The sequence below is a fragment of the Toxoplasma gondii genome, chromosome XII (genome assembly GCF_000006565.2).
Source record: "Toxoplasma gondii ME49 chromosome XII, whole genome shotgun sequence".
NCBI lineage: Eukaryota > Apicomplexa > Conoidasida > Eucoccidiorida > Sarcocystidae > Toxoplasma > Toxoplasma gondii.
In genome coordinates this window covers 3,603,995-4,143,333 of record NC_031480.1, presented here as the reverse complement: position 1 = coordinate 4,143,333, position 539,339 = coordinate 3,603,995, and the positions used below count along the sequence as shown (strand labels likewise).

Genomic DNA, 539,339 nt, shown 5'->3' with positions numbered 1-539,339 from the left:
ATGGGCAGGCTATGCTGCCTCGGTACCCTGCACTGCCGGGTCCGTTTTTCATTAATGACCTCAAGAATGGAGATACGAAACTCGAGGTTTTGTGCAAAAGCGCACGTTGACAGCACGCGAAGAGGCTTCATGGCTTCGACGGACGAAAATGCTGTTTAGCGCTATGCGACGGATGCTGACTAAGAAAAAAAAGAACACTGACATGCGTTGCGGTGCAAAATATTCCTGGTGACCTGCAAACAGACGAGTGTAGACGGAGATGAGTATTGCGGCAGTTTCTTTGCTGATGACCTGTCCCAGTCCATATTTCTTTCCCTTGCACCGCTCTCACCGGGTCGGATGCGTAGTAGCTTGACTTGTGTGCACCATTTGCACCCCTTGATATCGGCAATTTTCAAAAATCTAAAGCGCCCTTATCGTCAACAGTACGTTGTAGTAGAGCAACGAATCTGTGGTACTGCGAGAGCTACTGAAAACGGTTTAATGAATCGAACTTTTGTGGGTTCGGGTTTCTGCGTGTACTGAAAGGTGCCACATCTGTGCAGACCCGTCTTCTGTACACAGATGCTGTCAGCACGGAGAAGCTTTAAGCTGTGGTAAGTGGCGCTTGCCTGGTGATGACTTTTCCACCGCCAAAAAAGTGCCAACGGACAATGATGCGGCGTACTGTCACCCTGAGCTGCGTCAGACAGTTTGAAGACACGAAATATCGAGTAGGGAAGGCAGGCGTCCGTGGGGGAACGCCTGTTTTTTTTGGAAGTGGAACTGGTATCAGCAGCAAATGAAAGAACGGTCTTCCTCCGTAAGGGTGCCTCTGCCCACGTTCTGTGTGACGGTCGCTATCCTGCTTCTGTGTTGTTTCAGTATTTCAGTAAGGCATGGTACCCGTTAAAAGACTCCGCTCTAAACCGGTGGAATTCAGCATCTCCCATGTTTGTGTGCTTCTAAGGGGCTCCGAATGCACCAGCTTCCGCATCCAAGAAGCTTCTGTATTTCTTTCGTGTGTACACAGACAAGTCTTCTGGGGTAGGAGCGCCGTGTGTGTTGAGTGACGTGACACAATGTCGTGACTATTTGAAGCTTTTCAAGAAAGGGTCTTTGACGCCCAGAGAGATCTAGAGAGACCGACTAGCGGGATCACGCCCAAACATACGCAGCCCTCCGGAATTCTTTTTGATAACTTCCGTTCTATAAGATCACCTTTTTGTGTAATGGCAGCTCCCTGCAGATCCCGAAAAGCAGTTTAACTATTGACCTTGTCCCCACCGTGTGCGAAGTTGGACCAGCGCAGCGAAGACTGTGACAAAAAACTCGACCGGTCTGTGGGCTCAACGATGCAAGTGTGCCATTGGGATCCGGAACCGCGTTTCTCAGCTGTTTGCGCTTGCCAACTTTGGACGCGTTTTCCAGTTCTTTTGCTTTCACCTGGAGATTCTACTGTCGCTAAAGAGCACCGTCCTCGTTCTCCCGTCTCTCTCCAAGGGAAGTGACGCTTGACGGAGACGAGGAACAGCGGCTGTCCGCGCCGCGGGTCAGAGAGGTCCTTTCTGCTAGACGGCCCACGGGTGCCACGCGCGCGAGCCAGCCGGTAACATTTCGGTCAATTCGAGGAGGTTCGCATTTTTCTGACGGCATACCCTTGTGACTTCCCCTCCTTCTCATCTAAAGTCAAACGATCTGTGCTTTTGCCTCTGTTTTCCTCGGTTTTTCTGCTGGGCAGTGCGCGTGTAGCCCTTCGAGGTGTGCATTTCGGCCGGAGAGCGTCCCTAGGTAACTGCAGCTTTTCGGAGCCGTTCGTGTGTGGAAGCCTCTGCTACTTACGTGATCTGCGTATTTATCGTTTCGCAGATGGTTTTATTTTCGTGTTTACAAAGTCGACTGGGAAAGCGCTAGAGAATCAGGGGTTTAGCTCACTCTCATCAAGTCGCTGTACTTCCTGACCCGCGCATCGTCTAGCGGTGGACCGAGACGGTTTCGTCTAGACCGTCGAGAGGGTGAAACTCGAGACTGCTTGGTTCACTCAAAATCCCTCCGTTCTTCAGAACACACTAACCGTTTGAAACAACATGGAAAATACAGAGAAAGAGGATGCTCCGCGGGAGGGAACGCCGGTAAGTCTTTGCCATTGTGGTCCGACGCAAAACTGCAATCCGAGCCAGATTCAATGGTGTGCCGGGTATGCGAGTTCAATGCACAGAACCGCGTTTCGTGGCAGTGCGTGTCACACCCCTCTTTCGTTATACCTTCGTACTTGTGCAGAAACAACAAACGGATAGGCGAATTTGTCGAGTTCCTTTTTTGAGGCAGGTAGTTTGATTCATCGAGGCGTTGTCCTGACTGGGACACGAGTCGCCACCTTGAGCCTTGAGAACTGGGCTGGCGAGGTATCTTGTTGCTGTAGCGGAAGCAGGTCTGTTTGCGGCGAATCAAGAAAAGGTTGCCTGTGGCCAGTTGTTTTCCTAACTTACTGACGCGGGGACACACCGCTCTACACGTTTCGTTTTGCCTCGAATTCCGCGGTCGTTCTCGTTTCAACCTGATTACGCAGACGCAACGGGGCGGTACACTATACTGGGAGGCCTCGCGTTACCCGTCGATTTTTTCTGCACGTCCCTCGTTTTCATTACATCTCGAGTCCATTTGACGAATTCGTTTCGGCTGCCCCTCCCTCGCGTTCCGTGACTCCCTGCCTGCGGCACTCTACGCGTGGGTCCCTCACGTCACACTCGGTGACGAGACATCCTTTTCGCTGTCCAGAGATCGTCCGTAGAAACTCACGGGGAACTCGTCGTTTGATAAGCGGAGAAACGCGAAATTCCTTTTACTATTCCTGTGTAGCGTTTCTTTCTCTTTACCGAGTGGTCATGCTGCAAGGCACCTGCAGTCGCTTTGATGTTGGTTTTTTCGACTGCGCCTAAGCTGGCGATTCGCTACGGCGAGTTTCGAATGCGTCTTCTGTCCGGTGGTCTGGCGGTATACAGCATCCGTAAAGAGCGTGCCTGTCTGTATCTCGGAAACTGAGTGGCGTTTAGTGTCCCAAGTTGGAGGACGCGTGTCTTTAATTGATTCGAGTTGTGCAATACTGGATCGCGGGCCATTTGTACAGAGACAGCATCTGCGTATAATATGGAAGCTGCAGTACAAGGTATAGCTACGATATCGATGTCCTCAATGCCTGCTTTGTCGGGAGGATCTCGTCGCATGGCCGGTGTAAAGAGCAACAAGGATCCTGCGATGATCGCTTCTCCTGGTCCCGGAATCGTTTTTGCATCGTTTTTCAGGCAACTCCTGCGGTCCCAGAGACAGCGCAGAATGCCATTGCAAGTGCATCTGCTACCGCCGGCGAGCCGTCAGCCCGAAGTGAATCGAAACCTCTGGTCCTCGAAGTTCGTGGCTTTCTCGAAGTTGTCGATGTCAAGGGCCCTCCAAACTTGAATATCCGGTCCGTTTCTGTAGCAGGTGAGCGGAGAAAGTTCCCATCCAATTCTCGTCGGGGTCTTCTGAATAATACTACTCTCTTGATCCGGGTCCGTTCTCACGTTTTTGTGTCGCACGACAGCAAAGTCGACCTTGGACGCGCGTAACGTGGATGCCTTCCTCTGACTGATGATCTGCAGGTAGTCAAGCCCCTTAGATAATCGATAGCAGTCAACACCCCACCGCACAGGGACGTACATGAGCGTTTGTAGACATGTCAGCTACGCGGGGAGGGGACATAGAGGGCAAGAAAAAACCGGGTACCCGGCAGCGAATTGCAGAATCTGTTCTCCGCATCACGTAATGTGTTTCTCTGCTGTGTAGCGTTGCCAGCTATGCCCGTACGCGTGCGTTCTTTGTGGCCTATCTGTTGTTGCGTCTTTGTGTTTTGGTTTACGAATTTCACAAATAGGAGTTCCCCGGAGACAGCTTTCAAATTCCGCGGCTCGCGAAGCCACAGCGGTCAAGTCTGCAACGCCTCAGCGCGTTGGGAGCAAGGCAGAAGTGAAGAAGGAGGACGGGAAGGAAACGCGACAGCTGATATCCAAAGCCAGACCTGCGCCGAAACAGATCGAGGCAGCCGCGCCAGATGCCCAGGCTTCAGCACCTGCGGCGAAGCCGAAGCTATTAGTGAAGAAGGCGGCGCCGACTCCCAAGGCTGCTGACGAGAAACAAGAGAAGAAACAGGATACGCAGATCGAAGAGAAGAAGGAAGGAGAGAAGGACGCGAAGAAGGTTGAAGCAGTGAGGAAGGTGCCTCTAGTCAACAAGGCCCCTGCGAAGGCGACGGCAGCGAAGCAGGAAGAAAAGAAGGCGGAAGAGGACGTGAAGGAAGCGGCGAAGCCTGACCCAGTGAAAAAGGTTCTCGTGGTGAAGAAGGCGCCTCCCAAGGCGATGGCAGCGAAGAAGGAAGAGAAGACGGAGGAAAAGGAAGCGAAGAAGGAAGAAGAGAAGAAGGAAGAAGAGAAGAAGGAAGAAGAGAAGAAGGAAGACGAGAAGAAGGACGAAGCGAAGAAGGGAGAAGTGAAACAGGAAGAAGCGAAGAAGGAAGAAGTGAAACAGGAAGAAGCGAAGAAGGAAGAAGCGAAGAAGGAAGAAGCGAAGAAGGAAGAAGAGAAGAAGGAAGAAGCGAAGAAGGAAGAAGTGAAACAGGGAGAAGAGAAAAAGGAAGAAGAGAAGAAGAAAGACGACAAGGAGTTGAAGAAGGCTGAATCACTGAAGAAGGTGGTTCTAGTCAAGAAAGCTGCTCCCAAGGTGATGGTAGCGAAGAAGGAAGAGAAGACGGAGGAAAAGGAAGAGAAGAAGGAAGAGACGAAAAAAGAGACGAAAGAAGAGAAGAAACCCCAGGTGAAGATGATTGCGAAGAAGGCAGTCGTTCCCAAGGTGAGGGAAGAAGCGAAGGTCGAAGAGGCGAAGGTGAATGCAGCAAAGGCAGTGCCTCAGGCGAAAGACAAGCCAGGAAAGAAAGACGACGTGACGGTGGAGAAGACAGAGGAAGCGGTGAAGGCTGCGACAGGCCTGGAGGCAGCAGTTGCGGCAGGGACGAGCAAGGAGGGCGAGGTCGTTACCTCTCCCTCCGACGAGGCTACGAAGCCCGTCGAGCAACAAACGAAGGAGGCAAAAACTCAGGAAAAAGACGCCAAAAAGGCTGCGTCTCTGATGAAGATCGTCGCGAAGAAACCGGCAGGCAAACCTGCTCCGAAGCTGCCGGCTGATGCGGTGCCGGCGAGCAAGAAAGAGGCTCAGAAGGACAGCGCCAAGGCCGACCGCGAAGAAGTGAAGGCCGCAGAGACAAAGAAGGTGGTGAAGAAGGTCGCTGCGAAACCGTCTGGCAAGACAGCCGAGAAGCCTGAGGAACCGAAGGCCGACGGAAAGGCAGAGAAGGAACCCGCTAAGAAGGCGCTAGTCAAGGCGGTGAACGCTGCTGCCGGGAAGAAAAAAGATGGCGAGGAGGCGGAGAAGAAGCCGGCGGCTGCCGCTGAGAAGGAGGGCCATGCCTCTTCGTCGGCAGACGAAGGCTCTCAGAGCAGTTTGAAGAAGGTCGCGAAGAAGGCAGCCAAACGGAAGCCGTCTGCGAGTAGAGAAAAGAAGGTTGCAAGTGTCGCGAAACGCGCCGCGAAAGACGAGAAATCGAAGGGCACTGTTGCCAAGGTGAGCAACCAGAGATCCCTTCAATTAAAGACGATACGGATTCGCATTTCCAGATATCTGTATATAATGATCAAGCTTACTCGTCGTCTGGAACGTTCAGTTGGTCATTTTCAGTTTTCATGAGGGGTGCTTCTACACGTAGAACTCGGCCGCAGTGTGGTGCCCAGCTGAGGCGCTTTCTTGAAAGAGAGAAGGTTTTTTTGCTGTGGAGAGACAGTGTTGCTCTTCTGTAGAAAGGCTCCAGGAGAGTTGCTTGGAAAAGCAGTAGGTGGATACACGATAAAGCTGGCCATGGCTGCGTACTGGGACTTGTGTAAATACGCGGAGAGTGGCATTTGAAAGGTGGAAGCTTCCTCGAGGCTGGCAGAGGCCCATCGAGTGTTTGTTGCTTTGTGGAGTTTTTAGTGAAGAGCGATACGCCTTGTTGCGTGGTGGTGACCGGGGCTGTGGAAGAAGTTTGTGTAGAGTGTTTCGTTTATCTCCACCCAGTCTTTTAAGTGCGAATGTTTTTTCAGTATAAACGAAAGTCGCGCATGTCTTTCCCTTCCGGCGTTGTCGCCGTTTGTCCGTCAGGCCGAGACTGACGAAACGAAAACTGCGAAAAAGGAAAGCACCGAGTCAGCCGCCAAGACGCACAAGGTAGCAAAGAAGACAGAGGCGACAACGAAGAAGGAGGTGGCTAAGAAGACCGAAGCTGCGAAGAAGAAAGGAGATACAAAAAAGGCAGACGCACCGAAGACGACGGAGGAGGCGAAGAAGACAGCGGATGCGAATAAGACAGACGGGGCAAAGAAGGACGAGGACATGAAAAAGATGGAGGAGGTGAAGAAGGTCGAAGAGGCAAAACAGAAGAAGGAAGCAAACAAGATGGAGGAGGTAAAGAAGATGGAGGAGCTGAGAAAGGTGGAGGAGATGAAGAAGGCGTCTACAGATGAAGAGACGAAAACGAAAGAGAAAGCAGGAGAACTCGTCAGCGCGGCTGCTTCTGCTACATTTGAGGCTTTGCAGCCCAGCCAGAAGGCAACAATGTCCAAGAAGGAAGCTCCCATGGCGTCAGAGAAGACTCAACCTTCGTCTGGAATACCGACCACGGTACGCCCACGCCAATTATAAAAATCAAGACTCGCCTGTCCTATCGTACTTTGTCCGTTTAATTCATGTCGAGTGACCTACCTCGAACTCTTCTCTTACTCTTCTCTTTGTGCACTCTCTCCCTGGGGAGGACGAACTGTTACCCTACGACAGGTCGAACTGTCGTTCGCGATGCCGCCGAAAAGCGATGTTCGGGCCGAGGTCGAATCGACGCACACTCTTTCTCAACTTTGACCAGTTGTGTCGCTTCAGCTGGATTTCACACAGTATGTGTCTTCAGTTAAATTCCCCATGCCATGGCTCCTACGTGTGCCTCCACAGCGTCTGTTTCGCATGTTTGCATTCGCGCACTGTCTGACGTTTTACCCTGCAGATGATGTCCATCCACTTTTATCTCACAAACTCTGTGTCTTTAATGGGGTTTTTGCCGCACAGATTCTGTGTCGTATCTGACACCCCATATGCTGTTTCCTAGGTTTGCGTCCGCAGGTTCCCTCTTGCGTTTGTCTGTGGTATGTGTAGGCTTCTGGCGGCGGGCCTGCTAAACAGGCGAATAAGACCGAGGATGCGCAGACCGACGTTAGCGAGGAGGTGTGTGGTGTGGAGGAAATGCCTCCTCGACACGAGCTGTCCGACGAGGAATTCGTGCGGAGCATCGAGGCGACGGCTAAACCGGCATTGTCGTCCAGTTGCGTAAAAGGGGAGCTCGCAACCGGCGACCAGCTGAACATCACCAGAGGCGAGCCTATCACAATCATGCACGATTTCACGAGCGGATCAGCTCCAGAGTTCATGGTGTTGCCGGAGCAAATCGACTCGAAAGTCCCGCTGATGGACCCAGCCATCGAGCACACGATCAGCGACGGTAAGAGAAAATGAGGTTTCCAGGTGTGGTGTTCTGGGCAGGTGGTTGTAGAAGGCAAGAGGGTTTAGTGGCGGGGACATGCGTTTCTTTCAAGTTTCAAAGCCGTGAATAGAACGGCAATAATTCGCTGCTGTGATGCGAGCTGCATGCGAATCGGGTTTGCTTCTCATAAAGAACTATCAAACATCCTACACACTTTCGACAACGTGGGTTACTCGATTCGTTCGTGTGGTCCCGACCTATGTTGCTGGTCCCCCGTTAGAGGGGGTTCAACTTCTTTTGCGGTCCCCCTTAGAGCATGTGGTTTGTCTGATATGTAAAGTGCGTTTTTTCTGTTTGTTCTTCGTAGAAATCGTAAAAAAGAATGGTCGTAGCTTGAATTGGTGCCAGTGCTGCGTCTTCGAGCGACCATCGGACTACACGTACCGGACGAAGCCTCTTCCCTCGAGCAAAATTCTCGCCCAGCGGCTAGCGACGCCGGAAATCCAGAAGCGCTTGGAACAACACTCTGCTATTCTGCATCACCCGGGGAGCGTGTGGATTCCGTCGGTTCCGAAAAGCCACAAATCGTCTCACGCGCGCCCTCGAGAGAGCTCGAAGGCGGCTACGTTTTTGCGTGGGCTCGGTGTTTGTAGCTGTTTCTCGTGTGAACCTGCCCGGTCTAGCGTCGAGACAGAGGCCATCATCAGAACGGAATGGTGAGGACCAGAAGGCGATGAATTCGACAGGAAAGCACAACACCCTTTCGATGCTTCGAACATAGCAGCAGTAAAACTGTGAACGCGAGTAGTTTTGAATTAGAAGAACAGCTGTTTTTCTGTTCGTTGTGGTATGGACCGATCGACTGATAAAGACGTACCAGGTGTATGCAACACTGGAGTGAAACGGAAGGAGCCGGGGACTGTGTGTTCAAGCTTGCTTGCTGAGAGAGATGCCGCAGCCGCAGCTTGATGCTTTTAATTACGAAATACCTTTTATCAAGGCGTTTTCCTGTCTACACAGGGGAGTCGCGTGTGCCGTTTTCATTCAAGTTAGATTTCGTTTGCGTGATGTCACGAACGTTCAGTGTATCTATGGGTATATGCCAGGCAGTCTTTATATTTTATCGGTGTGTGGCCAATGTCTGTCGCGTAATCGAGGGATCCGACCCCATGACCTTTGCGGGCTTTCGTGGTGCTTTCTTCTGGTGTCGCTACCTCAGGGCAGCGAAGCAGCTGTCGGAAAAGTCTCCCGCAGAAACGGAGAAGAAATCCGGGGCTGCTGAAGCAGACGCTGGTCAGACGCAAGCCGGCGACTCTTCAGCTGAGCAACAATGGCAAGGCTACTACGATGAAAATGGACAGTGGGTTTCCTACAACCAGGCCGGCTACTACGATGAGAACGGACAGTGGGTTGCCTACACCCAAGGCGGGTACTACGACGAAAACGGAAACTGGGTAGAAGCTCAGAATCCCGGCGGCTACTACGACGAAAACGGAAACTGGGTACAATATCAGAATGCTGGCGGTTACTACGATGAAAATGGAAATTGGATAGAATCGCAGAAAGTTGGAGGTTATTACGACGAAGCTGGAAACGGAGTAGACTCTCAGAATGCTGGCGGTTACTATGATGAAAATGGAAACTGGGTATACTATCATAATGCTGGCGGTTACTATGATGAAAATGGAAATTGGGTGTGGGCAAATGCCACGGAAGCGGGTGCGGACCTGAGTGTCCAGAATACGGCGGTCAAAGCAAACGAAGGCGCATAGTAGCAAACGAAGGCGGATGGTAGCAAACGGGAGTATACCGAGCAAGGGTGGAACGGTTCGGGATCCGCGGGTGCCGCCGGAACACACCAGGATGCCCACACAACTGCCCTGAGCAGAGAGGGAGACAGAACCAGAAACGTTTGCTGGGAACAGAGGAAAACTGTTTCTGTGTATGCCGGATGAAGCGGCGGAGTGCATACTGTCGAGTAGCAGTTAGTCTCAGGGTACGCTAATGGCCTTCAGTCGTCTGCAGTTTTTTGTAGATGCCGCTTGAGCTTGGAATCGAACATCTCTTGCTGCTGTCTACTTTATGTTAGTCGCCGTGGTTTTTAGAGGGTCCGAAACGCATCTCAATGCGGTTGATGTCTTTCCTTTAGCCGGGGGGATAAGTACAGCGTACAGTGGGGAGGGACGTTATGCAGCGTTGAGATGAGTAGGCAACGGTCTGAGTGGAACTATATGACAAACCGTGTCTTACCACCCGATGTCCAGTGTCATGCAACGTCACCTGTATATATCAGTGCTGTGGTATTTTCCGACGCACGACATCAGTTGTTCATTTGCCGTCGGTGGGTTGTGGAAACGTTTTCATTTTATAAAGCATAAAGTGGCTAGTTTTGTGCGCACGGGCATTTTGCATGATGATTTATTGCAGCAGCCCGTTGTCCGTTTCCAAAAATTATTTCGAATTAATGCTCAGTGCGTCAACGTCCTGAAACGCACCAGAGAGATGTTGAGTAAAACTTTAGAAAAGACGAGGGTGATCTTCGTCCGTGGCACAATAGTAGGAAAAAGCACCGCTACAGTTGTACACAACACCAGACGGTTCTACAGGGCATCAAATAATCGATATAGCAGGCCTCGCCGCATACGATGAGACTGGTAAACGTTTCCAGCAGAAGTGAGATGTACCGCGGTGTTGAAGTGAGCAACCGTGGGGTGAGCGAGTGATCAATTGGAGCAAGAACAACGCATGGTATATTTAGCAGTGTGATCAATTCCGTGACACACGAGCTTTCTGGGAAACATGCGACGCCGATAGTGATACCTTCAGTATTTAACATCTGTACATTCCAGTAACAGGTGACTGCATGTATCCATGCATTGCTTGTGAATGCACATGTGTAGGTCAGTGTAGGCGCGTGGCAACTCAGCGGAAAAATACCCCTATAGGCAAGAAGGGCAGCGCACGTTGCACGGGAAAGGATGGCTGCATCCGGGGCTCTATCTAGCACTGATCCTGTTTTCACTTGAACGTCCTCTTTCACGTCACAGGCCGATGTGAAGCGGGTGAGGTGAAGCAACATTTCTTGTCCAGTCATGCTGAGGGAGTACCGGAAAACAACCGTCGCGAGGTGTTATATGAACCCGAAGCGGGGATTTTCAGAAGCTTGAACGCAAACGCCACTGCTTCGAGGCATCATATTTGGTAGCCTGCTCTCTGGTGGATCCCATCACGGCGTAAAAGCCTGCTTCCCGTAGTCACCGCGAATGGTACGGGTAATCCGCAGATGAAGAACTACATGGGAAACTTAGTGACCTGAGGCAGAATGAAGCGAACAAAAGTATCGTGCAAAGGGGAGTGATGTGGTATTGAACATAGAACCAATCACGAAACACAAACCCCTTTGGGTGCCTCATTCGTTCCATATCCTAAAGCATTTCGTGTGTACAAGCGGAATGTCTACCGTGAACAACACGGCCACGGCTCAGAATCTGGCAAAACTAAAAAACTGTGATTTTCGGGAATAGGGGAACCCAGCACCGACCTACGACAGGGTCCCTTTGCTGACATTGTTCTACAGAAGGAAACCATACATGCAGAAGAACGCAAAAGTAGAGAGGTTGGTAAAACAGTTTTGCCGAAGAAGTTGGCGACGGAGCTCGTGAGGCGGCACAGGCAGACGAGCATTGATACCCATAGGCATTAACCGATCCCAGCGGAGGTCAGAACGTCCGCAGCTCATTATATTTTTTTCCATTCTACCTAAATTTTCTTCGAAACGATTGGCATCATTATCTCTATCAATAGATCGTGACGTATTAATCACTTTTCATTTGTGGACGTTCTGTACCGGTGGAATTCGTTCTTTATTTCACACAATGGCCTCGTCCAATCGCGCTTTTCTTTTCGGTGTTCTTGCTCTGGCGTCAGCCCACAGAGCGAGTGGCCAAATCTCCTTTCACCAGCTTTATAAGCAAGGTGCTTTCGGCATTCCAGACCAGCCAGTCGCAGCTCCACTGCAGGTTGCCAAAGCACCCGCTAAGGGAGTAGCAGAAGGTAGGCACCCCAGATGGTTTCAATGGTGAGACAAGAACCTCATTACTATTCAACTCTTGTGCACGGTTGTTTGCTCTTCGCAGTTCCAAATCCCATACTTACTTGTTCTCCGGGATTCGTTCTGAACGGTGACATGTGTCAAGGCCCCGAATATGCCGAAGCAATGTCTTCATGTCGACGAGTAAGTCGGTATTTCTGAATTTCAATGAAGATGTCGTTCAGCATTAACGCCTAGCGACCTCTGCCTCGACGCGACGAAATCGTAACGTGCTATTCATACTCAATTTGGCCAGTTGAATTCGCCTTTAGGACGATCGACTGGTTTCCTCACGTCTGGCTCGCGAGACCTGCCTGACACACCTCCCCTTGAGTAAAGAACAATTAACTGCAGACACATCGTAGAAACTCCTATCCAGTAGTGTGTGGAATAAAAATAAATTTTTCTAGCACGAACTACGTATCCTTCAAATGACTTTCAGAGTTCACGGATTTTGCGTTTGGCGTGTCGTTCCAGAAAGGCGAGGTATTCCAGGACGGAGCATGCATATTTCTGGAAGAGTTGAAGCCCTTCGCGAGATGCCCCGAAGGATCTCAAGGCGACGGGAAAAGGTGCTACGTTCCGAGAATCGGACCGCCCGAGCCGTTCTGCCCAGACAACTTTATCATCTCACCGGACGGGAAGGCCTGCATCAAGGACAATGTGACCAAGCCTCAGCAGGTTTGCCCCGACGGGTTCATGCTAAAGAAGGGCGCCTGCTTCAAAGAAACGCGCTACCCTGCTGTTCCAAGTGCGTGCCGTTGATCGGCTTCAGAACACGAGAGTGGTGCTGTGTGCTGTTGGCAACTGAGAACCGCTGTACAGACGTGGGCACGCAGAAAAATAAGCAGGAAACAGCCATGACCAAAATCGCATATCGATCGCGATACCAAGACGCTTCGGCCGCGAGGCAAAATGGACCGGGTGGGCAAGCGCTTTTTTTTCGGTCTTTGTCAATTGTTTTTCAGGCTGCCCAGCCGGCTACCAGCTCGTGACGGAAGGGAAACAATCGTGTGTAGCACTTGACCACGTCCCCTTCGAAGCGCAGTGCAAGGACAGAGGGTTTGTCTTGCAGGGCGGCAACTGCGTGAGAGAGACCACGCGACCTCCTATTGTTTCGTGCCCTTCGAAAGAATACAAAGAGGAAAATGGCATGTGTATCCGTCGGGAAATGATGCCCGCGATAATGGACTGCCAGCAGGGTGTGCCGGGCAAGAAGGGTTGCGTTATTGTTACTGAGGCGCCAGCCGTTCCGACATGCAAAAAAGACTTTGTTCTAGAGAACAGCATCTGCAAGCGAATTGAAAGCAGGCCAGCTGTTATGAACTGCCCAGTAGGGCACAAAATGAAAGACGGCATGTGTGCGCTTGCAGAGCTCCTGGAGCCTCAGTTCAAATGCCCCGAAGGGACAGTGATGAAAGATAAGCATTGCATCCAAGCAGTCTTTGCTCCAGCAGAAGCCTCGTGCGAGAAGGGAGCGGATCTCATTAATGGACAATGTGTTCTCACTGAAACCCGCCCTCCTCGAATGGATTGCCCCAAGGGACAATGTACAAATGTAAGCGCGCAAAATCGTTTTCCACGACGTCTGCTGTGAGTCATCTTAGTCGTTCACAGATGGCACAGATTCTTGCGCCGAATCAAAACACTTACGCTGTACCGGTAGACAGCAGGAGTGCTGTGACTGTTGAAATCGATGACAAACACACTGGCATGTCCCGTGACAATCATCCTCGGCCAACAGCAAAGTGCCAAAGCATTTCGGAACCCGCACGTTTATTAGGGCGCCTGCCTCGTGTAAATCGTCGAAAGATACTCTTTTCTGTTGTGTTTTGATTAAACGTTTCTCTGACTGAGTTTTGGTCCTCTCTTTTCTCATCAGGAGCTGCGGGAGGTCCCGGATATGGTGTGTCCGCCGGGAGCTCAGTTGGAGGGGAGACACTGTTTAGTGTTCCACACTCAACCAGCTGAGACAATTTGCAGAAGGGGAGGCGGTCCGCCTGGACCCGACGGCTGCAGACGCGTCGATACTTCCGAGCCAGTTCTTGTCTGCCCTCAAGGATGGAGGCTGTTTAGCGGCTCCTGTGTGAAGGAAGAAGACGGAGAGTATCAAACGATTTGCCCTCCTGGAATGGTCCTCTCAGGAAAGGCGCAGAGTCAACAACAGTGTGAGGGTGAAAGGCGTTTTAAGCCAGAGCTTTTGTGCCCGAAAAGTTTCACCGTTGCCGGAGATGGTTCGTGTGTTCAGGTGGAAATCCAAGAGCCCGTCCCCACCTGCCCGCCTGGTCATTTCATTTCTAACGGCTTCTGCTTGCCCGCGCCTGCTCAGAAGCAGCATTTTGCATAAGCACGTGTGTGAGACAGACATACACTCAGGAATGAATTTCAATCCATGTGCGTGCGTCATGTTACACGATTACCATTAATAGTTGAATAGTCTGTTGCCATCGCAGATATGTGAAATTGAGCAATCTTTGTGGTCTCTCGAGAGTGACGATGACTACATTCCAACTTCCTTTATCCTAAAACATTGTTAGAGCTCTTGAGGCGCGTCCCACACGGAGCCTCGGATTTTTCCCCGCCACTTGAAGGACCTCCACCGCTTTGTCTAATCAGGAACACAGGCGTATACGCCCGGACATGATAGCTCTAACATTCGGTGGCACAATACTGGTGTGTGCTGTAGCGACTTGTGCGGAAGATACGGTCTTTCTGCTTGCGTGAGGCGTTTTCTTCTTCGTCGGCGGAACCGCTATCGCGGTTTGCACTGTCACACGGGACAGACGATGGCTGCTTACATGCGTGTATATAAGAACAAAAGATTTTTTCCTGAAATGTACGCAGCTACCTTGCAATGCTGCATGCGCGACGGTTGCTTTTGTTTAACCAGAATGCATAGAACGTTTGAACGCGGCGTGCAGCAATCGTTCAAATGGAAAGAACCTTCAAACACGTATCAGGTGTAGACTAGATATCTTATGGCAATCAGCACAGTTGGCAGGTGCCTCCCTTGACGGTGAAGGACTTAGTTCCGCGTGAATGCACATATGCAACACTGCAGGCAGTCTGGACTCGTCGGCTCTCTGCCGAGTTTCTTGTCGCGCCTCTCAGGACGCTTCACCGCGTTTCCATCCGTCTTTTGCCTGACAGCTACCTCAACTCTGCAGTGCTACCTCGCATGTGGGATGAGTTACGTTGGTTGCGGTCGGTTCCGGCCTCACTCCTTTTCCTCGTCCCGCGAGTGTCTACTCCCTCTTGTCCCTTAGGGAATGGTGACACGGTTATCCCCTGTGACGCATTTCGCTTTGGCAGTTCAGCTGCCTTTCTAGAAGGGGATTGTCCAAATGACTCCTGGAGTGAACTCAGCGGTATCGGCGTCTGTAATTCGCCGGTTTGGTGGGCGGAATCTGTCCGCCTGCGCGATGACAGCATTCTCCTCTCTTCACCATCGTCCCCCCCGACTGGGGTTTCACCCAGCCGCTTATCCTCTAGACCAGTCGTTGCATGTCCCGTTTTCGGGGACTTCTCCGTACCGCGGGAATTCGCTCTTTGCAACGTCGGATGCTCCGCTGGAAACGTGGCATCTGCGTCGCGCTCGCGCAGGTCGCTATTCGGTCTTCCGGCGCTTCCACTCGCCTCAATCCCGGCAACGTCTTTCGACCACGCCTGCCCACTTCCCAGCGAGGAATCTGCCGCCAGTTGGTGCCGAGCAATCTTCGTGTGTGAAGCCTCGACTTGAAGCGCGGCACCCGCATCACAGGTCTCCGTCTCTACCAGTGGTCGCTTACAGCGCACTTGCTCCGTCAGATCAGAGGGCCGAGAGCCCGTTGGAGAATCTACACAGTCAGTGGCGGTAAATCCATGAGTCGGACCCGCCGGTTGCCCTCTCGCAGAGTCTTCGTCAAAAGCAATTTCGCACATGTCAGCCGCCTTGCTGTTGTGTCGAGAAGGTCCCGAGACAGTCTCAAGACTTGCGTTATCGGTTGACGGCCGCCTACTCGGTGGCTCGTCCGTTTCCGTGTCCCAGAAGATCGGATGTGGCGGCTCGGGGTCTCGAACCATCCGCACGAGTCCTCCCTGCGGTTGCGGGAACTGTCCGTACACTGCATTGAAGCTCCCCGCGCGCTCGCGTTCGAGAAACGAGCTCCCGGCGCTGGCACGTGGTAGGCGCGGTCTTCGCGAGAACGCAAGCCCACCTTCACCAGTCCAGGCGGGAGCGGATCCCGGGGAAGTTCTGCGCGTCGCACCAGCTCTTGCCGTCTCAGGGCCGACCCGCGAGGCATTCGCGGACCCCTCAAGTTTCGTCGGCGTCCTCCCCAGGCGCACGGGTCTTCGCTCCGAACAGCTGAGTCCAGTCTGGGTCCCGAGGCGACTCTGCAGAGTTTGCTTTCCAGGCTTCTCGGCCTTGGGAGACGTGTCAGGCGAGGCGGGAACACCCAGCTGTATGTCCAGCTGAATGGGGCGGTCCACCCCCGAAGACACCAGTCGGTCGCCCACGACCTCTGGGACCGTTTCACATTCCTCGAAATCAGACGGGAGGGAAAAAACGCCCCACAAAGAACGCGTCGGTTCCACGATGTCTTCGGCGACACTCCGGTACGGCGCGGTGAAACGCATGCATGCGTCGTTGCCGAAGGCGGCCACTCGCTGGCGCTGTGCCCAGCTCGCAAAAAGAAGTTTCTCGTAGAGATAGAGCGCAGACGAGGTCCACCGGCCAGAAGCATCGACTTGCGCGCCTTCCAGTGTCTCGACAGTTGCCCATGGGAGAACGCCGGAGGCGAAGACGTCCTCGAGCTCGATGTGCGCCGTCTCTTCACTCTCTGGCTGCCCCACATCTCCCGCAGCCGGAAGCGACAGCGACCTCACCGGAAAGGGTGGAAGAGACGCCGCCGAGCTCGACGCCTGACTGAGTGTGTGCCCTGTGTGAGTCTTTCCAGGTTCTAGTTCCTCGCCACGAATGTTTGAGCGAGCACTGGTTTCACAGTCTAGTTGTTTGACTCCAGGCATAGTTTCCGTTTTTCTGCTTCTCAGACGATGTGCTTCCTCTGGGGGTGGAGCGGAAGACGCCACGTCGTTACGCTGCTCGTCCTTTATGGTTGCTCGCTCCATGTCGGCTTCCTGTGTGCCGGTGCACGCATCTGTGCCCGCCGCCTGAGAGGGCTGGGCCGGTTCTTCAGCCACTTTCTGCGTCACTGCATGCGACGGAGCGACTGGCGCACTCGACGCCGCGCTCAAGTCCATGGGGTACGGCGCCCATCCGCGTAGACGCCGCCAAGCGGGAAGAGACACCGTTAGAGCCCCTGCAGCGGGAGGCCCCTCCGACGGGTGATGAAGTAGGCGAGGAAAAGGAGCCTCTGAAGGCAGGGCGAAACTGAGGGGTCTCTCCAGCCTCAAAGGCGCCGCCGGCGGCTTCCACTGCGGAAACCTAAGGCGCCATGTGCCGCCCAGAAGCGCATCGAAATCCAATTCTGGCTGCAGCAATTGCACCAGTTGCAGATGCTGGGGCAGACGGAATGGACTGTCTTCTAACGCTGCGTACACCATACAGAACGGGGGCGATTCACTCCATTCTCGCGTCGGCGCATCCGTCGCCTCATCCCACACCTCTTTGTCTCGGACGTCAACGCATGCATCTGCGCCAAAACCAGAGTCGGAGACCTCAGGAGTCTCCCGGGCGCTTGCGACCCCCTGCGACAACGCCCTACTGTCTCCTCGAGGGGGCAGGCCGGGTCCCCTGGCGCCGCGGCGCGCGCGGGTCGCGCGCTTCGCTCTCGTGAGGGTGGGGACGAGGGGCAGGGCTCTTGGAATTGCCCAGAGGAAGTCGTGGGCCTGTCGAAGGACCGTCTGCGTGCTTTCGGGGGGGAAATGCGCGTGCAGATCATACGGCAGTCGATAGCAAGCACATTTTCGTAGTTGCTCGACGCTCACGATTCGCTGTTGGTTCCCGTACGGAAAGTAGAGATGGACAAACGTTACGCGTTCGGAGGGGCGAACTCCGTCGTAGCAAGCAACTGAGGAACTTGCCGGATGAGTCGTCGCACGACTCTCGTCGGCCTTCTTCGTTTCGCTTCCCTCGTCCAGCCTCTTGTCTCGCCTGCGCCCAATGAGATTTCCTTCAGCCCCAGCCCCAGCCCCGCCAACGCCTCGTCGCGACTGCGGAGGAGTCTCCTTCTCTCTCCGGCTCTCGCCCTGAGACGCCGGGGACAGCTGCGACCTCGCCACGCCCAGCGACCGCGTGGTCTTGCGCGTTGTCGGCTGGTCACTCGAGGGAGCTCCAGGGCCGTCTGAAACAGCCTCAGACGCGTGTGCTTCCTTATTCTTTCCTTCCTCGTCTGTAGCGAGATGCGCGCCATCGCCAAACGCAGGCGAACGACCCGGGGGACTCAGCCTTAAACCCGACACCGAGGCTCTTCGCGGAGCCCCAGCTCCTGGTTCGGCCTGGACGTGCATGGCGAGTTGGCTTCCACTGACGCTATTTGACTTCGAGACACTCTCCTTTGTTTCTGGATCTTCTACCCCAGCAGAAACACCGCCTACTGCAATGTCTCCCTTCGTCCTGTCTCCGCTTATCTCCCCGCAGAAAACGACGGCTCCACCCTCGCGTGAAGCCGCCATTTCGTCTCGCTGTCCCTGGTCTTGGCGTGGAGTGTGTCCTTCCATCTCCGTCGGCTTCTTTACCTGCGAAAGCATCCCCTGTTCGTCCTCTGCCTCTCCGCGCACGCATGCGGTTTGAGTCTCCACGATGCCTGTCGGGAAACAGCCCCGACGTCTCCCCCCACCAGCCGCTTTGCATTCCTCCGACCCCTCCTGGCCACCCACCGCCTCCGCCGGCTTGCTGTCTGCGCCCTCTTCCCCGGAGGCCCGCGCACTGGGGCCCCGCGCCGCCGAGGGGCGATCTGAGCCAAAGAACACGCGATGGACCACGGCGTCTCTCATGAAGAACGGCGGCGACGGCTGCGGCGAATGCTGAGAAGGCAGGCCCAGATGGAGCGAAGCCGCCGATGCAGAGACACAGAGGACGGCGCCAGGGTGCAGATCCTTCTCAGGATCCAACGGGCGCGGTCGGAGACGCCAGCTGCGCGACAGGGGCGCCGCTGCGGGCACCTGAGGGGCGAGAAACTGTCGTAGCTGACACACGTGCGGGGCCTGAGGAGCGACACGCGGAGACACCCCAAACGAGGCCAGATGCGAAGGCGGAAAAAGGCACAAAGAAGAAGACGGGCTAGAGCGAGACGCAAAAGAAGCAGGAGGTTGCGGAGACAGTCAACAGGACCCGAGAGGCGGACTTGAGGTCAAGTCTCACCGATGAGCCCAAAACTCCAGGAAGGGGGAAAGAAATTGTAACGAAGCAGGGGTATGGAGAGAAGTACTTTTGGGCTCGGTTGATGCACACGATGCTAGCGAATACCTTTCAGGTATGACAAACCAAGCTAGCTGTGATGGTAAGGCGAACACGACGGAAAAACAGTGGGCACAGAAGCAGAGCGGAAGGCCATGGGTAGCCAGGAGAAACAAGCCGCGGGAACGGCAGAGGCGAGAGGCTGAGAGGGTCCAGATGATGCCGCAGCGAGGGGAAAAATCAAGAGAAGGAGGACCAACAGAAGAAGTACCAGAAGAAGAAGGAATGAGAGATGAACGACCAAGAGAAGCACGAACAAGGAAAGAGGAGATACTCCTGATAAAGGTAGTGACAAAGGACACACGCTAGAAAACCAGGAAGAGAAAGACAACGCAAAACGGGTTCCATACACGCTGACCACACGTGGGCCTCTCACAGTCGCAGAATCGACAGAGACAAAAGCCAGCTTGTTGGTTATTGGTGTCTACCTTGCGTAAACACTGGAAGTTTCTAGACTCAACAGAATACGTCTTTCCAGGACAGAGTCGAACGCACATGCGCTTCTTTCGTCGACCAGCCCTAGACGACGTGTTCCCTTGAAAGCCTTGTAGGCTTCTATCTCACCTTGAGTCGCTCGAGAAACGCGCCTTTTCCGCCTGCGCTTCTCCCCGGTCTGCCTCGAGAAATCGGAGTCTTCGAAGCTCTTTGTTTCACACGACCAGCATCGGCTTTCCCGTATTCGTCTCCCGAGTTCCCCTCTTCTTCTTTTCGTTCTTGCTTGGTTGGCGTTGCTCTCTCACCTACCAACCTCGGATTCGTGGACAGTCGTGAGTCTTCCCTCTGACTCCTAGGAGACGTTTCCCTCTTTACTCGCTTCGCATGCGGCTCACACGCCTCACGTCTCTCCTCTTCATCCTCCTCTCGTTCCCCCCTCTCTTGCTCTTTTCTCTCCTGGTCTCCCTTCTCTTGTTCCTTCTCCTCTTCTTCTTCCTTCGAGTCGTTCTCTGCTTTGGTCTGCGAGTTCTTCACAGCGAGCGAATTGTGAGCTGAGAAATCTGAAAGAGACGAAGCCATCGGGCGTCGGGCGCTTCCCATCTGTTCCGCATGTGCGTCTTGTAGGCCGACACAGATTTCCTCTGGAGAGCCTTCTATGTCCTTTCGATGCGCAAGCAGCTCTGTTTCGTCTGTCATCTTCGTCTCTACACCATCTCCAGACAGCACTCTTCCCTCCAGATTCTCAACCGTTGCTTCCTCCGCGCCTCCTTCTGAGGCCTGTCCGCACAGGCCTCCCTGGTCGCTCCTTGGTCCAAAATAATCAACCCCCCCACTGTCTTCTCTCCGCTCGACACTGGCTGCTTCCACCCTCTCCACATCTGACTCCGCGCTTCGAGGCCCTTCGCTGTCGTGTTCGCTCCGCTCCCTCTTCACGAGGGAAACAGGCAACTTGCTTGCGGCGGACCGCTCTTCCTTGTCACCGCCTGGTCGCGTTCGCTTCTTCGTGTGGCCGAGAGGAAAGCCGCCGGAAGCCTCAGGCTTTGGGTCCACGTCTGCGAAGGGCGAGCTGGTGTCTCTGTTCTCGCGGATCGAGGTAGAGGCACCTTCTGCGTCCTGGAGGCCAGGCGTCGGTCTTCGGCTGCAGATTGGAGGCGAGGCGCTGACGCTTCCCCTCTCCGACTCCAGTGAGGGAAGACACCCATCCTCGGTCGTGAGGAGACAGCGAACTCCGTCCGAGGAGACACTCTCGACCACCGCATCAACCCACCATTGGGCGAAGCGGCCTCGAACTTCAATTGCAACTTGAACTTCCAAACCTGTGAAAAAGGGACAATAAAGGAGGGGATGGAAAACACTAAAGAAAGAAGAGGGGAAAGCGACCCAGAGCGGGAGAATCAAGATCCCGTAGGCAGGCGGCGGAGACAGACCGGCAACTTCGTAAAAAGACTTCTCTCACACCCCACACCAGACTTCTCTCTCTCTTTCTACGCCACCCTCGCTTCCCCTTTGGTTCTCCCTATCTGTCTCACGTATTACTCCCCTTTCGTCTCCCCTCTCAGTCTCTCGCTCCCGTCTCTGTTCCGCTCTTTTGGAGCTTCTCTCGCTTGAATTACCCCCCTCGATTCTCTGAGTTTCACACTTCTTGGTTTCTCGTCCACTCTCTTTTTTCTGAGCTTTTACCAGGCGTCAGTGTCTCCGGAAGGTCCAACGGTTTCGGCCACATCCACTCCGCCGCAGAGAAAGGGAATTCTTCGAATTGGACTGCAACTTCGTAGCCAGCCGTTGAACCCCCTGGAGTTCGCCCTGCTGTCTCCTTCCCCGGCGTCGAGCCGCGGCCCTTCTTTTTCTCGCCCTTTGGCTTGTCTACGGTGTCTCCCCGGGCGCCCTTCGCCGGCACCGCAGATGATCGGAGAGGCGACGACGGGCCCGAAGTGTCTCCGAGGGGAGAAGCCGGAGGGCGAGACCCAGGCGAGACTCCCTCTGAAGGCGCAGCCGCCGATGGAGCCGGCGGCGACGCAGTCAAGGCCCGCGTGGAGACACCCGCCGGCTCAGGCTTCCCCTCCACTGGACTGGCAAGTGCACTGAGGCTAGGATTCTGTGACGAAGCTGGGGACTTGGGTCCTCGCTTCTCGGCCTTGTCGCTCTTCTCTCGGGCGCCGCGCTCCGCCTTCTGCTTCCCCGTCGAGAGCGAAGGAAACGGAGACGAAACAGAACGGGAATCCTTGTCCCCGACAGCGCGAACAGTCGAGGGACTGCTGCGGGACCCGCCTCGCGGGGCCCCAGGACCCCGCGAGGCGCCCGACGCCGGCGACGCGGGCCGCGGTGAAGGCTCCACGTTCAGGCTGACGCTCAAGTTGCACTGCTGTAGTGCCCACCTGAAAGGATGTGGGGAGGGAAACAAACAGGAGCATGCAGAAGCAGCGTCACAGTCACACCGGAAGCCTAGAGACTGTTCGGCAGCCATGAGTGGGTCCAGGGGCTTCGTCATTTTACTTCGATGAGTCACATCTCAAGGCCCCAGTTTCGCTTAGCTGCTGTTCAGTCCAGTGACAAAAAGTGAGCTGCCACTGGTATCACAAAGGCCTTCGATGCGGTGCTCTGACCCTAGTCGACGCCCAGAGAGAAACTAGCTGTTGAACGCCATGCATAGTTGGACTGTCATTTAACGCTAGATAAATGTAGAGACAGAGACAAACATAGGTAGACAGTATATAGATAGATATAGATAGACAGATAGATATAGACAGATATACACAGACAGATATAGATAGATCGATATAGATACATATACATAGATATAGAGATACATATACAGAGGTATATATAAGATTGATATAGATAGAAAGATAAAGATATATTGACTGACAGACAGATAGGTAAATATAGATGAAGATAGATGCACACATATTGGAATGCAATACTCTGTACAGGGGGGTTTCTTGCGCGGAGTAATCGTATCTTCATGAAGGGAATGCCTAGAGTTTGACCCTCTGTTGTTTTGGACATACCGGCGGTCGATCGTTCCACAGACGAATCGAGGCCATTCACTGTCGACGAATCCGAAGTTGGTTTGCCAGAGAGGACCTTCCAGGCCTCTTGTTTCGTCGTCCGCTTCCATGTCTGGTTGGGTGGCCCCGCGTCGCTTTCCACCGTGTTCCTTCGCTGCGTCTTCCAGTGGCAGTTCATTCCTCATCTGCGCAAACCCCCAGACGCTCTCCTCCCTCTTGGTCCTTCTCTCCGCCCGACCTGACTTGTCCTCGATTTTCATGCTGACAGCACGAGAGCTGCCGAGATTCGCAGAGGCGAACGCGAGACCCCCGCTGTTGACCCCCGAGAGGCGAGGGCCCTCGACTGCCGCTGTGCCTCTCTCGGCCCTTTCTAATGTCTCCCGCTTCGCCAAGCTAACGGGACCCACCTCCCCTCGCGTCCCAGTCGACGGAACACCAGCGTGATCCCGTTCGCGGTGTCCACCGCCTTGCACAGACCTCAGAGGACGGGGAGTGGGCGCGCCCCTCTGCTTCAGCTGAACCCCCTTGGCCTGCGCCCTCGCCCCGTCCAGATCCCGGGGCCCCCCACCACCCTTGGGTCCCTCGCCCTTTGCACCACCTGCCGGACTCGGGCGCCTGCCCCGCTCCGTCCAAGGCGGTTGGTGGAGCCCAGTGGGGTCGCTCTTCCCGGCCTTGCCGGCGGGTCCTTGGGTCCCGAAGGTGGCCCTGGGGCCCTTGGCGTGTCCGAGGCCCCAGGGCAGGCGGCTGGTGGCCGAGAGACGCCTAAGGAAGTGGTAGGCCATCCAGGCGAGATGGAAGCCTGGAGCCGTGAGGTCACCGAGGCGCGTGTCGCCACCCAGCAGGCTCCCCAAGAACCGCTCGACGAGGGCTAGAGACACGTCCCGGGTCCCCAACGACCCCAAGGCCGCCGGTGTGTAGCTCCCGGGCGGGAGGCCGTCCGCAATGAGGAGCTCGTCGGCTGCGGCGGCAAAGGCTGCGGCAGTCTCACGCCTCGCTGTCGACGAAGAGACAGCTGGATGGAGCCCCCGCTTCGTTCGCTGACACATTGGACAGACGCCCGTGGGGCCACAACAGCAAGTCCCAACACGCGGAGCGATCAAGTCGCGGACCGTCAGGGGGGGGCCTGGAACCGGCTGGACGGAGGCGTCGCGCCGCGATCGCGGCAATGGCCCGCGAGAAGGCCCGCCTCGCCCTCTTGTCTCCGAAAACCCCAGACCGGCCCCGGGACCCCAGGCTACGGCTGAACCTCGGTCACTGCCGCCGGCCCCCGCCCCCGAGTCTCTCCGGAGCCTGCCGGCGTCGTCCCGCCGGCTGCAGGGTGGGGACATCGACCTTTCTGGGCCCGAGCGACTCTCGCCGCGGCTTAGGAGCGGGAGACGGGAGGCGTCTGGGTAAGGAGCGAAAGGAGAACGCGAAGGAAAGCCGGACTCGAAGGGAGGCCCCGCGGTTTCGCCCCTCTCGGGGAAGGCCGGCGATAGGTCGGTGTTTGGGACGCGCCGAGCCTTGACCGTTGCACGGCCTCGTCGCCGCTTTAGCGGTGCCTGAACTGTCTCGTGCCCTGCGCCTCCAAAGCAGGTCCTGGAGCAACAGTCCCTTTCCGACTCAGGCGGAGGGCCTCCACAGAAGACGCCTGTCTCTCCGCTGCGGGACGGCCGGGCCCACAAGGCGTCAGACACCAGACGGGGCCGGCGCGAGTAAGGATCTCGCAACCACTCAGGAGGCGGAATTTCCATGCTCAGTTGTTCCTCGAGATGCTGACGCCAGCGAGAGGGGGGCGACAGCGACCGCCTCGCTGGCGAATCCTCTCGCGAGTCGTTTTTCGCTTCTCTGCGGGAGGGACAAAACGAGAAGGGAACCGGTCTCAGAGTTTCTTCGGAGTCGTCAAAGGCCGCAAACTCAGAAGAGAAAAGGTCGCTTTCTCCCGCTTCGCCGTTCGCTTCTTCTGTCGCGTGCGCACCTCCACACCGCCGGCGCTCTGGGCTCCAGTTCCCATTCGTCTGTGCCTCACATGCGGGAGGCGACAAGCTTCTCCCCTCCCCTCGGGGGTCGCGTCCTTCCCCTCCAGCCCCAGACGTTCTCCTGCCAGGAGCGTCGGCCGCAAGAGGCACGAAGGCGCAGCTCTCGGCGTTGCCGGAGGGCAGATCGTGGAAGAGACTCGAGTCCCGCCTTTGAGGGTCTTTTGAGGAAGCCGGCTTCTGCAGTGATGCGACATCCGAAAACGGGTCGCTCGACTCTTCTGACGGAGGCCAACACACCATCCACCACGCCAGAGACTGGGGAGGCGTTGTGTCGTCTACTGCCGAGACCGCGACGCGAGACGACCGCCGCTGCTGAGGCGCTAGGCCGCCTCTGCGTCGCTGACCACCTACTAACATACTCCCTTCATCCTTCCCGCTCTCACTGCTTTCCGCTGGCAGCACCGGGCCGACCGCCGCGAGCTTCGCTGTCTTCGTCGTGCCGGCCTCGGTCGGCGCTGCGGCGGGCATGTTGGGATCCAGAGTCGTCCTCGGCCGGTAGTCGGAGACTGCGGCGTCGGCTGGGGCCTTGGCAAGAACTCGAGAGCTCTCCACTGTCTCCTGTTCCCTGCTGTGCGTCTCCAGGGAAGAAGAGCATGCTTGGGAATCAGGTCTGAAAGAGACGGAAGCACCCGGTAGTGTCTCTGCTTCTGTGGGGAGAAACAGAAGGACCGGATCACCGTTACTGTCTCTACCAGTCACGTGATCTGGAGTAAGTGACATGCCAAGGTACAGAGACTCCCCTCGCACTTCGTCCGCTCCGTTTTCACAGACCCATGGAGACAGTTGTGGGGAGACATGGGGAAGACTCTGTTCTTCCCTGTCTCGACAGGACGTTCTCTCTTGTTCGTCGTCCCCGTCCTTCACGACACCAGAAAACTCCCTCGCCTTCAGTTCTTCCTCGTTGGCGAGAGACACTCGCTGGATGTCGGCGACACTACCTGTGCCGGGGGAGGGCAGAGGCGGAGGGTAAGAGGACATCCCTTTGTCCCACGTCAGGGGCGATACGTCCGGCTCCACATTCACAGTCTCGTTGGGCTCCAAGGACGGTGAGACCCGCTGGGGGTCGCTCTTTGGAGCCTCATCTTCGCCTGTGGGTTCCCGGGAGTCTCCGTCCCGTCCACAGGCCGTGGAGACCGCGGAGTCGACAAACGAAGAAGTTCCTAAGGAAAGATCTTCGTCCGCGCCGTCGCTTCTTCCCGCTGCAGAAGAGACAGAAAGAGTCGGTGGAAGTCCACCACTGGCGTCCACTGGAGGCCCTAGAAAGGCTGGGCAATAAGGCGAGGAGCTGCTGTTCGCCGGGGAAGCTTCTCGGCACTTCATTGTGGCCCGCCAAGAATTCTCCACGGGCCACGCCTACCCCGGGCCTCCCAGTTTCCTGTTCTTCGCAGGCGGACACAAGAACGTTTTTGAAGACGAAGCCGGGAAGAGTGTCTTTGCATGCGCGCTGCTGGGAGAAAAACGTGGCTGTTTACAATTGCACCCCTTCAAGGAAAATCTCCAGCATGCTCTCGCGGGAAATGAGCTGGGAGGCCGGTTGCGAACGCACCTGCAATCTCCATGACTTCGACACCGCCTCTTCGTTCTGATAAAAGATGGAATTTCCGGTCCTCTGCCGAGGGGAAAAAACGGGAAACGCGGTTCTCAGCTCTCTCCTAAACAGTCCGTCTCTGTGTCCTGTACTGGTCTCGAAATTGTTTTAAAAGGAACCGTACGGACAGCACGCAACTGTTGGACTTCGTGAAGGGTGCCAGAGCGTGTGGAAACGAAAGCTCTCTCGCGTTGATGCCGAGTGTCCCTCCCTGCTCACAGAAACGCCACAAACCAGAAGGGTGACAAAGGGAAAAATGAGGTATTAAAATTTGAAGGTGGTCTACGGAGAAGAAATGAGGAAGACTGCGTCGGGTTCTGTGAGCGAACCTTGAAAACTGGAAAACGCGGGGTGTCATGCCCTACAAGAGAAAGACGTTCCAAGGGAAGCCTTTTTGGTCGCTTCCCTGTCGACACTTGGCTCTCTCGAAGTGACAAAAACAGGGTCACTTCAGTCTGCGTTTTCTGTCGTGGTGTGCGACCACTTTCTTCAACTCCAAGGATTAATGGAAAGGACTACCGCGGAAATAAAGGACAGGATGCCTTCAGAGTAGGCTGGCCGGTCACGTTTGCAGAAAAGGTGAAGAAGGGAAGAAGATGATCCTAGAATTTTCAGACAGAAGGAAGTTCGTTTTGCTCAAGGAAGAAAGTAGACTGCACACGGGAAAGGGGCGCCCTTGCGCCATTCATCGGGGACGGAAAAAACAAAAGACGGAAAAAATGATGAAGAATGGGAAATATTCCCATACACATCACAGATATACATGTTCTGCAGGATCGGTCTCACTGCGAGAATAGCGGAATTTATTGGTGGACGAAGAAAAAAGGGACAGCATTTGGCACACGCGAAAGAAGGAAGACGCACAGACGGTCACGCCAAACACCACGCAACTGCTACCCAAGAGTCAAATCTGTGTAGGACGAAACATGTAGCTTTGCTGTTTGTTTCTCCACCAGACAGCTTATCTGTCAATAGAGGGGCATTGGCGCGGGTGTGCAGAATAAAAGGTCGAAACTGAGGAAGGGAGGGAAAAAAAGAAATGGGGGAAACAAGGAGCATGGGTGTCCACCAGGGAGAGGGGACGGTAGAAAAAAGAGAAAAACGAAGAAAAAGCGAAAGAGGAGACAGAGGAGGGTCGCTCAGCCGCAAAGTCGCGCAGACGTGGTTTTCCGACTGCTAGAGAAAAAGAATCCCACGAGAGATGGGTGAAAGAACGCCCCCACACGAAGAAGGACGAAAAAAGGACCCAGATGCTCGTTTAGCGACGAACCTTACAGATGAAAAACGGCAAGAAAAGATGTCGACGCGGCAACGCAGCGTCAGATCAAACTCAGCCTTGGTACAGGAGCCGGAAAAGAGGACGAGAAAACTGCAGGAAGAAGGAAAAAACACAATCAGAAAAGTAGGAAGAAGAGAAGAGAGAAAGAGAAAGAGAAGAAGGTACGCTCGAGACAAATTCGTATGAAAAGTCGGGGCAGAAACTTCCGGCTTTCATCAAAAACCGAGAAATTCAGATCCTCGAAAACTCTGGGCGCGGTCACTTGGAAGGGAAAGGGACCGAAGACTGCACGTAGCACGGCAGTGAACAGGAAGCTGAAGCACAAAGGGGAATTTGCAACGCAGTCCGTAGGACAGGCCGCTTCTCTCTAGATAGGCCTTCTCGCACAATACAAAGAAGGGCGGTAGTCTTGGCCGCTTAACTCACAATCGAGGGGTGTGTTCGTGGTCATGAATGATTCTCAACGGTTCAAGGTTGTGGAACTGGTGGGCCACGTCGCACAAGACTTGCAGTGTGGTTCCCATCGCATTTCCGTGTTTCTCTCTTGATGTATCATTATCGCTCAGCATAGGCCCATACGGAGTGCAAGTGCGCGGGTTCTAGCTCAAACCGTACGTGTATAACGCCGGCTTCAAAGATTGGTGTGAGTGCGTCAGTTTTAAGTTCCGTCCATGCTCTGTCGAAGTGTGCACGTGTGTGGATAGCCGCTGTGAAGAAGGGACAGGAAATACGTTGTCTTTGCAGTGCACCATTTGATATTTCTGCACCGAGGCTCGCCTGTTTGCACAGTCTACTGCACGGTACACACCTCCCTCGTGACACAGCGAAGACTTGTCTCCCATACATTCCCCTCAAGAGTTCTGCCATGACACGGGTATCCAAGAATTAATGGAGTTTTCGTGGAAACTGGTGCTGATGAGAGAATTCTTCCCGTCTGATGGTGACACCTAACAAACGGACTTACGGAGGGAATGGCGGATCCAATATGAACAGCAAGTGCGTTTTCGAGACACAGCAAAGTTTTTCATTCACGAATACTGTACAGTCACGACGTCTTCACCCTCCCCTCACGCGCAATCATGCACGTATCAATTTCATACGAATAATCCACGATACTTCGATTCTCCCGCTGCGCTGCCCCCATACTCCCTCTACCCCTCACCGCAGTCCCCCACTTTCCACCCGTCCTTCTCTCGCAAGTCGCCGGTTCTTTTTTCATTTGTCTTATCGTTCCCTGTTTCACTGTTTCCGTGGTATAGACCGTAGAAGTCTGGTCAGCCATGAGTAGCTAAAGAAAGGAAACTAAGTGTCCCTCGACCATGAGGCAGATGTTCCGTTTTGCTCGGAAGGACGCAAAACGAGTGTGATGCCAGCACGGAGAAGTCAAGGTTACTCAACTGTGGAGGAGAGATAGTCGTTGAACCACATCCTCCTTATCCAAACAAGCAGCAGGGAGTCGAAGCAAATCGGACGATTCCGTCGACACGAACTGACGCTCCTTCCAGATACACTTTCTGCGAACCTGCACGCACAGGTACACCTGCTCTTCAGCACGGACGGTCAAAACTAAAGTTACCACAGCAGCAAGGGTGCTGCGTCCAATGAGTTTTTCAAAGTAGGCAAAGCAATGGGAAAATCATTGTCACGTCATATACGAGTTACACAAGAAAAAACGCTACCCCCGTTTGTACGACAGCGAAACGTACTGCTCACTAATGTCTGTGTATCTCCATTATGGAGCACACCGCCGAATTTCAAGAGCTCTTGTTTAATTTGACTGTGGCATGGAACGGTGTGTGTGTGTGAGAAGTCGCGTCCCCGCTCTCAATCTCTGTCGCCTGCGACGACGTGGATCTCCTCTCCTTCCGGCAGAAAATCGATGTCTGTTATCACTGGCGTATTTGCACTACAGAGCGATCTACACGATGTGATCAGAGGATGGAGACTGTGTTCCTGTTATCCTTTGAATACCAATGGTGTAGATAGCATTTAGAGAGCACCACACATGTGTCGTATCGAGACAACGCAACACAGCGCTTCGCGTTCTGGAACTCCCATAAACAATATAATGCTAACCCTCGTTCTTAGCAAAGCAATTCTTGGGTGTGGATGCTCGCTTTCGTAGACGCAGTAAAGTTTATGGAAATACAGGTATCTGTACTTTTTGGATGAAGTGGAGTCAGAGAAAACTGGGGAACATAACTCCGACCTTGACACATAGAAACATCCACCCAGTGTTCCGAAGTTCCTTCGCAAACGCGCTTCGCAAAAATGTGCTACACCATCAGCCTCCAGCTCTGACTAGGGACGAAACCCGGCTTAGTCTGAACTCGCTACTTTGAAGACGCGGTGTCGGGAGTCCATTTGCATAAACTCAGCCTCCCTCAAGAGCAAACATGCCATGAAAGTATGCAGGTACTTATTTCTTTCTAGATATGCATTCAAGAATCTTGGCTGTCTATGCGTCCAGCGCGCGCGCGGTGTTCTGACATTACCTGTTTTCACTCCACCTAAACATTCGCCATAAAGGAGCAGTGAGACGGCACACGATGGATATGAAAACATTTACATGTATTCTCAAAAAAAAGTCGACGCAATCAAAGAAACGCTTGATACTCTGTCCACTCGCCTGGCACTTCGGCCCTACGGGTAGAACGTCGCCCTCCTGTACAGTTGTGTCTAAAAACTTTTAGGTCGCGCAACCCAGGGCAAAATAACGATATAGTGCTATCGTAGTGTTTTGGAGATGCTTGTGTCGGCTCTCTCGGTTCGAACTGTGACGATCTCCTATTCGTCCTTTTCCAAAAGGAAGGAACTTTCACATCCTGCGTATGCGTGCACACCCCAGCACTGGTTTTCCCCGTCTCTTTTCCCGTGTGTAGTTCCTTCCCCCGGCCCGTCTTCGACTGCTGACGCTACAAATGCATTGTACAGTTATTTGCAGCGTCTTATTTTAAGACAGATATGATTCTTTGGCGCTGCCACGCCAGTGCATATAAGCATGAGAGACTTCCTTCTACGCCGTTTCAGACCGGACCTTCCTCCCATGTTAAAAGTGAAGGTGGCACCAAAAGAGGTGCTCGAAGAAGTTACGCTCCCGGACTTCCCAAGTTTCCCACGCAAAAACAGATTGACCCAGAATGCAGAGTTGGTAAATGTGGAGGCGAGAGTAAACAAGAGATGGCCTGGCAACAAGCGCTACAGAGGAAACATCTGTATGTGGGCACGGCCTCAAACGTCTTTTGTATTTTTGATTCACAGCGCGCTCCTCCGCTCTCTTGAGGGCATAAATTTGGGGCAATAGAAAGAGATGCTCAATTGTTTTACACATGCACCGTACAGGCTTGTTCCTCTGCACGGGCCTGAAAGTGCCGGTGTGAGGAGCGGCACGACTCTCCAAGGATTCCCATCAGTGTGGCATTGGTCGGCGACAATGTTGACCATTTTTTCAGGAACTGTGAATTGTAGGAAGGCCGGTGCGCACATTTCCTTCAGAAACAACGTTGTGCCAGTTTCCCGAAAATCCCCCCTAAAACTACATTATAGCCCCTTATGTCTCTGGGTGATGCTTGAAGACGCCTCAGTTCCCTCGGTCTGCACTCTGTTTCCGTTGACTTCACTTTTTCTAACTCAGAATCGACGAGCAACGCGGAAATGAAAGCACGCGCTCCAGTGAGAAGGAAGCTTCCTTGAAGCTCTGCTTCTATTTCTGCGCTGGCCACACCCCCCAACGAAACTCCAGAGTCAGAGCGAACTGTTACTCGTTTGCGTGTTTCTCTTCATTCACGCGCTTACGCAGACTTACCAAAAACGTCCGTAAACGCTAACGAAGGGACCGTTCCATACCCCTGAATTGACGCACATCAGGAGGTCCAGTCAGTTTTTCCCGGAAACAGACGGAGTCGAACAAGCGGAAGCACAAATACGTGTATGCTTCGTTCAGAAATGCGAATGGACGGTCTGCGTCCTCAACGTCTGTCAAAACACACCGCAAGAAGACGCCATCATCCAGAAGAACAACACTAGAACCGTCCGGTATTCGCACCCCTAAGTTTATGAGTCGAACGCGACTGTGACACGCAACTGAATGTACAGAAAAACTCTTTGAATCTGTAGGAAGCGCGGGAATGCATTTTCGAGAACAAATATATTTGGTGTGTGCGACAGACAACAGAAGCGTTGTTTCACCCCTCTCCCCCCCAGGGAATCCCGTTCTAAAATGTGCGACACGGCCTGTAACTTCAAGTTCTATCTTATGGGAGCTGCATACCCTTTGAATACGGCGGATTGTTGAGTCCTTTCTGTTTTGAGAATCAAGCGCTTAACGAGGATGTGTGCGAGGGAGCACCGACGGCAGATGCGTCCCCTGGAGCCACACGCGCACGAAGGTCCTTATTCGCGTTTCCTCTCTGCGAAGTCGCTTGAAACATGGCCTGCATGTATTAACAGAACGACTTCCGCTGAGGGCATCCAAAGTCGGCACCCAATGTCTCATTTGTCGGCGTTGATCGCGGAGGTGCGTTGCGGGGACCCCCAAATGAAGACCGAAGTCTCTTTCCGGCCAGTCTTTACCACAGGGAATGTGATAAGACACCCTAGAGGAGCAGGCCACTGGCAGCTCCAAGACTGCTCTACCGCCATGATTCAAAAGACCTTTCTTCCCAAGACAACTTGCTTCCCGTGAGTCTTCAGTTCCAAGTGGTTCATTGTGTCTCTGTGCACTTCATTCCCTCGTGACCAGCCCGCTGTTGGGAGAAACCGTCAAGCAATGCGACATGGCGCTGTTCCGATCGCGGAGTCGCCGACACTGCGGGCCTCAGAGGCAACAGCGACGGCAGCCTTCTTCGCCTCGCTAACGGAGGACTCCTCAAGAAGCAGATTTTGGCAGGAGAGCATCTGCACAGATTTGCGTCGAGACAAACGCGGGCAGAAGGAATTCACACCTCAACTGCCTGAGACACGTCGAAACAGAAAAAGGAAGACGACAGCATGGCAAAACATGTGAGAAACCTCAAGAGTCATGCACTGGCAGAACGGACCATAAGGAATCTTTAATAAGAGAGGAGAACCAGGGATCCACAAAACAGAGTTGTTCTGCCGACGGAATAGTCGCGCACGAACAGACGAAGAAACCAGATCTGGACGCCCCTTTAAAATGTACCCACATCTTCGTATCTATCTCTGTACCTGTTGACATGTATACACACTCGCGTATATGCATATCGATATACGTGTACATGGCTGAATAGCTCACTCTGTTGCAGTGTTTGCTTGTGAGGTACGACTGGCTTCGGCACTGTGCATCTATCTACATTTCTAGATATATATATATATATATATATATATAAGCCTGTAGGAAACCGTAACGTAGAGCTATACAGATCGATTGAGGACTTCAGAGGTCGAGGCGGATGTCGAAAAACTCATCGTCGTAGAATCGTACATCCTCAAGGATCCCTTTCGCTTACACTCGCAGGATCTCTTATGGACGCACAGCCACCATATGTTTTCTTCATTTCCCTTACTTCTGCACAGAAGAGCTGGAGAGCCTCTTTTCCATACTCGTCATGTTTCTCCCTCCATAGTTCTCCGTCCCCGATCCTATGTGTTCGACCACACAAGAACGACGCGGACTCTTCAGAAGAGTCTTCCGACGTCTCCATGCTGGAATCGCCGCTCGTTTGGCACGCGAGGAACTCCTCGCGTACCCCGTGACGAGGCGCAGCCGACAGCGAGTTGGCGACGGGTGACAGCGCAGATGAAGAACAGGAGAGCCTGATGCGGCGGTTGGCCCGCCGGAGAGATATGCGTTCAAAAAACAGAAGACATGGAAGGAGCTTGCCCGCAACACACATGGACACGACGTCCTTCCACATCAAGCCGCGCTTAACGCGCGAATCGTCGAAAAGCACCCACTTCGCCGACGCCCAGTGGTGAAAAAAGCAAACGTAGTGCTGACCGTAGAAACAGACCATGCCTCTGAACAGCAAAACATGCAGAATCCAACCATCCAGATCCACATAAAATGCTACACAGCTACACATCGTCGCTGGCAATGCACTGATGCAAGTACCGTACAACCACTCAGCTTGCAACAGATCTCGAGACTCACCGCACAAACCCACACCGTCCCGATCTGTCGTGTGTGTCTATACAGGGTTGTACATATCAATCCAACGGATAAGACACACGTGAGTATATCTCTTTTGCACACCTGAACACATGCTTTCCCTCCATGTCCGCAGTGAAGATTTCAACTTCCTGTCGAACAGCTGATCCAGAGTCATCCCCTTTTCTCGCATGTTCTCTGCGGGAAACCGGAGACGTCGAGGCGACTTCGAGAGGCCGTCTACATCGACGGTCTCTTTCGGGTCGCTCCGCGCTCTCTGGAGACAGTGTCTCCCTTCGATGTCCCGCCGCAAACGAAATCTGTGTCCCTTGCGAGTTGGACGAGAAAATCTGAGGAATGCAACAACAAAGCAAAACATGAGATAGACGCATGCTCCCTACAGGATTCGAAAGTGTTCAGAACCGCGAGAAAACGACAACTTAAACTTTGAATAAGCTTCCGTTTTACGTTCACACGTGAGGCGTTCTACGAGAAGTCCGGAGAATACCAAGCGTCCGACTCTCAGACTACCCGCACAAACTTCCACGCTTTCAGTCTAGTGTGATCGGGCCTTCGCCTCTCAAGGAAAGGCAACATGACCGGTCATTTCCACGCATGCACGCGCGTCGGACACGAACCAGCTGAACGTATAGAAATGGAGATATATATGTCCAGAATTATATTCCTGGATAGAGAGGCACCTAGACACACATAGGCATTGATAGATAGGTAAAACGACTGCGCCACTGACTACTGGTGAGCTGTACAGACGTTTTTCTGGAGCCGCACAAGGGAGCCAGTCTTGAGAGTGTCTGTGCTACGAAGATCGACGTCACGTAACATGGCGCATCCATTCTAGAGTTTCGGCATTTCCATTGCTCACTTCTCGTACGTCGAGGACCGGCTCTAAACTTTGAAGGAGAAGAAAGATCGATCTGCGAACCTCATCGGACTCCGATTTCATCTGCTTCGCTCCATTCGAACTTCCAGGCTCCAGCCGTTCAAAAGCGGCTTCTGAGGAAGACGAAAGGCAAGGCACAGGGGAAGCAGAGGAAGCAAAGGAAGGAACGGCCGGGACGCCTGGGAACAAGGGAGCCAGCTGCGCCAGATCTGGAAGCCAAGTCAGGCTGCAGACGAAAATAGCTGGAGCGTGCATGCAATGCCGGTCAAGAACGACGGTTTGTGCGCCGCCACACTGCCTGAGAAACAACACCAAGAGAAGCGATAGGACGAAACATGTTAACGACGGAGCAGAAGGGAGTACCAAGCAAGTAAGCGACGTGCTCAGAGCAAGGAAGACGACCATGGGTGCTGACAACGAAGGCCACAAGAAGGAGAAGTTTCGCGGGAGGCGGAAGAGACAAAAGACCAAGAAAACGAAGGTATCGAGACTAGACAAGATTAAAATAGAAAAAGGGTAGGCGGCCGGTCACGGTTACGATCGAGTCATGCTCGCCACATCGTACAAAGTCGAATAGCCGCATTGGTCTTCATGCAGAGAGCCTCTGTGCCAAGCACCTGCGTGCGTCTGTTCAGATCGGAAAGTGTCAAGAGATTTCGGAGGTCGTCTTGCCAAGAACGAAAACATAGCCGTCCCACCTAGCAGATCGTGAAGTCTCTCTCCTTTCTAGATGGATAACACAATCCGCATGACCTCCCCTGTTTGCCTCTGCCACATTTTGTCTCTTCGCTTTATCCTCTTCTTTACCGATACATCATCTAATCGTTTTCTGCTTCTTCCTTTCCATACATTCGACCCGCAGAAGTTCACCCCCCCAGACGGTGCTTCTCTCTGTACAGAGGCGGCTCTGCGCGTGCTACTCGGTTTCCGAGACAAGCGGTTGCCACGGCTCACTCGCAGTCTCCTCTCTGTTCCTTCGTGCTCTCCACGTTCGCACGGCGCATCACTTCACTTGAATCACTGCCTTCCTGTTGCCTCTGTCCGCGTGCCCGCCCCGCTCGCTGGCTGCGGTCGCCTCCCCGAGCCGCGACTTCCTTCTTCTTTGCTTTGCTTTTCGGAGAGAAACGGACGACGCTTGCGTGTTGAAAGAACTGGTGCAACCTCTTGAATTCGTCTTCCACGCTGTCTGAGTCAGCAAACGTGGTGTCAAAACATTCGCTGCTTCGCCGCCTGAGCATCCGCGCCTTGTGGTCGAGAGGCGCAGCTTCCGATGCATCTCGGTATCCAAAAGCGTCCACAAATCTGAAGCGGTCTTCCGCATCCTCTGCATCTTCAACTGAGCAGTGACGCCTCCCGTCACGAATGGTTCCTTCCGCGCTGACTGCCTCTCTCTCACTCGGGAGAGACGTCGAATCCGAACGTTCTGCTTGCGCGTTCTTCACGTCAGAGAAAATATTACGGATGCATATTGACTCTCGGTTCGCAAATGTCGAATCCGAGAGGAAAAGAGAACGCATACTGGATGCTAAAACTCCCCGACCCGAGGACGGGCGAAACGGCTTGTCGACGCGATCTGTACATTCACCAGAAGCCTGAGCTTCCGGAGCGTTCCCTGGGCGGGAGCCATGTTTCACGTCAAAAACAGCCTTTCTCGCAGACTGTACTGCGTTTCCTGGATTTCTAGTAGGAAAACCAGAAGCGTCGGCATACGAAGAGGGGCGCGGAAGAGACCTAGACTCAGGCGGGCGAGTGGAGGCGCGCGCACACGATACATTTCCACTACCAGAGGACGACGACTTCCAGGCGAGAAGTGGAAGGAGTTCTGCCATATACGCGCGGTGTACATACAGCTGCTGAACGAGGGGCTCTCCGGTAGCCCCGCAGGCTGTACAGCGCGGCAAGAAGAGAACATGGAGGGCAAAAAGTCTGTGGGCCAGGCACGGCGGATTGCAGGGAATGTCCCGATAAAACGCGAGGAAATTCAGTGGATTTGACAAATCTTCACATCCTGAAAACAGGCCGCCGGCGTCACGTGAGGAAGGAGCGCAGCTGACGTACGCAGACGGCGGCGGGGCAATCAGCTGAGAATCGGACATCAGAGCTGAACATGCAAACATTCAAAATTTCGAATTTCCGCGTTTCTGATGCAGATGCATACACAAAGGGCTCCGTGTACAGACAGGCACATGGACGTGTAAAGATGGTTCGCTGTGTTGAAATATTATTCTAGTCGTAGGTGCCACGAGTCGCTCTGGAACATTTGAAGTACCGACTCGTACGTAAATCTCTGTAGGACGAAATCGCACAACTGCCACGCATGCAGTCAACTCTGCTTAAGCGAGTGACCTGCTGACGAGGGAGAACCCGCGAGTCCCGCCTACCGTACGCGCACGACTCCCGCGAGGCTCTGACTACACAAAATGCTACTCTAGCGTATCGTCTGTTCGTTGACTCCACCAGGATAGAAGCAGAATTTCGGTGGGAAGACGTACGCCTTGATGCCACGCATGTAAGGCGTCGAGAACTCCCACGAGTGTCTCATCTGCGTCCTCCATATCGCCTGGCTTGAATCGAGTGCTCGCCCAACAGGTCGCTAGAGCTGTTCGCACAGCAGCCGCTGGCAGGACTTCGCAGTTTCCAAATTCGTAATTGGCAAATAGATTTTTGATTGCGCAGTACACGCAGCTGGATGCAGCTGGCACATGAAGGGGCGATGTAGCCAGATGCCCTTCCACTCTGGCTTCAACAGGAGCGGAGACGGAGAACGGAGAGGGCCGTGGGGCAGGCTTCTCACCTGTGGCTCTCGGTACAGATTTCCTTGCTTCGTTCTCCCGATCTATCCAGGTACGCAGCGTAGAAGAAAACACTGCGTCGAAGTTGGGCACTTCCCTTTGCACAGACTTCCCGTTCGCTGGCTTTTTTGAAGAACCTGAACCAAGTGACGTCTGCACCCTCATAGAAAAGAGAGGAAGTGGAGCCTCCGGAGAGAGAGGTTCATCTCGCCGTGTGCGAGATACAGCGGAGCGCGAAGCCGACAAGGACGGCGCAGGATGTTGATGTTCGGTTCCTTGTTGGCATAAAATACGAAAAGAGCGGAGATTCCAAAATGCTTGTAGGGTGACGTTGAGGAAACAATTGTTCTCTCCTCTTGGGTTTTCCAACCCACGCAGCCTCAAAGAAGGCGCGCGGGAGAGCGGACTCACAGATGTGCATGATGTGCCCTGCCTCATTGCGACGAAAAATCGGGAGAAGCTACCTCAGCACAGACACACCTTTTTGGAAGAATGACGTCCCCTGGAGGCGCGAGATTAACACCATGAATGGATTAGGTGTACTCGGGATTACGGAAGAGTTTTCTTTGCTGAGATCGGTGATGGTGGCAACCTGCGTTCATTAGATGTTCGGCTGGTGCCCAAGACCAGAGAAGCCAAAAGGCCACAAGAGGTCATCCTAGGGGATTTCGAGTCGGAAACTACCGGCTCCGCAGAAGGAGGATCCTCATGCTGAGCGACGATGAATGAGGATTCGTTCTTAGATTGCTATGGAGAAAAACTTATATTGGGGGACACCGTTTCGGCAGTTTGGCCGAGAAAAAAGAGAAGTGACGGACACTGTCGTTCAGAATCTCTACGTGGCTGGGTCCGCCGGGCCGAAGCGAGTTCGAGAAATCGGAGACTCGTGGCGTGAAGTTCCACGCCCATCTGGTAGTCTATGAAAAATCTTTACTCATTCGCTTTACGCCCAGTTCTAGGAAACTCCAACGACTATCTTTATCACCCCTCTCATTCCCTCACCCCACCCTTCCCTGTGTCTCGCTGCTTTTTAACTCTGTGCGGCCAGATGAAGAAGAGTGACAGAGAACAGAAAACAGATCCCAATTAATGGAAGAATTCAGGTGTATCTCCCGCTCCTTTGGTGCCGAAAAAGGTATCCGGCAAACGGAAGACGGCGCTGATGCTGAAGAGTTCTGTGAACGGAGAACCCTCCCTCTCATCAGACCTACACAAACACGGCAGAATGCACGAGCTTTTGATGTTACTATTCGCCTCATCGATAGCCGCGTGTTTTGAAGGTGCCTCTCTCTCGTTCCTTTGTCTGCTGTCTGGCACGAAAACTGGTCAACAGCGCGAATACTTCAGGTTTTGTTGTCTCGTTCACGCAAAAAAATAAAGCGCCGAAGATGTCCCCTCTTTCCTTCTGTGTCTCTTGAAACGAATGCCGCATTTGGGAGAGGCACAGAAAATCAGGGACGGCGACAAGGTCACATCATGAGACGAGAGGGGCTTTTTGAGGCTATCCGCGCCTCACTATAGAACGGGAGAAAGTTGTCAGATATTTTCCCCAGTATAGTCCTGATAAAAGGGACGCGAAAGAGCTGGAGAAAACGTCGAAGCGACTCGGTTTTCCCATTTCTCCCGTGACAAGCTATGCCTTATTTCCCTGTTTGTGAACGAGCTGATTTAGTCTTCCTTGGGGGCGAAGTCAGCTCGCAAGCTGCAACTTACGTGCAGCATGACTCGACGTGGTTTAGTGAACTCAAAAAGTGCCAGACAAGTAGATACGAAGGGGCGGAACATAAGAGCTTTGGAGATATCTTGAGAGATGAAGCTGACGGTCGAGTTCAAGCGGAAAAAATCCAGTCAAAAGGAATGAAGAAAACTTGCTATAAGCAACTGTGGCCGGCACTGGCAGCTCGCAGCCCAGTGCATGGCTGCAGCAGTGGTCACCGGCATCTAATGGAGACACGATGGAACACTGGAAAATTTCGTCTTCATTTTGAATCCGTACAGAGACACCGTTGCCATTCGGCCAAAAAAGGAAAAAGCGTTTCCAGGAACAATCGTAAAACTACGGCGAAGTGCACTTCTGTGTCCCCTTGCCGTCTACAAAAACCGTCACACCTTGATTCAAGCAGACGGGGCGGAATACTTAGGCGTTTACGTTGTCTCGCGCAATCCAACTCTTGAATCGAAGCAAATTCACACTTCTTTTGTCTTGTACATCTGAACAAAAACTGAGGAGTCAAGCATCCCTGCGTAGGGCAACCGGACCTATGGGTCACTTTTGAGTGCGACAGTTCAGCACGCCGAGCTATACGCTACTCAGAGGGTCTGCTACACTGGAAAGAGGCGGCAAGCACTCGACTGCTCTCGGGACATTCTTTCTACCTACATGCGCCCACCTGGGGAAACAGGTTTTGCGTCTATACAGTGTGGACTAGAGACCAAGGCTCCGCTGTCTGATTCGGTTGGACTTCTTATTCAGGAACGGTGAGGTCTCTAGTGTTTCTACTGGTTTCTGCTTCTGTGTCATCCACAAACAAGCCCATGAACTGAGGGTTCTGTTCTGCAGGGAGTGCGTGTGATGAAGCCGGTAGGATTGAAAACAGACGCTTCTGTGTGTCCGTGTGCGATCAACTACAATGCGTAGCAGGGGGTCTCGCTTCAGCTGTTAGCTGACTACTATTCCATGCCCGGTGACTACATAGCTCAAGATTACCCCATCCTGTTCTGTATACAAAAACTCGGTTACTATTCGTCTTCTGGGGGAGCAGAAATATTCGCAGTTGTCGCAGTCCCTTCTTGTACATTGTCGCGCCAATGAGGCGTTTTCTCCTCATGCGGCCACCGTGGGCTAAAGCACCTTCCGAATCAGTCTATCTAGTTCCGCACACCTTTCCGCGGTAACGCTTCCGAACAGGAGTTTTGGGGGTCGCTCACCGAGAGGCAACCCCTCTTTCCCGTGGATTACAGAGGAAGTAGTCCCCGAAAACAGGCACAGCCCCGTCTCGACGATGTCAGTTCGACTTTTTACTAGGGCGGTGCAAAGTTCAGCTTTAGACGTCCATTTCACTGCACAAGTTCCGCAACTAAGGGGCGCGTCTCAGCGAAAGATGGTTCATCTGCAGTCTCACTCGGCTGCAGCCGAGCTCCGCAGTGATCACAACAGCTCGACACCTCGCAGTCACTTGTGCCTCCTTCTGTGCATCCCTCTCAGATAAAAGAAAAGACCGTGTCATGCCGTCTTCGAAGGGATTCTTCCCTATTTCACGGAACAGAGAAACCCTTTGTCAGTCACAAGGCCCCCAATCACATTACACTCCGACGTCTCCCGGACGTTTTATACCTACCCCAGACTCTCACACAGGGAGCGCAGCTGCATGCGGTTTCAAGCAACACCGCTGCACACATCGAGCTAAAACATCCGCAGCGTGGGATGGCGGACTCCGACTCACACCACACAGCAGTATTTCTCACGTACTACAGCGTGTTCACGGCCTACTCGTTCCGGCTGAACTGACAGGCTGTGTGTCTCTGCGGCTCCGCTTCCTGGTCCACACTTCCCCTCTACGGAAAAGCGGTTCCAGACAGCTTACTGGGGCATGGAGTCGACGGACTCGGCACGCTCCGACGCGTTGTCGTTTTCGGCCTCGCTCACGCGAGAGAAAACCCGCGGTGAAGAGGCGAGAGAGCCCACTGCCGCCTCTTTCTCGGCGTGGCGAGCAACTTCGGCGGTCTCGTAGGACACACCACTCGGCTGGACGATGACTTCAGCAGTCAAAGTCTCGTTCTGCATGGTCCGGGTGTAGCCCAACGCAGAGCAGCCCGAACCCTGGCGGTGCAGGGGCAACTCCTCCACGATGCCGGGGGCCACCGGACCCGCAGCCTCGTCGCTCGCGTCCGCTGCAGGCGCCAAACTGTACGCCTGTTCGGGCTTCAGAACGGGAGCGCTGTTCAGACCCTGAAGCGGCGGACCGACCGGCACAACGGCCGGGATCTCCTCCTTCTGCAGAGTCACAAAGTGCGAAGGGACGGGAACCTCGACGTATCGGGGCACATAAATCGGCACCTCGACGTCGTAGTACTTGGGCTGAATCCGGGGCATCGAGTACTTCTGTAGGAACAGGAAGGGACACACAGATCTCCAGAGTAACTGCCCAGTCGACCTGGCAAGAAAAAAAGCTGCCACCTCCGCAAATTGCACGTGCGAAGGGCCTCCGTACACCACCGAGTAACAAGCACGGCAGCGCTATGGCACACTGAAGGGAACAACACTGTCTAGGGGCACTCTCTCGCTCGGGTACTAGACGTAAATATATATATAGATAGATAGATATAAGCGTTCTACCCAGAACAGAAGAGGGAAATTTCAATGAAAATGCGACGTGTACAAATTGAAGTGGGAACACATCCCGGCGGAAAGACCATCGGGTAATATCAGCATACACTCGTCCGTGTAAACAGATTTCGTGGAGAGGTGCGCCCAGTTCACCTTGCTGCGACATATTAGGAAAACAGCTAGCGGGCAAGACCCCTCATCGTGTGTTCGTTCGCCTCGATAGAAACGGATTCAACCGATTACAACTCACCTGGATAGTGTACACATCGACCGGTGCTGGCACGTTGCGGCGGACAGCCTGGATGACGTTGACTTCACGCGGCTTGATGATGGGAACTTCATGGACGCCCTCGACTTCGACCTTCTTCACAGCAACCTTGGTGACTTCGACTGGCACCTTAACTTCTTTCACGCACATGGTCTGCCAAAACGCACAACCGGTGAACAGAATACACACGAGTAAGCAGGATGCCCCGGATCGCTGGCTCATTTGTGCGCAAGTATGCGTCTGAAGGCGTCTTTAGATCCGATTGACTCATCAAAACAAGACTGCCTGTCAAGTAGAAGTATCCAGGAAGCAGGAAGCGGCCTCGACAGGCGTTGGGTACGCGTTGCCAGTCAAGCCCGCGCTGCAGACGTCCTTTGAGACAGGGAGCTTGCCCCCTTCACAAGAAAACTGTGATCGACTGTTCTTCGGCTGCAAAGGAATCCTTCCTCGCGGTCGCTTGAACGACGCCACCGAAGGAAAAAGAACAGCAGGTGGTCACTGGCACGCAAAACACCGGTGCGCGAAGGCATGTCCGCGCAGATATATACGTATTTGTGTACCTACATTTTTGTGGGGAAATATAAGACGAATTTCGCTTAGGGTATCTCCGACTGAGAGTTAGTGTACCGCGATCTAGACTTTCTTACTCCATCCCGCAGCATACCTGCCTGTAGTGGACGAACGGGACATCCACAACTCTCGTGCCTGCGCTGGGAGGCACGATGTTGCCGACGGTGCCGGTCTGCACATTTCCTGCGTTGGGTACCGCCAGCATGCTGGGGGGAACGACGAACTCGGTTGCCATCTGCAAATTCACAGAGCGAAGTAGCAAAGACAAGGTGGTTTCCCAAATAAAGGAGTGAAATTGCAAAGACGGACGGTACACTGTGTTTCGTACCACCGCTGTGAAGTTTTGCTACGACGCACGAGACAGACGACCCGGACAAACGGCGGCAACAGTTTCGGGTCGGGAAATTTAGTACAGGTGAATTGGTGTAGATAGGCAGGAACAGGAGCCGCCCTGTCTGTTGACTGTGAATTAATATTGTGGTCTTCCTCGGAAGCGGGAACGATCACCAAAACTTTGAACCCCGATACTTTGTTCAGCATCCCAAACACGGTTTCTTCGCCGAAAGTCTACCCGCCTGTAGGCACGCAGATGTTTCTTAATCACTGAAGAATCGGAATGCGGCTTTTTCGAGAAGCCTTCTCCGCCTCGAACCGAACACGATTACCCTTTCTATAATGCTCTAGATAAACACGAGGCAGTGCCACAGTAGTTAGTTGCGGGGCAGGTTCCCCTCAAAGCCCGTGCGGTTGGCCCTGCAGAATGTGATGCAGATTTCCCTGTGGAAGACGGAGGAAAACACCCCGTTTCTGTCGACCCTCCCTGATCTTTAGGAAACGCTATTCATGGAAAGAGATACGGTGATTGTCGCAGAGGCACGTCCAACATTCCGGAACACACCAGAAGGGAGTCTAGTAGACAATGGTGAAGGTCAACGAGTCGAGAAAAGGAGAAGTTTCAGTGCCGGAGCGCGGCAACCGTCTTAAACAAAACGACATGGATATAGCTTGCGCCACTGTCACAGGAAACGAAAAACAGACAACAGGAGGCATGGTCTCCATGCAAGGTGCTTTGGGCACCTGAACTGCGCACACCGAGAAAGAGAGACTTCATTCGCAGAGTAATATGTTGGGGAAAACTGGGCGGATGAGTGAGGTGACGCGATTGAGAAAGTGAATCGCTCACCAAGGTTCAAAAAGGGACGAGAAACAAAGCACAACGCTGAACTGTTTCCGTTGGTCGGTGGAAGGAACCTACCTTGAAAAAACACGCGAAGGAAAGAGTGGACGCAGAGGAGGGGTCCCTAGATTACGGGGTATGGAAAGCAAAAGTAGAAACAAACGGCGACTCGGCAGCACCTGAACGTGAGTGAAAAAAAATGCTTGTAGTTTTCCAGCCAAGAGCTTGGGATATGTCTGGGGTTTTACTCTGTTTTTCTCAGAGTTGCGCCCGCGACCTAGTGGGGTGGATCGAGTGGGACGCTGCCTCTAGAAACCGTACCGTTTGCAATCCGAGACAGCGCTACGGCGCACATGCGCGGAACACCGGGAAGAAGAAAACACGTAACACACCGTCGTCCCTCCTCCCCCCGTCAAGCAAGGGAAAAGGCTGCTTCCACAGGAACCTCGTGAGTGACAGGCTCCGTTTCAGGTGGTACGCGAGCTCTGGAAATGTGAAAGAAAGCTTGTTTGAAGGAGTTTTCACCACGGAAGTTGTTGGATTTGTTGGTGATGAGTATGCGTGTAAGCTGTTGGAGTCAACCCCGTGGGCAGGTTTCACACCACCCCACCGCCAATGCGAGAGACGGGATGCTTGGGTGACTTCCTGTCTCGGCAGGGGGTTCAAGTTAATATTATGTTAGGTTGAACAGGGGGCAGGGTCGTATAGAGGGCACTGTAGTAAGAGTAGAATGGGGAAAAGTGATGGGAGCAGACTACTTTGTTTGATGTCTTTGATGAATGTAGTACACGCGGAAACACGCCAGCAATGCATTTGGAAAAATCAAAGCCTTCCGGAATGTTGCCCAAAATACGAGGTAGGCAAAGCCGCTGACGCAGAGATTCCCTGCAGTTGAAAAGGGGCAATACGGTGCCTCTTTGTACCTCAGCAGCCACCGAACGAACACGAAAGAAGGGTATATGCCATATGCATTCTCGAATTTATTTTTCAGCGGTCAAATACCCACGGAAATGTATTCTTCTGCAGGGTGTCTGTCTCTCGAGCCCCCACCCTCGGTGTCAACGGTGTTCGTCATAGGGACACTGCATTCATTGCTCGACTACTCAGGAACTGACTTCGTTTGCTATTCTCACCTATGTCAGCAAAGGCAAGGTTAGCGCCATCACGTCTGCAGTGAGAAACGTCGTGTCATAAATGCTACTGCGGCACGTGATGACACGAAAGTGTTTCCGAGTGTTGCAATCTCGAGTCGCCTCACCTCGAGATAAGTCCATTTCTTTATTGTCTTATTTCATGTAGTTGACATAGGTTAGGCGCCTTTTGCGGTGAATCTCTACTTTTACCCAGCTATGTTGAGGAACTTACCGCTTACCTAGTCATTCCACGACGCCTTTTTCGCCGTAGCGTCATGTCCAAACGACACCAGTGTTCCGAAGAAATATCGAATGGTAATAGAGATGCGAAGCCAAGGACTACTTGTGGCATTTGCGGTTTCTTCTTATCTGAAGGGCGTGGAAAAGAGGGTTTGCATTTCCCCTGTTGGATTTGTTGAATAGCATTGTATATCAGACTGCTGGACCACTGGAGTAAGAACACATGCCACCATATTTTTTCAGCTGCGGATGAGAATTGATTCGTCTACTGGCTTTTATGCGTAGTGTTCCAGATGGATCCACACGCTGTCAACAGCTGACCAATCGACTGCTACTGCTGCCTCTCGTTAATCACTCAAAGGGTTTACATTCAAGCGAAACCTGTCCATGTTTTCTCAGAGGCACGCTGTAATTGACCATACCGGATTAGCAAGACTAGCCTCGCACTCTGAAATATTCGGCTTTACAAAAATCCATTGAATATCGTACTGAGTACGAGAACATGAAATAATAACCGCGGAGTAGCTGCAGAGGGCTCAAAAGACACAGCAGTGGATCGTCCATTATTGGCGTATAATGCGAATGATCTATATGAACGCTCGAGAAAGCGGCACAGGAAAAGAGATACCCCGCTTTGGTACCATGTTTTGACGTTCTCTTGAACCGTTTCAGACACCGTTGAAGTGTTCACCCTGTCAAGAAGAGGAAGTTGCTCAATTTACCCTCATTGGACGACTCAGCCACACAACCTCTCAATGATATCCCCTCATATCTGTGACATCCCTGCCGTCGGTATCTTCATACAACTCTCACCCCGGTTCCACAAGGACAGTGATTGGTTCACGACCGGGAACCACGCCGGCAGACGCAAGCAAAACATACGGATACCTGAACACGACAAATGATGTTATTTCTTGGGTGGAGGCAGCTTGCTCTTCCCCTGAGGTGGTCCTTTTCCTGGCTTTCCTGGTGGCGGTCCCTTCCCTAGCTTCCCCAGAGGTGCTCCTTTCGCTTTGGTAGCCGATGCATTTGTGTCTGCCTGTCCCGTCTCACCAGGCGGGCTCGCTGCTGGCGGTTGCGTCGCGCTTGGAGCCACGGCTGGTGGCTGAGAGGCTTCTGAAACCTTCTGAGCCTGAGTAGCCTTCAACGCTGCGACAGCTCCTTTGCCGGGAAGAGCACTTGCAGGGAGTTTTCCCGGTGGCGCAGCGGCACTGCCAGTTGCCCCGGGGGCGGCCGCGGGAGATGCAGCCGCCGTCTTCCGACGCGCAGGCATCATGTCTACTTGATGTTTTCGCAACTGAAAGAACGCCTGTTGAAGCAAAAGAGAAAAACAGTTCCTAGCATTTGAGTACAGTGCTTCAATCGATAGACCACGCCGAATCTCACAGCACATATTACTTGTGTGATCCCAGAATTGTCTGAAAAGCTTAATCGGGATATCATGTTCGCTTAAACTGAGGACACAAGTAGGTACACATCGTACAAGGATGAAGTATGTTCTTCCTGGGCATCTCAGTTGACACTCGGGTCACCGTCAAAAATAGAATATAGCGTCGGTTACGTTTCTCCTATCAATGACAAGGGGCCCGCAAATGTCAATCAATCCTGCACCCTCAGCCGCGGGGCGCTGTTACTTCTATATCCGATAAGCGAATCCGCTGTTTCAGATTCTCATCGATATGTTATCCTGGATCGTTCACGGTGCATCTGCAGTACTGTCGAGAGTGGTAGACATTTGTAAAACAAACCCTTTTCTCAGGGTCCAATGGAATGTTACCTCAGGGTTGCCCGAACGTTTCAAACATACGCGATGGTAGAGATTCCTTCTCGAAACACATTTATGTACACGATTTGGATGAAGACGACCAGTGGCCCTGATGTGTCGCTAAACGCGTTGCTTTCTCATTGACACGGTGCTTTCGATGCTGCGGATCTAACCTCCTGAAGGTCGGGAACCACTGCAAGCTCCCTAGAAATGTTAAGGTCTTTTGGAGGCGATGGAGGAATATTCTCGACAATGGTGGAGTGGTCCGCGAGCCACAAATCGGGTATGGTACTCGTCTCAGGAGGACAGACGTAAAATTTGAGCCTGCCCTCCACCTGTGCTTTTCGCCGACCCTCATAGTAAAGATGTCTGTAACGATTCATGTCGTTCTCCAACAGAGAGAGCGCGTAGGCAGCTCGCAGATCCGCCAATTTCAGTCTTGTGAAATCGTCCCTGTTGGGACCCCCAGATCGAACCACCACGCCCTGGTGACACCAAAATAGAAGACACACCGCTTTAACACCTAGCTGATGCGAATTCAGGCGTTGCGGAAGGAAGAAGGTATAGTTCACAACTCAAGAGGAAGGGTAGACCACTTTTTCCATAAGAGGCCGGCAGTCTATCTCCAATGCGAACGCCTCCTCTAACCACAGCTTGAGAAACAAACTGTCACTTACCAAGAGAGTATGGGATTCAGAACGCGAAATGCATACATCACCACGAAGCGGAGGCAAGGGCAGATGCAGCAAACTTCCCGGCCATATAATCCATCCCTAATCTCCGCTCGTGGCTGCACACTTCCCAGCGCTATCCCAAAAGACTTAGTGCTCGCGCTCTCGGTTGATAATCCTGTATTAATGAGAGCTGACGGACATAACCGCTAGCTACCCGTTTGAATTTATCGCCTTAACCCCGACTGAATAATATCCTAGAGTACACATTTCACACGGGCAGAACCTCCGCGTTAAATCGAATTCCCACAGATGCCACAACGTGCACGTTCTTCGAATTGAAACAATCATTGGCAGCCCATACGTTCTCGCTGATTACCAACGGAGTTAACACTTCTTGTAGCCCAAGAAATAATGGTCGTTGCGGAGAAGAAAGCGCGAAGACTTACCCGAGAGTTCCGTGTAAATTGGGGCGGCTCTGCAAGAATGCCTCGACTAACGTAGCACTTAGCGCCGTGTTTTTTTGCTAGCGCCTCCTCCTCTGCCGTCGCGCCGGAACGACCAAGATTCGTCTAAGCAAGGAGAGAACGTGAAATGGACGGTGACAAGGGGAACACATGTAGAACAGAATGGTTGAGCGATGGATGTCGACTTTTGACCCCTGACTGTTCGGAGAGAAACAGAATTAATACCGAACTAAAAATCATTTACGTACGTTCCACGTCTGCAATTGAAATTGGAAGAATGCCCTCCTGCGGTCTGTGGTCATCCTCGGCTTGCTATCTGTGCCCTCAGAAACGCGGACTGAACACAGCGTGTAACTGCTACATCCGCCAAACAGATCTCGCGATTAACTTCTACTAGCACACTTCACGGAACGACTAGCGCTTACGCTGGATGCTGGGGCGCTAGGCTGCCTTTCAAGGCTGTCCATCGTCGTCAAATCCATGTCGTAGCCATAGTAGGTATCCAATCTACACCAACATTGACGAGGAGGCACCACATCAGATCACCACCGAGGCGTGGGTAAAAGGCGAGGTGATGTACGGCTGAGCGGAGGCACACGACGACCCCAAATCAGGACTTCTGGAGACTTCGAAGGAGTGTCGAACATGCTCCAGCGCACGGCTCGACGAGGCAAAACCAAGACCCAGTAACTGTGACCTCACAACATCGTACCCATCTTCCGCTGATCTGGCAGAGAGTCAGACCTGCGTTACCGTGCGTGACCTGCATTGCGAGAAGTGAAAGGACACAACAAAACGCTGTCGTGCTCAGCGTTTCCACTGTGCTGATAAACACCTTACAAGTCATAGTCCTCAACAACTTTGCGAAATGCCGAAAGAGTTAAGAGCCGGGTGCGCGCATGCTTGAGCGCGGCCCGCACGTGGCTCTGCCTTGTTGTCTCCATGGTTGCCGGAAACGTGGCCCGAGCAAGAGGCAGCTATGTGCCGAATCCCTACAACGAAGTACAGGCAAGAAAAACGGGTCAAACCACAGAGTTGAGATGCTCTCGTGAACCACAGAAGAATGCTTATGCCAAGGAATTCCACGAGTGCAGCGGGTCCGTTCGGAAGTCTATCGCGACCCCGGCTCGCAGAAACGGTCGTCGGCCATAGACGGATTTTCGATAAACACTAGTTCACCTCCAATTTGATCATACCTTGATACGGGCACCAGCGGTAAGACTTGGTACTGACATCAAAGACGTTAATTTCTTGCAGTCAAAAGAGTTCCACAACGAAAACAGCGTGAGCCCATCACTTGCGCCAGGTCCTGCATACGCCGCTTCCAGGGTTGACCTGGTCTGACAGTCAACTAAAGCCTATGCTTACCCTACTCCAGGGAGAAGTTAAGATCTCTTCCCGGCGAAGGGAAACGCGTGGATGCTTGAACTCTTTGGCACAACGCGCTTCCACCAATGAGACACGGCAGCCGGTTTCGCCTGTAGTTGACAGCAGCAGCAGGGGGGTTTTCCCCTATTTCCCCCACCCGAGACTCGCCGGCTACTGCCTATCAAGAACCGATCAAAACCAATCACATCAGAATTGATGCTGCTTAACCGGAACCTGGAAGAAACAGATACAGACATTCGTGGAAGCGCCACGAGTAACTCCTCCAGCGAAGACTACCGCTCAAAATGACTCCGTTCCTAAGCGTAATGAAATACAGCATCCCCTTGAAATTCGCAGTCAAAGAAACCTTGCCCTACTAGACTCGTTAGTTGACAAAGCGGGACCGGTTTTGACAGGGACGAAGAATGGGGACCGTCGTCTAGACTACGTCGGACTAGGCCCGGAGGAAAACACAGACGCTGTCAGATATGACGAATCAGTGTAGAAAGAAAGACCTCAAACACCTGTGAGATTTAAAAGGGTTTGCCGAAGAGGCAAGGTTTAAACTTATCCCAAAATTCGAGAAGACGACGTTGCGTTCACCGCAGCTTGAGGCTGATACGAACCTCCACGCGGCGGACGGGACGCAGTCCTGTTGAGGAAGAGACCTTGAGGTACTCAAAATCAGGCTCGACTTTTCAGTGAAAAGTTACACGACTAACACGGGAGCATTGAACTTCTCGCATCTGATTTTGGCATCAGTCTAAGAAAAATCAGACATCATGTGGAAGGATTTTTCTGTTTGTCTCGCAGACGGCGTTTGGTCCTTCCCCCCTTCTGCTCGCTAGCTGTCCGGACGAATCGAGTCTTCTGGATGGTCCTTTCGTTACGGTGAAATCGGCTTTTCCTCTCAATTTTTTCTCATTTCCTGGAATTTGACTCTGTCCGTGCGGTCCCTCTTATGCGTTGTGTTTGCTTGCACGAGTGAAGGGACGAATCAAATCTAAATCTGGATTATTCCACATTTATTGCTGCAAGGCTTTGGATTTGGGCGCATATGCGCACCCCCCTTTGATGCGTTCCGCCCGGCGTACGTTTTTTCGATGCGATGAGGAGAGAGGCAGCCCGTGGCAAAGTTGCAGAGGCCGCAAATTGCCCCTCCCCCCTTTTCATTGCTCGTCCAAGTGAGTTTCTTGCGAGAAAAAACTGAAAGCGCTTACAAGAAGGAGTCATGTGAGCTTAGACACTTTTTTCCACTTGTGTCCCTCGAGGGAGCACCGGTCCTCGGCCTTCCATGAACCCTTCACTCAGCAAATTCAGGAAGTGTGACACGGTCACTTGCACCAAGCGGTCCCGGAATTCCTTGTATGGAATCACTGTCGTCATTTTTGTCGTCTTTTTTTGTTGACGCGCCTTCTCTCGATTTCGTTGTCCGTTTTGTCCACGTATACTCTCGCAGTCTCCCTCCCCCCACTTGCTCGGATTGGTGTTGTCTCGGAGCACAAGCGATGCAACGCTGGTCTGTTAGCTGCGGCTACCTGTGTCGTTTTTTCGTGGCGCATTTTCTCCATCACTTCCCCTTGCTTTTCGTACTGGTTCTCTTCCTCGTTTTCCCGTAGAAAAGAAGCAAGACAACGCAGGTCTTGAGCTTGCGAGGGGCTCCGTGCCCGACAGATCCGTGGAACTGGATACAGCGAAAACCGGAGAGACACATGACTGAACCGGCTGTGTTGCGTATCGAACTGTTGAGTGGATTCATTTCAGGTGTATGTACTGATAATCGGCCATGATGTCCCGTCGATTAGTGAGCGCCGTGGGATTCCATCAGTCAGTCTGATTCCGCCTATGTGTGCATGGAAGCGTTTGCTTTTCTTGCGGGCAGCTTCTGTTTTGCACATTGTGGAGAGGAATGAACCCTCAACTCTATGTTCATAGCAGAGAATTCGACATGGAACGCAGTGACTCAGCCGTCAGTGACAAAAGTCCTTGTCGGCCCATGGGGAATGCCTGTGGCCTTCGTAAGGGATATTAATGAAAGATCTGGCGGCGGTAACCTTCGTTGTATTCTCCACGGGGAAGACCTTCCCCTCTTGGTTGTTAGCTTTCGGTGCCGATTGATGCAGAAGTGGCTGTCTCATTCAAAATAAGGTCTTTGTCCGCGGCCTGCCTCCGAGTTTTTGCTCTAGCGGTTGTGTGTTTCGACGACTCCTTGCCCCGATGTCTGACCCTGCCGTTGGTCGTCGCGTAGACGCAGAAGGGGCGGCTTCGCAAGAGCCGTCACTATCCAGGTCGATAGAGCCATGGAATCTGTCTCCTGCGCAGAATCCAGTTCCCTCGCAGTCTATTCCACTAGGCAGCCAACAGCTTTTCAGCCTCCGTCCGAGTACAGCTGGAGCCCCGGTAGCTGGGATTTCATCTCCGGCCGTTGGCGCTGGTGCATCGGCGCAGCAGCTTCAGCACCTGCGGAGACTACAAGAGCTCCAGCACCAGCAGCTTCGGCTGCAGCAACAAGGTTGTCACTCCCGTGGAGCGTCGATGGCTGCTCGGTTTTCTGAGAAAGAAGCTCAAAGAGCCGCCAGTGAATCTCAGTTTCCTGTATCCATGCCTCGCATAGCCATAGGGGGGCCACTTTCGCAAAATCCTTCTCAGATGGCTTCCAATACCTCCGTTCATAGTGGGGCCGCAATTACCACAGTGTCTGCAGCGACCCACACTCACGAGGGATCGAGTGTTCAGTCGCCGTTTCTTCCCCATCAGCCTTGCTCGCCGGTATCCATGTCTTCGGTTTCTTCTGCAGAGGAAGAAACGACTTCCTGGGGCCATGGCCGCAGGCAGGGATCCGCCTCTGTTCCTACGGCAATTCCTGGTGCCCTCAATGCTGCACAGGAAAGCCGCGGGTCCTCACAGAGTTTCACTGCGAACTGTGCGGGGGCTTTCACTATCTCACCATCGCAGCCATCTAACTGCCTCACCCACGCCACACCCGGAGGCGTACAGATGCATGTTGCCGGAGGTAATGGAGCCTCTAGAGTTTCTCCCGTCCTTTCGGGTATCAGTGCCTTCACGCAGGCAGCCGGAGCAAGTCAAAACGTGGCAACGCCCCCACCATCGCTTCTGCCACAACTTACAGCAGAGGGAACCCAGCAGTTGGGATCTTCTCAGCACTGGGCTGTCCAGCAGCTGCTGAAAGGTATGAAGCTCCAGGGGGAATCTGCGCCTGCACTGGAGAAGATTTTGATGGGAACCGATCTTGGAATTCTCCCGACAAGAGAGCCTGTCGGGCGACCGGGTCTCTTCTCTTCAAGGAGTGTCGCTGAAACCTCTGGGTTCTCTTCATGCGGGCAAATGATTGGGAACATCGCCGCCCCACTGGCTGCCGGTCGGGACGTCTTCGGCCGACAGATAGGTGGAGCTGCGGCCCTGCCAGGCGCCTCTCCAGGAGCTGAGCTTCACCCCAACCTTTTCATTCAGTTGCAGGAACGGCAGTACAAAATAGCTGCTGCGCCGAACGCCGTGAAAACTGGAATGGGTGAGTCCACAGATGGAACGCACCTTTTTGCGCCCAGTGCACAGTTACCGAATTGGGCATCCCGCAGCGCATCTACGCCGCGTCCCGGTTCAGCTGCCGGACCCGGGGCAAACGCTGAGAGGCTCCAAGCTCATCAGATCCTCCAGCGTGGCGTTGAGTCAATGCAGGGCGTGACGGAAACCCCGACCGCTCCTGGAAAGTCGCCGAGAGCGCGCTTAGCAGCAGTCGCCGGCACCCAGAGAGGAGGAGCAGCGCAGTTTCTGAAGCCTCCGGTCGTTGTGTCATCACGGATGACAGAGAAAGGACAATCAAAGTTCCTTCAGAAGAGCCGAAGCATAGGATCGAGACTCGCGAAGGACGGAAGCAGCAGTAGAAGAGGCGGGTCCGCCCACATGCGTGCAGGCGAAGATACAAGTGTTGCTGCTACTGGGGTAGGGAAACCCGTACAAACACCCGAGCGTCTTCCACTCCGATCCTCGGGAGTGACTCTTCGTGAGACAGACGGTCGCTTGCCCTCATCCCTCGAAGGTCTGAAGCAGCTCCAGCACAGTGTGAATCAGGAAATTCTTTTGCGACAGCAGGAACGGTTGCGCCAAGACGAGGCGTCTTCAAGCAAGGCTTTCGCGCATGTGGAAAAGGGAGCAGTCTCAGCGACCGGGAGACTCCGAGACTTCATGGTATGGCCTCCGGGCGTGGCTGGATCGCTGACCTCAAGGCGGCGTGTGACCCTCTTTGGGAAGACGCTTTCTCCTTCCTTCCTACCAAAGGGCGTGGAGCCTGCTTCTGTCCGAAGACTCCTGAGTGACGCAGTAGTTCCCAGCCAAGCTCATGGAGACAGCCACCGCTTTAGGTCAGAGACATCCGAATTGGCAACTCCTGGAGAGGGATCCAAGAATGAATCCAGTGCAAAGAAATTATCGTCTTGTAAAAGTACTGCCAGTGGGACAGCAGGTGGCCTGTTGTGCGAGGCAAAGACAGGCGAAACCGCCGTCGGACTGAAGGAAGGTGAACAGGAACCTGGATCCGCACCGTGGCATGCCGTCTTAGAGAATTTGACTGTCAGTGGATTTCTGGCTTACTGGTATTCCAGACAGCATGTCGCGGCTGGGCTGTACCGACAGCTGCATCAAATGGAAGAGGTCGAGAAACGGCTCGAGGAGCATGTTTCTGGAGGGTGTGAATTACACAGCAACTTGTTTTTCTTTTCCCTCTTTCCGGAGGCCTTCTCGAATAGCCACTTCCAACGTAACCTTCGCTATTTTCCGCAGTACACTATATCTCATGATCTGGCGGCTGCGGCCGATCTCAGACCTCTTAGTCAGTACGGAGACACGAGTATCTCAGTCGTTGCTGCTGCGACAAAGGACCGCACGGCTTTTAAGGTTCATCAGGAGCAGTCAGAACAAACCTGCATTCAGGAAAACCGAGACACGCTTGCGGATGGACAGATGCAGGGACTGGAAAAGGCTGTTGGGCATTCCCGCCTTAATGGGTCATCGGTCACCCCACCCACGAGGCAAACTGAAGCTTCAGACATCCGTGGAAGCCAAGACAGGGACGGCAGTGCAGAACAGCACGAAACGAGTGTGACGCCTTCGTTTTCGGCGAGATGTGCTGACTACCCGTCCACTCTTACCAAGGGCAGAGACGCGTGTGGGCGTGACACGGGCGTACCGGTAGCAGAAGCGCACTATCTGCCAACAACACCCTCATGGGGTGGCAGCCAGCTCCGCGAGGATCTTGAACAAGTTGAACAGCTAATCCAGGCAGCCCAATTGCTCTTGCAAGAAGCTGGAGAGGTGCAGGAACAGCAGGTAGAGAGTGGGAAGCGCACTGGTCGTCTCGAACGCGAAGAAGATGTACCTCTGCTTGTTGCCGCTCTGCCGCGTTCATTCGAGGCGATGCAGCAAGAACGTCAGCCCGAACAACTGGCCTTCCTTGCAGCCAGAAAGATGCTTCCTCTCTCTGCATGGAAGGGACAAGACCGTCGAAGGTGAGCTCGCGCCTCCGTACAGATGATCCGCGATCCAGAACTATCATTCAAATCGAATAAACAGAGACCGTGTAGTACCTAGGATACTGACGATGGCACCAGGTATGAGATTCAGACAACCAGCCAATCAGTATTAGGTTTGATATTCCTTGCCAACCGACCTAAAATGGTGTTTTCACTTTGTCAAAGTTCTTCGCTTTGAGGGGTCAAGGTGTCAGCCTTTAAATGCGAGTCACCGTCGTTGACGTAGCAGTTAGTTTTACAAGTGAGTCTGCGTAGGTATGGGAGAGAAGAGAGGCAGAGCCAGAGACGATAATTAGTAAGCGTGTAAGTGCATGGGAAGATATAATTAGGAGAATGTGCCAGTAGACGTCGACATAGTTCAAACTTGAATCGGTCGGCAGCCGTGTATTATTGGAGGTGAGCCTAGTGCCGCCAGTATGCCGTGCAGAGTCCTGCTCCCTGCATCACGTCCCAATCAAGACAAACGAGTGGTAGGCAACGCACTCGAATCGACATGCGATGAATGAAGGGAAGAGCGGAACACGATACATGTGCGTTTCCCTGCTTTTGATACGTTTAGAACGGCCGCCCAATGGTATTCTGCTCTGTTAAGTTTCGGTGGAGGTAAATCGTGCTGAATTGTTGAGACTCTTTAGCACATACTCCACCCAGCGAGTCTGCGGTGCATGTGATGGCCAGGAGCCGCAAATCCGCAAACCTACTGAAGCGGTTTACGTGTGAAACCACCAGTCTGTATCTGCAGTTCTCGTTTGGTCACAGTTTTGTTTGTGATGAGAAATGTCGGCTGCTGCGGTGTCTTTTGCAGCTTCAAGTCAGTTATTCCATTCGCAGCTCGCGCGCTCTTCGCAATCTGCATCAGCCGGTTGGAGCACCTTATAGCTTCTCTGCAGCAAGGGGTGGCTTCCTCGATCGCTTCCCTGGAGCTACTGCGGAACTCATTGGTTCTGCTTCAACAAGTGGAGGAGTCCTACGCCCCGTTCATATACGCAATCCCACAGCACGTGCTTTGCTGCATATTCAACCGTGGTGGACAAGGGCGAGACCTGCTCAAGCGGCGCCATCAGGTGGCCGGCGACAAAGGCGAAGTTGATAGTGGGAGTGACGCGTGCGAAGCAGATCAGTTAGGGACACTTTCCCTGGCTCCGAACGGCGCTGGGAAAGACTTGAATCAGCAAACTACCCGGTCCAGTAAACGAGAGGCAGACAGACAAGGTTTCGGGTTTCAGGGCTCTGTGACGAGCCGCGATGGCGCAGAGACGTTGCGGCTATCTGCAGACGTCGGTTCAAGCTTTGAGAACGCAGCTGACGGTAAAGCGGACCTAAATAAGGAGGGACGAGATAAAAGCGATAACAAAGGGGAGGGGACGAGCAGTGAGGTGTCAGTGGTTGTTCCTACGTGGGAGCTTGGACTCCGGATGGGTCCGCCGATATCTCCTGGAGATTTTGAAGCGTATGTGGATGCGTTCGAGGACTACCTGCCATTACTTGCCGTGCAGGCCACGGGTTGTGGATCTGATTTAACAATTCACGAAGAAGATCTAAAGGCAAAAAGGTGCCTGAAAGGTCGGGGTGATGTGTCAGCGAAGAGGCAGAGAACGGAAAGTAGAACCTCGGAAGTCGACGGGGTCACAGAGAAAATCGACGCAAATTGCAGCAGCTCCAACTATCACGAAACTGCGGTGGGACAGGTGTACAGTCCTCGACCGAAAAAGACTCCGCGTGTGCCAAATCGCGGAAATGAATTTGAAGACATGCGGAAACCTCCGCAGGATGAGAGTGGAAATCGGCAAGCGAAATCCAGCGAAGGAACCGAAGCCTCATTTGCAAACGGCTACCAGCGTAAGTCGCCTACAGGTGGGGGGCGCGTCACGCCAATAACCGGGGAGCATTCACGTGCGGCAGCGGGTTCAGGTTCTCGTCAATCTTCTTGCTCTCTTCCAACCGCGTCATCGACGTTCTCCCCTTCTGTTGAAGTGTCGGAACGGGACGCCGGGGATGGAGCTGATAAAGCAATGTGCAGAGAAACTTCCAATGTGGTTCAGCATTTCTAAGCGGGTGTCGAGCCTGTGAGGTGCGAGAGGGGTAAGAATCAATCGGCTGCCGGAAGGGTCACTTTTTTTCAGTGTCCATGGTCGAAGCAGGTGCAAAACACCGATGATTCAGAAAAAGCATGTTGCCAGTTCTGCGGGCATCCTTTCTGGTTCGCGTGTTCTCGTTTCGCTGTTCCCATTACGCGGCAGCACTCGTGCATCCTGCACCCCTCGAGGAGCTGAAAGGACAAGAAAAGAAGAATGAACCGTGACGCGGGGCCCACGCATAGGCCTAAAGCTGAAGAGAAGAGGAAAACGAAACTGAGAGGAGGGGAAGCTCTCCTTTTGTGACTGAGTATGCGTTTGTCGAAAACGCCTATCTAGAGCTGGAATTGGTTTCACAGACTCTCTGGAGGGGTTTTGTGGCCAGAGACCGTAGACCAGTATGTCGTGGGGGCAGGATGTCGTTGGGAAGTCTCCACGAGTATGTGTGCGGTTGTCTCACCAATACCGAAATGGGCTTGTTACGGTGATGTGCCGAACTCTTGTCAAAAATCCGTATCAGTCAGCTGGTTTGCTGAATCCATAGTTTGGTTGTAGAGGAAATGTGGACCCTGTTGCCGCACAAGGAAAGCCTGATTCTAGCTAGGCGGCACTCCGGATGACTCCACACAGCCCATTTCAGGATGAATATCTGTGTCGACTCCGGCTACGAGCAACAGAAGAACTCCAAACGACACTTCAGGCGGTTGTACTTTCTGCAAATTCTTCGTGTGAACGAGCGTTCTGCGTTACAAAGCGCCACGAAGAGTGTTTGCCTGTGACACCATGAGCACTGGTGACGTGAGTGTGACCGCTACTTGCATCATTGCTTGAAGCACGTTCGGACGTCGGTTAATTGCCGAAGCCTTCAACAGTATTGCGCAAAGGTTCGCCAAAGCCCATATCTTTCCTGCTAATTCACGGGTTACTTTTGAGGACCTCTTGAGGGAGCGGCAGCGTCGGTTTGTCACTTCCTTAACTGGAGGCTATCGCAGAAGCCGTCTCATTGAGCAAGCATTTGACAATGTCAGGTCCGCCTCACGACCAAAATACCAAAGCCTGCTGATAAACACAGACAAGTCATCCTAACGCTAGTTCAGGTCCACCGGTCTCGCAAGAGGGACAAGAAGGAAAATCCAGAAAGCTTTCCGGTGGCAAGGCCGCCAAACAGAAAGCTGACAACCCTTCAACCGAGGCAGTTTCGTTGGAAAAAAGCGCAAGGGAAACCCTTCGCTCCGTTCACGTAGCCAGTTCTCCCTGAGAACAAATCAAGTGGGTTCCCGTAGGCATCTTCCGCATGTTTGCTGAACCGTGATTTTGAGACTTCAGGACAAGGTCAAGCAAAACTGGAAAGCCACCGGCTGCGGAATGAGAAGTGTTGGACCGAAAAGGAAAACAATGGTCACTGAGATAGCCTTATGGTCGAAAGATAATGTTACATGACTGCACCTGTAGACGAATGGATTCCCACTTCCCCCGTCGCTTAGGTTGTTGGGGGCAAATGAGTTCTACGTGGAGTCTTCAATGAAGAGCATTTTCAGTCTGCTGCACGTTACCAGTTGGCAGCACAAAAGCAGTGAAACGTGCTGATCGCCTCCTGGTCTCTCCAGATTTATGATCTTGTGAATATTACGCTTGACCCTCGGAAATTTTCACTTTTTCTTGTCTTTGTGGTGGTGCTTGCGCTTCTTCAGGTCTTTTCTCTTGACGTGACGATCGTCCCTTCGTCGCTTCTTCTGTCCTGACAAGACACAAAAGAAGGATAGGTGGTTCATCGCGAGTCTACTGACTTATTGAGTTCCTCGAGGAGATTGTGAGACTTATGAACGTGCTTTCGAGTCGCACTTCCTGTCAAAGGGCGACTCATGGCTGAAGAACCAAACAGGACACCTTTCTCAAGCCGGTCCGCAACACGTGCGCACACTACTTTGACATCACGTCATGCAACCTCAATAAGTTGTGTTGCTGAGGGATTTAATAACAGAAGCAATCGCACGTTCCGAGCGTATTTCGCTCTCTGCCTGGGATTCAAGTCTCTGAGATGCGTTGCTTACCTCTGACAACCAACAAAAAATCTAGTTTGACTAGAACACACAAACCGATCACTAGGAATTCAGGATCGGGCGGCACACTCACACGCCTCAGTCACATTTCTATCGTTTTCGAGTGGTTACCTTTTTTTGAGTCTGGAGAGTGGTGTGAATCACAGTACGCAAGAGGATTGTACCAAAATAATGAGGAAGAAGAGGGACCAGAATGCCCTTCTCTGGACGGTGTCTCGCTTAGTGAACCAGTGGCGTGTGCACCGTCATCGCTTGCCGCCTCGTAAGCAATGCCGAGTGATTCACAAAGCTTCTGAAAGGTGAACAAGCACAGTTGACCCACACTGTCGCGGTCATTTTATCACTGTTTCCACCTTACTACGATGTCTGTCGCAAACTCGCATGTCAAGCATCCTTTACTGTAGACATTGAACTGCTGTTGTTGCTTTAGTTCCTTAAAATACGCCCCGCTTCGGCCGTGCGCTACTCCGCATGTCAGGCAAAGTTCTCTTGACTGTTCTGTTCATACCTTCTCGTCGTTTTCGACCAACACCTTGACGGCAGCTTCTTGTGTTGCTACGGCCTCCTCGCTGCGGTCCGAGATAGTTATCATGTTGCGGCATTGGTGAGGCAGGTGACCAACTGATAGTGAACGGAACAGGAGCCGCACAGTGCGAGAACATCTGCTGTGGTAGAGCAGTACCTTTGTGGTCAGCTTCGTAGAACAGCAAACGGAACTCTTCTGTCTCAACTGATACCAGTGTCTTATCTGGATGACACCGATGGCCTTAGGCCCTCTGAACAGGGTAGACGGTGAGCCCTGCCAGAATCTCGAAGGAATCAAAAGTTTTTCCTATTGTGTTGTCGCTGACGTAGCATCCTATTCAATGGGATCTGTTTCCGTACTCGAGCACGCCGCTTGTGTAGTCGCACGCACCTTCATGACAAATGCGACAAGCACCAGGGACCCGCGGAGCAATGCTGCCAGACAATCGGGCTAGCATGAAGAGCTCACGCGCTTTTAACTGCAACTCGTCGAGGTGGATGAGTTTCGATTTGCTCTCTCCTCTTTCCGAAGCGGGAGCATAAGGGTCGTACTTTACTGAATCTCTCTGCTCCATGCACCACAGAATCCTGGAACAACACTTCTGGCAAACTGTTTATTTTCCGTGTATTCAAAGACAACGTGATTGTTGGCAAATACGGAGCAAACCTTATATGTAGCACTCCATTAGACAACTATCCTAGTATTCTGGACACAAATGCAAGACTCGCGTCCTCTCCAAGCAGCACCATTCGGACCCAAGAACAGTTGTCGTGGAGCCAGTTTTTGCCGTAAAGTGAAACCGCTTCGCAATATGCATTAAGTCCTTCATTACCTGCAACTTGGGTCCGAATACAGACACCAATGAACGTTCCCGAGGCTTTAGTTGACAGCGTCTTGTTCCCATGGTCTTACTCTTTCTGCATGCTCATATCCCCGGTCAGACGTAGAAAGTTGTACAGCACGGGAACGTTTAGCTCCTTTCTCACTATCCACTTACCCATATCGCATGTGTGCGTAGACTTGACGACACTGATACGCGATTGCCCTCAGGCATAGGAACCCTTCCTGCTGAGGCAGGCATGGCAAAAAACTGTTCCAAGAAACAGAAGCTGACAGATTTCCTGAAGCCCGCACAGAAGTCGGGGGGATGAACCGTGACAAAAGCTGGAATCGAAACTTGAAAAGTGCCGAGGGCAGCCACACGAGAATGTTCGGCACGGTCAAATAGTTATACAGTGACACAACATGCTCTTCAAATCCACTTTGGAAAACGAGCAGAGCAACAATTTTGAATAACTGGTGCCTGGTGGTAGCTAACCATTTGACTGTGGCCAGCTGGTCCGCATGCAGTCATTTGCCTCGGGCAAGGAAACGTCGTTGTTGTGATACAGTAGGGGAAAAAGCATGTCCCGTGTCAATGAGAACACGCTAAGTTAGAACGCTGGATCGAGTGGCACACAGAGTCGGTGAAGTAGCATTCTTTACCGGTGGAAGAGTTGCTGTCAGGCATGATGCGGTATCACCTGAACATAACTTAAATGTGTCTGATAAAAACCTTATACACAAGTCACCGGAAGTCCCTGTTATGCTGCTTGACATAGAGAGTACAGTTCGTATTCAGAGCCGCGCTGCTGCCCGTGTGTCACAAGAAAAGCAGGGATATCACTCTATCCTATTCATATAGGGGCATCGTCATCATTACAAAAGTATCAGGGAACTCTCAAGAACAGTTAACAACTCCGTCCTACGAGTTTTCCGTCTCCTTGAATCGCCGCAGATGTAACCGTTGCGGCATACAAGAATTACCAACGAAACTGCATCTCCGAAAGTGTACAATCAGTATAAACGATCGTTGAAGCTAGATTCATGAGAGTCTGCAAGCAGGGAGGTTTTCAAAGGTTTTCACCAGGACTTGCATGAATGTGGCAAACGTTAGACACTGCGTGAGCCTTGATCCGCAGTCAAAACGACAGTCATGGATGACGCTGCGAAACAAGCCCAGCTGCTACGTCAGCCTTGTGTCCTGCGCCCCTTCCTGTAGATACACTGGAACGTGTTCTCGTGCCTCGCTGCAGGGGGATTAAAGCGCAATTGCCGACCAGTCAGAGCATCTGATAACTCATCACATTTTCGTCTCTGCCTTCTTTCAGCGGATCTGCATTCCCCATCGGAGATAAACTGCCGTTCGCACCTACGCCAGGTGCAGACTCCACTAGCATTAGCACGATGTCGGCGAGCGACGTCTTCCAACGAACCCTGCACTTCCGCGTGCCCGAGCCACCAAGCCCAAAGGACAAGGCGGCGTACATCCTCCTGGGCATCCTGAACTGTTTTTTCTTCGGACTTGGAATGATCGTCATCGGTTTCATGCAAAGCGACGTCGTCAACATGATGATTGGCGTTCTCCAGTTGCTGTTACCCATTGTTGGCTGGATCTGGGCAGTCGTTTGGGGCGTCATGATCGTCGTCCGGTCCCTAGTGCCCAGTTCAAATATATAATGGAGCAAGCTGCTTCAGACCGAAAAGCGTCACAGACTGGTGATTCACTGGAAATGAGAAGCGAAAGTGACGAAGTGCGCGAAGACGTTTGCCAGAAGACGAGCAGCGTCAAACGACGACCGCCGCTACTCCTATGTGTGCTAGGCCATCGACCAGTTTGCGATACGGCTGCGAAGGACAGTATGGCTTCGCTTCTGCTCTGCTGAGTGTCAAATGATTGTCCGGTAACCGCAGCAGTTTTTGTTGGTACACAGACAGTCACTTTTCTACGATGGAGCTATCGATCTTCCGAAAACACGCCCCTGAGGGCCGTTAAAAGGCACATACTTGAGCGTCTGACTTTAAAGCCTTGCCGCTGAAACGGTCTTGCGCTTCGCAAACAGCTACTCCTTGAGAGGCACTCACAAGGCCACAAACACATGGTCGTAATCACAGCGGTTTGCGATCGTCTGTCGTGGCGTTTGATCGCGAACCACTTTCCACAGCAGGATACAGCTCAGATAGCGCCAGCACTTCTTGCAGATTCAGTACTCAAGGCGTACGCGCACAAGATCATTGTTGTTGATTTCTTGTAAGGTGGAGCGAAGACCCTTCAGCTGCCATTGGTATAGCGGTTCTCTTTGCAGGAGTGTTGCCTCGTTCGTTTCTACGTTCTGGCAATTCACTCGGAGATTTACATTGACTGCGCACGTACTGAACATGATGAAAGCCTTGATTGAGATACATGGAGGAGCCGCGCGTCTGGTGCATCCCTAACCGAGCGATCAATCGATCCCACAAGCTACCCCCTGGTATAGGCGGCAGTTGGCGGTAGATTAGCATCGACCGACAAGTGTCCCTGCGACAGGGTAGCCAAAAGTGGAAGAGACGCGCCTCGTGCTCGTGAGGAAAACATACATGTGCGTCAAACGACTAGCCACAGTAATGAGTTTGCCGGTTGAGGCTCAGTTGCCAACCTTCCTTGCAAATCATTTCCTACGGACACTGTTTTTCTTTGAAACACACCGTCTGCACTCCGTTCTCAGAGAGACATACTCAAAATGTCAGTAAACGATTTATTCAGACGTATAACACGGTTGGATGTGCCAGTTCCGCCAGGGGGACCATACGACAAAATCATCTATTTCGTTCTAGGCATACTGAACTGCTTCATATTCGGACTGGGAATGGTCATTATCGGTTTCCTGCAGAATGATGCAGTGAATGTGTTCATTGGTGTGCTGCAGCTTTTGCTGCCGTTTGTTGGTTGGATTTGGGGTTTGCTTTGGGGTATTCTTATCTCCATTAGGGCCATCATCACCTGAGGCGGACTGAAATTTCTTGAAAAGGGTTCCGGTACTGGCGCACTACAGTAGACAATGGGGTCGGATTAATAGTATGCTTAATGCATTTAATGACCAGAGCATGCTTTTGGCAGTCGACGCCCTAATGGACAACGAGTTGGCCTCATTACGCGTTGGGTGCCGCGCGCGGTGAGAGTTTTTTCGTGCGGTACCTTGATGCCTGTGCCATGGTGTAGAAAACAGCGCGACTTCGGGGGCATCAGCCACCGTTTTGTGTAAAAGTGCAAGTCGACGAATGGGTATCTTACTGAATGCAAAGACGTGTTTTGCTGATATTGTTGTGCACTGTTTAGTTTCTTGAACCCCCTCAGCTTTGTCTCTCGTGCTGTTGACGTTCTGCCGATAAAGACTAATCGAGTTTTCTCCTGGTATACCTCATGCAGCCAACCAGCTGACCAGAAAACTATTGAGGCGAGACTATAAAGTGGCTGGATGTAATTGCTCCGAGTTGCTTGCGGAGTCGTTCTAAACCGTTGACATCAATGAGCAAAACTGATGTGGGTGCCACGGCCACGCACCGTTTTTGCGTCGCTAACGTTTCTGTTCGTTGCTAGGACCGGTGAATGGCAGGACTACCTAGAAAAGGTTAAAGGACACGTTTATGCTAGGGAGCACAATAGGCATTCAAAAGATGAACTACAGCCATTCTCAGGTCCGCGTCCCTTAGGAGATACGGCAGACTCAGGTGAGCTCCGCCCAACCTCAAAGTGTCAGCGTGCCGATCGCCGCCTGGTCACCAGACGCTGTATCAAATTCTATACAGATGCGCTCAGGGAGTCGTGTATTCATTGGCAAATCAGAACGTCAGAAAAAAGCGCAACCAATACAATCGACCATGCCTTCTAGCCCCCGAAAGACGGTCTAGTGGGCCAGCAGTGTTAGGACATACTTTTATCCGCTCCTCAGTCGGAAAACTGTTGCAGATGGTGCACGTAACGCTTGGGGGTGTATTACACATGATATTGAATGAACCAATAAGCTCAGGACCTACCGCCGTTCAGTCACAGCAGTCCCGATGTAGTGAATCATTCGCGATACATATGCTTTTAGCGACTCCTTTTGTGTAATTGTGACGCGACTTTATGAAGAGAAACTTCCCGCTATTGCTGACACGCTTCCGACGAAAATTGCGGTAAAACAATGTAGTTCAATCCCCTTCTCTCGGTCGTGCTTGTTCTCTTCAGTGTACCGGAGAACTATTTTTGAGAGACTCTGTTCAGTCATCGTTCGCTCAAAACGCATTAAAACTGCGCTTTGTCGAGCCCACACATCCACGAGAGATGAAACGTGAAGAAAAGAGGTAACGGTGGCACTACCTGAGTACAGTGACCTAGAGCTCAGCTGAATGTGACACCAAAAACAGGAGGGGAAGCGGCGCCTCACGGATCCTTTTTCTCCACTCCTCTTGTAGTCTTGCGAGCAACGGTAACACTCCTGTAAGCTACCGGCGTCTAGAAGAAAGCGGGTCGACACGACGTCGGATAGCATACTTTACACAGACGCAGAGACGTCGTCGCTACGACGTGGAAAAAAGGAAACCACCACCACCTCCCAATGAGCTCGTTTTCAAACGCAACCAGGAGCATATTCGAGAGCATTCCACAGACGACGTAGAACCCTGAGTTCGCGTGAAACACGCCAGTGAGTTTCCATTCCGGAAACACTGCACATTGAACGTCCCTGCGAGCCAGGGCGCGTCGTTTTGCACCAGGACAATTGCTGCACAGGGAGTCTACAGCACATTCAGGCATTTGCGATAGACTACGGGCACACTCGTCTACGGAAGAACGTAACACTTCCTGTCTGGTTTGCTTCCGTTGTGGTCTAGCTAGAAGAGAGAATCGTCGTGACCTCAAGAGTTCATCTAGGCAAAAGATTACGTGACGACTGCATGATGTACGGACCCTCAAGAGTACAGAAAAAACATGAACGTACACAAACAGATACCAAAAAAAATTGTACGCGTTCACCCTGTCTACAGCACGCGGACCCAAGCAGGTCCCCCTTGAGCATTCGAAAAGTGCTCCGCGATGAAAGCGCCAAATACGAGGGAGATGATCGCAGAAAGCTTAATCAATATGTTCAGCGACGGCCCAGAAGTGTCTTTCAGAGGGTCACCTACGGTGTCTCCAGTAACCGCGTTCTTGTGTGCCTGAGAGCCCTTCCCATGATCAGCACCCAGAGCTCCAGACTGCATCAAGACATCGCACAAATTGGACAGTACCACTCAAGAGATGCTGGTGTATTAACGGTGGCGTCGAACTCACGCAATTCAGGTATGACATATGTACATTATTGTAATCAGTGCGACCCTTGAACCAGGCGGACAACACAGCGGACGGAAATGGAGGAGCAATCTTGTAGAACCGCGCAACTGTGCAGTGCGTTGCTTTCACGACAGCTTCTCAGAGAATACCACGAATCTTCATGTCACGTTTCCTCTCTCCCACAATCGATTACCCCTGAAACACTGTACTGCTAAGTCATTACTGGACGTAAACGTTGATGCACAATCCGGATCCTGCCAAAACGTTTAAGCATTGAGTTACACATCATGGGATAGCCACACCTCGAAGCCCCGCCGACTAGTGAAAGAGGAACCATGTAGGATTCGAGCAAACAGAAGTCTCTGGTTTGCTACGTGACTCCGACGTTCCTCACGATCCGGTATCGAATGCGAGGCAGAAAAGAAGAGAGACGCTCAACACATGACCAGGACAAGATAAATCGCAAAATAGCCAGCACAAGATAGCATTCTGAGCATGAGTTTCTTTCAGTCACCACCCACAGCTTACTTCAATGTACTTCTTGGCGTTGTCCCAAGCACTGCCTGAGGTGGACGCAGAGATGGCAAGTTGAATGCCGGACACAAGCGCTCCAGCAAGCAAACCGGCAGTGCAGTTTTTCCCGAACATCATCCCAGCCGCGACGGGCGCGCAAATGACCAAGGCGCCGGGTGCAATCATTTCATGAAGGGATGCGCGTGTCGAGATTTCAATGCAGCGCTTGTACTGCGGCTCGATGTTTCCCTGGATAATCAGTGGAAACTGCTGAAGGCATTCCTGGACCATATCGCTGGCGGCGATTCCGACACTCTTCATGGTCATCGCGCTAAACGCGTACGGCATCATCGCACCAAAGAGAAGCCCCGTAAACGTCCACGGGTCAAGGACATCGACTGCGGTGATGTGTGCGCGCACAGTAAAGGCGCCAAAAAGCGCCAAAGACACCAGCGCTGCAGAGCCTATGGCATACCCCTGAAAAAAAGCAAACCAAAACGCGACTCTGAAGAGTCCAATACACAGAATGCAAGACTACACTCGAAACAGCCCTACTAGGAGCTCTTTCCCGCACTTTCCCCGTATCCATGATACAACGGGACTGGTCAAGCACGCCATTCGCTGATCTCGAGACAACGGGGCCTCTAGTGAAGCTATGCAAATCACTGAAGGGGGTGAATTTCAGACGATCGCAACACTCCTGGTACGGAACTCGCAGCTGAGACACACTCCACCGCAAGGAAATCAGCAGCCTCTCGACTGGTGATCTAGAACTCGATTTCCCATCCCCTTTCACTTCGCGTCACACTTTGCTCCTCGTACTACTGTCCATCCGGGAGCTTCACTGTTGCACGCCCGTCTCCTTCTCCTTCCCCTGACCTCTCCCCTTCGTTGGAACCATTTCCCCCGCCACTTTTCCGGCTTCAGATTTTCCACACGTACCTTACCCACCGCAGCAGTTGTGTTTCCGGCGGCATCCAGGGCATCTGTCCGGCTTCGAACTTCGGGGCCGAGTCCAGCCATCTCTGCAATGCCTCCAGCATTGTCACTGATAGGACCGTAGCCATCGATCATGAGGCCCATGGTAAGGGTGGAAAGCATGCCCAAGGCAGCGAGTGCGATGCCGTACATTCCACAGAGCGTGTGGGAGACCAGGATGGTGACTCCGAGACAAATGATGGGAACTACCGTGGACGAGTAGCCGAGTGCGAGGCCATAGATGATACCCGTGGCTGCAGAGACGATTTGCGTCTGAGAAATTTCCCTCACGGGAAAATACGAGTGGGAGGTGTAGTACTCGGTGACGTACCCAATCGCCAGACCTGCCCAAAGCCCCAAGACAACGCAGACCGCGGCGTGCCACCAGGCCGTGGTCCCCTGACAGCCATCGAGGAGAAACTCCGACGGCAGAAAAAAGTAGGACAGCAGAATCAAGACGGGCATTTCGAGCCCCGTGCTGATGAACATCACCCACTTCAGAGCTTTCTCGATGTCGTCGTAGCAGCGCACAGAGAAGCATGCACGAACAAGAACAACCGTGAAAATCCCCGTGAAAATCCCCGTGCTCGAGATCAACACGGGAAACATCAAACCCGACCAGCTGTGCGCGAGGCCTTGGGGACCTCCCGAGGCTGAAGTTGCGATGGAGGCGCCTGCAATGACAAGACCCGCACAACTCGCTTCCGCAAGCGAACCAAACAGATCTGCCCCCATGCCTGCCACGTCGCCTACGTTGTCTCCCACGTTGTCTGCGATGCATGCAGGGTTTCGCGGGTCGTCCTCAGACATGCCATATTCGTTTTTTCCGGACAAGTCCGCTCCGACGTCTGCAGCCTTTGTGTAAATGCCGCCCCCCACGCGCGCGAAAAGAGCGATCGAGGAACCCCCGAGGCCGTACCCTGAAACGGAGAGACCGTCAAACGGCAGGGAGTACATGCGACTAGGACACAAGCAAATGCCAATTGAGTGAATGGTTGGAACTGATATGCGCAGTCCGTGCTGAGGGTGATGAATGCGAAAGAGGTGTCCAACACCGTGCATGGGAACGATGAACACATGCACGCAGGCAAACAGAGAACATGCTACAGTAAACTGATATACACACAACCAAAGGGCGCCGTTCATCAGTTCGTAGCCAGTGCGTGATCGTTACGCAAGTTACGGTTTTATGTACGCGGGTAACCAAGGTTTCACGAACAGATGCAGGTCTTACACAACGTCATTCGGGTTTATGCGCGCAAGATGTTCCGAGACTGATAAAGACAGGTAAGTAAAGAATACGGTAATGAGAACATTCAACACATCTGTCCACGAGTGGACGTGTCACCGAGTTTCAAAACACGCCAGCGACAGTGGCATCTACGAATTTGCGTGAGCAGGCAAAATTGTTCGTGTATGACATACGGCGTTCCGCTAGACCCGAATGAACATCGTCTGACTGTTTCGTGTCCGTAGTAACCTCAGGAAAGTAAAAACAAAAAGTGATAGGACCACCTCAGTCCAGTCGAAAATTCATGCTCACCTGCCACTGCTTCGAAGAGGGCCCTTTGGTCTTCTGGATTTGTGCCAAAGAGAGAGGGAAGACGATAAAGGAGAATGATCGCAACGAGGGTCAAGCAACCCAGAGACACAAGAGCAAACCCCATGACGCTTCCAGCTGTCAAGGCTACCTGAAACCCTCGCCCAAGTTCCATCCACGCTTCATGGCAAGTCCGGACGTTGGAGTAGACCGCAATCTTCATGCCCACGAACCCACACAGAATCGAAGTAAGAGCTCCCAGGACGAATGCAGCCATCGTCGCTGCAAAAACCAAAGGAAAACACGCGAAACCATACACACCTACCCAGGAGGTTCAATACACAACCAAGAAGAAGGAATCATTTCTGTGCATTCACGGACTCGTATACGCGTCTCAGAACGCGTACCTGTGTGCTCAGCGTTTGATGTTGAAGGGACCGCACAATCACATTACGAAAGTGATTAGGGGAGGTTGTGGCGTCTTGCCAAGCGCACAAACATGGCTAAGCAGAGGTGTGTCCGTACACCTGCTCTAAAAAAATGCAGTTGTCAAACGTAAAGAGACAGAACAACCCATGTGTGCCGTTTGTGGGACATGGATTCGCGTGTATTAAAGACGTACGGATGCCGACGAAGATTCCCAAGATAGAGGAGAACACGACGATGTACACTGCCATGTACTTGAACTCTTGCGTGAGGAATGTGATTGCTCCATCAGCGATGCAGCGCGAGATGCTCTTCATCATGTTCAGCTGCTGCTGTATGTTCCCAGACATCTGCACAGCAAGCGACACGAAAGGGTTCCATCGGTGAAGAAGGGGCTAAGAATGAATCTTCAGGAGCAAAGACGAGCGGAAACGTCAATTAAAAACGTATGCGCACGCATGAGATACAACAGCATCGACGCAAACATGTCTACACGGCATGAACAACGCGGATGAACGTCACATATGAAGTTGCAGCTAAATGTGCATGGTATGTGTAAGTTTGATTAGGCGCTCCATGGCAGTAGCAGCGACCTGAACTATTCTGTACAGAAATCGATGAAGACGCACACCGTCCAAAAAAAGCATCACTTCATATGAACATCCTAATTCTGCGCCTGCGCTTTTGGCGAATCCGTAATCCAATCCTTTGATTTGTGGCTATGGCTGGAAATGCATTTACACATGCGTACTCATGCACACCAACGCACAGTGCGGTAAACGACTTTCGTAGCTGCTTTTGACAAATATGTACACGGAAACCTACTTCGAGGTATAGCGGGTCGGTCAGCCGTTTGTTATCATCTCCAAGAGGACCATCCATTTGGATTTTCGAGACCTTCCAAGCCTCATAGACTGCCCAGAATAGACCGATGATGCTGGGTAGAAGTAGCAGGCAAGTTGTTGCTTTATCGATACGGAGTGTTGCATCTTCCTCGCTCAATTCCCTGGACGCTGCAACGGATGCCTCTTCTGGAACATCTCGAGTGGCAGCTGTCACCTGGAACCTGTCCCCTTCACTCTCCGGAGAAGATGAAGACAGCAGCGGAAATGAGGAAGAAAGAACGATCAGAGACACAGTTGTTGTAGCTACTGCCGGCGCGAGTGCGCCGGCAGTGGAGAGAAAAAAAGATCTCCTTCTCCCCCCCATGATGGAAGTCGAAAGCGTTCTGTTGTGTCCACGAGATGAAGACGACGAGTCCTCTTCCGCTGGAGTGGTCCAACTAGCACTAGCTGCCAGTCGGGGAATTTCGTGTTTTTCTTGTGGTGGCGAGACAAAAAGAATCGTAACTCTGGTAGGATATGTAAGTCACATCACCAGGTCCTTTCACACACAAAAAGACGATTTTGAAAACAGCCACGCTGTTCCGCAATGAACGGTTAACCCGCGGGCATCAGCAGGACGCTTCAACTTGATCGACGCTGCAATGCTATTTCGATCCAGAAACGAAGTGAAAAACGAAAATGTAAAACGCATCAGCAAAACGTTTTCTACCACACCACTGTCATCAGTGTTCGTGGCGTTTTCGGGCGAAGACACATGCCCAAACGGTCCTCTATGTTCGAAAACGGAAGACACATATTCGGTCCGTTAAAACGGAAGCAAGGAAGCCGCTGACGACGGAGAAGTGACAAATAATAAGGGGCAGGAAAAAACCGGCAACTGGCAACCTATCGAAAGAGGAGAACTCCTCCTCAGGAACCAGTCAACAGACCCCAATGCAAAGAGATCGGCTAAGAAGATGCACAAGAAAGGAACAAAGAACAGCCAGTTAGCGCCTGCTGAAGATGTGGGATCGATGTGCCAGGAGAAAGTCAAGGAAACGGCAAAAGTAGAGAGCTTCCGTCTCTAATATTCTGGTTGGCACGCGAAACCCATGGTGTGTACAGAGATCGACAGCAGCAGATGCTGACGGAGAACCGTGAACAGAGTCGATCGGAAGCGACGTCTTCGGTAGACTGAAAAAAATGGAGAGGTCTCCGATGATCGTTTCATCAATTTCGCTGTTCCTCCTTGTCAACTCTCGGAAGAACACCGAAACAACTATCTGCTAAATTTCCGAATGATTTGTAGCTTGCTGCTGTTCAGGCTTTTCATTTCCTGAAATGGCAAACGCGACGAGACGTAATGCGTTGAAATCGGAGACGAATATACTTGGTGGAATGCCGTTCATTTTTGCATCTTCCAAAGAATTGTGTCGCCGGTCAGACGTGTCTCCGTTTGAAGTGCTGTACTCGAAAAACTTTTGCGAAAGCAGCGAGGTGCTTTTGGCCGTCCCGATATCTTTTGGCTATGAATACGATGAGCCGAGGTAGAACAGCAAACGACAAATCCCGAGAAATGCTCAACGCACGTGAAACATTATAGCTCGCTGTTAACTCTCAAATCTTTGTTACGTCGCTGTTCGCAGCTGTTACGGCTGCTTGTGTGCGTCAAGAAAGTGACCGGTACGATGGCCAGCAGATTGGGAGAAACACCCTTTCTTCACAGACCACACCGGTTACACCGTTGAATTCAATCCGCGGTGCAAATGCCCTTACGTTATAACGCTATACCATTCTCGCGAGAAGCGAAAGAGCGCTGCGTTCAGCAGACTGGCACTCACACAATTCCACTCATTCTTCCTGGTTCCTGAAGGTCACGTGCGCCCGCGAATTCGCTCCTGTCACTGCACTGGTGTCGCCAAGATACAGAACGTTCCGCGTCTAGAAATCTCCTTTTCTCGTAAGGCTTTACAGGCTAATGCTCTCCACAGCGGGCAGAACTGAAAGTTTCTTCGGAGCGAAAACACAGGGAACTTCAACGCGTTGGTAGACAGACAAGTCACGTTTCCGCGCGGCAACCTCCGTCCGCCAGTCAGCCGCCAGACAGCCCTTGTGCATACGTGGGTGGTTAGGATCAGCGAGGGTAGAGAAGACAAATCAGAAACAAGATCGGAATGAAAATGCCAATGCAAGTTTTTCTCGCAGTGTAGTATGTGGTTCCCTCCTACACGGAAGGTACGAGCGACGTTCACAGCAGGCCTGAGGCGACACCGAAGCCGACATGAGAGGGCAGCCATTACGTAGACAAACACAGCGGTAGTGAAAGCACTAGCTAGCAAACTTGACGAATCTGCCAACGGCAAAGTGCCACGTCGCTCCGCGGATGTGATGGTATGGCAAGCCCTTTCTTGTTTCGTGGCAAAGGGAGAGAACGAGACGACGTAAACAAGATGGGGAACACGCAATATGTAGGAAATGGGAGAGAGCGAAGAGGCAGAAGACTTTTGCAGGGTGTCTGCCGACGTTAGTGCAGAATATCCACCGTTGCTAGCGGCGATGCTCACGTTCTGTTTTTGTTGATGCACACGCGGGACAAGGATTCATTGGGCGTTTGAATTCCTAGCGGTACCGTTACGTTTTCATCCTGTGCCATCCTCATTCCTACGTTCATAAGCACGGTGCCCAATGTTCATCAATTACGGGGGAACGAGAAGGTACTGGCGTAAGGAGTTGTGTGCTACCCTCTAAAACTAGATACAAGGAATGCGTTGGGAATCACTTGTCCCCTCACTTCGGACCAGGGGAAAGGTTTATGAGCATGAGAATCATTTAAGGTAGATGACCTGAGAGAGCACGAAGATGAAATCCAGAAATGCTCACGGAGTTACGAAGAGTCGGCGACCCCCAACTATATCTCACAGTGAATACACCGAGACCCACTACATATGGTATGAACATTCCTCCGACTGCGAAATGGAAACAACAAGGCTTTTTATGGTTGCTATGGCAGACAGGCTTCCCTTTCGTGGTAAAAACGTCTACCAAACTACGTGAACATGCCAACTCTACTTGCACGAACTGCAAGTGAGCTGTTCGCGAGAGCTTGAAGAAACTGCTCTTTGACTGTGAAAACTGTAAGAGTGCCTCTTCTAAAAGTGACCGTGATGCCACGGATTATTTTCTTTGTCGTTTCAAGAGACCAACACTTCGGGCAGTGTCAGACTTCTCGACTTCCACACTGCAAGCAAGCTCGTTTTTCGAGCCTCTACGAAAAATAATGCAGCGTGCCAGTAATTCTTGCCGCAACTCATCTGTTTCTCGTTTTGCCCTTGTGTGCGTGGACACACACGAAATCCAGTTTTCGACAACAGGCTTTTTCCAGAACTCTTTTTAGACGCTGATAACTGTTTTATCGTTGGGCCATGATGCCGGCCCCCGGGTTGAATGAATGGACACATAGGTCCGTCGTTCGTTTGTACACTATATGAGTGCTAAAGCGTTGTCACATACTTGAGAAGAAACAGCGTAGTTGAGAACTCGAAAGATGGTTTGCTGTGTGAAGGCTTACTTTGTTAACAGAGGCAGGAAACACAATCTCATCAGTACATTTGCCTCCAAATGTTCGTGTGCTCTCTCTACTTACTGGACTTCGTGTTGAAAATTTCATGCCCCTAGAAATCAGCTTTGGCATAATGAGGCTAACATATCATCTGGTCTACCGGAATGCTCTACCAATTGGATGACACCTGAAGCTCGACCTCTTGCTGCATATTATGACATGGGGTTCCTTGGCTTCTCAATGACCTTGGCTTGACAGTGTCTCTTCTTCAGGATCGGCTGTGCTTCTGAAACGAGTCTTCTCCAGTGGATAGCCTCATAGGGGAACTGCCACTTTAAAATGCCCTGCTCCCGTTCTGGGACACACGACCATTCTTGCCCTCGGCAAAGTTCACCGGTCTTCAGTTACAGACGAATTTGTCCTCTTGGAATGCCGGCACCAGCGATTCAAAGCCTCTAGCTCACCGTCAGTTCCATTTTTTCGACTCCATCAGGAATGCGCCATCATGACACGAGTACTACTCCTACATAAGTGCGTTGTTCCCCAACGAAAACCCGACCGGGATAATTCGGAATATCGGGATGTTCTGGGACGGCCTCCCGCCAGCAGAACCCGTCTTCGCCTTCTTTTTTTGCCCGTACCCGTAGTTAAGAGACACTATTCCTAGGCGTAATATATGAATTACTCTTATCACTCACTGTAAGAGCGAGAAAAAACTGGCTGACTACAAGAACGAAAAAATTCTAGCTCAACAATGGAGCTGTGGCTGTGTGGTTGTTACGTAGAAATCTTGTGTGCGGGACGCAGGTGCCACTCGCATGACCGAGAGACACTCGACAGGCTCGACAGGCACTACGACAAAGCTCTAGACAACCGGTAACAACTATGAACAAGAATTCCTCGAATTACGACAACTACCTTTGGGGCCTCAAAGGTTCATTCTGTCACTCTCTACTATTATCTCTTGATCAGGTCTCACTCAGTTGTTGCAACCCAATTCGATATAGCTGACCAGTGCCCGCGCATAATGGAGGACGACTCAGGAATCCGCGCACAGTCATTAAAAGGTAGCGCACATGGTAAGTTAGAAAAATTCACGAGGAAAGCCAGTGATCGCGATAGTGAAAAATTTTGTGTTGCCAACCCGGGCGTCGGTTCGCATGCGCATGCCTCGACTGCTTGCTGTACGCTATGAGGCCGATAACGGGAATTCGTGTCTCGTGGCCCGACTTTGACTTGTTCTTTATCGTGAAAAGTATCTTGTCGACCCGCTTTTCCCCCTTTATGGCTCTGGATGTCTGTCTTTATCCTTTACTGTCTTCCTAGTGAAGGCATGCACAGAACACCTCACCCAGTTCAGCGGCGGAGTCTGTAGACCTGCAGTTCTTTCGCGTTTCCCGATCTTTCACCGCGGTTCAAGCATTCTCTTGTGCAATTTAACATTTTAGACGAAAAATATGTGTCTACTTGTTTGATCTGGCTCAGGACGGGAACTTTTTTCTCACTACCGACTGTGCACCGCCAGCGGCCCTGCACTGAGCTTTGCGTCGGTTCCTGGCGTTGAAAGTCGAGCATCTTCCTTTTCTGACGACCAGCCGCATACCTCTGCCTCGCATTTCGCGTCTCTTTTCTTTGTCGAGTTCCGGTTGCTCAACATCTGCCAACTTTTTCAACATCTGTCAACACGGAAAAAACTCTGGATGGGACAAGAGTCGGTGCAGAGCACGCTTTTTTCCTCATACGAAAAATTCCAGCAAGTTATCTTTTCAACAAGCATGGCACCTCACAAGTACCAGCCGTTCAAGTTCATCTGGGATAAATACAACTGGCATGCGTTCTTTCTCCGGAAAGAACGCTGCTACGACAAATTCTACACCGTTGGAGTCGTCGCTCTCGTCGGTACCACGATTTATCAAGGTGAGCCAGGCAGACTTTCCGACTTCGTGCACTCCTTCACACAGCAGGCGGCAGTTCGTGACAAGAGAAGATGCAGACCATGAAGATCAAATCTTTTTGAATGAGATATGCAAATCTTCATTTTTCAAGGCCGATTCGCCTCACGCACGCTGGACGACGCTGTGCAGGTTTTCCGTTGAAGGCGCAAGACAGACAACTTGCCCAAACGCATGTGCTTGTCTCCAAAAATGTACCCATAAAATTGCACTTGTATGCACATATATATATATATATATATATATATATATATAAACACGTATATGTATATATGTGTATAAGCATATATATATATATATATATATATATATATGTATACATGCATGTGTATACAGACGTTCTGTGGGAGTGGAAACGACTTGACGGGAGAGGTGAGCGTGGTTTTCTGTCCGCACGTTTTTGTCACGTACTGTGCGCTCTTGGAAGATTTCTGACTAGTCTTTGTTGATCTGTTGACTCTTGGACTGGCGCCGGGTTTCGCTTTTCTTTTTAGGAGTTTCTACATTCCAGAACTGGAACACAACGCTGCAGCGACTGTATGAACACTACGTCAAAAAAGAAGTAAGACTGAACCTTCGCGTGGGATGCCCTTCTTGCAAGCAATCAAAATGCCCTGACTGGTGTGAAAACGTGTGTTTCCTCTCATGGCGAAAATATGTGTTTCAGCCTGTCTGCTTCGTCGGCACAGGAGTGATAACAGGAACTGCGTCGCCTCTTTCATTTCATAGAAAAACAAATGCATTCTTCTCTCATTTTCAGCAGGTTCAGACTGCGTGACGCAAGCGTGTAACAGTCATTACTGAAGGCCGGTGACAACTCTGTTGACCCACATACAGTTGTAAAAACGTCTCAACAAATACATATATATATATATATATATATATATATATGCATATGTGCGTGTGCTCTAAAGCGCATATGCATTTGTACTCTGTTATGTCCACATGTATGTGTACATGCATGCATGCTTAAAAACCCGTATATATATGTATGCATAAATTGGATAAGGGCGTGGTTGTAGTGTACACGGAGAGTTGTATGTGGGGCAGGCACTACGTGCTCGGACCTCTTTTCCGTCCATCGTTTTCCTTGTCAGCCGTTCTTCTGTTCGTGCATGTTTTCCAGAAAGCTCGCAAAGACCTCGCGGAGCTGATCCGCATGGCTCGCGAAAATGGTGTTTTGCCGCCGGGGGATGAAAGTTTTGAGTGAACTTCGTGAACGAGAGAGCGTTGCTTTTTCTTCTGGTCACCTCTGCAGCGACCGCTGAGTCGCGCTGCTGCCTCAAAACGCAGACTGAGGAAAGATCAAAAGTCCAGTGAAGAAGAGAGGCCTGCAAGCGACAGTGCAGTCGCCTCCATGCGTATTCGCGCGATCCTGAGACGGCGGCCAGCAGGGAATCCAAGTGCACATACAACCCAACGCGCTCCCTGAAACACGTTGTTTCATTTTCCACATGGGTGGCGACGAGGATGCGTGGTAGACAAGGAGAGAGGAATTCGGAGAAATGGTAGAGGTGGTGGTGAAGAGAAGGCCGTTTCGTTTTCGGCGCGCTTTGCCTCAGAAGTCCTGTGCTTAGCAGAGTGCACGTTGAAACGTGCTGTGTTCAGCTTTGATGTAGACAGCAAACAGCCTTGCGTCTGTGCATGCAGAGAAGCGGCTTGAGGGTAGTAGCTACTTTGCCATCGCATTGGGCAGATACACGGACATTTCCACGTGAATATTCTTAGCAAGAATAGCGCTCCCTGTATACCCCTAGCTGTAAGTGTGTGCACACGGTAGATGCAAACATCCTCATATATATATATATATATATATCGCTGCGGAGGTGTGTGTAACATGAGCTGTCACACGGAGTCCGTCGAAAACGGATCGGACAAAGAGAAAAAAATCTTTGAATTTTTCTCGTGAGAAGTCGCTTTCTGCTGTCTGAGACGGCTTCTACCGACTTGTTCGCCGTTGTCTGTTCTCGGTTTTCTGTCGGAGGCAGAGGAAGATGTTCAGAGGGTTGGGAAGTCCCTCTCTGCGGATGTAACGATTGTCCTTTTCAAATGCATTTTTCGGCCAAATGCAGAACTTCTTTCTGCACGTTGTCTGTTTTTCTACTTGGTTGTCTGCTCCGTGAGACACCCCAATTTCGATTTCAGCAGCACTTGGTCGGCTTCTTTATCCACTTTTTCTCGACACGTGAAGAGGTCCGACGCAGCTGCTGCATTTAAGCTGCGTGCACTGGTGCGGACGTTTGCCTGTCCTTCGACTGTTCTTGTTGAGGGGAATCCCGGAAGCAACAGGTTGTGCAGCAACACAGATGTATCCGCAAATGCACGAAAAGTTACCAAGCCTCCAAAATGGCAAGTGCACTATCAAAACATGCACACACACGAAAGTAGATGAGAATACCCTTGGTGGCACACGGGCGGTGCCTCGCCGTCTGCAGCCTTATTCCACCCCACCCTTTCTGTTAGGCTTCCCTAGCACTTCAGAGTCCGCGGCGAATTACCACTCACTTTCACTTCTCCTTTGCGTTCGCCTGGAAATGACGCCGTTTTCTCTGCTCTACAGCGCCGTCGGAAGCTGCCGATGATACAGTCGCGCAGCGGTAAACTGCGAACTCTATACCTGCAGGCGACTGCGTCTCGGCGCACACGATGCCTACGAGCGCGGCTGCATGTGCGTCTGGCCAAGAAACTACGCTGAGCAGCTGAAGTACGAGTTCCCGACGAAAGGACACGGCGCGAACTCATCCGAGTGAAAAAAAACTCCAGAAACAGAAAGAAAACGGAGTTGCGAGTTGGCGTGGCTGCGCCGGCTTTCTGTTTTATGCGCTCTACTGTGGAGGCCTAGGCCTCCTGCCCCCCCACTTGGTCGAGCGCTTGGAGAAAGGGCAGAACGTTAACTTCTACAAAGCCGTTCGGATCTGACGCAGATTTCAGAAAGCCGTAGGTGGCCTGCGGCGGCAGTCTGCGAACGTGGAGAAGCTCTTCCTTCGGAATGACAAAGTCGGCTACGAGTTGCTCGACCTTCTGAACGCGGTGCGTAAAAACAACTTGCCAAGAGTTGTCTTTCCGAAGAGTGAACGTGACGAACAGATTCACCATCACGTCTGGAGTCACGCTCGGCGACAACTTCGTGATGATCTACAGGAGGAAAAACAAAGTCTGCAAACAGCGCCACCTACCGATCCCCAGAGAAAAGCATCCCCTTGACGCCGGGGAAAGAGGAAGTGGAACTACTTGCCTCGCGTCCCTGCCAAAAAGAGGTTCTCCACACTCTGTCTCCAGCAAGGAACTTGTCTGATTTTCGTTTCACTGCACAACTACCAGTCTCGAGTTTGGGGTCACACATTCCTGATGTCCGACGTGCAACGCACAAGTTCTCTACTAGACTCTGTTCTGACGACGACCCCATGCCGACAGGAACACTTTCGTTTCCATTCCTCCCACACTTTGACTTGAAAAGTGCAGACACACACAGAGAAACACTTTCTCCACTAACCGCATAAACCGTTTGACGCATACAGACAAATATATATATATATATATATATGTTTATTTATTTATATTATGTATATGTATAAATATATGGGTGCACATGCACATTCAAGATGACCAGTCCGTGGAGCGTGAATGGCGAGTAAGTGCGCGTCAGCCACAGTAGGGAGGGAAGTATACTGATTTAAATAATACAGGGTTGAACTGTTTAAATATCACTGTGTTATGGTTCTATCGCAAACCATTGAGATTACGAAGTTATGGTTTCGGCCACAGAGGTACTTAGCACAGACGCTTTACGCGAGAAGAGAGAGGAACACCCAAAGTTTTTCGACCTTACCTCACGATCGACGAGAACGGCGTATTTGAAAGTGGCAGACGGGCAGTAGGCCGATCCGGCTTTGCTTTTTTTGGAGGTGTTCTTCATTTTGTCTCGGATGGTGTTGAACCAAAGCTGGACGTTCATTCTCTGTATTTAAATTACACACCGTTTTTCCACGGACCCTGGATAAAGTCAGACGCATTTTCAGTTCCCAATGTACACGCGAGACTCTCTTCGAGGGGGAGTTCGCCGAAAGCTGCCTCAAAGGGGTCTGGGTCTTCTTCTCTGCAGTTAGCGAAAAAGCCTCAACACGGCTCAGACGGGGAAGGACTAAGTTGCCGCAGGACTTCCGATCCCGCCAAGGGTGCGGAGGCTGAGTCGTACACAGACTAAGTGCGTCGCTGTGTGCATGCAGCCTTGAAAACCTCGTTAGCTCTGTCTCTTGGCAGTTAAAAATTCCATTTCTCCAACGGACATCGAAACTCCGAAGTCTCCACCAGTGCAGACATCCCACAAGCTTTGCCCGCACTCCCAAAGTTCCTCCCTACCTTCATGTACTCACATTTTCACTCGAATGCGTGTACAGCACACACCCACAAATACGTACATATATGCTGACCCATACATATATATATATATATATATACATATTCATTAATATATACATATATATCTGAATGAATGTCTTGAATATATGGAATTCTATTTATATCTGTCAATCTTGATAAACCAAGTTTTGATGTACAGCCGTTGCCACGGCGTGAAAGCACTGGACATTGACACAGCCTGCGGCAGGCGATACACGTCTCTGACCTTTGCTTGGACCTGAATCGGTCCAGGGTACTCGAGAGATTCGAGGGCAGCAATGGCTTCTCTCAGATCGTCCAGTCGCTTTTTCATGGAGGCTTCGTACTTGCGTTTCATGGCGCACAGCTCCTCTTGTCGCCGCTGCAGATGAAAGAACAGAAACTCATGAGACGGTTGTTCCGCTGCAGAAACTTCCAGACTTGCTCACGTTGGAAGACAGCCCAGCTACGTTTCAGAGTCACCTTTCAGTTCTCCACGCATGCCTGGGAACTTGTCAGAAGTTACGCTTCCACTGATTTCCAGCTGGACTTGACTGAGTGTTCCCCTCGCGTCACCCTGTGCTGCTGTACAATCTGTTCTTCCCTCCCCACGCTCCTCCTCTGTTCTCCCGTGTACACACTGTTTGCGTAGTTTCACGACGGGAGGACCATCTAGGCATCTAGCCATTGGATAACCTGAGCCAGCAGAGCCAACACTCAGTGCCCGCCTGCCAGTCTCCGACTGCTCAGAGTGGGAGATACCTCGATCGCAGAAAAGCTCGAGACCGAGGGAAAGGCCAGAGAGTCACTTCAGCATCCCGCCCTGCCCCCCTTCCCGTGAACTCCAGTCCACTGAGAGATCGACCGTTCTACGCAGATTCTCTTGCCAACAGTTCTTGACAGCGTTTCTCGAACTTCCGCGCACCAAAACGTGACGCATGTAGCTTCGGTGTTGCTTCCGATCAAGAATGCCTTCTGCGATCCACTGCATGACGGCGAGCTGGTCGATGTTGCTCTGCACCATGTCATCTACCACTCGCGCTGCGTGTTCAGTGATTTTGCAGCGGTCGTAGTCCGGCGGGTCGCACGCAGCAAAATGCGCGGAAAGCGCCTCCAATTCGCTGTGCAGCTTCCGCCAATCTCGCGCCGTTAAGACCGGCGGTAACTTCCGGATCGCTTCCTGCAGGACGAACCGCGGATCGTACGTCTCCGGAGGGGTGTAACGAATGATGATCGACAGGAGGCGGTGGTTTTCCTGAAACACCGAGGCAAAACAGTCACGGCGAACAAACGCTGGCTTCGGACGACTTCCCAACTCAGTGCAGGATTCGGCACCTGCTTTCCTCCCGTAGGGGAAGTCCAGGAACACACGCCACAGGGGTGAACGAATGACATCGACAGGCTCGCGCGAATTCGCCTCTGCAAAAGCAACTGCAGCGCAGGCCAACTCGCAGTCGCTCGGCGACTTTGCTGCTGAGTCATCGCGCCGCGGAACGATAAACGACACGGTCCAGTCTTTCTCCCTGCGTGTGTAAAGCGGACAGAAACTGCAGCGAACCTAGAAAAACACAGACGAGGAGAGAAGGATGTGTCACAGCGAGATTTGTGGGCGTTATGCAACGTCAGTCACAGGAAAAGACTTAGAAGACTCACTTTTTTCTGTACTTCCTCATTGTCGGTATTGACTTGCAAAGAGGCGAAGGAACCATTATCCAGAGAGAATCGATGTTCGCAAAAATGTCGCACAAGCACTCTCAAGGGCGTCAACCAGCAAAAGGTCGAGCAAGCGCATGCATTGACGAGAGCCATAGAGAACGCAGAAGAGAGCAAAGAAGAGAAGAAAGAAGAAGAGAAGAGAAGAAGAGACGAAAGAAGAGAAGAAAGAAGCGAACGCTTCGATTCAACACTTAACTCCTCTGGGAAAAAAGCTAATGCGCACAACGAGGAATCACCGTGCCTTCCGCGAACCTTGATTTGAGCGTGCTGTCTGAAAGAAAACAGCTGAGGAACTGGCGCATGCGTGATAGGATCGAAGACAATGTTCTTCTCTCTGGAAAGCAAAAGACAAGCAACAAAGACATACTCAAAAGTCGGACGAGAACGGACACTCTCGTCTATTTCTGTGTCTCAGTACTCATGTACAGATACGCATTTCGTGAGTTGTCTACGAGTATCTGTCTCTCTATCTATCTGCATTTATCCGTCCAATCTGTCTATCCGTATCTGTCGCTTTCTATATCTAAAGATATAGTTTTGTGAGTGCATTGTCGTATACGTTGTCTGCCCACTTGCCTGTCTTTCTCTTGCTGGTTATGAAAGTGGAGTCAACCCAATTCAGGAACTACGCTGAGATCGCTAAGTGCGTATTGGTGTCTGCGTTGTCTCTCGCTTTCTCTTGATGTAGCTTTTCGAAAAAAAAGCGGAGTACAGACTCGATGACCGTCCCCCTTCAGCTGTACGTGATCAAGAATCGATGATTCATCCGGAAGGTGTGCCAAGTTTCCTCTTCGCGGCAATGCTCCAGCTGCTCCGCGTCGAAGGGAGGATTTCTGCCCTCAGAGATTCGTCTGACCTGAATCGAAAACGCAAAAGGCTAACGCTTCGTGTTCAGCTGGTCTTTCCACATGCATGACATTGGCATCTCTCTGTTGGCACGCAGGTCCTCACATGTGCTGCTACCTGCGCCTGCATACATGCACAGGCGCGTTGGAAAAAAATGCGCTTGGTGTCCAGTAGAGGGAAGCAGCTGTCTTTACCTCTTCAGTGACGGTCACGGTGCTTATCTACAGGACATTGAATTACATACATACAAGCATTATATATATATATATATGTATATATATGTATATATACGGATGCATATAAACAATGAAACGGTTGATGTGAGTCTACGTGTATGGTAGTGTTTTAGGTGGTAGCTGTTCATGAGAACCTACGAGAGCAGCGAGAGGGTCGTGGGCTGACATGTTCAGCTGAGGCTCGAATTTTCTGCACAAATTCGTCGCGGCTGTACAGAAGAAGAGAAAGACCTTGTCCGAAAGTCAACCGAGCGAACAAGAACGTCCCTATGAGCCGCTCCTTTGGAACTTGGATCGAGGAAAGAAAGCATCCACAAATCAAAGGGCAAGTAGGCCAGCTTGTAGTGTACACGAAGGAGGCGCCACAAGAGAGACAACACGAAAGAAATTCCGTTTCGGCTGCGTCGCTCGCTGTCTCTCTGACATAAATTGTGTAATTCGTTTTTTGTGGGATGAAACCTGAGACGAAACATTTTTTCTTTTCTCGGATTCGAACTTGTTTTTTGCTTGCATGCAACCTCGACGAGGTGTACACTGTACACACACTTCGTTGTCGACCTGGATCGCCAGTCAAAAAGCCGCCTTTGAAACGCCGACAGAAACGACTGTCTTCAGCACTCGTTTCTGCCTCCAGTCAACGCGCAGAATGCCAAGCTTCGCTCTCACGGAGTCAGGGTCGAGGACGACCAACTCGCGATTGAAAGAGCTTCTGCCTTTCAACTCTCAAAGAAACAACGTATTGAACGGAGTGCGAGACTACGCGGCTGGCACACATCGCTTGTCACGCACCAAGAAGACGCCACGAGTTTGGATCGTCGCCGAATAAGAGATGCCTTAATGCTCCCTCTAAGAGGGCGTCTCTTTGTAAACACTTTGTGTGTTTTCCATTTCCGAAACGGCTAACGACCGATCTCCCTGTCTTCGCAGTTCGCAGAAATCACCTGCCCCAAGTCGCTATCGGATTCCATCCTGCGACAGCCTTGACCACAGGATCGAGAGCGAAGAAGCGAGTACCCCAGTTCCACTACAACTCGATTTCACACAGGGACCTAAACACCGAGAAACATTCGCTGTCGGATGTTCGCTGAGTGGGGGCGGAGAATTACGAAGAATGCGCTCTCGCGAAAGTGAAAAAAAACTGAAAAACTCACTGCAGAGCATTTCAGAGCGCAGCGTCACGTAGTGGTCATCCAAGTCGTAAGGCGCCCGAAAGAGGTCCAGCGTCAGCTGCGAAAATAAAGAAAGTATAGGAGGTGACAGCGAGTTTCTCGTTGGACGTTGTCTGTCCACAAAGATATATGTCTCGCATTTCTGTCTCGCACTCGCCGTTTCCATGAAGCCAAACTCCCGCATTTCAGGTTGACGAATTAAGCGACAAGCACCAGTGCGGGGTCGAATCGTCCACGGCGTCTCGACGCTGAGTGCCTCTACTCTGCAGCCGAAACAGGGGATTTATCCAGTTTTGAACGAAAAGAGACAAGTATTTAAAGACAGAGAGGCAGATGTTCTCCTCCTTGCTCAGGCAGTGAGCTGCTCGCCCGACCTCGGAAGATCCACTTTCCAGATGGAAGATTCCTGGACGTCCAGGGCACAGACAAAGCCAAGAGCGAGAAAGTGCGTTTCGGTAGGCTTTTTTCCATTTCCTTCCTTGACGGCCGCATGCACTCCCCCGTCAAACATCTGAGACCTCCCCGTTGACGTCAATCCGTTTCAAAGTCTCAGAGGTTCAGAGAAGTAGATCCCTGATGCTATTCACCCGTGAATTCCGGCAGAGGTCACATCGGAAACCAAGTGCTCTTGAGAAGAAACTCGACCCCAACAACTGCGTGACAACCCAGCCGCGTTCACACGCGTCTAAACAAAGAATTCTCCTTTCACATGTCGTCCTCAAACGCGGTCTGCACCATTTAGAGCAACTGAGGTATTCGTCACTTCCTTTCGAAATCTCACCTACAGCTCTTGTCGCCTCCTTATAGATTTACGTATTATATCTTCTGTGTCTCTATCTTCTGTATCTCTATCTCTCCACTCGAATCTCTCTCCATTTACATGTGTCTCCACATCAGTCGACTCACTGTCTCCGTCACTCTGTGTCTCTGTCAGTCTCGCTGTCTCTGCGGATCGAACTCTCTATCTTTGTTTACATTCACCTTCCATCTTGGTGCCGCGTATCTCAAGTACAGGTGTGTGCTCCATCCAAAAGGCCTTCGGAATGGCTGCACGCGCCAACGTCCCCTTGGCTCCGACCCCCCCACAACAAGCACGGCTCCTAGACGCAGAAGCGTAAATCTTCTTGCATCGGATGGTTGCTCCTCTCTCGCAAAGCAACGTCCAGACGGCTATACACTTTCCTTTGCCACACGGAGTATACAGTTGAGATACAAGAACACATGTCCATCACATATATATATATATATATATATATTTATATATATATTTATATGTGTATATACATATACGTAGATGCATATACAGATGTATATGTAGATGCATAGAGATAGGTGTACATTAATTTATTTGTACTGTCGCCTGCGTTGCTTACATCAACGTCGAGAGTGTCTCGGAAGTCAGCTTGAAAGCGAACAGCTTGTGCGATGGACGCCCAGACTTCCATGCCAATGGCGCGAATCATCAGGGCGCTCGACATCGTTTCTTCGCCTTCGTTCGTCCCCGCCGGCTTCGCACAGAACTCCAGGAAACGGCCGCATGCACGAAATTTCTCCACTACATGAGGCGCCATCGAGGGACATCCACAGCGATCTGAACAGAAAAACAAGAATTCTTCAAAGGCCCCTTCGGCGAGTGCGGAGCAACTCAAAACTTCCTTGGTCACAACGAAAAAAACTCGGAAAGGCATTCTTCACGCGCCGCACAGCTTGACTCAGATAGAAAAACAGAGCAATCCCCCCTAAATCAACTTGCAAGACACCTATGCACATACTCATAAGATATTCAGACACAGACATTCTCATCCATATACTCACATACGTCCTTCGATTTCCTCATAAGCATATTCACATATGCTCATATATATATGTATGTTTTCACAGGCCTATTTATATATACTCTTATGTGTCTTTACACATACTCCCATACGCAAATTGTCAGGCGTATATATATATATATATATATATATATATATATATATATATATATACGTACAGATGTATATATGCTCATGAATATATGTTTTACTCACACACGTATGCAAATAGAATAACAAATATATCTATACAGAGTCCCATGTGAATTTACAGCAAATCACGCATATTTAAATAAAATCACAAGGAGTACACGCCTAGAGAATCACACCGATAGTAGTATACATGTATATGTGCATATATATATATGTATATATATATATATATATATATATATATATGGAAGACACACATCTGACGTATGTAGAGAGTTGACTGTGGACGTATGTTCAAGCACGTAGGCTGATGTGTGGAGGGCGTCTCGACTAGGCGCTGGTACATCGAGTCGACATGCGCGTTCCGGCGCAGAACGCAGCATCCTTGCTCACTGGCGTAGGCGTTTGGAGCCTGAAAAACAGGAATGACGAGAGCGTGGAGAAGCAACTTGACAGTTGGGAGCGTGTAGCAGAAGTCCATTCCGTACTTTAGCCACTCGTAGTCGACGAGAAAGCCGCGATCGTAGACGGCCTGCGTGGCGTATTGGAGAACCGCCCGCACCACAGGAGGCAGGGGAATGCTCGCAAAGCCTCGACCCAGGCCAGAAATCAGAAACGTCTTCATCGTGTCGAGCCCTCGGTGGAACTCCCGGCGCACTTCGTCCTTCAACGCTCTGCTCATCGAGGAAGTCGCAGAAATACCTAAAAACGCGACACACGAGAGACGAAACGGCAGAGTGATCTGACTGGTCACGGCCACCTGGACACTAAAGTGTACAGCTGGGACGACTCGAAACCTTTAGCATGAAGCTTCTCAGATTGCTCGATTACACCCTGAAGCGCTCCAGGTGAAACAAGCCCGTTTGGGCTGGATGGAAAAAAGTCTGCGTTGTCTCCTTGTCTAGGATTCGATCGATACTCCTACACATCCATGTACCAGGACTTCACGTGGGTATTCCACGAAGGATCCTACATCCCCCTGATTCCCTCTGATATCTTTGGTAAGACCCACCATAGATACTCTATATACTACAGACATTATATATATATATATATACATATATATGGATATATGGATATATCGATATTCTAGGTTGTAGACGGATACATTTCCAGCTGCGTTCATATGGTGTGGAGAGGACTGAGCGCGGTGCTCAGCCGTAAAGCGGCGGGTGTGGCCAACGGCGCCGGAGAGGTAAAATCGTTTGAGAGAGAAGGCATCGAAGAGGGTGTCTGTCCACTCGAAGTGGACTTCCATAGAGCCGCAGCTCTTTGTTCTTAAGAAGGCATTTTTGTTATTTTCCGCGAGTGCGGACTGCTAAAGACAGGCAGGGAAGGATTTCGCCATCCAACTGGCTAGCTGTGGTTTCTCGCGTTTGTTTCTAGCACTGTAGACGTTGGCAGCTGCACCGCGGGTGTCGGTTGAGCGTGACACCCGTCCCGCAGAGAGGGACAGAGAATGGCGGGAATCCCTTCCCTTTCTGTGGAGAAAACGCGCGCTCCTCGCGTTCAAACAAAGCCTCAGGCTCGGAGCCTCTACACTGTGTACGATGCACAGACACTGCTAGAGTTTTGAGGATGCTACGCGGAACTTCCAGAGCGGTCCGTCGAGACTGCTTTGGGCCGCTGTTCGCAGGAACGCAAGGGCGGAGCAGCACCTGAATCTGTGCAGGGTAACTGCAACGAAAAGTCGCAGGCACAGGAACCCCCCGTTTTCCCTCTGAAAAGAACGCAGCCGAACGGTTTGTTTCGAGCCGCGTTGCTTTCGCAGACACTCTGACACACCTGGACCAAATCTTGCAAAAAGGTGGATACGCCAATGTATTTACCTTTTCTTTGCATGACTTCCTCCGGCGACAGTGAGAAGACCACGCTCTCCTGAGTTCCGAGCATCGACGGCAGAGAGCTGAAGCGAAAGGGAACATATGAGCGCGAAGACAGCGACGTTTCGGTCAAGCGCTTTCTGCGTTCCACCTTCGAGCAACGCGGCCGCAACGCGTCTGAAATGCGAGTCGGGGCGGGGAGCCAAGAGAGCGCCGAAGCGCCCAGAACTCGAGCAGCTCGCTTCTGAAGTGCGAGGAAACCTGTTGTCGCTGCTCGATGCAACGCCACAGCAACTGAGCTCAACGCTTGGACACAAAAACATTGCGATCCAGAACTGCTATTTAACTCACATCGAAGAAACACAGGCACTGGGAGTACCTCGGACACTGAAGAGGACTACAGTTATGATAGACAGACAGCGATGTGCTAAGATTGAGACGTCCTGAATGCCCCTCTCTACTGAGTTCGTCTTGAATTCCGGGCTCGTGGCCTCTGAAAGAAAGGATCGCCGTAGAGACAAAAACTTTCACTCCCTCCGCACCGGCTCAGTCACCGCCACCCTTTGCTACAGCCAGACTGAGAATCCTTTGACCGGTTACGTGCATCTCTTCAAGTGAATTCAGTCGAATGTGAAAGGAGGATACCACTGCAAACAGTGCCACCGTCGCGGGGAACGCAAGACTCGCCGGCGACTGCTGAAACCATTTCCCCCACACCAACTGCGTTCCCCAGACGCCGCTCTCGACATCGACAGCCAGAAATGGTTGAACCAGCAGTGCTGCAAAGGGAGAATCCGAGCGCAAACGCCCTGCGGTTTTCACGTGCTCGACATGGGTGAAAACATCCGGAGAGCTACCGGCAAACCTTGCAACGGAAGGACGCTTCCCAGAGAGCCACGAGTGAAGCGACGCCTCCAAGAGACTGCGACATAGTCGAAAACGAATCGGCTTCCATTCGGACGCAAATCGGGAAATTCAGAGACCCTTGCGTTCCGCCCTCAAGCGCGCAGAGAGAACAGAAAGCTACACCGCTGCGCCTCTACCAAGTGAATGAATGCCGCGATGCACGCAGGTGAGAATGCAGACAAAAACATGCATATTCTCGTGTGCTTAAATATATTTACATATACATACGTATATATATATATATATATATATATGTATGTATGTCTGTATGTAACAACATACATATGTATATGTCGTGCATGCACGAGATCTCAGACAGCTCGTTTTACGGTGGTTGCAGCTACCTTTTATGTAAGGTTACACGGTTCGACTGGCGTTGCATTTAAACAAGGACGAGACCTCAAATTGCTTGTTGATGGCGGCTGACAGATGTCTCTCAGGCGTATTTCCATGAACATCTTTGCCAGAGGCGTTTTCGACGCAGTTCTACGAATTTATTTGCAGAGTGTTTCAAAAAAGCACATACCCATTGTAAAAAAGGAATTCATGATTAAATGAATGCTCTTAGGGATGTTTTTTAAACGTAACGGATATTTTCACAAAGTGCGTCTAAAACACAACCAGACGAGTTTTTTTCGAAGTTCGTGCAAAACAGAGTGAGCCATGGATCGCAGAAAACAAGAGCGTGTCCTACCTCGGATTCGTGGTTTGGAAGAGAAAGTGGGCGACAAAGAGAAGACTCAAGTCTCGCAGGCAGAAACTCCGGAGGAGACGGACCAGAGCTGACGTCTCTGAACATTCGGATCGGTCAGTGAATTGCATACAGCAGGGATCAGACGCAAGGGCAACGAGGAGTGCAGAAGAACCGGCGCGAAAGGAGGACATGGCCCGACAACAGAAACGTCAAAGCCAGCAGACAGAGCGCGTGAAAAGGAGACGAAGCGCGCGATAGAGGAGTGCCAGAGAGAGGAAGACGTTACAGGGCGCAGAGAGCCTACGGGCGCCGTGAGCAGATAAACAGAGAAACAAAGGAAGCCGAAGCCCCCAGAGATCCTCCTTTCCGGAAAGACTAAAGAGGACGGAAAAACAGACAGCGGGAGACTCTGGAGAGTCATGCGCACCAGTTTCCAATTTCTACAGACGCCGAAGAAGACGACAAAGGAGATCCCATTTTCAAGATGGTGGAAAGAGAAACGAAGAAGCTCGAGTGTTAACAGCCCGCGATCGGCCAGGGGAAACATGCCGAGACCAGACTTCATTTCCGGATCCCCGCCGTGCAGGCGTTGTGCTGGAACTCGCTGTCTCCCCTGTGTACTGAGAACTGCAAGCGTTACCTGCATGGAAACAGGTGAAGAGAGAGTCCGCCTTCTCCGCCTCCTGCTTGGCTAGTCCTCTCAGCAAAGCGGCGAACAAATGTTTGACGCGGTCGTCTTCGATCTCGTAGTAAATCTGAAGAAGACGGATGCAGTCTCTACGGAAGCTTGGAACTCTCACATGAAATATCTTCCAAAGGCAAAGTGTTTCACTTTGTCGCCATTTATACCTTCCAGATTGCTCGACCAACAACACCGGCTCTGCAAGAGAGACGTTTAAATCTAAACACGATCAGGGAAAAGAATTAGAAAACCGGGCAAACAAAGCAGCAGTGACTCTACTCGAAATTCGTGTGCAGATACCTGAGACGCGTATTCCCTGTGCAGAGACTGGAACTCGACAGACGCCTTCTTACGCGGCTGACGCGGCGCTGAAACGCGAAGGAGAATCAAGACTGTGTAGGGAACTCTTGTAGGTCAAGGACAAGATGAAGTACCTTTTCTGCTAGCTCCGTGACAGCTTCCAGTTGCCACGGTCGATTTATCGCGCCGAAGAGTTTTAGCAAGTACGCAGGCTGCTGCTGCAGAATCCAAAACATTTTCTGAAATTCATCCAGCTTGGTTAAAATTGCAGACAAGGCCCTTTTCCTTGAAAAGACAACAGAGAAAACACACAACGGGAAACGCGACTCGTGATCGCAACCAGAGGTTGGGGATGGCCCTCGAGTCCAGACACACCCTGGGGATCCTGAGAAACGCGCTTTTCAATGCATGCAACAGAGAAATCCTTTTCTGAGGAGACGCTTAATCCGGTGGAACTCCCCACAAGCATCGGGTGCCCTGAGTTAATGCGTCGAACCAACGGCTTGCTGCTTCAGAGCGTGTCTGCACCTCGACGCCAGGTACAGGCAGGATTTCAAGCAGGACATGTCGAGCCCTTTTAGAAGATCGTCGACTTGTGAAATTCAACACCGTCACAGGACCTCTCACCCCTGCACTAAAGTTGACGTCTTCACCATCGAGGACGTTGCTTCTGTCTCACGAAGAACGTGTACTTCGAAAGAAGGCGACTACGCAAACGATTGACTGTTCTCTCGTCGAACGATGGTGTGGCATCCCGGGATGCTTGCTCAAGCAAACCCTCTGTCACCTTCGAGGTCTCGGTCAGAAGATGCCAACTCGTTCCTCGCCTCAGAGTGCGGCGCGGCTTCGTCTGGCGTTGGCCAGAGAGGAATCGAGAAGGAAAAAGACTTCCCTGCTCGTTCTCAGCGAAACGACGATAACGCACGAGACTTACAACATGATTCTCGGATAGTCGAACTCGAGTTTCCCCACGACGGAGAGGGTCTGCATGCGAACACGAAGCACAACGAACTTCGGTGGATCCGAAAAAGTCTGCCTCCTCCCAAACAGAACCGATGACGGATTTCGAGAAGGAAGTGAATGCATCTACACCTTGCACTTTCTGGAGAGAAAACGTGAGAGAGAGACGCATCTCCAGTTCGCGAGCACAATGAAAGAACTGTTCTTGAAATGAAGGACAGCTGACTGGACGGGTGGCATTCCCCTCTAAAAACCGGATGTTCACATGCAGACGGCCCTCGCTTGACCACAGCTTAGAAGCTGTTTTCTTGCCTATTCATAAATCAACTCAAAGAAAACGCACGAGTCGTAAGATGTACAAACGTAAAACAACAATCAGCCGAGAATAACCCATTCGCCACTTTGGTCACTCATTTCGACACATACACCCATGCACATACTGGATATGCATTTATGTATATACCTCGTGTCTACATAGCTTTGAATACATGCGTATGCACCTTAGAATACATAGGCTGAGGTGTAAGCTCTCATGCATGTCTCTATACAAGAACATAAATATATATATATATATATGTATATATATATATACATACAGATATAATATATATATATATATATATATAGGGACACATATGAGAAAATGGAGAAGTGTATACTCTTTTGCCTGACAATATATCCAGATGCAATATGTATTTACATGCGTGTATGTGAATACATGTATATGAAGCTATAGAAGTGAGCCGAGCAGCCAAAATCTGTTTACCTGGTTTTGGAAAGTTCCTTCGAGTTGTTCGAGTTCCTTCTCTCGGTCGGCCAGCGAGAGCACGAAGTCCAGTTCTCTGCCGAGGACGAGAATAACGTCGTCTTCCAACTGCGCGATCTGCTCGACGCGATTCTGGAACTCCTCTTGCTGAATCAAGTCCTGGATGTCTCTCCAGGTGACGCCCCCCCCAGGGCCGTAGTATCCGGCTGCCTCTCCGCCGGCCTCGAACCTCGCAAACGTGAGCCGCGACAGAAAGGTCTGAATCGTTTTCTCGGACAACTCCTGAAGGCAAAGTGGAGACAGGGTGAGGTCGACCCGCATGGAAACTCATGCACGAGCTGTAGGAAGCGATGCAGCGAACCGCACGCATTTTCTTACATACGGTTCCATATACAAAGAAAGAAAGAAACACATATGAATACATCACGACATATCGATATATATATATATATATATATATATATATGCACATACATACCCAGCATCACGTCCCTTTCCTTTCGGCTGGACGCTCATCTCGAGTTCTCGAAAAGCGAGTTTCCGGTCACGCTGTTTACGATTTCCATCCCTGCTTTTCCGCTTCTTTCTCGGCTGCCCACTTGATTTGACTTGGCAAGTTCCTCGCCAGCGGCGCCTGCGGCTGGGAGGAACTCGCCGTTCTCGCAGAGCGCAAGTTGCGAACTCTCGCCGGGGTACCTCAAGTCGCCGAAATCCGCCCAGTGCGTGATGACCGCGACAGGGGAGAACTGGTACGTTCGCTTCGACCATCCTGTCCCCAGGCGACCGCTTTTGATCACTCCCGCCGCGAAGACCTCTCCACTTCTGAAGGAGATAAAAACGGAAGGCGCGACAGGGAAGCGGGAGAACAGGAAGCTGATGTGCACTCTGTTGTTCTGCGAAGAAAAACATGGAAATGAGAAGTAAACAAAGGAACACGCACAAGGAGAGGCGAGGTGACGGAAGAAGTGGACAGTGGGGAACAATTAGAGACTGAAGCGAAGAACGGCCTGCAAGAGGTAAACGTACGGAGGACAGAAGCAAGAGAAAGCAATGAAACAAAGCGACAGAACAGAGAAGCAGGAGGTGCAATTCGGCTTTGAACCCGTAAAGCAACAGATGGAACCTGTAGAGAAAAGTCCTTGGCAGGAGGCACAGCCTGTCGTGAGACACCGAGGTTCGTTTTCGGTACATCACCTGGAATGCTAACCTACACCTATCAACGCCTTGCTCAACATCAATCTGTTCTGCTTCGTGAGCAGAAAGTCTCTAGGTCTAGTGGTGCTTCTTCTGAAAGTAACTCTTCGACACAGGTCCCTTCCAAACAGGTATCCGGATTCAACCTTCTTGTCTAGACTGCCAGACTGCAGCTCTTCTCCCTTAAAAAGAGCACACAAGAAGCATTCGCCATCTAGAGAGAGACCAATCCTCCACCGTCCTATACTCGGAGAAGCGCTTGTCGTCTCAAGTTCAAACTCTCTCCGGCGGCGAGGGTCAACCCGTTCCTCAAGCCCAGATGCTAGGGAGAGTCTCTCGGAGACGCGGAGCTGCGCCGGCCGACGAGGAAGAACGGACTCTCCGATAAAGGTTTCGTCTCTTCTCGCGACTTCTACGAGTGTGCGTAGACGCAAGGAACGCGTAGGTCAACAACAAACTTCTCTCAGTGTGCCGTGCCACCAGTCGCTGGCCGAGAACGGCATGGGCAAACCCAGTCTCCTCCTAGCCGCTTCCTACACTTGTGTCTCGGAACAAGGAGAACCTGTGTCTCGAGATTTCCCGGCCGCAACGTCCTTCTGAGATGGACGCACTCACGAGGTCGCCGTCTCAAGACTCTATCTACCTTTCTCTCTATCTCTCTCTATATCTATATGCAAATAGATACATACACACACATATATATATATATGCAGAGAGAAGAGAACCTTACGCGAGGATGAAGAAAGATCCCTGGGGTCCTGTGGCCACCCATTGGCAAGCACTGGGGAGACCAGCAACCCTCTCCGGACGGTCCAGTCGCTCTGCTTGTCGCTTGCCACAGCCCGTTTGATAGAGTTTGTTGTCTCCCCAGGCAAAGACCTGCAGCATCGAAGAAAGGAAGCAAAGTTTCGTGACCAAAAACATCTGCGCTCTGCTTTGGTGCCCGCTCGCAGGTCGGAGAGACGTCGAGCCTCTCCTCACGCCAGGACCGTTCTCGTCTCTCTCTCTCTCTCTGTGCATCCAGGTGCCTACAGACTGAGGTCGCCCTCTCCGCAGTGGCACCACTGAATTCCCCGTCTCTCCACACTTGCATCCTTTGAACGACGAAGACTTGACTCGTGTGAGAGAGCAACCACGACGAACCCTGTAGACTTGAGAAGCGCCTTCCCTCTCCCCATACGTTGCGAACGTCACTCGAGGGACACAGGAGACAGGGTACAGGCACGACGGCGGTTTTGACGCTAGCCGCCAGCCACACTTCCACGGAAACGCTTGTGAAGAGTCCTCTCGCAGAGAAGCCTGCTCGAGTATTTGTGCGCTGGTAGGGATTGCACTTGTCATGTTTAAGAGCGGTTCCGAAGCTCGTTTCTGCGGAGATATGGGAGTGTCGGGAACTTCCCCGACATCTGTCTCTACTCTCTGCCGACTTCCAGTGTCTGTCCGCCTCGCCTCTCTCCAGTCCGTTATCGGTCCTCAGGCAGAGGGGGAGAGAGAAAGGGAGAAAACATCTTTAAACAGAAAAATAATGGACGCTGAGAAAAACAGACTTCCTGAGCACAGGGCTCGGACGCGACGTGCGTCTCAGATGTTTTTGCTTGTTTCGCAAACGAGGATGCCTTCCGAGTCTTCCTGCTTATTTGCTACATGGCTACACGTACGCCAGCTTCTCGGCGTCTTCTTCTTTACAGAAAAGACTTCTTTTCGGGGTTCTCTACGAACCGGAGTTTTTTAAAGTTCCCTGGAGCTTCCCGCGGAGGAAAACGCAGTCCCGGTGCAGAAATGCATGGTCCACCTCTCGACGACGCGCCTCCTCACCTCTCCGGCTTCTGTCACAGCGAGGCTGTGGCGTTCAGATGCAGAGATGCTCTTCACCTTCGGGACGCCTCCTTGTCCCTCGAGTTGCATGAAGATCCTCGGAGACATGTAATTTGTCGTGCTGCATGTATCTTCTCTTCTTCCCCAAAACCAGAGATCTCCGTCCATCGACAAGGCTAGCGAGTGACAAGCGCCCGCCGCCACGCTCCGAAGCTGAGTGGAACGAGACACCCGACGCGGGAGACGCATGCATCTACGCTTCCACACCCTGAGTTGAACTCAAGCGGTCAAACGCGGCTGCGAAAGCGCGACCCCCGCGCATCTGTGACTCGTACGAGGTCTGCCTCTAGTCACAGCTCACTCTGTGTGCATCTCGGACCGTGTGCATCAAGCAAAGCATTCGCTCTTGTCCACACACAAATTCAGAAATACATACATGCATGCATCTGGATATGAGGCAATGCAAATCCACGCTTGCCACAGATGGTCCAGCGGCTGATGGCAAGAGGCTTCACGGGAACGTTATGCGAGGAGCGTCTGCGTCTCGCGTGTGAACAAAGACCTCGAGGAATCGTGGCGGGCGATGTGGAGATCTGCCGCGTTCGAACAGAGCCGATTCCAGAGTTCTTCTGTCTCTGCTGCGACAGTCACAGTGCAGACTTACGCGAACTCCCTTCGGAAAGTCGCACCTTGTCGGCGTGTACGCATTCGCTGTAGTGCCTATTCCGAGACGCCCGTAGTACCCTGCACCCCACGCGTAACACTCGCCCTGAGCTGTGATCGCCAAAGAGTGACTCGTGCCTGAGCAAAGCGGAGAGAACGAAACGCAGAAAACGCGCTTGTACGCCTGCATCTCCAGCGAATCTGAAAGTGCAAAGTGTAGACGAAAAGTCCTGGACCGGCTTGCACGCGCCAACTGCAGGCACAGCCGGAAAACTCACACCGTGGACGTTCACTCCAGCGACGGCCCAACACACAGGCGCGCGCACCACGCACTGTCGAAATTGAATCAGGAAGAAATGAAAACCGGCGCATGTTCAAAAGAGTCAGTAGGCACGAACGCGACCAAACAAAGTCCTCAACAAAATATGCATTCACTGAATCTGCCTCTCTATCTGTCTCTATCCATCACGTTTAAATCTACCTTCTGGTCTCCTGTGTACGTGTGTGTGCGCCAGTAAACAGGCAAACATACATACCCACATCTACAGTTAAAAATACATTTTTACGCATATGTAAATGTACACAGGTGTGTATATCAGAGGCAGATTGCCGAAGCGTTGTCGACACAGAAGAACAGCAGAGCGTCGCCGCAGCCACGGTGTTTACCTAAGGAGCAGGCACAGACGGGGACGGAGAAAACGACTTTCTGGGGCGTCAGAATCGATCCGGAGGCGACGTCTTCGCCCAGGCCGAGTTTTCCACTTTCTGCGGCTCCCCACGCCCAGAGATCTCCGAACTCGGTCCCTGTCTCGCCAGAGACACTTTGCGCGCCCCCCAAGCTCGTGATGCATGCGCTGTAGTCGTCCCCGCAAAACACATCAACCGCCTGGCGAAGAGCTGTCACAGCCGCTGGCTCGAACGATGGCCTTACCACTCCTGCAGGAAAAACGAGACAGGTGGAAGACTGATGGTCAAGAAAGCGCCGCTAGAGAGAATGAAGTGGAGCCCGCATGCACCCTGAAGTCTGCGTGCGTCTCGCTACTCCGACTGAAGAAGGGAAGCGAGCGACTCAGGGAACATGCTGTCGAAAGACGACTCAAACAACACAGACTCTGGGTGAGCGGACACGATCGTTCGACTCACATAACGATAAGGAACGAAGACAGATCAACCACATGCACAGATCCTGAAAAACTTGACAATACCTGTGACCAGACCGTCGATATGTCCACGCGGCTTTCAACACCAACAGCGAAACGTCCTTTATATAACCAGCGAATAGGCATTCGATTGGACGCGTCGAAAGGACATGCACACAGAGACCAGTTGTGTGTCTGCTAGCCATCCTTTGGAACGAGAAACGATTGCATTTCTCAGGAGAACAAAGGCGTACCGAGACCGAGCTGGCCGTTGTCGTTGGCGCCCCAGGCGAAAACGTCTCCATACTGAGCAACGGCGAGACAGTGTTTGCTGCCGCATGCAATTCGACGAATGGGAGTGCTGAAACACTCAAGCTTCACGGGCTCGTACTGGTCCTGAAGAGACAGAAAAAAGAGGCTGAGAAGAACGAGAGAAGTAGCACGCAACCAGAGTTGGAGATACTGCCCGACAGAGACGCTGTGGAGTGGACACAAAGCCGTAGGGAAGTCGAACGCAGAAGAGGTCAAAGGAACAGACTTCAAAAGGGACCTCTGTGCAAAGTCAGAAAGCAACGCCAATCCTTTCCGCGAAGGCAATGTACATCAAGTACCAACAAGCGAATGCATATGTGCTTACATAAAGTCACAGAGGCTGAATGATACGATGATATACAAATACACGCATACATGCATATACACGCATATGTATGCACATACATACATATACATATACTTACTTATACATACATACACACATATACATTCATACCTATACGTATACATATATATATATATATATATATGCATTTGCGATATATGGATTGGAACGATATGCGGACATGGTTTGTTGAAGACGGATATACGTGGTGGCCTTGGAAAGCACGCCCTTTTCACATCGAGATTGAGTCTCCCTATCCACCAAGAGAGCCGGCTTAGAAGCTCTCGGGTGTCTCTTAAATCGCCGGGCAAACGCTTCTCACTTCTTCGACGTCTTCGCCGAGTCCGAGTTGGCCGTCGTCGTTGGATCCCCACACCCACACGGCTCCGGCGCCCGTGAGCGCGATCGTGTGGCTTTCGCCGCACTCCAAACTTTGAAGAGTCCAGGAGGACTGATTGGTGCCTGAGGTCCCCGGCACGTCCAAAACGTCCAAGTCCGAGTATTCGCGTTTCAGTCGACTCACGCCGAGCATCGACTGGAGATCCGACACGTACATCCGATTCCTCAAATCAGCCACGTACTTGGGAAATGGCTGAAAAAGGAAGAAAACTCAACAGAAATGCCGGTGAAATGGAGAGGAATAGCAGACCGAACAGCGAACACAGTCGCGCAGACCGGAGAGTAACGCGGAGTGGCGAAGGCTGCCGTCTTACAGCGGAAGAGCACGCCGGGGCGCGAAAAAGAGACAGTCGAGCTCGGAAAAGAAAGAATGCGACAAGACACGGTGTGGATCAAGCAGCGGTGACGGCGAAACGAAAATGGATGCGAAAAAGATGGTGGCGCGAACGACAGAACTCCAGAAAAACGCACTGTCCCAGGGTTGCCAAGCATAGAATGCGAAGAATGATTTTCGGGCTCCTGCCGCACCAATGTGGTAGAATCTCGTAAGTCACAGAATTCACTTTTGCACAAAACAACTTCTGCATATTTCACCAAAAAGTACTCGAGAACTACAAGCGAGTTTCCACTGGCGAGCGACGCGAACGACACGAGAAGCATTACATATATATATATATATCCGTACATACATCTATGGGTGTTTATGCAGATGTGGCCAGTATGCATCTACACAAGTACGTATGTGTATGCACACAAATATACATGTACATATAAGAGCTTATATCTATTTGTTGATGCGTCTGCAAGTTTCCTCCGCGTATATATATATATATATGGTGCGACATTTGAAAAATAGCATTTCCTGGTCTCTCAAATCTGTTGCGCACAACTTGAGGCACCACATCCCACGGCTATACACGTCACTGCGTCTCATCGCTAGACTTTTCGCGACTTTCGACGTTGCCACTAATCGCCGGTCCTCCGTGCGAACCTGGTTCTGTTGGTCTCCGTGTCCGAGCCTGGAAGAGCCGCCGACTCCCCAGACGAGGAGGTCGCCGCCGACAGTTACGGCTGCGGAGTGGTAAGGCCCTGCCGCGATGTTTAGCACGGCTGCCTCGATGTCGCTTAAGTGCTTCGGCACCGCCACCATCCCTCCGCTTCCGTCCTCGCCCTCGCCGAACCCAAGGGCCAGTCCCGCCCCCCACGCAAACACTGTCCCTTTGTGAGTCAACGCCAGGGTGTGGAACGTGCCGCATGCAACCTGAGAAAAAAAGATGGGGGAAGGGGGGAGGGGTAGTACAGGAGACATGTCGCGAACAACGTGAGAGAAGGCTGGCTCCGGAACATCGGACGCGGAGTGTTAAATGACGGAAATAATGGATAGAGGAAAAGGAAGGACATGTTGGACCTGAACGCTGAAACAAAAGACAACATGCCATGGGACAGCGAGGCTTGCTGTGCATCAGAAAGACAACCACCAAAGAAGTGGCTATCGTAGTGCCTATGCGGCTTGTACACGCGTGGTGGCATTTCATCTAGAGGGACTCCAAAACTGTAGTAGATTCAGGTGGAAACGAGAACGCTCGAGTACACGTCCTGGAGTTCTTAGTACTTCGAAGCCAGGAGCGACCTTTCACACGAACCAAGTGCTATTGCGTAGTTCGTGGTCATCACGACAATGTGCACTTCTAGAGATTCACCTGAAGCACAGGCACTCCTCCGAACCCTTCAACCTTCCGAGGGACGGGGATTTCGCCTTGGTCCCCGTGGCCGAGGCGCCCAAAGCCGCCGCTGCCCCACGTGTACAGCACGCCTTGCCGGTCGATGCATGCACTGTGAGAATCTCCAGCGTTCACAAAGACAATGTCCCGATCCAGAATGTAGTCCACAACTGCTGGAGAGAGGCTGCCTCGATTGTGACCGAGCCCAAGCCGCCCATTCCCTGTACAAACACCCCGTCGGACAAGCAGAGACCACTCCATACGAAAAGCTTCGAGAAGTAATTCAAGGCACAGTTCGCTCGACAGCAGTGGCTTGGCCCACAGGTCGAGAAACCCTCGAGAGAAACGAGGTCTCGATACCGTCATCTAACGCGCCTCTGTACAGTCGTTGCATAGGCGTTGACGAGCTCTGGTCCTCAGGGGCCACACGGGAAGACTGTGTCTACGATGTCTACTCACGAGGCGTCCTGCAAGGGTACCGAACACAGTGCACTGACTGGAAGAGAAAAGGAAACTGCATTTTTTTTTCCAAGAAAGCCTTCCATGATCCAGCGGCTCTGATGTGGACGTCACGCGTTTTCCATGAGGAAGACGAAAAAGACATGCATGGGGCAAAACGTTTCACACCAGCTTCGATCGGACGTCACAACAGCCAGTTTGACATCGACCCTCTCGTTCTGAAAGAAACTTGATCAACTGTCCTCCTCACTCATTTTTCGCCTCAGTGTCGATCCGTTCGTTCTGTTTACTTCCAGAGAGCTTACCGCCATGCCCCCACGTCCACAATGTCCCGTCACTTGTGCAGGCCATGCTGTGTTTCGCGCCTGCTGAGCAGCAAGTGACGATAACAGGGTCTGCCCGGACTTTTCCAACCCCCACATTTTCCTTCTTTTTCCCGGACCCCGCCTCAGAGCCCAAATAGACCCTGACCGGCGTGTACGAGTCGGAGGTGTCGCCTTGTCCAAGGTTTCCGTACGACCCAACCCCCCAGGCGTACAAGGCGCCTTCATCAGACAGCGCCAGTGTGTGGTCGGCGCCACAGGAGATTCGCGCAATCTTGCATTTGTCACGAAATCGGACTCTCGATGGCTTAGGTGTGAACCAGGACGGGCCATCTTCTTGGCCGTCTCCCGAAAAATCGCCTTGGTAGCCGGCAACGCCGTCAGCCTTGTTTTTAGGATACCCCAGCCGGCCTCGGTTCCCCAGGCCGAAGGTATAGACCTTCCCGCCAGGCTGCTGCGCGCGCTTGACCAGAACTGCCGAGTTATTTGTCCCGCAGCTGACCTCAAAGGTTCCCATTTTGCTGAAGAAGGGCACAAGGCCGGGAAACACCCGCTCGCGAATCTCCACCCCCATGCCTAGGACGTTGCTGTAGTTCTTCCCCCACCCAAACAGTTGAGGCTGGTCGCCTTTGAGGCCGACCACGAGGGTGTGGTACAGGCCAAGTGCAACGCGTTTCACACTCGCGGGACCGAAGCGAGCAATCCGGTTCGCTGCCACTTCTTGGTCTTCCGCAGCAAGATTCGGCACGTACAAATCAGGAACCCCGGCGGAGTTCTGCACGGCCATTGCGCCGATGGGTGCGTACGGCTGAAGAGCCATTGTCGATGAGGGAGGGCAGCTGGGGCGACTCGCAGGGACTGTGGCGGAGAGTGCTTAGTGGCGACCAGCGGCCGACCGCCGCGAAAAAGTCTCGGCGGAAGAACAGACGATGAAGGCGTATTAACCAGGCGCCACCGAAGTCCTGGCAGCCATGTCAGAACGCGCCGAACAGGGTGTTCTCGCGTGCAGGAGGCTGCAGCATCGAGGACGAAAAAAGACGTGATACAGACAGCCACAAAAGCCACTGCTCTGCTCGCGGGTGCAGTGAAGTCTCGTCATTGTCACTCGGGCATGACGGCGTCTTGGGTACAGACCCCGTTCAACATACCCAAGAGGGGGGGTTGGGGGGTGAAGCAGGGGGAAACAAAAGACAATGGGGGGAAGGAGAGATGTCGTAAGTGCGTTCTGGCGAAGAAAGGTCGAGGATAAACCCGAATCTTGGGGATAAGAGCTCCGTTGTGAAGATGGCGTTGATGACAGTTCTGTGAAGGACAAATCCACCGTCAACTTTTTGCATCAGAGGTGCACGAAACAGCCGTACCCCTGGGAGTTAATGGGCTATTTCGGAATACACCTGGGGCAAAGGTGCCAGCATGGAAGAGTCAAAGACGAGCATGGTGCCGAGGGTCGATTAATAGGACGCATGAGAGTGCCCGCTTCTGCCCCTAACCTGGGAATCTAGGAACAAGACACGCATATCAGCGCGCCTGCCCTCTGTGAAGCACAGGCGATCCGAAGGATCTGCGGCTACCGCACTCGCGGTTCGCACTGGTACGTATAGAAAACATTTGGGCATGGCAAGGCACCGACTGCGGACGGCGCGTGGAGCAGGAGCATGCATAAAAAATCAGGTGACCCCCGCAACGGCGTGTAAGGAAGGCCTGGAAGCCAGCAGAGCGGTCACCGAACCAGAAAACGAGCCGATCCAGAGTTGAAATGCGTGCGGACAAACCGTAAACGAAGTAGCGTCGGACCGTTAGTCGACGGAATGAAGTTATCCCGGTAAGATCGACCAATGAGAGACGGCCTCGGGCAAGATTGAGGTGACCAAGAACCGCAACGCTAACTTGCTGGTCAACACACAAGGAGACAAGGCTGATGAGGGGAAAGGGACTCGGATGTCCAGTAGTGCAGCCGACAAGGTACAACGATGTCGCGACGAGCAAGACTCTCATGTGTCCATACACCGCAGCTCGACAAGCTGGTTGACTGGCCAATTGAAGTCCGAGGGCCAATTGTCCGCGTGGACATCCCCTGAAACCGGCAGATGTGGAAAACGGATTGCGCTCAAGAAGAGGAAGATGGTGGAGAGGTTCGCGAAGGGCCAGGAGGGTGATACATCACCTGAATGCCCCGTTCAGCGCTCAGTATGAGAAACAGGTCATGTCTGCATTAAGCTCCGTCTTGACTTTGGCCAACACCGGACCCGCGCAACAGAGGCACCCTGTGTGAGTAAAACACGGAGGACCGAACCGTTTCACGGCCAAATCGTCAATTGAACATGCACAATAGACGCAAGGCGTCAATATGCGCCAGAGTTCTCATTTCCCATCGGTTGCATGCTGCTTCTCAACGAAGCGAGCTGAGACTGTCAAAGTCGTTTGCGGGAGCAAGGGTCCACGCTGTGGCTGGTCCTCCTCGGCGGTAGCGCTGCCTGGGAATGTTTCGACACACAGCAACCGCCTGAAACCGTTCGTGCCTCAAACAGGGAACATCTTTGTACGACTAGATTGCCTGCAGGACACTGAAAGAAGAAATCGTCCAATACTCCGCCCTGGTTTAACGTGATTCCCTCTCTTTCGCCTCCAGCGTTCCAGCCCTTCTTCCGCTTTTTCTGCTCGCGGCTCAGCCCGCCACATATCCACCAACGCCGCATTCTCCACGTGCTCGAATCAATTTCCTTTATGTATTTCCTTTCGTTTCCGTTTTTCTCGTTGCGGTGTAAACAGTTCCACTATAGGGGCGACCGGGTTGCCTCGGATTCTACCGCATCTTGGCAGGCTGCTGCCGCCGCCTGCTCCTTTCTCAGCTCTCGCTAGTAGTGTCGGTGTCTCGCGCAAAAGAATCTTTGGCATCTTTTGATTATGAGCCCACGCCTTTTCCGTCGGTCTCGCCGCGTGTTTTTCCTGATTCCAGGCAATGGTTTTGCCACGTTTATGCCGCGTTCCTTGCCGTCTTCTCTAAGTCTTCACCCCTGGATGCCTCCGGCACCCTCGGGACCGCTGTCTACTACCTGCTACGTACCCTTAAGTCCTCTCAGTCGCACATCTCAAAGGTAACTCTCACGGCTGCGAGTCACAGAAACGCCAAGAAGACGCGTGCGCTTTTTAGGTCGCCAGTCTGAGCTCACCTTGCCCCGTTTTCGCGCTCTGCCGCATCTCTCGCTAAAAAAGCAACCGGCACTGTCGTCCTATTTCCAGAGGAGCTGGGCATGCTCTTTTCGAGGCCTCCTCTCACCCATTGTCAAAACATTCTGCTGAAGGCAAGGAAGAACCAAGGTCTCCTGCCTCGCTGTGTGACTGCCTTGTTCCTCTGCCTTGCTGACGTCTGCGCCCGACACAGAGCCACGGTCCGCGGCAGCACAAGTTGCGCCGAAGCCCCGCTGTCGTCCGGTTTTCCTTGTTAGTTTTCTCGGCCACCTGAACCTATAATCTCCACGATGCTGAAGAGCGGTGGCGGATTTGAGGAAGTCATCGCCAACCAGCCGTTGGTGATCGACAATGGAACGGGTGTCGTCAAAGCTGGCTTTGCTGGCGAAGACACCCCTAAATGTGTATTTCCTGCCTTGTAAGCGACAGCCACAAGCGCTGGAGTTCCATCTCTTGGCACTGTTCTTGTTTGCATGGCAGCTGTAGTTGTCAATCTAGACACCTGAGGAGACTTCGTACGTGTGTCTTTCTGGGGCGTCGTTTCGATGCACGCGGATCTACGCTTGGTGCATTCGTCGGCAAGGGATCTTGTTTAGGACGTAAAAACTCATACGCTGCGTCTCACTACAGCCCGGTATGCCAAAGAGAACCCCAAACTCTTCCACTGCTTTTGTGAGTATAGAGGCTTCAGTTCGGTCTGTTTCTACAATGCGTATCTTTTCAAGTATGCTCGCGCAAGGCAAAGGAACTTGGATCTGAAACAAAGGAAAACCTCTGCTTCTCTGATTGCTCGTTTGCTTCGTTTTTCGTGTGTCTCGTCAGCGTGGGGCGACCAAAGTTCCAGCGCGTCATGGCAGGCGCCATTGAGGGCGACGTTTTTGTAGGAACGAAGGCAGTACGTTTTCCTTTCTCGACTGTTCTCTCAGGCAATCTGGAAGCTGAATACGCAAGTCTGTCTCTGTCTATTATTCTGTACTGATCCATATCCATATTTTCCATTTCTATGGCTCTGATTCGGTCTACATCTGTATCGCTGTGTATCTGTGTCTCTCTCTACCATGTATCTCTCGTCTCTATTTATGTGTCTGTCTGTGTCTCTGTTCGCTCCACTGAACGACATGCACAGGAAATCACCGAGAGAGTTGTGTACTGCTTGTGTGTCCACTGTTTCGGAGACGAATGGAGTCGATTCCCTGAAAACACGCTGGTTGCGGCTGCATTATTTTCGACAGCGGATTTGATCACGTCTATCTCTACTTCCCCGTCTACGCACCACCCATGGTCCTGTGTATCAGCGTTCTTGAGTTCCAGTACGATGGCTGGCTGACGACCTCCTCACGACTCAAGTGTACCGTTTTTCGCTCCTGCGGGAGCCCTGTCCAGCGTCTGCGACTTGACGGAAATCCTGAACTCGAGTCTTTCGTTAACGTGGAACCCCCAGTCTTCACTCCCCAAGAAACACTCCTACATCGGCATCTTTGCTTCGAACTGCCAGCCCACTGTGGAGAAGTCGTGTGTGTTCTTCCTGGCGGCTGTCCAGAATGGACGGATCGCATTTTTGTGGTGCTGTCACCTGTTGAAGCGTCGCCTCCACGAGCGTTTGAGACGAGAGAGAGCCTCTGGACGGAGCGCAGGGGTCGGACGTGATTCCCTGTGGAGAGGAAGATTTTCGTTTGTTTTCTCTCTCTATCACAGGAACAGCTTCGAGGTCTCCTGAAGCTGAGCTACCCCATGTGCCACGGCATGGTTGACGACTGGCTTGACATGGAGCTCGTCTGGACGCAAGTTTTCTCTGAGATGAAAATCAACTCTGAAGAGGTACTGAATTCGAATCTGCTGTGGACAGGCTTCTCAACGCAGATCGCGACAAGTCAGGCTTGCAGTGTCTGTGCACTTTCTGCCTTTCTGCCTGAATAATCCCCCATTATGCGCGTAAACTGTGACAGAGACTCGCAGTCGCCTCCGTCTTCGGTTGAGGCACTGTCGCGCTCTGTCCTCGGCTTCCACGTCGTCGGCGCTTCATGTGTCCTCTGCTCTATCCTTGGCGGCTTTTTCACATGTGTTTCCTTTCTACAGCATCCCGTCTTGCTGACGGAAAGTGCGTTGAATCCTCGGAAACAGCGTGAGAAAGCAGCAGAGATCTTCTTCGAAACTTTCAACTCGCCTGCCATGTTTGTTTCTGCTCAACCCATTCTGGCTTTGTAAGTCCCCCGAATGCAAACAGTGCAGTTGCGCTTCGACGTGAACCAAGTTTAAAAAAGACTGAAATCAAATCCCAAGAAAATGCCGGTTTTTTCTCTTGCATCTGGACTCTTCTTTGCCATATAATCTGCCCTCGGATGGGCATTTGCTCTCTTTTATCTAGGCGTGTACGTGTTCAAATATACACACATACACAAATATACGTATATATATATATATATATATATATATATTTGTGTATGTATATACACATAGATATGTAAATATTCATATTTCACTCAACAGTTTGCATTATCCGTCTATGTTCTCTGTACCTCATAACTTCACTTCAGGTACTCTAGTGGCCGGACTACAGGAGTTGTTCTGGACAGCGGGGATGGTGTCACTCACGCCGTGCCTGTCTACGAGGGCTTTTCTCTTTCGCATGCAATCATGCGTTCGGACGTCGCCGGCCGAGATATCACGGACTACCTCGCGCTTCTTCTCAGACGCGCAGGTCACATTTTCCATACGTCTGTAAGTGCGCTTGGTCTGCGGGTCGGTTGCTCGCCTTGTTCCAAAACGAACTTTCCGCAGGGCCGTGATCGTGTTTCTGCGCATTTCCTGAGGCTGCAAATACCCTCTTTCGGAACCGACACTCTTCGCCATCTCCACCGCCCCGTTCTGGAACACCCCATCCGTGCTCCAGGTGTACCTACACCCTACGCCAGTGCGCCGCTGGAGGCTAGGAGAGATGCGATCCGCCACGCGTCCTGCGTTAGAAGGTGTCTGCCTTTCATTTTTTTCTCGTGAACGGTTTTCAACGAAGGAGCTGGTCACGAGTTTTTTCTGTCTGGTGTTCTATACCAAGATCGTGTGTATTTTCTCGCTTGGTCCCCCTGTGTAGCCGGTAGAAGCCATCGTGATGTTTTGACGGGCACTTTCTAGGCAGGTGGACGGATTCCGCGTGAAGCGTCTTTGGTGAACAACGCCGCAGAGAAGAGTAAGCCGCGCTCCATTTCAGACGTCACATTGAGTGCATGTCGGTGTCCACTGACTCCAGACCTAGGGTGTTTTCTTCGCCTGCGCAGGCAGAGATGGATGTAGTTCGCACCATCAAGGAGAGCGCTTGCTACATCGCCTTCAACCCCCAGAAAGAAGACGCGCAGGGATTCGACAAAGCCGGAGGCGGGTATCCTTTTCAACTGCCTGACGGCGTCCAGATTCAGGTGGGTGGAGGGGCTGTGAACAGCAAGTGAAAAGAAGAGAGTCGAGCCATTGAAGAAAGGCGAGGTGCTCCCAGAAGAGACTTGTATGGATTTCCTGAGTGTCCTGGAAACGATGTGGACACCGTACTCACACTCGGGCTGGTAAACAAAGACTGCAAGATCTACACCAGCAAACGTCTCTGTGACACTTCCACAGAAGAGGCTTTGGTTTTGATTCTTTGGGCATCCAGAAGGAGAGACGTGAATGTTAACGGGGCTCGGTGCGGTTTGTTTTCTGTGCGGTCTTTGCTAATCGGTGATCCGGCCCTGGGATGGGTCTTCCTCCTAGGCACAGAGGGTGCTCAAATTTCAGGGAACTTCTGCTGCGGCTTTCTGAGGCCGAGCGGATATAATCTCGTGTGTTTTTGCCAGTGTCGCGCGGCGCTACGTCCTGCCTGTCTGCTTCTTCGCAGTGTCACTTCGAGAGACTTGTGATGATCTCTCGTGCCGGAAAATGTGCGACTCGCCTCTACAACCCGGTGCCATCTTCCTGCTGTTTCTGCGGAAGACAGTTGCGTCTTCAATGCTTTTTCTGGGGAGTGTCGTCTCCGAATTTCATCTTTATTCTATTTGGAATGTGCTGCCTGGCTCTCAGATTGCCTCCGAACGCTATCGAGCTCCCGAGATTCTCTTCCACCCTTCTCTCATAGGGCTGGAGTACGCTGGTGAGGTCACACTCGTCGAAGAAACACAGGTTTTTTCTTCGTTGGAAGAGAACTGGAATCACATTTATTCTCCGGGACGTTGCACTGTGAACCCTTGCCCAAAACCAACTGAAGGCACTGTATATACGCTTAATCATACACATATATATATATATGTATATATATGCATATATGAATATGTTAAAGATACTTAGAGTAGTCAGTACTCCTTGACATTAACAATTGTGTTTTTGCGATCTTTCGCTCTCTCAGGCATGCACGAGCTCCTCGTTACGTCCGTCAGCCGCTGTGATCTGGACCTGAGGAGAATGTTGTATTCTCAAATCGTTCTCGCTGGAGGGTCGACGATGTTTCACGGCTTCGGAGATCGGCTGTTGAACGAAGTTCGAAAACTCGCTCCGAAGGACATCAAGGTAAGGCGAAAGCAAAGGCGCTTGAAGTCAAGCGTTTAATCTCTACGCTCCTTCCTAGTCACACAGGAAAATCATACTTGCATGCAGACACATGCACATAATATATATATATATATATATATATATGTCTCTGTACATAGATACACCGGTGTAGATAAATAAATCTAGATAGGTAGATCGACGGGTAGATAGAGTTCACCAGGAAGAAGACATTGCAGTAGCATGGATCTTTGTTTCAACATTTGTGTAGTTGGGAAGAGGCCTTCGCCTTTTTAGAGGAGCAGGTTTTTTTTTCGTCCGCTGCAATTGTCAGATTCGCATTTCTGCCCCTCCGGAGCGCAAGTATTCAACGTGGATTGGAGGTTCGATTCTGGCGTCTCTCGCCACTTTCAAGAAGATGTGGGTTTCAAAGCAGGTAAGGAAGGCGTCTCGGCTGTCTTTTGCGGATAAGCTGGAAAGTTCGATATTTCCTTCTCGAGATCTTCTGCGCGTACGAGCGCTCCTGAAACGTCCGAGGTCGAGGGTCTTCTGCTTCGTGTACGCAGCCGGTCAGCTGCATATGCTGGCGCAGTCTAGGCTTCATCTCATGACAATTAATGGTGTGCAGACACGCTCGTCGTCAAAGAGTGGACATGTCTCTCGGCGTCGCTGGTTCTGCTAGAAGAGGTTCTTTCCTCGGATCACGCACAGACCCTCCTAGAGAACGTACCACAACTCTGGCTTGAAGGCAGCCGACAGCACAACGCGACAGCGGTCCAGTCTCCTCTGTTCGTGCAAAGCGATCCAGGTCACAAACAGCATAAAAACATAAAAATACGGATGTATATATATATATATATATATATGAAGCGAGAGAAAGAGCTAAAAGGCAAATATACATATGTATATATATATATATATAGATTTGTGTGTGCATACATGCATTCGTGTATATATATATATATATATATATTTATATGTGTGATGTGTGTTTGGGTTTCAGGAGTACGAGGAATATGGCGCAGGAATTTTGCATCGGAAGACTCTCTAAGTTTCTGTGAATTCCAGAGACAGTTTCACAGCCCGTTATTTCCGTCAACGTTCAGACGGTTCTACCAGGTCTGCGTCGGAACGCTTGAAGAGAGCTCGAACTCTCATTAGGTCTTTGTTAGGAGAGGACGCGCTTCTTCTTCTCTTGCCTAGGATGTGCCTTCAATCCTTTTCTCTCGTTCCGAGCAAGTGCATGCGTATTCACATGTTGGTTCAAGTGTACGCTGGGTGGAGTGCAGAGAGGGGAATCTGTTTTTCGTCTCGGGGTTTCAGAGTGTCACCTGATTGTTGTTTTCTCTTTTTGCTCGCTCGTGTTCTCTGTCGCGCTTCGCTCTTGAAGTCGAGAGCTCAAAAACAAGACCGACTTTTCCGCGCGCGAAACGAACTCTCTGGAGTCTTCACAGAAATGGAGCAAACAACATTACGCGAGTCGGACACAAGTAAATGCGTATAAATACGTAAATGGATCTCATGTTACATGTACGTACACTTCTGAGCTCCAGAGATACACGCCGGAGACCTGGGGTGGGTCTTGCGTTCAACAAAAGGAAACGTACTGTTTCGGCGAGTCTCACTCTGCTTTCTAGAACACTGTCTCTCACATTTGGTTCGCTTGAGCTCCCTCAACGCCACATCGGTAGACAAAGCTTTTTTTCGCAAGTCTCTCTGCACCGAAGCTGGACGGCCGTTTTATAGACGGGATGCAGACCCCGGCCGCTGCACGATCAAGAGACGCGGAAAACAGGTTCGTCCTGTAGAGAAGCGTCATCGAAAACAGAGACATGGACACTGCGCGTCCCTTTTCGGCGAGAAGGATGCGTTTCTCTCCAGAGATGCGCATACGCGCAGGTCGGCAGAGGAGACGCGCCGATCGCAACAACAGGAACGCAAAACGTTCCTCGCGTTCGGCGTATTCTCCCATCTCTCACGCGGCCTCAAGCAGAGACACTCGCGGGCCTTGCAGTGTTCAAAACTGCGAAGGCAGTCGATTGTGCCGACGTGTACGCACCGCCAGCAAGTCTCGGCGCCTGGAGCGTCAAAGCAAGCGCGAGTGCAGGAAGAATCACTGTCCTCGGGCGCGTGGAACGCGTCTTCGGAAACGCGTACGAAAAGGGAAGAGCCACAGAAGACCGCCCCCTTCTAGCTGTGGGCGCTGCTCTCTGAACTGCATGCATGTACATTCGTGTTCGGAGCGAGGGAAGGTCGCTTTCTCTGTTTCCGCGAGCTGCGACACCTCGCAGATGTCCACTCTCTCTTCGAATCCACGAAAAACGAGTTGGACTTTGATATGCTGGTCAAATATTCTCAGACTCTCCGGTTTTTTTCGTCGCTGCATGCGGCTGTACAGGTCGCCGTGGCGACAGGGTTGCAGGCAGCGCGTTTTCTGCTCTCGACCGAGCATGCAAATAGTACACGAGAGCTACGAAAAAGTTCCGACTGCTCAAGCGCCCGCCCAACATCCCTCATGTTAAACAACACTGAGTCGAGCATGCGCTCTGTCCTCACCACATTTTTCGGTTCGTCTCCGAGACCGAGGAGAACGTTTTTCTCAGACGGAATCGGACGCCAGGCCGTAGGTTGCAGAGAGGCTCTTGATCGGCTGGGAGTCTCTCGAGAGCGGCGCCTGCGTCCCCGCCATCGGCGACTCTGTGGGAGACTCCGTCCGCGGCCCTGCCGCTGTGCCGGGTCTGTGGTCGGTCTCTTCGCTGTCACCCTGGGGGTGTCCGGCGAGGGAAGTCTTTCTTCTGCGCGTCCTCGCACCCGTCGCCTGCAGCATCCAGATGAGGAGGTAGGTGACCACCGACAGGGCGCACAGCAGACTGAGCATGATCGTGAAGCCGCCCTCGTGCTTGACGGAGAACTCGAACATCGCAGTCACGCAGAGCGAGATCACGCCGCCGACTGTGCATGCGAAGCCGCAAAGCTTGCCCAGATGGCACTGAGGAAATGTGTCAGCGACGTAGAAGTACACCTGATTCGTCATCAGCGCCATGTTCAACATGAACATGAAGGAGGCGAGGTACTCGAAGAAAAGGACTTCGGCTTGGTACGCGACGAACGCCGCGACGATCACCAGCGTCCCACAGGTGTTGATCAACAACATGCAAACGATGATGCCGCAGGAGTCCGCAACGAGTCCGGCAAACGGCGGCGCGACAAACACAAAGCCCAGGACGATGTGCAGGAAACGCAGCGTGTGGGGCACCAGGTCCTCGGACGCGTCGTTGAAGTACACGGCCCTGATCAGCGAAATTGTAAAGTACGGGACAACTGGGAGGTACATTGGCGAGCAAATGAAGTCTCGCACGAACGCCCCGCTGTCCACCACGTACGGATGAGTCTTCAGCGTGTCTCGGAGAAAGCCGAGCCGCCCTCGACAGGTGCGTGGATAATGCCGCAGACTCGGAGCCCTTTCAACCGAAGTCGCGGACGCCATCGAGTAAGAAGAGAGCGCAGAAGACGGACGACGGCTGTACACAAGTGCTCCGCTTCCGAGCCGCTCTTCTCGGCTGTCTGTACACCTCAGACCCGCGGGTGCCTGGCGAGTGGAAAACGCGCTGCTGTTCGCGCTCATCCTTCTCGGAGCACTTGCAAGACTCAGAGAGACCCCCGATTTGCCTGCGTCTTTCTCTTTCTCTGCACCTGCCTCGCCACCAGAAACCTTCTCCCCGGCATACCCGACATTCAGTCTCGAATCCTTCCTGCCGACCCCGCCACATCCTTCACCTCTCGATCCAGCGTGCTCGGCAGCCTCGAGGAATCGCGTCGTCGAGTCTTTCGTTCCGTTCTCGTCTCCACTCTCGCGCACCGCCGCTGCCTTATCCTCGAGGCCCCCACCGCCGTCGCCTCTGCCTGCCAGCTCCCGAATGGAGATTTTCCTCGGCACTTCTGCACTTGTTCGCCGTTCTTCGTCTTCCACCCGTTCTCTCAAAGATCTCCCGCGCTCCTCGCGGTCTTCGCGGCTTTCTCCGAGCACCGCTGGCGGCCCCACGAGCGAGGACTCTCCGCTTATAAGCCGGACGGCGACGGCGGCGGCGGCGAGCGCGCCCTCTGCTGCCGCGCCGCGACCTGCGAACTGACCCAGATGCTGCTCGAGGAGTCTCTGTTCGTCGCTCAAGTCTGCAGAGAGCTCTCCGACCAAGCCGCCCTCCGGGAATCCCTCACTGCCCCTGCATGCCCGACACCGCAGGGCCAACTGGCCTGCAGAGTGTCCGCTGAGTCCCCGACGCGCCCCGATGTAGGGAGACCCCACCGAGCCAGTCTCCGTGGCGCAGACGCGGTTCGCGGCTGAGAAACTCTCTTCCTCGTGAAGTCTCTCTGGTGGCAGAGACTCGGTCTCCGGCGCCAGCGGCCGCCCGCAGGACGCGCAGCAGACCCCCGCGGAGCTGCGGCGAATGGAGAAACTCGCGAGGTCGGAGGAGGACCTGCCCAAGGCGGACAGAGACGCGTCTCTGTGTGGGGAGTCTCCGAAGGGCGTGTCTCCGTGTGGAGCGGCGGGGACTTTGGAAGCCTTTGGAAAAGGTTTCCAGGGCGCGTAGACGAGTGCGATGAGGACAGCGGGGAGGAGACCCAGCAAGCCGAAGCCGAGCATGACCGCGAGGTGGGGAAACGAGTCGACGAGGCTGTCGAGGACCACCGGGGTCATGTAGGACAGGGCTCGCATCGCCACAACCACAGCCATGACTGCGTTCTCGTGGCCAGGAAAGAGCGCGGCGACAGACAGTGTGCCGTAGAAGGCCATGTCGATCCCGAGACCGAAGAGGACGAAGCCGGGGACGAGCACTTGAACTGCCTCCGTGGAGACAGCAATCAACAGCCAACCTGAGAGCATGAGGGAGGAGCCGAGGAGCGAGGCGACCTTCGGGCCAAGCACATCCATCACCAGGCCTCCGAAGAAGGAGAAGCCGTAGTCCGCCGCCGCACACACCGTGAACAAGTGACCGACGCGCAGCCGCTGCTGGACGCAGGTGTCGTGCTGCGGGTGGACGTACACCAGAGACGTCGGGTCGGTCTCGGCCGCGTCGCACTCCCAGCTGTATGCGCCGCTGCGGAAGAGCACTTGGCGTAGGGGCGCCCAGTTCAGGTACAGCGGGCCGATCAGCACCGAGTAGAGCGAGATGAAGAAGAGGTAATGCCACCGAGTACGCGAGAAGACCTTCCGGAGACAGCCCCAGAAACACCCTAGGACGACGGCGCGAGCCGCGGAAGCAGGAGGCGCCTCCTCGACGAAGCTCGAGCTCTTGCCGCCTTTGCCGCGCGCGGCGAGAAAACGGGGGGACAGCGAAGCAGGCGACGTGTCTCCGCGGTCGCCCTGCGAGAGAGTGGAACCGACGGGGTCCTCGCTGCGCGCGGCGGCCTCCATCGTCGGCGGCGCGCTCGGTGCACAGCCTGAAAAAGCGACCGGCCCAGGCGATCTCTCTGCATTGGCGAGAGGAGACGAAACGACAGTTGGCGAGACGGGGGGCACAGAAGCGAGTCCAGAGACTGCAGGGCAGTCAGGCTCGCACCCCATGCTGGCAGAGGTCACAGACTGAAAGGCTCCAGTCGCGAAGAAGGGAGAGATGGACAGGAGACAGGAGAAGAGAGACAAAAGAAAGAAAATGAAGCGGTACGGGCGACACGCGGCGTTAGAACGAGAAGGAAGGCCTCCTAAAAAAAGTTAGACTCACGAACACAAGGGCCCAAACACAGCGAGGGACGAGTTGGCGAAGGTTCTGCGCAAAAAAGGGAAAGCAAAAAGAGCGCGAGTCTCACCGGACACAAAAGACACCACAAATCGAGGAGTGCATGGGACTCCTGCGCTAAAAGAGACAGTGCCCCGGGCAGCTGAGCAGCCTCCATGTCTCTCTTTTTACAGAGAAAACCTTTAAAGGAAACCTAGCCCTCATCTCTGAAAAGCGTTCCAGAAGAAGAAAGCCGAAGTCATTCCCAGTGAGCGTGTCAGAGGGAAGAAACGCGGAAAACAACACAGTGCGAACCTGTTGTGGTGCCGACACACGCCACACAGACGACAGGGGGGTGTCTCGTCTAGAGAATGGTGCTCCGGAGAGACCGGAAAGTTGAATAATCGAAGGGGACAAGCAAGGGAAACGCGAACGAAACCTCACAAAACGTCCAGAGAGAGAAGGACGGCGTCGGAAAAAAAACGACGCGGACGGCTTTTCAAGGGTAGCGGAAAAAAGGAGAAAAGAAGACCGGAGACAGGAGGATGTCGGAAGCGTACACTGTACACGAAAGGAAGGCGAAAGCCCGTTCAAAAGAGGGGATCGGGTCTGCAAAAGCGGAGGTTTCTTTCGATAAAAAGGAATTCCAAAAAACATAGAGTGCCGCCGCATTTACAACCGTCCCGCTACTCGCTGGAGAAAGACTAAAAACGCTCGTGTTATCGACCTTCCCGAGTGCACGTGTCGGCTCGAAAAACGATCCTGTCTTTGAAGGCGATTTTTCTTCGCCTGCGTTGAGTGGTTCAGCTGTTTCAACCCCTCTTTCCTCGACAGAAAAAAGAAGAACCGACCGAGACCTTCTCGCCGAAAGTGGTGGGACCGGTTCGTTGAAGAAAAATCCGAGTCCAGAATTGCACGTACAGTGGAAACGCGCGTGCAACTGGACACCGGGCGCCGAAAACGCTTTCGTCGACAAGCGTTGGAAAAAGAATTCCTGGCAGCCCTACAGTTCCAGTTGCAGGAAACCACAGAGGAGATGTTTGAATGATGTGCAAAAAGGAGACAATCTTCGTTTCAGCGGTCGCGAATCGGTTCCCCAAAGTCCTGCGCGCCACAAAGGGCGACACACACGGTGTCGGAATATAAACGCGAGGGCGGGCGTTTGCCTGAGGTTTTCTTCAGCTGGCACTGCAGCCACACACAGGAAAAAAACTGTGGCTGGAAAGCGCTTCCTTTCATAAAGCCTGGCCTGCTAGACAGCCAAAGACACGGGGAGTCTCCGGATGTGTTAGTGTGTCTCTGACGTCTCACATCGATACAAACAGTTCGTACTCAACATTTCCAACGCTTCTCGGCGAAGGGATAATGAAGAGAAAAGCCGAACTCACCGCAGCCCACAGATCTGCTGTTCATGTAGTAAAAAGGACCACCCTTGTCGGTACGTAATGTCTCAAATATCTCAGGTGCTTGCAAGGATAGTAATCATTTGATGCCGTAATGCGTAGACCTTCGACTATCTTCAGCAGTTGGAGGATGGCAATCACAAATGTCACAGCCGACAAGTCAAAAAGCACGCCTTTAGGTGTCGCGGTTGTTCTGTCTACATCCTTCGGCGAAACGCCGCGGCCAACGCCGTTCCCAGAAAGGGAGTCAAGGATTTTTGAGCAGACGATTTCAAGAGTCTCCGCAGCAACGGAACAACAAAGAAAACAAGCAAGAGAAAGTGGCGAGATACCGAAATCAGTGCACTGTTTCAGTCTAAACCCGTGTCAGACAGTTGCCTACCTGTAGAAACCCCTGGTGAGCTATTTCGAACAAGGCGGTTTGACAGACTTCTTCAAATCGTTTCGCTAGCTGTGCCGACCGCTTGCTTCGCTGCATAGAAAAGCAAACATCTGATACAAAAGAGAAAGACAGGCCGAAGACGGAAACCGTAGTTGCGTCAACGGTGAGTCAATACGGCGCAGCCGTTTCTAGGAGTTTGTCTTTATGGACTTTTTTCGCCGTTCCTCTGAATAACGGTTCGGCGTTTTGCGACTGTCTGTGTAGCACTTTGACTCATGAACTTTGAATCAATGACCTATCTAGGAATTCAGCTCTTTTTTACGAGGAGTGGCAACATAATTGCGAGCTTTTTCGTGGGTGTTTGTCGCCTTTCCTCACACACTCGAACTTGGATATCCGGTGAACAAAGAAGGTAACTATTCAACTACCCCGTAGAAACCTCGTTCATTGAGTAGTCTCTTACATTACCGACTGACCTGCGGGATGAGTTTGCTAGCGTTTTGCGGTCCGTTAGAGAAGCAGCTGCCTGTCTTTCACTGTGCGGAATAAAATCGTCGTCGTGTGGCAGCTGTTGAGTCGTTATGCCTCTCGACTCTTAAGACAGCCGACGACGTCGACGAAACGATGACGCCCTCTCACTGCGAAAACGAAAACTGTGGTAAACAATCAAGACGAAAAAACCTTCACAGATGGACATTCCCCTTTCGGCATTTATCACGGTCAACACGAAATGGTGACGCTAGCATTTCCATCTAGAGCAGCTCGCATTCGCCTCTCACTGTCAACAGATCACTTTGGAGTGTGACCTGGAGGTTCAGGTCAGCAGCGTGTATCTCACTTACTGTACGCCATAGGAAATTAGTAGGTACCAGCGTACCACGCTTGAACGACAAATTGCCGGCTTTGGGTGCAGTCACTTTCAAAACATTACCGTTCCCAAACGATCGTACATCGGCTACCTTTACATTTTCCCAAAAACAGTTTACCGTTTACGAAGACTTCCTACTTTACAATGTTTTATTTTATCGGGGTGCTTCTGTGTGTATCAAACTTCCACGTCCTGACTTGAAGTGATTGTTTCCTCTTACTGCAGCAATGGACAACGCGTGGACTAACTTATGTCTGTCGGAAAACGCAATGTGACGGATATCCCGGGACCAGATTGCTTATTCAGATGCAATATAAACGATTTGCCTGTCATGAACATTCATACAACTCTGCGGGATCTGACTACACTGGATACTCTGGGGTCCTACGGATTCGATTTGCGCTACACAGCTCTGGATAGCGGACCATTTGTACACAGACATATCCACTTCCAGTGTGACAATTACAACACACGGCCTAGCTTTGGTGTCTTTGTTCGTATTGACGCCTTTATCTGTAGGCTGCGGTACATGCAACACTCTTAGCTGCCTTAAGTAGCACACAGTGGTGGTGGTGGTTGGTGGTGTTCAGCAGTAATACAGAGATTTGTTATCTGCATCTCATAACTGGAAGCAAAATCGGTTTCCCAAGTAACTAAGTGTCGCTTGAGACTCGCTTGTTTTGTTTCACAGATCTGCAAAAAGCTGCTTCCAGCCGCACCACAAAGTCGTTTTCTTATAGCAAGTTTGCAGGGGAAAGTAGAGGCCTGCTTGGAGGTTCTGTCAACGTATTTCGTGTGAACACAGATTCTTCGCCTTATTTAGGCATCTGATCTTATGTGTTCTTGGCTAGGCCTAAAGTGATTGTCTCACTTATTCCACGTATTCATGCAGTACTTTCAAGCATTATGCCAAAAATGTCCCCAAATTCCCTTGATTATCTGTTACACTGCTGAGCAGAAAGACCGAGAAGATGTAGAAGAAGTAAGAAGACGACGAGGTAGAAGAAGACGAATTGGAGAAACCACAGAGTCCTTTCCCCCATTTTCTTACTGAATTCGACATTACGTACGGGCGTAGGCGACAGCGACACATGACCTGAAACTGAATATTCATTTTCTCCAGAGGGGCTCCTGAAGCTACTAATACTGGTATGTTTGGAGAATACTCGACTCCTGTATGATTCGTGGCTTTGGTTTGTCAAACGGTTTCGTGTTGAATTGCTATCAGTGCCCTACGAGCGAAACGTCGGACCGAACCGAGTGTTACAGAGTCCGATATCGCCCTAAAAACGTAAGGGTATACACAGAGAAAAGTTGGCCGATTGACAGCCACGTTCATAGCCGCTTATCATTTCGTTACATCCTTTCTTTCCTTTTCCATCAAACTGCTCTTGTGGACTTGCGAATCCGCAACCAGCCTGGCGTAGCACATGAACATGTCTCGTCACAAACTTGCCCCCCCTCGTCCGCCCTGAAGTTCTTCACGGTTCTGCCTCTGCCACTTTTTCGGTGTCTGGTATCTCGAGTGTGTATGGTCTCAATCGTCGTCGAAGTTCAGCACACATTCGCCGTTACACTTTTCTTTAAGTCTATTAAAGGCGTTGGCTCTCGTCTTTTCGAAAGACAACTGCTTATTCGACTTGAACTATCCCCCTGTGGACGCCTAAGACCGTTCTTCATTGTGTACCCTCGTACGACGTGTGCTTAGCCCTATCAGAAGTAAAACCTGGAGCGACCAATCCGGTTAAAACTATGTTTCCAACTCTTAGTGAGAACCTAGGGGAAAGTGTCGAAAGCCCGCTCGTTTCCCTCCACATTGTCGTTCCTCGTTCGTCGGCCGGCAACACAGTCTTAGCGTTGAGCCGCGTGCATGCACAGTTCTTCTTTTCTCCCCGTCTGTTTTTTTGGTATTTGTGCAATTCTCCGAGGAAAAACGTGTCAAAGTCGAACGCTCTCGCGATGACTCTCGCACTCTTCTGCGGCTCGGCTGCCGGGCTGCTTCCCAGGAACGTTTCGCGGCTGCGTGTGGACAGCAAAGCCTTACCCTCGAGTTTTCTCTCGTGGCTGCCGACGTCGGCGACGCCGCGAACTCCTGAGATCAAACACACAAAAAGGCCCTCGTTGAAACATCCCCACGCACGAGCAGAAGGACGCGAGCAAGAAAACGTCTCCAGCCTTCTCTTGCGGTCGCTTGCAAGCGGGAGTGTCGTCTCCCTCTGTCTTTCTCTGTGTACTCGAAGCCCAGCGACTTCCTTGTCGAGTTTCTCCGGAGTTTCTGCACTCAACAGAGGGTATTTCTCGAGGACAATGGCGACACAAAGTTCCCTGTTCGACGGTGTCCAAGAGGCACCCCCGGACCCCATTCTCGGACTGGAAGTCGCGTTCAGGGCAGACCAAGACCCAAGAAAAGTGAACCTCGGCATCGGAGCCTACCGAACAGATGACGGAAAACCCTACGTTTTCAGGTACTTTTGTCTTTTTCAACTTTCAAAGGAAAGCGTGAGATCAGTGCCAAGCTAAGCAAGCCAGCTCGGGTGCAGTCGACCTCCATCTGAAAAGCGCAACGTCCGTCCGAGGCGCAAGCTTTGTCTCCTTGGAAATTCAACTTGCAACGCGTGACGGACGACGTACAAGAATGCATGCCGTAAAACGCCACTACTACTACAACACCAATTTCAATCGGACTGCTGTACAAATGAATACTTATCAAAATATGCAGAAAGGCAGATATGTGTACAAGCGCATGTACACGTGCATAACACACAAAGGTGATATATATATATATATATATATATGTATATATATGTATATATATGTATATATATGTATATATATATATATGTACAATTATTCCATCTGTGTTTATTTCGGAATCGTTATGCATGTGTCGGATACGCGAGACCGCGCAGCGTCCTACGCGACAGTGCACTGTCTTGTCTTTGTGAGAGAAATTGGAGGCAACGCCGTGAAAAAGTCACTCCACATCGGATATGTTCTCGGCGTAGACTGTGGATAGGCGACTGACGAGTACCTCGTTCGAACTGTTTCGAATTCAGGGACTGCATGAGTTTGGAGGAGGCTTCTTGCCGCAAAGTTCATCCTTCTGTGTTAGCTGGAGACATGTCTGTTTCGCTCTTTTCAATAAGGCCGAGGCATCGCTGTCCGACTGCACCATCACGTAGAGGTCCTTTCTTTTCTTCTGTGTAGGCATTGTCCTGTGGCTGCCTGTCTAAGCATGAGAAATCGCTTTTTCTCTCTGACGTCTCCTTTCTGGCGCGGCTGTTTTTGTGTGCTTTTGTTCCTTCTCTCTCCAAGATGTGTCAGACAAGTAGAGCAGGAGATGGCTGCGGATCCGAACCTGTACAAGGAGTACCTTCCGATCGACGGCCTCCCGGAGCTGAAGAAGGTAACGCGCTGTCATACACACGAGCGGTGCGCTTTCCAGCGACGTCGTTGCCCTTCTCTCCGAGCGAAGTGGCAGGACTCTCGACGACATTCTGGAAATAGAGAAAGTCTCGCAAAAGAAAAACTACTGCCTCACCGCAGAAGAGAAAGGCATCTCTATCCGGTCAAGCTGGCGACCTGCGATGGATCTTGAGGCGTCTTGTGTCCGCTCTGAACAAGTACCAAGTCAGCGTTTTTGCCGTCCATGCGCGGCCTCGACCACCCACAGCTTTTCACGGATGGCAGTTCCACCTGAATGCTCCAGTTTCTCAAACGGCATGCCGCAGAGGCCTTGCCATGTGTAACCTGTGGAACTCAGCGCAGCGTCTCGCTGTAGGTGCCGCGCGCGGTCGCCATTCCAACGCTTGACGAAGATGTTCACTTCAGGACCTTGCGACAGCCAGGTTCTTCCCCATCGATTGTCGCAGAGCATTTTCTTGTAGAAGGTGTAGTCACGCGTCCCCCAGAGGAGGGGGGACAGCTTTTGCGTCTCTCTGCGGCTACTGCTTGTGCAGGTCCATACTTGCTAGGCAACTGTATCGCTTCGAGTGCATGCATTTCTCTCGGTTCTGCCGGAACTGTTTACACTCGTTCACCTCTACTTCACCGCCGCACTGTGCAAACAAAGAATCAGGTGTCACTCTGTCTCTCCTTGCCTCCAGCAAACACAGGAACTCCTCTTTGGTGAAGACAGTTCTGCAATAGCAGAAGAACGCATTTGCTCGGCTCAAGTTCTGTCAGGGACAGGAGGCTTGCGCGTTGCCGGAGAATTCCTTCGATACTTCTTGCCGCATTGCAAGGTGAGGAGTAACTGCTTTGTTGAAGCGCTGAAACGCGTCTCTGGAGCACTTTGGCGTCTCGCATCCACAGGATTTTCATGAGCGTTTCTCCCGCTCTCTATCACCGTCCAACTAGCTCTGACAACTCTGCATTTCTGGCGACGCCGTCAAGCCAAGAAGCGTCGCACGGGGTATGGTAACAGAGAAAAACAAAGTGGAGACATCGCTTTCGAAGAATCCGTATGTCAGTGGTAGACGAAGCTCACTCTTTGTTCTGCACTCCCCGGACAGCTCGGTGCACATGCAGGCATTCTTTGCAGCGACTCTCGAAAGCTTGCAGTCGCAGGAGAAGCAGGGACAGTCGAGCAGCGAAGCACCCGTACCCGGAATAGGGGCGCCTCGCGCGTTCGGAGGTAGTTGAGTAGGATATTCGCCTCTTGTATGGAACTGTACACATCCAGGGGAGCAATATGTCGCATGAGAACCTGAGGCCGTCAAGCGAATCCTTCTCGGGAGGTTCGTCCCGCTCAGTCCAGACCTGTCTCGAATTCCGAACTGACTGTCTGCGTTGTTTCTGGATACGAAAACCTTCGTCTGAACGAGTGTCTGTCTGCGTCGCTGAACACATAGATAGGTACATGCATGCATGTAGTTTTATCTGTGCACAGAGTTTTGCAAGCAGAGCTCGTGAAGGTTGTATTCGTCTTTGGCTGGATTCGTCGATTCGAGCATGCTCAAGTGTATGGTACGCTGAGAATTCACGCAACCGAATTCTTCGTCAAAGTACACGCGTTGGAAGAGGTTGTAGTTTTCACTTCGTTACTTCACTTGTCGCATTCTTCTTCGTCCGCAGTGCCACAAAGCGGACTCGAGGCTGACGCTCCAATGGGGCTTCTCTCCATGCTCAGGTTCCTTGAATCGCTTTTTCAGCGAGCGAGAAGTCTTTGCTGCTCTGGTCGTTTCGGCCGGATCTCGCTGGAGAAAAACAAGGTGAATTTCAACTTGAGCAGAACAACAGAACTCCCACAAGTAGAGAGGCTCTCAGGTGTCTGTTCCGGGGTGTATGTACAGACCGTATACATGAGCGAACCGACTTGGCCAAACCACCCGAACATCTTCAAGAAGGCGGGACTCGAGGTGGCAACTTACCCTTACTGGAATCCAGTGAGCAAAAAAATGTTCTCTGTGTCACGCAGCACGTCCAAGCGTTCGCTTAGAAACGAAATCCGAAACAACTCGAGAAAACGCCCGTTCTGTGACTGTAGTCGACACTGGACACCGGCCTGTTTGTGCGATTCCAGCTAGGTGGATGTCAGTTTTAGCCCCGTTTCGGGACTGAGGTCTCTAGACAGTTCGGTGACTTTGCTATCTTAATTTGCGTTTGCATGCGCCACATTGTGGTCAGTGTCTGCACATCCTGGCGGTATGTACCTCCGTAGATCTTTGTAAAGGTACGATGCGTCTTGTGTATTTGCGTGCGAAGGTATCTTCCGATGTTCACATCAACACCACGTTGTTTACTCTTCACTTCGCACTAAACATCGATCTTACAGCAGAGCCGTTTGCAAGAGTCGAAAAAAACGCCAGACTTTCTGTTTGAGCACTGCGTGAGCACGCGGCGTACTTCGGTGCATGTTCCAGTGACTGGTGAATACTCGTAGCGAATGGCCGGTGCGTATCGAACGCATTGGACTAGTCTTCTTGAAGGGGAGGATTTTGACACAGAGAACGCAGCATCATTCCGCGCGCAGTGTGCACGCGTCGTGCATCTCGAACTCCAGCAGATTTCTCAGTGAAGAAGAATCCGATTTAATTGAAACAAGTTGCGGCTGAACTTTCGACGGGGAGGTGGACTGCGTTTCGCGTTTTGCGTCTCAGGCCACGAAAGGTGTCGATTTCGAAAACATGAAGAAGACACTGGAGAGTGCTGCTCCGTACTCAGTTCTCCTCCTCCACGCTTGCGCCCACAATCCCACGGGTAAGAGGGGCAAGGAGGAAGAAACGCCGACAAAGAGACGTTTCGTCAATTAAATGAGATCAACGCCGTTGAACAAGCCGTTCAAAAGTCTTCCATACACGCATTACATTCTAACATGTCTTTGAGGAAAGAGAAGAGAACTTTACCACGTTTCCGCTTGCGTAACTGCTCCTTCCTGGACGCTACATGCGCGCTATCATCATGACTTGATCTACACATGCATATATTATACACATACACATGCATATATTATACACATACACATGCGTATATTTGTATATGTATATATAGATAGATATGCTTACGCGCCAGGGGCAGGTGTTTTTATCAATGATGAACTGGTTGAGTCTATCCATAAATGAGTGAACAAGTTAAAAAAGGATATTTCGAGGACAGATAGCTCACGAGTTGTCACACGAGGACTACAACCTTAGCGCTCTGCACCGTGTACCGCCGCCTTCGTATGCGCGTTTGTGCCCGTGACCGTTGCGACCGTTTCTTCTACGTTAATATCAAGAGGTGAGTGAGACCGTGTCGGTTTCGTTCCGCCAGTTTCTTCGAAATTACATGGAGTTTCTAAAGCAAACTAGACTCCGCCGAGTTGCTTCGTCTAGGAACTCTTGCTCGGTCCTGCGTCGCTACCTGTCCTCAAGAAATGGATGAACGTCTCGCCGTTGTTGAAAGAGTTTTCCTTGCATGGATACATGTGGGCATAAACACAGTCTGCTTCTCTGCTTGCGAGACGCAAAGAGAGGAGCTGGCGTCACCATAGACTCTGTTCTCCATTACATTGTAAATAGTCGGGAACAACCCATTTCAGTTGGTTTTCTTGGAAGTCTGTTTCTATTTCTGAAGCGGCTCCGCTGCGCCAGAAAATTAAAATATTCCAGCCTCAGAGAAGCGAAGACCTTCAACTGGTGAAGCATCGTACATGGGAAAATCATGAGTCCTTCGGCGCATTCGCAGGGAGTGTCCGACTTCTTTCGAGTTCCCTTTTGGCTATCGGTTTCTGTTTCAGGAGTAGATCTAAATGAGGCCCAGTGGCGAGAAATCATGGATCTCTGCAAGCGCAAAAGGCTCGTGCCGATGATCGACAATGCCTACCAAGGCTACGCGAGCGGGGATTTGCAGCGCGACAGTTTCAGCTCGCGTCTGTTCTGCAACGAGGGCAACATGGAACTGTTCGTCTGCCAGTCGTTCGCCAAGAACATGGGGCTCTATGGCGAACGCATAGGCATGCTCCACATTGTCAGTCAGAATGCCTCGAAACAAAGAAATCAGGAACAGTAGAACGAAGGGGAAGAAGGCCTGCACAAGCCAGCATGCTGTGTCGGTCCTCGCGGGCCTCTGGGATGCGTCTGCCGTTGCATCTACCGACTCGGGTGTACATTTGAGTACTTAGCATACTCTTGCGCAGCCTGTGAAAGGGAGATTCGTTCGCCATGATGGAGGCAGGAGGGAACAGAAAGGCGCCGGACTTGCGTTGCTTCTGACGAACGGAAAGAACGTCACGACAGACGAAAGCCACCGCAAAGACGTTGCCAACATTGCTGAACTGAGCTTTCCAAATGTGTCTCGATAAACAGATATCTATATATTAGATAGATAGGTAGATACGTAGATAGATCGATACGTATATAGGAAGACAAATTGATTCACGTATGTGTAAATGTACACATACGTGCAGATATGTTTATGGAGAGAGAGATATAGAGAGATAAACACACGTATAGACAGAGAAAGACAAATGTGGTTAGAGAGAGACAGGCTGATATAGATAGCTACGTAGGCATATATCGATCTAGATAGACTGGTGTAGATATAGATACAGATGGATAGACAGATATAGTTGCCGATATCTGTGTATTGTTTTTGTTGGTTTGGCCGATTTATATATGCTTTGGCCGGCGAAGGCGGCGTTCGTTGAATAAAAGGTGCATCCGGCGATGTTACAGTAAATCACGATGCATGTATGTGGCGCACACGAGCGTGCATGCGCCGTGGGTCCTTTTCTGAATTGTATGTGTGTCTCTCTACAGGTATGCGCGAACGCAGAACGAGCAAAAGTTGTTTTGAGTCAAGTGAAAAAAATTATTCGGCCCATGTACAGCAGCCCACCGTTGCACGGGGCGCGCATCGTCAGTCGAGTTCTGGGAGATCCGAACATGAAAGCGGCCTGGATGTCGGAACTGAAGGAACTTGCAGGTCGAATCCAGAGTGTACGGAGTGCGTTGCGGAGTGGTCTAGAGGCGAAGCAGACGCCAGGAACGTGGAGACACATCACAGAGCAAATTGGAATGTTCTCCTACACTGGCCTCTCCCGTAGGTTTCCAAGGTCCAGAGACGCGAGTCTGGATACTCGTAGGACTTCAGCGGCGAGGCAGAAACGCGTTCGCCTGGACTGGCGGGGCTATCTTTCAGAGTCCATGCGTGCGGTGTAGAGATGAGGCTTTTGGAGCAATTGTAGTTTAGCGAAGCAGTGCCTTTGGAATGCGTATTCGTGTGTTTAAAAAGGGAAGAGAGTCTTAAAAGGAACAATGCAGAAGTAACCGAGCAAAGAAAGGGACGCGTTAGGACAGCGGTTCACGTTGAAGTCGATCACTGTGTTTCAAGTGTCAAGAGTCAATCAAGCACTGTAATGTGTGTGCTCGATGTGCGTTAAACATGTGGCTTCCGCTGCCAGCAAAATAACAACTGAAGCTAGTCTCCCTGTTATCCATGATACACTGGATTACTGGATTTTTAAATTCCGATAAACCACCCTTTTCTGGGGCTGCATCGCGGATCCCAGTCTTCGGCGTGTGCGAGCCACCTCCGCGCGCAGGTGGTTTTTCGTCCCCAAATCGGTAGACATGAAAACAACGTTCGCTTTTCTCTGTCGCGGTGTCGCTTCCAGGAGAACAAGCTGAACGGATGACAAAGCACTGGCACGTGTACATGATGAACAACGGCCGCATTAGTCTGGTGAGCTGAAATGGGTCAAGACATTTTTCTTAACAGTGTTCATGTTCGTTGGCGAGGGGTCTCAGTATCGGTACCCTGCCGATGTCTCCAGACAAATGTGCGTAACCGGTTAGACTTGCGCAGACGGACTTCGGAGTTGTAGCCCCGTTGCCCGGGCTTCTCACTGGTGCAAGCCACTGGTAACGCCGGGGAAAACTCTCGTCTACGAGATGTGCATGCGAAAAGTATGTTTCTTGCATGCTACGCGTCATATAGGGCTTACTGATATCACTCGGATTAACACCGAGAGAAAGCCACTACTGAACTGCTTTCGAGACTCAACATCGTGCACACTCCGTGCGGCTGTTCTTTTCTGCAGGCGGGTCTCACCCAGGCTAATTTGCCGTATGTGGTCGAGGCGATAGACGAGGTGGTGCGGGCAGTTCCTGCAAGCTAATCGAGCATGGAGATGCCGTGAAAAAAAAACATGTGTGTGGAGAGGACAGATTGATCGTGATACCCAGAGTAATGTGTGGCTTTGCTTGCTATCCTCCGGACATAGTGGGCGGATCTGGCTCTCCTGCTTGCGTCTGAATATATATATATATATATACATGTTAAATATGTATATATATATATATATATACATGCATAGAGCGCCCGTGGTTCTATGTCTGCATGTGCATTCCGAGTTAAGACCAGTGAACAGCGTATCGTGGTGATTCGCTGAGAGGAAGATGTAGACAGATGCATGCGGGGGTATGTATCAGCGTGCATCTGTCGTTTAGGTTTTACGTCTTGCAGAGACTCCCAGATGTTTCTGTGGTGTCATTTGCCTTTTTTACGCGTACGCGGGGGCAAGCGGCTAGAGCCGCATGTGTCCGTACTTCTCGTAGGGGGTTTGCGCTCCACTCTGCCAGAGTGCCTCATCTCTGCAGTCCGGCGACAACAATGTTGTGTTCGATGGTTGGCAGTCAGTCTTACCTCACACATTCCCTTCGCGACCCCAGTTGGGTTTCACGAGGCTTTGGCATTCCGTCCTACACATGCGTGCAACTCAGTTGGTGTGTGGCTCCCGCGTCTTGCGGCTGGGTATGGCGGTTTGGAGTTTAACGCGTGGAAGCTCGGGGCTTCTCACGGAAACCTTCTACCGTCAGTGAAATGGGAAACGATCTATAATACAAATCGCTGGATGTCGTCACATAGCCCCCACATCAGGAAACAAACATGTTCTTCGTCAGAAAAGGAAAACCCCAGGCTTCCCCACCGAGAAGCGATTAGTGACTCTGCAACTGTAGCATTTTTTGTTTGTGCACAGTTGCTTCTATTGCCCTCTGAGCATCGCGAGTTCCACATGCGTTGCACGCGAATGTGGAACAAATAATCGCACACAAGGCGGCTGACAGCAGTGTGTGACTTTGCAAAAGTGCTCCAGAATCTGCAGTGACACACCATCAATTGCCCGACGAAAAACAGGATATCCATTCTTCACCAGAAGAGCAGGCATATATAAATATATATACATATATATATATATTCATATATATATGAGTTGGACGGAAACAGACGGGTGTAGCTCGCATGCGTACAGATGCAAGCAATGCACGGGAGGTCATTGGTCAAGCGTCGTCTCGTCAAACTCTCAATAAGCTTGAACAATCGAAAGATTGAGATGCCTTTCTTGCTCGCCAGCGTTGCCTGTGCCCGCTGCACCATTCTCTTGTCTTTGCGGTAAATCAGACCTACAGCGTGTACACTCTTGACCTGATTTTTTTTTCAGTGGGTTTAGAGACTTTTAGGAATCCGGGAGCGTTTGAGCACACCCTTGAAGAGAGCGACGCAGCCATTCGTCAAGCTTTTTTAGGTCCCGCCAGCTACGCATGTGCTTTTAGATAAAAGGAATACGAGCGACTCTGCGGTCCAGGTGAACCCGCATCCAACGCTACTTTTTGCTGAAGAGATTTTTAATGCCCTCGTCCCCCACGATACTTCTGCTGCTTCCCTTGTTTGCGCGGCTGTTTTTGCGGAGCAAGGATGCGCGAACTGCGACAAAGAAAAGACGAGAACACCGAGGAAATTCTGCCGTGAGGACAGCACGGTCGGCAGAACTCCACAGAATGGCTTCATAAGCATGCGATTCTCGTTACGAAGGAAACCACTTCAATTTACACTGCTTCCCCTTCATGATCTTTCGAATGCACAAGGACATACAGTTGGAGACTGTCGGGAACACCGGAGATACGTAGCCACCTGTAGCTACAGAATTCTGCTGTTTCGACATGCGACGTGACCCATTTGGAAGTGCGATTTTTATCTCCACCTTTGCCAACATAACGTGGAAATCGAAGAGGCATATGGATTCGTGTTGGTGTTGATAGATCGGCAGAAACCTGCCTAGACGAACATGCAGTCATGAATCCCGCTTTATATATATATATATATATATATATGTGAACCGAGGGATTCGGACACCAGACGCGGCCGAAGCGTGGAGACTGCTCACTGTCAAGGTTGCGCAATATGCGACAAAGCGCTGCTAGCTTTTTCTGCATGCTTAGCGTCAACGCAACTTACTTCTTGTCGACGAGGAAGACTGGCGAATTTTGAGTTCCGACCTCGCTCGTGACTGCCTTCGCGTTGGCTCCGGCGCGAACATGGCAGCAAGTTCCATGATATCGGCCCGCAACTTTGAAGATGTTTTGCGTACTCTGTCGTAGGCACTGAGGAATGTGGCGTACTCGACCCGTTCTACAGCTGTGTTCATACAAAAGATACAGTTCAGATGTCGGCTTTTACTCTTCAGTGCTCCAGAACGAAGATACCCTCAGCACTAATACCACTTGTACAGTGAATACGGTGGTGGTCGAACCGCTGTCTGCCTGAGAACTGCGTTCTAGGTCTGGAGATCGAGTTGCTTTGGCAGATATTCAAGTTAGACGCGAAATTAGTGGGTTTTTTATTTTTTCCAAAGTAACGATTGTGCAGCAGCCACAAAATGGCGCGTGAATGGGTGGGTTTGAGCGTGGCCACTGATTTCTGTTTTTTCTCATCCACCGTAGTTGACACCCCAGGACGGTGGAGAAGTAGTCGAAGGCAGAGCGATCGTGCAGCCCAAGAAGGACACAGCGTTTCATGCGTGATTGACTATAACTTGGAAATGCGTAGCAGAAAGAATAAATGGATCATCCCCAATTCCGTTGTCATTACTGTAGAACGATTGCCTACACACAGACACGGAGCCGGTGCCTTTTGAAGGCATTTTCTCCGGCGGTTTCCCGCTCGAGCTGTGCAGTTCCCCTGCTTACTGGGGCCGATAAACAGATTCATGTATTTGTCTACGACATTTTGCAAAGCTTGTTCCACTGCGGTTGACGCGTCGTCGATCTCTGTGGCTCTTCGAATCATCTCCGTGAGGAGGAGCTGCATGTCTGTCGTGAGGATGAATCCAGATTTGTCTACGTCGAATCGCCGGAACCGATTGTTCAGGCTCGTTTCGTGCTGTCTGCGGTCTTGAACGGCGGCGCAGACGGCAATGATGACCCCGAATCTGAGGAGCCTGATTTGTTGTTTTTCCGGTGACAACTCGGCTCTCAGTTGCGCGAAAGGATCCGGGACATCTGAGGGAATGCTGAAGAGTGCCCGGGTGTCCGCGGCGAGGACTTTTTCGAGGCGACTGTAGAAGCCACCATGCACAGGATCGAGTTGTTTTAGGAAATTGAACAGCAAGTCTAGGTTTCGCGACGAAATGACCCCCTCCCCGTGGCAGTCGATCGCGGAGAAAGCCAGCAGCGGCGTGACAAACATTTGCAGATCGTCTGACCAAACACAGGGACCGCTGCTCGGCACAAACTTCCACGTGGGTTTCGCGAAAGTCGCACTCTCCCCTCCAGCGCCCTCATTCGTGTCGCCACCGTCCGATTGCCTCGAAGCTGAACTCGATGAACTCCCCGCAGTCTCGCGCCCTCCCGGAGTGTCCGCAAGTCCGTCTCTTCCAGACGCAGAGGCAGCAGCGTTCACCGGTAAACCTGTTTCAGCCTCACCGGCGGACAGAGCGGAAGCAGGTTTGCCGACATTCGCCGTTGTTGTGGAGTTTCCCGTTTGACCGGTAGATGTGAGATTTTTGTCGGCATTTGTCTGTTTATGTGTCGGCGCTGACGCTTCCGTGGTTCCCAGGATTTCGACACTTAATTCCTCGTCGTCGAGCGACTCCCGCAGCGGTTCGTCTACCCACTTTTTCCACCGGATGCCTACCTCCTGACAAGCTACAGTGGCCTCAAACTGCATTTCGTCGAGGAGTAGCGCGCTGACGGCTTTCGCGTCGCAGCATCTCAGCAGCAGCTGCACTTGCCGCCAACTCAGCGGTGTGAGGTCATGCAAAGATCCCCCCCCCGAACCTGCACTCAATTTCGAGAGTCGAGATGCCCTGCTTCCACGCTGCTGCTGTGAGGCTGCGGCATTCGCCCGCTGTTCAGCGCGGTAGGCTTCCGGATTGCATACCCGCTGCAGCACTCGCTTGAAGTTGCTGGACAGAGTGGCTAAGCGCTCCTCAATTTGTTCCAAAAAGAACACTTGAGTCACCCGATCGTGGTACGCTTGTACGGCGGCGTCCTCGGCGAGCGCCTCCCACACACTCTCGCTTGTCCATACTTGCCCGTCGAACTTGTGCAGTGTGTCGGAGACACAGGACGGCAGCCCAGAGAAAAACGAGGAATGCGGCCCGGCAGCCGACACGCCACCTAACTGTCTGAGCAACAGCTGATTCGCGGGCTGCGTGTCAGTGCTTGGCTGCTCTTGTCCGTTGGCCTCAATCCTGAATTTGGCTGAAGTCGTGATGACGATTGCCTTTCTTCCCAGACGAGTCAGAACCTCGCCGAGCAGCAACACGGACGGAGGCGGTTCCTCTATCAGCAACGCAACCCCGCGGACAACGGCAGCCAAGAGGAGAAACACGGCGGCAGGCTCGACTTCGAGCTCCTGTGTCCAACAAAGCAGTCGACCACAGTGCTCCACCTTCTCAGCAAGTGTGCCATCAGATAGGAACAAGAGTGAAGAAATGACCGCGAGGCTGTCCACCTGAACTGGCGGGGTGTAATCGGCCTCGTCCCCCGGAAGACTTGCGTCTTTGGCACTTTGAGATGACACAGACACGGCCGGTCCTGCAGCGGGCGAAACCGTTGATCCGCGAGAAACTGTGCTCGAGTCATGCGCGTACGAGTTCCGCGATTTTTTGCCGGTGAAAAGTGCAATGAGCTGACGGCGAAAGACCGGGTCGGCAAACTGCTTGCATTCAGAGGCAAGATCGTCGCACAAATCTTCTAGAGAACCGGAGTCAAAAATGTGCAACGTCTGCGACTGTGACCGGTACCTCCCGATACAATTCACAGCACTCGTTGTCGTCAGGCGCCTCAACACTCCAAGCGGACTTGAGGAGGCTGTGATGCTCGTGGGCGCCACCCAGACGGGGGCCTGACTGCTTCCGCTGTTGCCCATGAAGACGCATAAAGTGACTTACAGAAAACAGAGGCAAACATACTCTGGAAGGACCAGTCAGCAACCTCCTTATGTTGCCACAGTGCTCGTTCCGGAACATAGATAAGAAACTGAAGCGACAGTTCGGCGAGATGCGGGTGCCCGGTTCGACAAAAAGTCTACAACGATATGAAAAAGAGGAATCCCCAGTGTTTTTCCCATAAACAAGGGACGGGGGTAGAGGGGGAAACAGCTGACAGAACTGCTGGAGAGAAAAGCTTTCAAATGTAGATCCTGTAAAGACGATTGTGTAAAAACGCCCACGCCTAGAGAGCCGTTAAGAGACGGTCACTGCATGACGGAAACGACCGTGGTTTCCAGTCAGCCGGATAGAGCAGCGACTTCTTTTGTGGGTCGCTCAGCCTCTTGTAAGCTGCACGGAAACTCTGCATGGAGAAACGAGACTCGCAACGAAAGGTGCGTTCCCAGGAAAGACTTATAGGCCGTTCACCCTAACGGAGAAGCAGCTTTTTCTTGGCAACTCCGGTGCGTTTGTTTCCGCCAGACACTCGTACAGGTTTGTTTCTGGTACCTTATGAACAATGCTGCGCAGTCGTTTTGGGTTTTCAATAGAAAGGAGGGTGAGACTGCTCAGTCCAGTTCAGTGTGACGTGAACCCCGTAACTCTCTGGCTGTGTGCTTGCTCGCGATTTTTTAGTCGCATACGCGAGAAATGGAGAAAGATGCAAAAGCTCGCTTTCGTTTGAACTATCAACGACTAAAAGAGCGTGTACTTTTTGCTGAGAAGTAGCTTCTGACATCGCCTTGTCTTCTGCGATTCCCACCGAGGCTGGATTTGCTCTATACTTGAACTTGGATGCGAGACTTCTCGCGGAGATCGACTGCCTGCCCTGCAGAAAATTTGAGTCACCTGTTGCAGCAATACTCCATTTGTTTGGCTCTAACTGTTCCGGCAACGACGACGAATCGCGTGAAGATCCCTCGTTCTTGGAGCAAATCGAAATCCACGAAAGCCAGTGGAAAGAAACAACGCCATACAACGATGGTGCGGGACTCTCCGCGACGGGGTTTGACAAATACCTCGCCGCAGAAACTTTCCGCTTTCGCAAAAAAAAACCACTGGGATCTGCCCAAAAATGCTGCCATCTGCTCTCGGTTTCTTTCACATCCCGGCGCTTTAGGATACCCAGTCTTCTTCACACTGTCTTAGAGCCAGAGACTGCGGACGGCCAGGCTCTGGGTATTTACCTGCTCCTTTATTGCTGTCCTTCTTGAACATTTTTGTACAGCTTCTCTTGTCCAGTTGAAAACTTCAAGTCCCCAGTTTTGCTTATTTGACAGCACGGAACGACACAGTGCCTCCCGGCGGTCAGATGCAATCCTCAACCCCCCCGCGACTTTGCGCAGAAGAGGAAACCCGTGGACGAGGGCGTCCACCACACCTGAGAGTATGAATCCGGAGGGGACACAGTCGTCCCAGGTGTACGCAGGAAACGACAATTTTCTGACATGAAACACATACAGAGACGCATGGTTTGTACACAAGACACTGGAGAACAGTCTAAAGCACGTAGAGAAAATGAAAGATGCGAAAACGGAAGGTTCTGAAAAGAGAGACAGATTTGAGCCCAGAGCGACTCGAACGCCCAGCCTTCTGATCTGGAGTCAGACGCGCTACCATTGCGCCATAGGCCCTAAAGAGCGGGAATTTCTGCAATGAGTGATGGTCTGTGAAGGTGGCTAAAACCATGCGAAAATTTGCTTCTTTCCAGCGTGTTGCTTGCGCGATTGTAGTGAATTAGATGCCGTTTTATCACGCATAACACGGCGCACTTAGGCACGCGAAAGAGGAGGTAGAAAGGAGGTGGCAGGCGCTTGCGTGAGGAGGCTATAGCGAACATGGCAGCAAAGTTGAGGCTTGTACGAGAGCCACTGCCAGCTCCCTTGAACGGCTTCGTCTCCAGATGAACACGAATGTTAAACATGAACAGTTAAGTCGACATTCGTGACCACGTTTTGCCGTTGTCCCGAAACTTGTAGCCAGAACACAAGTGAGAATGGCTTTCTTTTCTGGTGAGTCCAGATCGTACGAGGAATAAATGACTCGCCACTGGAACCCGATATCACTTCTGCATTCCTTTCTTCGTTCGGATACAGTCTGGAGGTTCTTTCTTCCATCTTGACTTGCCTTAACAAAGAGTAGAGGCGCCACATACACCATGAAGAACATGCCAAGCACATCTCGTGTTCGGGCGTATCCACAAGAATACGGAGTACTCGATTCTTCTGAACGCGAACACAAACTTCGAAGAAAGGGACACGAATCATGCTCCACGCCTTCACCTGTTCAAAAACAAAACCTAGAAACCTCGTGGCAAGACTTCGAGATTCTGTTCGACTTCCCCGTGCTAAAGGCCGACGGAGAGGCACGCTGCTGACACAGACCGTGAAAATTTGAAAATAGACACTGAAGATCAAAACCAAGAGTCCAAGCGTGCGAAACAAAACACTCAAGTGCAGCTCTGTTGTCCCTTGGCTGGAGACTCACGCAGAGTGTCCTAAACATCTTGATCCATTCACGTCTGTACTTTTACACGCTGGATTCACATCGACTTATTCACAGATATGAAAGGTAAACTCCCCGCATTGCGTTACGGAGCCCCAAGTGTGGCACATGCACTTTTGCTGACTCATGTCGACACAACGGAACTGCTGTCCACTGCCTAGTTGCGTTTCTCCCTCGAAAGCAGCAGAACGCCTAGCCTTGTAGATGCCAGAAAACCAGCGAAGTTCGAAAGAAGAGCGGCACAATAGCCTTCAGCGTCTAGAGGCGCCGCGCAGCAGTGTTAACCGCTGCTTCTGCGTCGGATCCTCTGCGGTGATACGCACAGTTCCTCAGAAGCCTGAAACTGAAATGTCACATCGTCTTTCCGTATGTACCGGTCTCACCGAACCAGCAGACACAAAGCGCCGTCTCAGCAGAAAGTTGTCAACACGAGACAACAGAGTCCCTGTTTTACACAAAACATCAGCGTGACTCTCGGCCGTAGAGCATCGAGATCTGTTCTACTGCTAGAAACCCACAGATCACATAGCTCATCCCTTTAGAGGTTAAAAAGTGAAACACAGACGCCGGCACAAAAAATGGCGGCGGCGGCATGAACAGGAGAGCCCGAGGAAAGGAGGCCTGAGGGACTTCAACAGACACAGCTGCTGCTTCGACTGTCTTCACCAGTCGACGACTTGTGAACAGAACAGGTTTTCCGTTCCAGAGTTACTCGCTGGAAACTTTCCCCCTCCTTTTTTGCTGCTGCATGCGCTGACGCTTCTCACGAAGATCATTCGCTTCCTCCATGGCCTTTGTAACTACAACAAGCCGTTTCATGACTTGTCTCAACTGCTGTCGGTATTTAGCGCCTTCGGCTGCTAGACGCCGCGACGAGGCACACTCCTCGGAGTACAGGCGTCGGAGTCTTTCGATGAGGACATCTCGGGACCGCTCGTCTTTAGGCTCCGCCTCGACTCTCTGCCTCTCTTCTGTCCGTTCGTTCACCGCATTTCCTTCCCTATCTGGATCTCCAACAGTCGAAAACAAACCGGCGGACTGAGGCGTATCCGGCGCCGCCTCGGAACCTCGTGGAGGCGCCGGCGGTGTCCCCGACTGGCCTTCTCCGGGTCTTCTTGTGTCTTCTGAATTCTCTTTTTCGTCGCGGATTGTCGCCCGTCGAGGTCCCGCTCTTTCCTGAGGTTTTGCCATCCCGTCTCTGTCCACGTTCTCGCTGTCAGACGAGACATGCCGATCGCTTTTATCGCGTGAAGCTTCCTCTGAGTGCCTGCTGTCGCTCTGGACACCGGCTGCGAAAAACGCATGTCCGAAGTGCATTCCCTCGGTCTGCGAAGAACATTTCTGCAGCAGGCGCTGCCTTTCTTCATCGAGGCGCTTCAGCTCCTTGTATTGGGTCTCAGCGCGCTGACGCGCCTCCTCGCCAATTCTTCTCCACTTCAGGAGCTCGCTTTGCAAGTGCTCGAGTCTTTCTTTCAAGCCTCGGCTTTCTGCTACGTGCTGAGTCAACTCGCTGTTCTGTTGCGCTAGACGCTCGTAGTCTTTTTCTATTTGTTGTCGTTCCCTTCTTTCGCGCTCGAGTTCCCCCATTTGCTCCTTTTCTCTCCTCTTTGCTTCCTCGAGAGCCTCCAGTGCGTCCGCCAGAGGCTGAGCAGTTCGCTCCTCCATGAGGCTCAGCTGCTCTTGAAGACTCGCGTACCTTCTCTCGACTTCTTCCTTCGCTTCCTGAAGCCTCGTGAACTCCTCCATTATCGTCCTCTCTCGCGTCTGCCACCGGGCCATTTGCTCCGCCATGATTTGCTCTGTCTCCTTCAGCTGTCCTCGGACCTTCTCTTGCTCTGCCTTCCACGTCTTCGATTTCTCGAGGAAAAACGCTCGCTGAGAATTCAACTCGCTTATCAGCTCTCCAACCTCTTTCTCGCGCATGTCTCTCTCCTCGAGCTGACTCCGCTCCTCTCTCTCTACAAGAGAAACCTCTTTCTCCTCAACCTTTCGTCGCTCTTCAGCGTTCACCTTGTTGGCCTTCTCCTGGCATCTCTCCTCAAAACGTCCTCTCTTCGCCTCAGCCAAGTCTCGCCTCTCCTCGTCTATACTCTTCTTTTCCTTCTCTAATGCTCTTTTCTCACCCTGCAAGTCCTGTTTCTCCTTTTCCAGCTCGTTCATTGTCTCCTCGAACTCTCTCGTTTTCTGCTCGAGTTCCTTCTTCGCACCCTCCATCTCCTGCTTCGCCTTCGCCAGATCGTTCGCGATCTCGTCGAACTCCCTCTTTTCCTTCTCTAATGCTCTTTTCTCACCCTGCAAGTCCTGCTTCGCCTTCGCCAACTCGTTCGTTTTCTCCTCGAACTCTCTCTTTTCCTTCTCGAATGCTCTTTTCTCACCCTGCAAGTCCTGCTTCGCCTTCGCCAACTCGTTCGTTTTCTCTTCGAACTCTCTCTTTTTCCTCTCGAGTTCCTTCTTCTCTCCTTGCAAGTCCTGCTTCGCCTTCTCTAGATCGTTCGCGATCTCCTCGAACTCTCTCTTTTCCTTCGCTAGTGCTCTCTTCTCACCCTCCATGTCCTGCTTGGCCTTCGCCAACTCGTTCGTTTTCTCCTCGAACTCTCTGTTTTCCTTCTCTAATGATCTCTTCGCACCCTCCATGTCCTGCTTGGCCTTCTCCAACTCGTTCATTCTCTCCTGGAACTCTCTCTTTTCCTTCTCTAATGCTTTTTTCTCACCCTCCATGCCCTGCTTGGCCTTCTCCAGCTCGTTCGTTCTCTCCTCGAACTCTCTCTTTTCCTTCTCTAATGCTCTTGTCTCACCCTCCATGCCCTGCTTGGCCTTCTCCAGCTCGTTCGTTCTCTCCTCGAACTCTCTCTTTTTCCTCTCGAGTTCCTTCTTCTCTCCTTGCAAGTCCTGCTTCGCCTTCTCCAGATCGTTCGCGATCTCCTCGAACTCTCTCTTTTCCTTCTCTAATGCTCTCTTATCACCGAGCAAGTCCTGCTTGGCCTTCTCCAGATCGTTCGCGATTTCCTCGAACTCTCTCTGTTTCCTCTCGAGTTCCTTCTTCTCTCCTTGCAAGTCCTGCTTCACCTTCTCCAGCTCGTTCGTTCTCTCCTCGAACTCTCTTTTTTTCTTCTCGAGTTCCTTCTTCTCCCCCGCCAAGCCCTGTTTCTCCTTGACGCAGGAGTCTCTCTCTGCTTCGAGTTGGCGCTGCTTCGCGAGAAGCATCTCTTCGAGTCCATCCATCTTCCGTCGCTTCTCATCGTAAATTTTGATTGCCATGCCTAGTTCTCTCTCGTTTGCACTGTACATCTGCTGTTCCAGCCGCTGTTTCTCCTTGACACAAACGTCTCTCTCCTCGTCGAGTGGCTGCTTCTGTGCAGTCAACCTTTGCTTCGCATCCTCGAACTCCTTCTCGTTGACAAAAGCTTCTCGTTGCTCCTGAAGCTGTTGCCGGTACACACCATGGCTCTGTTCGCGCGCGCTCATCCAGAGGGCTTCCTCCGCTGCATGCGGTTGTCGCGTTTCTTCGCTCTCGCGCTTCTGGGCGACAGCGACTGCACGCGCTTCCTCGAGTTCCTGTCTCTCTGTCGGAAGCGCTTCTCTCTCTTGGTCGAAATCTGCCTGCGGAGTCGTCACCTCTGCACAAAAAAGCGACACCACGATTTGGAGTCGGTCAAGAAGTGTATCTGAAGAAAACCTAAACGCCAGCTGCGTAAACGAGCTAGCGGCGCTGGACTTCAACATCCACTGCATGGCAGTCACGATAAACCTTGCTACCTGAACACACAACATCATCGAATACACGGGGAGGCCCAGCTGTCCTGATTCCTGTAAACGGCCTCCTACTGGCTCACTGTGGGGGCTGTGGCCGCAGCCAACTGACCTTGTCTCTCCTCAGGTGCGTTTGACGGAGATTCGCAGCCTGCTTCGTTCTGCCCAGAACGCTGAGGGTCCGAAACTGCATGCTTTGAAGGATCCGGATCCGCATTCAGACTCAGCGACGCTTTTCCTCCCGCATCTTCACCCGACAAGATGCAGGGACAGCCGGTTCGGTCTTCGACCGTTTCTCCACCCCACACCTTCTCGTTTTTATCTCCTCTTTCTTTACATCGCCGGTTGAGCGCTGCAGACGCTCCTCTTTCCGTATCTCTGGTCTTCAGACTCTCTGCCTTCTTCGTCCTCAACTCGTTAAGAGACTGCGCCTGCTTCTCTTCCTCTCTCTCCTTCTCTCCTTTCCCCACCTTCTCCTCTTCTCTCTCAATTGTCTCTCCTTCTTCTCCTGTTCTCTTCTCGAACTGTTCGTCTTCCACGCCGCTTCGCATTAATCGGTCTTTGCATTCTTTTCGGTCCCATCCAGGAAACTCTGAAGGACACTGCACCGCTGAGGAGACAGTTGCAACTCCCGTCTCTCTGTCTCCTCTCTCTCCAGAGCAGTCCCGCTGGAGACCGTCAGGCGGACAGGCTGTGGGGAACCGCGGCGTCTCAACAGAGCACGCTGTCTCCGAGTCTCTTCGTAGAACGAACGAAGGCAGGGGCGTCAGAGGGCAAGAAGTCCGCTCTCTATATGTCTCTTCTTTTGCCTCTCGAGGGGCTCCTCTCGGAGCCGCCGCAGCAGCCTCAGAAGCGTTCTGAGCATGCGTTACGCCATCGCCCAACCGAGCATCAAAGCGAGAATTAAATGGAGAGTCAGAGGAAGAAAGAGGTCTTCTCTCGGTCTTCAACTGCAACCCAGCCGCCGCTCTTCGTCTACGCTGGGTCTCGAACAGCTGCAACTCCAACGCGTCGTTGCGCTCCTTGAGAGCCTCCAGTTCTTTCTGAATTCGGCGCATGCGTTCTTCCTGAGTTTCCGGAGACACCTGAGATCTCGCCATCTTCTCATGTTCGCGTTCAACAACAGCTTCGTTTGAAGTTCCTCTCTCTTCAACGCGTTTCTCTCGTTCAGCAGAGAAGGGCATGGATCCCGCAGTCGCCATCGACACCCCGCCGCCCCGCGGTGTATGTACACATTGTCCGGCTCCGACGCTGGCTCCTTTCTTGTCTTCGCATGCTTCTTCAGCTGAGTCCACGCGGTGCCCAGAAGACGAAACAGACGTCGAACGCAGAGAAGAAGGAACAGATGAAGAAGAGGAAGAAGGATTTGCCGATAAAGGAGCGGAAGGAGATGCTGGCACTTCCGAAGCTGAAGCATCTGGGTGCGGCTTCTTCTCTCCGGAAAAGGAAAAGATTGAGGAGGCGAGAGGAGGCGACACGGCTTGCTGTGTTTCTCCGTAGACGGCAGAGACGTCTAGAGCAGACAGGTTGAATAAACTTTCATGCAGACCGGACGCATGCAGAAGATTGGAAGAAAAAAGCGAAACGTCCTCGGCCTGTCTCGGATCCATACGCCCCTTGCCCTCCTGAGGAGCGCCACAAGCAGACAAGCCTCCCACAGACGGCCCTGAGACACTGAAGGTGAATCGAGAAGACGAAGAAGAAGTATGCTGTAGAGAGGAAGCTGAAGGATAAGGGAAGGAGGAAGATGAAGAAGTAGGTTGCGAAGATTCAGGTGACTTGATTGCTTGCCCTGTGGCACTGCATGCATCGAAGGCTGCATCTGCCCCGTCAAAAAAGGGATTCGAGGAGTCAGAACGCGACCGCGGAGATGAAGGGTGACGAGTTGGGAGCTCCGCAAAAGAAGGTGTGGTACGCAGAGACGTTGTGTCTCGGTGGACTCCGAGAGACTCCGATTTCTCGTCTCCTTTGTGAGACGAGCAAAACGCATCTGTCCAGTGCGGACTCAAGAAGGATGGAAAGGGAATGTCCTGTCTGCGCCCCGAAGACTGGGAAGACACTCGCCGAGAACCCCTACCGCGCGACTCTGCAAATGCAAGGAAAACGGAAGAAGAGGAAGCTGAAGCTGAAGAGGAAGCTGAAGAGGAAGAACAGGACGGAGAAGAGGAAGAACAGGAAGAAGAAGAGGAAGAACAGGAAGGAGAGAACGAAGAAGACGAGACAGAACGAAGCGATTTGGAGTCGTGTAAGGGGAGACTCCGACGTCGCTCTCTGGCGATGACAAGAAGTTCAGGTGGAGATCCACCGCCATGGACTGCTGCTGGAGAGGTCGCCGCAGCCACAGCGGTAGCCGAAGGCGCAGAGTTGAGGCGAGATAAAAGAGAAGAACAGAAAGGATCTGAAGAAGACGGTGGAGTCGCCTGAGAAGACTGCGAAGCAGGTGGAGACCGGGGAGAAGAAGCCGCTGAAACGTACGAGGCAGAGCTGCGGCGAAGGGCCAGGGCAGCCAGCGTCGACGCTTGACTTTCTTTACAGTCCTTCATGTTTCTCGTTTCTCGCAGGAGGGCTGTCTCCCCATTTTCTCCACTCTGAAGCCCCCGCATCGCAGGCCGATGAACAGACGGAAGGAGAGAACTGCCAAAGGGAGAGCGAGAAGAAGGCGCGCTCCCCGTTCGCGGCGGTCCGCTCGAGTGGCTAGACGCCTCAGCCGGAGGTCGAAAGACAGGCGTCCGGCGGCTGTCGGCTTCGTTTGCGACGCGGCGGAGTCGCGCATCTGAAAACGCGAACTTCTGCGGTAAATGAGACTGCGAATCAGGTGCAGCAGACATCATCTGACGAGCCATACATGGCGGAGCAGCATCGCGACGCTCGGACTTGGTGGACTGACGGATTCGGGTGGTGCATTCTGCGCCCAGCGCAGCTCCACACACGTCGCTCTCCTGCGGCAGCTTGCAAGGTCGAAAGAGAAGTTGCGCCAAGACACCTGAAGAGCGGGGAAGATAACTTTGTCTCTATAAGTTGCTGCAGAACCGGAAAGGGAAGCTTCTCTCAGAGTCGATGCCCGGGCAGAAGACGCTTCCAAGTCGGAGGAGAGACAAGGGACCTTCGGGAGGCCAAGGCGCGACAGAGCGGAGAGAAAGGCCTATTCAGCTTTTCACGAAGGAGCGTCAACAGAAGAAGAGAGAAAAAGACAACGAAACGCGACAACACGGCGAAGAAGAAGCCGGACAAGGAAAGAAGGAACAAAAGAGAGAAGGAGAGAAGCAGAAACCAGGGAGGAGAAAGGAGAGGCGAAGAAAAGGAACAAGATGAGAAGACAGAAGAAGGCCTTGGAAAGCCTAAAGGGAAGGAGAGGTTTGAATCAGCGACAGAGAGAGAAAAACGCCTTCCTCCGCGCTTTCTCTATGAAGAAGGACGGGGGCATGAGAAAATTCCGACAAACACAATGCAGACGACGGGGGGACGGAGCCGAAGAAAAACGAAGAAAAAAGAGTTCGGGATGAGGAGAAACCGCGAAGAAAGAGGAATGGCATTTCATTCCTGCGAGCACTGGTGACGTTCTTTGTAGGAAGCCGAGACAGGCCCTACGAAAGGCAGAAATCCACTTTTTTCTGCTTCCTCAGGCAGACAAAAAGGCGACATTGGAGCGCTGCGAGTCTCCTCGTTCGCCTGTGCCACAGGAAATACTCTTCTGCGAGAGTTTACTTCTCTGGAAAATCAAGAATTTCTTGAGGTTCGCTTGTGCAGAGACGCTGGCGTGAGGAACGCTGTCTTGTCACCCTCCTCTCTGTGTGTGGTGAGACATGGCAGAAACTTTTTGTGAACACAACGGAGAAAGGAGGTCGCCCATCTTGGTTTTTTTTAGGAGAGGTACACGAGAAAAAAGGTGGAGATAGGACGTCCTTTGCTCGTTTTCTCGCAGTAAAAATCCCTTTTCTCCGTGTCTTGCTGGCGCTCTTCTTCGCTTGTTCCTCGTCAAGGAAAAACTCGTTGAGCATGCATGCAACCCCCAAGCGAAATGGGGGAATTTTCGTCTCTGCAGAAAGTCAAAATACTTTCCCTCTCCTATCCTGCGGAGTGTCTGCAGAAAGAACGAATTCGTCAAAAGGCGAAATTCGGGGAATCAGTCTCTCTCTTTCCCACAATAAGCATCTATACAAGGAAAATATGAAGATATATATATACATATATTTATGTGCTTGTATACGGTCCATCCATATAAATATAAATATATATATATATATATATATGCGTATAATCACCTGTAGATTGCTCAAATGTATGCCTACATCTAAAAGTTGCTTTATCCTTATGTACGGGTGTAACAGACGCTTACACACATATGTCTATATTCTTCAAGAAGTTCATCTGTAGCGACTTCTACGTAAGACCACAATAAAGAAACTCACACATCTATTAGGCTTTTGCTTAGAGTTTAAGATTTAGAAGAAGGCAAAAGGAGGGGAACCAGCTACTATGCTCTGTCTTTGCCGTTTTCTCGCGCTTCATCTTTCGCGTGTACAGGTCCCTGGGAATCATGGCGAGGCGTTTTCTTTCTGTTTCAACAGAGCGCGTTTTTCATGAGAAGGCTTTTTTCTGTTGAAGGACTTGGCCGGCAAATCAGCTGGCGCCTTATCAGAATGAGTCTTTCCCCGGGGGCAGAAAAGAACCAATTTACAGCGAGGCTTCCTCAGAGAAGGCGTTCCTGTGCGACGAAGGTGCCGGGCAAATTAGCCTCGGACGCTGCCACAAACAGTGGAAGCGTCACTGTCTCTTCTTCCGGCCTCGAGAGGTGCAAACTGCTTGGTCGTACTCGTGAAAAGCATATTCGAATCAGGATTTGGCTTCGAAATCTTGATAAAGTTACGCTTCACGTACAGAGGGGATTGCTGAGCTGGGCTAAGATTAAAATCCCCGCGATGTTCGTGGAACGGCTAGCCCTCCCTTCTTCGTGCTTTTCTTCAGCTGGCTTCTGACTTTCAACATCTCGCTGGAATTTTTACAGACCACTGGAGCTCAGTCGAGAGGTTTAAAACGTTTCACTGACGTGTGTGTGTCTCGCTCTGATCTACAGCTTCCGCGTCGGGCGTCTCTGCTTGCATCGCAAATACCTTGTCCATTCCCAGAGTGGCTCGTTCTAGCCGCGAAGGGTCGCAGGCAACGAGGCGACTCTGGAAGAGCGAAGAGAACGAGAAATATCTCTCGGAAAAAGGTCACTGCCATTTCACAGTCGAAGCCTCTGCTAGAAGTGAACCGAGAAGCGCTCAGCTGAAAATGCACTCCTTCGAAATCAGAAAAGGCGGCGCATCTGGCACAAGATTCCTAACTTTCTCTGCCTGGGCACAAGAGACAGCGGCGCCGCATCCGTCTGTCCGGACGCTGGAACTCCTCGGCTGTCCGCAAGCGAGAAAGCAAACTGTGAGCGAGAATCCAGCAAGTCACCGGCACCAAGGCGGTTCGCTTTAGATTCAAGTGTTATTGCTTGACGAGAAAACCTCATAAACAGATTTTCAGCCTTGTACACTTCTGTCCACAGACGCGAAAACGCCTCTAAAACTTGTCGCCGATGAAGGCAAATTGACAACCGCGTTCCTAACTCACTCTCTCCAAGACTCCACGCAGATTCAGTTGAGTCCCTGTACTCCCTACGGTCGTACTCATTAACAAAGGATATCGTGACACACACAATCGCAGGGAAACCCAAGATGTCTCCCCCTTTCTTGGTGTCCCACTGTCCACATACATCTTACCAGAGATATTATGCACCGATTTATACATATATATATATATATATATATATATATATGGCATTTGTCGAGAGAAGCATAGATACAGATACATATAGATGTGTGTATATATATGTATACGTATACACGAATGAAGTTTATGCAAATGTTTGCTTCGATTATGATCGACGTAAACATGCATTTCTTTGAAGACTGCTGCGCAGAGCGGTCACTGGTTCGGTGTCTGCCATCAGCCCTGCGTCTCGGTTCGTGTCACTCTCGTTCGGCGCCTCTTCACCACCGACTTTTCGACTAGATGTCTCCTTTTCTGGAGAGGCGCGGGCCATCGCGGAAGCTGAACGCGCGTTCGCTGCATCCGTCGCTTCTCTTCCCGCAGCCTGTCGCTCTGTGCGCGGCGTCGCTGATGCGTCACGTTACGCAAGAAACACAGCCGCAGGCTTCCGCCTCCGTTCTTCTGTCTTGCCGCGCTTCTTCGATCCTTCGCGACCCGCAATCAGGAACATCGAAGGGTCTTGGTACAAAGGTGGTACCTGAAAGAAAAACGACGGCACCCACAAGTCAAGATGAGTTGACGCGAACGAAAAGTCCTGTGCGGGACCAAGACAAGAAGGAAACAGATTTGCGTCAGGAGCCGACCGCGTAGTCCCTGGCGACCTGCCTTTGCCTTCCCTCTGTCCAGTCAGGTACGAAAACAACTTGTGTTGTGCGTTCAGATCTCCTCTACGCACAAATGTCTCTCCTGTTTAACGAAGCGGTTTTTATTCCTTTGAGAAAGAAACTCGCCGTTTTTATAAGCAAAGAATCGCTTTTCTTTAAGAGAAGAAACCCGTTTTCTAGCAGAAAAAGAGCATGTTTCCGATGAAAAATCTGTGTTTTTTTGTCGAAAGAATACCTTTCTCAAAGGAATAAAAACCGCTTCGTTACACGAAAAGCGCTTTCGTCTTTTTCTTCAGAAAACCAAGCTCTCTAGAGCGTTCAACTCAGTGTCGTTCCTAGACCCTTGGCTTCCATCCCCGTGTAATGAAGTCGGCGAGGCGACGCGGCACATGCCCAGCGAGACCGTCGACAGGTTTGTCGAAAATAATGAAAGTATACATGCACACCCGCCTTCGAGGACCTGCGGCAAAATGTCCTGGTCATGCGCTTGTCAGGGACAGTCCTTTCTGAGAAAAACGTCCTCTGAAGGTGAGAGGAGGTGAGGCGAGTGTACACCTCCGGATTCGGTCCTTCACGCAAGATACGGCGCTCCTGCAGCAGAACTCGATGAAGTTCCACGAAAAACGCGGCTTTTGCGTGACTCGGCTTTATTTAGATGAAAGGTCGTCGAACACCACTGTGAGTTAGGGCAACGACTGCACAGTGAATGTGCTTTTTAGGCTCGGAGGAAAGACAAGTTGAGAGGCCTACCCAGAGCACCGCTCGGTACTTCGAAGAGTTGCTCAGATGCTCGTGCTCCAGACGCACTACAATCCACTGCGGCAAACGGGCAAGGAAGGAAAGGACGGTCGAGCGATGAAAACAAGGAAAGACAAGAGGACATCGCAGTGGAGAACGGGTGAGGGAGTTCAGCGAAGAAGCGTCAAATGCGGTGGACCCAGGAAGCCGCCAGAGTGAATAACGCAGACGTGAGGATGCCGGTGTAACGTAGAAAGACCGTAGAAAGAATCTGAAAGTTGAACGAGCAAATGCGGCGTGTACATCGAGACATGATGGATGGACTGGCTGAAGCACACCTAAGCGCATGTGAGAAAGAAAATGCGAAAACGAAAGTCAGAGGCAATTCGACAGGCACCACGGATCTCGTGGAAGCTGCATGAACTGAGGGTGAAACAGCCGAGGCTGAGGAGAAAGAAAAAACAGGAAACACCTGGGGAAGAGAACAAGAGAAGAAACGAGGAGAAAGACGGCGAAGACACGGAAGGAGAGACGGTCGAAGAAAAGTAACAGTCTATGGCGTCTTCCACTCAATTTGAATTCCATGCGTCCAGGAGCAGATGAGAGCTCAGATAAACTCTCTGTGTGTAGGTAATTCAGACCAAACGAATCGGTGAGAATGAGCATCTGTCTTTGACATGAATCACAATAATCCTCGTGAAATACTAAGACTCTTTGTTATTCGGTCAAGCCTGCAGGGTCTACCTCGCAAACACAGCGACGTCCTTACCGCTGCTCGTCGACAAATTTCCATCAGGGAAATAACCAGGATGAGCAAGTTCCCCCGTAGCGACTGCACGCAACAACGTAGGAAAGAACGGCGGAATACACTGGGAGGAAACAAGGACAGGGACCAGGCAGACGGACATAACACAAAGAAAGAAACGCGTTCATGGACCTGCGTGACCTCAGCATTCAAACACAAACGCACGCAGTACAAGACACAGCACAAACCTAGGCACCGGGAACTGCAGGCTACCATCTATATCGATCTTTATTTCACCTAAATATTCTGTGTACAATTAATGTAAAGCACGACCGATCCAACAATCTACCTACAGTGCATCAATCTCTATCAAACGCATCGCTCTACATATAAGTATGCATGTGTGGATATATTCTTATCTGCCAGTATCTCAGTACGTGACCGTATTCTATATATAGCTGGACGTACATATATGTATATATATTTTGTATTTATATATATATATATATATATGAGTCCGCAATCAGTTCCCCGTGTCATCAAGTAGCAACATCGACGTATAGTTTCTACTTGAGTATCAATTTACACACATCTTTGTAGAGTCTCTACATCAATCTTGCTAGCAAGTAGTCTATATGGCAATGGACCTGCTCGACTATGTACTGGGCTAGAGACGAACAGAGACACAGAACGTAGAGAGCTGTTCAGAGATACTGACAGATAGGAGGAAACGTGCGAAGACAAAATAATCCTCTATATATTCACGACATTTATATATTTGAAATACATATATTTCTTTATTCATTATATATGACTATGCTTATATTATTTATATACATGTATTAATATGTACGTTTACCTGTATTATATATATATATATGTAACTATATTGGTACTGCATTTATATTCTTATTAATATATATATATATATATATAATGCGCCATGCGCGCCTGGGAGATTGAGAGGCCGCACAGCTGTGCGGAGTCAGTTCAGAGAGAGAGAAAGCTGAGAACATAGGAGAAAAGAGGACTTTGGAATTTCCGTACGTCGAAGGTGGAGGGCATCAGCGTCATTGCCCACGTGAGGCGTCCAATGAGATTTCCAACAGCGATGCTGCGATACATCCAGCGAGGATACATCAGACAGCTCTGAGTTCTGGAGAAACGAAGGAAAGGACATACGAACGAGAGGCAGAACGGAGATTCAGAGGCAGAACGGAGATTCAGAGGCAGAACGGAGAGAGAGACACGGAAACGCAAAGGCGTCACAGGGCGACAACTGCGAAACACACCTGAAATGAGTAGCAGCGCGAGGTGACGAGTCGAACAAGCACAGAACATAGGAGACATGCGGAGAGGCGGCATGGGGAGAGAAAGCGAGAAACCGAGCAGGAGGCGGATCCGAGACAAATGAACGAGGAAAAAAGAAGTAATGTTGGCGTGGAACGTCCACAGCTCATGGTCGGATGTGAGAGAAAGAGATCCCCAGATCAGACAACCTGGAAGGGGAGGCCCAGGTCGAAGCCTCCATACTCACATACAGACGCCGAAAACACTGTCGAGAAGCACATACATACATACATACATACAAATCCATATACATATATAAATATATATATATATATATATATAAATATGCATGTACACCTGTAAATCGCGGTGTAGAACACCGCTTTTACATTCACGTGAAACGTTCGATTTCCAGTGTGCACGCATGCATCCACACAAAAAAAAAACATATATATTTGTGTAGCATTATGCATCTCGACGCGGAGACAGTGGTTTCTTCTGTTGAGTACCAAAGAGGAACGGCGTTTTCTCGGAAGAGCCCAAAGGCATGCAGATGGCGCCTACCTGATGAAGTGGTCGGGGTCCGGCATGAGTCCCCAGTCAACTTTGATGTCCCAGGCGAACATGTAAATCGTCCCCAAGAGATAGGAGCACACCCAGATGAGGCAGACACCGTACGGCGACACACCCAACGCTTGCCTGTTTTTTCCAAGAATAAACAAACAAAAAGAGCACTTATACATGCGCGTAGCGATCGCTCTATAACCATACCTATTCTCACATAAAAGAATTATACATTTATTCTTTTCACCAAAATACATAGAGATACGCGTATGTATCTATCTATCTATTTATCTATCTATCTATCTATATATATATATACACGTATATATATATATATATAGACATATACACATAAATATAACTCTATCTCTCTCTCTATATGCGCATATATGAGATGGGAGAGCCCCCAGCGGGAGTGGCAGAAGCGTCACAGACTCCAGCATACGAGAACGAGGAGCAAAGCTGCGAGAATGCCCAGAAGGACGTTCTCTGAGAGCGCAGGGCAAACAAAACAAATTGGTGGAGCTCCCGGTAGGTGTTGCGGAGACGGGCAAGGCTGGGAGGAGACGCCGAGGAAGGAGAGAACGAGAGAGGAGCCACACAAGTCAACGGTGCAGGTGACTTGCTATCGGGTACGCATGGCGCTGAAGCGGGACATGGGGGACCATGGAGTACGAGAAGTGCCAAGGAAGTTGAGCACGATTCGCTCCGACACCGTTCATGCGCTTGTGAGAAATGCAACTTCCTTTTTCACGGAGAAGTTTTGCTCGAGCCCACCATGGAACGGAATTGCAGAAGATGACGAGGAGACCCGAGACGTATTTCCCAGCATTCATCAAGTGCATGCGTTGTGCCTTTTCGTCGTTTCGGCTTCCTCGGTATCTGCTCGAAAGGAACAAGTGACCAGTCGCCATCCGCATGTGAACCGGACATCAAATCCACACCTGCGTCGTCTGCCTTAATGACACATTCCTTCTCACGAGAATGCACAAAGACACACGAACATGATTTTACATACCCAACGGGATACATGTGAAGAGAACAGCACCTATCTTCCACACATGTCTCTCTCTCTATATATACATATATATACATACATATATATATATATATATATATACACCTGCGTATGCAAGAAGATACACATGAATATGTGTCTGTGTAGACACAGGGGAGAAGAGATACCTCTCTCGCTCTCTCCATAAATTCATTTCTCTCTCTTAATATATATATATATATATATGTATACATTTATATACGTCTATATATATATATATATATTTATATATGTATATTTATATATATATTTATAAATGTGTCACAACGCATGTGTTTGCTGTGTACGTGCCGCAGCGAGAAGTGGTCTCTGGACGCAGAGAGAAAGGCGCCGCTCTCTTGGCATCGACGCCCATGCTCGAGCAGTGAAACGCATAAGCAGGAGAAGACCATTAAAGGAGGACGAGTTCGCACGGGGCGTCCACACGGAGAAGCCAAAACGAACACAGAGGAGAGGAAGCGAGGCAGAAGAAGAACGAAGAAGAAAGCTACCTGATGATGCACTGGCAAAAACGAAGATAGAAGGGCAGACCACCCAAGAGCGGGCGCATGAACGCGTCGCCTGCATAAAGAGAAAAACGAAAAAAAACCTGAGAAGATAAAGTCTCATGTTATGCATGCAACAAACAACGCTTCCACGCACCGCGGCGGCTATCGGAATGTGCAGACACAAGCATATATATATATATATATATATGTCTACGTGGAGCACAGGCGTGGACAGGTTGGAGTACTTGTGGCCGAAGCAACGGGAGCCTTTCAGATTGACATGCGTCGCCTCGGTAATTATACAGCTCCGTGTGTCTCCTTAAACATGAATCTATACATATAACGATATGTGTATAGTTGAAACATGCACGTACAAATCCACATAAACACTGATACACTTACATATATATATATACACTGATCTGATTAACTGTTCATGACAAGGAAGAGGCTGCAGTGGTAGACGCGAGCGCCTGACAGAAAACTCCGCATTTACCTAAGACTCGAAGTCGATGGAAGGCACGAGCGGTGAAGAAATGAAAAGCTCTGGAGCGTACCTGGGCACTGTGCCTTCGTGTCGTGACTCATCCCCGTCCTGACAGGAACAGAGGAAGAAGGGGATTGTTTGACGAAAATGCGTCTCTTAATCGGTGATTAAACATCAATAAGGAGCCGCCGGCCGTCCCTCGCATGCTCCGACGGACCTGCCGGGTGACCGGCGCATGCAAGAAATTATGATTTCATTTCTGTCAGACTGGTGTTGAGAGAAGCGAGTCTCGGAACGCACGCGTCGGCACCTCTGCTTTATGGACGTTGTACTGCACATGCGATAATGTACTTCGGGAACAACCGTCAGTTACTGCGTATCATTTGCTTCTTAAAATAAACAGAAGATTCAACAGCTGCGCAGATTTTCCTACACCAACCCACCCGCCGTTACATTATATATATATATATATATATATACATACAAGTAAGTATGCTTGTGTAAGTGTACATATACTGTCGAAGGCTGTATGCAAAAACAAGCCATGCCCATGTGATATCCTCCCCGCCACCCCCCATCGCCCTTCCACAAACATGCATACATATATCCAGACACAAAGATATATATATATATATATATATATATATAAGTATATATATATATATATATATATGTGCATGCAGGAGTACAGGAGTATGGAGCACTGCAGGGGCAGATGAGTACAGGCGTCTGGTTCTTTTCCATTTACCAGTAGAAACAGAGAATGTAGTGCAGATCGTTGAGAGGCTTTGAGAAAGACGTTAAAACATCTCCAACGATGTTCTGGACGAGCTTGACGTCGGAGACGGCAAAGACGCTGCATGCAGGCAGAGTCCGAGAAGCGAACGAGGTAGAGAGAGCGCGCGAGGGGCGAAGGCAAAGCAGACACGGGAGAAAGAGACGGACGCGGCAGAAGTCAAAGACTGGAACTCCAGAAGGAGAGAAAAAGCAGAAAGAACAGCTGCAGACAGCTGAGAAGAGAGACGAGACGCAGACCCAAAACACGACAGAGGGAAGAAAGAGGCAGGAAAACGGAGCGGGGACGCGTGGACGAGGGTAGCGCGCGCTGCTCAGAGGAAATCCATGAAAAAAACAGACTGGATGCGGAGGTGCAAAATGTAAACTGTGGTCCATGCGTCGGTGCCAAGAGAGGAAGCGTTGTCGCTTCTCGGCGGGACGTACCCTGCGAGAAAAACTTCTTTGAAAATGGAGAGAATGTGTCTCCGGTAGGTAAAGCGAAATGTCGGGTGAGGCACGACAAGCAGCGCCAGTTGAAGGAGGATGAGAGCAGGCATGTACGCCCAGTATCTGCAAAGCGGCAGCAGCGAGAGGCGGAAATCTTCAAACACAGTTCAAGAGACGAAGAGAGAAGCCGAGCAAACAGAGATGCAAGACGCCGCAGAGCGAGAGAACGACGAAGGCGCATGTCTGACAGGAAAGGAAGGCAGACATGAGGAGACGCCGAACGCCAGGACAGCGGGGAAGGCGCGCGAAACGACGCAGCCTAGAGAGCAAGTGGAAAAGGTCGGATGCAGAGCCAAGCGACGCGGAGCTTCAAGGTGACAAAGCACGGAGCAGATGCAGAGGACAAAGATAAACATACGACTCGCGAGACGTCCCCGGCGGAAGACAACTCCAAGTCAGATGGCGTTTCTTACAAGTTGTGGTCCCCGAGAATCGCGAATTTATAGTCGAGAAGAAACATGGCAAAGGTGAGGAGGAAAAGAAGTTGCTGGAACGCAGCAACACCAAAGAGCGTCGTCGAATCAACTTGACACTTAGGGTCGATGTCCAACAGAAATCTGAGAAAAACATGCACGCAACCACAAAAGGCTTTTCTCGTTCCTATCCGTTGCTGTCTTTTCTAAGACGTCAGCAGGGCAAAAACACAAACTGTGTATTTCGTCTGCCGTCATAAATCAGACCATCTGACCAGGACTCGAAGCAGGGACTTCTCGCGCCCACTTTTCGAAGGCCGAGGCGTTCAGGTTCCCTGCATGCAAATAAACGACTCGTCATCTCGGGCGAGAGAGGCGAACGCAGAAGTTTGTAGCGTCGCCTCTTTCTCCATGTGGACTCCCCATTCAACCTCGTAGAGGCCTGCGAGGATCTCGTGTCTGCACAAACGCGCTCTCTCTGTCCCCACAGAAAAAACTCAAAGACGACAGACGATTCAACTGACTTGTAGTTCACACCGAAGTACTCCATCGCGGCGACTGCAGCTGCACCCGCCATCGTTGCAAATGCGCAGTCAAATACAAATCTGCAAATACACCAGAGAGAAAACAAACGGATATACAGAAACCGCGCAACGAAGAGGGCGACCTGAATCAAGAAAACGAGTCCCATAAGTAGTCACCAAAAAGAACAAAGATTGATATACACACATGTATATATATATATATATAATTATACATATGAATCCGTACTTCCATTTAGAGATATGCCTACATGTAGAGCTACACACATGTACATATATATATATATATATATATATACGAGGACGAATAAAATATACACGCCTACAATTTAAAAATAGTCAAACAGCTTCTAAAAAACCAAAAAGGCAATCTGCATACGTGTAGTGCCTACCGGTGTAACTTTATTTGAAGTTAAATGTTCAAAAGTACTTCTACCTCCGCCTTTGTCGCACATATATATATATATATATATATGCATATATGTGCATGGATGTATACATATATATTTATGTGTACATATATTTATGTGTATATACTTGAGTATATATGTATATATATGTATATACACGGAGTTGGGCACAGAGGCTTAGAGAGTCTGGAGTGGTTTTTTTGGGAGCTTCGCGTTTTGAGGCGACGTGAGAAAACCTCACCGGTAGATGGGGAGATACGCAAGAAGAGTGTGTTTTTGGTAGCGGGGATTTGAGGCCGGTGCCAGAGAGAGAACAAGAATGTTGAGGAGGAGAATGGCCATGCAACCCATGGCGAAATACCGGAGCTTGTCTCGGATTCCAAAGCAGCCGCCCTGCAAAGTGCATGCGCGGACAGAGACGCGGTTCCACGAAGGAGACGCTTGCAGGAAAACGACCTCGTGCTGTTCGTGAACGCGAAAACCCCACCCGCTCTCCCGGTTGATCCCTAAAATGTAAAGAGGCAACACCCGCCCTCCCTCCACAGTGACACTGAACAGTGCACACAGAGAAAGACCTTGAGTGATGCAGGTGATCGTCTCGAGGACCGGAGCCGAAGACCACAGAACTAAAAAGGCGCCCACAGATGCCGATCTACAGAAAACGAAAACCGACGAGGCACTTGCCATTGAGCCTCTGACACGCATGCGTATATATATATATATATATATATATATATATGCATCTGCGCGTACAGATCCCAGTAGACCGGTAGACAAATAGAAGCATCTTGGGCTGGTGTTGCTAGAGTTGAACATGCACTCCGAAAAGGAGCCGAGGGGGGATTTAGGATGGTGCATGCAGCAGCCACTCGGTATGGTCCTCGCGAGGAACGGCATCTTGTCGAAGAGCGTTTCCGCGACGAAGGTAAAGTTCGCGTACTCGTCTTGCCAGCATGTCTTTGTGAACAGACATCTGAAGCTGATGAAAGGTGCAGGCACCTCGGCCAGCATCCTTCTCGCCGGACGCCCTGCTCAGTCTGCGGTAGATTTCCAGAACTTTGCTCTGAACACAGACGCATGCAAGGCGAGAAAAAAACCATCACGGAAGACAGGGAATGGGGCACCAGAAGACCCCCCACACGGCGAGACTGAGGGGAGGCGGCACTGCGAACGGCGGATCGACAAGGAAAGGGAGAGAGACGAGGCAGAGCAGGAAGGAAAGCGGCGCTGATTTGGCAGACACGAAGAGGCGCTGTAAAACAGAAGCCTGCGCGTTTTCTCGCGATCGGGACACAGTGATGGTGAGAGAGACAAAACGCGTTTCAGACGACAAAGGGGAACAACGCAACGCGCGCGAACGCACCTTGATTTTGGCCGGAACCACGAGGTCGCGGAGACGAGCCTGATAGCGCTCGAAGGCGTCTTGCAGGAGATGCGTCTTCAACTTCTTGTCTCGCTTCTTCAATATTTTGTACACGCAGATCATGTTCAACTTTGCGAAACCCTCGAGCTTCTCCAGAGTGTCAAGAATCGAGAGCACGACCCGTTCGTGGCGACGCAGATACGCTGTCGTCTGTACCAAGGAAACAGAACAAGGATGTTTCAAACGAGCCTCCTTCCGTTGACAAGACACAACAACAGTCTCTCTCCCTTGTTCAGAAATATACATGTTGAGGTAAACAGACAGATACTCGTATATACATATACATACAGACGTATCCGTGTACGCGATGAGTCTGTTCATAAGCATAACGATATATATATATATACATATATATGTATATATACATATTTTATGTAGAGAGGTAGGGTGGAATGTGCAGGACTGGAGAGTGTGGAGGAGAAGCGGTAAGCGTAGAGGAACGGCAACGTTGGATAAGAGGGGAAGCGACGTCGCATTTCCAGATGCAAGCAACCTACCGCTTCCCTTTGTGCGTTTTCACCTTCCCGGACGTGCGTGTCGAAGAAGACACGGCGCTCAGATTTCGCGACTTCTTTGTCTGTTATCTCTTCTCCCCCTTCCTGGACTGTCTCGTCTCGGAGTGGCTTCCCCGCGTCTTCGCCTCCTTCCTCGCCAGCGCTTCCTTCCTCGGCCTCTGCTGCCGCGCTCCGCCCCTCTCGGACCTCTATCGCCTTCAGCTCCGCCTCGACTGCCTGGAGGCGGTCGACGAGGAAGACCAGTTCTTCGTTGAAGTGAGCAGCAACCTTCTCCACTTCGCTCTCCAGGCGAGAGTCGAACGCGTCAACTGCAGCTTCTCTCACGCGCCTTACACTTTCAGCTTCTCGAGCTTCTTCTGCGCGGCTGTCCTCGACACCGCGACCTCCTATCTCCTCGCCTCCACCCCACCATGCAGAAAAGTAAAACAGTGACGAAGCAGAATGCGCGACAGCAGACGAAGAGGAGGAAGAGGAAGATGAAGAAGAAGAGGAAGATGAAGAAGAAGAGGAAGATGAAGAAGAGGAAGACGAGGACGAAGAAACAACACCAGGAGATGGAGAAGAGTTGGAGGACTCGTGGCAAGCAGTGGATCTGCAAAGGACGAAAGCGAAGACACCACATGAGAAACGCGAAGAAGGTTGAGCGACAAAAAAGAAACACAGAAAAACTCTATGGAAAGAATATATATATATATATATATATATATATATATATATATATGTATCTGTCCAAAAGCCCAGATGAGGTCCGAACGAATAAATTGCAAATTTGAAATTTTACTCGAATGTTTCAATTTTTCTTTAATCTTCTTACAGGCGCGTGCTGCCACTGTCGGCGGCCGCAGGGGAAGCTGGCGCGTTGGCGACAACGTGAGGCGCAGATTCAGGTTCGTCTGTGGCGGCATCGCAGATTCCTGGGTGACCCTCAGCTTCTTTGCTTCTCGTTTTCTCCAGTTTCTCATTCCATCTCCTCCACTTCTCGCGAATGCGGTCTTCCTGAGCTTCTGCCGAGTCTATCTCTCTCTGCAGCTGCTTGAGTAACGACTTCAGAGCTCCGTAGTCGATGTATGCTGCCCGCCACTCGGGAAGCGCGTAGGCGCGGAGCTTGGCTCCGAACTTCATTTTTGAAAATGCAGTCCACGGGGACGAGAAACGTCGACGGCAACTGCGGAGCAGAGAGGATCGGATGGGCAAACAGAGTGAGCGAGGACGACGTAAGGAGACAAGAGCGGAGCATAAACAAGAGCGAAGAAGCAGGGAAAGGAGAAGTCCAGCTAGGCAGAAGGTGAAGGAGTGGCGTCTGCAAATGAAGACGTGAGAAAGGGAGAAAGCCAAGGGAAAGAGAAGAGGAGACACGCGGATGCACAGGACGCAGAAGAAAGGGGAAAGGACCTCATCTCCCAGGTATGTTCGCGGGAGAACGGGGAAAGTCTAAAAGCAAAAAACAATCTCAAAAACGAGAGGAAGGTTGCTGCGCGACACCCTCGATTCGAGCGGCGCAGCGGCTCGGCCGAGGTCGCTGAAGACGAGCATTTCTTTGAGCGGGAGATACGAACAAGAAAGGAAAAGAGGAAGGAGACAGAGACGCCCGGAAGCGAAAAGAAGACATGGAGAACAAAAAGTGGAGACAGAGCAGACGGAAAGCAGATGAGGGGAGGCAGGAAGGACAAGAGAGGAAGATTGTGACCGAAGCAGAAGAGGTAGAGAGACAGTTTTCCGACAAAAGTGAAGAGCAGCAAAATTGTCCAGCAGCTGCTGCGGAACGAAGAGACGAAACGGAAGAAGAAGAGAAGAAGGAGTAAAATCTCGATTGTTCTTGAATGGTTAAACACGATCGACGGGGGCGCGTCTCGCTGGAGCACGAAGGGAACTTTTGAAGAAAGCAAAATCGGACTTGCCAGCGGATTTCTCGAGACCTGGCACCGAGTCCTGCGAGCAGACCGAGAAGACAGAACTACGCGTCCAGAAAGGCTGACAACACGAGTACGGGAGATTCCTTCCCTCGTCTGGAGTTCCTTGTGTGTCTGAGCTCCTCACCGCAGACGCTGAAGGGATGGACGGAGCTCGAGCGCAAAGAGCGCAGCGAGAGTTGAGAGAAGGAAAACAAAGCAAGAAGAAAAGACAAAATCCGGAAGAAGGAACGAGACAGGGGCACGCGCCTGCGGAGGCCGGGCTCTCAAAAGAGACACCCGAGGGTCCGAGAAACGCGCGAAAACGAGCGGCACACAGAAGACGAGGGGACAGATACTTAACAGTGTGGAAGGAAAGGTGAGAAAAACGGAACGAGGAGCAAGGCCGAAAAGGAGGCGACATGGAGAATATACTTGAATTCTCTTTTAAAACGCAAACTCTCCGCGGCAAGGAACTCTCGAGTAGGGCAGGCGAGTAAAAAAACCGTACCGCCGGTCCGCGCAGCCGTTTGCGGAGAACTCAGACAATGTGCGAGAAAAGCGAAAGTGAAGAAGATGCAGGAAGAGAACGGAAAAATACAAGGAAGACCAGCGTGTGTCTGTATTGGAAACGGAAGCCATGCAAACAACACATGCAAGTGAGACATGCGCGTGCAGGATCGCTTGTTTTGTCAGCCAGGACATTTTCCAGAGGGTTTCTGTTGAGACATGCTGAAGAAAAACTGTGTTTTTTTGAATGCGAAAACAGCAGGCGAAATGTCCTGAGGAGAGGGGAAGACAAAGATCGTCTTACCTGTCATTCCTCACTTTCTTGACGTGAAGTTTTCGTTTCTAGCCAAGTCACCTACACCGCGAGAAAGGTCGAGCTAGACATTCCTTTCCGAGAAAGGCAAATGAACAGCCAGAAAAAAACATGATTCTCATATGCATTTATAAAAGTCTCAGAACAAACTTCGTCATTTTCCAGCACCTGTTCTTTATTTGCTGCACGCTTGAGAAAGAGCTCGGATTTCGACACCCCTGTCCTTCCTCGCTGCGGTGTGCATTTCTCCACGAGTCTGTCATTGTCGGACGTAGAACAGGACAGTGAAACGAAAGGACTCTTTATAGGAAATGAGGGAGACCACCGTTATTCTGATCCAGTGGAACGTGTGCGTCTTCCGTATCGCTCTGCTTCGCATTTCAGCTAGCACCAGTTCCCAGTTGTCCCTTAGGAATCGTTGTCTCCTGCAAGGAAGGACAGTCCAGAAAAGGGAAGTTTTGTAGCGCTTTCCTCGCAGAAGCGACAATTCTCATCGTCCATGGTTTAGGGAGGCAACTATGGCGGGGGTGGCGCACGGTGGGGGGGACAAAACAAAGAACAGTCGAACTGGAGATAACGCCTTCGATGTGGATGTCGCAGCGAAAAGTAGACCGTCAACATAACTTTCGGCAAACATCGTGCTTTCTCGAAGGTCAGACACACGCCGTCTAGATTTGCCTCCCGAAGCGAACAATGGGGAACATGTAACAATCGGCAGGATGCTCCATTTCGTTTTCCGGATGTGCCGTGACGCCACCACTCAGGAAATGGAACGTTGACTCTGGGAAACCGGTGTTTCACAGATTTCAGTAGAGGCTCACAAGTAAACAGTTCACGGATTCCCTTAGAGTGTGACAACACACTTTTCCACAGATTTTTTCAGGAGGTCACAATTTCTTCTTCCTCAGATTGCTCAAGCATACCACAAGCGGGTGTTTCACAGATTTTTTCAGAGCGTAGCAAAGAAAGCAGAAAAAAAGTCGACAGAAAAACAATGAGGCTGCTTCTGGCTCTTGCGCGACCCAGATATCTGTTTCAGAGCGACTTCATGCAAGTAGTTGGGAAGCGCCTGGCCTCGATGGCTGTGGCTTTCCGGCGTGAAAATTTTGCTTTCTCACAGGAGGGTTTCTCAGACTCCTACGGAACAGTCGCATCTTTGTGTACCTCGTCGATTAACTCTTCAGAAAAAATGGTCGCCGTTTTAGACACAGCGCACATTGATGCTTGCAAGCGGATAAATAGTAGTTTACTTCACAGTATTTGAGGACTGCAGAAATACGGATAGAGTCATTTGAAATGTCACTTGGCCGTGGAGAATGACATGTGGCAGTGAAGAACTCTCTGACGTTGTTTGCGGTCGCTCTCCTGTTCTCTGTATCTTGCTGCATTCCGCCAAGAGCCGTCTCAACGTTCCGCCACTCGTTCGTCTTATGTACACACCTAGGCTATGATTTGATAAACGCTCACGGTCATTTACTGACAAACTTTCAAAAATATATATACCGATGCAGCGCAAAGAGGATACGTTGCACATCATTCTCGACATGCAGTCAGTGAGAAGTCGGAAAAGCAGCACACTGGAACACTGTGAAAAAAAGCAGTTTTCTCTTCATTTTTGCATATAAAGCAACAGCTGATTTCAACGAGGCTTCGCATCTTCTGGCGAGCCTGGCGCGTCGAGTACGGGGAGAACTGCACACGCGCTTGGATGATAAAGATGTCGGCAGCCGCTCGATGTTTGTGTGTGAGTTTTCGATCCTGACTCGCGGGTGTGAAATTCCCTGTCAGTTACCTTTTCACTTTGAAGCTTCGGTGTTCTCTTGACCTTCTAGGGTGGAGTTTCAGTACATCAGACTACGGTAAACCTAAACGCCCAAGAAGAGGGACGGAACCGGGAGTCCACAGCATATTCCTCCAAGCATCTATCTCCAAGAAATAGCACTCTATCTCTACGAGGAATACGACAGCGCTTCGACACAGAAGCCTCACTCTGTAAAATATGCTCCTTTCTATGCCTCTAATTCTCTACTCTAAGCGCGTAACCGTCCGTATAGATATACCTGTGACCATGCGCCCATTGCCTGGTATACCGACACAACGACACAGAGAGAAATGGGTCTGTTTGTGGAGAAAAACTGAAGAAGGTTTCAATCGCGCACTCTGCCGTATGCTAACAACAGCCTCTCCAGTGAAACTGATCACTCCTCTCGTTGACGAAATTCCTTCATGCATCCCTACCTGCTGTCTCCTGTCTCCGTATCCACTTTCCGACTTACACAATAGGTACAAATATACATATATATACATATATATATAGAGTCACGAGCATTTTCTCGTCAAAACATTCGTCGTTTTTGTGAGTTGAATTGCACACACTCAACAAGAAGACGCTTTCGTTCTTCATTCTTCGGATTTGCCGCAGGCGGTGCGCTGTTTGTGTCTCCTGTCTCTGTTTGAGCTAGCGGGCTGTCGCGCGAAAAATCGCGGCAGCGCCGAGTTTCCGGGTATTGAAAGTTGCGCTCGTCGACTGAAAACCACACGTTTTTCGCTTCAGAGAAATCCCCTTCTCTCTAGTTATTCCCTGGTTGTTTTTCACGATTTCTGCGCAGCGTATTAGGGGCTATGCGACTCTGCGCTGACTCTCTCGCTTTCTTCCGAGGCTGGTGTCGTGCATATTTGTGCTTGTTCCTCTTGTCTCGTTTGCTCTCCTTTCCTTGCGGTGTCTTGCATGCCCTCCAGTATGCGCGACGTCTCTCTTGTTTTAAACAAAAACCTTTCCTTTGTTTTCGGTCAGCTTTGGAGGAAATCCTCCGTCTCATATCCTCGTGGTTGCCGGAGACGCCACGAAATGCTCACTTTCGTTCGTCGAGAAAGAAGCATGAAAACTACGAGTTGTTCGAATCACATTTCTTCAGAAACATCGTTATTTGTGGTCGATTTCTGATGAGGGAAAGTGCAGCGTCTGCCGCCTTTTTACTCTCTGGGGAACGTTTTCGCCACAGTTCAACGATGCTGTCTCCTGTCTCCTGTCTCCTCTCATCTCATCTCTTCTTCCTGTTCTCCCGCCAGCCTTTCCCCGGGCTGGCACTTTCTTTTCCTTTCAATTCATCGCTCTCCCCTCTTGTCTCTGCCTCGCGTCGGCGCACCCTGTTTTTCACCACTGTGCGAGAAAGCTGCTGGCGCTGGTTTCTTCCCTAGTTTCACCTCGTCTCTTGTCTCTCTTGTCTCTCTTCTCTCTCTTCTCTCTCTTCTCTCTCTCCTCTCTCTTATCTCTCTTCTCTCTCTTCTCTCTCTTTTCTCGTTTATCTCTCTGCATCTCTGTCTGCGTCCTCGCCCCTGGGCTGTTTGCTTCTTCCCTCGCCTCTACGTTGCTGCTAATGGAGCGCCGGCTGTCGCTGACGCTCTCGGCGCTGACGTCTGCGTCGAGCGCCACAGAGCAGCGCCGGCATTTGCAGGACATTGCAGACATTCTCGGCGACGACACCCTCTTCTCCTCTGTGGACCTCCGAGCTCCCGAGCTCTGGGGTGACCTCGCTGGCTGTCTCCTCGCAGTTGCCCGCCAGCAGTTCTCCCGGGCGTTCCCTTCCCCTACCGTCTCTCGGATCGGCAAGCCGCGAAGGAAGCCGACCGCCCTCTGTCCGAACGACGCGATCGCCATTCAAAAGATCTTCAACGCCATCGAAACACGATCGACGGTGTCGTCGTCCTGCTCGGACTACGCTGCCCTTTCGTCTTCGCGTTCGTCATGGCGAGACGGCGCTTCGGAGCCTTGCTCGGACAACGGCTGGGGGTCTGAATCGGAGTCTGCCTCCAGCTCTGTGACCGCTCACGTAGAGCTGCGTCCTCACGACGGCAGCCGCGGGTGTCGAGCTGAGGCAGGACGTGACCATCGCGGAGATTCAGATGACTTCTTTGCTTCTTTCTCGTCTTCCTCGTCTTTCTCGTCTTCTTCGTCTTCCTCGTCTTTCTCGTCTTCCTCGTCTTTCTCGTCTTCCTCGGCGGAGGCTCTGAGGCCGAGCCGCCAAGAGACTGGAAGGAGGTCGGGACGCGCGCGGGAGAGAGACGCGCGCTCGGTCTGTTCCTGCGGCTCCCGACTGAGGCCAGTCGCCGCAGCCGTGGTCAAAGAGCTTCTGCTGCTCCTCCTCGCCTGTGGACGTAAGCGGCGAGCGACTGCGGCGGACGGCGGCGACTGGCTTCGACCCAACTCCGGCCGCCTTCGGCTGCTGCAGCGAGCTTCGCAGGCGGCTTCGCAGTACGGCGAAACCAAGAAGAGAGGCGGAAGCAGAGAAGGCGAATCTGCGGGGGACCGGGGCTGGCGACTCGAGGAAGGCGACTTCCAGAGAGGCGGAAAAGGCGCCTCTCTCAATTTCAGAGACGGGGACAAAAGAAGCGAAGAAGGAAACGAAGAGGACTGGAACGCAGCTGCTGACAGGTGGGAAGGATGCTTCTTGTCTATTCTCCAGCAACTCGTGAGGAACGAAAATTACCTTCGAGTTCTCCCCTCGGACCTCGTCAAAGGTACGTGATCAGATGGCCCTGGGGGGCCTCCACTCACGGACGGTTCCGTCTTCAACAACTCCCCTTACATGATGCGAACACTCACGACGCGCTTCGCAGTGTTCACATACGACATCCGCCATCGTGCAGCTGTGCTGGTGTACCCAACAATATATACATATATGCATTCGTACAAGCATGCAAATCACGACATACACTCACATATATATATATATATATATATGTATATGCAAATGTATATGTATAGAATATGTACATATGTATGGGAAAAGCGAAGAAGTGGAAGGCGGGTTTATGTTTGACGGCTGTTCGCCTCGACTGGAGGGTGTGTCGGTGCAGTTGCGCAGAAATCGAAGACTCGAGCTGTGAGTGCGCGTCAGGGGAAGAGGGGCCTTGCAAGATTGGCTGGATGAAGAAATTAACCACTCTGAGGGTCGTCTCCAAAGGACGCAAAACATCGGCGGCGTACACGGTGCGCCCGTGGCTATCATGCCCTTTGTGAAGTCTACATTTATGTATAGTTACCTATTCATGCAAACATACGTATGCGGATACACCTGTAGGGAGCTGTGGACACCGGCTGTGTGTCGATCGGTCTCGATGTTCTGTCCGGCGTCTAGGCTGAGTCGTGGAGTCTGGAAAAGGGGGCGCTAGTCTCCCTTTCGTTTTGCCTGTATCGCGGCAAGCCTGTTTAGGCCTTGAACTGGCTTCCCTGTCCATACGTTTGCATGGGCCTGTTTTACCAAGCAGAGGTGCAACTACTCTCTCACTGATTTTGTTACCAGTTGAGTCGCAGTACCTTGGGTTTCTTTCTCTTTTCATTTCCCCCTCCTCTCTTGTGTGTATGTGTGTGGCTTTGGTTGCAGCGCTCCTCTCTCGCCTTCTCTCGCTTTCGTTTTCCTCGACACACAAGTGCCTTTGCATTGCCTTGTCTCTCTTCGCATCTCCATCAGTGTCTCGCAGTCTCTCGCCGCTAGCCAATAGCGCCTTTTGCTCCCTTCTCCGGACGCTGGAAGGCCTCCTTCACCCGCGTCGCCTTCTGCCGGTCTCGGGAGTTCTTGCTTCTTCCGCAGTCCTTGCGTTGTCTCCATTCTCAGCCGAAGACGCTCGTGTGGCAGCCGGGGCACTGGCTTGTCTCCTTCAGCTCGTCTCGCGGTTCCCCTTTCTCTTCCGAGAGCGTCTGTTCTTTCTCACCACGCGTACAGAAGCTGCGTCTCGATCCCCTCCTTCTTCTGCATCTGCTTCGTCTGGTGCCTCTTCGTTTTCTTCATCGTCCTCTTCGTCTGCGACTGCAGCCTCATCGTCTGCGAGCGACTCTCTCTCGCGCGACATGCGCGGCCTCGAGGCGCGGCGGGGATCGGCGCATGGGTCGCGCAGTGTGTCGGACGACGGTGTGCAGCTGATCGACGGCCAGCGCTACGAAGGCTCGAGAACTTGGCGCTCGTCTTCTCGTCTGGGGGCGCGAAACGTATCTTTCATTCAGCTGGGTCGCGTGGAGGCTCCCGAGTCGGCGACAGAGAGCCGTCCACTGCAGGGAGTCTGGGAGGACGCTGACGCTTGTAGGCCATGGAAGGCGAAACGAGAAGACTGGCGAGAGAAGGAGATCAGCGAGGCCGACTCCAGTGGCCATCCAGAAGACGAGACAAGACACGAGAGTGCGGAGGCGCGAGAGCCTCTAGTTGTGGATATTCTCCTGGGCCTCCTCCAGGACGATGTGTGGGTCCACCTCGACGAAGCCGCGAAATGGAATGCCGTATGTCTCGTCAGATGGACTCTCATGCTCACGAGAGGCACCACAGGACGGGCGGTTCTTCCGGCCTTCATTGGCGACGCAGGTAAAGAAACAGGAAACGGAGCGCATGCATCGAATGTTCACGGGGTGGGTATTCCGAGTTTGCAGCCGCGCGTCTTTGTGGCGCAAAACGCCCGGTCAAAAACTCAACGCCAAGTATGAATGTACCACGGACGCTAACGGAAGCGTGGCGAGAGGCTTCTTGGGCCGGCGAGCTATGATTTGGGGATGTTTAACGTTCCTTTGCCCGCTTCTGGAATAGCTGTTTCGCATGCAGATGCGTTTCCGAGCCCAACGCCTGTCCCTGCACGCGTTCGACTATCGATCAGAACGCGGCCCAACTGGAAGGCGCACCCTGTGACCGGCTGAGTAACCTTTTCTCTGTTGACAAGTTTCTCCTGCGTTCTTGAAGAATGTTTCTGGAGACAGCTGATGCCTTCCCTCTTGCGGGAGTTTGTCCGAGTGCCTGGTGACCACGACGCGCGTTCTTATAGGGAGCTCTTCCCTAAGTCACATCGCGCTCTCGATCCGTTCTCGACCAGATGTCTGCATTTCCGTTTGGCGCGTTGCGTCGATGTGTGAATCGCAATGAACCAACCGGTAGACTCTGGCTTCAGATGCATACACAGCAGACAGTGGAGGTTCCTTCCCTCCTCTCCTTTGTCCTTCGTATCCTCAGCTGTCGCAGTCTGTGTTTCTCTCTGCCCCTCCCTGTCAATGCCATCCGTTTGCACTGCCGCCAGAACTGCGACAATGTGACCCACACTTCGTGTCGCGTTTCTTCGTTCCTTCTGTATCCATTTCAGAGTGTATGGGCCGTCTCTTTGGCGCACTGCTTCGCCGACTTCCGCAGTACTTTTCGTCGCTTCGAGCGCCCAACGTAGACGACGCGCATGCGCTCGCCGCCTCCTCCCGTCGAGTGTCCATCGAAGAAATTTGCCACACGACCTGCAGCGTCAGATTTCTCCAAATCCTTGAGACGTTTCCTGGCTCAGATGAAGACTTCCTTTCTACGTACGACCGTCAGAACCTGAAGCCCCGAGTCGACTATATTTCTGTATATCCGTAGCGATCTGGATCTCCGTAGCGACGCTGACCTCACTATGCGCTGTTCTCTGTTGATGGAGTTCTGTCTGTGTGTTTTGCTGTGTCTTGATTTTTCGCTCCGTCGTTCTCTGCTCCTTGCTGCATCTCCGTATCCATCTGGCTCTCCTCATTTCTGCATGCGTTTGACTCTCGCTATCTGTCCATGCGTCCACGGGTATTGCGTAGCAGCGTTGACGTATCACCATCGTGACCCCCCTTGGAGGCTGGCTCTTCGGATCTGTCCACTGGGATATGCCAGTGCTTCAGCTCTGGAAAACATTCCATTGTTCCTTGTCACACGTCGACTGCCCCTGCCCATCTCGAGTTCGAATCTTGTTTCCTACACACTTGTGAATCTTTTGCGCTTCCAGTTCCTGGTTGCGATCCAGATCCAAGCTCTACAGTGTCAGCTGGTTTCGGCAGCGACGCGCGTATCTACGTGTATCGCTTCCTGGCGAACCTTGTACGTTTCAGTGTGCTGTCAACCTGAATTCCTCATGTGTGTTTGCCATCCTAGCTGCGCGATCGCGACTCGATTCTGTGCTCTGTTCTCTCGAGCGGTCGTCCCCATCGTTGGGCACCGAAACTGATGCAATGAATGCCGCGCCTTTCTCTGGCGTTTGTTGCTCTCGCGCGTTTTTGTGCGTTTGCAGACATCAAGGTTCAGGAGGCATCTGGTACATGCGCGTCGTGCTCCTCGATCTTCTTCTGCAGACCATCTGGGAGGCTGCTCACCATCATCCAGGCCTCTTGGGGTTCACCAGGTCTTCCTCCTTCTTCTCGTCGTTGCACGCTGCTTCAGGTTCTTCGTCTCTCTCTTCCTCAGTCTCGTCCTTTCTGCCTGCCTCCGGTGGCTCGCCCTGCCCACCGTCGCGGCTCCGGAGAGGCCGCGGAACCGGGGTGAGGGAGACACTTGACGCGGAGGTGGAAGAAAGCGAGAGAAACGCATGCAGAGGCGTGAAGCGGCAGAAGGGGGAAGGGACCGCTGAGGGGGTTCGTCCCTCAGAAGCGAAGAGGCGAGGCAGAGAACCGTCCTATATTCGAGACGCTTTTTCAGATGCTGCGATGAGGCCACCAGCCTTCCGGCCCACCTACAGGCATGGAGACGAAGATAGCGACGAAGACGAGGGCGTGCAAAGATTACTGAAAGAGGAACGGAGCATGCCAGGAAGCAGCTCTGACACACAGACGAAAGGAGATGTGAACAATGTCGAGAGTCGAGCGAGAGAAGAAAGGAACTCGCTGCGTGCCCGTCGCAAAAGGAGAACCGCAAAACAGGTGACGATCGCCTACATCTTGAGCAAAGTTGAAGGAGCAAATTCTGATGTGCAGCGGCAAATGTGGTAAGGAAAGGAAACCGCCAATAGCCCAGGAGGACTGGATCTTGCATGACCATGTTTCGTGATTCTCCTTTGCCTTCCCCTCTCTCTAACGTCTGCTGGGGTCGTACACTGGGGGGTGAACTACGAATTTAAATCTCGAAGAGCATTGCTGACAGGATCAACTTTCTCTTGTGTCACAACCTTTGCGGTGTCGCAAAGATCAGGCGTCTTTGCAGACACCAGCCTGGCACTTACCTGCGTGCAATTCACATGCTCCCCTTCTCGCTTTTTCTCTGCATTGGTTTCCCTTGCTAGGTCGCTCCTCGTTGTGCGGCTCTGCGAGTCAGCCGGCGCGGCCTTTGCGTCGTCCTCCTCGCTCGGCCTACTTCTGCCGCTCCTTCGCGTACTAGGAGAGAGATATGTTTGCGTGCTAAAGTCTTTGTCGTCTCTCGCCGTCTCGTCTGGGAGGCACCGGGCGTCAGCGAGCTCACTTGTGGGGCATTTCGTTGCTCTGGCGCAAGCCCTCAGCAGTCTCTTGCTTCTCCCTCTGTACCCTCGGCTCGGTTTGAACGGCGCGATGACATCCGAAGGTCCCGCGGACGCGCTGGATGAGACACCAATCGGAGAGACGACGATGAAACCTTCAGTGCCACTAGACGCGCACAAGTGGCGACTGGGAGACAGGAAGGGCCAGACAGCACGGGGAGAAAAAGGAGGTCGCGAGAGACACGAGGCGCTCTCAAGAGTCAGGGACGCATGCGATACAGCGGAAGAGCGACTCGACTGCCGCATGCTCGATTTGCCGTCCTCACCAGCGTCGCGAGCCGCGTCGGCCACTACATCCCCTTCGGCTCGTTCGCGTTGCACCAGCGAGAGGAGAGAAGAGCCAGCGATGAGCGTGGAGGTATTCAAATCAGGCGATGAACTCGAAGGAGTCGCTTCGGTCGCCGGAGATGGAACGGAGAGCGACGACTACGGCAGCGAAGAGGAGACGTCGTCTGCGTGGAAAATTCCTGTTTTGAGCAGTCAGCTTCTCAATCACGCTGCCATCATTTCAACGCTGAAGTAGGTCGACAGTATGCGGTGTTCAAAGTGATTGTCTCCAAGACAACGGTGGTTTGCGAGTAGGAATTTGATCGACATGACAATGAGAAATATCACACACGGTGAAACCGACTCGATTAACAAAACCGTGTGAAAAGTCTTTGTTTACCGGATGCAGTTGTGGTGGTGTGTTCTTCGTGAGCATCACATTTGAAGCCTGAAAACTCGAGCCCGACCTTCGTGTCTGTGTGTCGAACCGTTCACAGCCCGTTCGACATGAGGAGGCTGTAAAAAAGATTCTTTTGGTTTTTCTAGTCGCCTGGGTTGGGCGGTATGTCGTGCAGGCACGCCGCTAGAGGCCCCATGGGCTTGTCTGCGCTTCCCTGGTTCTCCTCACTCTTCTGTGCCGTCCCTGCTTCACATGTAAACGACGGTCCGATGGATACGTATGCATACACACGTTCCGCCTTTGGAGTCCGATGTGAGGTGCGTTTATCCTCGCGTCTGTCTCGCTACTTCGCTACCGTTCTACAGTTATCCAATCGTTCAAGTGAAAGGCGGCAGGAAGAAACAGGAACCTCTAATCCACTTCGTCTGGGGAGCGAAGCATCGGTTGTTGCGCTCGAGGTGATTGCACGTGACTGGCGGGCGTCGCTTCACTTTCTTTGTGGTCGCTGCGCTCCGCTTCGCTGGCTTGTACTACTTCTGTTTCGCCTCCACGAAGGGGTGTGTTCAACATCCTACGGTGCAACATTAAGCGATTTCTCCGGTGGTCCTGTGCTTCCATGCATTTGTCAGATGCGGCGATCTGGGAGGAACGCGTTTGGAGACGGTGCCGTCACTTGTTGCCCTCGCAGCTCCTTCTTCGTCGTGCGTGACCTCTTCGCTCCCTGTGTCTCTTCTTCTCGCCTCGTTGTCGCATGCGAGTGCCGTCCTCGACGCGCTCGTTCAGCAGCAGATGCAAATGACAACGACAGTCGCTCTGGACTCCGGCGATTCCTCGTCACTCACGTTCTCTCCCCAATTCGTCTTCGCGTCCTTTTCTCGGGTCCTCCAGCTCTTGCTTCTTCTTCTTCCTCGGGCACTCACGCGAGGCGCTGTGCCGTTGCTCCTCGCGCCGCCCTTCCTGCCAAGCATCTCGACGCTCGCTTCGCATTCGGCTGCGTTGCCGGGACGCCAGACCTCTTCCGGGGTAGACCCGGGTCCTGGGATTCCTCCTTTGCGCGTCTTTTCGTCTGCGTTGTTTCCACCTTCTCCCTGGCTCCTCGAGCTGTTCTCTGTGCTGGTTCTTCGCCATCCTTCCCTGATGTCGCCATCATCCACCGACGCGCTTCTGCGGTATCTGCTTCCTCACGTCCTCTCGCCTGATCCGAAGGGCGCTGGACCCTGGCGCTTCGACGCAGAGAAAACGCGACGGCCGAGCAAAAGCGGGAGTCGAAAGAACACCCAGGAAGAAGCCTCTCTGGCTGAAGAGACAGGACTGACAGAGCATCCGATGGCGCGGCTGTGGATGCCCTATGCGTTTGCTAGGCCTCTGCCTTCCTCATCGGCCTCTCGTGCATCCACAGCCTGGGCGTCCCTCGCATCGCTCTCGCTCTGGTCTCTCTTTCCCCTCCTGCTGCGAAACATGGCAAGAAGGGGAACTATGGAAGATGCAGACTCGGCGCCTCTCCAAAGCGTACGCCCCCCGTCAGCCACAAACAGCCGTTTGCTTCCCCCAGATGGGCCAGTCTCGACTTTGTCTGTTCCGCTTCCTCGGACCTCTGTAGGACTTCCGTCATTCGGATCGTCTCCACCGAGCTTGCAAGATTCACATTCGGTCTCCCAGACGAACAACCCAAGGCCGTCACTCACGCGTTTCTGTGATCTGGTCTACTGTAGGTCGGCATGTCCGTCTGCGTCGCCCTTGCTGCTTTCATTTGGAACAGCAGACCAGTGCGCGAGACGTACTCCTCAGTCGCTCTGCTCAACGGTGTCTCGATCCCCTTCGCCTTCGGTATCAGCTGCCCTGGCGAGTGACGACAGTACAGAGATCCCTGAACCAATGTGCATTTGCAAAGGCCCCCGAGAAGCTCCGGCCGCCGCCGGCACCCTAGTCCTATCTCCGGAGTGTCCTATGTGGTCAGACTCGGCTTTGCCATATCCCCTTGCTTGTTCTGTTGGCTTGCTCGCCCCTGCAGCGATCTACAGAGATCGTTATCAAACTTGCCAGTCGCTGTTTATTCGTCTTCTCCGTCTCTCGGAAATGTCTTCTTTGTCTTCGCCTCTTCTCCACTCATCTGCTCCGTTCGCTGCTGCGGCGGAGGGCGTTCCCTCTGGGTTGTCTGTTGGCGCATTGGCCCCTTCGGCCTCGTCGTGCTGGCAAATCGAGTCTAGATTTAACGACATTTCTTCTCTGTTCCGGTTTCTCCCGCTACCTCTTGTTCCGTCATTGTCTTGCCCGTCTCCCCTCGTCCTTCTCAGAACCAGCAGGCCCTCATCGGCGGCTACCCCACAGTGCCGACCCAGCGATCCAGGGTGCGCATCGCGCTCTCCCAGGTTACACCGTGTCGGATGGCATGCAGTTCCTCAGCAAAAGACAGAGGAACCGGAAGACAGCTTGGGGGATGATCTGTACTCTGCAGCCGTGATAGGTCTGCCTTTAGCAACAGAGACTGCATCACTTAGTTCGCGCTTTCCAGAAAGGGTGATTGGCATTTTCTACAGCAGTCATGTAGAGACCACTCTCGAGTTCCTCTCGCTCTTCCACGTCCAGGCAAGCGGCAGGTGCCGCAGTCAACGAGGGAGGCACACTCAGGACTTCTACGCGCGTTCATGTTCTGCGGCGCTCCCATCTCGTTCGACTTGCGCGAACGCTGCTCCTTTTGCCTCTGCTTCTTCCACTGCCTCGGCGTCTCTGGACGCAAGAAAGTTCCCATGGGAGACGGCACGCCTTCTCCCTTCAGTCTCGCTCTCGGTCGCTGTGGCGGCTGCCTCTCGTTTTCTTCGATCGCTTCGCATTGCTTCACTTGTCCTTCCGGCCGAGCTGTGGGTGGCGCCTCTTGCTAGGCGCAGGCCGGGGACTTCGCTTGCCTCGGGTACCTCGCGAAACGAGCCCTCGGACGACATGGCAATGTTCACAACGTTCAAAAGCACAAGGAAAACGCGCAGATCCACAGAGGGCGCTCTGTCGGATTCCGCTTCGCCGACCTCCTCCCGCGTTTCTTCCTCGTCTGGGTCGGACGGCTCCGGGGATCGAGAGTGCGACAGAAGGATCAGGAAGGTCGGGCCTGTCGGCGAGAAAGACGCGCAGAGACTCACCGCAAGCCTGAGCGGAAGCACGCGTACGGACGCAGAAAGAGGACCGAGAAAGAGACTCCTGTGGAGACCTCTGGAGGCTTGTGCCGCGGGCTGTGCCACCTGGTTAGCTGTGGAGTGTCTGCTTGGCCTCTTCCTTCGCTCCCTCCATCCCCAATACACATCCCGAGTTTCTGGGGGCTTTTGCCCGGCGGTGCGCCGTCCCTGTACAACGGCTGAGTCGCCTTTGCCGTCGGTTGCTTCTGCAGGCGACGCTTCGTGCGTTCTTGAACCAAAACGGAAGGGTGAGCAGCCCAGGCGAATTGAGGCACGCAGACCTCATGGAAGGAATGAAACCAGAAGCAACGGGAGGCTGGGGAGGGAAAGGGACGTCTGCAGTTCGGAGACGCTTTCAAGGTCTGACAGTTTGGACGAAGACAAGAACGAGACATCGGCACGACGGTCGGCAGACAGCGACGGCGATTCGGCTTCACACCAACCGAGGGGAAAGCGAAAAGCGTTTGACGTTTCACGGAATCTGCTCGTAGAAAGTCAGCAACAGAGAGAAGCGCCTGGCGACAGAAGCCGAGTCCGAAAGAGTCAAGACGAACTCAATGACTCGAGCCCCGATCCAAGTCACGTGGAGGCTCTTTGGAAGTTGTGGACCGAGAGCTTTGTGATTCTTCAGTCGCAGGGCCTCCCGTCCCAGCCTGTTTGCTTTGCATGCGACCTCGCGCATGGAGCAGACGCTGTGCCTGTTGGGCGCAGAACCCACGGCGAAGGCCTGTGCTTTGTAGCCGAAAAAGGACAGAAGGCCAATGACGCAGAAGCAGGAAGGGAGAAGGAAATCTGGGAGAGAGACGCGTTCAGAGTGCACAGCGGCGAGCAGGCCGGCGGCTACGCGGGAGATAGGCAAGAGAAAGGCCCAAGACGCAATTCTGGTGCCTCTGTGATTCCGAGTGAGAAACCGGGAGTCAATGCCGGCGAGTCCACTGGTGAGGCGATGCATGCAGGAGATCGGAGGGACGTCCGGAGAAGCGAATGGATGTCTTGTGACGGAGCGAAAGCCACAGGGAGTAGAGCGTTTGGAGTTGAATGGGAAAGCCAAAGGGAGACTCGGCTAGTGGCGCTGGAGAGCAGCGGATCGTGGGGGCCTGTGGCAAGTCCGGAGGTCACCGCAACTGGGTCGGTCGCTTACTGGAGGCTGTACAGCTTTTCCTCGAGCCCGAGACTCACCTGCATGCACCTTCAGCTTCTGGCCAGTTTGGTGGTGGCATCTGTGAGCAGCTCGGTCCCAGCTCGAACGCCTCTAGACAGTTCGTGTCGAAGAGGAGAAGCTCTGAGTTTACGCCTCTCCTCTTTCTTTCTGAACAGCGGGCGGCTACACGAAACAATCCAGGGCCGATGGACAGAAGACAACGAGGATGAAGAGCATGCACGCGTCGCGAATGCAGTCGCAGGCCGATGGAGCCGCAGCAGCGATGAAGACCGTGAAGTCTGTCGTGAGGTTTCTGTCCTTTCGTCGTTTTCGAATCGAAACACCGATACTGAGGGACGCCTGGGAACGGCAGCAGCTTTCGCGGAAACAGACACCGAGATGGACGCCGGGAAAAGTGGAGACGTTTTCGAATCTTCACAGGATGCCCTAGTACCTTCGACCTTCACCCTGATGCGTCTTTTGCTCACATCACTCTCAGTCTTCTCGGTCTTCTCCTCGGCGCCCGACAGCTGCTTCTGTCCCTGCTCCGTTCAACTGCCTGAAGCTATTAGGGGATTCACAGATCGAAGAGGAAAAGAGGAAGTTTCTCCACTGGGCAGCTTCCTCTGTACTCACAACATGCGTGGATGCACCACAAACAGGAAGGCCTTTGATCCCAGTACTCCAGTAAAGGAGAGAGATCTCTGCATGCAAGATCCAGGTGAAGATAGGCAAGACAACCTGCAGGCAAGAGTAGAATTCTTCTGCCAAGATTTATGCGAAACCAAGAGCCATCCGACGACATGCGGGGCAAGCGACAAGGGGGCGGGTGTCTCCGTTTCCTCGTTCGCTCCTCTCTCGGGTACCGATTCGAGTCATCCTGCACCTTTTCACCACCGTCCTCTGTGGGCGGTGTGCGTCGAGTTATTGCATGCACTAGTTGCAGGCGCTTCTGCCTCTTCATTCCTCCACCTCGAAGCGGCGACCCGTGGCTCGGAACCTGCGAGTTCATGTCGGACGTCTTGGGAGTCCATTGCCGCGACGGATGGCGATGAACGCATGAGCAGGGACGGCTGCCGTTCGTCTTTTCTGGCGAGCGAAACAGACGCTGGAGAACGCCAGCGCCAGGGCATGAGTCACGATCACCCAGAGGGGGAACGCCAAGAACTGCGTTATGGCTGTGAACGCCTCGTTCGTCCCCTCTCCTCGTTCTCGTCGTCGCTATCGCGGTCGCCCGCGAGCCTCGAGGCCCTTTGGGCTCGCGGCGGCGGCCCAGCGATTTTCGGCCAGTTTTTTGAGTGCATGCGCATCGAAGACCCGCAGGCTCAGCGTCTCGCAAAGGGAGAAGGCGAGACCTTCGTTGGTCGAGATGAGGCAGGCAAACGAACGCTCAGTCTCTTGGACGCAGTGGCGAGCGTGATTGCAATGGAGGCGTCCCTTGCTCTGCTTCAGCCAGTAAGCGCTGGAGGCGGGAGGAGGCGATGGAGAAGCGACGTTGAGAGTTGTCTGTTCCACCTAGAGTCGTGGTGCTACATAAGGATTTTTTCAGTCACTTGGCCGTTGGCAGCTTGTCTGAGTCAGCGTCGCGTCTAGCGGCAGATCGTTGCCAAAAAATGTCGCTGACGACCTGACCAAGTCAAAAGCGAACTGCGCTGAACTGAAGAGTCGCAGGGTCACCTGTGCGCGGATAAATCGCAACTGGCATGCAAATGGCATTAGAAGCCGTCGGAGAGATCCGTCGAGGAGGCGCCCGAAGCCGTGGAGGCATGAAATAGCAAGGGTGGGGACATGGCTGTCTTCTGGGTACCTCAGATCGCTTCCACGGCTATGAGAGGTCGCAGGTTTGGAGTTAGTGACACTCCGCTCTCGAACAAGCAAACTGCCAAGTGTGCTGCTCTCTTCGGTTTCAACTTGGCGCCCATGTTTGGCCTCCGCTTCGGTTTGTAACGTGCGAAAAGCATCTTGTTCCCTCTTCTACCAGTCACAGAGACCCTCACACACCCCTGTGTCGCATGCGCATCACCGCGGTGACTTTGCGGATTTTTCTCTGTTTCGTTTCAGCCTTTTCTCGCGTGGTTTGTGACCACTGCTGCAAACCTGGTGGTGGCCGCGCCTGCCGCTTCTGCGTCTCAAGTTGGGGTAACTCTTCTCTCGGTCACGCAAGGCCTTCGCCGCCTGTTGGATTCTTTCCAACATGTTGAAACGCATGACGCGCATGTCCGAATACATGACCCATCGCCGCTTGCCTCACCTTCGATAGCCGCTGTCTTGTGTCGGGCCTTCTTCATTCCTCTCGACGACGCCGGTGAGCCTCGCCCGAGTCCGGTTTCAGTCTGTTCGCACGTGACCACAGCTAACGATAGACCAGGATGCAGACAGGAGTTGCTCTCCACTGGTCGTCTCTACTGTGGTTAGTGGTGGACTGAGAAAGACGTTTCACAGGTATCCTGCATGCACACAAAACGCTTGACTGGGAGAGAGGTGGAGGCGCGACTCCGCAGCCGCAAACGTCGCGCCCCCCGCGTATTTCTCCCTTCTCTCTGGTGAAGGCAGCATGCGTTTCGATGAACAGAGGCTGAGCCGACGATCAAGCATTTGCTTCTACTACTCCTTTCTACTCAGTAAAATGCTGAGGTCCTGTCTCAGTCTGACGTTTAGACGATGGTGCAAAACCGTGAAAACATGCGTAGAGGACTCCTTTGAGAGCAAGCAGAGCTGAGCGCGCACACACAGTGCGCGGGGCTGTGCTGTTTTCCGTTGCCGACGAACCGGTTGGGGGCATACGCCTCAGTCCAGCTCAGGGACAACTTTCCTTCGCGGCTGGAGAGCATACCCGTTGGTCACGGACGGTTCTTAGGCGTCATGGGCATCCTCTCACTGTCTTGTGTACTTGATGTCTGCTCCTTCCTACTCCCCGATCATTCGTTCCATGCAGGCCGCACAGAGCTCATTGTGGGCTCGTACACTGAACCACCGTCTCCGTCGTCTCCCGCTGGTCACTTTCTGAAGAAGGCGATGAACGCGAAGAGCGTTCTCACAGCCGTTGTGGAGATATTCTCGGAACACAGCCCGATGTTTGGGGAAGAAATGGAGGAGCGCGATCCTCACAGTAAGTCTTGGGAGCTTCGTCGTGGTCTCGTCCATGCGACTGCGGCAGTCAGGCTTTCAAAGATCTATGGCTGTCGTGGTTGTTTTTCGCTCTGTATGCTTTGTGTACATACTTGCATCCCTATTCAGGTGCCTAGAAGCCTCCGTCTACCTCTCCATGTTTCTCTGTCTCGACTATTCTCTATTTGTCTGGCCTTCTGCAACCGTCACGAGTTGTGTACGATTCACCTTCTGCGATGAATCTGTATGTGATTGCATCCATCTGTCCGTATCTCGGGTTCTTAATTTCTCTGTCGACCTGTCGGTCTGAGTGTCAAGCGGCTTGCCTGACAAGTTCAGAGCATATCAAGACTCGGATCCGTGTATTCCGTACAGACTAGCGTATGAATCCACGAATTCATGGTGAAGCATCTCCATCTGGGGACCTGACCAGTCCTTTCGTCTTGGGTGCCTTCTCAGTCCACGCTCGCGCTCTCCGCACCAGATGTGTATGTCTTTTAAAACGTTAGTGGCCAGAAAAAGAGCTTTCTGTCTAACGGCTTCTACGCTTCGCATCAGCTCTCGGACCAGAACCTCTAACTGCCAGTTGCCCTGGAGGTTTCTCTGTCCTTCCCGCAGCTCTGAGTGTGGTGGGGCAGTTGATAGCGGAGCTTCTGGCGCTGGCAAGGCGAGAACAAGCGGCTGTGGGCAAGGCCGTCGTGGATGTTCTCGCCTCTTTGATTGTCGAGCGGAATGCGCCCCTGCTTCTGGGGAGAGAACAAGAGAAGGAAGAGAGTGACGTTGAAGACTTCTCGGGAAGAGTCGTCGATGAAGCCAGCGAAGCCACACGCTCCCAAGCGAGCGACGCGAGTAAAGGGAGAGGCTCCGGCATGGGAGAGACAGAGACACCGCTGACGGATAACGATTTGAACGGTCATGATGGAAGGGGAGATAAGAATAAAGAGATCTGGGTCCTCTCGGCTGCAGCGCGAGAGGAGAGACACCAGCGGCAAAGCAGGAAGGGAGATGGACCCGACTTACGTCTCCAAGACAACAAGGACTACCAACTGGAACCCACCATGGCTGAGGTAAGGTCTTCAGTCGAGACTCGAGGAGTGTGGGGGACTCAGAGAAGGTTCAATGATCTACGGCTGCTTCTGCGATTCTACTCGGGTTTACGACGTCTCTCATGTATACCTCCGGACAGACAGAAAATAGAGTACGACAGTGTCGCGAAATCCAACTCACAGCGAAGTTGCTGAAGATTGTTAACTCATCCCATGAACCGGCATCCCGTGTAGCAACTGACCGGGAAGTATTGTCGACATGCTTTCTCTTTTCTCGGGCGGCCTCAGTCGCTGCCTTTCTTCTGGGTGGTCTTTTCACAGTTCTGCCTGGCCCCCTGAAGCGCGTCTGAGCTTCACCTCCGTATCGTCCGTTTGTCCCCCCGATAACAAAGCAGGATCAGTGCTGGTTCGGCTTTCTTCCTTTCGGGTGTCTTCGTTTTGCAGTTACCAACGTTGTGGCAGTCCACAGAGATCCATCTTTGCTTCCCTCTGTAATCCCAGTTTCCATCCTACTGCACGTTCTCTATTTTACTCAGACCCACCCCCGTGGACCCACCATTGATACCACGTCGTTTCTTTCTCTGCATCCGTGTACATGCTTCAACTTCTCTCTTCAGGTCTCCCTCAGGCTCGCACCCTCGACGGTTTGTGTTTTGTTGGAGGCGTTCGAAGCCGCGGACGTCTTCCGAGACCTCCTGAAGCCCGTACAACGCTTACTCGCTTTCCGTCTCAACCTCTTCAGGTCCTACGCGAGTTTTCTCCTGCGGTCGCTTCCTCCTTCCGAATCCCCCCTTCTCCCTTCTTCGCGACTTCCTGCTCATTTCGCGCTCGCGCCTTCGGCCATTCAGTCGCCTTGTCACGCTGCCGTCTCTGCGGGAGGCGACGAGCACCTGACGCATGCAGCCGGGAGCCGAAATCAATTCCAGAGTAGCGCCACTGCGACTGACTGGAGTCACGGCTACATTCCCTGTGGTGACCTCGTCTCTCTCCTTGCTCTGTCCGCTGCTTGCGTCGGCGTCCCAGACTTGACAGGAGACGCCCTCTGGGCGCTTCTTCAGGGTCATGATTTGGCGGCAGCAGCTCTCAATTCTTTACACGTATCACACAGGTATTTGCCGATGTCGGACCGGGCTCCCAGCATGCTGTCTGCGTCTTCTGAGCTTCCGGCGGCGCCAGAGATCGTCCCCAGTTTGTCTCGCCATCGGAGTGGGCTGCATCAGCTCTCCAGATGCAACTTGGCGGACGCTGATGGCCTCGCCTGCAACGCACCTGCACTACGGACGGGCCGTGACAAAGACGGAGAGTGGATCTCCGAGGAACCTCGGAAGGAGTCGGGGAAGGACTGGCAAGCCGGGAGAGAAACCGTCGCAGTTGTTCGTGACGTTTTGTCGACGGCCCTATCTCGGCTCGCGTCGCCGCTGAGAGAGGCACTTTCTCACGTCCTCTCGATGATCGCAGACCACCAAAGCCTTCCTTCGGTCCAGGAGCTTTGTCTGTCTCACCTCCCGTTCTTCTTTGTCCAGTGGCTGTCTCTGCGGAAACGAGTCCGGCATGCTCACGACTCCACAGTGGGTGTGAGGACCCGTTTCGAGATGCTCGAAGCGCATGCACTTGTCGAGGAAGCGAAAGCGTCGGAGCGGGGAGGCGAGATCGAACACTCTCGGGTACGAACCACACCACCATGCGTGACGCAGACCCTCTCCGAGACACTGAGCGACGAAGAGGAGGAAGACAGCCTTTACGTTGGCCGTGAGTGGAGGCTGAGGTGCGTCTGGCCTTGGAGTGTCTTGGCGTCCCTCTGTTCATCCGCTTCTCCTTCCTCGCGATGGGTGCCGTCTCGACGACAGCGCCTTGCCTTGCCTTGGACCTCGGGAGAAGCAGACGGTGGGAACGGCGATGGTCTAAGAAAGCAAGCAGAACAACCACCCTACCACCGAGGTTCACGGATGCTGCCAAGGACAGAGAATACGCGCGTTGATGGCGGCGGGCAAATGCGAGTGTCTGGAGAAGAAGACGAGGATGCTGCGGGAAGGTGGATCAGGATGCGCTCCGACATGCATGCTACAGTCCATGAGGAAGCCAGCGATAGGATGGTGGATAACGGAGTCTTTCGTGTAGGGCACAGAAGGGGACTGTCGGAAGCCGCGCGCGAGTTTATGTGCATGCATGCAACAACGCTTCTAGGAGGTAAATGAGAGGAATCTGGAGACGCAGTCGAGAGTTCCTGGATGTCGAAGCGAGCCCACGAAGAGAGGAAGCACTCCGCTGAAATGGTTGCAGGAAGCGACCGCGAGGAAGACTCAGGGGTGGTGAAAATAGTAACAGTGACCCGCCGGCAGACCGCGACAGGGACAGAACCCTCAGAGTGGACATCGACCGAGCAATGGCAGAAAAGATGACAAGCTAAATGAATTTCACAACCACAAGCTGCATACGCGATCCAGCCCCCAACGCACAGCATCATGCAAACGAAAAAGAGGGACGGCACGGTTCAAGAAGCGGTGGTCGCTTTTGCACCCGTTTTTCTTTAACCACAAATTCACGCGTGGATTCGCATCATGCGAATTCATCAACACTTATCCGTGTTTATGTATACGTATAAATATATACATATATATATATATATATATACATATATATATGTATATATATATATATACATACATATAGTTGGATTGATAGATAGATAGATAGATTTGTGAATCCGGATGGTGTATCCTAGCTCGTCTGGACGTGAGCTTCTGTAGTCCTGGTGTCTGTAACATCGATGCTTGTTGGCGTTTCTCTCTGATTGTCTCAGCATGTCTTGTGTCAGGGATGGACACCACGGAAGCAGCGGCCTTTGTTGCAGCGGTCACGGGCATGACAGCAACTGACCAGTCGGCCTTCAGGGAGTCGCGTGCGTCGCTCGTCTTGGCAGGCTGCCTGTTGACAGCTCACCGACGTCTGGTCTCTTCACATCCGTCGTTACCTCTCCCGGCTTCGTCTGCGTCGGCTTCACTTGGTGCAGATTCCAGAACTACCTCCAAAGAGGAGCAGCTGCGTTCAACTCCCTCTCGAAGGATACCCGCAAGTGACGGCTATATCTTGCCAGCAGTGGCTAGGTGGGTGTTTGCTCAAGTTGCAAAGTGAACCAACGGGGACGGAAAAGAAGCGAGTAACAGATGAAGAGTCAACGTGAGTCAGAATGGGGCGTTGAAGCGCCTTTTCAAAACACCCTCTGACGATTCGAAAGAGCTGCGCAAAGCCTTCATGAACGCCTGTAGCGCGCGAGATACGCGCATCACCATGTGGGCATGTCTGTGGACTTCTGTGGATCTGTTTGCCTGTACAAATGCTTGTCTCTGGCTTTACACTTTATCGTTCAATCAGGTATGTCTGAAGTGGTCTGAGTGACCCGAGTAACTTTAGCGCAGATGTTTTTGATTCACGGATAGCGGTCCATCACACGGTTCTCCAGCTTACGACAGAATCCCCGAAGTCCTCTACGTGCGATGTGCCTTTCTGTCGTCTTCCTGTGGCTGCGCTTCCAGGCTGATTCTTACCTTCGCAGACTGCCACGGATTCTTCTCAGGACTCTCTTTCCTCACTGCGTGCGAGGCTCTCGCTCGATGTCTGAGTCCACCTCCGCAAGGAGTCCCGGCTGACAATCCTGAGGTTGGAACTCTCGGCCTTACGCCAGGGCAACAATTCACCTGTCTCCGGTATTCATCCGTTTTCGATGATTCTTCTTTCGCGGCTTCCACCTCCTTCTCCAGGTCGCTTGGTGGCGGTGCGTATGCTGCACATAGGGCGAGCAAGCGCAGACTGTTTGGACAGTTTTTCCCCTCGTTCTCCCGTGACTTTCTGGAGCCGCATTTCTTCGTGTTTCTGCTGTCTCTCGAGTACACGCTTTCTGTTCGCACCTCGCCTTGGGCGAGTTTCTTTGCCAATACGAAAGACGAAATGCCCGTCGCTTGGTCGCGGCTCCTTGCCTGTCGACCTCTGCCTCTCCCGAAATCGGCGTCAGCGTCGGTGCTCGCCGACGCGTGTGAGCTCCTCGGTTTCTCGTCATTCTGTTCGGTCTCTGCGTCTGGGGAGACAAAAACGGTCAACAGGACAGCAGGCTTGGTAAAGCCGGTACGGGGATATTTGGGTCCTCCGGGGTCTCTCAGGAGACAGCAACAACGGTTCAAGCTGCTGTCGGAGGTTGCCGAGGTCCTGCTACCTTCGGCAGTGGCGTCGAGCGCTCGACTGCATGCGTTTCTCCTGTTTCTGCTCCGCCTGCTCCCTCCACTCGCCGCCTCGCCACATCGTCTCGCTCTTCGAAAGAACGTGAAGGCGGATGCCAGCGCGTCGGCGGCAGCATCGTCTTCTTCGTCTGTTCCTTCAGCTTCCTCGCTTTCTTCTTCTGAGGCCTCTGTCGCTGCTGATTGTTCTCCTTCTGCTTGTTTTTCCTCTGCGGTGTCGACATGCCTGCTGCTGGACGCCGTGCCTGGGGCGAGTCTTTCAAACACCCAACGAAGAGAAGGGAGTGACGTATCGTGGCAACAAGGAAACTGGGTTCTCGAGGCAGAGGAGGCAGAGCAGGAAAGGTTTACGCAGCTCCTTCTCACCATCTTTCTCGCAACCGTCGCAGGAGCCTCATCATCGACTCTTCGAAGTGTAGGACGCAAAGAAAACTACGCGGAAGACGCGAGTCGGGGGAAAGTTCCAACGACGACATACCAACAAATCTGGCAACAGGATAGAGGGGCATTTGCAGTTGTTGTTCTCGTTTGTGTGAGGCCGAAGCAGTCGAATCCGAGCTGTCGCCTAGATAATGCTAACTGTTGATGGCTTCCGGTCTGTACCCAGTATCACAGGCGCAGTCGGTTCCCCTGTCTTTGACTTCTCCCTCTGTTTGCTTTCACTGGTGCGCACAGTGTCATAGCCACCTGGGCTCTTTCAGACTTCGCTTAGTACTCACAGCCTTCTGCGTTTGCTGGTGAATCTTTGCCTTTGTTCCCCTTGTTCTGCGTGTGTTGGCAGGCAATGTCCGTATCTTCGCCTGTCGCGGTGAACGAGCAAGGCGACGTCCTGTCCAGTGGTTCCGAGAAATCGCCTTCCTCTAGAAATGTTTTGTCATCTTTTCGACGACCTTCTGCCGCTTCCCTTTCTTCCTCATCTCTCGCTCCTAAGTCCTGCTCCTCGATGCCTGCTTCTGACCAGGCTCTGCAAGAGTGCCGAGAACCCAGGCAGGAAGGAAAATGCGACAGACTCGCAGGGAGACACCGCAGAAGTTGCAGAAATCGCGTTCTCTCCGAATCGTTTCCTTCGCCTCTCTTCGATGCTCTGGTACATGCACTGATAGAGAAATACGCTGATCCAGAGGGGCTTGTTGGACTCCTGACGTCTCGTTGCACACCAACTCGGATTCAGCAAAGAGAGGACGAATGCAGCCACTTGCCGGATTCCGTCTCTTCATCTGCTTCTTTACCCTCGCCGGCACTGCGTCTTGGCAAGCCTCATGACGAAGAACCGGATGCTCACGCATGCAGACAGGCACAAACGGGGGGGTCGAACGCAGAGCGAGTGCAACCTGCTGCCAGTGCGCAACCTCCTCGTCGCGACCGTCGCACAACTCCTCGCGAGTCAAACGAAACAAGATCGGCGACTCTGCTTTTGTCTTCATGCCCCGTCTTCGTCCTTCTTCGGGCGCTCGTCAATCGCCTGTGTGAACAGGCAGCCTCCTCAGAAGCGTGTGACGAAGAAGGCATGGACTCGAGCCACTCAGACGCGGTGACAAGGCGAGAAGGGCATCGTGGTGTTGTTGTCAGTGCGACGCTGAGCGCTCGCGATGCAGCGAACCTGGGCGGAGGCAACAGGGGAAGTAAGGAAGGAGGTCAAGGGGATCCATCCTGTCAAGGCGCGAGAGGAACCTGCGCTACCTCTCAATCCCTGTCGTCGCACGGGTCAGCAACCACTCGTCCTCGTCAAGGTGCCTTGATTGGGAATGTTGCGTCACCGGCTTCTCCACGTTCTCATTGCTCTTTCCTTGCCTCATCTCGTAGACCTAGACCTGCCGAGTCGGTAGTGGACTGTCTGGGTTTGCCGCTCGCGTCGCTCTTTTGTATTCGCCCGCTTCTCCGCAAAGAGGCACAGAAGTCGCTTGATCTCCTCGCTGGCGAAGCAGCCTGTCGGTTGGCTCAGATACCTTCCGAAGCAAGCAGAACTCGACGCTTCACATCCGTCGAACGTTTCCCCGTTTCGTGTGGCGGCGGCGAAGGTCCTCGAAGCGACAAGGAGAGCAGCAGCGGGTCCGGAGGAGACGCCGCATTCACTGAAATTCCAGGACCGAGTACAGCGCCCACCCAGGTGGAGAGATGCCTGTTTAGTTTGCAGAAGCTTGCAAGCAAGTTGCCATTTTCGTCAACTGTCGAGTGGCAATCTGCATGCGTAGCCGAAGGCCTCCTTCCTGTCTTGCCTCCGTCTTCGTCTTGTGACGGATCTGGTCTCTGTTCGAATGCGTCCCTAGGAACTTGTTGGGGGCTTGGAGACAGCAGTTACGGAGCGACCGGACGCGGAGACAGTGCGAGAGCCAAGGTGGGCGAACGCGGCGATCGGAACGCCCTCTTGGATGATTTAGGGAAGCGACGAATGGTGCACACTGAGGAAGAGGACGTCGGAGAAGGTCTGTGTGTAGAGCAGGCCGAAGACTTCTTAAAGATGTGTCTGTCCTTGCATGCACCGCGACGGACATTTACCCTCAATGCTTTTCCAGGTCCCCAAGAAACCGAAGACGATGACGGAGAAGTCCAGGAAGTCGGTGGATCCTCGGCGTCAGCTCGGCGCTCGGCGGGGCTCAAATCCGACGGTCGGCCCTGTGAAGACGCCGCACACCCTACATCGGGGACATCGGCTTTCACTTCTTTTCCATTTCTTCAATACTTTTGGGATGCCGAAAATATGCCTTCGTCGCAGGCGTGGGCGCTGCGCCAGGCGCGCCCTGTCTTCGTCAATGCAAGGCAAGAGGCCTCGTTCTACCTTACGGTCTCTTCAGCTGCAAACGAGCTGCTGTCGGTCTTTGTCACTTCCCAAGAAAGAAAGGCAAAGGCGCTGCTTGTTGGGCTTGCCAGTCGCCAACTCGCGACTCGCTCTCGGCAGCCAGGTTGTGGTGCAGGTCGAGTCTCCGTAGCGCATTCCCTTTCTCCTCGTAAGGCAACGAAGGACCTGCAAGTCAGCAGAGCAGAAGGGTGTGAAGAAGGCGAAGACTTAGGAGACGACGACGGGGGCAGGCGAACTACGCCTTTGTCGCCACACGATTTAAAAGCCCACCTACTCCTCTACATATGCGGAAACAACGAACTCAACACGACCTGGCGGCATCTGGGCGCCCGCCTTCTTTTCACCCTGCCAGCAACAAACCTCGCCACTCTCCGTGATGTACTCCCGTACGCAAAATCCAATTCGTCTTTCACCTACGTATATGCACGCAGCCGCCTATACTGTCATTCGTCAACGACTCTCGTCTGCCTCGTTTCTCTCTCTCTGCATTCGTATAGATTCATGTCCATTTGTATTTACGGGATCACATGCGGCTGTACGGATGAGCCTGTATCTATACACAAACACACGCATATACATATATATATAAACTTGCTGATAGATGTTCGGTGCGTTAGCGCGAAGGGTGATGTACACAAGTGGAGGGGACGAGCCGCAATCATCAGTCGATGGATCTTCGTTTCTCCTTGCTATTTGTGCAAGGCATAGACTCGTAGGTTTACTGAGTGTTCTCGAAACCATGCAAGCACAAAAGATCTTGGATCCGGTAAAGAAAGAGCTTCACGACCTAAACCAGTATTCCAACTCGTTGTGTCACCGTCGTTCATTTCTGTGTCTGTCTGTGGCCTCTCTGTGTTGTTCGGCTGGCAGATGTCGTTGCCGTTGTCTGACTTTATTGTCCCTGCGTTTCCGTCTCGTGGGCTGTTCGCCTGCGAAGTTCACCTGGCGTCTCCAAGTGCGTTCGTTCGTCTCGCGACTTCGTCCTGTCTCTTCCAGTTGGTGCTCGCCTTGTTCTCTTTAAACTCTTTCATCCTTGGCTTTCCTTTACGCGCGGTTCTCCGTCTCCAGACTGGCATGGGCTTGTTGGCTGCGCTTGTGATTTGGACGTGCAGAGTGCAAAATCCCCGGCACGAGAGATGCCTGAGTGGCGCCTTGTCCTGCCACGAACTGGTTTCTCTTTTGTTTCGGTTTTTCGCTCCCTTCGCCGACGAGACAGCGGAGCGAAAGGAGACTCGAAGTCAGACCCGGCGGCTCTTCAATCACGAAGAGCTCGAAGAAAAGAGAGAGAATCCCAAGACCAAACAGCAAGTCCAGCCCATTCAGCTCCTCACGGGTGCGTGGTCTCGCGTTGTCCCTCCAGAAATAGTACCCTATGCGTCCTTTCACTCTGCGAACATGTTGATGGACGGACAGGGAGACACACACACACACACGCACAGGCGAATCGATAGATATCTAGATATGTCTGTATTCACCGCAAAAACGAAGTTTCTGTGGAGACCGTGAGAAGGTAGAACTCCGTTGGTTGAAAATAGGCACGCTTGCGTGTGCCATATTTGAGGTGGTGGGTTGTTTTTTTTGGCCCTCTGCGCGGGTGCTTCGTTCCTGTTCGGGCACCGTTTGTGTACGCATCGACACACGAAGGCAGCCTTAGTCCGCGAATGTATTTTCACCAGCCTGTCTGCCACCGTAGCTGCGGTTGATTCTTTCTGGGACTGTGTCACTCGCTCAATGCTGGAAACCGGTTCCTGCTGGCGATGTCGATGCCCAGAGCCGGGCGAATTCCTCGACGTCAAATGGAGCGTTTGAGACTCCTTCGTACTCTGTTTCTTCTTCGTAGTGCTCGGCTTGGTGGCCACCAGCGCAACGCTTTGCGATCCTGGAGCGCCTCACGCGCTGCGAGTCGTCGCCCTCCTGTCCCTTCAGAATGTGCGGCCTCCGGGAGGGAAGCGTCTTTCGCCTTCTTTGCTTTCTTCCCTGTCTGTCACCTCTTCGCTTTCTTCTTCTTTTCCGGCATCATACCACGTCGGACGCGGAAACCTGAGAGGCCTCTCGACTGCCGCGCTGAGTCGACATGCCGAGCCGGGGAGAGCCGAAGACGAGTCCGAACCGGCCAACGAACTCGAGATTGAGGATGTCGAAAGACTGGCACGAATGATTGGCTGTGCATCGCCTTCCATGGCTCTCATAACTTCGACAGTGGCTCAGATCAGCAGAGAGGACGACGCGCCGGCCCTTCTGAACTTGTGAGTTTTGATCAAACTATTCAGCGTTCTGAATGCCCTTGGCAGTCGTGCGAGTGCAGAGCCTGTAGGTATCCCCGACGTGCTCTGCGATAGCCGGAGTGCATTCTGCTCTCAGTTGCCTGCTTTCCCTTTGCTGCTCGCCGCTACTGCGTGGAGAAGGAAACGTCTGCCCTGAAATCAAGGACACCGGAGTGATGCGTTGAGGTCCTTGTCCTGGACGGATCTGCGTCTTCAGTGCGGTGTGCCCAGATTTACCATCTCGAGTCTGACCTACCTCCCGGTAGTTCGTTTTCACCCTCCGTCGGTCTCTGCCTCGATTTCCTGTCGTCGTTTTGTACGGTCGAATCTTCTGCCGCATTTGTCGTCTCGACTCCAATGAGGGTGGTACTGTACTCTCGACTCTCTGTTCCTGTGTTGCCTGCGCCGTGTCGACCTTCTCGCCATTTGTGGTCCACTCGTTGTTTTTCTCCTCCCGCCTTCCTCTCCCGCCTTCCAGTTTGTGTGCTCAGATTTATCATCACCTGGGTCTCCCTCTCTCGGGACCTGACTCTTCGTTGATCACCGCCACTGTTTTCTTCCGGAGAACAGCGCGCGTTTGGACACAGTCTACTTCTCCCTTTACGGCGCCGTGGGCATGTAGACACAGCCTGCAATCGCCCTGGCCCGTAAACGGAATCGCCAACATGCGCCTTGGTAATGACACTGGGACAATGCCAGTGCCTTGGGTGGCTCGCGTAGCTGCCTGCCTGCTCTCGTATCTCGACTTAGTGGCCAGGGGCAGAATCCGAGATCAGGGTGAGACAGAGGAGGGTGAAGGCGAGAGAACGCGAGATGCGCACAGTTTACTCGACAGTCTGTCGGAGCCTCCGGAGGCAGAAGGGAAGGAAAACGAGGTGAGTCAAACGCGGAGATGGACCGTTTTCCTTCCTCATGGTGTGCACCCTCCACGCTCTTGACATTCGGTGAATGGTTTCAGTTCACAGCTCCGCTCGCCTGTCGCCGTGGACCACTCCGCATTTCGAGCGCCAAACAAGCATCGAGCTATCTACGTACCTATCGGTCGCTATCGATAAGCAGCGGCCTTAGCCGTGGTCGCTGAGAAGCATGCCCGTGTTGTATCTCCCACTATGCCGACAGGCATCATGTGGAGTCGTTAAACGAGGTCGCGTGTATACTGATGTTTATCCAGTTTGGATGGAATGTTTTAAGCAGGGCATCTTTCTGGTTTCTTGCGTCCGTCCAGATTATTTGTTTTCTTTGTCGTCTCGGCTCTCTCCTCTTTCCTTCCAGGTTTCGTCGACATCCTGTAGCGGCCTCTTCGACGCGTCGGCCGCCTCTTCGGGTCTCTCGCTCTTTGCATGTTGGGCTCCTTTTGCACTTTGTTCCGCCCACTTTTCCGAGCAGGCGTTTCCTCTGCTTTTGCTTTGCATGCTTCAGACGACCCCTCAGGCATGTCGGCTCTTAGCCTTGGCGTTGAATCAGCATGTGTTTTCGCCTTTGCTGCGGCGTCTGAACTCTCTCACTCAGCGCCTGTCTCCGTCAGAAGTCGGCGTCTCAGAACCTCTCGCCGGCGTCGTCGCCTGCTCTCCTGCCCCGTCGGTTTCACGCGACCCTGCACCAACGCATGTGCGGCATGTGGATGATTCCGAGAACACCGGGAACCGGAATGAGCGGAGAAACAAAGACGACGAAAGAATGATCTTCGGGTCGTCCTCATTCGTATCACCTGCCTCCAGATCTCTCTCACATGCTGATCACCTCGCCGCAGCAGGCATGTGCATGAAAGCCTTGCAGTTTGTTCGCGTCTACGTTTCTCAAGTGGCCGGCGGAGCAGCTCCGGGGATTCTTCGCTCTCGCCCAAAGAAGGAGGCGAAGGGTCCCAAAGCGAGGAAGAAACGGGAGACCGAAGATGCAAAGCTCGCTGACACGAAAGCGAACGTCCAGTGTGGGGCAGGCGACACAGACGCCTGTGTCAAAGGTGACAAAACAGACGCTGATGAGGCCTGCGGCGAAGAGGCGAAGAACGAGCGTGTAGAGGGCAGACAAACACACAGTACAGAGATTTCAGTGGAGGCCTACGCCACCAGTCGAGGCGAGGCTGTCATGCCTGCGAAAGAGAGATTTGCCTGTCTGGAACGCCGGAGATCTTCTGGGGGTAAAGGCCGCGCGTGTGGCAGAAGTGAGATGGAGACGAAGGCTGGCGCACCAACAACCTCAACGGCGCTGGGTGTCAAACGCGAAGGCCCAGCTGACCCACAGAAGCCCCGTCAGACCCACCCATTTTTTCAGCGACGCGGACAATGCAAGGCTCCCGTAACCTCTGAGGCTTCAGTTGGGCGGATCCCGAATCATGAGGACTGCAGCGATATTTCTGCAGATTTCTGTATCCCTCAGAAAAGGCCGAATGAGGTTGCCGGTATCCGTGAGCCCTCGCGATCATGTTCACGCTCCTTCCCCCCAACTGACGGTGCCTCGTCTGCGTGGACTGCCGATGTGTCATTCTCGCCTTTGGCGTCTCTCGGACTTCTGCGACAAGGTCTAGGAGGGGACATGCTCGACAACTTCCTGCATTTTTGGTCTGCTCTCGATCTGCAAGCGATCGCGTTTGTCGCGCTCCAGCTCGGCTGTCCGGTCGACGCACTGATCTTCGCCGAGCAAGAGCTCGAGCGCAGATGCCCAGATAGCGGCCTCGAGGAAGGCCTGGCTGTGGTCTCGCAGCAGTGGCAACGCGCCCAGTGGGACCGCATGCCTCAGATTCGATCTGTGCAGGTCCTGCGGCAGATGCTTCTCGAGGCACAGCGAGGGCAAGGTCGAGGCCCAGACGAAGTGCCGAGGCCCCCGCGAACAGTCGCAAACGCAGCGCCCGACCAGGAGGAGGCGAGTGGAGGAAAAGGCGGAGCTGCAGAAGGAGGAACTGACGAGCAGGGGACTTGGGAAAAGATGGAGGGTGTGGCTGAGGGTGCGGGGAGAGCTCTGGATTGCGGCCATGTTGTCCCTGGAGACAAGGGGAAAGGAGAGGAAGGCACGGTAGGAAGCGATGGGAACCGACCCTCGAAAGAACAGAGAATGTCGCCGGAGAGCATGCGCCACTTCCAGCTGTCGCTGCAGCGGCTGCGTGAGATGGCCATTCGGCCAGCGAATGCCTCAGCTCTCCTGACACCTGTAGGGCCGGCGCCGCTTTTCCTTTTAGTTTCGCAAGCTCTCATTAATGCAAACGAAGAAGATCTCTCCGCGGTCACGGACTGCCTCTCTCCGTGGCACACATCGAATTTCCTGATTCAGCGCATGCACGCGGAGAACGACTGGCTCGCCACCTTGACTCTCCAGCAAGAGCAGCTGGAGACGCTGGAGGCGAAGCGCTTGCAGGTCCTGGCGCAACTGAGGCAGTTGCATAGCACCGGGCTTCACGGTCATCCTGATCAAGCTGCCTGGTCGGCCTCGTCGATTGGGCTCGAAGCGAGGTCGGTGTTTGAGAACGAAGCGGTAGGGAGATCTCGAATCACTCAAACAGGAGACAGAGACCTCCACACTCGTCTGCGTGAAGTTGAGGAAGAGCTCTATGCCACGAAACTTCAAATGGCAGACGCACTCGGTGCCATCGGCTTGCATTCTCTCCGAGAGAGCCTTCTTGTCTCTCTCAGTCTCTCTTCTTCAGTGCCGTCGCAACTGTCGCATTCGCTGTCTTATCCTTCCCTGGCGTGTACCCTTTCTAGCCAGAGGTCGCCCATGGACTTTGGAGGGAGCTGGAGCGGGCCTGGGGGTGGGGCGTTGGGCGGTTTGGGAACTCGGCCATTCTCGGCTTCGATCGGCGTCGGTTTTCCGCCTCTGTTGGAAGACGAAGGCAAAGAAACCGACTGCGGCGCAACGGCATGGCTAGAGAAGAAGTTCGAGTGTCTATGGCGGCTGCACCGGTGGGACTGTGACGAGACGCCGTGGGGGGCGTCGCAAACGGAAATATGTCCGATGTTCGATTCAAATGCCGACCTGACCGAGTCGTTTTCTCCTTGTCCACGTCGTTCACGTGATCAGACCCAGCCAAGTCTGAGTCTCTTCAATGGCTGTATCTATGCGACACTCTCGCTCATCCATGGAGCGGCTTCGTGTCACCCGTCGTCATTGGTTTGTCCATTGCAGTCCTCCCAAGCCTGCAGTAAGGGGGCGCGCGCTTCACATTCTGCGACATGTCATCAGCAGAAGAGTCTTTTCTCCACTCCTGAAGATGTGATTGTCGACGCTGGAGCGGACGCTGGAAATGGCGACCAAGTCGATGGAGAGGCCGAGGAAGCACTCAGCTTCCAGAGAGGCTTAAGCTCAACTATGGCGCGGCTCCGGGCCGTCCAGACCTCACGCCACGCTCTCGCCCTTGCCCTCGAACGTCTCGCACGCAGTCCGCAGCTGGCCGATTCGTCACTGCCGTCAATCGGTCATTCTGCGGTGGATGCTCAAGACCAAAGTCTCTCGAGGCGGCTGCTCGGTGCGTATGTCGAGCTCTCCATGGCGCATGCGTTGCAGCGAGCTACAACGCTCAATTTGCTTCTGAACCAATGCGAGCAAGACTGGAACGATGATCCGTGCGGTGGTAAGGCAGGCGACTCGAGGACGCGAGATGCACTTGAGCTGGCACGTACAAACGCATGCGAAGCAGAACGCTTTGTTGGGCGTTTGTGATGCGGAAACACAGCAGGCTCATAGACTTCAAGCTGCGCTGCTTTTCCTCCACCACAGTTCAGTTTTTCTCGGTATCAAAGTGGATGTCTGGGTCGATGCCCTTGCGCCTCCTCACGCAGAGATAGACCGATACGAAGCGGTGGTGACGCATATGCCGATACTTACGGCAAAAGGAAGAGACGAACAAGAACAACGCGAATATCCTGTTACTTGTACAGCTTGTGTACAGATGTTGGCTTTCCAAAAATAACCTGAGCAACTTGGTGCACTTAACCTGACAGTCGTGGAAAGCAGTATGTCGATGAATATTGTTTCTAGTTTGACGTTCGTCTGCTTGTCCCCACCCTGATCTAATGCCTGCGCTCTCTGCATGTTCCATCTTTGTTTTCTTCCAGCAGCGTCCTTTGAGCATCTGCAGTCATCCTGGGCGAATGATCTCGCTGTTGCTGCGGGGGCCGCCTCTGCATGCTCTTCGTCTGCTTCTTCCTCGTCGCTTTCCTCTCTCCCTTTCTTTCTTGAACCACTTGTGTCTCTCGAGACATGCATCCTCCAGGCCGCGATCCCTTCGTTTCACTGTATTCCGTCATCCGCCCCTTTCCTTCCCCGCTCTTTCGAAACCTGGACATTACGTGAAGCGAGCGGGGCGGCTGCATGCATGCGCGAGAGGCAGGAAGACACTTTACGGTTCCAGAGATGTTGCGGTGACAGAGGAGAAGCCTTGACGGACGCCCATGCTTGTGGATGTCATGTGCGGCGCCCCGCGGCTCGGCATCTCCTTCTCCTCTCGCAAATGAAACGCGAGAGAGGCGACTGGCGGGGAAGTTTGGAAAACCTCTTGCAAGCCAAAGAGCATCTTCTACAGCTTCAAAGAGACAGAGAACGCCCTTTCTGGGAAGCGGTCCCGGTACGGTCCACAGAGCGCTTAGGCGTGTGTACTGGCGCGTCGCCTGAAAGCAATAAACAGCAATACACGCAGGAAGCGAAACCATTCATGACATCGTTTCATCAAATGCAGTCCCTTATACACATCGATACGTACATGTATATATACAAATATATATACAAATATATATATATATATATATATATACGTGCAGATATATGTGCGTGTCCTAGCTGGCACGGGTATCGTTTCCATTATTGTGAATCGCGTTTTCCTCAGTTTCTTGTTTCGTCTATTTTTGGTTTTTTGATCTTCAGGCACAGCTGGCAGTATGGCGCGATGCATATCCGTCTGGAGTTTCGTGTCACGCATCTGACAAGGATTCGTTGCTTCTTGTCTCTTCACTGGCTGCGGTCCCACCCGTCCTTTCCGGCCTGCATGGAGGAAGGCATCTTCCGCCTGCTTTCTCGCCGTCGTTCCTGTGTGTCGACCTCTTCCTTGTCCAGTGGCAATTAGCAAAGACGCTTTATCTCGCTGGCGACCGCTCGGGAAGTCTGAATATTGCCTCGCGGCTGTGTCAACCGAAGAACTGGCCTGTCCTTCCCTTCCAGAAGGCGCGTATGTCCGGCCGTTCGGATCAGTCAGCTTCTTCTGGGATCCAGGGATCAGCCGCGGTCTCAGGCGACGCCGCACGAAGCCTAGGGGCCTTGAAACAACCGATTCAGAGACTCCTACCTACTGGCTGTGATCGGGAAAACATCGCCTTCGAGACACCAAAGGCTCTGCTGAATGGAGACATGGAGACATTAGCGGTCGAAAAGTTCCGCCAGGCGATGATCGATGCCCTCTGTTCCTGTGGCGAGTGGCAGTTCCGGGGGAGATGGGCGGTAAGGGCGTTCGCGGCATCCAACAAGGTCGAGACGAAGTTCAGCGTTCTTCACATTCTCGTTTCCATTGTGTTTTTTGTTCTTTTCTTGAGAAGAGCAAGAGCTTCACCGCGATCTCAGATTACCCTGATAATCATCATCACATGCATACGTGGTGTTGACCGCGTTCTATTGCCACAAGAGCTATCGTCTGGTCTATGTTCTGCTGGAACAATGGACCTCGAATCTGGGGAGGAACGACTTTCACCATTTACACCAGTGGACCAGTTCGTAGTATTTATCCTTCTCAGACTAGAAACGTATACAAAAACCAACGCCTTCCGTGTCACAGTGTGTTGTTACAGGGGGTCCAGCGTCACTTGTTATCTGATGGATCTTGCATGACTGGTGGCTTTTGTTATGAGTATATTTAATGGACATGTCTCTGCTGTCTTCCTACCTGCGTTTCTCTCTCATTTCCTTCCCTACTGACGATGAGCCTGCTGTGTGGTTCCGTAACAGTGAGGGTCATCCTTTTCCTAGCGGACTCAGTAACCATGGAAGAAGCCCACATGCAAACGAAACACTCGGAAAATGCTTCGTTTCGTTCCACTCTTTGTCACATTGTTTCCGCTCCGCTGTGGTTCATTCTCCGCACAGACTGAAGCAACCGTGCGCCGGCGATACTTCAGCCTCGCTCTTCGCCTCGGGTCTGTCTCCAGTAGCTTGGAGCCCAGCCAGCGCCTTGCTACCCTCATCGACGATCAACTTCAGGTCTGGCCACCAGTCACGCTGTCTTTTGCTTTCCCCTCAATGAATGCACGTTTTGGTCTGTTTCGTCAGTTTGCAGAGCTTCGTAAGGATACGTTTATGTAGATTCAAATGTCACTATATATAAAAGTATAGATGTATATTTGTATTCTTCGTAGAAGGCTGCCAGCCTAGGGCAGGCGGCCTTCTCACGTTTGGAAATATGACATCCCGTGGTTTGATGCCTTTGTCGGTTTTCCTTGAATTTTTTAACATCCTGGAGACTTCGTCCGAGGTCGCGAGGACTTTCCAGGTCTCTTAGGAAACCTGTAAAGATGCGTTCTTGTTGTGGCTTCGCCATTTGAAGTCATTTGCGTACTGGAGCTGGTGAGGCTGCAGAGTCTGGAATACCGGTATTTCTGTCCGTGGTCTCCGCAGTCATACAGCGACTACAAGCACTCACTTCCTTCACTAGTGATGGCAGATCTCCGCCGCAAAGAGAAGGCCGAAATTGAAAGCCTTCTTCAGCAGCTGTCCGCCGCTTGTGAAGAAAGAGGCGAAGAAGAACAAAGCCGGCGTGCGTATGCATACAAGAAATTCCTTCAGCATCACATTGATATTCTGATGCAGAAGCAGCATGGTTTGGAGAGAGAAAGAGAGCGCGAATATCAGGAGAGGACACAATGGGCTCTCGAGGCGGTGACGCTCTACGCGACATGTCTCAGAGACCCGTTTCTTCCCCATGCAACCAAGTCAGGAAAAACGTTGAACACCGAATCCGCAGACGAACAGGATAGTTTAACGCTGGAGGTGTCAATGGTGGAATGAAAAGAAGAATCGCACGAGGCACCTGTCCGTCGTCTTCAAAAATCCACACAACGGGCGCCATTATCAACCGTGTGCGCGAATGTTTGTATGTATGTATTTGTGTATGTATGTACTTGTGTATGTGTGTATTTGTGTATGTATATATTTGTGTATGTATGTATTGGTGTATGTGTGTATTTGTGTATGTATATATTTGTGTATGTATTTATGGGTAGACAGAGATCTTTTGGTGGTATTCTGAACGTGGACGAGCACATGGTGTGGCGGCATTGCTCAATGCATTTGTTTGCTTTTTACAGTTCCTCGTGTGGTACGCTAAGACCGAGTCGTCATCGGGGATATGTTGCTCGTCGTTTGTTGACCCACTGTCGGTGGCTGATCTCACGCGTATATCTAGATGGACAGTTAGATGGAACTTTTGAAGATATAATTCGGGGGGTCAAAGTTCACTGGACCTTGAATAGGAGCGAAAACCCTCGGAACGGCGTTGACTGTTTTTGGGTGTCTACGACTGTGTATGTGTGTGTGTTCGCGCTTCTGTGGCTGGCATTTCGCCTCCCCGTTTGTGTTGGTTTTTCATGGCATTCCGACGCGATTGTCTGGTTCCGAGCATCGATTTCGTTTACCGTTTTCCTCCGTTTTGGCGTGTGCTTCAGAACGACGAGTCGAGTCTTGCGTCTGTGGTTCGAGTGGGGTGACAGCGTCCCCGAAATGAACGCCGCTCTCCACAGACTCCTGATCGCGCCTTTCGCTTCTTCCCAGCCACAGGCGACGCAACAAGTGGACAGTGCTGTTTCTTCTAAGTCTTCGTCTGCTCCAACGCGGAAGATGCACGATGATGACGGCAGCACCGTGGAAGGCCCGCCAGATCTACGCCACCTGCTGCCATTTGTTTACCAGATTGCATCGCGTCTCGGCAGTCCAGCAGAGAGTCCATTTCAGCGAACGCTGAGGGAATTGCTAGTGACCACGGTGAGAAGACATGCACCAGTTTAGACCGTCCTTCCTTTGTTCCCAGAGGGGAACTGATCGTAGCTTCGTCTTTTCGTAGCGATATACTGCCCTGCTTTGATACACCTGTCTCGCTCTTCCTGAAGTGAAGCCCCAAGCCATCCAAGACCTTCTTTCAGTCTTCCATATGTAGCCGGAGGCCGTCGTGAGCATCGGTACGTATCTCTGTTTCACCGCTGCCCCGCGTCGGGCGCCGCCTCGAGTCACGGCGATGTTCTGTTCCTCGTCTTGTCTGGATCGGCACGTACGACGACGCGTGCATGCATGAGAACCTCCATTCTCTCCGAGGATGTTTCCCTCCTGCTTTTTTGCTGTGATCGTCTCACTCTCTTGACTTTCGTCTTCAGGCAAGGCAGTACCCGTTCCAGTGTCTCTACCAGCTGGTTGCCATCCGGAATGGGAGACGCATTCCGCCGGGTCATAGAGGGTACGCTTCAAGCCGATGTGTAGACCGCCCCGGTGGCATGCGCCATACTCCGGAACCACACACCTTTAAGCGACACTTACTATAGACACACCGCTAGACTGAATAAGGGATGGCGACACAGTACGCATGCTGACAGCGCACAGGATTTTGCTGTCTTGTGAGTCTTGTGGCACGAAGTCGGCAGGAAACCGCGTCACTCCATATGTGCGTATGTATTCGGGTGCATACGGGACTCGAGACGCAGAGAGGCCTGCATGCATTTCGGATAAATTTAGGAGTCTCCCGACGAAGCGTATTCGAGAGAGGGTCAGCTCGATGTGCATGCAAACCTTGACGGATCCCGATGTTAAGCGCGCTGCGCCGACGGCCTTGGCAGGTGGTTCGTAGTCGTTGTAACGCTTGTGAGTTCTAATGAGAAGCGGCTTTGTTTTTCCACATTGTTCAGGTCTGACAGCTTTACTGTACAACAAGACAAAATCGACGCCGCCCAGGAGGTCCTGGCACGCATTGCAGACTCCTCCCCTTCACTCAAGGTTAGGAATGCCTTCACTCTGTATACCGGCGACCCCATTCATAGACTCCTCTTATATACACGTTCAGGTGTGTGAGTGTAGATCGAATGAATGGTCTCTGAAAACGGAGATGTACCAACTCTGGCGTGTGCTCTCAGATGAGAGATGGCCACTCGACCGGGCGATTGGCTTGATTTGCTGTTGTCCTTTTCTAGTTTGTCGTCGCTGCTGTCGAGTCCCTCGTCGACTTCTACAACGATCTCTGTCTGTTGGATTTCGACGAAGAGATTCGTGATGTCCAAAAAAGACAGCGGAACCTCCCGCTGCTCCAGCGCGGTTCGTCGCAGTCCGTCCGGTCCATCTTAACGCCTCAAGAGCAAATGCTTCGCCTGCCTTCTTTTCAAAAACTGGAGGAGTACTCCTCCCTTCTCCCTGTTCCAACAGTCGAGCTGCCCCGTGACCGGCTTGTTCCCTTTCAACCACCCAAAAGTGAGGACGATGAAAAACGCATTTTCCAGATAAACGGGGCTTTCACAGGCACACAGATCGAGCCTTGACTGTCTCTGGAATACGCGCATAAATTGTCTGGTACTAATAAGGATCCGCCGGTGTTTTAAGCTCGTCTTTTCTCCGGTCGTGTAGCCCGTTCCAGTCGCAAGTGTTCTGTGTCCAAAAGTGTACAGAACGCCAACTCTCACGCACCTATTTCTAAATGCATGCTCAAACCTATACGTAGATATCCCGATTTGTATAGCTATATATATATATATATATGTATTTGTATTCGGGCCTACAGGCTCAGCAGTCACAGTACCGTAGGTGTTGAGGTCTGCTTCTACTGATGGGGTGCAGGCATGACTTAAGTCCCTCTTCTGTTCATCATTAACATTCACCTGGTTTGATTGTGTGTGCGTTTTGCATTGCCTGCTCAGCCTTGTCACGCATCAAGAATGTGCCAGACTTCCTTCTTCATTTGTCGTCCTACATTCATTCTCTTCACCCTTGCTGTCTCTCTGGTTTCCCTGGAGATCGGCTGCGGATGCGGGTGACGGTCATCGGAAGTGGCATCACAAAGCCTAAGTTGTTGTGCATTTGGGACCGCAAAGGTCGAAAACACAAACAGTGTTGCAAAGGCCGAGAGGATGTGAGGCAGGACCGCGTTGCCCAGCAACTGTTCTCGATGCTCAACCAGGTACGCCGGAAGCCCAGCGGTCCCCGCAGATCGGAGGAGGGAACCAGCAAGTCGGAAAACCTCCAGTTGACAGGCGATGGAGTTGAATAATTGCTTTGGAAGTGGTAGGACAGCTGCTGGCCAATGCAGCGATGATCATTCGATGAGACGCACGACGCTATTATACTTCGACGTGCATGCACTCGAGGGCTCCCCGACCATTGTGTGACTCGAGGCAGCACGCGCCACCTGGCGGCGAATGTCCTGGGGAGACTCCCAGTTTTCATCGACAGGGCGAGTTCGCTGTTTTGGCCTCTCAAAGCGTAGAGACTAAGCGCGCGTTGCTCTTTGTTTCCTTCGTTCATGTCCTTTCGCGCAGGTCTTCTTGGAAGCGCCTTCCACGCTGGAAAAAAACTTCTATCTCAGGACCTATGTCGTGGTACCTTTCTCGCCAGCCGTCGGCATTCTCGAATGGGTCAATGACGCTGTAACTCTAGGTACGCCTGCTCATCCACGTGACGTCGAATGGAGCCGCCATACATTATTCTCATGCCGCTTTCTTCCACGTATCTACATGGATATGTATTAATACGGAGAGCTGCATGTGGTTATATTTGAGTATCGATGTACAGGATTGAACACATGCAGTTTCAGTGTAAATTTCGCGCATATCTATATATATATATATAGATATATAGATATAGATATAGATATAAATACACATAAATTCATAGTCCGGTGGCAGTGTCGGTCTTAGGCTTGTCGACTGCCAACTGAATGTCGCTCGCGGATGACAGCATCCCTATCGTGACGCCGAACGTTCGTTCCCAACAGAAAAGTGAACAGGTGTCTTTTGAGCGATTTATTTTTGTTTCATGTAGCCCAGTACCTCATTGGAAACCCCGACAACGGTTACCACGGTGCTCACGCGCGGTACCGACCCCAGGATTGGACGTTCACTGCATGCCGCCAAAAGCTCCGGCTTGCAAGGGAGAAGGCCTTGGCTCAGAGGAGACAGATGCTGTCGCTTGGAACCGCGGACGACGGCGGGCTGCAGAAAGGACAACAGAAGAAAGAGGCTTCTGGAGCAGACGCAGGATCACACTCTCTGGTAGAATCCTTGGTGCAGACCTATGACGAGATATGTGACCACTTTAAACCGGTTCTCCACCATTTCTTCTTGGAACATTTTCCATCGGCTGATGTCTGGTACGAAACCATACCAACCGTCAACTCCTGTGCCCACAGTCCGAGTCGCGCAGAAGGTCTGGCACTCTTCCAGGCTACCGACACTCATATATATATATATATATATATACATATACATATATATATACATATATATATATATACATATATATATATACATAAAAATATATTTATATATATTATACGTGAGATAATAAATGGTACAGTCATTGTCACAGGTTCGGTGTTCGGGGTGTGGGTCATAGGCGTACATTTTAGTACGTGTGTGTGCAGGGGCTTCCTCCCGTGTTTCAGCTCAGCATACTTCGTCGCTTTCTGTTGCATCGACCTCTGCGAAGGGTCTCTTTTTTCAACAGGAGTGAAGTCTCTGTGTTTTTCAGGTACGAGAAGCGACAACGCTATCGCCGTACACTCGCAGTCTCGAGCATGGTCTCGTACATCATTGGACTCGGCGATCGCCACACAAACAACATTCTCCTGGATGTCGCGTCTGGTGACCTGATTCACATTGACTTTGGAGTAGTGTTCGAACAGGGGAAGTTGCTCGCCATTCCTGAACTCGTTCCTTTTCGGTTGACAAGGGACCTGGTCGACGGCCTTGGATGTTTGGGAGTCGCCGGATGCTTCAAGCGCGACTGCGAGACAACCATGGAGGTGCGTCACAGAGCTGTGTCCAGGTGTGCGTGCTTTGGAAGCTATAAAAAGTCTCATCTACACGGTAGATTGAAACTAGTTTACAACTCGGATTAGCTGGTGACAGGTGTGGCAACGGGTGCGATGTATGTCGAAGATGTACTCGCTGCACTATGTACATCTTCCAGTGTTTCCGAGAGGCTCCCTGTTCCGGCCTACTTGGTCAAACTCAACTCGTTTGCTTCTTCTTTCTTTGCCTTACACGGTGCTGCCCACTACGTATCCCTGTGGGTGTTTCCTTGTGCATCCGCGCTCTGTGTGTCCATGTTTCTCCATTTGTTCTCCACTCTGTCTGCCTATGGCTTCAGGTCCTGCGTCGAGTGTCGCCGTTGGTTGTCTCGATCGTTGAGGTGCTTCTGTTCGATCCTCTTTACCGCTGGTGTCTGGACCCCCGCCGTATCCTTCAAGACAGCGATAAGTCGCTGGCGCTCTCTCCGTCGTCTCGTCCGGGAAGTGGACCCAAAAAAGGCGAACAAAAGCGCGGGAGAGACGGCTGTGGACGCGGGCGAGGCAAACGAACTTCCGTCTCAACTCTTCTTTTTGCGGAACAAAAGGGCCGCAAACGCGGGCGACATGAGGCCATCCCTGAGGCGATTCCGTCAAGCTCTGCACATCACGAGAACGGTGCGGCGGGCGCGGCCGAAGAGACAAGGGATCACGAGAACTCGGTGGACGATGTGAAAAGAAAACATGTCGACAGCGAGATGCCCATCGTTGAGGACATACTCACCAAGGCGGAAGGGAACATGAATGCGAAACTGGCTGTGTTGACGGTACGCTCTGAGATAAGGAAAGCAGACGAATCTGGAGACTGGCTGATACGCGCATTCACACATTTTCGAAGGAGACTTCGGAAAGAAGAAGCAGCACCTATTGACAGGTGTATTTGGCAGTTGTATACCTGGGAAGGATCTGTTACAAGCAACGTGTGACACAGAGTGCGCTTCTTCACAGTGGAACGACCTTTAACTTGGCACCTTGCAGACCCTCCCTCTTCGGGAGTATAGTGGCTAGCATCATATGTGCGATTGTCATTCGTTTTCATGCACGCGGAGGTCGACTGTGAGTCACATGTCGACGGTTGCGTACAAACTGGTCATATGCGTGGACAATCATAGATGCTCGAACTGTAGACAGCCAGGGAGGTACTCACAGGTAGATATTATCAGGTAAGGGTATTCTGCTGTCCGTATGTGTGACTCGGTATATTAACGAGGCCAACTCTTTCTTGCGCCTAGTGTATTTCTGTATTCAGTACGCCCTTCCTTCGCTCTCTTTCCTTTGGGTGTTTCCTCAGGTTAGGCGAAAGCTCGAAGGATACGAAGAGGGGGAAATTGCACAGTTGAGTGTCAATGCCCATGTCGCGCGCCTGGTGAATGCAGCTCAGGACCGGACCGCGCTAGCCCAAATGTTTGTCGGCTGGGCACCATGGGTGTAATTTCGACCGTGAACTCGTTGTGCCCCAGACTACTTTCCTATTCTGCTCCTTCCCGATAAACAGCGCAAGCGCAGCAAAATTTCAAGTGCCCTCAGAGGGACGCTGGCTACCCACTTGCCAGTCAACTGTATAACGTTGAGTAAACTGAGAGACGCATTATGTGAGATATTCTCCGAACCAGCACTCGATAGTCTTCTCGCAACCGTAGAGAACGGGGACGGCGTAAAGTACACTCGCAACTCCGTTTTTTCTGCACTCCACCAGAAAAGGAGAATATCCTCTACCGTGTTGCCGGGAACAGTTCCTCCGACACACACTGGAGACTGGCGTTTATTGCATGGATTGGTATATACAGAGATGGAAAGAGAAGCTCCACACACACGTAGTGTATATATAGGTATATATGTGCAAGGATGTGAAGTTGAATAGCTTTGTGAGTTTCCCGTGCATAAACAGAGACACTTCCCTGTGCCACAGCACTTCCGAGATTTTTGCCAACTCTGTTTACCACTCGCGTTTCGCTGTCAACGGCCCCGAAATGGCAACCGGGCGAAACCGCTCCACACTCTTTAGGAAACGGACAGGAGGCGCTGGTGCACCGGCGATCAACGAGTCTCTGTCGCAGGCAGCTGAAAGTCAGCGACCAGGCAGAACGCGGCGAGCAAATAGAATTCCTTTCGCATCAACTGAAAAAGGAAAACCGTGTGTGTTACGCGTTTTGCGCCGCCAGCACAGCACGCGCAGCAGCCGAAACGCAACATCTGATTGGAATTGCTAGACCTGGACGACAGACGAAGGAGCCCGGTCGTTATGGCGTTAACTGAAGATAATACCGGGACCAGCAACCGGACGGTATCAAGACCAGGACGCACACAGATGTCTACCAACACGTTACCGCCATTACAAAAGTGCTTTGCCGGCACCTGGTGTAGTAAGGTGAGTCTGAGAGAACTAGGACATTTGATATTAGGACAGCCTGTATGGGAAGTTTTTCGCTGTTGCTGGCAACGGATGTTGGACACACAGGCTCTTCTTTGCTTTTAGAGGACACCCCGCGATTTTTACTGCAATCTGTTTTGCCTGTACATCCAGATGAATCTATGTCTATTTCCCAAGTCGTTGTCCAGTTTATTCCAACAGGTCTGTCTGTCGCCTGCAAACAGCAACGCTGACTTCAAAAACGTAATGCTGTCATGGTATTGTCGCCACAACACTGCCGTCGAACAGATCCGACAATGAACTTTTAAATGCATCATCGAAAAACACTGAGACACACAAAAACCAGAAATTACTTCTCTGCTGCAGAAAGACAACACATCGAAGCCTTGCCAATCTCCAGAATTTTTGCGCGGGTGACGCCGAAAGACACACTTTGTCGTTCTTTAGTCTTGGCGTGCTTCTGTAGTCTACCTCCTCATTTCATCAGTGCCGTGATAAACAGAAACATGTCGCCGGAGCAAGTGACCAGCTCGCCCATCTAGGTAACAGAATTTGTAGAAGCACTAGCGCTCCCGTGATGTTCCCCACCAGGTAGGGACGTTCGAACACTGTCTATGGATTCGCACCTTGCACTTGTAGATTGCACATCTACATGCCCCATTCAGGAATATGTTTACTGTATATGGATGCGTACGAGGCGAACGGGATGGAGGGGGCTTGTTACGCAAGAGAGTCCGGAAAATGCACTGTGGCCACTCAAGGTTTCTTCTTTGTCGTCTCTCGGAGGGCACTTTCCAAATGTTAGGAGAGGCAGGTTTGCATTTTTCGCAGTGAAGACGTGGAGGTTAGAAAGCGGATGAATTTTGTTGGCAAAGGGGAGTCCAGAACTTCTGTCCGTAAATAGAAAAAACAGTGAGACTGAGTCTCGGCTGGGTAAACCAACATGCGTTGTAGTCCGAATCAAAAGACAAGTGAGGCACTGCTCCTGCTGTCGAGACCTAGACGGTCGTCTTCTGATACAAATAATCAGAAAGACGTCTACCACTGAGTAAGTACATGCATACGGAACTTTTACGAAAACTGGCTGCACATGCGTGTTAAATATTAATGTGCAAATGTATGCGAATGTACTGCCGTGCAGCTGTGTGTTTTTCGTAGAGGAACCGAGGTCGTCGTACACCTTCTTTCGTCCGGTTCTCTCCCGTTTACTTCCTGTGGAAAGCAAATGAACAGACAGAACAGACGCTAACAAGAAGTAGCGAGGCTGTTTTTTGTTGTCTGGGAACGCACACGTGCATGCAGCGGCATCGGCTGACTGTGAGAAAGCGCGAGGGCAATTTCGACAGGCGGATGGTAAAATGGTTGCGGGTTTCGTCAACCTGCAGATGTAATGTCTGTTCATCCGTTTTTCTGCAATACATCTTGTTGTCTTGTTCGTCTTTCAATTCGTTCGTTGCAGTTTTTGTTCCTTTCTGCTTCTCGGGGTCCCTCAATTTCGGCCGGGAGTACAGCGTGGCTTGCGCCGACACCCAAGAAAGGCAGCGAGCTGAATGTAGCGAGAAAAGAACGAGTGGAGAGAAGGAAAAAACACTGAAGAAAATGGCTAGTTGTCTTTTAAACGCATGAGCACCCACGTAGGAATATGCCTCGTAGGTTCAGCGTGGTCTTCCGTTTCATTTCCCCTCCCGCTGCTTTTCCTCGCGTGTCTTTTCGCCTAGCCTCTGTGCGCTGGACGGTGAGGAGCACCCGAAATTTTCATCTTTTTTAGCGTTTCCTCTCCTTTTCCTTCTCGTTTGCTTGACCTTGTTCGGGGGAGCAGACTGAAGGATCTTTTTTTCAGTCTTACCGGCGGTTCCTCGTTACCGCCTGACCAAGAGTAAGACTGAAAGGATGGCGCTTCGGTTTCTGAAGCGGTTGCGGCGGAAGGGGAAGAAGCTGTAGCGAGGAAAGCAAGTAAATACTTCTCTCTTGTAATCTCGTTCGGTCTATTCGCTGCTTTCTCTTGTTTTCTCCGGCTCGCCTTGTTCTTTTCTGGCAGCCTCACGATTGCTGCGGTTTCGCTTTTCTCCTCTCATCAACGCACATCTCCCTGGATTTCTCTCTCCCAGTATACTTTCTTGTGTGTCTTCTTCTTTTCTTTGTCCCTCTGGGACTCCGTCTCCCTCTCCCCGTTTCGTCTTCTCAGAGGTCGCACTCTCTTCCCCGTCGCCCATCTTCTCTGCCTCCCCTCGTCTCTGTGTTGCGTTTCCCTCGGACTGGGCTGCCTCGCTCTCCCTTTCTTCGCGTTCCGATTCTGTTTCTGCCGTCTTCGACTTTGTCTGGCGCAATGGCTTCCCTGCTGCATGCTCTGGTTCTCTACACCGAGGGGACCTACCTCGGCGACGCCGGCTTCTCAGTTCTTGCGAGGCTGGGAGGGGCGAAGGTTGGACTCGAGAGAAGTCTGACGACGACTCTCTTTTATCTCCGCCATCCAGATGTAAGGCGAGAAGATACGAGAGACCTATTCCGCGTCACGCATAGTGAGACGCCAAGTCATCTGCGTCGACCGATTGAGGCAACATACCCTACCATATCCGTTCTTTGTCGCCTTCTATTCTTCATCTTCCTTGCCATACTAATAGCATACATATCTCTGTGCATACACATGCATATGTGTGCGTATATATATATATATATATATATATGCACTTTACAGGTATGCAGATTGCCGTGGTGATTTGTCGCTTCTGATTCCTGGGGTCTGTTTTGCTGTAACTTCTTGAACTTCGCGTGGATCTGGATGCGACTCTTTCTCTCGGCTTTTTGCGCGGTCGCTTCCTCCGAGTTCTTCCTCGTGTATCTCTGCTCTCACTCTTCCCCGCATGTGCTCTTCGCCTCAACGTCAATCTCTAGCAAATTCTTCTTGTTGCTTATGCAGCTTCTTCAGCAGTTTTTGACCGAGTGGGCGGCGACGCAGCTCCTAGGCAGTCCGTCCCCGGATGTGGAGAGGCATCTGCATGCAATGCACTGTCGTCGAACTGGTCGTTTACGGAGTCAAAGAACGGCGACGGATGCCTCGGCAATGGGTTGTCTGTTAGGTAACCAGCTCGTCTCCACTGAAAGAAACTGACCTTTTTGAGGTTCGTACGACCTCGACGTACCAGAGGCCGAGTTGTCTATATAGTAAAGAAACGGATCGTTTCACTGAATCTGCAGTGAACCAAAAGACTTGGATGACTGTGCTCCAGCGGCTGAATGCCAGTCACATACGAAAAAAAGGCCTCGTGTAGGTTTCCAGTGAGCTCTCTTCGACAGAGGGGGCTTTGTCGTGCCTGCGGTGTTAAGTCTTCTCCGTCGTTTCTGTCGATGGTTTCCGCGAAACGAAGAAACATGTCGTTTTGCATGCGTTCGTTTTTTTCCTGCGTTGTTGTGTTAACGCGTGGTTTTACCTCCTGCTCTCCTCAGACGCCCCCTCACATCGCTACAAAAAAGTTACTTTTGTATGAACAGTGTCTATTTCCCTCTGCACTCTGGCTGTGTATGTCCTGCGCGTGCATTCCATTCCTTAATATCGTCTGCGTCTTTACTTTTTAGAGAAATCTGTGTTCTCCTTGAAGCTCAGTGAATGTGTGAAGTGACTGTGTCGAACGTATTGTCCAGATGTATCAAATCGAATGTAATTTCGTGGATCTTGGAACTTGGGTCTCACGTCTTTCCCGCAGAGCCGACAGTTTCAGCCTCAGGCTTTTCTCAGCGCAGACAGAGTCCAAGACGTCGGTGTTTCACCACGGGGGCGAGTGGAGTCCAGACTGAGGACGGGTGGATGGAGTCCGACGGATGTGCGTTTGAAAGCTCGCGGGAAGACCGGCAGTTGCTCGAGGGCTTCTCTTCTACGGAGGCCGAAAAGTTCATGCAGAATCTTCCCCCTGAATTTGCCGAGGTGAGCTGTCAATTTGTTGCTTCTCCTGCAGTTCGCGGTTTTCCAGTGTGCACCAGGGATCCGGATTCTGCTTCCTCACAATGGTGATGCATGCGCTGACTCGGTTTGGCCTTCCCCTTCTTCGCGGCTCCCGGCGTCTCACGCGCTTTTTCCGTCTCAACGTGCGTCCCGACGTCTCCGCTTTGCTGTCTCTGCCTGTTGTCTTTTCCCCTTCTGTTGAATCCATTTCCGTTGTTCAGCATGGTCGTTTCCCTCTGTGTTTCGCCTTTTTTCAAGAGCTTTCTGGTTGTCTTGCGTCGCAACATACGTCGGCGAGGACCAGCGAGAACGGCCAGAGTCGACAAGCGCGTCACATCTTCATGCCTTCTGAGCATGTTGAATTCGGCGGTCTAGAGCCGTCACTCTTGCACACAGTTCGTTTGTCCAGATCTTCGATGTTCTTTCCTCTTTAGGTCCTCAGTGCCGCTGCCGGCAACTCCCCAACGCGGTGCAGCACCCCGGCCTGGGAGGCTGCCGAGGGTCAGGGACCTGTCTCGTCTCTCGGACTTTCCGACCGCGAGGACGACGAGAGTTTCAGAGAAGACGACTTGTCTCCTTGCCGCTTCAGCGACCCTCTTCCGCCTTCCGGGGACGAGGTCGCAGACGCCGGCATGCCTCGCAGCAAAGTGGAGTTTTTTGAGCACCAGCTGAAAATTCTCTCGGATTTGCTGATCGACGTCGAACAGTCAGCGACACAAGAGGGTGCTGAAGGCATCGGAGCCGACGTAGTCGGATGAGTCATACGCCCTAAGATGCGCGAGGGGACGCCAGAGGCTGGTGTACGGTGCAACGCGCCCCGATTCTTCATTCTGCTGTTACTTCTGCAACCGCGGGTTGAACGCGACGAAGGCACCGAGAAAGAACCACCGAGAAAGAAGCAAGGGGATTCGCGAGCGGCAAGGCAGGAAACGGAAAGGGTGGAAGAAAGCTGAATCGTGAGCTTCGGGGAGCGGTTTGAGGGGAGGCGGAGAGTAGCGGGGACGGTATGCAGAAGAGAAGTTGTGAAGGAAAACTCGAGGCAATCACCGTAGAGAAAAGAGTTAAGAAGAGGTGTGTCATGGACAGAATGAGACGCAGGGACGGTTGGAGAACGGAAAAGCCGGGGACAAGACACGAGAGACGTGAAGAGACGGCGAAAAAGAGGAGTTCGGAAGACGAGGGAACGAAGGAAAGATGGTGTAAAGAAGGCCGACTCGCACTTGTTTTTCAGCAACCGACAGAGTCAGAAGCGCATTTCCATAGCAGTGCTCTGACCACCGTTTAAAGAATTGTAAAGGTAGACACGGTCGTCAGTGTTTCAGTGTTTGCTTTCCCTACGCCTTCTCACGAGAGAACCGTGCATAGCATGGCTCTGTGTACTGGGGAAAAGCAAACGAGAGGACATCTGAAAGCGCCTCCTCTTTGCAGGGTAACGCCGTTTGGGATTTCCACGACACAGATTCCTGACTGGTTAACTGGTGAAAGCAGCATCGGACTGGGGGTTGAAAAAGGCATAACTGTAACTGTCGAGCTTGGGAAGTTGCTGACCTCACGACCTTTCAATTGAACTAGAACAGACAAAAAAAAGTGAATCGATTGAGAAAGACACGCATGCGGGAAGACGAAACGACAGATGCACGGTGGCATGCAGAACTCGGAAAACATACGAAGGAAAATCGGTAGAGAGGATAGCCACAAGCTAGAGGGAACGCACAACAGGATCGACTATCAGCATATACACATTTCTAGCCGGGAAAACAGATATAAGACAGGTTTTTCCGTCACGTAAGCAATGCTGTCAGTGTCGAAAAATACGAAAATCTTTGTCGGGTAATTATGACCGTGCGTGAAGTTCGATCCAACACTTGCCAAGGCATGCGTTAAAAGCATTTTGATACAGATCATCTTTGAATATGAGGATCGACATCGCCCGGCAGTTGAACCCTGAGCACTGTCGCATTTTTTATAATAAACAAGATCAAGTCTTGAGCGATTCGACAGACGCCGTAAATATCGTGAACACTCCTTCCATGTTCTTGAGCGAAGTTACACATTAGATAATCTTTGCTCGCATGGTCCGTAACGTGAAGATGCGCATGCACAGGAAAGCGGAGACATCCATCCGTGATGGCCGTGCCCAAGAGTTATGACCTGAGGTCGCATTTGGCTGAGCGCGATAAAAACATCGGAGGGACCTCGCTGATGGGTTCGCGGCGGATTCACTTTCCTAAGTTCTGCGGGGCTGTTTGGCATGGAGTTCTCTTGCTTGTGCTACAAACAAGAGTCCTTTGTTCTGGAGTTTATTCGATTTCATGGGGGCGTCTTGCCTTTATCCGACTAGACAGAGGCTTCCTTGCTGAAAGCACCTGCCCACCACGTTCAATGAGACACCCTGTTTGTCTGGTTGTCTGCAGAGACATGATAAACAGGTAGTATCTTTACCCGCGAGAAACATGGGTGTTCTGTGCACAAACCCCCAATGATAAACATGTAATAGCTTTGCCTACCGGACATATGTTTGTTCTGTGCGCACTCAAGCATACGCGAAATACTTGCATGCCCCTATGTACACATATATACCCTACCCTGTATACGATTCTCCTCTCCGTTGAAGGAAATGATGCCTGCGTTCACCAGAAAGTTGCTCTTTGGTTTGGGACTCTAGCTCTTCATTTCAGTTGTCAACATCATGCGAAGCGTCAACGCCATGAAGCTCGCATCGTTTGCCTGGCTGCAGAACAGCAGACTAGTCGAAAGATCGTTTTCTTCTCGCGATTCCAAAACTCTAGGATCCAGCACGGCAGCAAGCCTTCTGGCACCGTGAAAAGCCTCCAAACCCTCTCAATATAGTGTTGGAGGGAGGCGGAGGCGAGAATTTCGAGAACGGAAATCAGTTGTTCCAGGTTCGACATGTTCGCTATGAGTGTGGTGAGATACTGCAGAGGTTCTGACCTTTACGTCGAGAGACCACCACTCCATTCGCTGGTACACATACGAAGCAACGGTGAAATTGGTCGACTTCTTCCTCTTCTAACTGCGCATTTTTCTTTGTATTCCTCTCTAGATAAAGATTCACTCCGTTCCTGGTCTAAATGCTGGAACTTGGGACAATCGAAGCCGTGATTTTCGTGTGCTGCTCTTGCAGCCAGCTCACGGGTGTCACGAGTTCAGTCTGCATGCATAGCTGACCACTGGATACCTCCGTTCCTCCTTTGTTCTAGATCTTCATCTCAGTGGTCTCTTTCCTCCTTCTTCCCATTTCTTGCTCTGTCTCCTGTCCTCTTGTTTCCCGAATCTTCGACGTTTTTCTCCACCAAAAAGGATTCCGCTTCCTCACGCAACAGACAGCTGGGCGGTATCGATCTGGGCTACCTGGCTCCGTTGCTTTGTCGCAGTCCACTTGATGCGTCTCTCTGAGGCCAACCGTTTTTTATAGCAGGGACTGAAGGCTTCATTTGCTTATTTCGTTGACATTTACACTCTTTGCTAACATTGCAGCGCGGGGTTCTCCTCCTGGCCTGCAGAGAATCCTTTCACGCTGCACATGTGCATGCACGGCGGAGCCAAGGGTTCCTTTCCGACGGGATATTTCCGCGTTCCTTTTACTCTTCTGGGCTTTTCGTCCGGTTCGTTTTTTGTCCTTTCCTATAAGGACGTGCAAAATAGGACTCCACCCACTACACGCAACCGTCCTTTCCCCCTGTTTTTGTTTGTTCCAGCGTCCGTCACTCTTCGTCGGGACCTGCCGGCTATATACCGAACTGGAGATCCTCCCGCGACCCCCTTTGCCTTTCAAGAATCGTCTTTTTCCTTTTCAGAACTTGCGTGAGTCCCGCCCAGACTTTCCTTAAAAGGTCGCCGACAGAGTCCACCTGTTTTGCCCGCTCTCTTCCAGTTTCTGTCCGCGTTTTCCCTCCCTTTCTCTTGCTGCCCTCTGCGTCTCGTTGTTCCCCTCCTGCCGTCTCTCCTTGCTAAGAACTTCCTCTCCCTCTGTATCTATGTCCGTATCGCCACCGGTTTCTGGCGTGCTCTGGCGCCGACTCTGGCTCAGCCTCCACTGTTTTTTCTCTCCTTGGTTCCTCTCTTTGGCCTCATGTGTCTTCTGCGGCCTTACTTCTCCTTCCTCCTGCTCTCCCTCTCCCGCCCCTCTGCTCTCCGACCCTCACGATGCTTCATCGTCTGCTCACTTTCCTTCTCACCCGTCTGCTGCTGGCTCTGAACATCGACTGCAAGCAGCTAGTCGTTCGATGGAGGTACACCGGCGTACTTCTCCTGCGTTCTCTCGCGCTTCGCGACCGCCCCATCTCCCCGCATTTCACGCTGAAGTCTCTGCAGGTAGGCTCTGTGCGTCTCCACGTTCCCTGGACCTTTCTGTGGAGCAGGGGGAAAACCATTGCTCTGCACATCGACACCGTCACTGCCCTCGTTGCCGCGGAGCCAGTGGTGCCTGGGAGTCCAAGCCTCAGAGGCGCCAAGGCGGCTCTTTCTGTAAGGTCCGAGTCTGAGGGAGTTCCCCTCCTTGCTGGCACATGCAGAGACTTTGGGCGAAGTCGAAGACGAGGAGACAGAGAGAAGAGCAAGAACGTCGCATCCTCCTCACCCGCTCTGTCCGTCGCGGAGACGTCGTCTCGTCGTTCCACTGAAGAGACGCAGAGAGACACCAACTTGCCCCGCGATGGCTCGCCTTCTTCCTTGCGCTGGCAGCACTCACATGGCGCGGCAGAAGGTTGTGTCGCTCGTGGAACGGCGCCTCAATCGAGGAGAACATTCTGGAGAACCGACGGCAGTGGCGACAACAAACATCTCGCTGTCCCTGTCTCGTCTCCATCCTCGGCCTCTGCGTCTTCATTGTCGCCGGCGCCGTCCTCGGCGTTCGCTGTCGTCTCTTCTTCTTTGCGACCCCTCGGAGCGCTCGCGCACCGCGTGATGCACTCTGTCTTGCCGGAGTCTCTGGATCCATTCTCGCCGCTTTTCTTCTCCTCGCTGCTTGTGCACATCCTCAAGCGCGTCTCCGTCCACCTCACGAACGTCCAGGTGTCTCTTGAGGACAGCTGGACGACGCCTGAGTCCCCCTTCCAGTGTGGTCTCTCCCTAGCAGCGCTTCTCTTCTCCTCCACGCATCTGTCTCCTCGCGCAGTCGAGGCGGCGACGAAAGGAGATGCCCAGACCGCAGGGTGTCGCAAGGCCCCGAAAGAGACTCAGGAGACAGGTGCCAGGGCAGTCCACGCTTCGCGCCGGCCTGCAGGGGGGCTGAGAGCGAACGTCGAAGTCGAAAACGTTGTGGGTGGAGGAGACCAAGATCCTCGGAGATATTTGGTCCCCACATCTCCGTCCGCTGCACGCGATACGGAACGCGATGAAGGACGCCTCTCTGACAGCGGGCTGCCTTGCCCTTCTTTTCTGCTTCCGCGATCTGCCACACTGACGTCGTCGTCGCTCGGATGCGAGATCGAAGACACTCTCGACGTCTTCTCTTCGGATGAGTCTGTGAAGCCTTCCCCTTTTCCTTCCCCAATTGCCCCTCTGTCGGGTGTCTCGTTTTCGGCCGTCGTCCAGACCGTGCATCCCTTGTCTCCGGCGTCTCGCGCGTCTTTGTCTGAGGTCCCTGCCTCTGGTGCCTGTCGGTGGCGTTGCTTTGAGGGCGCAGAAGAGACGCAGAGTGGCCAGGAAACCCAGAGAATAAAAGAACTGAACGGGTGCAAGAGGGATGGAGAGGCGCCGAATGAAGAAACCAAAAGAGAGCAACAAGGCCAAGATTGGCGGCGGGATATATCGAAAAAGCACGATACACACCGAGAAGGTGTGACAGTAGGAAAGCAAGACGGGGAAGGCGGTGACCAGACCTCACGTCGATGGCTTCTTGTCCGGCCTTCCACAGGCGGGAGTGCCCACGACGAAGATGCTTTGCGAGACGGGGGCGAGGCCGAAGCAGTGACTGCTTCGTCATCCTCAGCCTTCGGCGCCCCACAGAGTCGCCCCATTGAGAGACAGGTGTCTCCAATGAGTGACGGCGTATTGGAGGGAGCCGACACGGATGACATTTCGCTGGCGATCTTTCCTCTCGGGCAACCAGGCAGCGGGCCTCTCCAGAACGAGCCGCTTCAGAGGGCGATCTCGGATCCGGAGTTGGGAGGGATGGAGCGATCTGCCGGAGAGGCGAGCGGCGACGTGGAAGCTGAACACAAGGCGGGAGACGAAGCAGGGCCGAACCAACAAGAGATCAGGTGCATAGACGCGCGAGACCAAGACCAAAGTAGAGGGCAAAGAGAGCGCACAGACGGGAGGAATCATGAGGGAGATAGTCGTGATCGGGCCTCAGACGTCTGTTGGAAAGGCCGCGAAACGGAGGACGAGAAATCGGACGAGACACACCCGAAGCAACAGTCTTCGCCACAGTTCCTTGCTGTCTCTCGTCAGCGACCGACATCCGCGAGGGAGGGCATGCAGGCGCCGCCTCTGTCTCCCTCGACATCTGCTCCGCTGTCGTCTTGGCTGGGCTTCCCAAGTGCAGCGACGGCTTCTTCGAGAGAGCATGTATCTCCTCGAAGTTCGGCTCACCCTTTGTCGCCTTCGGCTCCAGACGTGGACAGGCAGTCCCGGAGTCAGCGCGGCCTGTTTGAGGGGCTTGGAAAAGGTGATCGATCTTCACTTTTCCCGCATTTCTCAGCAAAAGAAAAGTCAACAGATTTCGTCTGCCTCCGACAGGTTCTCGATGTCGACGGCTTGCGGGTCTTCTGGCGACGCGGCGCCCTCCCGGCGTTGGGCGGCGCCCTCCCGGCGTTGGGCGGCGCCCCCCCGGTGTCGCGAGCAGGTTCTTCGTGTGGCTGTGCTTCCCGCCGTGGATTGTTTTCTCCGCACTCGGCCTCCGCCTCTTCTTTGTCTTTTCCAGGAGACAAAGAGGCGGATACACTCGACAGCGACACTGGCGAGGCGCGAGAGAGACGAGAGTCCGTAGGCAAGCAAGAAGAAGCTGGCAGCGAGGACGAAGTAGATATCTTAAAGCCCGCAGCGTTCTCCGTCGTCACCCTCACGACCATCACGAGAAATACGTCTTTGCAGCAAGGTTCAGGTGGCGTTACCAGATGCCGGTGGCATCCGCCAATGCAACATGTTTCCGCGACGTCTTATGCTGATTTGTCACCATCCCAGCGTCTGTCGGCTCCTCACGCCCCTTCGTCTTTTCATCCCTGTTCCCGCAGCGACTCGGCTGCCCACAGAGACCTGCAGGGAACTTTTGCTTCGTCAATAAGGACATTTTTCGAGAGGGGACGGCCCCGCACCAGAGACTCTTCTCCGTCAGTTGTCTCCCCGACGCTCGTGCCGTCAGCCACTGGAGAGCCTCTCTGTTCGTCTTCTCCCGGTTCCTCTCCCACCGCTTCTTCCGGTTCTGCCTCCCCGGTCGCTCCTGCGAAACTTCTGTCAAGTGCGAGGTGTGTCTCCTTCACGCACGAGACAGGAGGCGCCAGTGGCTCCTTCTCGCCGCCGTCACCGTCGGCCGCCTCGTTGGGTTCGTCTGCTTCTTCGAGTTCAGGGATTGCCCATACGGCAAGTTTCTCATTTTCTCAGTCCCGCTGGGAGGCTGTCGGCGAGCGAGATGAGGGAGAAGGAAGCAGCCGTCAGGGAAACGACGAAGGCGGACGAGCATCTGCCTTTGGTTTCTCGGCTTCGCCTCTTACCACGCAGCGGGTGAGTCGTAGCCGCGAGGTTCCAGCAGGTTATCCTGGTGACGCGTCGTTTTTCTCTGTTCCTTCAAGTTCGTCCGCCTGTGCTTCACAGAGCATCTTCGCCGTGACAGCAAGCACTTCCGTTGATATCCCAGGAATCGACATCGAAGTTTCTCGGGAGGAACTCGTTGGTTTTCTTCGTCTCCACGCGCGACTCGCTGCTGACCACCGCATGCAACAACGCATGCAGCGACGCTCACCGTCTGTCTCGCCTTCGCCCTCTTCGTCGCCGACAGCTGGGTGTTCACGGCCGGCCTTCCTTGGTTCTACGTCGTGGACAGCTTCTTGCGAGCGTGCGGCGACCGGCGCGTCTGATTTGTCTGTCTCATCCTCGTTGTCTTCGCTCGATTCCTCGTTGCCGCCTCTCCCTCCGCGCCCGAGGTACCTTCCGGCGCCTCTGTGTCCTGAGAGATCGCCTCGGCGTTCTTCTCTTGCCTCGTCTCGCGTCGACGTCTCGGCCGCATCCTCCGCGCCACTGCTTCCGCCGCCTGTTTCCTTGTTCGCCTTCCTGCGACAAACGTTTGGCCGTTTTCGTCCGCGAGCAGGCGAGGTTTCGGGAGCCTCGACGGAGGCAGCAGGAGACGGGAGAGGAAACTTAGAGGCAAGCAACCACGTTGGCAGGGGGGTCCAGGATGCCAAAGGCGAGAAGACCCAATTCGCGCTTTCCTCTCTCCATTTCCGTGTGAAGAATGAACGGACGAGGATCCACCTTAATTGGGGTGAAACGGACAACGCCCCGCAGGGACTACAGAGAAAGGGGAAGGAAACTCTCGAAAGAGGACGAAGGGGATTTTCAATGCCAGAGACAGAAGAATCTCACCGCTCTCAGCACGGCACGAAGAACTACGCTCTTCGTTTCCCGGCGGTCCTCCCTTCTCATTCTTTCTCTTTCCAAAGCCCTCCCCTAAATCCCTCTTTTCGGCAGGAGCGATGCAACGCCTTGCATTCTGTCGTAACTCTCGCTCGTCTCGACGCCGAAGTGCATCTCGTTCTCGCGCCCGTACCTCTGTCCTCGTCGTCGTTCACCGGCTCTGCTTCGGCCTCTCCGAGGAGTCCCGGTACGCTCGACAAGGGTGGAAGCCGAGAGAGAGAAGACAGCGACGGGGAGAGACTGACGGGGGGCAAGTCAACGAAGTTCGCCGAGTCTGTCGACCTCGCAGGAAGGATTCGCCGGGTGAGCGTAACTTCGTCACGCTCTGAAAACGGTATCAGTGAGTCGCATGCATCATTCTTAGCTCGCTCTGGAGAGAGGCATCTTGCCTCCACTCCACCCGCCGGTTCGGTGCCCCCTCGCTGGCGGTCGTCGTGTCGGACGTCTAACCTGAATAGTTTCGGTGAATCCGACGCGGGAGAAATGCGCGGGAGACCGGAGGCCCAGGCGCCCGGATTGAGACTGCATGCGCTCTGTTTCTCTCTCGCTGGCTTCGAAGCCTACGACAAGTCATGCGGCCTCCAATTCTCCTGCGTGTCTCTCGGGTCACCGAACGAAGCAGTTCAGTCGCTCGTTTTTCCGGGAGAGTCTCTGGCGCTGGAAGATGAAGAAACACTCGAGGTAAACAGAGAAGACAGGAAGGACGAAAGAGCGGAACGCGAACAGTCAGAAACCGTTTCTTCCTCCTCGTCGTTCGGCGCCTCCAACAAGCATGCAACTGCCAGGGCGTCTGCCAGTAGAAAGGACAGCTGTCCAACTCCTTTTCCTGACCAAGGAACGTTCAGGGAAATGCCGGAATCGCACGACGGAAAGGAGGAGAACCTGAGGGAGGATGGGTCAGTTCAGGGATCGTCTTATCCATCGGCTGCGCCGCGTTTCATTCAGTCCCAGCAAGCATTGGACAGTTCGTCCTTTCCAGCCCAAGACGCCACGAGATCGCGCCTCCTCTCGACAGTGTCTCCGCACTGCGGGATACTGTTTTCCTACCATTCGCCAGTCTGCGATGGTACTGTACCTACGCGACGTGACTTTTCTCTTTCAGGACTCGAAGAAGCGACAACGAGTGCTGCCGAGGAGACGCCGCCGCCTCTCTCTCTCGCTCCTCATTCTTCCTCATGCTCCTGTTCAGGGAAACGTCCAGAGTCTACTCGCGATCAGCATCCTTCTGGGCAGCGCTGCTTCACCAGGTCCCGGGACCCTCCTGCTTCGGTCACCTCTGCTTCGGCCTTTGCTTCTGTGTCTTCGTCTCCTTCTTGTCCTTCGTCTCCTTTGTCTTGCGCTTCCAGGGAGCAGCGCGGCCATGTAAACAGTGGCACCAATGAAGGACCAAGGGCCGCTCTGAGGAGCATTGCAGCGATATGTCTAGGGAAACGTAGTGACATGGGAGACCCGAGTGAAGATGGTCCAGAAGAAAGAACAGTTTACAGGAGTTTTAACGCGAGTCAGGAGCAATCCTTTTTGCGTCAAGGTTATTCTCGTTACGGTGCCGATCATGCTTTGTCTCACGCTGTGCTCCCGTCGTTGCCGTCGTCACTGCCTGCCTTCCCGTGTGTCACACAAGCTTCACAGGCTTCACCAGCCTCCTCTGAGGCGAGCGCAGACGCGCTGTTCGCCCGTTGTCGGCTTCTCTCGGGAGTGGTCGATTGCCGGAGCCTGCTGAGACAGAAGGCAAATTTGTCGGCGTTTTTCGCTGAACTGCATTCCGCCTCCAGACCGTGTGAATGTGTGGAGTGTTCCGGCGAAGACCTGAGATTCGGAAACGGCGAAACGTCCGGCGCGGCTGAGCCAGAAAACCACGAAGCAACGCGCGATGAAGCCGAGAGAGGCTCCTGCTCTCAGGGTCATGTGGCGTCTCATCGGGCGTCTGCAGCGAACGTAGATGTCGCTGTCGGACCTGTGTCACTTCTGCTTCTGTCTCACCATGCAAATCCCTCTGTCGCGTCTTCCAAAGACGCTGGTGAGCCTACGAGGGACAGAGCGCGAGACAGCGAGATGGCAAGCGAGGACGACCAGGAAGAAGAAACAATGGAGAACCTTCTTCTTTGCCGCCAGCAAAACGAGGATGATGCGCGAGTTGCCGGAGTTCGCCTCTTCCTTGAGCGTCTGAGTCTCCGTGGGAGAGTCCCTCTGTGTCTCTGTTTTTCCTGCGAGACGGGAGAGCGAAACAAGACGAAATTTGGTCTCTCGGATGCAGGGTCAACGGCGGTTGTGTCGCCTCAGTCGCTTGCTTCGTCGGAGATCACCTCTCGGTGGTGGGATCACACGCAGCGGGGCAACGCTGGGACGAAGGCTGTCGGAGTGGATTCTCTCCCGCCTTTTCGGATCTTTAGCTGTTCGCCGCCTGGCGAGGCGCCGTTTGCAACTTCGGAGCGGCCGCGTCGATCAAGTGGTTCCTCGGATTCACAGCCTCGACCCGGCGACTGCTCCCGGACAGCGATCGACGAGCGATTTGGAACGCAGAGGGCGGGGCGATGGCGGTCGAGGAGAGCAAGCGTCGACGAAGCGCGAGACCCAGAGACCCCCAACGTGGAGACGAGACGCGGGAGTCTCCCGCCGCGAGTGGCGCGTCAGCTGGGTGGTGCCCGTGAGGCAGAAAGAACAGAGAGGGGAGACCGCCAGAGCACGAAGGCCACAACAAGGCCGTCGTCTCGAGAGAGACGCGGAAGCAATGCGGCACAACTGGAGAGCTGCCCAGAGATCGGCGAGAACGCGGGAGGAGCCAGACGGTCAGGCGGGGACCATGCGTGTACACAGGCGCATGCGGGATGTCTGGGGGGCACAGAGGTTCGTCCTTGTCGGGCTTCGCCGCCTTTCGGCGCTTCCGCAGTGAAGCCAGGGGTCCACCTTTCGCTGCAGAGACTCTCGATTTGCGTTGCTTCGGACTTCTTCGTTTCTCGCTCTGCTTCGCCCTCGCGCCTTGACGGCGAGAGCTCGGTCGAGGGCCGGTTTCTGGGAGGACGCTCTGAAGGAGAACGACAAGAGAAAGAAGGACGCGAACAGTCGCTTCCTCGCGCATGTTTGGCGTCTGGGAATCCCCGGTGCAAATACGAGGAAGTGGAGCCAGAGAGACTCAGCTTGTCGCCTCTCCGATCTGTCCGTTGTCCATCCGAAAGGCAGGCCGACCGCGAGGCAGGGACTGCGGCAGAGAGGTCGCGGAAAAGAACTCGGAGAGGCAAAAGCGACGCGACTGGAGAAGCCGACGGGTGGGACCGTGTTCGTAGCAACGGCTTGCCGTATCGGACATGTCGACCTCTTCGTTCCGCGCCGCGTTGTGTCAACTCGGCGGCTTCGCGCCCGCGCTCCTGGACGCCAGTGGTGCAGCCAGTGTCTGTTTGCGTCGCCTCCGCTTGGTTTCCGATCTCTCCTGTTTCCTCGCCGGGGGCTACCGCGAGGCAGACGGCGAACAACGAGAAGTCCCCTTGGCGTCTGCCGTCCTCTCAGGTTTGTTGCACATCTGCATGCGCATCGATGATCCAGACTGCTTCAAAGGCTTGCCAGGACGACCAGGGGCTCGCAGGAGGCTCAGGGAAGACGCCGAAGGACCTCTCGCGTCGATCTTCGTCTTCGAACGCGTCCGGGAGTGGATGCGAAGCAGCAGGGAGTGCCGGGGACCGCGAAGAAGAAAAAAGAGATAGATGGCTTCTCAGCGAAGGGGACGAAGGTCACATGATGCCGCCCCTCCTTCAAATCGAGACTTGGATTAGCCCCGTGGCTCTTCTCTTCACCAGAGAGACGTACCTCGTTTTGTTGGCCTTTTCCTCCTTCTCGTCACCCTATTCACCAGCTTTGCATCAGGCGGTTGCGTCCCCGAAGACAGACACCGCGGGGGGTCTTTCCGACTCAGAATCTCACAGCCCCGCAGGGCACTCCCCACGCTCTGCTCGCCAGTGCAGCGTTTGTGGTTCAGGGCGATGTGAGAGCGACTCACAGGACGATGAGAGAAGCAGAGAGAGACTCACTGGCAAACAGCTGCGTACCATCTCCTTGTCGGAAAGAAATCCGGACGCGATGGCCTGGAACGCAGGGAGACGCTTCCCGCAGGCAGGGAGAGACATGAAAGAAGAACGCGAGACAAGGAGGAGGGGAGACAGAGACGAAGAGGTGAACCAACGAAGAGAAGAGCAAAGGAATTGTGAAGGGAGAGTGGTGAGATGCACGGCAACGAGGAGAGGAGAGGTGAAATCGGTCAGACAAAAGGTGCAAGAACGAACGTCGCATCGGCAGCAGAAGGATTTAAACTATGTCGATTCCCTGGCTGACTGCGAGAAGAGACACAACGGGATACGCCTTCACAAGGCAGATCAGGAGAGAACAGCCGAGACAGAGAACAGAGGCAGATGGAAGCGACTGTATTCAGCTGATTTGCTTGACGCATTGGGTAGCAACAGCGAGAGCGAACTTTGTTTTTTCGAGCCCCAAGAGTGCCCGCCCACGTTTGTTTCCAGATCGCGTGACACCGCTGTCCCTTTCGCGTCGACTGGCTCCGAAGACACAGTCAAGAAAGATTCTCCGTCGACGACTGCGGCGGACTCGCTTTTGAGGAGACTGAACCTCCTTCTCGCTTTCCGCCTGGAACAGTTGTATCTTCGCTACGAGCACGAGACGGCTGAACAACCTGGCGTACTCGCCTGTGATTCGTCTTCATTGATCGTGTCGCCGGCGTCTCCTTCGTCGCCTGTCGACAGTTCTGGGGAGACAAGTCGCGAAGCTGAGCAGGTCCATCTTTCTCGTTCTCTGGTGGTGCGTCGAGAACGATTGGAGCCATTTTGTAGGCCGCGACGGAGCCTACCTGAATGGTGGAGAAGAGAACAAGAAGATCGATTTCTCCAAGGCGAAGCCGCCACACTTCATCCCTTCCAGCTCCTCCATTACGCTCTGGATCTGCGAGGCCTCGTTGCCGTCGCCCTCTTCTCTCCGTCTTCGTCCCCCTCTGCGTTCTCGGGCAGTGGGGACGGCACACTGACAGGCGAGCGAGAAGGAAACGAACGTCGCACTCCGTCGCATTTCGCCTCCTGCTCCTCGGTCGACATCTCTCGGATGCTTGATTCGGCTGAGCGTCGCCCCACCAAGGGGGTCGGAGAGGCGCATCTCGCCCAGCAAGAACCGGCAGACGAGGAGCGGAAAAAACAGGCAAGCGAAACTTACGCATGCAGCCTTGAAGACGAACAATCGAGACGGAGAGGCCAGCGCGAAGCCAAACGGTTTCTTTTGCTGGAAGCGTGCGAGGCGCATCTCGAAGGTCTCCATATCTTCGAACACGGCTGGGTCCAGCCTGAGGAAGATGGTCGACAGAGAGGGGATGGAGACAGGGACGGCGTAGAGAGAGGGGAGATAAGGTACGAGAGAAGCGCCGAATGTCGTCGGTGGAGAAGGCCCACAGCACAGGTTCCTGGAGGGCTTGAAGAGAGCGAAGCTGAAGGCTTGTGGCCAACTTGGCCGCGGGTACAGCAGACAGAGAGCGAGGAGCTGGGTGTGTCACTCGAAAGCGCCAGAGAAAGCGGAATGGGGAGAGCCAGAAGCGCATCCGAGTGGGATGACACCCGGCTGTGTGGATTCTTCTCCTCGAACGAGGGAATGGAAACACAGGAGGCAGCCAAGATGGCATTGGCGGGGGTTTCGCCTGCAATCAAAAACGCGCTTTCTCCTCTCTTCTGGAGGGTCGCTCCCGCCCCACTGCTAGTCTTCGCACGCACACCGAAGGAGGCAGAGTTCGAGCCAGAACGCGAGACCGACGAAGGATCGACAATGGAACAGGAAGGTGAACAAACGACGAAACGGAGAAGGACCAAGACAGGATGCCGGGATCGTGACATCGACCGAGCAAAGAGTTTCTTCAGTTGTCCATCTTCGTCGGCTTTCCACTGGACTCCTGTCTCTGCACCTTCCTCGCCTTCTTCTTCTGCGTCCTCCCTCGATGCCGTGCGGCCGTCAGCTGGCTCTCAGAGAAAGACGTCTTGTACGCAGAACGCGCATGTACCTCGCGCCTCGTCTCCGCAGACTCTTCCCAGTTCTTCACGCTCCCTACGGGGTGAGCGTCTGGCGTCTGCGTTCTCGGAGTTCCCCTATTCCCGCGCTCACGAGCGCCAAGCGAGGGCGAGGTCACTCTGGTCGACGTCGAGTCGTGTGCTGTCTGTTCTGCTCTCGACGTCGCCTCTTTCAGGTTCAGTTGGCGATGCTTCGACGGACAACTCCCAAACGTTCTGTGGAACATCGATGGACGGAAAGGGTCGGGGCGTCTGGCAAGATACCACGTCCGTCTGGTCTCTTCCAGGTTTTCGAGCTCTGCCTCGTCTGCTCCCGGATTCGGCTCTGCCTCTCGCTGAAGCAGCTCCTGGGGCTCCCTGCATGGCAAACAGGCCGTACAGCTCTTTCGCCATGAACGAGCACAGCCGCCGCCCGTCGTTATCATCTGAACCTCCCTCTGTGGCAGTTCATTCATTTCCGATACCGCGGGTGTTTTCCTCCTCGCCGGATGCGTCTTTTCGTTCTTCGGCCGCTTGCTCCGCCCCCGGCCAAAGTTTTCTATCCTACGTTTCGCCTTATGATGCGGAGCCAGGATTGCGTCTTGAGCAGGAACCCCCACGGGAAGAGGAGAAGAAAGCGAACTCGCACCGCTCAGTTTCTTCTGGAAGCCGCCCCCAGATCTGTCGCGTTTCCTTGCCTTCTTCTCCATTCCCGGGGGTCCTGCATTTCCGGTACTCCAGGTCTGCAAGTCTCCCAAGCGTCGAGGCCTCTCCCGCGTCTCCTCGTCTCGCTTCTTCTTCGCGGAGTCACCCAGAGCCATTCGCAGAGCCGCCGGGGCCGACTCGAGAAGACGACGGGGCAAGAACTGGAGAAACCCAGAATGCAGACGCTGTTCTTTCGTCTGGACACAGACACATAAGCGCGTGCACCCGGTTACCTCGCTTTGCATGGAGTTGCCGACTTCAGGTTAACGCGGCGAACGCCGACATCTGCTTGTCAGAATCCAGTCTGAAGCGTCTGTTCTTCGTTGTTTCGTGCTTCCGGCACCGTCTCGCGATGCAGGCGAGATGTTCGTCTGTCGATCGCCTGCTTGAGAGCCGCTCACGTTTCGAGTCCACGCCAAATCGCCTGGCGCCGTCCCGCGGGTCCTCTGAGTGTTCTCCCGGCACCCCGACGTATCCTTTTTTTCTTCGCCTTTTTCCTCCGGCTTCCCCTCCTTGGTGCATCTGCAGCGGAGAGAAGAAAGGTGAAGCGGGAGGTCTCCCTGGAAGCGAAGAAGTTGACAGTGTCGCAGACACCGAGACAAGACCCGCTTTGTGGAGAGAAGGCAAGGACGGATGTGTGACTGTCGAGCTTTCTGTTCTGTCTCTCCGTTGTCGATGTGGGCAAGAAGTCGCGTCTGGCAAACGGAGCGACCCGCGCAGCTTCCCAGCTTCAGACGATGTTCTTCTCTCTCGCTTTCCGGCTGCGGGCGCCCCGCCTGTCGAGCACCACCTCCTCCTTCTCTCCCGCGCCCTAGCTTCGGCTTCTGCCTCTTCTGCGAGCTCGCAGGTTCGGCCAGGCCAGCGGGAGGTGGACGGGGCGTCTGGCGGGGCAGGCGCCCCAGAGGCGGCGAGAGAAGAAGAGAGAGAGCAAGGCCCAGACAGAGAGAAGAAGGTCGCCGTGACGACAGAGAGGGAACCAGCTCAGAGAGAAACGAGACAGGAGCTGAGCGTGGCGCCGGCTGAGGAGAGCCAGACGGAAGCTACTGGAGAGGTTGCCGCGCATACGTCGGAGAGAGGCCGTCATTCGGTGTCGCCCCCCCGAGGTGGCGAGCGCATAGGCGACAGTGCCAAGGCCTCCGCCCACTTGCGGGTGTTGCCCTGCTTCGCTGTCACCTTCTCAAACACAGCCGTTCTCTCTGCTCTCCACCTCGCCCCCGTCCCTGTCCAGCGCAAAGTGACGGGAGGCCGAGAGAGGGGAGGCAACCCGCACAAACGGATGGGAGAGGACGACTGTGAAGACGAAGAGGAAATCCGTGGAGAAGAAGAGGAAATCAGTGGAGAAGAAGAAAGAGAAGAGGAGACAGGAATGTGCCTCGCCGTTTGGACTGTGAAGCAGTGGCTGTTCCTTGGCGGCGGCGCGAAGGCTATTCAAGTCTCTGAGATGTGTGGGCTCCCCCGCAACGTCTCGTCCTGTTCACCATCACGCCGCGCATTGCCCTCCGGGCCTTCGACTCTTCCTTGCTCACACAGTTCTCCGTTTTCCGTTCACCGGACAGACTTCAACGAAGCGAAGCGCCAGGACTCGAGAACCCGAACGCCCGGCTCTCGCCGCGAAAGATCAGAAATTCTCGTCTATGGATATGAAGGGGAGGGTGGATCGGACGCCAATGAAGAGACCGCTGGAGACTGTCCCGAGTCGTTTGGCCTCTGGCTCGCTCTCGTCACCGTCGACGCTCACAACGCAACAGACCGCACAATCCAGGGAGGCGATGATGAGGGAGAAATGTCTCAGGAAAGGGAAACCAAAGGCAAAGAAGCGAACGGTTTACGAGACGGGGACGATGAGGAGCGCCCAACGCACGCGCGATGCCGAGACCGACATTTCAAATCCGCGTCGTCGCGTACCAAGTCGCCACGTTCGTCTGGGAGAGCCAAGAGGACGGAATCAGCTGTCTCGCCTTCTTTTGTGAGGCAGAGATCTCCGCAGGCAGAAAGCCCGGAGAGATCTGGAACAGCCAGGTGTGCCGTCCACATCGCGAAGGTGTACGCCGGGCTTGGCGTTTCGTTTCTCCTTCGGACCAGTAAGTCGAGAGGGTGAGGAAGCAGCGAAGAAAACGAAGGAGAGCAAATCAAGGTCGGAAGAGGGCGCTGTAGACGACAGAGGGACAGAGGGTACAGCAAGGGAGGAGATGCAAAAACGAAGAAACGGATCAGCTCGAATTGCGCTTTCACACCCAAGACGGGAGATCGGCTGCACGTGGATGCGAAACAAGGAAAGCCTCGATGCCAGACGTGATTTCTTGTTGACGTTGCATGGAGAATTTTGCATTTAAACAGGTTCTTTCAGGGATGCAGAAAAGACATGATCAGTGTTCCTTGGCGTGTCTCTCTTCAGCGTTGCTTCTGCGATCGCTGGCCAGTTTTCGGTCTCCTCTCTGGCGTTTGCCTTCATTCGCAGTCGAAATGAAGCCCGGCGTGTACTGGTGTGGCGGTTCGGTTCTTGTCTGCCTTTTCGTTGCAGTGTGGTGGATGTACAAACTTCACCTGGGGACGCAAAAGATCGCCGCTTACTTTCCTTCTGTGGAGTCCAAGGACGCTGAAAGTGGGCTGCGAGTCGGGTGCGGAAGCGGCCGCCCGGGGAGTGACCAAGGAGAGACAGAGACCGGAGCCTGGGCGAGAAGAAGAGGCAGGCGCAGAGCGGACGGCACGGACACAGAGGACGGGAGACAGTGCAGGCGAGCCGCAGTGAAGTCCAGGAGCGAAAGAGCCTTCAAGCGGCACACGCAGGCCAGCGAGAGGGCGCGCAGTGCAGAAACCGAGGAGAAAGAACGAAGGGGAAGATGTGGAGAAGTCAGTGGAAAGGAGCATCACCGCCGACGAGGCAGCTTCATCGGAGGAAGAGTCGATGGAATCCGAAGGAATGCAGAGCCGAAAGAGAGGCCAGACAGGATAGGGACGAAGCACTCTGAAGGGCGGTGCCAACATGGCATGAAAGATGAGAAGCTCGTGGCGCATCGGTATGTCTCCCAGATGCCAACCAGCCGGCACTCACCTAGCGCGTCAGACCGTGTGTACACTCCTCACTATCTGGAGTCCTCTCCGACGTCCTCCTTTTTCTCTTCTCGGTCTGCGTCGCCCTCCTGTTTGCGGCAAACGGGTCGGTCGCAGATGTCGAGGTCCGATTCCTCGACCCCCTCGTCCACACACGACGAAGTTCGCGACGGTTGCATTTCGCGCTCCGCCTCGTTCTCGTCTTCTTCGTTTTCTCCGTCACTCTCTGCTTCCTTATCTCCTTCACTCTCTCAGTCCTCAGGGGTGTGTGCGGCGTCTTCCGCTAGGTCGCCTCTTCGGGGTGCTTCATGTCAGGGTCATTCGCTTGGCGAGGACAGCGACGAGTCCGTCTCCCTTTCTAGCGAGCCCAGGAAGCACAGCCTTGCTCTCTGCATGCGCCGGTCCGTGGTCTCACCTCCGACTCCATCTTCCCGAAATTCGAGATCTTCGAATCCGTCTCTGCTTTTCAGCGAGGATCAGACAGGACGCTCTTTCTGTTTTGCACTTCCTCGAGTTGAAGGCGTATGCGTGTCCACGGGCTCGCTTTTTTTTTCTCTCGATCCAGATCGCGTTTCTTCGCCTTCGCTCGAACTTCGTTGCTCTCGCGGCGTTCTCGTCCTCCCGCTGGATCCGCCTCGAGGCTGGAGAGACTCGGAAAACCTTGACGCGGTCGAAGGGCCTCGGTGCCGACGGCCTGAGTCGCCCAGTCACGCAGACGAGTTTCTTCGGATGACCTTCTCGCCACCTGCTGCTTTATTCCCTTCGTTCTGCTGCGTGTCCAGGATCCGACGGAGAAGACGCACTGGCCGCGAGGAGAACGGACCCCGAGAGACGCACACACTGTTTGATTTCTCTTCCGTTCCACTCTCCCTGGTAGACGCCGCGAAAGCGGTACATGCCGGGGCTCTCTTCGACAAGAATCCCCTGAAGCCTCGCGCCACTCCCGTGCGTCCTTCGGCTGCGTCTGTCTCGGGCGTCGTGTCGGCGCCGCTTCGTCGAGACGCTGGTGACGGTTTCACTGGGGCTTCTTGCAGGCGAAGTCACTCTCGGACGCAGACGGAGAAAGGCAAGACGCCTGGGCCAGGGCGGCGGCTGCCGGCTGGTGAAGCAGAGGACAACGAAGAGCGGAAGGGGAGAAGCCCAAAATCGACCGCAACCTTGTGGCCGTCAGGACGGCTGAAGAGTGGCGCGTGCATTCCGGTCATTTTGACACCGGGTCGCAGTTTCTCTAGGGAGTATGGCAGGCAGGCCCAAAAGGCCTCAACGTTTGAACGGAGAGACAGTAATCGGCAACGTCCAGCATCCCCGTTTCCGACTCTGCTTTCTCTGCAGCCGCTCTCGATCTCCGTACGTTCGTCGCCGTCGTCGCGTCCCTTTTTCTCGGCGTTCCCATTTCGTGAGGATCCGGAATGCGGGGACCTGGGCGAGCCCTTGGTCTTCTCTGATAATCTCCTAATTCTGATTCCTCCTCTTCCTCCGAATCGGGTGGGTGCGCATTTGGGGGAGATCGGCGCTTCTTCACCTCGCCCCTCTGCGTCCGAGTCGCGTCGCAGTGACGTCGCTTGGACCGGGGACACACGACGGGGAAAAGGGTCACCTTGGCGCCCAAAGGGCATGTCGCCAGTCGAAACGGAGACAGCTGTCTCTTCCTCTGTGGAGTGCGCTGGCACGCCGCCTCCCGCAGAGCCTCTGAGACTCGAGTCTGACCATACCCCGCGCCGGCCCTGTCTGCACTTTCGCTTTCTAGCCTCTCTCCCTCCGACTTGTCAGATGTCCGCTGAAGCCTCTTCGAGTCGTGCTCCCTTGGTTTCCTCTGCGCGTCTCCCGACCAAAGGGGAAGAGTCTTCTTGTGAGACGGACAGCGACAGGACTGTCCTGTCGAACTCGAACGAAGCGGGAAGGGAACAGCGTTTCGTTGAACGGAAACCACCTAGGGAAAGGCCGCTGCTTTCAACTGTGTCTCCTGGCGTGAATGCTGCTGGATGCCGCTCCTCAGCCATGTCGGGTGCGCCGCCTCGCACATCCCAGCGACGTCACCAGGATGTCTTCAAAGTGTCAACATCTCAGGATCTCGCTCCGCATTCAGTTTCCTGGGTGGCGAGTTTGCCTCCCCTGTCGCCTCGAGGCAGTGGCCTAGCCGCCTCTGTCTCCGGCAAGGGACTCGACTGGCTCACCTCATGGGCTGCCGGCTGTGTAGAGACAGCATTGGAAACTGCGAAACTGATAGCCGGTAGGACGTCGTGTCTCGCGATCCATGCACTCGTAATCCTAAAGCCTAGTCATGTTGGATGCGCGACGTCAAGTCGTCTTTTTCTGTGTGAGCTGAGACCCATTGTATCTGCGATTGCCTCTTTGGAATAACTCATACAAAAATTCAACGTTGAGACTCTTTCAGAGGGCTGTGCATGCATCCAAGGTCATCTCACACCACAACCGACGCAAATGCGCAGAGAGACAGAGAAATGCTGAACAAACGTGAACTGTGGGACACCGCGGTTTTATCTGTGCCTCGTCTGCGTCCTGCACCATGAGACGCATTCACTCCTCGCATGCCTGCACTCCCTAAATGGTCTGCTCTCTCTTGCCTTTCTCACGACAGACCTAGAAATCGGTTTTCCTCGATACACCTGCCAGTTGTGCCCATGTCGTATGTCTGCGTCGACCTGAGTCCTTATTTTTGTTGAAGTGTCTGCTGGTGTGAAGGCCCTTCTCGATTCGCGCGTGACTGTCTGGGGTCTTGTTTGGATCCATGTCTTTATCCTGGTGAGCCTGGAGCTGTTGCGTTCCCGTCCAGCTTGCATCGTTTCGAGTGTGCCCTGTCCTCCGTTCCAGGCCTGCCGTCCACATCTGCTTCGGAGCTCCTGCCCGCAACACCCTCCTCGAGTTTCTCCTCCGCGCCGGTCTCGCCGCTGTCCGAGGCGTCGTCGCCTCTGCTGTCTCCCTCCTCTGCGCCTCTCTCGTCTCTGCCGTCTCTCTCTGACACGGCACTCCGGAAGTCTCCGGGGAAAGAACTCAGAGAAAAAATTCAGAAATGGTGGCAGGAGCCCGCTCCTTTCGATCTGCGTTTCTCTGTACAGCGCCCCGCGCTCTACGTCTTGGGACGCGAAGAGATGTTTGATCGCACGGCGTTGAAGCTGATGAGAAGGGTGGCTGACGAAGTGGACGCCTCGCGGAGATGCTCAACAGAGGAGAACCAAGCCGACGAGAGGAGAGGCGCGCGAAGGGAGGAGCCGAGACTCAACAGGGAAAGCGGAACGGAGAGGGAAAGACACTCGCAAGGAAGGTCGCGTCTAGATGAAGGTGAAAGAAGCCGAAGAAGACAGAGAGCGAGCAGGCAAAATGACACAGAAGACGAGGCCCAGTCGCTTACACACGAGAGCGAAGGAATGCCTGCGACATTTCAACTGAAGAGCAGAGGGACGCACGAAACAAAGGACCAGTCCATGCGTGGAAAAAGGCTCGTCCACCGTTCGCGTTCCTCCCTCATCAAGCATGAAAATGTCACTTGCGCCTGTCCGTTCGTCTCTGCCACTGCCGACCATGTGGACGTCTTCGTGGGCTACACGAAAGTGTTTGTGTCCTCGGTTCAGAGCAAGTGCAGAGACGCGCGAGTCTTTGTCGGCGCCCGGCCTTCTGTCCAGAGTCAGCTGCGGTCGCTGCTCGCTTCCGTCAGACGGGGAGGAGACGAGGAAGCGAGGAAGGATGGCGAGGGAACAGCTGCGAAGCAGAGAACCGCGAAGGGGAGACATGGGGAGACCGCGACACTGGACGAAAAAGCCGAAACGGCTGATGTAGAGATGGACGAGAGATCGCGACGCAGTCAAGAGGAAGGATGGGGGCGCGAGGCGAGAACATGTAGAAGCGAATCAACAACTCGTAGAACTGAACGGAGGTTCGCGTTCGAACCGACTCTGGAAGCCTGTCCCATTTCTCCCCCGTTCCTCTTCATTTACCAGATCTTCTGCGGAACACCCAAGAGTACAATCAGCCCTGCAACTGCTGCTCTTCTTCTCCCTTTCAGATTTCCTCGGCTCCCCTCACAGCTTCACTCAGGGCCACCCCACAGTCGCCGCACCTCCTCGTCCGTGAGTCTCGAGGCAGAGGACGCGTTCATGTTCTCTCTGTCCGTTGTCGAGGTCTGTTCAGCGAGTGCTTCTTCTCTCTCGCCTTGTCTCTCTCCGTCTTCCTCTGCTGAGTTTAGTTCCTCGGCTTCTGGACGAGATGTGCCTCCGCCCTGTGTCTCTGGCGGGAGCGACGCGTCTTCTGGCCTCCCTCGAGTCTTCCCTTGTCGATACAGAGGCATTGGGAGTGATGGTGAGCAAGTAACGTTGAAGCCGGAGAATAAAGGCCGGAGAACATTTCGCTCTCGCGCGTCCTCTTCACCCTTCGTCGCTGAAGCGGGTCACCCCCGGGAGCACCACGACTCGAGCTCAGAAAACCAACGGAGCGAAGCGGACGAAGACGCGGATTCTCGTCCCTCGTTCTCCCCGACTTCTTCGACCGTTTCGCATTTTGAAGCCACAGTCCTTGCGGTTCTTCCTGAGGCCTTCGTCGTCGTGCCTCTTTGGCTGCTGTCCGATTTACAGTCTCTCGGTCACTCGTTCTCGTTGTCCCTTGCGAGATGCGCAGCCATCTGGGAACGCGTGCAGAGGCGAATCCGTGAGGCAGACAGCCTCGGGGGTGCCGATCCGTCTGCTTCTCATTCGCCTTTCGATTCCGACTGCCAGCCTTTTTGCGTCTCGCTCTCGCCCTCAGAACAGTGCCCGAAGGACTGCGAAGACTTCGGGGTGTGCGACCTACATGGCAGACAAGCTCAAAGTTCTGATTGTCGGCCTGGTAGATGTACGGTGAACCACCCAGAGAGCGAAAGCGCTTCGCAACGGTCCCACAATGGCTTCTCCGCTCCTCTTCCTTCTCCGATTCCTTCCTCCGCTGAGCCTCCTCCTTCACTACCGTTCTCCTCTTCGGACGCTCCCCCGCCGCTGTACCCTTCTCCATTCTCGTCCTCCCCATCCGTGCCGGTCCCTGCGTTTCCTCTTTTCTTCTCGTCTCCTCTCCCGCAACAGGTAGCCCTGTGGGGCGCGCGCCACCCCCCTCGGAAAAGCTTCGAGTTCTCTCGCGGCAGCCCCGATCCGAGGCCTTCTTTTTCCGTCCCTGTCTCCTCTTCGCCGTGGGCGTCTCCTCGAGCTGGGACGAGACACTTTCCCTTGGGTCCGGAAGCCGCGGGCGAGGCTCAGACGACTCGAGTCGGTCCCAGAACCTCGACGGGGAAGCCACGAAGCTCGTGTCGGTTCGCCTGCTCCTTCAAGGTCAATTCTCTTTCCTTCTGGGTCACAAATTCTCCGGTTTCTGCTGTGGTAGGGGAGGCAGCAGGTGAGGGCGCCGAGGCGGGGAGGGAGCTCGAACGGTGCCGCGATCCAGAGGAGCGCTTGTGGAGGTTGCTCAGGGAAACCTTGCAGACTCACTCGCGTCCAAAGGCGGAGATGGGCCGCCGGCTTGGATCCCCGAGACCGCCTCTGCTTTCGCGCTACGCTTCTGTGTCCTCCACGTCGCCTTCATCGTTATCTTTGGCGTCGTCGTTCTGCGCCGAGTTCGCGAATACGTCTGAGAGGTTGAGACGACGGCGGAGGCCCTCGACGTCGAACGACGGCCAAGTGATGAGCTCGAGGCTTCGCGGCGAACGACTACGAGGTCACGCAAGTGGGCTGGTCTCCTCTGCCTCTTCTTCGTCGGCAGTGTCGGACCATTCTTCCTCCTCCGAGATGGAAATGCGATCTAGGCGGACGCGATGTCGCATTGTTCCTTCCTCAGAAGAGTCTTCCTTCGAGTGTGCAACGGAGCCACGGAGTGGCCGGCAGACTCTTCTCTCCCAAGCCTCTCCTTCGTGCTCGTCTCCGTCGCATGCGTCTTCTCGACGAGAAGGAGAAGGGGACGAAGGAGACAGTCGACACCCGGCTGCCGTAGCGCCGGTGTCCGTATGTCAAGCGTCGACTCGCCGAAATCGCTGTCTGCTGTTCAACACGGATTTGAACGTTCAAATCACGAGTAAGAATTTGTTTTTTTTCCAGAATCCGACCTCCGAAGACACGCCCCAGCCGAGTGGGAAGCTCCGCTCCGGTTCTGCCTCCTCGCATTCTTCTCTCCCGCGGGACTCTGCGACTTTGTCAGCCTCCTGTCGTCATGCCGCTTCGCTGTCGGCTTCGTCCAGGGCTGTGTCCCGGGTGCCGTCGCCTTCACCTCGAGACTCCCAGCTGCAGGGCTCCGCCTCCAGAGCTCTTTCATGTCAGCCTGGAGAGATCCATGACCGCAAACCGGCCACCGAAGGAACGCATCGAGACACGGCATTCAGCGAGGACGACAGGGAAGGAGACACCGGGCTGCGCAGAGAAAGGGAGAAACCTCCCGGCTGGTTCCGCACTCTCCGAGGGTCTCTGATGGTGGGGAAGGGATTCGAGCAGGGCCAGGAAGGAGACTTACCTGGAGACGAAGACCCAGTGGATCGCTCTTTGTCCCTGTCGACGCGTAGCAGGAAGCCAGGTCCACCCCCGAGAGGAGTGGCGGATTTCAGAGACTCTCATAGGCACCCTTCTTCGTCTTCGCGCGTCGCCAGACACCAATGGGGAGAAAAGAAAGAACAGCGGGAGAGCCGAGACACACCGGAAAAAACCGAGGGCATTGAGGCGGCGATCCTTCGCGCGCGGCCTCCGCCTTTCTCCGTCAACCTCGACCTCTCCACATCTACGGTGATGGTGGGTGAACTTGATGTGGCTACACCGTCTCTTTTTCCCTGTTTCCAGCGAGAAGCCTCGACAGCCTCAGGGTCGCGGAAGAACTTGCCCGAGTGTAAGGCGACTGCGAGGACGCTCGTCGACGCTGCCAACACGGCCTCAGGGGTCATTCTCCTTGTCTCCTGGCCCGCGTTTAGGGACTGTCGCATCCTCCGGCTCCCGCGTCTAAACTCGGCGGCAATGTGTCTCACTCCTTCCTGTTCTGCGTTGCCGGCTGCTTCTTCTGCGTTCGAAGTCGTGCGTTTCCTGAATCCCAGCTGGTCTCTTGTCGGTCTCTCTCCCGCACTCTACCCCGAACGCAGGCATGCCAAAGAGCAGAGCGGGTCTCTTCCTTCGTCGCCTCACACGCACAGACAGGCGACGAAGTCCTTCGTGGGGAGCCCCTCGAGCTTGGCGCTGCCTTCGGAGGTTTCGGATTTCGAGGCGCGAGAGACGGACCGACTCAGGGCGAGACGCAGACGGAAGGACTCGGATAGAAAGAGCAACGACCATCCAGCTGGAGGACGCGTGAGAGTCCCAGGAAAGAAAACCACAGGCTGGGCGAGCACGCGTCCCCGCGTCGACGAAGAAGCCGAACGGAGAGGCGACAGAGAACGACGGGGGACGAAGAGTGAAGGGACTGGCCAGGGTCGCAGGACCAGACGCGGTAGCCGAGCCTTCGCGGGAAGCGCTGGCGTTGTTTCGGACGGAGAAGGGAGTTTGCCGGCGTGTGGCGGAGAAGCCCAAGCCAGACATGCGGCTTGTCGATTGCGCCTAACGAGTTGTCCGGCGCCTGTCGTTGCCGCTATCCACCAAACCGACCGGTCGCTTCGTCCGCTCCTCGAAGAACCACTAAGTTTCTCTCTCCGTTTCTCCCTGAATCCCACCCTGGTTGCTTCTCCTCCCCGGCTTTCTGCGGCGAGGGCGCTAGACCTGCAAGCCGACGGAAGGGAGAGACACAGTTTCGCTTGCAGAGCGCACCTCGTTTCGTCGCCTTGCCGTGTCCTGTTTTGTGGCCTGGATATCTCCCTGCTCCAGAGTCTGTCGAGGGACCTAAGTGCCATCATCGAGAGAGACAGCGACCAGCAGAACGAACGCGATATGATGGCTGCACTCTTCAAGCGTCTCACACTTTCGTCGTCGAACCGGCCTCCAAAGACAACTGAGGCTGGACAGGAGGCAGACGCCTTCGGCGTCTCAACGGCGCGCAGAGACTCCGGAGAGCAACGTGAAGAGGAGACAAGCACGGAGGCAGAGAGAGAACCGGAGGAAAGAACTGGCGAGTCGGAGGAGGCTACAGACTACGTGGGTTCCTGGGAAGCGTCTAGAGAAGCTGAGGAGCCCATCTGTGGAGTCGCCAGCCAGGACCGACTCTGCGCTGAAGATGCGAAGCAAGGACAGGAGAGCGTTGACTGGGACATCAGCATCGAAAGCGGAGTTGAGGTCACTCTTGCTCGCTGGCCGTTCCTCACACCCTTGGCAATTGGTGGATGTGATCGCGTGAATGTCTCCTTCCTCAGGAACACTGCGAGTCCGAAACAAACAACTGTGGCGAACATAAGCCTTCGCCAGGTACGTTTGGTATCGCATGAGACTTCCAACTGTTGGTCGTCCTCTTCATGCCACTGATTGTGTGTGTCTCTCTCTGCCTGCGGAAGAGTGGATGCCTTATGGGTCGTGGTTCGTGACGAAACGGGTCTCGCCGTTAATGCAGAGTAGGTCGCTCTCGAACAATCTGTCGTCTCCCCATTTCCTCTTCGTATTTGCTGCGACTCCGTCTGCTTGTTTTACGACGAGTCTGTGAGTGCCTCTGTCACACCGTACACAACTCACTGCTTGCTTGACGCTACAATGTGGACCTGGTTCTCTTCTCCCACCGGTCGAGCAGCATGTTGTCTGTGTCCTTGCCTGCAGGTCTGTGTGTCGCTCATCCAAGATCCTAGTCCCAGCAAGGCCGCAGCTGGTGGCGTCACTCCGCACCTCGTCCAGCCCTTCATCTCTCCGGTTCTTATCCAGCTGTCCCTGTTGCACTTTGCGTCGTCTTCTCCCGTTGTTGAAGTGTCTGTTTCGTCGCCTCTACGCTTTGATGTTTCTCCCTCTCTTCTCCCGCTTCTCCTCCGTCTACCCCAAGAGTTGTTTCCTTCCCTTGCATCGCCCCCGGGAATCCTCTCTCCGGAACGCCCCGGCGAAGACTCTCTTTTTCCCTTGTTCGTCTACGCGCCATATCGCGCGAAGAAAGAGCACTTCTCTCCTCATGTGATTCCTGCGCCGGGGCCTTCTGCGTCCTCGCCTCTCCTCGCGCAGTCGGCTGCTTCGTGTATAAGCCGATTCGGCAGCTGGCGGCCAGGAGGGGCCTCCGAGGTGCCTGCCGTTCCCTCTCTCCGCAGAACGTCGACTCTGAGTCAAAGTCAAGAGAAGAGCCGAAGAGAGGGAGAACAAGAGAGAGAAGCGCAGCAGGGAATCGGGCGCAGGAGGGACCTATGCCAGCATTCCTTCTTCTCCTTCTTCCCTTCTTCGTTTTTGGCGTCTTCCTTTTCGCGGTCGCACGCCCCGGTCGGCGACACAAAGCGGTGCGAGAGAACCGAAGGGACATGGAGGCCGGGCGGGTGCGCAAAGGACTTGTCTGGCGGCTATACCCAGGCATCAAGATACACAGGATCCCTGCAAGGTAGAGAAGAAGGACGCGCGTTCTCTTCAGCTGCATCTTGGCGTCCGCGCTCTCTCAGTCCTTCCCAGAACTTGCCTCCCTCTGGGTCCCGCAAAGGCGCGACGCAGGGATGTTTGGAGCAGGACAGAAGGCGAGAACACAGACGGGAGGACAGACCCGACAACAGAGACCTCGGAGAGGAAAAGACTGTGAATGTGCTGGAGCATCTGCGGAAGCGAGAGTTTCCAATCCCTTCTCCGACATCATCATCACCAGTGCCGACAGCGATGCAGAGAGAAGAAATAGCATGCGCAGTCTTCGACGAAGAAGCCGCAGACCCGAGCGGGAGTGACAGCTGCTGTTTGCCAGTCTTCACGTGCTACGACCTGCGGCAACTCCCGCGGTACATCCTCCCAGCGTACAGAGAGGTACGAAAGAGACGACTGGGAAGTTCCCACACAGAGAGATACCTTTACATGTTGGTTTTTCGCCAGAGCGGCTTTGAAAATAGCTCGCGAAACTTCTCCTCCTCTGGAAGGCCCGCTGCGTATGGGGTCCCCAGCTCCTTTTGTGTCGACTGCTGGTCGAGAGCCCGGTCTCCAGGCCTCTTGACAGGCTGACCTCGTTCGGTGTTCCTGTCTCCTTCTGTGCGTTGAGTTTTTTCTTGAACATATCCGAAACGGTCCTTGTCCCGCCGCGTTTGCGTTCGCCTTCTGGGCCGTCTCAGGCGTATGAGGCCTTGTCTTCCAGGCGTACGTGTCTTGTACGTTTCAGTGACATGTTGGAGGCCGTCAACCAACATGTGGTTTCGTCGGCGTCGCTTTGCGGTGTGACGAATGCTGAGATGTGAGTGCTCGGCTCTGCCGATTCTTCGCCCTTGAGCGAGCATCTTGGATTCTCTCGTGGTGGCCGAACCTTCGCCAAACACCGTTTTCACCTCTGTACGCTTTCTCAAGGGGATTTGCTGCGCTTGCTCTGACCTCTCTTTTCAGGATACCTGTTGGCTGCGAAACACAAGCTGTCACGTTCTGCTGTATCGTGCTGCCTCGTCGGCCTCGGACGTATGGCAAGAGGGCGTTCTTCCGCCCCAGTCTGAAGCCTTGCTTCACCACTATCTGTCGATCTCCACTCTGAAGCTGTCTCTAGTTGACGACCCGACTTATATTCGGGAACTCGACCTGCAGCTTCTCTGCCAACGCGGGCCAGCAGCTGCAACCGCGAAGCTGTGGCGGGCCGGTGGGGATACGCGCAGGAGACGGGGGGAAGGCCGAAGCAGAAGGCGAGAGGCCGACGGCAACCGAAGGAGAGAGAAGAGGGCACATGTGCGACATAAGGAAGGAGGAGCGTTCGGTTTCGACGGGGAAGATTCAGAAAGAAGAAAATCCTCGAGACTATCGTCGTGGGAAAAAGGTGCAGCGATTGCTCACTGGGCGAGAAGCGACGAAAACGAAGGGAGGTCCAGGCGGGGAAGGGAAGACAAGGAAAAAAGCAGGAGACATGGACGAAGTGCAGAGGATTTAACTGCAGTCGAAACGTCTGAGCGCGGAACGCGGGTGCTTGTCTTGGGCTGTCCCCTGCGAATTCGAAGTCAACTCAATTTACCCATTGAGGTCATCTTCCTAGCTGAAACCGACGCTACTTCGGTACGATACATCATGCAGTTGTATCCTCGTACATGTCGGTCGTGTGTAGAACTGTCCTGGATAAATACATACATATATATATATATATATATGCATGTATATGCTGGTATACATTTGTATGTATATATATACATATATATATGCATATATACATATATCCACATATATAGAATAACATGAATGTTATTTATAGAGGCATATTTCCACGTACATGTCGTGTTTGGTTGTTTGACTTTTGTAAAATGGAGGATCTTTCTCTCGTTCTGTCGTAAAACGACGACTGAGGATGTTTCTGTGTTTCACTGGCTTTAAAGACACTCGTGGATATCTCTGTTTTCTTCGATTGCTCGTTTCAGGCACAAGGGATAGCCGCGCGGCCGTGTGCTCTGTTGTTCGCAGTTGAGCATCGGGGGAACGCGAATATGTAGAGCCATATGTACATGAGTGTAGGCGGTTCTCCTGTATCCCTTGGCTTTTCTCTGCGTTGTGTCTTTTTTTCCAGGACTGGTTGTGTAAATTGATGCCGCACGAGTGCCAGGCAGTGCCTCTGAACGCGGCAGCTTCGAGCGTGAGCCTCATTGTTCGCATGCAGAGCGAAGCGGGGCCAGTGTGGACGGCGTCATGGAATTTTCGCCAGGCACTCTTCTCCAAGTCGCATCCGTTTACGGAGGGCAGACAAGGCAGGTGTGAGATTCTCACGGCTTGCGTCTCGTCGAAAAGGACCTTTGTGTGTGGGGTGAAATGCGACAGAGTGGATCGGGGCACAGCCGTCCTCGTGACTCTGTTCGAACCGGTCACGCTGGTCAACTACCTTCCTGAGCCCATTTCCTTCTGCGTCGTCCAAGACTATCCCCGCCGGGTGTCTGAGGAGACCCTGCCAGGGGCGTCAAAAAAAGGCTCGACGTTGTTTGATTGGAACAAACCTCTGGCGGTGCGACTGCGGTGCCCAGGCGGCCTCTGGAGCACGGCCCTGAGTGTCGCCTTACCCTCCACGACGGCTGCGGCCTTCACAGCCGGCGGATTGACAGAGGCCGAGGACCACACCGGAAGAAGGGCAAAGCACCGCAGAAGGCGAGAGCGAAACCGAGACGTTCACGGTCTGGGGAAAGACGACAAAGGCAACGCCAACGAGGTACGCGGACGGACGGCGAAGAAGGCGAATAGCGCAGAGAGCGAAAGAGGAGACAGAGGGGATCCGAGTGGTGAAAGCAGTGGGGAAACAACCAGTAGCGAGCGAGCATCGATGGGACAGCGGAGGGGAGACAAAGGCAAGCGACGTAGGATTTGACAACACTCTGACTTTTAGGCAATGGGGAAGCGGCGGCTTCGTTTCGCAAATCACAAGAAACAACAGCACGAGAGAGAGGGTCACAGCAACTCTCAATGACGTAGGGGATCGATACGTTTTGTCTCTTTTCCGTTTCTCGACAGTTTTCTGTTATTTCGTTGTGCTACTATCTCTGCGCATGCTTGCAGAGTTTCTTGTTTCGAGGGTCTTCGAACTCTTCGTCTCGGTCTTCCTCCCGTCGCTCGCCATCGACGTCTTCTCCGTTTGTCTCTCCCGACGTTTCACCGCTGCGCCTACGCCGTCTGTCGGCTGCGCGCTCCTTGTCGTTCGTGAGCCCCGCCTTCCTGCCTTCTGCGGCAGCGCCGCCGCAGCCGCGCTCGTCTCTTCTGCCGCCCACTGGCGCCTCCGCGTCGTTTCCGTCCTCTTTCGCGCTGCTTCCTTCTCGCGCAGGTCCGCCTCTGGGGGCCGGCGCCCCCGAGGAGACAGCGGATAAGAAACGGACGGCGTCTTTCTCTTCGGCCTCGTCCTCATCTTCCGTTTGGGGTGGCCGGGGCGGCGAGGAGAACACAGGGTCACTCCCCCCAACAGGAGAGTGGGTGTCGGGTCCTCTGGAGACCAGCAGCGATGGCGACGACGTCACGTTCAGCCACGAAGAAGACAATGGCGTAGGACTCTTGGCGCCGCCCTCGCGTTCCATCGAGCGCCGCAAGTGGAAGCAAGAGCAGGTCGTCACGTTGGCCTGGTGCAACAAGGAGAAGCCGTCTCTGGAGATTCTCGTCACTGTCGAGTATGATGGATATGCGCTCAGCATCAGCTGTCGGGCGCGTTTTTGGTTCATTAACTTCACTTCTCTCGCGCTGGAATACTGCCCCGTGCTGCGCACACCGTCGGGAGCAGACATTATGTACGGCGACTCGGTTGCGCTCGCGCCTTCGCCGTCTTTCGCCTCTGCAATCTTCACGGATTCGAGACTGGAGCAAAAGTACAGAAAAGTCGAAAACCTTTTTCTCCCGCAGCCCGCTCCTCTGCGGCTCCACCCGGGCCCGTCGACCTCTCTGCCATTTTCGGTGGCTCTTCCTCTGTCGAGGGTGAAAGGAGACAGCCGCGAAGAAGACGGTGGACCTCGAGAAGTCCGACGAAGCCGGGGTCGGTCCTTCGAATCCGACCGAGGGAAAAGGAAGTTTCAAACGCGACACAGCACCTCGCGAGGACCCCAGGACGCTGCTGGCTTGTCCTCGCCTTCTCTCCGCGACTCTTCTTCCCGTCGTTGCTCTTCTGCGTCGCAGGCCTCCCACCCCGCCACAAACAGAGACACGGGTCGAGGGCGAAAACGGCCGGGGACGCGGAGACACGCGCCCCGAGCAAAGTCTCCTGTTCCTCCAGCTGTTGTCGCCTTCCCTCGCTTCCACTCCTTCTCCCACACAGGCTTCCTCCTGAAGACGGGGACCACCGCCGGGTACACGCGGGAGTTTGCGATCTTGGATCCGAAGCGCCCCGCGCGCAGGGGCCTCTGGGGGCCGTCCTGGGCCAGCGGCGGGCCTGGACCCGAGGAGACGCGATCTCAGGCCTCGACTTCGCGCCCGAGAGACAGGAACGGCTCTGCCTCCGACAGCGAGTGGCGGAGGGGCGATAACGGCAGAAGCGGCAGAGACCGGCGGAGAGACAGCGAGCGTGGACGGCGGCTGTCGTGCTCTTCATCGCGACGCGCAGGGCCCAATTGCCGCGAGCAGGAACGAAGCGGCAGCAGAGACGATGCAGGCGAAGACGCCTCGGGAGGCGAAGAAGAGACAGCGTCGGTAGGAGCCACTGTCGACGTCGGACTGGCTCCAGGCGTCGACTTGGTCTACACCTGCAAGCGCCTTGGCCCCGAGTATGGCTCGCCTACCGTCCTTACCTTCGCGCCCAAGCAGGTAAAAAGACTTGCGCCTATTGGTGAAGGTCCGAGATGTTCTGGATCGCCAACCGCGTAGATCGTCGGTCTTGGGAAAGCTTCAGATGTTTGCATTTGGCTTGCAAGAAGCACTGGGGGCTACAGTGTCTTCTCATGAGCACCGCTATTCGAAAGGTCCTAAATGCGAATTTTCATTTGAAACGCCTTCGTCGCGTTGTCTCTGTGGATTCTCCGGTCTGTGCGTGTTTTTGCTCCTGTCTCGTCTGTCTGTTTCCAATGGATCGCACGCAGATGTGACCATCCACGTAAACCCGTGATCTGCCATGCGTTTGGAGCGTTATCGAATTTTGCACCGGTGTTTGGTTGTTTGTCGCTCTCGCCTGGTAATCATCACTTTCTTGGATTGTGTCCTTGGTTTATCCGTGCGTCGCCTTTCTCCCGTAGGTCATCATCAACAGAAGCCCGTTTTCAATTGAGTACAAGCAGCTCCGGGCCTCTCCGGCGAACGTCGAAGTTCTTCATCCGGGACAGGCGAAGCACCTCGTCTGGCCCATGGCGCTGCACCCTCGGCTTCTCTGCGTGCGGCGCAGCCTCTCTCTGCCGCATCCTGCGTTCTTTCTGGCTTCGGATCTCTCCTCTCCCGTCCTAGGGTCCTTCTTCCGGTCGCCGATTTTCTGTTCACGTCCGCTTTGCTCATCGATCGCCGCTGCGACCGCTAGGGAGGGTAGAGGATTTGCGTCTGAGACCCGCCACGAAGCCGGAGAGCTGCCAACGACCGCGAGAAGGGCACAGACAACTGGGAAGGACTCGCCGCAGCTCAGCCAGTTTTGTCGAGATGAAGACGAGGTTCCTTGGCCGTTTGGGAGGCCCTCTTCGAGTTTTTCGGCCAGACTCCCGGAGTCGTCGCCCCCGGAAGGAAGCGCGTTCTCAGCGTTGGAGAGGCGCATGTTCATCGAGCGATGTATCACGACCCTCTGCACGCTGCAGGGCTACCGGAACCTGTGGTCGGTGCCTCTCGATGTGTCAAGGCGTCTCGATGAGCAGCTCACTGTGTACAGCAAGCCGCCCGACAAGACGCTCGAACAGTCGGTTCTATCCTGGAGATCGCCGCGGTTCTTCTCGCTCTCGCGTTCATCGAATCCTCCCTCTTCGCTCGCCTCTCCGACGACAAACGCGAACCACGGCGAGGGGCAGTCCCATCTGAGTCATGCTTTGGCTTCAGTTCTACGCTTTGAGACAAAAGGCGAAGGTGGGGACGGACGCAAGGAGCCGAGCACATGCAGCAGTTGGGAGAGGGACAGCAAAGAGACGACAGGGGAGACGCCTCTTGGTTTTCTCGACTTGTCTCCTTCTGCCTCTCTGAAGCCACGCCAACATGTCGACATCCTGCGCGTTCGCGTGATCGAGCGAGACGGCGTTCGATTCGTCATCGTTTCCTCCCCCTTTTCGTTTCCTTCGCGAAGGCGCCTGGGTCACGACCTTTTTCCCCTCCTCTACCCAGCGTGGAATGCCCCACTTTCGCTCCAGAGTTTCTCCCGCCTTCTTCGCCATCTGCTGCTTCCAGAGGTACACGCGGCTTCGCCTTGTCGGCTGCTCGTTCGTCTTCGTTCAATGCGAAGAGGTCGCCGGAACCACAGGCTGGTGCCGGAAGCGAGGCTCACAGGGGAAGCCTCCAGTTCAAACGAGGCCGCCCTCGCGTCTGCTCGGAGAACCTCTGTTGACGAGAGAGAGGAAAGCGCGGTGGAGCTTAAAGGCGAAGACGAAGCAGAGCAGGAACTGCCCTGGGAAACTGAACCGGAGAACGAACTGCTGCCACCCGAAACAGAGGAAGAGGAGACGTGTACGCCACGGCTGGTGGTGACAAACAAATTGATTCTTCCTTTGTTTCTCAATCAGAAAGGCAGATGCCATGGCCGCGTTGAGCTGCCAGCATGGTCGTCCTCCGCCTTCGCTCTGGACGTTCCGTCTGGAAGCCAAACGCTGCAAGTGGCTGTGAAGAGGACGTACTGCGCATATGTCACACGCCCTGCGAGCTGCATCCGTTTTTCTGCGCACCCGACAAATTCGGCCTGTCAAGAAAGTCACCCTGTACAGCAGAAGGGCACAGGCGGCGCAACAGAGACAGGCGCCTCGCAGGGTGGGGGGACCCGTGCAGACAGAGGCGGGAGCGTTGGAGACGGAGGGCGCGAGGCCGGTGAAAGCAGCAAACTCGCGAGCCACCGGGCAGAAGAGAAAAGTCCAAGAGCTGACCGAAAGAAGGCAGAAACAGCGGCAAGAGGAGAAAATACGCACCTCGAAGCGGCGACTCACAACCATCGAGAGGAACAGAAGAAACGAGGGAGCTTCGTCTCGTCTCTGCAGGCAGATCTCAATCTTGCCACATGCAGACGAGCCTTCTCAGGTCGCGCTGGCGCTTCTTCTCCCGCCACAAGCGACGCAGAGTGTGAGAAATGGAACGCAGGCAGGACCACCGGAACGGAGAAGCTTCGAAAGAATCCTTACGCCGAACAAAAAGGGCAAGAAGCCCACATGGGTGACGGATGCGACGGCGAGCGACAAGGAGCAAGAAGAGAGAAGGCTGAGACTAAAAATGCGAGCGACGACAACGCCTTGTCTCCCTCGCTAGTCCCGACACACGAGGCCCACCCTTCCCTTGTAGTAAACGCCGGAAGTGGCGACGAGCAGTACAACGCGAATGTGCGAGAGTCGTGCCGCGAGCCTCAAGCAAACGCAGAGGATCAGGAAGACTTAAATCGATGGCAAGCGTTGTTTGAGGCAGTTGAAGAGGAAGAGGCCAGCCAGTTGCTGGACGTCGACCTCAACGCCGAGGCGACTCTTCCATTTACATTTACCTTCGCCTTCCTCGCTGTGAATCCGGTGGGAGACGCGGCCTTGGGCAGCGGGAGAATTGCGCCAGGAGCTGACGAGGACGCAACGCAACTCGATAGGAAAGTCGAATTGACAGAACGCTTTTACGAACCTTCAGCGCCAGACACGAGACCTCCTCCGCAGTTAGAGTCCCGTTCTCGGTGTGTGCGAGCTTCATGTGTAGCTTCCGGAACCTCGTCCGCTTCCTCCGTTTCCTTTGTTGAGTCTTCGTCCCTGATGCCCAGTGCCGACGAAGGCGGACGGTGCTCTGACGGCAGTCTGTTGAATCCTTCTTTCTCGCGCGATCCGTTCATGCGCGAAACTCAACTCTCGGGGGGGCCGGCCTCTGTCGACTTTTTCTCGCGCCCCCTGCAAATCGAGCAGTCAAAAGCAGAGAATAAAACTATAGCGGATGAGGAGGAAGAGCATCTAGAAGATGCGCATCCAGAACGCCTGCGAAACAAAGAATTCCTAGAGAGGAGAAAGAGGGGAGAGGGATGTTGCGAAGGCGAAGATGACGAACGAAGACTCGAGAAAGCAGGCTCCTTGTCTGACACCCTGAGAGCTAAAAGTGGACCGCGACAGAGCGAAGACGGGGCTTTTTCACTTCTCCCTCAGGAAGCTCAATGCCTGCAAGCTGAGGGTGAGCAAGGGGAGGCGATCGAACGGGGATGTCCTGAGGTAGAACAGGAAGCGAGAAGCGTTTTGTCTGAAGGTCGGCCCTGCCAAGGAGAAGAAGGGCAAGAGCCAGGAGCTACGTGCAATTCGCTTTCAACCACGTCTGTGCTTCTCCATCTGCCTTCTCGCTCTCGCAAGGAGACGTCGGAGCATCAGTCGGTTCTTCGCCGACCCGAAGAGAGCGCTGAATGGCCACACAAGAGCGGTCGAAGAGAAGCCGGAAGCGAGAAAGACAAGCTACGGTCGTCTGGGTCTCTTGCGCCTTCAACAGGAGACCGCAACGAGACACCATCGGCGACCAGAAGTCTTCTGTCCTCTCGCCCCGAGCCGCCTTTAGCTTCTGCTTCTTCGTCTTCTTTTGCTGCGCCTTCTTCTGCCTCGTCTCCTCTTTCTCAGGCTGGTGTGTTCGTGGCGCATGCTTGGGTCGCTCGTCATCTGTTGCCGTCAGCGCGGCATCTGCTTCTGTCGCGTTCTTCTTCCTGGCAACTCTTCTCCTATGTTGGAAGTGTCAGGATTCGTCGCCAAGGCGCCACGGTTTCTCTGTCGCTTTCGGGCCGCATCTTCCCGCGAGCGCCTTTCCACCCGCCCCCCGTCCAACTCTCTCTTTCTTTACTCTCGTCGTGTCTCCCGTGGCGCTCGTCGCCTCCTGTGGGGGGTCAGAGAGAGCCAGGGCCGTCGCCGGGGGATCGCGAAGGCGAGAGCGACAAGGCGAAGACAGCAAAGACTCGAGGTGGAGAAGCGACGGTTCCGGGAGGGGCGAGACGCGTGGAAGAAGATGGACAGGAGGCGGAATCTCTTCCATCTCGGAAGAATCGGGAACGCCAGGGAGAAGAGCGAGAAGTGAGAGGACACAAGACGGGGCGCTGGAAGGCGCGCACAAAAATCGGGAAGTCAAGAGAGAGAAAGGTCGACGGCTTGCCTCTTCCTCCAGAAGCCGCTCTCTTTCCGCTTACCCCGCCCGGTTGTCCGCTCGCGTTAGGCCCGGAGTACCGACGCTTTCTCTGGATCTCGATTCTCCAGAGAGAAGAAGAAAGAGACGCTCAATGCCCTTCCTCTCAGCGCCTTGCTGGACCGCCGTTTGCCCTTACAGAGCGCTGTGTGAGCCGCTGCGACAGGTTTGACGCGTCCTCTCTGCTGCGCAAGCGGCAAAAGGCGGCGCAGAAGGACGCACCGTTTCGCGCGTTTCTGCAGACTGTCGCGGTGTCTATCCAATTCAAAGCGGTCTTTGTCAACCTGTCTCTCCGGCCTACTCTCTCCCGGCGCGTGCGGTCGAATCAGCCATCAGCGTCTCCCGCGTTCGCGTCTTCTTCACCCTTGGATGGGGTGCTTTGTGGGCCGCGCGGTCTCAGTCGGTTTCTCTCCGCTTCCACCCAGGTGCCAGGAGGCTGCTGTCCGTGCGCGTCGTTTCCCTCCTTCTCCAGTCCTCGTGATTCGGACCTCCAGACAGACAGGCCAGGCCATGCGGGAAGCAGATGCGAACTCAACGGTTTCTCTCCTTCTCTCGGCGGAGACAGAGAAGGAGACACTCGCAGCCTTGTGTGTCGATCACAGCACGTGGTCGTCGTGACAGAGCCGCAAGTGTGTCCACCCGTGCAGTTGGTCTTCACAGGTCTTGGGATTCATTCCTATCCGGTTCGCGAGGTCTCCGCCGAGCCATCTGGATCCACAGGTGAGGCGCGAAAATGCGGCGGCAAAGAGCAGACGCGCTCGGCTGCCGACCACACAAACAACGGCGTCCGAACTTAGATGCACAGATAGATGCGCAGTGTCAGTCCTTCTGCAGCTTGGACCTACTTGCATCTTCAGCGTGAGCGGAACTGCTGTTTATCGGGACTGCGTCGAAAACGCATACATCAGATCGAAGAAGACTGATGAAGGGATCCCGAGAACGCCTCGGGGTCGACACGCAGAGGGTGGAAGCTAATAACGCATTTGAGTCTCGGAGAGAATGGATCAACAAAGCGGACGTCGATTTCTCTGCGTGCGTCGTCGTAGAGAGGGAAACAAACGAAGAGGACGGTGTACCTCTCCATTGTTTGTTGACATTTCAGAGTCCATGCTGCAGTATGCATGGTGTCCCTTCGTCGGGAGCTCGCTGTGCAATACTAGTAAGGTCTCTTTCTCTGTCGGAATTCTTCCTCTGTTTCATGTTTTCTCATTTGCTTCCGTGCTTCTTTCCTTCACAATTCCGCTTCCGCTGCCTTGCATTTCCCCTCTGCTCGGTGCCAGCTCTCGTCCGACCGCGTTCGGAAATCGACGCCACGCTCCTCCCCTGCCTAGATGCATTCTCGACTCCTTTCTCTCCCGTCATTCCGTGTGTTTTCTCTCATCGTTTCTGCTAAGTGGGTGTCTTCCTTCTTCACTTGCACGCTCTGTCTCTCCTGGTGTCTCCGCATGCGAACGCGCTCAGGAAAACCGTGTGTGTCCTCGTCTCTGGCGCTCACGAGGGCATGGGAGGAAGAGCCGAGACGAAGCATCCGAAGCGACCCGCGGAATCGCCTATCTCGTCGCTTCGCGGCCTGGAGTACGATTCCTTCTGCCGAACGAAGACGAACGCTTTCTCTGCTTCTGCCATCTTCGTCTGTCTCGCCTGGAAGGGGGGACACCCGGAAAGGGCCGATTCGACGCTTTCACTTGACCCTGGCGTCGCTCGATGTTTTTTGCCACTCGTCGCCGTCTCCAACGTTTCGCGCCTCGCCCACGAGTCTCCACCATGTGCTCCGGCCGTCCGCGGCTGTCTCTCCGGGCTTCCCTGCCCCCGCAAGCGGAGAGACAAGAGGCGCCAGTCGAGGCAAGGCACCAGAAGGCTCCTTCCCCTTCGTGTGGAGGCGAGGCGAAGAGGCGGCGCCGGACGCGCAGAGCAGAGCGAAGGAGACGACGGAAGAATCCAGCGGACTTCTGCCAGGGGCAAGAGGGAACGAAGGAAGGAGGGATGACCACGGGAACTGGAGAGCCCACAACGAGGCGGAGCTGGGGAGAAGGCGGGAGAGCGGAGACGAGAGACAGCGAGAGAAACAGGCGCATTCATCGAAAGGGAGTGGCAGCTCCGTTCTGTTCTTCTGGCGCGGCCGAGAGCCGGGACAAAGCGCGGAGCGGTCTTGCCTGAGAGCTGCGGAAAGGCGACAGGAAGCGCGCGAGGAAGCGGGGAAGCCGCTCCATTCACCCTCGGCTTTTTCCTCGACCACGACGAAGGAAGAGAGAGACAGCCGAGAAGGGGACGCGCCTGCATTCAACAGAGGCAAGAACCGGCAGTGGGAGAAAGGCTCGAAAGCGGGAGGCACTACCCCTGACCCGCAGCCGGCGGTCCTTCATGTTCTCGTAGACCTCCAGTTTCCGGCACAAAACGGGGACGAGGGCGACGCGGGAGAAGAAGAGGAGCTTCTGCGATGTGAAGGCCAAGCGATGGCAGCACGCTTTTTCTTCTCCCCTTTCTCTTCGGAACGTGGAGCTTTCTCTGAGGGGGGCGGGCTGACAGTCTCCTTGCTGCCGGCGGTGCTCGATGGTCGACGCAGGACCTCTGCCCGCTCGACTTACCGACCCCACAACTGTCCTCTCGACGCTGTCTCTGTCATTGTCCCTCATCAGCCGCCAGTCTTTCTGCCTTCGTCTGAAGCTTACCTCTTGTCTCTGCTTCGCGTCTGTGTTTCTTCGAGAGACAACAGCGGCCGCGAGGGGAATGACCCCAACAAACGAAGAGGCGCCTCTTCTTCTCGACCCTGCCCGTTGTCCCGAGCTCTGCTTTCTCGTCTTCTTCCTCTTCTGCTGGACGGAAACGTGAGACGCGTCACTAGCTGGCGTGGGTCGCAGGCAACGCCCTGGCCGCCGCCTGCATCTTCTGGAGCTGGTCCCCACTGGGACTTTTCTGCGGCGGCGATGCAACGGCCGACAGGAATCCCCAGAGAAAGCCTTTTCCATGCGGTAACAGGAACGACGGGCGCCAGGTGGCGAGAGGAGTTGTGGCTAAATGTGCGGCACTGCGTCTTGTCGCTCTCACCCCTGACCATGCGTCTTGACTTCAACCTGCTCTTCTCCGTCTTGGAGCCTCTCGCGTCTGCGTTTGTAGGGCAATACTCGAGGTTCACAGCGAGGGCGAAGCGCGCGGAGACTTTTCCGACGTCTCATCCCGAGTCCTGGAGTACGCGGTCGTCGCCTCAGGACCCCGCCCGTGCTCACGAAGACTCGGGAAGAGCGGCAGACGGATGGGGAGTCTGTGAGGATGGCAGAAGCAGAAACGACCCAGCAAGTGTTTCTGGGTCAGGGAGGAGACACACGCAAACGCTGCAAAACGGTACAGGAGGGCTGCTGACGGCTCTCAGCCTGGCGGAGACCCCGGCCTGGTGCAAGCTGACCCTGCCGACCGAGCGGGACCTCTCGCGCGCTATCCACTTCTCCATCGATCTTCTTTGGGTCAAGGAAATCTCCTTGAACCTCTCCGTTTTGCGTCTCTTCCGGGTCGTCACTTTCAACGAAGCAGAGTTCCGCTGGACGCCCCTCCAAGTCCGCACCACGTGGATCGACGTCTCCGGTTTGCTAGCTCTTTTTGCAGATCACTACCAGAGACAGCTGCAGCAGCAATGGTACCAGATGCTTCTTTCCTTTGACCTCGTTGGGCAGCCGCTGTCGCGTATCCGACAGTTCTGGAACTCGGTAAGAGATCAGGATATATTACTGATATACAGCAGACGCTCTCGTGGTGCCTCCCCCTATCATCGCAGTCGACTGTTCCAGATATGAAGGACAGCACGGAACATCTATCTACTCAACGTCATGCGGAGGATTCGGACGAGGACAAGGGCCGGACTCAAGGCATGGCACGCATCTCGGTTGTCGCTGATGCATACCCGTTTTCTTTGCCTTTTGTTGCGTGGTTTCGCAACTCGACTTCCATCTCAGCCGAAGTGCTTCTATCTCTGTTCCTTTGTTTCGGGTGCTTTATGGACTGATGTCTCGGGCTCATCTTGTGACATATTGTCTTGGGTTCGTCTTGTGTGTTTTTCAGCTCTTCCGAGGTGTCTTAGATCTCGCGCCGGTGGATTTGAGCTATCCTTTTGCGGGCGTCGACGAAGGGGTGTACCCATACACGTCGTTCAACATACAGAAGCTTCTCGCCCTGGTCTACTATACGTTTTCCTTCCAGATTGCTCGATTCCGCAATCAGCCTCCGCCTCTGCCTCCCCCCATTCTGAAAGTGCTTTCCCCTCCCGTACCTCTTCCCTCGTCCTCGTTCATGTCGCCCTTGTCCCCGCTGTCACCGACCGCGTCTGTTCTGCCGGAGTCTAACGCCTCGCCCCCGCTCCGTCTCCCTTCTCCCGCGGTGTGTTCTGCCACACGGCAGTCCTCTCCCTTCGCTCTGCTTCCTTCCTTCTCTGCGTCTCCCTTCCTCACCAGCGGCAGCGACGACCGAGAGAGTCTCGCGTTCATGGAAGCCGGTGAGGAAGACGCACAAGCTGCGAGCGAGAAGGAAGGAGACGGCGTGACGTGGATGGCGAGCGGTCCAGAAGGCAGTGAAGGTGCCTTGGCTGAGAACCGGGAACGGAAAGAAGGGCGTCGAGGTCTCTGGACGGAGGCGCGTCGGCTGTTTGTTCCAGAAGGACTCCCGCTTTCCTCTTCCGAAGGCGAAGAAGCGACAATTTCTCACTCCCAGTGTACGGTTCCTGGTGCTCTCTTTCCTCCGCCGTTGTTTTCGTTTGGTGCTCCACGTTCGAACGTCTTCTTCCCGTCCTTCTCACAGCCGCAAAACCGCGCAGTCGGCCATTCAGAGAGACCCTTTGTTCTCCCCAGCATGTCACCGGTGTCTGCTTCTTCCTCTTTTCCTTCTGCCGCTCCTTGTTCCCTCCTGTCGCCGTCGTTTTCTTCGCGCTTCTCGTCGCTCTCTCCCTCCGCTCCCTACCCTCACCCCACCCCCGTGCTTCTGCCTTCCCAGCTGCGCCCTGTCGACCGGGACAGCTCCGAGCCCACATGCTCCGAGGCGGTTGCCTTCGCCGCGAATCGCTTGCCATTTTTCGCCTCCTCCGGCCCTCTCTTCTCCTCCTTGTCTTCACATCTCCCTTCTCAGGGCGGTTCTCGACCCGCACAACTCGGAAGAGAAACGCCGCTGCATCACCCAGTTGCTTTCGCTCTTTCTCTCCAACGGCGGAACAGGGAAACCCAAGGAAGGAGAGACAAAGAAGACAGGAGAGATACGGATTCCCAAAGAAGGAGAGACAGAGACTCGCAAGGAAGGAGAGACCAAGCAACTGGTGAAAGACTGTCCAGTCGGGAGATGGGGATCTCTCGCGACTCTCACAGAGTGGCGACGGAAGCAGAGCGCCGATGTTCGGCCACGGGTCACCCTTCCTTTCCTCGGAACTCTTCACCGCCTCATCCGCGAACAGCTGTGTCTTCCAGTGGAGTGTCTGAGAGGTCAGAGAGCGACAGCAGGCCGACAGAGAGATGGAGGCGCCAGGAAAAGGTGCAGGCTCGCGAGAAGCAGTCTCGCGTTAGTCAACGAGAAGATGGGATAGAGATTGGCGACCGCAAGGCTCGCTCTGCCCGGTCTTCCGCCTGGTTGGCGTCTCCCCCGCTGGCAGACAAGACGAACGTGGATGGGAATCGCGTCTCGGTGGAGAGACAGGATAGGCCGCGTGCAGAAAGACCTAAACCGAAGAGGAGACGGAACCTTGGAAGTGGTGCCGGAGAAGAAGGAGGAACCGGCCTTGGAGGAGGGCAAGGGCGGCAAATTGTGAGTGGAAGAAGCAAGAAAGAGAGCTCGCAGAGGCCCGAGCGGGAAGCCTGCATGGCTGAACGAGGGAACCCACATCACGAATCTAAAAGTTGGGGGAGTACGCAACGCAGAGGCCTGCCGACGAAGGCGCGCAAGACAAGCAGAGTATCGTCTTCTGACAGGGATTCGCGTTTTCTCTCGCCAGACGATACCTGTGTTTCTCTGTCGCCCGACGTCGAGCGCGATACAGAGCTGTCCGCGGCTTCTCAGCGTGGACGCTCTTCCTCGCTAGGAGAAACTCACGAGTATCGTTCCGCTTCGTCGAAGGATGACATCGAAGATGGTCGAGAACGGAAGTGCCAAGCAAAGCGTTCAACCCCCTCTTCTTCTGCATCGCTTTCTCCTGAGAAGCGAATGACGTCTGTCGGGATGAACAGAAAGGAGACGGGAGAAAACAGGGACTCCGAGCCCCAGCGTGACGCTCGCGTCTCTTCTTCTTTCCCTGCGTCCTCTTCTTCTCAGGCGTCAGCCGCATCACTCCGGTCGTCTTCACCCCTCCTGTCTTCTGGAGCCAGTCCGGGAGAGGTGCAAAAGTCTCCGAAATCCTCAGTCAGAGAAACGGCGGAAGAGCAGAAAAAGTCCGAAAAGCAGGTGGACAAGGAGGCCGGGGGAAGCATTGTTGGCGCGCATGTCCCACAGCGGCTTTCTGAACTCCACCGAGATATCTCGAAGGAGAACCGGAAACACCACAAACGCCGGAGAGGCGAGCGCGAAGAGACGAGACATAGCAGCGGAGAGAAGAACTCTCTCAGAGATTCGCGGCCAACACGGGAGACAGGCGCGATCTCTGCCGCTTCCGGACGAAAGATGTCTTCTTGTCAATCGACGTCTTCGGTCTCAGGTCTTGCTGCGTCGTGTAGTCCTGCATCTCCAGCATCTTCTCTTTCTTGTCCTCTTTTCCCCACCCCACCGCCGAGGCGGATCTCCCCTTCAGCCGCTTCCGGGTGCTTCTCGCCGCTTCACAGGAGTCGAAACTTCGATGCTCAGCCACGAGCTTCCTCGAGAGGAGAACCTGGGGAGGCGGAGCGTGAAACCGAGCAAGTCGATATGAAGGAAAAGAGGCAACAGGGAGACAAGGAGGAGGGACGCAGCAAGGACGCGCGCGGAAGTCGAGAAGGAGGAAAGGAAGGCAGGCCGGATGCGAGGCCGTGGGAAGAGAGAGAACGAAGAGGTTGCAGAGAGGCCGCAGCGAGAAGCGAAGATAAGAGGAGTGGAAGACAAGCTGACACTGAGCAAGAAAGTTTGTGGTCTTCATTCTACCCCGCAGCTGCAAAAGTTCCCGATGATCTTCTCGGCTGGGTGCCGACCACGCAACAGCCTCGAAGGTCTTCAGGGGGCCGGCGCGGCTCCAGCGACGTGTGACGCTAAAAACGAATCACAGTTTCTTTCTGGGTGTTCGAATGTTCGAAACAGAAGCGAAGTCGGCTAGGAAAGCCCACGTTCACCGTTCGGCTTGAAAACAGAAAGCGACATGTCTCATACACCCGTGCATGCGCTTGAAAAGTTTCGAAGCTTCCCTGCCGTCGTGACACCCTTGGTTTTTGTCGCAATCCCAGTGAACCGCTTGTGTGTGAATCGTTTTATTTCTTTCTCTGGCCTGACCAAAGAGACTTCGTAGCTCAACGCACGCGTTCCGAGAAGAAAACCTCAGAGAGTCCTCTTTCGCCACACCCATCCCGCTCTGCGAAGAGAAACCAGATCGTTTCCAGTGCAGCCTATGACGCATGTACACGGCGTTTTCAGCGGGGTGTTGCCTAAAGGCTCTAATTTCTGAAACCGATCTATTATGATTAGGTAGTGGAACAAGGAGAGCGTCTGTTGTAGATCCCCAACACTCGATACTGCTATGCCAGTGTATGCGAATATGATCCTGCCCGGTCAGCTTCCACGTTTGCCCGCGCAGCGCATTATGGTAGATCTCGCCCCAGCCTGAGAGGAACATCCTCGATTCTGTCGAGTTTCGCCACAAAATCCGTCTTTGTCTCTAGAACCTCCTCAGCGTTTCTCCCTGCCTAAACGAAACCGTACACGCCGTTCGCGTCCCAGCTGTTCTGTTGGACCCGCGCGGGTGGAGAGAGGCATGTGACATCGCGCGCCAGACTGGCAGTCGCCGCAGAGACGGGGAAAACGTTTTTCCGACTAAGTTGACTGGCGGGTGCGAACTCCAGTTGGTACAGCGGCGATCCCAGACGCACATGTTTGATATGAACATCCGCCGGCAGACTCGTGACAGACAGGGACGGGGGGGGTTGGCGAAACGAGCCTCTCCGGTGTGTCTGTGGTGCAAAGCAACTTGCAGATATGCGCCAATGCGTGGAGTGCAACTGTCTACATCTCTGCAGGTGAGTACGTAGAGGAGGGACGTGTACAGTCCAGTCGAGCCCCTTGTGGTCGAAGCGTGAGGCCTTCCAGCACACTCTGCTTCGGGGACAGGCGATACCAGCGAGGAAAGCAAATGCATCCAAACTCGGTGTGTGGAATTGCGTAGAAGAGCTTTAACGGTCTTCGAATGCCAAGGGAAACAAACTGGCGAGAAGAGCCCACATGGGAGAATACTGGACTCCGATGCAGAAATGCAAGCAGTCAATCACACACCGCGCCACATCTCGGTCTCCGATTCGAGAACGAAGTCGAGAGTGGATGTATCTTAAAGATTCTTGATTTCTGTGCGCGACTCCCGCAGTGTCGCGCCTCGAACAGGTTCTGTCTTTTGCTTTTTCGTTTTTTCTCTCCTTCCCCACGGCTTTCACGTCGTGTCTCCGTGGCCTGGCGTGCGTCCTACAGGCTCGCGCTAGTCCCCGCTTCTTCTCCCGCGGCCATCGTTCTCGATAACTCTGTCTCGCTTCGCCAGACGTCGTCCCTTTTTGCTTGCTCAGCGCAGTTCTTTTGAGAGATCCCCGACAAACGACTCTCTCCCCTCGGTTTACCGCACTCCTTTTCTGCGGCGGCTCACTGCGCTCTCCAGGCGCTCGACATCTTGTTCGGTGTTCGCCAGACTCTGCGTTGTGGCCTCCACGGCCTCCGTTTGGGCAGAAAGGACATCGACAAGACTTTCTTCTTGCTCTTTGTCTAAAACCGGCTTTGACCTCTCGTCGGCCGACGGGGCTGGAAAGCCTGTAGCGGTCGCACTCGTGCGTTGCAGCGTCGGAAGCCACACGCGCAGCAGATCGATTCGTCGCTGCCACTCTTCCCAGGGAAACTCCTCCTGAGAAAAGAGAAAGCGAATAGAAAGCCGAAAAGCAACGCGGGGCCGGAGTGGAATTGTCGCAGCCATCGACGAGGATGATCCACGCCGCTCGCACATGCAAAGGCCGAGGTGCAAAGGTCTGTTCCCGGTGTCTCCCGTTCAACCTCAAAAAAAGTGGACAGAGGACACAGTTAGGATGCTAAAGCTGCATGCGTGTCTCTGTCCAGTCCACACAAAATCTTCAATGGGTGCTGAGAGTGACGTCGAGCGAAAGGGCACCCGGCAGCAAGGTGGCCTTGCAAAAAGGTGAAGCGCGACAGAAAGGAGACACACACCTCAAAAGCGGCGTTGGGCTCAAAGCATCGGAAACGGAGACACTATCGATGAGCTCCTCAAGGACACAATACAAGCTTCTCGGAGCTAGAAAAATGTGTGGAAGATTGACTGCCAGAGAGATCCAGTACGGGGTCTTCCAAATCTGTCAGGATGTGGAAGAAAACAGACAGAAGCTCAGACTCGGAAAGGCAGACACAAAGTCAGAGACGAACTCACCTCGAGGGACGCAAGGATCTGTGCATTGGCCGCCTCGCTGCGAGGGTTCTTCTCCGCCACGCCTCGGCTCACAGCCACATCTGCAGAGTAACAATGTTTACGCCATTCTGTTCCTTTGTTGAATCCATCGACAACCAAAACTACAGTTTACCATCGGTGATGTATTAAATAAAAAAAATACATCTTCCTCATCTTACGGTGTTCTACTTTACAAGGTGAAGCACCACACCGAGCACTTCTTCATACACACTTATACACATAGACATAAATCCGTAGATAAAAACGCACACATGACATCCGCAGATACGTATATATATATATATATATATATATATATATATATGAATGTATATATATACAGATATAAATACCTATGTCACGCATGCATGTGTAAGAATGCGCTCGCGCTAGAAGTTACATACAGGAAGAGAGTCAGAGGCACTGTGTTTCTGGATATGACATAAAGGCCGGAGAAGTGGCTACGGGGATATGCTATTGTAAGTCTGTCTCTCTGTTTCTTGCGAAGTAGAGAAAGATGTTCGTTTTCCATGTTTCAGCATCTGCTACCCTGTATCATTCAAGAGTCAGTTGATGAGTATCAGGTCTGATTCTCTGCGCTGACCGGCCTAAATTCGTCCGACGTGGACTGTGCTGTTTTAGATCTTGAAACTCTGTGTTTACTGGGTCCAAAATATGTTGCGGTTCTACTGTGACACAGCGCTAGCAGGCTAAGTTTGTCCTCTGGACGAACAGACCGTGTCGCGTACTCCGCTGACACCGACGCATGCATGTGCACCCGTACAAGCGCAGACGTGGACGAATTCAAAAACGCCTGAATGTCCACAGATCACGGCGAAGACGTTTGGCTACTCAGTTCGCAACCGCAGAGGACGAGGGAGACGAGAATTCTGAAGCGCGCGATAATCGCTACGCAGCATCCTCCCAAGGAGACAGGGGAAAGGGGAGCAAATCGGCAGCCGGGCGAGGCCGCAGACAGCCCCAGAAGGAGACTCGGTACGCAAGTCTGTTTCCTCACTTTCGATCAAATTCACCACTTTGATGAATTCGTGGCCGAGGGAGGTGTGTCGCTGCCGAATGAGGTCCAACTGAGGCAAGCCGCAGGAGCAAAGAAAGAAAAAACAAGAAATATGACGAGTTTCCAGTGAGGCGTTCGCGACATCGAGACGCATGAAAGCGCATGATGCTAGCTCCCGAACACTCGTCACTTCTCGATGTGTATCTGGGCGATTCCAGATTGCTCCGTTGTCGCGTATGCGTGACTCCGTCTGGAATGCAGAACAAATCGTCTGAATCGAATTCTTGGGATCAGCAGCGAACGCAAACGCGAGATTCGTACAGCTCGTCAACGCGAAGAGCCTCGCGTTTGTCCAAGCCTGTTGTTTCGTTTCTCTCCTTCCTTCCTGGGTTCTTCTGCCTCGTCATCTTCCTCCCCGCCTCTGTGTCCTCGCCCTCTCGCTTGTCCGCCTTTCGTCCGCATGCCTCTCCGCTGCTCCTCTGGTCTCCGGCAGTCTTCTCTGACGCCGCGCGCCTACCTTTTCTCGCATTTGCTGGTTTCTCGCCATCAGTCTCTCCGTGTCTTTCGCGACAGTTCCGAGAGTCTCCGCAAGGAGCTCTGTGGCCTGTGCAACCATCGTGACTCGGGCCGAAAGCTCCTGGACGCCTTGAACGGGGACGATGAGGCAGTTCTGCGGATCGGCGCTCCTCGACGAAGCCTTTCGCCACTTGGCAAGGAGGGCGGCGCCCTCGACTGGATTCTGCACCGCAAAGGACTGCAGCTGGTTCTCCAACAGCGCGTTCTTGTGCGTCGCTGCATGCGCCGGGTCGAACTGGTACAAGAAGTTCACCATCGACCGGTTCTGGTCAGACAAGAGCGTCTCTGTCTGCTGAGTGCGGCGACTAATGGCCTCTACGTACTGCTGCTGGTGAAGCGGGAGAGAGGAGAGCGAAGAGGAGGGCGAAGAGGACAGCGCGGAGGCAGCGGCTAGCGAGGAAGAAGACGAGAAGAGGCCGACAGATGCAGAAGACGCAGGTGCCTGGGCAGACGACGCGGAAGAAAACAGACTCCCGGCCGTCCCCGAGGAAGAGCTGAGGAATCCCGTCGACGACGGCTGAGTCTGTGGCTTCACCCCAAACAGCGACATGGTTCAGTCGTCACACAGAGGGGAAGAAGAAGAAGAAAGAGCACCTGCTTCTCACGGAGAGAGCAAGGCGACAGACGCGGAAGGAAAACGAAGTGGAAGGGAAGGAACAAGGGGACAAGCCCTCATCTCCCCGTCTGTCACCTCCCTGAGATAGTACACACGAGAAACAGATGCACCCGAGTCCTGGTCTGTAGTTTTTCTTGCGGCAGCGAAGAAAATTTCCCCTCTAAAACGGTTCGTGCACTTGGCGAGTTTCTCATCGAAACGTCCACAGTGACGACGTAAATACGTTTGACTTTCGAGTTTAACAGCAGTTTTTTGTTTACTCTGCGTACTCCACCTGCAGAAGGCTTAGCCTCGAGTCGACAGCTGTTCAGACGCAAACTGCACTCTGGGTGTTTCTGCACATGGGTGGACGGACAGCTGTGCTGGCACAGGTGGATTTGTCGAGTTCGAAAGGAGGCCTGGGAGGCGTCCCAGAAGGGAGGAGCCACAAGACGCCGGAAAACTGGGGGAGAAGCCACACAAATGCGAGCAAGGTAGAAAGGAAAGACTCAGAAGAGCGGAACAAGTGGCAAATGAACGACGGCGTTCCGGGGCTGAGAACGAAACCCGCTGGAGACAAGGTGGCTCCCCTCTGAGGACGCAGAGCTGTGGACGAGCAGAGCCGAGAAAGGGAGAAAAAGCAGAAAGAAGAAAGCATCAAGTTTTTTCGGACGGCGACCTGTGTTTCACCTTGACAAAGACTGAAGAGAAGGGCACAGGCTTCCACGAGACGTTATCATCTCGAGTGTGCATGCAGAGACGGCTGCTTGGGCATGTGAACGAAATGAATGCTGTCAAGAGTGCAGTGTGGAACTTCGAGCCAGAGTTCATGATGTCTTTGAAAGGAATCAGTGAGGCGTTTTCCCCGTCGGAAGAGTTTTTTCCTGGTCGCGAGGGAGAGACGCCGCCATTCCCTGTTTCTCGTTCTCTCTACAAACAGGTGTAACGGTTTTGTTCATCTCCTGCCTGTTCTCTGAAACCGGCGCACAGAGTAGCGCATCTGGGTGCCCCTTTCTGCTCTTCTAGTGAAAACGATATCGCTTTGTTGCGTCTTCCTTCACAGATGCTTTCGTATCGCCTTCGGTTTTCTGAGGCCCGACTTTTCTCTCCTCTCTCCTGCTCGCCTCCCCATGTCTTGAGTACGCCGTTTTTCGTCGGTGTGCTTTCGAGAGTTTGGTTTCGTGGTGAGCCTTTCAGCCGGTTTCGCTTGAGTTTGTCGCGCATTCTCTTGCCTTTTTCAGGTCTTCTGAATCGTCTCTCTCCCCGTCCTGTTGCCGGGTGTTGGCCGAGCATCCATCACGCGTAGGCTTCATTCTCCCTTGAGACATTCTCCGTTTCGTTTTCTCTCCCTTCGGCACACGTGTCATCTGCTCACCACTTTGAAACCAGCCTATTTTTCCAGCAGAACAGAAAAAGAAGACGACCTTGACGTCTTTTCTGGCTGCAAACGTCCCGCGTTTTGCGGGGTCAGTTCCCGGCGCGTCTGTGGGTCTCGCCCGCTGGGGCTTTGCCTTGCCGAGGCGCGTCTGCTTCTTGCTGAACTTCTTTGCGTCAAGTTCTTGGTGGACAGTGTCTCCTAACCTTTTTCCTCTCCAAAGTCTCACAAGCACATGCAGGGAAAAAAACATGGGGGTTCTGCGGTCCCTCTATAGTCGCGTGTCTCAGCGAGTGTGGAGCACCCTGCACTTTCGTGTGGGCAGCCGTGGACAAGTCCGGACAAACAAAGGCTTCAAGCCAACGGCTTTTCCTCACCTTGGAGCAGCGCTGTTCTTTGCACGGTTAGCAGAAAAAACACGCAAAGAAGTGTATTGAGCAATGGGTAATTGGTAGTCCTCCGTCGGAAACCCCTGGGAAGTCCTCCGAAACAGGCCCTTTCGCGACATGTTGCTTGCTCGGAGTCGGTGTCGAGGAGGGAAGCTGCCTTTTCTGCATTGCTCCACGTTGTTACTACGTTCAGTCCTGACCGGACATGCATCTGCAAGTGCGGGTGCTTCGGAAGTCGTTTTCCAGGCACTTACGCGATCTATTTCTCAGTGTCGTTAGTGAACTCTTTTGGCCTAATCCTGAAGCTGGGCAGTGAGCTACGTAGATACAAGGAACTCAACAAACACGGCACGATGTATATAAATGACAAGACACCACGGTTTCCGGTCGGTTGGTGTCGATGGGTACAGAACCCCGACGCATTCTCTTGCCATGTTGGTGTCCCTCCTGACACGACACTATCCGTAGGCAAATATTCTATCTGAAGACTTGTAAATCTGTCCATGTCTTCTCTGGAAGGGAGGCGATGAAGCCAGATTCGTTGGACGCAGCGGTGCGGCTTTTTGCCTTTTTGGTGGCCTTGCAGGATGTCAAAAGGATTGACTCGTGACAGCGTGGAGAAGTTTGTGAGGCTGAATGTTTCCGAGGCTCAGAGACAGGAAATAAAGAACTGGCCCGGTAAGGAGGTCATTTGTCTCTCCGTACCAGTTCACGGATTCGTTGACGTTTTGTGCTGTTTCGCCTTCGACATGAGAGCAGAGCTTTCCTTGCGATGCTGCACAAGCTAGGCAGCGGAGGAACAATACCAGGGACAGAGAAGGAAGGGAGCTCTTACAGTGTCCGTGGCCATCAGGAGAAACGGGAGGAAAGGCGGCGTCTGTCTCCACGAACGTATATTTTGTCAAGTGTCTGTTGGTAGGTGGCTGTGTGTAGGGGGGCGCGCGTAGCGACTTCTACGGGTGAGCACATTCGTGTCGCGTTCTTCTTGCATAAATCAATGTTGCCTTTTCGTTCTTCCCCGTCCGTGTAAGTAGGGTTGCACCAGGCCACTCTGCAGCTGCACACAGCTCGCCGCATTCTCTCGACTCCGTCATATGCATATATATATATATATATATATATATATATAGGGGCGGGAGGGACTTTTGAAACCAAATGACAGATGGTGTATTTTTGGTGAATTCTTTTGTGTTCTTCGCAGGTAGCGTGGTGCGCTGTATAGAGAACGGTGCATGCATCCCATCACGAGAACTCCAGAGCCGGCTCGAACAAGTCGTTGGTGTTCCACTCACGCGAAGAAAGAAACGAGCAGGGAACCGAAGGTTGTGAGGCGACTCTAGAGCGAACTTGGACAAATTCTCGACTGCTTCTGGCGAAGAGTGCGGATAGCACGCGTTTCTTGGCAATTGTGTTACGCCCCTGCTTGTCTGTAAATGACAATGAAACAGGATGTCGATCGTTTTTTTGATCACGGGTCCGGTGGCCGGTGTTGCGAATGTGTTGTAGACTCACTACCTTCAAGCTTTGGGTTTCTTCTGAAGATGCTGAATGGATTTGTTTCTCGCTGAGACGAAAACGTCGAAAACTATTTTTGTCTCATGAAGTGGACGATGGAGCACGAGGCTGACAACGAATCTTCTGAGGAAATGACAGCGAGTAGTGTTAGGACTACGTACATGCGCTCTGTTGGTCATCCGCGTCATTGCTCGAGTAAAGACATGGGAAATCGCGGGCCGAATGTTCGGTAATACGAACTGGAAGACATGCCTCCCCTGACCCCATGTTGCTCAGAATCAGGCACAACACATGCGAGAGATACTTGGCCGTTTAAACCCGTTAGAGACTTTCTCACGGCTGCCTCGTTTACCAACTGACACGGTCACTGTCTTTCTCAGCGTGATGGCTCTTAGCGTTCCTTGGGCATTGAAATAAACTATCCGAGGTACTATAATGTCTCTGTTTATTTGTTTTGAGTTTTACCGATGTGAACACATAAAACCATCGAATGGTAGCTAATCTACCATATAAGATGTGCGTCGCTTGTGGAAGATAGCCTTAGTTCTTGGGAAAACGACTCTTGAACCACCAGCGCACAGCTGTACAAATATCATGATATTCACTTTGGTAGTCTATTTCCTAATGTTAGTCCGTACGGAATATGCGGGTTGGATTCTGGTTGGTCTGCTGATTTATATAATCTACTTGTTTCTGGGGATTATTGTTACGTTCCGTACAGCTGTACGTAAAAGGTCTATAACTCGAGCTATAGTTATTTAACAGCCGCTTCATTCGTCAACAGTCGTAAGTCGAAATGCAGTCCGTGGATGGGTGATTAGCAGTCCACTGAGGTGATGCTGTGCAGCAGGCATAAAGAACTTGTTGTCTGTATCTAACAACTGCGGCGCAGAGCCTGTCATACACAAAAGTCAGCTAATTATAAGCTTTACTGACCATCTGAGACCTTAAGTGAGATGAGGGTTTCATAACGCACCTGGAGTCGGCTGTGTAGTGGAACAAAGAGTGAGTGATTGCGGGCGACTTGCTCGTGGCATGAAGCATGTATAATGTATTTTTCGCGGCAAGACAGGCGACCCATTCGTACACCATTCGAGTGCTTCTGGTGTAAACGTACCACTTCGTGTAACAGGCCTATGTTGCTGTGGAGGTTGGATCGTACGAGATTCTCTGTGTACTATAACAGTTCTGTGGATTATTCCCTCTTAGTAATGTCACCACTCAGCAAGTCTATTTTTTCACCTTCCCGTATGGAGCCACTTGGTCTGCGACAGTCTCCTGCACCGATATTCACTGATCTGTACAAAATACATCTACTGCTCCCTCAGGTCAGTATGCGTATGTATGTGCCTCACAGTGTCTGCAGTCCCTACCCACTGTCTGCACCAGCAGGTAGGTTTTCGCGTTCGCGTCTCCCCTTGAGCTACGCGAACTGTGAAAGACGTGCAGAAGCACAAAATTCAGTGCTCGTGCTTTTTTTGACAGAGCTGCCTCGTCGTGCTCCGGAGAGTCGAGCGGCGACTCTTCGGTCCTCCCGAGGCTCCACGGAGCCACGGCGCTCCTGTCGGTCAGCAGAAATTTCCAAAAGAACACCTCCGTTCGGCAGCACGCCGCATCAGGCAAGCGGAATTTTGCTCAAAGATTGAGAGATGATTTTCGTTTCTCGACTGTCACGACGGCACCCGGTCCCCTCGCCCCCGTCCTTCGACAGTTATAACAAAAACATGCCGCGGTCGAGCCAAAACGCTTTACCTCTCTCCCAAGGAATCTTCCTACGCACAATAGACGAAGCATATATGTATCTTTACTCGTCGTCTCCACCCTCAGCGTTGCCGCCCTTCAGAGAGCGTCTCTTTACACGGCCCGGACGGCCACCTCCGAACGGAGAGGTGATCGCGTAGTCAACGTGCTTCTCAGAATCTACACGGACCATGAAAGAGGGGATATCGACGATGTGCTTTCCCACGCGAATGTGGCGCTGACGGATAAGAACACGAGCGTGGTGAATGGATTTCGCCAAACCAAGCTTGAACACCTTGGTCTGAAGGCGTCTCTCCAGAAACTTGGCGACAGTGAGGCCGAGGACGTAATCGAGCTTCTGCTCAGACTCGCCCAAGAGTCCCAGACGAACCATGCGACGCAACAGAGCAGTTCCTGAGAAAAGCACAACAAAGGTGAGGCACGCACTTCTTGTATTTCAGTGAAAAGCCGCATTAGCCCCCACCGGTTTTCAAACTCGCTTTCGCTCGGATACGCGAACCAAAGGCGAACGCACTGTGTGAAATTTTACTAGTAGGTAAGGCACGGCTCTCGAGCAAAAACGGAATCAAACGTGGAACAGCGAAACAAACGGAGTGCCATGTTTACTTTGACGGCACCTTCGTGAAATTGGGCCACAGACGACTTGCTCATTTGAATCCTTGCTGCAAGCCTTCGATACTCCATCTCGCGCAGCGAAGACGAGAAATCAACCAACTGGCGCAACGCCGTTCTCGAGGACTCGCATAGTTGGGTACAGGAAGTTTAACGTTTTGCGCAGTGTAACGCTTTGCTCTGCACAACTGCCTTCAAATACTGGAAGCTCCTCCGCTACACTTCCACACAAAAATGAAGAGAGCAGCGAAAAAGTGTGTGGTGGTTTTAGGCGGAAGCGGCGTAACGAAGTCACTGGCAAGCGTACCTTGGAAAACTCTGCGGGGATCTTTCTCTTCCAGAGTAAGCAACTCTCTGGCTGCAGAACGAATCTTAGCAAGGGCGTACTGCACGCGCCACACCTCTCGCTTGTTCTTCAGACCGTACTCGCCCAGGAGTTTCATTTCCTGGTCCAAGCGTTCCTGGAGAGAGGGAGGAAAGAGAGCAGACAAACCCGCACGAATGGGCCTTTTGCACACGCAACGCAACGACTTCCTGCACAAGAGGGTAGATCCAAGGAGGGGCGCGCTCGCAAACACGCCACCTCAGAGGTACAGCACAAGTTTGGACGGTAGAGTCATTTGCTAGCACTACGGGGCACGAGGACTTATAAGGGAACCAGCAGATACATGCAGGTCCAAAGACTGCAAACAGTCAAACAAATGCAGGCACAGAAGCCCAAAACACGCGCCGAGTCCCAGAAAAATATTTGAAAACCCAGACGCTCCAGCTCACGGAGGAACGCAGCTGAAGCGCTCAGTGGCGGAGGTGCCTAACAACAGCCTCCACAATCGCCCTGAACAATGCCAGATGCCCCCAGTACTCCACAGCCAGCAGTGACACGCGCGTAAGCATGGGTGTCCCGAAAAAGGCACAAAAACGCACGAACATCTCCCAAATTGTTGAAGGCATAGTTCCACACAAATTCCCAGCTGCGCGGCGCGGCCAGCACATGCAAACCTTCCCATAATGCGTAGTTGACGCGAAACCGGGGGCAAATGCAGGTCCGCTTCATCGTAGGACTCTCCATCGAACTGCCGCCCTTTGAACTGACGAATTGTAGGGGAAACGCAGAATCTAGAATTCCAAATTAGGTCTTGAAAGGACTCCACCCCACAGGGCTCTTCGAGGGGTGGCCCGGCAGAAAAGCAAGGAACGGGGAGCCAATGCAGTAATTGTGCTAGTGTTTACCTTTTCAAAGGGACGCTTGGGACTGCGAGCAGTCTTGCTATACGTACGGTAGGACTTCGTCATGATGCCGAGGGAGGTCTACAAAAGAGAGAAAATTGCCCCTTCTTCCCAAAATAAAGAAGTCCACACAACGCACAAGAAATCGTTCCCTCCGCCAACTGCTGCCGTAGGGGACAACTGGGTGTCTCCCATCCGCGCGCGAGTCGGCATGGTGTTTGCGACTGCATGCCGCCACCACTGAAGCCGAAAATTCTCCGGTTTCCCCGTCAGTCTTGGTAGGTGTCCTTGTCTCCCCATCGCGAAGCGGGGCCGTCTCGATTATAAGACGAATGTACCTCGTATTTTACAGGGTAGCCGTGTCGCAAAAACGAAAAGAGTGTGTCTTCGAATGCTGTTTTCTGCGCGAATTCGCTACCGCTCTCGCGTGAGCATGGAAGGACTATGTGACCGAATACAAAAAGCTTACAGAAATCTCTCGACGTTATATAGCGCGACCGAGTCGTTCATGCCTAGAGGTTGCTGACTGATCCGACTATGTGTAAGAAGTCGGCCGACAATGAAATGGAGAACTTCCACTGTCTGTGAATCCGTTGCGAGCAACATCATGGGAATAACGGAGTAAACCGTGGAGTCGTCAACCAGATTTTCTGCTAACGTATCTGCCCGGCACCATCTCGACTCTTGTGAACGAATCAAGAGGGTGGGGAGCTCATTGTGTAGTTGTAGACAGCTTGCTTGTGCAAACTCGTGCCCACAACCGAGTAGCTACAGCCCCCGCTTACGTCAGCGTCAGTGAGACCACGCCTACGCCGTAGGAAGTTAGTGAGAGATGTGGTGGCGCTACCCCTTTTTGTTGTGGACGGAAGCTTGAAGACCTGCAGCGCGTGCACACAAAGCGTGCATTTATGGCTTTTCTGGCAACTAGAAGGGTCAATTAGTAGCAAACACGTGAACCAGCATCTCTTTGCGGGAAGAGTGTAGAGGAAATATACCGGGAACGGGTCAACGGGTTTCCGGGGAAGGGTATTCGAGCAATTCCTGCTGTTATGATCACGAGGGTCCTTCCTTTGGCGTATGTGTAACGCGACGGTACGATGTTATGTGAACGCAAGCAGGGACAGGGTGCGCTAGTTTTGCGTCTACCGAGAAATTTTTGTTTCGCCACGGATATTGCCAGGTGAACTTCTGGGCTCACATAGGTCCCAGCATCGCACCAGATGCAGAAAATTGGGTAGGGGACGCGCCAGTCTGGCGTCACAACCCATCTGGATGAGTTGAACACGTGAACCCGCCTGCTTCCTCAAAAGACTCAGACCTTCCATCATACTTATATAAGGGACCCCATTGTCTCTCAGGCAGTTGTTTGCATACGAATATTTGAGAACGGCATCCTAAACGTCTTTTCCATGCGCACTTCTTCAGCGGTGTTTTCACACCACAGTTTTTACTTTGGTGAATGGTCGACTAGAAGCGGTGCCGCTAGACTGGTTCTCTCTTTGTTAAGAACCGACAATTCCCGACATGCTGAACGGTGACACGCTGAGTGGGACAGGGGTGCGGAATCGGGCAACAGCAAAAGAGTTGTTCTTTGTTTCAAGCGGTAACAGCCCGAACTATTGGGGATACAGACGCATCCCGTGCCGATGCTTGCCAGAACGTTTTACCAATGTTTTAGCGTGACTATTGCCCATCCTCCAACTTAAACAAACGGGAGAATGTGCGAATCACGTGTCATCTCCAGTGCAATGTAGTATTCCCTGTTTATTGAAGAATCACGGCGTTGGGAGTCGCCAGACGACCTTCTGCCACTGAGAAGACTACAGACATGCGCGGCGATAACGCCACTGTCGACGCTTGCTTGAAATGCGTGGTTGACTAGACGGAATTGGAATGTGTTGGGTGTATAGAAGACAAGGACTAAATGTACAGCTATTGAACGACGAACTTCTATTTAAGGGTCTCAGTTTTCCTCGACGCTATGGCATCGTATCGAATGAGCTGCCTCCCACAATCAAGATTATAGCGAAAGCAACTTGCGAGTTAATGAAACCAGATCATCTCTTCGCGTAAAGCTGTGGCGTTGTTTTGACTGGCATACAGATGCCAGCGGGCATCCATTGAACTCGTGGCTTAATATTTGAGGCCTACGCTTGGGTGCAAGTCACCTGTGGTTTTTCAGGTCGTCTAGACTCCTTAATACTTCTTGCTTGTGGGCGTCTCTACCGTTGCTTCTTATACTGTGGATGCTCTTTGGTGCCGTCTCGTAAAGAGAGGCAAACAATTCACGTTGCAAAACACGCTAGGGAACAAATTTTTGACCGCGAGGGGACAAAATGACGAAAGAAATTGTCTGTTTTACTGTCTATGGCACTCCTTTTTCGTGACCTCATTCTTTCGCTTCCTTCATGAGTGCGTTGGCACTCCTTTCTTGGCCAGTGACTCTACTATTGTTCATCTAGTACAGCGTACTATAGGAGATATATGCAGCCATTTTGGTATTTTCAGATTCCGAAGAGAAAGACAACAATGCTTGCCAGTTTCCCCAACGGGACGGAAAACGCGGTAAACAAAAAAAACATACGAGTCCTAGACTAGCACCGACAGGACCGCCAGTGTATCGCCCCGGTTCTGTTAGAAGCGTCTCTGTCTCTCCCAAATTGGGGCCTCGTGGGGGCTGAGCAATGTTTCCTAGCAGCGTTCATGGACTGGACTCTGAGTGAAAACAAACATTGGTGGGGCGAGACACAGAACGGTTGGTAATCACGCTGTCAAGCGAGAAAGGAGACGTCGTACGGAAATGGGCTAGGAGCAAAGCCGTTCCCGCTACACCCCAGCGACGGGTCCCTCTTCCCGTTGGCCATTTCTTGGACGGAAGTCAAAAGTTTCAGGAGGATCGGAAGGGATGAAATCGAAAGAACTGTGCACTGACGTGTGAATGCTTTCCCTCTCTCCCCGGAGAATGGCCTCCGGGCCCCTCCTCGCGAAGTCGCCCGCTAGCCTTGCCGGATGCACCCAGGAAGCGGACGTTCTGTGCGGCGCCCGCCGATTCCTCCTAAGTTCGTCTGCTGACGCAGTATGGCAAGATGTATCCATGGCATTCCCTCGTTCTTCTGCTGTTCTTTATATACCCGTACGTTGACCTAGTCGTAGGACGTGCTGCTGGAAGTGACAAGAAGTACAATGGAAGCCAGGCAACCCAAGAAATCTCGGGGTTTGCCGAGGCGCCGAAGAGTGCAGAGCGGGAGGCATGGATATCAACTGAACATTTGAAACGCGCACTGTGCAAAAAGTACTACACGGTCGTCTTGGGGATGCATCCCTCATTCAGTGTAGACAAGCTTGACTGCGAGCATCGACCCGATCCAGAAGAGCGCATCATCGAGAGCTCAGAACTCAGATTTATGGATCCAGCACAAGTTCGACAGGATCGCATCGAGGTACCATTCGTCTTCGTTGGCTTTCTCTATACCAGCACATTCCGTATAAAAACGTCACTTCGCCAGTCAAGACGGTGATCAAGCTAGATGACGGTGGAAGCTGCACTATCATCGTTGCCATAGTGCTTCAATAAACTTATAGGACGTTTGCACGTCAACCAACTGCACTTCGATTTGATGAATACGGCAGGGGTGGCAAATAAGAGAACATCGTGGAGGGACCAGGTGGCAAAGCAGTACCTTGCTCAAGGCAGGAAGCTGAATTTTAATCGGAGGTAATACAGTGTCACCGCGAAGCCACATTGAATGAATTTGTGGACTTTCAGGCTCTGAAGAGGCTACAAAAAGAAGTGAAAACAAGTCCAACAGACCGAGTCATCGTGGAATGGGACACAAGCTGCCTCAAGGATCTTCCGTCAAGAGTCGTGGAATCCACGCCTTCTCAATATGACGGCTCTGTCCCCGTCTTCGACGAGTACGAGCTTCACGACTCGTCGGAACGAATTGTACTGAAAAGAGGAGTTTATCTCCGAGACCGGATTGGATTAAAGGACAAAACCGATCCTGAAGTCCGCCAGATGCTCAAAGGACGTGAATATGCATTGGGCATCATTGCCAGCGCTTTAGGGCTCCAAGTAGGGGGTCCTGGACACGGGGTACCGTGCGAGGGACAGTGTAGAAAGGAGCTGCAGAATGTCATGCTCGCGAAGGATGTGCCAACTCTTGAAGCGGCACATTATTCGCGACTCGGTGTCGACGTCTTGCACCTTAAAAATTTGAAAAAGCATAAGGAGGTAACGATCCGAGTCCACCGTCTTGCACAAGACACCCCATGAGCAGACCTATGAGTGCATTTGGACAGTCTCAGGAAAGCCACCTGACAAAGGTCCTCATTTATAACAATAAAGGCTCACAACAAAAACCGTTAGTGGCTTCTTCTGAGTAGCACACATGCCACCTACCGGCCGCTACACGTCAGTCCGGGTCTTTACTGTTACTACCACGGGTAGTGCCACTCACACTCCAAGCGGGATGCCGTCCGCTCCCGGTCCCTCGATAGACTATTTCTTCTGAATGTATTCCCGCTTCCATGCGGAAACGCTTAATCAAGGAAATAAGTAAAAATCGCCCTAAAAGTACCGCTGACGCCTAAAACGTACAAGCAAGTTAGCATACGTTGCACGACTTATCCAAGTGTACAGGGCACTTTGAACAGCCTCAACGAGGACCCCCGTTTATCTCCTCTGTCTCTGTGCGTTCGATGACATCCTTCAGATCTGGGGGATCACGAAGGCGTCCGAAATTCCAGCGGTTGTTCGTCGGCTTGCAGAGAAACGGGAGACTACTAGCACAGCAAATGGAGAAAGAAATATGGCTGCTTCGGCGCGCGAGGCAACCAGTTGCATCTTGAAAATGTCTGATGATCAGAAACGCGAAGTGCAGGTCCCGGATATCGCGAAAACTCCGATGGCGGCAACAGGAGGTGGCGACCCGGATCAGGCTAGACAGTGGTATCTTCATTCCTTCCTCGGAAACTATACGCTTTGGGCTGACCTTGCGTGGCCTGAGCTGGCTGGAAGACCGGGCAAGTCGGGCGTTCTGTGGTACTTTCCTTAATGAACGATTTACTGGGGAAACTCCAATAGCCCTCAAGCACCAAGGATACGGCTCTCAAGCATACGCGCTCGACGACTATCGTAATAAGAGCTCTGCATGAACGTAGCACTGGTTACCGTTACGGCGAAAGGAATACGCGTAACACAATGTCAGTACATGCATACGGCTTGAAGAAACACGCTGCAGTATGCAGAGTCAGGTGATTGTCCTGTTGAGTGTCATGAATCTTTTGACAAAGCAAGTGTAACATAGTACAATATGATAGAGAAGCCAGCTTTTGAGCGTGTGAGAGCCTTAAAGCGCGTTGTGTATTATAATGTGCCGTTGGGAGATTGCTTCAATGTGACAGCGCATCGTCCGCTAGATGATGCTTCACCCCGCGTAATTTTTTCTATTTCCTCGTGTTCCTGTGGAAGGATATTTTCACAGGTGAAATGTCAAAACGGGTGCATGTTGACGAAAGCCTTACGCAACTATATGCATTGTCATTTTTCATTTCCACTGTCATGTTTAATCGGGTGACGTCACAGTATCCGAAAGGAGCACGACACCGCAGTGGAGCCAGACTCTGTCACTACCGGTTCAGCCTGACTCCGCCGGCTTTCAGGCACATGATGTCACTGATGTTCACAGCTGCCCGAGTGCATGTAGAAATGAACGCATTCGCTTTCCGAATACTGTACATTGTGTCGGTTATCTGAAGCGTTCATCGGTTCACACTGCCTGTATTATTAGAAGTCTCCGCTGCTTATCTAGCAGGCCAAGCAGCATCCCCTCTCTACTGTGTTTTTAATTTTCACATACATAAAAAGGCGCTCAGATTCTGTCAATGGCGTGATTCGGCGAGACCGCTCTGAAACTAAAAGGCACTCAATCTGTCGTGTTTGTTACCCGTTGCCTCTGTTCGTGTTTCACATCGCAGGAAATGCCATAGCCGACGATTTTGTTGTGGCGGTGCTGGACACTGGTTGTTTTATACACCAAGACTTTATTGATGGGTTCGATATCGAAAATAGCCGGTTCTGGATCAACAAAGGGGAGACCGACTGCGAGAATAGGATCGACGACGATGGAAACGGCTATGTGGATGATTGCTTCGGATGGGTAGGCAAAATCCGCACGAGCTGTGGCATTTCCACACTCATATATCGAGTATTCCCTGTTCGCAGATAGCTATTGCCATCAACCGTGTTCGCGCAGCAATCCGTGGGGGAGAACGGCGCAGCGTTCACACAGAAACATTGCCCGGCAGTACGCGACTATATAGAGAGGATCTCGAACCGATCCGCAGCCACATTGGTGTTCGTTCTTGCACAAGACACATGAATTCAAGCAGACTGTACCTAGATTCTTCTGCCTTCGGAAAGAGGTGAAGCTACCTTGTATCCTAGCATCAGGAACACCACTAATCTCACCGTTGTTGGGAGAGACTGCTCAGCGCTGTGCGCAGAAGAAGGCACCTTTCGAAAACAGACGCTTTCAGGCGCCATGTGTCTTTTCGAGTGATGAGCAGGACTTCGTTGGAGACCAGGCGTATCCTTTTGTTGATGACCTCGGCCACGGGACGTCTGTGACGTCCATTCTTGCAGCCAGGCACGGGAACAACGCTGGTGGTAGAGGCATCATGTCGACTGGCAAAGTCATGTGTCTACGAGTGGGTGGACGAGATGGCATTTGGCTTTCTGGCACCATTCCCGCGCTCGATTATGCGTTGAGAATGGGTGCCAAGGTCTCTAATCATTCCTACGGTGGGAAAGGGTACGTCATCGTTGTTGATTCGTAGTCCGTGGACATCCGAATTCAACATAAACACAGAGACGCTGTCCACTGTCGGGATGGTATACTCTATGAACGTTGTGCAGTTGTCCGACAGTGAGGAAGGTAGAGTGTCTCAGTAGCCCGAAACCCCGAATCCGTGAGCCCTCGAATGGCAATAGAAAATACTATCTCGGAATCTCCCCCACTGCAAAAATGCAGTGCATTCGTTGGTAGAAAATGGTACACATTTCTGACATGCCATGATCTGCCCGCCACCCGCCTGCTGACACCAGATATCAATAGCGGAAGCTCCGTAATCGACGCTTTAACTATGTAGAAGTAACATAGCGGGCCCCTACAGACTCGCGCGAACGCTTTGCTAACATGGCTAATCTACTGAGGTGAGGGACACGAAGCAATCATTTATCAATAGCTTACCGTGGTCGGTTCATGCTGTTTTGTCGATAAGTAAGACTGGGTGTTACTGTAAAGCTCAGCGATGTCAGGTCGTGCCGACCGGTTTGCAAGCGGTGGCGACCCTCACGACGGCAGACCAGCGTTAGGCAGGCACGCAAATTCTCAGAATGCGTCTGGCTGTCCTCAGCCCACCAACCCATAACTGCATTATCGCCCATGTATTACCATTTAGGTTTGACCAAGCGGAATTCACGGCGTTTCGACGAGCTTCTGAAGCCGACCACTTAGCTGTTACGGCAGCTGGTAACAGCGGCTGCGACGTCGACAGTGATAACACCTGCCTGTAAGCATGTGGCCCCTGCTGCAGCAAGATACTACGTCAGGGGGAAGATTATTCGGGCGCTTACGTGCGACACCTGAGGGAAGGGACGCCATTGGACGTGCGCTCATAATTCGCAACCGTTTGTCACATTTGTGTATATAAGGGAGTCATGCCGCTCCTGTTTTAGGATGCTGGTGAATGTGATTCTTGCGACAAAACGTGCACCCGATTGGCATTTTTTCAAATATGTCCTGCCGAAGTTGTGGCTTAAGGAAAGGCTTCTTGTCGAGATGTATACAGCTGGCTGAACAGTACTCAGAACTTTCGGATACATTTTTGATGTGGTAGGTGGAAAAATCTGAAGTGTTGCCATCCTCTGATGCGCTTGATGGCCTTTCTCGCCTACTATCTATTGGTGCTATTTCGTCACTGCAGATTTACTCCAGGAGCTTTTGATCTTGAGGGCATCCTGAATGTTGGAGCAAATGACGTCACAGGCCACCGGGCGACATTCTCTAATTACGGGAAGAACGCTGTGGACGTGTTTGCTCCGGGTCAAAGCATTTTCGTTGGGACTAACAAAATGCCAAATCAGGTGGAGAAGACATGCAAGTATTGTAAGCTCGAGAACAGCGAATTTTCGTGTGTCAGTGTCTTGCCCAGATTTCGACGATTCGCGGACGAAACGACCTTCGAAGAGACTGAAAAGATGTTAACACACCAGTTTGTAGCCATCACGCATGAGCTTCCAGTTTTCTTTCGGGAGCCGATTATTGTTTTCGCACTGAAACCCCACACCTCCCACCTTGTATATGCAGGTGGCGTTAAGCCCTTGCTGAGCGCGACACTTTGACGCTTCCATAGTGTCAGTCACTAGCTCCCTAGATAGTATGGAGTATACATGAGGGCACTCGAAGCGCATAAGCAGCAAATCACGCGGTTGCAGGTTCTGGGTTACGCAGGACTGTACGGTGTAACTGGTACTTCATGCATCTGCGCCTGATTCGTTCATGTGGGGATACTGAAACTAACTAACTAACTCTACACGGAAGTCAGCATCTATATAGATATGCATGTGTACAAATGCATTCACGCATCCGTTAAATGTGTGTTTATGTGAGAGTGGCCATAACGATGAGTCTGTAGCATATAGATATACCAGATAACGGTAACGTCAACATGCTCGCATTATCTTCAGCATGTGCCTGCAAGCCTATATGCATACAATCGAAGACCCTAGCATGAGGGCTGCTCACTACGTGACTGGTTTTTGATATGTCAAACCTCACAGGCTACGAGTTTATAGACGGCACATCTTTCGCCGCGCCGATGGTGTCCGGGATGGCGGCTGCTCTCTGGACGCATTTTGAGATAACACAACCAGTTGGTTGGGTCCAGAATACCAAAAAGAAGAGTATGCGAGTCAAGGAGGCGATTATGTATTCGGTGACTGGGTCACAGGGCGTTGCAGGTATTTCTGGCACCGCGATTCACAATGACTGAGCGATGGCTACAGAATTACCTGTTCCTGATTAGGATCCGAAAAACTCTGGATAACCTGTTAGCTGTATGTTAAATCAACACGGTCCCGGACTACTAAAGTTTATAGGGACTAAATTCAGCCATTACCGCTCTCCTCGTGGCATGACGGAGACTCTGTAGCCCTTCATGCCGTACGTCCCGAATCAGAGAAGCTTTCTGATAAGTGCAGTTGGTGGAGGAGCTGTGTGGCTATCTTCCCGGCGGCAGTACGATCTCTAGCATGTGGTGCGTGAATGTCGGGCAGGTGCTGGAAGAGTAAACGGCGTAGTCAATTTCTACAAGGCTCTCCATTATTACGACACAATCCCCTCTGCCTACAGGGCTGAGTTTCCGGATCCCAGTGGCGGTTACCAAGCTCAAGGGAGCGTCTCCCACACGCTTTTCACCGCAGGTAGTTCTTCCGTAGGGATTTTGTTCGTGGTCTTTGCGCCTCTCGTTCAGCACCTGTGGTTGCTGACGTCATTTTGAACGGAGTACGTAGAGGAAGCAACTGACGAGCGTGTTGTTCCGTCTCCCAGTGCTTTGAGGCTGATTATAAGGAAAGCATGAATACAAGTGAGCCTCTATACAAGGAGTTGATTCCATCCATCAGCAGTTGAAGACCGCCGGACCGAAAGAGGTTTTACCCGCGCCGACGGAGAAGTTGGAGTGCTTAGCACGCCTCTTAAGCATCATCCAGACATTTTACGAGCCAGTTACCTTCCCTTCGTTAATGCCCAAAAGCCGTGCTATATTTGAATGAGAAAACAACGACGCTCTGAAAATACATTCAGGTTACCTGAGGGTCGTTCTTATTTTGCTTGCACGATTTGCGCGCTGAATCTTGTGTGTCCACTCAAGAAAACAGTCAATGTGAGCATGAGATACTTTTTTCCTGCAAATACTATGATCTTTTCGTGTCGGTGTAGAAAGCGCTGCTCTTCAGTTCGCACAAGAGAGCCCGTTAGTACAAATTGTTGAAACCGATTGGTGTTCTCCAAGTAATATTGCTGGCATGACACAAGAGATGCTGAAGCTAGTCAAAAATGTTATATACACCGAATCAGTAAGTCCGTGAGTTCATACGAACCAATACAGTTTTGGGAATCAACACTTAGAGACTTTGTAAACGGCTTCACGTATGGGTGCATTAATCGCCACGGACTTAGAATGTGAGCACACATTTCTGCTATAAAACTCTTGCAGTCTGAAACACGCAAGAGACGTGGCAGTCGCGAATGCATGTTCACTGGCAAAGGGTGCCCTTTCCTGTCCAAAGAACGGCACCCGGATGGGAAAGATGCAAACGATGGCTGAATGCAGTTTCTTGTTCAAGTATTTTGTGTAGTCTTCGGTATTTTCTTAGACGTACCACAAAAGCGTATTCAATGTCGGGATAAGTACGGAGAGTAATAGACAGAAAATGCGACAGCAGCAGGGTGCAACGAAATCTTTGCAGGCCAACGGGATCTAGCAAGCCGGTCTTGACCTCTGTTAAGGTTTGAAAGCAGTAGGGGGTCACTATATACAAACCCTTGCGGCACTTTTCGCTGGAGCATCAATGAAACGCGCTCAGCCTTCCACTTAGTGCCTGTTCCCCATTTCACAAACCATATATGGCAGTGAATTAGAAGCCTGTGAAACTTACTCGTCTTTCCAAGTTGGCACTTACACTGGTGTCATACTCAGTATCCCAGCTACCGTAACACCTCGGATTGTTCGATTTGAGTTTTATATAATGTGAGCACATAAGATCAAGTATGTAGGTCTCCAGCCATCACTATCTGTGTTCCGAAACATCCTCCCTGTTACACATGGGAATGGACACCGAACCACAGTACCACAAATAACGATTTCCACACACATTCCCAAGCTTTCCACCACCCTCTTGAGACAACAGTGGAGAACAGGCATATATCGCGTTCCCATCACCTCCTTACAAAAGGCGAGCGTGGTACAAAAGGACAAAACCGCCGGAACTAAAAACAGGCTTCCCCTTCTTCCTTTAGCTTCTGCGTCAAGAACTGAAAACGGGATGCCGATCTAGTGTTTACGTCGCCTGGACACTGCCGTGAAAAGAGCACACCAATCGCTGCATCACGCTGAATGAAAAAACAAGATACGCACTGGAGCAGGATGCCAACTCCCGCAAGCAGACAACCAGCTTGGCCTCTTGCACACCGTTATAGGGTGAAGCTTGCACGCACCTGATTTCTTGTCCTATGCTACTGGACAAAGAGTGGGAGGATCAAGGACTCTTGAAAAATGGTGTAAGCCTCTCACGTGCGTGAATGAGCAAAACAACGTGGTCATTGACGCCAATGCGCTGTCCACGCTGACTCATTGGGCACTTTGAAAACAAATGCGCCTGTAAGAGGAGTCCAACCACCTGTTCTCGTGGGTCTTGATTGCTTTTTCCACTCTGTTTCTGTTCCTAATTCTCCTGTGCAGCCTCGTCTTGGTTTACAGGCGTGGATGAAACCGCAGCATTCTTCTTCTCCTCCGCATCTTTCGCGGCCTTCTGATTGTTGAAATAGAACAGCTTCACGAAAAGTGTAACTGTGCTGCCATCTTTGATGCCAACGCTTCGAAGTTCCTCCCAGTCGTCTGCCAACAGTCTCCGTTCAAAGGAAAGCCGGATTTTACTTAGGGGGTAACTAAAAGACACATCACCGAACAGAGAAAAAGAAACAGAGCATGCATTTGAGTCGAAAAGCGCAACACTTCGACATCTTCTTCAGGTGGTGGAGTATGCCTGGTCGTGGAGAACTACCCACAAAGAACTGGACTGAACGGCGGGAGGATAGTGGATCACATTGCCGCATTGCCACCCTTCATCCACAGGCGCTCGAATACGTCACGCAGTTGACTAGATGTTTCGGATTGACGTGTACTCAGCCACACTTTCATCGAGACAAAAATAACAGCTTTGTAAGGTGGTTGAACATCGCAGTCACCCACGTATTTCTGGCTGCGGGCAATTGACTGGTCTCTTCTATATCTAGAAGTCATACGCCGTAAAAGATAATTCACACCAACCTTAATTCGCAGCCTATTTAACACATATCCCATAAGTGGACAGCAGTGCCCACAAGGCGAAAGCAGAAATTACTCACAGACTACCCTGAGGCTGTACTGGCTCGTCAGGCTACCCACCGTGTTCTTGCAACTCGTGTTCAATTCTAACGCAAATACTCACTTTTCATTATCGCCGAGTTCTTCACAGATCCGTTTTCTGAGAAAACCGACTGTCTCGTGATCTGGAACCTCGAGAACGTACGTTTGTCGGCAGCAGAATGCCCATATGGGCATTATAACACAGCCTCCAGTGCCGCACTCTACAGGACATAAAGCAATGCAGCAAAACCAATAGATAAAATATCTTGGACTATTGTATATTAGCGTTTAAATGTCAATCAAACAGGCGAATTTTAGGTTTTCCATGAAATTTATTTGGAAGAAGAGGCACCTGATATGCATGGATTATACTCGATTCTTGTATAGTTTAACCGCTACTGCTGGGACACCGGACTGGTTCTATGCTCATACGAAACCAACATTGATAATAACTACAGCTTCCAAGCAAACATGAATACCGCTAGGATATGGAAACCCAACAATTTTAGCTGTCTACTGGAGTTATAGTTATTTAGCTTTATATCTACTTGCTATAGCCACTGCTACCACAACCTCATTCGTATTCTTGTGTACTTTAATTCACATGACTCGAGGTAACGATGAGCAAACTGCTCCTATCTGTTCGACAATTTCCACTCCAGCATCCACCTGGAGATGGTGAAAGCACCTATAATGACGACACGATACTCCCTCGGGATACGAAGAGACAACGCTTCTTTTTTGTGTCCCAGGTGCAACAGGCTTATATGAAGGCCGCCTGTGATACGGTGGATGTCCGCAAGTGGATTAACATAACACAAACAGGACTATCAGTGATCTGTGAGCTAAAGGGAAAGTGCGATAATCTCTCTAGACAAAAAGCATTGATGTGACACGGGTAACTGAATATGTTATAACACAGGGATTACAGCAGACGGCGAATGACGGCGAGTACGGAGGGTATGATTAGGCCTTGATAACGGAGAAGAAAACTTGTGCATACTACCAGACAGCAAAGAAGAGAAAGCAAGCACCTGAGAAATGCCAAGTGGGTAGATTACTGCAAGTCTGATCTTTCATGAAACACCGTCGTGGGTATGAAAATTGCCTCTGGTTTTTCCATTTCCGCTTACGTTGTAGGGTCTTCACCTTCACTTTGATGTCGAGGATGTCATAAAGTTCGAGCGATATCTTTGTTCTCTTAGATTTGTTGTATGTGGTAAGTTGTTTAGCGTCCTCCAACTTGACTTTTCCCATGTAGAGCAAGATTCGGGAGGCAACCAGTCCGGGTCTCATATCGATTATTTTTTGCTTTAGCTCCGCAACTGTAATATCCGAATCGACTTCAACAACCAGTTTATCCTTATCAGAGCCCTGCCGACCTCCAGTGAAGTCAGTGACGGTGACAGTGCACGGCTCCATCTCGGACGAAACAAAGTTATGCCAGTTAAGAAGTAAATACCCGGCCTTGTACCCCTGGAATGGGAACTGAGAGGAACGCACACATCTAACTCTATGAAGAAGAGCAAAGCTCGAGTTTGACAAATCAGAGTAACCCACTGGAAAAACTTCAGAATAACCGTATTTTCCTCGCAGCACAACGTAACCTTGTCTAGTGTAGAAAAACTCGTATGTAAGCTATACATGCACCAACCAACACCTAAGCACCTGGCTGGTTGCAACCGCAACGGGAACTCCGACGGGACGGCAGGAAGAAAAAGGTAAGAGCGCAACTTGTTCAAAAGAATAAAGAGGCGATGAGCCGCGGTAAAACCAGACAAATTCCTACAGGATAAACTCTCACGTGCTCTCTTGTCCTCCCGACTAACCTGTCACCAGGGCTTCAGCCAGTTGACGTGCACTGTCCCGTAATTGAATTGCACAGAGTTGCCCAATCGGCACGCGGGGCTTTGCTAGCCACGGGGACCGAGAAAAAGCGGTGTATTAGTATTAGTATGGTTGTCTTTTGCAGCTCCCATCCACGACCAACAAAAAGTGCTTTCAAATGAGAACAAATTGCTAGAGACGACATGTTTCAGCGTTTTGCAGGGCTGCCTTCAGGCCATCAGTGGAAACCCCCCGCAATTCCTTCGAAAACGTGGCAGTGAGTGTGGCAAACTACGACCCGTATGCCAGAACCGCCGGACCAATCCGAGCGCTTAGACTATTCTCCAATTTCCATCGTTTCATATCCGAAAAGTAGTCCACGAGTGTTCATCGACATTTCCTTCGTCCTGGCTTCTAGGCTCTCACGTGTGGGCGTTTTGCAGGGTGATTGGTTCTTTGAGGGACGTGGCTGCCCCGGAGTTGCACCCTTCCGTATGTAAATGTTTAGAAGCACTTTTTCCATGACGTCTCCTGCCTTGTCAGTTTCCATCTATAGAGGAGGACTTCCTTCGTACAGATGAGTGTTTGGCTGCCTCTTCAGCAGCCGTCGAGAACTGCGAGTGACCCAGTTGGGTCTTTTTCCCTGGCATTCTGGCAGTTTACATCCACTCTAACCCATACTAGTATTTCAGTCGACCTCTACATGTATGGAGCTTCATATTTCCTACGAAGGTGACCTTACTGGAGAACGACGAATCCCTCTGACTATCTGCGTGTATAGATTTCGATACATTTGTGTCTGAACTATGTTCCGGTGACAGAGCCGCCCAACCCTCACCAAACTACTTGTCTCCCTGTCACCAAGATCCGAGAAAAGACTTTCTCTGCGCAGTGAGACGATTCATCGAGTGGTCTAGAAGGACTGAAACGATCAAGGGTGTAAGCATAGTCGGTATCATAAATGCCTTCTTTTTTGAGGCATCACTGTGAATCGTCTCCGTGATCATCAACTCAGAGGTAATGCACCCCAATCATCTTTGACCGGCTCATCAGTCACAAGCGGACGCCCCTGCGTGACTAAAATGTGATCGCCAGATATGCGTTACTCTGTTTCATCATGACAGAAAACGAATACATGTGCAGATGTATTGCCCAGTCGATGCACACACGTGGTGTTTGAGGCTCATGGCAAGCGCAGCCACAGGTGCGTCATGCAACACGGGACTACTGTCTTATGAAACACTGATCTGCCTTTTGATGATACATTCATCTGCAGAACTATGTTTTACGAAGCAAGGCTATTCGAGCCTGACCCATGCAGCCACTCTACCTCTTAATGAAGCAGGTGTTCCAACAAAAACTGAGGTACACTCGTTCTCGTGGTTGTGACCTGTTGAGGCGCAAACACCGCTCTCACGCCTGTACGCCCCAGTCTCGCTCGTGCCCAGTGGCCTCGGCGCCTTGAAAATTGTTGGCAGGGTGCATTTGTTACAGTTTATGTGAGTAGTTAACGTATCCCCTTTTCGCAAGGATTAAAAAGATGCACCAAAAGCCGTTTTCTTTCGGCAGCAGCCTCCCATGCGCCCACACATTGTGAACCAGCGACAACACGAAATCAGACACTCAAGAGAAACAAACAAATTGCTACGTAGATGGAATCTTCGCAAAAAGGTTCTTTGCTTGGCCCCAATCAATAAAAAAGTGGACGACTTACGAGTTCCGATCTGCAACAAACTATGCTTCTTCAGGAGGGACTGACTGCAAGGCATAATGAAAGCCCCACTTACCAGGACGGCACCAGGAAAGTCGCATGTTTCTGAGCACACTAATTTCCTCCACGCATCGTATAGTGTGAGCGAAGCAATGCGTTTGCTAGTTCTTCAACTCATGGCATTCTGTCTTACGTCAAGCAGCGGTTGAAACAGTGACCGACAGCTGTCGCCGTCACAGTAGTACACATTTTTTCTGAGCTCTGCATGCGTACAAAGTCCACCTCACGCAAAGACTAATTTCAGCACAGTTGTGAGGAGCGTGACCTCCGTCGAAGAGTTACAAAAGACGTTAAGCAAGCGAAGCATCATCGGTGCAGACATTCACCCCTGATTCTTCGAAGAAAATGCGTGAAGCCACTCTGTGGTGCTTATTGTGCGACAGATTGGCTAATGAGGGCCATCAGACTGCAGGAAGAAAATAATCTTCTACCTTTCCGAATATCGGAGAGGCCGGTTGTTTGTCCGCTCAAGGGAATGGAGGCAGGGCACCTGAAGTGTACACAGAGCACTCAGAAAAGAAAACGCCGTCTGCAGGTTGCGCCGGAAAACAACTTACACACGACGGAATTCTGTCTCGCATCAAAGGCCTTGCGAAAAAAGCACTTAGAACGTGAATTCTTTCGAAACGAACAAACAGCCTGGTCCTCTGTGTAATGCAAATGGCATCGCTGCTGCCATCTGACCATCCAAGCAAGAAGGTAAACGAGAAAAATCACAATGCAGAGAGGAACAGACGAACTACATGCATGGAGAGGAAGTCTCGCCGAAGGCCGACTCTATCCTCGCCTCGTGTGGTGAAAGTTCGCACCATTCCTTGAAAGGTGGTGAGGAAAGGCCACAGCTTATGTGTGCTGACTCTATTTTCAGTACTCCTAGAAACTCTCTTTCGCCACTACTAAGGGAATAATTGTCATTGACACGTATGCCCCACTCGGGCTCCTGTCGACAGCACGAGCAGACACTTCAGGAGAAATCCGTAAGAAACTACGGCGAGAAGATGCACCGACACAGCAAAGCGGACAGCGTTTGAGAAAAACTGCGAGTTTCTGCGCGCTGCCAACGCACCGACAACACAATTGCGCAAGTCACACCGAAGGCACTTCAATTCGCCTTACTGAAGTCCAGAAGAGACGGTCTGTTAAGACAAATCATCAAGCAAGAAAAGTCGGGCGCGAACCGTTGCAAGATCCTGCTCACCTCGACAGTTCGGGCATTCCATCTTCACCTCCATCCACTGCTGCAGGCACTTGTCGTGGAAGAGGTGATCGCACGGCGTGATGCTCCGGTGCCTAAGAACATGGAGAAACGTCGACAAAAACGAAAGAAAAAACTGAAAAACACTGCGCCGGCAGCACCCTATAACCTAACAACGCCCGCTCCCACACATCAGACAAATTCGTGAAACTTCCCCGAGTTTTACTTCCTTGCTGGCAGAAAGATCTGGAATCGGGAGCCTCCTTTGGCTGGCCCCGTCTCCGTTACAATACATACCCCATTACCTCGTCCCCGGAAGCCGCCTCCTGTCTGCTCTCCTCAACTCATCAACACGCATCGGTTCGACTGACGCAGTTTCTGTCCGTTCCCCTTGCGCGTGAGTCTCTGAGGGAATCCAGTGTCTATACAGCTGCCCGATAATTCTGCCATTGCTGTCTGGCTACCTTTCCACGCCACTTCTGGGAACAGGGGCATTGTTTGCGCCTGTTTGAGGCCCGCAAGACCCCAACTCACAATCTAATTCCATTTTGTGGAAGGTTCTCACCTGCTCTTGCGGGCAATTGGGTTCATGCAGATCGCACACTCAGGCAAGCCTTCTTCCGCATCGTTCGACAAGGACGCTGGTAACGGTCGGTGGTAGTTGTACACATGTGGCAAATGGTCCAAGGGCACAAAGAACCTGCATGTAAATTCGGACAGCCCAACAAAATCGGTTCACGCACACATCTCTGTTGTAGGATGTTCCCACCAACCAAATTCAATCTGACCCAAAATCTCACTCGGTTTCTCGCTTCTAAGCACATTTGTGTACGTATCTTCGGTATAGCAGAGTGTTCTATGACTCAAGACTATCCTATCACAACAGGGAAAGATCAAGAGGAAACACACTCAACGAAAATAGCGGTTGCTTTGTAATCTGTCTGAGGCTGGAGACCAGCCATTAGACGTGGACAGCACAGTTGAAATACGAGGAGGCCGTTTTTAACTTCGTAGTCCCCGGCCACGTGTGGGAAACTTGGTCTTCGTCTCCGTCTGTTCTCGTGCCCTTTTTCCTGTCTGCCCTGAAGTTTCACGGAAATGAACACACTGCAACTAGACCAGACTTCAGCCCTGCATTATTTAACGCAGTCAAATAGTAATAATAGGTTTCGTATTCTATAGCAATCGATCTAAAATCGTGAAGTCGTTTTGTCGCGTGAATAGCGGTTTCGACGAAGAGACTCGAATTCTACTTCTCCCCGAAACTGTGCCTGTCTAGGCAGTAAACGTACCGCGAGCCAAACCGCCGCTGCGCTAGCATCAGGAGCACCTGGAGGGTCTACAGCAAATAAAAACATGAAAGGACAACTTAGGTCTAGAGATACACAAGCGAAGAAACTTGCTATTTCGCGACGCGCGCTAGCGACTGCCACGATAATGTAAGACAGAAACAGTGGCGTGGGAAGACAAAAAGCTAGAAGTTTCGTTCATCTACAGAAACGACACGAACCGGTTTGCGAAGGACAAACGGCTACCTTCGCAAGGACGGACACAGGTTACATTGAGTCTGCTGCCTCGTTCCGTCTCCACAAGAAACGGACTCACGGTGACATTTCTTTCGGCAAGCGCCCCAACAGAAAGGTGGAGGCGGCCTTTGTTCTTGAGCGGTAACCCTCTTTCCAGCACCTTGCTTTCTGGGATCACCGCAGCAATGCGAGTTGGATTAAGTACACGAAGTGTGGAGTCGGGTGACTAGCTCTCTAGAAATGGCGTAGAAGATAATCATTCACGAAGAAAGTAAGCGAAGACGATGCGCATACATCATGCGTCAACTAAGAAACCACCCTTTCGCTCCAGCCGGTGTGGAATGAAATAGCCACAGCTCGGGCCAGTAGAATTGTCTATACAGTCGAACGGGGCTACTGTCAAAGAACAATCTGAGAATGAAACCCAGACACAGGTGGAAATTCCACGATAGAACTCGCCTCCTTCCTCACCATAATGACGATGATGCAGACGAGGACGGGGTAGTTGGGGAGAGTGACCCCGACAAAAGACTCTTGGAAGAGGCTGACCGGGCACCCGAAGAGGTACGTGGGCAAAACAAGTCGGCAAATTGATATTCCGACGACAAACTGCAAGTCCATGGAATTCCTGAAAGAGACAAGCTCGTCTGGTAAGCTCAGGGATGTCTCTAAAGTTGATAGAAAACATGAAGTTTCCATATGAAGTGAGCCATCAGAAACTGGACACAACATGGCGTGATGGACCTGTCTGAACGGCATTGAAAGCAATTGGTCTCGCCATGGTTGAAAGATTAAGTAAGCCATTAACATACCTTTCATAGGTCGCTACTTCCCCCATGCTTTGTGAGACAACCGACTTATCAACGTTTCCCCTCGTCGTCGTATGCCGTATGGCATCCCTGTGCTTCAGCCCACATTTCCCCCCTTGCTGGCACATCTTCCTCTTAGTCCTCCTTCATCTCAAAATTTCGAACTGTCCCATGGATATCAATACCATATCCTCCGTACAAAGCCGGCATTAAGAACATAAAGATCATAGCTAGACCATGTATTGTAATTATCACGAAATGGTTTCATCCGGAATCTCACCTCTGGCCCCGCCAGACGTCCCAGGCAATTTGAGGCAGCCACACGAAGTACAGGACGACACAGACCGGCGGAAAGACTGGGAAGACGTAGTAGAGAAAGAGAACGAGGAAGGCCAGGGAGCCGTAGAAATTTCGATAAAAGTGTGCCAGTGCGCGCCTTCACGCACAGCAAAGAAATCGACAGAAAAGAAAATGGGATACCTTGTCGCTACTTAGACAGCACGAGGAACCTTGGGACAAGCTTCCTCCGTAAAGGGTCGCTTCGAAGACCACGAACATCCCTGTGCAGCATCTTGCTCCATCTCAAATGACGCCACACTCGCCTTCACGAAGCTGGAGCCCGGGCACCTCATTGGGCATGCACTCAACGCACGTGTGCGTTATTCGCAGCATCGCAACATACACGACTTAGGGATCTTGTGAAAGGTGTCCGTGGCGAAGCATTTATTACGCTTTGCGCCTCCACCAGTCAGGACGACACCGGTAGATTGCAGAGATGCTGTAAATACGTTCCGTTCTCCCTTCATGATGTGCTGCGCTGAGTCACCTGGTCGTGTTCTTCTCCTCTTGCCTTACCCTGTAGAGTCTAAGTCTTGCGGGTTGCTCTGATGACTGGCGTTCCACACCATGAGAAGGTACCGCACCTCCAAAGCTCCAAAGAGGATTGCCTGCACGCAACAGGAGACCCATCTGCAAGGGCACTTGGAACGGCAGAATTCGTCATTTCCGAGAACGATCCACATAAGGCGAAATCCAAAGGTGCACTACAGATAAATGCAGAAAGGGGAGTGTTGACACTTTCCGCGCCAATAAAGAAAGGGACAGGGACTGCCCACAGGGTCATTGGGTGAACCATGCAGCCTTAAAATAGCCTATGTCAGCACATCACTGTTTATGTCGTATGTGTCCCCAGAAAAGGGTTTCACTCACGAGTGGCCAGAACCTCACCGCCTGTGGAGAAACAAGGAAGGTGTCATGCGTTGAAGAAGAGTTTACCCGCGAAGCAATCCGTAACTTTTCATGTGCCTACATATACGTGCATGTTCCATGAAGGCTAGCTAGCTGTCGCGATTCGCTTTGCAGAGGTAAGGGACACGCAAGAGCAAGAGTATTCATACTGCGCCTTGCAGCAGAGAAGCAGCCCCCGATACATGCATGCCGAGGAATTGATTTGTATGATGCAGAACTTACAAGGAATACATAATTTTTAAATCATAACGTACAAGACACGCGTCAGAAGCTCTCGTGCAACTGTCCTTGCAACTGTGCTGCAAACAGGAGTAACTGTATGTGTTTCGTTTCCCACCTGCCCTCTCGGAACTGAGGCCATCACCGCTCTGCTCTTGCTTCCTGGGAGGCTCACCTTGAACATGATGAGGATAGAAAAGTACGCCATCATTATCTGAAGGTTCATAGCTACGCGGAACATGGCCACAACCTCGAAAATGTCGAGGGCAGCCTGCCACGCTAGTCCCATGACCGAAACCCGCTGAAGGAGCGCCTGAGAAGAGGTACTTCCCAGACCCCCAATACCCTCTGTATGTTGCATCTGTTTCCAGAAAAGCCGCATTTCTAGCAGAGTTTTGACGTTGAAAACGAGTGTCACTGACGTGATGTGGCTCGCCAGAGCAATGTAGTCGATTTCCCATGCTCGGAAATAGATGTAGAACCCACAGTCAGATGAGACAAGTTCGCCAACAAGATCTCCTTGTAGTTCGTTTCCGACTCGAGGACGTTCGTCACCTGCGTCATCTTCGCCATTAAGGCTTTCCACTTCCGATGAGCCTTCTTCGAAAGTCGGCTTATCCGTCACCCAAGAGTCTGAGGAGGAGTTGCTAGGCACGCGTCGCCCGTCAGAAGAGAAATCTGAGGCAACCGCCACTCCCGGTGGCAGTGTACCTGAGTGGGTCGCGCCTTCCTGCTGTGACGCAGACGACCCCTCGCGATGACGCGACGGAGGTGTTCCGAAAACCGGACTTTCCACCACAGAAGCTCCTGGAGCATAAAGCCGCCGAGGAGGGCCCGATGCTGCTGCAGCAACACTCGCAGCTGCGTCGCTATTTTGCGCCGCCCGCTGAGAGAGCTCCGATACGGAACTCTCATCCGCCTCTCGTGCGGACTTGCCAAGACCGGGTTCGAAGTTCAGCTTTAGCGATGCGGTGTACGTACACCAGGTCGCATCTGGAGAGCCAGAAGAAAGCGACAGGCCTCTGGCTACTGGCAGCTTCGAGGCCAGTGACGAGCCTTGGAAGTTAGCCTTCGGAACGTCTCGAAGGTCGACTCCTGTCAGGTACAAATCGCGGTCCACGAAGAGACTCGAGACGGCGTCGAAGAAACCGTAGGGAAAGGTGAAAGGCGCAGACGAAAACGCTGCACCAACGTTCAAATGTATCCGAAGCAAGGCCATACGGACGGACTGGAAGATTGTACGTGTAGTATAAAGATGCACTGTCGCTGGACCAGAAGTCAGGAGAGAAAGTGACCGAGTAGAGTATGGAAAAGCAGTTGAGAAATCGTTGCCCGACATGTGCGAGTTTCGCTGCCTCAAGTCTTCACTGGTGAGTTGCACAGGCGTCGTTCCATTCAGATCAACAGGGTCGAAAACGAAGAAGAAGAATTCGGAGTTGAACTGCAAGCTATACCGCTTCGTGCGATCCATGCCTACTCGGAGTGGCGACTGCTCTCTTTTGTTCGCCGCGTAATACGCAGATATGGAATTCGAGTTCGAGCTGGAACTCCCGTCTCCCCCACGTTGTTGACTAACGCTGGTGCGAGGAGACGGCGTACCGGAGCTATCCACAATTGTGTCCAAGTTGAACAAGAAAAGAATCAAAAGAATGCTGAGGGAAAACGCGATGCAAGCAGCAGACGAACGCTCTTCCTGCCCTGGAGGACCAGGGAGGGCTTCAGCTCCTCTGCGAAGCCAGTTGCGCGCTCCTCCCCCTTCCCCGGCCGTCGAGGTTCGTCCCGAATTTCCTCCGCCCTGACCAGAAGGGGAGGGTCTCTGCCCATCCCCTCCGCCGCCGTTCGAGAACGGCAGGTGCATTGCCCTGACTTCTTGCCCATCCACTATATCTACAGGCACCTACGGACAGCAGATTCGTATCTCCACCGGAAAGCAAGTGTCTTCGAGGCTTCATCACGAAGTCTGAGAGACCATGGAGGCGCAGACAGCATTCGGAGCGGAGGCACATCAAAGAAAACATGCAAGAAACTGAGCAAGGGCTTCCATGAGAATGCCTCCACAGCAGAGCGACCAGCGAAGCCTTGTAGCAGTAGGGTTCGCAGTTTAAGTGGCCCCGCCTATTTGCATGGAGGACGTACGTTGATAAAGTGAGTTGATTTCCGAAAAAAAAACAGAAAACGATCCTCAGTCGCGTCGTAGTGAAAGGATCCTGACCAGGGGGGAAATATCATCTAGAACAGCAATACCATTGATGACAAGAAACAGAAAGGGTAGACTTCTTGAAAAATTAATTGAGGATCAGAGGGAACACAGAAAAGCTGATGCGGAGAAATGATGGACTAGGGCGAAGGACGATAGGAAAGAGAGTGTTTCAGCGGCAACGCTGTATTAAGCATTCGCCGGAAAAAGAATGAGTTTTCGAGAGAAATAAATCCTATTCATGGAGACAGGTCATTCCTTAGTAGCACTACGAATTGAGATCGAGACGGAGGAGCTCCTTCGGGTTTCGTTAGTGACCGTAACTGGCCTAGACAGGTCCAACTCCAGACTCTCGGGGGTGCTCCGTTCTCCACGGGATATGAACAGCAAAGGCCGGAGCCTGAACGAAAATCGCACTACCAGCAAACGCGAGCGTCTGAGAAGATTATGAGACTTTCAAGCGGTCAGAATGCAACTAACGTTATGCTTTCACCTGTTGGAAAACAACACCGGCAGAAACAATCACACAACAAAAAAACGTCGATCCACGCATTGCTCCAAACGTAATTCGCAGGTAGGACGACAGTAAGCTGCATTCTGACGACATGGGATTTAAAACTTTACGTTAGAAAATTTTCGTTTTTCAGGTTTGGTGAAAAGGGCACCTTCAAGAAGAGAACACGGGGAGGGAAAACCTAGCAGACACAGTGACACCTTCGCTGTCACCGGCGAAAACCAGCACAAGCCACCCACTTCCGACTTGCTGAGCAAGTATTTTCCAACCCGAATTTATCGAAAGGAATTCATGCACATTTTTGATTTTCCGAAGAAAACTCCTTCCAGAAAACTGGCAACTCGGATGAGTCAGCTGACACCTACCTAAGCCTGTTTAAGCATGCATAGCTTTTTAAATTGAGTAGGGTGGTATGTCGTAGATCCACACTGCCATCGACAGGCAGCGTACCACTCGGGCGAGACAGCTCCATTCTGTGTGAGAAGATCGTAATGCTATTTTATAGGGATTCGCCAGGGGCATGGAACAGCCACTCAACGGCAGCCAATACAGAAGCTTGTCCTTCAGTGTTTCGTGCTTCGTCGGACCTTTCTTGCGATCGACGAAAGGGGGGTCTGGCGAGCGCACGGCTGCAGTTGTATCTTTGCGCGAATCGCTAGTTGGGACACGGGTCAAGCACCACGCAACCGGGAGTAGTTTTTCTGTCAAATCACTGAAACGGCCATGCTTTAAATGTATCCATTCGCAGTCTCTCTTGTTGATCACTAGGATAAGCACGGGGCGGAAAAGCTGAGAAAAGGAGAATGCTCCCGTGTGTGTTGGTTCCACCAGATTCTCGTGAATCCGAACCTTTAGATCGAATGCGTCATAGAATTTCCAGTTACGGATCACCTGTAATGAACGCTGAAGCAAAATGACCGAGCGCGAGTAGTTGTTGCTGTCTAGGCACACAAAAATCTACTGGGGATGGTGTGCGTTGCGTTTGGTGTTTGTCGGTGTTAGAAATTGACGGACGCAACTGAAGGGTCGTCAAGTATACTGACTTGTTTGCAGAATTTATCCTCCTACTAATGGTGGGCTAAATTGATTCCTGGGGCCATTTAAGATATAAGTGACAAGAGACACGCTGGTTCAACTCGTGTCTGATCAATGGGATAAACTGGAAGAAGGTTATTGAATAGCTCCAGCCATTTTGTCCTCGAACAATGTGGTACCCAACAGACCACCGTGCCGGGTAACTCCTGTTTGCATCGATAAATGGGAGCCCAAGTCACTCCTCGTCAGCGACCACTATGAAGATTCTGACCACAGAGTTGTATAATTAAGTTATTTTCTCGTTAACTGCGGCGTTCTGAAGCCTGCTCACGGTTCGTCGCAAACCATGCTCTGGCCCTGTCGATAGCGTCTGTGCCATTGAGTTGAGATGGACCAGAAAAACAGGAAAAAGCCAATGCTGAAGTGGCATGCAATATCACTTTGTGTGCTATACACTGTAGTGTCCGCACGCATGAAATTCTACAGAAGTATACCCAGTGGGCACTATGGCATCAGCAAATAATTTGATGGTGTGCTGCCTTGCCTGATCCCACTGCAGTCAAGAAATACATGAAAACAGGTTGTTTTTTGTAAGAGTCACTTTGGGGAGACAAACTCCTAACGCGTAACAACGCAGTGTCAGTGTCTTAGTCGTGCACTGTCGCGCTATCGCTACACTACCAATCCAGCGGGGGTAAAAAAACGTCATGAGCGGGAACTGGGTAGTGAGAGATGCTCCAGGAGCAAGCCCCATCGATATGCAGTTACATGTGGAGCTTACGATTTCAGGATCAGAACTATTTTTCGTACCGGTAAGCGCCTGGGCCCTTCAGCATTTGAACATCGATTAAGATCATAGGTGTACAGCCATAACTAGACACGAGAAAAACTAATTCACGGTCCGATGTGCCGATACTCATTGGTCTCTGAAGGAAGGTTTTATTTGGCTGAGCTGCATCCAATATTTGAAGAAGGATTTAGGCTTCTGCCTCATCGTTAGGTTCGAGGCAAGCGTCCTGATCCCACGACGCAACAATGAATGCATCCCCACGGTGTTACTGCTAGAGTTCCCGGATAGGTGTTGACGCCCCTGCAGTTACGGCGTGAACATTACACTGTGATTGTACTTCCATATTCGTTGTTGGCTTTTAGAACTGAGACGAACGGGGTTTCAGATGCCGTGGCGCCGAAGTGAAAGAGAGCGCCCGTAAAGGTGACTTCCGTGCTGGCGCAAGTGGTGCCTCCGTGACGCTCTACAGAGAGCCAGAGTGACATGCCTGTACGTCATCCTGTGATTCGTGGTGCCCTACCACTCAGAGATCTTTACAAAAGAGAGCAGCTGTGACGTGTATTCTTTTTGTCACTTTCACCGACAGGACGTTGCGAGTGCTTCAGATTTGCAGCCGGGTCTGATAGGGAAAGTGGCGAATGTTTCGACTTCCGTTGCAGTCCTTTGGATCTGCTCTTTTTTCTCGACAGCATCTACTCTTTAGCGGAGATGTCCACATTGCTACACTTGCTGCCAGAGCAAGGATCTGCAGACCTAAAGCGCAAGACGAGTGAGAACCCACACGCGCGGACCAGCTAACCGAAGACCACAAGACAGTAAAAAGTCCGAGTTCTAGTTCTCCATCATTTGAACAGAGTAGAAAAGCACATTTTGGAGTTTTCTAAAATTGAATTCCCTGATAAATAGTTGCTCCATCACCTGAGTATCTAAAGGCACAGTGCACAATCGGTACTTCTGGTGCAACGACTGCGGCAAGGTGGTCACGATGAGTCACTCGAGTGGGTAGACAATTTCGATGATTCCGGTGCGCCCAGCCATTTTAAACCTTGCTTCAAAAACGTGACATTTCGTGGCAATATTTGTGGCATCTTTCACTGTGGTAGTCTCGAAGAGGACATGAGCTGCCATTTTCTGCCATTTTCCCTAGAAGCAATCCAAGAAGTCATTCATGGTGAACGTTGGCAGGCAAAAGACCGATTGACTGCTTGTCTGTTTCCAGGAGCATCGATGCCAGCTGTCGCCGGCGAATACGAAATGAAGGAGCAGTTGCTGGACATGGCACCACGTTATCCTTCTTCTGATTTCTGTGTGGTCTTGAACAGTGCGGAATTACATGACAGTGCAACGTTGTAGGAGACCTACACATTAAATCGCCGGTGGGATTTCTTGTGTCTTGACGCGGCGTGGCTTGCACCACCTCGCTGCGCAGCTGATGGCATGGGGTCTTGTATATGGTTCATGCAACAACGCACCAATTTTTCCTGTAAGGTGTTCTATGTGTGTATTTACATGGCGCATATCATCAGGATTACATAACCTCTGCTACCACAAGAGACTGTCGCTCGTGTAGACTTCCTAGTGACTCAGCGTTGACCGTCTCAGTAAAGTTGCCCGGCTGGTAGTTCTAGCCTAGAGGACGGCAGTTTTCCTTCGTCGATTTGCTATCGTCATACAGACAAGTACTTCGTCTGCATCTCTATACGGACTATTCTGACGCAGCACACCTCAATGAGAAGCTCAGGCAGTAGTATATCGTCCTCGATGCCGGGTGCGGGTGCCACCAAACAGCGAGACATCTGCTACCCGGTTGAGAATGGGCTTCAGCCGGTACACGGAAGCATGGAGGAATCGCGAAAACCACGAGACAAAGCAAAACGCGTCCAGGTGGAGTTCGTGTATCTTCGGCAAAAGACCAATCTCCTCCAGCAGGAGAGAGACATCGTAGGTCAAATACGGAGATGTTGAGTTATGCTGTCGAAAATCGGTGCCTCGTGTAGCCATACTGCAGGCGGGTATATTAAAGTTCACTACCAACCGCGTACTGATATGCCTAGCGTTTTTTACACAGAGATGGCGGGGAACGGGGACAGCAGGGAGGGGGGCCGAAAATGTGCGTTTCCATTTCGTGACAGCTCCCAAACTTCTTTCCGTGCCTGAACAAACAGCTCCGATGGCACAGTGGCAACCATTTCAAGGGGCTGTCGCTCAAGCGCGATGAGAGCGGGACGCTACTGCAGAGAATTGCAGACCTTCAAGCAAGCATCCAAGTAAGCACAGGGCACAAGGTAGAAGCGTGTCACTCACCCCCCATTTAGGTCTACAAGCGTCAGAGCTACAAAATCGGCTATACGCTACTCAGAGGCAACATCTGCGTGTTTCTTGCAGAAATTGAGACTTGAAAAAGGGCGGGCTACGCGTTTACAAGCATCTTTGTCTCACCAGGCCTCAAAAATCGAGCAAGAGAACGAGGAACTTGAAAGAGGTACTTTCCGGCAAGCAACAGAGAAAGCCTTGGCCACTTGAGCGGGTATAACAGTAAGGCTCCCGTGCATCTTGTCTCGCTGTCAGGATCCTCATGGTAATTCTTCAACTAATAAACCGTATAGTCATATTCTAGCTCTACCGTCACGCTGGATGTAGACTCACTATCTGTTCTCCACGTAAGTAGCATGCTGTCTTCTCCCTGTCCTCACTGCAGAGCGACAGGCTGTCGTCCATGACATCGAACAAGTAAGCTCTATGGTGTCTTCGCAGAACAGAACTTCAGCCGTGCAGCTTCACAGGCGCGATCAAGCACAAGGGGATCGCTGCAGTTTGCTGGATATACAATATACGAAGCCGTTGGAGGAAACAACCAAATGTGTGCTTCCAATCAGCTTGATAGAGGGGGCCTAGCTAGCACGCAGTGTATCGGGAGCTCTCAGTGCAATTTCCTTTTGAATATTGTTCTGTTATGTACAGTGGCGTGCCAGGCGAGCTGGTTTTGAAGCTGAAATCACGCGTGAACGACGCGAGACAGACGAAGAGCGGGTGGGCAACCGAACAGTCTCACTCTGGAGTCGTCTCATGGCAATCCTGTAGCGTTTAATGACGAGGCGAGTCACTTCATGCTGACCGGAACTCCAGAATAATGACAAACCCTGACAACGCGTGTGTTATTCGCAGAGAAAGCGAGGTTCACAATACCGATTGCTTCAGTTGGCAAAGAACCGTGGAAAGAAGATCCAAGCAAGAGCTCACCTTCTGGTAAGACGCCTTCCTTACCCGCTTCTGCTTAAAAGGCAGGTCCTGAACAGAGGGACTGCAAGTGTTCTGTGAAGTCCGAGTGGCCTCATAAGTCACAGCTACAAATGGGGGAAAAGCCAGATGAGCCGTTGTCGCTACAGAGAGAGCATGCGAAATGCCAAGCAATGTACGAAAGTCCTCGTTTCTTTGCCATCTCCACGGGCTCTCTTGTTTCTCGGCTCTGTAGACACTTACCAGACCAGCTCTGCAGTTTGATATGTCTGCACAGAGCACAATGGAACTCCGAGCCCGTGAAACCCAGGAGAACTTCGACGCTTATAAGGCGTATGGCTACAACAAGCTTGCGCTTCTTCGTTCATGTTCTGACAACATGTGACACCTGGTCTCTCTGGAGGGGTTGCAGAGCCCGCATACCCATCTTACTGGGACGATTGTGTCTTCATTGAGGGCTTTTCAAAGTTGCCTCCTTTTCGCTTCGCATATGACCGTACATTATATATGCTCTGCATTCTCGCTTCTGGATAATCTCAAGCGTTTACAGGGAAACTCGGAGGAATAATGCGGCAGCCACAGGCCAATCTGGTCACTGTTCGGAAACAGCAGTTTTTTTCCGAGGAGCCCAATTGGAAGGCCAGGGAAACAATCAGCAGCGTGAGGAGTGAATTATGAATTAATTTGAAAAGTTGCATTCGGACATTCGTGCTTCTCTGCATGTGACATGACTGTACACTACCGAAAATCCTCTCAAATCTAATCCAGTGGATCAACTTTGGTGGGAACCTGCGCACTCCAGCAGGGTTAAAAAGACTTGCTACAGTCCATGTGGACAAAAACGTGTGATTCGCTTGTAAGAAAGAACGAATTGTAGCTCTCAGAATAGCCATAACTTGTCGTGGAACTCAGCCTCCATAACAAGCGTCTGCTCTAAATGTCCACAGCATGTGCATTACGATGTGAACGTCTAGGCTGCTCGGAGGCACGTATACTATTTATAGGTATACGATATACGCTGGGGCTCTCCCAGCATCATCACGTGTCGTTTGCGTGCAGTGACCAGGCTTATTCAGGAAATGAAAACGTACAGGGAAGAGCAGCATGTGCCAGTCCAGCGGGACACCCGGCATGCCATCGGTACACCGTGACTTACTTCATAAACATGTTTCTTCCATCGATCAATTATCTACTTCATTGAAGTCGAAGCACGGCAAAAACTTTGTTGTATAACTCAAAAGCACTTCACCAGTGACGCTAAACAACGCAGATTGTAGAACGAGGCATAGAAGTTACGTCCATTGAAAGTCCTTATGACATGCAAACTGTCAAAAGTTCGACTGAACCACATGTCGTTCACCAACCATTCAATCACACCACGCCGGCTCCTTGCAGTGCATTTCCATGTGGATTCGGCATTAATCGAGTACTCTCTTCTGCAATAGAAGTGGATCTACATATCTTGATATGGGTCACGTATTCTCCAGAATCTCACGTGGGCAGTGTTATGTCGCCGACATGCCGGGACGAATTGCTGCCATTTCCAGCTGCAGGTCAGTCAAACACAAAGCAATCTATATAACCGTTATGGCTACTTGGAGCCATGCGGGTTCGAATTTTTACTGACCTCTGTAAGCCGCCGCCTCATTGTCCCCTCCACCTCCTTCTGACAGCCGTGAAACGTCGTTGGATGTTCAGCGTCATGGCTGAAGGAGCGCGGCCCGGGGAGCATCGTTGTCGACAAATTAGTCATGTGCTGGTGAGGTTCATTCGCTTCCAAGTCACTGTTGTCTTTAAGCTCTTCAATCCTGCATACTTTCTCCAGGATTTCGACAATTCGGTTCGCATAGCACATGGCTAGTTCGTGGCTGACCATATTTGTATGGTATTGCAGAGTCCAGTTCAGGCAGCCGTCCACTGTCACGATGTTGTGGGCGAAGTAATTGAGACCTACATTGTGCTGAGCGACGACGGACCAGCTTGATTCTATTTTAAGAGAGAAAGGATGGAACTTGGGGACTGTTTTTGCCATCGTCGCGGTAGTGGCTGTTGTTTTCTTAGTGGGAGCGCCATAGCGCGCGGAAGTGGGTGTTCGAGGAAGTTTCTTCAGGTGTAGAAGTCGAGAAGAGGGATTCGTACCCCCTACCTCTTCGATCCGAATCGACCGTTTTATGTGAGTCGACGCGCTTACTGCTCGTGGTATGTTTTCTCCCGTAAACGAAGGTGGCCGAGTCCCACTCGGGCTGGTGGAGATTCTGTTGGAGAGCATTAGACGATGTAAGTGACGGTTTGGACTGCCAGAGATGCTTGCTGCAGGGAAAATGGGATTACGAACCACAAACTCCCCCAGCTCCGCTTGCATTCCGTGTTTTTTCCGGTCTGTTAGTCGAGTACGTTCTTCCATTAGTTGATTGTGGCGTAACAGTCGATAAACCGCTATTGATCTCTGTCGTTTGGCCATATGCGCCACTTCCAGAAGAAGTTGGTGCATGAACGTGTCGACGGAAGTCACATCCCATTTACCTCCATTACTGATAAGAAAGGCTGATGGACGGTACGTAGGCTTCATTCCACCCAGTTTCCTCAGGAGAGGCAGCCTGTCTATAATGCTGCCAACGTACACGGTGATAGAATGCCATGGAACGAGCGCGTAAGAGGGTTGGAATGGACGCTGGGCGTTCACAATAGCGTGGACGTCTTTCGCCGATTTGATAGCAAGTTCCCAGAGCTCCTCCTTCAGATCAGCACTTTTCGGCGGCACTCTAATTCTTATGGGAATAACTAAAGCGTACGAACCCATCGCTGCTCGCGAAGTTACTTGAACATTCGATGCTTCTTTGTTGTTAGTAGTGGACGCCTGACTGTCGCAAGTCTGAGTGTCAGGCCCCTCAAGGGAAACCTTTGGGGGTCTGCTTCTTTCTCCGGGCTGCGGAGTTACCATGCGCTTCTCGCCGCGGCTTTTTCTGGCAATCCAGCTCCGGATCTTCACCAGTGATAAGGCAAGACTGTTCCTGATGGACGGCATTTTCCCCTTGCTTTCGCGGGGCTCACCGATCGCACCACCGCCGTTTTCGCTTGCATTACAGGTATTTCTGGACAATGGTGAAGAGCCGCTTAATGCTGACGAATGTTTGCTTTTTGTTGGGCCGTTATGGCCGTGAGCAGGGTCTGTCCAACGGGAGCAAAAACTGAAACTCGCGGGAATCCCAAACCGTGTAATGTCTGTAGCGTTTTGGAAGCCCGACCCTCGCTTGTCCAATGTACTGTTCGCTTTTTGGGTTCTAGTGGCCTCTCCTGAAGCAGGAGAGTTTTCCTGACCGAGGATATCAGTCTCGGGCCTCACGAACTCCTGCGCTGCTGTAGATGCTACGGTGGGAGTTTCGATTGTGTCTTTGCAGCAAGACGGCTGACATTCGGTTTCACACCGCTCCCTCACATTATCTTCCTGGCCAGTCGGCATTCGCGACACTGTCGCTTCACTGTCGCTGGGAACTCTTGTTTCATCAGAGCTATTTCTGATGGTCTCAAAACAACTCTCAGTTTCTGTGGTGGAAGAGAAGCCCACCCTCTGTTCTGGGAGAATATCCGCCACTGATGTGGCGAACGGTGGTTGCGCTCCAACTTGACCTACCAGAGGAGATTGACCGCAGTCTTGCGGGAGTTTCCTCATATTGCTGGTTGTATCCATCATGACGGCGTGGCACATCTGTGGAGACGGCAATGCCGTACACGCCGTAATCCCACAGCAGTCATCTTCGGCGTTACACTCTTGCTTTTCTCGTCTCGGAGACAGCGAAACGCCACGCCCGGTCCCGGGTTTTGCGGACGGAGAGAGGGACAGCTGAAAATTAGGCAGTGTCACTCGTCGGCTGCTTGCTTGTGTGTTTTGGTTCTCGTCGCACTTTCCCCAGAAAAGCAGAGGGGTGTCCCTTTTGAAGTTACACGAGCGCGTTTCCATCTCCTCGACATGTCCTATTCCAAACGGATCACCTGGCGCGAGCTGTGGGAGCACAGCCTGCGCCTGTTCTAGAAGGAAACTCTGAAATAGCATTTGGTCCTCAAATTCTGTTGGTTCAAACTCATCTCTTTTCGTATGCTTGAACCAGCGTCTTCCACTAACGGCTTGGAGAGAATACAAGTACACAGGTCCGGTGTGGTTTTCAACATGCGACGCTCCTAAACGGTCTGGGTTGAGTTCGCATGTTGGCCTCCGCATCATCGCTTGAAGCTGTTCAAAAGCGTATCGTGCCCTTTTGCACGCTGCCCCAGCTGCTGACCAGGTTCCCCACATTCTTTTTCCTCTAATACTAGCGCATGAAACAGTGTCTTGTTTCCCCGATCCTCTTCTACAGCGTGAGGGTCGGTGTGCAGCAGCGGATTGTGCAAAGGTAGGGTCTCTGTCCACGTGTTTCCCATCCGTTTGAGTGTTCTGTGATTGGTAGTTGTGAACGGATACGCCGCGGGAATCGACAGTGTATTCATTTTCACCATGAATCGACGACGAAGGCTTCACGATGGACGCAAGCTGATTCTCAGGTGAGAGCCGTCCCCGTACCGCATTGTCTGAAAATCGATTGTTTTTTGTAGGACCTTGAACTGGTCGGTGTCTTGTTGGTGACAAAACCGTTGGTGTAGGGCAAACTGTACAGTTTTCTTCCATTTTGTTGGAGAGGTTGGCGGACTCGGTCGGTTCAGCATTCTCTGAAGTCATGTTCGAACCAAAACCGCAATTTCTTCCTTGTTTAGTCGCGCCAGGAGGCCCGAATGCCGCTGTGACTCTGCCAGCGCTCTCGAAAGGATGGAAGGGAAGCCAGTCATGGCCATCATGATGTGTTTGTGCCGATGTCTCTGTCGCCTTCCTCATGTATTGCTTTTTTTCGAGCATACTATCAATCTCCTTTAAAACCGTTTTTCTATTCCACATCAACTCTGAAATGGCAACGGATGCCGTACTAATAATCAAACCATGAAGGCCTGCCTTCTTCCTTTTACATATCTGCACCAACTTTGTTGTCATTTCCCTATCTACAAGAATTGGAATGACCGACGTGAAAGGCTGATATGTTCTGGGCGCGTCCCCTGGTGTTGCGGTTGTTTTCGGCTTATGGCTAACAACTTTAACACCTGTGTCAGGCATCCGATCTGCCCTGCAGAGGATGGCTTCTGTTCCAAAGTGATCTGGAGGATAATAAACGGGTAAAGGGTTCCGTATTCTCCGTAGAAGTCGCCGTTCCCATAGGTATCCCCACGCGAGCAACCGAGGCGCTATGAGGACAATCTTGAGCATCTGTAGAGGTATTGGCAGTAGAGTAGATGATGAAAGTGCATCTGGCAGTCGTGTACACGGAAGGGGTACTTTTCCGGAGCTTCGTGCTTTTTGTGGGTGCCTGGTCTCATGACACGTTTCTTCAAGGCGTTGCGTTGAGCGATCAAAGGTAACGCCGGGTAACTGCTCAGGTGCAGTCGGACACGGCGACGGTGCTGGCCCTGTTCCTTCCCCACATAGTGTCGCTGAAACCACGGTTAAGGTCCGCGTGTCATTTTCGCTTAACAGGGAAGTTGACGACCGATTTCCCAGTCCATGCGGCCCGACAGGCAAATGAGGTAAGGACGGAAGCCCTGCTGCGGCCCGGCAGAGATCATGCATATACGAATTATATCTCTCGATGTTTTGCAAGAGAAGGAGGCAGCACGAAAGTTCGTTCCAAAAATTCTGTCTACTGAGGCCATCCATAACGGAGTGGTGGAAGATGCCCAGGATCTTGGTGCGGTAATTGAACTGTGAATTTGTTAATGGAGCAGCAGAGCCTTGTCGCCTCAACCCTGTACCTGCTTGACACTCCGACTGTTTTGCTGCCCGAGCAGTTGAAAATAATTCACCAAAACCGTTCTTTTGATCCTCGTCCACATGTCGAGACTGAAACAACCGCAAGCGCCAGAGGGGTCCTGGTGAGGTACAGCAACAAATCAATCAGTCTGCAACGGCAGTTCATACGTACAGGAGCTGGCATACATCGAACGTTGCTAATGGAAGTAAAAACATGCAGTTTTCGTTGGCTGCCGGCTATTCATGGAGTATCTAACGCTCGCAGTGCCATCTGCTACTGTAGGATATTGTAGTCATTTGATGGCAATTCTTTGCAAGGGCGAGTGTGGCCGACCGTGCGTGGAGCCAGTGCTGCTCTGGGAACTTTTGCCAACCTCGTTTACGATAAACTCTGGTTTCGCCTCAGTTAGAAACTTAAAGCTTGAACACATACGTAGTGAAGATGGCAAGATACAAATGACGTAAAGAATGGTCGTAGGTTTCACTAATGCATGAGTGTCTGATCTTTGAAAAATTACTTCCCTTTGACGCGACACTTCCATAAAATCAATTCCTTTCTCTAGAGCTAGTGATGGAACACGCTTTCAGGCGAGTGGCACGTTCAGCGTACATAAATCAGTGAACCATCTATGTCATACTGGCTATGGCTTCCACGTATTAATCAGCATGACTGCGAAGTTGCCATAACAGTACACGTTAGCTCGCCCTAGCGTCCGCTCTTGTGGATAACGAGGAGGTATCACTCGTTCGGTGACTGTCAACCAGACTCAAGCCGACAGACTTAATTTTGATTGTATATTGTTTAACATAACTGTTCTCACCTCCCTTAGTGTCGAAACTAATTTTCTGTTCGAGTGCCATTGCCTTAACCCACTCGTCGTCTTGCAGCGCCCCAAAACGTTCCCTCTCACTTCCCCCGTCAGAGCAATCCCATCGTGCCATGGCGACATCCAGGCGGGCTGAAGAGCGAGTATCCTGCCACACGTGGACTTTTCTTCTTCTTCTGCACGAGCAGCAGAGACTATCAGCTCCCTTGATGAAGAGCATTCGCAGCCGGCTTGCAAAGCTCTTGTCACCTTTATCTTGAGTAGCGCTCCCCTTGCTGGCACCCCGCAGATGTTGTTCTTCGGAGGAATCACTCTCGTTGATTGAGCACCGCAAAGCCTGATGCCGGCACAACAGCATCTCGGCAGCTGTCCGTAGATGGTCAAGAACAATAGGATGAGTCGTCAGAACAGTGATGCAGTTGCATATCATGAGATTCCCAATATTGTGGTACGCCTGCCAGAACAGGTCGGTGGGATCAAGTCTCCGCAATTTTTCCGGTGGACCGGCCGGAAGTTTGAAACTTTCAGATAATAGCAGCTGCCGTGGTGTCACGGCAGGAACTGTTAGTTCGGAGTCCGATGTGTTGTAAGGTTTTGGTGCACACGCATAATAAGAGGCAGCCATGTCGACCGAAGAAGGCCAGTTGGGATCCCGCGTATATTCATTCACGAATCCATCTCCTGCATTTTCCGTTGCAGGGGCTGGAATAGATAACACACGAAAGCTATACTGCTGTCCTTCTTCACCAATAGCAACTCCATTGTTGTTTCCAACTGATGCCCCAGCACCAACGCGTATATCTAAAATAGTCTTCATTCTGGTTTCCGGGGAAATATGGTCGTCAGTTGACATGTTATGCTCTTTGTCTTGACGCCTTTCAGGGACACAGAAAAGATCCCGCCAAACCGCTGCAGTTCCGAGACTGTGTATTTCGATCAGAAAGTAAGCTCTCAATGAAGAAGTCTCAAAAAACGTTTTCTATTCGGAAAAGTTTATCTTAAGCGGTGGCATGGCCGCAACCTATTAGCACGGGATTCTGAGAGAACGAGCGTTGAACCGCCTACATGGGGAATGGCACAGTAGTTCTTCATGTGCTTCCCTACACGCCAGGCAGACACAGCTCCGCTGAGGCGAGTTTGGTTTGCTTCGTCCAATTGTGTTTTCACGCGAGGATAGCCGGCTTCGATAATATGTTGCAGTCCTTGTTGTTTTAAAGTGCGTTGACGACCCTCGCAATAATTCTAGCAATATTCTTTCAAGTCCGTGTTTGCGGGAGTACCTTCTCGAGGTAATATCAGTCATACGAGTCTGAGAAAGGATAGAAAATTGCAACAACAAACTATGGTAGACTTTCCCGCAGCCTCCACGAGGACCCGACACGTCCCCTAGATTGTCCGCCACGGAGGTTACTCGAAGTGACTGTGCCTGAAACTTCTGCAGCAAATATCGGGAAACCCTCAAGGGAAGCCCCGACGAAAGCACGGACGTCCCTCTCAGCTGCACGAGTTTGAAGCATGCTTTTCAAGCGGTGTCACTGTCGGAGAACAGCTCAGGGGCAGGGAACCGAAACTTGAAGTGCAGCCGTTACAAAACCAAGAAAAAAGTGGAGAGTGAAACTCCTGCCGGCTTACCCAATGTTTGTCAACGCCGTTCAAGAATTGGGTGCGGTTCCCAAAAATCCCCTTATTGTTCCACGTTGTCTGTCTTTCTCGGAGAGTGGTTTTTCCCTGCAAAGGAACAAGGCACTGAGGCGTCCGGTACACACCGAGACAGCCAGACAAGAGGAATCCTACACTGTCGCGCGAAATCGTCCTATGGTTCGGGTAAAGGCGCAGTTTGGAAACTGATGCAGAATATGCCGCCAGCTGAGCAATTGCCTATTTTCATCCTCACGAAAGATAAACTTCAGAAAGACCTCAGATACCGCCGTCTCTCCTCCCGCCACCAAGATGCCGGGATGTGCACAACCTCATCTCATCACAGAAGTTCCAGCACCCGAAAAGCACTAAAGATGAAAATCAGCTGTGATGTAGTCTCGCCTGTCAATCTTTTGACAGCGTATTACGCTTGTAACACCAGGCATCATGCCCCCCCAACTCCATCTCATCACTGACGTTCCAGCCCCCGAAAAGCACAGAAGATGAAAATCAGCTGTGATGTAGTCTCGCCTGTCAATCTTTTGACAGGGTGAGTATTACACTTGAAACACTGGACATCATGGAGACAGATGATCCGCCACAGGGTGACGGGGAACGCAAACGTTCTGGATGCGCGACGTTTTAGACGGGCAAAAATGATCTCGAGTACAGTTCTCTTGAATAGACTGTATACGTATTACACCCGTGCAAGCACACAAATACACACGAAAGGCTATGCAGACAATGCAATGTAGAGAAGTCTCAGTCTCGGAACGTCTCACCTGAACCACCTATCAAGAAACGCTACGACACTCTGCATGACATGTCACGTCACAACTCAAATCACAAATTGGACGCCACTCCGATTCATTCTGAACTCCGAAGAATAAACCTGTATGCAAAAAGCAGTGTTGTATATCTTCGTTGGCTCCCGCTTGGAAGAAACTGTTCGGACGGGGATGTGCTAGACTTCCAAAGCAGCATCTACAAGAATGAAAGAGAGCCAAAGTGACGTTGTCAGGATAAACGGTTACGACACAGGTTGAGAAACGGAAGTTGGTTCGAGGCTATAATAATACTCTGATCTATCCGGCGACACTTCTCTTCGAGATACATGTGTCACTTCCCAACTGTGCAAACTTTCAGTGTAACTATATCTGAAAATGAAGCTTAATTAACACACGACGAGCACTGCGCCACGACACCCGAGGGGGGGAGCCAAAAAGTGTAGCTTCCGGCGGGTATCGCCGAGGCACACCTTCTTATTAAGATTGCGCTGCTGTCACGGATTGGACAGCTGCATTGGGGGGGTGGGCTGCAGCCAGACTTGCGAGCTACCACACCGCACCTCACACCAGCTAACCGCTACCAGAAGAGAAAATGGGCTGAACGGACTGCACGAATCGACCATATAAACTCTCAAACTACATTGAAAAAAGTGAAAACAAAAGCGGTCAGGTGTTCCGGCGAAGAACACGAGCATCATCGTAGGACGTTGACTCTCACGAACTACTAAACTCCTGGCAGGCACCAGTGTGTCGGCTCTGCAAGCGGAGACTTAGCTTTCCCTTTGTGATTACATTCACTACTCTCCTGTCCAGCAGGTAGACACTAGTCAACTTCAACGTGAAGCGGAATAGTATCTCGTTTTCCCAACGGAAAAAAACTGCGCTTACAGCTGATGAATGGAGGAGGCAGTTGGGTTGTGATCCGCTCTTTTCGGTTCGCTCAGACAAAATAAGACACATTGGATTCGAGCGGCTGAGCATGACGATAAAAGAAGTGGGAGCTAACAACAACAGTGGTTGCTTCGACGCCCATCCAGAGCCCATGGCACGGCCAGTACTACTGCAAACGGATGCGACGCCCTACGACAAGAAACACGGCAAATTGAAACCAGTGTCCTGAAATGTCTGTGAGCCTGCGCGCGCGCGAGTAGTAACTTGTACTGTGGTACCATTAATTGATCTTGGCCATGAGACGAATCGCCGTTGGTTCATCAGCTTCGTCACGCCTGGACAGCACACTGCGCCTGATCACGCATTACCTTATGATGGCACAGTGTGATGTAGAGGTGAGTGAGCGTGCCTCCTTGGCATGCTTCCATTTATGTCAAAAGCCACCCGGCTAAAAAGATTTCATATTCATTCGGCATCCTACCACCTTCGCTCCATCCCTCACTCCCCAGTCCTTGAACTATATAAAGCATAACCGCTGCGGTCGGGCTGTCAGTGCTTCCACACTGGTACACAACTCTCTCCTCGTAAACCCTGATCCAAGCCCGACTTGCCTCTTTTTCTAAAGGGAGATTTTTATGAACTTTTTTACAGTCGGGCCCTAGATCCCATAAGCTTTCATCCTTAACCATGGTAGGCAAACGCCGTTCCCCTCCTCTATGGGCAACTTCGCAGGCTCCAAACTGCACAACTTCATTCCTGGTTCAGTCCTGAGGCCTCCCAAGATTTGGGTCTCGCAGGCAAAGCGCAGTGCGGACGGTGACGCAGTGACGCAACACGTACGCTTGAAGGCTTTGGTACTACGGGGCCAACGACTTTAGAACGTTTCTTTAACTCCGAGAATTATGTTCTGTGGGGTTGATGTTCACCTCCAAAAATTCACCTGGTGGCAGACGTGGCAAAATGCGAAGCAGCAAGAGAATGAGGCCAGAGCGCCTCATCATTCCACGGACCCGCCGCTTGTGGGTATCGGCACGGAGTGTTGTCCACGGTTACTTCGCCGTTCCGCGAAGAATTTGTCTTGCCATTTCTGCCAAGTTGTTGTTCGTTTGTGTCGGTGATTCTTGAAAGGGGAAACTGCTTAAAAATTTTTTCGGCGAAAAGCAGCCCCGCTGTTATTCTGTTCCCGCCGATAAGCTTCCGTCAGCGTTGAGTGTTCTTTTGCGCACAGAATCGCGGCAGCTCGGTTGGTGTCCGGCTCTTGTCACGGCATGCGTGTCGTGGAGAATGCTGCTGTCTTCAGAATTTTTGCCTGATGTCTCCGGATTTTACCAGAATTCTTCAGCGTACGTTTGGGGTAAAATGTTGGTACTACTACGGTAGAAAGGAGGTGGTCAGTGGAGCTACTGCTTCACAGTTCCTGCACAGATCCCCCGTTTCTTCTCCAACATAGCCGTCTCGTTCCCGCTTCAAACGGGAACGTTCTTGTGGTGATACTCCTGCAGGGTCATGGGAGCCTTGAACATGTGTATGTGCGGCAGTCTAACTGATCCCTGGTGTTGCCGGTCATCCGAGTGCCAAATCCCCTCTTTTTATTCTTATTCAGTGTTTGCCAAACGCAGCGAGTTTGGTGTGCCCAGCAATACAGCTTGTGTATGGCATTTTCGGTGACCGGGCAGCACGACATCTTCCGCTTTTTGCGCAGTTACTGTCGCTAGACCGCGAGGCCTTAGTCCTGAAGATTGACTGACTTGTTTTCTCCCGCGCCGCTGCGGTCGTGAATATAGAACACATCGTGGAGGTGTTGCACACCAGAGACGCCTCCGGTTGGCCGAACTATTACAAATAGGCGCCTGAAGTGCTCCCCCCACAAGTGGGGTCTCCGTCGGTCAAAGAACTTGGTCCTCTAAAAGAGAGTTCATGGACAGTTGTACGTAAAGCAGCGTTCTGTTTATGGTTTCTCCTTTGTGACGTCTTGACGGTGTTGAGACGAACTCACCGGCTCTGTGCGCTTGGAGGAGTTCGGTGTTACGGAAAGTTCCTCTTGGCCTGGTTGTGCGTTGCCTCTGTCCGACAGTATGGAGCGAACCTGCACTACAGACCTTTCCACTTCGGGGTCAAAGGTGGAGGAAAGAAATCCACAGAGGGGTCGGGGTGGAGTCCGTGTAGCCCCCGCGCTATCTCGCCGACTTACGGTGGATGAGTATCTTGACCTGTTCCACCGCGAACGGCGCGTGTCATCAGCTCTGGAATACTTTCCGACTGCTCCAGTCCGCGAGAGCGAAATTTGCCGTGTAGAAGATGTTCCTCCCGAGCTTACGCTGAAGGTGGCTGCAGAGCTCGCCCGACAGAACTCTCGTCTCTCCGCCAACTATCTAGATGCGTCTGGAGGAGGAGGTGAAGTGACACCTCAGGATGAAGAGCAAGAAGATGCAGGCATTCCTGAAGGTCAAGTGGAAAAAGCGACGGAAGATCCGAAACTCGGGTTTTCAGGGCTCTGTGAGCGACTGCGCAACAAATTCTTCCCCAGGGCTCACACCACATCCGCGATGATGGCCGCCCGCCTCCAGCCGACGCCCTGTGGCGTCAATCGATTCATCTTGCTTGGGATATACTTGATCTATTCTTTGCTGACGGGTCGAGTATTCTTTGCGTGGCCTAGCATTTCAAATATGCTATTCAGAGATGGCGCTTACTTGTGGAATTGTGGGGATTTAGACGATCCCGCAGCCGTGGACCATCGCCTGGAGGAGAATGGTGGGAAGAGATTCGCCTGCGAAGACCAAAATACGGCGGTTCAGAATCTCTTTGTCGTCTGCCTCGCCTGTGCTTTCGCTTGTGCGCTGCTGGCGGGTCTACTTCTAGACAAACTGGGCCCGAAGCTCACAGGCATGTTTGGCCAGACTTGCAACTTCACAGCCTGGGTACTCCTTGGGTTTGCTGGAGAGGGTGTTCCCACATATTACCCGGCATTTGTTTTGATGGGCGTCGGAGCAGACAGTGGCTACATGGCGAGTCTATCGATAGCCAACCTATTCCCTGGACACGAGGCGTAAGCGTGACCAAATTGCTTGTCATGTAAAACCGGTGAAGCTAGGTATTACAGAACTGCCCTGCTCTAAAACTGACTACACCCTAGTCCCCGTAGCTTTCCACATGTCTGTAGCAACTTTCATGTTGCCGTAAGAGTCTATATTCGTGCGGGTATGCTGTTCCTTTTCCAGAGTTGGCTAGCTTTGTAGCTGAATGTAAACGTCGCTTCGACACGGTGGGCAGCGGGTGTCAGTGTGCAGAAACGTTGCGAGTTATTGGGTCACATGCCGTGATACACTGGTGAGCCACCGACGATAGCAGCCGGTGCGGAAAACCGGAACCGTGCGACGAGTGGCCATCAACAACTCGGCCTCTTGTGTACCAGACAGTATTCTGGACTGTTTCTGAGGCCTTCAAAGATGTGGACGTTGGCGTGCGCGTAATTACGTAAATTCTCCGGAGCGTGTAGTACATTTTGGCGAAAAGTATTTTTCTCTCCGTTGTCAACTGCTGTTTGGTTTGCAGACTCGTAGTGGCGCTCCTAGGGTCGGCAAAGAGCTTGAGCTACGCAATGCCCGCGATTCTGGACACGCTTGACGCCAATAGTTCAGTTATCTCAGTGAAGGACGTTTGCTTAGGCTATGCTGTCCTTGGCCCGGGTAAGTAACGATATGTCTATCGTATTTTTGTAAGTTTTTCTCTACAAAAAGCATGCTGCAGAACCGATCTCACACGCTTTCTTCCGTGTGAGGGAACCCCCATATATGCAAGGGAAGCGTTGTCTGCGCGTGTTAGTGTGTATTGGGTCCCGTGTTGAATGCCCATTCATATGTTGCTGCGAAACAGTTTCACAGCGGTTCGTGGTCAAGTTTCGGCATTTCCTGGCCGACGATCTCGAATCGGAACTTAGCGTGAACAAGTCCACGAAGGACATACGGCTGAACATTGGTGTTACTAATTTCTGGGTGTTTTTCCTTTTTTACACAGGACTGTGCTGGTTAATTTGTCTCTTGCTGATTGGCTTCCATCCATTCCTTCCATGGGCGAGCTTCGTGCATATTGAGGAGGCTGTGGAGCAACTGGCTAGGCGTCAAAGCGGAAGACAGTGGAGTCAAGTTTTCCGATCTTCGTCCGTTTCCACCATTTTCAAGATGAAAAGGGGGAAAATATCTGGTTCACGTGAAGAGGACGGCGACAGCTCGAGACCGCAAATAGAATCTGTCAATCGCCGGACCAGCAGTGTAACCGTGCACTCGAGTGGGCCATCCGCACCTGCGGCGGACCCTGCACCCTCACTGCGACGACAGCTGATGTCCCCATATTGCATTCTAATGGTTGTTCACACCGTTATCCAGTCCATCTTGTACCCCTTCCTTAGCACCAGCGCCGAAAATCTCTACGGCAAAGATGTAAACAACTTCCTCGGCATTTGCCTGCCGTTCGGCTGCGTTGCATGCATAGTAAGTTCAAACGAAGGAGCCTGTCTAGGGGTACTCAGCCGTTTTGAGGGAATCTTCAAGAGTCGCGTGTACACATGCGTGTGGCTCATTGAACGCATGTCTAAAGATCCAGTTATGATATGGAAGACATACGTGCTGCCAGGAATCCTGGGGTGTACGAAAGAGTCGATTATGTTCTGAGGTGCAGTGGTACGCGGAGCGTGGCCCAACGTACTATTCCCGGAGGACCTTGTCGTCTGCTTGGGTAGCGCAGGCTGAGGCTAAACCCAAGACAGACAATAACTCGATAACTCTAAAGAACCAATACTCGTTCTCGCATTACTTGTTTACAAGTTTAGGGCACATTATGGTTGATTCAGCTTTTCCAGTTGATGATCCTATCGAGATATGTACACACAACGAGCCAAAGTTGATTCTGGTGTTTACTGCGCAGTAAACAGGCTTTCTATGACATTGGTGTCGAGTGCAGTACAGTATATTCCTAGAAATGCTTTGTTGGTATTTTCGGTGGCAGGGGATGGTGCTGCAATTTCTTTCGCTTATGAAGTGCTTGCTCCAAGCGCGGTGGTGGAACAGCGGTAAAACGTTTGGAAATGGTCTTCCCTATACTTTTCTGATGTTCTGTGCGAGTGGGATGCATCGTCGAAATTTCGTGTACAGTTAGTATGCTCCATTTGAAACCGCATGTATAGGACGTTTTAGATGTTTTCTTTGTTCTCCCCGATGCACGGTGACTCGCGTCATTCCGGGTAGTTCCGTTCAAGACAGTGCTTTAGACTGGCGAAATAGCATGCAGCGATAACACATGTGATGTTTTGTGTGCGCAGATTTACGGGAAGCTCACGGACATGTACGGCATCACAAAAGTTTTGATCGGGCTCAATACTATCATTACTGTAGTTTTTGTGCTGACGTTGATTCATACAGTGGCAACGTCCTACATCGCAGCTGTTCTAATTATTGTATACGTAGGGTTTTACTCGTCGCAGGTGTATTGTTTTGTGAGTGACACTTTTGCAGCGGCACAGTTTGGGCGTATCGTTGGCACAATCTTCATCGTGGGGGGATTCTCCTCACTGCTCAAAATTCCGCTTCAGTCTATGGTCGTTGAAGTTTTCCATTCTGTATACACGTGGCCGGTCATCATGATGATCGGGCTCTGCTGCTTCAACTACGGTATTCTAGGAGTGCTTCTCTATTTCAAGAGGAAGAACCCTCATCCTTTCTGGCCAGCCGATGCTGCTGCGGCTGTCGATGAGAGAGTAGAAAAAACCTCTAGCGGAAAGCAGGGCGGAAGAAGCGGAGAGCTTGTAATCAAAGCAGGGAGCGAAACTGAATTGGGGGTGCCGACAACTGTGACGCCCTCGTCCGATCTTGGTGGGCGTGCTGAGCCCGATGCTGAAGACGTTTGCGTTGCGATAGATAGATCATGACGGCGATGTTGAAGGCCCAGAACGGAAGGCAGGTGCAGTTGAATATAGAAAGGAGCATTGCTAGAGAACGCTTGTAAATTGTGTTTGCGCGTTCATGGGCTGTCCTCGGCGGCCGAATGTTGAAGGGGGGAAGTGGAGCGACGGACATGGACGCGCTTGCCTTCCAGCGCCGCGTGTGCTGCATTGTTGACTAGGTGTAATTCGTTATATTGTCGTTTTTGTTTACTCTGCTGGAATAACGTGGCGCGTGCGTTACGTTCTGGGTCGGTCGAGTTCTGGACATAAAGTAATCTGGAAATGGATTTTGCACGTCAAACGTTGGTGGCTATCGGTGACGTCTGATACAGTCAAGTGACACACTGGCCTTCTACTTAGTAGTTGCCGAATATGCGGTCCTGAAGAGTTTCTGTAAGGAATGTGAAGGAAAGTGTCCTCAGTGGTTTGTTGTTTCTGCACGGAGGACCCGAATTGGGTTCGACAATGGGTGGCTCAGGTGGGCATCTGCTGCGAGTGCTCATCCAAGGGGGTCCCATCCAGTTTCTGGACCCCAGGTCGGCAACTTCATGTGGCATTCCTATTTTTTATGTACGTGCTTGGGGACGACCAAGAAACTCAGTATAGCTTCTACCGGTTGCGCAATGTTGATCCCACGGCGACAAGGAGAGACAGATTCGTAATTCGTGGAACATTGGCTGGCCGTGTGGAAGTCTAAAAGTGGAGAGATGCGCAAACTAAATGGTGATGGGAACTCGAATTGTTCTTTTGACGCTGACTGGATGTGCTAGTCATTCTTAATAGTGCCGCCATGGTAGGGACGTATGCCATCCTGGGGAGGCGATGTGGTTCCTTGTGCGAAGGCTCATTGGCGTCGTCTAGTGTCTAGTTTGCAGTCCGCCATGTCTGTTGTCTTCATTGGAGAAGGGTTTGAGACTTCCGTGATCTGCGGCTGTCAATCGAAAACGGGTTAACTGGGAATGGCCTTGGTATGGTGTAATCGGATGCAGGGGTCAAGACTTCGATTAGCTTCTTTTTTAGGCGTGGCAGAGAAATAATGGAAGAGTGGAGGTTTACCGAGATGCTGCTGCTGAGCTCGTTCGCAGGACACTGTGGACGTATTCGAGGAAAATCTGGTTGTCTAACATTGTGTGACTCCGCGCGTCTGCAGTTGAGCGAACGCTCGTGTCACCGGAGTTCCTTTTCGCAGAAGCAGTGCTGATCCAAGCGTCGGTTCGTTTCTGTATCTGGCCGGTATGGTTCAGGGAATGCCCTGTCACGGGTGAGGCAGAATGGATTGTCCTCCTCGTGACGCGTGCTGGCGCATGTGTCGCGCGACTGAAGAATGGTGAAGCATCTGCCGACTGTGGTGGGTCGGGTCTGCCGGGCGCGAGTGTGAGCTGAAAGGAGATCTTGTTAGAGCAACATTACCCTGTCGATTTGGATGAACCAGGCTTCAGAACAAGAAAATCGTCATTTGGACAGGAAGGAATAAATGCGGTGGTTCGTATGGTGTTTAATCGCTGTTGGCCTAGTCGTTTCGTCTTTTTTTGTAGTGGATTTGCTGCTTATTTAGGTGAGAATTACCGCTGTTTTATGTGCGAATGACAATAATTCTAGCGTTCCTGGGCTGTTCAAAAGTCCACGCGTGGGCGAAGCGCTCTGCTGTGTGCATGTTGGTGGGGTCAGAGGATGGGCAGCATCCAGCAGCTATTGCCGTAATGATGCTTCATATGAAAACGTCATTGTTGCATACGATTGGTTTTAAGAGGTGCATCTGCTCAGTATCTTTTTCAGGAGGCCTCTAGGGACTGGTTAAGGGTAACTGCTGCGTTAATCTTCTTACACTCACCAAGCTTGTGGCGCGCTGGTAGATAAGAAGACAAATTCGTCTTCATGGATGCATTCGTTCACCCAGCAAAGTGCACAGAAAATGGGGTGAAATACTCGGGAATGGCTTTTTTCCTGACTACGAGAGTCGGAAGGAGTTTCTTTTCAGTAGCGTTTGACAAATCCCGGGTTTATATATAGAATGTGTCGAGGTAGCCGGCAGTGGGATCTTTGATGCTTTCAGGACCAGTTCTGTTACTCACGCGACATTGGGGGAACACCAAGTGTTCATGTGTTACAAGAATCAAAATGTATAGAACCTATCTCAGTCACACACATTCTTTTTCAATTGGTGCTACGAGTGCTAAAAATGGGCGTGATGGTCACCAAAGACACTGGCAATGCTGTCTCCGTGTTGTTGCCGTTAGTCCCTTAAGTATGGGGGCAAAAGGCCATTTTAGTAAGGTCAGTGTACAGTAGTTCAACTCGCCAGCATTTTTTTAGGGCCGCAAGGAGACATTCGGGATACCTCTGGTAGTATCAACGTTTATCAGGGTGTTTGCGTAATGGTAGGCTTCATTTTCGTAGCGAGAAACCGAATTAGGCGTGGTAGCATCCAGAACATTCGAAAAGAGTGAGTGGTGTGTGGTCCAACTGCTGTAGAGTCAGCCTTTAGCAGCTACTAGTCTTCATATACACGTGAAGGTCGCACCATTAAGATGTAGCGTTCCTTTCTGTATAGCGTGGTGTATCTACGAATGGATGTGTTGTGAACACCGAATATAGAGCAGACGCCATGGATCTCATCATACCGTGAAGAATAACTGTGGAATTCTATGTATCATACCAACACGCTAAAGAGTTCAGTTATTCATTTCAGCAGAAGCAAATACATTTTATGGTGCCACGAAAGAGGAGAGCCCACAGGAAAGGCTGACAACGTTGTCCGCTGTTCTGCGAGTTGCATACGCACCATCCCGACTGGGACGCACTGAAGAGGTGACCTTGCTTGTAAGATGGGTTCAGCATTTCGTTCTCCTTTACTTTTCAGTGCATAATGTCAGGAGGCTGTGCTCAAGACGAGAATTCGTCTCATAATTCCACGGAGAAAAATGGACTGTTTCTTGGAACAGTTTACGGAAAGCTTCTGTATTCCTGAATTTCAGCGTGTGAAGTGGACCCACACCGAGAAGCACGGAAGCAAGTTTTTCTCCCTTATGCCAACAAACAAAGAGCACTCAATACCATGTAACGAGCATGTTGGACACGCTCGCTGAATAATCATGCTCTCCCGTCGCAACTAGTTGCCGTTAGCGCAAGCGCATCAGCGCTGCAAAGTTAACTTTGTTCGTTCCAAAGGTAACGGTGGATGGAGAAGTGGTTCGTATTTCTTCTGCAACAGCTGCCATGATGTTTCCGTGGCACGTTTGTGGCTTCCAGTTACTAGGTCTGGTGTGCGTGATGAACCGGTGCGCTGTATGTTGTGGTACAGTCCTGCAGTGTGACAAAGGCGTCTCCGAAAGCCTCTTGTTTCCTGAATGAAGACTGTACTGCAAAAGAGTTCAACGAACGAATATTATGAATAGGTGCAGGATCTTGAGAATGATCAATAACATCAACGAGTAAGAAAATTCGAATGGCTCGTAGTCCGTCAACTAATGTGTGCATGCTAATGGTTTCGTCCGCTGAGTTACTGGTGCCTTGTCTTTACAAGGCCCCGCAGCCAAATGACTTCGACACGAGACAGAATCTGTGACTCCTCGTAGTTAGTGGCTGACGAAAGAAACATATGTGTCAGGTTAATCCGCTTCTGAATAGCGGTGCGAGGCACTAAACTTCCAGTTTGGCTAAACAAGACTTTTTCTTTTGCATGACCCCCCTTTGCATGCACTGGCGTATAGTGCCAACTGGCAGCCTTCTTCAGAATACCGACTTTACGGAGGTAAATGTTTTTGCAGGCCAGTGTTGTATTTGACAAAGCTTTAGAAACCTTGCCGTCCACTGCTCTTCCTGATTAAGGTCCGTCTTCCGTAGGAGGACGGCGAAGTGTCGTAGCTGCGCTGTCATAATCTACTGTTTGGAAATCCGAAGCCTCAAGCTGCTGACAGGTGTCCCGTAGAAAATTTCGTTGTAACCTTCGGTGTTCATGCTTTTTTTCTCGTCGCAGTGGCAGGCAACCAACTACATAAGTGTTTATGTCCACAATGAGGCCCTGCGGCGCTCGTTGAGTCGCGTTGTGATTTTCCTGTCCTCAGAAAACTTCCAGAATCTGCTATTACGTCTCGTGTTAGTGGACCGATGTGAGCCATTTGTTTTCAATTTTGTGAGCTTATGGGTCGAAAGGTGTACGCTTTATGAGCTCAAATTATTGAGGGAAGGAAGTGCGTTACAGAGGGTGGATGCTTGTGTGTTTATGATTGAGAGAGCGCATTGGCTTTTGTGTCGATATCATCTGGTACATACCACACTCGCATCTTTTACAGGTGTTTCAAGATGTCCAGAAGTTTGCCCACCTCTTCCGATGGGTCCATTGGCCTCAAATATGGCTTCTGGTGGCAACAGACAATGCTTCGGATTAAGGACCCAGCAGCGTCTCTGCCTTTCTACGAAAAGAACTTTGGGATGAAATGCGTAAGTGGATGATCTTTTTGTCTTACACTGTGCTGACACTCCATCAACTGCTCAGTAATGCGAAGCCAGATTTCCAGAGTAGTCGACCGCTGCCCTGTTTTTGGCAGTTATACGCTGTAGCACCGTCAACCATTAAACTTCGCCTGCTTTTGCGCTGTTGGCTTTCTTGATCTGCTTCACCATGAAACCTTCGTGCTGCTTGAAATCATTCATATTGGGAGGTTGGGAACAGAAGAATTCAGATGTTCCATAAATGCAATGTGCTTCAGATTCACTCGTATCATTTCCCTGAAAACAAGTTCTCGCTGTATTTTTTGGAGCGGCCTCACGACAGTGAACACGTGCCAAGCGGAAACGGAGAAGAAAGCGAGCGTTATCTGTGGAGCATGAAGGTAAGCGATGAGGGAGGTTTCTTGCATGCATACTAGCGGCGGTCTAGGAAGGCCGGTGATTGATGGGATACCTTCTGTTCGGTCGCCTTGTGGGCTCGATTCGAGCGGATAAGCAAAGATGTGTTCTCCAGTCAGGAAGCCAGTTCATTATTCATTCACTGCTATACGTGTTTTTTTCCTTTCGACACAACCTATTCTAAGCTATAACAGAGTAGATATATGTTACAAGCAGAGACGTCTCAAGGAAGCCCATCCGACAATCAGTTGCCACTTTCGTCTCCTGTTCGTACTTTTTGTTTTCCAAGCTGTCACCAGCGTACTGTGCTGGCGTCACGCAACGACTTACAAACGTGATAAACAAGTTTGTAAGGTTCTGGTTGCGTGGAATTTGGACTGTCAGGGGACGTGCTTGGAGCTCACTCACAATCACGGAACTGAGAACGACCCATCCTTTCATGTCAACCATGGCAACGTGGAGCCCCATCGAGGTTTTGGTCATATCGCTTTCAACACGGAAAACGTCCAAGCAGCGTGCGAAAAGCTGGAACAGAACGGGTACGTTCTACGTAGAAGTGAAGGGTGCGAGAGGCTAGCATTTTATTCCTGGCTTGCCGGTCACACGTAGTAAAGACTGGTGTTTCTGGATCCTCCCATGCGAATAGTGAAGAGAAAGTCTGAATCTTGCGTGAGTCAGAAGCGCGTGTGTGTTCCATGCGATTGGTGTGCAGAGTCAAGTTTCAAAAGCGGCCGGAGGAGGGGAAAATGAGGAATATCGCGTTTGTTCTCGATCCAGATGGATACTGGATAGAATTGGTTTCTCGGGCACCGCATTCCCCTCTAAGAGAGGAGTACAATTTATCTCAGACGATGATTCGGATCAAAGATCCGTCTGAGTCACTCCCGTTCTACACGGGAAAACTTGGTATGCGGCTCGTGCGCGAAAGCCACTTTGACGATTTTTCTTTGTACTTTCTGGCTTGCATATCGCCAGATGTTGAGCTTCCAGACCCAAAAGTAAGGGCACAATCACTGTAGAGCATTCTGCTTGTCAGAAGCGTTTATCACGTCTCTGACACGATGCTTGAGAATCATGGCTCGTGAAACTGTTTGAGGCTAGGAACCACACTTCAGAAGTGCCATTGCAACAAACGGCGAGCATTCTGATCTATACGAGTTCAACTTGAAATGAGATATTTTGTGTGTTTGGTTGCAGAGCGACGAGGCGCGAATATACGTCAAAAATATGTGGCAGCCAGTATTAGAGCTCACACACAATCACGGCACTGAACAGGATCCCGGCTTCCGGTATCACAACGGGAATGACAAGCCCCAAGGGTACGGACATATCGGCTTCCTCTGCGATGACCTGGAAGGAGCATGCAAGGAATTGAACGCGGCAGGTGTTGCTTTCCGAAAGAAGCCAGAGGTAAGGTTACTGTTTGTATAGCAGAAAGGACTTTTCTGAATCAATGAGTGTTTGACTCGTAGTTTGCTTTCAGTGAAGAGACAGAGCTTTTTGCGTGCTCCTGTGACGTGCCTGTTGAAATGTATTTGCAGGAAGGCAGTATGCGGGGTCTCGCTTTCATTTACGACCCAGATGGATATAGCATCGAGCTGATTCAGCGTGGGGTTTCGTTCCTTTCAAAGAAGTAATGCGTCAGATCTCGCGACGGAAACGGACCACCGGGCACTGTATATGGAGTGGGAGCTTCTAGGAATGGCAATCAGACACACGCCTCCAACAGCGGTGTGTCTTCGGCTGCAAGCCGGAGATGGTGTCTCTGGCGCCGTTCACGGAGGTTACCAAACAAGTTCGATCGACGAGTATTTCGTGTGCGACGCAGGAACACTGCAGACTGATGAGAGTAGAATTCTTCTACCGTGATGTGCTACATCCTTAATGAGGGCGTTCATTTTCCCCAGGGCACTTGCTAAGTCCAGCCTTGCTTGTCGAGAGACACGCCGTGTTGTTTGAATTCGCAAGTCAGACATGTACGATCTAATTATGACGGCATTTATAGTCGCCGTACTAAGATCGCTTGCGACGATGTTGTTAAGTAGTGATTTGAGTTTATTAAGTGTTTGCAAGGCTTATTGTGATCACACAAACCATGAGTGGTTGGCGAACCACAAAGTCGAGCCGAAATAGAGATCGCGCTTAGCTAATGCATCGGCAATTGTTTATTACCACGGCGTGCTCATGGATTGCCCGGCAAAAGAAGAATAGCAGCTGTGGTGCCGGCGTGCAGTTTCGGATTCTAAAGAGCTTCCCATTTCCGCGTCGCAGCACATCAGGTTTATACACACAGGAAGAAAATCCCTCCTAGTGTAGCGCACTCAAAATTTGATCAGAAGACCCGGTCAGATGCAATTCAAGACGGATGAAATAGAACAGAAAACAATTACGAATTAGAGACCCGTGTTGTCTCCAAAAAGTGCTGAGAAGTGTCATTGAGAAACTAGAGGGCAAACGCGAAAGACTAATGTTGTAAAGGCAAGGTGACGAAAGACACGACTTCACCTCTTTGGGTCGACTCAGTGAGTGTATATGGCTTTGGTTCTTTAGCAGTTCCCCACCTGCTTCCACCACACTGCACGGTACTTGCAGCCTGTACCTCAAATCATCGCTACACCGCTGCTGCGTATCAACATAACATGTTGAAGTGCAAAGCGAGACCACGGCGGGAAGCCTAAAAAGCAGAAATGCTCTATTTGTGAAACCGAAAACAAGTAATGTATGCTTTGAGCCCGGTTTATGGTTGATTCGGACACCCAGGCGTGAACGAGGAGGGTCGACAAACGCTTTTGTCGCTCTCTAGAGCTGGACCCTTGCTTTGGCATGACGTGGTGTACTGGCAGAGATGCGGTGCGGAGTTGTTCGGGGCGCCGCAGTTGAGTCTCAGCAAAGGTTTTGCTCTGCAGAGCTTGTGGTTTGTCTCTTGCATATGCGATACTTTTAATAAATGAACCTTCGAGACGGGATCTGTTCGACCGCCCCCGGATGTCTCCGTGGCTATAGGTAATCTCCGAGGATACACGGAACCACGGATTTTTACTACACGAAAACGCCAAAGCCCAGTCGCCCGTAAGTGTTTCTTCATAAGCATGCCCTCCCGGAATACAGATGTTCTCAGCTTCGTTTAGAGCTTGTTTTTTGGCAGGCTTGCGAGGAACGACGCAGTTCATATAGTGACGTTTAATAGTGGGGACACAGCGGTACTCACTTAGACGTCGATGGAGGTACGTCTTTGCACGTTCGAAGACGGTCGCTGCTAACCGCTAAATTTACTCTGGTTGCATGCAGTCAGTCTAACCGATGGCTGCTCCGCCCATTATTGCGGACAGGACCTGTGGGGTGGGCGCGTGATCACAGCTTTCCACTTTTCCTTCTTACTTCTGTCGATTACCGGTCTGTTAGGTTTTTTTTGCGCGGAATCGCCTTTTTCTTCTCGGCTGGGAAGAAGTTCTGGGATCCCGTTCGCAGGTTGACAAGAGAAAGTCGAACGCAAGATGAAGTTCAGCTCTCGTAAGTACGGCAGTGGTTGCTTGCTGGGGTTTCATGGATTTTTTGTCTGGTGTCGTAAGGTTGTTTCTGTCACCTGGCTACGGCTTTTGCTTTTCTGGTGGACCAAGAAGGTTGTTTTCTCTATCACGCCGGAACACCCAAGTGTTTTGCCCTCGCATACCAGTTCGCTGTAATTGGTGTAGTTCATTCCTCTCAACGGTCGTGCCACCCCTGACATAAGCAAAAGTAACTTTGTCTCCTGTCACGTTTGCCCAGTTACAACTGCACTGGTACTGTTTTATGTGATATATTTTGATGCTTCGTTCCGAAGATTTTTTGCGGCGCAACTCTGCTATCCATGTTCGCTGTTCCAAGAATTGCGATTGTTGTGTGCGTTTCAGAAGTCAGCTCCTCTAGGAGGAAGTCCAGAAAGGCGCACTTTTCAGCGCCTTCCAGTGTTCGTCGCAAGATCATGACGGCCCCGCTGTGCAAGGAACTGAGGAAGAAGTACAATGTAAGTTACCGTGAAATGTGGCATTAGCGTGCTATAAATAGTACTATGCAGCATGAAGAAGAGAAGTCACGCTCCTCTCCATTGTGTATAGTTGGGCGGCTTTTGTATTTGCAGGTCCGATCCTTGCCCATTCGCAAGGATGATGAAGTCATGGTTGTCAGAGGCCATCATCACGATCGTGAGGGCAAGGTGACAAAGGTTTACAGAAAGAAATGGGTCATCCATATCGAGCGCGTCACGCGTGACAAGGCTAACGGTAAGTTTTGCGGATGTTTTGATAGAACAAAGGGAGAGGGCCCCTTTTTTTTGCGAGGCCTTCATGCGTGTGGTGAATGGTGTTTTTTGGGTTATGTTGCAGGCGAAACCGTAACGATCGGCATCCACCCTAGCAAGGTGGTGATCACGAAAGCCAAGCTGGACAAAGACCGGAAGGCTCTGCTGGAGAGAAAAAGCAGGGCGACCACCAAGGGCAAGTATACCGAAAAGGATGTGGCAATGTCTCAAGTCGACTGACTGCGTTGCAGAAACGATGTCTCGTTTTGTGTGTGACGCGATCGGGGGATGGTGTGGCATCGCATTTACGCAGACCGTGCGAATCTGTCTTTATTTCGGATGAGTATTAAGTGACTCTGGTCTAACTTTGCACATAAAGGCTTTCAACTCTGTTTCTGGTAGACGCGCAGGCGTGGGACAAAGACAAGCCAAATTCGACTGTGCTGATATGGTCAGTTCCCAGCATATCGGCGGTGCTTGGCCCAGCTTTTCTTTCTTCGGTCCCTCATCACTTTGTCGCTGACCCTATGACTGGTCTGTCTGTCACTACGGTCAGTGAAGTACACAGAAGCGTGCGAGAGAGGAAAACGCTGCTGCCTTTGGCAACGATATGTCCACAAATACCATTGCCTGTTGAGCAGCAGTCGTAATCAGTGGGATGTCATGTAAGCTTGCAGGGTTTCTCCGATTCACGGTCCAGTTATTCATTACGTTCAATCGCTTTTGCCACGCGCTCTTTCCCACTGTAGTAGCTTTTCTGCAGACTCCGTCATCTGTATCATACACATTGTAGTCAGGCAGCGTAAAGTCCACTGCCGCCGCTCAGGTCCATTACGTAAGAGAAAGTGAAACTGGTGATAGTTTTCCGAGCACAGTGAGGTACTGTGCGCGTGAATGTGCAGCAAGCGGCATCTGTAATACAGTGTAGCCTGGACTTCCTTATCTTCCGCCATTAGCTTTGGCACAGTCATCCGCACAAAATAAGACAACTGTACAGACACTGCAATTCCACCCTGCAATTCAATTCGGTGGAACACTGAACCTCCACATCTTCAAAACGAAAGGGATTTCGGGGCATTCCCAATTGAGAAGCTCCACAGTTCGTTTGTTTCTTCTTTGACAAGATGGAGCTCGCTAGTGACTTCAAGGCCAGAAGCTTCCTGGGATTTCTGTCCATTAGGAGTGTAAGACAGACATGTAAGACGAGGGCATTATTTAGATCGTGACAACTAATTGGCGTACAGGGCCTCGTCGTGATCGCGTTCGTTCAGATTCTCACTGGGGTGTCGCTTTACTTGGCCTTGGGCTACCTTCGGCCCAGTCTCCACGGCGCAGCATACTTTATGCTGCTGACGAACATAGCGAGTGCGCTGCTTGGGTGAGATAAGATTTCATTTTTAATACGAGGGGCCGGTACCTAGCTTCCAAATCTCAGAACCTGGGGCCTGTGGCGACGCAATCAATGTGTGGAAACTATCTACCTTGCAACGTATCTTGCGTGCCTTTCTTTTTTGGTAATCACCGTTCTAAGCTTCGCCAACGTTGTCCAAGCCCTACCGAAGGCACCTGCCGGCGTCGTAAGTGACTGACCTTTTTATGTGAATATTTAGCGCAGGATTATGTGTCCGATGCAGAGTGAAGGGTTCACGCAGCTGGACAAGCTACCGCACTTCCGAAACCCCATCACCTCATATATTTCCGAAGCGGACCAACACGCAATGCTTATCCAAATCTTGCAGCATTCTACGTTACCTGAATTGAAAATGCCGGAGATGGAAATTCCGTCTCTTCCCAAGATGCCTGGGATTCCCAATTACGAAGACATTCCCTTTGGTATGCCCAATAGGTCATGGTGTCGAGGTCGCGCGACAGGTTTCTTTTTGCTTCAGTCCCCCACCTCAATCAGACGGAGGGAGAAACAGAAGAACTCAGTGCCGGTGAACTACCGCCTGAGTAAGCACCTCTTTCAATTTGTAGATGGTGTTATTCGTAGTGAACCCGTGTTGTCAGAGCGCAGAACCTCACACATCAGCAACAAGAGGAAGTGACCGCGCTGGTGAAAATGCAAAAGAGGCGTAAGTTAAAAGTCTAGAAAAGCGGTTAGAGCGGAAGGAAAGAAAAATTCTACAGCTGTAAAGCTTGCCTTTGCTGGCGTACTTGGTCTCCTTGCCCTGTTCCAGTTATACGGGTGAGCTTGGCATGACCTCTCTCCATGTGGCAGTACGAATGGACTGCTTCCCAGCATCTGGATTATCATCACTTTTATTATGAACAAATGTATGAGTTTTGACGAATTGGCTGGAGCACCAGAGCAGTAAGATTCTCTGCCTGCACAGCAGGTTATGTTCGTAAAAACGACTGCTGCTTGCCCTACAGGTTCAGACCCCTTGTCGGCCAGTGACACTGCAAAATCCCCACAAGCCACTGTGTCAACAATATTGATTCCCTCGACGAGTGCTTAACTGAAATAAACCCTGTCCAGTTGAAATTACGTGAGTACGCATGTGTCTGCCAATTCCCGGTTTCAAATCCTTCCACTCCTCTGTTTCTCCCGATCCAACATCTTCTTTTGAAGGGTCTCGATCCGCTGGGTGGCCTCCTTTAATTGCGCTTTCATGTCCGAATCAAGCTTGTCACACCGCTGCCTGATGAGAGACAAGAAAGCACCGTCAAGAGATGTATAAAAGCATTAACGTATGTATAATCGGCATGAAACTCCGAGAGGTCGACTTACAGTTCTCCTCGTATGTAGTCCAGTCGTTTGTTCACGGTCGCCGTTGCGTCTTCTCGGTTTTGTCTAACAAGCACTGGTCCTACAATTTTGTACAGCACTGAGTCGTCCTGGAGCTGGCCCAGTTCCTGAAAAAGACGAACGCAACAAAGGATCGTTTCTCTTCAGTTTGCCGGCTCTCAGAAAGGCAACCCCTGCGTATTCGCACAAGAGACTAAACCATGAACGTTCCGCCCAGGACCTCACCTTCGCAACTCCTTCGTTCTCGTTCTGTTGTGTCATTAGCTTATTCCTCATCTGGAGGTTCTCTTCCATCTCTGGGAGACAGCACCAAACATGGACGAATGCCGTTCACTATTTTAAACGCAACAGCGGAAACACTTGGACGGACCGAGGTGTGCCGTGACCATCAACAAATGCAGAGAACTCGCGGGAAATCATAGAAAAAAGCATTTGCTCAGGAGCAAGAAGTGTAAGCCGCCTAACTGAAAGCTCTAGCTGTTAGATCGGTGACGCGTGTGTGAGCATGTCTTAACAGAGTCTGTCAGCGGCAAGAGACCAACAAATAGCTTCACAGGACTCCTCTCCTGTGTCACCATGAAAAGCAAACACAATATTTATATCTGTTGAAGAAGGTTGTCGCGAGTATGCGTGTCTTCAGCGCTCACTCCCGATGAGGCGATCGAACTCTCGCATCGCCTCTGTCAACTGCTCCTGTGACATGTTGCCTGAATCGGTCCGTTCTGTTTCATCCACGGCCACAACGGACTAGTGTTCCACAACAGAAATTAAATTGGAGGTGGTAACTTGCAGAACGTCCATAAGTGTCTGAAGCTGCACGCTTCGCACAGGTATCGCAGTTCGCGCGGGCGTTTAAAAAAAAACGATGTTTGCGGATCTGCCTACAACACTGCCTCCCCCTACTGGTTGCATGTGAGTGCGCCCAGCCTACGCCAAAAGACGTTTTACTCGATGCATGCACCACCGGTTTCAGCTCGCAACCACGGCCAGGCCACGGCCATTCATGACAGTCGAAACACCACACCTTTAACACTACCCTTCGTGACTTCAGCAGTCATCGAACAGCTGAGCAACAAAATAGCGGAAGGGCAGAGCGACCGTTTTTCGTGCGGACGGTGTCTCTTTCGAAAACTACAACAGTCACTCGCTGCCGCTGCTGCCTCGTCTGCCACGCCCCCCGGGGGACCCCGCGTGCCGGTCGAGTTGAAAACGGGCTGTCGGACGACTGTGCGGTTATTGTCTTTTATCCCGCTTCATTCGTCTTCCGCTAGCTTAGCAACGTCCCAGGGTCGGGTGCGCCACAAATATGTTATTCTCACTCCTGTATAGCAACCGTTGACGGGAATATCACCCCCTATTATCTGCTTTCACGGATACTTTCTTCTCCGTGTTCCCCTTGCGTTGTTCTGTTTTCGAACTTTCGCGGTTTTGTCCCCTTGGTCACAATCCTCGGAGCGTGTCGGTGACGTTGTATAGCGTTTTGCGTACTCATCCCTTTCGACCACTGGTGACTTCTTCCCTTCCGTGCTAACAGCATGGACGTGCAACGCGAATTTTCCTCCGACGCGATCTCCGACCATTTTGAAGGCAGTGAAGAGATGATGGCGCAGCAAGAGGCGTCGGCCGAGACCATGCTCGATGTCAGATCAAATGAGGTCGGTGAGGTGTTGTGTCGAATTCCGCAATTCGAAAGGCTCATATGTTTCATGACGTGCTTTCAGTACTTCAGGTCAGCGTGGCATTACGTACGATTATTCTAGGAAGACTCTATATCCAGCGTTGATGTAGGCATCATTGCTCCCCAACTGTGATTCCTGCGTCTGTGTGTAGATTGAAGGCTACGAAGTGCCGATCAACGATTGTCAATACGACATCAGCATGGACCAAGTTCGGACGGATGAGCAAACGACAGCAGAGGACTCTGCGCTTGGTCTGACGACCAAAGCAGCCTTGGAGGTCACACACAGACCAAGCACAACAGGTACTGTTAGCTTCATCCGATGACATAGTAGGCGCAGCACGACTTTTCTGACGTGCCTTGTAGCAAGTGCTACGTAGTTAAGCCGCCATTCATCACCTCGGGGCAGTTGTAGGAAGTGAACCCTAATTTTTCGATTTGTTAAACGCGTAGAATTCATCTGCTTTCTTGGACAAGACACACTTCGCAGGTGTGTTCCGGAGAGTGTTTCCGGGATTCATACGGTGGTGGCTGACAGAGCAGCCAGCGAATCTCTCCGCCCATCCTGGTGCGCCTCCATTCGCACCATACATTCAGTCACGAAGATAAGGTTGGCGGATGCGTTGGCACCACGGTGCTGCTTTCTACAGAGGATGAATCTTTGGAGAAGAACGAGGAGCATGACGATTCTTACGCCGTCACCCCCGCTCCGCCTACGCTGGCTGAACTGCTGGAGGTGAGGAAGCATGACAACCAGGTTGCCAGTTTCACTTGAAAGAGACTCTTTATCTGTAAAGTAGCCTCTCTGTACATTCAGGTGGCTCGTCGCTTGTAGAGCCGACAAGTGTTGCATGACCTGACCAATCACCCGTGACGGTTTTGTGTGTTCATCGCGTCACTGGCAGGCGGGCATGCAAGCCTTCGATTTCGCGAAGTTCTTCAGCTCTAGAAAGTCTCCCGCCTTCCCTCCAAATCTGCAACCCGTCCAGCTGCCGGATGGTGGTCTTGTTGAAATCTTCCGGTTGCCGTCTTTTAACGTCGGCGTGTCTCAAAATATGCCAGTGACACAGTTCAACGCGCCCGTACTTGACACGGGTTTAAGCCCAGTTCTTCAATATCGTGGACTGCCCCCGTGTATCTCTTCTCGAAAAAATATTGTCTTTCATCATGTTGGCGGATCTAATGAGGAGGTATGGGGCGCTTCACAAGTCCAACCGACGGTGAAGAAATCGGGTTGGCCTGTGCCCAGTTGGGAACCCAATGCGCGCCTAATCAAAACCGGTATGGCTTAAGATGGCAAATGTGGTCCGGTAACACATGAGGCTGTGTGTGCGTTCGCGCATCTGTCTGATATCCGATGCTCATCTTTGTGGAGCTGAGTGCTACTGCGATGTTGCAAAGGTCATGCGGTGTGACTCGTAACAGAAGGTCTTGGTGTGGCGGGGAGTAGTTCACCGCATCTGCCTTCGCGACATATTCTGTGTTTCTCTCGGATGCCACTGCCGTCTAGGTCCAGTCGTACTTAAATTGGAGGGCGGCTGGTTGATGGTCTTCTGTAATCTTGAAATGTTATGTTGACAGTGTGTGAGTATGTTGTAATTGGGGGGACAGCTTTGGGTGGTGGCCGAGGGCAGCACGCAGTCTCTTACTTTGTTGAAGTTAGGGCTGCTCGAAAACAGCGACCCCTGTTACACAACACACACTCGGACTGTGAATCGTTGAGCATCGTTTAGATCCTCAATGTAGGGAAAGCATCAGGACTGTAAGCTGTGGTGCAAATATGGCACTGTTCCGAGACAAGCTGTCTTCGGGATTCATGTCACAGGATTCATCTTTTCGGGCACTGGAATAGGAGCGGACACAGAGTGACCGGTATAGTGGCAAGACAGGAAATTGGAACGTTGTGAACCATTATATTCTTCCGTAATGCACAATATTCTAACGAGTCTTTACCCTGCTTGGTACACATACCTCCATGTTTTTACTACCGCTTTCTTGGAGACAGCCAGACGAAAGAGTCGCCCAGTTGCCAGGGGATGAAGTGAAATGACGGCGATATACAGCTAAATACACTGCCAGATAACCTGCGGAAAGCGAGATTAACTGTAGTCACACAAAAGGTGACGTGCCCTTGTGGTGGATCGACATCCTCGTGAGAGGCCCGCGGCAGCAGAGAAAACAGGTGGAAAGTGCTCGACGGACACATTAAATGCGGTGAATGCCATCCAAAAAAAAATTAGAGGGATGGTGGACAGTGCGAAGCCTTTCCTCACTGCATGTGTGAAACGAAAGGGATGCCTTGACGCCCGCATGCACTTGTTTTCTGGGCGATGACCGTGACTACCCAGGCAGGGGGCAAAATAGTGCTTTTTCGTCAATGAACTTCATCGTTCAGAATCTGCTACAGTATCCTGGTAGTTAATAACTTCAGCATCAAGAGTCCAGCTCCTCCCGCGGTGCTACATACCAGAAAAGGAGAGTTCGAAAACGTTCTTCTCTAGAGGAGGGAACAGATACGAGTACGAAAGAGGGAAAAAAACTCTGCTCTGGAGTCACTGAATGCCTCAGCGTGCGAAACGCGGAGATGCGGGTACCCACGCGTTTTTCCTCGCAATCGTTTCTTTTAGTGAAGGAGTTGTGAGCTCTGTGGCCAGTCACAGCTCGAGAGAAGTCGATTCTTCTTTGGTCTGTGATGACTGGTGCTCCCTAGCAGATGTCTTCGCCAACCAATCATCTTCAGTGTTCGTCTCCGAAAATCGACTATCAATGCAGCTGTTCTAACCTGTCAACGGTAGCAGTGCAGAGACACTACTAGCGTGTTCGGGGGGAAGATTCACCGCTTCGAGGGCCTGTTGACGCCCCGTCTTCTGCTGGAAGCTCTGAAGTTTCATGCTTAGGTCCTCAATTTGGCGTCCAGTGGTTGTGCATGGACAATCTGATACTGCTGTGGTCCTTGAAAAATCGGCATATCCAGGCCTGGGTCGTTGTTCGGCACCTGTAGCCATGAGTTGAGAATACAACGTCTGTACCTTCCTGATAGAACCAACACATCCGACAAAATCGCCAGAACGAACATCAGATATTTTCGGACTTACGTATTGGTGTGCATCTGGGTATATATCACATAGAGAGAAAAGCAGACAACTTATATATGTGCATATGAATGTATGTATAAATATATATATATATATATCACATCTGGAGTGTGATGGAATCCGCGGTTGTGCTGGTGAGCCAGTGTCGCTGCGAAGATTCCAGTTTCAACTTTTTCCTTCGAAGGGAGAAATTCCTCCCGTCGACTACTCACCCGAGAAGTTCATCTGAGAAGTCAACGTCACTCTGGGCATAGGCATCGAAAGCCATTTTCGTCCACGTGTCAATATTCGAAGGGCAAGAGACTTCTTTGGTTCGTTGTGTACTGAACCTCGAACGAAGCTCCATCTGAGTCACCGCAGCTCCCTGGAACGTGACGGTTCGCGTGCTGTTAACGAGTTCCTTGCAGTTTGGTGGCTCGTCTGTACGATTGCAGCAGGTGAGTTTTCCGTTGGTGGGGTTTGCAGAGTGTTGAGCCGGAGCGTCGCGGACTGGGACGGCTTTCCTTTTCTGGGGTCCAGTAGATGCTCCATCTGCCACAACAATCTCGCCTCTTTCAGTCGAATTCGCTTCTTTCTGGTATGACAGACTCGTCCCCCCCGGCTCGGAAGCAGATACATGTGCAGATACTTGGTCTAATTCAGAAGGACACGAACCCCTTTCACTGCTCCCGTTGTCGCGTATGGCGTGTGAAGTCTCTGTTGGCAGAGGAGCTGGACTTGATATCAGGAACTTTTCAGGTTTTATGCAGCTTATCTGTTTGTCGTCGTGATCAGTTAAAGGGGCGGCCACACGACTGTCGTCCAGTCCATCTGTCAAACAAATTGGGCTTTCTACCAAGCCGTTGCCTGTCCGCCGTGTCGCGACACAAGTGCTACTACGCGAGGCCCCATCGTTTTTAGGGTCTTGTTCCAAGATTCTAGGAGACGCTAGAACGGTCCCTCGAGCTTTACAGACCGCGCACCCCATGCTTCTTGGGGTACTCTCGCGAAAGTGGTTTAAATTGCCGACTGACTATGTGACGGAATGAAACGACAGGAGAAAGCTACCTAAGACGATGGGTGAAAGTATATACAGCTATCGGCGCATAATTTCTATTATTGAGTGCTACACGGACGGATATATAAACTGACACCGACACGAAGCCAATCCTGCTCAAAGAGCATCACATAGAAAAAACTGTCACCAATGCCGACATCCGCGACTCGACTGCACGACGCAGATCAACATAAAAAAAGGCGAAGATTCAAGTAAATATTGAGAAAGGAGGTATCAGAGGTCATTCATGTAGAAAAAAAATGAAACGGGAAAAAGACAACGACTGTAATGTCAGTAACGTGAAGAGGAGACTTGCACGGAGGCAGGCATACGCCAAGACTGAAATTGTGAGTTGTGAAGATTTAGTCTCTTGTTTTTTCTTCAGTCCATTCCAGTGGCATCCAGATTTTCCCACTTCACTTGCAAATAAGAGGCACACTGCCTAAAGCAAGGAACACCAAAACTCTCAGAACGCGTCGGTGTAGTACCTGTGTGTGTGTGTGTGTGTCACCAACGTGTCTGCCCTCACAGAGAGTCCTCTTCACAGTTTAGACTAAGCGCATATACTACATAGTCATCCTAACGTTTATTGATGACGTAGTGACATCTTCAGCCCTCGTATACTTCTTGTTATCCCAGGGGAACTAAGCACTGTAGGTGGGACTGCACCGCTCATCACGCAAGTGTGGAAATACTGCGTATCTAGTGTATCGTTTAGAGAGGTAATTTCCAGTTTACCGCGATTGACATATTCCACTCTGACAACACACGTGAACGGCATGAACGACTGGCTTCTTTAGGTTTCAGCGATAGCATACTAGCTGTTGGAAAATAAATAATCGGTTCCGCCGGGGCAGCCAGAATGCCCACGTCCAGACAATGACCAGAACATCAACACAAGCGAACCCGTTTTGTTAGTTATTTTCTTTAGTCTGGCCCGCAAGTGATTCAACTGCTCAAAGAAGGCTCAAGAACACTTCCTACCTTTTAGATATGACGCATTTGGATTCGACTGCCTTCACTCTGTACTGGCAATGTGTTATAATTTTGAAGATCCATTCTCTCATTTCACTTCTCAGAGGACGACTCGAAACCTGTCCTATAAGTCAAAGTAGCGGACAACAGTGTGCTTGAATGCAGTGGAGAACAACGAACACCGCGTCCCACATACCCATCTGCTGCGTGCACCAGTCTCGCTTTTTTCGGGACGGGACGTGGCCGGTCAGCCTTTCCTATAATGGACTGCGACTCTAAATCTCAAAAATTGCCAGAGAGGTTGAGCTTCACTACCTATTTACAAGTACCTACATCTATGTTTTCCCCAGGAATGACAGCTCTTGTGACCTCCGCAAGTAATTTGGACAGTGTAGCAACGGTAATGACTGGCGGATACTGACACGCTTTACACTACACTAATCTCACATCGAAACAGGCCATTCTAGAAGCCAAAATGCATGCCCGGACACCCCAACGATCGCAAAAATACGTCGCGATCGACAGGAGGCTTGTCAACCATTGAGATAAAGTCATATGCGGCGGTAGGGCGCGACGCATTGAAACGTCGTCTTCCAGACGATGGAGGTTACTCTAGCTCTTCGAAGAAAGTAACACAACTCTGGAACACTGTCCTAGGATCATTCGACGAATATGTATATTGAAAGTGTAGGCTGAACTCTGCATGCAACTGACAAACCCACTAGCGTAACGTCTTGTGGGGTCCAAGTTTCGGCCCTCATTACGTTCCTAACTTTGCTGTGGCAGCACAAACATCTATCGTAGCTGCACGTGCGGGTGGCGCCTCAATACATTTCGGTGAGAACCAGCTAGCTCCAAATTCGACAAGCACTTCACAACTAACATCATTTCTTCTGACAATTCTGCAGCATTAATACCTTCGAATTGGGTGATGATCTGATACTTTGAGAACGGCAGTTATCCATCGGTGTCGGTGTTGCGACTCGTGATATGTACCAACGCACTGTAACAGACGACTGTGGTCGTGCTCCTCATCGCTCGGGTCACTGCTTGATCATACAACTCAGGGAAGGGCTTCGCTACATGCCCACGATCCTGGTAAGGGATTAGCTCTACGCTGCAGTGACACCTGCCACTGCGACGCTAGGCACACTCCCAGCTTCTCTACTGTCTACGGGGGGAAGTAGGTTGCTTAGGAAAACGACTCTTTTCACAGGGAGGTCGCTGCAGTGACAGTTTGACAGTTGACGAAACTCGGCTGCGCAGTATCCTTTTTGACTGGTAGCTCGCGGCCCAGCAAAACCGCACAAACGAACCAATACTGATGTATATTGTAAGAGAGGACACGTCTGTCAGAGAACCAGACTGAAAGAACTCGAATAAGACTAGATTTCATACATCCTAGCACCACACGAGACTCGTGCACGGTCGGGGCATGAATACAAGATGGCAGAAGATATACACCAGTACTGAATCCAATAGTTCCTTCACAGGTCCTCATCATCGTCATCAATGGCAGTGCTCACGGCAGCTTGCAGCTCTCTCTCCGCTTCCTGTACGAGATTCGGATCAATCTGGATTTCAGGAGCTTTCGCGTGCTCACCTACAAAAAGCAAATAAGGATATAGCGAGATCCGTCAAGACAGCTCGAGACAGTATTACGCAAAATACTTTCAACGGACACCAGCAAGACACTACTAGATATAATCACGTACAGTCATCCCGCTAAACGAAACGCTGTCCACCACAAACTGAACAAAACTTCCGCATACACACCACTTGCTGTTCTACACATCTACGGAAAAACGTTCAACACAATACATGCACCAACATTCTTCGTATATTGCTCATGAAAAGAACACAGCCTAAGACGTTGCATCACGTCGCCCGACTCTGTAGTTTCCGGTTTCAGTATCATTGCTCACCGACAAAGGAGAGAGCTGGCTGGTTTGTCAGGCGCCGCGCCAGCCACAGGAAAGGCTTTTCAAAGTTGTAGTTGGATCGAGCGCTGATGTCATAATACTGAAGATTCCTCTTCCTGTGAAACTGAATCTGGCGGGCTTTCACTTGGCGGTCCTTGACATCAACCTGGCAGGAAACACATACCATAAAAGTAACCGTTCACCGATGTACCTCCCTATATGCAACAACCCACCGAAATTCACAACCGCGCTGTAACACACAATCACAGTTGTGTTCTCAGTGTTCTGTGCCATCCAAAGCAACGATTACACACCCAAACCGACCACGACTGTGACAAAATCCATCAGGTAACAGAGCGACGCACTCCGCGTTGACGGCCGTTCATCGTTTGAATATAAACGCGCGCAAGCCCCAGCGATGCCCAGTGTATTTGAATCGTCCACACATACACGCTCAGCCTGAAGGCAGAGCGATACTTCAGCGAAAACAAACACGTTCACTGCCTACGAAGTACAGTTTCAGAAATGTGTACAGACATAATGAAACAATTGAGGACACGTAGTCCTGCTTCTATTGGTTCAAACGCTGATCCTTTTCGCGTGCACTGCAGTTCTCAGCACCGCCAGGCGCTGTTGGCGTACCTTGTTACCAACAAGAACAATCGGGATGTTCTCGCACACCCTCGTGATATCTCTGTACCAGTTGGGAATGTTCTTGTACGTGATTCGCGCGGTGACATCGAACATCATGATGGCACACTGTCCCTGTGAACGCACAATCACGTCCGCCAGGAACAACACACAGCTTCTAAAATACAGACAAAAGCCTTCCTGTTGAACGCGGAACTCGATGTCAGTTATACTGCAGCTTAACACAGCCACGAAGGGAAGAGCTACGATACACGAACTAGAACCTGCACGCCATCTTTGTTTCGAAGTCGTCCGCTTTTCCGATATGAATCCATGCGGATTGCCTTCATGATCCGCAGCCATGGTTATCTAAGAGCGCCGCATGCAACGGTCGCAAAGCAGTGTATAGGATGGCGAACTATTCGTCACACTAGAGCAGTGCCGGAGAAGAATAGATTCCTTACCTTTATGTAATAGCCATCGCGGAGACCTCCAAACTTCTCTTGACCGGCAGTATCCCAAACATTGAAGGTGATCATGCCAAAGTTGGTCTGAAACTTCAGAGGGTGGACTTCAACACCGAGAGTGGGGATGTACTTCTTCTCGAACTCTCCTGTAAGCAACAGGGACACGCAGAAATGCCAATGTCGTCTATGTACACGTCGATACACAAAATCACGCACGACACACCCACCCACAACGGGGACACAAGTGTATGTGTACGGACACCGTTCAAACAAACAGCAACGAGGTCGTGCATGCGAGCGCGCGACTACCTGTGCGTTCATCCTATGCTTCGCCGCATCACAGCTGACACGTCTACATCCTCCAAGGGCAAGCTACACAATCTGGTATCGGCAAGATGCTTCTCATGCGAATGTAGTAGCACCTCAGTTTGCATGGCTCACTACACACATCACACAACTTTTGATATCTACTGGATGCCCTTCCCGCCGACCGTCAACGGTACGAAGAGGCGGTCACCTCCCGAAAGTTTTGGAACCAGTGACAAAATATACCTAAGGAACATTTGTCGTCCATCTAATCGTTACACAGAAACTGGTGAATTTTCGGTGCGCTGACTTCTGTGTGAGAGACGCACAGTGGTCCTTCATATCAGTGTTATTATTCCGCGCGCGACTTCACATAAGAGTTTGCCGCACGAAAGATGCCCACGTGATGGAAAGAAAAACGTCGTCACACATCGATGGCCATACATATTCGGAGAGACCCACGCAAGAATCGCACATTAATTTCGACAAAACAGCAACTTGGAATCATGAGGGAACTGGAACACGGTGACCTCACCATCATTTGGTTCCGCATTTCCTCCCCCATACACACACGCGACCGTGTCCAGTAAGAATTGATTTGAATGAAATTTGCCCTCGGGGCGCGGTTGTTTCTTCCCCATAGTGCAGAAAAGAGAACGTACCTGTCAAGTGTCTCTTCACGAGAGTTGTTTTCCCGACACCCCCATCGCCGACGAGGATAAGTTTGAACTCGGGGACTGCCTGGGCCGCGGCGGCTGCCATTTTGTCTCTTTTTTGAGTGTGAAAGGCAAAACAAAGGGGGTGTTGAACGCGGATAAACTGGATAGCTGAAGCTACGCCAGATGTATAGTAGCCGCCAACTAGGAATGGTGGCAACAAATAAACGAACGGTAAGAAACGATGTGGGGAGGGTTGGGGACAGAGTTTTTCCCGGTGAAGGGGTATCAAAAAAAACAAGAAAAAAAAGCTTGTTAACAACGGACACCTGGGAAAACCACATCCAATGTCAAACCAGCATTCCGAGCTCTTCAGGAAGAAAAACTGTCCTGGAGGAATTTACGAAACAAGGGGACGGTCGGAACGCTCGGGCGGTGTGATCTGTAAAAATCATTGCACCTGGCTTCGCCGATGGAGGCTGTCACTTTCAATTCTCGACTCTGAGCCTTTACTTTCAGGTCTTGCTCACTGTTTCCTCGACGGCCTGACACAGTATCTGACATAAGAAGATCGACGAGGCAGGAGCAGAACGCGCACCTGTGCAGCGAAAAAAAGCCAGGACGGGGGCAGAGAATTTTCGGCATAGTAGGCCCGCAAAGGCACGCGGAGAAAGGCGTCGCAACGACCACTACTGAAGACGCAATAGTAACCAAAAGTACCACCCGACCAGGTCCACAGGACCGTCCCTCGATTTTCTGGGCTGAACGTCGTGTGTGCTGACAGAACCTGGAGCAAAACCACCCACCCCACTCGCGCGCAAGCGCCTCAACTCTTTCGTCAGTGCCGTACCTGTCGTGCCCCCCCCTCTTCCCGTAAACCCCCCTCCAAGCGTGTAAAAATCACCTGCCTACACAGCGAGCCTGGATGTTCAAAAGCACCGGCCACTAGAACTGGGAGCCGCTAACATGCTGAAACTTCGCTATTCGTAACAGGATTCGTTAGGCTGTGCTCGATACACAAAATCACCATTATCTTCTTGCTTTCCACTTTGACGAGGTCGTCTTCAATAATCTTATTGGATTGCCAGAGTAACGGCGCCGAAATGAACAATCGAAACTTGTTTTTCTCGAGTTCAATGATACCGGGCGTGTCTGATTGTAAAAGGCAGCCAGTTGCGAAACGTACTGTCTGAACATTTTGATCGCGTAGTCGTGATATATTCTTCGGACGAGGGCGCGCACACCGGCGCGGAAGTGCCTCACGCATGGTAAAATTAGCTTGCAAACGACTGTGGACTACCAAGCTTCTTTATGTCTTTTGAGACATAGTATCCCAATATTGTAGTACCCATGAACAAAACTTGTAGTAGCCGTGGTGCCTAGAGAACTCATACTCTTGGGAAGGCATGGAGTTCCTGGGTTGCAGACCTGGAAGTAGGGTGAGGTGACGACGGTGTCGGAAGAAGAGCGAGCTCTGGTCACTGCAACGGTGCAATGACAGGCGTTACTGCAACTCAGTACTGCTGGGAGACCTAATAGTATGCTGGGAAGCAGATGTCCCAGTGTGAAGCAGTATGCCGCCCAATGCTGGTGGTGATCGATGGATACACGAGACGCTAGAGCCAAGCAGGGATATTTTTGAGTTGATACATGCCCGATTGCCAGAAGGCAACATGCTGTCAGCGTTTCAACATGTGGGTCTTGTACAGAACAGTGATATCTGTATTACAAGAACCATTTTTCCTGGAGTGTGCTGGTCGGTTCACGGTCAGCCAACAGTCGCACTGTAGGGGTAAGGACCTTCGCCATCACTAGCGATTTTCGGGTACTCAGAGACTAGAGTTTCGGAAGGATGCTGCCAGACTGGATAAGCCTGGTATATTCTGTAGCCCTCGTCGCAGCGACTGCGTAGTCAATTCATGGTATACAGTTGTTTAAAAGTTGCACGAGAAGAATCCGAGTGGTGCACTTGTACGGATTGCCAGTCATTTCATTCTTCACTGTACTTATGAAGGTACAGAGTCTATCAGCCCAAGAACAGTGGTACATTTTCGTCGTCCTGCAAGCTATGTGAAGTTCGTCGGGGTTTGTCTTTTTCTTTGGAGACCATTCTACTTCAGGCAATTCCACAGACAGTTGCTGTCGCCGGCGACAGCAACAACAAGCTCTTTCCCTCTGATCTGGGGGTTTCAGAAGGGGGACCTGAAACTGTGTGGCTGTGTGGATAGCAAGCCCTTTGAAGGCCGGTAGTGCCGCAGCAGCACTAAGTCTTGAGGAGGGCACGCAGCCCTGCAAGGCATGAAGAAACAAGAACAGCAATTTGAACTTTAGCTAGGCAACCGCTGCCCCCTATGATCTTCTGAAAAGTGTGGAAAAATGGGAAGGCGCTCCTCTGGTTTATGTCCAGTCGTGCGATCTACGCTTACATCCGCCACGCTTTGACGCGACTTCATATATTACTGTACTGCGATCAATACATCTAATTCATAGTATAGCATTCAAATGAACATAGAACTGATGTCTTTTTCATTCTCCTATGCCTCATGGACCCCGTAAACAAGGCTCCGCTATGACGTTTGAAGCGAAGATTTGTACGTGACGACGGAATGGGAGACCCCTGCAGGAACAGCTGCTCCAGTACCGAAGGAGTCGAAGCAAAAAACCAACAGATACGGTGTGGCCGTTTCCTAACTTAGTTCGTGCCTGTAACCCCGTGCAATTTCTGTAGCATTTGGAAGAAACAGACCCATCATTGCGGCAAATTTCCAAGAATTGCAAGAGAAGAGGCTGTAGGTGACCATGAAAGGACACCTCATCTGTTCTCTAAGGCATGTTTTATCTTTTTCTGTCACAACTCTTGAAGACTCACCTGCAGACGGGACACGCGGCTGCAGTCTGGTCACGTTGTTGTTGCAGTATCCATCGAGTGATACATCTCCAACAGTAGATGTGGCCGCAGGCCGTTGCCGTTGGGCCACGACATTTGCCCTGGCAAAATAAGCATGCCATTCCGTTCGCCTTTTCATCACATGATACATTGCCGTCGTCTTCTATCTCCCGTCTCTCCTTTGTCTCCTCGATGTTAGTGTTTCTGAACTCGGGGTGCCTCCTTGGATGAGTAGTGCTGTTGACTTCGTATTCGCCACTGTGAAGCACTGGTGCCTCATCAGTATTTGCTAATGAGGCCGCAGGACTGGTTGGAACAACTGCATGTGCTTGGTTTTCTTCAGATCGCGCTCGATCGACACCCGCCGACATACTTTCGAGCATATCGCGGGAAGACGTGCCTGTGACAAGCTCATACATGCGCTGAAGGCGAATACGCCTACATACAAATACGGCTACAGCTCGAAGAGAGAGGGCAGCCTGAACCGCCAACAATATCGCAAGAAGTCTACACGGAGGTCGCGTTTGTCGTTGCTGTTGTATCCGACCAGGAACCTCGGGTGTCAAGCACGCAAAGCGTGTTGACAAGAACCTGCGAGACAGTAATGAATGTGGCTAGAGGCCGCATACAGAGAGAGTTTGCCTTCATTCACGTCAAAAGGGCTGTTCAGAAACGGCGTGTGACCAACATAATGCCTCGTGTGTCACACCGGATTGTGACGGATCCTGCATTCTCCGAAGGCACTGAACGTGCAGAACGTCCTCCGATTCATCTGTCGTGAACTTCGCATGCCTTATTAATTCGAGGTCCAGCCGTGAAACGGATGTGAGAGACGAGGCACGAAATAAACTGAGATCGGCTGTAACATTTGTAAGCGCTTATTCACGACGAAGAACGACTGGGAAACATTTTGATGCTGTCCACAAGTGCGGGGGAGGAGGAAACTGGCGAAACCTCCCAGAAGAACATGACTTCCGCTTACCTTGTTGACATGTGCAGATGGTCGGCATTCCAGAAGAAGATCGCAAGGTGAAGCCGGCGAGCCGCTGCACACAAGTCGAACCGAAAATGGTACGAAAGCGCTAAATCTATCCCTACCAGGCTCTGAAGAAAACCGAAAAACAGTTTGTCCACCTCCTGACCACACATCCAACTTACCTAGTAGCAGCACCCTGCTGATAGAAGCTGCCCAGGGACCGCCAATCAGTCTGAAGAAAACGATCCACCACAAATGCACAGAAAATATATACGGTTCACCTCCAAGCTTACAAATCTGTAAGGCAAAAATTGATAGTGGGATGACCTAACATACTGCCTGAACCACTCCTCCGATTGACACACAGTCTGACTATCCGAGGAGCACACTGCTGTAGAACTGCCGCTCAGGAGTGTTCAAGACCTTAAAAACAACAGAACCCATTCTCACCGAGCAATCCTCTCCAACAGCAGAATGACGATTGGAAAGGAAATGGAGCGTAGCACACCCACAAGTAGTGTTTCGTGTCGCCGCGCTGGTCTCACAATCGAAGTTCCATGTTCCTTAACGAACGACCCTTCTCGAACCTACAGAGCGGCGACCCCGCAGCTGACAACAGCACCACACTGTGCTTCAGAAGAGTTTCCGACAGGAATGGACGTCGCAAGAAGAGCGATAACCGATTGTAATGCTTGATATTGTCAGGCGACGCGTGAGACGCTCTGCAAGAAAAGACGTTCTTTTTCAACGTGTTCCGACACCTTTTTGGCCGCTCATATAGACGTCTTGTGAACAACATCTCAAATAACCTGCAAAAGTCCGTCAAGCTTCCCAGTTATACGCACTGTTCCAAAGGCGGAAGGTATATGTATGCAAGTGGGCTCATCACCTTTATGCAAACTACCGTTCGGATGCAGTGATCAACATTACAACCACGTTACTGTTCAAAACTACCATCTGATATTTACCATGCTTCGCTTTCAACCGAGAATACGTAACAGAGACTCAAATTTCATCAACAGACAGCTGTTGCAACAAACGAAGCTCCAGTTTGTCTGCACTAGTAAGTGCCGTGGTCCCTCATTGGAGACACCCCCTCTGTTTTTCAAATATGAGTATAATGTCTAAGTAATCGTCTCACACCGTTATTCTGCGCCACCTATTAGAAGTGGAGCTAAGTACGGCAGAAGGCTGTCCAACAACGGTCTACTTGTCGTGAACCTCACCATAATCAAGTCGCAATATTCTTCGCCAAGTGACTGCTTCCTTTTGCTGTAGCAGCAGCAAAAGTAAACAGCACAGATGACGGCCTCTAGCCATTCACGATGCCTCGTCAGCGCAAGGTGGCAAGCAACACGTAGTCTCGCCGAACAACTTCCCCCAAAACGGTATACCACCGCAACCCCATTCCTTACCAAAATCGGTAAAGCACCACGGAAATATCGAAGCCAGTCAATAAGTAAAGCTTTTCCACTCACAAGACACATAGTGTCCGTCTGAAGCCCTGATGAAATGAGATGCGCCCAACGTCGAAGATGAGCCACAATGTGTCCTGGGGAACATTCTCGACTCGATGCGCATTTTGGAAAACGGCGCTGACCGGAAGCCCGGACAGACGCCACCTGTCCGTCCTGTACATCATGACGCATGCCCTCACGGGGCCGTATCTCCTGTGAAGGCTGAGCGATCGGCTTCGTGCCCGCAGGAACCAGAACACTTTGTTCTGCACGGCCTCGCTGAATTTCTCTCGTCTGCTGCGGGAATGAGAAGGGAAGAGTTTCTGTAGCGGGAAGAGCAATCCCAGGAGAAGCAGTGGAAGACGAAAGCGAAAAGGCTCCTGCAAGAAGCTCTTGACTGTCAATCGCCCGGTCTGGATGTTGCAGAGGTGCTGCGCCGTATCCCCCCGTTGGACCGAAAATTGCCTCAGGAGAACCGGAAAAACTCTGCCAACTGAAAACGGATCCAGGCACACCGGAGGATGTCGAAAGAAGTCCAGACAGAGACTTGAGTAGCCCCGCCGTGAGCAACATCAACTGACGACAGTAATAATCATCCTTTTGCGCAGCTCTAACGAGATCGAGTTGCTGAGCGCCAGGGAGAGAACTCAGAGAAAAGTCTTGACCGTCTCCGCGTTGAATCTCATCCTGTGGCTCCACTCCACTGCTTGCTGCCAAGGAGTTCCAGTGGTTTCTTCGCAGCTGAGGACTGGCGACTGACAACGACATTTCCGTGACTTGACGTGGAGCGGTGGATGGTAATGGCTCGCTTTCCGGCGTTTGTGCTAGTGCAGAGCATTCCCGGGGAGCTGACGGAGACGCGGCTGCAAGTCGCCAGCCAAAAAGGGAATGCCTCCGAGGCATGAGATAGACACGCTCCATTCGGCGAGTACGTGTCAGGACGGAAAAACGGAATAAAGCATTGAAAGGTTCAGAATAAAAAGCTCCTACTCTACTCGTCAAAAATTCCTACCACTGGTGATCCGGAGCAGCCATTGAGATTTGCAAGGCGTTAGCCGATGCCGTACAGAGTCTGGCTCTTGAAAGACCTGACCTGTCTCACACACTTCGTGCTCGACAGGATAAAGGAAAAACACATCCGTTTCAAAAGCATTCATGAGCTAGGGTTCTTGTTCTGTTTGACCCGAGCAACTCAGTCGATCGATGGCGACACCAGTCACGTATACGTTTCTGCATCCATCGAGCCTTCGAGGCTTATTACCGAACCATCGTGGTAACAGGAGATCAACAATATTATCAAGAGAAAGGCACGGAAGGGGAAAAACGAGGGAGTCACACAGACGCGAAAAAAGCCCCAGATACTTACGCTGCCTGGTGCCTAGCACACTCGCAAATAATAGTCGCCGGAAACACAGAAGCTGAAGGGCTCTTTATCCAATTGCATTTCTGAATCAGCTGATGTCGAAAGAAGTACCCACACAGAAATCAGCAGACGAGGAAAGAATTATTCACGTGAAACCGATGCCTCTACCTGCAGCCGAAAATGCTCCGGCTTGCAGTGGCGAGGACCCATACGCAACACGAAGACTTGCTTTTCGTACTACCCATGACTTTCAAAAACTGGCAAAAAATAACAGCATTTAAAAGGGGGGAACATCCCGTTGCAGCACAGCAGACTGGTCTCAGAAACATGCAGCCACCATATAGTTGCTGCACCAACACGCCAGAAGCCTCTGGCAATGACCATGATGGTCTGGCAAGCCTCCTGGCGTTCTTTTTGCAGACCAAACAAGTGCTGCACTAGACAGTATCGGATGCTGACTACCGCTGGCAAAAAAATTACGGTTCCGGCCGCTCGGGCATGCGTTATTTCTCGCGGTCTCCAGCGACGTGCAGTGCAGATCAGAACACGGGACACGCTATAGCAGTCAAACACTTGCTACTTATAATTTTGTGAGGGATTCATCCCGGCCAAAATACGCCAGGGGCTGTTAGATTTCTTGGTGCAGCGTGGGTGTTGTCACTGGTGATCGGCCGTACGAATCAGCACAACAATTTCTTTTCAAACAGCGAGCGAAAGAAACTATCACACTCTGCTCACCATCTGAACTGAACGGAACCCTGCATATGCATCTTAACGGCACTATGAGAGAGGCAGCGATGCCTTCTGATTTGTCGTGCCAAGGCAATCAAAAGAGAGACTGCTGACTCCCGCCGGAGACAAGATACTACTAGCAGAACCTCATAACAGTTGTGTGTTACGAAAAGGATTCCTTGTGTTCCTGTAGTCCTCGTTAAGTGGAACGCACTTGCTACGCTAACGTACTCATCATCATTGTTATAACCGTAAGTACTACGTGTGGCAGGCCCTCCGAAAAAAGAAAATGTGAGAGAGAATCCAGCCTGGTGACGAGGTACTATCGACTGTGGGACCCGGCACGAACAGGTGTCCCGCATGCACGCACAAACTACAGCGAGTAGAGAAAGCCATGCAGCAACATCGCAGCAGGACAACATCGAGATCCACAAAGCACACAACAAAAAACAATGGCGCAGCAGTGATTATCTGATTCTCGAACGGAGGTATCATTCTCAAACATCGTAGGGGGCAGCACCGTGTGACCCGCTGGAAGAGCAGCTGGCTTTTTGGGCGCACTTTACTTAAAGTGACTTCTGCTGTTCGAGGGGACCTGACGTTCTCGTTTAACAGTCGACGGGCTTACTTTTTATGACCACCCCTCGTTTGTTTTCGTTCGTCCAGTGTGAGTTGTGTGGCTGATCTGATGCAACTTGCCGCACGGTTCGACATGCAACTCGTTACCTGGAGACGCCAGGCAACAGCTTCAACGCACGGCAGCCTCGATGCAGGAAGCGAACGCGAAATACATAATTTCGGATCCGGATAAAGACACCAATTTAAAATCCTGCCATCTCGAGTGTATTGTCTTCTGTTCTCTGTTTCGGGTGCAAATAAAAGTACCGAAGCTGTTAAGAAAACGGACCAAGGCTCGCTTCGTTCACGTGATCCAGCATGCCCTCCGCCACACCGTACACGACTGTGTAGTCCCCTGTCTCCATTAATCGCTTTTCCCATGTGAAGTGAAGGAAATGTCTTCTTCGTGGATGAATTCTTGATGCTGAGGCACGGGATGTGTTGATAAGCAAGCTGGACAGGTCTTCCGGTTTCGGACAGCGATCATGTGGTCCGGCTCCGTAACACAAGCACGCCTGACACTTCACCCTACAAGAAGCAACGGCATCCGTGTTTCTTATGCCATCTCATTGTCATTTCCTTGGAAATTAGGAGTGCAACGCCTTTATCCGAATGATTACCAGGCGCAAAGGCGTTGGTGAGGAGCAGTACAACCACCCCGGCGCAAAAGTTTCAGCCCCTTTTACTCCCGTGTTACTAGTTTGCTACCACTCCGCGTTGTCCGTTTTGACCGTCTTGCTGGCAGTTGTTTTTCAACTTAAGAATTTCGCTTGTCTCCTTGTTTTCACTCTAGCCTGCCATCCGCTTGTTGGCGGGTCTGCTCGTGGTCTTTGTCCCTTGTCGCTCGGCTTTCTCATTGAAGGCACCGGCGCAGGCACTAACGCCACCCTGTATTCATAATTCTAAGATTGCTGCGACTCGTGGGAACCATTCTCGTCTTCCTAGCTTTGCGTCTCCAGCTGGGACTCAAGCTGACGATGGCTCGACTATGTTGAACGGTTGCCTGTGACTGGATTGACCACCATAATATACCATCCTGCAATTTGTTCGCTTCCTATTGCCCATTGCTTCCAGAATGGGTTTGCAACAGGTTCTTGTTTCAAGCTCGGTGAGTGGGTTTCTGGTTGGGTCGATCTGCACGCCTTTCGATGTAGTGAAGAATTTTTGGCAGTTTAACCCAGCTTGCGAGGCGAATCGAGCGAATTTGACATCGTCCCACGTCGTCCGTGTGCTGTACCGACAGCATGGTCTCACCGGCTTTTGGCGAGGTGTTGTTCCCGCGTACGCGACGATTATTCCTGCAAATGTGACCTTCTTTTTCGCATATGAGCGCCGCCGCCCGGACGAGAGCCCAGCGTGGGCGGGCATCAAAGCCCGGGCAGCAGCAGTTGTCGTGACAGCACCGATGGAGCTAGTTAGAACAAGAATGCAGGCCTCCATAGGTATGCCGGGGCAATGTCAGACCATTCGTCAGGTGCTTGGCCAGTTGATCCAGCTGGGCGGAGTTTTCAGCCTCTGGAAGGGCGTTCTTCCGACACTCGTCCGAGACTTACCTTTTTCGGCAATCTACTGGCAAACGGCTGAATATATGAAAGCTTGGGGAGACAGCTTCATCGCCAGGAATGCCAACCCCTTGACAACTTTCCATTCATCAGATATGCCAACGCACTCGAGGCAGAGGGATGGCAGGTCTCTCTCTGTTCGTGACACACCGGGCGCTTCCAGTTCCTTGTCTCCCTCTTCACCTGCTGCAGCGGCCTCCTGCTCACACTCGTCTTCTGCTTCGAAGGCACATTTGCCTGCCATCTTTTCCAGCTCTCTTTATCAGTCCTTCGTCTTTCCTTTCTTCTCTGGTGCAGTTGCGTCCGCCATCGCATGCGTGGTAACGCACCCGTTTGACGTTCTCAAGACCAATGTCCAGGCCGGGTGTCAGCAAATAGAACCTCACGCCCGGAAAATGGGGTACATTCACCTTGTTTCTCGGGGATTCGTTGATGTTGCCAAGACAGTGTATGCACAGCAAGGTTTGCAGGGATTTACCGTCGGTTTGACCCCCCGTCTTTTGAAGATTGTGCCGTCATGCGCAGTCCTCCTAGCATCTTACGAAGTCACAAAGTACCTGTATAGTCAATCTCTGCTTGACTCAATGTGAAGAGGGGGCATCGAATGAAGCAACAAATTTATCAACCCGAGACGCCACGCACGCGCTGCAAAGACGGATAAGACTTTAGACACTGGATTGAAACAGAAACCTGGCGGACGAACGTTTTACAGTCCTCTACGACTTTGCTGGAAACAAAGCAAGAGCCAGCATGAGTATCGATTTTTCTTCGTTTCCTTCCTCGTAATGTCCGTTTTTCTTTTTTACTTCTGCTCTTTCTTGGTCCACGTCGTTCCGTTGACCACTGTTCTACTACGCCGGTATTTAACCGTATCTTCGAGTGGCGTGTCTGCAGCGAAACTGAGGTTCATGTGCACCATCAGTGCTGCTTTTTTGGCTCTTGATTTTTCCATCTTAGTGGTTTCTTTTGCAACGATTTTGCCACACTTGTGGCGACGACTGAGACAGCCTCGCTTCAAAAGGTATCTTTTCTGACGGCCCCGAAATATCCTGCTGAGCATGAAATATTCTTTCGTGCCAGTTGGTCATTAGCTTCGTGTCGCTCGTTTCGGAGAGCGGAAGGGACGTGTCGTCTAAAATTTGTAACTGCCTGCCCTTGATGTACCACCCTTTTCGTTCATTCACGAATGCCAACGGTTATCCTGGCGAACGAAAGTAGAGTAGTGTGTGCCTTCCACCTCGGCTCTTGTACTCGCACCACAGTGACGTAGACCAGACTTGAGGCTCTGTGAAGATGCTATAGACTGGGGACGCAGCCTTCTCACCCACTGCTTCAATTTACACGCTGTCAGAAACATGGGTGGCTGGGGCACCATAAAATTCCGTTACCAGAGCTTGAAAAACCAACGGACCAGAGTGGATCCCGCTTTGCTCCCTGTTCTACTTCAGTGGTGACGAAGCGGAAAACGAACGCTTCTTTCGGTGCGGAAGACTAACGACTTTCCGTTTCAGCTTTAGTCCATGGGCAACCACTTTTGTTGGCCTCCCACAGCGTGAGACTGAAATACTTTTCAACGAAGCTGCCCGAGTGCCCGCGTGCTGGAACAAAATGTGCGTCGTTGATAGACCAATAAAAACCCAGTCAATAAAGACAGCAAGGGGAGGTAAACTGACGAAAAGCTACTTCGTGATTTACCACTGTACCGACCACCGGATTTCAGTATGTTACCGGCTGTCACGTTTGTGTCTTGATCCGGAACACAAATAGAACCTTAGTGTTGTCGGCGGACAACGCGTAGAAGCTGGCATTCTTAGCTGACGAGGGTCGCTGATCTAAGAAGCAGCTTCCTGTTCAGTAGCTACTGTAGTAATTGCCATCTTGCCAGCCCAGAGAAGCGAGGAGACCTGTTGAACCACTTGTTGTATCGGTCTACCTTCGTCACTGCTAGTCATCTCTGTGTTGCCCGCTTTTCTTCGTGCACGCCGAACTCTCGGAATACAGATGGGCATGTTCTTGTTACAGGCGCTCCACTCCGCGCGTCTCGGTAAGCAGACCAGGGATATTTTCATGCGTGGACGCCTGCATCTGCACTTTCATGTCCAATTTGAACAAGTATATATTTATATATGCATGTAGAAGCACATACTTTGTTTGACCATGCGTTCACATGCTTGGGCGTCTGCACGCTCTATGGATATCCGCTTCCATCTTAGGTTTTCGTGTATCTGCACGCGGATGTGAAAAAACCGAAGGAGTTGGCTGTGACGCGAAATTTTGTCGCTGTTTCAAGAGATTCAAGACAGCAGAAGAAAATACGTGGCTGTTGAATGTTTTTGTGCCTCTTGTAAAAAGAAGTGAAACCTGCAAATGTGGGAGCTATTACCAAGGGCAAGGGAAGAAAAGGGACGAATCGCCAGAGAGACACAACGACCAAACCAATTCTGAAACATTGTGCGCCAAATCATGACATCCAATCTTGATAAGAAATGCGCCAGCAAGACCTCCTTGTTCCACGCACTATGGACCCCAGACCGATTCAGGAGAACAACAGTGGACTCTCTCGCAATCTCCCGACTACGTTTTATTCACAGATCGAACCTTGAAAACAATTCGTTCTTCACGTCTTTTCCCCTTCACGGTTTTCTGTATTTTCTCTCCCGCCTGCACTGCTTGCTTTGTCCAACCATCGCGTCGTCATTCCCGCACTGTGCGTCCACGTGGGAACCAACCGATAGAACAAGAAAGTGTTCCATACGAAAAGATAAAGTGTTTGTTCCTATTGCTTTCACGACATTTTCTATTTTCGGAGTTCCTGCTCGGCCCAGTGTGTCACCTGCTTTTCCTTTCTCTTCGTTTCCTATCTCCCGTTCGTCTTTTTTCTCTTCTTCCCCACCTCATAGGATTTGTTCACTTTGTTCCTTTCGTCGAGCCTCAGCCATAGACTCCGACACCTTTCGAATTCGTTTGTTCCGCCAATTTTCAATCGTTTCTTTTGGGTGGCATTCGAGTCGCGACCCTCGTGTCTATCTTCTTGGTCTGCCTCGTCCACCGTCAGGGACCAAGCTGACCCATGAGACGCCTCAACTGCTCCTCCTCATTCACAGTGTCTCGCCTCCGTTGCGCAGACTCTGCGTCGAGAAGTGTCGGCCCCCGTAGACCGAAACAGAATCTCTCTTTCGCTCTTGTCTGTCCTGTCCACGCTGACCTTTCAGGCACTCTACCAGATCGATCTGTGTGTTGATCCCAAAAGCCCCTGTGGCTCTTCGGATCTGCATTTGGGAGGAAGGTATCTCCCTGGAACTGCAGACGGCCAGAAGGGGAGTGAGAGTGAGTAGAGAGGTACGGGGAAGGACTGACGTAGTGCAAAGATGATGGGGAGCTTAGGGAGAACAGAGAATCATTCACAGAGCCGCACCCTGCAGTGGCTTGACTGCTTGCTCGCTTCTGCAGCGGAAACGAATCGCCTCCCGTCGCAAGCTCCACGGAGGCGAGAGGAACCTTTTTTGTGCGGCATTCTCTGCCCACTGACGCCAGGCGTTGAGATGAGGGAGAAACACGATAAGATGACGAAAGAGACGCAGACGTAGAGTGCGTGGACAGGCGTTGGACAGTGGGCTTCCCGTACACTCCAGGACTTGCTGTCGTGAGGGGAGACGCACAAGCGACATCGGGCACACTGACCATGTGGGCGAATCCAGAGGAGAGGCAATGCGCCTCTCGTCTGTCTGGCTCGAAAGGCAACCCGGGTGAGCAGCACGGCTGCAGAGACTGGAGAAGACTGGGCATGGTGAGTGCAGGGTCGTCGACGGGGACTGACGGGGCATTGCATGCAGTCTCGAGAACGCGGTTCTCTATCTCCGACGCCTCCAACGCATTCAACTCCCGCTGCAGCTCCACCTGAAACAAAAATGCAGGTCCGAAAGATAGACCGTGAACAACAACACTTCGAGACTTCTCCAGTCTTTCCGGCGCCTATGGGTTGGAAATTGGGCTTCGACGAGGAAAATGGGAAAATTTAGCTTCAAACGATGCCCGCCGAAACGTCTATGCGTGTGTTAAAGTGTTGGAACTGGCTACCGTGACTAACGCGTATCTGGAATATGAATGGCCACCTTCCTGCAAGGCTTCACTTCCCCCTTTCTCGTCTGCATCTGTCGCCCTCTGCTCAGCTTCACACAGCGAGAATGCTTCTCTCCACTCCTTCGCCCCTACAGCCATCTTCTCGCCCAGCGCAAGACTTACATCATCCAGCGGCGGAAGACCCTGGGCGAGAACTTGCGTCACTTCCTGCTGCAGATCCTGTTGCTCCTGGATGTCGTCGAGCAGTCGGTCAATTTTCCCTATGCTCCTGACGAAAAAATCGAAGGAAGGACACAGTCTTCACAGATGGATCGCGCCATCTCAGTTTCCCGAAGGCTATAGTCAACACGAAGACCGATCTCCTCAGAGGCATTTAAATCTCCTCTCTAACCGAAAAAAAAAGATAAGACAGACCACACATGCTTCCGAGCGAGTACCATACACCAGATATAGATATAACTTTATACAGGATACACATAACATATATATATATATATACATGAGCAATTGACAGACACTTCTTTGGGAATACGATAGTGCATGTGTCATGCATGCGTATGCATGTCAAGACGTACAATTTCTGGCTGAAATTTCGGTGTGCCTTTGCCGCTCCGGCAATTGCCTGGACGGCGAGCTGCTGCGTGTGAGCCGCCTCGAGAGTGACAATTTGCGTTTCGAGGGTGAGTCGCGAGGTGAGAATTTGCTCCAGATCTTGTTCGAAAAGTTTCTTTCTGCGCAGACAGAGCATTGCCCCTCGCCGGTCTCCCGACGCCACGCGCTCTCGGGCGGTAGCCTCTTGGTTCTGCGAAGGTCAAAGGGATCATGACAACCAGTGAAACGTTTGCAGGGTGACACGGCCACTACTCTCAGGCTCTGCATGCAGGAAAGGAACGCAGAGAGACACCATTTTTTGCACAGACAGCGAGCAGTGGAGCGCACTGTTGCTCTGGTGCAAGACCCGTTCGACCAACACACCATGGGACTGGAAAACCAAACGGAGAGGCTTTTCTGTCTTCACGAAATGTCGTACTCTCCAAGGAAATGCATTTGTGCACGGGGTTCCTCAGAGACGGAACAGAAAACACATCTGTGTCTTCGCCCGGCTTTATCGGGTCCACACTCGGGTTTCGTCCTCTCTTTCTTACGCGAATTTTCTTCTCGATGTGCTGCTGCCTTTTCTCGAGTGTCTCAATGGCTTCCTTGTTCCGGTGGAGGGCCTCAGCGAGGTCTGAGGCAGCACTCGGGTCCGCAGGGACGATGGGGGCCTCCTCGTCCTTTTTGCCCGCCGCTCCTCGGCCGAAAATCATTCGCATCATCTTTCCTTCGCTTGAAAACACTGCGAAGTGAGATACCGTGGGCTCTGGACAGAACGCCCGTAGCACCTAGAGAGAGGGGCAAGTAGAAAAGGCGAAAGGGCGGTAGAACTGCCCTTCGCAGGGCCTCGTAACTGTGTGAGAGGCTGGCACCCCAAAACCCCAAATGCTCAACCTTTTTACTCTTTACTGCTACTGTGTGATGTGAGGTTGGGCGAAGACGCTGAAGGAAATCTGCAAAACACTCAGCCGCTCCCGCGGTCAAATCCAGAGAGGAAGGACAGACGGTGACTAGACAGAAGCGCGTTTTCGCGGAGACCAAAGAGTCGAAACAGTGAAGGGGAAAAATGCGGTAAGGGAAGAAGGGAGACAGAAGCCAGACATTAGAATGACTGGAGTGGGCGAAAATACCGCCACGAACGCGAAGAGAAAGGAGCGCGTTGGGAAAGGATGTAGGTGCATCCGGACTAGTCTAAGGGACAGAAGGGCAACGATTTAAATGCGGGCCGGGTTGGAGAAAAACCTTCCAGGAAAACTTCTTGCTCGTCTACATTTTGGGCCGCAGGGAAGCGGCACACAAAACAACACCTTCTCTCGTGTTTGTTGCTCAAAAGAACAAAGGAAGCGGAACAGATCACCACATACGGGAACTCCAGACACTTGGGTAATTTGAATTCCGCGAGCCGTTTGTGAAAGTCAACGGAATAGAAAAACGGAGAAGCGCGGCTGACCAAAACTTCAAGTGGAGTGGTAGCGGTCGACCAGACAAGCAAAGCGTGTTGTTCTGCTTTTCCGCGTTTCTGGAGAAAGACTCGGAGAGCAGCTTGACGAATAAGAGAGCAGCGGACCGGGGACGGAATAGGAACTTGAAATCGCACAAGAGAGAAGCACGGACAGCACGGATCGTCAAAAACAACAACGCTGTGGTTGACAAAGTTCTCCTTTTTGAGGGAAAACTGGCGTTCTGTGGGGGTCCGTTTGAGGCAGGAGAAAAGGTTCTAACTTTGCACAAAACTACGAGAAAAAGATTGGAGGGAGCAGAGCTGCCAGTAATCTACGGAATAAAAAACCTCCGTTGGACGCCCGCCAAAATACACAGGCATATAAAAACTTAAGAAATAGAGGCACTCTCGCCTAACGGCTTCAGACACTCAGACAAATCGAGTGCAGAAGTACACTTCTTTCTCCAGTCTTTCAGGTAGCTGACTCTGTCGTGCAAGCCCTACCCTCCAGGGAAATTCCCCTCTAACGTCTGAAGTCAATGTCTGCACGTGTCTGTCACTTATGTGTACGTAAAGCTACGGAAACTTGTATCCATCTCTGTAGTAGAAGCAGGGAAGCAGGAAATGCATATGTGCGCGTGAAACTCATGGATTTTCCAGTTGCGTCTATAGAATGCATTTCGTAGAGCAAACGGCCGCGTAGAAATGCGTTGTGCAACGCGAGGAACAGTCGCAAGTCAGGACCACCGGGGGGGGGGGGGGGGAGCAAGGAAGAAAGCGAGTCCGATCACTGACTGAACGGAGCTACTCTTGAATCGTCAAGAGATGAGAATGCAGCCGGCCTTACCAAGCCGCTTTTTCATTAGCCTCTTCTCTGACACACCCCGATTTCGCGTTCTGTGATGCTTTCTTTTGGCTCATGTTTTCGAAGGCGACTAACGGAACTTACTCGCGCGCTTGCCGATGAGCACCCCGGTCCGCCGGCCACGAACATTCAAAGTACGCTTGCTTTCTCGTGATTCTTGAAAGGCTTGTCTCTGTCATTTGTTTCTTCTGCGTGCCGTATTGAAGCCGTCCACTTGTTCCTGGAAATGCTCTGATGACGATAACTGGAAAAACTGGGCTGAAGAGTGCTCTTGAAAGTGCCGTCCCGCCGACGTATGTGCCGGCAACACATTGAAGACACGCGAGTGCCACTGCAACACACTTCAACTGGAGCGGCCGTACGGAGGGACGGACATTCCCAAGATGGAATGCTTGTGCCGCAGAACAGACGCTCCCGAATTAAAGCTTCCGTTTTATGGTCCGGAGCCGATACGTGGAAAGTGAAACGTGCGGGTCGGTATGCAAGGGACAGCGAGAACCCCAACAGAGACGAAATGGCGGGAGCCCGTGTTAACGCCAAAGCGCCCTTCGTCTTCTTTTCGCTTCAGAGTTTAACAGCTTCCGAAGATTTAGATATTTCTGCGACCTGGGAATCCGTAACAGATACTCGAATACCACAAAGTAGCGGAAAAAACAACGGATACGCTCGTCAATGTAACGGTACAAGCCAAAAGCAAAGGATATACTTCATATCACAGACCATAAGGGATGGAGTTTATGAGCCTAACCGGTACAGTTGTCCCATGACGACGGCGCTTTCGAAGTCGAGAGCGTACCCGCATGACCGGGCAGAGGCGTTCGCCTGATGGAGTTGTTTAGAGGTTTCTACAAGACAAACAATGGAACTCATACATTCACTGGGGAAACATCGCGTTTCACAGAAAGCCTACTGCACCAGGGACATCCTGGTAATAGCGGATGGAATTAGTATCAAAGAGGGAACACCGTACCACATTGGCGAACAGCATGGTGACACGATAACAAAAGAAATGCACTGAATGAAGTCGCTTTGAGGATATGCCACCGTTGCACTTCGCGTCTTGCCCCTGTGAAAGAGAGTCAGCATATGCTCTGGTTTTTTAAGCGGAAGCAGTCCGTACTACCGGGCGAACACAAATGAGTACTCCATTATTTGTCTCAGAGATTCTCCTTGCTAAGGTAATGCATACAGATTGCCTTTTAGTTTGATTTCCCTGTAGGAACATTTTGGCAATCGAGATCAGCCAGGACAAGTATAAAGGTCGACATGCTCACAGACACCAAATAGGAGACAGGACCACCGTCCCTGTATTGAGTTTGTGGACCGCTACATATTATGGCAACGAACTAGCGACGTCAGTGTGACCGATATGTGCTCTATATTCACTTATATTGGACACGATATCAGGATAAGTACGCTGACGTCTTCATCGTCTCCAGGGCTTCACTGTTCACGTGGCCCTCAGGCAGAAAGAGGCAGATTTCTGAACCCGACACATCAAGAGGCAAAGTATTTTCTCTCCAAGATCAGGGTCAATCTCCAGAACTCTATGTACACAAAGTAGCCCATTTGTGATTGTGGGTGCCAGACGTTTTACAAAACGAAGCCGAACGTTTTGCCAAAAACATAACCCCCCCTTGCCGCTGTTCCGTTACTGGCCAAGGCAACTCCTCACGCTCTATCATGTGAATCCGGGATCAAATTGGAAGCGCTGGATTCTTAGAGCAAAACAGGGAAGTGTATGATAAGTGGATAGCCGCCTCTCAGCCAGCTCTGTAGACAATGGATGGTTTCAGGAACTTGTCCCTGGTTCGCTGTGAATCGTCTCGACAAAAACTAGAAGATGGTGGAGCAACGCCGCACACAAGTAACGCCAAGACGCAAGGGGACTATCGGACTGCCGCCAAAAGTTCCGCATAGCAGAAAGTCCACACAGTTTCTCGTGCAACGCAGAAAGCCTGCTGTAGACGACTCTAGCTGCCAGGTAGCAAACGATTTCCCAGATCGACCAGAAGTGTGCAGGGCAGATGCAGTCGGGCGGGACTTGCATGCGCGCCTGCTCTGCCGGAATGAGACTCGAGAAAAAACCAGCCCTAGCGTAATAACGTTAGCGGTTGAAAACTTTAGAGAAACTGACCGGTGCAAAGAGTCTAAACTGGGATGATAACGCCGGTAGGCGACGCGGCAGATTTCCTCTCAGTCTCGCCACGCTGACGCAAACTTTGCCCAGCAGTTTTTGCCGGACGTGTGAGATAGGATGATCTGTTTTAACCACAAGAAAATTGTCCCAGAATTGAGTCAAAAGAGCAACTGCTCCGCCTTTTCTTCATTGCATTTTTTCCTGCATATATCTACGCAAAAAACTCGTGTACGACTCCTGCGTATTGCTGTATCCAATGTCTCCCGCTTGCGGTTTTCAGACCCTGCGTAAAGGGGGAATTCTTCGTGAGAATCCCATCCTGTTATTTCTTTCCCACTGTAAACCCCGAAACCATCCGCTTTTATTTCCCGTTCTCGTCCATGTCTTCGCGTTTTTCTTGCACGTCGACGGCGACTTGTGACCTTGTAGTTCCGTCGTTCTTCCTCTTCTTCGCGCTCCGCCGCTCTCGCCTCCCTCCATTTCATGTCTGTTCTGTCTTGTATCACTCGCCTTTTCTGTTACCCCCAGTCGGTACATGCGCGTCGTCTCCGAAAGCAGGGAGGACACCATGGACAGTCCGACACACCGCACGGAACCGTTTATCGAGGTCACTGCTCTACTCGCTACCTGTACCTCTCCCGCAGTGTCTGCAGGCGAACATCCCCGCTTGCGGCGTCTCTTGCTGGTTTCTGTCTCTCGTTTCTCCTTTCCGCTTATCTTTCTTTTCTTCTGGCTGTGCATCTCGCAGTCGCCTACGGGCTCCTTGCTGGGACTGGCTGACGGCGCTTCCATCTTTCTCCGGTCCAGTCCACAATGGTTTTCCTTCGACGCTTCACATCCCTTTCCATCCCTTTCCTCCCCTGTAGATCTTCTGCACTCGTTCCCGCTCTCTTTCAAGCTCTCTCCGACCTTGATCCGTTCTCCGTCAGGCTGCGCCTTTTCCTGCCCCTGCCTCGGTGGGGAGGCTTCTCTTTCTCTGCCCTCGTTCTCTTTCATGTCGTCTTCTTTTTCACGACTGCTCCACTGCGCGCATCCCTCTGCAAAGATGCGACAACACGAGCGTCTTTCCGCTTCTGGACGATCGTTCTTATGGGGCCAAAAGCTTGCCTGGGGGCGGCGACTGCGACCTCTGCGAGATACCGCATGCAGCGAAAGTGTTTTCTCTCCCTTCCCCGCGTCTTCTCCCCTTTCCTTTCGTTTTCCTGGTCGTTCCGCTCCTCGCCTTACCCGGTCGCCCCTGTCTGCCTCGGCTTCTCTCTTGGCTTCTTTGCCTCAATCGGGCACTGTATCGGAGCCTCCAGAAGAAGCTCCCGACTCCTTGCCTCCACAGCGAGGTGACTCAAACTTAGGTCACAGTGAAGGACGCCCCTCTTCTTCCTTTTCTCCTGCTTCTGCGGAGCCACGACGAGCTTTATCTTCGATTTTGCTGAGTAACTTGAAGGCGAAGCAGAAGCGTTTGCGCGAGGCGCGGGAGGCGGAGGAGAAGGAGCGGGCGTTGCATGCAGAGGAGGAGGCGAAGAAGAAGGACCGGGCGCGGCGACGGAAGGCCCGCGATGCCCTTTTGATAAACAAGAAAAAGCAAAGGAAGGAGACGCATAGACAGCGGGTGCTGCGGAGCGCTGCGAGGCGCCAGTACCTGCGAGAGAAGCAGGCGCAACTGGAACGAGCTTTTCTGGAGGACACACAGACGCAGCGAAGCAGCGAGAAGGGGCGTTTGCGACGAGGCGAGTTTGCGTCCGAGGAACGCAGAGCGAAGAAGGAGAGAGAGATTCAGGTTCTCCAGGACCTCCTGAAAAGTAGCGTTCTGGTGATTCAACTCGAGGCCCATGGCTTGACGCCGAACCAGCGATGGAGCATTGTCCGAGGACTCGCGCTTGCGGGCTTCTACAAGGGATACCGAATCAAGCACGGAAAAAACAGCTACATGCGTGTCGCCCTCCGGAGGATTATCGAGGAAAGGAAGCAGAGAGAAGCTACGCATTCAGCAAATTCGAAACGCACAGAACCTCTTGCTTCAGCAGAGACACCAGTCGCAAACCATGTCTCAGACTCTCCCGGAGAACGAGGTTTTTCTTCGTTCCCTTCTTCCTCTCCTTCTCCACCCTCTTCACCTCGATTTCCGTCTTCGTCGGACTCTGGGTCGTGGAGGCCTTCCGCGCGGCGGGTGCGTCGCGACTTTTGGATCACGCACAACGAAGAGCTGGCGCACAAGGCTGCCTTGTACGGGGTCGATATTTCTGGTAACAAAGTGAAGCGGGTGTTGGAGCCGGAGGAGGAGGAGACGTTTCAGGCGCTCGAGGCGGAGGAAAAGAGCCGCGAGCGGCGGATTGCGGAGCGACTGCAAGAGAACCTCAACAAGGCAGCCTGGCGCGGAGATCCGCGGTTCGCGCACCTCGCGATCGGCATGACTCGCGGGGGTGTGTGGACGCAGTGGGAAGACGACGAAGAACTGGACCAGGAGAAGACGGAGGAGATGCCGGAGGAAGTGCGAGAGGCGGGGATGCCGTACATGGAGGTGGACGACTGGACAGATTTGTTCGAGGAGGAGATTCGGTGCATGCGCGAGGCGAAGAAAGAGGCCCGCGCGCGCGAAGAAGAAGTCCTGAACACCGTGCCTCTCGAGGGCGAGGTAACGCCCGTCGCAGAGAACGGCGACGAGGTGATGCGACATCTGGGGAAATCAAACTTGTATCTCTTTGTCCGAGCGATGCCGAAGAACGAGAAGCGCTTGCCTCTCCTTGTCAAAACGCTTGCGAGCCTGCTCGAGGAAATCGTCTTTGACAATCGTGTGAAGAGAGAACAGAAGGGTCCGCCGCCGAGAAAATACAAAGGACAGTGGTACGACGAGGAGCTCCTTCCACATATCACCCCCGAGATCGCGGCTGCGAACGGTTTCGAGCCTCCCGCCAAAGACGGACAGACGCAAACGAGCAAAGACGCAGAATCGGGACAGCCGACGCGAGACAGGGTCGGAGGCGAAATCAAGGTCGCCTTTCTCGGTCGGAGTGTCTTGACACCAGAACAGCTCAAGGACTTCGCGAGGCGCGCACCGACACGTGAAAAACTCATGCAAAAACTCGGAGGTAGGACGTTAACTGCAGCAAGGACAGTGATGTCCAGCGTACAGTTGAGCGCCTAACATACAGATCATAACTAGACCGTGGTTTGGCATCAGTCGTTTGTGAGACAGGAAATGTCCATGCCCGTTTTCTGGGCAGGATTGGAGCACGGTGAATCCGTCCGACACACCAAAAGTCTAATACTGAAGGCCGGCCTACAGAAGGGAAGATAAAGGAGGGATTTTAGGTGCAAAGAAGCCAACTGGGGCTTCGGAACTGGTTGCTCCAAATAAGAATGCGATGATGCCCCAATCGTGTTAGATTCTGTGCCGCCTCACTTCTCTCGGAGTTCTCCGCCGCAACTCTTGTTTCATCTAGTTTGTTGTGTGCTCTTTTCATTCGCTGCTCTTTCCCCAGGCTCTCTTGTCGGAGTGACGCAGCGCCTGGCCTGGTCCATACAGGTGACGCCAACCACCCTGGCTGCCGCTGTGCACAAAGCAACCGAACAGAAGACGCCGAGTGCGGGCGAGAAGACGGAGGACACTACCTAGAAGTGTCTTTTCACGGAGTTTCGAGTTCAGAAGAAAAGACAGAATGCGCTTTGTTGCCAGACAGCGGGGAACTGTGTAGTCTAGGTTGCAACACTAGGGATGGTTTGTTCTGTCGCGCGGCGACGGACGATTCTGGAGGCGCGACGCTCTATGCCTATTCCGTTTTTTCTCACAGGGAAAGAACCGGATTCCGAAAGCAGGAGCCGCGAATGCACGGCAGATATATCTGATGTGCTGCTACCTTTTCAATGGCGGCGGCAGCACCGAGAGAATGTGAATTTTGTATCGTTGAGAGTAGAGGCAACTCCACATACACAATGTAAAAACGGAACACTGCCTCACCTTTCGCGAAGTCACAGGAATGGTGGGATCCGCCGGCGTTCTTGTTTAGAGGAAACTGTGGAAGAAGAGTGCCGCGCAGAAATGCTTGCACTACTCACTTCAGTGCCGGAGGGACGGTGAAAGCGAACCATGCACACGGCCAAACGGAACGTGAAAGTGTTCTAGGTCGACAGGACATGTAGGGCAGCGCCACGAACGGCGAGCATATTAGAGATTATCACTCGAAATCCACGCTTGCAAAACAGTCGCTATGTGCTCTCGCAATCTCACGTTTTTCTCCGTTGAATTTCACAGGAAGTACAACCATGTTAAGAAATCCCTGGAAACACGAGGCGGCTGCCATGCGCCATTAGCTTCCTCAAAACACCGCTCTCACTAGTTTCGGTGTCTTTTGCCTGCTCTTCTGAATCGACTGAAAAACCTTTCCACTGCAGTTAAACAGTCCACGCATCGACAAAGTGCGTGTTTCAATGAAGACAAATATACCCATTCCCGTCTGGTCACTCGTGGCGCATTGTAGGGCTCGACTGACTGTGCCAACATACGTGTGTTTTGAGTGAAACAGCCGCCGATGAGGATATCAAGAAAAGTGGTATTTGCCTATCGGATACCCGGCTGTATCCAGCAAAAGAGTTGCCGGCAAAACTCCAGGTCAATGGCGACGGACCGCTCTCGACACCTCCGGTGTGTCGCCTCTAGCAGTGGAGAACCTTGCCAGTTTCGGAGGCTCGCTGAGGGTTCGCTGACAATAGAAGAGTCTAGATAACTATTGAAGAAGGAAACCGATGAACAAAGGCCACAGCCTTGTAGAATCAGCAAGAATCCACACATGTACAATCTAGGATTTGGGGTCCCACCCCCCTAGGCGCGGCACTTTCCTAAAGGCGAAATGCCACAACGCATCTGTGCAGGACAGGAAGAAGTGACCAACAAACTTTTGTGAGCTGCTTTTGTCGATAGATTTCCTTCTCGAGGTCACTCGCTGACTGTTTTGCCGCCGCTCTGTGGAAATACTTTCACGACTGTGTGTCCTAGTGCAACTCAAAGACATCTGTTCACTAGATGGCGGATATCCGCACGATACGCACTCTCAGTTTCTCCGTCCATCCGTTCTGCGTTCTTCGATTCTGTTAACAAGGTGTCGTTTCTCTGTTAACACAATTCTTTCCCCCTTAACATCCACATCATCAGCACACATGCTGTAGTAGAACGACCTGTGCCACAAACGTTCTCTGCCCTCCCGCCCCGGTCCAACTTCATTGCCTCACATCTGTTGCTCAAGCACCCCCGGAACCGCGTCTTCTGCCCCGTCCCCCGGGTGCGGTTTCTGTTGTCTTTTCTCCTTCTTCTCCGGTGTCTAACAGCATACGAGCTGCCTGCAGGTGGAGAGCGGTTACGGTGGTTTTCCTCCATTTCTTCGGTTTCCTGGATTCTGCACAAGAGCCTTCTGCATTCCCGCTCTGCTTTCGTTCAGATGGACAAGGCCTTTCAGAATATATCTTCCAACACCGCCTCGGCCTCCTCTCGCCGAGCTCGGACCTCTTCACGTTCCAAATCGTCGGAGCTTCCAGAGTCTGGGAGGAAGGCGAAGAGTCCCCCGCGCTTCTTGCGCTGCCTCTCTGCTCTGATCGTCTCCCCGACACTCTCGCCGAGCAGGAACAGCAACGCCCTCCGTTCGTCTTCGTACAAAGAAAGCGACAAACTCGTTCTCCTCACCTCCTCGCGCGTGCTCTGAACCGCTGCGAGTGCCGTGCGGACGCGCTTCCTCGCCACAGAGAGAACCTAAAAAAACGGAAAAGACAACAGGAGACACTGGAGCTATCAATAACGTCAAAATGACAGACACGTGGCGCAGACGCAGAGGAGAGATGTGACCACACCGGAGATAAGAGGACGAAAAGGAAGAGAGGATGAAGACAGGAAGGAGAACCGAGGATAGCAAGGAGGTGAAGAGGAGGGCAAGGCGGAAACGCAAACGGGGCAGGTGCGCCGACTAGCAGCTTGGAAAGACAAGACTTGGAAGTTCCGATGAGAGCAGAGACAGCAGACAAAGAGACACACGAGACGCAGCGAAAACTCGCCCACGAAAGAAAAAATTAAGAACAGGAAGGAGTGAGACAGATCGGAAAGACTAGGGAGCAACAGCAACAAAGAAACCCAGTCGACAACAACCCAGAGCACCTGAGGCGAGTTCTACGACGTCCTACACATGCAGGATCGAATCACGGAAGATGCATCCCCTCGACGGAATTCTACGTCCCCTCCTGCGTCTCCGTACGTTTCTTCAAGAAGCGACACAAATGCACAGATAAAAGCGAGAGTTTCTCTCTTCTGTAGATTCGAGAGGCTTTCTCTCTAGGATGCACAACTGCTAATAACCAACGCTTGAGCCTCATGGATGGACCTGGACTGGGTCCCGGAGACCCTACGCGTCCATGAACAGGAATCACAGTGAGCCACGCATGCAGTACCACACAAAATCCAGAAACTAAAATTCTGAAGCCAACGGCTGCAAAGCCACCTTTGGGCATCTTGCTGAAGTTCCGATCCTCCGTCGAAATCTTCTGCTCACCTCCAAGCATCCTGACGCACTGTGGGAGTCGTGCCTCTCCTTCTCCCCTTCGTTTTTGCTTTGTTCTTCTTGTAAAGCGTTTTCTTTTCTTTCTCCGTTGAGGCGCCCGCCGGTCCCTCCACAGTGTGCTGTGGTGGACGCGGCGCGTGCAGAGGTCGGCGTCGCGTGGGTGCCTGTCTGTCCGGAGTCTTCACTCGCATCTGTCTCTTCGCGTTCGCTGCCTTTCTTCGCCTCTTCACTCTCCAGCGCTTCCAGCACCCGAAGGACGTGGGCGGCACTTTCTTCCGCAGAGAGACGCAGAGCCGCCAGGAGGCGCCAGTCGACAGGCTCCGCGCCCGCGTCGACTTCCCGTTTCTCTGCGGAGAGTTCGTCGCTGAGTATCCACGCGTCTTCCTCCGCTCCTCTGGCGAAGAAGCTCGAAGAGGCAGACGAAGCAACGTGCTTTCCGCGAAGTCGGAGCGTGCGCTCGAGGCGGCGAACGTCGCGGGAGACGGCGGCCTTCTTCGCCTTCAACGCGCAGAGCAGCCGCCGAAGAAACGCGAGGTGTCCAGACAGCAGAAACAACGAGGAAGAGACGAACTGACGGAACAGACGCAGCTCCCACTGCCGACGCAGCAATGCCGAGATCCAGTAGAGAAACTCAGACGAAGACGATACCGCCAGAGCACTCCAGACCTGAAAATAAAAACACCTTTCCTTCATTCATCGTGAACAAGTGTATACAAATACATATATATATATATATATAAGGATAGATAATTATCCGATATATAAATATACATGAATATATATATATATATATGTATGTGTACGTATGTGTAAATGTGCGTGGATGAGACAAAAGATGTTTGGGTACAAAAAAGGCATGACCGTTTCCGTGTTTTGCGGCCACCTCGAGTGACATTGAAGACAATGGTGAAGAGCGAAGCACCACTGCACTGGTGCATGCAAAAATGATTCGTCACACAAGTCGAAACAGACACGTGAGCATACACCGGAACGCTCAGGTCCCTTTCAGCAGAGACGCTCAAATCAATACAAACTTGTCAGCTGGAAACACATGTCGCTGCATATTCATACAAACACAAACAAAAGTGTACTTAAATATACATATATATGTATATATATATATATATATATATGTATTCGGTTCTGTTCTGGGGAACATTGAGAGGCAGAGGTCTGAGAGAGTCTATGATATTGACGAGATCAGCGAGAAAAGAGGACGAGGTGCACGCGGGATTCATTGCTAACCTGGTGGTGGAGGTGTTTCAGTGTGCGACGCTGAGAGGGCAAGCGTCGTTCTGTGAATTGCTCGCCTGCCTTTGTCGCCTCTTGCCACCCCTGCCCTGTCTGTCCGTTCCTCGCCTCACTGTCCTTTTCTTCTTGAGACTCTTCCGCTTCTTCCCCGGGTCCTGAGAGCTCTCCGCTACTTCCGCCTCGTTCCGCATTTGCGATGTTTCCCCCGTCTTCTCTTTCAGCGCCACTTTGTTCCTCGAAACCATTTGTGTCTTCTCCCGTTGTGGGCTGGTTCTCTTCTTCCATTTGCTTGTCGGCCTGCCGCCCCTCTGCGTTTCTTTCCAGGAGCTCCTGGACGGCGGCACGACGCATCGTCGTCAGGCCCTGTGGAGTCGCGCCCAGAAGTGCCGCGAATTGTGGGCCGAGGAAGCGTCCGTGAAGGAGGAAGCGTAAAAGTTTGTCTCTTTGCGAATCGATTTCCCTCTTCGCTTTCTTGCGCAGCGTCTCAGCTCCCTTCTGTCTCGCCTCACGCTCCTTCGCCGTCTCTGCATCGCCCTCGACACCCGAGGACGCTGAGCAGCCAGATGCAGAAGACACCCATGGGGTCTGCAAGAGCGCAAGATATGAGAGAGGAACGCCCTGCGCAAGTACCGGAGACACTGCGGGACCGAACGAGCTCCTCTTCTGGAGACACGCAAGAGGACACTCGCGTCCCCACGCCTCGTCGTCCGACTCTTGATCTCCCGCCGTCTCTCCTCGAGAATGGGCGATTTCCTCCAAGGCCCCGTGCGCGCCTCGCACTGCCCCAGAGTTTCTGTCGCGCTCGGTTCCACGTGCCTCTCCTGGCCGTCGCCAGGAAAGAAGCGAGAAGAAGTCCGAGTGCTGAAAAGCCAGTTCATCGATTCGCACGAACCGCTGCTGCATTTGGTCCTCAAACGATGAAGAAACAGTGACGCTCCCCCAACTCAAAGGCGCCTCTTGAACAGATAAAACCGTCGTTTCCGGCGCTCGTTCGGCTCTACGGCCTCCCTTCTCGGTCGCTGCTTCGCGCACCCAGAAAGTGTCTCCGTCGAGAGGCCCTCGGATGGTGCCTGTCCCCGACACGTCGTGCCGGCACCGGGCGCGAGGAGACACTGGAGAGACTCCAGGAGCGACTACCCCACAAGGAGGGAGAGAGACAAAAATCTTTCCCGAGTCGAGACCGACAGCCAGTTGGATCCAAGACTGATTCCTCTCTGTTCCAAAGGTTTCCTTGACATATTCACAAACCGCTTCTCTTACATCTCTCTCTTCTTCGTCTCTGTCTGAAGGTCTGGAATCTCCTTTGTCTCTTCTCTCTTTAGCGTGCCGCTGCACCATCGCGTCATCCTCTGCGATCGCCTTTGTCTCCTGGGAACATGGGGTTTGGCTTGCGGGAGCCGGGGCGCCGTGGGCCGCCTCTCCGTCTCCGAGAAGAGACATAAGACACGCAGATCGCTGCTGAATTTCGATCCAGAGAATCTTCGCAGGGTCAGCACATCGCCGTGTTCTCTCTCCCGCAGGCGCCGCCATACTTGCCGTTCCCCGCGAGCACTGCGCCACTCGAGGTGCGAAAGACCTGAGGGTCTCCGCGTCTGGAGACCCACCACCCGCCAGAACCTCTTGCTCGGTCTGTTCCTGAACACATTCCACTCTCCCGTTTTCCCCTCTGCAAAGCGCAGAGAGATCTGCAAAGTAACAGAGAGAAAAACGCGCTTGTTCGCCTCCCAGTGGAGCGCTTAACAAAGGCAAGCACAGGTTGCCTTCGCCTCTAGAGAAAGGCTTCGAAGTGTGTAGCGAGAGGCCTGTTGATCCTGGAGAAAAGCCAGACAAAAGCGAAAGACGAGTCCGTCCTGTCTCCTCCTCTCCCTCGTCTCTTCGCCCTGCCACGCACTGACAAGCTGCATCTTTCTCAGAGCTGCATGCAGCCCCCACCCTGCGTTGGGCGCCAAACAGATTTCCCTCGTTCCACAGCAAAGACTGCGAGGGACGGAAAACGTCCTCCACGTTCGGCTCCGGGCCACCGAGAAGAAACGCGGCGCCCCTGACTTGAGTCGAGACAGAAGAGAGAGGACCTGGAGAAAAGATTTCTCGATTGCCCTCGTCCTCGCAGGGCTGAAGGAGATAGACCTCGGCGTAGGCCGTGAGAAGGAAAATGCAAAGACGAGCGCCTCTGTCTTTCTCGGCGGAAACAAACATCGGTTCCAGGCGCGCTGCAGGGTTCAGAGGCTCGCGGCGCGCCTCCGCACTTCCCCTCGGTTCGTCTGCATGCGCGCTCCGATTCAAGAGGTCCTCCTTTGGCTTTCCTACGGCACCCTTTTCAACAAGGCCCCCAGGCAGACAGACAGACGACTGTGGCCTTTGCATCAACGGAGGGGGGCGTTTCAACGCCACCCATCGACACACAGAGACTGGATCTTTGAGAGACTCGGAGAGACCGCTGCCTTTCACAGTGCAGATCGCGCCCGTCTTCATGTCGACGAGCAACAAAGTTGAGGTGAAGACAAACGGCCTGCGAGTCCGAGCTGTCTCTCCAGAGAAACGCGAAAATTTCCCCTTTCGGCAGTTGCGCCTTCTGCTCGTGGATCCTCCAAAAGGCGCAAAGTCACCACTGCGTCTTGGAGACGACTCAGGAGAAGAAGCGAGGGAAGGACGGAGTGAAGCGGAAGAGGAGAAAGGAAAGGAGTGGCTGAGGACGCTCGCTTTGAGGCAGAGACCCGAGAGCGCCGCTTTCGCCTGAGCGACAACGAGGAGAGGACGCGAGGGAAGAGAGAGAAGAGGATCCGCTGCGGACTGCGAAGAAGTCTCTGCATGAAAGGAACTCTCGCCATGCTCTCGACTCGCCGGAGACGGCAGGAGATGCGTGACGACGAGGCCCGCGGGCAGCCTGCGAGTCCAAAGAATTTCCTAGAAAAAGAAAGCACACGCCGCACCACGTTCGCACTGAAAATGGCCTCCCGGAGACACACAGGGGGATCAAGAAAGCCGAGGAAACGCATGAAGTAAGGGGGGACAGAGATACATTTGCAGAACGAGACTTGGGTGCCGACTCAGTACAGGTATACAGCTTAGCAGTGAACCGGAAGGGCGAGAGAGACATAACGAGAGACAAGGACGGAACAGCGACGACGGAGACGAGACAACACACTCATCACAGCAGATGAGAAAAAGCCGCCAGCGATTCAAAGCTGATAGGCCGCAGCTCTGCTGGGCAAGCTCAACAAAGCGTTTCCGAGCATCTTGATCTTGCGTCTAGAGCCATATTGGGAGGAAATCGACGGAGTGCCTTTCCCCTTCAAGAATACCCTTCCTATCTACAGCAAAGTTTTTCTTGCTTCATCGGGCCGGTTCGTCGCACCTCGTCAGTCGCCTCGTCGCCAGATGCTTCTGTTTGGTCTGGTTCTTTGCCCTCTTGAGAAGCCTTTCGCTGCACGAAGCAGCAGAGCAGCGGGCCTTCTTGGCCGTCCTCGACCTCTCGGGGAACGTTCATGCGCCTTGCCTCGCTACCTCGCAGGTCTCCGTCCCGGCCGCGAATAGGCGAGCAAGACAGCGGGGAAAGTGAAGGAAGGTGGAAGGTGCTCTCTCGCGTTTCCAGAGAGTTCACCGCCACGACGCCGACGGGCGTCCCTGGAAGAGAAGGGAGAGAAATCGAAAAAAAGTATTGCGCGAACGCAGTGACGGGAGACGACGAGCGCTCCGTGGAAAGCGAAAAAACGGGGAGAAAACGAACCACAGACGAAGCGGAGGAAACAGAAGAAGCAGGACACAGCGAAAGAGACGGGAGAGACAGAGAGAGGGGAGACAGAAAGAGAAGGCTGACAGACCCAGGAGGAAGGAACAGAAGAAAAAGACAGAAGATCGAAGCAACAGAAAGGAACATGAGAAGAAATGGGGAAACAAGTTCCCGAAGAGAAAGAAAGAAGCGGTAAACGGACACGAAATGACACTTGCACTCCGCAACAAAGACTAGAACTATAACTGCTTTGACTGCGTCTGGGCAGTGGACGTACCGTTGAGAGTTGTCGAGACGCAGAGTTTCTTTTTGAGAAGCGAGAGGCCTACCAGAGGTTCTTGAGGCACCCCATTTTCTTTCTGCTCGTTGGCCGTTAGGGTCCTCATTTCCTCTCGCCTTCGCCTGCAAGAGCCTCGCGAGTCCCCGGCGTCAGACGTCCACCGCGCCTCCTTCCTACTCGCCCTCCGATCTCGCCTTCTCTCTTGGTACGTCAAATACGTGCGTGGTCTCCGTCCTCTCCTGTCTGCGGAGTTCCTCAAGTTTATCGCTCTCTCGCTGTCCTCCGCATCGGAAAACGGCGACCTGGAGCTTCTTCTATCACTGCTCTCCGACTCCGTCTCCTCGTCCGTCGACACAACTCTCTGCCGTTTCCTCCTCCGCGTCTCCATGGCCTCCCCGCTGCGCCTCCGAGTCCGTCTTTCCTCGGCCGGAACTCGCCGCTTCTCGCGAACCGTCTCCCGGAAAAAGGGCCGTCTTCCGACTCGTTCGCTCTCGCGATCCTCACCGTCGGTGACTCCCTCCTCGGGGCGCCTCTTTGCATCCGAAGCAGGCGTATCTCTCTCCTCTTCAGAGAGCGTCACACGTGTGGGAGGCGAACCTCCCGTTCGGTGGAGCTGCGACACAGACGGCGGCGACGGAAGAAGCGACGCGGACTTGGCTGCGCGTGACCCGTGACGATCCTCGCTCTCTCGCGTCCGCAGTCGCACCGGTCTGCTGCCGTCGGCGCCCTGCTTCTGGGGCGCCAACTCCTCCGCAGGGGAGGTACTGCGGGCTGTGTCTCCCTCGCGGCGGCCCCGCGTCACCTCCAGAGACGCTGCCTCGGTCCGAGAGTCCCCAGAGGTCCCGTTCGCGCTCGAAACGGTTCCGGAGGCCGCACGGGTTGCGGCCGGGACGAACGCAGGCGTACCGTCATCTTCCTCGTCCTCTTCTTCGTCGTCCTCCTCCTCGAATTGCCTCAGCAGCTGCAAACGGCGCCTGAACGGATTCCACGACCCCCACGACTCGCCCGGCCCCGCCGCGGGACCCCGCTCGGGCCCCTTGGGCGAGGTGTCTCCGGCCGGAGCCCGAGCTTCCTCACCCGCCACGGAGACAGAAGTGGGGACCGACGAGGACGAAGGCCCGCGACGGTTCTTCTTCTTTCCGTCCTCCTCCTTCTCGCCATCGCCTCGGGAGTCTGGCTTCGAAATGCCGTTGCTCAGCGATGAGAGAAACTGGGACTTGCGCAACTCCTTCTCGCGGAGTTCTCCGTCGTCATCCTCGCCGTCGCCCGCGCCTCCGGCGCCTCCAAGGCTTTTGCCGCGACGACTGTCTCCGCCCCGCCCACAATCTCTGCCGCTTCTGTCTCCTTTCGCGCTCGAACTCCCCCCATTGCCCTGCAACCCCGGCGCGCCTCCGTTCCCAGATCCAGATGCCATGAGGCATACGCCCAATTCCATTTGCGCAAGGTTGACTGCTCGCTGGTCATCACTGGGTTTCCTCTTCGCTGGTACACTTCGGTCCCCCCGCCAACTGTCGCGCATCTCGTAGGTCCCTTCTTTCTGACTTCGCGTCCTCTTGGGGCCACTCGAGACACGCCATTGCGCTCGGGTCTCCTGCGAAGAGACAGAGGCGACACCGATGAGTCGCTTTTCGGACGGCTCGCATGACGTTGCCTCTGCTTCGTGACTGTCTGGAAATCGAGGCCTTCTTCTCTTTGCCGGAGACATTCGAAGACGCATTGTGTGCCCTGTCTGTCGGCGGGACTCACCGAAGCTGAAATTCCACCGCACGACCTCAGGCGCCGTTCGACCGTGAATGGGTACAGTCGCCGTCTGCACCTCAGAGGGCACTGGATCTTCCCAGTCTTTCTCTCCACCGTCTTCGTCCGAGGAGGCAGCTCCAATGTCACAGCTCTCTTCGGGCGGTTGTGTGAGCAGAAGCAACTCTTGGAACTGAGCGCGCAGCGGCCCTACACGAGGCTCCAAGAGATTCGAGAGCCGCCCCTCTCGCGAGCGCTCTTCACCTTCATCGAGCCCAACTTTCTCTCCAGTTCCACTTGAGGATTCGGGCCGAAATTGGAGAGACATGCGATCCGGGGACCCCGCATCTGCATACTGAAACCTGCCCCAGACGTCCTGGCCACATGTGCCCACATAACTCTCTCGCGCGTCATCACGTTCGGCCTCCAACAACATCTTCTCTTGAGGAAACACTGGGCTCGCTGCGCTTCCCCACAGTCCAGAGAAAGGCCCCTCTGCGTGAACAAGGTCCGGAGGCGCCCGGCCGCAGATCGATTCGCTCCGCGCGCGCATCGCCGGCGTGCGAGTCGCTTCTTTGTCGCCCTCGCCCTCAGTCCCTTCTTGTTCGGCTTCGCTGCCGCTGCTGATCACGACGGGGTCGGCAACACCTGCGGAAGCAGGCTGGATAGCTGGGTGAGAAACACGGTATTTTTGCGATGTTGTTTCGGCAACGATTCCCAACTGGGGGTTCGACAGACTGACCAAACGAACACTTGCGGACTTGCGACCCTGAGCTCTCCCTCGGCCTTCCTCTCGCTCCTTCCCGCATGCGTCGTCGTCCCTCCCGCCGCGGGTCGCCCGCCAGAAGTTCTCCGATGCCGCCTGCCACTCGCGCTTCTGCAGCGGCGTCTCTGAGTCCTCCAATCGAGCCAAAAGAGAAGAGACAGCCACCGAGGTCTCCTGCGCTCTCCCAGGGCTTGGACGGTCCGCCCGTGCCCCTGCATGCGCCGCGAGCAGCTTCTGCGCCTGCTGGAGCCGCGACAGAGGCAGCGCAGCTGGGAGACCCGCGCCTTTGTCCCCAGAGTCCACCGGGTCTCTTCCCACCCGCAAATGTGCCAGCAAGTCCGCTGCCCGCCAGAGCTCTGTATTCGTCTCGGCAGGGCCGCTGCGAAGCGCAGCCTGGAGAGTCGAGGCGGTGCCGCGAGCCGAGAGAGCAGAACCGGAAGCTGGCGCCACAGATAGCATATGAGACACAAGCGGCGCCTTCGGGGCCGGCGGCGGCACCTGAGAGACAGAAGCGCGTTTAGCAGAGGGAACCGGTTGACTGCTGGCTTTCTCGGTGTTTCCTGTGCCTGGGGCTGCCAGGCGAGCAGCCGCCGACGCAGACAGAGACGCCCGAGACAAGTTACTCGCATCCCCGAGAAGCACATCCGCTAGAGACAGTTTGCGGCCCTCGGCGTCGCGCGCTGGCTGAGAGGAAGAGACATCTGAGCCGCCAGCCTTTCTCCCAGAACTCCCCTGGAGGGCTCTCTGAACTTCTTCGCCCTGGCGCTGAAGCATCAGAAGGAACGAACTGTCCTCTGAGGCGGCCAGGCTCCTGCGGGCTCCTTCCCGCCGTGTCGGTGCGGCCTCCAGACCCACCGCCGCAGGCAGAGGCGAAGGCGCCAGAGGCGACGAAGGCGAAGGAGTGGGTTGACTTCCGACCAACGCAGCAGTGGTCTCTGCATGTGTGTGTTTGTCTTCTTTCTTCACGACAGACATTTTGCCTGCTTCTCCAGAGCTGGCCTGCTTGCCGTGCTCAGGCGCCGCTTGTGGCTGTACGGACATGACCGTCAGTCCCGGTCGGGCTCCCGAAGACAGGTTCACCGGACAAATGCGTCGCTTCCCTCCCGCAGTCACCGACTCGGTCTGAATCCTTCCTACCTTCCCTTCCTCGGCCTCGCCTTTCCCCGACTCGCCTGCCTTCTTCCCCGAGCACGCGAGCAGCGCCGCGGCGGGCGGCGCCGGGACGAAGGCGAAGTAGCGGTGGAGAGAGCAGCAGCAGCACTTGCAGGAGCAGGAGCACGTCGGCAGCGTCTGGGGCAGACACGCCGCCGAGGACAGCGCGGCTCGGCTCCCAGGCGAGGGTGGATCTTGGAGTTTTTGCTGAAAAACAGAAGACGAGGAAGGAGAAGCAGGGCCCGAGGAGGTCGCTGGAGAAGAAGCAGGCGGAGAAGGCGCGACTGAGGAGGCGCCAGAAGAACTGGGCGCAGCCTCAGAGGCCGCAGGCGCAGATGCCAGCTGGTACGCCAGCCAGTTGGTCGCAAAGGAAAGATTCAGAGTCGCGTGAGGAAGCGAGACAAGCGTCACGCCGCCCCCCGTGCATGCCGCCGCGAGCCACTGGCCCTGGCGGCCCCAAGCGAGGTCCTGGAGCGTCGTGTTCTCGTCGAGGAAGTTGATCAGAACGGCCAGACACCGCGGATGCGGCCCCGCAGACTTGGCACCTTCATCGCCTGTTTTTTCGGCGGCGCTCGAGCTACTCGGCTTCTTCCCACAGATGTCTGGAGGCGCAGCCCGGTCCTGGGAGAACTGCCAGATCGACAGTGCGCCGTCCACGCTCGCTTGCGCATACAGACAACAAAGACCGGAGTCGAAACTCTCTGGAGAAGCGGACGACCCTGCGGCCTTCCCCCCCTTGCTGCCGTGCGACCCTTTCGGCGCGCTGCCCTCAACGAGCAGGTCCGGGGCGAACCGCTGCAGGAAGAAGACACATCAGCAAGAATAACGGGAACTGAGACAAATTGTGGCTGAAACTGCGTTGTCAAGCGTTACTGGTGTGGCGGAAATAACGGAGTGGCAGAGGAGAGGGGCGACTATCACACAGAGACAGCAGAGAACGAGCAAACAAAAAAGGTGCCAGAAGCAGGGGGAAAAGCGAGAGGAGCGGTGAAACGGCGATCCGGTATGGTCAGAAGAGAAGGAAGCGAAAAAGAGCGACCAGACAGCAGTGGGGAGGCCATAATCACATAGAGAGGGAAAGTGACAGAGAGACTCGAGGAAGATCCTGAAGTCTGGGAAACAACGAAACACGGACTTACCACAATGCGGATGGGTCGCCGGTGACCTCGAAGACGTAGAGGCGGGGAAGAGGAGAAGATCTCTTCACCTTTCTCGGCAACTTTCTTCCGGCCTGTCGCGCCTAATTGGGATTGCTCAGCCAGGTTCCCGGGCGCGTTGTCGACCTCACCCGTCTCAGCAGTCGGCTGAGAGTCGTCCTGGACGCGAAGACAACACCCAAAGACACGGCCGTTCCGTTCCGCAAACGGGAGGGCCAAGAGCGTCCCCTGAGGGTGCCAAGAGAGGCGTCGCGGCCCCGGGGTTTCAGACGGGCCGCCCAGGAGCAGCTCGTTGTGCTGGTAGACGAGGGAACACTGCCAGACTGCATTGGGACCTTGTTTCTTCGCAGTTTGCGTCCGACGCTGCGTGCGCCACACAAAGATTTTCTTCGCGCTCGTGCAAGCTGCCAGAAGCGACGCCTGGGGATCCCAAGCGACGCCCTTGACCATCCCGGAGTCGCCCTCGGGCAGACTGAGAACCGTCACAACTTCGTGGCGGGGAACGTCGACCAGACAAACTCTTCCCCGGGCGCCAGCCAGCGCAATCGTTCGGCTGTCATGGCACCAGCACATGTCGAAGATGTGACCGACGGCGGAGCAGAGGCATGCAGACACCTGGCGCCACTTCTCTGTGTAGATCCCCGTCCCGGAACCGCAGCTTGCGGCGGGTGGACTGTGCTGACTGTTTGTCCGCCAGGGCACTGGCCCCGAGGAAGGGAAAAGCGACGCACACAGACACGGCGGACAGGTCGGGGGGCTCGCAGCAACAGCTTCGGCCTTCCCCTTCTTCGCCGGACCCCGACGGGGAGTCCAGGCTTCCCTGGGAAGCCCAGGGCGGGGAGCGGCCTTCTCTGCAGCGGAACTCGCTGAGCTCTTCGCAGAGTCCGCATGCTCTGTCGCGCCCTGCCAAGTCGGCAGCGGCAGATTCAAGGCGTATACAAAAAGGTTTCCGTCTGCGTCGCACGTGGCGAGGAACTCTCCCGTGGGCGCCCAACGGAGAGTCATGATCTCCGATCGGTGCTCAGAGGCCGCCCAGACGCACGTAGCCACCGTCAAGGGCGGCCGAGACAGACGCGGGGGTTCGCCTGGAGAGGCACCGACAGACGCAGTCGCCGAAGGCGGTCGGTCCTCGCCGTCGAGACCGGTTGTCTGACTGTCCTTGCCAGCGGCGGTCCCGCCGGACGCGGCTGCCTGCAGCTTCTGGCGCTTCTGGGAAGGCGCAGCATCTTCCGATGACTTGCCACAGAGAAGCGCGCGACAGACAGACGGCGAATGCGAGTGAAGAACCCAAATCTTAACGCAGTTCGCTGCCGCCGTGGCCAGACGCTCCATGTTCCATGGCGCCGCATGGGGCTGAAAATCCAGGGACGTGATCGGCAAGCCGCCGTGGTGGACGTGAAGGAGCCGCTCGACAAACATGGTGGAGGAAGAAACAAAGTCTCTGCGAGAACCGGGAATGAGACAGAACAAACGGAAATGAACCTCACGGCCGAACCGAGTTTCCTTCAAACAACACGCAGAAACGCGAAAGAGGACTTCCATAAACGTTACTCCATTTCTGATGGGAGTTTCAGTCCCAAATTTCGTGGTGCTCCGAATTTCGAGGATTGTTCTGCGCTAATGTGGCGGGCGCACACTAGATGCAACGACGGTTGGCTGGTTCCTGGTGTCTGCACAGTTGAATCGTTTCACCTGCACGCTCACCTCCTGAGCGTCCTGATGTCCCGGATGTTCTTGCTCGTCTATCGAGGCGAAATCGCCAGAACCGTTTCTCCACGCATTTTATCGGCACCCGCCAGGAGCGGAGCTGGACGTCTCGGAGACAAGACGGTGTGCGGAGGCGCTATGAAGAACCCCGAAATATACAGAAGGGATGTGTACTTGCGGGGCGAATGTGGAATGTGAAAGACTTGATACAAAATGAACGAACACATGCACGAGTTCTGGGTTACATGGTTTTCGTGTGCACGGCAAAGGTCGACCCGCCGCAACAGGGTACAGGAGGCCACCCGCAATAATCGACCTCCCGCCACCACGGAAAGAACGGAACCCGAGGCAGAAGCCGGGGGTGTGAACTATTGTAACAAGGAAAGGTCGTATGTTATTTTGAAAACTGAAGCCACGCTAGTGAACAACAATGCTGACAAGTGACCTGCCGAGCAACGCCAAGGCCCAGCAGAGCGGAGACGGGAGTTGGACGACAGAAACAGGTGCAGCCAATCAAGTGGGAGGCGAGCGAGACTCGCTACACAAGGACGAAAGAAGAATACAAAAAGCACGACGTTGCCGGAGGCCCAGACGACAAGAGAAAATGGGAACTTGGTAGACAGAACACTGGTCAGACAAGAAGGCTGTATACACGGTTCACGTTCCGATCTCTGGTATGCGAAAAGTCGCAAGAAGTTGTCCTGCCCGCCAGGCCGATTGTGTTTCCAAAGCGCTGGCTGTCGGCGAGCAGCCTTTCTTGACATCAGTCGCCAATGGTAGGGAGAAGAAACGGAGAGAAAAAAGCTTCAAATCAAAGCCAGCACGTGAATCAACCGACACACACTGGCACACTCTGTCTACGTTACCACACAAGAGAAAAACGCCCTCTTGCCCTTCTTCAAGAAACAAGGGGACGAGACCATGCCAATCTCCACGGCTTCATGTAACACGCAAGAGGTTGCGCTTGCGCACGCTTCTGCGGGCCGCATCAGCAGTAATGTGTCTGTTTTCAGGATCCACTTTAGTGCTACATCCTGTAGTGACCTTGGAGGCATCGAACAGCGCCTCCTTATCAGACTCTACACTTTCCTATATATACGAACGTGTTCGGGGCAGATTACGGTGGCATGACACCGAGTTTCAGAACAGCATCACGTTTCCACACCGGTCTTCTAGGGCCTCTAATGCTGCCACCCTCTCAGACGAAGCGATCGTGTCCGATCGTGTTTGTATCTAAGCGGAAATAGCTGCTAAGCGCATGTAGGGAATTTGTCGGTAGCCAGCCGATAAAAACTCTGTAAGCACAACCAACGCAGCCCCCCTAGAACTTGTCCCTTCCACTAGTACGCATCCCTGTGCTGGCGCTGTGGGAAAACTATATTCGACTGTGATATCGGGTTAACAGTATGCGAGATATGCATCATTCTACTGAAGCAAACTGCGTCAAGAGAAAACATCACAGATGAAGACCTCTGGTGATATTACATCGTGGTAAGGGCGTTTGCCCAGACCGTTTTTTTTCAGCACTGACGCGACTCCTGTTACTCTTGAGTGGCTGACCACCTGTAGACATGGCAAGTGTTTCGTCTGGAGCGAGCACTACAGGCTCGCTAGTTGAAGTGTTGAAGTGGAAATAGCCTCCACTCTGTTCAGTTGGCCTTGCTCTGTAGCACTGCGACTCTCTACATAGTCCAGTGACAGAGCTCGTGGGAAAGCTGCAGAGGTGCTTTGACACCAACCGAAACGGCGACATGAAGATGGCTTGCTTCTCAGCGACACGCTGAGGCCCGCCATCCATCTTTAGCAGATGAACATACAACTCGATAAAAGAGGACAAGGAGCTTCCTGGGTCGCCCGTTTCTCAAGGGCTCCGTGATGAATGCGGTTCTCCTGCACCATGGCGAGCAACCACCGTGCGGTCACAGGAGGCTGAAGATTGTTCAGTGGAGCTTGCACGACCAAGGACTCAAAAATCGTCACAGAGCGCTGCAGGAATATGCAAGAGCCCGTTTTGGATTTTCTTCGCATTTTTACCAGCACATTCAGTTGCAGGCCTGCATCGGGCGCCGGCCTCGTGTTGCGACCGTCGTGCATTGGCATTGAAATTCGGGACAACATAAAGTTGCTAAAAGCGCCCATGAAATAATCGTACACATTTGTTCTAACACCCCAGCCACCGTCTGTTCCAGAACTGTACACCGAAACGTCACGAACAATGTTGACTCAATAACCGTACACTGACAGAACCGCTTCCTCAGAAATACGCCATTCGATTTCGCGACGCCATCATGACACGAACTTCCACCATGACTGGTTCGCCGACCACGACGTTTTCACTCGTAAGAGCTAAGGTGCTCGAATGGCTTCTTCAGAAAACCAGATTTTCAGATTGTTCCGTGGTTCTCGGATGTCTGCAGCGTTCGCCTCCTCTTGCTGCATTTGACGTGCGAGAACTAATCATCTACCGAACGTTGCCTCGCAGACCTCTTTGATGGCGCAGTTGACGCAAAAAATTAGTGAGATCTCCTTGACCCACAGCCTGAGTCAGCTGCTTAAAAAAAAGCAACTCCTGTTTTGGCAACCATCCCCTGAATTGCTAATTCTTCACAAAATTCCTGTGGCGTCAAGCAAGCGCTGCTTCCACACGTTTCCGTCACAGATGCTCGTGTTCGCGAGAAAAAACCGTTTAACGTCCTATTCAATGCCACTTGAAAGCGCCATTATGAGTGATAAAATGACACCACGCACTTTGCGTGTGGCACTAAAGCACTACAGAAAAGCGCACACACGGCAGTATGCTTGCAGGGAACATCGTGCTGACTTCCTGCTGCCTTCGTGCGGCCCCCTCGTAGATGCACTTCTCTTTTGAGAGATCGTCTCAGGGCCTTTCTTTTCAACGGGATGAAACACCGCAAAACCGATCTGACTGCCTATATCTCCAAAGGTGAACTAACCACAATCCTTACGGTGAGTGTTCAACCATTTGGCCACTATTATCGGTTCCTTCATGCCAAGCGCGTTTGCACCTTCCTCACACCACATGAACGACCCACGTGTCCGTTTCCGTTTTGGTGATGAAGATGCAGCTATGCTCCAAGACGATGAGCAGCGGGTACGGTAATTATTTGCACTGTCGATCACTCCCGCGTTATGGGGAAGTGATTCATCGAAAGTTCCTCCTCTTGGCACACACACTGAGCAGAACACACTCGCACATGCTGCAGGGGCTTTTTCGCTTTCCGTTGGATTTGGTCGTGTTTTCCACATGTCGATCGCCGGGGCATCAAAAAGCCAAGCCCCGTTTGCTGGACGAATTTGGCAACAAAAAAAATTCGATTTTAAAAACGAAAACAGAAGGCAAGGAGCGGTGCCTCGCGTCTTCTGAAAGGGTCACCTCATCGCAAACGAGCATCGAACGCCAACAAGACCGTGTCCCTTTTACTACATCACAGATTTGACCGTGTAAACAACGCATTAAAGAACAACACACAAAAATGACTCTTCATCCGTACGGGCGTAAAGTCTCCACTGCGCCACCCTTCCCTGGAACCCACACTTCTGCGCCCGGCTCTCTGCACCTGCTCGTTCCGGTCTGCTCGGATTGTCACTGCCAGCCCTTGACCCACACTGACACTGTGTCAAACGTCTGCTTCTCCTATGAATTTCATCCAGGCTCCTCCAACCATCCCATATCGCTTCCTTACGCAAGCGCACTGCACACGTTATCCCTTCCACAGACAACAACCGACAGAGTTGTGGAAGCTGCCGACACACAATGCTCTCCCGAAAATTTCCCGCTTCTTCATTGCTACAAACACGCGCATCTGCACTGACATTCTGTTCTCCCACAAACTCCCCTAACTCGCCATTCCGCCACTGTCTGGCGAGACCCCCATGAGACTCTCTGCAGTGTAGCAGGCCACTTCACTGCACACCCTCCCTTCTCTCTCGACCCTTCCACCACTTCCCATGGCTCCACCGTCCTCTTGAAAGGTTGTTTTCTCCTGAGTCTATGGTCCACAGTACTCTCCTCTGATCACCGCGTCTCCATCTTTCCACGGTATGTGTTTCTATGGCTATACGCCGCCGCAGAAAAAAGGAGGGGGAGACTCTCTTGCGACAGCGTTGGCACATTCTACATCAATACAACGAGCACACACCCAGAATGAAAAATATACGCAAAAACGTATACCGGCCTGACCAGCAACTCGCCTCTCAAAGCCCGCTATACACAGAGGGACAAAAAAAGGCAAGAGCTCGTTCTCCCTGCACTGCCGGACGAACGCCCTCAACCTTTCTTTGATCTCTGCCCTGTCAAAAAATAGAGAAGGAAGCTATGTTCCTGGCCCCTGACCACCAGCTTCACAACAGGGGACTGACAGGTCCTGTAGCAGTATCGGAACCGATGTGTTTAAACCCTTCGGTAACAGACACGCACCTCCCAAGCACAGGAACGTCCTTTCTCGGAAGGTACAAAACGGCGGAACAGTTCGGATGAAGAAAGATGAAACACACATCGTCCAGACAACAGCACCCAGCACCGTCCCTCCCCGCCGGGACCCCCTAGCATGTCAGAGCCTCCTATCTACCGGGCGGTCTGTACTGCCACCAAATTGGTGTTGCCTGGTTCCCTCGTTCACCGTAACACGACATACGCCTACGAAGAGTGACTAGCTTCACGAAATCTGCGGCAGCGCCCCCCTGTTGCTTGCCGGAAGCATGTTACAGCTGACAGCTCGTTCCGGACCGAAGTGCGGCACAGCTATGAACAAAGGGGTTCCGAGAATAAACCCACAAAACGGAAGTTCTGCGGAAACGCCGACAGCGCACGACAAACGCCCGTTATCGACACTCGTTCCCGGTCGACTCCTTCTCGCGACCTCATGCACATCCGAGTGCAGAACGCAAGAATCTTGATAACTTCCCGCATATGAATGGTGAGCACGCTTGCCACTTTCCGGCGTCCTTAGCAGTAGGTCAGACGGGACGAGACACTGGAAACTGAATGAATGCCAGCGTAGACGAAAGCATCATTTGAGTCAGAGAGGGACCGCGGGAAGAAGTATAAATGACAACGCAGCAGACCGCAGAAGAAACCACGAAACCAATGCGCTCTTCTCCTCCGTTACTGACACGCCCTAAGACGCACCAGTAGGCTGTCTGTGAACCAAACAGACACCATAAAAATTCCTAGTCACCATACAAAAATAGGCGGGAGCGTGTGCACAAACTTCGAGTCGGCTGTGTCCACAGAAACATCGACAGCAACACTGGCGCCGTTCCAACGCTGGTGGTTTTGGTCACTGCCTAGGCAAGCACATCTGTGCATACGCATGGCAGGCACACAGCCAGCGACCAGACTGGACTTGGTGCGTACATGGAAAGGTGGTCGTTGTACCTCTTTCGATGTGCGCAAGCAATCTATTTACTTCTGTATCACCCGAGGTGGGGGCGACCGATGGAAACGCATATCGCATCGGACAGAACACCAAGAACTCGTCTTTGCCGCTTGTGGGGGATAGAAGCACCATGAACCCCCTGTGGCCAAACACAAAGACGCGACCACCTCGGATACTCTCACCTGTAGCTCTCCGTCCCGAGCCACACACATACAGCGCTCAACTATGACGCGATCATGTTCTACGGAACTTTCCCCCGTTCCCTTCACTAGCCCTTTCATGCCCTCCCAGAAAGGGAAAAAGGCTCCACACAACGTTACGCAGTCGCCCAAGCAGCACAGAACGAAATTAGCTGTCGACGTCGAGACAAGCCTTTGTCTTTCGCAGCAGACAAGCACGAAGCATGGATCGTCAACAACCGCACGCATGCGCAAATCCTGCGTGCACACACTCGAAACGACCGCGGGCATATCTACGACCTCATGGACGCTTCAGAACGAACACAAGCATGGCCGGACGCCAACAGTTTCACATATCGCGTACCACAACGCGTACAGAAAACGGAAAGGATGTGTATGATACAAGAAAACTTCAAACGTTCCTTTGGAGCGACGCGACACGGTTCTCCGAAAATGACACGGAATCACAGGACGGCGAAACGGAGAGCTGGCGAGTTCCTCGCCAAAATGAAAAGAGAAACGTAGGAACGCGAACACTAAGGGATCGACAATCGTCATAAATGGAGTGACAAGACACTTACACAGAACAGCACGGATTCTAGCAGCGCAAATGCCGCGCGAGGAATTGCAAGGATCTGATGCACACTGCTCTTGCAGTTTTTTTTTGCCCCTCTTCGGGGTCCTTTTTATTTGTGAGAAACAGCCACGTGCACGTGAGCACTGCTTGAACTCGGGAAACGAGTCGGACGGTTATTGAGAAAACAGCCAGGACACCAGCTTTCGAAGTTCCGAGTCCCTTTGCGGCGCTGCGCTCCCTGGGCACACGAGCACCGAGCAAGAGGCGACCGGATTCTGGCGCTTTGCCATCATCCGACCTTCGCGGCTCCCCTCTCGTGGACAACTGGGACTTTGCCCTCCAATGGGCTCCTAGCCGCGAGCGGGCGTCTCAGCCCCAGCGCCCCCTGCGGCGCCTCGTGGCTTCGCGGAGTCGCTGAGGAGTCCCAGACTGTGGAGGAGAGCCAGGGCATCCTGAAACGCCGCTCCCGGCCCAGGAGCCTGGCCGTGTTCTGCTTTCTCTTTTTGCTGAACTGGCAAACCCATGCCCCTCCGCGAGACGAGTGCCTGCTCTGCCTGGCTCCACGTCGCATCGCGCACCTCCTTCACGGGGGTGAACACCTGGAAGGGTGAGGACGCGTCTCGTGCCTCGCGCTCCTCGTTCGTGCCCCAGGGGTCGGAGTAAAAGGCCAACGCTGCCGGGTCCGCAAAGAGCGTCTCAAGGGGACTGGCAAAAGCGTCTTTCTGGGACTCCTTCACAATCCCTCCGTCACTACGACCAGGCGAGAAGGGGAACAGCACGCCCGACCCCGATGAGACCTCGTCCTGCGCACTCCGGCGCTTCTGCTCCCAGTTTGCTGCTCCGGAAAAGGGAGAGAGGCCCGCTCGGAGGGGCGGCGTGGACATGAATGAGGCGTTCTCGACTGATTCGCATGAAGTCACGGAGGACTGCGAACCAAAGAGAAGCGGAGACGGCGGCACACTGCCCGCCTGCTCTCCCTCCACAGCCGCAAACTGTAGACAGTTCGTCAAGCGCTCCATACAATCTTCGCCGCCTGCGCACGTGGAGAAAGAATCAGGCGTTCCACTCCCCGTGCCACGACAAGGCGTCGAGACGCGACTCCCGAGCGGGAACTGCAGCGGTACGTCCAGACGCGGTCCGAGAGCGTCGTCTCCGCCCTTGGGCAAGGAGAACGAAGAAGGCACCAGAAGACCGTCCAAGTCCGACCTCGCGGGTCTCTCCTGACACACCTCGAGCTTCGGCTGCTGCTTCTTCGACTGGACAGCCGCAGCGAGGGCCGCCCTGAGGACGGAGTCGTCGATTGTGGGATCGGGTGCGTTGACGACTGGAGCAGCAGGCTTCAGGAAGGTCGCGAGGCCGTCCCTCCAGGACGTCATGCGGTCGTCTTTCTTCACAGTCTCGGCCTTCTCGTCCACTCGACTCGTATCTTCGAAGCCTGGGGCGTCGGTGCCAGGCAACTGTCGCTTATTTTGCCCGTTCTGCGGACACAACTGGGCCAGGTTTCGAAGCGTCTCAGATTCGGCAACAGGGGTGTTCGGGGAGAGAAAAAGTGCCCGGAAGAGGTCGGGGGCGGAAGCCGCGAGCGTGAGCAAAAGCCTCTGATACTCCTCCTGAGTTGCCTGCTCCCTGCGTCGCTGCTCTTGCTCGCGCGCCAGCAGCTCCTCGTAGATTTGTCTGCGCTGCTGCTCCGCCTCGTCCACGAAGCTGGTGCTCGACTCGCCAGACACAGAACATCCCGTACCTTCGTCTTCTCTTCGCCAGTCGCCGTTGAGCTTCAACACTGAAGAGGTCCCCGACAGAGACGCAGACATGCACCCCGACGTGGAGGGCAACGCGCTACCTGAGAGCCGGTCGCGCACGGCATCGCAGCTCTTGTTCGTGCCCCACAGTCCGAGAGCGTTCGTCGCCGAGCGCGGATTCGAAGCACCGTTCTGCCGACCCTTCTGGTTTCCTGCACTCTCCGCTATGTGCTTCCCCCCCTTGAGTGCACCTGAGGGGTGCATGTCCTTCGTGTGCGACGGGGAGGACTGCGGCGCGCCTTCCTTTTCGTCGCTGGCTCGTCCTAAGCGGAGTGCTCCGACTTCCGCCTCGCTGCGGAAGTCGCGCGTTCCGTTGCTATACGCCAGCAAACGATAAAAACGAAGTTCCTCCTCTCCGTGAGCATGGTTGCAATCCGCTCCAGCCTGAGGCGACACCGACGCGCACACGGAAGTGCGAAACGGATGAAGGGCGTCGAGAAAAAGAACTCCGCGGACGGTGAGCAGCGGAACACCTTGGCACGCAGAATCCACATTTGACGGACGACTGCTGCGGTGGTGGTACGCTGCACATGCTTTGACGAATTAGGACAACGAAATAGAAACATCTGTCAAGTCGTAGAACGGCAGAAACTACCGGAAACACCAACGCAGCGGGCGGGGGCGGGGGGGGGGGGGGGGTGGCACTCTGGTGTGTGTGGCAGGACGGTAAGACCTTCGAATATTTACGTGGACACTTACTTTGCACTTTCCTCGGTTCCATTTCAAACACATGTTGGTCTTGAACATATTGGAAGTGTGTCGAATTTCGGACTTCGAGTGGGCAAACTTGCAGGGTTCCCCGCGAGCGATGCCGGGACAGGGTGAGGCACCCTTGCTGAGAACGCTGGGGCACAGCTTGGTTCTGTCGAGCACTGGCGGCGGTCTCAGTTCCTTCTCCGAGTGCGCGAATGTGCAGCTTTCCCCCAGGGGGCAGAAGACCCTGTCTCCACGTAGGCGTGGACACAGCCGTGTTTTGTGGAAGACGCTCCTTCGGTTGGCGAGGATGATACCTTTCAAAGGCACTTCTTCGGTCATGGCGGCAGTTTTGGCTATAGCAAGCAGAGCGGCGATCGGCGCGCTCGATCGTGTCGCCGTCTTCCCTGACCGGGCCGTCGAGAAATCCATCTGGCCGAGTTCACTTTCTACGCCTTCCCCTCTTTGGAAGGTCTTTCTCGAAGTGACTCTTCGCACGTGTCGCTTTTCTTTGTCGTTCTTCTTATCAGGCAAGAAGCTCGCCCGGACACGGGCAGGTGCAACGGAGGGAGACATGAGTCGATCCACTCCGGCAGATACACTTGGCTTTCCTCCCCTCTCCATTGCTCCGATCTGCTGTTTCTGCACACGGAGTTCCAACTCTGGAGAAACGACGGCCTCCCTTGCAGACCTCTGGAACCGTCGTCCCGGACAACTGATTTGATATCCCTCTTCGGACGCAAACGCTCGGTCAACAGCAGTCCCACGCAAAGACCAGAAAGACAAGCCGACAAAAAAACCGTGCAGTCGGAAGGCCCGCAGCGAAGATGCAGATTGAGAGAAAACGCGGATGGCGTCTCAGAAACACACACACACACAGGCACGCGCACACGAACAAAGAAGTATGGAGGTACAGTCAGTTCGAATGCATGGAATCACTACAGGTCAGTCAAACACTCCAGGGGCATCACTGTACAAGAAACACTTCCGATATCTCGGATAGAACTGGACACATCCAAGCCGCGGAGCCACCCTTTCGTGGGCAGAAACACCTCGCGGTGGACGGAAAAGGAAGGCGGACACTGCTCGTAAACTGCGACTGTCCTTTCCATAAAAAAACCGTCTTGTGGGTCGTCTGGACACAGAACAAGCTCACCGTCCGCGACAGGGAATATGCAACAAGGGAATAAGTGTTTCCGTACTTGTTATGACGTCCTTGCACAGTTGCCGACCGTTTCCCTTTTCTCCCCTACGATGCTGATGTAGGTTCGCGCAGTCGCTAAAACACAGGGTCGCTATAAAAAACGGGACAGGAGAATGCACGGGAATTTTTGGAAGCGGCCCACTCGAAACACGCTAGAGAACCAGGTACGGCAAAGACCGGTGGAGGTCCAGAAGTCGTGAGTGAGCAGGCGAGAAACAGGCCGGTACAGAACTCCAGGAACGAAACGAAGCATCCACCACAGTTGCCTTCTCGGAGGACGACACCGCCAATGTGGGAGAACCAGATGAGACGCCGAAAAAGACGCTGCTCTGGATCTTTCAGGCATGAAACGGGTACAAAATTCTCCTGAGAAAAGACAAAAGACGGTCGAGCCACTATCTGCCGGGACAAGTGCTCCCAACTCAAACCATTCGCGTTTCTGCTGACTAGGGGAAGGGGGCAGAAAAGCCATTAATTAAGGCCAAACGACGAAGGTATACCACCAAGGGCGAATAAAGGAACCATGCCACTGAGTGCCGGGAGGCGGAAGCGGAAGGACACCACTGTCTCTCGTCATTTTTCTCTGTCTCCGAAAGATAACTGCCGGTGGAATCATTCGACAAAGGATAAAACAACTCACAAGTAATCGTTCGTTACTATATACATCCATGGAAATCCAGGAAGATAGCAAAGCTCGTCGTTCGCAACAAAAAATCGAATGCTTTTTCCCTTCGGCCCGACTTAGCCACTCCTGTCGGCTTCCTTCATCCCGTCCGTTCGACGGGTGTGGTGACGGAAAAGGCGACTGACCGCGCGCGATGACGTTCACCACCATCGCGCCGGTCACCGGCGCTTGGCGTCCACGAGAGAAGCGACAGGAACAGGAGAGCAGTTCCGCACACAGGCGTGTTGCACAGAAGGCAACGCTTCCCCGGCGGCCGTATCTTTCACCGTACTGAAGGAAGCGGCATGGCCCTGGGACGCCGGAAGCAGCTTGCTTTCGAGTTTGAGTGCTGACTGCCAAGGAACCGTGGGAGAAGAGCACAAAAAGTCTTCCAACGCGTCGTCGCGTGTGGGGAAGCGAGACGAAAACGACCGCACCCGTTTGTACCGGTCCTATCGGTTCTGGAGCGTAGCTAGGCATCGCACGGGTCCAGTCTTTCCCACTCAACCCGGTTCACTCCGTTTTGCGGTTTTTCCACTGAGATGCTCCGCATTGGCCGCTTCCGGGGAAGCTTGTCCAGGAGAGCGGAACCACTGCGGCGGTCCCGACGCACACCTGGCCGCTGCAGTCACAGTCCACAGAAACAGAGAGGCAAAGTGTGTGGTGTACGTACAACCGCGGCAGAGTCAAGCACGGGAAATTTGGCGCACTCGCACACAAGAGGTTGTAACAAGGCGCCGAAAAGTGCCTCGTTCGTCGAAAGAAGGGAGTAAAGATTTACGGAAGCCTGGAGACCTTTACTGGACAGCCAAACCTGCAGGGACATGCATATGCTGGAATGCGTCGTTTGTGCAATTTTTTGGGCAGCGTTTCAGGCTTTAAACGAAACGGAAACACTGCGCAAATAGTGAGACATGATCCTACCGTGTTCGTAGCCCCGAATGACGCTATCGGCAGAATCAAACGCAGCACGTCAACCTGCTACGAGCCTTGTAGGCATCTGCTTACGACGCTGGCGAAGTTCCTCCTTGTCCTTTCTGAAATATTAGCTCCAGGATGTGGAACAAGCGCCTGGGGTCACGGCGTGATGCGCACAAGACGTTGCGGTCGTACACGCCGAGCATAACGTTCTCATGTGTTGACAAATTTTGGCAGAACCCTCGGCGGCCTCTGACGGCTATGCTCGCGGAATGTTAGACTCTGACGAAGAAAGAGGCAAGCAAAGAGATGCAGGCATATCCCCACCCGAAAGCCACGGCTGGGTCGGACGTGCGGAAAACTGTTTGGCAGTTCACGAGCACGCGAGGGCACGATCGATGCCTTGCGTGAGAAGGGCCGGCTGAAGTGGTCAGCGCTTTCCGCATAGCTGTCATAGCAAACGAGGATGTGTTCGATACACGACACAGTTTTCTGTGGCGTTTACTCTGTCCTAGCTGAGGTCTGGCCACGTGCGTAAAAATCAAGACCTTCACACGTGCTTCAACCGACGTCCAAAGTGCATGACGGACGTTCGCCCGAGCTACGATATATAGAAGACGTCTAACATGAGACACCAATTTCATGCATGTGGTCCTTGGGGTGCTTCTTGGCCTGTTGAAACCCACTACGCAAACACTGAGCTTTTCAGGCTGTGTTGCTACGCCGTACGTAGCGGGAACGGGCTGACCTCTACTTCAGCGGATACGAGGGATGGCAGGAAGAGTGCGAGACAAGATCGGTACAGCTGACATGGTAAACGTGCGGGACTCAAATACTAAGAATAGATATCCGCAAGGAAAACTAGACGGGTGCTAGAGCGATGTCCTGCTATCAAAGTGGAGTGTGTGCAATGTCACCGGAGAAAACCCACAATGCAGACAGATTCTTGCACAAATTTAAAAATCAAGAGATGACGGCAGTCGCTGGGAAAGAAAAATCTGCAACGGTTGCCCCTCTTCAACTCCCTCTTCGGGACTCCGAACGAAGAAACACTTCAGTGCCGACGTCGAGACGAAGTACGCGGCTCGGCAAAGCACAGCTCGTGAGACAGAAACCCAAGACACTCGAAGACTTTCCGTTTACGAAGACCACGGTTACGAATTCCCTACAAATAAGTGTTCCGCTCTTCCAAACCACATCTGTTCCCTGAAACATCACTCTCAGTTGCCATTTTCTTATTCTTTTGCGCTGTTCCTATCCGAAGTTCGCAGCACATTTTTCCCCAGCACCCTCTCGGTCTTCGTCGCCTAGAGCACGACTCCTTCTCCGCCAGCATTTTCGCGTACCTCCGCCCTCTCGAAGTCCTTGCTGTGTTCGCCTCCTCTTTCGCCGCTACTGCATCCTCAAATCTGCTTAACTTCGCGGATTCCCGGGCATTTCCCCTCGCCTCCTAGTTTGACTGTCTGCTGTCCTCTGATTTGAGCACCCAGCAGTCCTCCCGTCTATGGATTAGTCTGACACACCGCAAGCTCTGGAGGCTCTGAGTCTTTTGTCGCTCATCCCTCTCTCGCCTCTGAGAGGTCAGCGACAGGAAAACAAAAGAACGCAGACCGACCTCTCGAGGCACATCGTCTACGTCTCAGCTCCGGTTCGGAAACGCAGACCGTCCCGCAAAGGATGAGACACAAACGTCCCCCCAAATGTGAAGACCATGTCCTTTCCCTTTCTCCGCTTCTGTCTTCCCTGTTTCTCTTCGCCCTGATCAATACGGACTTCCCGTGCTGGGGTCAACGGGTCTGCCATACTGGTCCACGTGGATCGCAGCAACGCGCTGTCCTCCCAAGAGCCTCATGACCATTACGAAGCCGAAGTAGAAGAAGATCGAGGAAGCGAAGGCGACGAACAACTGCCAGCCCAGAGAAAGGCCCTCCGAGCCAGCAGGAAAAGCCTGTTGGTGGGAACCGTGATGCTCGGGCGTCGTCGGAGAGGAAGGATCGCGTTTCGCCAGCGACCCGGAAGAACTCTCGCGGTGCTTGCGCTGGCGCACGGCGAAGGAACGGGAGAAGCAGCGAGGAAGGACGGAAGACTCAGTGACAGCGAGCACAGAAGGCGCGGGGGAAAGAGGCAGGAACGCGGAGAGAGAGCGAGAGGAGACAAAGGTGGAGAAAGAGCTTGGAAGCGCGGCAGGGGAAGAAGACGGGGAGACGGGGAAGACACTCCGACTGACACGAAGCTGGGTGGCTGACGTGGAGAGAGTATGAGGAGCCAGACTGAGAGGGCGGAGAAAAGAGTGAGAAAGTGAGGGAGCCTGGCGGAGACACAGAGCCCCACGAACTAAATTGAAGGAGACAGGCGGCATGGTTGCGGAGAGAAGAAACAGAGGAAGAAAGAACTCGACCACCCAGAAGAAAAGTCCTTCAAGGCCTCCGACCCGGGCGCCAGAAGAGAGACGTAAACCAGGCACGAATTGACAGAAAATGCGGAGCGGATGGTACGGGCGCGGTAGGAGAAGAAATCCCCTCTATAGATCTGTCTCGTCCTGAAACAGGCGTTTCCGCCTCAAGCAAAAGAGAACCATGAGAAATATGGAACGCTAGAGAGAGTCCTTTATCAACGATCACGCACCAGCACGAAAGCAGAAGGATGGAAAGGCCCGTCCCTCCCTCGTGGATTGGTCACGTTGACGAATAATGGGGGAAAAAAGGAAATTGTCATGAAGTCCGGTCCAGCCGGGTCTCGAGAAAAAGGGTGGCTGGCGTCGGCAGGTTTCCTTTGTTAGCAAGCAGATCACGTACCCACAGGCCGAAATTGTATTCCGAGACACTCACGTCTCAACTTTCTGCATACACACGCACGTGCAAATCTTTAGGCATCCTGAAAATTTAAATGGGGAGAGATGCGGAGAAAGCATAGACCTACTTCACGCGGAAGAAGAGACGCAGGCGGTAAGCCACACTTTCTATAGAGACACACGCACAGCGTCGCTCTCTCTCTAGACAGTCTCCGCGCGTCGAGCATCTGACTCTCTTCTTGAGAGAATGCAACGTCAGAGGAAAGAAAATCGAGCAGCTCCGAGAACCATGGCTGGCCTGTTTGTTGCAGCAAGGGATTACGAACGCCTCTGCTGCGGTTGCGGATTTCTTCCGCGCGTTCTGGGTCCAGAGGACGTACGAGGAAAATGGAGCATGAGAAACTTCTCTGTATAGAACACGCTTGAAAAAAGTAAGGGAGAGCGAGTGCGCTTCGACGACTCGTGCTTCGTTTCGCGATGCTGCCGCTCAAGCCGCTCAAGCACAGAAGAGCGCATGCACTCACACATCTGGGAAATGCAAATCGCAGAATGCCGTCCCGCCATCGCGAGGGGAGACAGAAACTACATGGGAAAAGCTCACGTACCACATTCTGCTTCTTCCCTTCGATTATCCCTGGCCTGGACGAAGAGATAAAGCTCCTGGCCCACACAATTGTGGTTTTTCCAGGTTTTGCCGCTGTACCTCGGTGCTGGTGGAACGCAGGATTTTCGGTTCAGAGAGGACATCGCTTCCGTTTGTGTCCCGTTCCTTTACCTATCTCTTTTCTCTGCTTTCTCTGATTTCTCCCCTGCTTTGTTTCTCCGTCAGTTTCGATCTGCTGGACTACCGATGTCTCAAGTGCCACAGGGGTTGTCTGAGTGAACCGTTAAACACAGATCCGGCTGTTATCTTTTGCCTCTCTCCTCGTTCTCTCCCGTTTGCTTTCCTTACCGCAAACTTTCTGCTTCTGAAAGGCCTGTGGCGCTGTCACTGGCAGCTGTTGTCGAAGCAAGTGTCTCGTACCTCTTCGTTATTCCTCCCCTCCGTTTCTCCCTTCCTCGTCCTGTTCCTCTGTCGTCTCTGTTCGACACGGTCTTCAACGGTACGAGTTTTGTCGGCTCTCCCCTCGTCCGCTTCTCTCTTCCGCGGCTTGCCTTGTCTTTGCCTGTCTGCTGTATTTCGATCATCTGAGTTTTCTGTTGAAATTCTTCGTTTCCTCCGCCCACTGACGCTCTGCCGTCTTCTTTCGTCGTGTCCAGTTCGGAAGTCTTCACGAGCTGCTTTCTCTTCCACTGTCACTAAGAAGAAGCCGGAGATATAAGTTTTCCTCTTCCCGTCCTCTCCTCTCTTCACATTCTTCCTCTCTCTCCCTTCTTCGTTCCTCCTTCGTTCTCCCTAACCAGTCCTTCCGGACCCACACCAACTCACCATGGCGGCGAAGCATCGTAGGTGTCTCTCGATTTGAAATCCATCGCACCTGCCTCGCAGGAAAGAGACTCGCTTTTTTTCTACGTGCAGACCGGTTTACTGAGAGTCCTTCATAGACTCCTATGTGTACAAGAAGAGGCACAAGTAGAGAATCTCACATATGCAATCATATATATATATATATATATATATACATATATATTGGTACGTATTTACATGCATGCACGTCCCTGAGGTGCTGAGAAAGTACAGAGGAAGCAAGGAACTGACGGTGAATAACTTCTCTTTCGAGGGCGCAAACTGGATCTTTTCTTTCCAGTCTATGTCTTCCGGTTCGGTGTCTCGCGGTGGGGACGGCGGAAAGTCTGCCTTCTTCAAACGGGAAGGAACAACACAGAGAGAATCCGTGTGTAGAATTCTCGAGGCATCACAGTTCCCGCCTCAGTCCCTATTGGGTGAGGTCCGACATCTTGTGGTGCGAGCGTCCATAAGCGTAGAGCGGGTTGTCAGTAGCAGCGTTTTCATTGGCTAGAGTACATGCGCGGACGAGTGCAGACTCTCCTAGTGGCATGCGCGGCTTGTGGACGGTGGCACCATGTTCAGAAACATCATTTGTATTTCGTGCGCATATGCCCAAGCTATGTGGATAGACAGCACATGTCGATGCCTGTACGCGCGTCGTATTGTAAGCAAAAGGATTTCTGTGGGTCGTCACAGAATCGCATTTGAGACTGTTTACTCAACTGCGTTCGTCTAGAGTTTCTGCCGGTGCTGTTCATGATAAGTGCAGGAAAGGAATGGATCTTTCATCGGTGCCTTTGCTTTTCTTTTTCTGTACCTATCTGTGGGCGTGTGCCATTTGCAGACCCCGACTTGATTATGTGCCGCAAGCAGCCGGGCATCGGTAAGTGTTTCTTTCGCGGTTTATTGTAGCTTCTCTTCGAAAACAGAGACGCAGATTCTTCGAAAAATAAAAGCATTTCGCAGATGCTGTCGCGTACGTACTTCGCAGGCGGGGAACCATGCTTACCGCTCTTCAATCACGTGGAAGTTACCTAGCGTCCCTGGGTGTATGTACACCCTGTCCCGGCTGGTTCCCTCGGGTTGGGCTGTCGTGCATGTTTGTGCATGCGTTCCTTCGCCTTTCGTCCGATCCAGCGCGAGACCTTTTCCTTCTTTTTTGCATTCTCGGAGCATCACGTGTCTTACTTATTTGGCACAACTGATCCAAATACAGTAACGTGTACACGATCCTTCATCCTTTCGGCTCACTTAAGTATGTGTGTGTGCGTGTGGTGGGGGAGGGGGATTCTCGTATTTGTTTGCGGTTGGTTGCCTCTGGACTCCACTCGACCCGTGCTGGAGCGACGCCTTCGTTTGGTTCTACGAGGTAGCTGAAAAAGAAGTATTTGTATAAATTTTTTTCACCTCGCTCGCACTGGGCAGCTGGTGGGGTCCTTCAGACGTAAAGGACGCCGTGGACAGTAGATCAGGTGAAATGAGGAAACGTCATCGGCGTGAAAATCGGCACCTGGGTGGCGGTTCATCATTTCGTCGTTCCTGAACAAAGTCAGCTCGGAATGCTCGCTGACCGTTGGGTGTTTTGTCTGAGCCGGGATAAGAACGTGTGGAGACGACAGGTTGTCCTCGGTGTGCATGTGCATGCGTTTGCCTCTTGTCTCTGTCTGTTTCAGCCATTGGGCGCCTCTGCGAGAAATGCGACGGCAAATGCCCCATCTGTGACAGCTACGTCCGTCCACACACACTCGTGCGAATCTGCGACGAGTGTAACTACGGCAGCTACCAAGGCCGCTGTGTGATCTGCGGGGGCCCCGGCATTTCCGACGCGTACTATTGCAAGGAGTGCTGCCAGATGGAGAAAGATGTGCGTCTTCTCTTCTTTTGTAGACGTGTGTTTCCGTTCCTCCTGTGTGCCGCTGACTTCTCCGGAATTCTGCAACGTGTGGGTCTCCGTTGTATGGGCTCTGTGGTTCTCAGATGGCCCCGACTGTCCTTTTTTTGCGCGGCGCCTCCGTTTCGGTCTGAGCAGCGACGCGTCGACGCTCTCGTCCCCGTGCATGGTTTTCGCGCTTCTCTGTTCCTACTTCTGTTTTCTGCAGCGCGACGGATGCCCGAAAATCGTCAACCTGGGAAGCGCGAAAACAGATCTCTTCTACGAGAGGAAGAAGTACGGATTCAAGCGAGGGTCCTAGGTGTCTCCTTCCTGACGAGAAGGCGACAGGCTCCTGCTCTGGTTACAAAACGAGGAAATGTGCAAGTGTCCCGCGCAGCACACGGGCACCTGAGAATGCTTTCTGTCGTTTCCCCACGCCTGACGGGGCACCTTTTTCGTCTTCAATCTTGAAATCGTTTTTTCGTTTTCTTCTTCTCTCCCCTGTCCTTCCGTCACACGGGGCCCTGTCTCCCCTCTCCTTGATCTGTGAAATGAACGCTCCGAGGGAAAGTGCTTTTGTGTGCTCTCGAGCAAAGTTCGACAGAACTCCATTCTTCGCTGACCCCTTTACAGCTGCAGACACATGCATACATACGGAGTTTTCACTTAAATATCTTTTGCTGCACCTCTCTACTATCTGAACGAAATGTGTATATGCTTGCCTTGTTTCCTCTGTTACCATCGCGCATATATACATATATATATATATATATTACACGCATTATTTCTATTCGTGGGAACAGTTCTTAAGTCGTCGATGGACGTGGGGAATCGCAGGCCCTCCTGGGACACTCTACGAGTTTTGCGGGTGAGAGGAAACGAAGCAGATGCGCGCCGTTTCTCCGCGACGCTAATTACAGTTGCGAGAAATTGGCTTTTTAACTTGATGTGTCTGGTTCTTGAGCTACTTCGCCACTCGCGGTGGCCCCATCCCGGTGGGCGAAGCTGCAGCTCTTGCTTTCGTTTTTTCTCTTTGCCCTCACAATAGACTCGACGCTTCACTGATTCAGTGCAGGCTGAGAACCTCTTCGGAGAGGCTTCTTTATGGCACTGAGACCTTCCACTCAGTATCCGTAAACTGCCTCGAAGTATTTATAACTGCTCGCATCTCTATATTTTCCGTTCTCCAGGAGCTCTCCATCTGTTCATCGATCTCAGTGTTTCGCTCCACCTATGTGTCAAGGCAAAGAGCCATAACCATGCACAACGCAGCTACTGCCGCTTGTCCGTGCTCTTTCGAAGACCTCTCAGAAACAGGCCCCCAAACTTCTACTGAGGAAACATGGTAGCCATATATATATATATATATATATGTGTGTTTGTACGTTCTCTCTCCATATCAAGGCAATATTCATAAATGCAGATGCTGCCACAGTACTTATACATTTTCCCATGTATAGATATCTACAAATAAATATATGTATATACGTATATATATGGAGAAATCTGGCCTAGGCTCGCAGTGGATTTTCCTGCGACGTAGCGCTGGCGAGAACGGACAGCCTCCTCTGCTGAGGCATGAGTCCGTTGGTCGATCGAGAAACACGGAAACTTGGAATGTTGTGCGACTCGATTTCTGAAGAGAAGACTTCTTTCACGCTTCGGCCTGCCAAACCCGCGAAGAGCCACGCTTTTTCACGTACTTCCAAGGCATATATATATATATATATATATCCCTAAAATATATATATATATATATCCCTAAAATATATATATATATATATATATATATATATATTGATTATACACATGTGTAGAGTAGACTTGTACACATATCCATACATACGTCGTTCTAATTTTCTGATGTAATTATAGGTAATGTGACTTCCGGAGGTGTATAGCCGAACCGAGGTTGATTGCACTTGCGTGAAACGAAGAATTCGGAGAGGAAAGCGAACAAGAAGGCAGACGGAGAGCAGCAACAGTTGAGTGGTTGAATGGAGATTTCATCTTGTTTATAATTCAAGACTGCAAATATGCCCAGAAAAGGCTGCTTTTCGAGGTTTGAGACAGGAGTTCAACTCTTCTGGCGCGCCCTAGAGGAAGAGAAGCGCATGCAGGAGCCGCTGTGGAAATGGAGCGCGTTTCAAGAGCGAAACTCACAAGTAGGGGAAAGCGTGACCAGAGACCTTTCGAGGACAACAAGAACGGAGACTCAAGCGAAGACAGCGGCGGGGACCGAGGTCTTTAAACATGGCCACAGTGACCGCCACGCGCCTCCTCCTCCGCGTCTCACGGTATACCCCTCAAACGCGCTTTCACTTTCTCTCTCGTCCTCGTTCAGGTCGATGCGCATGTTCTCGTTCAGAAAGCCTCACCTGGCTGCAGGACTGCAGGCCCATCTGTTCCTCTCTTTCGTTGCCTCTGAGATTTCCTTCTCCTCGAAGTGTCCAACTCACATGCGTTCCAGTGTTGCAACGGCAGGGTTCTCTGAAGCCGTGTGCCGACGCGAGAATCTTGAGAAGCTCTTTCGAGTGCACAGACAGTCCATTTCGGGTGGTTGAGTTCACTCTTTCTTGCTTTTCCTCGTCGTTCCCACCTGCGCGGTGCACAGCTTTTCTCTTTTCACCGTGCGTCTGCGGGCTGGTCAATCCTCTGTGAAGGACTGCAGGGAGTTCCGCTTTCGCGTTGGGCTGCGGGTTCGGTCACGAACCTCTTTGAGAGCAGAGAGGCCAGAGAGTGAGGAGGAGGTAAGGCGTCGGCTGGCAAAGGGGGGTACACTCTCTGCTTCTGCTTCAAGGCGTTCGTGTCACCTTGGAGGCCCGGTGGTTGACGAGAGAAGGAACCTGCTGAGGGTCTTGACTCTTCGCTCTCTCTTCTTGGCAACTCTTTGCCCGAGGACCTCTCCCTCATCCGGTCGGTGACAGTTGGAGCAGGCGACGCCTTCGTCCTTCTTTGTGGGCTCTTCGGTCGCGGCAGGGGATTCTCAGAAACGAGCAAGCAACTGCTTTTTTGCCCGCGATCCCCAGCCGAAGGAAGGGAACTCGCCAACCGAGAAGAAAGGAGTGCGGTCGTCGCCTTCTTCTCTTCCTTCTTACCTCCTTTCTTCTCTCCGGCAGTGGCGGGTGGCCCAAATCGTCTCGCGAGGCGCATTGAGAGGGCCGCCCTTGTGGCGGCCTCGGCACTCTGACTCTTGGTCGGAGGCCGCGTTGATTGAGGACAGGCGAAAGAAGTAAGCGGAGAAAGACTCGTTCGAGAAGACTGAGAAGAGAGACAAGAGTTCGAAGAGTTAGTGGAGTGAAGTGAGCGAGAAGCAAATGGCGAGGGAGAGGCACCTTTGTCGAGTTTGATGGATTTCGTTGCACTCTGCTTCGTTGCTGGGCGAGGAAGAGGAGGCGGACGTTGAGAGGACGCCGGTGGTTGACGTGGAGGATCGTCGTCGAGAACAGTCGACGGAGAAGAAAACGAGAACTCCGGATGAAACCGAAGAGGAGTTGAGGAAGTGGCAGAGGCAGGGCGCGAAAGCATCTCTTCCGTCTCCCGCAGATCCCGGCGCAGAGCCTAGGACACGCAGGCAGAGCATTGGAAAAAGCGAGGAGTAATAGAAAACTGGAGACTTTGCCAGCAACATGTGCTCTGAGAAAGGGGCAAGAGATGCACGAGATGCCTTCTTCTGCGCAACTTCAAAAGACAGAAAATGTGGCAGGCAGGCAGGCCTTTTGTCGGAGCGACGACGGCAGGGGCGAGAGCCTCGCTGCAGGCATCGTGCAAGCGCGCTGGTCGTCAGTGAGAGCCAGGCCCGAGAACATGCAGTGACAAAGGATCCGCGACCCAGAACTGGTTGTGTCAACTCGAAGACACAGAGAGACACTCTTTCTGCCTCCAGACGTTCGAGATTCGGCGGGAATGACGGCAACGAACGGAGGTGCGCGGCAAGAGGAAAAAACGCGGAATCAGACACCAGCCACAAGGACGCGAGGGCGAGGAATGGAAAGAACTTTTCGACTAATGGCTTGGTTCTTAGAGGTTCCTCTCCACCTGATCCACGTTTTGCCGCGTTGTCGCAGCACAGCTAAGGCGGTGAGTGTCGCAGAGATAGAACTAATAGACCACCGCGTATTGATGCAACAAAGAGTGCCAGAGAGGGCAATCTGGGAACCTGCGTCGCATCCTGTTCGATACGAGTGAGGCATGCAAGCCGCCAGCCCAGCAGGCGAGAAATCGAGCGTCAAGCCAGTTGTTCAAAGTCAGCTAGGATGGTGAGACACACGAGTGAATGTCAGCTCAGGGCAGAAGGCGGGAGGTTCGTTCAGGGCCAGGAGAGCGATATTTCGAGAGAAAGGCGACGGTAGGATGCGTCACCTGCGTTTTTCTGGAAAAATGGTGTCGTTTTCACAATACAAAGAAACAGCCCACACGCAAGAGAGGCTCGATGGGGCCTCTTGTTTAAAACCGCGTCTAACATGGATAACCGCGTGTCCGCTGTATCTGCTTGCGCCTCACCTTGAGGTTTTCTTCGTTCCTCTTGAGCAAAGCCTCGAGGTCTGCGTCGCTGCCTTCCTCTCCAATGACCGCCCCGAATTCACTGTCTTCTCTCTTTTCCGGCACCTGCTCCTCTTCTTCTTCTCCTTCTGCTCCGGTTTCTGCGTTGCCTTCCCCACTGTCACCTGTTGGTCTCGTTTGGAGACTGTCGAGTTCCGCTTCTTCACCTACGGCCTGTCTGTAGGCCGTCAGATAGGTGTGTTGCTTTTCCCCGTCTGTTTTCTGCGTTGTGTCGAGCCACTGCTTCTCGCTGTGCGTGCAGCCGCCAGCTGCGCGGTCTGCTTCAGTCCTCGCCAGCGCCAATGAGGCCTTGGAAGCCCTCGAGGCAGCCTTCGTCACGGGAGGGTCGACGAGGAGAGAAAAGAGCGAGGAAGGCGAAAACTCGTCGTCGTTCAGCGAAAGGCTTGGCTCTTCTGCGTCGGGGAAACGCGTCTCAACGTCGCGAGCAGAGAGAAGAGCGGAAGGCGAATGGGGCGAAGAGGTGAGCATGGTTAGGGCACACTTCGACTTGTTGAGGGGAGCAGAAGCAGAGAAACTGTGACGGGCGTTGCCATAAGACTTCGGAAACGTCGAGGCCTGGGGATTCTCCGAGGAGGCGTTCGTTGGCTTCTGTGAAGAGGAACAAAGGACAGCACGCGAGCACAACTTCCAAAGGCACCGGTTCACAGCATGCGAGGAAGCGAACGGCAAGTCGGATCTGCATCGATACACGGGGTGTAGCCAAGGAGTCTGCACAGGGAGTTCATAGGGGAAGTGTCGATCGGAAAGGGCCTCTCACAGATTCGAGAGATCTCCGGGCGACAGCGGGCGGCTCTTGATAATCCAGATTTCCTGGTGGGGCGAACTCTCCTCTTCTTTCTCCAATACCATATGCGGTATTTTGGCTACTTGGAGGATACTGCGTGTCTGACGTAACATTAAAGCGATTCTTTGTTTTACATTTTATCTTGCATTTTTACCAATGACAGTCACAGAGAGAGACAGCAGCTGCCCAAGGAAATCTCAAACATGCACAAGTGTCGTCTTGCTCAGCTGCTACTCTTGCCCGAAGGAGGACGCTGTGCTGTCGTCCTGGCGCGTTTTCACAATAGGACAAAGCGTAACTTGCGCGAGTTGGAACTATATGTTGTAGACTAGATCTACCGCATTTATTACAGCTTTTGTGCTAGTGTTTCCTTCAAAGCTTTTAACAGGTGGATCAGTTACGACTCTACTCGAAGTACGTGCATGTACCGAATTGTACGATTGCGTGTCATCAGAGAAGATAGCGCAGCACATCACCAGTCATTCTGGTTCTCCGGAGAGCCAGAAGGCCTCTGCCGGACTGCTTAAGACAACGATAAGAGTTGGAGTTGAGTTGCCTGCGACCGTTGCTGCGTTCTTGTCGCTCTTTCATTCCTACGCGTGTTTTTCTTGACGCGTCCAAGTCGACTCGAAGGAGTTCCACGTAGGCGACAAGACGCTCCAAACGCTTCCTCAGAACCCCGTTCTCCCAGCGTAGCATGTCTGCTTCTGCTTCCCTAGCTTCCTGTGCCGCTCGACTGTCTTCTTCTTCCCCTTGCGCATTCTCCTTGCTTTCACCTTCGTCTTCGAGAGACCCTCTCATCCTTGCACGTCCTTTCTCCTCGTCCCCCTCGTCACCTGCGCCGTCTGTCGATCCGCATTTCAGTCCTTCCCCTTCCTCTCCCATCAAAGGAAGAGTTGAACGAGCCACGTCGGGCACATCGACAGAACGAAAACAAACTTCCGCCTTTTGTCGAGGCTCGCAAGACACCTGGCGCCCAAGCGCCTTTCGAGGCAGCAACGGCGACTCGACACTCGCCGCCGTCGAGCCGGCAGAGGGTCTTGGGTGAGAGGGCGAAGAAGATTCGCGTTCGTCGTTCTGCACACAGAGACATGCAAAAAAGAGAGGTAACAAGAGTACCTAAATCCTGGACGCAAACGTGAAATGGCAAGATAATCAGGCTGGTGCTCAGATCTGGAACTGCGGCTACTGTTCTGCGTCTGCAGCCACAAGATTTGGACGCAGAACGAGGGACCTGTCGAATAAAGCTACATGGGGATCGAAAACGGGGTACACCAAACTGCAGGAACGGAGACCTAGAAAGCGGCCTTCTGTAGCAAGAATCTCGTTTACCCCCGAAAACCGCTAGAGGAAACGTTTTCTGTTCGTGTTCCTCCGTTGTTTGGCTTTCCTTTTCCTCCCGTGATTCGTCCTCTGATCGCTTCCGCTATACTTCAGACATCCTGTGTGTTACACAGATACACGGAATTTCACAGACGTTATTAGCTGTACGTAAACGCAAACGAAAAGTCGTCACGCGTTTACTTGACGTTTTTTCTCCCAGCTCGTAAACATGCGTTGTCCTCCTTCTCCTTTCCTCCCGGGCTCTCTTCCCCTGTCTGATTACCGAGGAGTCTGCAGCGGGAAGGAAGCTCGGCATCGCCGTGTTCGGTCTTGGCTGCGAAAGTTTCACTGCAAAAGCCTCTTCAGCGACAGAGGTTTTGACCTTCATTTCGCTGCTTTCCACGTCTCGGGCACTGAAGCATCTGAGGCCGGGACCGGAGAAGGCAGGAGTGGTTACCAATAAATTATGAGGAGCGAGCAACGGCACTTTTCTTCTCGCGGAAGCCGGAAGTCGGAACGGCCCTAGACGCAACTGCATGCGCAGCCGCGCATTCTCTTCCATCAGGTCGTACATGTTTCGGTTTTCTTGCTTCAGCAGTTTCACAGTTCTTTTCAGCGAGGCGAGACTGGGCTGCTCGGCCTCCTCAGGGGCTTCGTCCCAGAGCATGTCTTCTTCCTGCCCACTTCCGAACGCATCTCCTGCTGAGTCTCGTTCGTCTCCAAGTTCCATTTTCAGGCTCCCTGTAGGACTGGAGGCTTCCTGAGAGGAGCCGCGGGCTCGGGGAGAGGACGCGTCGGAAGAGAGAGGAGGGTGAGTGGACTGTGCGGTCCGAAGGCACTTTGCAGGGCTCCCGGGCAAGAAGCCGTCACGAAGAGAGCAAGGCGATGAGTGCAGATCTGTCGAATGCGGCTCCCCTTCCGATGGATCCCTGCTGCGTTTGGAAGAGCAGGCGAGGTCTTTAAAAGCAGAAAGTATCTTGGTCGGGGGTTTCAGGCGAGAAATAGGGACGCCCCCTAGAAGGCGAAGGGTGGGACAGCACTGGAGCAGCAGATCGAGCTTGTTTTTTGAGTCTTGGAGAGAGAAGGAGACAGTGGAGACAGACGACGCGGGCTGTGTCTTTGCGTCGGGGTGTGCGGAGGTTTCGGCTTGTCCGTTCTGGTCTGAACGGAGGGCTGTCCGTCCCAGTGGCGGACTGTCTTGGAAACTGTGATCGCTGTCAGAGGGCGAAGCAGAGAGAAACGGATTCGCGTCGAGATCAAGTTCGAGGAGGCCCGGAAGGTGAGATAATTCAGTCACAAGAGAGGAGAAGGGGCCGCGAAGACAGTTCTGGAAGAGATTCAAAATTTCGAGGCCTTGGCAATTCCGAATGCCCCGAATGCACCGAACATGATTGTGAGCCACCCACAGCCGGCGAAGCGCCTTACATGCAAAGATCGGCGAGATATCCGTAATTCTATTGAAGCTTAGGTTCACATCTGCCAGGGTAGGAGCCAGGACCAAAAGAGGTGTAATGTCTGTTAGCTTGTTGTGAGAAAGCGAGAGAGTCGACAGAGTTTTGAAGACTTGCCAGTCGCACGCGCCTTTCGCTCTGTCGAGGGTGGTGAGCTTCTGCCCACGCGCGACGAGAATTTCAACTTCCTCAGGCTTTTCGTCCCCTATCAGTTTCTGAACGGTGGACTCTGAAAGTGGCCGCTCCTTTTCATCGCCGTCGTCAGAAAAGTCTACACACGTGTCCACCGAAAGCTCAGGGAAGAGCAGCTTCGCGTAGTCTTTACTCTCCACGCCCGAGGGGCTCGAAGAAGCGAACCCACCAGCACCAGAAGTGCCATTCCCAGGCTTTAGCGTACGTTGCTGACTATCTGCGTTTGATGAACCTCCGACAGGTGACAGCGGCGATGCTGTGGCCTCTTCCGTTTGTGACACAGGCCACAGCACTCTTGTGGGATGACTCGTTTTTTCATCGCTTTTCTCGCTGGGTTCAAAACCGCTTTCCATCTCGGACTCCTCGAACTCCAGTGCCTCGTCGAGCGACGTCGGCATTCTCGGTTTCCCCTCGTCTTCACTGCTCTGTGCTACTTCTGAGCCGGCCATATTGGACTGGACATGAACCGTCTGAACCGTGTGAGGAGAAAGAAGGCACACACACCTCCTGTCTGAAGACTTAACTGCGTTAGCGCCGTGTTTATTTCGAAGGGCATCCGTTAGGAAATGGAGTTTGCCCGCCTTAACATGCATTCGGGAATCGGAAGTTCGGACTTACTTCGCTCGCGACAGTTTAAATAGATAGTGGTATTCTAGAACTATATTGCAACACATCGCGATAGGGGGGAACAGCATTTGCTCATTCGATTATACTGCGTCTGAGGTCGACTCGAGAAGTTACGGGCTTCTTCATACTGTTACGTGACTTTTCGCAGGGCGCAGTGGCACCTCTTAGACAAGCAAGGACCCCTTCATTTGGTGTGTTCACTCCACATCTCCTTTTCTTGAGAGGACGAACCTGCGCACATCATGGAAGGACCGTGCCGCCAAGCTGACGCTTACACGAAACCACATAGATCTACAGGATACATCGGCGCGACGTAGCGTATATTTACAGAGGAGCATATTGACGCTTCAAGGGGCGTCCAGCTGAACGGCAAGGTCGTCGAGAGGAAGTGCCTTGCTGACAAAGCATTCAGCAGATCAATCGGACACTCAGCACATGCAAACAGTCGATCTTAGTGCCCCTTTCGGTTTAAGCATCATCCCAGCCGGACTCCTCTACATAGGCGGAATGAGGCCGACGTTAGGATTTGGCCCTTCTACCTGAGTTTCTTGCATGCGAACTGCACTCATTTAGATCAATATCTTTCTCGACAAACGTCCCCTAAAATAAATCAAAATCGAACCTAACCGGCAGTGGGACTTAACGACGTCTGTCGGCGTGGGGGGCCCCTTGCCCCCCCCCGTAGTGCAGTGCGTGTCGACCGTTGAGAAGAACTTATAAGTTCCCAGCATTCAAGTAAATTCCAGTATGTGGGACATTGAAAAAGGGTCTGAACTGGTGGAATTCCAGAAAATACAGCTGTAATCCTATTTGACCGATGGGGCGGGGGGCCAACGTAACGAAGAAATCGATGTTGCAACAAAAGTACTCACGATTCATTCCTCATGTGCGAATCAGAGAGAGGTTAGCAGAAAGATCAGTGATGTAATAACGTCTTTCTTTCATGCCATTAAATTACGGACAAACTGCGGCCACCATGTCCCCAATATTTTCCAGTGCGACCCAGACACTGAGACACGAACTTTCAGAATCAGGCAGCTACGACACGGCTCGTGAGCCTCCTCTTGCTTCACTGTAGCCAAACACAGACATATCATGAACGTATTGCCTGAATATATTGGTGGCGAAATGGCCGTTTCACGATGCAGCGTTGTTGAAAGGGAGCAGGAAAGATGGATGACTCGGATACTATGCAGTGGACGTAGTCTATTAGGCCCGCATGATTGCTGCTCGGTAACATTCCCTGCATACAGTTCAGCTCTACTCCCGAGTCTAAATGAAAATCGATTTACGGTATACCAGAAGCGTACTCGGTTGCCGTATATAGTTAACTGCTGGCACCGACTGCAACGAAGGAAATAACATTTACTTCGAGACACCGGACCTGTTCTGTTGACCGGAATAAAAATGATGGTGTATCGTCGTTTTGATTGGGAGGCCAACACCAACATGATAGGATCCAGCAAGTAAGAATAAAACATGATTAAGCGCACAGTCTGTGACAGGAACAAAACGCAGACCTGCCTGCGGTATGAGCGCCTGGATGTGTCCTCCAAAATGAACCCCCATAAAGCACGCCATCATACATCTGTCTTCTTGAGCTGTACTGGCAGCACCTGAGCGCGCGAAAAAATACTAGTTTGCATGTCCCCCCCAAAACATCCGTGCTACATGTATTTTATTGCAGGCCACGTTTGATGTTATTGCCCACTGCGGACGACCCTTTCTTTTGACATGTCCTCCTATCGTTCACACTCAACTCCAAGACCAACACAGAAGCACAACCTCAGAAGCCGAAACCGGCTTCCGAGTAGCCTTCCAATTGTTCCTTGGGAAATAGCGAACTCTGCACGAGCCATCATGAAATGAAACAGATAGGCCCGTACCCGGTGACGGGCACGGCTTGCAGACGACTCAAGTGCAAGGGCTTCTTGGTAATCATGAGTACGTAAGTGGCACGAACTGCAGATCCTCAACAGGGACCCCGCTGGAGGCCATGCAACTCGCATACTGTTGGACGGCCATGTCGTGAAGATCCTGAAATCACACAGGAAGAACTTTTGAAGATTCCGTGAAACTCGACAAATGCTCAAAATACTCCTGCCCAGTTTGCATGTGTTGATTGGCTCACCCCGCCCCCGTCAGAATTGTCCACAGTCGGGTCGAATTCGTTAGCCGACAGGAGTGATAGTGCACGAAACTTGAGGATGTTAGAACTGAGATGTGTACAGAACAAATAAACTACGCGAGTGGAGATGATCTACTGATTGTTCCGAGCACAGGATCACACGCGTACGCACCTTTAAGGTTTTAATATCATCCCTTAGTTCGTCGGCCAGCTCGTCTTTGGCTTTAAGTAGTCTTTCTGCTCCTTTGGACAGAGGGATTAAATCACAGGTCTCAATTTGTTGTCGGTGCCTGAGCTCTTCGACCTATACAGAAGAGGCTCACAAGCATCATTTATTTTCAGCGTTGTATTTTATGGGCAAGAACATCTCAGAACAAAGGCAAATCACAGCTACACGTGTACACGCATTACCCGTACCATACAATGGAGCCGTTGTTTCCACGTGAAGCGCTCTGGGTCATGTCAGCATGTCTTTCGCGTAGTATCACGGATAAGCGGGATCTTCTGGGCGCCGTAAGTATACAACATCGTACCTGAGCCTGGGCGACTTCCTCGGCTTCCTCCAGAGCCTTCAGCTTTCTTTCGAGGACCATAGTCTGCAAGCATAACCCCGTGAAGGGGAAAACTTTTCGATCGAGTATACTGGAGAAAGCTTCATGCGTGGCACTATGAAATTTTGTGCGTTAGCCCTCCTACGATCTTTCAGACTGTCGTGAGAGAAACGCTACTCAGTAAGGGCCACTGAAGAGTTAACAAAGTGCATGGTATGAGTCAAAAAATCACTTTCGCGTACCTTCAGGCAGGCCTTCTGTTGCAGACCGTAAACGGCTCTCTGGTACCGCTGCTGAAACTCGGTTTTTGTCTTCTTCAGCATCTCGGATTGCTGCTCCAGGATTTCCGCTTGCTGTTCCAGCCTAGCAAGAATTGCTGCTTGTTCGGTCAATTTTTGTTTTGATTCTGCAAGTTTGGCTTTGTCAATCTCGTACAGCCGAAGTTCGTTCTGCAGCTTTTCCGTTTCTTGTGTCATTTTTCTCAGTGGCTCTACGCATGACAAGCAATGTGGATAAGAAGCTGCGAACACATGTGAAGAGGTGATACCAAATGCTGACGGGGCACTGTCTTCGCTGGCAGGTCTGACCACTGGAATTCTTTCAACAGTGCGGTCGCACTAAGTTGCGTGGCCTCGTGTCACGGTTTGTACCAGTTGTGATGTAGCTTATCGTTCGTCGACTGTTGTGGAGCGGGTGACTGAAGACCCACCGTGGAACCCACAAGAGTGCGATAACTGTTTGCTCATCATCCCCTCGATCGACCGTACTAGGTGCTCCTTCCTGTCGGTGCCGGGTCGCACACACCCACAAGACCCCGATTCTTCGCAATTAAATCGGCCATGCGTTTCCCCTCTCGTGTCTCCGCTTGTTTAAGGTCCGCATGTTCTTTCTGCAGGCGCATGAATGTAAGAAACGGTGATGCAACAACCGGTAGAGGGCAATATGTTAGAACTGTGGGTTCATTACACTTCTTTAACGATGCTTGGTTCTCCACGTATGCTCCCGCGGTCCGACTACTGGCTGTTTGATTTGCTCCTACTTTTCATAGTGACGTGCCTCGAGAGGCGCCCGACGACAGGCAGCTGACAACCGGGTTTGTTCTGGTGCTCGTTATACACTCCATCATGTTTAAGAGCAGGCCGGTAAACGTGCGCTTTTCCCGGATCAACGCATTCTACCAGGCTGACCTGGACACTAGCCATGTCCTACCTTGAGACGCTTGATGAGCTCAAGGTTGGACGACGTGATATCTCCGTAGTAACGTTTTATCGCCTGAGAGGTTTTGGTGTTTTGGGACTGCACCATGCTGCAAAAGAGACAAAGTTCGTCCGTTTGAAGCATCATCATTGTCAGAGTGCCAGAGATATACAACATATACGCGGGTCAAAATCCAACATGTCGCAGTTGGTGGTCGTGTGCTTTGGGACCGTTGTGTCCCAACTTGCGATGCAGAACGATAACGAATACACAAGTAGCTGGGAAGCGAAGGGATCTGTTGTTTATAATGAAGCGACGGCTAGTGAACAGAGGAACTTACAATAAATGGTTTTTCTTTTCCGCTTCAATCTTTGCAATCAGGAATTGCCGCTGCTTCTGCATCTCGTCTTTCAGCTGCAGGTACCCAGCGCATCCAGAGTCACCAACAACGAAACATGATACCACTTGTGCTTGCGTGCGTGGATGTTCCCGTGTCTGATTTGAACTATCGCATTGTTAAAAATCCAAGGCACACGGCAGCATGCAGCTTGGCTCCCGAGAGAGGTGCATGTGATCGATGAATGACCGAGAGATGCGTTCCCACATTGTCGGTTCGGAGTTTCCACTTGAGATGCAATTCGCGCGCATGCCTTTCAAATTCCCGACGGAGTTCAAGAATCTTCTCGTCCTGTCGTAGTTTCAGCTCGTGGAGAAACTCAACATGGGCGGTTTGCATTTCCCTTGTCATCGACAGCTGGTCCTGCTTCTGGTACCACAGCGCATCCTCCCGGCTTCTGAGATAAAGGTTTACACACGATAACATTCTGGACAGACTTGTACTGTTTTTTCTAGATTCGGCATCCTCCGGAATTCCAACGAAACAGTGACAGTGAGTTTGGGTTGATTCTGCTGAAGGAGCAAGACACGCAGGGAAAGCACAGGGTTGCGGCAGCAGGCCACTGTGTCCTCTGTTACCTGTGAACGTCTTCACGAAGCTTCAGAGCGGCCTCGGCGTCAATCCTCAACTGTGTCGCTTCCTCGCTCTGTTCTGCCAGGAGCTGCTTGATGCGCAGCTTGCACAACTTCAACTCCATCCCGAACGATTCGACTTCATCAAGGATTTCGTCTTTCTTCTTCCGTAAAGTATCGTGTCTTTCCTGAGTGCATGAGCCAGCGACGCTCAGTGCGCTTCTCTCCATCAGCAGGAGTAAGACACCTGGTTCCCGGCTCTAAGGAGACTCAGCATTCCACGTTTGCCTAGCGACAGGTGATTGCCGGTGTCTTCTCTTCTTGGCAGTAATTGAGAGCCGTGTTACACTCACACCGGTGTATTCAACGATGCCGTGTACGCACCCGATGATTACGACGTCGGGATCGATAAGATGGTGAAATTCATTGAAGGTCGCTGGCAGATTGTCGGAAACCTCTAGTCCTATTCTGTACATTTTGTCGTTCGAGTTCTGTTTCGAAGACGTCTGTAAGCGTTTGATAGCGACGTACCTCAGCGGCACTCTGTTCCATGACCCAGAGGTGGCTCAGTTGATCTTTTTCTGACGAAATCTCATGAAAGAGTCTTTCCTCATCTTCACATTCTGCCTTCAGTGTTTTTAGCTGCGAGTGTGCAAAACATGCTTCAGAACTGAACACATTGGTAAGGCTTTCCATGGTATCTTCGCGTTGCCGTACTTTGTTGTCATTTATCTCGCACGACCAATCCTCACGCACGGCTCACCACGCTTCGTCAGACTACTTTCGCTGTAGATGGAACCAGTTTTCACAGTTTAAGCACAACAACTGTGCTACGTTAGCAGCATTTCTACAGGGCAGGTTCTCGGCAGTTTTGATAAGGATACCTATGCTGCAGTCCTCTGTAATTAGGCTCCGGTACGCACCTCTTGCAAGAGTTGCTTCTTCATCGGAATTTCCAGTTCCTCGGGGGAGGGCTTCGAAGGCGCCTTGCCGCTTTTAGTGCCTGGTGCATCGGCGTCGCCTCCCCGCTTCTTTTTCGACGCCATCGTCACGAATTGATCCTTTCCGCGTTGATATGCTGGCTCTTCAAATAAGCGAAAGAGACAAGAAATGGTGGCTGCCCGAATTGTTTTTGGTGAGTTTTCCAGCAGTGCGTGGGTCTTTCCGTAAGCTACGGTACAGCGTCCAATAGGTCAGCTCTGACTTTGGAGTACGATTTGAGCACTATCATAAGCTCTGAAATGGCGCTGCTATCGAAGTCGAGTATTGCCGCTTGCGGAACACTGCTTGCCTGCCATCATATTGTGTTTAACGCATCGGCAGAAGTCTCACTTGTCGGCCGTTCATTGCCAACGTGAGCGGTCGTGGCCCCCAGGAGTAGAGGCCGTACTGAGCCAGCCTTTTATTTGTACTCCAACAACGAAATGTCACCGACAAATAATGACCGTAGTTGCGCAACTCCCCCCTGTCGGCAGATGGCGTACACCAAGCTATGAGGCGTGTGGTGGGATGCGATTGCCAGTCAAGCGTGACTTAATTTGTCACCCCAGTCACCGCTGCGAAAGAAGATCTGGTAGACTGAATTATCTTGTGTGAGGATTATGAAGGGCCACTGGTGACCGAGTCACAGAGAGCACGTTCAAGAAAAGGCTTGCGCAGCAGGTTGGCGATTGCCCAATCTGCCGTTCTTCTGCAAATGGCTTTCTCACCCTGGCACTATTCAACGCAAACCCAGCCACTATAGTCATTTTCTTCCGCTCGACACCAGCAGGCCGTGTGCTCAGCTGTGTCATTCTACTGAAATATGATTGAGTTCCTAGCCGGTTACGCGTGTGCGCCTGCAGCCGAGTTTTGGAAAAGGCGCTTCCGCCATGGGGCCACCGGCTTCGCATGCAAGCACAAACATCGACTAAGAAAAGTTCGGGAAGCCACTACAGGTGTCATTGTCGGTCCAACTGGATACCTAGCCACAACTGGTTTCTTCAATTGGGAACCCACTGTTTAATGAAACGTAGCCTTGCTTGTGTACCTAGAGCAGTGCTGTCACGGCGCTGAGTGCCTCACATGGTGTACCATCGTCTGCTTTCTGTACGGTACCAGGTAGCAATGCTAAATCGAGGGTTCGGTGACATGTGACACGTCACACTGAATGGCGTGGCAAATTGCTCACACAAATCCCTCGGTTGTCCTCGATACTAGCGCGAACCTGGACAGGCTCGCAGCGGGAGCTGCAGCTCTCTGGAACTAGCCTACCTGTAAAACACGATGGCACTTTTCAAATCGGACGATCGTAGCAAAGTGTGCCTCGACGACAGACGGGCGAATCAGCCCTACGATGGACTGTTCAAAGGGTTGGGCGATCGCAGCGGCACTGTCCCACATCCACATGTTCGTCCGAATCCCGACCACAACAAATCGACAGTCTGCCTTGGGGGAGATGCTTCGGCAGAACGGTTTGCGTACGTCGAACAGCAGCGACAGCAGCCGCCCGTAGACCCGTCTTTCTACGTCGAACAGGTGACAACGGCTGCGAGGCATGTAAACAAAAACAAGAGTTCGGTACAGTTTGGGGATGACACCACTGGTCTTTCTAGCCTACACCAAGACCAGGTACTCGACCCACGTGTAGGCAGTCCACACACAAAACAAGGGAAAGTTGTCAACAGTGAGCACAACAAATCAACTCTCATTTTCGGAGACGCGACAGATCAGGAGAGATTCGAGTTTGCGGAAGAGCGCAGGGGGCATCCGGTGCGGGGAAAGCAGGGCCAGGAGCAGTTGGTGTTCGCTGCAGTCGCTGAGGGAGCTAGTAATCGCGAAACGTGCAGGAGCAGAAACAAGAGAAACCAGTCCACTCTTGTACTTGGCGGGGGGTGCGTGTCAGATGATGCACCCCGACGTTCTGTAGCCAAAGAATTCGGATTCATGCCTAGCGCTCCGGAGATGTTCGACGAAATGCCCCGATCGACATACGTTAGAACCCCCGGCGCTGTGTCTGAGTATGGGAATTTCGACCAAAGCGAGTGAGCCATGCAACCTCTTCACATTTTTGACGTCCTGTTGGTACTCTAAGCGATCACACAAGTGCACACACAACCTGGTCTGCACCTGTACGATGCGTGTACCGTATTGTCGGAGACAATGCGAACATACTGAGCATACGAGTTGCCCGTATGACTTCCCGCGGGGCGAGAGATGTTTCTCTGCGGCTGGGTCGCTACAGACTGGCTTTGGACGCAAATCGTTTCTTCGTCAGCAATTATCGGACGACGTTCCGGCGATTCAAGGTCCACAACCACACAACTACCTTTTGTAGCGTAGGAAGCGAGCTTGAATATCATCATAATGAACATTCGCCGCCCAAAGTAACCGCCTTCAAGAAGGAAGAGCATAGAGAAGAAACGATGCTGGTGTAACCGTGCGACAAGAGATGGGGAGCGAAGATGTTTTTTTTTCAGTGGCACTAACTCGTCAAGAGGCGGAGACTTCACTGCGGCATTGTGAAAGAGGTTGGGGACTCGCTAGGATATCACGCGTCTCGCTGCTGCGTTTGTTTAGGGTTGTGGACGTCAATCAAGAAGGACTGTCAAACAAAAGAAGGCAGGAAACAAGCCCCTTCAACATAATATCCAGTCGGTCGAAAAGGGACAAGGAACTTCAGTCAGAGCATTGAAAACTGCTGAACAAACGCGGTTCAGAATTCCATAGAAGTCGTGGGACAGAACACCCAGGAAGTATTCCACACGTTTTGCACACCATCGCAACGGAAATTTGTGGACTTGAATTGTGTTCTGCTGCGGAGGCAATGCATGGACTGCCAGAGCGTTCAAGAACACTTCTTCCTTTGATAGCCAGCGACCCTTCGATTGACAAGCAGGCTGTTTCTGAATCTAGCAATGTGCGTAGCTGGTGGCGACCCCAACTTGCATTTCCGGTACATCTTCTTCAGATTGGTCGCGTGCGTCCCAGCTGTAGCGGTTAAACTATAGAAGACTCGACTATTATCCATATATACCAGGCGGATTACTGCGGACCTGCCAGCTGCAAATGCTCATTTTCTGTTCCTCAGATGCCGAGACAACCATTAACGGCGAGCCGCGGCGCAAGCAAGCTGGAGCATAAACGGAAGTTATAAGCCTGATTAATCTATCAGTTTCAAACATGGGGCTGGTTAGACGTGTGAGCTCGCTAGAGAGAAGTTGCATATCCACAGTCAATGTTGTTTCAGTTCTCTACTGGCAAGGCCAGTGCTAGATCGTCTGGAATTAGCTTCCTGCTCGCGACGCTGCTGTTTTATAGATGCGAGTTCCCAGCCGCCACTGCTGAAGACAGCTGCACAGATGTGACACGCTGCGCCTGCAATACCATCTCCAAATGTTTTACGAGTGGCTCGTCACGGCTTGTCTTCCATTTGGATGGGTGAATCGGTTACGCGGACGACACCCAAGCCTAACGGTGTAGCAGTTTTTGACTAATACTGAGAAACGGCAGGTCTGCCAATTCCTCTGGTATGGGGTATTAACATTCACATGAGGAGACAGTGGAAACGGACAGCTACAAGCTGCAAGAATCGATATCTCTCTTGTGAGTAAAATGAATTTTTCGCTTTCCCCGGCGGGGGTACCCCCACGGTGCACGGTGTTCGGGTGTAGTAGCGGTTGCGGTGCGTCACTGAAATTTCTTCTTACGAACTGGGAGCCGGTTATTCATCTCCACTCCCTTGCAAGGAGAATGGCTTTCACCCGACGGATTCACAATTAGTTGCTTCTCTCCCTGCACACCTGATGCTTGCTACCTTTTTGTGCCTCGATATATTCAACCGTTCACGACTAAGATTGCAGTGGAAACCTGCTGCTAAAAAAAAGGCAACGTATTCACCATTGGTTTTGTCCGAACGACCTGCAGGTAAATGTGATCATGACTTACCAATCGGGGCATCTCAACTCTCATTTCCACAGATACACTATCCAGAAAAGCTGACTACGCATGGCGGAGGCCGACAGGCGTGCCGCGCACCGTCGATATCGAACATACCGTAGATGTGCAATCAGCTGCGAGCCATCCCGTTGACTTAACGAGGACTCCACTCTGGTACACTGCGTACACATCTTCATATATTCACACCTATTCATCTTTGTACTGATATACGTCTATGTAGTACAGTTATATCTGAATGTCGTGTTCCGGAGAGCACTGCGTATCAAACAGTTGCCATGTAGACGGCTGATATTTGAGTGATCATGCGTATTCGTCCGGATGTGGAGATGCCGCTCGACCACTTTAAAACTCATGAATGTGCACGCTCGCTGTCACCGCCACTACGAGTGACTCACGCTTTTATAATGTAACCCGGAAAAGAACAATAACGGTGGCGCGCAATACCGCTGGTCGACAAGAGTAAGATTTCCAACGCTAACCCGCTTCGGCAACGACGAAAACTCAGTTGGGTTTCACCCGAGGTCTGCACGACGTTGCACCTTTGCAGATGACTCGAACGGAAACCAGCCTTTCCTGTGCCTCTAGTAGTAGCGCGGCGGAAACTGAAAGGTCACGGCTGTGCCTCACTCAGCGAAAAAGCGTGTTTCAAAAGTCTCCCTGTTGGATTTCGTATTCCGTCCACATTCACGTAACTGCCACGGTACACAGTAGACAGACTGGCAAAACTAGGGAAGGAGGATGCGCCCGCTTCCTCGACTGTTGGAATACTCACACACGGCGGGAAAGCCAAGACCATCGACACAGAAAGAAAAGTAGAGGGCAGAAGAAAAAGCGAACCCAGAATGGTAGTGAGGTAGCAGAGTGGCAGAAGCGCTGGTACCGTGGGTGTCTACGCAACTCACATATCTTCGTCATCATCACCCTTGTCCTTCTCATCGTCGTCGTAGAAGAAGTTCTCATCAGTGCCTGAACGCGCCTCACAGAAGCGAATAGAAACGTTCATTTTCGCATGCACGTTCCGGCACGAGACGTTTGACAGCACCTGACTCGGACAGGAAGAAGCCACATCCCCGTGTCGGCGCCTCGGCCATTCCCACGACAAACTGGCTCGCAGCCACCGAGTGCAAGAGCTAAAGCATTTGGCAAATCTGCGGGTCCCCGTTCTGTTCCGTGTCCAAGAGGCTGCTTGACAGCGAAACACTCACCAGCCATGGAGTTTCCTGGCGCCCCGCTTCCGGGTTTTTCCCCTGCAGGCAAGTTGGCTACGTTGACGAAGTGGATTCCCTTTTTGTTGAAGGCGAGAAGGAGAGAGAAGTACGTGTCGATGTCGATGGTGACACTTCGCCGGTCGCCCAAGCCAGTCGCACTGAGGACGCCTAAGCAGAACTCCCGGAAAGGCTGCGAAGTGGGGGCGCACTTGTTCAGGGTGCACCACGTTTTGTAGTTCGCTTCGAGCATCGACAGAATCGATGCGCGGCGAAACAACGCATGCAGTGTTCGGTTCTTGCGTCCGAAACAAATGCGCATCAGTCCATCCCACTCCTTGAAGTCGACCTGATGCAACGCAGGAACAGCAGAAACGTGTGAAACAAGGAGTGCAAACCGCGTGTCGTGCGACAGTGTCTCTCAGTGAAATCCAACTCTCTTGTCAACCATGAACCACGAAAGACCCAGCAGAGCATGGAAAACACGCAGACAAGATAAGAACACGAGTCACCCGGAGGGAAAGCCATTGCTAGGCGTTGGAAGAAACGGCAAGAGCTCTGGAGACACGCGCATTCTTCTATTTCTTTTCCTCGAGCGCCAATGTTTCTCCTGGTTGCGAGACGAAACTCACATCGATGAGATTGGGTCGCGGAACGACTTTGACCACGACCGAGTCGACTTTGGGAGGCGGCGTGAAATGCTTGGCGTCGACTTTGCACACCCGCTGGACTGTACAAAACAGGCTGACGTTCGCCGCCAGTCGACAGTAGTTCTTGTCTCCCGGCTGAGCCATGAGTCGCTCCCCAAACTCCTTCTGGAACATGAGCACGGCGCACCTGAAGAAGACCAGGCAGATAGGCAGAGTTAGAGTACGCGTCTGTCACCCTGCAACGGCGGAAACACACTGAACACGAGGTCGCATGCGCCTCCTATGAGCCCGCGTTGTTCCTCCTCTTCACGACAAGCATTCCAGATGAAGAAGTGTAGAAAAGCAACCCAGACACTGCGTCGATCATAGGGAGAAATGAGCACAACTTGGACAACTGTATACGTTTTTGCGGCTAACTGTCAAGGAAACATTCAGGCTTTTTATAGGCCATGATTGGTCTTGGATTTCCTGCTGATGGAAAAGAACGACACAAGCCATCGGAACTCGAGAAGACGACGCGCGAGCCTTGCCTTGGAAGTCCCACGGAAAAGCCGTCCCTATCCACGGCGAAAAGAGGCTGAAAACCCGGGTGTACGTACAACGGGTCTGTGTCTATTTCGGAAAGCAGCCACATTCGCGGGCGGTCATAACCCCTGCGCACCATCAGAAGACACCTCCCTCTCGGGCTGGCGTCGTCAGACTGTTTCAATTTTAGGCCTCTTTTTATCGAGCCATTAATCATCCCGCCACGTGGCTCACAGCGATGGGGGCGCCACAGAAAAGCTTTGCTGATAAACGTCACTTTCGAAGTTACCGATGGAACACGCCGTGCCACAAGTTCCCGCTTGCTCGCAAACCACGCACACGCTAGTACACACACGCACATGCATGCAAACGTTTGTATCTGTAAATATGCATTGGAGTATATATATATATATATATATATACATGCATGGAGACGGTATACTGAGTCACCTGCGAAACTGCCTCCCAAGTCACACCATACCCTAGAGACGCACGGACAGCGATACAACCGCCACGAGGTGACAGTTGTCTCTTCACGGTACGCAGCTGCTACGCATGAGAATTCGGGGAAAACCGTTGTCAGTGTCTTCGCCGAGAGCCGCGTTTGCCGTGAGGACGAGGCGTCGCGGATAAACACTACATTTGACAGTGCAGAAAGGAGGCTTGTGACGACTGGACTGGGCTCTCCAGGAACGCATTTGTTCCCACGGTGGTTCATCCACCCGAGGACGACAGAGGCGGCATTGAGAGGGTCAAGAGGTCGACCGAGCGTTCACAGAGTCAGTTGAAGAAGGACTCGTCCTCGGGTCCTGTGCTTCTGTGCTCCCAGACTTGCCTGAAAGGCGGTCGGTGTGCGAGAAGACGAAGAAGAAAGTGCGATGAAATTTGGTATGGAAGGTTCGCGGCACAGACATCGAAGACGCCCAAGTCGGAGCGAAGTGCGTCTCCATGCCGGACAGCCAGATTCATAAACCCGTTGCTTATTGCTCTCTTCTTCACCTCGTTAACCATACGCGCGTCGACGTCGAGAGCGACCACTTCGCGCGCGACGGGCAGCAGGCGCATTGTCAAGTTACCTGTGCCTGCAGACAGAGAAGCAGGACGGCTGCGCGGAGAGTGTCTGTGTGTGCGGCTGAAACGCGCGCTGTCGGCTCACGCTCAGGGCCGCTCACTCTCCATCCCAGGGAGTTGCCAAGTCCAGACACGCTATACGGAGCAGCAAGGCAAGGCTTTTTCGACCGTTCACACAGTCTCGCGTAAAGCGCGAGAGACACAGTTCCAGTGCAGATGTCTGACCAGTCTCGCCGCGACGTCGTCAGGGGAGCGTGCCAAAGACGCAGCGCATTGTGTATACAACCGGTCTCACCACAAGGCAACTTTCAGGACGCTTTCCAGCCGACTTGGACAACATCGAGTGCCTCGTCAAGTCTCCCCCACCCTCTGGAGAGCATGGCCGCTCTCCGAGTCTCAGAGTTCACAGCTGTGCGCCCAGGAGTCGACGGGACTCTCCCTCAACCGAGACACGCTTTCTGAACTGTCTGCGGCACACCACAGCTGCTGTGTGGAGGCGTGAGAAGCCGATTTCGTTTTGCGCTTACCAGGTCCGATTTCGAGGACGGTGTCCGAGGAGCGGATGTCGGCTGCTTGCACGATTTTATCCAGAACTGCCTGGTTTTTCAGCAAGTGCTGGCCAAACTTCTTCTGCAGAGGCAAGCCCATCGTGGGCGGCAAGGGCACACCACTCAGCGCATTTCCTGCGCGCTTCGGCTGACGATTCGCAGTCGCGACGGTGGCGACTGGTCGACTGAAGGGACCGCTACGGGCCTTCCCCGTTTTTGAGTTGCGCCAAGCCATCGCGACCGTTGCAGAGAGCGTCGAATGCGGCTGCGCGCCAGGAAAACAGCAGACAGCTGAGGGCGGGAAACGCACAGCAGGGGGAAGGCGACCAGTGGGCGCCTGCCCGGAAACACAGAGGCAGGGAAAAGAAGAAAAGCGACACGAGAACGGAGACGCAGACAAGCGAAGCAAGGACGGAGAGAGGAAGCGAGAGAAGACAGCAGAAGGACACACAAGTGCGCGAAAAGAGACTCCGGTCAGAACCGGCCACGCCGGTCCGAGGGAAGTAACTTCCGGGTGTTGTACGTACACCTGAGAACCTCGGATCAAGCGGTGTGGCACGGCGGAGAGCGACGAAAGAAGACACGCCAGGGGCATTCTCACTCAGTGCACAACCCCGACAGTTGCCGTTTCCCTCTGCGGTTCGGCAGAGCGGTTTTGAGAGGGAGTAGACACAGAGAGGCGAGCTCCAAGTTCGTGACGACTGAGAGTCTGCACTCTGCAGTCTTCCCTGCTCCTCGTGCGGTCGGAAAGAGGCAAGCTCGGAGACGCGTAAAAGAGGCAATCAAGCTCCGGATACAGCTCGACTTATTCCAGGTAAAAACGTCCACGAAGTGGTGTCTCCTCACGCCCTTGCAACAGTCACCGGGAACCGCCCGAGCCACTCACGATCGACGACGTTCCGCCGAAGACAGCAGAGGAGTTCGAAGCTCTCCCGTAGCCCGAAACAAGGCCGTTTGTGGGAGAGATTTGACACGTTCTTCGTGGAATGTGATTGGAGGCAGAAGAAAGCAGGAGCGAGCAACTATTTTCAAGTCGTCAGCTTGGATGAACGCTTCTCTGCAGAGTTGACCGCAAATGCGGAGTTCGCGCGGGGAAACGAAAAAGCAAGAAGTTCGTTTTTCAATGAAAGAAAACCAGAAAAGGAAACTTTATTTACAAACCACGGTGTTGCGGCCGCTCCAGCGCCAAGCTAAATTGTAAAATTTCTCAAGACCCTCTTCATGTGGGGCCCTAAGCTCGCGGAAAGAAGAGACTGCAGGCGAAGTTCCGTTGACATGATCGCAGGGCCAACGTCTAAAATTACACTTGGAGGACTTAAACAGAAAGAGAACTGGGCAGATGTAGCACGCGGCGTAAATCAGTTGGAGAGCAAAAGAGAAAGCTGCGGCGAGCGTTCCAGCATACGCATGCAGCCAGCGGCCGATTCGGGCGAAATCGAAGGAGAGGGGTTCTGGTACTGACGGGCAGACTCAAAGACTTTTTGAAAAAAAAATCCAGTTCAACTTAATTCTTCTTGTCGTCACATCGACCACTTGCAGTGTCAACACACTGCGTCTACGCGTTTCTCTGTCTTCTCGCTCGAATTCCACTTATCGTCGCCCGGGTGCACATACAGAGCGGAGACGGGGCGGCGCTTGTCTCGCGGATCTCGAGACTAGACTGCCGCAGAGCTACGACAAGCAGTCGTCCGTGAAAGTGCGTCTTCTGGACATAGACAGCATAGAGGCATGGCTTTGTCACGAGGTCTGAGGTGTATGTTCACCTAAAATAGCCGTGGTGGCAGCCAGCGCGGTCAGCATTTGCGTTCCCCGTTCGCGTAGGTGCCAGATCGGACTTTCGTCAGGCTGAAACTCAGATGCAAGCGCTCGACAGCGAAGATGTATAGGAGATACCTGACACTTCTCGCCTTTGAAAGATGCCATAATTCGCTGCATTCGATAAAACCCTCGTAGCGACAAAATTGGCCATACGGTGCCGTTCCGAAATGCTTATGTGCGTATATAAACATATATATATATATATATATATATATCTGGAGAAAGAGACGGTTATGGGTGCATATTCACATAGCCACTCTTGTACTCCTAAGTAGCGTGTGAATGAGGCGTCTGTACACCGCGTGGGCTGGTGTTCGTACATCACAGCAGCAATGTGGAAGTTAGCACGCGTCTTCCGACAGAAGAGCCGATCGCCGACACTAGTTGTTATCGTTTGTGAAAGAAAATCATTCACACTTGAAGTTGTTTGCAAGACTCATTCCAGTATGCTGCTTCGTTTGACTTTCGACTCCAACACAGACAGACGTTTGAGACTCGCGCCTTCAGCGCCTCTCCCGCGACCCGGCTCAGGTGTATAGACGCCTCCAGCGTTCTACCGCAGAGAGAGAAAGAGCACGCAGAGCTGCATCCCATCTCGGAGCGTAGATCTCTGTGTTGCTCTACGTTTTCTTCCCCTTCACTTTCACACTTTAAACGTGATTTACATACCCCATGGATGCGAGATTTCAACGTCCCGCCCATACGAGAGAAGATAGAGTGCCTCTCCTCGAACAAGAACGAGACTTCCTCTTGCCTCGTGGAAACACAGATCCACAGAACCCGACTCCTACGCAGGAGAGCGACCTGCGGTGTACGTACAGCTGGTGAGTGACCGCCGCGTTTTCGGCACCTGGCGAATGAAAGAAAGCGACACACCTGCAGCGGGTGTCTTTCACGACGGAGAGAAGGGAGACACGAAAGCTTCTCTTCGTTCGTCTCGAACCGGAAGTTGCGTCTTTTTCTGTTCCTGTCTCAATTCAAAGCGGCCCTGATCTCAGGCGCCCGACGCCATCGCCCTTCTGATTTAAGTGACGATCGCCTATTCCCTGCAAGGGGAAAAAGGAAAATCCCTAATTCTCTTATGCTGCTCGTCGTCAGAAACAAAGCATATTTCGTTACTTCTTCAGTCGCTTTTCTTCTCTCACATTCAAGCCGTTTCGATCTCACTCTTTTCGGTTTTTTCCGTACCAAGCGCGGAGACGAGTCTGGCGCATTCGCCTTGACACAGCATCCACTAGAGGTGAACTTTCTTTTCCACCTTCCCCGGACTTCGACTTCACTTCGCATTCTCTTTTATTCGTCCTCTTCACAGTCTCATTCTCCTCTGTCCGGGGACTCGGTGCGTCTGCCTCCCCATTTGCGGGCGCATGCAGTTCTCTCCATTTTCTTCTCTTCGTCTCCGCGAGCAGAAGCAGATTCTTCAGCTGTCGTTCCACGCCGGCGTCGTTCTTCACCGTCACGCAACTCTGCCTCATCGTACTGCCCACAGCTCTGAAGAAACGAAAGAAGTCTCTTTCTTCACGCATTCTTCACAAATATATATATATATATATATACATGCATGTATGGGTGTATATATGTATACATGCTTGTGGAGGTGAATGCACGCATACATCCTTGCGTATGTGTGATCAAGGATACAGCCGAATATGCCCATGCATGCTTAGACAAGTATGTATGTATGTATGTATATATATATATATATATGAAGCGATTGAGAAGAGGTCGTGCTGATTTTCAGTTTATGCAGCACCCGTTCGGTGTGTTTATTTCTCTACCGACTTTTTCATTCGATTCCGAGAGGCGCAGAAGACGACGGGAACGCCTTTCGCCCGCGCCGCGGCCAACACGCGTTGGATCAGGTCAGAGAGCCCTCCTGCAGACAGGCGAGAAGTGTGAATTTCCAAAAAGCAGGAGAAAATAAAACCGAAGCTGGGGGAGAAGGCGAACACAAAGCAACGAGGAAAGAAAACGTCACTTCGTGAACCCACAAAAACGCCGAAGAGGGAATAGCAGAGACAAATATATCCAGCAATGACAGCAAGGAGATACAGCGACAAAGAAACACACACGCTACCTCCTCTGCGTCGCTGCATGCGGAACTTCCATGCTCTTTTGCGCGGATCGCTTCACTCTCGACAAATAAACGTAAAAAACAGTGAACACCGCCACATGCGCATACGCATAGCGGCTTTTTATATGGACGAACACGCAGTGCGTACCCAGTGGGACAAAGCTGCAGAGATATGCGTATACGGATATAGGCATATACAGACAAATACGCACAAATATACATACGTATATATATATATATATATATATATGCATGCACGTATGAGTATGTAGTTATTGAGGTTATGTACGAGGGCACAGGCATTCAACGCGCTCTCTAAGCGAAAGAGGGAACAAAGGGAACGATACGCGGAACGACGAGAGGGAGGAGCCATCTGCGCCGGTCACGACACAGAACAAGCCGTTTCTTGAAAACGTGTGATTTCGGTGACAAGAAACTAGAGCGACAGAAACACGGCACGAAGGCGAATGCATGCAGAAAAAGGAAAGAGGAAAACAGCATTATCACTGCAATACTGAAAGCACTATATCTGTATCTCCCATAAAAAATGTTCTTTCGCGCTTGCCTTCGGACACTGTCGGTTCGCAGTTCGCCGCGAGGACAATAAGCTTTGGCGTTCTCTTCTTCTCCATATTTTCTTCTTCGTCTTCTGATTCTTCTTCCCTTTCTCTCGATTCGCTGTCCCTTTCTTTTTTCTCCACGTCTGTCTCCTCTTTTTCTGACTTGGCGGCTTCTCGTTGGACTCTCTTCCTCGCACTGAGAGCGACTAGGGCGGCCTTCAGACCTAGCACGAAGCGACGCTGAGTTGCTTGTTTCTGCGGCGCCTTTGTCAACAAGCGAACCTGAAGCGCATGCAGTGTGTCACAAAGGAGCTCCTTTAAAAAGCAGAAAACTGAATTCCTGCCTCATCGTGCGCTGTGTCTGTCCTGCCGCACCGAGACTCTCGCCCCTATGTCCCTAGTATACCTACACAGAGAGAGAAGCAGATAAACACTGTACAGCGTGTTTCCAATTACATCGACATGTTTTTATATATGGGGCAGAGAGGCACGTAGTTCTATCTAGTTCATCACATCATACATACATGCAAAGATATGCACTCAGATATACAGGAGCACACAAACACCTCGAGAGAATCCCCATATTCGCGAATGCAGATGTACCTCCACATGGGCGCGGATACTCATATATATATATATATATATATTATTATATATATATATATATAGGCAGGCTCGAGTTTGAAAGACGGAGATTTGCGTTCACATGAAGAAATCGCGGCGGCGTTTGCGTAGGGATAAGACTCAGAAAAAACTATGTAAGGAGGGGAGAAAATGCAAGCGACTTGGAGAGATGTGAAGATTCGAAGAACATTACTTGGAGGCGATGGAGGTTGACGAGGAAGTCGCTGAGCGCAGACTCCCAGTCGTCTTCGCCCGTCACCTGGAGAAGGCGAGAAGCGAGAGAGAGGAAAACGCAAATGCCAATGTTGATTCACCAATTTGATAATCGTTTTCTGCTGACCGCGCTCGGCGCTGAGAAGAAAAACGAAGGAGCAACGGGCAGACGAACAGGAACAGGAGAGACGGAAACACCGATGTATCTGCCGCCAGAGCAGACTGGCACGGAACGAGAAGACAAAGACACAAACCTCATACAGCAGAGAGGTAGCGAGGGCAGAGAGAGGAATCTCCGACAGCGTCGAAACAGCAGAGGAGGACCCACACCACCAAACGTTTCCCTTTAGAGCCGCATGTTGGAGAGACACGCAAAAAGAGAAAACCGCGAGTTTGACAGGGGAGCGTGAACGAAAGTCAAGCTTCATGTACACGCGAGACCCGCAGACGCCAGACACCGCGCAGGTGCGCGTGGGGAGGTTTTTCGTAAACCGACACAAGCTCCAAATCCCGGGCTGCTCTTCTCGCCTCCCTCGTGTCTTTCTCTTGTTCCCTCTGCTGCCGCATGCCGTCCGCTTCTCTTCGCAGCCTTCAGTTCGCCCTATGGACGGAGAAGACAAAGACGTCCGCCGAAGCAGCGAAGAGAGACACTACTCTTGGCATGACTCACCATGTCGACGTAGTGCGCTACAAACTGCGGAGTGGAGACTGTCCGATGAGACGTGTGAGCGTCTCTGCGTTTCTCGTCTTCGCCTGCGTCCTCCGTGGCATCCTTGGCGGCCTCCGCAGACGCAGAGAGACACTGGAGGCCGCCAGGCGCCGAGGATGAAGAAGCAGAAAGTGGAAAGGGAGATGAAACGGAGGCGAGGAACCGTTCTTTCTCTCGCCTCTTCAGAGATGAATAGTGTTTGCAGAGCTCATATCGCCGGACATCTTCACTTCGCCTCAGCTGCTCTCGGAGTCGATCTTCTTCATCTTTCTTTCCTTGTTGCCCTTCCTGTCCCTCCCGTCTCGCTTCTTTCTCTTCTTCCCGACCTCCCTCATCTCTGTCTGCTTCCTCTGCTAACCTGTCGCCTTTGCGCAGGTTTTGCTTTTCTCTCTCCTCTGCCTCGCGCTTGTCTGGCTGTTCTCCCTTCGGCCTCGCGTCGGCGGCTTCGTTCTCCTCCGGGGTCCTACTTTCTTCTCTGCGGGTGTCAGCGATATCATCGGTGGCACTCTCCGAGTTCGCTGGTGCTTCCAACGCCTGGCGGCCTTCGCACGCATTGTACGCTACGTCCTCAGCTTCGTCCTCGACTCCGAGTTCCTCAGACGTCCTTCCTTGCTCCCGCGTTTCCTCGTCTTCTTTGCTCCCGTCATCATCCTCTCGCTCTTCATTTCTTCTTCCTCTGCTCGTCGCCTCAAGAAGCTTCAGCTGTTCTTGACCTGTGAACATTTCTTTCCGCAGTTCCCTCTCCAGCAGCATCTTCGCCTTGACGTCCGACCGTCGGCCACGCGCCTGAATTCGCCGCCCTCGATACTTCAGGCGTCTCGGATCCAGCGAGCGCCTCGGATCACCGTCGAACCTTTCTCCGCCTTCTTCCCCGACCGCCTCGCCTCCCGCCTCGCCTCCCGCCGTCTCCCGCAGACGCGAACTCTCATCCCCGTCGTCCTTCGCACTCGCTGTTCGGAACTCGCGCTGCGCAGAGTGAAACTGGTGACGGAGCAGTCGCAGGTCCCGGCGCAACGTATCGTCGCGGTTTTCTGGGGTGTACGTACACCGGAGGGTCTCGCGGTCTCGCCGCTGCGGGCCCCGGAGCCAGCCGGCGGAATCGGGCATGTCGTTCTTCGGTTTCACCGAATGCACTCCAGAACAGGATTGTGAAGGCGCAGCGCCCGACGGAGTTCGACGCTCTCTGCGTTCTGCTCTCTCAGCGTCTGCCCTCCCTCCTGGACCTCTTGCGCCTCTGCGCGGTCGCGTAGCGCCTCCCTCTCTCTCCGCCGGTCCTCCCCGCACACCTCGCTCTCCGTCTTCACCGTTCTCGCACTCTTCGTTGGCTCTCGCGTCTCGTTCAGGTTCCTTGTCTTGCGCCTGCGAGAGACCTGCCGCGCGTGTCGCGTCGCTCTGGAGCCGCGCATGCAACGGACGCGTTTGCTTCGCTCGATCTGTCTTTTGATTCGCAACGTGCAAAGATGGAAAGGCCGCGGACGAGAGAACGGGCGGTTCAGGAGAGAGCGAAAAAGAAGTCGTGGCAGCGTGAGTCGCCCGTCTGTCTCTCCTCGAGTTCTGCGTCCCCGTCATCAGGCCTGCGGCTGCAAAGTAGATCCCCAGTGACACACTGCTGCCGGCACCCGTCGCGTCCTTGTTCAGGCTCGCCTTCTTCCTCCCTTCCTTCTTTGCTGTCCTCCTCTCTTCAAACAATGGGGATGGCTGCCCACTTAAAATGCGTCCGTCGCCATCGTTCTCCCTTCCATCGCTCTCTCTGTCTCTCCTTGCTCCTTCTCCTCTGTCTCCTCCTCTCGCCTTTCCTCGCTCGCCTCTGTCGCCCGTGGCGTTTCCTCCCTGTCTTCCTTCTTCCTGCTGCCTGCGCATCCCGGATATTCTTTTCCTCTCGCTCTCTCTGCCGAGTTCTCCGCCACTGTCTTTCCCCGGTGTCTCTGCAGCCGCGTGTGTCGAGTGCGGTTTCGCGTGCGTTCCTCCTGGATAGTTTCTGTCTCTGAAACTTCGAGGTCTTTCTTTGCGTCGGACCTTCCCCAGGTGTTCCCCGCCGACCGCCATCCCGCGACTTGCGTCAAAATCTCGCGCGTCCATTGTGAATTTCCACTCCCGTCTCTTCACCGCTCAGCGTCAAGGTCCTCGATCTCCTCCCCAGGCATCTGAATAGCCGTTCGCGCGCGGCTCGTCGGTGTTCGCAAAGAACGCTCGCTTTCCGCGAAAGTCTCTTCGGTGGCCCAGATTCGTCTTGCGTCCGAAGTCCTGAGGGAAAAGCGCCCCCTCCAGAGCCTGTCGACACCTCCTCTCTCCAGAGACGATCTCCCCTCCGGAGTTCGCGTTATTCCCTCCTCGTCCGTCTGTCGCTTCTCCGCTCTCCCCTCGCTGGCAGCGACGCGTGTCTCTGAACTCGAGAACAAGACGCAGTTGCTTCTGCGTTCTCCGCTTCTAGAGAGAGACTCCGGGCAACCTCGACTCTCGAGCAGGAAGAAGAAACGCGGAAAAGAGCCGCGACCGCCTGGCCCTTCTCTGAGGCTGGTGCCCTCTCGGAGACACCTACCTCGGCGGGTGCAGGAGTTTGAGCACACACGAGCATCGACACACAACTCTCTAGTTCACGTAGACAGATGTATAAATTCATGAGTGAAATTAAAGGAGAAAACTCGCAAGCTGCAAAGGAATAAAGCGACACTGCCTGCAAAGGGCATGCATCCGTGTATAAAAGACAAAGGCTTGGCGAATCGAGAGTAACTGCGGAGAAACCTACAAATCCACAGGGGTCCTGCGCCTTCCCCCGACACGAAGGGATAATCCCTTGTGTTAGCGCGCACTCGAATACGTCAACCAATCTGCGGAGCCAGATCAGAGTGCATATACACGCATATAAACGGACGCTCGAACGCATCGCGTTGCCTTCACGGATCGACGCGGCCGCCTCTCCACGCAGATCCAGTTGCCCGTCTCACTCTCAGGCTTGTCCGCGTTACCACGTCCTCTTTGAAGAGAAGAACGACTTTCTCCTCTTTCCAGCCATCTATCGCTTTCTCCATCTGTCCTGCTTCGCGCGGTTCCCGGCAGTTACCGGCGAGCATCTTCCAGTGGACTGGCACCTCGCCAGGGAGGCAGGCATGCCCCCACACCCCCCGCACGCTCTGCAGGGCCAGCTCAGCTGTACGTATACCCGAGCGTCTCTGCATGCGTGGAACCGGCTTGCTACTTTCCCGGCATGCCTTTACGCAGTTTTTCGTCTTGGAAAGGCAGCGGCGAAGGCACTCCCGACCTCAGATCCTCTCTACGCGCTGCCAGATCTTCTTCAATTTCTCCTGCAAGTTTCTCGGCCTCTGCTGCTTCGACGTCTGCTGCGTGGGCGGCCGCCTCTGCCTTCTCAACCACCTGAACAAGGGAAGTTCACCAAGAAAGCGGACCCTTCGTAGATTGTGCAATACTGGTTACTTTCCTTTTCTTCGAGCCAAGGTGACTCGGATTTTCTACTTCCATGAGGAAAGGAATGCAGCACTCCTGCAGGTGAAGATACCGTGCATGAGAACTGTCGTTTACCGTACCTAACGCGAAAGTCAGGATGAGCAATCCAAGTGTCTGTCCTGTCCACTAAACGCGCGACGGAGGAACTCCTTGCGAGCAAGCCTCATCGGAGAGGTCAGAGAAAAAGTTGAAAACAGGAAGTCCGACGTGCCTTCGGAATACACAAGCATACTTCTCAGCTACGAGAATCGTCCTTTCGATTCCTACAGCCACCGAAACCTTTCACTGGATGGGCACCTCTATGTGGCACATTATATCTCACGAACAGCAGAACTATTGGCTGCCCTTGGTTCAGCGGAGACAGAAGAGTTGCAGACTCATCAGATCCCAACAGCAACTCCTCCTCACTACACACGTATATATATATATATATATATATACATATACATGTGCTCATAAACATGTAGATATGCATATGTTTACATAAGTATGAATAACATATATATTATATATATATATATATATCTGCATCAATGTAGGTACACACTGGCGTTTAAAGACATATCTACATATACATTTATATATACCATTTTTTATGGAGAGACTGAGGTACCTTTTCGGTCTCGGCGACAACACGGTCTGTTTCCTCAATGATTTCTTCCGTTTTTGCGTCTTGCAGCGAAGCGAAGTGTGCGGCGGCACTGGCTCTGCATGCTGCGTCACCTGCCGCCCGTGCGACTTCTCTCGCCTTCGCCGCCTCAACTTCTGCTTCCGCTGCCGCCTGTTCTGCCAAATCCACCACCTTCTCGACGCTCGCACGAGAAAAGGACGCTGAAGAAGCAGCTGGAGAAGAAGAGCTGGAAGGCGAGGAAGAAGGGGGCGGAGGCGAGGAAGCAGCAGCAACCGAAGAAGTTTTGGGACTGGATCCTGGAGACGCCTTTCCAATAGAAGACATGGTGGGGAGGAAGAGGAAGAGAAATCAGCTGAAGAAAGGAGGCAGCGACGCGGGAAGTAGAAACAAAGAGTCAAGGGGAAGGGAAGGAAGCAGAGCGGCGTTGGGAGGAGGGAAAAGCTGCCGCCGAGCGTGAGAGTCGCCTCTCTCTCGCGAAGGGAACGCAGCAGAAGTTGTCTGTACTCTTTGAGGAATCCCATTCGGAGTCTCCCTTCCTCCCGGTTTGGATAAAAGGAACGTCAGAAGAAACCGCAAAAAGGGGGAGCGCTGAAAGAGGATAAAACGCGAGAAAGTCGCGGCCGCCAACGGCTCACTGCCTCGCAAGCCGCCGGCCGCGTCAACCGAAATTCGCCTCCCGTGTGTCTGCACACGCCCTGAGAGTCGCAGCGGGACGGTGGCGCACTCAAATGTCGTTTTCTTCGACAGAAAAGAGACTCTGTCCCGACGCGTCACTCTCCCTCACACTGCAGAAGGAAACGCAGTCAAAAGCAAAGGAAAAGTGGAGAGAAAAGCTAATTCAATCGCAGAATTGCCACAGCAACGCCACGTTTGCAGACACAGCCGCGGCAGTGCACTGGCGACGTTGCCGCGAGCCGGGTGTACATCCACCCAAAGCTGGCTGTGATGCACACTCGTTTCTCAGGAGCGAAATGGTTTTATTATGGAGGTGAGAAGAGCCGAAAAGCAGGAGCAAAAGCCGTTTCTCGCTTTTGAGGACTTGAACTTGGGAAATGGGAGCGAAGGGAACCGATGGGAAGCGGAAATTGAAAACTTCACCCGACAGACACTATGCCGCTGGCGGGAGAAGCGCGGCCACACGCCGCATTTTGCAGGGATGTCTGGCGAGTCTGCGGCGCGTTTTCCAGAGAGAGCACGACGGTAAACTCCGGATGGCTTCAAGTGAAATTGAGGGCCACCCATTTGTTTTTCTCCTGGATTGTGTTGTCTTGTTTTACATGCCTTTCCACCGCAAAACTCGCCACAAACTCAGTCATGAAGATCGGTACTGACAAGAGGGTCACCGGTTCTATTCCGGCACTGCGCGTCACAGGGGCGGTATTACAGCAGCTACCTGGCGTTGAAAAAAGGAGACTTCTGCAGAGGAAAACGGGGACTTTGCGAAAGACAGTGAGGGACTGACATAGAGACCAGAAGCACTCCAGGGTGTGCCACTCTAGGATACTCACGTGCGCTGGACGTCTTGTATGCAACATGCTTCACATAATAGATAGCATTCCCATGATCTTAGAAACTGGTTACTTCTGTTACAGATACAAACTTGCATGCCTAGATTTCTCTAAAGGACCCTTCTCTGGGTTTCAACAGTACGGGGTGACCGGGCAAAGGCAGCAGCGATCCGTGTGTTTCAGGGGAGCGAACGGCCGTGCACGTGTACAGCGACTTAGTAAAAGTCATAGCCAGCCCCCTGCATGTACAGTTCATGCTGAAATGACTTTGTTCGTAGGTGTTAACGTGAGCAGATAGGTGGCAAGTGAATCATCGTATGCGTGTGGAACTTTCTGTACGCACGTGACAGTTATGTGCATAGTTTTTACCTCAATTCATCTATGCACGAACGGTTGAAATCTACGCATCGCCTCTGTGTTCATCAAACACGCAGATGCTTGTTTATATGCACAAATATATTCGATCACGTGTACACAGGCATTTATCGATAGGGAGGCGAGTGTTGGATGCCGCAGATGAAAGGCAATCGGACTACTTGATGGACCTAGGAATTCCTCTTGATATTTATTCAGTGACATCAGTGCACAACATTGTCACTATTTCACTTGAGGTATGATACAACTTAGATGAAATACCTTCCGCTACAGAGACACCAGACCCTCTCGCGGTGCATTCCTTTCCATAGAGAACCGAGAAACAAATCTCAAACAAAAGGCGGTATTGCGGCTCTCCATTCTTTTCCTCCTTTTTCTCCCCACCTTCCTCTGTGTGTTGCTACTGTCATACCGTCGCGTTCATCAGTCTCTCTCGTACCCACAGAACCGTTTCGGTAGGATGTGGAAATTTAGCGCCCATTTTACTGCGGCCAGTTGCTGCTCGTAGCTTACCATTGTCAGAGATGTTTCTGTGATTGGTGCTTTTTGCAACACCCCTCTGCCACTGTTCAGTCCCCTCTTGATTCCTGTTGTTTCGTTCTCACAGGGTGCACAGGCAGCTTCAGATGCGGCAGCAGCGTCACTGTTTAGGATCAGACCACTAGCGGTCACTAGTGGTGCTGGGTAGCACGAGATCGTGCCTTTGTTCTCGGGAAAAAGGCTGCCACACCCCCAATTGAGATTGGCAGAGAAAGACGTAGGACACGGAGACATCGCGATTCGTCATTGGCGCAGATTCAATGAAACTGAACGATACAGGAAAATTCAGTTAAATCGCGCTCGCTGAAGTGTGGCAGAGGCGCACTGCGACTCTGGGACCGCTGCTGTTTGTGTCAGGAAGTCGCTTTGCTTTCACTCCGGGCCTAAAGGAGGCGATTTCTCAGTCAGGCTGTTGCGCGTGTGTCGCGCACCGTGTCCTTCAGTTTCCACGACTTTCTCCCGCGTTTTTCGGACTTTCGCTGCTTCGTCGTCACCGCGCGCAGACACAGGCGACAATCGAGTGGCCAAAAACTCGCGTTTCGCTCCTGCGCTCCCTTCTTGCCTCCTGGTGTGGCTTTTGGGGCACGCCTGCCTGGCGAACTACGAGCTGTCCGTCTTTTCCCCCTTTCTGCTCTTCGGTTTTTTCGGACTCAGAGACAGTCCCGAGGACCACTCATTCGCCCTGTGATCGGTAGATCGCTCTGCTCCACAACTCTGGAGCCTCGACAAGGATTTCATTTCCTCGCATTTTATTTTTCTCTCTCCTTCTTTAGAGCGGTGCAGCCTCGTCAACGGTCTCCTTGATCCGCGTTTGTTTCTTTACCTAACCAGCTCCACGTTTCCTCCAGGCGTCCCGCGTTTACACGGTCGCCCTCCGTACACAGCAGGGGCGCTTTTTGCGTTTCCGGCGTTCCATGCGTACGGAGGAAACAGTCTTTCCTTACCGGAAGGAGGAAAAGAAAACAGTTGCCCGCTGCTCCGCTAGCTCTTGTTTTCTTGGTGACGGTGTGCATCAACCGTCAAGCGTTGGCTGTTACTAGTAGCTGGAGTTTGATTCAGGATCCTCGGGACAACGTAGGTCCCTGGCATTGGTCGCTTTGCGTGATGCACGTTTGGGTCGCCGATCGTTTGTGCAGGGACAGTTTCTACTTCCGCTTTTGTTTCCTGTATCAGCACCGTTATGTCTGCCGATTTACGCAAGTACCGATCAGCCTCTTGCGCCAGTGAGAGTTCACAGGAGACCTGAAATTCGCATGAGAGACATCCTCAAGTTCCCGGCGTTTCTCAGAGCGATTCGCTGTTTCTCCGGCCTCCGTAGCAACGCCCCACCGCTAGCAACAACAAGAAGTGGATAGTGTAGAGGTCGACGGGGAGCTTCAGTTGCTATCGGATCGGTTTCAAATGCCTGGTGACTTATCCTACACGGTTCTCAATCATGGGCACAGACCCTTCCGGTCTGCAATTCAGCGTATCGATCTACGTTGGGCCGCATATTATTCTGTGTGGCTACATGATCGTTTTCAAACGAACAGTTGATGTCACTTCCTTCATGCGCTCGCCATGATGGCCATGAAAAACGCAACAGAACTTGGTTCCGGTAAACACAGACCTTGAAGATCTGAACCGGTAGAGGACCGCCCACTTGCTTTGTTGAAACTCCCTTTCGTTCATTCCGGATGCGGTGTCTCACTCTGGGCACGTACGAAAGTCAAATATATTGTCCGGTCCTCGAATATCGTGTACAACGGTCCCGGCTTGTTCGTTTCCTGTCTATTATCTCGGGCCTCTTTCAGGTCCTCTGCGCCGCATAGCTTACTGTAGGTTGGGATTTCCTCGCGTTTACGCGTCGGTCCTTCCCTGCCGCTTTCCCTCATTAACTGGTTTAGGTCTTGTCAAATTCGCTTCCAAGGTTGCCTATAAACAGCGCCTGAAATCCCCAAACTCGCTCGCGACTTTGGGTTTTTCGTTTCGCCTGTCCAGCCCTCTATCCTTCCCAGGTGGCCTGCGCGCGGTTTCTGTTCCGACTTTGTGCTTGAGTCTTCCATCCGAAAAAGCAACATTCATCCGCTCAACCGCTGGTCCCGCTTCAGTTTCAACTCTACAGGAGTGGCGGGTTCGTAGAAACACAGGACCTGAAGTTCTTAACGTGTAACAGAAATACATTTTTTCTTAAAAACTTAAGGTCTGAAGGGGTTTCTGCACTTTCCATATTTCGGTGAATTTCTTCTGAGTCTGACAGTGCGTTTCTCTTCACGTCTCTTCTTTCCTTCCCTCGCACTTTGGTTTTCGGCCGCCGACAACGATCTGGGCAATTCAGGCTCGTTCGTCTGCGCTGCCTTTCCCCTTCGTGCGTTTCCGGTATCTCTCTGCTTAGCACTCAGGTGTCTGTCAAACCCATTGGATCGCCGCGGGTCCCTTGTTCGTTTTTTTTTGCCTTTTCTGTTTTTTCTTGTTTCCTGCGGCTTCAGTCTCTGCCGAATACCACATGGATACACCGGCGCCGCAGACGCCCGCAGCCTCCCTTGACGCTGCTTCTATTCTCACCACCGGCCTTCCCTCTCCGACCTCTCTTCTTTCGCTGTCGCCTCCGGCCTCACATTCATTCACTCGTTCGTCTTCCTCCGCTTCTTCTTCGTCGTCTTCTTTTCCTTCTTCTTCCTCCGCTTCGTCTCCGTTGTCGTCCTCGTCTGGAACGAGTGCGTACCCTGTTGTCGCTTCCGCGGTCCCTGCCCCTGTGACTTTGGTTGCTTCCTCTATGGAAAACTCTTCTGGGCCTCGGAGTGAATCACCAACAATTCTTTCACCTCTTTCGCCTTCATCTTCTCTGCCTGCGTCCGCTTCTCTATCTGCGTCCACTTCTCTGCCTGTGTCTTCTTCTCTGCCTGTGTCTTCTTCTCTGCCTGTGTCTTCTTCTCTATCTGCGTCCACTTCTCTGCCTGTGTCTTCTTCTCTGCCTGTGTCTTCTTCTCTGCCTGCGTCCACTTCTCTGCCTATGTCGAGCGCAAGTCCGTCGTCTCTGCTTGCGCACCGCATTGCCTTCCCTCCCCCGTCAGCTTCGGCTGTGTCGATCTTCGTCAATTCTTCGCTGCCGCCCAACGCAGCGTGCGTCTGTCCGCCTGTCGCTGCGCCGCGGGAACCGTCGTCTGCGTGTGGCTCGACGCGAGCTACGAGCGACAACTTGCCCCCGCGTCGCCGAGAAGAACGACAGTTTTCGCCGCAAACGGACCAGCTCAGACTTCCGCAGAGGAGCGTCGAGACTGCCATGCTCCCCGGGACCGAGGCAGGACGAAGGCAGGAGACGCCGAACGCGCCAGGAGGCGACGCCGCTGCGCCGCCTTCCTCGCAGCTTCCTTCCGCCTCTGCTGCGAACCGCGGAGCGCCTTGGAGTTCTGCAGAGGCTGGCGGAAGGCGCGAAGCAGGGGAGGGACAGACGAGCGCGCCGGCCGACGAAGCTCGGATTCACAGCGCCGTCGCCTTCCTCCAACAGCCCTCTGGTGAGTATGCCCAGACACGAAAAGTCTTTTCCAGGAGCGAAGCGACCTGACTGACTGCAGCGCGAACTGCTGCGCAGACGCAAATCCTCCTTGGCGCATCGGGAACGCAACGACGTCACACAGGGGACGACAGAAGAGTACGAGTTGAGGGAAGAACGCTGTTGTTAAGACACAACTGGAAGCGGAGCGTCCAGATCTGCTTCCAGAGAAAGGAGGTTGGCCGTCGACAGTTCGCAGACTCGGAATCGTGCGATCTGGCCAGGCCAGTGAGTCTTAGTTCGTTTTCGTCGCAGGATTGCGCGCAAAGCGATGTGCAGCTGCAAGCTCATGCTCAGAGATGGAGAGCCTCCGAGAAGCCGAGGAGAGAGAACGGCGGAAAACACTGGGAGGGCGAAACAGAAGGCGAGAAAAGGATGGGGCAGGCGATGTCGCCACGGCAAGAAGAGGAGAGTAAGAGAAAAAAGGGAAATATGCAAGTCCTGAAAACGCACATGAAAACGTAGGCGGCAGAGAAGACAGAAGAGACAGATATGCGGCTTCAGATCCGGTGGAAACCTCTGTGTGTAAACTCGTGTCTGCCTATTTGAGGGGCATGCGTGTGCCAGGGTGTAGAAAAGGCAGAGAAAAGGTTAAGAAAATTGGAGGCGATGTTCTGGGGATCTCCACCTGTGCTCAACTGGCTATATGGATGGAACGCGAATGTGGACTCTCCGGTGGAGATCGAGTTCCCCATCCTTGTCGCAAAACAGACAGAGCCTGGTGAACCTCAAAAGCTTTGCTCTTTTGCCTGCAGTTGACGCGGCGCCCACCGCAGCCAAGCGGACGTTTCTCCTTCACAAAGGTCTCTCGGATTCCGAAATTGAGGAAGCCTTTCGCAGAACAGGTCTCAACGCTGCTTCTTCGTCTCTTCCTCCTGCTCCTTCCTCTGTTCCTCCTTCTTCCTCTTATCCTCCTTCTTTTGTTCCTCCTCCTTCCTCTTATCCTCCTCCTTCCTCGTATCCTCCTTCTTTTGTTCCTCCTCCTTCCTCTTATCCTCCTCCTTCCTCTTATCCTCCTTCTTTTGTTCCTGCTTTTCCGCCTGCCGTTGCTCCTTGGGCGCCTTTGTCGGGTGCAGACAGCGCGCTGGCCACAGGGGGCACTAGGACCTCGAACGGAGAAGGAGCGCGAGAAGCGCGGACGCGAGAAGGAGAAGAGAAGGGAGGAAAGAGCAATTTCGTTTACGTTGCGTCGGTCCTCCTTGCCGCGGCAGGTGCCGCCGCACTTGCGCGGCTTTTTTCGGTGAGGAGCGGCGACAGAAAGCAGTTCAGAGGCGAGTCCCTGCAAATGGCGTACAGCTCCCGTCTGTTACGCGACGGCATGCGGATCTCGCCAGAGAGAAGCGAAGCGTTGCGAAGGAGGAAGACACCAGTGAACGAAGAAGAGAAACAACTGTGGAGTAAATAAGGTGCAGCAGCATAAGAGGAAAAGTCCAATTCACACGTAGGGGAGACACAAGGAAACGTTGTGAACGGAATGTGAGGAAAAGGGAAAAGACAACACTGAACGCCAAACGAAGGAACGAAGAGAAACTGCACAAAGTGAAGGGGTCGAAGTGAGGACATGCAACGGTCTTGATCTGTCACACTCGTGTTTGCGTCGCTTTTTGCTTGGTCGACCTTTTGTATCTTCTTTCGTTTCTCTTCAGACGTTGCCGTTCTTGACTGGCAACTCTGCGGCGAGATGGTTTCAGAAGCATCGCCAGCGTTGAGCCTGAACTGCTTACAGGTTGCTCGTACTTCGCGCAGGCGTCATCCTCTGCCCGCCAGACTCTTCTAGCTCTGCATGCATTTCTGTTCAGACCTCAGCGCTCTTCGCGCGCCCCTACGGCCAGGTGCCTGCGTCCGCCGCCGCGTCGCTGTCAGCGTCCGCGAAGCTGAAGACATCGAGAAAAGGAAAAGATGGAAAGGCGAAGGGCAAGGAAGGCGACGAAGTAGCCGGCGGACGTCGCGAGGAAGTAGAGGGAGAAAGTGAGAGCGATGATGGTGGAGAGGAAGAAGAAGAGGTAGAAGAAGACGAAGAGGACGAAGATGAATACGACGACGAGAACGAGACCGAAGAGGACTCAGAAGAAAATGAAGAAGCTGAAGCAGACGAAGAAGAGGAAACAGACGACCAAGACGAAGAGGCTGAAGCAGAAGAAGAACAAGATGCATTTTCAGGGAGGGCTCAACAACAGGTTCGAGGTTGTCTGGCGGATCAACAAAGAGAAGTGCCAAGATCGTTCTCGCCTGCTAGCGGAGGGAGGAGCGAAGCAACCGGGAGAAACAAGGGAAGAAAAGCACGAAGGAGCAACTCACGCACTCCCTCTAACACAGACGCTGCTCTGTCTGTACACCTCAAAGAAGCCCCCAGCGGACCTCGATTCATCCAGAACGCGATTGCCCGTTTCGGGGAAAGTCACAAACGAACCCGGTTGACTGGAAACGACTATCACGAGTTGCTAAACCTCTTTCGACGACAGACGGCAACACTCGACCGCGTCGAAGGTCTTCTGGAGTCTGTCTCCTACTTGGTCGGAAACCGAGTTTCTCGTGCTGCCTCAGAGGACAAAAAGATCCCCTCGTCTCTCTCACACCTGCGAGGTTCCCAAGACTCTCCCAGGTCCTCGCGATCTTCTTCGTCCTCTTGTTCTTCTCCCTCGCACGCGCTTGCCTTTGCGTCTGCAGCCTCCTCAAGGCCGCTCGAAGCGGCGAGAGACAAAGCCTCGCGGCGTGAGCCCACGGACGAACTGGCTGGTTCTCGTTCGGCTGCGTCTTTGTCGTCTGCTTCGTTGTTGGCCTCTCTCCAGCCTTGGCAGCCTGCGCCTGTCTCGGCCGCCTCTCGCGCGTTCGCGGAAGAGCCTCAGATCGAGGCATCAGAAGCAGGGGCGCGAGCCTGGTGGCTGCGGATGAGTGAAAGACCTCGGAGAGAATCCGCGGCAGAAGAAGAGAAAGAAGTGGGCGGAAGAAACAAAAAACAACACTCTGCAGAGCGAGACAAATCGAAAGGTAGGGGGAGCGATGTTGACGAGGATGAAGCGGAAGAAAGGCACTTGAAGGGAGAGGAAACATGTGAAAATGTACGCAACGAGAAAGCAGCTGTCGGTCGAGCTGCGTCTGTAGAGCGATCCAAGAGAGGCGCGCGAGAGGTCGAGAGAACGGAGACACTTCGGGGAGACAGGACCACCGGTGCGGCGGGCGGAAGAGACAGGACAGCAGAGGAGAGAAAAGAGAGACCAAGACACGAGCAACCAACAACACACATCCGCGCCGGCTCTGCCTCTCAGATTCATGCCGATGAAAGGAAAATTGTCGAACGAGCTTTCGAACAAGTCGCGCGTGCACTGCCGCCGAGTCTTGCAGAGAAACGCAAGGCCTTGGGAACTCTCGTGGTACGCGAAATACAGAAAAACGGAGACAGAAACAGACATGCTTCTGCATACACAGCTGTCGACATGCATATACATGCAAATACGTAATAGATGTGAGTAATACACATATGAATAAAATCTGTAAATATGTAAACTTACGAAGTAGACACACACGTAAAGAATATACACACAGATGTGATCACCCTTCCCCATTCGCTCTGGACTTGCGGAGCGGTCTCATGCGCTTCGGGTGTATGTACACCCCAGGTCTCTTCACTCCGTTCTGTGGGTCAGCTTTCTGAGTGGCTGCCTCGTTTTCTGCGGGGTCTTCGTCTTGGACTTTTCTTCAGTTCTCTTCCATGCACTTCCTTTCGGCGCCTCTGTTTCTCTGTCGCTATGTCTCCCGCCTCTCGGCCATTCATGTCTAGTGTCTTTGCTCTTCATGCGTTGTCTCCTTACGACTGTCACCCTCTCTAGTGGCTGGCAGATCCCTGGTGCAAGTGTCTTCTCGAATTACGGGCGTTTCTGTCCTCTCTTGCGTCCGGTCAAAGATGGCGCAAACCGCTCGTTCCTGCTCTCCTACTCTTCGTTCTTGTTCCTTCTTTACTTCTCTTGCTTTCGTGTTTCTTCTGTCTTCCTTTTTCGTTCGTTTTCCTTTGTTTCTTTGCTTTCAGCTGATGCTCTCGAACATCGAGGCGGCACCGACGGAGGCTGAACGCATGCGTTACTCCCGAATCAATACCCAGTCGCCTCGGTTCGAAGGTCGGCAAAGACAACGCTGTTGACTTCACCTTCGGCGTTCCCCTTCCAATGCTCGACACTTCCCTCGTTCTGCCACTCTCAGAGATGTCCCACCATGCACTCATGACGGTCGAACAACAGCTGACTCAGCATGTATATATACACACATATCTGTAAACATGTATATGCACATGCATATATATATATATATATATATATATATTCGTGTCTATGAATATATATATATATATATATATATATATATATATTCAAATGTGAGGTTACACAGGCGTGTGTAGGAACGAAGGTGTATGTACACACGAATCCGTGGATTAGTGTACTACTGTGCCAAAGAATATGCATGTACATCATATACGTTTATGTGCTGACACTTCGCATGTTTTTCCTTTCTGAGTAAGGGTCTTCCTGCACGCAATCAAACAAATGCGTGGATCTCGAACTTTTTATTTAGTGAGTGCGACGGCCGTCGCGACAGGACATGACCGTCAGGTTCTCCATTCTATCAGGGTGTGCGGGGTCTTCATCGAGAAGGCAATCAGCAAAGAGAAAATTTCGTAAAGACACTAACAGTTAGACAGATACACATGAGTACATCAGTGGCCAGCGGCACCACATATATCTGTATGTGCATATATATATATATATATATATATATATATGCAAATGTCCGTCTTTCTGTCTGTCTACGTATCAATCTGTGCATCCTTCTGTCTTTCTGTTTATCTATACGAATAATACATATATATATATATGCATGTGCATCAATCTATCCAGGGCGCATGTCTTTAGAGATAAACGTGTGAACGGCTACGAATTACAGAGAGGGAATGGATCTTTACATTGATGTTTTCACATAGGGGTGTGTATGTTCATCTGCCTGCTGCAGAGAGATTCAAGGGCATGGTTGAAGAAGTTGCCGCGTTTCTTCAGGCTGTCGGCTTCCATCTCCAGGGAGGGATGCTCGTAAGTACTTCAGAAGCGGAAGACTGGGACTCTACGAATCCTGAGACTTTGCATGCAACGCACTGTACCGCAAAACCTCTACGCTGTTGTATGGTCTGCGGCTGGGCTGACATGTCAACGCGAGACCCGAAGACAAGGTCGAAAGAGCCTTTCACTCGCTTTTTGACAACCGAACTGTCGAGCGTTTTTCTATCTTCCACACGCGTTCGTCGCTCCGGTCCCTGCGTTTCATTCACGGTCTTCAATAAAAGTGCCTTCCACCTTCCCTTACTCTTTGCCTGCTTTGCTTCGTTTTCACTTACCGCTTCTTGCTTTTCAACACCTGTCTTCTTCTTCTTCTCTCCCTGTCTCCTATGCTCTCTGAGGCTCTTCGCCTGCCTCTGTCTCCTATTGCCTTTGAGGCTTGTCTCCTTCTCTCTGTGTCTCTTCTCGCTCAGTCTCGTTTCCGTCTCTCTTGGACCCTTCGTCTGACTCGATCTGCCTGTTTCCCACTCCCCTTCATATGCGTTCAGCTCCGTCCGTGTGTGCCTCGTCTCCTCGCGTTCTTTCGTTTCGTCTGTTTCTGAGTTCTCGCGTTTCCTCTTCCGCCCGTTCATTTTCTGCGTCTGCCAGACGTATCCAGCGACAGCAGCCGTCCGCTCCGTCGTAGAGGCAAAGGACTTGACTCTGACGCACCTGCAAAGCCTGGAGAGCTCTACACCGGAACCGGCTGCTTCGCCTCTTCCTTCGTCTCTTTCCTCTTCATCTTCTTCGTCTTCGTTTTCGTCTGCTTCTGCTGCCCCGTCGTGTACCGGCCACTACGCGAGCGAAAGAGAAGAAGAGAACAGGGCGCAATCGAATGACGAGAAGGCACCGAACAGAGAAGAATCGAGAGACAGAAGAAAAGATGAAACAGACAACGCTGAGCAGCGAGCGGAAGACGCACCTGTCCAGAAGCGCGAAGCCGACGAAGGCAGAGACAGAGAAGCGGGGGAAACGCGTGTGAAGGGAGAACAAGAGGACAACGAGTTGCAGCGAGAGGGAGCGAAAAACGACGAACTTCCTGAAGAAAAGAGAAACGACATTCAGCGAGAGAGCGAGGCACGACGCAGCGAGAGAGAAGACGAGGAGACTCTCGCAAAGAGAGAAGAAGAGGACAGGCTTGTGCAGAGAGAAGAGGAGACTCTCGCAAAGAGTGAAGAAGAGGACAGGCTTGTGCAGAGAGAAGAAGAGGAGACTCTCGCAAAGAGAGAAGAAGAGGACAGGCTTGCTCCATCGCATGCGGCGAGGGAGGGAAGCGAGGAGACCACAGAGGGTATACGAGGGTACAATGATGAGCGCGAGAAATCCAGAGAAACTTAACAAAGAAGAGCGCGAGAAGAAACGAAGGCGCAGCGAGGCAGAGAGAAGGAAAGGCATTGCGCAGGAAGCCGCAGGCTTTCCGAGAAAGCAGAATAAGACGGAGCAAGAAGAGCAGAGGAACGCGCTTGACAAAGGCGAGAGGAGGCTGGAAACGCAATCGTGACACTCAAGAGAAACGCGAGTAATCGCGCGATGCATGCGCCCGATTTGTTGTTGATAGAAGGATTGAAAAGTGTACATTTGCGCCAGATTTTAGAGTCTCTGAACTGCCGTCCTAATCTTCGTTCCATAGCCTTCACAAGATGCCGACACGTCGTCCTATGCATGTCCGAACCTCTGAGTCCTTTTCAACTGTCATGCAGTTGCTGGTCGACTGGACTCTCAATAAACCACTCAAGAGACATTGGCCTTTGCTGGTTTTTCTCTCTCCCCCTCTCTCTTTCTCAAAACTGAAATAAGGAGACACTGGTCTCTCCTGCTTTCTCTCTCTTTCTCAACAACTAGTCAAGAGACACTGGCCTTTCGTATCTTCTTTCTCCCCCTCGCCTCCTTCCGCTTCCGTCGCCCGTTTCTCTCTCCTCGGCTCTGCATTTATACGTTCTGCCTTCTTCTCTCTGTCGCTCTCTCCGCTTCTCCACGTGTACATACAGCCGCGGTTCGAGCGCGTCACTCTTTGCGGTTCACCCAGATGGCTTCTGCTTGCAGGACGAGGTCTACTTTCTTGGTTTTCGGAGTTGCACCGTGTCTGCGGATCCACGCGGTCAAGCGCGGGACGGTGAGAGAGGCGACTCTGTCTTCTCTGAACAGTGTTTCGAATTCGGCGTCGGTCACGATGCTACGGTCTATTGCTCGTGCGGTGCCTTCGCTGCTCTTTCGCCGCTTCCGTCTCTGCTCTCCCGCGCATGCGTCGGCCTCGCCGTCGTCCGGGGAGAGTGGCGAGGGAAGCCTCAGCTCGTCATTTCGTCGAGGCAGATGCGAAGAAGCAGAAGTCGCAGGGCTTCGCTTCGCCGGCTCCCGAGAGCTTCCAGACGTCTTCGGCGCGTCCGCGCGACGCGTCCCCGCCACCCACCGCGGCGTGGGTGGCACATAGGCCTCGTCCGTCGTTCCGTAGACGCTGAAAAGAGAGCCGTTTTAAACGAAGGAGCCGTGTGATACAGACGACGCACAGGGAAGGGGATGCGAGAGAGACGCGAGCGAGCCTTCAGAACCGCGGCTAGTTCGGGTGGGAAGCTGGGAGGCATGCAGCGGAACGAACGGAGAAAAACACCCCCGTGGAAGAACATGCAGAGGGGGAGCGAGATGTGACGATGAGGAGGCGGCATAGAAAGAGAGGAGAACGATGCACCCGTACGCGCCTAAACGGAAGGCCAGAACGAGGAGAGAAGCGACAATCCGGAGACGCAAATCCCCTCACAGACCGAGCGCGCAGAGGCCGAAGAAAGAGTCTGGGGTAGCCAAAACGTCAAGCTTAAAAGCCAAAGGGATTCGCGCGCCTTGTCCAGGAAGGACGGTTTCGACAAACGCCCTCTTTGTGTGGTAATTACAGAGACATAACTCGACCGATGGGCCGCCTTCCTTAAGTGTGCCTTTTTCTTCTATGGCCACGGTAGTCTCTCTCCCACCGACTACTCTCTAGCGATCTTGCTTGGCTTCCCAGTGCGGCAGTCTCTCCACTTCTCTTTCACGATTTTGCTTCGTCGCGCTCTCATTCTCTTTCTTTCTCTCTCTCTGTCTGAACCTCACCCTCGTTTGCGTTGTCTAATCGAGGTATCTGCCTCTCACGGTCTCTGCCTCCTCATGTCAGGCGCCTCTCCTCTGCGTCTCGCTATTTCTCGCAATTTCTCTTTCTCCGTCTCTCGAATCATCTGTTTCCTTCAGACGCCCTCTCTCCTCGTGGTCGGCTTTGCAGGTCCGACCCCCCATTCCGCCTCGGACCGCCACACTGCCAGTCGACGCACTGCGAATTCTTTGGACGCATGCAGCGCGCGTGCCTGCCTCTCCAGTGGCGACTGCCCGCGCTCCGTCTCTCACCTTTCTTTCCACTCGCGAATGGCGTCCTCAGCGTTGTCGAGAACGTCCAAGTCTGGGGCAAGTGTGGGTGCAGGAAGCTCCGCCTCTTCGGCGCCCAGGGCGAACGCCTCGACAAGAGCAAAGTGGCGCTGCAGCGCGTCGTTGCGCAATTGGTGAGGATGGAAGTCTTCGACAGAGAAAGCTGGAAACAGTTAAAAAACGCACAGCCTGCGTCCTCGAGCCCACACGAATCCGCCTGTCGGCGATGAAAACCTCTTCGAACACAAAGAAATCTGAGGCACTGCAAAAAGATCCCCAGAACGACGACTCTCCTCCTCACAGTCTTCTACCTCGCGCTCTGCGCAAAGAATCTGAGAGTCACGAGGCCGCAACGTAGATCGAGGAGAGAGGTCGCAGCAGCTTGAAGCATACTGGCTAAAACGCCAGAGACGAGGGAGGCATACAGGTTTTACAGCTGCTCCGTCGAGAGCAGACTGAAGAGAATCCAGGTCGAGGCTTGCGAATGGTGGCGGACTCCGACAGAGCACAGACACGAAAGCTGGACATACACGGAAGATATCCCTCGCAGACACTTGCAGAAACGGCACACTGAGAGTCGCCTTGTAGCTGCCCCCATATATATATATATATATACATATATATTTTTCAACATTTATTTGTCCATCAATTTGTATCGACGCATCTCTGCATATAAATATATCTATATATATATATATATATATTATCTGAGGTTTGTACATGTATCTGCAAATATATGAAGTATGTAGAGTTTTTGGATGTATTGAAAAGCTTCGAGTCTCTTTCTCTCTGTGGCTGCCTGAGGCGCGTCGGTGTGGATGTGGATCGCCTCATCGCTTGCTTGCACTGACCGCTTAGCGCGCGCATGGCTGCTTGAATGCGTCGTTCGTTTTCCTCTTTCCTCGCGGCTTTGTCTTGCAAGTCTGCGGGTCCGCCGTCGCCTCTGCAGCCTGCCGCAGAACTCCAAGGAAAGTCGATTTGACGAATGTCTTCTGCGAACGGAAGCCGCAGCAAGTGCAGCCCAGGCGCCTGCACTGTGTTCCCGGCTTCGTCCACTTCCTCGAGCTGCAGCGAACAGGAAGCAAGAAGGCACAAAGCGGCGGACGCGAGCAAAGCGCGTGGAGACTACTACGCGGCGTTTTGCGCTTCACACAGAGGGGAGACAAACACTGGAACAGAAGGAAATCCTTGCTTCTTTTTTTCGGTGTTGAGGAGGGAAGAAGAGACAGAGGAGAGACGCCCAGGAAAAAACCTGCCTGTCTCGCTGGAGCGTTCGTCGGTTGTCTCAGGTGGCGGATCGAGCAAGTTGACCGGAGCCATGCGGGATGCAGCAGATGAGGTCCCGTCACAAAGCGCCCCAAACGCGCGTTGCATGCAAGTCACCTCGAGATAAAAAGACGCGAAAAGACAAAAACGAGGCGCGCGCCCTGCACGCGGCTCTCGCCACTGCAACCTCCACATCTCCGCAAGTTTTTCTCTGCAGTTTTGTGTATACACTTCGTCTGTATATGCATATGTGGAAATACGTGGAGACACACGTAGAGAGGGAGGCGCCATGGTAGCTCGAGAAGTGGACTTGTTCATAAAAGAACGAAAGGTAACTGCGAAGTTCTCGTAACGCTGCAGCACCTGCAAAGAGACGTTGGCGTCTTTGTACACGATTAAGAATAAATTCATACGTACATACGCTTGCATGTACACATATGTTTGCATATATATATATATATATATATATATATATATGTACAATTATGAATATGTCGACCGGTCCAAGAAACGTCTTATCCCGGTATATGGATACTCTACATGCATCTAGCGTAGCATATATATATATATATATGTATATATATATAAACATATAAACCGATGTGCATAGTATTTTAATTTATTCACATTCGTACGTACAAACACCTTCACGCTCGTCGATCCTCTATCTCTATCAGCGGTAGAGCAGGCATATAAATAACGCTTTGAAATGGCACAAGAGAGACCATCTGATATGTGTGAGTGCCTGGGACTGCAGCTGTGCGATTTTCTCCAATATAGGAATTGAATTGCTTTCCACCGAGAAGCCCCAGAACGCGCGCTTTCAAGATCCGGTACGAGTTGATTCGTGGAGGAAAACAAGTTTAGAAAAGTTGCGTTTCCTACCTGTGGGAGAAGCGCGACGAGAGAGACAGGTGAGCCTCGTTTCGACACCAGACGCGCGACAGCCACCTGAAAAACGAGCAAATGAAATTCGCCATTCAGAATTATAGTCTCTCTCCAAGTCCCCAGGTCTCAGACAGCGGGAGAGTCTGTCAAAAGTCTCTTCACACAAAGAGACAATAAAGACCTCTACATATAAACTTGCAACATATATACATATATATATGTATATATATATATGTATATATGCATGCTGGTGTTATGTATGCAGTCTCGAAGCTAAAACGACTTGATGTCTCTCTCGAGATTCAGCTGGCATTGGAGATGAAACAACAAATATCCTGGGGAACTGCCGCGAATTCGTGAGATTGACGCACGAGTTCACGCTTGCACAGCGTCATGAGGAAGGCAGAAAAAAGTTTTTCTTGCTCGTCTTTGAATCCAGAGAAGTCTGTCCGCCCTGCAGCGCGCTCCGCAGCAGCCGCCGTGGTGACGAAGAGAGGACTTGCAGTCGTCAGCTCGAAGTCAAGGGACGCAGCTGGGAGACAGCAGAGCAGAGTCAAACCTGGCGGTCCGAAATCCTACAAAGAAAAACAGAAGAAGAAGGAACAGTGCGTTTCCACGGAGACACAGATATAAAGAACAGTGTACGTGTCAGGCTTCTGGAAATATGAAATCCTGTAAATAAGCATACTATACATATATATATATATATACATATTTATATCTGTGAATATGTATCCTTATCATTACAAGTCTATTAATGTATATAGGTACCATACAGCTCGAGCTATGAACAAGTGAGTGTCAATACAGATGTGAAGCTGTGTAGGTATGTGACAGCATACATCTACATCTCCCTGTCTGTCTCTTTCTCTCTGTATTATATATATATATATATACATATATATATGTATATATATATATATATATATATATATATATGTATATAAATATGTACATGCATGTGTGTCCGCATATAAATAAACACACGTATTGGTAGATATATTTACGTATATAATATGGGTGAACTGGTATATATAAGGCAAAAGCGTTTGGCCGTTGAAGCGAGTTGCGACGCTCGAGGATAAGTCACTTCTGCGCGAATTTCTTCGCCGTTCCTCCAGCAGTTAGGCCGTCCACGTTTGGGAAGGAGGACAAGCAGAGAGACCCCTCGGTGTGCAAGAGACGCGAACGCACAACGACGAACTCAAGGTCGGAAACAAGAAGCAGAAGTCTCACTTTCATTGCTTTAATGTCTCCCCATTCAAGTCCGATCTTCTGCCCTCCAGCGAAGGTGTAATAGCCGACAGCCTCGGGACCCAGCAATTGCAAACGTCTCAATAGTCGACTCTCCTCACTCTCCTCTCCTTCTCCCTCTCCTTCTCCCTCTTGGTCTCCGTCTCGTTCGCCTTCTTGTTCTGTCTCTTCGTCTGTCTGTTCTGTCTGTTCTGTCTGTTCTCTGTCGCCTTTGTAGCCTCTTCGGACGACGTCTGCTCTGGACGAGTTCGTTTTCCAGACGGCTTGTCCCGGTGCGTCTCTCGACTTCGCTGTTCCTGGAAGAATTTGGACGGCGCGGCCCGGCCGCAGAGGTTCCTGTTTCTCGTCAGCCGTTAAAACTGCATGCGGTCTTGGCAGCGGCTGCGGCCGAACAGAGCTGAGCAGACACACTGGCAGTTGCAGCGAAGGACGCAAGTGGAGAGGCACCGTCGACAGCACTCTCTGTGTTCGATCGAGCAACCTGCACAAACACAGAGGACGCGAAAGGAGAAACGAATCGACTTTCAACTCCGAGACAGGCAGACATGTAGAAAGCGAGTCATATACAGACAACACGAGGCACCCACACCTCGGCACACAAACATATATATAAATATATATCATATTTATATATATTTATATATATATTTATATATATATATGTAGGTGAGTAGATATATATAGGCGTATAGAGATTCAAGTAGAGAGACACATAGATATATTTGTGTCAAAAGACTCACATGTCTTCTTATGCGAGTATCCTTGGATGCATATACACGTATATAGAGGCAGACAGATATCGACGTATACGCACGGACGTACAAATACATATATATATATATATATATATATATATATAGATACATATGTATGTTTACGGGTGTGCAAAGAGAGGAGAGAAGGCGACGAAGAGAGACGGCGGAATAAACAACGAGTGAAGGAGAATCGCGAGAGAGTACGGACGGCGAAAACGAGATGTCGCGCAGCAGAACCTACCGAACGTTGTCATTGAGTTCGTCCATTCGCAGACGAACGTAGCTTTTGTAAGCAGACACCGTGGGCGTCATCTTGTTAGATCCCTCTCCCTCACGTAGTTCGTCGTCCGTCAGACACAGGGCGTCTCCCCAAAAGGTCTCCATCGAAAACGGCGCTGTGCCTGAGAAAGGGAAATCAAAAGTGGATGGAAACGGGGACGACGACAAGTGCGTCGAGCAAAGGTTGCGAAGGAAGTCCTCGCGACGAACGCAAGACAGCAACGCAGTCGCGTTCTCTGAAAGAAAAAGATGTGGAGCGCAGAAACTCGGCTGGACGAGAGAGAACGACCTCAGCTCGCATACGCCTCTTGTGTAGACGAAAACGCATGCGTCAAACGAAGACATCTCGGCGTAAAAAAGGCATTTTCGTCAGAGAAACGACATCGGATCAGCGCTCGCCATCTCGCAAAACGCAGATGCCCCACAACAGCGGAGACAGCAGGGTCCTAACGTGGAGACGCTGCAGAACTGGCCGCATGCACACACAAGTGCAACGACCTCGAACTTGAAACCGGAAAGAAAACTCAAAATGTATGAGCATTCACATGAATACTTTCATGTCCCTGTTGTCTCCATATACATATCTTCACATCTGCATATGAATATAAAGAAGGATAGAAAGAAATATATACATTTCTTCGTGCCCCTTATACATATCCATTGAATGCCATCAAGTATTCATACATACATACACATATTCATACACATAAAGATATATATATATATATATATATATATATATATGTATTTCGACGCCAACACGCATACATGATCAATGAACTTGATTTCCCGCGTTTGGAGCCTGGTGCGAAATCCATGGATGGCTCGCCGGCGCGCTGATGGTGTGACTGAGTGCCGAGACGTCGTCATTTTCTAATCAGAGAGAGCAGATACCTGGAAATTCGAGAGGAACAAGACACACGTCTACGCCGTCCTCCCGCAGATCTCTGAGTCTCTGAGTGGCTGCGGCGAGGGCCTCTGGCGCGCCCGTCGGACAAGGCGAGTCGTTCGAAGTAAAAAGAATAATTCTTTGTTGAATCAACGCCCGCGCGCCTCGGCGTCGAGTCCCCGCACTCAGCGCATGACTCAAGACCCAGAAGACGTCTGGAAAAAGAGAAGAAAGGAACGAAAAACAAGGGAAAAGAGACATAAAGCGGCGTATCCTGGCTCGAACAGAAAGGGCAAGGCTCGGCGGGGAGAGACAGGACAGATGCAGTGACACACGCAACGCAGTGCTCGCCTCGAAAAACCGTAAGAATATGCGAAACATATCGAACGCATTTACATGCAGACATGTGCGTCCAATCGGAACAGACGCCGGCGCAGGTCTGAAGACAAATACGAAAAATTGGAAAGCACAGATACACGGGTGTACGCATAGTGGCAGGGTGTGCATCTGGGTCGAACTCGCGAAGAAGCTGCATTCACAAAAAGGAGACCTGAAGCGGCATTCACAAAGGGAGTTCTTTCAACTGTACACATTGACCCAGATCATCGACCGCGATCTCCCTTTCTCCAGGTTTTGCTGGACTTCGCTATTCAAGTGCATGAAACATTCCTCTCTCAGTCAAACGTCTACAGACTGTTGACGCGCGACAGACAAAACCGCATACACGCCATCGTAGACCCACGGACACCCGCCAAAGTCCGCGTCCACGTAGATACTTATGGCAACACATACGTATATTTATATACACTTATAAACATGTATATACATATACATAAATATTTATACATTTGTACATATATATATATATATATATACATACATACATATGCATTATATATATATATATATATATATGTATATACATATATGTATATAAAGAAAGAAATATAAATATGCATATATCAATATATATATATATATGTATATGGGTGAATATTTGTTTGGAGTACCGGCGAGAGGAGGGCACTCTGGACTTGCGCGAGAAAGGGAGTCTCCGAACTGCGTGCGAAAGTCTTCTTCGGAGAGCCGGGAGAGCGCTTGGAGACGGAGAATGGTCTGGACATCCACCTCGTCGACTGGGAGCGCCGCAGAAATGTGAGGGAAGCCGAGCGCGTTTTCGCTGGCGCCCGTCCCCACAAGAAAGACTCCGAAAAGGAGCCGCTGCCCGGAGACGATCTTCCTTCTCACGAACGTCGTACACGCAGTGATGATTTCCTGAGAGTCGCAGTGCGAACAAAGGGCAGAAAGGCGGTGCAGCGAAGGCTTCTACGCAAAAAGAGAGGTGGATCTCTGCTGACAGGCGTTTCGCAGCATGCACGAGCATGAGAAAACAGATGGAAACTCCCTTCAGGGTCGTTCGGTTGTATGCATGACAAAACGTAACGGGAAACGGATTCGAGGCGATTCAATTTAAAGGTTTTCACATGCAGAAAGATGAACCAGTGCGAATCGAGAGAGAACTGAACGCACATCGACGCCTGCAAGCATACATATACATACATGTGTGCGTATACATATATATATATATATATATATATATATATGTAAATATCTATATCTGCATACAAGTATCTATATATATATATATATATATGTGTATGTATATTGAAGTTCGTTCCTTTGAGTATAGATTCACTTCTACTCCAAAGCCAGTGGATGTATCTACACATTGTGTCCATGTGCATAGATCTCTGCGACCTGAAGAAGAAAGGCTGTTCAGCGCTGCGGTTGGGTCTGGGCGTTTTAAAAGAGTCGTTCTCACCTCCCAGGGAACGAGCTTGGTCTCCGCAGCGCCTTCTTCGCGTTCGCTGTCTGTCTCTAAAGGCCTCGGCCGCGTTCGCCGAAACAGGTTCTCGACGTCCAGACAGTCGATGCAGAACAGCACAATTTCCTCGCGAGGCGCGATCAGTCGGCCGCGCGGAAGGCTTTCGTCCGCGAAGTCGCCGGCGTCCTCCGACTGCGAAGCGACCTGTGCAGACGGCGCGCCGCTTCGTTCTGCGAAACGGGGAGAGACAGGAAACTGAGAAACCGTGATCGCTTTTCCTCCGTCGCGCCCGAAGCGGTGAGAGCTCGTCTGCCTTCGGACGCGACACTCTGGTGCGTAACGTATTCGGCAGCTGGCAGACGGCGCCTCGTTGTCACAGGGTGCCTCCCGCGACAGGCGACAAGCAAGCAACCTGGAAACCTCCAGGCTGCAGAGGAGTCCGGATGGACATACAACCGAGAAGCAAACGCCGTCGGAGGCGGACCGGCACACACCGCAAATCTCCGGCAGTTGTTTCGGAAGAAAGACAAACAAACATGTATGCATATCTTTGTGGAAATCGCCTTGCATGCATCTGTAGACCTCTGCAGTTATCCATACATGTCTACACATGCCTTTATTTCCATGTGCATACATATATATTTATATATGTATATATATATATATATATACATGCATGCAAATATATATATATATATATATCAATTGTTCCAAAAGAAACAAGAGGAAGGAGAGGTGAATCAGAGGTGAGGAGGAAGGGAGAAGGATGATAGGGGAACAGGAGACGAGAGAAAAGGCGAGGGAGGAAAGAAGGAGCGAAAAAAAGCAGATGGCTTAACGCGCCACAGCGTCGTTTCCTGTTGTTCGAAGTTGCCGTCCATGTTCCCCCGATTTCTGCATGAATTGTGGAGACAATTGAATCTATAGTTTTTGTTGCCCTTGATACACTTGAGAAATGCATCAGTCACAAGAGCGCGTGAGAAGGATCGCAGATGAGGACGAAAGCATTTGCTGTTGATCGATCAGCAGAGAAGCAGCAACTCTCTTTTTGAAACCTGGGCGCACCGTCAAGACGGAGGAGGTCGTCGAAAAATTCATCTTCGCCTTCGCTCTCTGAGCCTTCAAAGAGGAAACGCGCTGCCTGTGAGGCGTCGAAGTCCATCTTGGAGACCGGCCGCGAAAAGCAAAGAAACGGGCATCGAAGAAAGGAGAACGAGAACAGACGGAACCATAAGAGAGAGAAGAAACAGAAGAGGTTTACAAGTGGACAAAGGGAGAGAAGCAAACGGAGAGACAGAGGAAAAGGAACGGAGAGACAGAGGAAAAGGAACGTAGAGACAGAGGAAAAGAAACGAAGAGAGGAGAGAAGAGGGAGAAAGAGAGGAGAAGACAGAGAAGAGAAGGCAGTGAGGAGAAGAAAGAAGAGGAAGGCCAGAGAATGACAAAAAAAAGGACAAGAAGACAGACAAGAGAGAGGAAAAGGGAGACGCGGTGCGAGACTCCAGAGACAAGACGAAACAGGGAAGAGACAAGCGACAGGACAGGCAGAAAGGAAAAGTCCGATGAACGCATATGCCCGAAAGCGCAGACGCTGTTCTCTCCGCGATGAGTGAGCAGGTTTGCGAATGGAGATAAATGAAAGAGAAAAAGGGAGAAGGACAGACAGAGACCCTCGGCTAGATTTTATCGCGCGGTGTCGTCGGTAAAAGAGCTGTGGTGGAGGGTCGATGAAGAAGACGACAGAGAGAGTAAGGAAAGGCAACCTTGGTCGGCGAATCCGCATTCGGAAACTTCTTGTGCCTCCAACGTTCACTGAAGATCGAAAAAGAAGAGTGGTGGACTTTGTTCTCTTGTGTGGAGAAGAAGAAGCAACTGCATGCGCGTCGAGTTTCATCGCCGACACAGCTTGCTGAGCTGGCGGCGGAAAGCGGCTCCCTTGTGCGTTACTTTCATTGCGTTTCCCCCTTTTTCGTCGCCCTTCGTCCTGGCCTTCATTCTCCTTGCATGTCGCTCTCAGGAAAAAGCTCCTTTTTGTGGAAAGGAACTTTCTCATCCCAGTCTAGAGTCGCTGTCTTCATGCTGCCGGCAGCCCTGTGCATGTGAGAGTTCCTGCTTGCGAGAAGAAGACACACACTTTTTCGTCGGATTCTTTCATTTTTTCTGTCCTTTCAAGATGTGATGCAAAGTCCTACTTTCGCGACTTCTCTCTCTTGCTCTTTTCCATCGTCAACAATGGAGGCGGCTAACTTTCTTTTTTTTCGCTTCCGCGCCTTCGAGCGACAAGGCGAAAAACTCAGCTTCCCCAGCCTCAAGGCAAAGTGACCTCAGGTCTCTCTCGTCTATACTTTGTTCTCTCTTCGCTTCTCTTCCTTGCTCCTTTCTCTTCCCTCTCCTATTCCTTCTCCCCTTTTTCCATCCCCTCGTTCTGTTCTTCTCTCTTCCTCCGTCTTTTGTGCCTTCCTTCCCTGCTCCTGCCTTCCTCTGGCGCCCAAACTCCTCCCCCATGACGACGGCCAGCGGCTTTGTGCCTGCCCTTGTGGGCGTTCTGGAAGGTCTCGCGGCGGCGCTTCAACACCAGCACCGAAGCCGAGCGGCCTTTCCTTCTCACGCTTCTGCGTCTCTCCTCGAGGTCTCCGCGATGCTGCGGCATCTGCATGCGTTCCTTCTGACCAACATGTTCACTCCTGCGCTCATCGCCGACCCAGTGCACAATCGGAGCGTGAGAAATCCCCACAAAACTGCCCCTCTTGAGCGCCCGCCTCTGTCTAAAAGAGAGGCCAGCCAGCGTTTCTCTCGGCGCCCCCGACTCCCAGCTTCTTTTTTCTTCCACTTGCATGCATAGAGACAGACGTCCTTCCCAGTCAAGGCTGACGCCTGGCCACAGTCCTCGTTCCACGTTCTCCATATGCATGTCTTCTCTCCTCTCCCCACCGTCTTGATTCCGCGCCTCCTCATCCCCGATGCACTCTTTCTCGGACTCATACGCACACATATGCATACATATCCATACAAATATACATATACACACATATATACATATATACATATACATACATATATACATATATACACATATATGCATATGCATACATATATACATATATACATATACATACATATATACACATATATGCATATATACATATACATACATATATACATATATACACATATATGCATATGCATACATATGCATACATATTTACATATATATATATATATATATATATATATATATATATATATGCGTATTTATATGTTTATAACCAGGCATGCACATACATATACATGTACGATAAATAAATAAAGTTTTAGGCGTCTGTATGGGGAGTCGCTGTGGAGGGGAGCTGACTGATGTTTTCCCTCTTTTCCATATCGGTGGCGCAGCGTTTCTGTCGCCGCGCGGGTCCGTGCAGGGGGAGGGGGGAGTCAACCGCAGGCCGGTCGCCTGATCCCCCCCCGTGCGCTTTGGTCTCGCAGCTGGCGCCTTCGCCGCGCCTCGTTTGCGACAGCGCAGGTTCCTGTCTCGTCCCCATTTCTCAGACTTTTGAACGTAGACCACCGGCGCTGTTCTCGCTCTGCCCCCCGTCTGTCTCTGCAGGCCTCTTACCTCCGGTCCTTGATCCACCGCGTACAACTGGATCTCTATGCTCTCTTCGTCAGCAGCGCGGAATTTGCAGACTTGCCGACTCGCCTTCTTGCAGCGATGCTCCTCAAGTCGCTCGCGTCGATTTCTCCGTCTTCGCCGCCTTCACCCTTCGCGGGCGCTCTGACCGACGCGACGCCGGGGACGCGCGGCGCGCCTGCGTCCTTGGTTCTCTCAGCGCTGGGGCCTTCGCCGGTTGCCGCGGCTCCCCGGAAGGCCTCAGAGGCTTCCCCTCCCGCGCTTCGCTTTGTTTCCTTTGACGTCTCCCTCGGGGGCGAGCGCGAGCCTCCGCACACCCTCGACGCGCGCCTCTGCAGCCTGCGGGCCGCCACCGCCGACGGATCGGCTGGAGCCTTGGGCGCCACGGACGCGGTTCCGGCGCCGAGGCCTGGGGGCGCGGGGGGCGCGGCGGCCGCGTTTGGGCATCTCCCTGGTTTTTTCTTCTCGAATTTCGGCGGGAATATGGCCCTGTACAGTCCGCATCACCTGGGTGTGTTTCTCGGTCTCCTTGCCGAGTTGACGCCTCCAGATCTGCTCGCTGCCAACGTGGAGAACTTCGTCGCCTGGATCACCTGGCCACCGCCACACACGCATGCAACGGGAAACCATGTTGGAGTCGCAGGGCGCCAGGGCGTCGCCTCAGGTGGGCGGCCGGGCGGACCGGAGGAAGCAGGGGATGCAAACGCGTTCGCGTCGGCACGAGCGCCACCGAGAGGCACTCTGAGTCGCCGCGGAGAGAGATTTGCAGAGGGGAGGCGAGAAAAAGGCGACGAGAACGAACCGGCGGAGTTGTCGGGGCGAGGCTCAGGAGGCGTAGAGGCGGCAAGCCACCGTGAGGGAGTGTGTGGAGTCTCCCAGTCTCCCCAGACTTCATCGTTTGCGTCGCAGGCTGCCCTGCAGTCGAAGGCCTCTCGGCCGTCCATCTTAACCTCTCTGTTCCCCTCCTCTGCTTCGTCTGTTTCGTCTTCTTCGGCGCGACATCCAAGTCACCGTGTCGGTCCTGAAGGTGACGGCATGCAGGCAACGCCACCGGGTGCGGAGAAGCCGCAGCGCAGCGCCAGTCGGCTGCTCCACTCGCCTGCGGTCGCGCGTCTCTTTGCGCATGCAGAGACGCCCCGAGAGGCCTCGCGGGAGGAGAGCGGCGACGCTCCCCCTGCGCCGCTCTCGACAGGCTTCGTCTTCGCGCCGCCGGTCGGGCATGGAGCTCGCGGTGGTGTCTCCGAACTGTCGCAGTTGCCCCTCGCCCTGAGACAGGCGGCCCTCGGGTGTCTGCTCTCCCTCTTGCAGCGGTGCTTCTGCGAGTCTGGAGACGCGTTCTCCGTCGTGGGAAGGCGGTCGCTCTTTGCCCGGAGCGCATGTTTTGCCGCGTCCAGAGCTTCGAGCCTGGGGTGGGCGGCGGCCGAGGGCGGCGGCGAGGCTTGGCGGGTGGAGGCCGCCAGCTGCGTTGGAGGTGACAGAGTGCCTGTGGAGGACTTCTGGGTGCAGACGTTGTGCCGGGCAGTCCGACGCGTCGAGGCATGGAGCGTGGAGCTTCTCGTGAGTCCCCAGAGCGAAGGCCCGGCCGAAGAGTCGCAGGGAAAGTGGACGCTGCTCCGCAGCTTCTGGCGGGGAGAGAAACGCGGAACAGCCATCCTCGAAGCCGACGGAAAACCTTGTCGGTGAGGCGAACCGGGCGCCAAGCTCCTGCGCGAAGAAAAAAAAAAGACGCGAGACGCGAGTTTCTCGAGTTCCTTGTGCGTCGAGTGTCGACCCTCGCGTCTCCTCAACGCAGATGTACCTGCTCGTCTTCCTAGTCTCTCAGAGGTCCATACTTGTACACATGTCTAGATGAATAAATGGGGATACGCAGACAGAGTTGCATACCTCTAGGTTTGAATATTTCTATATATATGTATATCTATAGATGCAACTCTATCTATATATAGGTGTGATAGAGTATATTACGATGTAGTTCCATAGAATATATATACATATATATATATATACATATATATATATATATACATATATACATACATATATACATATATATATACGTACATATATACATACATATATACATATATATATACGTACATATATACATATATATATATATATATATATATACATATATATATATATATATATATATAGATAGATACATATATGTGAGTAAGCGCATGAAACGACGTGGGGAGGCGTTAGGATTGGAGTCTGCGAAGGGGAGCGGTTCTTCTTCGAGTGAACATGTTGTCTGTTGATGGCCGACGCGGTGTGTCTTCAGCCTTCCTCCATTTTTTCTGTTTCGTCCTGAGGCGATTCCTCAGTCTGCATGTGTCTGCTCCTCCGTTCTTCTTTCCTCCATGTCTTTGCGTTCCCTGCTTGTTTTCTCGCCAGAGAGATGTTCACCTGTCTGTGCGTCGCGGAGGACTTCACGGATGAACATCGTCTCAGCATCCAGTTTTTCTCTGCGATTTACGCGTGGATGGTCACTGTCTATCACAGACAAATCGCGTTTGAGAGGTTCGTCGCTTCAACACTGAGCACTTGTCGCGAGACGCTTGCCTCTGTGAAACGCCTCCGCAGGCCTCGAGCCTTGTCAAAAAAGGACCTCCTTGCTATCGGTCGAAAACCAACCTATCGACGCCAAATCTGTGCATGCGCCCACACGCACACTATATACATATATATATATATATATAAATAGATATATATATATATATATAAATATATAAATATATATAGATATATAGATAGAATCATGGGTGCACACATATCTTCACGTATACAAATAGATCTATGTGAATATCGACTCGCTCTGTATGTATGCATATAGAATGGTACACTCACCTATGCATGCATATGCGTATACATATATGCATGTATATGTATACTCGTATACATGTATATATGTGTATATGTGAACTTGAACGTGGCGACAAGTAGAGACCTGTGTGTGCGCATGCATATGAATGTGAGGGAATCTGCATCGTATGTGACGGTGTGCATACGTTTCTGGAGGCCGTTACGTTGAGAGGTTCCCGGGCTCTGTCGTTTTTTCAGACAGAAGCAAATTGGCGAAGAAGCGGTTTTCAAGCTCATCCACTTCGGCTTCCTTCCGCGTTCGAGCCTTCAACCGTCAGGAGCTTCTTTCTCTTCTTCTTCGCTTGCCCACGAGTCGCGCTCGGCTTCTGCTCTCCTCAAGCGCCGCGTCTGGCAGTCGGCCCCAAACGAAGGAGAAGAAGAAGGAGAAGAAGAAGAAGAAGGAGAAGAAGAAGATGGAGGAGAGGGAGGAGAAGAGGGAGGCGAGGAGGACGAAGCGGAGGGAGCCGCAGAGAAAGAGGAGGAAGAAGAAAAGAGAACCGACGCACAAGCAGAGGAGCGAGGAGGTCTTGATGCGGAAGAGAAAGTAGAAGGGACTGCAGAGCAGAACGACGAGGAGTTTAGACAGGAGGCAAACGAAAAGCGGGAGGAAGCGGGAGTACATGATCTCGTTCAGCGACTTGTGCAGATGACGAGGCGATTCGACGTTGAGAGAAGCATGCTTGCAAGTGTGACTACGCGTGGAGTGGAAGGCGAGGAAGAAAGGGAGGCCGGTGATTCTTCGGAGGCATCTGTCGGCTCTTCATGTGGAGGCCGCGGGTCGGCGAGTTTGCCAGGAAGAGAAGCTTCGAACGCAGAAAGCGACTTCGCATCATCAGATCCACCTGGCCTGCATTCAGATCTCTCCTCACGTCGCCCGTGCTCACGCGCGTCGTCGTCCTCGTCTCGGCATTCAATCTGTCCTCCTCACTCTGCTTCTCCCGCTTCCTCGCCAGATCCACCTGCCCCGCAAACTTCTCCGCGCGTCGCCGCCTCGCCTTCTGCCCGACTGTCTGCGTCGTCTGCTGTGTGCGTGGGCGCTGCAGCGCCTGGCGGAGTGTCTCTTCTCCGGCGTTTGCTTCCTCTCGATCGCCGCTTCCTCGCCGCCGTCGCCGCCCATTGCATCCGGCTGCTCTCTCAGCTGGAGCTGCAGCAGAGTCTCCGTCGCCTGCAGGTGTTGCGCATGCGCGAAAAGAGTGAGAAGCCGTCTTTCGCGGCTTCCCTCCCTCCCTGGGCCTTGCTTTGGAAACGGACCGACAGTCGAAAGGACATTCTCGCTCGCTTCGCTTCTTCTCTGGCCGCCACTTCGGCGCCCTCTTCTTCGGCGAACTTTGCTGCATCGTCGTCTTTGTCTTCTTCTGTGTCTCCTTCGCTCCCCTCGTCTCCTCTCCCCTCCGCGTCTGCGCCTTCCGCGTTGTCTCGGAGCGACGATGAGAGGACAGAAACGCCGTCTGCTTCTCTGTTTGCGAAGACAGCAGCAGCCGCCTTCGCGACCTCGCGGTACAGCCACCGACAGCAGGGCGCAGCGCTGTCTAGAGAAGGCGATGGCGAGAAGAAACACAAAAATCCGTTCGCAGACGGAGGAGTGCAGATCGGCGGCGCAGAAGTCTGGCGACTTGGGCAACGAGCAGGCATCTCCGAGGCTGTCTGGGAGCTGCAGATGGCGGACGCTGTTGGCACCGAAGCCATGAGGATTCTCGACCTTGTCTGTCAAAGCGACTCGCAATACGTTGCGACAGTCTTCCCCACCATCAAGCGTGTACGAGCCAGCCATCCAGCCTTCAGCTCACACAGACACGATTCGAAATCAAACGCGCCGTCCAACAATGTATATTTATATGTATATATATATACATATTGAGACAGCGAGAGCGCTACGTATCGGCGTCTGTGTGTCATGGGCTGACATACATATATATATATATATATATATGTTTACAAATACATGTAGGTGCATAGGTGAATATCTCCCTCTGTTTTGCATGAACATACAATCTTGTTGAGGCGTGGGCATATGCAGGAGTGTCTCAAGTTCGACACACACATATGCACATACATGTGTGTGTATCGACATCTATGTTCCCATGCATATATATATTTGTATACACTTACTGTAGATATATACTACATACTTCTATGTATGTATGTATGTATGTATATAAGTCTATATATGAAGCTCTCCGTGTGTGTGTGTGTCTTTCGACATCTGTGAGTCTCTGAGCTCGCCTGCTTATGTGAGGATTTCTGCTGTGGTCGCTTTTCGAGTTTGTTTCGATTCCTCGATGCGAAGATGCGAGATGCTTTCTTCTCCAGGTGTGCGAGAGGACGCTCGCGGGCGTCGGAGGCCTGCATCTCTTCACCTGCGTCTTCCATTTTTACTTGCACCATCAGCCAAACCAGCTGCTGTCTCTGGACACCTTCGTGCAGCAGTACGTGACTCACCTTGGGCTCCACTACCGCTCGGTCCTCCTCAGCATGAATGCCCTGACTTTCCTCAACAACAACATGCAGGCTCTCGTCGTCAAAACAAGCATCTTCACGAGGTACGGCTTCTCCCTGGCACTCCTGCTGAAGCGGCGGGTCTCCACCTGCCTGTTCGTGGAAGCCTTCGGAAAGACAATTCCCGTGCACAGAAACGCTTATACGTACACAGGCGATCGCGCCTATCTCCACGCGACTGTGTAGGTCTCTTCTTGCATGTACACATGCATATATATATATATATATATATATATATATATATATATGTGCGTGTATGTGTGAATGTAATTGTATTCGACTTTACATATAAATGTGTCGACGTGCATGAACGACTATCGTTTTCAGACAGCATTGTCTAGGAATGGTGTACCCATTAGCATCTCCATTCATATATATTTATATATATATATATATATAAATATGTAGATATTTGTTTTGTGTATACAAATGTGCACATTTGTGCATATAGTCCTCGGTGTTGTGCTGGAGAGATCTTCTTTTTGTGTATGCAGTGGCGTTTCAGAGTCCTTTTGCTGTGGTCGGTTTTTCTCGGCCGTTGCGTTTCCCATTTTTTCTGTTTGTCCTCGTGTCTTTTGCATGCGCTCCACTTCCTGCTTTGCATCTGCACTTGATTCGCCAGTGCCAGCCAACCGATTCTGCGATTTTTCCAGATACTTCCCCGTCATCTTCAAGCTGGTCGCCTACCACCCCCGTGTCTCGGGAAGCCTGCTGCTGCCTCTCCTGCCCGCAATCGTACGCGCGTGCATGCGCGAAAAATTCCGAAAGGGGGACCAGAAGCAGGAAAAGAAGAACGAGCAGCGAAAGGCCTGAAGAGGGAAGAGGAAGAGAAGAGAGAGAGGAAAGGAAGCGAGACGAACGAAGAGAAGGAGAAAGAGAGAAATAGACAGAGAGGAAGGCGAGAGAGCGGAAGACTGGCAGGGAAGGGGAAGACAAGAGAACGAGGGAGGAGGAGAGGCAAAGACACACAAAAGGAGAAACGCCCCGGTCATGGAAGAGAGGACGTAGAGGACGAGAATGAAGAGACAGGAGCGAGTCAAGAGAGTTTGACAAAGGCTCAGTGCAATAAAAGGGTGAAGTCATTGAGGCCGTCTGACAGATGCATATCGTCTATCGACGAATGCATCCGAATGCACCGATTTTTTTCAAATTTTTCATCGCATCTCGTCCCCTCCTCACCTTCGTCTGTGGACCTCGCGTATCTCTCCCGCGGATGCATCGGGCATACAATGCTGAATGCTTCCTTTCTTTTCCTCTCTGTCTCCTCTCGCAATGCGGCGTTGCTTCGTCATTTCCTTCTCTCTTGCTCTCCTCCCGCTCCCCTCGCGTCGCGCTTCTTTCTCTTATCTCTCTGCTCACTCTGTCTGCTGCTGGCCTCGTCTGCTCGCTGGCGTCGGTCTTCTCTGGTGTACGTACACCCCAGGGACGCCGTTTTTTTGCTCTTGGTCGCGTGCGTCTCAGGTGGGTCCCGGGACGCTCATGGAGGTGCTTCACTCTCTTCTGGATCTTCCACTAACGGCATCTTTTCTTGAGCGATTTGACGCAGACGGGGCGTCTGCTGCGGCCTTCTTTGCGCCTTCATTTTTCTCTTCGTCCGGCGAAGTCTGTGCAGGCGCGGCGGCTCTCAGTGTCTCTACAGCCGATGGCGCATGCCCCTTGCTGAGGGCGTTGAAAGCATATCTCCTGCGCAACGAGGCCGGTGCGAACTCAACGAGACAGCGTTTTGGTGTTCGTTCCCCTCTCTATGCGGGTTTACTCTTGCCTCGCCTTTCCGCGATCTCAGCTGGGTCGTTTCTGCTTCTTTGTGTCTCGTTCCTTCGGCTTAATTTCCCTCTCTCTTCTCCTCTCTAGTTGCGTCCTCTTATTCCTGCGGCGCGGTGATCTCCGAGAACTTCCTTTTACCACGTTTCTCTCTCTCTCCCCTTCTCCTTTCTTGCCTCTGTCGCCTTTCTCTCTACTACCAGTGTCGGTCTGCGTTTTCCCCTCTGTTTCTCTTCCCTGTCTGACACGCTGCTTTTTTCTCCTTTTGCTTTCTCAGGAGGCCACAGCGTGATCTGGGAAGCTGAGGACAACGCCGCAGTCCTCGCAAGCATCGACAGTCTCTGGAGGTTCGTCTGTAAAAGGTGCATTTGTTTGTTTTCTCTCCCCTTCCTTTCAATCGTGTCCTATCTTCCTGCCGTCGCTCTCTGTCGGCTCGCGTCTTCTTCTGTCTCTTCGGTTCGCTTCTCTCTCTCTTTGCATCCTCGGCCATCCACCCAAGCGCCGTCTCTTTCCGGTTCGTCGCAGGCGGCTGCCAATCACGTCGCGCCTCTCTGCGGTTTGTAAAGTCGTCCCCGCCGTCCTCCAAGTTTATTTCCGTGTCGTTCTGGAAGACGCGCCGCCATTCTACATCGGTAAATTCGACTTCGTCCAATCTGCGAACTCTCTCTCCTGGCCTGCCTATCGGCTTTCTTCGCCGACTCACTCTCTCCGCGCTGCGTTCTTTCTTTCGATCTTCCGAGCATCGCACATGCATATATACGCCAAGTTGTATGCCCATGCATATGTTGCTACATACAGTTGCTGGCATCAAGCTGCGTACGCTGACCGACATATATATATATATATAGTTATCTATGTATAGTTAAATATGTATATATTCACATACTTATGTTTTTATATATATGTATATATACGCGTGCATACAGTGTCGAGTGTGCATACATCGGTATCGTGTGATGGTGTCTGAAACGTTCGTTCACTTGCTTTTTTCTCTGTGGTTGTCTGCACCCTGGCTTCTCTCGTGTGTTCCTCGTTTCTGTTTAGTTCACTTCGTATGTGGGCTCTGACCCACGGAGTCCCTAAGGGTCCTAGGAAACAGAAGAGTGCGTTCGGTCTCGGGAACACGATTTCCGAAACACCAATAGAGATTGACACGAAGAGGCGATCGCCGAGGCTTGCTTTTTGTGACGCTTTCTTCCGGTCTTTTCTTATTTGCGACCGCTTCCCGTTCTCGGGTGTCTCAGAGAAAGTCCTGCGCGTGCTGCTCGAGCGCTTCCTCATGCTCTGTCCGGTCGCCTTCTACATGGATGCCTTGAATCGACTCTTCTTGTCGATGATTCTAAAAATCTTTCAGCGACACCCCACCTTTGTCGTGAGCCACACCCTCCTCCGCTCTCGCCCATCCCCTCTGCTTGCACTGCGTCCAGTCGCTTGCAACGAAGGGCAGCATCGCGCGATAGCCAAGAGAACGCGAAACGCCGTAGCGAGAAACATCGAAATATGCATACATGTATATATATATATATATATATTCATAAATAAGTGTGTGTAAGTAAACAAAAGAATATGTATGTTTGCATGTTTGCTCATACGTAGGGCAGTGTGTGAATAGAGAGGCATGAGGACTACGAAAACATGAGTTGCGCCTTCGTCTGTTGCTTTCGAGATACGTGTACTGGTCCTGGGGTTGTTTGCCTGGCGCGCATTTTTGCGCCACCACGCAAGCATGTTCAGATCTACAGATTTGTATTTAGATGTATGTGCTCTATCCTTGTGCACTGGGCACCATGTATAGAAGTAAGCATACGCACATCTATGTATGTGTGTATTGGCATCTGTGTATTCGTAGACATATCGGTACATATATGGCTGCGAAGAATGCCTTCATGAATCAAGACGTTAGTCGATGGCATGTCGAGTGTGATTTGTGTGGTTGGGTGTGTCAGATAACCCTGCGAACGCAGATTTTGCATGCGGTGTACAGACACCTGACTGTGCGGGGTGCTCTGTTGAGTCGGCATTTGTGCTGGGTGATGGGCGAGTATTCCTCGCCGCATTTGCTGACGGAGTCCGGCGCGCGGTGGACGGAAGGCACTGCCTCAGAGGAAGGCGAGGAGTCGGCTCTTCCTCTTGCTTCCACTTCGCGTTCGCCAGGATCGGCATGTTCGCCCTCCTCGCTTCGCTCGGCCACTCAGACAGCGGCCGCAGTAAGCGCCTGGGACCGCCGGTGCCTCAGCGAAAACGTCTTTCGCGACGGAGAGAGTAGAGAAACGCCGTTCCTCGGAAAGCACGACTTCTCCCGTACCCCACCTGCCAAAATGTGCCAACGTGCACCAACGGAATGGTCGCGAACGGCAGTGTAAATAAAAACGTACACCATGCATCCATACAAACGTACATACATGCAAATATATAAATATATATATATATATATGTGCGTGTATTTACGCATGTTTGTAGGTTTTCATGTATATATCCATATTTGCATGTGTATCTGTAGATCAGGATTCAATACAAACACACATTTACCTCAGTGTGTCTATACATGCATGTACGGGTACTTGTTTTCGTGTCTGCATACATATAGATGTGTATATGGTACGCATTCACATACACACGTATGCGGGCGTAAATAGATGTAATTGGTCATCTCTGCGTGGCGTATGAAGACGCTTTTCAGTGGTGTTGGAGACTCAGTTCCTTCGACCTCGACCTCTTCACTTCCCTCGCTGCAGATCTTCGCCGGATTCTTTGACGCCCTGGAAAGTCTGGCCTACGAGGCAATTGTCTCCGTCGGTCCCACCGCGAACACCCCTGCTTCGCTGCCTTCCTTGTACTCTTCTGGACGCTCTCCGTTGCGTGCATTCCCCGCCCCACGCGGCTTCCGGGGGCGCGTGTCTCCGGACGAGGCTTGCGCAGCTGTTGGAGCCCAATGCGCCGGTGTGGGGCTGTCTCCGGGCGCAGGAGACACCGCCCTGGCCGCAGGGGACGACGTTTGGGGAGGGGCGAGACCCTCTGGGGCAGCCGGCCCGGGAGAGCGGGCGAGATCCGAAATACGTCTCTTGAGGTCCAGCGACGAGGAAGAGACCGACAGCGAAGGTGCGAGTTCGAAGGCGATGAAAGTGATTTAGAAAAGCGAAATTCAGGCGAAGAGTGGCAAAGCCTATGGTAGACTTTGGAAAAAGTCCATCGTGCGTCCTGTCGCTCGTCGCGTTCTCTAGGAACGTTTCAAACGGCTGTTCGAGCTCCCTAGACATCCTCACGGCCTCTGGATATCTTTGCTCTTCGATTCGCGGGTTTGCATTGTTCGCTCTTCGTGTTGTCTAGGGTCCGGCTTCAGCTGTGCTGGAAAGTGCCTGTCCGTCTCTCTTTGTTTTTTCTCTTTCTTTGCTCACTGTGTCCTGACCACGACAGACTCCTGACTTCGCGCTAGCTCCATTCTGTCGGCGTTCCTGCCTCTGCGCTTCTCTGGAACTTTTAGATTTGTCTGACTTTTCTTCAAGTGACGAAAGTTCCATTAGCGAAGAAGAGCAGGAAGGAGAGGACGACCGGATCCCGTCTGAGGAGCGAGAAGACGAGGCCCACCGCGAGGAACTGAGACGCGTTTTCACGCCCTCCTTCATCTGCGTCTTGATCACTGCCATGACCAAGTTCGCTCTCCGCTATCCTCAGTTCATGCCTCGCGTCGTCCTGTGTTTTTCCAAGGTAAGACGAAAAAGAATCGAGTAAAAGAAGAGGAGACGAAAGCACAACACCCCAGAGAAACCAAAAGGGAGAACAACGGAGCAAAAGAGGCACACAGAGGACGCCGATGACGAACGTGGATTCGAAAAGGGCAGTCTCAGTATATAGATTTATATAGCTATGTGTATATCGAGCTCAGGTCGGAGTAGGTCCGATTGTGTCTTACGGAATGGCTCACTTCTTTTGCACCGTGTCACCGTTCCCCCCGGGTCCCGAACCCAGGGAAGAGTGTCTGGGGTGTCGCATCTGAGTTTTGCACTCTGAAGGCTTCCCCTCGTGTACTGCGCCCATGGCTTCCACTTGTTTCCTTTCAGCTGACTAGCTGCTTCTCAACTGCGGAGTACGCCAGTGTCCGTGCGCGGGTGGAGGCATGTCTCCACATGACTTCCAATTCCTCTGCATGCGCGTCAATTCTCCAAGCCCGCGTGCCTGCTGTCTCTCTGCACGCTGGCCTTCTCGATTCCACGGGCGCAGACCGACGCGCCGCTGCGCTCGAGTAAGGTGTAGCCATTTTCCACTCTGTGTCGGTGGGACAGTGTGGAAGGCACTCTTCGTTCGATGTCGACAGTGCAACATGGCGATGACGTAGGAATACGAACGCGAGGTGACGAGGCCCGGGCCTCAGCTGTTCTTACGGGGAGCCTTCTTCCCTTTCTTGCTGAAGGAAATGCAGTACACACAGTCTTCTACAGTGGCCAGGTGGCGTCGAGGGAGAGAAATGGGAGCACATGCAAGCATTTAGGGGGATCGATACTGGCGGATGGTGGGATGTAAGGTGTGCGCCGCAGATAAACGCTACAAACCAACGACATTTTTGGTAGTCTTTGCCTTCTGAAGACTGCCTGTGGAAGCGGGTGGACTAAGACTGGGACGGGCGGCAAGTGTCTCCGGAAGCGCTTTGCCGCGTGGATACGTTTAGGTTTCTTACCACCTCGGTCGCTGCTCCTGGCGCACTCGTGCGTGCCGCTGTGCATTTCCGCAGCTTCAACGCGGTGCAAATCCCGCATCTGCAGTGTCTCAGTCACTACTGTCACACGCCGTACAACTTTGTGCCAGGTACGTCGAGGTGCCTTTGTCGAGCGCGGCGGATTGCTTCAGGGCGGGAGGAAGCGCGTGGAATGCGACTTGAGCGTCTCTAGAGTGTGTCACGTTTCAAAGACGTCTCTCAGGAGAGCTGATCCGTTGTCGCGTATCGAGAGATTCGTGTCTTGGTGTGCCCGAGCGTCGGAGGCATCTGCAGTCAGATCGCGCGGTTCTTACTCCGATTTCGTGTGACCCGGCTGCGTATGGTCTAAGCACCTTTCAGAAGCGTTCTTGCCTTTTCGTGGGCAACACGAGTCGCTATCTGTGTGTACAAGACGCTTGGCAAACTCCACCTTAGCGCGTGTACCTGCATGTCGTGTGCCAAGCTCAAGCGCGCGTGTGAAGCCCTGTCTTGAAGTTCCAGCCTTCGTCTCGATGGGCATTCGGTTGTGCCAGAGCAGCGGTGAACACCTGGGCAGAACTTCGTTGCGCTGGTTTGTGAGTGTGACTTCCATTGCTGTCGAAATCGGTTGAGCAGTTCGTGCGGAGAGTTCGTTTCTCGGTGTCATCCAACAAAGCCAAAAGGTGTTGTTCTGTATATCTTCTGTTTCTGTGTGCCCGGACTGACTCACCGTGTTCAGGGCCGCGACTGCATTTATTTGAGCTGCCGAGTTACTCCGTTCCACACCACGCTGGCGGAGCAGGCGTGCAAGCATTTCTCGCACGGCGTTTGTTCACCGGCCCTTCGCACACTGCTCGTCAGAGCCTCCCAGGCAGCTTTCCGCAGTGGCGGGACCCGCGCTCCGGCAAAGACTGCTTTTCTATGCCGTACCAGGGTAGCCACGACAGTTTGCCTAGTCCACGGGAGCAAAGCAGAGACGCCGCGAGTCTGAGCGACCAGGAGTCCAGTATCGTGCTCACTGACACGGGGTCGCACGCTCGCAGGCGTGCGACTTGGAGGCTCCGTAACTCGCGTCCAGACGAGCATGAGGGCGAAGATCTCGGCGAAACGTCTGCGTGCTTTAACGAAGATGCTGATTCCTGGCCCGTCCCGGACAGCCGAACCCTCGAGGCAGATGCCGCAAACGACGAGGACCTACCAGGCTGCCTCTTTTCACAGCCGCCTGTGACTCAGGTGCTGCTCAGACGGCAAATACGGGAGCTCGGATACGCCATGAATTGACAGAGTTTTTTCGATTAGGTGGAGTTTCCCCGGTGAATTTCTCTGTTCGCTTCCGATGTTCTCGTCCAGACCGCACCGGTCGCATTGTCTGCGTGGTTTTCTTCGGTGACCCTCAGTCCACTGTTGAACCAAAGGGTCCATACTGGTTGGTAATGAAGCACTAAACTGACACGGGAAGCACATGTTCTGAAGAGATACACGTTTCGCTGATCATGCGTTCATTCGTGGAATAAAGCTCCACCGATTCAGTGGCACGCAAGAAGTCGTGGCTACGACGATGGTCCCCGCCATCAAACCTAGCGACTACTGAAGTCAGCTCGACGGTGCCTGAGTAAGTCCTAGCTTTGTTTAAACGCCAGCAGGCGCTGACGCACACACATTTGTCACTAGTAGTTTCCATTGAAACTGGCTCTTCGATTTGGGACAAGCTCAAGTCGCCTCAGATTCTCCGCGGTGGTTGGCAAAAAGTGCGCGCCTGAGCGCGGGCGGCAGGAGCAAAAGAAACGCAAGCTCCGATCTTACGGGGCTCTGAAGTGAACGCAGTCATTTCATTCGTCAGCTAACAGTGTGGATATCAGTGCTTCGTCACGCCGCCACAGGTGTGAAACGCGTGCATCCTCCACGTATCTTTCACCAGAGAACTGGCAGTCCTATCGTAAGAAACCTGAGAAGTTGGCCAAGTGCACGTTTCGCTACTCAGAAACACTCATGGGTGGTAAGGTATGTTCTCGCTACCTGTGGCGAGTCTGGCACGTCGTTATCGTTTACGTGATTACAGAAACAAGAGGTGCGCACTGGACTATTCCCTCGAAGGCCGAGCCCTGAAGCTGCTTCACGCTCTGATGGGAGTTCTTCTCTACAAATCGACTATTTTCCCCGAAGTGAGGCGGTGCAACCGCTCAGCACCACAATTGTAAGGCCACTGGATTGCCAAAATTATTTCCCCTCTACGCTACGGTACGGCGACGTACGGATGAAACCCCGTGCCCTGAGTGTGTGTTACGGATTCCTGCAAGATTATGTCCCTCAGCGAAAGGAAAATTACGACATCTGGATTTCTGTCCCCATCTTTTGGTTTGTCTCACAGCCATAAAGGGGGAGGAAACGGAGTGGCCAACGCATCCTATTGAAATCACTGCCTAAACGCGAGTTCAGAGCATGTCGTCCTACGAGGAAGACTCGACCTCTTCTGCAGGGCACACCTGAGTTCCGAACACACCGTGTTATCCTGAATTAAACTGGAAGAACCTTCCTGGAACCATAAGCTGCTGCGTAAGCAGCAAACCAAAACTATTATCCATGAAACGGGAGATACGTCAATATCACCCTGTACTCCTAGACCTGGCGACGGGCTGGGCGGCCTTTGAAACACCGCAAGTATCGGCAAACCGAAGTGCAAGTACACCACCGCTGGAAATAAGGCGGATGTCAGAAGAGTTTTCCTCAACAGGGCTTGCCGGAAGAAACACTTGGTGTCCAGCAGAACGGAGAAGTTCCAGACAAACTGGACGGCATCTCGCGCTAGAAAAAACTCACTCGACGATACGGCCGCGCGGATGTTGCGCCGCCTTCTGCCTGAGCATGCAGCGGGTCTCTCGGTATGCAGGGTATCATCCCGGTGTGCCCAGCGACCCCGAAGGGCGCAGTGTCTATGTTGTCCCAGAAAAAACAGAGTCGAAGGAAAAAACCAGGTTTTCTTGCGGCATCCCCCTTGGCCGCTGCAAGGCCGCTCCCTCGGCAAAGTCGTCAATTTACGCTGTCGTGCGCCCGAAGGGCGCTTATCCTCGCGACCTCGCCTCATTCTCAGCTTTCACGCGATAAACCTGGGCCGCCCTCAAGATTTTCCGTTGTCTGAGCGTTTGCTCCCACACTGGCGACCACCGACCGGCGAAGAGTCTTGCCTGAAATCCAAGTGTTCCGACAGCAGTTCGTGTATCGGCGACTCTGGACGCGCCGGAAGCTGGCGTGCTGTGAGGTGCTCTTGTCGTGCAGGCGCCTCCGCAGCCTTTCCAAATTCGCATGTTCCTTCTTCCAGAGTCCAGCAACGGCCTTCGATGTCTTTGGTTTGACTGCCGCTCTGGTGCCAGAGTCGCAGTGAGTCGGGTGTATGTACAGCGCTGGGTCAACTGGTTGGCACTCCCGACGCGCTTCCTCCCCTGCGATTAGGAATGTCAGCCGCAGGCGAGCCAAAATGGGCAAGTTACTGCAATGGGTCTCTCGACCCTGCCTCTTCGTTGTGGTCGCTGTTCTCTGTGCTTCGTTGTCTTCATTCTCTCCCGATCCTGCCGTGACGTCCGGGGAGGAGTCTGCGGGAAACAATCAACGAGGCGCTGGCTGGCATGCCGTAGGCACCCTGACGGGTGTCGTGTTGGGGGTCCACGCTGCACAGCCTGCCCTGCACCCGGAGTTTTTTTCCCAGCAGTATGCCGTTGGAGTTCAATCCCTGGAACACGGACAAGTACCTGAGGAAAATGACGAACCATCGGCGATGTCCACGCTGGGTGCCCCGGAAGACAACAGCGCAGTCCCACTGATTGTCACCCGCCGCAGAAGAACTGCTCGTTTTCCGTACTCGAACTTCGCTGCCGAAATGGAGCAGGAAGGCTGGAACGTGGGTGAAAGGGCGTTACGGCGCGGCACCGCCGGAAATTTCGCTGCCATTTCAGACGAAGCAGCGATTGTTGCCACGATCGGCTCGCGGAAAAAGGTGATCTTCAATCTCTCCGACCGGCTCTCGCTCCACACTCGCGCGGATGGAACGGTCGTTTGCGCGACAGGTACTTCACTGAAAGGAGGAAACGGAGAAGCGAATTCGAGCAGTGCCAGACAGTGAATCCCGCGGCTGTCAATGTCCTCCGGAGGAATGTCACACTATCCTGTAGAGCAGCACGCAGTGAGGGAACGCGTTCATACGTCTGGTGTGTCTGCGCCACGAGTCCATGCGCTCATCTTGAGGTATCAATCCAGTGTGGTCACGTCGCTTTGACCGCCACCACTCGCGCGTCTTTCGAGCCTCTTTCTGTTATCGGTGGCACACGTTTTCATGGCGTTTCGGTCCCCCTGTCTCTCAGACAACGTCTTTCCCGTTGTCGTCCTTCGTGGATTCTCTGCTGCGGCTTCTCACCCAAAATGGAACATTTTTCTCGTCCGGTCACTGGGGCGGTATCCCCGGAAACGCCCTGTTTGTGTGCGTGTGTGTGTGCCTGTCTTTTCAGGAGGCGTCGCAGCGACGGCTACTGCCGGTGATGTTCGGCGCATTTCTTTCGATGGCAAGACCGGCTACGTCACGCAGGCGTCGGGTCCCGCTCTCTCGTTCGAGGGTTCCCCGGTGGATCCTGTGGTGCTTCCACTCAGCCACGGCACCAACAAATCTGTGACGGCGGGGTCGAGTCTTTTGGTTCTTTGCACCAAGCCGAACGAAGCGGCTGTCGCGATCCCTGGGGACAAGCCTGTCACGGTCAAGACCCCCGTGGTCCTCAGAAAAGGTGAGGCGAACTTCCTTCGCAAGTCTGGCACGCTTCGAGTCAACCGCTTGCCGAGGGTTGCTTCGGTTCGTCTTTCCATGTCGTGTGTGTTTTGCCACTCATATTCACTGCGTTTTGCCAGACAGCTTACACTGAGACGAAACCCTCGTGTGCGCTGAGAGGTCTCGGTGTCCCCGGGGGGATTTAGACACGCCGTTCCCCCACAGCGCCGCGTCCGTACTCACTTACCAGTCTCTTAGTATCGCGCGGTCTCATGATGGTCTATCGAAAAGAAGGCGTGGAGTCTCGTCTGGCCGTTCTGTGGACTTGTGTTCTGTCTTGACGCTGCAGCCTTGGAGGCAAGGGAGCGTCGCCTCTTCGAAGAACGTGCCTCACATCTGGAGAGCTACGCGCGAGGCGGGAAGACTATTGCGAAGGTGGCTGCCTTTGGTTTTATCCTTTTCGCTCTCGGGTTTATGAGTGCTGTGTCGCGGTTCGCCGCGTGGGGGCACCGATTGGAGGCGGATCAGAGTCTCGAAACAGTGTACAGGGTATTGGCGGACGCGGAGCTCGTTCCTCCGAACGAGCCCCTCGCCAACAGACACGTGATCGCTTTTCTCGCAGACACCAACGAGGAGCACCGCCAAGTGGTTCTCAGGCAGCTATACGCGTCTGATCCTGGCACACTGCTTGTGTACAAAGAAGGCACTCGGCGCATGCGCTCCGCTGTGGTTAACGCGGTGTTGGCCGGCTACTCGATGCTTTTCTTCGTCGGAGCGTACGGCGTCTCGTCCTTGTTCAATCATGCGGCTGCGAGAAACCGACGACGCTCGCGGAGCCGGCGGCACGACCACGCCGCTGGCACGCGCACTGCCACAGACAGAGACGAGGAGTGGGTGAACGCTGGAGACGCTGACCCTCTGGACCTTGGAGACGCAGATATAGTCATCGCCGACGGCGATTTCTAGGTTCGTTGACGCGCGCAAGTTGGGCCGCACGTGAGACACAGATGTGTGCACCGGCCTGCGTCCGTACCACTCGTGGCGTCGGTGGAACGCCACAGTGAGGCACTTCGACGCGGCAAAAGCCACAGACCGACGCGGCAAAAGCCACAGACCGACGCGGTGGGTCAGCACCCCGGGTTTTGGAGGCGCTTGGCTCGTGGCCACGTGGAAAGCAAACTTTTCGGCCTTCGTTTGAAGTGTGGAGACGAACTCCAGAGCTGCTCGTCGTTGGCTAGCGCCCAACAGACGGCTCTGCACACGGAGCAACACAGCTGTGCCCCGTTCTGTTCAGGGTGCAGACTGCATATGTGGCGCCGGATATCCTGCATTACCGAAACGCTGGTTGACCGAGAAGAAAGCTGGCAACGAGACGGGCGATGAGGCTTTGGCGACAGCCGTTTGCTGCTCCATGGCATCTGCCTGCTAGTGTCAGCGAATGCTGCGTTGTTTTGATTTTTCGCACTTTGTTGCTTGGTTTCAGAGAGGTGTGCGAAGGTATTTGTGACCTGCCATAGTACCGGCCAACCTGGGGTGACAAATGGGTCGTGTCTTTCCCTTCTTTCCAATGAGTCAAATCAGCAAACTCATGTCAGGCGAGTAATCGCTGTCTTTGGCAAACGCTCAACAGCCGTTCTTGCAGTCAACGCAAAAAGCTCCTTAGTAGCTGAGCAGCGAACGCGAGCTTCACGGAATTGATTCCACGTCGCCGTCAGGAGTTCCGGTACACGCGGCACATCTGTGTGTCTCACGTCGCGTTTCGAATACGCCAACCACAGATCTCGTGTGCGGGAAACCACTCGGCTTATGTATTTTGTGACGCTGGCGTACATGGATCGCCCTTGCAGGGAACTCGCAACAGCGACATATAGGCAGGAAAGGAGTCGGGCGGGGCAGCTGCGAGAACCGTCTTGTTTCTCTTTGCTTATCCTTATCTAGTTCTAGTAGACCTGCAAGTATAGATACCGCGCTGAAAGCTGCCTCCTACCCTCATAGGTTGATGATGGACGCCAAATGCCCGTGATACGTTTCCGCCCTCCCTGTCGATGCACAGTCCGCGGCACAACAGGGACTTGTGTCTCATAGTTTCTTCAGTTTCTACAGCAGCCCCGCCGAACAGGGAAGACGCCAGTCAAGTGTAGAAGCGGAATTGACACTGCGTGCGAATTTCCCGAGTAGAACAAACTGCAAGTCAGCAAACTACGTTACGTGTGCCAGACTCGCTCACCGGCGGTAACGAGCTGTAGTTGAGCCATACTGCCTCGTTTAACTTTCGAGCACAGGTGCTTTGACGCCGTAGAATCTGAGATGGCGGCTGACGAGGGGCGGTGAGGATGTCGATCAGAACATGCGTCCGCCGGTGGCCACAGCACGCCTGCGGTATTCCCTACTACGTCCAGCGCTATTGTACCCTACTGAGTTGCGCAAGACAGGTGCAAGTGTTGGATTCCCATTTCCTACGTCGCTCGCATGCCTTTCCACGCCGGGCGTGAGAATGTAGGTCAGCTCTTTTGGCGGCTGCGCCTATCCTCCACACAGGTACGGAGTTGTCATGTCGACACCCAGCAAAACTGGAAGCTCGGGGCATCCGAAGAGTACTCCTTCCCATCCGCTGGTTTTGGACTCCTGACGCCGGATTCAGGGAACTGCAGGAAGGAAAACGCGTGCATGCCTAACCCAACATGTGTGTTTTTGCGCCACATGCTCACGGGCACGGAGATGCGGGAGACTCGCTGACGATGCCTTGAAACCAGAGGCATCTAGACGGAGCCGCCGTGACCGTTACTAGGAACGGATTGCCTCGAGTTCGCAATCGCAATTGTAACGAAAGCCGGTCTCCACGGCTCGGACTCCCGACTCTAACTTTCCTGGACTGCATGATCGGGTGGTCTGTTTCGCGTTGCTCTCAGATGATCGTTTGCGTGTTGACAGACACAAATCTGCAGCGATTCGCGTTCCGAATGTAACAGAAATACCCAATTGGTTGTTGCTCCTGTCTAATATCTCAGCTACAGGGGAGCGAGTCAAACAAAGGGAACTCTCCACGAGTAATATACACGCTGCTCCCTCTGCCTCCGCTTGTCCTCGACTGGGGAAGTAGCCGTGCAAGATTTGTTTGGGAGAGTAAGCTTGTGTTGTCGTATCTGTGCTCGTTGCCTCCGGCCGGGTCCAAGACCATCAGAAACACAGTATCGCGGTTGAGAATCACGATCGATAATCCTACGTCTCAGGCTGTCCGCTAGAGCGTGATTAACCGTCCAGGGATTAGTTATGTGCATGCTACCTATGTTCATACTCGGTTACATATGATAGACGCTAAATTGGAGAGCGTCTGGCAACTCTTTCCAGCAACGGTGATGTGTCCCGCTTGACTACCAGGCATCTCGCCGCAAAGTTCGCCCACTTGGGTTCCGGGGAACTCCTTTTTGTCAGCCCCTCGCAGAAGCCGCTGCGATCCCTCAGTGGGGTCCAGGGTTCAAAGTGAGAGATCTGCTGCCCGTTGTGAGCTCGCTGTTTTGCCGATTTCAGGTCGAAAGGGGTATCAACAAAGAAACGCAGGTGCACATTCGTGATCTGTCAACGGCTTTTAGCAGCCAGTTCGCGCCTCCATGCAAGACCCGTAGGTCGTCGGAATGAAAGTCCGCACTCTCAATTAAAAGTCAGATCCCCGACGCGGCGCATGAGCTGTCGCCGTTGAGGCTAGACGGGCAAGCAGCCTTTCTTTCCAGACTTTGTACGGCGGACCGCACTGCCCCGCTTTGTCTCCTCTGTAAAACTCCTGGCGCCTGATCGGGCAGACACACACGATTTGAAGACGATATTAGAGAGCAGTAAATGAGCAGCTGACATACCGCAGCCTCGACACACACACAGGCTCGGCGAGAAACATGCCGTAGAAGACGCGCTGCATCTTTTTGATCTCACGAAAACGGAATTTTGATTCCCCAAAACGCCTTGTTTCCATCCACACATCTCTGTTTTTACTTCGGTCGCGAGACAGCACGACAGAGACGACACCTCCGGATTCGATGGAGATGTGCGTTTCTCCCGCTCGACACGCACCGTTCCCATCCAGGGTCAACGTTCTTTTGATTTCTTCGAACGGAGGTACACATTAGATTCTCTCCCGTCCTGTGGTCTGTACGAAGTCAGCACTCAAACGTATCCTGCAACAAAATACATAGCGTGGATGACTCAAAAGCAGCGGCCAAACGTTACTCAAAAAACTGCAAAGTTGAGGCTTTCCCCTCCTCCTGCCGTTCGTTGCTTGTGGTTGGTTGAGGGGTTACGCCGAGCGCAGGTTAACTCCAGATGCACTCTGTCCAGACCTTATAAGTCACCCGGGTACTGTGCGTGTGTATTGCAGCGTTTAGGGAATGCCACAAGGGAAAGCGACACCGGAAGACAAGCTGGAAAAGAAAGCACGGAACTTCCTCCACGCGGGAAGGTGCGACCAGCGTCTCCTCCCTTTGAGAATATTCCTTTCTTCGGGGACGCTTCCTTGTTGGAAACACTGTCGCGAACAAGAGGAACCCGGCATATGCGTTCTCACCTGCGATAGGCTCGCTGGAAATCTTCTTCCTCTCCCGTGACCAGGGCAAGACATTCGAGCAGTCGAGCCTCATCTGGGTGGGGACCGACGACGCTGAGAAAAATCGCAGGCACCTAAAATAATCAGTGTGTTCGATTGTGAGATCTCAAAAAGAACCTGTCCATCCTACCGTAATAACGAATGCCGACCAAATCTATTTGTACATGTGTATCCAGTCACACATGCTTTGATACGAACGTATCCTACAAGCACTATGAACTCCACACCCTATCTACCAAAGCCAGAACCCCTCCACTGACACTATTTTGAGGTATGAATTCGTGATTGATGCTCAGGCATTCAAAGCGCTAATTTCACTTGTCCCCGATCACTGGGGAGCGACAGACAGACTAACAAACGACCGACGCTGGAGGCGAGAAGAAGACGCAACTGAAAATACAACACACCTCGTGCCTCAGGTGATTCACAAACTTGCAAAAAAGACGATCCTCTTTCCTCTCCACGTTTGGGGGGTTGAAACGCGTTTCCATAAGCAAAACCGCATGCTCCCTTTCGGAAATCATCAAGGTCTCGGTTGCGTTCACTCTGCCCACATACGAAGCTACCTACCACGATAAAAGGAACTGAACGAGCGCGACCAGACGTCTACACAAATACATATATATATATATATGTATATAGAGAGCGAGCTATAGCAAGGTGGATAAACATATATGTATATATATATATATATTCTTCGATTGTCATAGATGCGAGGGTGGAAGCCGAAAAGAAACTTGGGTGTCGAGTATGATCTTCTCGATTCTTTGAGGGTGAAAAGGTTCCTGCGGCAAAAATGCGTAACATCTCTCCCAACTAGCTGTTGGGTTCCACGGCGCACTGCTACCTCCCGGCATGCGCTCCGCATTCTCGCTTGCCCCAAACTGATTCCAGAACACTGCGGTCCGTCCGTCAGACAGATGAGTGGGGGAAGAGCACCCCGAGGCTCTCTAGGGGAATCAGACGGCGAGAGGAAAGAGGTGACACAAAACAAAGCTCGAACAGAACAATGCGGCCCGACAATAGAGAGCGAGAAGTCCAGGAAACGTACGAACGCGTAGCTTCGATGACTGAGTCACATCGCCTCCTCAGCAGCTCCGGCTTGTCGCTCCGGACAGGCAGTCCCCGTTGAGGTCCGGTTTCCTGATCGTGAGAACAAAAGAAATCTGAAAGTGTGCGAGGAGATAAGCAAGCCCAACCTTTCCGCGCTCCCTCAGATCGCGCAACATTTGTGTATCCCAGTGTCCCACTTAGGCTGTCTTTCGCTACGCTTGATGAGACACGAGACTGCAGACGCGTCCGATTCTGCGAGAACCGAAACACAAGCAAGGTAAAAGAGGAGGCCCTCCTACGTCGGGGACTCTCAAGTTTTAAATACGTAAAGTTCGTTGAAGAAGATAGGTCGCCTGGAACTCTCGCCACTCAACGCAGCATGGACGGACTCTCCCGCTAACACTGAGGCTTGATGTACGCGTCTGTTGAAGCTGGAAGGCGGCGACCGAGGCGTTCGAGATCTGTGGAGTTTGACGCTGTTGCTAGAGTCTTAGTGGATCCATTGTCTCCACTGTCATGAGGCGGATCGCTACTGTTGTCGACGGGGAAACGGCGGTGTGCGCAAACATTCTGAGTCTGCCTACCTGTCTCTCAGATCTCTGTTGAAGAAGGCGATAGAGACCTTCTGTGAACTGGCGAACGCGAAGAAAATGCGTGTCTGCAATCAATGCCCTACTCTCTGTGTCGGACCCGACTAAAGGAAAAAGCGACAAGAGACACTCTGCAACTGCAGCATCAACGCGAGAAACGCACTGGGACGAACAACGGGGAAAAAGTCGACAGACACGATCTGCGTTTGAAGAGAGAGAAAACGTACACACGGCTGACGCGCGAGCCACAGAGGCCACAGGGTCGCGAAAGCGCGGAAGTCGAGACGACGCGGAATGGGCAAACTGGAAAAACAAAAAACGAGAACGAATACGCTCGGGGGGGCAGGAGACACACGAAAGACGATTTTAGAGATGAAATCACGATCCACATCTCTACCTCTACAACACAAAAATACTTCTCGCCCGTCCTAAAACCCCCCACAAAAACCATCAACACAAAATAAACACATACATATATATACAGAGAGAGCTGTAATTATATAAAATATATATATTTATTTATTTATTTATTTTATATAGTTACATATGTATACTTTAGTGTCCAAAGCATGCGTTGCTCAGGAAGGACTCCAGGGCGAGAACAAAGAAGTCCTCGGAAAGCGAGAGCTCTGAGAGTGGATTCGGAGAATTCTGAGGTACCGCATGTAGAGGTGCAGACGAGGAGAACAGGGCATCGAACAGAGACCTCGTTACAAAGCAGTTCCCGTACCGGCCGCGTCGGCGAGAGCGTCGAAAGCCGTCGAAGGAAGGCGACGCCTGGCGTCGGTTCCGACATGCGCTGCCGTCATGAGGGACATGAAGAGGCTCTTTTCTGCTGCTTCGAACTTTTCTTTTGTCTCCACAGAAGGCTGCAAACATGCGCAGATCCCCTCGCCGACAAGACAGTTCTGATCGACTGCAGACTTCGAGTTCTGTCCTGCACAGTCCTTTGTAGAGTCTTGGAGAGAGGCGAATTTTTAGACTCCACAGTCGAAAAACGTTCACAGTCTGTGCGACGAAATGTACGCATCGTGCCGGAGGAAAGCGAACTGTCCTCCGCATTCGGGTGCGAGCTCAGAGCCCTCCCAGTTCACTGAAGATGGCCTCGACTTGCATAATCCATGTTCGCCGCCAACGTCCCGGCGAAACGTCCTTGAGAATCCACCTTTCTCCTCCCTCTCTCTCACCTCTCGACCGCAACGGAGACAGCGCATCGGAGTGTCTGCGAGAGCGCGCGACTTGGACGGTCCTGTGGGGCAGACGATTGGGGGCACCTCGGGTCTGCCGGAGACACCGGACTGCGCGTTGGAGGAGCTCAGTGCCGCACAAGAGTCGCAGTTGAAACTTCGACACAGCTCCGGCGCCTCGGTGCACCTCTCGCATCTGCATGCGCGCGACACAGTCCCGAACTGCCGCCGGCGACGACGAGCCTCCCGCATGAACGTCGGCACATACAGAGACTCGAGAGAGGTGCTCGGAGACACACGCACCGCCACAGTATGTCGGACCCCCTTCTGCGCAACCTCAGTCTCTCCCTCAGTCTCTCTGCGTGTCTCGTCTCCACCTCCGTCTGCACTCGAAGCAGAAGAAAGAGACGCAGCGGAGAGAGGAAGGCACTCCGAACTGGGGCAGGCATCTGAGGTGAAGACGTAAGAGAGACTGGGACGAGGATCCTGGCTGCGAGCCGACTTCCCTGCTTCTTCTGTGAAGGAGATCACCACATTCGGACGGCACGACGGCTCTTCAGAGAGACCGACGAGAAGAGGAAAGAAGCCGACACGCATGGACGACTTCGCAGATGTCTCCAACGGGCGCTGCGAATCCACTGGGCGTTCGTCGCCGAGTCCTTCCTCGCGGGAGCCGGCGTCGTCGCTCGGCAGCGGCAGCGAGGCGATGTGCAGAAGCGAGATGAGAGTCTCGAGGTCTTCTACCGATTCCTCGAAGTCAGGGCGAAGCACCGCATGCAGCTCCTTCGCCAGCTGCCTCTGTGGGGTATCTCTGCCCTCTGGCGCCGCCTCCGCCCCCTCCCCTGGACCGCCAAGCGTCTCCGGAGACGCCCGAGAGGCAGCGAGGGAGAAGAGCGACAGCAGCGCCTTCTGCGTCGCTTGCGCGGAGCACAAGTCGGCAGGGTCTGCGGAGGCGGAAGGCGACGCCGTTGCCTTGTGTCTGACCAGGAGCGCAGCCGCGAGAAGGTCCATAAAAGGAGGCACGAAGAAGCTGCTCTGCGCCTGCCTTCGGGGAGACTTGCCAGAGGGCGAGGCAGAGAGGGGACGACGCAGATCGGAGGCGCAGGAACCGACGTCGGTCGGCCGTGCAGGGTCCTCGCGTCTCTTGGAGAAAAACGCAGGCAGATCGAAAACCGCAGCAGCAGACACACCCTCGGAACAGCCGATGAGAAGCGGCTTCTCCGCGCAGACGGTCTCTCCAAGTCTTAGCGGGCGCTCGCCTACGGCAGCCACATTCAGGAAGTCTCCGCCTGCAAGAGGAAAGCAGAAGGGCGAACCGAAGAGACAGCGAAGCAGTGAGGTGTGCAGAAGGCTGAAGAAAAAAGAAAAAGAGACGCGCGGAGACTCAGAGAGACCGAAGAGGGTGTGTGACCGGACCCCAGTCACTGCGAAGAACGCGGGGGACAGCGAGAAACTCAGAGCCCAGTTCAACTGGCAAGGCGGCTGACGCGCGATTACACCTGCAGTGGTACTTGCTGGAAATTGCTGCGACGACAACGTTTCGCCTCTCTGCCCGGAAATCAGAGATGCGAAACTCGACACGAACTCGACGCTGCGCTCCAGGCTCTTTCGCGCCGCAAGCCTCACGAACCGTAAGAACTGTGAGTGGAGGCATGCCGCGTAGTGCACATGGAGCTGTGCAGATCCTCACAAATATACACAGAGATAGAGACAGACAGAGATAGACATGAGAGGGTTGATGCAATTCTGCAAAGAAGGAAAGGTGAACGATTTCGAGGTGTCGTGGCTACCGAGGAGAGCAACGGAGACAGTGGTACGGCAAGCGACGAAGACAGGCAAAAAAAAACTGAAGACGGAGGGGAAACTTCCTCTCCGACCGTACCTCGGTCTTCCTGATCCTTTCTTCTGGTGAGTTGCAAAGAAATCCGCGGCCTTTCGGGTGTCTGTACACCCGCGAAGAGCGCCTGCTCCAGCGCCGCGTCTCCACCGGTTTTCTGTCTCCCCCAGTTCCAGGGAAAGGAAGCCCATCCCCAAAGATAAGAAGAGACACCCCAAGAAGAGGAAGACGCAGACGACGAAGATGATGCAGGACCAGAGGAAGAAGCAGAGGAAGGACAAGAAGAAGTCGCACATAGAGACACAGAGAACCGCGTGCGACTCTGGCCGTTCTTGACGAGCCGGTGTGCCCAGAGACGTCGGTTTTTCCTCTCGGTCTTCAGTCCGAGACAGACTGTAGAGGATCGACTTCCTCTCGCAGTTTTCACTTGAGTTTCTCCCTCTCTCTCACCACTCGCGAGCCAAGGAGTATATACACCCCGCGTCGGCTGCGAGCAGCCCCCGACATCTTTCGCCCTGAGTCTGTCTCCAACTGCCCTCTGTCTTTCGGCCTCTCTGAGTCCCCGTAAAAGAGCGCCTGCAGACGGGGATCGCAAGCAGGAAACGAGAGCACTTCGACGCGGCGTGTCTCCCTCGCAGAGTCTCGTCGCTGCTCCCCTCTGTTGCTCCTGCCCTTTCTGCCTCGCTGCGGCTTGCGGTGTCTGGACACCGCTGTCCGCCTCCGCTCTGAAGAGAAAGGAAGGCGACCAGGCAGAGAGCAGCCTCAGAGAGGCTGAAGCTTGTGACATTCTCTCAGTGAAGGAGAGGGAGACGGCTGCAGGAAACGTTGAAACGAGCTGTCTGTGCAGCAAGTGGAAGGCGGCGACTCTGTTGAAGACGGAGAGAGAATTTGGGGACCCAGCGACCTTGAAAAAAAGAGAGTGGGGGTCCAAGGTTCCTCCGAAAAATCAGGATAGGAGTCAAGAGAATGCTTCAGAGAACGCGTTTTCGTCCAGCTCTTCGCAAAAATTGACAGGGAGACAACGCAGGCAAGTCGCTTGCGAGACACACACACAGACACACTGAAGCAACTGCATGCCTCTCAATATCATTGAAGATGCAGATTCACATACAAACCCTGTGTATACATACACGTCTCTGCAAGTATGCATACGTGTATATGCGTAAGTGTAGATCGTGTTGGACGTAAAATCCAGCACGCAGAATACTTGGGGACGTAACGGCGTAGACGCAGGATGCATAAAATTAAATATACATACGTATATATGTATATATATATATGCATAAATATATAGATATAGGGATATATATATATATATGCGAGCGCGTGGAGTGAAGAGCGGAGAGGACTGAGTGCTTCAGCGTTGGCTGAGAGAAAGGGATCTGGAACAATTTCCTGGGTCGACCGCCGCCGGGCGCTGCGCGCAGCGGAGCGGAGACGAACTGGTGCCGGAAGTCGAGGAAAAAGAAGTCGGAGAGGACGGTTTTCGTAAGGAAACCAAGCCTTTTTCTCTGACTTCTTGCTGAGCCCTTTTGGAGCCCAACACGCCCGAAAGGAGAACGGGGACACCCCACTGGTGTGTCGACCGGCCCTTCCGGCAGAGACTAAGAAGCTGTTCTTTTGAGACGGCGCAAGCGACAAGGCGAGGCCAAGCGGCGAGACTCAGAAAAAAGATCTTCCTTCGCCGCAGTTTCGTTGCTCTCTCTGAGAAGAAAACGCGTCAACCGAAAGAACTCGTTTCAACAAAGAACATTCTCCGACCTTGTCTCTCAAAGCTGTCGCCGAGATGTCCAGGAGGCACAATCTCCCGAACGGCTGTGAACGCATGCAAGGGCAGACGCGAGAGAAGGGAGAGAGAAGCAGAGAGGAAGACATCAGCAACTTTCATACAGTTTCACGAAACGATCTCTTTCGTTTGTTTTTTCTTTGAGGCGGGCGCGGCGTCTCCAGAATGCGGAGTTTCTCGGAGTCGACTCCGGAGGAAAACACGACGTTAGGCTCCGTCGTCTTCTGCCTTGCGGTCAAAAGTGTGAAGATCAAGACTCGTCACTTTCTTGGTTGTGAACGGAAGGAATTTCGTACCGTAAAACGGCCTCCTGAGTAGACATCCGCCTGAACGTCTCTTCTCTCTGGGGGGGAGAAGGCGACGAAGCTCTTCTCTTCTCCCCCTCCTTTGTCAGCGCGGTGTTCTCTCTTCTTTCTTCGTTGTTTTCCTTTTCTCTTCTCTTCTTCCCTTTCGCGCTTCCTTCGTCCTTTATTTTCTGCTTGTCTTGTCTCCTTTCCTCTGCATCTTCTCTCTCAAGAGCGCAACACCCCTTCCTGTTTCCTTTTGTCCGTCGCCCTTGTGTCTCCTGCGTCTGTACACCCCGCTCTCGTCTCTTCCGTCGCTTGAATCTCTCCTGAATTCGCTGGGGGTGCCCCAACAAAGATTCGACGTCAGATCTGCCCTCACGCCTCTGAAGGATTTTCTCTCTTCCCTGTCCTCTGCTCCATCCTCTTCCCTGTCCTCTCCCCATACCCCCCTCCTTTTTTCGTCGTCGATTCCAAAATGACGCCTTCTTCTGGAGTTCCCGCCGCCTCTCAGGCCTCTGTGGACGGCGCCTCTTGTCGACCGCAAAACGAGACCTTTCCGGCGTCTGCCGCGGCGCGGTCTGTCGCGGGCTCTGCGTCTGCATGCGCGAAGAAGCCTTCGAGTGCATCGACAGCTGCCAACGCTTCTCTCAGGCAGAAAGGGCACTCCACCGTCTCCTCCAAACAGTCAGGAACTTCGCCTCTCTCTGGAAAACGCGAAACGAAGGGAACCGGACTCGCCCCGTGCATTGATGTGCCGGAATGTGTATGTACACCGCACCACACAGACAGCGGAGGAGGGACAGCAGAAGAGAAAGAACGCGTCTGGGTGTGGAGGAGAGAAGACGAACGGGACATGGAGAGACAGAAGCGGACGAGACAGAGAGAACGGGGAAAAACTTGTGGAATATCATCTTCCAGATCTACACGAATTTCGACTGAGGCCTCTTTCGTAACCTATCTCCAGAGGGGGGGGGAGTGTTCCTCGTCTTAACATAGACACAGAGTTCCCTCTCTGTATGCGTATGCGTGTACGTGTATAAATATGTATGTACGTATTTCCTCTATTCTATTCATATAGATATATATATAAATATACATATATATATATATATATACATGAAACATGTGTACGCAGATGTGTATGTGGAACTGTGTGTGTTGAAGAGATGCATGAATGTCGCCTGTGTCTCTTTTTTCGATGTTTTGTGCGTGAGTTTGGTCTGGATGAAGAGGAGAGCGTATCTGTTGGAAGAAGACGATGCTTTTTTTGTTTATATGTTGTAGGTGGAGAAGGTTTGCCCCGAGCTCTACAGAGAATCCCTCGCGCTCCGCGAACTGCAGCACGAGATGGATGAGGCAGTTGAGCATCTCGTCACGAATCTACGAGACGCTTGCTACCCCAGTCTCCACACCAGCAGTCGAATTGTGCGTCAAGAAAGGAAGTTGCGCGGAAGAAAAGGCGGTGAAGATGGCGGAGAACTGGGGGAGAAGGCAGGAGATTACGAGGTTAAAAAGACAAAGCAGGTGGAGAAAGTGAAAACAAAGAAAACGTGCACATCCTTGTGGAGGCAAAGGAAGGGAACAAGGAGAGAGGGTTCCAGCGGAATAGAAGAAGTGAAACTGGTCGAGAAAAACGACAAAAAGGGGAGGAAGGAGTTGACGACGATAAAATCCAAAGGGAGAAAACACAGGAAAGAAGTATAGAGAATGAAAAAACGTTTTGGAACCTGCAGCGGGAGATTTTTCCGACACTTTCTGGTTTTTTCAAAATCCAGCTTTTTTTCTCCATTTCCCCCAAGACTCTCTGTGGGCTACAGCGGAGGGTGGATGTCGGTATGTTTTTTTGCGTACACCTTTTTTCTCGTCCTCTCGCAAGAGCCTCTGCACATTCTCTCCGAGTATATATCATGTTTTCTGGTTTTCGATACTTTTTCAGGTGCTGCCGACGCTGCTGTCGCGGCGGCGCCTGCGGGTCTTCATCTACAACACACACGAACACCAGCCGCCGGCGTACTCCGCATTTGAGCAGCATGCGCCGCAGCCAGACGCCCTTTCGGCTTCGCTGGCGGCCGCGGCCCTCGCGAATGCTCAGTCTGCAAGTGCTGAAGGAGGGGGTCCTGAAAAACTCGGCGCGCAAGTCGCGCTCGACGACGGAAAGAAAGGCGCATGTCCCCCTCCCGTCGAATCCTCCGATGTACATACACCCCCGCCCTCATGGTGCCTGTACATCAAAGCCGTCAGCATGGAGAAGCAAGATGTGAGACTGCGGCGAGAGAGAAGCGGAGACAGCGGTGGAGACAGAGAGATGAGAGGGAGAAGGAGAGGCACGGGGAAGAAGAGAGGCACAGAGAAAGGAATCCTGGGGAATGTCGGGGAGTCGATTCTGCGTCCTCGCGTTGTGCTTGGAGTCTGTTGGGGCTCGACGCCTTGTCCACATGTCGCTTCCCGAGTTGGGTTGCTTTGTGTTTTTCAGACGGCTGTGAACCACAGCGTTGGAGGTCCCGGATCGAGCGTTTTCACTCCTCGATTTTCGTCTTTTTTCTCGCGAGTGATGATCCTCACTCCAGAGGAAACGGTCGTCTGGGACAGCCGCACGACCGGTTCGCTCGCAGCTTCGCTCTTCGACGGACTGTCGATCCACCGCAAAGGCAGCAGGGAGATGCCTCTGAAAATTCTCTTCTTCATCAACTACCGAACGCCCACATTCAGAGTAAGCACTGCATTGACACGGCCGCCTCTGCGCCTCTGTCTTTTTCCTCGGTTTCTGTCGGCGGCTTCGCCTTTCCCTTCTCCGTGTCTCCCTGGGTTGCTCTCCACAGGGCTTCCGTGATCGCCTTCTCTCCTCGCATTCTGCGTTTTCTCGTCTTCTCTCTTGTGCCTCCGTCGTTGCCTTTCGTCCTCTCTCTCCAGGCCTCGTTCTCTCCTTCTCTCTTTCACTGCTTCGCTTTCCTCTCCGTCTCCCGTCGGCCTCTTCTTCCTCTCACCTCTTTCTCGCGCCTCTGTTGTCTCTCCCTTTTTCAGTTGAGCGAGCCTCTGTCCGCGTTGTGCGGCGGAAAGCAGCAGATGTCGCTCTGCGGGGTGCTGCGAGCGATCTGGACGCACGTGATGGCGAACGATCTGCTTCTGTCTGAAGCGAAGAGCGAAAAGACTCCGCTGGACAGCAAGGACTCGAGTCCGTCGGCTGCCTCCGGAGAGGCGAGGAAATCCGCGACTTCCACAGTAGATCCTGCAGGCATTCTCTACGCTCGCACCGACGCAGTGCTGCAAGCGGTAAACACAGTGCATGCGATAAAAATGTCTCCCAATTTAGACTGAGTGCGGAAGACCCTGCGGAAAGACCAAGCGAAGCAGAAAAGGCTCGAAAGACACCCAGGAAACGCATCCTTTTTCTGTCGAAAGCTTCGCCGTGGGCGGCGACCTCCCAGCTGTCCAAGTGACCATAAAGTCAAATGCTTTCGTCCATAAAGAGCCGCGTATTTTCGTCCTACTGAATGAGAGAGACGTTTCGCTTCGGACGTAGATCTCAGCGCGACGGGGATTCCTCGAATTGCTGAGAGTACATAGGTCACTGCAACGAAGAAATCGTATACAAATATATAAATCTATAAAAACATATACGAATATATAAATATAAATGTGGACTTTTTTTTAGTTATGTGTTCTTTTATGGAGGCGTTTTAATTGCTGTGGATATTTGTGAGGTGATCTCGAGAGTTGAACGCGTCAAGGAATTTGTGTGTGCGATCGTTTTTTTTGCGGTGACAACTGTGCGACGTGTCAACTGAGGAGAAGTCAGGAGACCCTTCGGCGCCTTTTCTTCGGTGTTCGGTTCGCTTCGGTATGTGACAGCTCACGCCTTCAAACCTGCCTCTTTTTTTGTCGGTTCGCCTGCTCGACATCCGTCCACAGCGTTTCTGTCTCCGCGTCTCGCTATCTTTCTCTGTCCCCCACGAGCCTTTCTGTGGCTCTTTGTCGCTCTCGTTCTTCGCAGTCTTTCCGCGCGTGTGGACCTGTTCCTTTTTGGGTTTAGGTTTTCGGGGCGCATGTCGAGCACTTTTGCTTCGCAGACTTGCCGCGTCTGCTGCGAAGTCAGTTGCTGCCTCCCAGTCCCGTCTGCATTTCACACCCTCTCAAGCTGCGAGGAGACTGGATCGACAACGAGCAGGCGTACGAGTTCACACTCGAGTGCCTCGACACCGCCGGCGCAGGCTGGAGCGCCTGCAGCGCCGGTCAGGGCGGCGCGTCGGCCAGCCTGCCGGGCGGGAGCGCCGTGCTCTGGGCGTCAGCGGTGGAGACACTCCTGCAGAACATGGCGACGAGCTGCTGCGTCCTGGGTCTCGACCCCTGGCTGTCCAGCCAGCAACAGGTCCTGCAGCAGCTGTCCAGCCAGACACAGCTGCAGCAGCTGCAGCTCGCCAGCGCGGCTTGTCTGGCGCCGAAAGCGAACCAGGCGCCGGCGCAGAGACGCGGCCGCGGCGAGGAGCAGACAGAAGACGAGCAGGCGCTGCTGCAACACATTCTCCGCGTGCAACAACGCAGCGACGAGGTGGATCAGAAGCTCCGAGAGGAAATGGAGAAACTCCAGCAAAGAGTCATGTACTTGAACCTCTACAAAGGATTCGCAAACAATCCACTAGCGGTGAGAAAAAGGGGGAGAAAGTGTCGAACCGCTCGGCAGGTCGACTCTCGGGGAAGAGACACCGGTGCGGGTGGTGCAGGACAGGTTTCAGGCACCTCGTTTCTCTTCCCTGAGGTAAGAGAAGAGAGAAAGAACAAGATGTTAGAACGGTTTGTACTGGTACTCCGGATTCTGAGACACGCGCGAAGGGAAGCCGAGCCGCAAAGTATACACGAAGGTGAGGGGGGGAACCGTGGACTCAAATGGGCGAGAGTGCTCGCGTGTATTTTTCAACTCGTGACGTTGATGCGAGAATTTGTTGAAGAAGGCTTCCGTCAGGTCGAGGGGTTGTCAACAAGAAAGAAAAAAGGAAACGCGAGTTTCGAGCTGTCTTTCTTCGTCTTTAAATAGTTGTTTTCCTTGTTTTCTTCAATGCGTCAGTTCCTCAACCAGCAGCTGTCGCAGACACTGCCGGACATCTCCGAGGCGCTTTTGGACGAAGACTTCGTTTACGACTACAACACGCGGCAACGCACAGCTGCCTATTACACGTCGGTGAGTAAACCGAAGTGCTCGCAAAGAGAGAGCAAACTCTATGCGTCTCGACCTTCCTCGAAAGGGTGCCGGTTCTCGCTCTCTGCTTGTTTCGGGAAGAACAGACAGAAGCGAGGGGAGGGGGGGTCGCCTTCCTGTCTGAGCAGCTCCGAGGGCATTTCACGCTGGAAACTTTAGCCGCGGTGTAGCGACAGCTCACGGGTGAAATCGCTCCAGCTGCAAGAAACTTTGGCCTTCGTTCGTGCGACAGCATTCGTGTCTGTTTCTTGTGCCTCCTGTGCCGCAGCCCTGGGTTCCAAGAGCTGTTCAGCGCTACCTGCAAAAGCGAAACGTCTCATACGAAGACCAAGTGTGGTGAGCTTTGTCCCCTGCGTGCACACCCATATATGTCCTTGACGAACAATATGTGTACACATTTGTGTCAATACAGATGTGCACACAAGCGTATGTATATACAAATATATATACATATACAAATATATCTATATATTTATATATATATATATATTTATATAAATGTGTATATATCTGTAGACGAGACTGTCCTTTCAAAGTCGATCAGGACACAAGTGGACAGCGTTGCTTTGCGTCAGCGGCAAGAAGTCCTGGGGTGGTGGCACTGCTTCTCTTGGAGTCATCGCGGACTTTGTACGTTATTCGATTTCCCTCGTGTGTTGCAGCAAGGTGCTGTCTTCCTTCAACATCCCGGATCCGAGAAAGCGACAACGCGAGGTGAGCAAAACATTTCGAAACTCGGCGACTATTTCTTGAAAGAAATCCATGTAGATCTGTATGGAGAAACATACATAGGTATATATGGAGAGATATACACGTAGATGTACAGATGTTTATTTCTACAACGAGACAGGCCTTTCTTTAGGTCGACCAGGGCACACGTGGATTCTGTTCCTTTACACTTTTTCGTCAATCTCGGGTGCAAAAATTCGGCGTACAGTCATGTGAGTTTGTGATATCCTTAATCACAGAGTGTCTGGATCGAAACGTGTACTTCGTTTTCTTGTATGAGTCTTGTTCCTCGGTTCTTCTCATCATCAATTCCTGTGTTTTCTTTCATTCCCCCGTTGTCTTCTTCCGGTTCGAGGCATTTCTACATTGCGTCCCCTCTGCCTCCACCTTCCCTAATGTCTTGCTTTCTTCACCCCTATAACCTATACCTATAGGTACACCAAATGTGCATACTAAACATATCTAGACATGTCTGCCTTTGCACTTGTTTTCTGTGTGTGTGTGTGTGCATGCTTGTAGAATGCGGATGGAGCCTCAGGATCTGGTCAAGGCACTGCTGGGTCTGCAGGGGCCTCTTCTCGCCCTGTGAAACCCCGTACGGGGGGCACGGGCCTAGCAAGTGGGGGCGCGAGCAGCAGCCACCGGCCGCGACCTACGGGGGGTACTCGCCATGTGAAGAAGAAGGAGGAGCCCCAGATGTCACCGGGAAGCTCCGCTTCTCCCTCGTTTCCTTCTGGCGCCGCGGGCGCAGGTGGCTTTCCTTCCGCTGCAGCAGCTGCAGGTGGACCTGCACACGACGCGCAGAGCTCGGCGGGGGCAGCGACCCCGGAGCCTCCCGCGCTGGGGGTCTCTGGGGACCTCTCTGGGGTTTCAGGCTCTGGCTTCGTCGCCCCTGGCGGGGTCAAGCCGCCGGCGCACTTGGGGCCTCCTCCTTCGCAGTTCGCGGTGACTCCAGTGATGCCAGGGGGTGTGTCCCAGGGGCTCCAGACCCCCGGGGTAGCGGGGCCCCACGGGCCAGGAAACCCCGCGAGGCCCGCGGGACCCTACCACCAGACTGTGGGGCGGGTGGAGACAGGAAGAAGGCCCCCTATGGGGATGGGCGTCCCAGGGGTCTACACGCACGGGCCGATGGGCGGCGGCATTCCGATGCAAATGATGCAGCCACAACACGGTCTCATGGCGGGTGGGGGCATGGGTGCCTCGTGGACCCCAGCGGGTCCCCAGGGGCAGGGTATGCCGCCCCACATGGGTCCAGGCCAGTTCTGGACCGGCGCCGGCATGCATCCTGGGGCCCCGGACCTGATGAGGCCAGGCGGACACATGGGGTAGGAAGGGAACTCAGGACGGGAGACTTCCGAATTCAGCCTTTTCGAACTTGCAGACGCGTTCCAACGTGCAAGCAGTTCTGTGAGGTCTGTTCCTAGGAAAGGGAGTGGCGTTGTGCGTGTCCGAGCGGTCCAAAAGCAAATTGAGTCTGGTCGGGTGCAGGCGGGGTCTTAAGGATGAAGCGAGAGTGAAAGAGCGATTCGCAGAGACGCGGATCCGAGGGTAACGCGACCGAGACAGGGGGGTACACCCCGTACGAAGGCGTGTGGGATCTCTGCTGCGATGAGTGCGGGGCAGTTTTGAGGGAGGCAGGCTACGTTCTGAGACCCGCGAGAGAGGCGACACAAAGACTGCGAAAGAGTGAACGTGCCAAGCGCCTCTGAGTGCGACTCACAACTACGCGTGTTTGCTGGAGTTTCTCTGGATACATCTGCGTGTTTGTCGTGTTACATTTGGCAGCTCGACGCCTTTCAAATCGGGCACAGCGGGAAAATGACGTGAACGGCAAATCGTGAACCCACAACCGACAGCCGAAGTTTCGTGGCAAAGACTTTCCCTTTTTCCAGGGAAATAAACTGGTGACGAAGCTCGACAGACTCTTTACAGCTAGCCACCACGCGATGTTTAGACGCTCCAACAGACGACACACGTCAGTGCTTCGATGGTGCCGAAATGTTCGCATTTATTAACAGGAGCAAACGTGTGAATAAACCTCACGCAATATTACGCTTTGTACGATGGTTCTGATCACAGTAGCATATGAGGGGTCATTTCCTCTCGTTATCACGAGTGACAACAGGAATCGGTACAATAGCCTCGAAAACAACAGAAAGTACCAGAATAAATGAACAGGTGGAGATACGTGTTGTACTCGCGGCGCGGAGAAATCCCGATGGTTCGTTGAGAAAGTTCCGCAAGTGTCCCGCGTCTGCCTAGTCCGTCACGGTCTAACCGAGCATCAGCTCGAACCTGTGAGACGTCGTTTACTGGCAAGGGTGAGGCAAAACGTCGACGCATATGTCCATTTCATAGAATGCAGGCTTACGCATAAAAACGTCGCTTCTTGAGACACGTGCGTGCAGAGCCTCGACACACTGTGTCACCGTGCATCGCGTGAGTGTCCACCAGAGGTGGCATTATATCATTCTTTCTACAGCCTCCACCGAGCACCATAACAAATTAATGGTGCACACTTGTTTCGGCGTGCTTGTGCCGCACGACTTCCCGCATCTCTCTACGTCAGCACAAACAGAAAGGCACGTAGAGGAGTCAGGACGCTTAACGAAGAGTGGAACGACGTTTCTCTACTCTGTGCCACGAAGAAGGAGTGCGTGCTCGTACGCTTTAAGAAGTTGCTTCAGCGATTTCTCAGAAATCTCGCGCTGCCGTCGCCTGGTCCAGAGGACAACTCCGCTGCGGCAGAAATCGATTGTAATGGCGTCCGGCACCAGTAACGGTGCAGACGTGTTTCTCGGCAACCGTACCTCGGAGTTGCTGGCTTGTTCTGCGATCACCTCGTTTTCCGCCTTGGTCCACCATGCGGTCCGCGGTTTTCAGCGTTTACCGTTACATGCAGGAGAGTACCGTTATATTCCGTGATCGAATGTCCCCTCATCTCTCGGTCCTTCTCCGTTTTGCGGCGTTGGAGGACGCTTTCTCCAAGCCATGTGCTTTCGGATGCAACGCGCGAGTCGAAAGCCACAAACTGTAAACGGAGGACTCCGTTCCTCAAACCGAGAATCCAGTAAGCACAACCCGTTGTACAGGGACTCTTGATAACACTCACACCACGGAAAACTGCATTGTTTGCCAGTTGCCAACGTCGATCGCCTTCGTGTGATGCTGGCGAGTGCGTGACTCTCACATTCTCCCAAGGTGATTCGAATTTCCCCCTCGCTCACATGACTTCTCCGGAATGCCGAGATTCGCTCTCCGGTGACAGACAACCCGATCGACAACGTCACCTGGCAAACAACACACTTTTCCGCAGTGCAACTCACACCGAACTGCAGCTGCTTTCGTCGCACCTAGCCGCGTTTCATTAAAAGTTTACCCTTTTTAACAGTGTAGCTGCTCTTGGCGCGTGGAACCGCGCGTCTGACGCACAGGTAGTCACCATCGCCCCTTGAGTGGTTTATTGTTACTCCTCTGAAATGAAGAGGAGTCCTCTGTTTCCAGCGTGTACCGTGTTGCTTTCCGGAGCATAGCGCGATGTTTTCGCTATATTCGGTGACCTATCCCTTTTTTACCGCAGTCTGGTCTGCATATACGGCTCTCTCTGTGTAAAGGCGAAGATGCACATCACCTCGATCGATTAGGGCGATCTTCAGCGCTGCGGCTTTTCGCGAGACAACAGAGTCTTCACACAAAAGCAGAAGAAAGCTTGTCACCGGCAGTCGTCGCTGACAGGTGCGACGTCGTCGGCACCGTGTAAAAACTGTTCAGGGGGTTCGTGGCGGTAGGGAAGGTAAACCCCCCGAGACACAGACGGCGGTAGCCGTTATTTCGCTTTTCTGCGGAAATAGTCTTCTTCGAAGAAAGCAGTCGCACTGAACGAGAGAAACCGCGAGGAAAACGCCGAAGATTCGGCGTACACATGGTCGGCGACGAAAGAAGTCGGGGGTTCGGGTGCTTGCAGCACGGGAAGCGAGCTAAGCCCGCTGAGCAGCCTTTTCCTCCCGTCCTTGAATTCTCCCACTTACACGTGGCGTTTGTCTGAAAGACATGTGGCTTTCTTTTATGCGTTGAAATTGCCAGGCTTCCTCGTCGCTTTTTTTCCCGAATCCCCTGCGGTTCACCCAGCTGCTCTCATCCTGACACGCTCCAGAATCGATCCTAGGCTTCTACGGAAACAGCGTGGAAAGAACGGCGGCCTGGCGGTGTCGTTTTCCGTTTTTCACGTCTTCCACCCAGGACTCTTCGTTTCGCTTTCTCCCGCTTATTTTGAGTCTTGTCAAAACCAGAGTTTTGCGAACCTGACCGCAGCCCCTGCGTCCGTGTCGCTGCCCAGATTACTTCGCTCCCGCCAGGCGGACCGCACTCGTTGGCTGTGTAGTTCCCCGACACACAGTCGTGTTTTTAAGCTGTTTTCTCCAGTTTTCAGCGTTTTCCGGTGCTTGCTCTTCCTTCATCACGCCAGGTCCCCTCCAGAAACGCGTCCTCTCCGAACCTTCCCGTCCACCTCGGTGACCGAAACAGCTCCGCAGCCACGGCGGTTGCGAGCTGCACCGGTCTCAGCTCTTCATTCCACCGTTTTCTGCGGCGAAAATCCGACGACTCGGAACTTAAAGCGAGCAAGGATGGGGCTCTTCTCCTTCGTGTCTTCGACAGACGTCTTCCGCTCTGCGTCTTCACGTTTGGTTGACACCGCGCACAACTCGGCCCATTTCGAGAGAGGTTCTTTGCCTCAAGTCAGCTTTCAGGGAAATGCTCCCCGTCCCGCCGTCCAAACTGCTCTCTTTCAAGCTACGCTCCGCAAGGCCTCCTTTCGGATAATATAACTTCCTTTTGTGAAACACACCCGCCAGTTCTCTTCTTTCTACTCCCGTTCGAGAGTCTTGTTCGTGCACGCCCATCCCGTAGGAACGTTAAGCTTCGGTCTGCTGTGTCACTCTGTGTGGTTTGAGAGTCGGGTTTTTCACGCTTTCTTTTTTCTCGAGGCGTTCGCTCTGCTGTGTCTCTGCTCTGCAAGGGCGTGTGTGTTTCAGTATCTGAAGAAAAGTCGCGTTTCCTCGTTCTGTTGAGCCGCGACCAAGCGCAAGTGTCTTTGCACCACGCGTACTCTTTGGAAATTCGTCCTTTTTTCTCTGGGAGTTCCGTTACTTCCAAGCCTCTCCTTCCTTCTCAGACGCCTTCTTGCCTCACCCTTTAAAGACAAACTCCGTTTTTTTCGTCCACCATCCACTGCATCGACCACGAACACACGCAGAAGAACTTCACATCCGCGTCTTTCTCCCGCTCGTCCTTCTTTGTGTCTCCCTCCATTGCAGCGCTTCTCGCGTCTGCTGTCGCGCCAGTTCAGCGAGGGCGCTTCTCCGAGTGGTTTCTCGCGCTCCGGTCGCTTCCGGCCAGTTTCCGTTCTTCAAAATGCGGTTTCTCGACGCACCGGCCTTGACGCGCCTCTCGGCTTTGCTTCAACACTTGGACGTCGGGGATCGCGTGATTCGCGGACGTCTCGAGCTTCTGTCCACATGCAGTCAGTCTTGCATCGAGCGGAGACAACTCGCGGAAGAGATCGAGAAGGAGATTTCCTCTTCGCCGCTCTTCCTCGCGTCGTCGTCCCCGCAGCCGATCCTCCTTTCCTCGCCTCACGGAGCTCGAGCGGCGACGCTGCGCGGCCCGCGAGACGGCCGCGGCGAGAAGGACGCGTGCAAAGAGGGCGGGTCGAGTCCGAACTCGCGCAAAAAACGAAAAACCAGCTGTTCGCCCTCGTCTGCCTTCTCCTCGCCTGCCTTCTCCTCGCCTGCCTTCTCCTGCACCGCCTTCGAGCTCCCTCCGCGACAACTGGATCTTCCCAGGAAGCTCGACGACTCTGGCGAGGAGGAACGCGCGGTGGAGAGCGAACCGCCGCGGAGTCGAAGCGCTCGCGGTCGGGGACGGAGAGCAGACTCGGGGCAGACTGAGGAAAAGGCGAAGGCTCTCCTGGGGAAGAAAGAAGGAGGAAGCAAGGGCCAACACACTCGAGGAAATGCCGAGAAAAACGACTCCGAGACGCTTTCAGACGACGAAGAACACGATGGAAAGGACGTCCTCGTCAACCTCATTGGCGCACTCAACCAGTGCTTCCCAGACTACGAATTCTGGTCAGGCAAAGAGAAAACAGTCCTCTCTCAACATACAGAGAGACGGTAAAATCTCTCAATTCAAAGAGAGACACATAGCATCAATCGATCGACACATCTCGATAAACTCATATATATATATATATATGTAGAGAGAGAGAGCGAAAGCCACATGTATGTTTTGATAAACAGATGAATATACTGATATATATATATATATATATATATATATATATACGTATGTATATCGGCACAGTTGTTGACAGACAGAGTAAACATGTTCGAGATGTTAAAAAGAGTCCTACGAGCGTGTGGCATCCTTTCGCGGTGAAGGAAAAATAGGTATCTCCTAGGTTGCAGCGATGTTTTTTCTGCTTCTCTGTGCACGGCGACGCAGACCCTATTTTGAATGTTTTCGTCGTCCTTCTGCATTCGTTTTCTGCTTTTCTACAGCAGCGCATTAACTCCGGCGATGTTCGAGCAAGCTGCTCGTGTTGAAGATGTACAGGCAGAAATTAACAGACGGCTTTGCGTCGTCGAGCGCGTCGTTCCAGGCTTCCTCCAACAACTCTGGGCTGCCATCAAAGTAAGCGCTCTATAATTTTATTTTGAGTCTTCTATCGTATCTATGTGTATACACAGTCATATCTGTATGTATAGATGTACATAGTCTCTACGTGTGTACATAATAGATGTACACATATATTGACTGGTCGACTGATGTAGATGGAGGCTTATATCTATATTGATTTGTGTAGCGAGATTTGTGTAGATATGTAGAGGGTAGGCGTACGTATTCGACAGATAGATCGACATTCGGTATATGGAGATACGTGCATGCATGTTTCTAGACATAACCGCATTGAAGTTATTTGCGAAAATCTGTAAGTATACTGGGGAAGTGTCTACAGGGTTGTCCCTTCCCTCTTCATGTGCTTGCAAGTGCCCATGTCCTTAAACGCATAAACTTAAATACATGTATCAGTTCTCGTTTGTCTCTCTTTCCTGTGTGTACGTCTGCACATACACATATATACATATATATATATATATATACATATATATATATATATCCTGTGTGTTTTCAGGCGAGCATTCGTTTGGAGTGTACGGACATTTACTTTTTGCGTGTCGGGAGCAGCGACGACCCGGCGCCCCTGGTGATGTACGACCCTGCGTCTTTCTCGAGTGCTTCGTCTTTCGCTTCCTCGGCTTCGTTTTCTTCTCTGTCTGGCCAGTTCCTTCGTGCGGGAGGCGAGGACGAGTCTCAACAAGGAGAGGACTTGAGCGAGAAGTCGGAAAACGTCTGCGAGAGAAGACGCAGAGAGGGCGGCTCCCTCGCGCTGCGAAAGACCCGCAGAAAGGCCTCGCTGACTTTCTCGAAGCCGCAAAACGACGCCCCCGTCTCCGGCGCAACAGGCAGCGGCTGGAGTGATGCGAACAGCATTTCCGTGTTCTCGCTGTCCTTTTTTTTCCATGACCGAAGTGAAGAAAAACTCCTGTTCTTCACCTGCAACTGCACCTGCAAAGCCGCCCGCGACCTCGAAGCCGACGCCGCCGACCTCGAGGAAGAAAACGACATCGGTGAGAAAGAGAGTTCAGTCAAACTGACAACGTGCTCAACGACGCTCTCCGTATGTGCTTCCACTTTTGCGACATTTCTCGCTTTCTCCGTGACAAATACACATGCAAATCGTGTTCTACAGTCATATATATATATATATATATATATATTGTCATACATATATATAGTCATATTTATATATATATATATATATATATGTGTTTATTCGCAATCCGAGTTTCGCATGTATACGCGTGTGTGTGTATGTGGATGTGAATCAACCTTGGACGCGGATGGACGCGCTTCTCCGATGTGCATGCACGTCGGTGCAAGAAGGATCGCGAAACGTCTTGTCACCCTGAGACATGGAGGAACGAACGCGGGTCGGCTCTGTCTGCACACAGATGTCGTTCTCCTCAACGAACTCCTTCGTCGTCCTTTCTGGTGCCAATCTATTCCTGTAACAATTTCTCTCTGCGTCTATATATACACATTATATACATATATATATTATATAGATGTATATATATATATATTATATGTGTATATGTGTATATGTATATACGTGTGTGCGTTTGGATTCAGGTGACATTCATCTGACGCGTGCTGCTTTTGGCCTGGACGACAAAGTTCACGATGACAGTCCCGCAGGAGAAGAGCGAGATGATCTCGGAGAAGAAGATCCGGACACTCTCAGCGATCTGGAGTTGCCTTCGTCAGCCTGCGCCTATGCGTGAAAGAATACTTGCAGATCCTTCCCTATGCATGTGCACAAAGGATTTACGCAACATTCGCACGTACACATCTAAAGTATTCAAAGCGACGTATAGACTTACACAGACATTTGTACAAACCTTCATACGTATGTATATAGGTGTATGCACATACATATTCATATACATATATATATATATATATGTATATATATATATATATATGTATATACATAGATATAGATATAGATAGATATGCTCATGCATGTGTGTGTGTCTATATGTATTTCTATGTATATATCTATCTATATATATATATATGTGTGTATGAAGATTGGGAAAAGTATGTCTGAGGTGTCACTCGGTGTGGGTTTACTGTATCATATAGCGTTTTCACTGTATTGGCGGTTTCTCTGTGAGTTTCTGATGAAGAACAGAGAAAATGGTGTCTCTTGTCTTTTATTCGACCAACGACAGTTTTGAAACATGTCAGAGGGGGGTGGGAGGGCGCGGCGACCTTGGTCTTCACTCGCTTTTGCCGAAAGGTCGGCTTCTCTGCATGCGTACGTTTCTGCACATCTCTTTCAAGCTGGAGAGGTCCCTGCGTCTTTTTCTTTCTGTTTCTGCAGACGCGTGCATGTCTGTCTGCATTTTTAGGGGAGTGCAATGTATGTGTATTTTCACGGGGAGGGGGGAGGGGAGTTGCTTTCCTTGTTCGACGGAAAGACAAAAAAGTGTAGGTCCTTGCGAGAAAAGATCTGTGTGTCGTCCACCGTGTTCGTAGACTGGGGAAAGACGAGTGAAGCGAACCTGTTCAAGTGGGAAAGATTTGCGGAATCTGTTCTTTTAAAAGCGGAAGTGGAGGCCGCGACCTGTGGGATGTCTCGAAACCTCGTCGCTTGGCTAGCTGGCCGTGTGCATGCCGTCGAGAAACTGTCCGCAGAAAATCTTTGTCGGACGCGGCTTTCATCAGTGGGGACCGAGAAGATAATGCATTTTCAGCGTCTTGGATTTCGTAACCGTCCGTGAGAATCTTTTCCCCTGTGTGTGGCGCTCGTCTCTGCTCATGCGCTCCCCCTCACGCCATGGACTGCTGCGAACGTAGAAAACCTGTTGAGTTGAAAACAGATGCTGAAGTCACGACAAGCGTCGCGCGGTGCCTCGTTCCAGGGGGGCTGTGGAAGCCTGCAAAGTGAGGCGCGGATGTAAAATTCAGTAAAGCGAAACGGAGCATCCTAGTTGCAAGACCTTTTCTCCAGAAAGAAGAGAGAAGCGAGAGCACGAACGCGCGCGCGTCTTTGCACCCTTGAAATCGCGCCGTTTACTACTCTCCCCAAAAGAAGACAGCGCAGTGCAACATCCACGCCTGCGCTACTCAACGCGGCACCAGGAATGCGACCTCTGAAAAAGTATGTGTACTTTACAACAAGGAGGGCGCGTGTGGGGATCTATTCTTGGTGAAAAGACTTTCCAAAATATAGAGGTGCCTAGTCGGACTCCGGGTGTCGATCTTCGAAGTCGGTGTTGACCGCGTCCGAGTTCGGCTGTGCCAAGAGAGATTCATTCTTGAGGAAATGCACAAGTCGTAAAGTCGCGCGCCTTCCGTCATTCCCAAGGCTTTCTGCCTTTTTCCTCCCAGACACACAGCTGTCTTCACACGGTCCAAAACACAGAGACCCATCGTGAGCGTCTGTGCATTTCTGTGGGTGTGTCCAGACAGACGCGTATTCATGGACAAATCGACGTAATGAATGTGTGATGTCTACACAGAGAGAGAGATGGTGAGGCAGATAAATGACGCTCTCAAGGTCTTCACGTATCTCTATAAATGCAAGTCGACTTCAGAACAATGTAAACATATATATATATATATATATATATATATATATATATGCATATTTGCGTGCGAGAATAAATGGACAAATTAGTACTATGTTTATGCGAAAATAAATAAACAGATCAATACAGTATTTATGCGAACATAAAAAAATTATATATCGTATGTGAGCGAGCGCGCAGGTGGCTGAGACTGGAAAAGCTTGAATTTCCATTGGGCGACAGGAGCCCGAGAGTCTGTACGCCGAAGACAGCCAGAAGAGAAGCGTATGATGCTTCTCATTCTTTTTCATGAGCGAAAAAGAATCGATCTGGAAAAAAAGTGCCTTCCTTTGCAGGCGTCACGGTCTTCTAAACGCCTTGACAGTCCAAGTGACAATGCGACGCATGCAAAACTCAAAAAAAAAACAATACTGGAGGCAAATTTCTCCAAAAATGACAGGACTCATTTAAATGCGGACCAGTATACATTCAGAGACATATATATATATATATATCTTCGAATATATAAGAATAGAGGGAGGGCGCTGTTGAGTTTGAGCGAGAAAGAAACAGGAGCGGTCAAACAGCTTGTAGAGGAACGAGGATCCCGTACAGGCGTTTATGAATAAATGTGTAAAGAAAAAATACACGTTTTCGAAGTCCTGTTCCACCATATCTACGAATATACAGCCACTGGTACAGTCGCAGAAATAAAATGACGTCGCTTTAGGCAAACAGACATGTTACACTGTATACATACATAGCGCGAGAAACCGAGAGCTACGAATTCGTCATGAATCACTCATACAGACACGCAGAGAGCAAAGGACAAGAAATACATATACATATATATATATATATATATATATATGTAACTGGCGAGAGGGAAGCAGGTTCATTAATGCGTGCAGATTAGTTGATTCGAAGGCATGTTTGAAATGTAAGTCCGCCGCAGAAGAAGGAGGCGAGAATGATGACGAGGACCTGAGAAGACCGGAGAGAAGCAAAGAAGACTTGAAGGGAATCGGGTGCCGAGTTGGGGGGGAAGGAAGCTCAGCCTGAGGAAAGAAAAGACAAGGACAGCTCTCTTAACCTCACCACAATCATGCCGAAAACGATAAAGTAAGGTTTCGTCGACGACCACCAGACGTGCTGTCGGAGCTCTCTGGATGCCTTGCGAAATCCATATGCCTGAAACACACGCAAAAATAAAAGTAAAGTAATGCGACTCTTAAATCATAAAACATACACACAGAAATCGACTGCTGTGTGCCTCTTTCTATACAACATAGAAGTGTACAGACAAGCTGAAATATACAGATATATTTATTTATATATACAGATGTAAATATGTGTAAGTATATATGTAAATTACGTAAATGTATGTAAATAGATGTAGATACATGTAACCTTATGTAAATATATGCATATATATATGTATATATATATATGTATATAAATGTATATATCTAGAATAACGGGGCATTATATCGCGCCTGCGATAGATGCAAGGATCGCGGGAAATGGTGGTTCACTTTGCAAATTTTGATTTCCTTTGAACGTGGGTGGTGCAGGAGACGTCCAGGCCCGCCTTACACTGTCTCGCAAGTTGCTCGTTCTCCCAACGAGAGACTCGATTTGCTCGTTTCTCTCCAGAACTTTGTCTGCAGAAAAACACGAATTCTCCTCAACGCCAGGGTCATACGAGAACTCGAACGGACGTTCAGACGAGCGCCACAGCTCGTGGAAGTCTCTGTTTACTCGACTGGAAGTCTCGCGCGTCGACGTACGTTGCAAGCTTCGAGTGCAGTCTAGAGCGGCATGAAAAACTGCTTCCTGTTTCGGTCCAATCGATCTCTGAGTTTCTACGTTGCAAAAAAATCGCATGTTGTCGTTCTTTCAGTGACTCAAAGTCTGGAAAAGGAACGTGCGTCCACTGCGCTGTGTCTTCATTGCTCTCTCTTGAACGTCGAGGAAAGAACAACGTTTGTCTGTGTTTTCTGTTCCCGCCCTGGCTATCCGTTGCCTCCTCGTTTTCCTTCTCCGTGTTCTCTCTCTTCCACGAGATTCTTCTCTCTGTTCTCTCTCCTGCATGCAGACGCAAGATCCTTCGAGGTCCGCTCTGCTGTCGAACTTTCCTCACTGATGTTTTCTCGGACAATTTCGGAGACTGCCTCCAACTCCTTCTCGACGCGTTCCATCTGCTGCGTTCCTCTGCCTCCGCCGCAACGATATTCATCCTGGAAAAACGCAGGCAGAAGCCAGCGATCACTCCAAAGCGCGGAACAGAGAAGCGGCGACACCACGAAAACAACGAGAAGCATCGACAAAAAAAAGATACACCACAGACGCAAATGAACAGAAACATCGCCCACAAGCGCGTCACCCAGACCACAGGCTCCTCAAACACGCTCCCCAACACAATCCGGAAACAAAAAAAACAATCACACAAAACATACACAAATAAATATATATATATATATATATAAGTATTGATATATATATATAAATCTGTGGCGTTATGTGCAGGTGTATACGCACATATATATACATATATATACATATATATAAATATATATATTTATATATATTTAAATATGTATGCATTTTGTGGATGAGTCTTGGAACAGGAAGAGCACGCACGGATGCGCACCTAGATACTTGTGCTGTCGCTGTGCGAAATAGTGCGCAGGTGTATGTACACAGACAAGCGTAGATTTTCGGCGCGCGTAGGAAGCTATCCCTCGACACTGCAGAGAAATATTTCTTCAGCAAGTGTAAGCCCTCTGTTTTTTTTTGTTTTTTTCGTCTTCCTGCAGAGACGCGAGTCTTCCACGAGTCAAACAGCTCGTCCTTGTCGAACACTTCGACTCGGAACTTCCAGTCGTGAATCAACTGAAGAAATAAGCCTTCAAAGGCGCACCATGCACCACTATGCGTCCATCGCAAATATACACAGATACAGATATACACGTGCATGCATGAATATTTACTGGTAAATATATACAAATAAACGCATATACATACATACATACATACATACATACATACATACAGGTAGCATGGACTAATAAACATATATACCTATATAGATAAATACATACAACTATATATATATATATATACACAGTTGAACATATACAAATAAACGTACATATATATATATATATATATATATATATCCCTCGATACTTGCTAAAGGGTTACAGCGGCGTAAAGACTCCCGGAGAAGATTGTCGCCTGGCAAGAAAGGAAGAATGCTCAGAGAAAAGAGATGTACGCCATGAAAAGGAGGTTCTGCGTAAGCCTGCAGCCGTGTGTGGAGTTGCCGGTTGAACGCGAGGATGCACAGATCGAAAAAGTCTTACAACAAGTCGAATCAGAATGCGAGTAGCGTCGGCAGGACGGACTTCCGCTCCGTCGACAGAGGTACCAAGCAAGTGATGGTACTGGCGTCGCAGTTCACTCTGAAAAAGTAGTAGACGCATCCAAAGGACAGCCACAGCTCATCAACCCTCTGCGTTGTTACTGCTCTCAAAAACCTGAAAAAGGAAGAAAGAGTTTTATGTATAGAAGTGTGTTTACTTCCTTACAGGTGCCGAGGGACGGACAAATGGCGGATACACAGACATGCATGCCCACCGACATAATTATATACATACAAAATATATATACATATATATACATATACATGTGTACATCTATTTTATCTATCTATCTGCATAGATATGCATAGTGATCTATTTATTTGTGGCTACAACGACCCATATTAAAACAGGCATGTTTTTACATACATTCATATGTATATATATATATATATATTCATATATATACATATATATATTAATCTGCTTTAGAAGCGTGTACGCGAATGGGTGGAAAGACAGGGTATCAAAAGGTTGAGGGCCAAGCCTTTATGTTCTTGGGATGGTCTGCGTAAGGCGAGTCTAGCAGCACTTGCGGCCGAGTGAAAGTTACGAAAGTTTTTTTCTGCAGCAACTCACGAGGAACTGCCAAGGGAGATCCGCGTTGATGTTTTCATCAGTAACGCACATGAAGATGGTGGAGGTCGTGGCGTCAACGAACTGGAAAGAAAGGCAGGAGAGGTGAAGAAGGAAGCAGACAAGAAAGAGGTGAACGCAAAAGCGAACGGAGGACCTGCGCGCGTACGGGGAACGCTCCTGTCGCATCCTTCCGAGAAACGAAAGCTGCGTCTCGAACTTGGGAGCGACCATGCACTCGACCAAGGACGGAAGTCGCGAGAGTTCAAAAAACAGAGAGTGAGGAAACAGAGAGACACCGCAACAAGCACAGGAAGAGAGAGAACAACTCTGAGAACGAAGCAGAAAAAACAAGGAGACAGCAGAAGCGAAAGACACACGAGAAAGCAAGAACGAGGGACAACCCTGGCAACAGAGACTCGAGTTCTTCGTGCTTCTCCAGACAGCTTAGATGACACACACACTTTCAGAGTGAAAAATCTGTTTCGCTCATTCTAAAAATCCCTCTGTCTCGAGACAGATGCTCTCTTACCTTACAGCCACCTCTCCCCTCTTCCCCGGCAAAAACGGAAATATATATATATATATATATGTATATATATATGTATATGTGTATATGTATATGTATATATGTATATAATGAATCTATGCACGTTATACGTCTACATGTAGAAATACACATGGATACAAACGCAGGGCTATACAACCGCATTTATTCGCAGATGTGAGTTTACATTATACAGCCGACATGCCATGACGAACTTGGAAGTTCTGGTGTTCTCCATTCGTTGACTCGCCTGTGAAGAGTCTGATTTTTCTTGTCAAGTTGGCTTGGTATTTTCGTCTTTTCCAGAGAAAACTCACGAAGCTGAAGAGACGGCTGTCGAAAACGTAGCTGCGTCGTCCTGCCGTTTTGGGGAGTTTGAGTAGGGCGCGTCTGTTGAAAAACGGAAAAAAATCAAGAGTCGACAGTGGAACCCACCAACTAACAGAAAGCAAGAAAACTTGCACAGCTCGACACAAACACACACGCACAGACAGAAGACGGCATACATACAGGTCGCACAAATCTAAATAAACGCAGTTGTATGGATATGTATCGGCAAATAAAGATAAAAACAGAGATACAGAGGCAGGTAGAAACAGACAAGTAAAGATAGAAAAGAGATTGACACAGTCGTACGTCGAGATCGATAGAGAGGCGGAGGTGCAGATATATATATATATATATATATATATATATATATATATATGCATATGTGCATGTCGACAGATCACAGGTAGCTACAGGTCAATATGCGGCGAATGTAGATACTTGCAGATCTTTGTCCAGTCAGTCGGTGAGAGTGGGGAAAGTTCTTTTTCCGAGAGACACCAAGAGAAATCAAGCATTTTGGTGTGACGGTTTGAGTGTGTGTGTCTGCGTCGACTGGCGGCCCGCTGGCCACCTCGCATATACGGCGATCCAGGAAGGCGAGGAAGAACTTCTCGCTCCTCTTGCGCTTCCTCTCACCTCGAGACTGAGCTGAGAACTTCTTCCTCGCCTTCCTGGATCGCCGTATATTCGGCGAGGACGTAGGTTCCTCGCGCGATGCACGAAAACTGGAAGAGAGGGATGTCTGCCTCTGGAAATCCCTCGAGTTTTCCTCTGTCGGCTCTGGAGCTGCCGGCACACGCCCCCTCCCCAGAGGGAGAAGCTTCTCCACGGGCCGCCCACATCGCGCCGCCTTGCCAATTGTCTCTGCAGAAAGCTGTTCAGGTCTTCTTGGCTCGAAAGTTCGACGCGTCTCTGCACACTTGGACCTTTCGCCTGCGTCCACTTCGTCCTGTCTCAGGCCTCTCAGGAGTCGGATGGGAAGCGCGTCTTCAACGCGAACGAAGCGACAGCTGCACTGCTTGCTCAGTCTTCATATCTGGCCAAAGAGAAATGCCGACAAGAGAGAACACCACACACAGCAAGGCGACGGCAACGAGGAGACGGGGGAGACAAGTCGGACCGAGAAAAAAAGACAAGTTGACCGCAACGGACGGACGTCTTCGGAGGCAGAGGAGAAGACGTTCCTGTTCCTGTTTTCTCTCGCTTTCTCACGTCGCGGCAAACGCCGTGCTCCCGCGAGTTGCCTTCGCACTTTCCTCTGGAGAGAAGGAAAGCTAAACGCCCTGCAGAGTCTGCAGGAAGAGAAGTCTCAGGAGACAGGCGTCTCCTCGCTTTCGAAGCGAATTTATAGACGCGGTGGAGTCCGGAAACGCGCAAGAACCGCAGAGAGGCGACCGAAAAGGCGGGCAGGGGCCCCCTCGTCGCGGCTGCGAAGAAACTCCTCTTCAGACGCAAACGTTGAGACATGGAAAGCAAAGAAGAGAACCGGATTTCTCCCTCGTGTTCCTTGCTCTCTTGCTGCTTGGCTCAGAGGCATTTCTCAATGGAGCGGCAGGCGAACTCACCAGAGCGTCCTTCACTTCCCGGGTCACTTTTCCAGAACGTGAGCGAGACGTCGAGAGACGTGAGAGCTCCATCCGGCGAGGCTGTTTTGCCGCGACACAAAAAGCTGAATTAGAGCGGAGAAAGTGAAAAAGCGGAGAAAGTAAAAAAGCGGAGAAAGTGAAAAAGCTGGCGCACTGAGAAAGTGTGCTTCGGACTGCTTTGCTAGCGGAGAACCGAGAGCCGTCAGCTTACATGCGCCCTCTTTTTCGGCTGTGGAACACGGAGAAAAGGCGAAGAAAAAGAGAAGAAAAGAAACGAAAGGGAAGAAAAGGAGGAGAAAAAGAAAAGCTCGCAGCTTGTCCCTTTGTGTGCAGATGTGCAGAAGGAAAGATTCGTGGGAAAAAAGCGAAATAAAGGTTGGTTTCGTCTATCCAGACGAGGCACCCTCGCCTCTTCCCGTCTCTCTGAGAAGAAAAGACTTTCGTTTTCAATTCTTCGCGAAGTCCATTCGCTCCTTCTGCAGGTGCTCATCATTTCTCGTCTGTTTTTGCAGCGAAAATCGACTTTTCCAGCATTGCAGTGAAGAGTCTCTCTCCCCAAATCGCTCTTCTCGAACTCGGACAATACCACCGAGGTCTCCTCATGCGTGTCGACTCTTGTGAAAACATATATATATATATATATATATATATATATATATATATTCGTAGTATGTCTCTGTGCTCTTCATAGACAACGGCGTCCATAAATATGTGCATCGGTCAACATCTACAAGGAAGAAGAGTGTGTGTGTAGACAGGTGCATGCAATACAAGCGTAGTTCATCTTCGATATATATATATATATATATATATATATTTATTTGCAGTTTCTTGTATTTGTTTTCCTTAAGTGCATGTATGTCAATCACAGGCAGTGGAGTATTGCCGCGTTTGGATGTCGCGGCGTCTGCCTAGTCTGTTATTGTCAGAAATTGCGTCGATTAGTGTTTTCTCTTAGAACTTTGGTTGTCGCCGGTGTTTGCGCACGGCGTCTCCGCGGGAACTTTGACTTTCTGTCTCCTCGCCATGCTCTGCCTTCTGTCTGCATGAGAAGGTGGAACTCTTGAAGACTTTTTGCCTGTTGCATCGCAGATTTTTCCACGAAAAAACTGTTTTCTGACGCGTCCCAGTTCTTTCTCTCCGCGGACGCCTGGTGCGTCGAACTTGTTTGATTTGTCCTTGTTCCGCGCTTCCTTGATTGGCGCATTCGTGTCTTTTTCGAAGCCTCACTTCAACGCCCCTTTGCCCGATCTGCATTCTCTTGTCTCTCCGGTGCGTCTGTCGCTGCTCGCGAGCGTCTTTTTCGCCTCCCTTCTGGATTCCGGCTTTCGTCTCTGTCCGCCGCTCTCGCGTTTGGCCGAGCTTCTGGAGAGTCGCTTCTCGGAGTCACGCGCTCGCCCGCAGTGCGCGTCGTCCCTGTTCTCTGCGTTCTTCTCTCTGTGTGCTCCACAGTGTCGACGTCGTGTCTCCGTCTCCGGAGTTTCGTCGTCTTCTGCCCTCTCTTCGACTCTTGAAACGCCCAGAAGAAAATATGCGACCCTGCGCACCGAGCCTCAGGTTTTCGCTGGCGAGCACGATGCCTCTCCTTCGCCGTCTGCCCCTTCTTCTCGCGCATGCAGCCGCGTCCCCGGCGTCTCCCCAAGCCCCCGGCTCGACGACTGAGCCGAAGTTTGTGCCGACTCCCATTTTCATCGCGCCACGGTTGTTCGACGTCATTTCTCTCGTCCTCCTTTTCCTCGGCCTAGTCGCCAGCGCAAGTTTCTTCATCTACCATATTCGATTCTCTCCCAGGGAAAGAAGTCTCGCAAAGGAAATTGTATGGTCAGCCGTCGCCTCCGTTCTTCTGGGATTCGCTCTCTCCTTCCTTCTCCTCTCGTCCGGAGTCTACTACTAAAACGCATTCACTTCGAATCGACACGCATGTTTCTATCTATATCGATAGACAGGAGAGAGAGAAACGAGAAGCATGCAGATATATATATATATATATATATTGCATATATGTATGTATGCATATCTCTGCGTATATATATATATATATATGTTTGTGTGCATGTGTGTATTTACAAGGGAAGGCTGTGGAGGCGACTTTAGTGGTTTTGTGTTGAGCCTGACGGTGTTGTTGGTTTGGAAGGCGCGTTCGCTACAGCTGAGGAAGCAGTGGAAACAGCGAGAACTTCATTCTGTAGCAAGCGGGATCTCGTCATGTTGGTCTCTTCAGTGGCAGTAAATGTGAGTAAATGTGTGTCTTGCATCTTCGTCTTGGATTAAATTTGCAGTCGGAGGTTCTTCTGTTCGCGCTCCAAATTCGCAGATGCGCAGTCTCTCGGTCGACTCCCGTGGTGGCATGTTGTGTCTTTTCCACTGCTTCGTTTCCAATTCGAAATGCGTGAGAGGCAGCGCCTAGCGTACAAGCGTCTACCTCGTCCGATTGCATGTTTCTCCGTCGTTAAAGTACACATGAAACGTTGTCCTCCTCGCGACGAAGAGAGAGAAACCTCCGACCTGGAGGGTTGCCGCCGGCTTTCCTTTAAGAGCTGTCCGGCGGCAGGACGCAGCCCAAGAACCTAGACGACGGAACACTTGGCATTCCTTTACAGATCGGAAGTGGAGTTCTCCGTGAAGATGCGCAGGAGGAAGAGATGCGAGGGGAAGCGCCATTAGCGAAGGGTGACAAAGACACGCTTGTGAGGAGAAGAATGCTCAAGGTCGCTCCAGTGTGTGGCGCTTGGCGATTGGATTGGAAAAACCAGCACGACGAGAGAAGCCTAGAAAAAGGCAAAAACTCTACGGGCAGAGACGCTCTTGCAGAGGCAGCCCGCACCGCCGTCGCCTCTTGGGATTCATGCAGTCAAACACCTCTGTCTGTGCAGAGATGCGAACTCTAGTTGTTGTGTGTGAAGACTCCTCACAAGTTTTCACCATCGTGGCAGTGTTGACAGAATGTTGACAGAATACGGAGTTTCTCTTTGAACGGAAGCGCTGGTCCCTGTGTGTGAAAAACACTCGGTCGCTCCAGTCACGCGTATCTACCGTCTCTCCGCAGCAATGTGCGACTGCGGTGTAGACGAAGGAGACAGACACGTTAACAGTTTCTGACAGTGTCACGGTCCGTAGAGCTTCTTTTACAGCTGACAATCAGGCATGCACAGTTTCGAACGCCTTCGAGGAAAGCGACCGAAAAAGGTGAGGGCGATCCCTCCACTCGACTGCCTTGCGACACATGCACGCGACGGCGGCGATGGAGCAACACCTCAAGAGTCGGTTCTGAACTCGGAATTGGTTTGAGGCTGGCAACAACCTGCTCTCGAAAAACGACGAGCTTGATGGTTCTCGAGTCTGAGGCTACTGAGTGGTGAACTGAACGGTTGGCTGTTCTTGGTTTAGAGTGTATTTTCTATGGCACGGCGTACCACACAAATGTGGCTTCCGCATTCGTGAACTCGGTAACGCACGGGTTATTAGAGCAGAATACCAAGGCTTTGCCTGGAGAAGTGCTGCGTTCCGCCCCTCTTTCGAAAAGGGAACGTTTCAGAGGAAACGCCATCTTCACCAGTTAGAGTCAATTTAGATCAACGTGCAAAGAACTCCAGAAGAAGGGACATCTCTCCATGGGGCTTCCCAGTTGTTTGTCAAAACGCTGACCGTACGAAGAGCTATTGTTATCGAGTGCCCTACCGCCGTTCTATTAGCCGCCGAAAGCTGTGATTTCCCGCACCAGCGGAAGACCGTATCGCCTACGATATGGAGTTTGACCGGAACTCTGTGCGGTGCTGACGAAACAACGGCAATGGACGGTTCATTTTTACCGAACTGTGGTATCCACCCAAGAGGACCAACACGGTAGAAGTATTCATGTCCACAGTGTTCTAAAAACACAGGCAGTTTCACTTGCCCCAGAAAGAGCTTGTGGCTTCAGACGTCCAGCTCGTCTTGAAACGCAGGCGGAGTCTCGTTTTCCACGATCCTCTTCGGAAGCGCCTTTTTATGGTGGCGATCGTGGTTGACTCTCCCTCCTCCATGGGAAGAGGAAACGGGAGGACTCACTCTTGACAGACGTCGAACTGGCTACCTGCCCTGTCTTTTCTGTCTTGCTCTGCTTATTATCATCGCTGCGGTTCCGGATTTCGGCCGTGTCTCGGCCTTGAAGCTGCGGCGAACTCGTCTGAAGTCTTGTTCTCTGAGCAAGTCAGTGCGTGCGTTGCACCGACAACAGGGTGCCTGCAGACGTCTTTGGCTTCTTCAACGATGGGTAGCGAAAAGAAAAATCCTGCTTCAACCGCTTTCGCGCACATGTGTAACTTCCGAGATCTGCACAGGTCCATGTTCCCGTTTGGTGCCGTCGTAACGCGGCACTGGCCCAACGTGGGAGGACTGTGAAAGATCCCCTGAGTCACTTCGAACGTGAACTGACCGTAAAGGGGTTTCCCGTTCTTCGTCTTTGCCGTCAACAGGAGACGAGAAGTCGCTACCCCTCCTCCGTTCTGTGCCCAGCTCGTGAGTAGTTCCCCGCTCTCGTGTGGTGTAGAACGTCGCTCTGGTAGCTTTCCTAGACGCTCTGGGCAGGCCGTAAACGGATACTACCGAGTGCCACGACTTTCGAGTCAGTCTTTCCTGATTTCCAGTAGTTTCCACTACAGGCAATCTTGATTCCTTCGAGGCGGCGACAATGCCGGCTACCGCGGACGCAGCGGACTGAACCTTAACGGTCGTGCGGCGTTTCATGCTGGTGAAAGTGGGTATAGGAGGTGGAATTTCTTCACCTGGAGAACACTCTACGGGCTCGGGTGTACCCTGTGTGTTTTTTCGAAACGAGCAAAAGATGCAGAGACCCAGGAAACAGAGAAACAGAGCAGCAACGAGGAGCCAAGCTGCTATCCTCAGCCGCTCTAGAGTGAACCACCGGTGCCAGGACAGAGGCGCGACTGTTGTGGTGAGTGGGACGACAGTAAAGAGTCTAGCAGGGAGCGTGGTGATTGGAGCATACGTGGAACTTGCAGTGTGAGCAAAGTCGTACTGGAGACGGCAAGTTTCACTGCAGAACTGCATCTCCACGACCTCTGGACACGGGTCGACACCTGGACCAGACGCCTCTCGCAGAATCTGGCGCCGCCGCAGTTGCCGACAATGGAAGCATGCAGACCACGAGCTCTCTTTGAACAAACACGGTCGGCGCAGATCAAGCAGAGGCCGTCTTGTTTCAGAGTCAGTGCTGGACGGACAAAAAGGACCCTCTGAGAAAACACAGCCGCCAAAACGCAAGCAAACGACCGTAGAAGTCCACGGGTTTCCTCCCTATATCGTACGCTGGACACGAGCTTCCGGGGGTATCCCATGTTCGGTTCCTACGACGCAATTCGAATTCCTTCGCGAGCAGAAGGGCTTCCTGTGGGGTTTTGTGAAGAGAAAGCTGAGGGTTCTTGATACTCTGACTGCGGTGGCGACACGAGCCCGGTGTGTTACATTCTGCGTTCTACTATGTGGGAATGGCTTTGAAGTTTCCCTACGACCTGCTGCGTGGGTGGCGTTATTTCTCCAATCTACTATGGCATATACACATCTCTGAAAATATTGTAGGACTCATGAATTCTGGGGACCAGCGAGAACCCCTGTCAGGCAGCTCGCCTAAGAGTAGCATCTCGAGTCCTAGTTGTTGGTAAACAGTGCCTTACAAGTACCTTGAATACACTTTGCTGCAAGAAACAATCCTTCTCGTGTGTACCATCGTCAATTCAGAGAGCCTCAGTGTACACCTCAGGAAGTGAGTTAAGATACTGTGAGGTGACAAGGCAGCAGTTGTCAATGGGCCTTCGTGCGTGTCCTTGGAACAGTATGCGTTCGCTTGCCAACAAAGGACCCTTCTCACGGTTGCCGCAGAACCCAAAGAAGAGAGCGTCTTGATTTCTCAGCCATGTGGTAGATGTCAATGACAACAGGGGAGAAGAGTGGGGATGGGTGCGAGGGCGTGCGAAGTGTTTGTGCCTGACAAGCCCTGTGAGAGCGAGCGTCCACCTCTCCTTCGGTGTCACTTACCGCCACATGGTTTTCGCTGGATCATCTCGCAAGGCTTGCCTCCCCACTGGGCTTCTCTTGTCCTTGTGAACAGTCGAGACGACAAGCAGTTCGCGTCACACAGACTCCACTCACTCCAGGTGCCTTGGCAGTCGAGCGCCGCGACGTCGAAAACGAGGCGCGCTTCCTCCGAGGGACACTCGGAGCGGCCGAAGAAACCCTCAGGTGGACATAAACCAGAGACTTTCCCGATGAATTCCGCTTCTGCCAAGACCAGCTCGCGATCAGCTGAGCTAGCATGTGCCGAGCACTCGAGCGTCTGTACACCGAAAAGTCGTATGTGCTGCCACGACCAAAGCGCGACTGCCCAGCCCTCTAGGGTCTCTAGGACATTGGCCGGAGGAATTCTTCCGAGGAGTCCTTCCCGAGACGCCACAGCATTTCGTTGTCGGTCGTATGCTACACACGTGAAGCGAATGCCAGTACCCCATTCCTCAGGCTTAACGAGAAAGGCGAGAGACACTTCCCAAACGTCGCTCGCGTCCATCAGTTCAACAGTAAAGGCAGAGGGTCGAGCCTCAAACCGAACGAAAGTCGCCAGATCGCTATCTGAGACGTGAACGGCATTCTGCTTCCCATTCGACGAAACTTGCGCCGTTTCCGCTCCTTCGTACACGCGAGAAAGTTTCAAGCGTTGGCAGGCACCTTCGCGACAGGTCGGGGTACGGCTGACTCCAGCGTTCAGACTGCACGACGCACCCTCTTTCGGCACGAAGTTTTGCAGGACCTCGTGTCGGTGACACGTGGAGTTGCAGGCATCTTTCTGATTCCACCTTGCATCAAAGCATTCGCACCGGAGATCCACAGTTCAGCGTAAACAAGTGTCTTGGCCAGAAGAAGCCTTGACAGAATTCAGGAACTGAACGTCTTAACGCGATTGACGCGCTGTGAGAACAGAGTGTGTCTCTACTCAGTAACCTCTTAAAGTCTCGATCTGCCCGTAAACATTCGCATATGCACGTATACGCACCATGTAGCTTCGTCGAGGCAGCTCTGTATCGATCGATGTACACCAGTAATTGTACTGTTCGTTCGTTCAAAGTCACCCTCTCCCGAAAGTATAGAAAACTCCAGCGGCTTACTTGACGATGCATGTTGGATCGTCTGTAACTTTGTGGACGCGTACAAACTGTAGCTTGGTGGCAGGAGCGGCAGTATTCGGCCAGATAGTTTCGTGGCCTGCGCTGTCATTCCCTCTGGAGAACCGGGTGACCCAGAAAACGGAACCATCAGGAAGCGGCAACCAGTCTGTAGCAAACGCCGCGTTGTTGAGAACATTGCCGATGATTCGTTGTATGGTGAGGGGCGTCGATTCATCAACATTTCCGTCTTCAAAAATGTCCACAAGTGTCGTCGTCCAGCGCAGCGCGCTGCCGTAACCCACAAGGACGCCATCCTGAGGCCCAAGGGCACTGACGCGAAGCTCCGAGTAGTCCAACACACTTTTTTCAGCGTCAATTTCCTTGACCGCAGCCAAGGGGTTTCTTCCGTCCGCACTCCACCTGCCCATCATGAGACTGGCCGTCTGAATCTGCCCCAGCAGGGGATCCGGTTTACCACCGTTCGCTTCCTGTGAAAACGCCCTTCTCCAGAACAAGAGCCAGTCGCCTTGTGCGCCGCTCGCGGGCAGGATTTGAGCCGAAGAGTCAATTGCAAGGCTTGTTCCCAGTGTGTGCTGAGCTTTCCCGTCGAGAGCTGCCGTAGAGTCGACGGCGAGAACGTCGTTGATGAAAACACCGGCAGCGTCCGGTTTATCGCTCGTGCAGACGCTGGCCCACTTGCGCGTTTTGGGGTGGACGCGACTCAAGGGAGGCGAAGAGCAGCTCGAACAGTTCCTGTTCAAGAGACCGTTGCTACGGAGTACACTACCGTCATCGGCTATCAGCTGCGTGAGACACTGTGGCCATAGCACGGGTTTGCCGTCAACTAGGCTCCACTGGTGTGTGTAGAAAGTGACCGCATAGCGCGCTTCAGTCGCTGTGCCTTCCCCCTTGTCTGCCCAGAGACCGTTCGCCAGGCCGTGGCCGTATTCGAGAGACACGTCCGTCGCTACGAGAGTCTCCCACTCTGGTTCTTGTGCATCTCCTGGGGGGATCCTGACGATGTACACCGAGCCGTAGCGGCCGCCATGTTGGGCAACTCCGGTGGGAGATCCCAAGCGGTAACCGTGGCCGCTGCTTGAGGGATCTGTTTGCCAACCATCAGCCCCCCCACTCAGTCCTGACGGAGCCAAATTCGCCAGTTCGTACTGGTAACAGTCTGCAGGGCCATGTGCCCAAGGGGTGTCCCCCGAGCAAATGCGCTCTCCCAAGGGGACCGTTACCGAGTCGGCGCCATACAGTTCAGCTAGGCACGATGTGGCGCCGGAACTGCCAGATTTCCTCAGATTGACTGTGCAGGGGCTCGAGCCTGTGCACACTCGCGCTTCTTGTGGAGTTTTGCAGCGAGCTGTCCAGAAAGCGATCACCACTTTGTTCGAGTTCTTACCCTCGTGCGGGCCGTGGACCCAGAACCCCAGTGCTTTCAGTTCCGGATATTTATCGGGGTTGTAGGTGAACGAGGAGCGAGAATGAAGCGTGCCGCCGACATAGTACTCCTGCTCAGCGCGCTCGCCGTTGTACGTGAAGAACTCGACACGCACTCGACACGAGAAAAACAGAGGCTCCGTTCCGGAGTAGGCATTGCTGTGTCGGTCCTGCTCCGGACACCAGTTATACATGACAGCGAATTTTTCCTTCGTTAGCGGGACAAACGCAAACCGCTCGAAGGCAGCGTACCCCGTGTAGGTGAGCGCGGCTTCATATTTGCCAAGCGTCAGTGGAACTTTCACCTTCCCTCTGCTCAAATTCTCCCCCAGGGGCAAAGTCCCGTGTTCAATTGTCAGGTAACAGTCGGCTGCTAAGAGTGTCGTTGTCCACAAGAGAAATCCTACTAGAAAGGAAAGAACAGTCACCGGGTGGACGAACCCACAGTCCCGTTCGTGCAAAGAAATCCTGCATGTCCACAAAGGTTTCTTTCCCTTCATGGCCAAAGGGGTTGCAGGCGGAGGGACTGGAAGAAGAAGGAACGCCACCGGTGCGCGTGTCAGCGTCAGCTCATTTGCTGCAGATCATCGTGAACCCGTCAAACTTCCAGTCGAAAAGAAAGGCTGACTGTAGATGAGGGTTCGACGAGACACCACATTGTTCCAAACAAAAATAATCGTTTTCATATTCGTTCCATTATTTTCCAGGATCCAGATGCTACAGAATCCTCGAACACGGCTGGGCGGACGGCATTTAAGCCGAAAATGGCTTCTGACCGAGAAAACGTGGAAAACGATTCGACCGAAGACGGTGGTGTCGTGCATCTGCAAAAAACGTGGCCGCCTTTTTGAGGAGGGTTACGGCACAGATGGAGGGGAATTCTGAGGTAAAACTTATCTTAGACCTCTGTCTCACGTTTGCGTGGTCAACGACACGCTTTTAACGAACAAGTATGACTTGCGCAGCATACATCACGGGACGGAAGGTTGTGATGCATCTGCAAAGCCGTTTCTTGCAAGTACACGAGCAACCTTCCGGTGTCACCAATTTCGTGCCTTTCGTGCATATGCTTGTTGAAGATATTTGTAAGTTATGCATCCCCAGCAATAGCGTGTGGGGCAAACACAAAAGGTGCCACACTCAGCGTGCTGTCGGAGCAGCAAGAAGCGTTTCCATACAAAGCAACCAAAACTGTTGGGGCTGCGAGAGGCGCCACACTCTGCCGAGCATCACACTTTCCTCAGGTGGCGCCTTGTCCTGTTGGTGCTTCAAGTGTTGCTTGCACGATTAAGATCGGTTTGGAGTTTATACTGACGACTTTGCTCTCGTCTCTCCACACTGCTCGGCCGGTAGTAGCCAGTTATAGTACCGTGAAAATAAACTTCTTTGACGCAAATCCTGGGCGTTGATGGGGAATCTTGCTGACAGCATCACTGCCGGCGACAACATTCCGTACGCTGGCTTTGTGTAAACTCGGTGCCACTGGATACATGACCAACCTTCGCGGCTGTGCTACGACAATGAAGATGGCTGTTACTACAGGCGCTAAGATCCTTACTCGGTAGTCCCGCAGTCCTCTGGATCCCAGGGTACATCAAGTCAAACACAAAAACAAGGTGTATTCAACTCGCTTTAGGACTGTTTTGGAAAGGCATAATGCTTTGGAGCAAGGCTCCCCCTGAGAAACCACGGCAACACGAGTAAAGCCGGTGGGAGTGTCTTTGACTGACACACTAAGCCGCTTCGACAGTCAAAATATCATTGTACCCACAGCGTACTGTTCGTATATAATTCCTAAGTGGGAGCAAGGCAGAATACAAGTGGTGAAAATGAAAAGTAATTCCATCCAAAACCGGTGGTTTGCTTGCATTTACGTCATCAACATGCCAATGAAATATCAATAACGATGAAACTCGTGAAAACTCATGCGTCCGGCAACCTCCACCCAAAAGCGAAATCCCTTTTTCTCGCAGTTCAGCTTCTGTGGAACAAGCGTCTGTGACCGGTGGTCACGTGAGTGGCGTGGCTGCCGTCCCATGCAAAGATCCTCTTTCCACCGATGTCTACTTAGTACAGGTTGTTATTTACACATTCTGCAGTGTGTCTCACCAGGCAAGCTCCTTGGAGAAGTGACCCAGAGTGTATTTTCACTGATTTAGGACTGGTGAGCCTTCTGGCATGTCAAGTGCCCCCTTACTTGGCTAGCCGTTTGCAGAGACATAGTGTCTTGCCCGCCGGCGGCTTGCACTCGAGATTCGGCTGAATCACCGCTTTTCCACCAAAAACACCCCTTTTCCACCAAAACGGTCACCTTTCTGTTATATGCACCCAAATGCTAAGCTGAAGGGTTTCTTCCTGAGCCCTTGATCCTCACCGGCGACGTCAATAATGCTGTCTTCTCCGATTCGTCCGGCGACAACACGCCGTCGCCAGTTATGCCCGACTGGAACTCAGAGCGGTTCACACCGTGAGGGACTCGGCTGTGCCGTCCTACTTCTCAAGTAGACAACAGATAAGCATTTTGCATAACAGGCACTTTTCAGTTGTGGATTTGCGACTATTGACTTCGCGACACTTAATCAGGTTATGTCCTGTCCGAGGCGAGAATCCATTGGAGAAAGTATCTAATCGCCGGAGGCGGTTGTGTCTCGCACACTTTCCTCTCCGGTCGATGTTCTCAAGAGTGTGGTTCTACTGTAACGGTTGTTTGAGAAGAGGCTGTTGATCATCAACAGCACTGCTCCTCTCACGGGACAACAGCATTTGCCGATACTAGGATAACCGCCATGAAGTCTGTCGGGAAACATCGGCGTCTTTCTCTCGTATCGCTGCGAGAAACGTCAGCTCTACTTGCGGCAATGTGCTTCCTTGTTTCCATTTTTGTCTTACCCTCAAACTGCTTCGACTCACTGTTACCCGGTGACCCCGTTCTGTTTCCACGTTCCTCCCGATCAGCCGAGAAAGCCGCTCTCCAGCATCAAGTGGCACGCTCCGGAAGTAGATCCCGCGCACCGTCATTTATTTCCCGCGACAGACTGGTGACTGAGCACGCCGGTTCTCGAAGTTCCTTCCTGTCTGAAGGAGGCCCATCTTTGAACTGGATTCGGCGGCAGGAGACCGCAACCATGTCCTCTTCCTCAGAGAGCCCAGTGGTGAAGGTGAATTACGAGAAATCAGTCACTGTCGGTGGGCCTGTGCTACGAGGAGGCGCTGCGCTTCAAGGTGGAGTTCAAGATGCGGAGACAACAGCCCCCATTGGGGCTTGCTCGAAGATGCTAGAGGTGGAGACGAGCCAGTTCAAGACGAGTCTACCTCCTTTCGGTTGCCCTGCTGCCACAGTCGAGTAATGCTTAAACCAGACACCACATTGGTGAAAAGCAGTCAGTCTGATAAGTTCCTGAAGAACCCGCGTTGAGATATCAGACGTTCCACAGACAGATTGATCGCACCAAGAGAGAGACTACACATCTTCAATTTCGGCACTGACACACTCAATCGGAACCACTGTACTTGTTGGCATGCGAACCGGGACAAAATCAACGGAATCAGGACCGGTGTTTCCCACCAAAAGCGAGGAACCGTCACGGCGGAATTCAGTTTCGGTTCAGAGGGAACCGTTCAAAATACTGCAGCGTGTGTCGCGCAACAAATGTAGTACAGTGATGGTTGTTCAGACGCTTCAGCCATCTGTGTTATTCTCCCTATGTTCGGTTTGTTGTGTACAGCGTGTGGCACACAGTATATCTACTGTACGCGCCTTTCGAGGGTCTCGTAGACACGTCGCTCCCTCCCCCATACCGACAACAGCTTGCAGTTCTCAAGGACGTGTCCCTTAAACAGGGTGAGCATCCCCAGCACAAAACAAAGCCCTCTTTAATGACTGGGAAGGAAGACCCCGTTCAACGCGGGGATAGTGACGGAACGTAACAAGCCTCTAGACACCAAACTTGGATACTCGGTCGTATTTTTCGTGGAAAACGTGGAAAGCGAGTTTACTCCGGTGACAAGCGGTCCGAACAGACTGCATAGCTGTGCATATACCGCCAGAATCTGCTGTGCCACTCAGATATTCTGACAGGCGATTGAGCCACCTGAGTCCCTGTATCAAACGTCATGCAGTTTAAGCCATTTATTTATCCAGAATATAGTTTACATTCTCTTCAGAGTCAGACGGATTTCCTTCCCTATTGCTGAGGAGCTATCACAAATTAACCGTGACATATTTTTGTGCCCCCGACGATCATCAGCTTCAGCAACCACGGCTACGTCCACGGATCAAACTTGCAAATTAACCGCTCGCGTAATAATGAGAGACAGTGATAGTTGTATAAAGTAATAAAAACAACATCGGACTGGATCCCAATTTTCCTCTGGCGTTGTGTACTTCTGTCGTTTCTGCCTGGCAGGCTGGCACACTGATCCCAAGTCCCTTCCTCCGGAATGTCAACAAGCCCTTCTGTGGCTTCACTGCAAGATGCACGATACGATGATCCTCTGCGGTGGAAAGACTACCGGCTGGAAGTACTCCGCACCAAGCGACTTAGAGACAGCACGTAAGTTGCACGCCGTGCTCGGCAGAAAGTTCGTTCGAGTGCCTCTGGAGATCTGCAGCTTTTCAGCCCCTCACCTCCCCTCCCTCTGAAGCGGGACGTGGATACTCTCAACTCTCGCTGTCGAAGCAGAGACAAACGCCCATTAGAGACGTTCCGCAATATGCGTACGCACATGCCACGTTAGTGGAGGACTTGCATACTTTCGGTTGACCGGTTTCACTTATAATTTCTACAGAGCAGTACTGCTCCAAAACAGACTCGCCGATCTTCGCAGCATGCGAGAAAATGGCACAGGATGCTGGCTCCTCTTCAGAAGCATATCCCTTCGGCGGATGCAGGTAAGAGCCGAAGCAAAGGCACCGTTGGCAGAAGCAAAGAACGTGTAGCGTGGCACAGGACTTGCGTGTCGCAGTAGTGATCTACGCGGAGATGAAGCAGTCTTTCCATCCTACGTACAGTGCAAGGTGCCGGATTCGGTGGGGTAGCCGCAGCGCGTGTTTACTATTCGGGCCGTGCAGAATTCCAGAAAACATGCGTACTAGAAAGGAATCACCAACCAGAACCTTGCTTATCGTGAGTAAGCATCTTTCTGTGGTGGCGTGGCTTAACACCCCTGTCCGCTCTCTGCCTTGCGCTCTCGTCAAGAAATTCGTTTCTGTATAGGCAAAACTCGAACGATATATGATGTGAAACACACTAGCAGAACCCCAGTTGTCCAGAAGGTGTGCAGATTCCTTTGGGTCACAAGGTCAACGCAATATTCTCTATAGGGGCCTCCAGGGGTGCGCGAAGGTTGTATACACTGTTCCTGTTGATTTATTGTATATTTACGTCTACAGGAGCTTTAATGAAGAGACTGGCAGTCCAGGAACCGCTACACTGTACGCGGCTGGCAACAGGGTCAATCCCTCTCTATCGCTCAGTTTAACCGGCGCATTAGTGATTGGTAGTTTTTGGGCAGCGACTGCGTAATAATCCACTAGAAATTTGAAATAAACATTAACTAGATTTGGGGGATGCCGTGAAGTAGCTAAACCGTCGTGTCTCGTAAAACGCACCGTAAGCTGTCTCAACAGTGTCGGCACTCAAAGCCTGCTTTTCCTGGCTTCGATGTGTATCACATATATTACCATTTTCAACGTTTTGCTTTGGTAACAAACAAACCTGGATGTTAAAAACAGAGGAAATAGTGAAAATATTTTTCACTAAGTGAATTGGGAAATTTGGAGGACACCACTGCTAGTGGAATCCCTGAAACCTGCACTTTCTGTATTCTTGAACAGTGTCAATCCCGTTTTTTGAGACTCGACTCCGCTGGTCTATAGAGCAAAAACGCAGAATCATTTTATATCTAAAGATTTTTTACTACAGGCTCTTAGTCGTTGAATGGATCTCGGGCGCGGGAAGGGCTCCACGCGCTCCAGGCTCCTGCCGCCTGCATAGAATTGTTGATTTCCTGATATGTCTCCCGCACCATACCGGAATTCCCTCTCGATTGGGAGCCGTGAAATTCAGTACTGGGTCCTAAGGAGAAGGGAGAGAATGCAGGAGAAGGGAAACGTTTTGGTGAGAGGGTACCTTCTCCAGGGGTAACAGAGAATCCGCCGTTCACAATCCCTGCTCCCGGGCTGCCGTTTGTCACGGTGTGCTGGTAGTCTGTAGTTGGGAAAAAACTGTTTGGCAAAGAAACACCAATCCCTGCTGGTCCACCAAACTGCATACTCGGCACTCCGCGTGCCATACTCGGCGACGATAAGTCACCTGAGTTGCCCACGTTTCCGTTCAGCGGATGGGGGCCGCCGTCGTCTGGAAAAACACCTGCAATTGCGCCTGTGTAGGACAGGCCCATGCCATCGAGACTCCCGGCTGACGCGGCAGTTCGAAGAGTCGGCGAATAGACTCCCCCAAGTGGAGTGTTGTCCACCATAGACACCGACGGCGTACGGTCTGCGTTGCCTGCCATCGGAATGGGTCCAGCTGCAGCGGCAAAGTTGGGGCTGTAGAGCGATCCGACATTAGTATTGGCGAAGCCTGCCGCAGGATCAATACTCATGCCTCCTGGAAATACTCCTGGATACGGAGAGCCCGTGTACGGGCTACGTGATGGAAGCACAGGTGGCAGATACGTGCCACTCACGTCGCGCATCATGCTCGGTGACATCATTCCGAATCCTTCAATCGGAGAGTACAGCGGAGACAGGCTTTCGAAAGTGGAGAACGCTGCCATCGCCGGAGAGTTTATGAAGTCCTGCAAACTCCACACACTTCATCCTACTTTGACTGCATACTGGAACGATACAACTCGATTCACACTGCCCAAATTACTCAGGGACTGCCCCCCTGGTTAAATCCGTCCACACGTGATGGTAGTGATTTTATTGTGAACTTTTTCTTTTCTGGATCTGCTCCCACCAGCTCAAAGCACACATGGACGACCGTCGGCGTGCATCAGCTCGTGACGAACATAAGGATGTTCTGTTCGTATCCTTGATTCGCACAGCAGTGAATCCAGTGTTAGTTGGGAGAAAAAGAGATATGCGGACACACGATGGTAGAATTCCGAGGTCTGATAAGCGACTTACAGAACACAAGACTAATCCATCCCGCGGACTCAACACGAGAAGTGCCTACCATATGAACTTGCGAATGATATTTCCCAGAAGACAATACGTCTGGAGCTCCCCAAATGAAGTTCTGGGGGCTGGCCTGAACGTCTTTAGCTGCAGGACTGTCAGCGTCTGGCAGCATGGTCGTCGCTGGGTTCTCTGTCGGCTTCTTGCTTGGAACGTCCTCCTGATGTGTTAGAAGGGGTCCATTTTTTTCATTTATGTTCTCCTGCTCCTCCTCGAAAGTTCCCTCAGTTCTCGAGCGTGTTCCGTCCGCCAGTGTAGGTGAGTCAAGAGTAGAAGCCGCTGCACTGTTACGGTATCCTTCGCCCTCCATACTGTCTGCTGCGATAGCATTCTGGTCAAGAAGTGCCGGCCCCGCCGCTTGCTTTTCGTCTTTGCCAGCAACCTCGTCTTGCCTTTGGACGGTATCGTCGGAATCTGTAACAGCGGCAGATAACGAGTAATAACCACTTTGCGTTGACTCAAAGCGTGTTAAAAGCAGACGACGAACTTTCACCGACATCATCCGGTAGGACTTCTTTATACCCCCCGGTCTGCGTGTTATGTAGACTCCCTTGTGTCTGGCCGTACACTGTGTCGTGTCGACTCTGAGAACGAGTTGTTTCTGCACTACCAGTAGAGGAGGAAAGGGGTTATGCTGTCGATGTAGCAACCAGTTCATCCATTTGGTTTTCGGCTGCTGCGGCGAATCTGCAACGATGAGTTCATGTTCTTCAGTTTTTCTTCGTGAGACACTCTCGACGTTCCCTCTACGCGAATCTTACCGCTGTTACTCCCGACGACATTGAGGTGATTTTTCTGTTTTTCTGCATCGCCGAGTGCAGCGTGTTGAGAAACTGAGTTTGCTTCGTCTTTTTCTGTAGTGGCTTCGGTTGATGGATCACTGTTATCTTCAACACTTTCTGCCGATGCAAGCATGGAAACGAGGTTCCTCCCGTCACTCTCCCACTCACTGTCAACCGGATCTGGGCCCAGCTCGGGGTTCATATTACCGGTCTCTTCCATCCCGGAGTTCGTAGCTGCATTAACAAGACAGTTTCCACCTCCATCGCGACTTGTTTCGCCCCCGTGTTTCAGCCGGCAAGATTCCCGTACTGATTCTGACGGGACCGCTTGTAGTGATATGCCCATATTCAGGTGTGTGGACTCGACAATGGCATTGACAGAGGTACAGAACGTTGCTAGCAACAAAAGTGCTAGAACTAACGACGACTGGTCGTGGCCACCGAGAAGCATCATGAAAGTGTCTAACAACGCGATGTAGGTTGGTCAAAACCACCGGGTCGTGAGCGGCTCACTTGCCACTTCACTGACAGTAAAAACAAACCTGAAGATTACAATCATAGAGAGGCCGCGAGGGTCACAATTTTCTTTTTGGCACAAAGAACGCGTCGTTTTACATCCACCTGCACAGTTTAGCCAAAACTCGGTATCAAAATGCAGCCGCTTCGGAGACGAAAGAAGGGCATATTCTTTCTCACCAGTACACATGAGGTGTTTCAAGTTGTATCTGCTTGTTATGTGCAAACTTCCCTGCTGAAAACTCTCAGAGGTGTCGCGGTGCTCTGTTCATTCTCAAAAGGTTGACTTGCCAAGGGGATCAGCAGCGCTACTGACAAAGCGCACTGCGGATTTTTCATGGGAATTGCGTTGGGAGCCTCAGAGCCGTTGCAGGTTTTACGTGCCACGTACCGTCCCTATACTCTTCTAAAAGGGCTTTCGTGATGTCGAGATCGGTCTACGGTCGCACCCAGGGTCCAGCCGAGTCACTAACAGTTTTGCCTTTTCGTGACTTCGTTGCACTACTCAGAAGTGTAAAATACTCACCCTGTTCGAAAGCTGTTCGATTCTCAACTGACGCATTCAGCAGTGAAAGCACCGTGCAGCTGCAAAAAATCGCATCCGTCAAAAGCCATTGGCACCGAAGGTTCTCTCCTCTGAAGCGCTACATGCCTTAACAATGAGGCGCACATGGCTACAGTGACACAGATGCTTTGTGTGGCCGGCAATTGTACACCCCCTTGTCAACTCGTACAGCAATGAAATCGTTGCGCAGAAGTACACAGGAGAGAAAGGCTGGACTAGAAAGCTCTTGAACTAATCATTACTGTTAGATGCCTGTTTGCAGAGGTTGGCTGGTCTCGCGCTCGGCTGAAGTAAAACCAACAGTCGGGGCACGTCACCGGCTCGTGAAGAGGTTTCGGTTCATCGCTTGCGAATAAATCAACTCGATACTAAGTGTTAGACAGTGGGTTGACTCACATGTGCTTAAATGGTGCTGCAGATTTGCAGAAGTGGTCTGAAAACAGCCGAGCAAAGTCGAGATCATGCCGTCGCACGAGGTGAAAATGTTCAACCACTGTCAACTGTTTTCGTATTCTTTACCCACTGTTTGCTATGCGACTTCGGGAAGCTTCTTTCGCATTTCTGGATTCTCACCGGAAACCGCTTGCGAGACAAAATGCCACGTAGTGGAGGCGGCCGAAGCCGACTAAAGTATATTCCGTAAAACACCTGCATTTCAAGAGGCTACCCAAGGGATTGCAAGTTGTTCTCGTTGTTCTCGGTGCTTTTCCCGCCTGAACCCTTCACACATCATGGTTCGTACAGCACGAGGCAAAACACAGTTCCTTCTCTTATGCGTTGCCCTCTCCTTTGCAGCGAGTTCCGAAAAAGCAATTTCAGATCCCACGGCTGCTGAAGCGCCATTCGAGTCTGGGACTGATGCGCAAGTGCTGTCTCAAGTTAGCGCTGCGCAGGAAGCATCAGTGGAACTCGACGGCGAAATCGCGACACCAGAGACAATTGAGATAGGTCAATCCCGAGAGTCTTCGCATGAGTTCACCATTCTGTACATCACCGAGACCGTGCCTGTCGAAGCAGTACAGTCCAGATCCCCGCCAACTACTGTAGATGTGTATATTGCAGCACTCAATGGGACCATGCTGCATGACGACTCAGCATTTATGTTTGTTACCGTGTACTACGGAAACGGGACCGAAGGCGACACATTGACGGCCCACGTGCAGGAGCCTCAAACTCAAGGCGTATGGAAAAGGCCTTACTCGATTCAGAAAAGTTCCACCTATCTCGGCCGCCCGCATTTTGGTGCTGAAGAGTTGAAAGACCCGGACCATCTGGAGAGGAACCGCATTAGTGTGGCAAAGTATGCAGACGCGCCGCAAACAAGAGGATACTTTGAGACTAGCAGAGACCACAGAACTACCCAGGCCGATTCTCTCTTTCATCGGCGCAAAAAGCCAGGATCGATCGAAAATCAACGACGGCACCCGCGTAAACTGCGCCGTCGAGATGGAAATCGAGAAAACACTTATCTCCAGTTTCAACCAGCTTACGGACAAGACCTCCACACATTCGTGCACATTGCTGCTGGCAAGGCCGAGGCAGCCTTAGTTGGGAATATCTTGTTTAATCCCAAGCCGAAAGGCGACATTTACGTCCAAAGCGTTCTCGAGATTCCCCATGCCTTCCGAAAGTGGGTAGATCCTGAGTACGCGCCACTCTGGGATCCGGAGTTTATTGTCACCGGGGACTACTGGAGCTCAACACTCACACCTTGGGTGAGTCCACACTGTGATAAACTGCTAGTGGTCGTTTTTCGCTTTAAGAGTAGACGACACAAACGTCGCGACAGTGTACACAGGTTTCCGATGTGTCTTGTTGTCCACTTCAGGAGATTCGGGGTGCCATGTCGTGTCTGCTGTATGCAGTACAACACTTCTGCGATATCTTTTACTAATGGCACGTACGCGATGGCCGAGGGTTTCTACAAGCACCGATCGGCAAGGTAAACTGCATTTCTCTCTCTTTTTCTATTCCGTCTGACTGCATTAATTCCTCCACTAGGAAACAGGCAGATCCCACGGCGGGTTTTTCGTTCGAACTGACTTTTTGCACACCGTCTTGCCCTTCCACAGAAAGAAAACAATAGGAGTTTTTTTGCTGCGGCGGTGTGTCAGTTCGGCGGTGAGTGATTATAACAGAGAAGAGTCGAGTGTTATCCACACATACTAGGCGTAAAGGCGTTCATTCAGTTACTAAACAGGTGCGATGCCAACAAGAATCCGATACCTGTATTCTGTTTTCCTGGCGCATGGGTGACTCACAGGAATGCTGCTTTTGCCAACTCTGCGTGCGTAATAAACTAAGGAATGGCACTCAATATGGTGATCGCACTTAGCAGAAGTGTCGCCGCAAAGATTAAGGTAGAACCGTAATTCTTCCGGAAAACTGTACATCGGCTGTTCCAAAAAGAACGACGGTGCAAGTTCCTGCCAAGGACTCTGTCACTGCAAAAGTAGAGGACACTTTTTTTGCGAAGGCAACGTGCTGAAGTCAAGCGGTCAATCCAGCTAGCGTTTCAGGTGTATAGGCATGTCTGAGTACCCGGGCGGGTGGATACACAGAACTAGTAGATTCTCTTCTCTCCCTGACATACGAAAGCCACTCAGCGTCCTGCTGTTGTCGTTCCAAAGAAAATGGTGATCTCTGTCGATTTGGAGGCTGCTCGACATGAAACAGAGAAGTTCATGAGCTTGCTTGGCGCACAAACCACACAGAATTCCCGCCTCGCTTTGGAGCTGTCGGAGCTCACTGACAAAGTCAGATTTGCAAGGCAGCAACTCCGGATGCAGTCGGAGGGTAAGCGAGTTCGCTTCGTTTTAATCTTCACGAACAACTGCCGGCATCGCTTAGTCTGGCTTCCTTTGGCATCGGAACTGAAATGTCGGACAAACCAAAAAATTAAGAACGCCTCTGCGCTTCGAGAGTAGGATATGCTTCACGTCCCCGCAGTAAGAACCTGCTTATTTGGGGATCAGGCTTCAGCTGTACCAAGAGACGATTATGCGCCACACTTCGGAAATAGAACTTTGTGAAGCGCAGGCAGTCGAACGTAAGTGCATACCGAACAGCACAGGCTGACACCAGCTGGGTTTCACTTGCTGTTATCATTCAAGGCAAGCTGGCACTCGCCTTGCAAGTCGAAAAGAGTGGAGCCAATGCAGTGGAGCGTGAAACATCGTATAAGCGGGCAAAGGTAAGCGTGTGGCGTAATGTTACCCGAAACGGAGCTCCACTGGGCCAGGTGTGAACAGGCGGATAAGGAAGCGAGTCTCTCCTCGCTGTCGAGGCAAGTCACCGAGAAAAAAGCGCAACTGTCTCAACTGACAGAGGGTGTGTGCCGCTTGCGGGAAGCTGTTGCCACTTCGAAGAGTGAAAGGCAGCTGTTACTGCAAAGACACGCTCAAACAGTCGCCATTCTGAGAACTCGCTTTGATGCCGAGCTTAAAGAACTTCAGTCCGAGGGTCCCCGAGGTCCATTGATGATTCAGAAGTTAGAGAGAGAAATCGAAGCTCTAGAATTGGTGAGTCCCGAGCAGTTATTCTTTCGTCCGCTGCAGCAATCTCAAGCTGTCACTACTTTGCAGAAGAGAAACCTGCTTTCGAAGGAGAAGGAGTACTTCCTTTCTCGATTCAGCACTACGACCACAAATCAGGCCGGCCGGCCCGTTCTTCTACCCCAGACGAAGCCACAGTTAAACAAGAAGTCTCTTTACGAACTCCTTTCTACGGCGATTACTGAAACAGTTCCACAGGAATGACGGCCTAGTCGTTCTTAACCGAAATGATTGTGCCCCGCCAATGCTTCTGCAGGTGCAAGGATGACCTTGGTTACATTCAGTGTTTCTCATTGCTACCAGGCGCGCTGAGAAAAAGCTCCTTCCGCCATTCGTTGACTGTGTTTGCCACGAGGAATTAGAACATACTATTCGGTTCCTTGTCTGGAGATGACAGACTGCCAAGAATGCGATCCACCTTAGCTTCACACTGCCTACGGAGTTCCGTCCAAGCTTACAGGACGAGGTAGAGAGCTCTCATATCATCTGGCCTGTTACCCCTGGCGTACCCTACGACCAACGTGACGAGTGGTGTTTGAGACTAGTGTACATGCGTTCAATCAAGTGTAGTTTATTTGGAGGCTGGCTTATCCGTGTCCGTCCAAAATATTCCTAATCCTGCCGCTTTTTTGTGTGTGACTTCTCCTTTTTCTGGTGAGCCGATACTACGAGCGAATTACTGGTTTCGATCTTGAAGGTCTGGGTTTACCAAATCCAAGGTCTGCTGTGTTGTCATTCAGAACCCTCTACTCTGCGCTCTCAGTTTCCGGGGTTTTCTGAGTGCGAATGTTTGCCGGGCGTGCAGCCACCGCGAGGCAGACAGCTCAGGCGGGCACATTAACCTACGCAGTTTGCAGAAGCGAGTTGGGAGTTGTTTGAAAAGTTTTTTCGCGAGACACTTGACACAATGGATCTGAGAAACGGATGCGGAGCCTCCCGAGCACCAGCTGGGAGTGGGAAGCGAAGACCTGCCAGTCGACTCGACGCAGATCAGGCTTCCGACGGCCGCTGCATGTGCGCCGTTGACACCGTGGATTTCTTCACTTAGGTGTGTTTCATGATCAGCAGAACGAGCTGCAGGACAGCAAGACACACTCGACTGAGTTCGAATCACCAGCGCAAAGTCCACGGCGCCCAACCACTGACTTTACTGCCTCCTCGTGCAAAAGGTGTGTTTCGCTGGACGGTGTGTTTCAACTCTGCCGACAATGTGAGGAGAAAAACCTCACCAGAAAGAAAATGGTGATGACAAGAAAAACGATGCACTGCGCAGCGCGTCCGCTCCTCTGATTTTCCTCAGCTTTGCGAAGTTGCACGTTCGCTTGCGCCGTATTCTGGAGAACTTGCTCGACATTGTAGTCGATGCGATCAAGAATCGTTCCCTGCACAAAAAACGACATCTTCCGAGAAAACTCTGCAGCTTCCGCCTCCACCACCTACGAATGCAAGGCGACTCTGCGCGCGGTGCCTACACCTGCAGGGTTGCTTGCAGCATTTGCATGGAAGAAGATGTGGACACCTCCAGCCCCGTCCCCCTTGCACGCAGCACGCAACCAGATGGACGCGTGCACCAGAGCGTACCTGGTCAATAACAAGACTGTTCAGGTCCTTGAAGATCTGGTGCAGATCCGTCATCGACTGCGCAATTTTAGCAAGCTCCTGTGAGTCAAGACACACCAGCCACAGGGCAGTTTGAGTGTACCTTGTTTCCAGACGCTCACTCCGTCACGACCTCTCCAGGAACTCTCCTGGAAACTCAGCGCGTGCTCAGTGTCCCAGCCACAATGTCTCTCGCCTGGTGCCAGCGAAGAGCTGAGACTCTGCACGACTGGACTCACCCCTTGCCGCAGATCTGCGTCTTGCTCCATCAGAGCAAGCTCGGACGTCAAGTCATCGGCGAAACCCTGCACGCAAATGAGAGCCGCACGACGGACCCAAATGCCACACTGCAAGCAACTCCTGGTGCCGACACACGCGACAAAGACTCTTCATCTGCGTCCATCCACTGTCGGCACTTCACGAGTTTTGCCGGCGATTCTACATGGAAACAAGGCACGAAACCCTGCGTCTGTGTGTCCATTCAAGCCAGTCGCGATACGAACTGGAGAACGCGCCGTCTGTCCTCAGAAAACGGTACGCTGAGCCTACTCTTGCAAGGAAACAGACGGCCAGGATATCGAAATACATGTACTACAACAGTCACATAGTTGATCTCCCAAAGGGGATATCTTTACATGCTTGTACAACTCTTGTGCGATCTTAAGACTCTTAAGTCGAGGAAAACGAATCAACAGTGCAAGCTCCAACCAATCTTTCATGCTGCATCATCGAACGACTCGTGCAAACACATTGCCGGATCCAAGTTCTCCTGCGTTCCCTTGGCTTCGAAAACAGTCTGAATATCTGTGAGTCTGCTCCGAGCACACCCTATCTTTTATCCGGAGCTTTGCACTTGAAATCATTTTAGGATTGCCGTTGCTGACTCCAGCAGCGACGCTTACTGTGTCTCCAGACGCGCTGTCCGACGATCCAAAGATGTCTTCCCCGTGGGTTCTCCGTTTGACCTCTGCACCACAACAACCGTCGCAACAGAAGAGCATGCAGCGACTTTCTCAACAAAGACACCAGAGAGCGTCTAAGATTCGAGCGACTTGCGATCCGGACCTGTGTGCCGGCTCAGTTGCTCGAACGTCTTTTTCATCGAAGAATGCCACTCCTTCAGGTCTTCGAAACGCATGGCTTTGCCACCGGTATTTCAGGAGAAGACAGTGGACGTCAGCACAGAGACTCTCCGCATCTCTCTCTCCAGACTGCCCCCCATTCGCAAATGTCGACGAAATGGCCGCATGCAAGGGTGCGTCTATTCGGCTTGAAAGGTGTCCACACAGTCCATAAACAGTGCGTGCGAGGCCAGCAAGAATCCCACGCGTGCAGTTGGCACAGACAAGCATTACAGATGGCATTCGATGGCTTCGACAGCTCCACAAAACCACAGCTTTTACCTCGTCCATTGATCCACCTGCACACACGGGCGACCCATGCGTCTCACCTGCAAGATACGTTTTCTGTTGACTTCTAAAAGCTGCATTTAGCGCCTGCAGCTGAGCAGCGATACTTCGCTGCGCATTCTGCTGAAGCAGCTGGTCACACCGAGTGTCGCTGTCAGGTGTCTGAGTCACGCAAATCTGTTGCACGCGTCCTTCGCATCGCTTGAAGAGCTGAGTGTACATACACCGCAGAAGGGTATTATGTTCTCCGCGTCAGACAAATGCTCTTTGAACTCGAGAAAACGCAGGGTTCTCTTCTAGACGCCAGTGTGGCAACTCGCTGCGGCAGCGACTGGCCTCCACCCCCGCAAAAGGACGGTGAAAAAGGCAGAAAAGAAACACCGGATTCAAGGCCTCTTCTGATAGCAAAGCAGGGCACGACGAAAAGTACTGTAGAAAAAGATTCCTTGGCAGCACTGGATCTGCTATATCTTTGTGTCACGTGCATCTTTTCGGAACCTTATATGGAGGTAAACACGCTCCCGCGCTCCACAGACGCAGTGTCCAGAGACATCGCAAGGCTTTCTCCGCTGCCCTAGAGCTCCAGATCGAGAAGGATGCGTTTTGCGAGACAAGCAAATTGCACGTCCCCAGCGATGCGTCGACCACCGAGAAGTCCTGAAGAAGTCCTGCATGCGGTCGTGTACCGATAGAAGCCCGAGCCGGTCTCTTCGTCTCTTCGTCCCAGTCGATTTCATCGAAATCCAAAATTCGCATGTTTCGCTTTTATACCCAGTTTTTTCTCCGTGCTGCTTCACCAACTCGAGAACGGTAAGGAGACTGTACCCGAACCAAATCGCATTTCTGTTTTTCTGTCCGCCAAAACCAGCGAGAAACATCCCTACGTGGGTGAGATTGGCTGTGAGAGCGTCGATTTCCAGGTCCGGATTCGCCTGGCCTTCTCCGTCCTCGAAAACTTTGAGCAGGCGTCGCTGCTGCGCCTTCTGGAGCTGAGACACTGGGATGCACACCGCAGACATCCACGCGTATCCGTCTGTTTAGCATCTGGCTTGAAGAGTGGCCAAGGTCGGCGTACTTGGAGGTTTCTTCTCTCTCCACTCAGAGCTCTCCCCGTGATTCCCTTGTGTCCGACCCTCTCAGAGCGTTCCGCGAAGCAGCATGCGGATGCACGAAAGCGCTTCGAAAAAGTGATGTGTGATCTACCATTCTCCGAGCCTCAAGCTACGCTTGTGGGTGTGTTGGAAGAAGAGAAACGAATCGAACGCTACAACGTGGAGAAACGAGGTCGGAAGGTAAGTTACTGGATCTATAAAAGAAGCGACAGGCGCCACAAGTTTAGACATCCTGCTTGTCGTGAAGATCCGAATTCGAAGGCCACTGCACTCCGATGGATACTGCCCAGTCCAGCGCAAGAGTCGGCACCCAATCTCGAAAGTAAAAGTTTCTTTGTTAATGTGGCGAAGCCTTTCCTGGACCCTCCAGTGTGAAGACTCTTGCATGCGTCGCCTTCTCTGTTAAAACTCTCGAACAGAAGTGCTCTGTGAGAGACACTCACTTTTTTCTTTGATTTGTTCCACGTCGTCGTGCGCCTCTTCAACCATATCCGCCTGATCACAGAAGACGCATGTCGCAAGGAGCCATTCATGGAGAAAGGCACTCGAGACATTTTTACATTTGTACTCTCCGGCATTTCTTTAAACGCTTGTGAATCAAGAAAACCTGAAATTGACCGTGGTCCACACTCAACTCTTCAGAGAAACTGTTTCTCTCGAGGTAAGCAAGAGCGAAGTGCGACCCGCGAACTCACGTCGCTCTCCTACACCTTTGTCACACTTCGTACACGCGTAGGCAAGACGAGACTCTTGGAGATTCGCCTCGAGCCAGGAAACAAAACTTTATTTGCCATGTTGAACCTTTCCTATGCATAATGCTGTAGATGTCCTGCTGCAGAACGGCAGGGTTTGCCTGCTGCGCGTACCCTGCTCGAAGAATCTCCAAATGGCAGCGACACGAACGTGACTGAAGTGTACGCCAGAAAGACTAAATAGATCGTTGAAAGAAGTACGTTTCACATGAGTGCTCTTGCCGCAAAAACGTGTGTGATGATGTATATCTGCTTATGGATCTTAGGTAGTTTACGCGTAGCTACAGAGAGAGATAAGTTCTACAGAAGTACGACGACAGCGTGACCCCCGGATGCTTTCCGGGGTGGCTTGCGTCCGCCATCACTACGCGACACTTCAGACGCATACGTGAAAGAAACTGGAATTTGCCTCTCCTTCCCGCGAACACAATCAACGAAGAGAGTTGCGCTTCATATGCGAGAAACGGGCACAAAAACGAACAATCGAGAGCCTCGGAATGCGGCACCTACGGGGGACATGTTACATCTCAGCAGCACATTCGAGTGTAATGACACCGCAAACAGCCTTCAGGCAAAGGGGTGTTCGTTTTTCGAACACAGGCACGACAGACGTTTAAAGCCGAGACGGCGGCTCCGCATCCGGACTTCCCCTTGAGAATCAACTCCTAGCGAAGACATGAAACTTTGAGAGCCGGAAAAAAGTGGTTGACCGCTTCACACGAAATGAGATGGTGCCCCGAGAACTCGTAGTTTACAAAGTGTAACAGGAGGTAAAGCTTCAGCTGCTGTCTGACCGGCGTTCCATGTTTTTTCACGCGTTTGCGCGCCGCAAAGATTCGCGGAACCCCCAGAGTTCGGATTCTTCACCTGGGGCGCGTCAAGAAAAGTATCTGAAGAAAACAACGAATGCTGCCATGTGCGAGGGGAGGCTAGCTTCATCACGCATCTGGCAGCGCGCATGCAGAGCAACACACAGCTCACCCAGAGAGGCGGCAGTTGTTGCTGGCTTGTCGTAGTCATTTCTACTCCTTCATCTTCATCGGATTGGTAAGAAAGCAGCCTCTGTCGTCCTGAAAGCAGAAACGGAACTCCGCGTCGAGGCGAGAAGAAGTTTTTGCACAATCCTCCTCGGCACTCCTCAAAGTCCCACAGTGCACTCACTGGCGAGCATGTAGCAGACATAGACTTGACTGAGTTTCCTAGGTCGTACAGTGTCTCTGTGTGTTCAATGCGACTTACACAGTTCTCTGGCGCGAACCGTCCGAACAGAGAAAATATCTCTTTTCTACGGGGGAATGCCAGCACATGGTCTGATTGCAATCTTTGGTTTTTTTTTTCTACGCAGAAAGCTGAGACGAGTCCCCCGTCCCCCACCATGTCGGCTTCAAGACTTTCAGCTTTTTCTCTTCGTTCGACGAATACGACATGTGTCAGCGTTTTCTTTCCACGGGTCGCTGTCGCTCTTCATCCCTTTTCTTCTTCCGAGGATTCTCGATTCTCCACTGCAAGAACTTTTCTCCACGGCTGCCCGCGATTTGCAGTGTCCGCACAGGCGCCCGTCTGGCAATGCAAGTGACAGACGCTCCGCGTCGACACACAACCTAGACGCCGAGCAGCGAAAGCAGGTTTCCGTACATGTATCTATATATATCTATATCTATATATCTATATATAGATATATCTATATATTTGCATATTTATATGCATGTGCAGCTACGTATACGTCCAGAGATGCAGAGGGCAAGGCCTCTGGGTTCCTTGTATTTGTGTGCAGCTGTATGTACTGTAGTGTGAAATATGCCATATCTCCAACCTGTGTAGTCAATAACAGATCTTGGATGGCTCTACACTAGCGGCCATATGAACAGATACATAAATACATATATACACACGTATATATATATATATATACATATATATATATATATATACGTGTATTTACATAGGCATTTACATGTACATATGTATGTATATATACATACATATAATTATTTACATACGCATATGCATGTAGGGAGACCCCGTGGGTGTACTTTGTTTCCTGTGAAGTCAAGTCGGTGAAAGGAAATATTCGAGAAAAGGGGGAAGGCCATGACTGCTCTCATTGTTGGTCCCCCTGTTCACTTCCTGACAAAGAGGACGTTCTGTCACAGCCAAAGACGCATCTCTACAAAAAGAATTTCTACGCGATATACATCCAGCATACACAAGCATACATGCATGCACATTGGTGTAAGTATACATATATATATATATGATATGTTTATATTGTGACAAGTCGGTTCAGAACATGAAGAGATGTGCGAAGACTTTGCCATTTTCTTGCGTCGCTGCAATGAAGAGTGATGGAGAGAGCCTTACCTCGGGAGCTAATGGGAGAAGAAATGACGGCGTTTCCTGAAGAGACGTGAGTTGTGCCGAGAAGACTTCTTCCGAATCTATGCTTCTTGCTTTTGTACTCCATGCGGTACTTCAGAAACTGGGAGGTGATGTTCCTCGCTGCTAGTGTAGCCGCCATCTTGTCGAGCGCGTCTGCGAGTTCTTTCAAGCGAAAGCGTTCCGTTGCACGGACGAGTGAAGCGCTTCTTTCTGAAAGAGGCGCTTTCAAGCAGAAAACTTTGTCAGTTTTCGAGAGCAACGCGGCTTCCTGTGTCGGCTGTCCGAGGCAGAGCTGGCAGCAGACGCTTGGGTACGAGCGAGAAGCCGAAACGAAACTGCTCTTGTTGACAAGTAACAGCCGAGTGCGATTTCCATGTGAACGTGTGTTTGCGTTCTTGCAGTTCTTTTCTTGGATGTTTAAAAACGAAGGAAGGCAGGTCTAGGAACAGTAAGAAAACGAAGAGGAGAAGAACCATACACGCGGAGATACTGAGAGTGGAAGACTCAACAGAAGAAGTCTGGCGAAGTGGACGAAGGCCGGCGGTCAGACTGGGAGGAACGAAGCGAGGGAGAAGACAGACGATAGCATCGAAAGGCAGGCAAGGGGAGAGTCGAAAACTGAAGGGGAAATGGAGACGAAACACACAGAGGCATGAAAAGAGAAGCAGACAAAAAACTGCATAGAAGAAAAGAGACAAAGCGTCGAAGAAACGAAGAGAAGCAAATGGACGGAAGCGGACGACAACAGAAAGACCCGATTGGACTCGAGCGAGAGGTGAAGGGAAGAGTTGTTCTAGAGAGTCAGAAGTAAACGATGGTCGAATAGACTGCTGGACGGGCAGAACTGTGTGTTTCAGAGAATCATCCGTGGAGAGCAACGCAGTTGCAGGAGGACGTCCTGCTCTCTGCCGAAACAATTGGCGAAGACGAAAAAGTCGGAGAAAAGCGAGGCAGACGAAAGAGAGCACACGAGAATGGCTGCGAAGGAAGAGAGAGAGGACAGGGTCAAGAGGAAGAGGAGAGAAAAGGAGCGCTCGTTTTCGAGACTTTTGCTGTCCTGGACAGAAAAGCCTTCGTGTGGAGTCGAAGTCCACTGCAGGCGGCTCAATCGAAGACGGACCTCTTTCGCCGAGACAAGTTCCCTTTGTAATTTTTGTGGAGGAGAAATAAACACAAACCAAAGTAGACGTTGGAGAATGAGTTTTATTAAACAACGAAGGCGAACTCGAGAAATCCCGGGAGAAAGTTGGCAGCAGAAGAAAAGGCCTGCGATTTGACGAGGTCTCCTCTTCACACGGCACGAGGACCTGGAGTGGCGAGGCAGCGAGCTCGAGTTTTACAAAGTTCACGGCCGAGAAGCAAATTTCGAGGCGAAAAAGAAAAGCGTACGGAACGCCGCACACACCGGCTGGTCTGTGAAGAACCAAGCCGAGCTTGCTAAAACAGCTTCGCGCGCAAAGAGAGCGAGAAGACATGAAATCCTTTGTTCCTTGGAGGCCTCGCGGAGACCTACACCGGATACACACGTTTCTTGTTCGAGAGAAGCCGCCGTCTGCTGCTTCAGAGTGGCAAAACAGGCAAGCAAAGATGTGCTCTGTTTCCTTGTCTTGCAGCGAAAACCTCGGAGAAAAGACAGCTGGCGGCGAGATGCACAACTACTCTAAACGCTAAAAAGCGTCGAAGGACTGGCACTGCATGCACGTCGCTTCACTCCACACGGGAGGCTTTTTGATAAGGAATTTCTCCCTTTTGCTCTTTCTGAAAGGCGAAAGGCAAGCGAGGCCAAGTCGCTGTCAACAGGCGAAGTAAACGCTGGGGCGTCCTTGTCGAAAACGCAATTTCCCCGAGAGAGGAACGCACATCTGGCGCAGAGTCGCGCGCAAGTCTCTCAGCCCCGCGTCGTCAACGGGACTCCCAAAGTCCCTCTTCGCCAAGCGAGCATTTCATGGCGTTTTTTAAAGCGTCAGGACCGCGTAGATACAAGACTCGACGCCGGACAGGTCTATGCTGGAAAACGCGAAAATGAAAGAACTTCTGCGGTAAAAACGGCCTTCCTTTCCTTCTTGCAGGCAGGCTTGCCTCTGGAAACTCGCGACGGTGACTCGCAACGCCCCGGTCTCCAGGAAAAATGCAGCGCTCGAGAAACGCCCAGAATTCCTCTCCAGATCAAACTTGCTTCTGCGAAGTCACGAAAAAATCGTAAAGCCTTCCTCGCCATGGCACACCTCTTTGGACTGGCGACAGTTGCGAGTCTCGGCATTGCCACCGTCATCTTCGACTTCACTCGTACTCCGTACCGCAATGTCCCTCGTCCTTCAGGTACAGACAAAGCCAAAGAAATCCTTCCTCCACATGCGCCTGTTGCTTTCCCCTTCAACAGACGCTTAACGAAAAAATATACGAAATGCTCTATACACACTTACGTATATATGTGCATATATATATATATATATGTAAATATGTATATATATATATATATATATATTATATGTATAATATGTGTGTGCATGTGTGTACACGTTTTGCAACAAGGCTGGAGAGTAAACATACACATCTCCGGCGAAATGGCGCGGCTAAGCGTGCGAAAAGAGAACGCATATGCAAGCGTTTTTCTTTCCTTTCTTTCTTCACGAGTCCTATGAATTGGGTCTCGGCTTCGTTGGTGAATCAGAAGAGAGAGCGAAAGAGAGAAAGCCAAGTGTTGTGCGTCTGTTCAGAGAAACGCCGTCTAAAGATTTTCGACCTCTCCGCAGAGACGTACGACTCCAGAGAAAACTTCTTTGAATGGGTATGCTGCTTCACGAGATGTGAGTGTGTGCATAGTGTAAATAGAGTTTCTCTGCATGCACTCACCCCGGTTTTCTTGTTCAGAGATACTGTGACACTGTGGACGCACGCATGTACCATATGGATTGTTCTGTCGGTCTGGACGTCTTTGAAAAGGAAACGTCCACAGCCGCTGTTCCACGAAAACGCGCGCCTCAATGCTACGCGCATGCATATATGTCTCTCCATACATGTACTTAAATATCTGTATACTACACTTCTGAAAACATTTCACACATTCATATGCAAGTGTGTCGACTGTACATAGTTGAGGTACAAATATATGTTTACAATGCAAACATGCATGTACATAAATACCTATGTATAAATCATATATATGTATAGATATAGATATAGATATGAATATATGTTTAATATAAATAAATTTAAAATATTGGTACAGCGATAATACCTATCTATATGCGTATATATGCATATACTTGTGCCATTACAAAACGTAGTTGGACCTGGATGACTTTCGTACAGATGCATACACGCGTCGCACTATGCTTGCAATACGTGATTGGACATCTCCTGATTTCTGAGCAGTTAAATATTCTTATTTTTACAGTGACAGAGAAGGGCCAATTTCTGCAACTCCAAGAATGTGACTGTTCTTTCAGCTAACAAGAATCAAATCGCAGCGGAAAAAACTCTTCTCTAAGGCAAGAGGTCGCGTGCTCGAGATCGGCGCCGGTACGTTCATATATTATATATTTATAATATAATATAAAATATATATATATATATATATATATTATATATATATATATGTAGTTCTTTCGAATGTACGTGCGTACGTGTATTGTTTCGTATGTGTACGCATGCAGCTGCACGTGTAGACCCCTTTGTATAAATATGAGTACATGCATGCAAGAATACACATGCACAGATTTTCCTGCATACATATTGATGCATATTTATGCCGACTCGCATACACACGCTTTTTGTATGTTGACATATGCATGCGTACAGATGCAAGTGTTTCCTTTGTGTTTCCCGTTGAGTATATGTTCAGCATCAGGATCCACTGTATGCCTATAGTACCTCTATTCGTAGGCACACGTAGAACCAGATATACAAATATACTTATTTTTATACATCTACATCTGCATATATATATGTCTAAACACACATACATGTACACACATGCGTGTACATATATATATATATATATATATATACATGTATATATTTGCATATATGTGTATGAAATCATGGGGTGGAGAGCAATCGAGGAAGTCGCTTTTTGCGAGGAAACTTTTGTTTTTTCAGGCACGGGCAGAAATCTGGAAGTTCTCAAGAGCGCCCCAGGCGTGACGAGTCTGACGTGTGTAGACACCAGCGGGCCGATGTGTGAGGTGCTGGCGAGCAAAATCGGTGCGTTTTCCTCCACAGAAATCGAGATGTCTCGAAACGTTTCAAAGGGCATGCACCGAGCGGTGCGGAGTCGAAGCTCCCCATTCAGGCCGTGGCTTTTTCCCCAACGCGCAGAGTCTGTATACATGCGTATATCTCTGCACGTATGCATATATCCATATATATATATATACGTATATATGTATATATCGGCATGGGCTTGTGAGCCGTTATTTACGTAGGAAGCTGAGTCCGCACAACATTTCGACAGTTCTCAGAGGTGCCCACGAGGACAGACGTTCATGTCCGTATCTATATATATATATATACATAAATATATATATATATATATATATACAAATACAAGTGTATTTCAAGAGGATGTTGAAATGTGCGACTGTGTGCGTGCAGGTGAAGTGAAGCCACCGTTTCCAGTTCAAGTTATCCAAGGAGACGCCGCAGATCTGCCTTTTGAGGACAAAGCTTTTGATTCTGTGATTTCTTCCTTCGCCATTTGTGCGGTGGAGCATGTGGGCAAGCAGGCAACAGCCACGGGAAGGAAAGTCCTGAGTGTTCGTTTTCAACAAACTAAACACTGGCGCATGCATGCAGACTCCCGGCATGTTCACACACAGAAATGGGCAGTTAACCCTGCCAAGATACATATATACATATATGTATATATATATATATATATGCCAGGTGTATGTGGTTTTGTATATGTATGTTCATATAGAGAAATGTCCATATGTATAAGTATATGTAAGCATATATACAACTCTTTGTATATATATTACTACATGTTTAAGAGTATATATATATATATATATATATATATATATATATATATATATATAGGTCTCTATGTCTACAAATAAGTATACATATATGTATATATATATATGTATATATAAGTGTCTACGTATATATGTGAGTGTAGTTGTAGGTGTAAAGTGCGGGTGTAAGAGAGTGTGAGATTCTGAGGCGCGGAGACATGATCGGATCTTTCTGGTGATGTTTCATTCCATTTGTCCTTAGCCGAGAATTCCATGTGGGCGCGTCTGGGTCTGCATGCAGCCGGAGAGGACAGTGGAGGAGACAAGACGCGTATTGAAAGACGGAGGCAGGTTCATGCTCGTGGAGAGAGGTCTGCCGTCGAACGCATTTGTTCGCTGGCTCATGTGAGAACCGACGAAGCTTTTGAAAAGGCATCTCTGGGCTCCAACTCTATACCCTGTTTATGTGCCGATGGTGTGGGGCCCATCAATAAGCATGCACATTTATATATATATATATATATATATATTGGTAAATATACATACGTATATTTATAAATTTGCATACGTATATATATATATACATATATATGTACTGTGCTGCGTTATGTTTAGCGTGCTTTTCTGGCACTTGAGTCTCTCTCCCAGCATGTCCCTTTGCTCACTTGCATTTATTCAACTGTGGCGATTGCGTCAGGGGCGCCTCCTGTCACGACTGCTTCTGCCTCTCCTTGTCAAAGTGTTTCTGTGTGCCTCTTTCATTTGAAAAAAACTTTCAGACTCTTTCCGCACATCCACAGGCATCTAGTAAACGCTCATATATATATATATATATACATGCATATATATATATATATACATATGCAGAAACTTTCTCTTATTTATATATCAATCTAGGAGTATATATATATATATATATATATATATATATATATATGCATACTTTTATGTTCATATGCGCACACATGTATTTACACGTATATATATATATATAGTTATGTATTTCCTCATAGCGACGGTTTTTCATTGGGATGGGGCATTACTGATTTACCTCGGAGGAGCACCCTTTCGCAGCATGCATTTCTGCAAGACGTCGAAAGTGTCTTTTTTCTCTTCAGGAAGAAATATGACATTTATCCGAATCCAAATGTTGCGTGGGAACTCGGCATTTTCGAAGATCTCGATATCGGGTACGCGCATGCAATCACGAGAACGCGACCGTAAAAGTGAGAGGGAACTTTCTCTAAATGTCTTGACTCTCTCCAGACTCCTGAGCACTGAACGATCCTACAATATATTTATATATATATATATATATTTGTAAAGATAATTGTGTATATATGCGTCTGCAGATATAGATACAGAGATAGGTAGGTGAATCCATTATGTACTGCGAGCGCATGCAAGGTTTTTTTTGTTGGCAGCAAGTGTTTGCGCCCACAGACGATGAAAAATATCTCTCTCCTGAGGCTTGACCCTTCGTTCTCACTCTTCAAGAGTTAATGGTGCATGCTACGTTTTTTGTCTTGTCGGTGGTGTCGCCTGTTTCAGACAGTTGCTAAGTCAGGGAAAGTTCCACCTCGTGGAGTCTTCTCCTTCCAAGATTTTAACTTTGCATGCGCTCTCTGCCCGGCGCGGGTGCTCCGCTGCAGACCGGAAAGTGTCTTCAAATTCGCGCCTTGGGCTCCCAGCAGTCACTGACGAAAGAGCTCGAATTGTTTTTCGATACACTCCAAAAAAGGACGTTCAGTGACGAAAAGAGAGCTTGTGTTTCGTTTGCGACTTCGATTCGGAGTTGCGGGGGTCGAAAGAGCGTCTGACTTACCGTCGGAGCGATTGCACAGGAAGGAGAAGACAGCCGGAAGGACTTGCAGTTTTTCCGCTATGTCCACGCGAGCATGCAGTCAGGTGGACTCGAGCATTGGCACTCTTTCTGATTCCTAACCATGAAGTCCACAATGGAGGAGGTACACACGTACGTCGATCTCTGGATACGTGTGCACACAGCTGCATGTGCGTATATATACATGTATGTGCTTATGTATAATTATATATATGTATATGCACAAACTTATTCGTATGTGTAAATATGCATGTAAACATATGCAGATGTATAAATACGTATTATGTATATGTATGCATACACATATCTGCATTGGCCTGTCAGGTTTGCTGGCTCGTCTGGCAGGCTTTGTTTCCGTGTGTAAAAAGAGTCGCTGGCGCTCATGGGGGAATTCTCGGAGGTGTCTGGGACGGTGACGATTTTTTGTTTTCTTGTACTCTCTCCGGCTTTTTCTCGGGCAGGGCCGGCCCTGGGATGGCAAACTTTCCGCATAATCATTTGGCAGATGAGACAGAGTGAACCTCGCATCTGTGTCGGTGCAGCTAAATCGATATTTCCTCGCAGAAGCTCATTGATATTTGTACAAATGCACAGATTTCAGCTCGCATGTAAGCACGACTGTTTCCGGGCATGCACTTCCGCCATCCGATTGGAAGGACGTCAAAGTGTCCACGAACTGCCGTTTTCCTCAAACTGAAAGTCCATCTTTCTCCGTTACCGTACCGTGCCACAAAGAGAAGGACCAGCAGGAAAATGGGGATTTCCTGTTCACGCCAAAGATCCCCAAGGTCTGCACCAGTAGTCCCACTCGCAGCCTATAACGACTGTCGAACCACCAATGTAGATTGGTACAACGAAGTTAGCATATCCTCCCCACAATGCCTGTATTAAGAACGTAAAGATCATAGCTAGACCGTCTCTGTACAAATGATCTGCGAATCAGAACTGTATGACCCAAATTGAATACACAGAGACATTAAAGTACCTAGGATACTGTATATGAATCCGTCGATCTGTGCATCTAAGCTGATACTAGGTTATATGTGTTATACGGTAACTTCCATACTCCCCCAAGAAAGGTAGTTCATATGAAAGAGGACTTGTCCTCGATGCCTCCGACAAGACAAGGACGCTACCTCGGTGGGTGCGGTGAGAGGCATGTTACTCTTGCATGAAAGAAAGAAAATCCAGACGTGTTGATAGTAGAATTCAAAGAGTCCATGTTACTGTGCGCTGTGTTGTCGTTGCCAATGCACTGTTTTGAGAAACTCTCTCTGCGTCAACACAACGTGTACCCTTAAAAGCAGTTTCATCTTTGGTGAGGGACGCCGTGTGCGGTTTTTTTTGTCAGTCGGAATCTGAAACGATGACCGCAGGTGGTCTTCCCTTTTACCACGGAAGCCAATGGGACCCTGAGACAAATACTGGTTTTTGTTAGATCTGATATAGAGAAGTTCCACTCTGTTGAGCTCTAGAGGAAGAGAGTAACAGCTGTGTCCTCGAAAACACGTTTTTCCTACAGGAGACTCAGTACAATCACACCACTGAATGATCAGACTGTCAAGCTGGAGAGGCCTCCGCGTTGTCTTTCCTGTACACTTCCTGTCCCTCGTTGCGTGGCGAGGTAGGGAAGCAACCTGTGCTAGTATCGAGAGCACCAAGTTCCAAGTCGAACTTTCAAAAGGCTATCGACACAACACAGAGCACGTCTGCGTTGGCTGCTCATTGTTTGCCAAGCAAATACACTTTCCTGTCTTTTTACCGTTCTAGGTCTGAACCGCCGCAGGAAGGAGCTGAAAAAAAAACAGAATCCGAGTCGGGTGCACGATACAACGACGTTAGGCACTGTGGTCATTTCTTCGGTCTTGTTTCCAAAAGAAGTCATAGCTGCGCCTTCAGTGTGGCAGCTCTTCAACGAAACATCAGCCAAGTTTTTTTTCGTCTGTCCTCATTTTGTTCCTCGGGGAATCTGCTCGTCGTGTTCCCCGGATCACCAGCAACTACAGCGGTGTTTGGTACCAGCCGATTTAAAATCGTCTTCGGTGGTTTATAGAAACTTCCCAATGCGGGTCAAGTCCCGGGCCGAAGCTCTATTCCACTTCAGGGTGTTCCCGTTTTTTTTCCGGCATAACAGTCGAGAGAAAGGGCTTTCTGGAACCCCCGTGTTTTCGTTTGTGCACTTCAACAATCCATTTTCAAACAGAACAAGAAGATCTTTGTATCCCCTGCATGCAGTTCTACGTTTTTTCGGCTGCCGTCCGAAATGCTTGAGGGGCAACCAAGAGTCGCTGACGAAGTGTTCCGTTGGTTTGGAATCTCGCAGCTGTTTATCTGTTTTACATAACCCTGACGCATAGCGTATCTGTTTGTTATGTATGTGCCTTCTTTTGCACGAACGTTCTGGAATAACCTGCATTTGGATGACGGAAAGCATCCCTTGTGTTTCCCCTACACCGTTGACGCGTTCTCAGATCGAAGGTGTTTCGTGCTCGTTGTACGGAATTTCTAGCCGCCAAAAAGAGAGCCTCGCTTTGAGAGAAACGAAGCCTCCTGTCGGCAGCCATGGAAACTGTGAAGGAAGCACTCGCAATTCCGCGTCTGACGTTGCTGGCTTCTGCAGACTCCCTGGTTCAGACAGGACGAACTTACCTAGCAGATCTCGTGAAAAACTATACAAGCAAGTGAGTGGAAAAGCAAAACATTAACTGGGGATACAACGGGGACCGAAATAACGGGAACATGTGCAAGGCCTTGCTCGCTGGACAACGGCTTTGCGTCTATCTTGTCATAAAAGAAAAACAGGCAAAATGGCAGCTGGAGACGACACGGCGCAACTGACATGTGTTGCAGGAGGGCGCGAGCGGCCTTCGCGGACAGGAAAGGAAGGAAGAAGTGACAAGGAAAGTTCCGGCAGTTCAGCTATGCAACTTATTCACGGTTGATGGGCGGGATACGCACTGCTGTTGCTAATGCGCTCTGGTACTTGCTGGTTTAGAAGTCTTTTCCTACGTAGAGTACAGAACTAACGCGACAACGCGTTCAAATCGAGTAGACAATACGCGGGAACGACGTAGGAGCTCTTGGGGGCAGGAAATTTGAACGCATTTACTACAACGTAGGCTCGCGATCAAAACAACTTGAAATGCTTTCTCTGCTGTGAGTGCTGATGACCCGGAGAGACTACATAAAACAGCGTCAGGAGTGTCGGATTGAAGTTTTCTCGGTGGAACAAGACTTGCACTTTAGCTGCAAATCCTAAGGAAACATTCCTGAGAGAAAAGGGTGGGGTTTTTTCCACTGCTCGCAAATTTCGCTGGGACGCAGTGAGACGTCAGAAAAGAGACCGTGTCCAACTTCTAGAGTGCTTTCCATGGCTGTCAGGTTCAGTGCATTCACTCGAGTGGCATCGATCGTGTATTTGGAAAGCCCCCATTTGCACACAAGCTAAACACAGTTCGAGAAAAACTCTGATAGGCAAGCTTGAGGGTTCGAAGTCCTGACGCGACTGATTAGAGAAGTCGAGGAGGGTGGAGTCTAGAAGTTATCATGGAACGCATCTGGGCATGATGTTTCTTCCGCTCGACCGGCGATTCAGAAAAACACAACCCCTGAGCAACATGGAAAGAGGTTTCTCCTCTTGTCCTGAGTGTCGTGTCGAATCAAAGAGGGGAACCGACCGAAGCGTCAGTTCTGTGTGGAAATCCGTAGAAATGTTACCTGGCAATCGCCCGTTTTATCCTGCTTCTCTCTCTATCGTCCGCTTGATGCTGAAAAGCTCTTAGCAGAAGACACGAGGAAGTTGAAGACTCACACTTTATACTTCTAACCCTTGCTGTACAAACGTGTGCGTCCTTGTCACAACGCATGCCGTATTTTCGGTCGTCCAGGTACGAGTACTCGGTCCAGTTCGTCGAGAGAAATCCTGCTGACGATTTATTCTTGTAAGTGAAGGCTTGGCCTTTGGACATTCGTCGCTTTCCGAAAGTCAGTCGGTGTCGCCCAGTCCGTCTTTTCTCCGCGTGTTTTTTGTTGCGCCTAGATAAGTGAACATAGTGACATAGGAACTTTTGTTTTCTGGTCGTTTGGGACTATTCTAGGAATGGTTCAGGGAGCGCAGCTGTGCACAGAACCCTGACTGTGTAATGCGGCACAATCGAGTCGATCCACACTTACAATTCGGCGGACTTACATCTGAAAAATAACGTCGAGCGTCCACCGTTCTGATCGTACATGCCGCATCCAAGAACACCCATGAGTATGCATGGTGCATACAACCTACATGTGTAATGCGGCGCAAGTACGTAGATCGACACTGGTTTCTTCACACAGACCTTTCTCCGGTGAACTCAACTTTGTTTCCGAAAACCTCCGACTTTGGCAAACATTCCCTCAGATTTCGAGTAACTTTCAGCAGTCCGACGCCCGAGAAGCCTGTTCCGGAAGCAGAGGCGCATGTGCACTTTCAACTAAAAGGATGGTTCCTCAAGAATTTGCGCACGAGTCAACTGACGGGGAGAGACCTCCAAGACGTGGAAGCTGCCGTCGGAAAATCCCCTCTCATTGCAGAAAAGCCAGACAAAGAACCACCCATCGTGTTCTGGTTCGAAAGCCAAAACTTGAAACACACTCCTGAACGCACTCTCGCCCCAGGGAAATTCCAAAGATGGATCGACCGGTACAGACACTCTAAAAACACCAACTGCATGCACACAAAGATGCCAGATTCCACTCACAGTTCCAATACATACAGATCTACATTTACATGTATAAATACATATATATCTACAGATATATACAGATATATATACATTTATGAGATGTATGTACGAATGCGAATGGGTGAATGAAAATTACTTATGCAAGTTCTGGTGAGAGTCTCTAGCCGCATAATTTACATTTATAAGCCTGAAGGATGATTTGAATAGTTTCTAGCTCACTTGTTTAGGATTCACTAGTGGAGCTTAGGAGACGACTTAGACCGCTGGAGCATGCAGAAAAGAGTCTCCCGTTCTTCTAAGAAACGACGCTGGAGACGTTGCACACCTTGTTCACCGGTCACAAGACATGACAACAGTTGCCGGCTGACCTCTCCCCCCCTCCATGAGTCGCCAGGTTCTCTGATTTTTTTAATGACGCAAAAATCTCGAGACGCCCGGATTTTCTGTGCTAAATAGTGGAGCCTCGTTTTCCAAAAAGTTCTTCTGAAACACACAACACCTCACGCATGCTCTGACAGAAAACAGCAGAACTCGGACTCGGCCACAGACAACTTTCTTCTGAAGAGAAATGACAGAAAAAGAAACGCACAAGTCTCCCACAGCACCAACTGCTTCACGTAGTGCTAGACTTCACATCTGTCTATTTGTTTGTGCTCATGCATGTATATTCATATACACATTTGTGTATGTATTTGTATATATTTACAAATATATACATATAAATGTATGTGCATGTAAACTCTTTTAAATGGAGAAGATGCAGCTGTTGGGTCTTCTGAAAAAAGAAACGGAAGTCTCACCTTTGTTAGTTTCGTGTATGCATTTTCAGGATTGTGCAAGACAAACTCCGGCTCCGAAGACAAAATACAATGAGAACAGCGTAAGCTGCGATGCCTGTGAGACGAGGGGAACTTCCTTAAGTTCTTTCCAGTTTCGAAAGGCTCAAGGCTTCAGCTCACCAAGAGGCAAAACGCCATGCAGGTCCTTTTTGCCAAGACGCTCTCCGAAAGTCCTTCAGCGGTCAAACGAAATGCACCTTTCTTCTCTTTTTCCTCTTTTTTTGCGCGTCCATCATTCGTCGTCTCACGTGGCATACATCGCTTGGTCATCCCACCTTCTCTACATACGTATATGTATACATATATATACATATATATACATATATACATATATATATATACATATATATATATATAAACAGACATAGCTACACAGAGATAGATCGAAACACCGACAGAGAGAGATAGACGAATAGACGTAGATAGAGCGTTAGATAGACAGAGAGATAGCTAGTCAGACGGATAGATTGATAGACAAATGGAGTGTCATGTATATATTTATATATATATATATATATGTACAGCTATAGATATGTTGCTGACAGCATGTTGAGGCGTAAGACAGATTTGGTATTTTCAAGGAGTCATGAAACGCCGTGGAGTTTTCGAAGAAAACCATCCGCATTTGAAGTGGCTTTGTTCTTCTTTCGCTGTTTGCACGCGGCCTCTCAGCTTCGAGATCAGCCGCATGAACGTTGATGGCGCGCCGATTGCGCAGCTGCTTCACGAGCAGAAGATAGCCTGCATTCTGGATGAGAAGTCGGCGGAATACGAAGCGCAGTCGAACGCTAGGCGGGAAGCTCTGACGGCTGCCGCAACGGAAGCCGCGCGACAGAAAGAACGCGAAGCTAGACAGAGTGGCAGAGGCATTTTAACGCCGCGCATGCTCTTCGAGGTTCCCCAGGAAGATCTCCCCCTAGAGCAAGTCTTGGAAAAGGTATTCCACGCTGCAGACGAAGACAAAGAAGGTCAGGCCGAGTAGAGGAAACACACAGAATGTCTGTGTGAAATGCAATTATTCAATATGTAAATGTAGATGCAGATGAATATAAGTGGATATAGACAGAGAGATAGATATAGATAGAAGGTAGAGAGAGATAGGTAGAGAGATGGAGCGATAGACATAGGCAGATACATAGATGGCTACGTAGATCGACAGATACATATATATATATATATATATATAGATAGATAGATAGATAAAAATATAGAGGTGGATACATGTGTATTTCTGTGTCGTTCAGGGATCGAAACATGCGTTAGTGTCTCTGGTCCTCACTGTAGGGAGGTGTCCGCAGGCCTGAAGCCTAAATCCTTTTGTTTTTTGGAGAGTCAAGTGAAAGATTGGCAGTCCCTGACTTTCTTTCTCCGACTCCAGTCTCGAGAGTGCGTCTGAGATTTGTTTTTCAGGAAAACTGTCTCACAAAGAAGTGGCAGATCTGCTGCTGGCGTCTCCCCTAGGATTGCAACGCTGGGATTTGCTTCTTCTTCTCGCCGCAGCAGCTCACGAAGATCGACAGGGATACATTCGCTACCAAGACTTTGTTCAGGTGCGTTGTTCGCAGAAGGCCTTCCCTCTTCCGAGGGAAGGTCCGTGCCTCTCGCGGCGTTTGCCAGGCGCTGCAGTTGTCGATGTTTCCAAAAGACCGAACTACTCAAAGTGTGGATTTCGGAGTACACAGTGGCCTCAAATCACTGAACGAACACAAAGCGTACGAAGCGTCATCTGTAGCTAACTCAACAGATAGTGCCTGTGCTTCAGAACCTCGTGTGCTGCGAGTTTTACACCCCAGTGGCAAGCCTTCTCTGAAACAAGAGAGTGTGCATAAGCAAGAACTATTGCATGCAGTTCAGCTGCTCACTTCTCTATCTCTCTGCTCGGCAACGAAACAAAGTCCACGCATGAGTGCCCACATTCTTGGCGACAGATGCACACACACACACGCAGAAAGCGGAGCGCTGTGAAGGTGCATAGACAAAGATTCCATAAGATAACCTTTCGTACTTGAACACCTGGAAAACAAACTTGTTTGTACATGCATATACCTATGCACAGATATAAACATGCATAGTCTGTACATGCGCAGGTCTATCAAGAGAGCCACGGGGGTACCCGAGGAAAGATGATGATATCGGGTGCAGAGTCTGGAGTTTGGATTGTGTGTGTGTCGACTTTGTTCAGCAAGCCCCAGGAGTTATCCGCACACTTCGCGAAAGGCGGAAGGTCTCTGCAAGGTGAGTGTTGCGGGGAGGACGAAGAAGGAAAAGAAACCGTTTTACCAAAGAAAAGGCAGCCTTTCAACCGTAGAGCCTGCCGCCCCCCACCGGTTTCTCTGCACGCGCGGGGCTGGCGACCAGCGAGACGACACAGGAAACACACCTCTTGCCTGCACGCACTGGCTGTGAAGGATGTCCTAACAGAGGCGACGATGGTCTGTCTAGTAAATCGAATGCGAACGCACAAGGACGCCTCTCTGAAAACTGGGTTGTCTCGGAATTTCTGTCACCGCTTTTCAACCTAGAGTGACGCGTCGACATTCGAGCTCTGAAGTCGCGAGGATTAATTCGTCGAAAAGCTCTACTCCGAAAAGTCTCAGTAGCTGGATTATAATTCAAGTTGCGGATCCCGTCCGTCTTCAGTTTTCTTCACAAACAACAGACATACACATGTACCAGGGTCTTCACATACATATGCATACACACATATACGCATATATACATATGCATATATAGATAGATGGATGTATAGGTAGAAACAATATACGAATGGGAACAGTATAGTCGATTCTGGTCCATGCACTTCTTCACAGAATGTATATATATATATATATATATATATACAGATATATATACAGATATATATATATATATATATATATGTCTACATATCACAGGGGTACACGAAGCTAAGCATGTTTCGATACATGGCCGCGTACGTAAGCGAAACGTCACACGTGCGAAATTCGGCGGCTTCTTCCTCAAGAGAGTGACGACAGAGAGAAAGAGAAAAAGAGAAAAAGAAGCAGTTCTGTGAAGGCGCGCAGGAGCTGAAGAGAGTCTCCATTTCTTTTCTTTGACAGTGCGTTTGGACGAGTTCCTTTCTTGCAGCACAAATCAGTGCCATGTGACTGACGAAGCCGTCCAGCTTTGCTACAGAGATGAGTTGGAGGACTCATGGAGGTACGACAAAGACAAGTAAACATGTCACCACAAACAGACAACTTGTCCTGAAGTGCACATCTGCATGCACCTCCACAAATATACATATATATATATATATATGTATAGATATATATATATATATGTGTATATAAGTCTATATGCATGTTGATAACTGCTTCCAATTGTTTTACTTTTCTCAGAATCATGCGCGATATCTTTGAGGCAGCAGATCCTTCGGCTGCCACCACCGGTGAGCATGCAAGCGGTTCTTGTTGGTCCTGCTAAGTTGACTTGAAACTGCTGGGCCGAGGAGAGATCGGTTTCATGTCCGCGTTTGGACTCGGCGAGAGAGGGACGAGCGCTTGAACAAGAGGAAACATGCTTAGGTTTGGAAGTGGAGAAGAATAGACGAATCTGCAGAGATCCGTGAAGCGCATGCGGCGCACAGCTCACGAACCTTGATGGACCTGCTATGCAAATATAATGTGAAGCGAGGTGTGCTCGTGAAGGCTCGATCGAAACATGAAGTCTTCAGTGCGGCACAGGGGAGTATTTTCTCTTTCCTGGTGTTTAATGGAGTGGATTTTCCTGGTGTCTCTCTGTTTGAGTCCGACTGCTTTCGCTGATTTTAGAGATGCTTCAGAAGGTGTCAATTTTCCTCTCACTGCATGCATTGTTCTATCTCGGGGTTCCTGCAGGACACAGTGCGTCTCTGAGGTTCCTCGAAACGACTCTTTCTACCACTGTGTTTCATCTGGCCTCCGTGAAATCACTGTAACGCTTTCCGGGCATAGGACAGGGCCTTATACCAGGGTCTCGAAAAACACCCTTGCGACCGTTTCTACACTTTGTCGAATGAGGCTTCTCTTCCGCGCTCGGGGATTTTTCGCAGGCAAACTCCCGCGCGGATTGCTTCTTGACTGCTTGCGAAGTCGACCTGAGAGGTACGCAGAACGCGTTTCCAAATTCTTCATCCAGAACGCTGTCCGCATGCTCAGAGGGATCCAAAGGACCCCCTGCATGCCATAAGCGAGAGGCTTCGGAAATGCGTACACGTGTGTAGAGGGATGGGTGGAGACAGAGAGACGTAGACCTATATAGATACAGATAGGCCGCGTGATATATAGATACAAGATAGATCTACACAGACAGCTAGACAGGTAGAAAGGTGAACAGAAAGATTCATTTTAGATCGATAAAAGGGTATACATGCACGTACAACAGGAAGGGTGCTTTCAACAACAAAACTGAGGAGGCTTAAACAGCCTAGTAGACGCACAAAGGGAACTAGACTTAGATCAACGTGGACCGATAGACTTAGAGACAGAAAGACCTGTGTTAAAAAGTTGGATGTACATGCAGATGTGCACTAGTGAATGTGTGTGTGTGTGTTTTGATGTAGCGTTTCGTTTCTTTGGCAGAAAACGCGAGTCTTTCAAAGTTCGGTTTTAAGGTGTGTTCTCAAATGATGCCGCGTCTTTGCTTTTTCTCGCAGATTTTCCTCGATGGAAGTCACGCTGTTGATGCAGCTGGCACCTACGGGAGACAATGGCTGCGTTGCGTTTCACTCCTTTCCTTCCATGCTGAGGATTCTGAGGTAACGAAATCGTGGTTCCTATCCGTTCCTATCCGTGCGAGCCTCTTCTGGTCACATGAATCTTGATCCTTTTTATTCATATCTAGATATATATATATATGTATGTTTCTGTAGGTTTGAAGTTTCGAGTATTAGATCTACGTATCTCTCTGCCGACATGTTTATCATAAACGTATGTGTGCAAATCGTAACTGAAGATGTGTGCCCCTGGTCCAGGTCTGTTTCTGAAGCTCCTCCTGCACGCTGCTGCTCCTGTCATGCGTCAGCTGTTTGTGCGTTCATGTCCTGATGGATTTCAAGTCTGTTCGATCTCTGCAGTTCTTCAACACCGCAACACAGATATGCATGCATCTACGTAAACATGCAGAAAAAAGTCGACGGATTCGCTGACGGCATCTCAGGGTCGCGCCAGCTCCGGAGCTGCCGTGGCGAGTCAGAAGAAGGAATGGTCTGGGAGACTGGTTCGGATTGGGGAATCCATTTTTCAGATTTTTGTCAGAAAATTGTTGCTTCAACCGAAGAGTTCCTCGACCTCGAGAAAAAACAAGCCGCATTCGCGTGTGTGCCAATGCTTTTCTGCAGACGCGAGAGCATTAACAACGCTGTTCTGGAAACTGACAAAAACGCCCTGAGAGAAGAAATCCTTCTTGCACTCCACAAGGTGTATGTTCCCCCTGAGCATTTAGGAAAATATTCTTCACCCTTTTGTGGCTTTTTCGCGCTTCCATAGGCCAACGAAAAGGACTCTCAAAAGCAAACATATGCATATATACCTATGATACAGAGTTGTAAATAGATTAATATCCACAAATCTATAAATGCACGTATTAATGTATACACATATATAGATATAGATATAGATAGATATAAATCGACAGATGTAGATATAGGTATGTAACAACAATTCTCTAGACAAGTGTACGCATGCATCTACACCTACAGATATAAAGTTATATGCAAGCATCGAGGGACAAGCTCGCCACTGGAAGAACGTATCTGTACCTCTCTGTCTTTTTGTGCATGACTGTATCCCTGTGTATCTGAAAATAGATTCACACACCTACAGTGCATGTGACGATTTGTGACTGAAGCTACCTTCCCGTTGCGAATGTATTTGTCAGTGGGAGGCGCCGTTCCTGTATTTCTCTATGCTTGCTTGTTTGTTTTCAAGCCTTTGATTTTTCGGTGAAACTTGCCTCTTCCTTTGGTGACCAGATGGGATGCAGCGAAGAGTCCTGTTTGCCGCTCTGGCTATTTCGCGAGATCCTTGGGAGCACTCAGCTCTGTCTCTCGAGAATGCAAATGCATGTAAGTTCCCTCCAGAAGTCTCAGATGCTTCGACGGCCCTGCCGCCGTCTCCATACACTTCTTTCTAAAGCATTTCACAAGTTCATCAATGCAAACATGCATATATATATATATATATATATATATATATGCATCTAAAGATATATGTAGGCATACAGTTATAAATATGTATATACATATATATTTCTGTGTGCATTTCGTTGACTCTGTGTAGATAATGAGTCAAGGTGCTTTATGCACTTTTTTCGGACTTTGATGAGCATGCAGAGCGACTCAGCTTGCACTTTTTTCAGAAAAAAAGAACAGGAAGTCTTTTGCCTCTAGGTGAACGCTCGTTGTCTAGGAGAGTCTCTGATCCTCCGTTTGAAATCGGAGTCTAATATAGGGCCCACCAAGAGTCCATGTGCGTGCACAGATAGTCATTAATCGTTCTTGTACAGTTTATGCTTCCTTGAGTTTTCTTCTTGGCAAGTAAAATCATCTTGATCTTCTCCTTCTTTGCCCCAACGGTCGGGTCGTTCCTGTGTAGCAGTGCCTTTCTGCAGATATATCTTTGCCTCTTGTATGTAACGCCTCACACCGGCTTAAGCCAGTGACCATCTGTGCAGCAAAGTTCAGAGACATGTAGAAATCAGGAAAGATAGACAGAGATATAGCTAGATAAATCGCATCTGCTCGTTCTGCAAACTTTGTGGTCAGAGACACAGCGACCCGCGTACTCGTATCAACGCGTGTGCGGTGCTTCACAAGACTGCTCGAAAAACCTCTTCCGAATTCATATGAAGCTCACTTCAGTGGAGTTACAGTTCTTCAATTCAGGACTGGACCGTCGAATAGGACTTTCGTATCTGTCAAAAAAGCCACCAAAAAACTAAAGTAGCTCATATCCATATATATATATATATATATATATATATATATATATATAAATTTGTAGCTGTCTATATATCCATGCCTACAACAGTATAATATCTTCTTTGTATATACCTATCTCTATATATGAAGATACAGATAAGCAATATATATATATATATATATATATATGGACATGTTTATGTATGTATAACATGACCGTTGAGACTCACACGTGCATGCGAGGTGACTTTGTCGTGTGTGTACAGGCACTGTTGTGCATGCTGGTGTTCGATCGGTTTGGACTTGTTCACTGCGCCCAGTTCGTCGAGGTAAGAAGTTGACAGTTGGATAAGTCTGGACTGAAAAGGAGTTTTTTCTAGAAAGTATCGCATGCATGCGAGAGCAGAAATGGGATGCGTTCTAACAGCTGGTTGCGGCCTACGTCTTCTCCGAAGCTTTCCTGAAGTCAAACCTTCCTTTTTGCTGCAAGGAGGCAAGCGGTCTTTTCGAGTCATTTCAAAAGGATTTGAAGACGGCTTTTACCGATTGAGTTACTTCTGGGAACAGAGGGTATGGGCGCAAGCTGTCCTTCTTTAACTGTTGTTCACCGATGAGTGACTTTCGAGGTGGGAAAGTCTCTGTTGAAATATGCCGACGAAGTTTTCATCGGGAGAGACATTGACTATCATTCGCCAGTCCTTTCCTGACCAGGCGTCCACTACCGCAGGGAAAAGTACCTGTCCAGAGACGCTCTTGGTCGTTCGAGATCCTTGCTGGCCCCGTCTGTTTGTGCGTATTCGACTTGAGTGACGGAGACCTTTGGAGAGGACTTTTTCGCATCTCTGGAAACGTCTTTGTGAATGCGAGCGTTTCGCTCTTCTTGAGTCCTACTGCGAGTCTGGTCAGGGACCTAGAGCATTTCTTTAGCTTTTCAAGCGGCGCAGAGAATTCCAGAAAAGCGTCAGAGCATGCGCTAAAAACTGGCTCTGAGTGTGTTTCTTTCTTGACCCTCGGTTGTGCCCTTCTCTGCACGTTTCGCTTTTTCTTCTCATTGTTCCTTTTGGTCGCTCTTTCTCGTTTCCTTCTTCTCCTGTCATGCCCTTCTGCCGTTTGTTTCGACACCGAACCTCGTTTCTCTCTTTCTTCTTCCACATTTCCGCCCGCTTCCGTCGCGTTTCTTTTCTCCGTCCTTTCGCCTGCCCTCCGCTCCATGTTTTCCTTCTCGTTTTCCTTCTCGTTTTCCCTCGTTCTCGCCTCACAGGTCGTCTGCGCTGTGGTGCCGCAGCTGTTCGACTGCAGCGCGTTCATGGCACGAGGTGAGTTCCGAAAAAGTTCTTTTTCTCCGCGAAAACAAGTGTGCTTCTCACGCTTCGATCAAGCTGGCCTCTTGAGCGACAGATGTGAGTTTCCTGCGTCCATGTTCAAGTGGAAGCGTCTGCACGTCTCTACATTCAGAGACAGCCGGAGCGTCTTTGCGACCCCTGTGTGTAACTACCCTTTTCTCTGTGCAGAGTAGATAGCGATGAACGTGGACAAATCTACAAATGAAAATGAAGAAAACTCCTCCTGTCTGTCGAAATGTGCACCCATTCAGACACACAGGGAGAAACGCTTTTCTGGAATACTCTGTCTATCTGCAAATGTATATTGAGTGAGAAAGAGAGAGGTTCCTATGTACACGTGCAACTGTGCGTATGCATATACATATATATATATATATATATATATTTCTATATGGGTATGTATTTCGGTTTGATCTTTTCGTCCGGTTTCTCAGGGTTTCCGAGGTCTCTGGAGCATTTTTTCGCTGTCGTTTGACCTTTGAAAGTCTCGAAGTATTTTCTTTTTTCAGCTGAGAACATAGCCAAAGAGGCAGCAGACGCGGCTGCTCGCGCTGAGATCGAAGAACTGCAGGGCCTCACAGGGGGCAAGAGTAGAAGGAAACAAAGCACGAAGGAAAACGAGACCTACAAAGTCGACGGTCTGGACGACAGTGAACAAGTGAGAAAAATGGAGATGCCTAAACGGCAAAAACACTCCACAGAAAAGGGGAAGAAAGCGTTCAGGCGGCAGGACGCGCGAGCGAGTCGTATCTAAAGTGGATGCATAGGGAAACAAGAAATCCATTCTACAGTGACAGAAAAAAGGAAACCTGCCTAGAGAAGGGAGCAGAACGAGTCTACGAAACAGGATGGGAGCAAACATCTCCAAGGACGGAACGAAACCGCACAGACGAAAAACGCTTCGCAAACCCCACAAAAAGTACATTTTTGTATACAAAGCACCGAAAGTCGGAAACGTCACGAAGAAGAGAGACGCCACGAAGTTGTACCGGTGAGGTCTTCGAAGTCACAAGAGAGTGCTTCGCTTCAACTTCGCTCTTCTTCCTAAACTCCGAGCTCGAGATCAGTCGACAGAGAGAAATGCAGTGGACTGCAGAATCGGGTCACCATGCCGAACGAGCTACGAAACTGAGAATGCGTGGCTCCGGTGTTTGTAGAAAGGGCAAAAAGCAGACACGGACGCTTCATGC

At 52.0% G+C, this 539,339-nt stretch overlaps 73 protein-coding genes and 1 non-coding gene across 74 annotated transcripts; 35 read left to right on the top strand and 39 right to left on the bottom strand.

Annotated features, from left to right (window-relative positions):
• The first annotated feature begins 1,424 nt into the window (after window positions 1-1,424).
• On the top strand, window positions 1,425-10,096 carry TGME49_248740 (hypothetical protein). Its single transcript, XM_002367179.2, has 7 exons — window positions 1,425-2,111; window positions 3,282-3,459; window positions 3,890-5,628; window positions 6,202-6,720; window positions 7,243-7,585; window positions 7,935-8,283; window positions 8,787-10,096. Exons 1-7 carry the CDS (start codon window positions 2,067-2,069, stop codon window positions 9,337-9,339), a joined length of 3,726 nt encoding a protein of 1,241 aa, XP_002367220.1. The 5' UTR covers window positions 1,425-2,066; the 3' UTR covers window positions 9,340-10,096.
• Window positions 10,097-11,304: 1,208 nt separating this feature from the next.
• On the top strand, window positions 11,305-14,197 carry TGME49_248730 (hypothetical protein). The gene is made up of 5 exons (XM_002367178.2): window positions 11,305-11,620; window positions 11,704-11,801; window positions 12,135-12,408; window positions 12,626-13,215; window positions 13,540-14,197. Exons 1-5 carry the CDS (start codon window positions 11,443-11,445, stop codon window positions 14,002-14,004), a joined length of 1,605 nt encoding a protein of 534 aa, XP_002367219.1. The 5' UTR covers window positions 11,305-11,442; the 3' UTR covers window positions 14,005-14,197.
• A 167-nt stretch (window positions 14,198-14,364) lies between these two features.
• TGME49_248720 (hypothetical protein) lies at window positions 14,365-27,426 on the bottom strand. Its single transcript, XM_002367177.2, has 4 exons — window positions 22,500-27,426; window positions 21,172-21,866; window positions 19,621-20,807; window positions 14,365-18,803 (listed from the first exon to the last, which is right to left on the bottom strand). Exons 1-4 carry the CDS (start codon window positions 25,835-25,837, stop codon window positions 14,808-14,810), a joined length of 9,216 nt encoding a protein of 3,071 aa, XP_002367218.1. The 5' UTR covers window positions 25,838-27,426; the 3' UTR covers window positions 14,365-14,807.
• Window positions 26,119-39,401, bottom strand: TGME49_248710 (hypothetical protein). The gene is made up of 8 exons (XM_018780876.1): window positions 36,887-39,401; window positions 35,349-36,475; window positions 34,377-34,692; window positions 33,599-33,843; window positions 32,910-33,363; window positions 31,655-32,280; window positions 26,471-31,359; window positions 26,119-26,316 (listed from the first exon to the last, which is right to left on the bottom strand). Exons 1-6 carry the CDS (start codon window positions 37,622-37,624, stop codon window positions 32,146-32,148), a joined length of 3,015 nt encoding a protein of 1,004 aa, XP_018635014.1. The 5' UTR covers window positions 37,625-39,401; the 3' UTR covers window positions 26,119-26,316; window positions 26,471-31,359; window positions 31,655-32,145.
• Window positions 39,402-40,024: 623 nt separating this feature from the next.
• Window positions 40,025-43,767, bottom strand: IMC12 (alveolin domain containing intermediate filament IMC12). The gene is made up of 5 exons (XM_018780875.1): window positions 43,607-43,767; window positions 43,250-43,364; window positions 42,446-42,586; window positions 41,764-41,934; window positions 40,025-41,288 (listed from the first exon to the last, which is right to left on the bottom strand). The coding sequence occupies exons 3-5, from the start codon at window positions 42,584-42,586 to the stop codon at window positions 40,767-40,769; spliced, it is 834 nt and encodes a 277-aa protein (XP_018635013.1). The 5' UTR covers window positions 43,250-43,364; window positions 43,607-43,767; the 3' UTR covers window positions 40,025-40,766.
• Window positions 43,768-44,190: 423 nt separating this feature from the next.
• On the bottom strand, window positions 44,191-49,959 carry TGME49_248690 (hypothetical protein; the record flags this gene model as incomplete). Its single annotated transcript, XM_018780874.1, has 7 exons — window positions 49,173-49,959; window positions 48,645-48,796; window positions 48,230-48,311; window positions 47,787-47,909; window positions 45,955-46,210; window positions 44,901-45,030; window positions 44,191-44,242 (listed from the first exon to the last, which is right to left on the bottom strand). The coding sequence occupies exons 2-7, from the start codon at window positions 48,746-48,748 to the stop codon at window positions 44,191-44,193; spliced, it is 747 nt and encodes a 248-aa protein (XP_018635012.1). The 5' UTR covers window positions 48,749-48,796; window positions 49,173-49,959.
• A 399-nt stretch (window positions 49,960-50,358) lies between these two features.
• On the top strand, window positions 50,359-57,898 carry TGME49_248680 (hypothetical protein). The gene is made up of 2 exons (XM_002367173.2): window positions 50,359-54,694; window positions 55,524-57,898. The coding sequence occupies exons 1-2, from the start codon at window positions 51,390-51,392 to the stop codon at window positions 56,767-56,769; spliced, it is 4,551 nt and encodes a 1,516-aa protein (XP_002367214.2). The 5' UTR covers window positions 50,359-51,389; the 3' UTR covers window positions 56,770-57,898.
• Window positions 57,773-60,758, bottom strand: TGME49_248677 (nucleic acid binding protein, putative). Its single transcript, XM_018780873.1, has 5 exons — window positions 60,377-60,758; window positions 59,770-59,944; window positions 59,362-59,474; window positions 58,965-59,145; window positions 57,773-58,531 (listed from the first exon to the last, which is right to left on the bottom strand). The coding sequence occupies exons 1-5, from the start codon at window positions 60,458-60,460 to the stop codon at window positions 58,443-58,445; spliced, it is 642 nt and encodes a 213-aa protein (XP_018635011.1). The 5' UTR covers window positions 60,461-60,758; the 3' UTR covers window positions 57,773-58,442.
• A 721-nt stretch (window positions 60,759-61,479) lies between these two features.
• On the top strand, window positions 61,480-62,593 carry TGME49_248673 (hypothetical protein). The gene has a single exon (XM_018780872.1). It carries the CDS (start codon window positions 61,606-61,608, stop codon window positions 61,876-61,878), a length of 273 nt encoding a protein of 90 aa, XP_018635010.1. The 5' UTR covers window positions 61,480-61,605; the 3' UTR covers window positions 61,879-62,593.
• A 122-nt stretch (window positions 62,594-62,715) lies between these two features.
• On the bottom strand, window positions 62,716-71,968 carry TGME49_248670 (V-type H(+)-translocating pyrophosphatase VP1). The gene is made up of 6 exons (XM_002367172.2): window positions 69,771-71,968; window positions 69,142-69,295; window positions 68,523-68,801; window positions 66,944-67,899; window positions 66,017-66,478; window positions 62,716-65,412 (listed from the first exon to the last, which is right to left on the bottom strand). Exons 1-6 carry the CDS (start codon window positions 70,152-70,154, stop codon window positions 65,197-65,199), a joined length of 2,451 nt encoding a protein of 816 aa, XP_002367213.1. The 5' UTR covers window positions 70,155-71,968; the 3' UTR covers window positions 62,716-65,196.
• Window positions 71,969-74,576: 2,608 nt separating this feature from the next.
• On the top strand, window positions 74,577-77,074 carry TGME49_248660 (hypothetical protein). Its single transcript, XM_002367171.2, has 3 exons — window positions 74,577-75,245; window positions 75,775-75,842; window positions 76,407-77,074. Exons 1-3 carry the CDS (start codon window positions 75,029-75,031, stop codon window positions 76,488-76,490), a joined length of 369 nt encoding a protein of 122 aa, XP_002367212.1. The 5' UTR covers window positions 74,577-75,028; the 3' UTR covers window positions 76,491-77,074.
• Window positions 77,075-77,163: 89 nt separating this feature from the next.
• On the bottom strand, window positions 77,164-102,404 carry TGME49_248640 (regulator of chromosome condensation (RCC1) repeat-containing protein). The gene is made up of 26 exons (XM_018780871.1): window positions 100,076-102,404; window positions 99,291-99,532; window positions 98,582-98,851; window positions 97,514-97,783; window positions 96,788-96,929; window positions 96,061-96,330; window positions 95,396-95,532; window positions 94,732-94,944; window positions 93,647-93,795; window positions 92,322-92,544; window positions 91,723-92,004; window positions 90,931-90,980; window positions 90,131-90,281; window positions 89,655-89,769; window positions 89,015-89,111; window positions 87,421-87,497; window positions 85,985-86,293; window positions 84,998-85,215; window positions 83,607-83,682; window positions 82,594-82,664; window positions 82,117-82,229; window positions 81,626-81,707; window positions 80,583-80,912; window positions 79,905-80,039; window positions 79,110-79,238; window positions 77,164-78,415 (listed from the first exon to the last, which is right to left on the bottom strand). The coding sequence occupies exons 1-26, from the start codon at window positions 100,911-100,913 to the stop codon at window positions 78,119-78,121; spliced, it is 5,286 nt and encodes a 1,761-aa protein (XP_018635009.1). The 5' UTR covers window positions 100,914-102,404; the 3' UTR covers window positions 77,164-78,118.
• A 1,168-nt stretch (window positions 102,405-103,572) lies between these two features.
• ARP1 (actin-related protein ARP1) lies at window positions 103,573-109,257 on the top strand (the record flags this gene model as incomplete). Its single annotated transcript, XM_002367168.1, has 10 exons — window positions 103,573-103,700; window positions 104,105-104,177; window positions 104,978-105,100; window positions 105,359-105,483; window positions 105,817-106,000; window positions 106,555-106,692; window positions 107,327-107,396; window positions 107,649-107,809; window positions 108,123-108,224; window positions 108,792-109,257. 10 exons carry the CDS (start codon window positions 103,573-103,575, stop codon window positions 108,837-108,839), a joined length of 1,152 nt encoding a protein of 383 aa, XP_002367209.1. The 3' UTR covers window positions 108,840-109,257.
• TGME49_248610 (hypothetical protein) lies at window positions 109,077-114,445 on the bottom strand. Its single transcript, XM_002367166.2, has one exon. The coding sequence runs from the start codon at window positions 113,349-113,351 to the stop codon at window positions 110,388-110,390; it is 2,964 nt and encodes a 987-aa protein (XP_002367207.1). The 5' UTR covers window positions 113,352-114,445; the 3' UTR covers window positions 109,077-110,387.
• Window positions 109,350-110,366, top strand: TGME49_248620 (hypothetical protein). The gene has a single exon (XM_002367167.2). It carries the CDS (start codon window positions 109,621-109,623, stop codon window positions 110,308-110,310), a length of 690 nt encoding a protein of 229 aa, XP_002367208.1. The 5' UTR covers window positions 109,350-109,620; the 3' UTR covers window positions 110,311-110,366.
• Window positions 114,446-117,648: 3,203 nt separating the features above from the next.
• On the top strand, window positions 117,649-126,499 carry TGME49_248600 (aspartate aminotransferase). The gene is made up of 9 exons (XM_002367165.2): window positions 117,649-118,620; window positions 119,471-119,561; window positions 120,262-120,399; window positions 121,450-121,542; window positions 122,257-122,356; window positions 123,375-123,604; window positions 124,396-124,678; window positions 125,253-125,320; window positions 125,679-126,499. The coding sequence occupies exons 1-9, from the start codon at window positions 117,908-117,910 to the stop codon at window positions 125,754-125,756; spliced, it is 1,794 nt and encodes a 597-aa protein (XP_002367206.2). The 5' UTR covers window positions 117,649-117,907; the 3' UTR covers window positions 125,757-126,499.
• A 742-nt stretch (window positions 126,500-127,241) lies between these two features.
• On the bottom strand, window positions 127,242-130,789 carry TGME49_248590 (hypothetical protein; the record flags this gene model as incomplete). The annotated part of the gene is made up of 3 exons (XM_002367164.1): window positions 127,242-127,342; window positions 127,874-128,053; window positions 128,605-130,789. The coding sequence occupies 3 exons, from the start codon at window positions 130,787-130,789 to the stop codon at window positions 127,242-127,244; spliced, it is 2,466 nt and encodes an 821-aa protein (XP_002367205.1).
• Window positions 130,790-132,412: 1,623 nt separating this feature from the next.
• On the bottom strand, window positions 132,413-132,484 carry TGME49_248580. The gene has a single exon. It is a non-coding gene; the product is annotated as a tRNA-Trp (tRNA).
• Window positions 132,485-134,063: 1,579 nt separating this feature from the next.
• TGME49_248570 (hypothetical protein) lies at window positions 134,064-140,009 on the bottom strand (the record flags this gene model as incomplete). Its single annotated transcript, XM_018780870.1, has 3 exons — window positions 137,218-140,009; window positions 136,422-136,972; window positions 134,064-136,085 (listed from the first exon to the last, which is right to left on the bottom strand). Exons 1-3 carry the CDS (start codon window positions 139,946-139,948, stop codon window positions 134,064-134,066), a joined length of 5,304 nt encoding a protein of 1,767 aa, XP_018635007.1. The 5' UTR covers window positions 139,949-140,009.
• Window positions 139,822-142,669, top strand: TGME49_248560 (hypothetical protein). The gene is made up of 3 exons (XM_018780869.1): window positions 139,822-141,897; window positions 142,180-142,523; window positions 142,642-142,669. The coding sequence occupies exon 1, from the start codon at window positions 139,951-139,953 to the stop codon at window positions 140,659-140,661; it is 711 nt and encodes a 236-aa protein (XP_018635008.1). The 5' UTR covers window positions 139,822-139,950; the 3' UTR covers window positions 140,662-141,897; window positions 142,180-142,523; window positions 142,642-142,669.
• A 596-nt stretch (window positions 142,670-143,265) lies between these two features.
• Window positions 143,266-154,791, bottom strand: TGME49_248550 (SPX domain-containing protein; the record flags this gene model as incomplete). The annotated part of the gene is made up of 17 exons (XM_018780868.1): window positions 154,280-154,791; window positions 153,448-154,057; window positions 152,891-153,100; window positions 152,468-152,590; window positions 151,769-151,920; window positions 151,100-151,180; window positions 150,576-150,719; window positions 150,100-150,225; window positions 149,627-149,734; window positions 148,949-148,986; window positions 148,395-148,464; window positions 147,624-147,728; window positions 146,847-146,981; window positions 146,040-146,148; window positions 145,017-145,079; window positions 144,260-144,325; window positions 143,266-143,382 (listed from the first exon to the last, which is right to left on the bottom strand). The coding sequence occupies exons 1-17, from the start codon at window positions 154,585-154,587 to the stop codon at window positions 143,266-143,268; spliced, it is 2,565 nt and encodes an 854-aa protein (XP_018635006.1). The 5' UTR covers window positions 154,588-154,791.
• Window positions 154,792-159,554: 4,763 nt separating this feature from the next.
• On the top strand, window positions 159,555-183,843 carry TGME49_248540 (hypothetical protein; the record flags this gene model as incomplete). Its single annotated transcript, XM_018780867.1, has 19 exons — window positions 159,555-160,695; window positions 161,991-162,530; window positions 164,235-164,337; window positions 165,211-165,960; window positions 166,284-166,385; window positions 166,738-171,868; window positions 172,226-172,352; window positions 173,349-173,522; window positions 174,080-174,588; window positions 175,185-175,271; window positions 175,416-176,231; window positions 177,578-177,744; window positions 178,101-178,224; window positions 180,271-180,418; window positions 181,064-181,188; window positions 181,310-181,402; window positions 181,510-181,604; window positions 182,706-182,926; window positions 183,434-183,843. The coding sequence occupies 19 exons, from the start codon at window positions 159,555-159,557 to the stop codon at window positions 183,841-183,843; spliced, it is 10,863 nt and encodes a 3,620-aa protein (XP_018635005.1).
• A 1,691-nt stretch (window positions 183,844-185,534) lies between these two features.
• On the top strand, window positions 185,535-198,295 carry TGME49_248530 (FATC domain-containing protein; the record flags this gene model as incomplete). The annotated part of the gene is made up of 15 exons (XM_018780866.1): window positions 185,535-188,418; window positions 188,903-189,411; window positions 189,708-190,277; window positions 190,917-191,030; window positions 191,445-191,758; window positions 192,491-192,806; window positions 193,193-193,272; window positions 193,718-193,805; window positions 194,000-194,273; window positions 194,717-194,976; window positions 195,335-195,452; window positions 195,837-196,164; window positions 196,545-196,818; window positions 197,166-197,630; window positions 198,155-198,295. 15 exons carry the CDS (start codon window positions 185,535-185,537, stop codon window positions 198,293-198,295), a joined length of 6,735 nt encoding a protein of 2,244 aa, XP_018635004.1.
• A 2,339-nt stretch (window positions 198,296-200,634) lies between these two features.
• On the top strand, window positions 200,635-205,044 carry TGME49_248520 (hypothetical protein). The gene is made up of 4 exons (XM_002367158.2): window positions 200,635-201,710; window positions 202,152-202,311; window positions 202,936-203,153; window positions 203,606-205,044. The coding sequence occupies exons 1-4, from the start codon at window positions 201,561-201,563 to the stop codon at window positions 203,927-203,929; spliced, it is 852 nt and encodes a 283-aa protein (XP_002367199.1). The 5' UTR covers window positions 200,635-201,560; the 3' UTR covers window positions 203,930-205,044.
• Window positions 205,045-207,338: 2,294 nt separating this feature from the next.
• On the top strand, window positions 207,339-247,452 carry TGME49_248510 (hypothetical protein; the record flags this gene model as incomplete). The annotated part of the gene is made up of 10 exons (XM_018780865.1): window positions 207,339-220,575; window positions 221,016-223,775; window positions 224,378-229,884; window positions 230,227-231,387; window positions 231,952-232,602; window positions 233,105-233,734; window positions 234,079-235,800; window positions 236,226-240,996; window positions 241,738-243,974; window positions 244,327-247,452. 10 exons carry the CDS (start codon window positions 207,339-207,341, stop codon window positions 247,450-247,452), a joined length of 35,802 nt encoding a protein of 11,933 aa, XP_018635003.1.
• A 1,118-nt stretch (window positions 247,453-248,570) lies between these two features.
• TGME49_248500 (hypothetical protein) lies at window positions 248,571-252,721 on the bottom strand. The gene is made up of 4 exons (XM_002367156.2): window positions 251,383-252,721; window positions 250,866-250,935; window positions 249,830-249,909; window positions 248,571-249,295 (listed from the first exon to the last, which is right to left on the bottom strand). Exons 1-4 carry the CDS (start codon window positions 251,989-251,991, stop codon window positions 249,014-249,016), a joined length of 1,041 nt encoding a protein of 346 aa, XP_002367197.1. The 5' UTR covers window positions 251,992-252,721; the 3' UTR covers window positions 248,571-249,013.
• Window positions 252,722-252,876: 155 nt separating this feature from the next.
• On the top strand, window positions 252,877-255,636 carry TGME49_248490 (hypothetical protein). The gene is made up of 3 exons (XM_002367155.2): window positions 252,877-253,814; window positions 254,387-254,478; window positions 255,002-255,636. The coding sequence occupies exons 1-3, from the start codon at window positions 253,663-253,665 to the stop codon at window positions 255,127-255,129; spliced, it is 372 nt and encodes a 123-aa protein (XP_002367196.1). The 5' UTR covers window positions 252,877-253,662; the 3' UTR covers window positions 255,130-255,636.
• Window positions 255,637-256,877: 1,241 nt separating this feature from the next.
• Window positions 256,878-259,065, bottom strand: RPS9 (ribosomal protein RPS9). The gene is made up of 3 exons (XM_002367154.1): window positions 258,919-259,065; window positions 257,996-258,149; window positions 256,878-257,469 (listed from the first exon to the last, which is right to left on the bottom strand). The coding sequence occupies exons 1-3, from the start codon at window positions 258,979-258,981 to the stop codon at window positions 257,120-257,122; spliced, it is 567 nt and encodes a 188-aa protein (XP_002367195.1). The 5' UTR covers window positions 258,982-259,065; the 3' UTR covers window positions 256,878-257,119.
• Window positions 259,066-262,001: 2,936 nt separating this feature from the next.
• Window positions 262,002-269,019, top strand: SUB6 (subtilisin SUB6; the record flags this gene model as incomplete). The annotated part of the gene is made up of 9 exons (XM_018780864.1): window positions 262,002-262,355; window positions 262,682-263,149; window positions 263,631-263,940; window positions 264,895-265,076; window positions 265,486-265,730; window positions 266,380-266,490; window positions 266,905-267,086; window positions 267,761-267,940; window positions 268,256-269,019. The coding sequence occupies 9 exons, from the start codon at window positions 262,002-262,004 to the stop codon at window positions 268,477-268,479; spliced, it is 2,256 nt and encodes a 751-aa protein (XP_018635002.1). The 3' UTR covers window positions 268,480-269,019.
• Window positions 268,990-273,977, bottom strand: TGME49_248460 (ubiquitin, putative). The gene is made up of 3 exons (XM_002367152.2): window positions 272,241-273,977; window positions 271,190-271,328; window positions 268,990-270,647 (listed from the first exon to the last, which is right to left on the bottom strand). Exons 1-3 carry the CDS (start codon window positions 272,527-272,529, stop codon window positions 270,425-270,427), a joined length of 651 nt encoding a protein of 216 aa, XP_002367193.1. The 5' UTR covers window positions 272,530-273,977; the 3' UTR covers window positions 268,990-270,424.
• Window positions 273,978-275,172: 1,195 nt separating this feature from the next.
• On the bottom strand, window positions 275,173-281,560 carry TGME49_248450 (zinc finger, C3HC4 type (RING finger) domain-containing protein; the record flags this gene model as incomplete). Its single annotated transcript, XM_018780863.1, has 8 exons — window positions 275,173-275,195; window positions 275,904-275,995; window positions 276,466-276,600; window positions 277,193-277,239; window positions 277,898-278,054; window positions 278,516-278,671; window positions 279,091-279,182; window positions 279,878-281,560. The coding sequence occupies 8 exons, from the start codon at window positions 281,558-281,560 to the stop codon at window positions 275,173-275,175; spliced, it is 2,385 nt and encodes a 794-aa protein (XP_018635001.1).
• Window positions 281,561-285,102: 3,542 nt separating this feature from the next.
• Window positions 285,103-288,543, top strand: TGME49_248445 (hypothetical protein). Its single transcript, XM_018780862.1, has 7 exons — window positions 285,103-286,179; window positions 286,404-286,505; window positions 286,624-286,720; window positions 286,937-286,968; window positions 287,200-287,268; window positions 287,404-287,484; window positions 287,753-288,543. The coding sequence occupies exons 1-7, from the start codon at window positions 285,967-285,969 to the stop codon at window positions 287,858-287,860; spliced, it is 702 nt and encodes a 233-aa protein (XP_018635000.1). The 5' UTR covers window positions 285,103-285,966; the 3' UTR covers window positions 287,861-288,543.
• Window positions 288,544-288,610: 67 nt separating this feature from the next.
• Window positions 288,611-293,726, bottom strand: TGME49_248440 (hypothetical protein). Its single transcript, XM_002367150.2, has one exon. It carries the CDS (start codon window positions 293,207-293,209, stop codon window positions 289,067-289,069), a length of 4,143 nt encoding a protein of 1,380 aa, XP_002367191.2. The 5' UTR covers window positions 293,210-293,726; the 3' UTR covers window positions 288,611-289,066.
• A 272-nt stretch (window positions 293,727-293,998) lies between these two features.
• TGME49_248430 (hypothetical protein) lies at window positions 293,999-294,982 on the bottom strand (the record flags this gene model as incomplete). The annotated part of the gene is made up of 1 exon (XM_002367149.2): window positions 293,999-294,982. One exon carries the CDS (start codon window positions 294,980-294,982, stop codon window positions 293,999-294,001), a length of 984 nt encoding a protein of 327 aa, XP_002367190.2.
• Window positions 294,983-295,140: 158 nt separating this feature from the next.
• TGME49_248425 (hypothetical protein) lies at window positions 295,141-298,523 on the bottom strand. Its single transcript, XM_018780861.1, has 3 exons — window positions 297,444-298,523; window positions 295,762-295,857; window positions 295,141-295,438 (listed from the first exon to the last, which is right to left on the bottom strand). The coding sequence occupies exons 1-3, from the start codon at window positions 297,597-297,599 to the stop codon at window positions 295,154-295,156; spliced, it is 537 nt and encodes a 178-aa protein (XP_018634998.1). The 5' UTR covers window positions 297,600-298,523; the 3' UTR covers window positions 295,141-295,153.
• TGME49_248420 (hypothetical protein) lies at window positions 297,646-306,891 on the top strand. The gene is made up of 4 exons (XM_018780860.1): window positions 297,646-300,495; window positions 301,002-301,135; window positions 301,464-301,936; window positions 302,764-306,891. The coding sequence occupies exons 1-4, from the start codon at window positions 299,522-299,524 to the stop codon at window positions 303,367-303,369; spliced, it is 2,187 nt and encodes a 728-aa protein (XP_018634999.1). The 5' UTR covers window positions 297,646-299,521; the 3' UTR covers window positions 303,370-306,891.
• A 240-nt stretch (window positions 306,892-307,131) lies between these two features.
• On the top strand, window positions 307,132-310,452 carry TGME49_248400 (glyoxalase I, putative). The gene is made up of 7 exons (XM_018780859.1): window positions 307,132-307,212; window positions 307,677-307,824; window positions 308,094-308,216; window positions 308,617-308,771; window positions 308,945-309,230; window positions 309,430-309,642; window positions 309,774-310,452. The coding sequence occupies exons 2-7, from the start codon at window positions 307,687-307,689 to the stop codon at window positions 309,867-309,869; spliced, it is 1,011 nt and encodes a 336-aa protein (XP_018634997.1). The 5' UTR covers window positions 307,132-307,212; window positions 307,677-307,686; the 3' UTR covers window positions 309,870-310,452.
• Window positions 310,453-310,479: 27 nt separating this feature from the next.
• RPL26 (ribosomal protein RPL26) lies at window positions 310,480-313,241 on the top strand. Its single transcript, XM_002367145.2, has 4 exons — window positions 310,480-311,742; window positions 312,123-312,235; window positions 312,350-312,491; window positions 312,594-313,241. The coding sequence occupies exons 1-4, from the start codon at window positions 311,727-311,729 to the stop codon at window positions 312,746-312,748; spliced, it is 426 nt and encodes a 141-aa protein (XP_002367186.1). The 5' UTR covers window positions 310,480-311,726; the 3' UTR covers window positions 312,749-313,241.
• A 312-nt stretch (window positions 313,242-313,553) lies between these two features.
• TGME49_248380 (hypothetical protein) lies at window positions 313,554-315,343 on the top strand. Its single transcript, XM_018780858.1, has 9 exons — window positions 313,554-313,692; window positions 313,753-313,886; window positions 313,944-314,085; window positions 314,143-314,341; window positions 314,398-314,461; window positions 314,519-314,583; window positions 314,639-314,696; window positions 314,751-314,822; window positions 314,885-315,343. Exons 1-9 carry the CDS (start codon window positions 313,633-313,635, stop codon window positions 314,907-314,909), a joined length of 819 nt encoding a protein of 272 aa, XP_018634996.1. The 5' UTR covers window positions 313,554-313,632; the 3' UTR covers window positions 314,910-315,343.
• On the bottom strand, window positions 314,506-317,089 carry TGME49_248370 (prefoldin subunit 6, putative). The gene is made up of 4 exons (XM_002367142.2): window positions 315,908-317,089; window positions 315,486-315,556; window positions 315,243-315,367; window positions 314,506-315,153 (listed from the first exon to the last, which is right to left on the bottom strand). Exons 1-4 carry the CDS (start codon window positions 315,960-315,962, stop codon window positions 315,033-315,035), a joined length of 372 nt encoding a protein of 123 aa, XP_002367183.1. The 5' UTR covers window positions 315,963-317,089; the 3' UTR covers window positions 314,506-315,032.
• TGME49_248360 (hypothetical protein) lies at window positions 316,260-320,003 on the top strand. Its single transcript, XM_002367143.2, has 4 exons — window positions 316,260-316,915; window positions 317,091-317,241; window positions 317,589-317,674; window positions 317,844-320,003. The coding sequence occupies exons 1-4, from the start codon at window positions 316,796-316,798 to the stop codon at window positions 318,228-318,230; spliced, it is 744 nt and encodes a 247-aa protein (XP_002367184.1). The 5' UTR covers window positions 316,260-316,795; the 3' UTR covers window positions 318,231-320,003.
• TGME49_248350 (hypothetical protein) lies at window positions 318,378-321,368 on the bottom strand. The gene is made up of 2 exons (XM_002367141.2): window positions 320,246-321,368; window positions 318,378-319,971 (listed from the first exon to the last, which is right to left on the bottom strand). The coding sequence occupies exons 1-2, from the start codon at window positions 320,998-321,000 to the stop codon at window positions 319,716-319,718; spliced, it is 1,011 nt and encodes a 336-aa protein (XP_002367182.2). The 5' UTR covers window positions 321,001-321,368; the 3' UTR covers window positions 318,378-319,715.
• Window positions 321,369-323,231: 1,863 nt separating this feature from the next.
• Window positions 323,232-326,624, bottom strand: TGME49_248340 (GTP-binding nuclear protein ran/tc4). The gene is made up of 6 exons (XM_018780857.1): window positions 326,556-326,624; window positions 326,032-326,136; window positions 325,061-325,209; window positions 324,609-324,731; window positions 323,970-324,132; window positions 323,232-323,647 (listed from the first exon to the last, which is right to left on the bottom strand). Exons 1-6 carry the CDS (start codon window positions 326,587-326,589, stop codon window positions 323,532-323,534), a joined length of 690 nt encoding a protein of 229 aa, XP_018634995.1. The 5' UTR covers window positions 326,590-326,624; the 3' UTR covers window positions 323,232-323,531.
• Window positions 326,625-327,885: 1,261 nt separating this feature from the next.
• On the bottom strand, window positions 327,886-332,380 carry TGME49_248330 (zinc finger, C3HC4 type (RING finger) domain-containing protein; the record flags this gene model as incomplete). Its single annotated transcript, XM_018780856.1, has 7 exons — window positions 327,886-328,314; window positions 328,895-329,503; window positions 329,622-329,644; window positions 329,895-329,958; window positions 330,071-330,120; window positions 331,115-331,160; window positions 332,358-332,380. The coding sequence occupies 7 exons, from the start codon at window positions 332,378-332,380 to the stop codon at window positions 328,215-328,217; spliced, it is 915 nt and encodes a 304-aa protein (XP_018634994.1). The 3' UTR covers window positions 327,886-328,214.
• Window positions 332,381-333,877: 1,497 nt separating this feature from the next.
• TGME49_248320 (carrier superfamily protein) lies at window positions 333,878-336,967 on the top strand. The gene has a single exon (XM_002367138.2). The coding sequence runs from the start codon at window positions 335,134-335,136 to the stop codon at window positions 336,208-336,210; it is 1,077 nt and encodes a 358-aa protein (XP_002367179.1). The 5' UTR covers window positions 333,878-335,133; the 3' UTR covers window positions 336,211-336,967.
• A 735-nt stretch (window positions 336,968-337,702) lies between these two features.
• TGME49_248310 (SNF7 family protein) lies at window positions 337,703-342,400 on the bottom strand. The gene is made up of 4 exons (XM_018780855.1): window positions 340,846-342,400; window positions 340,276-340,502; window positions 339,863-339,968; window positions 337,703-339,517 (listed from the first exon to the last, which is right to left on the bottom strand). Exons 1-4 carry the CDS (start codon window positions 341,014-341,016, stop codon window positions 338,672-338,674), a joined length of 1,350 nt encoding a protein of 449 aa, XP_018634993.1. The 5' UTR covers window positions 341,017-342,400; the 3' UTR covers window positions 337,703-338,671.
• A 2,862-nt stretch (window positions 342,401-345,262) lies between these two features.
• Window positions 345,263-348,350, top strand: TGME49_248300 (hypothetical protein; the record flags this gene model as incomplete). The annotated part of the gene is made up of 2 exons (XM_002367136.2): window positions 345,263-347,823; window positions 348,217-348,350. The coding sequence occupies exons 1-2, from the start codon at window positions 345,276-345,278 to the stop codon at window positions 348,348-348,350; spliced, it is 2,682 nt and encodes an 893-aa protein (XP_002367177.2). The 5' UTR covers window positions 345,263-345,275.
• Window positions 348,351-349,789: 1,439 nt separating this feature from the next.
• Window positions 349,790-362,765, bottom strand: TGME49_248290 (WD domain, G-beta repeat-containing protein; the record flags this gene model as incomplete). The annotated part of the gene is made up of 6 exons (XM_018780854.1): window positions 349,790-350,474; window positions 351,265-351,939; window positions 352,519-355,428; window positions 355,880-356,148; window positions 356,532-360,984; window positions 361,329-362,765. 6 exons carry the CDS (start codon window positions 362,763-362,765, stop codon window positions 350,181-350,183), a joined length of 10,038 nt encoding a protein of 3,345 aa, XP_018634992.1. The 3' UTR covers window positions 349,790-350,180.
• A 1,897-nt stretch (window positions 362,766-364,662) lies between these two features.
• On the bottom strand, window positions 364,663-368,149 carry TGME49_248280 (hypothetical protein). Its single transcript, XM_002367134.1, has one exon. The coding sequence runs from the start codon at window positions 365,190-365,192 to the stop codon at window positions 364,854-364,856; it is 339 nt and encodes a 112-aa protein (XP_002367175.1). The 5' UTR covers window positions 365,193-368,149; the 3' UTR covers window positions 364,663-364,853.
• A 1,409-nt stretch (window positions 368,150-369,558) lies between these two features.
• TGME49_248270 (zinc finger (CCCH type) motif-containing protein) lies at window positions 369,559-372,324 on the bottom strand (the record flags this gene model as incomplete). Its single annotated transcript, XM_002367133.2, has 2 exons — window positions 369,559-371,391; window positions 371,707-372,324. 2 exons carry the CDS (start codon window positions 372,322-372,324, stop codon window positions 369,559-369,561), a joined length of 2,451 nt encoding a protein of 816 aa, XP_002367174.2.
• A 3,002-nt stretch (window positions 372,325-375,326) lies between these two features.
• TGME49_248260 (hypothetical protein) lies at window positions 375,327-377,713 on the bottom strand. The gene has a single exon (XM_002367132.2). It carries the CDS (start codon window positions 376,843-376,845, stop codon window positions 376,249-376,251), a length of 597 nt encoding a protein of 198 aa, XP_002367173.1. The 5' UTR covers window positions 376,846-377,713; the 3' UTR covers window positions 375,327-376,248.
• Window positions 377,714-377,895: 182 nt separating this feature from the next.
• On the top strand, window positions 377,896-381,152 carry TGME49_248250 (translation initiation factor IF-2, putative). Its single transcript, XM_002367131.1, has 4 exons — window positions 377,896-378,723; window positions 379,572-379,610; window positions 380,401-380,591; window positions 380,827-381,152. The coding sequence occupies exons 1-4, from the start codon at window positions 378,708-378,710 to the stop codon at window positions 380,917-380,919; spliced, it is 339 nt and encodes a 112-aa protein (XP_002367172.1). The 5' UTR covers window positions 377,896-378,707; the 3' UTR covers window positions 380,920-381,152.
• Window positions 381,153-382,193: 1,041 nt separating this feature from the next.
• Window positions 382,194-389,418, bottom strand: TGME49_248240 (leucine rich repeat-containing protein). Its single transcript, XM_018780853.1, has 4 exons — window positions 387,554-389,418; window positions 386,545-387,024; window positions 385,104-385,751; window positions 382,194-384,161 (listed from the first exon to the last, which is right to left on the bottom strand). The coding sequence occupies exons 1-4, from the start codon at window positions 389,360-389,362 to the stop codon at window positions 383,226-383,228; spliced, it is 3,873 nt and encodes a 1,290-aa protein (XP_018634991.1). The 5' UTR covers window positions 389,363-389,418; the 3' UTR covers window positions 382,194-383,225.
• Window positions 389,419-391,478: 2,060 nt separating this feature from the next.
• On the bottom strand, window positions 391,479-395,431 carry TGME49_248225 (PF2 arrest specific protein 8/11, putative; the record flags this gene model as incomplete). The annotated part of the gene is made up of 11 exons (XM_018780852.1): window positions 391,479-391,577; window positions 391,841-391,972; window positions 392,202-392,264; window positions 392,462-392,709; window positions 393,024-393,108; window positions 393,429-393,525; window positions 393,757-393,830; window positions 394,021-394,210; window positions 394,392-394,573; window positions 394,917-395,027; window positions 395,309-395,431. 11 exons carry the CDS (start codon window positions 395,429-395,431, stop codon window positions 391,479-391,481), a joined length of 1,404 nt encoding a protein of 467 aa, XP_018634990.1.
• A 1,219-nt stretch (window positions 395,432-396,650) lies between these two features.
• TGME49_248210 (hypothetical protein) lies at window positions 396,651-397,412 on the top strand (the record flags this gene model as incomplete). Its single annotated transcript, XM_002367127.1, has 1 exon — window positions 396,651-397,412. The coding sequence occupies one exon, from the start codon at window positions 396,651-396,653 to the stop codon at window positions 397,410-397,412; it is 762 nt and encodes a 253-aa protein (XP_002367168.1).
• Window positions 397,413-399,250: 1,838 nt separating this feature from the next.
• On the bottom strand, window positions 399,251-404,624 carry TGME49_248200 (ribosomal RNA (adenine(1779)-N(6)/adenine(1780)-N(6))-dimethyltransferase, putative). The gene is made up of 5 exons (XM_002367126.2): window positions 403,302-404,624; window positions 402,539-402,785; window positions 401,161-401,365; window positions 400,529-400,877; window positions 399,251-400,289 (listed from the first exon to the last, which is right to left on the bottom strand). The coding sequence occupies exons 1-5, from the start codon at window positions 403,915-403,917 to the stop codon at window positions 400,222-400,224; spliced, it is 1,485 nt and encodes a 494-aa protein (XP_002367167.1). The 5' UTR covers window positions 403,918-404,624; the 3' UTR covers window positions 399,251-400,221.
• An 888-nt stretch (window positions 404,625-405,512) lies between these two features.
• TGME49_248190 (hypothetical protein) lies at window positions 405,513-411,399 on the bottom strand (the record flags this gene model as incomplete). The annotated part of the gene is made up of 7 exons (XM_018780851.1): window positions 405,513-405,693; window positions 405,810-405,990; window positions 406,329-406,631; window positions 406,923-407,016; window positions 407,780-408,056; window positions 408,592-408,657; window positions 409,282-411,399. The coding sequence occupies 7 exons, from the start codon at window positions 411,397-411,399 to the stop codon at window positions 405,577-405,579; spliced, it is 3,156 nt and encodes a 1,051-aa protein (XP_018634989.1). The 3' UTR covers window positions 405,513-405,576.
• A 1,113-nt stretch (window positions 411,400-412,512) lies between these two features.
• On the bottom strand, window positions 412,513-413,911 carry TGME49_248180 (hypothetical protein; the record flags this gene model as incomplete). The annotated part of the gene is made up of 2 exons (XM_002367124.1): window positions 413,396-413,911; window positions 412,513-412,692 (listed from the first exon to the last, which is right to left on the bottom strand). Exons 1-2 carry the CDS (start codon window positions 413,735-413,737, stop codon window positions 412,513-412,515), a joined length of 522 nt encoding a protein of 173 aa, XP_002367165.1. The 5' UTR covers window positions 413,738-413,911.
• Window positions 413,912-415,826: 1,915 nt separating this feature from the next.
• Window positions 415,827-426,175, top strand: TGME49_248170 (hypothetical protein). The gene is made up of 5 exons (XM_018780850.1): window positions 415,827-420,608; window positions 421,168-422,739; window positions 423,393-423,480; window positions 424,367-424,443; window positions 425,056-426,175. Exons 1-5 carry the CDS (start codon window positions 420,015-420,017, stop codon window positions 425,782-425,784), a joined length of 3,060 nt encoding a protein of 1,019 aa, XP_018634988.1. The 5' UTR covers window positions 415,827-420,014; the 3' UTR covers window positions 425,785-426,175.
• Window positions 425,991-436,883, bottom strand: TGME49_248160 (hypothetical protein; the record flags this gene model as incomplete). The annotated part of the gene is made up of 11 exons (XM_002367122.2): window positions 425,991-426,898; window positions 427,816-427,996; window positions 428,685-428,898; window positions 429,985-430,050; window positions 430,359-430,562; window positions 431,224-431,722; window positions 432,238-432,397; window positions 433,170-433,379; window positions 434,175-434,439; window positions 434,987-435,219; window positions 436,055-436,883. The coding sequence occupies 11 exons, from the start codon at window positions 436,881-436,883 to the stop codon at window positions 426,451-426,453; spliced, it is 3,309 nt and encodes a 1,102-aa protein (XP_002367163.2). The 3' UTR covers window positions 425,991-426,450.
• A 103-nt stretch (window positions 436,884-436,986) lies between these two features.
• Window positions 436,987-451,865, top strand: TGME49_248150 (hypothetical protein). Its single transcript, XM_002367121.2, has 16 exons — window positions 436,987-437,708; window positions 438,591-440,293; window positions 441,015-441,140; window positions 441,681-443,238; window positions 443,793-444,022; window positions 444,632-444,713; window positions 445,440-445,677; window positions 446,017-446,086; window positions 446,265-446,371; window positions 446,984-447,111; window positions 447,686-447,946; window positions 448,475-448,838; window positions 449,221-449,444; window positions 449,798-449,979; window positions 450,466-450,539; window positions 451,148-451,865. Exons 1-16 carry the CDS (start codon window positions 437,493-437,495, stop codon window positions 451,687-451,689), a joined length of 6,105 nt encoding a protein of 2,034 aa, XP_002367162.1. The 5' UTR covers window positions 436,987-437,492; the 3' UTR covers window positions 451,690-451,865.
• Window positions 451,866-453,350: 1,485 nt separating this feature from the next.
• Window positions 453,351-456,386, top strand: TGME49_248140 (hypothetical protein). Its single transcript, XM_002367120.2, has 3 exons — window positions 453,351-454,466; window positions 454,905-455,174; window positions 455,505-456,386. Exons 1-3 carry the CDS (start codon window positions 453,797-453,799, stop codon window positions 456,119-456,121), a joined length of 1,557 nt encoding a protein of 518 aa, XP_002367161.1. The 5' UTR covers window positions 453,351-453,796; the 3' UTR covers window positions 456,122-456,386.
• Window positions 456,387-457,090: 704 nt separating this feature from the next.
• On the bottom strand, window positions 457,091-466,107 carry TGME49_248130 (hypothetical protein). Its single transcript, XM_018780849.1, has 7 exons — window positions 464,459-466,107; window positions 462,577-463,865; window positions 462,120-462,258; window positions 461,384-461,493; window positions 460,798-460,889; window positions 459,708-459,800; window positions 457,091-458,940 (listed from the first exon to the last, which is right to left on the bottom strand). Exons 1-7 carry the CDS (start codon window positions 465,198-465,200, stop codon window positions 458,808-458,810), a joined length of 2,598 nt encoding a protein of 865 aa, XP_018634986.1. The 5' UTR covers window positions 465,201-466,107; the 3' UTR covers window positions 457,091-458,807.
• Window positions 465,732-474,304, top strand: TGME49_248120 (hypothetical protein). Its single transcript, XM_018780848.1, has 10 exons — window positions 465,732-467,249; window positions 467,771-467,911; window positions 468,423-468,743; window positions 468,960-469,196; window positions 469,508-469,756; window positions 470,517-471,125; window positions 471,546-471,659; window positions 471,946-472,013; window positions 472,340-472,391; window positions 472,926-474,304. Exons 1-10 carry the CDS (start codon window positions 466,962-466,964, stop codon window positions 473,733-473,735), a joined length of 2,889 nt encoding a protein of 962 aa, XP_018634987.1. The 5' UTR covers window positions 465,732-466,961; the 3' UTR covers window positions 473,736-474,304.
• Window positions 474,305-474,341: 37 nt separating this feature from the next.
• On the top strand, window positions 474,342-482,824 carry TGME49_248110 (hypothetical protein). The gene is made up of 5 exons (XM_018780847.1): window positions 474,342-477,142; window positions 477,722-478,534; window positions 478,967-479,099; window positions 479,602-480,097; window positions 480,663-482,824. Exons 2-5 carry the CDS (start codon window positions 477,819-477,821, stop codon window positions 480,812-480,814), a joined length of 1,497 nt encoding a protein of 498 aa, XP_018634985.1. The 5' UTR covers window positions 474,342-477,142; window positions 477,722-477,818; the 3' UTR covers window positions 480,815-482,824.
• TGME49_248100 (synaptobrevin protein) lies at window positions 482,824-492,064 on the bottom strand. The gene is made up of 8 exons (XM_018780846.1): window positions 488,123-492,064; window positions 487,474-487,546; window positions 486,613-486,693; window positions 485,977-486,075; window positions 484,752-484,848; window positions 484,205-484,272; window positions 483,707-483,799; window positions 482,824-483,592 (listed from the first exon to the last, which is right to left on the bottom strand). Exons 1-8 carry the CDS (start codon window positions 488,326-488,328, stop codon window positions 483,521-483,523), a joined length of 789 nt encoding a protein of 262 aa, XP_018634983.1. The 5' UTR covers window positions 488,329-492,064; the 3' UTR covers window positions 482,824-483,520.
• TGME49_247980 (hypothetical protein) lies at window positions 489,821-492,179 on the top strand. The gene has a single exon (XM_018780845.1). It carries the CDS (start codon window positions 490,604-490,606, stop codon window positions 490,964-490,966), a length of 363 nt encoding a protein of 120 aa, XP_018634984.1. The 5' UTR covers window positions 489,821-490,603; the 3' UTR covers window positions 490,967-492,179.
• TGME49_247970 (hypothetical protein) lies at window positions 489,903-498,173 on the bottom strand. Its single transcript, XM_018780844.1, has 3 exons — window positions 496,227-498,173; window positions 495,106-495,917; window positions 489,903-494,306 (listed from the first exon to the last, which is right to left on the bottom strand). Exons 1-3 carry the CDS (start codon window positions 498,167-498,169, stop codon window positions 493,348-493,350), a joined length of 3,714 nt encoding a protein of 1,237 aa, XP_018634982.1. The 5' UTR covers window positions 498,170-498,173; the 3' UTR covers window positions 489,903-493,347.
• Window positions 498,174-499,881: 1,708 nt separating this feature from the next.
• TGME49_247960 (hypothetical protein) lies at window positions 499,882-503,553 on the top strand. Its single transcript, XM_018780843.1, has 5 exons — window positions 499,882-501,012; window positions 501,395-501,510; window positions 502,076-502,222; window positions 502,458-502,560; window positions 503,062-503,553. The coding sequence occupies exons 1-5, from the start codon at window positions 500,456-500,458 to the stop codon at window positions 503,192-503,194; spliced, it is 1,056 nt and encodes a 351-aa protein (XP_018634981.1). The 5' UTR covers window positions 499,882-500,455; the 3' UTR covers window positions 503,195-503,553.
• Window positions 503,554-503,597: 44 nt separating this feature from the next.
• Window positions 503,598-505,857, bottom strand: TGME49_247950 (hypothetical protein; the record flags this gene model as incomplete). Its single annotated transcript, XM_002367111.1, has 3 exons — window positions 503,598-504,470; window positions 504,854-505,269; window positions 505,806-505,857. The coding sequence occupies 3 exons, from the start codon at window positions 505,855-505,857 to the stop codon at window positions 503,598-503,600; spliced, it is 1,341 nt and encodes a 446-aa protein (XP_002367152.1).
• Window positions 505,858-506,662: 805 nt separating this feature from the next.
• On the top strand, window positions 506,663-510,976 carry TGME49_247940 (hypothetical protein). Its single transcript, XM_018780842.1, has 7 exons — window positions 506,663-508,433; window positions 508,584-508,660; window positions 508,833-508,839; window positions 509,349-509,641; window positions 509,694-509,767; window positions 509,832-509,911; window positions 509,970-510,976. Exons 1-7 carry the CDS (start codon window positions 507,450-507,452, stop codon window positions 510,474-510,476), a joined length of 2,022 nt encoding a protein of 673 aa, XP_018634980.1. The 5' UTR covers window positions 506,663-507,449; the 3' UTR covers window positions 510,477-510,976.
• Window positions 510,977-511,316: 340 nt separating this feature from the next.
• On the bottom strand, window positions 511,317-517,662 carry TGME49_247930 (SNARE domain-containing protein; the record flags this gene model as incomplete). The annotated part of the gene is made up of 10 exons (XM_002367109.1): window positions 511,317-511,346; window positions 511,502-511,654; window positions 511,854-511,931; window positions 512,111-512,176; window positions 512,774-512,838; window positions 513,322-513,490; window positions 514,165-514,277; window positions 514,836-514,887; window positions 516,126-516,214; window positions 517,506-517,662. The coding sequence occupies 10 exons, from the start codon at window positions 517,660-517,662 to the stop codon at window positions 511,317-511,319; spliced, it is 972 nt and encodes a 323-aa protein (XP_002367150.1).
• Window positions 517,663-519,253: 1,591 nt separating this feature from the next.
• On the top strand, window positions 519,254-525,019 carry TGME49_247920 (methyltransferase domain-containing protein). Its single transcript, XM_002367108.2, has 8 exons — window positions 519,254-519,842; window positions 520,241-520,311; window positions 520,973-521,045; window positions 521,625-521,729; window positions 522,120-522,238; window positions 522,786-522,889; window positions 523,603-523,674; window positions 524,036-525,019. Exons 1-8 carry the CDS (start codon window positions 519,740-519,742, stop codon window positions 524,235-524,237), a joined length of 849 nt encoding a protein of 282 aa, XP_002367149.1. The 5' UTR covers window positions 519,254-519,739; the 3' UTR covers window positions 524,238-525,019.
• Window positions 525,020-526,889: 1,870 nt separating this feature from the next.
• On the top strand, window positions 526,890-538,903 carry TGME49_247850 (hypothetical protein; the record flags this gene model as incomplete). Its single annotated transcript, XM_018780841.1, has 16 exons — window positions 526,890-527,008; window positions 528,215-528,268; window positions 528,721-529,002; window positions 529,875-529,925; window positions 530,557-530,852; window positions 531,295-531,434; window positions 532,067-532,119; window positions 532,993-533,064; window positions 533,247-533,296; window positions 533,939-533,990; window positions 534,542-534,643; window positions 535,226-535,304; window positions 535,859-535,951; window positions 537,073-537,135; window positions 538,068-538,122; window positions 538,659-538,903. 16 exons carry the CDS (start codon window positions 526,890-526,892, stop codon window positions 538,901-538,903), a joined length of 1,806 nt encoding a protein of 601 aa, XP_018634979.1.
• Window positions 538,904-539,339: the final 436 nt, after the last annotated feature.

What these genes read in the sequence shown, in the direction of transcription:
- TGME49_248560 (XM_018780869.1), top strand. Translation starts at nt 139,951, where the DNA reads ATGGCGGAGCAGCATCGCGACGCTCGGACTTGGTGGACTGACGGATTC.
- TGME49_248490 (XM_002367155.2), top strand. Translation starts at nt 253,663, where the DNA reads ATGGGGGTTCTGCGGTCCCTCTATAGTCGCGTGTCTCAGCGAGTGTGG. An exon ending in GCAGCGCTGTTCTTTGCACG is followed by an intron (nt 253,815 to 254,386) that starts GTTAGCAGAAAA and finishes GTGGCCTTGCAG; the next exon opens with GATGTCAAAAGGATTGACTC. An exon ending in GGAAATAAAGAACTGGCCCG is followed by an intron (nt 254,479 to 255,001) that starts GTAAGGAGGTCA and finishes TGTTCTTCGCAG; the next exon opens with GTAGCGTGGTGCGCTGTATA.
- TGME49_248670 (XM_002367172.2), bottom strand. Translation starts at nt 70,154, where the DNA reads ATGGGGGGGAGAAGGAGATCTTTTTTTCTCTCCACTGCCGGCGCACTC. An exon ending in CCGACCCGCTATACCTCGAA is followed by an intron (nt 69,296 to 69,770) that starts GTAGGTTTCCGT and finishes CTTGCTGTGCAG; the next exon opens with ATGTCTGGGAACATACAGCA. An exon ending in GGGAATCTTCGTCGGCATCC is followed by an intron (nt 68,802 to 69,141) that starts GTACGTCTTTAA and finishes TGGTTTTTGCAG; the next exon opens with CGACGATGGCTGCATTCGTC.
- TGME49_247980 (XM_018780845.1), top strand. Translation starts at nt 490,604, where the DNA reads ATGCGACCCTGCGCACCGAGCCTCAGGTTTTCGCTGGCGAGCACGATG.
- TGME49_248600 (XM_002367165.2), top strand. Translation starts at nt 117,908, where the DNA reads ATGTTTCCAACTCTTAGTGAGAACCTAGGGGAAAGTGTCGAAAGCCCG. An exon ending in CTTACCCTTACTGGAATCCA is followed by an intron (nt 121,543 to 122,256) that starts GTGAGCAAAAAA and finishes TTTGCGTCTCAG; the next exon opens with GCCACGAAAGGTGTCGATTT. An exon ending in GCATAGGCATGCTCCACATT is followed by an intron (nt 123,605 to 124,395) that starts GTCAGTCAGAAT and finishes GTCTCTCTACAG; the next exon opens with GTATGCGCGAACGCAGAACG.
- TGME49_248120 (XM_018780848.1), top strand. Translation starts at nt 466,962, where the DNA reads ATGACGCCTTCTTCTGGAGTTCCCGCCGCCTCTCAGGCCTCTGTGGAC. An exon ending in TCCACACCAGCAGTCGAATT is followed by an intron (nt 467,912 to 468,422) that starts GTGCGTCAAGAA and finishes ATACTTTTTCAG; the next exon opens with GTGCTGCCGACGCTGCTGTC. An exon ending in TCGCAAACAATCCACTAGCG is followed by an intron (nt 471,126 to 471,545) that starts GTGAGAAAAAGG and finishes TCAATGCGTCAG; the next exon opens with TTCCTCAACCAGCAGCTGTC.
- TGME49_248110 (XM_018780847.1), top strand. Translation starts at nt 477,819, where the DNA reads ATGCGGTTTCTCGACGCACCGGCCTTGACGCGCCTCTCGGCTTTGCTT. An exon ending in AACTCTGGGCTGCCATCAAA is followed by an intron (nt 479,100 to 479,601) that starts GTAAGCGCTCTA and finishes GTGTGTTTTCAG; the next exon opens with GCGAGCATTCGTTTGGAGTG. An exon ending in CGAGGAAGAAAACGACATCG is followed by an intron (nt 480,098 to 480,662) that starts GTGAGAAAGAGA and finishes GTTTGGATTCAG; the next exon opens with GTGACATTCATCTGACGCGT.
- TGME49_248425 (XM_018780861.1), bottom strand. Translation starts at nt 297,599, where the DNA reads ATGGGCTCTGGATGGGCGTCGAAGCAACCACTGTTGTTGTTAGCTCCC. An exon ending in GCCTCCTCCATTCATCAGCT is followed by an intron (nt 295,858 to 297,443) that starts GTAAGCGCAGTT and finishes GTTCCTTTGCAG; the next exon opens with GGAAAAACCACTCTCCGAGA. An exon ending in ACGGCGTTGACAAACATTGG is followed by an intron (nt 295,439 to 295,761) that starts GTAAGCCGGCAG and finishes ATCCTTTCTCAG; the next exon opens with ACTCGTATGACTGATATTAC.
- TGME49_248260 (XM_002367132.2), bottom strand. Translation starts at nt 376,845, where the DNA reads ATGCCGCCTGTCTCCTTCAATTTAGTTCGTGGGGCTCTGTGTCTCCGC.
- TGME49_248200 (XM_002367126.2), bottom strand. Translation starts at nt 403,917, where the DNA reads ATGCCCCTGGCGTGTCTTCTTTCGTCGCTCTCCGCCGTGCCACACCGC. An exon ending in CGCGACCCAATCTCATCGAT is followed by an intron (nt 400,878 to 401,160) that starts GTGAGTTTCGTC and finishes GCGTTGCATCAG; the next exon opens with GTCGACTTCAAGGAGTGGGA. An exon ending in GCCAGGAAACTCCATGGCTG is followed by an intron (nt 400,290 to 400,528) that starts GTGAGTGTTTCG and finishes AGGCGCGTTCAG; the next exon opens with GCACTGATGAGAACTTCTTC.
- TGME49_247920 (XM_002367108.2), top strand. Translation starts at nt 519,740, where the DNA reads ATGGCACACCTCTTTGGACTGGCGACAGTTGCGAGTCTCGGCATTGCC. An exon ending in GAGAAAACTTCTTTGAATGG is followed by an intron (nt 520,312 to 520,972) that starts GTATGCTGCTTC and finishes CTGTTCTTTCAG; the next exon opens with CTAACAAGAATCAAATCGCA. An exon ending in GGTGCTGGCGAGCAAAATCG is followed by an intron (nt 521,730 to 522,119) that starts GTGCGTTTTCCT and finishes GTGTGCGTGCAG; the next exon opens with GTGAAGTGAAGCCACCGTTT.
- TGME49_248310 (XM_018780855.1), bottom strand. Translation starts at nt 341,016, where the DNA reads ATGATGCGAATGATTTTCGGCCGAGGAGCGGCGGGCAAAAAGGACGAG. An exon ending in ACATCGAGAAGAAAATTCGC is followed by an intron (nt 340,503 to 340,845) that starts GTAAGAAAGAGA and finishes TGACCTTCGCAG; the next exon opens with AACCAAGAGGCTACCGCCCG. An exon ending in GTCTTCCGCCGCTGGATGAT is followed by an intron (nt 339,518 to 339,862) that starts GTAAGTCTTGCG and finishes TTTTTGTTTCAG; the next exon opens with GTGGAGCTGCAGCGGGAGTT.
- TGME49_248520 (XM_002367158.2), top strand. Translation starts at nt 201,561, where the DNA reads ATGGCTTCCCTGCTGCATGCTCTGGTTCTCTACACCGAGGGGACCTAC. An exon ending in TTTATCTCCGCCATCCAGAT is followed by an intron (nt 201,711 to 202,151) that starts GTAAGGCGAGAA and finishes TTGCTTATGCAG; the next exon opens with CTTCTTCAGCAGTTTTTGAC. An exon ending in GGCAATGGGTTGTCTGTTAG is followed by an intron (nt 202,312 to 202,935) that starts GTAACCAGCTCG and finishes TCTTTCCCGCAG; the next exon opens with AGCCGACAGTTTCAGCCTCA.
- TGME49_248740 (XM_002367179.2), top strand. Translation starts at nt 2,067, where the DNA reads ATGGAAAATACAGAGAAAGAGGATGCTCCGCGGGAGGGAACGCCG. An exon ending in CTCCGCGGGAGGGAACGCCG is followed by an intron (nt 2,112 to 3,281) that starts GTAAGTCTTTGC and finishes ATCGTTTTTCAG; the next exon opens with GCAACTCCTGCGGTCCCAGA. An exon ending in CCGGTCCGTTTCTGTAGCAG is followed by an intron (nt 3,460 to 3,889) that starts GTGAGCGGAGAA and finishes TTTCACAAATAG; the next exon opens with GAGTTCCCCGGAGACAGCTT.
- TGME49_248140 (XM_002367120.2), top strand. Translation starts at nt 453,797, where the DNA reads ATGTACAGCGCTGGGTCAACTGGTTGGCACTCCCGACGCGCTTCCTCC. An exon ending in AACGGTCGTTTGCGCGACAG is followed by an intron (nt 454,467 to 454,904) that starts GTACTTCACTGA and finishes CTGTCTTTTCAG; the next exon opens with GAGGCGTCGCAGCGACGGCT. An exon ending in CCCCGTGGTCCTCAGAAAAG is followed by an intron (nt 455,175 to 455,504) that starts GTGAGGCGAACT and finishes TTGACGCTGCAG; the next exon opens with CCTTGGAGGCAAGGGAGCGT.
- TGME49_248673 (XM_018780872.1), top strand. Translation starts at nt 61,606, where the DNA reads ATGTCGGCGAGCGACGTCTTCCAACGAACCCTGCACTTCCGCGTGCCC.
- TGME49_248100 (XM_018780846.1), bottom strand. Translation starts at nt 488,328, where the DNA reads ATGTGGGCGGCCCGTGGAGAAGCTTCTCCCTCTGGGGAGGGGGCGTGT. An exon ending in GTTCTCAGCTCAGTCTCGAG is followed by an intron (nt 487,547 to 488,122) that starts GTGAGAGGAAGC and finishes GTTTTTCAACAG; the next exon opens with ACGCGCCCTACTCAAACTCC. An exon ending in TCGTTTTCGGCATGATTGTG is followed by an intron (nt 483,593 to 483,706) that starts GTGAGGTTAAGA and finishes CGGTCTTCTCAG; the next exon opens with GTCCTCGTCATCATTCTCGC.
- TGME49_248130 (XM_018780849.1), bottom strand. Translation starts at nt 465,200, where the DNA reads ATGTCACAAGCTTCAGCCTCTCTGAGGCTGCTCTCTGCCTGGTCGCCT. An exon ending in CGCTCTCGCCGACGCGGCCG is followed by an intron (nt 461,494 to 462,119) that starts GTACGGGAACTG and finishes TTTTTCCTTTAG; the next exon opens with TCGGGTCCGACACAGAGAGT. An exon ending in AACAGAGATCTGAGAGACAG is followed by an intron (nt 460,890 to 461,383) that starts GTAGGCAGACTC and finishes TCTCACGATCAG; the next exon opens with GAAACCGGACCTCAACGGGG.
- TGME49_248680 (XM_002367173.2), top strand. Translation starts at nt 51,390, where the DNA reads ATGTCTGACCCTGCCGTTGGTCGTCGCGTAGACGCAGAAGGGGCGGCT. An exon ending in AAGGGACAAGACCGTCGAAG is followed by an intron (nt 54,695 to 55,523) that starts GTGAGCTCGCGC and finishes TGTCTTTTGCAG; the next exon opens with CTTCAAGTCAGTTATTCCAT.
- TGME49_248440 (XM_002367150.2), bottom strand. Translation starts at nt 293,209, where the DNA reads ATGGATGGCCTCAGTAGACAGAATTTTTGGAACGAACTTTCGTGCTGC.
- TGME49_248720 (XM_002367177.2), bottom strand. Translation starts at nt 25,837, where the DNA reads ATGAAGTGCCGAGAAGCTTCCCCGGCGAACAGCAGCTCCTCGCCTTAT. An exon ending in TCCGGAGACACTGACGCCTG is followed by an intron (nt 20,808 to 21,171) that starts GTAAAAGCTCAG and finishes CCTTTTTCACAG; the next exon opens with GTTTGGAAGTTCAAGTTGCA. An exon ending in CGTTTCTCGAGCGACTCAAG is followed by an intron (nt 18,804 to 19,620) that starts GTGAGATAGAAG and finishes GTCGCTCCTCAG; the next exon opens with GCCCCGCACGTGTGTCAGCT.
- TGME49_248360 (XM_002367143.2), top strand. Translation starts at nt 316,796, where the DNA reads ATGGACGTGCAACGCGAATTTTCCTCCGACGCGATCTCCGACCATTTT. An exon ending in ACACAGACCAAGCACAACAG is followed by an intron (nt 317,242 to 317,588) that starts GTACTGTTAGCT and finishes TGCTTTCTACAG; the next exon opens with AGGATGAATCTTTGGAGAAG. An exon ending in CGCTGGCTGAACTGCTGGAG is followed by an intron (nt 317,675 to 317,843) that starts GTGAGGAAGCAT and finishes CGTCACTGGCAG; the next exon opens with GCGGGCATGCAAGCCTTCGA.
- TGME49_248340 (XM_018780857.1), bottom strand. Translation starts at nt 326,589, where the DNA reads ATGTCAGATACTGTGTCAGGCCGTCGAGGAAACA. An exon ending in CGTGAAGAGACACTTGACAG is followed by an intron (nt 325,210 to 326,031) that starts GTACGTTCTCTT and finishes TGTTGCTTACAG; the next exon opens with GAGAGTTCGAGAAGAAGTAC. An exon ending in TTGTTCTTGTTGGTAACAAG is followed by an intron (nt 324,133 to 324,608) that starts GTACGCCAACAG and finishes GTTTCCTGCCAG; the next exon opens with GTTGATGTCAAGGACCGCCA.
- TGME49_247960 (XM_018780843.1), top strand. Translation starts at nt 500,456, where the DNA reads ATGAAGTCTGTCGGGAAACATCGGCGTCTTTCTCTCGTATCGCTGCGA. An exon ending in TGCCCTGCTGCCACAGTCGA is followed by an intron (nt 501,013 to 501,394) that starts GTAATGCTTAAA and finishes TGTTGTGTACAG; the next exon opens with CGTGTGGCACACAGTATATC. An exon ending in AAGCGACTTAGAGACAGCAC is followed by an intron (nt 502,223 to 502,457) that starts GTAAGTTGCACG and finishes TAATTTCTACAG; the next exon opens with AGCAGTACTGCTCCAAAACA.
- TGME49_248610 (XM_002367166.2), bottom strand. Translation starts at nt 113,351, where the DNA reads ATGGGGTGCGAGCCTGACTGCCCTGCAGTCTCTGGACTCGCTTCTGTG.
- TGME49_248660 (XM_002367171.2), top strand. Translation starts at nt 75,029, where the DNA reads ATGGGACAAGAGTCGGTGCAGAGCACGCTTTTTTCCTCATACGAAAAA. An exon ending in CGGTACCACGATTTATCAAG is followed by an intron (nt 75,246 to 75,774) that starts GTGAGCCAGGCA and finishes TTTTCTTTTTAG; the next exon opens with GAGTTTCTACATTCCAGAAC. An exon ending in AACACTACGTCAAAAAAGAA is followed by an intron (nt 75,843 to 76,406) that starts GTAAGACTGAAC and finishes CATGTTTTCCAG; the next exon opens with AAAGCTCGCAAAGACCTCGC.
- TGME49_248640 (XM_018780871.1), bottom strand. Translation starts at nt 100,913, where the DNA reads ATGGCTCTTCAGCCGTACGCACCCATCGGCGCAATGGCCGTGCAGAAC. An exon ending in AAGGAACTTTCCAAAACCAG is followed by an intron (nt 90,981 to 91,722) that starts GTAAACAGATTT and finishes GTTCGCATGCAG; the next exon opens with ACCCTCTCCGTCGTGGGGAA. An exon ending in GCTACATGCGTCACGTTTTG is followed by an intron (nt 80,040 to 80,582) that starts GTGCGCGGAAGT and finishes TTTCATCTGCAG; the next exon opens with CGGCGACAAGAGGAGCTGTG.
- TGME49_248445 (XM_018780862.1), top strand. Translation starts at nt 285,967, where the DNA reads ATGAGAAGCTCAGGCAGTAGTATATCGTCCTCGATGCCGGGTGCGGGT. An exon ending in ACCTTCAAGCAAGCATCCAA is followed by an intron (nt 286,506 to 286,623) that starts GTAAGCACAGGG and finishes TGTTTCTTGCAG; the next exon opens with AAATTGAGACTTGAAAAAGG. An exon ending in AAGCAAGAGCTCACCTTCTG is followed by an intron (nt 287,485 to 287,752) that starts GTAAGACGCCTT and finishes ATGTCTGCACAG; the next exon opens with AGCACAATGGAACTCCGAGC.
- TGME49_247970 (XM_018780844.1), bottom strand. Translation starts at nt 498,169, where the DNA reads ATGAAGGGAAAGAAACCTTTGTGGACATGCAGGATTTCTTTGCACGAA. An exon ending in GATCCAACATGCATCGTCAA is followed by an intron (nt 495,918 to 496,226) that starts GTAAGCCGCTGG and finishes CTTTGATGCAAG; the next exon opens with GTGGAATCAGAAAGATGCCT. An exon ending in CCAGCGAAAACCATGTGGCG is followed by an intron (nt 494,307 to 495,105) that starts GTAAGTGACACC and finishes GTGTTTTCTCAG; the next exon opens with AGGGTCCTTTTTGTCCGTCC.
- TGME49_248677 (XM_018780873.1), bottom strand. Translation starts at nt 60,460, where the DNA reads ATGCCTGCCTCAGCAGGAAGGGTTCCTATGCCTGAGGGCAATCGCGTA. An exon ending in TGGTCGAAAACGACGAGAAG is followed by an intron (nt 59,146 to 59,361) that starts GTATGAACAGAA and finishes TTCACCTTTCAG; the next exon opens with AAGCTTTGTGAATCACTCGG. An exon ending in CTCTCCAGACTCAAAAAAAG is followed by an intron (nt 58,532 to 58,964) that starts GTAACCACTCGA and finishes GTGTCTTGTCAG; the next exon opens with GACAGAAGAAGCGACGAAGG.
- TGME49_248280 (XM_002367134.1), bottom strand. Translation starts at nt 365,192, where the DNA reads ATGGGCGCTTTTAGCAACTTTATGTTGTCCCGAATTTCAATGCCAATG.
- TGME49_248730 (XM_002367178.2), top strand. Translation starts at nt 11,443, where the DNA reads ATGGCCTCGTCCAATCGCGCTTTTCTTTTCGGTGTTCTTGCTCTGGCG. An exon ending in CAATGTCTTCATGTCGACGA is followed by an intron (nt 11,802 to 12,134) that starts GTAAGTCGGTAT and finishes GTGTCGTTCCAG; the next exon opens with AAAGGCGAGGTATTCCAGGA. An exon ending in CCAAGGGACAATGTACAAAT is followed by an intron (nt 13,216 to 13,539) that starts GTAAGCGCGCAA and finishes TTTTCTCATCAG; the next exon opens with GAGCTGCGGGAGGTCCCGGA.
- TGME49_248350 (XM_002367141.2), bottom strand. Translation starts at nt 321,000, where the DNA reads ATGGGGTGCGCGGTCTGTAAAGCTCGAGGGACCGTTCTAGCGTCTCCT. An exon ending in TTCTCAGATGAACTTCTCGG is followed by an intron (nt 319,972 to 320,245) that starts GTGAGTAGTCGA and finishes TGGTTCTATCAG; the next exon opens with GAAGGTACAGACGTTGTATT.
- TGME49_248320 (XM_002367138.2), top strand. Translation starts at nt 335,134, where the DNA reads ATGGGTTTGCAACAGGTTCTTGTTTCAAGCTCGGTGAGTGGGTTTCTG.
- TGME49_248400 (XM_018780859.1), top strand. Translation starts at nt 307,687, where the DNA reads ATGTCCAGAAGTTTGCCCACCTCTTCCGATGGGTCCATTGGCCTCAAA. An exon ending in AGAACTTTGGGATGAAATGC is followed by an intron (nt 307,825 to 308,093) that starts GTAAGTGGATGA and finishes AATGTGCTTCAG; the next exon opens with ATTCACTCGTATCATTTCCC. An exon ending in GTTATCTGTGGAGCATGAAG is followed by an intron (nt 308,217 to 308,616) that starts GTAAGCGATGAG and finishes TTGGACTGTCAG; the next exon opens with GGGACGTGCTTGGAGCTCAC.
- TGME49_248250 (XM_002367131.1), top strand. An exon ending in CCGCAAGCAGCCGGGCATCG is followed by an intron (nt 379,611 to 380,400) that starts GTAAGTGTTTCT and finishes TGTCTGTTTCAG; the next exon opens with CCATTGGGCGCCTCTGCGAG. An exon ending in GCTGCCAGATGGAGAAAGAT is followed by an intron (nt 380,592 to 380,826) that starts GTGCGTCTTCTC and finishes TGTTTTCTGCAG; the next exon opens with CGCGACGGATGCCCGAAAAT.
- TGME49_248460 (XM_002367152.2), bottom strand. Translation starts at nt 272,529, where the DNA reads ATGGAGCCGTGCACTGTCACCGTCACTGACTTCACTGGAGGTCGGCAG. An exon ending in GAAGGTGAAGACCCTACAAC is followed by an intron (nt 271,329 to 272,240) that starts GTAAGCGGAAAT and finishes TATGTCCTGTAG; the next exon opens with AGTGCGGCACTGGAGGCTGT. An exon ending in GAACTCGGCGATAATGAAAA is followed by an intron (nt 270,648 to 271,189) that starts GTGAGTATTTGC and finishes TGTGTCTTTTAG; the next exon opens with TTACCCCCTAAGTAAAATCC.
- TGME49_247940 (XM_018780842.1), top strand. Translation starts at nt 507,450, where the DNA reads ATGGTTCGTACAGCACGAGGCAAAACACAGTTCCTTCTCTTATGCGTT. An exon ending in GCTCAACACTCACACCTTGG is followed by an intron (nt 508,434 to 508,583) that starts GTGAGTCCACAC and finishes TGCTGTATGCAG; the next exon opens with TACAACACTTCTGCGATATC. An exon ending in AACGCCTCTGCGCTTCGAGA is followed by an intron (nt 509,642 to 509,693) that starts GTAGGATATGCT and finishes TTTGGGGATCAG; the next exon opens with GCTTCAGCTGTACCAAGAGA.
- TGME49_248500 (XM_002367156.2), bottom strand. Translation starts at nt 251,991, where the DNA reads ATGTCGCTGTTTGGGGTGAAGCCACAGACTCAGCCGTCGTCGACGGGA. An exon ending in ACCAGCAAATGCGAGAAAAG is followed by an intron (nt 250,936 to 251,382) that starts GTAGGCGCGCGG and finishes GGCTTGCCTCAG; the next exon opens with TTGGACCTCATTCGGCAGCG. An exon ending in AGTGGTGAATTTGATCGAAA is followed by an intron (nt 249,910 to 250,865) that starts GTGAGGAAACAG and finishes GTTACTCTGCAG; the next exon opens with ATGTGGCTGTGAGCCGAGGC.
- IMC12 (XM_018780875.1), bottom strand. Translation starts at nt 42,586, where the DNA reads ATGGCAACCGAGTTCGTCGTTCCCCCCAGCATGCTGGCGGTACCCAAC. An exon ending in CGTTCGTCCACTACAGGCAG is followed by an intron (nt 41,935 to 42,445) that starts GTATGCTGCGGG and finishes GCGTTTTGGCAG; the next exon opens with ACCATGTGCGTGAAAGAAGT. An exon ending in TCGATGTGTACACTATCCAG is followed by an intron (nt 41,289 to 41,763) that starts GTGAGTTGTAAT and finishes CTGTTCCTACAG; the next exon opens with AAGTACTCGATGCCCCGGAT.
- RPL26 (XM_002367145.2), top strand. An exon ending in AACTGAGGAAGAAGTACAAT is followed by an intron (nt 312,236 to 312,349) that starts GTAAGTTACCGT and finishes TTGTATTTGCAG; the next exon opens with GTCCGATCCTTGCCCATTCG. An exon ending in CACGCGTGACAAGGCTAACG is followed by an intron (nt 312,492 to 312,593) that starts GTAAGTTTTGCG and finishes GTTATGTTGCAG; the next exon opens with GCGAAACCGTAACGATCGGC.
- TGME49_248420 (XM_018780860.1), top strand. Translation starts at nt 299,522, where the DNA reads ATGGAGCGAACCTGCACTACAGACCTTTCCACTTCGGGGTCAAAGGTG. An exon ending in CTATGCTGTCCTTGGCCCGG is followed by an intron (nt 301,136 to 301,463) that starts GTAAGTAACGAT and finishes TTTTTTACACAG; the next exon opens with GACTGTGCTGGTTAATTTGT. An exon ending in TCGGCTGCGTTGCATGCATA is followed by an intron (nt 301,937 to 302,763) that starts GTAAGTTCAAAC and finishes TTGTGTGCGCAG; the next exon opens with ATTTACGGGAAGCTCACGGA.
- TGME49_248620 (XM_002367167.2), top strand. Translation starts at nt 109,621, where the DNA reads ATGGACACTGCGCGTCCCTTTTCGGCGAGAAGGATGCGTTTCTCTCCA.
- TGME49_248370 (XM_002367142.2), bottom strand. Translation starts at nt 315,962, where the DNA reads ATGTCACAGGAGCAGTTGACAGAGGCGATGCGAGAGTTCGATCGCCTC. An exon ending in GTTCGATCGCCTCATCGGGA is followed by an intron (nt 315,557 to 315,907) that starts GTGAGCGCTGAA and finishes GCTGTCTCCCAG; the next exon opens with AGATGGAAGAGAACCTCCAG. An exon ending in GACTACATACGAGGAGAACT is followed by an intron (nt 315,154 to 315,242) that starts GTAAGTCGACCT and finishes GTCTCTCATCAG; the next exon opens with GCAGCGGTGTGACAAGCTTG.
- RPS9 (XM_002367154.1), bottom strand. Translation starts at nt 258,981, where the DNA reads ATGACGAAGTCCTACCGTACGTATAGCAAGACTGCTCGCAGTCCCAAG. An exon ending in CCAAGCGTCCCTTTGAAAAG is followed by an intron (nt 258,150 to 258,918) that starts GTAAACACTAGC and finishes CCCTCTCTCCAG; the next exon opens with GAACGCTTGGACCAGGAAAT. An exon ending in TCCCCGCAGAGTTTTCCAAG is followed by an intron (nt 257,470 to 257,995) that starts GTACGCTTGCCA and finishes TGCTTTTCTCAG; the next exon opens with GAACTGCTCTGTTGCGTCGC.
- TGME49_248150 (XM_002367121.2), top strand. Translation starts at nt 437,493, where the DNA reads ATGACGACGGCCAGCGGCTTTGTGCCTGCCCTTGTGGGCGTTCTGGAA. An exon ending in AGACAAATCGCGTTTGAGAG is followed by an intron (nt 441,141 to 441,680) that starts GTTCGTCGCTTC and finishes TCGTTTTTTCAG; the next exon opens with ACAGAAGCAAATTGGCGAAG. An exon ending in AAAACAAGCATCTTCACGAG is followed by an intron (nt 444,023 to 444,631) that starts GTACGGCTTCTC and finishes CGATTTTTCCAG; the next exon opens with ATACTTCCCCGTCATCTTCA.
- TGME49_248170 (XM_018780850.1), top strand. Translation starts at nt 420,015, where the DNA reads ATGGATGGAACGCGAATGTGGACTCTCCGGTGGAGATCGAGTTCCCCA. An exon ending in CCAGTCGCCTCGGTTCGAAG is followed by an intron (nt 423,481 to 424,366) that starts GTCGGCAAAGAC and finishes TGCCTGCTGCAG; the next exon opens with AGAGATTCAAGGGCATGGTT. An exon ending in ATCTCCAGGGAGGGATGCTC is followed by an intron (nt 424,444 to 425,055) that starts GTAAGTACTTCA and finishes TGCGTCTGCCAG; the next exon opens with ACGTATCCAGCGACAGCAGC.
- TGME49_248240 (XM_018780853.1), bottom strand. Translation starts at nt 389,362, where the DNA reads ATGGCCGGCTCAGAAGTAGCACAGAGCAGTGAAGACGAGGGGAAACCG. An exon ending in TTCCCGCTGCAGACTCCTCG is followed by an intron (nt 387,025 to 387,553) that starts GTAATCAGACAG and finishes CTCTGTGTGCAG; the next exon opens with AACGACGAACGCGAATCTTC. An exon ending in ACGCGTCAAGAAAAACACGC is followed by an intron (nt 385,752 to 386,544) that starts GTAGGAATGAAA and finishes TCCTCTTCACAG; the next exon opens with AAGCCAACGAACGCCTCCTC.
- TGME49_248380 (XM_018780858.1), top strand. Translation starts at nt 313,633, where the DNA reads ATGGAGCTCGCTAGTGACTTCAAGGCCAGAAGCTTCCTGGGATTTCTG. An exon ending in ATAGCGAGTGCGCTGCTTGG is followed by an intron (nt 313,887 to 313,943) that starts GTGAGATAAGAT and finishes TCCAAATCTCAG; the next exon opens with AACCTGGGGCCTGTGGCGAC. An exon ending in TTGGCTGGAGCACCAGAGCA is followed by an intron (nt 314,823 to 314,884) that starts GTAAGATTCTCT and finishes CTTGCCCTACAG; the next exon opens with GTTCAGACCCCTTGTCGGCC.
- TGME49_248710 (XM_018780876.1), bottom strand. Translation starts at nt 37,624, where the DNA reads ATGAGGCAGGGCACATCATGCACATCTGTGAGTCCGCTCTCCCGCGCG. An exon ending in TACATGCGTGGCATCAAGGC is followed by an intron (nt 36,476 to 36,886) that starts GTACGTCTTCCC and finishes TCCGATTCTCAG; the next exon opens with CTGATTGCCCCGCCGCCGTC. An exon ending in GAGGGAAAGCATGTGTTCAG is followed by an intron (nt 33,364 to 33,598) that starts GTGTGCAAAAGA and finishes TTTGCTGTTCAG; the next exon opens with AGGCATGGTCTGTTTCTACG.